This window comes from Panthera tigris, chromosome F3 (assembly GCF_018350195.1).
Source record: "Panthera tigris isolate Pti1 chromosome F3, P.tigris_Pti1_mat1.1, whole genome shotgun sequence".
In the NCBI taxonomy this organism is placed as follows: Eukaryota; Metazoa; Chordata; class Mammalia; order Carnivora; family Felidae; genus Panthera; species Panthera tigris.
Window position 1 is genome coordinate 1,765,244 of NC_056678.1, and position 491,547 is coordinate 2,256,790.

General features: G+C 47.4%; 2 protein-coding genes and 3 long non-coding RNA genes across 9 annotated transcripts; 2 read left to right on the forward strand and 3 right to left on the reverse strand.

The window, feature by feature from the left end:
* The first annotated feature begins 34,257 nt into the window (after window positions 1-34,257).
* Window positions 34,258-438,935, forward strand: DNAH14 (dynein axonemal heavy chain 14). The gene is given in 90 exon segments (XM_042976694.1): window positions 34,258-34,319; window positions 45,506-45,661; window positions 116,566-116,658; window positions 134,737-134,842; window positions 143,310-143,473; window positions 151,023-151,166; window positions 156,844-156,974; window positions 159,795-159,947; window positions 161,095-161,207; window positions 170,561-170,623; window positions 175,790-175,934; window positions 179,680-179,811; window positions 187,566-187,816; window positions 193,340-193,469; window positions 201,217-201,496; window positions 201,997-202,042; window positions 202,133-202,230; window positions 206,138-206,304; window positions 207,023-207,367; window positions 207,645-207,680; window positions 213,176-213,517; window positions 216,229-216,598; window positions 218,359-218,546; window positions 221,482-221,727; window positions 228,455-228,576; window positions 230,391-230,562; window positions 239,080-239,184; window positions 239,273-239,391; window positions 240,142-240,216; window positions 246,099-246,186; window positions 249,289-249,542; window positions 253,848-254,079; window positions 254,785-254,838; window positions 256,226-256,371; window positions 258,068-258,136; window positions 258,938-259,124; window positions 260,071-260,147; window positions 263,246-263,417; window positions 273,744-273,833; window positions 275,857-275,991; window positions 284,703-284,918; window positions 287,743-287,836; window positions 289,084-289,292; window positions 290,054-290,306; window positions 300,755-300,839; window positions 301,957-302,186; window positions 309,894-310,010; window positions 313,418-313,576; window positions 315,174-315,306; window positions 316,892-316,953; window positions 317,873-318,060; window positions 319,250-319,378; window positions 321,235-321,372; window positions 322,848-323,015; window positions 323,914-324,084; window positions 327,862-328,029; window positions 328,889-328,981; window positions 337,690-337,887; window positions 340,296-340,457; window positions 342,866-343,057; window positions 344,127-344,308; window positions 344,840-344,948; window positions 345,900-346,025; window positions 348,646-348,740; window positions 352,518-352,677; window positions 359,046-359,177; window positions 359,544-359,639; window positions 369,849-369,989; window positions 371,116-371,331; window positions 374,634-374,864; window positions 375,683-375,804; window positions 377,652-377,896; window positions 381,266-381,684; window positions 381,762-381,960; window positions 387,744-387,980; window positions 389,963-390,048; window positions 392,662-392,818; window positions 394,110-394,320; window positions 397,791-397,893; window positions 399,555-399,782; window positions 408,315-408,512; window positions 409,523-409,719; window positions 414,052-414,212; window positions 415,631-415,827; window positions 432,674-432,786; window positions 433,686-433,825; window positions 436,259-436,422; window positions 437,471-437,522; window positions 437,525-437,616; window positions 438,703-438,935. Coding segments are annotated over 89 exon segments (14,178 nt in total). The 5' UTR covers window positions 34,258-34,319; window positions 45,506-45,513; the 3' UTR covers window positions 438,919-438,935.
* On the reverse strand, window positions 400,792-408,901 carry LOC122235968. 2 transcript variants are annotated; one of them, XR_006214142.1, is made up of 3 exons: window positions 408,717-408,901; window positions 408,405-408,573; window positions 400,792-401,284 (listed from the first exon to the last, which is right to left on the reverse strand). It is a non-coding gene; the product is annotated as an uncharacterized LOC122235968 (long non-coding RNA). The 2 variants fall into 2 exon arrangements; XR_006214141.1 differs by having other exon boundaries at window positions 408,654-408,901.
* LOC122235969 lies at window positions 409,012-411,597 on the reverse strand. The gene is made up of 3 exons (XR_006214143.1): window positions 411,221-411,597; window positions 409,587-409,730; window positions 409,012-409,372 (listed from the first exon to the last, which is right to left on the reverse strand). It is a non-coding gene; the product is annotated as an uncharacterized LOC122235969 (long non-coding RNA).
* Window positions 438,936-439,567: 632 nt separating the features above from the next.
* LBR (lamin B receptor) lies at window positions 439,568-462,367 on the reverse strand. Its single transcript, XM_042976695.1, has 14 exons — window positions 462,282-462,367; window positions 458,586-458,764; window positions 456,929-457,132; window positions 454,350-454,433; window positions 453,419-453,608; window positions 452,527-452,723; window positions 451,492-451,546; window positions 448,545-448,736; window positions 447,833-447,936; window positions 446,885-447,010; window positions 443,387-443,555; window positions 441,818-441,898; window positions 441,598-441,720; window positions 439,568-441,468 (listed from the first exon to the last, which is right to left on the reverse strand). The coding sequence occupies exons 2-14, from the start codon at window positions 458,748-458,750 to the stop codon at window positions 441,308-441,310; spliced, it is 1,851 nt and encodes a 616-aa protein (XP_042832629.1). The 5' UTR covers window positions 458,751-458,764; window positions 462,282-462,367; the 3' UTR covers window positions 439,568-441,307.
* On the forward strand, window positions 461,278-464,926 carry LOC122235967. 4 transcript variants are annotated; one of them, XR_006214139.1, is made up of 3 exons: window positions 461,278-461,594; window positions 463,222-463,312; window positions 464,188-464,926. It is a non-coding gene; the product is annotated as an uncharacterized LOC122235967 (long non-coding RNA). The 4 variants fall into 4 exon arrangements; XR_006214138.1 differs by lacking the exon at window positions 461,278-461,594 and adding an exon at window positions 462,614-462,723; XR_006214140.1 differs by lacking the exon at window positions 461,278-461,594 and adding an exon at window positions 462,728-462,769.
* The last annotated feature ends 26,621 nt before the right edge of the window (window positions 464,927-491,547 follow it).

Here is a 491,547-nt window from a genome sequence, read left to right on the forward strand (position 1 = left end):
AAAGGCAACGGACGGAGTTCAGTGGGCACTCGTGCCCCAGCGCAGCACCCAAGAGGTGTGTGGTGTGTGTGCGCGGGTGGCTTCGTGGGCAGAGGACTCTCATGAATAGCCAATGACAAGAGTCTGCAGAAGAAGGGCGTGTTCAGCTGCAGAAGCCTGAGAGAGTCAGAACTCTGCTATCAGCACAAGCCAGCTCATGGGCGAGAGCTACTGCTCTGCTCAGTCTGGACACGCATCTCTGAGGCAAAGACAGAGCACACGTGTTTGTCTGGTGGACCAGAAGGAAAGGCAATGACTTCTGGAAGGAATAAGGCATTGCTTTGTGCTAAGTGTGCTTAAGTTGGCAGAGTATCTTCTACAACCTTGACATACACGTAAGCTCATGAAATAAACCATGAGTTTCAGGATAACCACACAGTGAGTGCCATCCATCCATCATACATCCTCCATCACCCCCATCCTCCATCACTCCATCCCTCCACGCACCTATCCATCCACCCATCCCTCCACCCACCTATCCATCCACCCATTCACCCACTCACCCATCCATCCCTCCACCCCTCCATCCACCTACCTATCCATCGATCCCCTCATCCATCCATCCACCTATCCATCATCCACTCATCCATCTATCCATCCACCTATCCATACACCCATCCATCCATCCATCCACCCACCCATCCATACATCCCTCCATCTATCTACCCACCAATCCATCCACCCATCCATCCCTCCATCCATCCACCCACCCACCCACCCATCCACCCATCCACTCACCCACCTATCCACCCATCCATCTATCCATCCACTCATCCATCCAGCCACCTATACATCCACCCATCCACCCATTCATCCATCCATCCATCCATCCATCTACCCACTTATCCATCAACCCATCCATCCACTCATCCACCCATCCATCCACCCATCCATCAATCCGTCATCTACCCACCCTTCCATCCACCCCCCATCCATCCATCCATCCACCCACCTATCCACCCATCCATCTATCCATCCACTCATCCATCCACCCACCTATCCATCCACCCATCCATCCACTCATCCACCCATCCATCCACCCATCCATCAATCCATCTATCTACCCACCCTTCCATCCACCCCCCATCCACTCATCCATCCACCCACCTATCCACCCGTCCATCTATCCATCCACTCATCCATCCACCCACCTATCCATCCACCCATCCATCCATTCATCCACCCATCCATCCACCCATCCATCAATCCATCTATCTACCCACCCTTCCATCCACCCCCCATCCACTCATCCATCCACCCACCTATCCACCCATCCATCTATCCATCCACTCATCCATCCACCCACCTATCCATCCACCCATCCATCCATTCACCCACCTATCCACCCATCCATCTATCCATCCACTCATCCATCCACCCATCCATCCATTCATCCATCCATCCACCCACCCATCCATACGTCCCTCCATCCATCCACCCACCCATCCACACACTCACCCACCTATCCACCCATCCATCTATCCATCCACTCATCCATCCAGCCACCTATCCATCCACCCATCCACCCATCCACCCATCCATCCATCCACCCATCCATCCACTCATCCACCCATCCATCAATCCATCTATCTACCCACCCATCCATCCACCCCCCATCCATCCATCTATCCATCCACTCATCCATCCAGCCACCTATCCATCCACCCATCCATCCAGCCACCTATCCATCCACCCATCCACCCATCCACCCACCCATCCATCCATCCATCCACCCATCCATCCACTCATCCACCCATCCATCAATCCATCTATCTACCCACCCATCCATCCACCCCCCATCCATCCATCCATCCATCCACCCACCTATCCACCCATCCATCTATCCATCCACTCATCCATCCACCCACCTATCCATCCATACACCCATCCACCCATCCACCCATCCACCCACCCACCTATCCACCCATGCACCCATCCATCTATCCACTCTTCCATCCATCCATCCATCCATCCATCCATCCATCCATCCAAAGTGCTCATTGGATCCTCATCCTCAGCAGATGTCGGAGATTCCACTGTGTTTCAGCCACCCAACATTATAGCTCTGTGAAACTCTGAAAGCCCTCCCGTAGTTCCTCTGTGTTCCTGTCTGCTGCCATGCTTGAACCGTCCATACTCCAATGCATTGGTGTGAACACAGAGATTTGCCCCATCATGGCTTTTGCCTCTCCAACTAATGTGGCTCAATTATTTTGTGAGTTTAGTAATCTTACATAAGGTGAAGGGGAGCGAGGGGAAGAGCCACTGTAGAGGCTTCCCCCTTCACCCCTTCCTCTTGCTCTTCCTATGTTTCCTCTGAAGGTACACAAGTGAACCCGACTTGCAACCCTCCCCACCCCACGGCACACACACACACACACACACACACACACACACACACACACCTTCTAGTCTCGTATTGAATAAATCATGCCCTGAAGACTCAACTTTTACCCTAAGTGAGTTAGTCAAAAACTGTTTTCTGAAGAAACCTTTCCAAAAGGAAATCTAGAAAGAAAAAAAATTCTTTCCTCCTCTACTATGTATTATTTATCTACGTAGATTCTATCTTAAAACCCCAGCGGAATGTCACTGGTCACCGAGGTCAGGTTTCCTCATGTGGCCGTGAAGACGGATGTCCCAGCACAGGGGCCGTGGGAACAGCATCCTAACCTAGAGGGGAAATGATGCACAGCCAGGCAAACTGATGGGCACGTCTGCTCGAACAATCACTCTGTCAAGCTGAAGACCTCGCCTCAGTCGCCTCCCTTAGCAAACAGAAGTCCGTGTGTGCCGACAGCAGCTGACAGCGTCGAAGGTCCCACTGAAGATTTTCTCTGGGACACCGGTGTTTAAATGTAACCATTCCTCCTGTTGAATTTTCCCGTCTCGTGGTTTGCCTTTCAGCGACAGAGGAAGCAGGGGGTTTTTGAAAGGTGACAGGGCACAGATCCAGCGGGTGCCTTCCAAACACACCCCCAGCTGCTTTTGCCAATGCAGGAGAGGCTAGGAGCCAGAACCCCCCTGTAGAATGTACAGAAATCACTTACCTCCCAAGAACTTCATCCCACACTACTATATTTTTTGTCTCATTCCATTTTTTTACGTTGTTTTTCTGTTTCTGGTGAATTCTTCTTCACCAAGCCAGCCAACAGGGAGAGTGGAGAGACGGGATCCATTTCTGAGCCAAGGGGGTGTTCACTCATTCATTCAGCCGTCACCCGGTGAGCATGTGAGGTGTCCTACAGGGTGGTGGCCTATTCCGAACTCATTCACCATCCTCTGACTGTATTTACCAAGTGCTTTTCAGCTCCCTGGCACCCTGGTAGATGCTGTGAAGTTGGTTTTGTTTTTTAAAGAAAAAAAACGCAGAAAGCAAGTAAGAGAAGCAAGCTTCTCGTTCCTAAAAGATCTTGAAATGCCCCCGGAAAACTAAAATTAACATGAAACGATCAAGAAACGTAACAAGACGGTCGTTTCCCCCCCCCCCAAACAATGGGACTTTATGTTTATGGATCCTTCTGTGTTCTACACATTCATAGAAACTTCTCTCGTGACAAAATGTAGAAATGATCCCTGAAGGGTCGTCTGAAGACAGTGATGAAGTGCAAATTTCTGTGGGAGCACCAAACGTGCAAACGGGGGCCGGCCAACAGGAGCCGGTGAAAGTCAGGGAGGCTTCTCAGGGGAGGTGTTGGGGGCAGATCTCTGCCAGCAGCAGTGGGCTTGCAGGGGGCTGCTTCCAAGAGCCCGGGACAGCAGAGTAAGAAGGGGGTGCTCTGGACCAAGTCCCACCTCTGTGACCTGGTTTCATCCCGAGCCACACATTGTTCCACGTTGCACCTCACCCCTCCCCCGCACCACCGAGAAAGTCCAGAGGTGAGGCGGATTCTGTGATGAGCTCTCAGGTTCAGACTGGATCCTGACTCCTCAGCCCACACCCCCGACCCCCCCGCCGGTGCCCCCGACCCCCCCATCCACAACCCAGACCCCCCAGCCCGCACCTCTAACCCCCAGCCCACGCCCCCTTCAAGGACCCGACTCCTGGGGTCCAAACCCCGGGTCGAGGCCATCGTGGGGATGACCTGGGGCCAGGGCGTGAGCCCCCAGCCTGGGGGACTGGTATTAATCACCCCATCTGGAGAAAACTGAAGGAAGAAATAAACACTATCCTTAAGTACCTCGAAGCTGGTGACTGATGCGGATTCCTCCGGAAGCATCCGAAGAGAACTAAAGGGCAGTGACCACACAGCTGGGAGGTTTGGGGTCAGTGCCCTGGGCTGCTGCCCGCCCTGACGTGGCCGACATCTCTGCATAGGAACCGCCCGTGAGGGGCCCTGGGGTTCTCCGAGGGTGGCCCCGGGCAAACCAGGAACAAGAGTCCCTTCTCTGGGTCACCCTGGTCCAGCCCTGCCCATGGGGGCCATGACCCCCAAGATGACCCAGTGGCCCTCAGTCCCAGGGGTGAGTTGGGCAGAGAGGGAATCTGGCCGAGACCCCCGGCCCGGGTCAGAGAGGCCAGTCGTGGCTGGGACCACCCAGCGACGCCCCAGCTTGCGGGCACATCGGGAGCACATTGGGCGAGGCCTGGACACAGGACGAGGATGCGTGACCCTGATGCCCGGTCATTCGGGGAGCAGCCCCGCCCCAAGCGGGGAGCCACCACCTCCCCCTCCTCCCTTGGGCTCCACACGAGGAAACTCATTCACCATCTCGTGGTTCCTGCGGGACGCGTCAGGCACAGTTCCTGACAGTTAACGAGACTGACTTTCTGAGCTTTTTAAAGGGCCTATTGTCTCTGGAGTAATTTTAATTTGATCTCAAATGGGAATTCTTTTAAAAATGGAATGGTTTGGGGATGCCTGCGTGGCTCAGTCAGTTAAGCTACCGGTTTCAAATTTTTTATTCATTTTTTGAGAGAGAGAGAGAGACAGAGCACAAGTGGGGGAGGGGCAGAGAGGGAGACACAGGATCCAAAGCAGGTTCCAGGCTCCGAGCTGTCAGCACAGAGCCCCACACAGGGCTTGAACCCACGAACCGCGAGATCATGACCTGAGCTGAAGTCGGACACTTAACCGACTGAGCTGCCCACACGTGGTGCCGGTGACAGGCCGGCTCCAGGCTCCGCTTCAGCCCCCCGCCTCCTCGACTCCGCACGGCGGCCCCTCCCGGGAAAGCCCAGCAGTCTAGCTTTGTGCCACTACGGGCCTTTGCACGCACGCAAGGACATAAATCAAGTAAGACACGGTCCCGGCTCTCAAGACCCACACAAATCCTCCCTCGGTGGAGAAAAGCAGATGCGTGGAAAGGGAAATAATGTGCCTGTGAGCAGGAAGTGGCCTGGGAATGGGGGTGGAGTCAGGGAGGGCTCTCTGGAGGAAGGGGCACTTGCTAGAGCTACACGGAGTGAAGCAGGGGTAGGTGCTTGGGCTCTGCGGTTGCCTGGAGCCGGGGTGAGTCTTCTACCGCTTGGACGGGTGTCCGTCCTGTCCATGCCTGTAACCTGTGGTGGCGTTAGGACCACTGTCCTGCACGGCTGTGCTGGGGCCCGTGGGCTGCCTGTACTGTGTAGACTGGGCGTGGGGGCAACGAGGCCAGAGAGGGTCAGCCTCGTGCTCATAGGAGGGTCAGGTTGCCAGAGCCTGTCCCCTTCCCTCTGAGGTGGGGACACCCTCCCCCCCCTCGGGGTGAAGCCGTCCCTTGTGCAGCTGGTGAGCCTGACCGGTAAGCCATCCGGAAGGAGGGGGTTTCAGAGAAGAAAATTCGCTTCGGCTTTGTTCCTCAGAGCAGTTCCTCTGGTGGGAGGTGGGGAGGCCGCCAGGGAGAGAGGCCACTTGGGGGACAGAGAACCCTCTCGTGCCTCCCGGATTTGTGTGGGTGTCCCTGTGCTGTGAGCATGCCTGAGAGGAAGACCGGCTGGGACCGCTCACTGCCTGGCTTGTCTCTCAAGGTGCCCGTCGGGTCTGGTCCTCAGTCCCGCAGACTCACCAGAGAGCCAGCGCGGGGACCCTGAGGTCCAGGCTCCTCAGGGGGCCCCCCGCTTGTCCCATCCCTCCCCTCACCTGGGCCAACCCCCCAGTGTTTCCAGAGCTGGAGTTCAGGGCCTGGGGGACCCCGGGTCAGCCGGCCGGCTGAAGCCTGGCCGCGGTGTGGGACTTTCCCGATGGAGCCTTGAACAGGACACTGGCTTGTCCACTCCCTTTGACACATGTGTCCGGCCTTTCCTCCCCCCGGGGTGAAGCGTTTCCCTGAGTGACCGACCCTGGGTTCCCGCAGCGAACTCTGGGGTGGGGGCTCAAAACCCACACCCGCCAAGGAGACTTCATTTCTGGGATGGGGCTGTCCCAGCAGAGGCTCCCATCCCCGGTGATCCCAGAGCCCCCTCTGGGCTCCCGACTGCACACGTCCTCTCTCGGCGCTGACCGCCTCGTGTCCCCGGGGGGCAAGCGGCCTGATGTAACTCAACCTTTGCAGGAGAGCATCACTCTCCCGGAAGGGCTGGCCTGCGGCAAGACAGCGGCGTCTACGAGGCAGAAGCGCTGGGTAAAGATAAGCCACGCTCATTAGGCGGTTCCCTGCCCTGCACGGCTGCCCCAGACGTCCCTCCTGTTCTGCCCAGGTGGAAACAGTGTCCCTGTTTAGAGACGGCACGGTGGGAGGTAAATGAATCGGCCAGGAGGGGCTGATCACAGCTCATCGCACCGAGAAGCTTAAAAACCCTTTATGTGAAAACGCTAACGCCCGTCAGGTGGGGCCGGTGCCGGAGGCCTGACGTCCTTTATCTCCCGTAGCCCCGGCCCTGCGAGCCTCCCCTTCTTCCAGGTGACGAACGTCGGCCCGGCAAAGCGAAGCAGCTGGTTGGGGCTCACGCGGGTAGCACCGGGGAGACCGTGCGTCACACGGTCGTGTGATTTTCACCAGACCCCGCTGCTCGCGACGCACCAGAGCGCCGAGGCGATCGGGACCGCGTTAAACCCGCTTCCCTCGCGAGCGTCGGGCGATTCTTGGCCTGATGTTGGCCGAAGGACGGTCTGCGGCGAGGCTGCTCGGGGCGGATGAAGCCCGAGGTTCACCTCCCGCTGCTGTGGCTGAGACCCCCCCCCCCCCCACAGGCTGCCCGGGCCCCAGGCTCTCGGCCGGGCTCCCATCTGTGATGCCCTCGGTGCCCTGCCTGCCGGTGTGCGCCGGCCTTTCCCGGGCGGGCTAACGACAACGGCCCTTGGGATCGTGAAGGAGTCCCCCAAACCCCGTCCCGATTCCGAATCGGAGACAAGGGGAAGGGTCAGGTAGAGGACGCCCCGCAACCCCCCAGCCGCGGACAAGGCTACGTCCGAGGACACCGCGAACCCCGAGATCGGGGGGCTTCTGCCGCACGAAGCAAGTCTGAGGTGGGCAAGAGGTTGCGGGCGGCGGTCTGGGAGCCGCGGTGTCGGGGACGGTGGGACGGAAGCGGGGCGGGTGGTGGGAGAGGGGTGCCGCCCCCCCTAAGGCTCGGCCGGACCCTGGGCACTGGCGGGTCTTTCTGCTTCCCCGAGTCCCAGCCATTGGGTTCAGGCTGCCGTGGAGACCTTGGGGGTGACTTTGGGGCTGGCAGCAGAGGGGACGAGTCCTTCAGCCCCCAGAGTGGGTCCTGGCGCCACAGGGGAGCGCCAGCAGGGGATGACCCGCCCGCTGGATTCGTGGCGCCCGTTGTCCACGGCAGCCCCGTCCTCCTGCGGGTCGGGGGCCGTTCCCCCGACGGGACGGTGACTCCACTTTCTGCCAGGTCTCCCGGCACAGGTCTCCCGGCACGGCCGGTAACTCAGGCCCGGTGGTCCTTCCACTGTGTCCCGGTGGGAATGGTCCCCATGCTCACCCTGGACCTCCAACCCTACACGGCCCATATCCCAGGCGTGCGTAGCTCAAAATCCCCAGCGTGTCACCGGCAGTGGCGGTACAAAGGCCACATCGCCACAGCTTCCTCCCGCTGAACCCCGAATTTGGGATTAGCGGTCCGGTGGGTCAGGGCTCTCCCTCCACCCCACTCGTACGCAACAGCCCAGCCCATCCCCCAAGGAAGGCACTGGGTCGAGGTGGCCATCGTGCTCTTCCCAGACTGGGGGACAGGGGTCACCCAGGGTGAGGGGGCAGGCACACGGGTGTTTTATGGTTGGGCCCTCCCCCGATGTGGAGGGACTCAGAAGCTACTGTTCGTGGAGAGCTCATAGCACCGGCCCTGCCGCGCTTCTCCTCGCTCTTCCTCACAGCCCCCATGCTGAGCCCTTCCCCTCAGTTTCCCCCGAAACCGGTCCCGCTGAGCCCTTCTCAGGTTCCCCCGTAGCCACCGTGCTGAGCCCTCCCCCTCAGTCTCCCTCAGAGCCAGATCGCCGAGCCCTTCTTGTGTTTCCTCACAGCCCTCCATGCTGAGCCCTTCTCCACAGTTCCCCCCATAGTCCCCCATGCTGATCTTTTCTACTCAGGTTCCCCCGCAGCCGGCCCTGCTGAGCCCTTCTCCTCAATTTCCCCCATGTCTGGCCATGCTGAGCCCTTCTCCACAATTTCCCTCAGTTTCCCTCACAGCCCCCAGGCCGAACCCTTCTCCTCAGCTTCCCTCAGCTCCCCGCAGCCGGCCCTGCTGAGCCTTTATCCCCTTTATCTCCCTCACAGCAGGCCCGTGACGTGGGGACTGTCTGCCTCCAGTCTGTTAGTGATGAAGTGAAGCCAAGAGGGGGCACCAGGGTTGCTTAGCGGGTGGAGCTGCAGACTTGTTTTTGGCTCAGTTTGTGATCCCAGGGTCCTGTGGTTGAGAGCTGAGTGGGGCTCCGTGCTGCATCGGGAGCTTGCTTGGGATTCTCTCTCTCCTTTCTCTCTGTCCCTCCCCTGCTCGAGCTCGAGCTCCCTCAAATACATGAAGAATTAAAAAAGAAAGAAGCCAGGAATCAAGCTGAGCCGACCCTGAGGGTGTTTGTGAAGCAAATTCCTTGCTTTGTCTACATCATGGGGCTGCGGTCCACAGCCCACTGGACCTGATGTGCCAGGCCTGGGGCAGGCCCGGTGGGCTGGCGGCCAGACGGGGCCCACAGCCCGGGTTGGGATGTGGTCGGGATGGTTCCGTGCATTCTCTGAACCGGTGGTTTTCCACCGCTGGGTTTGCCCGAGGAGTTTTGAAAAGAGAGACGGGGGCACCTGGGTGTCTCAGTCGGTTAAGCATCCGACCTCGGCTCAGGTCGTGATCTCCTGGTCCGTGGGTTCGAGCCCCGCATGGGGCTCTGTGCTCACAGCTCAGAGCCCGGAGCCTGCTTCGGATTCTGTGTCTCCCTCTCTCTGCCCCTCCTCTGCTCGTGCTCGTGCACTCCCTCTCTCTCTCTCTCTCTCTCAAAAGTAAATAAACATTAAAAAAAAAAAGAGCCAGATGGCCCGTCCACATCCCTTGAATAGTTTGCCTCGCTGACCTTTGACCTAGGGAGGGCTGCCCAGGTTCTCTACAGGTAGGGCTGAAGTGGAGAAAGGCTGGCTCACCGCTTGCCTCCCTGCAGAGGCTGGGGGCCTCCTTTAGTTTCTTATCAGCAGGTCTGGGGGTTCCTGAGGATTTGCACCTCTACACGTTCCTGGTGCTGCTGGCCCTCAGGCCCCCACTTGCAGAACCGCTGTCCTACCATCCCGTTCGTGGTCTCTGACCCGTCAGCATCCTGGTGGCAACACGGCAGTGACCAGAGGTGGACGGTGGCTGTCCCGGCTCGCTGTGCACAGCCTCCCAGGGTCCTCCTTGATTTGCCGCAAACCGCCTTCCACTCTTGAGCGAGCTCTGCCCGGGCCCCTGGGCCACAGCGTCTGCAGGGGGACCCGCCTTTGCCCCCAGTTCCCCAGCCCGGACCCTTGGTTCCTCCTCAGTCTTGCCCTGAGCCTTCCTGCCCCCGACCGCTGACCGCGGACGCTCTCCCGGGGACCACATCCAGCGCTGGCTCGTGGGCAGGCGTCCCGAGGGCTCCAGGAGGAAGGCGGCCGGTGCCGGTGTCAGCGGTGAGGATATGAACGCGCTTCTCAGCGTGGCTCCCGTGCTGGGACGATAGCCTGGCATCATCAGGAGCCACCGTGGTAGTGCCGTGGCTCGCGCGTCTCGAGGGCATACGCCGTGCCGGGCAGCCGGTGCGCCCAGCGTTCGCGTGGCTCCCCTGTTGGTTTCTCGTTTCTCCGACTCGACCGCGCATGCCCAGGGCCTGGGTCACGTCCCGCACCGGCGCTCACCACCGCACCACTGCAGGTTTCAAGCGGTGGAGCTAATGGTCTTGCGTGGCTTGTGGTTCGCTCCCCCGCCCCCGGTCCCGCTTTCTAGTAGGCAGCGCGCCTGTGAGAAGTTAAAAGAGAGGGGAGATAGTGAGGCCCGTAGCGGGGCTGTCTTGCGTCACCGGTGAGTGCCGTGACCTGGGAAGCTGCATGGCGCCCTCAGCGGCGGGGAGCACCACGGGGGACCCTCCGTCCCGCTGCGGTGCCGAGGGCATTCTCCCCCTCCCCCTCCCCCTCTGCAGCAGGTGCTGGGGGGACGCCGGGACAACACGTATAACTAATCCTGGGTCATCGGAAGCACAAGGAAAGCCCAGGACCTGCCAGGGATGGCAGGATGCGGCTGATCTGCAAAGATCCGCAGATCATTTGATAGCCAAGGGTTCCAGAATTGCTCCCGTCCACGCTTCAGGGCGGCAGAGGCTCCCGCTAAGACGTGCGGTGAAATTCTAATCTCTGTTCTAGCATCACGTTTACATACCTGACTTAAGACTGTCTTGCGGTGGATTCAGGCTCTTTCCGAAGGCAGACTTCCAAGGGCCGCCTTACAGAGACGGTTTGTAAATATTGGCTGAGGTGATGTTAAGGAGAATAACATCCACGGATTGGAGAGCTCTCATCAGAACCCAGCCCTGTGGCTCCTGGGTCTTGGATTCCCCACCTCCAGACATGTGAGGAATAAATGCTCAAGCCCCCAGTCGGCGGTATCTTGTTATAGAGCCTAAGACACCGTCCCAATGTGTGGGGGACCATGGCCGAGTCTACCTCCCCTCCATTCTGGCCCGTCAGAGGCCGTGCGTGAGGGCGCTGGGCTGGGAAGGACTGGCCGCCTGTCTCCTGCCTAATCCAGAGCCTGGAAAGTGACCCAGGCCTTCAGTTAGCGCGAGGCGTGCCCGGGGTGCAGGGCCCCGTGAGCGGATCAGCATCCGGCGGACAGTGTGGGACGGTGGGAGCCCCTCCCCTTCTCAAGCCGTGTCCACAGGATTTGCTGATAAAATGCATTTTACAGGATTTGAGAGGATGAGAAAGCGAGAGATTCTCAGTTGAGAGAAGGACTCCGAATTTTTGGGGAGGCATGGATAATTTGGTCGGGTCCCCTGGAGACTGGCCTCTCCCCTGGCCCCTCTCCGAGCACATCCAGACATCACAGCCACAGAGCAAGGGACCTGGTCTAAAACATGGCAATTGGGCTTGGGGGACTGTGTTCTAGACCTACACCCTAGTCTTGGCCCTTCAGATGTCGCCGCATTGATGAGAAGAGTCCCAAGGAAAAAATTAAATTCTGGAGTGACAGTGTCTCCTCGACCCCCGGGTGTGGAGGAGAGAGAACCCGTGAGTCTCCTTCCAAGGGAGCGTTTGAATGTGTCGGCTCAGCGCTTGGGCTGGAACATCCCCATCAGAGAGGAAGACGCTATCCAGTAAGAGAGAGAAACAGATTCCGGGACGAGGGGCGGGGGCCCCAGGAGTCAAGAGTCACTTGGGTGGGTTCCAGGGAGGATGTTCTTTGGGAACACCAGTGAACATTGGAATTGCTGTCACGAGCACAGATGAGACCATCCTGTGCCCTGTAATCCTATGCCCTCCTCCTTCCGACCATGTACTTTTTGAGTCTCCCCCCGCCCCCAACCATGGTCTCGTTCCGGGACCTAAAATTTGGAAGAGCCTTGTTGAGCCTTGAACCTGTGCACCTTTCCAACAGCCTCAGGCACGTAAGAAGCTCTCCATTTTCTTGAATCGATTCTGCGCCCTGGAACAACGCTTGCAGGCAGGAAAGGAGGCTTGTGAGGAGGTGCCGCTGCTGGTGTGACAGAGGAATCGGTTGCCCTGGGGATGGGAGCATGTTTACTTTGGAAGGCAGCTGCGTTCACGACGGGGGGATGTTTACTGTGATGGCTGTGCTTCCCGAAGGTGTGAAGGTTTGGGCGTCTTCTCCCACAAACCGGAAGATGATCGCGGACCCGTGAATGGGTACAAGAAGGAATAAAACCGAAGACTTGGCTGGGTGTATTTTGAACTAATGTCCGGGCAGCTGGGTCCCCTTCTTCACTAGCAAACACTTTGGTTTGTCAAACTGTGTTTCCTGGAAGTTTATGTTGGGCAGGGCTGGCCCAGGGGTCCGCTGATGAACTCCCAGGAACAAGAGCCCTCAGGCAGCCCTAAAAGACAGCCGATCTGACCCGTCCTCTGCGGCCCCTTCGGGAGGTAAAGAAATCATCCCAGTGGTATATTCTCACTACCCTCAAGCCTCAGCCTCACTCGAAAGGCACACAGGAGAGGAGAGCTTTCGGGGCGCCCCAAAAGCGATCTGAAGAGGGCCGGGTTGTCGGGACACAGCCCCATCGAGTCCTGTTTACAAGCTCTCCTGGGTTCTTCCTCTGGCGAGTGGCCCCTCTCCTTGGAACCCTCTTTGTTCCGGACCCATTTCAGGAAGAGTAAAATCGGAGGGGCCGAAGCCTGTGACGCCCCCAGAGGTTAGAGAGTGTAGTTAACTCCTGGTCGTAGCTGCTTTATTCTTCTGCTAACGACCTGGCCTAGTGTTGTCCCCATTGAGGACGTCAGTGAGATACCAGCAAGGTTTTCGCGGCGTCTCCACGAAGGTAGTCCTCTGACCTCCTCGTGGCCACCATCCCTCTCGTTCTCGTTGTAGGTGTGCTGTGTGCGTTAACCACGCCTTTTCCTTTTCTGTATTTTCTTTTTTTTTTATTTTTTTTATTTTTTTTTTTAATTTATTTTATTTTTTTATTTTTTAATATATGAAATTTACTGTCAAATTGGTTTCCATACAACACCCAGTGCTCATCCCAAAAGGTGCCCTCCTCAATACCCATCACCCACCCTGCCCTCCCTCCCACCCTGCCCTCCCTCCCACCCCCCATCAACCCTCAGTTTGTTCTCAGTTTTTAACAGTCTCTAATGCTTTGGCTCTCTCCCACTCTAACCTCTTTTTTTTTTTTTTTTTTCCTTCCCCTCCCCCATGGGTTTCTGTTATGTTTCTCAGGATCCACATAAGAGTGAAACCATATGGTATCTGTCTTTCTCTGTATGGCTTATTTCACTTAGCATCACACTCTCCAGTTCCATCCATGTTGCTACAAAAGGCCATATTTCATTTTTTCTCATTGCCACGTAGTATTCCATTGTGTATATAAACCACAGTTTCTTTATCCATTCATCAGTTGATGGACATTTAGGCTCTTTCCATAATTTGGCTATTGTTGAGAGTGCCGCTATAAACATTGGGGTACAGGTGCCCCTATGCATCAGTACTCCTGTATCCCTTGGATAAATTCCTAGCAGTGCTATTGCTGGGTCATAGGGTAGGTCTATTTTTAATTTTCTGAGGAACCTCCATACTGTTTTCCAGAGCGGCTGCACCAATTTGCATTCCCACCAACAGTGCAAGAGGGTTCCTGTTTCTCCACATCCTCTCCAGCATCTATAGTCTCCTGATTTCTTCATTTTGGCCACTCTGACTGGCGTGAGGTGGTATCTGAGTGTGGTTTTGATTTGTATTTCCCTGATAAGGAGCGACGTTGAACATCTTTTCATGTGCCTGTTGGCCATCCGGATGTCTTCTTTAGAGAAGTGTCTATTCATGTTTTCTGCCCATTTCTTCACTGGGTTATTTGTTTTTCTGGTGTGGAGTTTGATGAGCTCTTTATAGATTTTGGATACTAGCCCTTTGTCCGATGTGTCATTTGCAAATATCTTTTCCCATTCCGTTGGTTGCCTTTTAGTTTTGTTGGTTGTTTCCTTTGCTGTGCAGAAGCTTTTTATCTTCATAAGGTCCCAGTAATTCACTTTTGCTTTTAATTCCCTTGCCTTTGGGGATGTGCCGAGTAAGAGATTGCTACGGCTGAGGTCAGAGAGGTCTTTTCCTGCTTTCTCCTCTAAGGTTTTGATGGTTTCCTGTCTCACATTCGGGTCCTTTATCCATTTTGAGTTTATTTTTGTGAATGGTGTGAGAAAGTGGTCTAGTTTCAGCCTTCTGCATGTTGCTGTCCAGTTCTCCCAGCACCATTTGTTAAAGAGACTGTCTTTTTTCCATTGGATGTTCTTTCCTGCTTTGTCAAAGATGAGTTGGCCATACGTTTGTGGGTCTAGTTCTGGGGTTTCTATTCTATTCCATTGGTCTATGTGTCTGTTTTTATGCCAATACCATGCTGTCTTGATGATGACAGCTTTGTAGTAGAGGCTAAAGTCTGGGATTGTGATGCCTCCTGCTTTGGTCTTCTTCTTCAAAATTACTTTGGCTATTCGGGGCCTTTTGTGGTTCCATATGAATTTTAGGATTGCTTGTTCTAGTTTCGAGAAGAATGCTGGTGCAATTTTGATTGGGATTGCATTGAATGTGTAGATAGCTTTGGGTAGTATTGACATTTTGACAATATTTATTCTTCCAATCCATGAGCAGGGAATGTCTTTCCATTTCTTTATATCTTCTTCAATTACCTGCATAAGCTTTCTATAGTTTTCAGCATACAGATCTTTTACATCTTTGGTTAGATTTATTCCTAGGTATTTTATGCTTCTTGGTGCAATTGTGAATGGGATCAGTTTCTTCATTTGTCTTTCTGTTGCTTCATTGTTAGTGTATAAGAATGCAACTGATTTCTGCACGTTGATTTTGTATCCTGCAACTTTGCTGAATTCATGTATCAGTTCTAGCAGACTTTTGGTGGAGTCTATCGGATTTTCCATGTATAATATCATGTCATCTGCAAAAAGTGAAAGCTTGACTTCATCTTTGCCAATTTTGATGCCTTTGATTTCCTTTTGTTGTCTGATTGCTGATGCTAGAACTTCCAGCACTATATTAAACAGCAGCGGTGACAGTGGGCATCCCTGTCGTGTTCCTGATCTCAGGGAAAAAGCTCTCAGTTTTTCCCCGTTGAGGATGATGTTAGCTGTGGGCTTTTCATAAATGGCCTTTATGATCTTTAAGTATGTTCCTTCTATCCCGACTTTCTCAAGGGTTTTTATTAAGAAAGGGTGCTGGATTTTGTCAAAGGCCTTTTCTGCATCGATTGACAGGATCATATGGTTCTTCTCTTTTTTTTTGTTAATGTGATGTATCACGTTGATCGATTTGCGAATGTTGAACCAGCCCTGCATCCCAGGAATGAATCCCACTTGATCATGGTGAATAATTCTTTTTATATGCTGTTGAATTCGATTTGCTAGTATCTTATTAAGAATTTTTGCATCCATATTCATCAGGGATATTGGCCTGTAGTTCTCTTTTTTTACTGGGTCTCTGTCTGGTTTAGGAATCAAAGTAATACTGGCTTCATAGAATGAGTCTGGAAGTTTTCCTTCCCTTTCTATTTCTTGGAATAGCTTGAGAAGGATAGGTATTATCTCTGCTTTAAATGTCTGGTAGAACTCCCCTGGGAAGCCATCCGGTCCTGGACTCTTATTTGTTGGGAGATTTTTGATAACCGATTCAATTTCTTCGCTGGTTATGGGTCTGTTCAAGCTTTCTATTTCCTCCTGATTGAGTTTTGGAAGAGTGTGGGTGTTTAGAAATTTGTCCATTTCTTCCAGGTTGTCCAATTTGCTGGCATATAATTTTTCATAGTATTCCCTGATAATTGTTTGTATCTCTGAGGGATTGGTTGTAATAATTCCGTTTTCATTCATGATTTTATCTATTTGGGTCATCTCCCTTTTCTTTTTGAGAAGCCTGGCTAGAGGTTTGTCAATTTTGTTTATTTTTTCAAAAAACCAACTCTTGGTTTCGTTGATCTGCTCTACAGTTTTTTTAGATTCTATATTGTTTATTTCTGCTCTGATCTTTATTATTTCTCTTCTTCTGCTGGGTTTAGGCTGCCTTTGCTGTTCTGCTTCTATTTCCTTTAGGTGTGCTGTTAGATTTTGTATTTGGGATTTTTCTTGTTTCTTGAGATAGGCCTGGATTGCAATGTATTTTCCTCTCAGGACTGCCTTCGCTGCATCCCAAAGCGTTTGGATTGTTGTATTTTCATTTTCGTTTGTTTCCATATATGTTTTAATTTCTTCTCTAATTGCCTGGTTGACCCACTCATTCGTTAGTAGGGTGTTCTTTAACCTCCATGCTTTTGGAGGTTTTCCAGACTTTTTCCTGTGGTTGATTTCAAGCTTCATAGCATTGTGGTCTGAAAGTATGCATGGTATAATTTCAATTCTTGTAAACTTATGAAGGGCTGTTTTGTGACCCAGTATATGATCTATCTTGGAGAATGTTCCATGTGCACTCGAGAAGAAAGTATATTCTGTTGCTTTGGGATGCAGAGTTCTAAATATATCTGTCAAGTCCATCTGATCCAATGTATCATTCAGGGCCCTTGTTTCTTTATTGACTGTGTGTCTAGATGATCTATCCATTTCTGTAAGTGGGGTGTTAAAGTCCCCTGCAATGACCACATTCTTATCAATAAGGTTGCTTATGTTTATGAGTAATTGTTTTATATATCTGGGGGCTCGGGTATTTGGCGCATAGACATTTATAATAGTTAGCTCTTCCTGGTGGATAGACCCTGTGATTATTATATAATGCCCTTCTTCATCTCTTGTTACAGCCTTTAATTTAAAGTCTAGTTTGTCTGATATAAGTATGGCTACTCCAGCTTTCTTTTGGCTTCCAGGAGCATGATAAATAGTTCTCCATCCCCTCACTCTCAATCTAAAGGTGTCCTCAGATCTAAAATGAGTCTCTTGTAGACAGCAAATAGATGGGTCTTGTTTTTTTATCCATTCTGATACCCTATGTCTTTTAGTTGGCGCATTTAATCCATTTACATTCAGTGTTATTATAGAAAGATATGGGTTTAGAGTCATTGTGATGTCTGTATGTTTTATGCTTGTAGTGATGTCTCTGGTACTTTGTCTCACAGGATCCCCCTTAGGATCTCTTGTAGGGCTGGTTTCGTGGTGACAAATTCCTTCAGTTTTTGTTTGTTTGGGAAGACCTTTATCTCTCCTTCTATTCTAAATGACAGACTTGCTGGATAAAGGATTCTCGGCTGCATATTTTTTCTGTTTAGCACACTGTAGATATCATGCCAAGCCTTTCTGGCCTGCCAAGTTTCAAAGGAGAGATCAGTCACGAGTCTTATAGGTCTCCCTTTATATGTGAGGGCACGTTTATCCCTTGCTGCTTTCAGAATTTTCTCTTTATCCTTGTATTTTGCCAGTTTCACTATGATATGTCGTGCAGAAGATCGATTCAAGTTACGTCTGAAGGGAGTTCTCTGTGCCTCTTGGATTTCAATGCCTTTTTCCTTCCCCAGTTCAGGGAAGTTCTCAGCTATAATTTGTTCAAGTACCCCTTCAGCACCCTTCCCTCTCTCTTCCTCCTCTGGGATACCAATTATGCGTATATTATTTTTTTTTAGTGTATCACTTAGTTCTCTAATTTTCCCCTCATACTCCTGGATTTTTTTATCTCTCTTTCTTTCAGCTTCCTCTTTCTCCATAACTTTATCTTCTAGTTCACCTATTCTCTCCTCTGCCTCTTCAAGCCGAGCCATCGTGGATTCCATTTTGTTTTGCAATTCGTTTAAAGCGTTTTTCAACTCCTCGTGACTGTTCCTTAGTCCCTCGATCTTTGTGGCAAGAGATTCTCTGCTGTCCTGTATACTGTTTTCAAGCCCAGCGATTAATTTTATGACTATTATTCTAAATTCACTTTCTGTTATATTATTTAAATCCTTTTTGATCAGTTCATTAGCTGTTGTTATTTCCTGGAGGTTCTTCTGAGGGGAATTCTTCCGTTTGGTCATTTTGGAGAGTCCCTGGAGTGGTGAGGACCTGCAGTGCACTTCCCCTGTGCTGTGGTGTATAACTGGAGTTAGTGGGCGGGGCCGCAGTCCGACCCGATGTCTGCCCCCAGCCCACCGCTGGGGCCACAGTCAGACTGGTGTGTGCCTTCTCTTCCCCTCTCCTAGGGGCGGGATTCACTGTGGGGTGGCATGTCCCGTCTGGGCTACTTGCACACTGCCAGGCTTGTGGTGCTGGGGATCTGGCGTATTAGCTGGGGTGGGTAGGCAAGGTGCACGGGGGGTGGAGGGGCAGGCTTAGCTCGCTTCTCCTTAGGTGATCCACTTCAGGAGGAGCCCTGTGGCCGCGGGAGGGAGTCAGATCCGCTGCCGGAGGTTTGGCTCCGCAGAAGCACAGAGTTGGGTGTTTGCGCGGAGCGAGCAAGTTCCCTGGCAGGAACCGGTTCCCTTTGGGATTTTGGCTGGGGGATGGGCGGGGGAGATGGTGCTGGCGAGCGCCTTTGTTCCCCGCCAAGCTGAGCTCTGCCGTCCGGGGGCTCAGCAGCTCTCCCTCCCTTTGTCCTCCAGCCTTCCCGCTTTCCGAGCAGAGCTGTTAACTTCTGACCTCCCAGACGCTAAGTCGCGCTTGCTGTCGGAACACAGTCTGTCCGGCCCCTCCGCTTTTGCCAGCCAGACTCGGGGGCTCTGCTTGGCCGGCGAGCCGCCCCTCCGCCCCGGCTCCCTCCCGCCGGTCCGTGGAGCGCGCACCACCTCGCCGCCCTTCCTACCCTCTTCCGTGGGCCTCTGGTCTGCGCTTGACTCCGGAGACTCCCTTCTGCTAATCCTCTGGCGGTTTTCTGGGTTCTTTAGGCAGGTGTAGGTGGAATCTAAGTGATCGGCAGGACGCGCTGTGAGCCCCGCGTCCTCCTACGCCGCCATCTTCCTTCGTATTCCCTTTTCTGTATTTTCTTATGTTTTCACATTCCGGGGCCCCGCTGATCCTGGAGAGACCACTCCTCCCAGCATTAACTAGTTCCTGGAGTCGTAAAGGTCGTGAAGGTCATGCCAATCAACTAATCCGGAGCCCACACGCCCGACCGTCTGGGCTGTCACAGGGTGCTTGCACTGTGAGTCTCTATCCACCTGCCCTAGTCCCCCGGGGCAGCCCCTACCCGCCTGACACCAGAGCAACCGCATCAAAGCTCTGTGCCCACCGTCCCCCCTCCCAGCCTGCCGACCGGCCCCGTGTGGTCCTGCGTGGCCCGCACGCTCCCCGCTCCTGGGGACCACAGGGAGCAGACTTTCTCAGTGATCGTCACCCCCTAATCCGCTGTCTTCACGGTGAAACCTACACTTTAAAACACTCTAGCACAGTGTGGGGGGCACGTTCATGACACTTGGTATATACTGTTGAAGGGACGCCAGCGGGATGGACTGCTTTGCCCGTCAGAAGGTGCCTCCACGGAGCAGGAAGTTCCTGCACGTGAGGCCCACTCCCGGTCGACTGAATGCCAGGCCAAAGGTCACGGCCAAGGTTAAGTTCATGTTTCTATCATATCTGCCACATCCTTCAACCAAACTTCCCAGAGCCCAGACCACGGGAAGGTCCCAGAACAATGCCATGTGGCAGGAGGAGGGCGGGCCCCAAATCCGCTGCGTCCCCGTGACACTGGAGCGTTCAATGTCCCCTCCATAGCCAGAGCGATTTGCTGTCCCCCGGAGAAACGAATGCTCCCTGAAATTGCAAACGTTATAGCGGTCCTCGCTCGGAGGTCTGCTGGGGGCCAGGGTCTCTCCTGCAGGAGCTTGGGGCGTCTTGCCCCTGAATCCACGGGCTGTCTCCGCGCTTCCAAGCTGGGCTGACTCAGGGCCACTGACTCAGGGCCCTTTCCAAAGCTGCCACGCTACTTAATCCTGCAGCGTCTCCGGAAGAAACCCCCAGATGTGACCATCACAGCAGCTAATCATCTAAGGAAACGGTGATCTTACACGAGCAGCCAACAGTGGGAAGCATCCTACAAGATCGCAGAAGTAATGAAATTCAACACCTGTTCCTAATAAATGCTCTTTTAAAAATTAGGAATAGATGGAAACTTTCCTCACCCAATTATAAAAGTATCCCATGAAACAGTGAAACAGGCGGCCTGGCTGGCTCAGTCAGCACAGCATGTGACTCTTGATCTCGGGGCCGGGAGTTCGAGCCCTGCGCCGGGCATGGAGCCTCCTTAAAAATTTTTTTTTAAAGTTTCACACAGTGAAATTATGACAAACCAGGCACAAAGCGAGGAGGCCCATAATCACCATTATTATTTATTTTTCTGGATGTTCTGGCAAATTTGATAAAAAGAATAGAGGGGAACCTGGGTGGCTCAGTCGATTGAGTGTCCTACTCTTGATTTCAGCCGAGGTCATGATCTCAGGGTCATGGGATCAAGCTCCATGCTGAGCATGGAGCCTGCTTGAAACTCTCTCTCTCTCCCCTCCCCACCCCTCCCCCACTCACGCATGTGTGCGAACACACGCTTTCTCTTTAAAAAAAAAAAAAAAGGAAAACAAAGTCCTAAATATTGTGAAGAGAGAACAAGACTATTGTTGGCAGATGGGAATGCATCTATAAAAATTGAAACAAGTAAAACTGGGGGAAAAAATGAGAAGCAATGAGTAGCTGAGATGCATAATAGAGTGCATTCAGAGTAGCTGAATGCATAATAAATACATAAAAATTAATAGCTTGACTTTATAACCTAAAAGCCAGGTAGAAAATATAATAAAAACTGGAATCCTGATTATAGTAGCAGTGAAAATACAAAATGCTTACAAACAAGCTGAACAAGGAAATTGAACAATGTACTTGGAAAAAAACTATAAAACTACAGCACGTTCTTGAGAATTAGAAAAGCAAACGGGAAGGGAACGGTCTTGGGATATAATGATGTCAATTCTTTATAATGTACTCATTCTATTTAATGTTACTTAATTTGATCGTACGATGTGATAGTCTCATTAGTGGGGACAAAAATCATTCCTCCTCTCATCTGGCAGAATAAGCAGACCAAAGTATGAGTTAGGGAGGGAAAGTTAAATTACTAGGTATTAAAATTCAGAAAACTTCAGTAGCTCGAAGGTTGGTATTTGTACGGGAACAAGCCGGAGGCTCTTGCCATGAGCCGTCATGGCACACGCTCTCTGTTCTCCTTGGCTGCCGGACGCACCAGAACACATGATGGTTGGTTTGATCATCTGAGCTGTCTTCTACCCCCGGGCCCCCGAGGCCTGGCCATGTCTGGCACACGGCGGGCACTGAACAGATACTTGCTGAGCGAGTGCATGGAAACAGAAGAACGAGGGAAGAAACACATTCTATGGCAGATCAGGAACCCGCTATCTCTCATAGGAAAGAGACTGTCTTCAACGAATGGAACTAGGTTAAGTGGCTGGGAGTTTGAGAGAGAAATCAGTTGAGCCTCATCCTACATACTAAATTCCACACCTGATCGCACATACTGAGCTAAATGCTTGAAGGAATGAGGTAAATATAAAAGCATTAAACCATGGAAGAAACAGAAAAGAGAAAGTGGTAGGTATTTACCAACCTTCCATGCTTAGAAGCGGGAAAGACTAGCATTTGGCAATATAGACTTAAAAAAATTTTTTTTAATGTTTTATTTATTTTTGAGAGAGAGACAGAGCACAAGTGGGGAAGGGACAGAGAGAGAGAGAGAGAGAGAGACAGAATCCGTAGCAGGCTCCAGGCTCTGAGCTGTCAGCACAGAGCCCGACTTGGGGCTCGAACCCACGAACCGTGAGATTCAAGCCAAATCTGAGCTGAAGTTGGACACTTAACTGATTGATCCATAGATTTTAAAGGCTGCTGTAGGTCCCGTAATCAATCATGAACTCAGATGTAAACAGATCGCTAAAATTAAAATTTCCCATACTGAGGGAGAAATGACAGAATAAACAGCACACCTGTGTCCTCTGAGAGAATGACGCACCGTTATGTGTGCAGGAAAGGAAGGGCTCAGACGTCAGTAGGGGTCTCGGTGCAGCCCTGGCTGGGCTTTGTATCGAGGCCAATGAATGTCTGAGTCTCAGTTCCTCCATCTACGATTTGGTGACGTTAGCGTCGACCTCGAGAAGTCATTGATAGGAGTAACGCAGGTAAAGTCCCCGGCGAGTGTCAGCGCTCAATAAGGGATCCTGATTATTGGCCGTTATGACTATTTCATATCTAAAAAATCTATTTCAGATCACAGCTAACTATGAAGTTAGCTTTATGCACAAAGGTGTTGACCTGGGTTCCATCCAGTCAGAAATGCCCTAACTGACCTCCCAAGGGAGCAGCTGCATAAACGAAGCTTCCTCTGCTGGCTGGGGTACCTTGTGGCCATTAAGATGTTTACGAAGTTTACAGAATACGTGGAAAAGCGCTCACAGCAAGAGGCTGGGTGAGAAACTGCTTTTGTGGCGTGTTGACAGCCTTGTAAGGGAACGATGGGACCACGGTTCAACAAGAGACCACGAGAGACACTGAAATCCAGACACTTGTTATAGGTCCTGGAGGGAGTGCTGGGCATGTGTCCAGGGGCTGCGTGGGCAGGTTGAGGCAGGAGCAGGCAGGGAGAGGTAGGACCCATGGGCGGAGGGACTTGGGGTTCCCAGGCTAGGGCCAGATGAGTCTACTCAAACCCAAATAGTGGGGTTTTGGGGCGCCCCACGGGGGTCCCATCCAAGGGGTGCACACGGCACAGGGGTCTGGGAGGCGGGGTAGACGCTGATCACAGGCTGGTGGGGAAGTGCTACCAGGAGCTTGAACCTGCTCTTGACTCTGTGGGCTGCTGTCCGGGCCGGCGCTGGTGTGGGCTGCCGTGGCGACTGGCTTCATGTCCCCGCAGGCTGTTAGGCGGAACAAAACGGATGCTGAGGCACCAACCACGGAGTCACTGAGCTAACCTGTTGACAGTGTGTCCTGTTGAGACGAACTTCGTCCACCACGAGACCTTGGGGAAATCGCTTCTCGTGTCTGAGGCTCAGTTTCCAAACCCATGAATTCATGTGACTTGCTTACAGGGTCGCTATAAAGCAGAAATACACAGTGGCCGGCACACAGCAGCGTTGCCCCCGACGAAAGTTAATTTTCCTTCCAGAGAGAGAAGCCTCCAAATCACATATTACTGTTTACGTAATTAGCCGCTATAGACTGCTCTTTGCAAACTTTTAATCTACAACTTCCACTTAGAATAAAAGCTCTTTTTTTTAAGCAAAAACAAGTTCTTTAAAAATTCTTATTGAAAGCAATTGTAGATGTTTTCATGGCAATATTAAAATACTTTCATACAACAATTGCAAATATGTAAAAATGTACAGAAATATACAAACTAGCTGAAGGTACAGAGAGGAAACTTATTTTTCCCAACTCCCCAGAGGGAACAGGAAAGGGGACATTTATTAAACAGTAGTCTGCAGCCACGTGACGTGCATTGTCTTACTTATTTAAAGCTTTTGGCCATTTTCTTCTTCGTTTTTTAGCAAATGAGAAAACTTCGGCTCAGAGATAGCAAGCAACTTGCCTAAGATCACACAGCAGTGAAACCTGATTGAACCCTGAGGCTATTTGACTTCAAAGCATGGACTCCTTCCTCTGCCAGTTTTGGGAACCAGCCCGTAAAAGGCGTGTCGTTAGGGCCTCGCCCCGATTTCCTGCCCCTTCTTCTCCTTCTCCTGGGCCTCTAGCTGTGTGCGCCCTCAGAATGGCAGGGTTTCCAAGGCAAAGCTGAAGCTGGAACTTAACATCCTCTGGTGCGTGGGGTTGCGCGCGCTCCCTAGGACTGAACTGTGTGATTTAATGCACTTGGGAGTTTATGTGTTTGCTTGCTCGTTTTTGGCCAGCGGAGGAGGGAGGATCCAGGGACAGAGATGGGCGGGAGAGCTGGGGAGGAGGACTACGCGGCTCCCTGGTGGGCCCTTGCCATCTGTATTTGTTCGTTTTTGGATCCCAACGTTGGAGCCCTCTTGGCGTATTCGGGACTTCCATGGCGTGAGTTGAGAATGCGGGCAATTGTTGTCCTCGCCTTCTTGCGGCCCCGGGTGCAGCGTGTGACCGGGGCCCGGCCTTCAGAACAACCCAGCAAGGACTCGGAGTTGGGGGCTGGTGGGCAGGGGGAGGCTTGTTCCAGAAGCTGAAAGGTCAGTGTCCCTGATGGACCTTGTCAATATCCGGGAACTGTTGGCATCTCTTTGGGGCCAAGAAGCAGCGCGACCCAGTTGGAGAGGGGGCCGTCCTTCCTCTCGGTTCCCAGGACCCGGGGAGCAAGGCCCGGCTGGTACCCTGAGAAGTCCGGCTTCGGAGAGAAAGTCTTGGTCTCAGCATCGTCCTGGAGGGCGCTGGCCTTGGAAGGGCCAGGAGCAGACGGCACCTGTGAGATGCCCCCCCAGGGCGTCCATAGAGACCGGGGTGGGGGGGGGACCTCACAAGGCCGGCCTCTGAATACACGGTGGGAAAAGGGCTGTGGTGATTTGGGACAGACGGGGCTGTGATACGCGGGTGACCCACGCGGTCCCGAGGTCTCGACGCCTCCACCAAAGAGTGTGGGCTCGAAGCAGTAAAGACCCAGTTCACATCCACCTCCAGCACAAGCCAGGTGCGTCAGTGACACGGCACAGGAGTGGGGCCACGGTGTCTGCACCTGTGAAATCAAACCTTATCTGCTGTTTGCAGAGGTAGCATGAATAAGTGAGTCTCTAAGAGCAGCACAGTCTCGGCGGGGGAGCTGGGGATTCAGTACTGGTTATATCTGTACCGCGGAAAACACTGCTTTAGCCAGTGCCAGGAAGGTGAGAGGCATCCACGGCAGAGTTTTGATTTCCTTATGATTGCCTCTTACACGTTAAAAACATTTTTTTAACGTTTATTTATTTTTGAGAGAGAGAGAGAGAGAGAGAGAGAGAGACCAAGCGTGGATAGGGGAGGGGCAGAGAGAGAGGGAGACACAGAATCCGAAGCAGGCTCCGGGCTCCGAGCCCGAGGCGGGGCTCGAACCCACAAACTCTGAGATCGTGACCTGAGCCGAAGTCGGACGCTTAACCGACTGAGCCATCCAGGCGCCCCTAAAAGCGACCCTTTTCAGGTGTACAGTTCAAGAGTTTTTAGTTTATTTACAAAGTTGTACAACCGTCTCATGTTTTTTAATAGATTACCCGGGGCGTCACTCTCTCTGGGGTCCAGTGTGGGACAGACGCATGGGGTCACAGGCCTCTGGTGCCACACGCGAAGGCAGACTGGCCGTGCTGGCCCATCGTGTCTGCCTTTGGAAACCACCTTTCCAGCTTGTTCTTTGTAGGCCCAGCGGGTCCCCCTCCTGGATGTTGCAGTGTTCGCTTCTGTTGCTCTGCGTAAAGCATATCTCAACAGAGAGCTTTGTAATTTACGTAATGGAGACAAACTGTCACTGGAAGCAGCTTTTGATTTTAAAGGGGAGGGTGGTCCCGAGATGATGGCGGTAGGTTCTGAGAGGTGCCCTCCTGTGGCAGGGGCTGGGGGGGGGGGGGGATGCGAGGAAGAGCCGGGTGGTGCATCTCTCAGCAGAGCCACGGCGCGTGGGGCGTGGACACGGGCTGAGGGGAGGGCTGAACCGCTCCGCTAGCAAAGCGGGGGAAGTTTCCAGAAGATAAGTAAGCCGAACAAGACGGTAGGAGGCTCCCATTGAAGAGAAAGCGGCCAAAGGAATTCTGAGAATAAGGGTGACGTATCTGTTGCTAAGTAGTTTGTTACTTCAGTGTAAACCCAACGTCCATTTCCCCTGGGGTGAACACGGGTGCACACGGATGTCTGTATGAGTGGATGTGCACGTACGTGTGTGCATGTGCACGTGCCTCCGTACGACTGAGCGTGAACGAACGTGTGTGCGTGTGAGTCAAGGCAAGACGCGAGGATCCGCGTCTGGCAGGACGTGGTGTGGAAGGGGGTGGGAGACCCAGGAAAGCAAGAAGATTCCTAAACTAAACCCTTTCAGCCAAACAGGGTGGGCTCACCGGCCCCGGAGAGCCTGGACGGTACACGGCCCTCCCCTGCGTGCGTCTTCCCGTTAATCTCGGCGGGCACAGTGCTTCAGCTGACATTGGGTCGTGGGATGTGGACTCACGTGTGCGTTTTGATGGCCCAGAGAAGAGCGTGGGAGACGAGCACGAAGGAGCCTGTTCCTCCTGCCAAACCACAGGCGCACCTGTCCACACAGCCTGATGCCTGGGGCCGCTTGCACCCGATTCGGGCACAGCTGACCCGCCCCACAGGCTGTGTGGACGGCAAAGCCTGGCAAAGTTCCTCGGCAGCCCTTCGAGGGAGAGTTGGCCTGTTTCTGCCTCAGAGGCCAAACAGCCTCGTGGGAATACGTCAGCCTTTGGGTCAAGGTTTAAAGAAAAACGTCTTACTATGTGGCCCCATAACCCCGAGGTGAGGTTACACTGTTCATCTCCAGAGAAAACAGCAAATCCAAAATAAGTACAAGAATGCCTTAAAAAAAAGCTTTGGTCAGAGACTTTCTTTCCTTTTTTGTTTTTTTTTTTTTAGTTTATTTTGAGAGAGATGGAGAGTGAGCAGGGGAGGAGCAGAGAAAGAGAGAGAGAGAGAGAGAGAGAGAGACCCAAGCAGGTTCCGCACTGGCAGCGCAGAGCCTGATGTGAGGCTTGAGCTCACGAACCGTGATTATCACGACCTGAGCCGAAAACAGAGTCCGACGCTTAACCGGCTGAGGCCCCCCCAGTGCCCCTGGTGTCAGAGAATTTCTTAATCCTGTTCTTTCTACTGCCAGAAGCAGCCTGGTAGAGGCAAAGGGCACAGGTGTGGGGCCGGTCGAGGGTCACAGGCCTGCACCCTGGCTCTTTAACACACTGGTTTCGTGACCTTGAGCAATGTGCTCGACAGAGACACGTGCCTCCTGGTTTGTCAGCCGGCGACTGAGGCCCACGTCACGGGGCAGGTGTAAAGGCTGGAGGGTGTGACGATGCTCCTGGAAAGTGGTCGGTGCCCCCCCCCCCCCCCAGCGTATTGCTGTATTTGGGGCATTTGCACCGGCAAGCATCCTGAGGTCTCTCTTCACTGCTCCACAGTCGTAACTGCGTGGACGGGCCCAGCCAGGAGACGAGGGCCGGCCGAGGGAACACGCTTGGGTCCACTCAGAGTCTCCACGTTAGTCTAGTGGGGAGGGGATTGGACCCGCCTGTCTCCCTAGGATCCCCCACCTTCTGAGCCCCAAGTCCCGTGTCAGGGCCTCAGTGTGTGTGTGCGGAGAGGAGGCCGAGGCGGTCAGGGGCTTTAGGCCAGACCTGGCGGGGGGGTGGGGGGTGGGGTCGGGGCAGCGGCCCCACGGAGGAAAGGTCCAGGCTGAGCTCTGGAGATGCTTTAGGACAAACACCTTCCCCCCCCTTGGGAAGTGGTTTGCTGGATATATGACGCGACTACGGGATTCCCGCTTGAGCCCGGCAGTGCCCCACCTGGTCCCACAGAGGAACCACCCGCCTACCGCATGGAGAGCACGTCACAGACGGAAATGAGCCCACAGCTCAGCCACCAATGTGGCCTCGAGGTCTGGCCTCTTGGACCGGACTACGTGGCGGGACTCGGGCACCCACCGCGCTGTCTCCCGCTTGGCCGCCAACCCGGCAGCTCCCGGGAGCGCGGGATCAGGGGAATCGCAGCCTCCTGGGTCAAGTTCAAAGTCCCCTTCAGCCTGGAGAAAATCGTTGTCACCGTAACGCCGCTGGTCCCACCACGGGCAGAGCTCTTGGTGAGCACCAGGGGTCTTGCACAGACCTCATCCTCCAAAGGCTGGATCTCAAAACGGAGGCGCTAGGTGTTAAATCACTTGCCCAAGACAGAGCGGTCAGGTGTTCCCCCGAAGCCCCTGTGCTGGCTGTGCTCGCCTCCAGGCCCCTCCCCTGGAGGCTCTGACCGGGCGGGTCCGGGCGGGTTGGTGGGATTTGGGATTTGATAGGTGATTCCTGTCACCAGAGAGGTTGGGAAATGCAGGAAGTCCTCAACCCCCTCCCCCACGGCCTCGAACTGTGACATGTGGAGGCTGAAGGCAGACTTGCACAGGACGAGGCCAACAGGCCTCTGAGGACACCGTCCCTTGTGAGCTCCAACGTGAGGAGGTGGGAAAACCCAGTGAGAACAGCTCCCTTTCCCCTGGGCCCGACTTGACTCCTCAGGGACAGAAGACACGGCTGGTAACCAGGACCGGGGGACGGCACTGAATTAGCATAACCAGCTGCTGTAGCCGAGATGGGAAAACCAGCCAGAATGAGCTGATGACCGACAGAGGGGGACTTCTCCGGCTGCAAGGCCATTGTGCCTCAGTGCCCCAGACACCTGCAGATGCGAGGTCACCAAGCCGCAGGCCACAAATGTTAGCCAGCCATGTGGCCTGAGTGGCTCGCGAGTGTCTGTCCTACAGAGTGAGCGTCCCTCCTCCCAGCTGCTGGAGATGTGCCACAGAAGGCCCGCATGTCCATGGCAAAGACAGGGACAAAGAATTTAGAAAAGCCCTTAATTTACAGCAAAACTGACAAGAAGTCTTTTGCGTTGAGACATTTCAAGGATTAAAACAAAATCATAAAGCATTTATCTCCAGGCAGAAAGCCTTTCAGAAACAGAATCGAAAAGAAAAAGGCAGGGACCCAAGGGAGACTTTGTCTAATGTTCTGAACGGGCATGCAAAAGAAGAGGGGAAAAAAAAAAACACAGAAAGACCAGAAAAGAAAAAGAGAAAAGAATAAACAAAAACAATAGCAAAATAATTTAAAAACAGAACAAACTTTTCTGATTGTCTAGGATGAGAATCCTTTGGTCCTGTTACCACCCAGAGAGTCTTTTCTGCTGGTGCGTGACGGCCAGAAGAATCCTTTCTCAGAAGTATCTGTTCGGATCAGGTCCAAATGTGCACAACGCAAATCAACAGATAAGTGAAAGTGGCTTCCACAAGATAGTTCTCTCCATCATAAGAGAAGTCAGAGAGAGGTTGTCCAGAGCTAAAGTGGCCATTCAGAGTCTTGAAGACCTAGGCTCCAGGCTCCCTCTTCCCACCTGCCCTTCCTTCGGCATTTGTTTTCTGCCCCAAGAAGGTTGCTCAGCCTCCGGCCATCACGCCCACAGTCTAGTCTGCAAGAGTGAGAGAGAAGGTGGCAAAGCGTGAAGTCGTGTGTCTCACTTCGGATCTCGTCTCACCGACCAGCGCTTACCCCGTGGCCGCCGTTAACTGCAAAGGGACAGAGGAAACTGGTCTTTGGCACAAGTGCCCGACTAAAAACAAGGGATTCTACGTCTGAGGCAGGAGGGGCCCACGGGGAGTCGAGTACCACGAGACGTGACGCCCTAGCCACAAGGAAGCGGCCTCTCGCTCTGGGTTAGGCAACCAACGGGATGCGGAATAAGCCTTTCCTTTCGTGCTGTGCCCCCTCCCCTAAAGCGGGGAGCCCTCTCTTGACCCCCTCAACCGTTCCACCCCAACAAAGCTCCAAGGAGGCGGCCCAGGAAAGCTCTTGCCGCTCTGGGAGGTTGCCCATGCCGCCAAGTCTCACCCGCATCTCGCGACTGACCGTGACCGTCGTGGGGGCGGCGGGCTTCACTTTGCCGTGTCAGTCGGAAGCGGGCCGGGGAGAGCTTCCGTGCAGAGCCCATGTGGGCCCAGATCCCCAAATAAGACTCTGCCCACGTAAGCCTGCAAGCGGCCCCTTTCTCCCCCCGCTTCACCCCTCCTGCCCAGCTCTGCCGCGTCTGTGCAGCTGTCAGTCTGCTAGCAAGCGGGCAGGGCATGCACGGAAAGGGATAATTTATTCCCCTTCCCTAGCAGCTGCGGGGGTCACCTCCCCGGGGACAGACGCTCGCTTCCTGTACAGACAGAAAGAGGCAAAATCTGGCATCCTAACGAGCGGCCAGCTGGGGCTTCACGCCTGACGCTCTCGGGGAGGAGGAAGGGGGAGGCTCTCGTCCCGATGCGGGCGCGCGCCGCGGGGGGATGCTGGCTGGCTGCTGGGACCCGTGAGAGCCGGTGCCGCAGGCCCCGGATGCTTCCGGAGACCATCAGAGAGGGACTAGGCTTCGAAGATGAGAAGGTTAGAAGGTTCGCTTTGGGGGGCGTCTGGGGGACTCGGTTAAGCGTCCAACTTCAGCTCAGGTCATGATCTCACGGTCTGTGGGTTCAAGCCCCACGTCAGGCTCTGTGCTGACAGCTCAGAGCCCGGAGCCTGCTTCGGATTCTGTGTCCTCCCTCTCTCTCTGCCCCTCCCCTGCTTGCACTGTCTCTCTCTCTCTCTCAAAAATAAATAAAACAGTAAAAAAGAAGAAGAAGAAAAAGGAGGAGGAGGAGGAGGAAGAGAAGGAGAAAGTTTGCTTTCGTTGTTGTTTAGTCTCAATTTTTATTTTTCTAATAAAGTTCGCCTATTTGGTTCCTGTAGCCATTTTCCCCATTGCCCATGGCCGGCCAATACTACAACCCTGTGGTGGTTCTATCAGATTCAGACCCGTGGGCAGACGTCACGAGAACAACTTCCTCGTGGCAAGTCTCCATCCAGACCAATTCTACACGGCTCATAGTGGCCAGAAGGAAAAAATGAATTAATTGCTCACAAGATCATCTAACTCCTTCTGGAACTGAGACCTTAAAGGAGTTTCTGCTAGGGTTCTTCATAAGGCGGCCTTTGTGCCACAGCGAACAAGGTAATAGGATATTCTCCTGATTAGGATTGCCATTTCTAGCCAATACAAATACAGAAGACCCGTTTAATTTAAACTTCACATAAGCAGTGAATAATTTTTTTTAATGTTTATTTTTGAGAGGGAGAGAGAGAGAGAGTGCAAGCAGGGGAGGGGCAGAGAGAGAGGGAGACACAGAATTCGAAGCAGGCTCCAGGCTCTGAGCTGTCAGCACAGAGCCTGATGGGGCTCAAACCCACGAAGCATGGGATCATGACCTGGGCCAAAGAAGGACGCTTAACTGACTGAGAGCCTCCCCAGGTGTCCCCCCAAAATTAAAATTTTAGAACGTTGATGTTCATCCGAGATTCAGATTGAACTGGGGTTTGCATATTTTATCTGGCAGCCTGACTTAGGACAAATTCATCATCGAGGCTCGTAACGCTGCTTTCATTCTGTTCCTGTGCCATCTGATTTCCAGCCAGGCTACGTGCACAGTCAGGAAATCAGACTGTTCCACCCGGCTTGCGACACTGTTCCCTGTAGTCACTTCTCACAGCTCAGGAACAACCCTCTTCAGCTCCTCTGAACTCTCTGGCGAGGAGGTCTGGCTCCGTCTCTCAGGTGCTAGGCTTGGACTGCTGTGTACAAGATGAGAATATGAGGCTTCACCGCCCTGCTCAGGCAAGCTTCCCTTCTCCGCAGCCTCCCGAGAGATTTTCAGGGTCAATTCTGACCCCATCCACAGTCAGGGTTTACGTCACTGTGACCAGGCCAATCCTGTTCGCCAGCCGAGCCAGCCACATTTCCTTTGTGGCAGAACTTTTTGGGAGTTTTCTGGGGGGGGATGTTAGTAATGGTCTTTTTCACTTAGTTTTTAAGGTGTTTATCACTAACTCGTCCCAATTGTGTAAATCCTTCGATACACTCGGCCACGCCGGGCCTTCCATCAACGTCATCTCCTGGATGACACCCTTCCCCCCTCCCACCTGCTCCCGTGTGAAGTGGTTCATCTACGGTCCAGCCTCACCTGGGGTGGCCCTCGCCGGCCGCTGGGGACCGTCCCCCCCCCCTCGTGCTGATGGAGCAGACCCCTCCCAGCCCTCCATACCTGCTGGTCGGACGGGCCACGAGAACCACGTGTGGGATGAAGACCAGAGCCTCGGAGGGTGGCCGTGCCCTGGACTTGGCTTCGCGTGCGCTGTGGTTCCTGAGACAAGGTCTGGACCCCGTCTCCCTGCCCCCACCTGCAGCCCCTCACCCTCCGTGTGAGCTGTCGGGGTGAACAGCACCGGGGAGCTACCTGACGAGCGGCCCCGGTTTGCGGGTCCCCTGCGTCCTTGGGCTGGGCGCGGCCCAGGGACACCCGGGTGCTGTGCTGTAGGACCCACCAGCGAGAGTGACGGGTGGGGGAGCGCGTGGCATGCTTGCTTTGTGCTTTCTTCTTCACTAGCGATTAATTAAATACAGTGCCATCTACTAACTGGAAAGGGATGGTTCTCAAAGGGAGCAGATTCATTTTCTGTCTCCAGAGTGTTCTGTTTTCTGATTCACACGGTCATTCTTCTCCGTCATTCACTGCTCCACCCGACAGAATAAACATCGTGCAGGATGAACTCTCATGGACGTCCCTCTCGTGCACGCTGGAGACAAGCGCCAGGCGCCCCTGGTCTGACCAGAGGTCATGGCAGGACCACAATCGTGATGCTTTGTGGCCCAAGCTATCCATGTGGATCAAAGTCCATTTGTTCGAGGGCAGAAGGGGCTTCCCTCCCCGCGATGACACATGGGTCGTGAAAGACCAAGGAATCCAAACGCCTCTCTTATCCTGGACTCTCGTGGTAAGAGCGAGGAGCGCCCACCTCCGATCCCACTGTTTCGGCAATTACTTGGTCACGACTTTGCTCCCTGCTAGAAAGCGTGCACCTCTGAGACCATCTTATTAATTTCCACAGCCTGAGAAAGTGCCAGGATGCTGGAAAGACAGTCCGTGTCTAGAAAGTTATTTCTAAACAACAAAATCTGTTGGCCGATTTCACAGGTAACTGTTTGTTATTTAATGACAGTGATAGCTTGCTTTTGAATTGTACTTTATAATTTTCAAAGTAGGTTCACATACATGATCTGATTTGCTTCTCGGAGCTGACTGTGCAGGAGGCAGGGCAAGTGTTAAATAGAGCTTATCCAGAAAATTCCATCACTTCCTCCTCCACTTTGGAGAGATGATAAAGCCTGATAATACTGGTTATTGTGTGATGAGAAACCACGGGGACCAGTGTGTGCTTCATCAGAATCCTTTTGTGGGATTCTAGAAAAACAAATTCTAGGTGGCCTCGGAATTCCTCCTAATCATCTGTAGCTGTGAACAGATGGCCTTGTTCCCCGAGTCAGGATGGCAAAACTCAGGCACACATGTGCAAAATTACTCTTGAGGCTATAAACTCAGCAGCAAGGACAGAAGGTTGGAGAACAAATCTATGTTATCTTTCAGGGTGTGAGCCACGACAGCTCGGGCTTCTGCTGCATCACTGGTCCCTCTGCTTTGGGGTCCACCATCTGGACCCTAGGAAGGACCGCACTGGAGTGGAGAGAACCCCAGAGTAGCCGCTGAGCTTGGAGGAAGCTGTCTTTATCCCCGTGTGTGGAGAGAAGCTATAAAACTATGATTCTGGGGGCGTCTGGGGGCTCAGTCAGTTAAGCATCTGACTTCGACTCGGGTCATGATCTCACCGCTGGTGAGTTTGAGCCCCATGTCCGCTCTGTGCTGACAGCTCGGAACCTGGAGCTTCTGTGTCTCCCTCTCCGCCCCTCCCCTGCTCGGGCGCACGCTCTCTCTCTCCCAAATCAAAATAAATAAACGTTAAAAAAATTAAAACAAAATTATGGTTCTGGGAACGGGGGAGCAAACAGCAAAGGTAGTCTGAGAACAGGCCTTTGTGCGTCTTTTCCTGCACGCTGCGCCCCCATTCTTGTGACACCTCTGACTCCTTTGAAGAAACCCTTTCGCTCGGGGAGGTTCTGGCCAGGAAAACCCGCTGGCAGCTGGGGGACCACGTCCAGGGCAAGCAGGGGACCCGGCGTGGCCGGCGAGGGTCTCCCACCTCCCTCTCGGCAGAGACTGGCTCGTGGGAGCACAGACGATTCGAGTCTCTGCGGACTCAGCGGAGGCCCTCGGGAGAGGCGATTAGAAGGAGACTAGGAGCGCGGGGCTGGGGGGGCTCACCGCGGCCTGTCCGGGGTGAGGCCCAGCAGGAGGAAAGCAGAAGAGAGAGGAGACACGGGCTCAGTGTGCTTGACCTCCTTCCGTCCCCGGGCACGGCTGCACCTGCTCTCAGTGCTACTGACTTTGGCCTTTGCAGTGGCGTCGGCTGATCCGTACGTAGTGAGCGGAGAGCTCGTCCTTGGGTTCACGCGTCTGCGCGGGCGTGGGGAGGACAACGTGGGCGTGTACGTGCACGGGGAGGACGTCGTGCGTGGGGAGGACGACGTGCGTGGGGACGACGCCGTGAGGGCGCACGGGCCTGGGGAGGATGGCGTGGCCGTGCACGAGCGTGGGGAAGGCCGCCGGGGAGTGTTACTCGCTGGGGCGGCAGGTGCGGGCCAGACCGAAGGAGAAAGATCGGCGCGGGTGGGTTGTCAGGAGGTGTGGCCGGGAAAGCAGAGGTAAGACCTGGCCGCAGTCGCCGTGTTTGGGTCCAGGGAGCACTCTGTTATCAGGCCCTGAGAAGCACCTCGGGACCGTGTACGTCGACTTGGTACAAGTTATATGGTTGACACACTTCCTTCGGGGTAGAAGAGGTGAAGAGGAGGGGAGTTGACTCCCTGCCTGGGTCCCCGGCTCACCGATAGGCCTCAGAGGATCCGTGAGCCTTCAGGGCTATGTGCAAACACTGCGTGTACGTTCGTTTTTCTGAGCAGAGGGTCCTATGCTCCAGCAGGAAGATGCGCAGAGGGGAGGTGGTTGGACCTGAGCGGACACCCGTCCCACCCCTCCCGCCCTCCGCGCCCCTGGAAGCGGGGGTGAGCCAGGGCCTGCCTGTCTGAGAGACGGGCGCCGTGGTGGGGCTGCCCTAACTCGGGGAGGCAGACGGCCTCCGAGAAGCAGGGACGGGAAGGCGGGCCCACGGCCCGGAGAATGAGGCGTGAAGCGGGTGGCCCCGCAGACGGGCCGCGATCTGTGCTCTGGGTCGCGGGGGCTCGCTGGTTCCCGGGTCAGGTACCCCTAGCGCCCGAAGCCTGGTTCCGCCTCTGCCTCGCCACCTGTGACCCGCTCCGAGCTCTCTGCATTTCCCTCCTCTCTCTTTTCTTAAAAAGGGACCAAGTGAGGGCTCCCGTGGTTATTTCCTTTCTTCTGCTAACGTTGGACATAGCTGGTGTTTTTTTCTGGCTCCTTGAGATGCAAAGTTAGGTTGTTACTTGAGGTCACCGTTCCTGTTTCATGTGGGCGTTTGTCCCAGTAAACCTCCCTCTTAGGGTTGCCAGTTGCCGCATCAGTGGTTTTCTTTTCTTTTGTGTCCAGGTATCTTCTGTTTCCCCTTTTTGTTTCTTCTTTGATCCCACCATCGCTCAAGAGCCTGCGGTTTAATTTCCACCTATTTGTAATTCCCATCCTTCCCTACGCTGTTGACTTCTAGTTTAGTCCCTTGTGGTCAGGAGATTGGTGGGGTCTCAATCCTCCTCCGTGTCAGAGATTATTTTTTTTTTAATGTTTATGTATTTTTGAGAGAGACAGAGTGTGGGCAGGGCAGGGGCAGAGAGAGAGAGAATGAGATGCAGAATCCAAAGCAGGCTCCAGGCTCCGAAGTGTCAGCACAGAGCCCAACACGGGGCTCGAACCCACAAACTGTGAGATCATGACCTGAGCTGAAGTCGGATGCTTAACCGACTAAGCCACCCTGGCGCCCCTCTCGTGACAATTTTTGACGTAAAGTCGATTTTCTCTGACGTAAGTATTACCACCCTGTTTTCTTGATTTCCATTTGTGTGAAGTATCTTTTCCGTCCCTTTGCTTCTGGCCTTTACACGCCCTTGAATCAACATAAAGTGAACTTCGAGCCCATGGTTGGGTTGTGTGATCTTAACTCATCTTGGTAACCCTGTAAGTAACGCAAATCCTTCTCATTTCCGTTGGAGAGGGAGGCCCCGGTGCTCACAGACTACATGACCCGCTCAGCCCCAGTCTCCCCGTTGGCAAAGCAGGGCTGTTTCCGCAGACCCCCCACCTCTCTCCCTCCCGCCCTTTTCCTCCAGGCACAAGAGGACCTGCTCAGAGCTGGGGCACGGACGCCAGGCGAGGAGTCCGGTCTCAGGCAGAAGGGCCCCAGAAAACCTTGGAAACTGTAGTCTTGGTGGTCACAGGCTGACTTGCTTGAGGGTCCTGTGGTTGGTACGTTATCGTGGTTCTGGCACTCAACGGTATTAGGTGGTATTATCTGTCCCTTTCTCCGTATCATTTTATCATTAAGTGATATCACAAGTTGGGTGATCTCCATCCACTATTGGCGGTTGTCGTGGGGGCTCACCGTGTGTCTCTGCAGGCTGCTATGGCCGCGGGAGACAGCAATTCCGCGTGGGGGGGCTGCCCACAGACGTTAACGTGGCTCAGAGCTCCTCCGCCAGCACTGGGGGGGGGGGGGGGACGGGGAGCGTGGGGGCGCGTCCACACGGCTTCAGCCTGGCCACACCTTCCCACGTGCACTCCGGGCCGGGGAGGCTCCAGAACGTTTCCAGGAGGCTTGGAATACTTTTGGAAGGTTTCTTTCTCTGCGGAGGCAACATAGAAAGTTAGAAGGAATGGTTGGGATTTGGACGAGCCGGTGGCTTTCACACAGTTTTGGAACACGATCCACAATACGAAACGTGTGTGTGTGTGTGTTCACACAAATGCATGTGTGTAACAAGTATTAAACACATAACACTTAACGCACGCTGTGGCCTCCTCAGTACTCCGATGATTCCCTCTAGTCAGATAATTCGTTCCGGTTAGTTCTGACCCACTAAATACAGTTACCACCAGTGAATCCACCCCAGGTCGCGAGTGTGGGTCTCTGCTCCCCTCCACTTCCCCGTCAGGACGGGGCAGGTGGGTGTGACGGGGACGTGCCGTCCGTGCTCACCGGGCGCGCGGGAACTTTCCCAGCACAAGCGCAGGGCCTCAGCCAGAGTTGCTGGTTGTTCTTACTCTTCTGCACCGCATCCTGCCCGGTGCTGCGGGAGGCGAGTGAGGTGTGGCCCTGTCGCGCAGGCCTTCACAGGGAGAACGATCTCGGGGCCTCTGTATCCATCGTCAGCCAAACCCGCGTCTGTAAATAATTAAGGGTAAAGACCCAGGAATGGCACTGGACTGGACCCGAAAGAAACTTCCTAGGAGTTCACCCGATGGAAGCAATAACTCAAAAACAGTGGCGAGGAAGGCGAGGGACGGAGCGTAAGCCTGCACTGCACGTGCACAGCGGGTCAGAACGGCTGCAGGGCCCGCCTCTTGTCGTGGATGCATTTCAGTGCGTCCGGGGGAGGCTCAGGACAAGCTGTGAGGACTTCCTCATGACCTGGAAGTGACGGCATGCCGTCGGTCTCCATGGCACGTGTGCGTGTTTTGTACTCGGTCCACACGGTGGATCTGAGGCTCCTGACGGCGCCGGGGGGACCTGGAACCCTTAGTACTGAGAAAAAAGCCTTTGTGGTAAAACAGGGTTCGTCCGAGCCCTGCCACCTTCCAGCCCCCGTGGCCTTCGGCCAGTGGCTTAATCTTGCAAAACGGGGCCGGTGACCGCACCCACGTCACAGCATCTTTGGGAAGTGGATTCAAATACTCAGAAGCCCACACGGCTTCTAGCGACGACTGGATGCTCCAGAGCTGCGTAGACTCTCCCGTGTTCACTGCCCTGTGCGCTCGGGCCCGAACCTTGGAGAGCCAGAGAGAGGAGGGGTCACCGCCACGGATGAGGCTTCCTGGAGGGGGTCGTTTTCATGGTGGGGGAGGCTGGCGGTTTCCCAAGCCTCAGAGAAGGTGGAAACAGCCCAACCCCCCGAAGGAGAACACGCCTGGGGTCTCAGCCACACCCGCTCTGCGAGCTCTGCCATCCCCGGCACAGGCGGGGTCACATCCCGCTTCTCTGAGGTTGACAGAGAGAAACAGACATGAGGCAGGTTCAGGAGCAACTATTTTTGGTGACACAAAGTGGCTGCAATCAGCCTGTCCTTTTTCCTGGAATAATGCTCTGCATGGAACACAGCCCATGGGTCCTGCTCTGGACTTGGCGGTGTCCTCCCACCTGGCGTTGCCCTGCCCCCACCCCTCCTCCTGACACACCTGCCCCGCCCTTGGGGGAAGGGCTCTTCCTGCCCCAGGGGCGGCAGGTTCTGTCCCCAGCCAGACATTTGGCGTCACCGGGGCCCTGCTGACATCCCGCCAGCACCACACATATTGGAGCGCAAATACTTAAAGCTCCTTCCACGTCCGAAACTGCCACCCTGTCCTCCAGTCTGACCCTGCTCCTCCTGTGGGGGGACAGACGTGATGATGAGGGGCCCTCAGGGGACAGCCACACGCGGCCAGCCTGTTGGGTGTGGAGGGGCCTGGCTCCCAGGCCGCACCTAGAGGTCGGGGTCTTCAGATCCTGCCGCTGTGTCCCAGGTGGACGGTTCTCGATCAGCGACCTGTCCTGGGGAGGTGACTGTCGCCCCGTGACCAGCAGGTGCCGCGTGCTCCCTGGAGATGCGCGAATCAGACCTGTGACCCCGCTGCTTACACCCCACCAGGTGGGTGTGGTGCTGTGGCAGGTGAAATACGGCGCCCCCGCACCTGGGCCGGCCGTGTGACTCGTCTTCACCTGCAGAGCGCGTCAGGCACGCCTCGTGACCGCCACGCCTGGGCCTCAGCACGCTTGCTGTCCCTGCTCCTGTTCACCAGGAACGTTGCTCAGGAAGATGGCATTCAAGATGCCACGGCCACCCCAGTGACCGAGCGCGGGGGCCCGAGTCAGCCCCGGCAGGACCTGTAGAAGCACCTGCTCAAGCGGGACCCGGAGGAACGGTGAGCGGTCTGAGCCCCCAAGTCTGGAGCTGGTCTGTTCCCCGGCACCTGCAGGTTAGCAGAGAGAAAGTTGAGATTCGGGGCCGCCTGGGAACGGGCCCCAGGGGGTGGGGGGGTTGACGGGCAGGACCGGTTCCAAAATGTCCGTAGTGGTAATGAGGCCGTGTTCACCTGTAGGGCCTTCTGGTTTGCGGGGGTCTTCCGCAGACTTTAGCGCCATCGATTCTCATAGTATTCCTTCTGGTTACGGGCTCCCCAGAGACAAGCAGCGGGTGGTCCAGTGTGGGAGGGGCTTCCAGGAAAGCACAGGGAGGGAGAAGGCACCGGCCAGGGCTACGGCATCTCAGGCCAAGCTTCTTTAGGTCCTTCCCGGGGACAAGGAAGCCAGACTTCATTCTCTGTGCCTCTTGGTCACTGGTGCAGGACTGCCGGTGTGAGGGGCACAGAGAAAGGAGAGCCAGTTTCCAGACGTTTCTCGCCTCCTTCCCTGGGGACAGAACTTTGGAAAGGAGCTGCAGGCCCTGTTTGTTGGGAATATACCAGAAGCAGGCAAAGCCGGGAGTGTGGGGAGCCCCTCTGCGCTGGGGCCTGGCGCCCGGGCACAAGTCCCCACAGGGCACCTGGTGCCCTGTGTGCCTCTGCAAGGGAGTGGGGAGCCAGTGGCAGGCCCTGAAGGGGCCTGGGAGGACGTCCAGAGGCAGGGCTCATGGTCCTGATGAGACTGGAGGCTTTCTGTCTCGTCCCACCCGGGACTCTGTCACTAGGAGACAATGTGGCCGCAGCATGGCCCTGACTTGCATTCTGTGTCCCTTTATGGGGTCATCGGTCAGGTGAGACTGTGAGAGGAGGCCGAGGGAAGGCTCAGGAGCACAGTCCGTTACGCTCCCAGGTGCTGGCGGCGGAGGCCGCGGGCTCACAGGGCCATGTGAGACACCAGGCGGTCAGGAGACAAGACAGGAGCGAAGGAAGCGTCAGGCCGGAGGAAAAGGCAGGCAGGGCTGGTGAACAGCTGAGGACGGGCCGGCCAGTTTGAGGCCCATGGGCCGGGGGCTACGGGATGTCCCCAGTAGTACGTGGCCCCGGGATGGTCGAGGCAGAGGAGGTCCCCCCCCAGCCACGCATTGTCACTCTGCAGATCAAAGGCACGAGGGGGCCTCTGCTGCTCCAAGAACTGGTTCTCTAGAGGGGGCAGTCCCTCCCCAGCCCCAACAGGCTTTAAGATGTCAGAATATCCCACCATATGTCCAGAATATGAGAAATGTTTGTGATACAACTTCTCAGCAAAAGGCGTCCCACCTATGATTCTTTGCTTCTTTCTTATTCAGTTTATTTCTTTATTTTGAGAGCAAGAGTGAGCAGGGGCAGGGACAGAGAGAGGGAGACCGAGAATCCCAAGCAGGCTTTGAGTGGTCGGCGCACAGCCGGATGCAGGGCTCCAACTCACGAACCGTGACGTCGTGGCCTGAGCCGAAAGCAAGACGCAGACGCTCAACCGACTGAGCCACCAGGCGCCCCTATGATTCTTTGCTTCTTGAGAGAAACGTCCCGTGATTTATCATTATCGAACTTAAAGCGATGGCAAGTGTCCCAGAAAAACTACCTTCACATGTCAGTTTTAAAACCGTGTTATGTGCTGTTTGTCAGATTAGAAGCTACGTTATAATCAATTTGAATTGAGATGTTTCAAAAGGGTGACTTTGGTTAACACGAGCAGCCAGTGTTCGTCCTAGATTTAACGATTTTGAAATCATTTCAGACCTGGAAAAGACATAGTACAAAGCATTCCCGTGTAGATTTTACTTAGGTTCCCCACATGTTAACGTTTTGCCACACCTGCTTTATCATTTCTTCTCTACCTACACACGTGCACAGACACGCACACGCACACACACGTACGTATACACACCCACACACAGACACGATTATTTTTCTGAAATGTTTGAAAGTACTGACCGCTCTATATTTTAGTGTGTTTCCTAAACACGGGGGCCTTCTCTTACCTGACCACAGTGCAGTCGGAAAAGTAATGCATCGACATCCCTATGATTTTAACGGAGGACCTGATGCAGTTTGCCAGGTGTACTGCCCGTGTTTTGTTCTAGTCCACGATCACGTGCTGAGTTTAAATTTTATTTTAACATTTTTCTTTATTTTTGAGAAATCCAGACAGAGCGGGGGAGGGGCAGAGAGCGAGGGAGACACAGAATCCGAAGGAGGCTCCAGGCTCTGAGCTGTCAGCACACAGCCCGACATGGGGCTTGAACCTACGAACCGTGAGATCGTGACCTGAGCTGAAGTTGGACACTTAATGGACTGAGCCACCCAGGCGCCCTTCTCACACGCTGAGTTTATGTCTGTTTTTATTACAAGTGAGGTTCGCTCTGATCCTGTGTTCACAGTATCATGTGCCAGATTTACCCATTGTCAAGTTAATGTGGTTGTCTTTTCTGATAAGTATTTGTGGGCAAACACTTTGAAACTGTAAATATCCTGTTTCTCGTGCTTTCTCTCACGGCATTCATCTCTTGTGAGTGGTTCTGGCCTGAAGCGATTCCGCTGTGCTGCTTTCCAAGTGGGACTTTCCTATTGTCCGTGATACTTTTGTGAGTTGGGAAAGCTTCTCCTTCCCCCCATCTATTTATTTGTGTCGGTGTGGATTCGTGGGTTCTTTTGTTTTACTGGCTATAATCCATGGTGGTTTTGTGGTTCAGATTGTCCCGTATTTGGCCAGCAGAGCGGCTCCAAGCTGCCTCCTCTGTCCTTAGTCCTCCCTCATCTTTGTGAAGCATCTGCTTGGTTTCTGGCTCACGAGATGCTCTCGGCTTCTCCCGTGTACTCAGTGCCCCAGCCCTGGAGCAAACCATTTCTCCAAGGAGACGTGCCTTGTGATTGGAAAATGAATTCGGAAATCAAGGTCTAGGCACGGGGTATGCTCACTGGGTTTCCCTTCTCTGGGGTCAACGTGAGCCTCCTCGGTGAGCAGACCTAGGACGTGTGTCTTATGGAAGTTTCTACAACGTGAATATGCTCCTCCACACCCATACCCACATCTGCGTGTGCGTGCACGTGGCCATGAGCTCAAGTCCACGCTGACACCTCCAGGTCCCCTGCAGCACCACACAGGGTTCATTCTACCACCCCCCCTTTTCTTATTTATGAGTTTCTTCTCCAACAGTGAGAAACCCCTCTCACTGTCTGCAATGAACAGTCAAACCTTGGTTTGCAAGCATCATTCGTTCCAGAAACATGCTTGTAATCCAAAGCACTCGTATATCAAGGCGGATTTTAAGAACCATCGGCTCAGTTGTGATCATGTGACGTTCAGCGTCACGTACAACTCGTGTCGCAAGACATCGCTCGTTTATCAAGTTAAAGTTTATTAGAAACGTTTGCTCGTCTTGCGGAACACTCACAGAACAGCAATCCAAGGTTTGACGGAATTAACTCATTTACTCGGTGCTAGAGTAGAGCTAAAGTTGCATTGGAGTTGGTGACCCCATGAGCCCCAGTGAAAACAAATCCGCTAACTAGAGCACAACATCCATTTACCTACAGTAAGTCACTCCAGTAACGTAACTTCTGTTCCCTGCGCCCCTTACCCCCTCCAAGTGGTAATTTTGCTCGTTGAAATACAGTTCGGGTCACTGTACAGACACTAACATGATTTTTTTTTTTTTTAACATTTATTCTTTTTGAGAGAGAGAGCATGGGCAGGGCAGGTGTAGAGAGAGAGGGAGACACAAAACCGGAAGCAGGCTCCAGGTCCTGAGCTGGCAGCACGGAGCCCGACGTGGGGCTCGAACCCGTGGACTGTGAGATCGTGACCTGAGCCAAAGTCGGAACTTAACCGACTGAGCCACCCAGGGGCCCCTAATTTTTAATACGTTTTAACGGAGGAGGGGGTTCACAAATGCAAAAGCACGTAGGGCCCACGCAAGCCACACCGTGGCCCGTGGTGATGCAGCTGGGGCTGCAAGGTTTTCCACTCCGCACGCTGTGTGCTTTTGGCCCAGGCCACGTGGGGGTCTGGACTGCGTGCAGTTCCACTCGAGTTCCACTCGAAAAGCTGGAACGTGAGGGTTGTCTGTAGGAGCCACGCAGGAAGCTGCGTCTTGGGGACCAGGAGAGCCAACGAGACGGGACCCCCTTGTGGCTCTTCCCCGTCCCCCGGAGTCCAAGGGATCTGGTCAGGAGCGCCCGTGGGAAATGAGGATTGGTGCCCAGGAAGCAGTGTGTCAGGGAGCGTTTTTAAATCCACATTCCTGTCTGTGCAGCATACGGACGATTTTGATGTGGCGGTAACGTCCCCCTCAGCAATTGCTCACGTCGGCAGTTCGTACGCGGCCAGTGTAACTTTGCCCTTTTCTCCACTCCTGGGTGCTGGCCGCAGTGGCCCCGGGGTCTGCATCTCTCCGTCTCTGCTGACACGCTACACCCTTAACAGGTGGAATTTAACAACATTCCACCGGATTCATTTGAGATTATAAATAGAATTACCGTTTTTTTTCCAAGTCACTTGTGTTTATGCCAGTTTATGAAACGTGCGGTTCTAAACACCACGGACGCGACAGTGTGGGGTGCAGCCCGAAGAATGAGCAATTATTTGCTGCGAAGAACCCAAAATAACCCCGTCAGGTGGTGCCCAGGGGCTTCCATCAGGGGTGGGGAACGAGCCGTTGTCAGTGTCACTGCACCGTGGCTCGATGTCACTGCTCTCCGTGTCCTTTGTTCAAGCATGGGCTCCTCGACTTCAGTGCCTGTATGACACGGTGAGCCTGCAGGGAGACGCGGAAGGGAGGCCATGTGCCTGCCCCCCAGCAGGCAGGACTCGGTGACAGGTGCTCAGGCCCTCCCCCTTCTGTCCCTTCCCCCCAGGTGAGCCCAAAGGTCACAGCGGCCTTGTTTCTGTGACTTCATATGCGAGTGGCTGTTGTGACATGTGCCCTTACAGGAGGGGGACACTGTCCTGTTGAGAGACACAGACCCCAGCGTGCCACACGCAGCTCCTCTCCTACCCCCATTACCCCCAAAGGAGAGCAAGGAGCAGACAGGGGAGCCCGAGCTGGGGCCGGGGCCTCGGGGAAGGTGATGGGCGCCTTCCTCTCTGGGTGCTGTGTCCCAAGAGGGGGCCGGAGACACCCCTGGGATCGGTGAGCTTCGTTCTCAGTCCCAACTTAGCTTTGAAATGACAGGAAGAGCTTTCCGCCTGTGAAGTGAGAGTTTTGTCAGATTAACCCAGAAAGAAAAAGTAAACCCCAGGTCAGGGGCCCATCTCTGCCACCCCCCACCCCCACCCCCACCAAGGCTGCTCTTGGAACCGTCCTCTTACCAGAAATGCAGCTGGGCTCCTTTAATGGTGCAAAAAAGCCCCTCCGTCAAGCACTGGCTTGGCTCATTCAGTCCGCTGACGACTCGAGGGCCCAGCGAGAGAGTCACAGGACACAGCCTGGTCCACCTGCTGGGTCTGCCTCCCGCCCCCTCCCCGCTGCTGCACCTCAGAGGAGACACAGCTGCTCCTTGGGCTCCGGGCTCCGGCCCCACGGCTGCCACTCTCTGGGGACCTCGGCTCCGGCTCTGAGCCCACTCCCCTGGGGGCGCCAGCCATGTGTCAGGACGTCTAGTTGGGGTTTTCTTGTAAAGGGGGCGGAGAGCTGGGCATCATCCGTTTCAGTGTTGCTGGTTTCCCCCGGTTTACGGTTTGCAGTAGCCAACTAGGGGCGAGGGCAGCATTTAAGGAACGAAATGGAACAGGGGTGCCCGGGGTCTCGGTCAGTTGAGCGCCCACTCTGGATCTCCGCTCAGGTCGTGATCTCATGGTTTGTGAGTTCAAGCCCCGCGTCGGGCTCTGTGCTGACAGCTCGGAGCCTCCTTGGGATTCTTTCTCTCTCCCTCTCTCTGTCCCTCCTCGCCTCGCTCTCTCACTCAAAATAATTAAAAAAAAGAAATGGAATAAAAACAGCACAAAATAGATGAGGGCCCGGCACAGGATGAGCCCCAGGAAGCTTCTGTTGTGTTTGTACGAGTGTGAAGGTCTTGTATGTGGGACCATAACGCTGGTTTCTTACGAGATCGTCCTCACGGAAGTTTGAAAACCGCGGGTTCTGTTTTACCACGTCTCCAACTCCGTCTGCTGGATCACTTGCCTCAGAATTACCTGGAGGACGGCCTGGTAGTTAACACGCAGGGTCCAGATGCCCACAGGGCACGTCTGAGGGCAGGGGTGGGGAACCTGCACTTTGGTCCCCTGGTCTGGTCTTGTGTCCATGTGCCCCCCATGCTTGGAGCTGCTTGCCCTGCGGACCAGTTCTCTGTGCTCCTCTACATCAGGACCTGGTCCATGCAGGGGCGCGGGGGAGTGGGTTGTGTGGGGCTCAGTGCCCCCACCTCCCTGCCTGGTGACTCAAGCACTCAAGTTGGTGGTCCTGTCATTTTAACAAGGTTTCACGGAGCAGAGACCCAGAGAATCTCATGTAGCAACTGCTCAGATCGTATGTTTTTTTTTATTTTATTTTTTTTTTTGAGAGAGAGAAAGACAGTGTGAGCAGGGGAGGGGCAGAGAGAGGGAGACACAGCAGCCGAAGCAGGCTCCAGGCTCTGAGCTGTCAGCACAGAGCCCGACGCGGGGCTCGAACCCACGAACCGTGAGATTGTGACCTGAGCCCAAGTCAGATGCTCAACCGACTGAGCCCCCCAGGCGCCCCATGCAACGTGTTCAAAACTCTAAACTGCATTGTCCTCCCTCAGCACGTGCGATGTCTGCGTCTTTGAACCCGTGTGAAGATCGGATGCAATGGCATGTCTCCCTGTGTCACCTGCGAACTCTCCCGTTGGAGCCCCTGGAACCGCCGCCTCCATCTGGTCCCCTCCCCTGCTGGCTTGTGCTGCCTACAGGGGCCACCGGTAAGTCTCGGTCAACCGAACATCACAGAACATCACGTCGAGGGGCAATGGGGGCGCTGGTCCTCCGGAGAAGGGGCCGAGGGCCTTCTCGCACTCAGCCCCCTCCCACACTGGGGGAGCCCAGACAGCCCTGTGTTTCCTTTCCTGCTCCTGTCTCGTCAGGGGGACATCGTGTGGCTCCTGGCTGTTCCCTGACACCCCTGCCTTTCCCTGGGATGACATTTCCTGACCTGTGTCACTAGCCGCACAAGGAGAGACCCCAGCCTTAGTTAAGACCCCCCCCCCAAGCTGTTCCTGGAGTTTCTGGGGAGGCTCTCATGAGAACCCACAGAAGCCATCTCATGTCTTCCCAATTGCCCGTGAAGCTTGTCTGGGCTCTGATGCAGGCACGACCCCACCTGTGTGGGGGGAGGCCCACCCAGCTGCCTGCCCTCATGAGATGGGTGTAGACTTCACTGAGTTAGGGCCACCCGGCCCCAAGCAGGAAGGAGGACAGGGCCCCTGCTCTGGTCAGTGTGTGTGCTCCTGGGTCACACAGAAGCCCCTAGAACCTCCACCCTCCCTGCAGCACCTCTCAGGGTGTGGATCCCCGAGTCCCAGTCTCCCAGCAGCCCCCGTCCCCTCCTGGCAGCCCCCATAATCCCAGCCTGTGGGCTCTCCCCCGCCCCATCCAGGTCCCCTGGGCGAAGAGGTGCCCCCAGGTGCCCTACTGCACAGCCCGTAGATAAGACGGCTCTGAATCCAGGTATGGACCCGGCGGGCGCAAGCTGGGACCTTGTGGTCCGGGTGTTTCCCTCGTGTCTGTGCCGGCCCTGGGAGGAGCCGACACACACAGTGAGGGCCTTGCCCCTCTGGGCACCCAGCTCAGAGCAGCAGAGCGCTGACCATCAGATGTCACATGACCACAGCACTGGCTGTGACCGGTGAGCCAGAAAGCCTTTCTCCCGGGAAATGAGCCATGACAGGTGTCCCTGCTGGGTGTCCCTGTGGAGCTCAGCATGTGGACCCAAGTGCCCTTCTGGCCTGCTGGGCTCTCCTGCCCTTGGGACCTTCTGGAAGGCGTGGGACGCAGTGAGAAGCGGACCTTCCAGCATGTTCCCTGAATTCCCATCCACCCTCTGCAAAGCCCTGCTCCCCACCGGGACCAGAGAGACCTCTTCAAGGGCACAGTTCTGGCTACGTCCCTCCGGGGCCTGAAGCCTTCAGATTAAGGCCCAAATCCTTCCTGTGACCCTGAACTGTTGATGGGGTTTTGGGGGGATGGGGGTTCGCAGCTGAAGGTCAAGAAAGAATTCTCGAGACATCGTTGGTGCAAAAGAAGGTGATTTTATTGAAGCACGGGGACATACCTGTGGGCAGGAAGAGCTGCGCTGGGATCGTGAGGAGTGACTCCTTCTCTACTGTGGAGGTGGGGAGGTAAAGGCAAAAAGGAGTTTCTAGAAGGACTTGATACGCTAAAGAGGACCCAGCAGACACCAGGGGCCTCGCTGCTGTCAAAGTTGTTTCCCTCTACTAAGGCCTTACCACCAGGAGGGGCGGGGCTCCTGGACAAATGCTCTGCTCTGTATTTGCCTCGAGCATTTGTCCGCGGGCTGCAGGTCACGAGGATGTTCGGTTTCAGCCGCCGTTTCCTTCTGGCCTGTGTTCCCCCATCCCTGTGGAGGGGAGGGTGATGTGGGGGCTCCGGGAAACTGAGTCTACAGGTTTGTAGGGATGAAGCCGTTGATAAGACCGCCTTTGCCTTGTAATTTACTAACAAGATATGTGTAAACTGATCTCAACCATTTGTTTTTCCCTTTTGTCCTTGGGCAGCCTGGAGTGCCTGAGGAAAGAATGTCACCCATATCCCACCTGGGGTCCGGGGATGCTAGCTTGTGCTGGGCCTCGGCCTGCCTTGTGGTCCCTCATCACTGTCACAGCGTCAGTTAGTGTGTGAGGTAATGGCGGGCTCTTGGTCCATGTGCAGGCACGGGGCTGGGACCACGGGGCTCCTCGGTGGGTCCCTCCCTGGTCCTTGACGGTAGCTGGACCTTCTCACCTGCCCCTGGGCTGCAGGCTCCCAGGAAGGACCAGCAGGTTCTGCAGGGGCCGTTTCTGAGCAAGTGTCGGGGTGACCGTGCCGCGGCCGCCCTCTGTCCAGGCGATCGCTAGCTCCACCCAGACTCGGGGAGGCCGGGACCTGCCTCTCGATGTGCTGTCCATGAACTCACAAACCTGCATCCTCCCAAGTTGTGGCGGGACGCGGAACAGCCAGGTAACGGGGTCCACCTGCCCTGACGCCCCATTTATGTTTCTGGGCTCGACACCAAAGCACAGAGTTGCGATTTTAACAGTCTCGTGCACCGGCCCTGGGGTGACTCCTAGCGGGAAGTACTCAGCGTCTTCATGAGATTCAGGGTGAGAGGTGGGGCATCCACTGCTCCCCTGGGGGCAGCGGGTGCATCTCCTGAGTCAGGAAGGAGACCCTCACCTCCCCTCTGAGCACTGAGCAGCAGCGTCACGTTAAGTGGCTTATTTTCGCGGCTTTTCTCCTCGAGTGAGGGGGCCCCAGAGCGGTCATGACTCCTACGCGAGCAGGCGCCTGCAGACCAAGGCTGGAGGGAGCCTTGGAGCAGGTGTGGCTGTGCCGAGGGAAGACCACAGAGGATGGGTTGGCATCGGACGCAGAGGCTGGCGGGCGGTGGAGGCCGCGAAGGCGCAAGGCCAGGAGACGTTGGCACAGTTCTCCCTGGCGGATGGGCAGCGGGTACCTGTGCTGGCGGGGGTCCGTGTTGAGGTGGAGGTGGGAAGGGCCCGCCGCCGGGCTCTGATGGACACGATTGAGCCCTGGGGTGCCCATTACGTGGGAGACCCTGTCACTCTGTCACACACAGGCGAGCTGCGTGCTGTGAGCAGAGCCTGACCCATTGAGATTCCCCCAAGGTGACCGTCGGGGTCACAGGTTTGTTAAAACACTGCGCAGGGGGGCGGCCCTGCCCTCCCGGAACTTCGGCTTACCTTGGGGAGACAGATCATAAAATGCTAAATGTACCCATAAGCACACTACTTCAATAGTCACGTCATGCTGTCACGAGAGTGACCGGGTGGTGGGGGGGTGGGGCACAGGGGTGTTGGGAAGTACTTTCCGGAAAGGCATCTTGGGGGCCGAGTCCTCCGAGGTGAGACTTGCAGAATTCAAGGGGCAGAAGGACCTTCTGGCCGGAGGAGAGAACAAACACGGAGGCCCCGAGTCAGGAGGGAGGCAGGGAGGCCTGTGGGGTGGGAGGGGAGCCAGGGGCTCGCCATCCAGCTGGATTTTGTGAGGAGTCTGGATTTTACTCTAAGGGGAAAGGGAGGGGTCAGACCTGTGGGGCTCACGGGGGTGTCCAGTGCTCAGAGGAGGCCACGGGGGATCTGGGTGCCCGTTCTCAGGAAGGTGCTCTGCGTCACGCTGGCCTTCCCCGTGGTCCCGTCTCTCCAGGTGGGCAGCCGTTAGAGCTCTCAGCTGAGTGCCCTCTGCCTTTATGCTCCCATTCACGTCAGGATATTAAAGCACAGGAAGCGTTCGGTAAATTCCGCGTTCCTCAAGAGGACAGCGTGGCGGTAAGAGGCTGTGATGGGCGCCACGCAGGAGGGAGGCCATCGCGAAGCTGTCCCGGAAGGGTGCCGGCTGCTTTGGGAGAAGAGCCCCGGGGCCTGCAGCGCGGACGCTGGGTCTGGGGCCCCCTTCGTGTCACCCCTGTAGGGCGGTGTGAAAGCCATCACGGTCCCCCTTCAATTCCGGATGCCTCTTCTGGGCTTCCCCGTCGAGCACGGGGCCCTAGCCTGGCAGACTGGGGTTACCTGTGGGCTTTGGTGGCAGTCACGGTGGCGTTCTGCTGCCGCTGTCTCTTCGCCTGACCTCGAGGGACCCGGCTCCGCCTGCCTCTGGGTCACGTCGCTCATCTGGCCCCTTGGCACCCGAGTCGGTACAAGAGTCAGGGGTGTTGCACGAACGTGCCGAAAGGCGGGCAGTGTACTCCCTTCTGGAGATCGCGATGGACACTGTCTCCTCCTCCACCAGGTCACAGACGCTGGTTCACCCACGTCCACCCTTCGCCATGTGACTGGGATGCTGGAACGCGGCGAGCGGCGTCAGATCCCGTGCGCGGGGGCTGAGAGGCCCTGGGGCGGAGCATGGGCGGGAAATCTGTTGAGAGGATCAAGTTCGAGGCAAGGGCACGGGCCCAAAAAAGACGCCCATTTGAAGCCCAGAGAGCTTCTCTGACACAGACGAGTGGGGAGTGTGGTCGGACGTGGCCACGTGGGTGAGGGGGCTTCTCTGACGCCGACCTCATACGCAGCTGCTCACCCTGCACCCTGCGTTTCCAGGGATAAAACCCTAGATTGCAGCTTACCGCTTGAGTGACGGTGGTGACCTCTTTATTCCTCCTCCAGGGCCCCAGGGCTTGCTTTTAGGGGCCACATGATGTGGTCAGAACGCTTTCCCTGTCCCCCTTCGTCAGCGCTTCCCGCTCCAGGCCACCGACGCGCCTCCTGGAATGGTCAGTGGCATTGATGGCACAATCTTCTTGCCTCCCACAACGTTAAGTCCGAGTTTTTCTTTATTTTTTTCTTTTTTAATGTTTATTTATTCTTGAGAGAGAGAGACAGAGTGTGAGCAGGGGAGGGGCGGAGAGAGGGAGGGAGACGCAGAATCCGAAGCAGGCTCCAGGTTCCGAGCCGTCAGCACAGAGCCCGATGCGGGGCTCGAATTCATTAATTGCAAGATCTTGACCTGAGCCGAAGTCAGTCGCTCAGCGGACTGAGTCACCCAGGCGGCCCCGTGTTTTTCTAAAGGAATATTTCCTGTCTCCGCTGAGGCTATGATGATTTGCAGCACTGAAAAGAAACTGGTAACTAAACATTCTGCTTTCAGTTTTCTTCTAGAAGTCTCTCCAGGTGAGCCGCATAAGTATAGGAGGAGGTGGGGCGGGGAGGGGTCCAAAGTGCTCTTCTGTGTTCTGAGGTCAGTAGCGAGTTGAAATAGACCCATTAGATCTTGGGGAAGAGGTCAATATTCCGAGGACATCTACTGAAAGCGGTCTCGGGAGCGCTCAGAGGGAAGGGCTGATTAAATTCATTTAAACAAATGCCATCTGTTATTGAGCCTGCGTGTGCCCGCCAGGTCCTGCGGGAGCCACACAGGACTAAATGGCCCTGCCTACCGGGCACATATAGATTTCCCAGGGAGCCTGCCCCTCCATGTTGGAGTGGCTCCGCGCTGGGCGGTCACCGGGCAGGGGCGCTCACCAGGGGAGCCCTTCGATCCTCTGTCCTAGGAAAAGTTTTACAGCGTTTTGTTCTGAGTTAACCTTAGGCCAGGAAATTAACACTGACGCGGTACAGTTAATCAGCCACAGATCTTACTCAGAGTTTGCAAATTAGCCCACAGATGTCCTTTTTCTGGTTCAGGATCCTGCATTTAACTCTCATGCCCCCTTAGTTTCCTCCAGTCTGCATCTCGAGGAAGTTTTAGCTCGTAGGTTTGGGGGATTCCCTTTCTCAACAGCTTTACAAATGCAGGTCCCCCTTCGGGGACCTCTGCTCCGGAATATAATACCGATACTGATAATAATACTGTTTCTAGTAATTCCTAGTAATGGTGAATGTCTCTTAGGTGCTTCGTGTACCAGACGCCGTTCATCATGTTACATTTCGCATCATGTGAACCTCACAACGAGCCTGTGAGTTGGGTTCCGTTACCGTCCAAATCTTTCAGCAGAGGAAGCGGGCACAGAGACCTTAGGCGACAGAGCAGCTAAGCAGCGGAGCCGGGATTCAAACCCGCGCAGGCGGGCTCCAGAAGCCCCGCGGGTCTGGAACCGCCGTGGTCGTACTTCCTCTGGGGGCCGATGGTGGTTCTGTGATTGCAGACCGCGGGGCGCTGCGACACGGCGGACGAGATCCGGGACACAGGTGGTCAGAGCAGGGCTGTTCCAGAGTTCTGTCCACAGAGGAGGAAGTCCTGTCCCCGGCCAGAGAAACTTCCCGGAGCAGGTGGCAAGTCAGCTCATCCAATACTCACAACCCCAGGTGATGTCTGCCGGGAAGTGGGGACCTCCCAGGAGACAGCTTCCTTGTTCCCCACAGGCTGAGTGCAGACGAGGCTGTGAGGCCAGAAGGGCAGGCCTGAGCAGGGCATGTGAGGGGCCTCCAGTGCCGAGCCAAGGATCGCGGTCTGCTCCCTGCGGGGAGGGGGAGATCTGAGGCAGGGGATTTCGCAAAGATGTAAGTCGGCAGAGTGGAGGATAGATCTGGGCGGCGGGTCCCAGATTACATGCCCAAATGTGAGCTGGAGGTCACGGTCAGAGCAGTCCAGGGAAGGAAAAGCACCTGCAGAGAGGAGGGGGGTGGGTCGTCTTTGTTACACAGAAAGCCTGACCGAGAAATAGATAGCTTCTCATGGGCAGGTCTTTGTCAACACGTGGTGTCCTAGTTTGGGCCCCTCAGAAGGGGACCAGAGATGAGGGCTCTGAGGCGCAAAGCCGACCTGAGGAGCAGGGGGCCAGGGTTTAGTGAGGAGATGGGGGAGCAAAGCAGCCTCCTTTGTGAGCGTCCCGAGCTAATCCCTGGGAAGCTCAGATGATAATGTAAAACAGGCTCCTTAGAAAAGACCCCCGAAGGGGGAGGGGTCTGAAGTACTTGTACAGGGACTCCTGTCTGTGACCATTGAGGGCAGCTCCAGGGGGGTGTTAATTCCAAGCCCTGCCCGGCCCTTGAAGCAGAGAGAGACATGCCCCCCCAGGGGTCAGGGCCCCAGAGCAATGGGTGGGGCCACGGGGCGTCTGCTGACAGGGCTTGGCGGATCCAGGAGAGCGAGCGAAGCAAGACAGATCTTTCAAAATGGCATAAAGTGACATGTTTTCATCAAAGCCACAGAAGTTTCACCTGTCAGCTTTCGATGGTGGAGGACACGTACACAACGCTGACACCAGAAGTGTCACGAGGGTGGGAGGGCCTCGGGGAGGACCTGGGATTTAGCCCAGGGCGAAGGACCGGCGCGTTCCAAGAGGCACAGTGGCGTCCCCGTGGAAGGGTCTGTTTGGTGGGAGCAGTGCTGTGCGCGTGGAAAGGGATGGCGTCGTGCCTGGAACAGAGGTGTCGGGAGGAGGGAGTGGGATGCTCTGATGACGTCCGCAGGGTCCTCTGTCCACAGGGAGCTCCGGGCTGAAGAGTGAAACGACGTGTTCCTGAGCGGTGGGCACACGAGGTAGAGAGGGTAAGTGTGAGGGCCCAGAGTCAGGACCGTCCCCTCCGGCCATGGGGATCAGGGCAGGCTGCCCGGGAGCACTTCCGTTAGATCCCGAGAAGCAGGTGGGGTTGGGACAGGTGAAGAAAAGAGACTCGGAGCCAGATACAGGGACAGATTTTCTCCCCCGTGCTTGAAGAAGTGTAGATTTTAATTGATAGCCGTGGAAGCCTGTTGAACTGGGACCGGCAGTGTCAGAGGACAGGTCGGCCAGGGGACTGCGGGGGGCAGGAGCTGGAAACAGTGAAATTGAGAACAGGACGTATGATCCGGGGAGATGAACCAGCCGGATCGTGCGTGACACCAGGCGAGCGGCTCACGTCCAAGCTCGTGCCCTTTTGTGGCTCAGAGCGAGGTCCAGGCTTTACCGTTGAGGCAAATTCGGTGGGGCTGGCCAACCTTGAACATGTCTCACGGGTTAATTAGTTTAGGTTTTCCTGCTCTTCCAAGATTTCACTCTCGCAGCCGTAGCTGCCTCGCTGCCAGCGGGAAGCCGTAGGCAGATCCAAGACGGCCGGCGGGTGAAGTGCATCGAAATGCATCCGTCCAAAAATTCTACAAGTCTGTTACCAAGTGACAGTGTTTACTGCCGTGCAACAAAAGTTTGTTTCAAATGACCTTGAAGGAAGTTGGACCGCCTCCCGTGTCAGCCACGAACAGATGGAAATGTGTGCGAAGACGGCAAGAGAAGAATTTATTTTGAAAGCTCTTGAAAAATCATGTCTCCTACCAGTGTCAGAACACGTATCAATGTAAGAATACACTCTTCTGGCATAAACAATGAGAATCTTATTTTACTCCCGACAAACAATGTTTGTTATGAAACCATATGAATGTGTGCTCTGTTTTCTCCATAAAATGATGGAGAATTTTTGTTTTAATTTTAAACGTAGCAGTCAAAGAACAAGAAACCGGAGGTTTGCAATTTGAGGTAGCCCTAACTACTCCCATCATGATTAGAAATGGAAAGAAAAGGAGTCTCCTGACGGGGAGAGCCCACAACATCACCGTCGCGAGATCTCTGTGGCCGAATGCATTTTCCCCCAAAGGCACGGGGATATCTCTGCTTCTACGCATGCTCCCAGAGCATCACCACCGCACCCCCCCCCCAACCCAGAGGTGGAGTCTGTTTTCCCTCCACTTGAAATTGGGCTGGGGGTCAGGGCTGGGTGGAATTTGCACCTGCCTCAATTTTAGACTATGGTGGGAGAGGGACTCCCAAGGTCATGGAAGGTGGGATGACTCCTATCCGGCTCACTCTGTCTCTCAAGACCCTTGCCTTTGGGGCTCAGCCACATGCGGAGGCCACGTGTCGCTGCTGTCGTGTTAGACTCGCTGACAGCGAGCATTAACCACCAAACACGTACCCGCACCCTCAGAGGATTCCAGTCGCCAGCTCCAGACCATCCTCACTGAAGCCGAGTAGAGCAGAGACCAGCTTCCTCCACCCGGCCTTGCCAGACTGCAGAGTAAAATAAATGTTGTTTTAGGACCCTGAGTTTTGGGGGAGCTTCTTAGGCAGCGATAACTGGAAAAGTCCCCTAAAGCTGAAGCCTGGGGCAGAAGAGCGTGCAAACAGGATGGCCGTGACTTCCAGGTGCCCGTTTGGAACTCTTGACCATGAAGAGGCCGGGCAGCACGTAAGAAACTCAGAAGAATTGCAAGGATTTGTAGCAGTCCGGCCCACGAGGAACCTACGTGTGTCAGCAAGGTCGGGTTCAGTGCTGCAGGGGGATCGCTTTCGCAGAAGCACAGGCGTGAGCCCAAATGAGCACGCGCACAAGCAAGGCTCACAGTGTTACAGACGGGATCGAAGAGCCTGCTGACAAATAGCGATTCGTAAGGAAGCCCGAGCCACGGCTCCTGGACCACGGGGGCAAAACCACCACCGAGCGTCCACCTCCCCTTCCCAGTGAGGACCACTCAGCCCAGCTCTTTCGCCAGTTTGCCCATCGGTACAGAACTTCAGACACGTATCACCAAAAGAGGTACATATCTTTATTGATAGATTATGTCCGTATACAGCTGTGCCGGTACAATGCATACATCTAAAAATTATGCAAAATACAAAACATTAGTGGAGTTTTCATATTTAAACCCTGTCCTCTCGAACACTGGGTTCTCTTGGGCTCCACTTTGCAGACCAGCGGTTTGCAGTTTGGATCTCGGAAAAAGCCATGACCAAATCACTGCATTGCCGTGCCGTCTTGAGTCTGTTACTTAACCACTTTAAGGTGCATCTCATTGTGAGAGTTTGGATAGGCAACAGCTGACAAAGAGACCCAGTTGTATAATGGCTGTAACACAATAGCCTTTCTCTTTTTACCTTTTGATCCCCCCCACCCCCCCAACCCCCGCCCCAGCCTTGTCTGCCTCTGGCGACCTCCAGTCTGTTCTCTGTATCTCTGAGCTGGTCTTTTTCTTTCCTTTTTTTTTTTTTTTTTTAGATTCCACTTATAAGAGAGATCATACAGTATGTGTCTTTCTCTAGCTGACCTCTTTCGCTTAGTGTAATGCCCTCAAGGTCCATCTATGATGTTGCAGGTGGTAAGTTTTATTCTGTTTATGGCTGAATAATATTCCGTTGCATACAGAGAATGCAAAGCAGGCTCCAGTCTCTGAGCTGTCAGCACAGAGCCCGACACAGGGCTCAAACTCATGGACCATGAGATCATGACCTGAGCCGAATCAGGACGCTTAACCAACTGAGCCATCCAAGCGCCCCTGAGTTTTTAAGGAACCCCCATACTGTTTTCTACAGTGGCTGCAACAATTTACGTTCCCACCAACAGTGCATAAGGGTTCCTTTTTCTCCGCATCCTCACCAACATCTGGTGTTTCCCGTGTTGTTAATTTTAGCCATCCTGACAGATGTGAGGTGACATCTTGCTGTGGTTTGATTTGCATTTGCTTGATGATGAGTGATGTTGAGCATCTTGTCACAGATGTATCTGTTGGCCACCTGGATGTCTTCTTTGGAAAAATGCCTATTCCAATCTTCTGATCATTTTTGAAGAGTGGATTGTTTTCTTGCTATTGAGTTGCGTGAGTTCTTTATATATTTTGGATACTAACCCCTCATCATAGATGATTTGCAAATATTTTCTCCCATTCCATAGGTTGTCTTTTCATTTTATTGATGGTTTCCTTTGCTGCATAGAAGATTTTTAGTATGATGTCGTCTCAATAGTTTATTTTTACTTTTGTTGCTTTTGGTGTTGGATCAAAAAAATCATCACCAAGGAGTTTATCCCCTATGATTTTTTTTCTTACAAGAATTTTATGGTTTCAGGTCTTATGGTCAGATCTTTAATCCATTTTTTTTTAAAGTTTATCCATTTTTTTCAATATGAAATTTATTGTCAAATTGGTTTCCATACAGCACTCAGTGCTCATCCCAACAGGTGCCCTCCTCAATGCCCATCACCCACCCTCCTCTCCCTCCCACCCCCATCAACCCTCAGTTTATTCTCAGTTTTTAACAGTCTCTTATGGTTTGGCTTTCTCCCTCTCTTTTTTTTTTCCATTTTGAGAGAGAGAGAGAGAAAGAGTGTGCAAGCAAGGGAGGGGCAGAGAGAGAGAGAGAGAGAGAGAGAGAGAGAGAGAGAGAGAATCCCAAGCAGGCTCCACACTGTCAGCACAGAGCCCAATGCAGGGCTCAAACCCATGAACGGTGAGATCATGAATTGAGCCAAAATCAAGAGTCGGATGCCTAACTGACTGAGCCACCAGGTGCCCCTACTCTTTAATCCATTTTGAGTTAATTTTTATATATAATGTAAGATAACGACCTGGTTTCATTCTTTTGCACATGGCTGTCCAGTTTTCTTCACATCACTTATTGAAGAGACTGTCCTTTCCTCATTCGATATTCTTGGCTCCTTTGCTGTAAATTAATTGACTACAAATTTTTAGGTTTATTTCTGGGCTGTCTATTCTGTCCCATTCATCTACATATCTGCTTCTATGCCAATACCGTATTTTTTCATTACTACAACTTGATAATATGGTTAGAAATCAGGGAGCATAATGCTTCCAGGTTTATTCTTTTTTCTCAAGATCTCTTTGGCTGTTTGGATTTTTTGTGGTTCCATACAAATTTTAGGATTATTTTTTCTGTTTCTTTGAAAAATACCATTGGGAGGGGCACCTGGGTGGCTCAGTCGGTTAAGCATCTGACTTCGGCTCAGGTCATGATCTCGCGGTCCGTGACTTCGAGCCCCGCATCGGACTCTGTGCTGACAGCTCAGAGCCTGGAGCCTGTTTCATATTCTGTGTCTCCCTCTCTCTGACCCTCCCCCATTTATGCTCTGTCTCTCTCTGTCTCAAAAATAAATAAACGTTAAAAAAAAAGAAAAGAAAAGAAAAAGAAAGAAAAATGCCATTGGGGTTTGAGAAAGATTGCACTGAGTCTGTAGATTGCTTTGGGTTGTGTGGACATTTCAACAAGACTGATTCTTCCAACCCATGAGCACAGAATATCTTTTCATTTATTGGTGTCTTTTTCAATTTATTTCATTAATGTCTTGTAGTTTTCAATATAAAGGTCTTTTGTCTCCTTGGTTAAATTGGCTTCTAGGTATTTTATTCTTTTTGATGCAGTTGAAATTGGATTGTTTTCTTAGTTTCTCTTTCTGACGGTTTATTAGCATATACAAATGCAATCGATTTTTGTATGTTGGTTTTGTGTCCTGACACTTTACTGAATTTTTTTATTAGCTCTGACAGGTTTTTGGTGGAGTCTTTAGAGTTTTATAAATAGAGTATAATGTCATCTGTACATAATGACAGTTTTACTACTTCTTTTCTGGTTTGGATCCCCTTTATTTCTTTTTCTTGCCTAATTGCTGTGGCTAAGACTCCTAATGCTATGTTGAATGAAAGTAGGAAGTGTGGTCATCCTTATCTTGTTCCTGCTATTACAGAAAAAGTTTTCAGTTTTTCTCTATTGAGTATGATACTAGCTGTGAGCTTGGCATAGGTGGTCTTTACTATGTTGAAGTACATTCCCTTCATATCCATGTTGTTGAGTGTTTTTATCATAAATGGATGATGAATTTTGTCAGATGATTCTTCTGCATCTATTGAGAGGATCATATGATTTTTATCCTTTATTTTGTTAATGTGGTATGTCACAAGATTTGTGGATGTTGAACCATCTTTGCATCCCTGGAATAAATCCCATTTGATCATGGCGTGTGATCCTTTTAATGTGTTGTTAGACTCAGTTTGCTAATATTTTGTTGAGGATTTGTACATCTATGTTTATCAGGGATACTGACCTGTAATTTTCTTTTCTTGTGGCATCCTTGTCTGGCTCTGGTATCAGGGTAATGCTGACCTCATAAAATGAGTTTGGAAGAGTTCCCTCCTCTTTTACTTCTTTGAAGAGTTTGAGAAGGATTGGTATTAACTGTTCTTTTAATATTTGGTAGAATTCATCAGTGAAGCCAACTGGTTCCTGGACTTTTGTTTATTGGGAAGTATCTTTTAAAAAATTTTTTTTAATGTTTGTTTTTTAGAGAGAGAGAGACAGAGTGTGAGCAGGGGAGGGGCAGAGAGAGAGGGACACACAGAGTCCAAAGCAGGCTCCAGGCTCTGAGCTGTCAGCACAGAGCCTGACGCAGGGCTCGAACTCATGAACCATGAGATCATGACCTGAGCTGCAGTTGGATGCTTACCCAAGTCACCGAGGTGCCCCTGTTGGGAAGTTTTTAATTACTGATTCAATCTCCTTACCAGTAATCAGTTTGTTGAGATTTTCTATTTCATCATGATTCAGTCGGATTGGTAGGTCATACATTCCTAGGAATTTATCCATTTCTTCTAGGCTGTCCAATTTGCTGGCATGTAACTATCCATAGTGTCTCTTATGATCCTTTGTATTTCTGTGGTATGAGTTGTAGCATCTCTTTCATATCTGATTTTTTAAAGTTTATTTATTTATTCTTGGCGGGGGGGGGGGGGGTTGGGACAGAGGGAGAGGGAGAGAGAGAGAATCCCAAGCAGGCTCCATGCTGTCAGTGAAGAGCCCGATGTGGCTGTCTCTCATGAACCATGAGATCATGACCTGAGCTAAAATCAAGAGTTGGGTACTTATCTGACTGAGCCCCTCTGATTTGATTTATTTGAGTCTTCTCTCTTTATTTCTTGGTGCGTCTAGCCAAGGGCTCATCCATTTTGTTTATCCTTTCAAGGAACCAGCTCTTAGTTTCATTGATCTTTTCTATTTTCTCTTTACTCTCTATTTCATGTATTTCTGCTCTGCTGTTTGTTATTTCCTTCTTTCTACTAACTTTGGGCTTTGTTCTTTTCCTCGTTCCTTGAGGTATAATTTAGGTTGTTTATTTGAGACTTTTCCTCTGTTATTGAGTTAGGCGCTTATTGCCATGAATGTCTCTTTTAGGACTGCTTTTACTGTGTGCCACAAATTTCGGTATGCTGTATTTCCATCTTGGTTTGTCTCAAGACATTTTTTGTTTTCTTTTTCGATGTCTTCTTTGATCCCTTGGTTATTCAGTCGCATGTTGTTTAACCTCCACATATTTATGAATTTTTCCGTTTTCTTCAGGTCATTAATTTCTCGTTTCATACCATGTGGTCATAGGAGATACCCATGTGCACACTTAGCACAGGGCTGGCACATTAAAGTGCCAAATAACCAGCAGCCTTTCTGGGGAGAGAGAGGCAGGAAGGGAAGGGGGGAGGTGAGGGGGTGGGAGGCTTGGATCCTTGGTGTGACCCTGCCACCAGCTGAATGACCTTGGACAAATCACTGACTCACCCTCTGGGCCTGTTTTCCCACATAGAAAATGAGCAAAGCAGACTCATCATTTGCGGGGTTGCATATGTTTGCACACTTTAACTCACGTTACTTTTGGCTTATGTTTTCGGTCCTCATTAGACTGACCTCCTTGAGGACAGAGTCTGTAGCTCTTACCCCTGGCTTTCTATGGAGCCCTTCTGTCCCCTCAGTTCATTCCACTCCTCTCCCAGCTCTCAGGCCCCCAATGCTGTCCAAGGTCATCCACCCCCTGGCACTAGAAAAGCGACTAGATACCTACATGCTCATCCGTCTAAATGTTAGAAAAGCTCATCCCATCTTGGTTCCGTTTGAGTGAAAAGGTCTGATGGGGCGGGGGGTCTTTGGTTCTTAGAAATTGCAGGGTCTCTTAGAGCTGAGAGGCCTTCCCAGAGCCCTTACCCCATTGCAGAGTGTCCCCGCAGGCTCATCAGCCTTCCAAGGGAGAAGAGGCTAATTTTTTTTTCTGTCTTCCAATTTATCTTTCCATAAAAAAAAAAAAATGTTTATGGATATTCTGGAGGCCCAGGGGCCCTGCTTCGTCCTCCTGTGTTTCACACCGCCCACCGAACTCATACCCTCTCACTGTAGAGCAATCAAGCCACGATCGTTGTGGGGACAGATCTGTGTTTCCGGACGGCTCACCTATATGGGCATGTGGACCTTCCACATGGCCCAGAAGCCACAAGCAGAAAAGAGAAATTAACAGAAGGACAGAGCACAAACATTTATATTATTAGCTGGCACGTTATTTCTGGAAGACTTGCTTTCCCCAGGGAAATAGCTTGTCACAAGCTTAATTCGTTGGCAGAGAGCAGGACTGAACCGTTTAGAGAGCACACTTTCATATTGATCGTCTTATTTATTTGGGACTCATCGGTGAAGACACAGAGGCCCAGAGAGGCTGTGACTTGCTCAGGGTCAAACAGCTAAGAGGTGGCAGAGACTAGACTGGCACATAGGTCTTTGGGCTCCCGATCGAGTGCTCTTTCCTGGGCTGAAAGCTACTTTAAAATGCAGAGCTTTTCGGGGCGCCTGGGTGGTTCGGTCGGTTAAGCATCCAGCTTCAGCTCAGAGTCATGATCTTGTGGTCTGTGAATTCGAGCCCCGCATCAGGCTCTGTGCTGACAGCTCAGAGCCTGGAGCCTGATTCCGATTCTGTGTCTCCCTCTCTCTCTCTCTGCCCCTCCCCTGCTTATGCTCGCTCTCTCTGTCTCTCTCTCAAAAATAAACATTAAATGTTTTTTTAAATGCAAAGCTTTTCAAATCAAACATTAACCTCTTCAAAGAACCGATCAATGATGTAGAAGGATTCTTTGGGCTTGTTGGCAGAACTTTTCTCCTAAATTCTCATCATCACTACAGTGTTCAGAGAGACTCAATGGCGGGGCTGACGGCGTTTACTGCACATTGGGTCCCCACCTGCCTCCTAATTGCAGTGATGCCGTTGTCACGTTCCAGTCCCTGACTGATGTCCTGCCCTAGCTGCCCCCCCCCCCCGCCATACTCCCCACCTTTATTTCAAGCAGGAAACAGGAAGCACGGCCACGGGTACAGCCACGAGACAGGAATGCAACATTTGCTACTACATCCTTCATTAGACTCCAAAGTTAAAATAATTCATGCAGATGGCAAGGTCATCAGCGCTCTGCCGGTTTATCTTCGAAGTGTTATTTTCCACAATTCAGATGCGGGCTGGATGCCAACTCTAATAAGGTAGAAAATTCTTACAGTGGAAAACCGAGTGTGTGTGTGGCTGACAAACTCTGAGGACCCACAGTGCGTTGCCTCATATAGAGATTGTTTTTGTTTCCTGGATCATGAATAGGCTCGATGCCAATCTCAAAGGCAAATGTATGTGGAGATATAAAGAAATGGGCGAGTGGGGAGGGGGGCAATTTAAAACACGACAGGGTCTCTCTCAGCAAAATGAATAATTAAATTCTGGATTTGTTGTCCAACAAAAGTGGTAATACGGGCAGACGCCGATGGAAGTGTGACCGTGGTGTTAATGACCATGGATTGAATGAAACATTGCGCTGTTCTCTTGTTGTGTGAAGTTGGGGTGAGGGAAGGAAACGCATTTACGGACAGAGCGTCCCACGGAAATGAAGGCAATTCTGCCGTTTTGTGATCTTGCCACGGAATTCGTTTGTCCTGACGCAGAGTTTTATTCTCTTTCATTCTATTTTCTCTCTCACTCTTCCTTTCTCTCCCTTTCTGTTCTTTCTTTCCATCTATCCAGCCCTGGTTAAACACCTTGATCTATTCCTTGATGCTGAAAAATTAATAGGTTAGGAAGAAGGCATTTCGTACTACCGTCCACGTTCGCAGCTGATACACGGGCCACAGCAGCAGTGTTCACGGTAATCGTAGACAGGAAGCTACCAGCCAGGAGCATGGATCAGATGTAGCGTCCCCACCCAGCAGAACGGAGATGACCTATAACTTCCTGCTACAATGTGGGTGAACACCACCTACACAACGTTCAGCCAGAGGAGCTGGACAAGAGAGAATACGCCATAGGAATCAATTTACAGACATAGAGCGTAAAACCAGGCAAAACCCAACCCGTCCTGTTAAAAGCAAAGGCTGGGCTCATCTTTACAGCTTTTAGTGACAAGGCAGGGAGGGGACCCCTTGGGTTCCTGTAATCTTGCTTCTGGATTTGGGTGTTGGATCCACAGGTAGAATCTGTTCGGTTTGTGAAAAACCTTTGAGCTTAGCGATCCTTTTTTGCATGTAGCTTTTATTTTATTGTTTATTTTAAAGAGAGCATGGGCAGGGGAGAGGGGCAGAGAGAGAGAGAGATTGAGAATCCCAAGCAGGCTCCGTGCTCAACGCAGAGCTTATGTGAGGCTCGATCCCATGACTCTGAGATCCTGACCTGAGCTGAAATCAAGAGTTGGACACAACTGACTCAGCCACTCAGGTGCCCCAGGAATAGTTTTTACAAAGGGACTTAACAAATTATCATGTGTACGCATCCGGGACCCCAGCCGGATGGGTGTTGGTGCAGACGGAGGAAGGAGGTTGACAAGCAGAAGTCATCACACAGCCGTGTCCTTCCTTCCCTGTGCTCTGCTCCCTCCCGGCTCAGCCTGGGGTTCTGGGTTGTCCCCCTACTCTCTCCAGCTTTTCCAGTCTTGCCCATTTCACTTCATTCTGGGGAGTGACACCTGCTGGAGGCCACCCTGGGGTTAAGAGCCACACAGGCTGAACAAGTCACGCTGGTGGTGAGGAAACAGTTTGCACCTTGTTTGATACAAAGAGAACAGTGAGTGTGCCTGTGACCCCTGGGTGAAGAAGACAGCCCCCAGGGCCCCAAGCATTTGCAGGGTCAGGGAGGTGGGGCGGAAAAAGAGAACAAAGCACAGCACTGGGAGCACAACCCCAGAGGGAGCACCCTGGACCGGCACTCGCCCAGGCCGGAGAATCGCGCTGGAGTTGCGTCCCCTGTGTCTGATCTGTCACACACTCATCGTCCACGATGGGACGACGCAATCCAGGCAGAAATCTGACTCTCCCTCCAGCTGTCCAAGATGCCAAAAGATAAAACATCCAGCTCCAAAGGGACTCCCCCGCTTTGTCATCCGGCCCCGCTACGGCCGGCGGCTGCAATCGAGTCTGAAAGCATCTCCTGCGATTAAGGATCGGGCCTTGGGCCCCCAAACCACTACTCACCTGCGGCAGGTGGCCCCCACACACAGACCAGAGACAAAGCAGGAGAAGACGCAGAGGCAGTGGGCCCGGATGCCCCCCTGAGAAGCCCCCTGACCCTCGAGCAGGGGTGGAGCCCGTCGCCACCCTGGGGGAGGGAAAAAGCTTCCCCCGGCACTGGCAGCACATGATGGGGGCCCCCTTGAGCACGCTGTCTTCCTGTGGCTCGTGTCTGCAGAGCCCTGCATGGTCCAGGGGAAGGCAGGCCGGGCGGCCCGTCCACAGGCAGGCCCGCACCCCTGCCGCGGTCTCACAGGTCAGCCCGGAGACAGCGGCGCTCTGGCTGGGCTGCTGGAGGCGATCAGGACCAGCTGTGGCGGGAGACGGGATGGGATCCGCCACCACTGGGTGTCCACGTCCCGCGTCCCGAGCCGCCGGCTCACGGGCTGAGCTGGAAAAGGCAAAGGATAAAACACTGGCCACTGAACCGGGCTGAGTGGACGCTGTTGAGCTTTCTGTACACAAAAGTAATAAAAATTCAGCCAGTGTCAAAAACACAACCCCACCCCCCACCCCGAAATCTGACCAGGCCTCTCCCACCCAGGTGGCCTGTGCCCTGGGCCCATGTCACGCGCTGGGAACAGCCCAAGTCTGCCCGCCACATGATCGTCTGCCCGCCTTCCCGGCTCATCTTGTGTTCTCCTCCTCCTCCACTTCGAAGCCCATTCCTCTTCTGACTCGTGGGTCCTTCCTTCTGGAACACCCCCTACACGTCCACACCATTACCTTGCGAGTGGCAGTGTCCGTGTGACCTCTGGCCACCGTCCCGTCAGTTCTGGGACTGGCTTGTCACTGAATAGAGACCATTTCGGTTCCTTCCCCGAAGCGTGCGTTCCCTGCCACAGCCGGTCGGTCCAGAAGTGAACACCTGGCCAAAGCGAGTGACGTAATGACTTACGGTTTTTCTGTGGGACATTTTGGAACTAGAACAGAGAAGGAGAAATCAGTCTTTTGCAGGAGTTGGCTGTCGTATTTAAGAGCCATATCAGCCGTGTTCCCTGAAACTGGGACACAGAGAAGCCCTTGGGAGAAGGAGGGGAATAAAAATGAGGGAGGGACAGAGAGATGTCATAAGAAGGCAGAGCTGAATGCCGGAAAGTTCTGACAGTGTTCAGGTTCTTGGTTACATCCTTTCCCGAAGGCCTGCGGCTTCCTCGGGGCCACAAGGTAGCCCACTGTCCGTAGTATAGACTTCTGTTCCCTTCTTTTTCTTTAAGTTTATTTATTTTGAGAGAGAGAGAGAGAGCAGGGGAAGGACAGAGAGGGTGAGAGAATTCCAAGCAGGCTCTGTGCTATCCGTGCAGAGCCCGACATGAGGCTTGATCTCACGAGCCATGAGATCATGACCTGAGCCAAAATTAAGAGTCGGACACTCAACGGACTGAGCCACCCAGGAGCCCCAGCTTCTGTTCCCGTTAAACAAGACCCTCGGTGGTTCTAAAATTGACCAGTATCTTTGGGTCCTCACACTCACAGTCTGACGGCGTGCTGGTCAACTTGCTCCCCATAAGCAAAACACAAAGTCCTTATTTGTAGCATTTGCAATTTCCATGACATAAATACTCCCACCAAGGCCAGTTTCGAGGAACCAGAGTTTTAACAGGCGGAAACCGATGAGCGTCCACACTGGGAGAAGCCGGCCCCGTGTGCCCCTACCACGGTTTCTCAGGTCCCCGTGCGCTCCTGGTGTTGTCTTGTGGCATCTCCCAGCAGCTCTCCCGTGGCCTGGTTACTTCCTCGGGGCCCATCTCCTGCACCACCTCCTCCCCAGAACCTTCTGGAACCCCCTCGCCACTCCCTCGGTTCCCTTTGTTTGCTCTTGTGGTGCTCATGACCCAGAGCTGAGGTTCACATGTAGACTGTGTCCCCCCCACCCCGTCTACAACAGCCATGTCTCAGCCATGTCTGTGGCCCCGTGCCCATGTGCCTGCTGCATATGGCTGAGCAGGAAGGGGCTGGGATGCCCTGCGAACCATCTGGCGGGTGGTCCCTGGCTAGGACCCTGCAGCGGGGACCCTGTGGGGACGGGCGGCTGCGTGCTGGCTCCTCGGCCTTGGCCCTGAGACGCTTCAGGTCAGGGCGGCCCACCGCTGATGGGGACAGCAGAATCAGGGAAGAAATAATCACCGGCCGGAGCTTGACTCTCGTCCTGGGAAAATGGCTGTGGCTGAAACAGAAGCAGCACCAGACTTTCCGGGGAGAATCCAATGCCAGGAGTTAAGAAATACCAGTCTTTGTGGCTAAATGCATCAGATGAGAGAAAAGTGCTCAGCTCCCAAACGCTTCCACCTTCGAGGCCGTCTGCCGCCCCCTCCCCACTCCCCTGTGCCAGGTGTCTGACTCACAGCAGCTCTGTTTTCTGAAGTCTTAGCACTCTTTTTCTTTTTTTCTTTTTTTAATGTTTATTTCTTTTTGAGAGAGAGACAGACCATGAGCAGGGGAGAGGGAGAGAGAGGGAGACACAGAACCTGAAGCAGGCTCCGGGCTCCGAGCTGTGAGCACAGAGGTGCCCCACGCACCCGACCCCCTCACCCCATCCCGCCTCAGCCCACTTCTGCCGAGCGTACCGAACTGAACGTCCCGAAGCCCGGGGTTTAATAGCGGGCGTGATCACAAGGCTCCGGCTTCAGGAATGTTCTTATGGCACACGGAGCCTGAGGAACGCCAGCTCCGGCCGGGGCGCGGGGCCCTCTGCTGGGGGCGGACACCTGCCCCGCTTGCCACGGGGGAAGGGCAGGTCACTGGCTGGGAACAAAAGCGGGGGAGTGGCAGAGGCCGGTGAGGGTGGTTTCGGCTCCGCCCCTCAGCCTGCTCCATCCCACCCCGTTCCCGTGACAAACACGGAGTCTGGAAAGTTCGGAGGCTCCTCGCGCTGTCCTGTGTGTCTGTGTCAGGGAAGGTCCGGCCTAGGTGCCGAGCTGAAGACCCCAGTTCAGGGGCGATGCGCTGACCAGAGCCCCGCCCCGCTCGACGGGGAACCACCCGGGACCCTGACCGGACGCCCTCCCGCTCCACGGGGAACCCGGGGCCCCTGCGGGACCCCCACCCCCTGCCAGGGGTCTGAGTGCCCGCTCCCAGGGCACGGATGGCGGGCCGGGAGCGGCAGAACACGGCCCGGGACCCCACGCGCCAGCTCACACTGCAGGCCTTAGGAGAGGCAGGCCGGCCCCCTGCACTTACGTGTTTCACCTACTCACCTCTGCACGCGCACGCTTAGGACCGCCTCACCACTGCCTGTCGGGCTTCCGCCGCTCTGTTTCTTGGTTCCTCTTGGGAAACTGAGTCAGCATTTCGTCTCAGCATCGCAAGGCCCCCATCTAGCGGCCGTGAGAGCCAACTGCAGCTGTGACCGTCCCCTCTGCCCCCTGGGAAGTCCCCGTCCTTAGGAAAACCAGGAAAAGTCAGGGTGATGTTTGATGTGTGAGTCAGAACTGGTGTCTAATGCGGATTGCCGACGCAGAATGGGGTGACCGTTTTAGGGGGGGCGTGTGGCACTCACGGAAGGGAGTTTGCCAGGACGGCACTTGTGCGGGGTTGGTGGGGGTGGGAGGGTCCCCGGAGCTGGCTGGTGGCCTCGCTGCAGGACCCGGGACGGTGGGTGGAGGAGCTTGGCCCTGGCGGGAAACTGTCCCGAGAGGCCACGGGATCAGCCTCGAAAGCCACCCCCGGCCAAGGCGTGGCTCCCAGGGAGGGGTCGGCTGCGGGGGACGGGGGTCAAGTGCGTGGGTTTGGATCAGACGCGCCAACCGTGCTCCCGCTGAAGGCATTGACCTCGGCGCCCCCTCTGGAAGTTTCGGGAGGATGCACCTGCGGCGGGGTCACACCTGGGCCCCGAGGGGGTGCTGTGAGGGTTAGGAAGGGTGGATGGAGCGCGTGCGGGGCATAAGCTAGGTGCCCCCCGCCCACGGCGTCGCTGTTAATGCCTCCCTTTCCCTCGTGGATCACTTTACTCCCCCACCCCCACCTCCGCAGCTTTGACTTGCTTTATTCTTACCCAGGTGTCTTGTGTGTCCTACTTGGGTAAGAGGACAGCAGACACACCCGTTGCTATGGTAACGGGAGCAACACAGCCAGGGCAGTGGCCCCTCCACGCCCACACCTGCAGGTGCAGAGAAGAAGAGGCGGAGAGGCCACAGGACGCCTGGAGGGGCCGGGGGGTAGCTGTCAGGGTGCAGGGGCTGAGGACCCGAGGCCTTTCCCTTCGCCAAGAGCCAGAGAGGAAGGCGCCACCCCACGGGGTGCCGTGGGCTCTCCAGGCTTGAGGAGTGGCCGTGAGTAACCTGCACGGACCTCCGCTTGGGAGTGCTCTGCGTGTGGGAGGCACCTGCCCCGGGAGGGGCTGCGGCTGTTTTGCTGGAGGCAGAACCTGCGTTGGGGTGGGCAGGGAGCTTGTGAGCGGCCGGGGGACCGACCGCACCAGGGCGGTGGTCCCCGGAGCAGGGTTCGAGAGGAACCGTGAAGCGTGTCGCTCGGGTCCTGTCCAACCCCCAGCCCACGTGGAGAGGCCCCAACTCCAGCTCCCGAATGGGGCGGAGGAGACGGAGACAGAGAGGGCCCGCTCTCGAGGGGCCCCACCTCCGTGAGTGCCCTGTAACCCCGTGGAACCGTCCGTAGCCCCGTGGAAAAGTACATAACCCCATGGAACCGTCTGTAACCCCTGGCGCAGGGCCTGTCTCTTACAGTCCCTAAGTGTGACTACTGCCCTGGACAGGTCGCCAGCTGCGACCCTGCACGTGGCACAATAACGCACGGTCTCTGTGCTCGAGGAGCTTCTGTCCCGGGAAGGGGGGAGCCGCGGTGCGTGGGTAACCCGGGCAGTGAGTTTTTGGTGAGGGCTGCACGTTTTTACCGACTTCTTTATGGAGGAGACAGATGCTTTGGGTCGGACGTCAGTATTCTTAGGTGAGTTTGTAGCTGAACAGAAGACCAAATCCAGAGTCCTTAATTATTAGGTGCCATGCGGGTGGCAGCATGGGGCAGAAATGACCCAGGGGACTCCCTCCAGGTTGTCTGCACAAGCAGCCAGCTCGGCTTCGGGGCATCTGTTCCCCTGTGGCACGTGGGAAGTGCCCGTGGCGTCCTCCCGTGAGCTCTGCGGCGTCCCATGGCCCCGGGTCCCTGCTGGTCCCCCTGCTGGAAAGCAGCTTGCTTTCCCAAGAAGGCCCGGGAGCAGCCGTCCCCCAGACCTGGGCGTCCGGGGAGGTGGTTCTCCAGCCCCTCCCCTGGCCCCCAAGGTCACACGGAGAGGGCGGCTGTAAGGCCCTGGCCCGCCCCCTCCCCTGAAGACCTTGTGAGAAAGGACGACCCCACTCTTCCCTGCTCCTGCGGACCGTCATTTTTTTTTTCTTTTTTTTTTAACGTTTTATTTATTTTTGAGACAGGGAGAGACAGAGCATGAACGGGGGAGGGGCAGAGAGAGAGGGAGACACAGAATCGGAAGCAGGCTCCAGGCTCCGGGCCATCAGCCCAGAGCCCGACGCGGGGCTCGAACTCACGGACTGCGAGATCGTGACCCGAGCTGAAGTCGGACGCTTAACCGACTGAGCCACCCAGGCGCCCCTCGGACCGTCATTTTGTAAGCTTTCCCCTTTTCCTGGTGGGGCTGTTCCCTGCCCAACCTGCCTTACGCCGTGAAATGCCCCCAAGTCCTGGCACGTGACTTTGTACCCCACGTGACAAAGATCTTCCAGATGGTTCGGATTCTGTGTCTCCCTCTCTCTGCCCCTCCCCAGTTCGCATGTGCTCACTCTCTCTCTGCCTCTCTCTCTCTCAAAAATAAACATTAAACAACATTAAAAAAAAAAAAAAGGAAATATGGATGGCGGCATCAAAATTCCGAAAGGTCTTAACACGTTGAAGTTTGGGGCCCACACGCTAGAGAGGAGCCACAAGGTCAAAAGAAATTTGCCACAAAATGGGAGCACTTGTCTGCATAGGGGGTCATGTGAAAAATACCTGGGGCTTTTGCAGAGCGCAGCTCCTTCCACGCCCCCAGTACCGTGCGGTTGACAAAGAAGCCAGTTCAGCCTCAGGTGATGGCAGGAGCAGGGACAGCATTCGTTCCGGCAAGGTCCCCCCCCCCCCCCCCTTGGCTGGCTCAGATCCGGAACGTTCCGCACAGCCCGGGAGCCTGTGACAAGCTGGAGGGCAAGAACAGTGTCGGGAACGGAAGAGACGGAGCTCGAAGAACACAGCCTTCCATTCACCACAGAGTGGCTTTCTTTAAGAATGTGACCCTTGTCCCACCAGCGACACGTGTCCCACCGCTCCATAAAGCACTCACTGTCACACTGAAGGGAAGCGCGGATGTGTCCGGTGTGGTCTCATGAAGCGGAGCAAGTACAACTTGGCAAAAGTCACAGGGAAAGGATTGTCCCAGCCCAAAGCAAACGAAAGAAAAAACAGAGACCCTCAGACATTTATTGTTCCAAAACCGTGGCAGGCCGCGTCACAGAGACGTGCCCTGCCGCGTGCTGAGGTCGTGGAGGCAGAGCCCTGGGGCCGGGCCTTGCGAGGAGTTTGGTGGGGGGGGGATCCTGGAAGGAGGCTCCCGTGGCAGACCCTGCCAGGTGCCTCTCCAGTGCACGCTCCCCCCTCCTTTTAAAATATAAAGCCCTGATTTTAATTAAAAAAAAATTTTTTTTTAAATCAGACCTGATTTTTAAAAAATGTTTTACATGTTTATTTTTGAGAGAGAGGGAATGGGAGTGGGGGAGGGGCAGAGACTTCCCTCTGCATTTTCTTCCAAGCTCTGTAGTTAAAATTTCCTTCTAATTTTTTTTTTAATGTTTACTTATTTTTGAGAGAGAGAGAGAGACAGAGTGTGAGCAGGGGAGGGGCAGAGAGAGAGGGAGACAGAGAATCCGAAGCAGGCTCCGGGCTCCGAGCTGTCCGCACAGAGCCCGACGCGGGGCTTGAACCCACTAGCCGTGAGATCATGGCCTGAGCCGAAGTCGGACGCCTAACCGACTGGGCCACCCAGGCGCCCCAACAGCCGTGTTTCTTCTGCAAAAACAACGCCCAGGAACGTACCCAGGGGAACAGAGAGGAGGAGAAGCAAGAAAAGGCAGCGTTGTAGAAGCGGGGTGGGGAATGAACGCGGACGAGAGGATTTGGAGAGTGGCCGTCCTTGACCTTCAAGAGGACAAAACTGGTAATGAGCTCCCAGCTCCCTTAAATTCTCTAAACCTGAGTCTCTTTCCTCTCTGGAGCAGGTTTACAGAATCTTTCCTTTTTATGCCTATTATTGAGATGTATGTTAAAAATAGATTTCATTAACTGTTGGGGAGCATAATTATTCCTGACACCAGAAGTACATCCAGTACCGATTTCTTTTGTTGTCAGTCTCCCGAGTGCCACCCGGGATCGCACACCGTGCGGGGGCGGCAGCTGGTTTGCAGCCGTTGACGCGTCGAACTGAGAGGCTTTTCACGAGCGGCTTCACGACGGCTCGTCTGCGGGCCTGAAGGGTGTCTGTGTGCCGTATGCCTGTCTCTCTCAGAGTAATAAATCACACCGCCGACATCACGACCAGGAAGCACACGTCCTCCTTCTATCTTGAGGGGCGTGCAGGTTATGTTTCTAAAAACGCTCCTTCTGTGAAAGTGCCCTTTTTAAAAAATTTTTCATGTTTATTTATTTTTGAGAGAGAGAGAGAGACAGAGCGTGAGTGAGGGAGGGGTCGAGAGAGAGGGAGACGCAGAATCCGAAGCAGGCCCCGGGCTCCGAGCTGTCAGCACAGAGCCCGACGCGGGGCTCGAACCCACGAACTGTGAGATCATGACCTGAGCTGAAGTCGGATGCTTAATTAACCGACTGAGCCACCCAGGCTCCCCCTGCCACCGTGAAAGTGCCCTCTTGATTGTCAGGGGGGCCGTGGGCGGTTGTAAACATCCCCAGGCATTTCCGAAAATGGTCTGTGTTTGAGCGGGAGGCAGAGGGACAGGCAGGCAGGTGGTGGAGTGGCCTGTGTGCAGCGCTCCCAAGCCCCGCCACCTTCTCCCTCTGTCGCTCCATCGTCCTGGCCTCTGCATGCTCACCCCCTCCAATGTTATTGTCTTTTAGTGTTGTTTTATTTATTTATTTTGAGAGAGAGGGTGCGCAAGACGGGGAGGGGCAGAGAGAGAGAGGGAGAGAGAGAATCCCAAGCAGACTCTGTGCTGACAGTGCAGAGCCCGATTGCAGGGGTCGAACCCGTGACCTGTGAGATCGTGACCTGAGCCGCAATCAAGAATCAGACGCTCAACCGACTGAGCCCCCCAGGCCCCCACTCCGCCCAGCATCCAATGATAACAGCACGTTTCTCTCCGTGCTTCACATGGAGAATGCAGGGCCTTCACCGCTGTAACAGGTGCTGCGAAGTTATTTCCTGGAGGACGAACACGGCCACGATTCGGGGGTGGCCGGATGGGGAGCAGGGCAGAGGAAGGGGCCCCCGTCCGGCTGTCAGGGGACTTCTCGGCAGAGCCTTGCGGGCCAGGAGGGAGGGCGCGTGCTGTACTCCAAGTGCTGCTAGGAAAAAATTGCCCAGCTATCTCTCCGGTTCTGTTTTGTTTGTTCAGACTTGTGCAGAGACAGTCGGTTGGCCTTCGGGTCCGGCTTCCGTCACTGACTTTACGCATTTCAGGTCTGCCCGTGCTGATGCGTGTGCGACGATAGTTCAGCCTTCCTTATTTGGGGCATTATTTTGTGTAAATGTCCCCCGGTTGATCCACTCGTCTAAGAGCACGTGGGTCCCTTCCCGTTTTCGGCGGTTGCAAATAAAGCCACTATAAACATGTGCACGCTGGTTTTTGAGTGAAGTGACATTTTCCTTTCCCTTGGGCAAATATCTAGGAGTAAGGTCGCCGGGTCATGTGGTCAGTGTATGGCTGACTTTGTAGGGCGCCGTCGGGCTGTTTCCAAGGTGCTCGTGTTTTCTGTTCCCGCCAGCAGCATGAGAGCTCTGGCGGTCCACGTTCCCGCCAGCCTGCCCCCCGCCCCCCGTAGGTGGGCCAGCGGATGAACGAATAGTGGCATCTCCCTGGTGGCCACTTATGTGGAACATCCCGCGTGTGCTTCTTGTCAACCAGATGGTTTCTTTGGTGAAGTGTCTGTTCACATCTTCTGCCCATTTGAGAAACCGTGTCGTTTGTTTCTTTAATTAGTGAGTTTTGGGAGTTCTTTGTATATGCTGGATACAAGTCCAATGGTGCAAATGTATAGATGTATTCTCCCAGCTGATGGCTTATTTTTTCATTCTGTTAGCAATGTTTCTTAAGTTTTTTTTTTTGAGAGAGAGAGAGAGAGAGAGAGAGAGAGGAGGAGAGGAGCAGAGGGAGGGAGAGGGAGAATCCTGAGCAGGCTCCGCACTGGGCACAGCCCTGCGATCGTGACCGGAGCTGAAATCAAGAGTCAGATGCTCAGCCACCTAAGCCACCCAGGCGCCCCATTGTTTCTTGCTTTTAATAAAGTCACACTGGTCTGTTTGAAAGCACGGTTTAAGGAGAAGAACGCGGAATTCAGACATCCCGAGATTTGCAAGATGGAAAGATGCAGGTGCTGTGGACACAAGCTGGTGACATGTATGTGTGTACGTGTGTGGGCTGGGGCCTGTGTGGTATGCACGCGTGCCCGTGTGCATGCAGGCACACGCGTGTGCCTTACGGGTGTGCGGTGGTGTGGCTGCGCATTGTACGTCTGTGAGCATGTGCACAGTGCCCGGGTGTGTGTTTGGGGCGGAATTAAGAAGCAGCTCATCGGGGCGCCTGGGTGGCGCAGTCGGTTAAGCGTCCGACTTCAGCCAGGTTACGATCTCACGGTCCGTGAGTTCGAGCCCCGCGTCAGGCTCTGGGCTGATGGCTCGGAGCCTGGAGCCTGTTTCCGATTCTGTGTCTCCCTCTCTCTCTGCCCCTCCCCCGTTCATGCTCTGTCTCTCTCTGTCTCAAAAATAAATAAAAACGTTGAAAAAAAAATTAAAAAAAAAAAAAAAAAAAAAAAAAAAAGAAGCAGCTCGTCGTAAACTTTCCCGGATACGTTTATGCCCCAGTTAGGGAGACTCAGTACAGAAGCAGCTGGAAAGAAGCACAGACGTCATAGGCCACCTCTCATTGGATGTTCTCTACGAAGTGTGTCATGTTTATGAAGTTCTCACATACCTCAAGCATCATCCACGTAAGTGGCGGTAAAATACGGTCTGCGTTTTCTTCATCCGTAAAAGTGAAGGGGAAGTAAATACGCCATGGCCTCCTTTCTGTCCAAAGTACTGTGTTTCAAACACACATTTTCGGGAGGTACAACCATCATTTTTTAATTTTAATTTTATTTTTTATTAAAAACTTTCTTTTAATGTTTATTTTTGAGAGAGAGAGAGCGAGCGAGAGCAAGTGAGCATGAGCATGGGAGGTGCAGAGAGAGAGACACACAGAATCCGAATTAGGCTCTAGGCGCTGAGCAGTCAGCACAGAGCCCGACGCGGGGCTCGAACCCACGAACCACGAGATTATGACCTGAGCTGAAGTCGGACGCTTAACCGACTGACCCGCGCAGGCGCCCCAAACGATAATTTTTTTAAAAGTCCTCAAGGAAAACAGCAACCACGAGAAAGCCACCGTGTGGAACAGTCTGGCTGTCCCCTGTCCCCTGTGCCTGCAGCCGTCAGCAGGGCCCCAGGACGAGGCAGGGCGGCCCCGCGCCCCGTCTCCAGAGAAGCCGCCAGAAGACCACAAAGGCGGGAGGCAGGAGGAGGGAGGGACTCGGCCAGCTGTGGCCCCTGCCCTGGTGCACAGTCAGCAGGCTCGCTGGTCGCCTGTGCTCACTGACCTGCTCGTCCCTTTCTGTCCCTTCCCCTCGCTCGGAAGTGATGCTCGGGGGGCCCCACCTTTTCGGTAGGGCGCTCGATCCTCCTCTGGTCTCTTCCCACCTTCAGATTACCCCATCCTCCCTGGTCTCTTGCCACATATTCACAGATGCCTCTTTCCCCAGTGAGGAAGCCAGGCCGGAAAGGGGCTCGGTGGCTCCCCCAGCCTCGCACAGCTGCTTGCGGTGCACTCACCAGCCCCGAGCAGAGCTTAAGATCACCGCATTCTAGGCTAAGTGACACCTTAAGTCTCCCCACGGTCGCTTGCCAGCGAACACTGACGCGGACTTCCACGTTTCTGCTTGTCACCACGGAGAGAGCCGGTGAGCACGGTCCAGACCCGGCCCGGTTTCTGAGCCGCGACCAGGGATGGGAGCCCGGGAACGAGGCTGGCTCCAGGCCCGATGCCGTGAACTGATCCCGACCACGGAAACCCGCCTGTCATCCACCTGCAGGACTTCTGGGTCTCTTCGCCTCGCTCTCGAAAAGGCTGGTGTCATCTTTAAAGACTACACTCGCGTTTGGAGGACGTCAGGTGCTGATCTCGTAACGTAAAGACTGATTCTTAAATGCGTGGGAACAACAGCTCTCAGCGTGCGGTGGACTAGATCCTAGAGGTTGCACTTGGCGGGGCTCAGACGGGTTAAACATCCGCCTCCTAGCTCAGCTCAGGTCTTGATCTCAGGGTCGTGAGTTCAAGCCCCACGCTGGGCTCGGCGCTGGGTGTGGAGCCTGCTTAAAAAAAAAAAAAAAAGAATTACTAGAATAATTAGAATAATGACCAAAGGAACCATATGTTGCTCTATGCGTATACATTTACATACATGTATAAACAGGAATATTAAACAGAGCTATTAAATAGAAATATCGAATCAGGTTGACAGCTCATAACTTTTTGTGGTTATTTTTCTTTTGGCATAAACGCCCAAATGTTTCCTGCCCAAGCTGAACAAATCGTGAGGCCTCTCTTGTTGCCACCACGCTGGACAGTTGAACCCCACACCAAAGTGACATCTATGAAAAGATGATGAGCCTGTGCCTGGAGAAGGCTGTGTTAGTCTTAAGGCACCTGTTCACACTTGGGAAAGGAACAGCCTTTTACTAAAAATGCTTGATCTCTTCCGGAAAGAAGCCAGCTTTCGGCGTAAGTCGGTCTGGCTCCTAGGGTGACTTAGGAGAATGGTCCTGACTGGTCCATAACGAGCACAGAGATTCAGGCAGGTCAGAAAAGAGCAGAAACCTAGCACCGCAGCCATTTAGAAAGGAATGGGCTGTGAGCATTTGTTCTAAGGCTATAAAAAGGGTAATTACCTTGGCAAGTAGTTCATTTCTGCCCCATAAAGGCAGCTGTAGATGGGTTATAAATAAATGATGGCTCATAATTCATTAAAAACAAGAAGACGGGCAAAGTTTTAAGGAAGCGTGAGTTTTAAGGAGAACCTTGAAAATTCAGGAAAGGGCACAGAGTTCTGGAACAGCCTGAGGCCCACTGCACACTTGGCATCGAGATAACCCAAAGGGGCTTCTTCCCTCACGGGGGCTGCACCTGCCCAGCGCCACCTGCCGCAGGCGCGTCCCTGGGGCCACCCTCCCTTCGCAGGAGCAGGCAGGACACAGGACTCGGAGTCAGAAGGATTAGATCCAGTTGACTCCCTGTCTTCTCGGCGAATCGCTTATGTCCTGGAGCCTCAGTTTCCTCAACTGCAGAATGGGTAAGAGAGCACCTGCCTCACAGAGCGGTTGTGGGTGTGGCTTATTCACTCGACAGACACCCGATCAGGGACTGAGGTCCTGCCTTGTGCCGGGCCCTGGGGGGGGGACAGCGCCGAGGATGTAACGCCAGGCCCGGCGCCCCGAGAATCCGAGCACCGCTGTGCAGGTCTTCCCCGAGGCCAGCTGTGTCCCAACGTCTGGGAGGGGCCCCGAAGGCCGGTGCCTTTACAAGATCCCCAGGCGAGTTCAGGGCTAACTTTACCTCCACGGCCAACGCCACTGCTGGAGGTAAAATGCTAGGTAAATAGCAGGCAAGGGTTTCACAGGTGGTCTGGACAAAGGCACGGCAGGTTCGGCCTTGACCTTTGGACTCTAGGAAGCCCAGGACGCATTGGCTCATGCCCGGGAGCTGAGTTCGAGGTGCAAGGGAAGGTGTGCCCACGGAGGGACAGGGTGCTGTACTATCGTGAAGGCAGTGGGGAAGACTGGTGCTTTTCATGTGTACATGGACGGGGCCCAGGACGCGCTACCCCCCAAATGTGGGGGATTAAATATTCCTGAGCTGAAGAAATAGCAGAGGCAGGACAGTCACCCTGACCTCCCCAGCCCTGGCCCCTCCTCCCTGGAACAGGCTATGACACCCCATGTGGAAGTGCCCTCCCTGTACCAGGAGGACAGGAGACAGTCTCGTCACCAGAGACCCAGAAACGGGGAACTGGGGGCCAGGAAACCTGTGTAGACAAACCTTGTTAAAGCAACCTCACCTTCCTAGTTACTTCTCCACCACTCACCGCCCCCCCCACTTCGTCTTGAGGGTGCTTCACCATCTATCCCTTTCTTGCCTAGAAGCTATAAAAGCCTCTTGTTCTGTTTCAGACCCAATCAGGCACCCCAAGAGGGTCAAGGGAAAATTTTTGACAAAAAAGGAGAGCATTTGACAAAAATCACCACCCATTCATGATAAAAGCACTGGAGGGTGGATTTAGGGGGAATGTACGTCAGCATCGCAAAGGCCACAGCTGACATCGTAAACAGTGAAAAGTGAGAGCTTTTCCTGTAAGATTGGAAACAAGACAGGATGCCCATTCTTGCCCTTAGTCAATAAAGAGCTCAAGTCCTGGCCACAGCAATTAGGCACAAAATAGAAAGAGAGAGAGAGATAGAAAGAGGGAGGGAGGGAGGGAGGGAGGAAGGTAGGAGGGAGGGAGGGAGGGAAGGAAGGAAGGAAGGAAGGGAGGGTAGAAAAAAGGAACGGGAGGGAGGGAAGGAGGGAGGAGATCCAGATCAGAACAGAAGACCCAAAACTGTCTCTATTTGCAGACGATATGATACTATATATAGAAAACCCTAATGACTCCCCAAGAAACTCTTAGAATGAATAAATGAATTCAGTAATAATTCATGATTCAGGGCGTTCTGCTAAGTGAAATAGTCCAGACAGAGAAAGACAAACACAGGAGAACATCACTTACGTGTGGAATCCAACCCTCCCCCCGCCCCCGAACTCATAGCTGCAGAGAACAGACGGGTAGTTGCCAGAGGTGGGGGTGGGGAGTGGGCCAGATGGGTGAAAGGGGTCTGGGGGTGCCCACTGCCAATACCAGAAGAGTAAGCCCTGGGGAGGCGAGGCACAGCACGGTGACTGTGCATGGTGACTAATACCGCATTGCGTATCTGAAAGTTGCTAAGAGTAAATCCTGGGGGTTCTCATCACAAGAAACACAAACTGTGCTCTGTGTGGCGACGGATGATTTCACGATGTGTACGTAAGTCATATATTGTACACCTGAAATTAATACGGCAGAAACACTTTGTTCAGGCCCGGCCAGGGGACCTCAGCAGTGCAGGAAAACATCTTCCTCCCCTGCAGTGTGTTAGGAAGACGAGTCAGACGCCAGGAAGGGGATACTCCCGCTCTTAGAGAGGACGCATGGGGGGTAAGGACACACATTTGGGTACCAGACCGCATGGGCTCTGTTCCTGAGGGGGTCACTTACTCGCTGTGCTGATGTTGGGCAAGTGAGTGCCTTAACCTCTCTGTGCCTCACTTTTCCCAACCACAAGTGTGATTAAAACCAATTTCCAGGGGCGCCTGGGTGGCGCAGTCGGTTAAACGTCCGACTTCAGCCAGGTCACGATCTCGCGGTCCGTGAGTTCGAGCCCCGCGTCAGGCTCTGGGCTGATGGCTCTGAGCCTGGAGCCTGTTTCCGATTCTGTGTCTCCCTCTCTCTCTGCCCCTCCCCCATTCATGCTCTGTCTCTCTCTGTCCCAAAAATAAATAAAAAACATTGAAAAAAAAAAAAAAAAAAACAATTTCCAGGGGTGCCTGGTGGCTCAGTCGGTTGAGCATCCGACTCTTGCTTTCAGCTCAGGTCATGATCTCGTGGTTCATGGGATCAGGCCCTGAGTTGGGCTGTGAGCTGCTGGTGCAGAGCCTGCTTGACATTCTCTCTCTCTCTCTCTCTCTCTCTGCCCCTCCCTGCTTGCACTTTCTGTTTCTCTCTCCGAATAAGTAAATAAACATTAAAAAAAAAATTTCCATCTCCTGGCTCTGTGGTTCGGATAAAGTGACCTCCTTGTCGTGAAGCAGTCAGAGCAAAGCCAACACTCAGCAACACTGCTTGTTACTGTCATTTTTCTTTTCTTTTTTTTAAATTTTCTTTAATGTTTATTCATTTTTGAGAGAGAAACAGAGACAGAGACAGAGACAGAGTGTGAGCGGGGGAGGGGCAGAGAGAGAGGGAGACACAGAATCTGAAACATGCTCCAGGCTCCTAGCTGTCAGCACAGAGCCTGACACAGGGCTCGAACTCACGAACCGCGAGATCATGACCTGAGCCAAAGTCGGACGCTCAACCGACTGAGCCACCCAGGCGCCCCTTCTTTTCTTTTCTTTTTTCTTTAATTTTTAAAATTTTATTTATGTATTTATTTATGTATTTATTTTAACTACTGTCATTTTTCAAGTGCCTGCTCCAAAGTCCCTTCCTCTGTGAGCCCCATCACGCCTGGTAAACGCCTCTGTTTTCTCCCTGCCATTTGTATGGTGGTTATGTATCTATATGCTTCTCTCTGGAGGCTGTGAGCCACCCAGGGGCAGGACTGGTCTTACTCATTAACCTGGCGTAGGTCTGGGGCAGGGACTCTCTGCTTATTTATGGTATATGACGAAGTTTTGATTAACTTAAGAAAATAAAAACTACTAAAGCAAAGGTGTTTGAACCACCAAACAACAACCTTTTATTGTGTTTTAAAAGACCGAAATCAGATTTTTTTCATGTGTTGAGAAAGGGCATGCAGAGGCAAAGACATTTCAGTACCTTTGTTTTTTTGCTGTTAAGACTTTGGCCTTCTTGTGGCATTTTGGATTGCTGCAAACCCAATAAAATATTTAGTTTCCTAAGCACACTGGACTTTAATCCTTGTAAGGAACCCTCCGTCTGGAAACATCTGGCATAATTTATTAACTCCTTTTTCTCGCACACTGATGGTTATAATTCTGCATTTCTAATTGGGAGCTGAGTTGCAAATACAGTGGAAATACACAATGGGATGAATCACTTTCAAGGCACAGTTAAGGAAGCGTTTCAGGATGATTTTGCAACTCTAGTGAATGCCTTGTGCGGCCTGATTCATGGGATGGTTTCAGCTCACGGGGGCTCTGGCTGGTCCCTCTGCCCAAATGCCTCCCCCCACAGGTATCCCAGAAGCTGATGCCCTCACCCCTTTCAAGCTGAAGGGGAGTAGAATACGTGACCCCAAATGCGCCTCTTTGGCATAAGGGTTATCTTGAGTTGGTTATTTTTATTATTTATTTCTTTAGTTTTGCATGTTTGTTTATTTTGAGGGGGAGGGGAGAGCAGAGAGAGAGGGAGGGAGAGAATCCCAAGCAGGCTTCATGCTGTCAGCACAGACCCCGAAGCGGGACTCAGTCTCATGAACTGTGAGATCATGACCTGAGCCGAAATCGAGAGTCGGACACTTTACTGACAGAGCCCCCTGGGCATCCCAAGCTGGTTATTTTTAAGAAACAGCAGCCATAAGAGAAGCTCTGGGAGGGGTGCCTGGGTGGTTCAGTCGGTTAAGTGTCCAACTTCGGCTCAGGTCATGATCTCACGGTTTGTGAGTTCCAGCCCCACGTCAGGCTCTGTGCTGACAGCTTAGAGCCTGGAGCCTACTTCAGATTCTGTCTTTTTCTCTGCGCCTCCCCCACTCATGCACTGTCTTTCTCTCTCTTTCTAATACAAATAAACATTAAAAAAAATTTTTAAAAAGAAGTTCTGAGAACTGACTAGAAGTGACCCTTTCATAAGACACCTTGGGGCGCTTGGGTGGCTCAGTCGGTTGAGCGTCCGACTTCAGCTCAGGTCACGATCTCGCGGTCCGCGAGTTCGAGCCCCGCGTCAGGCTCTGGGCTGATGGCTCAGAGCCTGGAGCCTGCTTCTGACTCTGTGTCTCCCTCTCTCTCTGCCCCTCCCCCGTTCATGCTGTGTCTCTCTCTGGCTCAAAAATAAATAAAAACATTAAAAAAAATTTTAAAAAAAAGACACCTTTACGTTTATAAGGGAAATCTCCATCTGTACAGTGTCTCCCTCTCTGCACCAGGAAGGGGGAGGATGACCAAAACTCCAGAAACTCTTATCGGCGAAGAAGGCAATGTCCTAAAAGTGCCCAACAGCCCTATCCCTTACTACTATATTTTGTCTGAACTCACATGACCGGTTCCCCAGCTGCCCACCCCTACTTCCCCAACCCCAGCCCTACTCCCGCAGTCTCCTTTTGTCTTTAGCTGGAGACAGTATTTAAGGTGACGATCTGGGCCATTTCAGAGTTACTCTGGGGTCTCTCCCGTGGATGTAGGAGGTACATGTATCATTAGACTTCCCGGGGTTTCTCCCGTTACCATCTGTTATGATGAGAGATCTCAGGCGAGAACCTAGAAAGGTGGATGGAAAATTGCTTTTCCTCCCCTGCAAGGTGCCTCCTCAAATTTACACTTTCTCCTCCTGCAACCCACCTCCCCCTCCTTAGGCATCCCTGGCCCCCCTTTACCGTACCGCTCTGTCTCCTTCACCTTCCTGGGCTGGCTGCACCCTCACCCCAGCGGAACATGAGTTCTGAGGGCTGGGCACTCTGTTTTGTGCCCCGATGGAGCCCAAGTGCCCAGGTCAGTCCCCTGCATACAGTTGGTACTCAACAAACATTGGTTGTATCAAGAACCAGCTCCCCAAGATCACCAACATCAACCATTGATAAGACATAGCTGGAGGGGAGAACACCACCTTGACCTCAGGGTCTCCCAGAGGGAAGGGCTGGTTGGAGTTTACTGACGGTTTGAAGTTGGGTTTAAGGCAAATCTCACAAAGGGAGGGGGCATCCTAGTAAGTTTTTAACGCCTTTAGAAATACCTTTAGGGGGCGCCTGGGTGGCTCAGTCGGTTAAGCATCTGACTTCGGCTCAGGTCATGATCTCGCGGCCCGTGAGTTTGAGCCCCACGTCGGGCTCTGTGCTGACTGCTCGGAGCCCGGAGCCTGTTTCAGATTCTGTGTCTCCCTCTCTCTCTGACCCTCCCCTGTTCATGCTCTGTCTCTCTCTGTCTCAAAAATAAATAAATGTTTAAAAAAATTAAAAAAAAAAAAGAAATACCTTTAGTATCTTCAAAGCTTTAATATTACATTTTATATATTTTTATTTGTTTATATTATCCTGAAACCAGGAGGTCTCTGGATCCAGGCAGATGATTATTTACTTAACAGCAATAGCTTTAGAGTTCCCCCACAGGCCAATTCTTGCCTCTTTTGGGGCGATGTGAGAGCCAGATGTGTGTACGGGGGGCTCCCTGCACCACAAGACAGGAACCCCGAAATTGTCAATCTGTTTACATAGGGCTTCATGTGCCGTACCCCGGATCCCCATAAACACGGTCTCCTTGGGAAGAGGCAGATCCCCCTGGAATGTAACTAAATGTCTCTGGGGGATACATAAGACAAGCCTCTCAGGACTTCTTCACAACCCTGGAGTGTCTCTATGTGCATCGCCAGAGAGGTGATCCTTTCTGGCGTTCTGTTGTATCTACACGCCCTTTGACGTCTGAGGCTTGTCCTTTGACCAGATCCCAGTAAAGCTTGCTCAGAGAGCCCTATGAAAACGTTTACTTCCCAACATAGCGTTAATTGGGACTGGGGGTGGATCGCGACACAGCGGTCGCCGGACCAAAGGAAGACCATCCACATGAGAAGAGGCAAAGACTGTTTATCAGAGCAAAGACGTCAGCCACCATCGCCTGCAGTCAGCACAGAGACAGAGGAAGGCAGGGGAGTGGGAAAAAGGGAAGTCACGAGTGTCCTGATTGGGGCCAACGGCACCGGGAAGGTACGGGCAGGCTGGCCAGACGCACAGCATCCGATGCACCTGGTCAGGGGCACATGTCTGGCTTTCTCCTTCCGTCGGTCCGAGTGGGAAGTAGGAAAACAGGCAAGTATTGATCGAGTCCTGGCTGCTTGAGGCGAGTTACAGGCGTCACTGCTTGGCCTCCTGGACCGTTTGCGAGAGACGGTGGGCTTTCTCAGAAGTCCAATCTGCAGGTGGTGGGTTGGCTTCCTGGGCTGGTTTCTGTTGACGGTGAGTCTGTTCCTGGGCTGGCCGCCGCAGACTGTAGGTCAGAGCTCCATATGTGCGGTCTGGGCACTGCTCGTTTGAGGATTGTGTCTCCCGTGGTTTAGAATGGGTGGGAAACGGGCGCCCGGGATGCTCAGTCGGTTAAGCCTCCGACTTCAACTCAGGTCATGATCCTGTACCTCATGGGTTCAAGCCCCACATTGGGCTCTGTGCTGACAGCTCAGAGCCTGGAGCCTGCTCCGGATTCTGTGTCTGCCTCCCTCCCTCTGCCCCTCCCGTGCTGGCACTCTGTCTCCCAAAAATAAATCAACATTAAAAAAAAATGTTTTTGAATGGGTGGGAAACAGCAAGGCAAAGATTTTGAAGCAGAGAAACCTTAGGCTGCAGCCCCTCTGTTGATGGTTCCTAGGCAGAGCTGGTGAATCTTTGGGACGTTCTTCTAATGAACAAGCGGGTTATTTGCTTGGAATAGTAAGGTTACGTTAATGCAGACGGCTCTGCGAGAAGGGCGGACGGGTAGTTAGGGTTTCCCGGTGAATGGACTGAAAAGAAGGGAAGGAAAGAATTGAGATTTGTCTAGTGTCACAGACGTCCTCCATTTTAGCCCCCTCCGCACCCCCTCAGCTACGTGTGGCGCTGGGATAAAAACGAGATGGTTCTATTTCACAGGAAACCGAGATTCAGAGTTTCAATAGGCCGTCCGGGGTCACGCTTAAATTCACACCCAAAGCCAGCTGTGCAGGACCTGTCATCCGTAAATACAACAGAGCCACGATTTCACTGGCAACATGAGTCTATCTGGGACGAGCGGAGGAATTGCAGTTCGGGACGAGCAGACATAGCAAAGCAGGGGCAGGTCTGAGGGGACAGAGGGCAGGTCAGATTCCGTTAGATTTCGGGAGGAAGTGGGGAGGGGTGTTCTGAGCAAGCGTTCGTGGACGAAGAACAGGACGTTGTGCGGGTGTCTCCACGGCCTGCTGCAGGGAGGGATTTTCCTTTTCCCTAGGAGTCAGAGTCCCACGTGGAAGGTGTCCTCCCTCCCCCTGCCGGGGGTCCTCGCGCCTTAGGGACTCTGGTTTTGGTGAGGTTTCCCTTCTCGTGCGCCCCCTCTGAAGCCCCGTGCTCTCTCTAGAACCGGGTGCTGCCATCCCGAAGTGTTAGTATCGCCCAGATCACCTGACTGCCGTTGCCATGAGTTCGCGCAACAGGTATAAACGCATGGATGTTTTGGGGGAGACCGAAGGTGGGGTAGACCTCGGACGGAAGGAGGACGTTTCGAGTGTACATGTTTTTCCTGGCTGTTTTTAGGGCTGAAGCCAGAAGTGAAGTTCATGTCTGCCCTTCATTTCAAATATTCTCTGGACTGAGAGAAGGCCCTCTGAGCTGCTGAATTACAGTAACACGTCTCTCCTTAATTCCTCGTACTCCCCCCCACCCCCACCCTTACCAGTCACTGGCAAAGCAGCTGGCGTTGGCGTCGAGTCGTTCAATGTACGTGATTCCCGGGAACCGGTTCAGATTTTCCCCGCGCTGTGCCGCTTCCAAGAAACACGGGGACGAAACTTCGGGCTGTTCCCAGATCCACAGCCTTCGCGGCGTGCCTTCTGTGCCGCTGGCACTTGTACCACGCCGGCAGGCTCTCTGGAGAGCATCGTTTTATCTGTTAGAAACCATTACAACAATAATTAGTATTGTTATTACCTTCCTCGCCGCCGCAGGGACGTGCGGAGATCGGCCTCCGGCTCACGGACGCGAAATGCTGGCAGCGACGTCGGGGGGCCGGGGAGGGCTCCGTGCGGCCTTCGTCCGAGCCGAGGCCCTGAGCCGTGGGTAGGAAAGCGGCGGGGAGGGCTGGGCGGTTGCCACGAGCCCCTGCGCGCGGCTATGTTCCTCTCTTCTGCCCCGGGGCGGGGGGCAGGGGGAGGTCAGTGACTATCCCACTTGCTGCGTGTTGGAATCAGCAGGGAAGCTTTGCCCGCAACCCACCCCCGGGCCGGACCCCAGACCCGTCAGTCAAAGCGGAAGTGTCCGGGCGTTAGTTTCTCCCACGCTGCGCAGAGGACTCCCAGTTCGAGGTCAAGTTGGGAAATGAGTGGACGAGAGCCCCGTGCAGGTGGGTTTCCCAAACGCCCTGGGAATCTCCCAGGGCGGTTCCCAAGAGTGTGGTGGAAGGGGCGGACGCTGGAAGCGACGACGGTGGCCCGGGGCCATGGGTTGTCAGGCGCTGGTGGCAGCTGGGACTCTGTCCGCGGGATGGCTGCCTGGGGCCGGAGGTGGGGGTGCGTGTGCGTGCCGGACAGGCTGACGGCTGGAGTCCTAGACAGACACTCTGGACGCCTGTCCGGGGGGCCCAGGGGCAGGTGGGGATCAGCTTCCCCGGAGGGACTGCTTCTTAGTAGCTGGCGGAGCGTAGACCCGCCTGGGCAGTGCTGTGCGGGAGCGGGCACTACGGTCTTGTCCACGACACCCACTGCCCAACCGGCCCTGAGCACCGTCACCCGCCCCCGGCGCTTCTGAGCGGCCCTGGCAGGCTCCACGGTGACAGCCTTCGCGGCTGTGTTCAGGGACGGAAAGGAGCCAGCTCAGGGCTGAGGTTCACGTCTGTCTACTCGGAGGTTGGAACCATGACCACGCGGCTCAGAAAGCTGCCTTTCTGCAGGGGATGGGCGTCTCCCCGGCAGGCGCACGTCCGGGTGAGACCGAGTCCTGCTGGCCTCCGCTGGTGACTCGGGGGCACGAGGCACCCCGGGCACGTAAGTGGGGGGTGGCTGTCGGCATAGCCTGGACTTCTAGATTTCCTCTGTTACCGCGGTTGATGAGGAAGGTCAAGTATCCACAGAGTTTCCGCAGAGGCCAAGAAACCAAACAAGGGGTACAAAGACCCCATATCCTGAGAGCTCGTCTACCTGCACAATTTCTGGAGAAGGACGGTCCGATCCGTGACGGAAGAATGCCTTTGTGAAATGCAGTCACCCTCTGGCGTGTTGTGGCAATGTCAGATCGCCAAAACGTTTCCACGCGCTCCGCCCCCGTGTTTACGCCTTCGCGGCCTAGAGCAGATGCGCGTCGCCCTCCTCTGATCCACGGGCCATGGGACTCAGGCCAGGGGGAAGAGAAATCCCCTCCAGAGCTCAGCCACGTCCCCGGAGTAAGCAGGGACTTCACTGTGATTCACACTAGAAAGGAACAAAACGAGAGGCTACAGAGAAAAGGGGGGAGCTGTGCGTGGGAGGTGTCCCCGTCCCCGGGGAGGGGCAGGGACGGAGGTTCTCGGGGACCAGGACGCGGGCTGCTCGCCCTCCGTAAGAGCCTGGCCCAGGCAGCCCCCTGCCGTGTGGGGACACCTTGATGGAACGAGGCTAGAGCCACACCAAAGGGAACGGAGACTGGAGGGAGGGGACAGCGCTGAGTGGCCGTGGGAGGCGTGCGCTGAAGCGGGGGCCGGGACGAGGAAACCTCACAGGGCAGGGGGCCTGGGGGGGGGGGGGGCGTGCCTGCCTCACGGAAGGCCTGGCCCCAGGTTACAGCACCAGCCAGAAAGCACCGCACCTGTCCCCCACCTGGTCCCCTCCAGGCGCGCTGTGGCCTCTGTAGCCTGAGGCCAGGCCAAGCTGGGGAAGGGAGACTGGATGGGGTCCGGGCTCTTGACACTGTACTGGCCTTGATGTATTATTGTTTTGTTTTGTTCTTTTAATTTTTTTTAATTAATTTATTTATTTTTGAGAGAGGGAACCAGTTGGGGGCAGGGCGGGGGCGGGGGCGGGGGTGGACGTAGGATCCGAAGTGGGACCCGTGCTCACGGCAGCAAACCTGACATGGGGCTCGAACCCATGAACCGTGAGATCATGACCTGAGCCAAAATCAAGAGCCGGACTCTCCACCTACGGCGCCCCCCCCCCCCCAGGCGCCCCTGGCCTCGATGTTTCAATACCTGGAAGAATAATAGACTGTTTGTTACCTGCGAGTAACCCGGTAACCACTCCGCGGGCCCCTCGTGTGAGAGGTGCCCTCCCCGTACCTCTGCAAGGAACATTTGTCTCCAAATTGAGGGACGATGGGAAGACGCCGGACGAACAGACGTTGCTAAGTTTCCCGTTTGCTACGGTTAGCTCGTACTCTGCTTGTTTTATGTCCCCGTGACCTCCCCCTCTCCAGCAAACCCAGCATCGAGGCGCTCGGCTTTCACAGTTTCCCTGAGTCTTCATTTGCTTACGGAGCCTCTCGTGTTATATAAGTTTTTTTTTCCTGTTATGTTTTTCTCCTGTTCATCTGTTTGGGTCAGCTTAATTTCCAGATCCAGCCGGGGACCCTAAGACAGTTGAGGAAAACGGTCTCTTCCTCTCCTATACTAGCATTGTTTTCCTGGACCCGAGGGTCCGTGCCTCGGTTTCTCATCTGTGAAATGGGGAAAATAGAGTTGCTGTGAGGATGAATGCATGAATGAATATAAAGCATTCGAAACAATGTAGGAACATTGATTATTAATCGTGTAGGAGTCCCCTGGCAGCTTGTTAGAAGTACCAGGGGTACCTATGCATTAAGTCTGGGGTGGGGGACCAGAAAACTGCATCTTAAACAGATACTCCCAGATTTTTGATGAGGGCGGATTGGAGACTATTCTGTGAAATACTTGGTTTAGGGGAACACAGTGTCCCGTGTGTAAGACATTTGTTCTGGTTAAATGGGAATGAGGTTAGAGGGTTGGGAGAGGCAAATTTTAGAAACTAGTTAAAATATTCTGCGGTCAAGATGGGGCGCCCGGGTGGCTCGGCCGGTGAAGCATCCAGCTCTTGGTTTTGGCTCAGGTCATGATCTCACAGTTTCATGGGTTCGAGCCCCGCGTCGGGCTCTGTGCTGGCAGCTCGGAGCCCGGAGCCTGCTTCGGATTCTGTGCCTCCCTCTCTCTCTGCCCCTCCCCAGCTCATGCTCTGTCTCTCTCTGCCTCAAAAATAAATAAACATGAAAAAAAATAATAAAAGTGTTAGCTATTATTTAAAAAATAAAAATAAACATAAATAAGAATACCTACATCCCATAAAGAACTATCACAGCAGGTGCTGCATTCAGTGGGCGTATGTATGTGAAACACGTAGATAAAAATAATGATGAGTGGGTTGTCCTCATTTTTAAATAAATTAAAAATAATGAAAAGTTGTTTCACTGGGGGAAAAAAGTCCTCTCTGAAAGAAACTTCATCTGCAACCAAGAGATCACCGATTATCTGGAAAAACTCATCTCCTCTATTTTTTAAAAAAATGTTTAAACATTTTTTTTTTTTTCCCGAGAGACAGAGAGAGACAGAGCACGAGCAGGGGAGGGGAGGAGAGAGAGGGAGACACAGAATCCGAAGCAGGCTCCGGGCTCCGAGCTATCAGCACAGAGCCCGACGTGGGGCCCGACGTGGGGGTCGAACCCACGAGCTGTGAGATCATGTTCTGAGCCAAAGTCAGATGCTCAGCTGACTGGGCCACCCGGGCTCCCGTCACTGCATCATTTCATAGCCATTTGCACAAAGGACTTCAGCACTAGCAGATTTGGTGAAAGCAAATTATATGAAGGAGATTTACATGAAATAAGAATTGATTGAACTAGGTGTCTGTTTCCTGTAAGTTTCTAGTGGATATGTCTTCTTTTTATTCACTAAGTCAGAATGTTTGGGCCATGTATTTTCTATCAAACACCATTATATTTTATTTTTTTTATTTTTAATTTTTTTTCAATATATGAAATTTATTGTCAAATTGGTTTCCATACAACACCCAGTGCTCATCCCAAAAGGTGCCCTCCTCAATACCCATCCCCCACCCTCCCCTCCCTCCCACCCCCCATCAACCCTCAGTTTGTTCTCAGTTTTTAAGAGTCTCTTAGGCTTTGGCTCTCTCCCACTCTAACCTCTTTTTTTTTCCTTCCCCTCCCCCATGGGTTTCTGTTAAGTTTCTCAGGATCCACATAAGAGTGAAAACATATGGTATCTGTCTTTCTCTGTATGGCTTATTTCACTTAGCATCACACTCTCCAGTTCCATCCACGTTGCTACAAAGGGCCATATTTCGTTCTTTCTCATTGCCCTGTAGTACTCCATTGTGTATATAAACCACAATTTCTTTATCCATTCATCAGTTGATGGACATTTAGGCTCTTTCCATAATTTGGCTATTGTTGAGAGTGCTGCTATAAACATTGGGGTACAAGTGCCCCCAGGCATCAGTACTCCTGTATCCCTTGGGTAAATTCCTAGCAGTGCTATTGCTGGGTCATATAGGGTAGGTCTATTTTTAATTTTCTGAGGAACCCCCCACACTGCTTTCCAGAGCGGCTGCACCAATTTGCATTCCCACCAACAGTACAAGAGGGTTCCCGTTTCTCCACATCCTCGCCAGCATCTATAGTCTCCTGATTTGTTCATTTTGGCCACTCTGACTGGCGTGAGGTGATATCTGAGTGTGGTTTTGACTTGTATTTCCCTGATGAGGAGCGACGTTGAGCATCTTTTCATGTGCCTGTTGGCCATCTGGATATCTTCTTTAGAGAAGTGTCTATTCATGTTTTCTGCCCATTTCTTCACTGGATTATTCGTTTTTCGGGTGTGGAGTTTGGTGAGCTCTTTATAGATTTTGGATACTAGCCCTTTGTCCGATAGGTCATTTGCAAATATCTTTTCCCATTCCGTTGGTTGCCTTTTAGTTTTGTTGGTTGTTTCCTTTGCTGTGCAGAAGCTTTTTATCTTCATGAGGTCCTAGTAGTTCATTTTTGCTTTTAATTCCCTTGCCTTTGGGGATGTGTCGAGTAAGAGATTGCTATGGCTGAGGTCAGAGAGGTCTTTTCCTGCTTTCTCCTCTAGGGTTTTGATGGTTTCCTGTCTCACATTCAGGTCCTTTATCCATTTTGAGTTTATTTTTGTGAATGGTGTGAGAAAGTGGTCTAGTTTCAACCTTCTGCATGTTGCTGTCCAGGTCTCCCAGCACCATTTGTTAAAGAGACTGTCTTTTTTCCATTGGATGTTCTTTCCTGCTTTGTCAAAGATGAGTTGGCCATACGTTTGTGGGTCTAGTTCTGGGGTTTCTATTCTATTCCATTGGTCTATGTGTCTGTTTTTGTGCCAATACCATGCTGTCTTGATGATGACAGCTTTGTAGTAGAGGCTAAAGTCTGGGATTGTGATGCCTCCTGCTTTGGTCTTCTTCAAAATTACTTTGGCTATTCGGGGCCTTTTGTGGTTCCATATGAATTTTAGGATTGCTTGTTCTAGCTTTGAGAAGAATGCTGGTGCAATTTTGATTGGGATTACATTGAATGTGTAGATAGCTTCGGGTAGTATTGACATTTTGACAATATTTATTCTTCCAACCCATGAGCAGGGAATGTTTTTCCATTTCTTTGTATCTTCTTCATTTTCCTTCATAAGCTTTCTATAGTTTTCAGCATACAGATCTTTTACATCTTTGGTTAGATTTATCCCTAGGTATTTTATGCTTCTTGGTGCAATTGTGAATGGGATCAGTTTCTTTATTTGTCTTTCTGTTGCTTCATTATTAGTGTATAAGAATGCAACTGATTTCTGTACATTGATTTTGTATCGTGCGACTTTGCTGAATTCATGTATCCATTCTAGCAGACTTTTGGTGGAGTCTGTCGGATTTTCCATGTATAATAATATCATGTCATCTGCAAAAAGCGAAAGCTTGACTTCATCTTTGCCAATTTTGATGCCTTTAATGTCCTTTTGTTGTCTGATTGCTGATGCTAGCACTTCCAACACTATGTGAAACAACAGCGGTGAGAGGGGACATCCCTGTTGTGTTCCTGATCTCAGGGAAAAAGCTCTCAGTTTTTCCCCATTGAGGATGATGTTAGCTGTGGGCTTTTCATAAATGGCTTTTAGGATGTATCAAACACCATTTTAGGTGCTGAGGAATAAACTGATAAGTGAATATATATCCAGCCTCTAGGAATAGAGATAAATATAATACCTACCTCTGTAAATATCCATACATGTAAATGTGAAGTCCTAGAGAGCATAGTCAGTGCCTTGGGGCATCTCAAAGCTGCCAGTTCAAGAAGCAAAAACATACGCGACCCCACTGGTTAACTAATAGGATTGTTTGGGGGCAAGTTACAGAAATCGGCTTGAGACACTTGAAGCAGAGGGTTTTCCTAAGGGCAGGGATGCAGCTGGGCCTCATGGAGGAATGGGACGGAAACCAGGAAATTCTGGCTCTTGTTTTGGTTCCTCTCTGCCGGCCTCTTCTCTTCCTCTGTCGTCTTCTGTGAATTGATCACTAGCACAAATGTGGGGCTGGGTTTAGAGACCCAGCTATGCAGACAGTTAGTCTGTTTTCTTTTTAGCTTCCTTCTCCCCTCCTTCCATTTCAATTCCCTGCATAACCGAAAGCACCCCAAGCTGCAGGGAGCAGAACACCCAGCCCAGGGTAGCTTGGACCCTCACACTGCAGGTGTGGTTTATGGACCAGCATCGTCACTGTCACCTAGGGAAACACAATCTTGGGTGCCACCCAGGCCTGGTAACTCATGGCCATACTTCCCGAGACCTCAGGAGGGTGGACGCATGTTAGTTTAAGAAGTGGCTGAAACAATAAGGCCGATTCATCCCCTCCTGTAACAACAGGGCCCAGGACACGGTCCCAGGGCTGGGGGTTGGGGGGCTCAGCAGTCACCAGCGTCCCCCTCCTGCTTTGCTCTCCTCCTCTCGGCCTCAGCACGTGCCGTCTTCCCAGGATCCCCACCCTCGTGCAGTAACACCCTACGGCTGGGAGACAGGACGCTTATCATTCTAAGAGAGGAAAGACATTTCCAATCTCCCCTGTGCAGACTTCCCTGCCTGCTGCTGGCCGATCGTGCGGCGTACCTATTCCTAGATCTGTTGCAGACACGGGGGTGGCCTTGCCCTCAGTGCCAGACTGGCCAGTCCACCCGGATCTGGGGCGACCCTACCTTGACCAGAAGCAGAGGGACTCTCACTCTCTGGACCAGAGTTTGGCTCTGAGATCAACGACCCTGGGACGAGTGGGGCACCCGCCCTGCCTGCACGGCAGCAAACAGCCAGGCGGCCACAGCACATGCACGTGTGAGTCTCATTCCTTAGTGCCACCTGTTAGTGGGGGAGGAGCTGGTGCTCAGACAGAGACACACGAGTTCTCTGGTCCTTTCACATCAGTTCCCCGGCAACCCCCATGTTCACAGACCTGCACCAGCGCCCTTCACCTCTTTGTCAGAAAGCACTTTCTCCAGAGAGACCACCAGGACGAAATGAATGCTCTTGCATTTGGAGAGCCGGGAGAGCAGTGGTGAGATGGCCGTGACGCTTTCTGGCGTGACGTAAGTCACCGCGAGAGGCAGAAAGTTTTCCTTTTCGTTTTAGTTATTCCATATGATCTGAGTCAACAACCCAAACTCTGGACTGATATATCAACTAGTAACTGGAGTCTATTGTCAGGCACTGTTCTGACGTGCTCTCCACGAACTAGGCAATACGATCACCGCCTCAACCCTGTAAAGTATATACTATTATTACCTCCAATTGACAGAAGAAAAACCAAAGCGGAGAAAGGGAAGATAACTTGCCGAGGGAACACTGTAAGGGACAGACGCGGGTCTAATGCCAGGGCTCGTGTTCAGAAGCTTTGCAGCAAAGGAGCGTCCCCTGGCTTTTATGCACGTCACCGTCTGCAACTGGAAAAATCACTGGTTAAAATGATCTCAGGAAACATCCTGAGAATCTGGGATTAACAGAGGAAGGAAATACATAAATGATGTCCTTCTTTGGGGCCAATATTAACCCACACAGAAATTCATTTCTGAGTTATAAACCCCTAGGAGCGCTCTGCCCTTGGATTTTTCTTCATCCGTCTAGTGGTTTTATCATTTATAAATAAACTCAAGGGAAAGAAATGAGCTCATTACGTAATAATGCTACTCGCTGGTTTAAACACTTGGTGATCGCCTCTATATCCTCACGTGTATATGTCCCAATTACTGGCTAATAGTCTGGGGGAGAAAGTATTATAACTAAGATAGTCACAGGTTAGTATCTCCAGCTTTCTATCAGCTACTGGTTTTTAGTATCTACCTTAGGATGTGATTTAGTGGTATATGAAGCTAATTTAGTCTACACTCCAAAAGGTAGTTACGGTTTCATTATTCTTGGGTTGTTTTTGAAAGAAAAAATTTAGTTATCTTTTTATGGTTATTCAGGAAGGACTCTAGCAGCCTTACTATATTGTCTCAATAAATTCTTTTGTTTTAAGTGCTTGGAGTTAAGTAATAGTATGTAATTCCTGGATCTCATTTTTTTCTAAATCAGTTCGTTCTGTTGCCACCAGAGTCCTTACCTCCGCGGCGAATTCAAATGGGCAGATAGGAGGTGAGTTGTAGAATTTATGGATTTTTAAAATACTAGAGGATTTATAGGCTCACACGAGAGAATTGTTAAGGTATTAACTCATCAGTGACCACGGAACTAATCAGAAGAAAATGTTATCATCCTCAGATTTTAACAAACAAACAAACAAAAAAACCCTAAAACACACATGGAGTATTCTATACTTGAGTTTTCCATTAAGTAATGTTAACACTGGTCTACCAATGGAAGAACATTTGTTAGAATTGCATATGAAAATTATCTCATTTAAAATTTTTTTTTAACATTTATTTATTTTTGAGACAGAGAGAGACAGAGCATGAACGGGGGAGGGTCAGAGAGAGGGAGACAAAGAATCTGAAACAGGCTTCAGGCTCTGAGCTGTCAGCACAGAGCCCGACGCGGGGCTCGAACTCACGGACCGCGAGATCATGACCTGAGCCGAAGTCGGCCGCTCAACCGACTGAGCCACCCAGGCGCCCCGAAAATTATCTCATTTAAACTGAGGGCTGGAAGATGGTGGCAGAAGAGGAGGACCCTAGGCTCACCTTGTCCCATGAACACAACTAGATAACTATCAAATCATCCTAAATATTATGGAAATCGACCTGAAGTCTGGCAGAACAAACTCCGCAACTGAAGGTAGAGAAGAGGCCACGTCGAAGAAGGTAGGAAATGTGGAGACATGGTTTGGGAGAGAAGTGGATCATGGCTACTGTCATGGGGAGGGAACCATGGTTGCAAGAAGAGTGAGAGACAGACTGGCACAGGGGAGCTCACGAGGAAGACGAACCCCCAGAGCAATTGACTTGGAAAGCAAGAGGGACTAAATCTCCTGAGTTCTTGTAACTAGTGGGGCTTTAAGCCTGGAGTTCTAAAGGTCAGCAGGCTCGGCTGGCATAGAGCCTGGAGGGCTTTGCACTGCTCTTGGGTAGCAGGCAGGTAAACAACGCACAGACATGCAGCATGGAAACAGTGCTCTGGAGAGCTCCTAGGGCACACAGTCGGGAGGTCATTCGCTCTTCTCCAAGCACGACCCTGAGAGACAGCATTCACAGAGAAACCTCTCTGGGAAGCACAGGGCCACCTTTGGGAACTAGCACAGAGCCTACGCTGCTACCTAACTTGCTTACACCAAGCCCCACCCCTCCTTCCAGGGGATCGTCTCTTCTCGGTCAGCTTGCCTCAGTCCCGGCACGGTGGGCCCCCTCCCCTAGAAGACTGGCCCAAACCTCTGCTCTCAGTGTGTCTCTGGACACAAGAGTTTCGTAGAGCCTCAGTTCCAGTGGTGGTGGTGACAGGCCTAATTCTGCACCACATTTAGGCCAGGTACCAAACACTGCCCATAGAAGAGAAAGAGAGACTCTATAGATGACTGGCCTTAAGGATATAGCAGCCAGGACAAAGCAGCAGAGCACAAAGAGCACACATTAGAGACATTCCTGGATGCACCAGGCCCTGGAAACAGGGGACACTACACAACAGGGCACTATAGGACCTCTTCCTCATAAGGCCATTACCCTCAAGACCAGGAGATGTTGCCAACTTTAACACATAGAAATAGGCACAGAGAGTTAGACAAAGTGAGAAGACACAGGATTTGTCCAAAATGAAAGAACAGAACAAGGCTACATCCAAAGATCTAAGTGAAATGGATATAAGTAACATGCCTGATAGAGAATTGAAAACAACCATCATGAGGGTACTCACTGGACTTGAGAAAAGAGTGGAAGACATGAGTGAGTGAGATCCTCTACAGACAGATCAGAAATGACATAGCAGAGATAAAGTGCTCAATAAATGAAATGAGAAACACACTTGATGGAATAAACAGCAGACTAGAAGAAGCAGAAGAGTGAATTAATGACGTAGAAAACAGACTAATGGAAAGTAATTAAGCTGAACAAAAGAGAGAGAGAGAAGAATTACGTAAAATGAGAATAGACTTAGGGAACTCAGTGACTCCATCAAACACAATAACATTAGTATTATAGGAGTCCCAGAAAGAGAAGAGAGAGAAAAGGCGGCAGAAAATTTATTTGAAGAAATAATAGCTGAAAACTTCCCTAATCTGGGGAAGGAAACAGATATCCAGATAGAGAACCCCCAACAAAATCAACAAAAGCAGATCCACACCAACACACAATGTAAGTAAATTGGCAAAATAGTGTGACAAAGAAAAAATTTTAAAGCAGCAATACAAAAGAAGTCAGTAATTTATGAGAGAAAACCCATAAGGCTAGCAGGAAATTTTTCAACAGAAACTTGGCAAGCCAGAAGGAAGTGGCATGATGTATTTAACATGCTGAATGGGAAAAATCTGCAGCCAAGAATACCCTATCCAGCAAGGCTATCATTCAGAATGCAAGGAGAGATAGAGAACATCCCAGAAAAACAAACATTAAAGGAGCTCATGACCACTAAACCAGCCCTGCAAGAACTATTAAAGGGTACAGTTTGAGTGGAAAGGAAATACCGAAAGTGACAGATTGAGGTAGAAACAAAAGCAGTAAAAAGGAATATTTCTGTAAAAAAGCAGTCAAGGAACTCACCAAAAAGCATATAAAATATAATAACATATGTCTAAAATGTGAGAAGAGGAGAAAAGAATGGGTTCAAACTTAAATGACCATAAGCTTAAGATAGACTGCTATTTGCAGAAGAGGCTATATACAAATCTAATGGTAACCATATATCAAAACTACTAATAGCTATGCAAAGAATAAAGAGAAACAAATCCAAATACATGTCTAAGGAAAATCAGCAAACCACAAAAGAAAGACAAGAAAGGATCAGGTAGGATCTTCAGAAATAACCACAAAACAAATAACAAAATGACGATAATTACATACTTATCAGCAATTACTTTCAGTATAAATGGACTAAATGCGCAAACAAAAAAAAAAATACAGGGTGACAAAATGGGTAAAAAAACAAGGCCCATCTATATGCTGCTTACAAGAGACTCATTTTAGGCTAAAGACACCTGCAGATTGAAAATGAGGAGTGGAGAACCATCTATCATGCAAATGGACATCAAAAGAAAGCTGGACAAAGTGGACATTATTGGACAAAGTAGACATTAAAACAAAGACAAAGAAGGGCACCAAATAATAATAAAGAAGACGATCCAACAAGAAGATATAATAATTGTAAATAATTATGCACCCAACATGAAACACCCAAATATATAAAACAGTTAAGAACAAACATAAAGGAACTAACTGATGATAATACAATAATAGTAGGGAGCTTTAACATCCCACTTACATCAATGGACAGATCATCTAAGCAGGAAATCAACAAGGAAACGATGGCTTTGAATAACACACTGGACCAAATGGATTTAACAAAACAATCCATCCTAAAACAGTAGAGTACACATTCTTTTCAAGTGTACATGGAACATTCTCTAGAATAAGTCACATATTAGCCCACAAAGCAAGCCTTAATGAATTCAAGAAGATCAAAATCATACCATACATCTTTTCTGATTACAACAGGATAAAACTAGAAGTCAACCATAAGAAAATCTGGAAACACCGCAAATACATTGAGGTTAAGTAATATGCTACTAAACAATGAATGGGTCAACCAGGAAATATAAGAAGAAATTTAAAAAGTACATGGAGGAGCACCTGGGTGTCTCAGTCAGTTAAGCATTTGACTTTGGTGCAGGTCATGATCTCACGGTTCGTGAGTTCGAGCCCTGTGTGGGGCTCTGTGCTGATGGCTCAGGGCCTGGAGCCCGCTTCAGGTTCTGTGTCTCCCTCTCCTCTCTGCTCCTCCCCTGCTTGTTCTGTCTCTCTCTTTCTCTCTCTAAAAAATAAATATACATTTTTAAAAAGTACATGGAAACAAATGAAAATGAAAATACGACAGTCCAAAACCTTGGGATGTAGCAATAGCAGTTCTAAGAGGGAAGTTTCTAGCAATATAGGCCTACATCAAGAAGCAACAAAAATATCAAATAAACAACCTAACCTTACACCCAAAGGAGCTAGAAAAAGAACAACAGACGAAACCTAAAGCCAGCAGAAGGAAGGAAATACTAAAGATTAAAGCAGAAATAGGGGCGCCTGGGTGGTTCAGTCGGTTAAATGTCCAACTTCAGCTCAGGTCATGATCTCGCGGTCCGTGAGTTCGAGCCCCGCGTCGGGCTCTGTGCTGACAGCTCAGAGCCTGGAGCCTGTTTCGGATTCTGTGTCTCCCTCTCTCTCTGACCCTCCCCCATTCATGCTCTGTCTCTCTCTGTCTCAAAAATAAATAAACATTAAAAAAAAATAAAAAATAAAGCAGAAATAAATTATATAGAAATTAGAAAAACAATAAACAGATTGATGAAACCAGGAGCTGGTTCTTTGAAAAACTCAATAAAATTGACAAACCTCTAGCCAGACTTATCAAAAAAAACCTGAAATCACAAATGAGAGAAGGGAAATAACAACCAACACTACAGAAATACAAACAATTATAAAAGAATATTATGAAAAACTAACAAATGGACAACCTAGAAGAAATGGATAAATTCCTAGAAACATAAACTACCAAAACTGAAATAGAAAGAAATACAAAATTTTAACAGATGACCAGCAAAGAAATTTAATCAGTAATCAAAAACCTCCCAAAAAACAAAAGTCCAGGGCCAGATGGTTTCACAGGCCAGTTTTACCAAACATTTAAAGAAGAGTTAATACCTATTTTCAAACTATTCCAAAAAATAGAAAAGGAAGGAAAACTTCCAAATTCATTCTATGAGGCCAGCATTACCCTGATATCAATACTGGATAAAGACAGCACTAAAAAAGAAAATAACAGGCCAATATTCCTGATGAACATAGATGCAAAAATCCTCAACGAAATATTAGCAAAACAAATCGAACAATATGTTAAAAAAAATCATTTACCACGATCAAGTGAAATTTATTCCCAGGATGCAAGGTGGTTCCATTCACAAATGGATCAATGTGATACATCACATCAATAAGTGAAAGGATAAGAACCATATTGTCGTTTCAATAGATGCAGAAAAAGCATCTGACAAAGTACAACATTGATTCCTGATAAAAACCCTCAACAAAATAAGTTTAAAGGGAACACACCGCAATATAATAAAGGCCACATATGAAAAACCCACAGCCAACATCATCCTTAATGGGGAAAAACAGAGAGCTTTCCTTCTACGGTCAGGAGCAAGACACCAATTTGATTCACCATAGTACTGGAAGTCCTAGCCACAGCAATCGGACAACAGAAAGAAATAAAAGCATCTAAATCTGTAAGGAAGAATTAAACTCGCACTATTTGCAGATGACATGATAGTATATACAGAAAACCCTAAAGTCTCCACCAAAAAAACAAGTAGAGATGACAAGTGAATTCAGTAAAGTCACAGGATACCGAATCAGTGTTCAGAAATCTGTTGCATTTCTATACACCAATAATGTAGCAGCAGAAAGAAAAATTAAGAAACAGTCCCATTTACAATTTCACCAAAGATAATAAGATACCTAGGAATAAACCTAACCAAAGAGGTAAAAGACCTGTACTCTGAAGACTATAAAACATGGATGAAAGAAATTAAAGAAGACACACAGAAACAGAAAGACTTTCCATGCTCATGAATTGGAAGAACAAATATTGTGAAAATGTCTATACTCCCCAAAGCAATCTACACATTTAATGCAATCCCTATCAAAATACCAACAGCATTTTTTGCACAGCTAGAGCAAACAATCCTAAAATTTGTGTGGAAGAGCAAAAGACCCTGAATAGCCAAAGCAATCCTGAGAAAGAAAAGCAAAGCTGAAAATATCACAATTCCAGATTCAAGTTATATTACAAAGTCACAGTAATCAAGACAGTATGGTACTGGCACAAAAACAGGCACATGGATCAATGGAACAGAATAGAGGACCCAGAAATAAACCCACATTGATTTGGTCCATTAATCTTTGACAAAGGAGGAAAGACTATCCAATGCGGAAGAGACAGTCTCGTCAACAAATGGTGTTGGGAAAACTGGACGGCAACATACAGAAGAATGGAACCGGACCACTTTCTTAACACCACGCACAAAAATAAACTCAAAATGCATTAAAGACATAAATGTGAGTCCTGAAACCATAAAAATTCTAGAAGAGAACACAGGCAATAATGTCTCTGACATGGACTGTAGCGACATTTTTCTAGATGTCTCCTGAGGCGAGGGAAACAAAGGCAAAAGTAAACTACCGGGACTTCATCAAAATAAAAATTTTCTGCCCAGTGAAGGAAATATTCAACAAAACTAAAAGGCAACCTACAGAAGGGGAGAAGATATTTGCCAATGACATATCTGATGAAGGACTAGTATGCAAAATCTATAAAGAACTGATACAACTCAATACCCAAAGGACAAATAATCCAATTAAAAATGGGCAGAAGACATGAGTAGACACTTTTCCAAAGACGACGTCCAGATGACCAACAGACACATGAAAAGATGCTCAATATCACTCATTATCAGGGAAATACAAAGCAAAACCACAATGAGATGCCACCTCACACCTGTCGGAATGGCTAAAACCAACACAAGAAACAACAGGAGTTGGCCAGATGCTTCATCAAACTTTATCAATGAGCTCTCTCTCCTCCCCCTAATTTACTCAGTGCACTAGCTTTATTCTTGCTGAGTGTGGACGCGGATGTCAGCCTGGAGTTCGTGGGCGGTCTCCACGTGGCTTGTGCTTCCCCGGGTCCTGCCAGCCGCGCTTCAGACCGGGTCTGAGAATCCTTGTCCAGGTGTGACGGGGACACCGCTTCCAGCCTGTCGTGCAGGCACAGAGCCGGAAACGGCCAACCTTTCCGGCCCCTCGCGGGCTTGCCCGGGGGCTGAGCCAGGCCTGTGTGAGCCATGGTGGCAGAAGATGCCTCTTTGGCAGCAGGGTTATTATGAGCGGATTATTTTGGGAAACAGCAAACACAGGAAGGAGAAGCTTTGGAAATAGAATGGACGTTAGCCTTTTCTAAGGGACTGGACAATGACAAAGGGGATCTATCCCCCCTCCTGTGGCAGGGAGAGAAGGATGGCTACGTCTCAGGACACGCTCACCAACAGAGAAGACACGACTCAGATCTGCATGATGAACCTCAGTCCCGTTTACTTTTCCTGGTCACATGCCCAGAACTGGCCTCAGCCACAGCTTTGCTCTCTTCGATTTAGCTGAAGCTGTACTGAAGCCTGAGTTCCAGGCCACCTCTTTGAGATGTACTTGCTTCTCCCCAGGCGTGTCCCATGTACACATGAGGTCTGTGTATTAATAAACTACTGTTTGGAGCGCCTGGGTGGCTCAGCTGGTTGAGTGTCCGACTTCGGCTCAGATCACGATTCTGTGGTTCACAAGTTCCGGCCCCACGTCGGGCTCTGTGCTGACAGCTCGGAGCCTGGAGCCTGCTTCCGATTCTGTGTCTCCCTCTCTCTCTGCCCCTCCCCCACTTGCAATCTGTCTCATAAGTAAACATTAAAAAAATTAAAAAGAAAAAAATTTTCTTTCTTTCTTGTTAATCTGTCTTTCGTGGCAGGACCTACAGCAGAGAATTTAGAAGGGCGAAAGGAAAATGGTGTTCCGTCTCCCACACCAGGATCTCCATCTGTGTCCACCTTGCCCTTTCTCTCACTGGGCTGCCGGCGCTCAGACTGCCCACTTTCCAGTGTATTCGCGCATCCCGTTTACAAATTTTCTGGCTTCTGGTTCATTTCCTAGCATTCTCTCGTTGCTGATCCACAACATTGTCCCATATTCCGTGACAACGGCCATGAGTCCTTTCCGCTGCCCTGTGTAAAAACAAGTTCCTCCCACCTGTATAATATTCTGTTCCGTGTGGCATTTGTGCTCTTTCTGTCTCCGTAGTGAAGACCTTGAAAACAGGCAGCTGGTCTCACTCACCGTCGTTTGGTTCAAGGCCCCCAGGAACTGTAGAGAATTCTCAGCACATGGTGACTCCCCAAACTCCCCGTGCTAAGAGACATGAGCAAACGCGAACACGGTTTCTGTCAGGCTGAGGCCAGCGTCCCTGGGACAACCCAGCCCTGCTTTGACCCGTCTGGAAAAGCTCAGAGCTGTGGAAAGAATTTACGGTTTGTTCTAGCCAACACCTGCCAATCGGCCTCTGACCTCTGTCTCTCAGAGCATTCGCTATAAAGGGCATACAGTCGTGAACGTCTCTGTCCCTCCGAGGTGTATATGAATCTCCTGTAACTCCGGGTGTCTCTCTCCGGGACATGACAGCCATCAGGAAAGACAGGGCCTCTGCCTCCCGATCCGGTGGGTTGATGGTCTTGACTCTGACACTTGCCAGCTAGCGGACATAGCTGCCTAATGACGTTTACACTGGCCTGTGCTTTGTCCTTTTTCACTTCTGTGATGACTTGTGTCCCCCCACCCAACTTCTCCCTGTAAAGTCCCCAGCCACGTCTGCACAAATCGGAACGGAGCTCCGCTCTTCCCTTGCCATCAGCAGGTGGCGAATGCCGTTTCCATCACCTTGACTGACGCCCGGCCTTGCTGCTGTCCGCACCCTAGCACGGGCCGTGTGCGACAATGTTTGGCAACGCCCGGAAAAGCCTGCAAGGCCAGTTCGACTATGGGAGTGTGGGGGGCTATGCAGCGCGATGAACACATGCATTCGTTCACTTCTGCATTTGTGAATCGCGCCCCGGGCGCTGCGGCATGCCAGGTGACCCACAGAGGCCGCACAAAGGGAGGACCTCGGGCTCCCAGAAACCAGCCCCCGCCACCATAGCACTTTGTGCAGACCCCGCGGCGTGTGGAGGGCGGGTGGAAATTGGGCAGGCTGACAGATTTAATCACAAGGGTGTTGTGGCATTAGAAAACGTAGTGTATTCTTTGCATTTCGACGGAGGGTTGTAAAAGCTCAGCGCTCACGATTTTGTGAAGTAGATATAGCAAGTGAGAAGAGATCGTTTGCACCTGCCTTCCGGATTTGCGGTTTCGCAAGGTTTTTTCGGTTGGTTTAGCGTCTGCTGCTTGATGTCGTGTTGGAAATAGACCTCCGAGAACCCTACCTGAACGGTGCAGAATGAGTTCCAGGTGTTTTTCCTTGTTTCTTCACCCAGATATCAAGTCACGGGCTTCTCAGCCTTGTGATCATATGCCAGTACTCCGCGAGGTGCTCAACCCCTGCGTTCGATTCCCCAATTATATTGTCTCTCCCCCCTTCCTCACCTAAAGGTTACATTTACATAAAAGATATTCAAGGATGACACTTTACCATCGAAGAGGCTTGTGTCCTTACGTTACAGGCTGTGGCGGTGACAGGCCGGTCTGAGAGACTTCTCGGCGATCCGGGCGCAGGCTTCGACGTCGTCACTAAATCGTCCTCATTAGGGAGCTGTAACATTCTAGTGTCTCAATTACCGCCTGTTACAAGCCTCCGTCCCATGCGTTGTCTTACCAGCCTGACTTTCGTCATGCTGTCCCATTAAAGGTAAGAAATGGAGAGATTATGCTCAGCTCTTGTGCAGTTCCCAGACTGAACCACGCATCAGAATCAGCTGGGGTTTATACACACACACACACACACACACACACACACACACACACCCTCACTCGCAGAGAGACAAATTCTGTAAATCAAAGGTTGGAGCGCAGGAATTTGTATTTTTTTTTTAAGTTTGTTTATTTTGAGACAGAGAGAGTGGGGAGGGGAGAGAACGAGTGGGGGAGGGGCAGAGAGAGACGGAAAGAGAGCATCCCCAGCAGGGTCTGCGCCGTCAGCACAGGGCCCGACTCGGGCCTTGAACCCGTGAACTGTGAGATCGTGACCTGAGCTGAAATCCAGAGTCAGACGCTTAAGCGACTGCGCCCCCCAGGTGCCCTGGGATCTGTATTTTTAAAGCCTGCCGGGTGCCATGGACACATACCAGGACTGGAAAACAAGTACCTACAGAACAGAAATGTGTTATGCAGCCACGCCAAAGGAGGGGTGTAGTAACCACAGGCAAATAACGGCCCGGAATCCAAGCGCTTCCCAAAAGACAGAGTAGCGTTCTTTGCCGAACCCTGTCCTCTCCCCCGCCGCCCCCCACCCCCCGTCACAGGGCATGTCGGAGTATAAATACCTCTCTACGCACCCCAGCATCACCAACGACGCCCCAGGAGGTGTGAGCTCACGTGAAAAGCAGACACCACGTCCACGGTGGGAGGGCCAGCCAACGTTTTAGCAAGACTTTGTTTACCTTACATGTTTCTTAGTTTGCTTGTCCCTGAAATAAACTCTAAGACAAGGGCTTAGACGCCAGTGAGGGAGCGGGAAACGTGAGCCAGGGAAGGGAGAAAAGCCAATAAGGACGTGCCATCGTGCGGGCTCCCCCTGTAGTGACCAGGGCTCGGTCCTGCAGTGTGGATGTCCTGCAGCTCAGGATGTTCCAGCAGGGGCCCAGGAAGCAGGAGGACTTCCCCACCGGCAACCATCCCAGGCTGACTGAGGGTTGCCACTGGGGCGTTAAGTCCCGGACGTTGGGGGTGGCCTTTCCCGAACAGGCACGCTTGTGGGGTGCCTGGGGAAGCCTCCGCAGAGAAGCACAGGTGTGGGTCCCAGAGTCTAGAAGTGGCCCGTGTGCACAGATGCTGTCCGCTGTCACTGCAGGTGAGGACTGCAGGAGAGGACCAGGCCACAGACGTTTCCCTTCCCATGGCCACGAGAGGTTTCATTTCCTGCGAGGCAGCAGCTACTGGAAGGCATTTCTAGCGCTGAACTACCTGCTCTCGGATCCTGCCTTCCTCTGTGCTGCGTGGCAGGGAACATCTTTTCCAGACTCGCTGGCTTCCTGGATAGGTGGACTTTGCCAAAGACGGAAGGTGGGGGCAGGGGATAATTCCAGAGCATTCCATCCCACCCCCCGCTTTGAGGTTGTTCCTTCAATCGCTGCGCTCCTCTGTGACTCGACCTCCCATCGGACAGCCCGTCCCCAGTCCTGGAGATCAGAATTCCAAAATGAGTCTCACCGGAACAAAACCAAGGGGTGGGTCCCTTTCCTGCTTTTAAGCACTCTCTGGTCCACCCAGATAATCCAGGATAATCTCCACATTTTGAGGTCAGCTGATTAGCAACCCTAATCCCATTTGCTACCTTAACTCCCTGTTACCATGTAATGTAACATATTCCTAGATTCTGGGAATTAAGATGTGGACATTGTGGGGAGGCCACTGTTCGGCCAGCTACACCATATTTCTAAACTATCAGCAACTCTGTTTCTTCTTTTAAAAAAAAATTTTTTTTAATGTTTATTCATTTTTGAGAGAGAGAGAGACAGAGTGTGAGTTGGGGGAGGGGCAGAAAGGGAGGGAGAAAAGAATCTGAAGCAGGATGCGAGCTTTGAGCTGTCAGCACGGAGCCCGACGCGGGGCTTGAACCCATGAACCGTGAGATCATGGCCTGAGCCGAAGACGGACACTTAACTGACTGAACCACCCAGGTGCGCCAGCAACTCTATTTCTTCTGCAAAACAATGCCTTTAGGTCCTGGAGGCGTGCATGGTTACATCTAAGGAAAAAGGAGAGGCATGGCGATATGTAGCAAGTACGGGAAGAATGTCCATCTAGTAGGGTCATGGTGAGTCATATATTTTGCTTTCTCCTAAAAGGAAGCTGGGTTCTTCTGTCTCTTTGTCCAATATTTAGTCCACATAAACACTTACTAGGTACAAAACACCCTCCCACAAAGGAGATAAAGGTAAATCTGGCATGGCTTTTACACTCAGGTAACTTGCAATCTACCAGGAACTTACACGTGTCCACAAATAATACAGGAAACAATGAAGGGAGTGAGCAGAGCTGAGTGAAGTTCTGCACACAGTCACAGAATCGCTACATCAGCCTCGAACTTCCAAGTTCAAGCCCTAGTGGTTATCTTCCAACCTTGGGAATGTCTTAAACGTCACCCTGGGGTAGACAAGGGAGGCTCAGGCTGCAGGGAGATATGGTCACAGGACACTGAACATGTTACTCTGTCTGAATCACAACTTACATGTAGGATTTATTCTTGAATCCTTTGGGACAAACTGGACGTGCCCTTCTGTTCTTTCTACATCTCATGAGGTCATCGAGCAGACATTTACTGCCGTGAACCAGGGGCTTGAACATCTCCACGGCCTTTCATTTTTTCTCCCGCTTCCAGTGACGGTCCCTGTTCCGAGCTGCTTCAGTGTTTAATCCCTTTAAGTATCCTGCATTTCAAAGGTGTCTTAACCTTAAAAACTTGCGTCTCTAGAGTGATTATTTTATACAATCACAATTGATCTGTATCGAAAAAGTTACAGGAGATCCTTGCCATGGTGGAGGTCATGTTCAGATAGAGATGACCGTGGGTGGGGCAGGACTGGGGGGCTGGGCCCAAGGATTAGACTAGACTGAAGGGAAACAATCGGGGATCAGATAGGACATTTTGTCATAAGTCACGAGAACCAATTCAAGTTTTCAGGGGAAAGCTCGGGGAGGCAACTGGAAACTAAGGGCCGTGGAGACGCAAGAAAGCTTTGTTGCTCATCTCTGCCTCTCTCTTTGGGGCTCTTCTCTTGTCCTTTACCTACACACTCGCTTCCCAATCAAGTCAGCCAACGTGGCACCATGTGGCCCCACACAGCGATTGCCTGTCTCTCAGTCCCAGTCTACACCGGTAGGAGGAGAATCTGACTCACCAGTTTTGGTCAAGGGTTGACCCCATGTCTAGCCAACTATGGGTAGGAGGGCAAGACCATGTAGTGTGAATGAGGCCATTCTCAGAGAAAGAATAATCTCCAAGAGCTTCAAAATGACGACACAATGGCGGACCATGTCCAATTTCAAGTCCAGGAGAGGCAAAAGGCATCTGTCTGGAATTAGCCAAACTCAAGCTTAGGGGCACAGTTCTCTAGACTGTCACGTCCGTCCAAGACTTCTGACAGCAACTGCAAGTTTACAGGTTTCCCAGAACTACCCTCAGGTTCCAGATCTCACAGAACTCACTGAGAATCGTTATACTCACGGACACATTTACTACAGGGAAAGGGCACATGTTAGAATCAGCCACAGGAATAGACAGAGGACAGTCCAGGAAGCTAAAGATGTGGGTTCCATTGTATCAGGTAACTCAGGTAACTTGCGCCTCCCTGGGCCCTGATGTGTGGCTATACTCAGTTGTCAGTCCTAGAAGCTCAGCCCAGCTTTGACGTCCAGAGATCACACTGAGGCTTCGTTACCTAGGCATGATTGATTGATCAATTGCCCACGTGTTTGAACTCGGTTTCCAGCTCCCCTCCCTGGAGGTCAGGCTGGAGGCCCCGGTGCTTAATCACATGGGTGGTCTTCCTGACCTGGCTTGCCCCCACCCTAGAGTACTAGGTGTGTCCCTTGAATAGTCATCTTAGTAGGATAACTCTCAGGTGTGGTCCAAGGGGCCCACCATGAATGAGAAAGACACCCCAATCGGGAAATTCCAAGGAGCTTACCACGTGGAAGCAAAGATAGTAGCTATTCTGTTTAAATGGCCTTAATAAGCAAAACACGATAAAGTGCGCTCTAATTTTAAAGAAAGCTTCACGTTTTCTGCTCTGTGGTGACCACGACAAGCAGGGTCAGAGGCCTCGTGGTGGACTCCGTCCCTAGCGGATACACCGGCCCACAGTGGAGTTTACCGCGGCCACTAGTCCTAGGTGGCCGGAGAGGATGACGGTTCCTGCAGCGCCGAAGGGCATTCGGGGCCACGCTCGGTTCCAGTGAGCAGGACGGGTTCCACGTCCCGTGGATTCGGTGAAGTCGGGCTTCCAGATTCCACCCCCTTCCTTTTCTGTGTCCCTGCCCGGTGTCCGGGGCCCTCACAGCCGCCTTCTGCAGCAGGGACCCAAACCCCAGGATCACAGCTTCTTCTTTCCCGCAGCCGGCTCCATTCACACACCCCTGCCCACAGTCCAAATCACTCAGCTGCCCGAGAGGCTCGGAGTCAGGTAAACTCATGCAGACTTTCAAGTTTAGTCATGTATGTCCTTCACGAATCCTCTTCTGTTTACAGGGAAGGAGACTGGAAGTAAGAATTCAGAGTGAAATACAGTCAGGGACTAGGTTGTGAAAGTTGCCGAAAGCAAATCTGTTATTTTAAGCAATTTGATGCGAACTTGGTCAGAAACACGGGTTCAAAGAACGGGAAATCAGGCAGCACAAATGAGTCAGGTGGAGAGCAAATTATCTCTAATTGTTGGAAACAGACTATTGCAAGGCTTTCCACAAACTCAGGTGCACAGACTCCTGCCTACTTCTTCCTAGAGGATCTAGGAAGGATCGTCTGCCTACTGATGATTTTAGCTGAGAGCACAGGTAGAGAACAGAAGCCGTCTACACCAGCAATTCTCTGAGGCAAGTTCAAGGTGACGAGTCCCGGACAAGGGACTTTCAAGCTCCACCCTGTTCTTCTGAATTGGAATACAAGACCTATTTGTGAACGCTCCCAATGGGACCAAACTGTGCAAGTGAATTGTGTGGAAGCAGAGAGAAAAACGAGCTCATCTAGATGGATCTGAGCCTCACGCAAGCCTTCACCACGAAACCCAGTGTGAAAACAATGCAGAAGTTGCGATGCCGGAGAACCAGCTCAGCCTCATTGGGTACGACGAAATGCAAACTCGGGGTGGCTCCCAGGGCTGAGGTCACCAGGCTTTCTCCAGACTCAGTCTCCATGTCTGTAAGATTCATGCTTGAGCGTGTCGATGTGGGAACTGCCCATCAACTCAACTCAGAACAGAAAACGGAATCTGTCTGGTGACCCGAGAGACAGAATACCTCCACAGAGGTGATACTAATTCACGCTCGGGGGACATTCTGGACTTGGGTGAATTCCCTGGGAGTGGCCTCCGTTACCGACATCAGCAGCATGTTACCAGACAAGAGTCTGAGAAAAGTCTTTGGATAACATTGGTTAGGAAATATTTTTTTAAGTTTATTTACTTTTGAGAGAGAAAGAGAGAGAGAGCATAAGCAGGGAGGGGCAGAGAGAGAGACACACACACAATCCGAAGCAGGCTCCAGGCTCTGAGCTGTCAGCACAGAGCCCGATGCGGGGCTCCAACCCACGAACCGGGAGATCATGACCCAGGCGCCCAGATGACATTGGTTATTTCCATAGCAGGCCTAGGGAAGTCCTCAGGTTTGTCTCTAGATGGGTACTGATTTTTACAACTTGATTTACAATTGGGAATTTAAGGTTCTTGATTTAAGTTGACAGATTTGTGAGTCTAAATTATTGCAAATTTCTGACTATGCCAGTGATCTTATGTGCTTAGACAGCACTGCTTTGGACGGTTATGTTAATTGCTATAATTTTCTTCTGCCATTTTGAATCAATTTCTTTTGTGTGTGTGTGAAAACAAACTGTTACAAATCGCCATTCTGCACCACAGCTTAGCAATCAATTACAGTATATTGAACTAAAGTGTTTCTGTTGTAACATAGAATGGAAGAAATTATCAAAATTTACTATCCATACTGAAAAGCTTGGTGTTCATTGTCTTTTGTAAACATTAAGATTAAAACAATTAGCAGGAAGAAATGAATTTTGTTTCTGACAACAAACACAATCAATTCTATTCATCTTTTCTGGTCTTTATGGAACCCATTGTTCCTTCTGTGACAGTTGGACATATTTAGATGTTATTCTCCCAGGCTTCGTTGTGAATTAAACACACTCAGTAAGTACTTACAGGGCGCTTACAGTTGTAGGGTGCTGCTGGGGATACAAGGGGACAGACCTGATTTCTGTCCTTGAATATTTAGGCTCACATTGAGATATAAAGGTCCCCGTTCAGGGGTCATTTTCTAGGTATTTTTATATTTTTTAAGGTAGAGAAAGTACTTTTGGTAAATGTAAGCTATATTCTAAGGTAGATATAGCACTGCGACTGGGGGCTGAGGTGTGAGAACGTTCCAGATGACAAGTGAAAGGACCCTCAGTGCGTTTCCAGACAGAGTCAGGTGCCCGCCTGTAAAGAAAGTGCCAGAAGGGTTTGGAGGAGGTTGTATAACAACAATTGCAGAAATCTCCCCGGGGAGTGATTTATGAATCTCCATTTCTTCTTGGAACCTCTGCTGGGTATGTTTGACCCCCTCGTTCTAGTTATTTCTTGGAGCAGATCTAAATTTTGTAGGTTTGCCTTTGTAATGGAACCAACGTGAGTTCACTCCTTGGTGAGTCGGAAACCCCACGAGGTGTATTGTCGCACGAACTTTATTTGCGGCAAATGGTTTCCAAAGTGGTGACTCCCGAGGGAGGATGAATGTGTTCCTCTCACTTAGGACGAGTATTTAGGAAGGAAAGCCTTGGGACTGCATGTAGAGGCAGGCACGAGGTCACACGTGTGCCTTTAGGGAAACATGCCTGCACATACGATGTACGTTATGTAAATGAGGCCTTTGCTCCTCCTTGGGCAGAGCTTTTCTATTACAATGAGGTAAAGTTAGCCGTCAGTCATTCTAGAGGTCATTCCATGGTCCCTCTGTGCAGGTGCTTGTCGGGTTTCACGCAAACGGGCCTGGGTGATCGGGGTCGGCTAGAGGACCCGTCAGGACCATTGCTGTTGCTGCACAGGTGGTTTGCTTTCCATGTGCCTGAGTGAAGCTGGAGAGAAGAGTCCAGGGAAAAATGTGGGATGGAGGTCAGTGAGGAGAAGCAGGTGGGTGGCCAATGTCAGGTCTTGGGGTCCAGCTGGTGACACCTTGACTTCTCTGGCCTGCATTTTTCTTTCTTTCTTTTTAATGTTTATTTTTGAGAGAGAGAGAGGGAGAGAGAGAGAGAGAGAGAGACAGAGCTCAAGCAGGGAAGGGCCAGAGAGAGAGAGAGGGAGACACAGAATCCGAAGCAGGCTCCAGGCTCTGAGCTGTCAGCACAGAGCCTGATGCGGGGCCCGAACCCCGAACTGTGAGATCATGACCTGAGCTGAAGTTGGATGCTTAACCAACTGAGCCACCCAGGCGCCCCACACTTTCAAGGATCTTTAACAATAAAGGCTTAATTGTTGTGTGAGTTACCTAATCTCCCCTAACTTCTTCATCTGAAAATAAGGTTGAAAGTAGAACTCACTTCATAGGGTTGGGATGGGAGGTGAACAAGTCAATATACTTAAAGGACCCGCGGTTTGATCCCGTCTGGAGACAGAAACCACACAGTAGGCTCGACTCGGGAAGTTTCATGTGAGAATGTATTAATCATGATGAAAGACTAAGTATACGGTAGAGGGAAACTCCGTGTGGTCCCACAGGCTGAGGGAGGCGGGCAGGACAGACCTGGAAAGAGCTCAGACCTCCGTTGGAGAAGATGTGGGTCAGCCCACGAGTAGCAAAAAGTGACCTTGTTTGGCCAGGCTGGAGCTTCTGGGAGAGGAACAGACCGCCCTCTGGAAAGCAAGCTGGTGATGAGCAGGCATGGTTGGGGCTTGCAGTGGGCGTCCGCAGGGATGGGAGCCCTTCAGGGCCCACGGCTTCCATGTTGAAAGGGCTTTGGAAAGGGTATCGCCAGGGTCACAGAGGCACCAGTTCAGGCCCGTGGCTGGCGTGGGCTCTGCTGAACGAACTCACGCCTCTACCACCGACCCCCGCTTCTGCCGGAAAGGGCAGGAGGGCCCCCTCCTCTGGCAGTGTGTTTCCAGAACTCTCTACTGAGAAAGCTGGACGCTGTGTTCACTCGAAGGGGGAAATATTCAAAGGAATTCCACTGTAGATCAGAAGGGTACACTGATCTACACTGAAGGGTGGTCGGAACTGAGGGAGGTTATGGGGGTCACTGGTATGGAATTCAAAACGGTGCCTGGTTCTGGCTCCATACTGTTACTCTTGTGTTCCTTTCTCTGTTTAATAACCTTGAGTGAGGGAGACACCCGTGTAGCCTGGTGGGGACCAACAGTTGTACGGGATGTCGTCAGCTCTTCTCAGTTTTAATTTGAGAGCCAGCAGATTCTTTCTCTCGTATGAAGGGTTAAGGTTGATACAAAAAAACAGCCCTTAGCCCGAGTGTCTTTAGAGGTGTTTCTCCAGTGGGGTCTTCCCCTCCCTGCCGGCTGATTGCCCTGATTATTGGGCACTGATGCAATATGGAGGGGTCTTCGTACAAAATCAAAGACCTCACTTCTTTTTTTTTTCACCTTTGTTTATTTTTGAGAGAGAGAGACAACGTGAGCAGGGGAGGGGCAGAGAGAGGGAGAGACAGAATCCGAAGCAGGCTCCAGGCTCTGAGCCATCAGCACAGAGCCCGATGCAGGGCTCGAAATCACAAACCAGGAGATCATGACCTGAGTTGAAGTCGGACGCTCAACCGACTGAACCACCCAGGCGCCCCTTATTTATTTATTTTGAGGGGCCAGGGGCGGAGAGAGGGAAAGAGAGATGATTCCAAGCAAGCTCCACACTGTCATCACGGAGCCCTGTGTGGGGCTTGAACGCACAAATGGTGAGATCATGATCTGAGCCAAACCCAAACTGAGCCATCACGCACCCTCACCATTACTATTCTTGAACACATCTACTCTCTTATGTTTTGGTAAAATCAGCTTTTTAGATGCAAATGTATTCTATATACACCCCTGTGAAATTGGGTCATGGTGGATTTGGTCTACTGCTCCAGTTAATTGGGGTTCTCCTGGGTCATGGCTCAGTCACCTTACGTACCCCATTCCTGTTTTACGTTGTACACACCTAAAATAGCATGCCATACACGCCCACGTCTCAGTCTCTGAAAACAACTCGTAATGAGATTTGGGCCAAGGGCAGGCTAGAAACATGATGTTAGAAATCTTTCCCAGGGCACAGATGGCTCAGTTGGCTACACATCTGACTTCAGCTCAGGTCATGATCTCATTGTTCAAGAGTTCGAGCCCCGCGTCAGGCTGTGTGCTGACAGCTCACAGCCTGGAACCTGCTTGGGATTCTGTGTCTCCCTCTCTCTCTGCTCCTCCCCTGCTCATGCTCTGTCTCTGTCTCTGTCTCTCTCTCTCTCTCTCCAAAATATACATTAAAAGTAATAGAAAACATAACTAAAATGGGCACGCATACAAATAGAACCTGGTGGCGGAATTGCTGTGGATTTAACCAAAAAGGTGGGTTTTGAGGTGTGTGTTCAGATTGTGGGGGAGTGCGAATTCACAGAGAAGGGTAGGAAGAGCTTTTCAAAAATAGATGAATTTCAGTCCCTAAAATTAGAGCTAAAAAGTGGAAGAAAGATATGACTCACGTGGGAGCTGATGTTTTTGCAAAGAAAACAATGCTAATTTATTTATCAATCTTACTTCATTTGTGTGATGTTTGTGTGATATTTGTTGAGAATCTGCTGTGTGTTCACCACCGCGAGAATGGTGTTGAACGAAGCAGAGAACAGGCCCTCACGGAGCAAAGTCTAGTCGGGGTGACACACGTTAAACCAGTAATTATACCGATAAACATATAATTATAAAAGGTGATGTGATTGCCAAGGGACACAATTTAGATTGGGGCACCAGGGTAGGCTTCTTTAAGGAAGTGATGTTTCAGTTGCTGCCTGGAGGGTGAGATGAAGTTGAAGAGGTGAGGGCTTCGGGGCAGACAGCGGAGGCAGAGGCATCAAGGTCACGGTGAGTGGCCCGTGGTCCAGAGCGGAGGAGTAGAATGACAGACGGGCTGGGCTCTGGCCATCCTGGGATAGAGACCTTTACAAACAATTATTAGACAGAATTGTTTTGGAAATCACCTTTTGTGAGATGAATGAGGTACTTTTTTCCCCAAGTACTTCACATCTCCATGGGAAACATGATTTATTTCAGCTATTGATGGGATTAAACAGGGTTCAGCAATTCTGGTCCTATTTTTCATTTTTATAGCTGAAAGAGGCAGCACCCACGTTCATATAACTACAACAGGTAAGAATGAAGGAGTTTTGTTGTAATTGCTTGAACCCCCGAGTTACATGCGAAAATCCAAAAAAAATTCATCGTAAAAATTATTTTCTATGATCTATCAGTTAACAATTTTATTAGATCTTCCTTCAGTTTTTTTTTTTTTTAGAAAGCAAAAATTTGGAAAAGATTGATTTATAACCCTATATGCCCTAACATTCACAGGGCTGAATGTAAAGGAAGCCCCAAAACATATATTTAACTCTGTAAAAATATACAGTTGATTCTTGATATTTCCAGAAGCTAGGTGGTAAAAAGTTGCTGCAAGCACTGATTTAGCAAATATTGAATCATTGCTTCGAGGGAAATACAGGGTTAGGTTCCTGAGAGCATTTACTCACAGCATTTTTATCAACTGATCAATCCATAGCCTTGTTTTATGTGTGTTTCTGTTTAAAGGTGTTTAATATGTATTATGATTCATTGACATTGAACTCAGAGCCAAGAGCACTGTAACAAAGCCTTGAGCTAACTGTATCTAACACATCTATTTTCTCTCTAGGACACATCATAGCCTTCTTGCACTTAGGAACACTAGATAGCACTACATTTGGGGGCCATTTAATACAGCCAAAATACCAGCAAAAGTCATAAAAACATGTGAAACATGGCACTGGCTAGGTCTGGAAAGATCGCCTGTTCACAGTATGAGGGCTGAAACGAGAGGTCAGGGCATCGCCTCCTTCAGCCTCAGCCAGGAACCTGCCTGTTGGGCCACTCAAAATTGTCACCACTCTGTGCATGTCCACACATAACCACAAAGCCCCACAAGTACTGATTTGGGGGATACACACACATCTGAGTGAGCAGGCAAATGTACAGATCTAGAACCCATGAATGAAGACGGGCTGTTGAAATCAAATTCATACATTGCCAAGTGAAATAGATTCTCTGGATCTCTATCATCATCGATCTATCTCTTTATCTACATATAATGACATGGAAGGCTAGATTTAAATTTAGAAGTATCAGATCCCTTGGGGTTCTACGCAGGAGTAGAGCAGGAAGAGTCTACTCAGCTTGGCCGGACGGAAGAGAAGGGCAGAGGCTTTGTGCGGACTCCCTGCTCCCCCGGGAGCCGCCCAGCAGTGGAGGAAGGTCTCAGGGTGGTACTGATTACCTACCCATTCATTCTCTCAATTTTAGACAAGTATTATCTCCAAAATATTACCAAGATTTTTATCAAAGAATTTAATTATACTGTTGTATCTTTTTACCCTAACAGGTGCCTCACTTAAACCAATGTTTTCAGAAAGGGCTAGGAAAATAGAAGTATTTTAAAACATTTTTAATACACTTTTGATAATACAATTTTAAAGACTCTTATTATTTTCATGTCTTTCAGTAATATCTTTTTGCCAAAACCATGAGACCATCAGTCTGTGGATTTAGTTAACTGAGTTTATGGAAAATGTCTGCTGTTTATGAGCATTGCCAAATCAATTAGGTAAATCGGATGGACTTTCGATCATAAAATTTGACTTCAGTTTTTAATTCAAACAAATTGATTAATAAACATTTCCAAAGCTATTACAGAAAGTACTGTGAAAGAAATTATGGATGCATTTTTAGAAATGGATTAATAAAGCCAATCAAATCAAGGTTAAGTAATGTAGATGTACTCATATTAATAAGCTATATAAATAAGAATAAATCTATATACCATTTCTAATTACTTAAATTATAATACTGCCATGTAATATGTAGTTAAAAGATACATGATTCATGAATGAAGGGTTGTGATTAAAAGCATGCTACTTCTTTGGTGTTGAAAACTGATTATCAGCTTTTGTGGTAAAGCATCGTAGAGATTGCTTTGGAAATAACTCTTTATGTCATATAGGTCATGAGCAAAATATCTCTACGTATTTAAATGAAGGATGTGAGACTAAAAACATGAATTTTTTTGACAGTAGAAAACATTACACATATTATGAAATAAAATGAGAGGAAAATTCAATGTAATTTAACTTCATGGTTTATAAAATTAAATGATACTTCGTGGAATAAATTATATCTATAGGTCATGAGATAATTAGATAAAATGCTTTAACTTAGTGTATCACAGGATGCATTTAAAATAAATCTCATAACATTTTAGTCCTCAGGTTTTGTCCAGTGTGTTTTCGAAGGATCTGGTGGTCTAGAAAGTATTCTAGTTACATTTAGAAGAATTAGTGTCACTAACCTGTTTGAAGGTTTTTTATTGCTAGCTAGTGTATTCTGGGGAATGAGTGTTATGAGCAGCTGAAAAATATTCTTTACATTTTAATACTTGAAATAAAAGCCCTATTTGGTAAGCAATATTTATTAGTGATTCTGTTTTGCATTTATTGGATCCTCCATTAAGAGCAAAGAATTATTTGACGCTGGTCAGGGTATGGAAGAGAGGAGTCCCTTAAAAGAAAATCCTCATGAATCCATTGGCCACATTATGTACAGTAATCTGCCATCAGGACAGCCTAATGGCTGTGATGTCTAACATCCCTCTTTGCTCTTGACAGAAATAAAGACAGAAAAATGGGAAGGCTTACAACGTGCTTACAGATGCCTTAATTAATCATTAAGAGACGTGCCTCATCCTGATTTCTTCGTTTTTCGGTTTTTTGCGCTGGCTTTTTGGTGTCCTTGCAAGTTTTTGTAGTGGGATTTCAGATAGGAGAGCACTTGTCTTTCTCTTGTAAAGTGGACGAAGGGATTTTGAAAGAGGGGTTAGAAAAGGCGAATCTTCAGGCTTTTAGCAAAGGGTATATATGATGGTCTGGATCTATAAACGGATTCCTTTAAAATCATCACTATCCGCACAGCCCTGAAAGTCTGTGATTCCTCCAGAGGCACCGTTCCCTAATTTGAAGACCATTGCTCTGCCTATGGCTGAAACAGTAAGGATGGGAACAGAGTGACAGACCAAACATAGTTTGTGGGTAAAACCTGCAGAGCTTGGTAATAAATTCAACTGGGGTGGGGAATAGGAGAGGAAAATGTCAAAGAAGATTCCACTCCAGAGACAGGGAAGACTGAAGAACATGGTTTCACAATCTGTCTTTTTCACCTTGTTTTGTTTTAGACGTTGTGTTGACGGATATTTTATTGAGTTGACTCTCAACGTTTTGGCTAATTTTATCAAATATAAATGATTATTGGCATATAGTATTTCCAAAATGATTTTTCCTTTTAACGCGGTAGCTTTCCTCACCCTCAACACTCAAACCCTCTCAACAGCTTCTCAAAGGCTCAAAGGCATCAGATTTTGTCCTGACATGCGGAATGATTATATATTCGAGCTTATTAACATTAAATGTGGGAAGTGTATTCTTTTTTTAAGTTAAACACACTTTTAGATACAGTAGACCCTATATTGTTTTTCTGTGGCCTCTACCACGAAATGTAAAGAAAGGGGCCTATGTGCCTTGTGCACCTGGCATATAGTAAGTGCTCAATAAATAGTTGGGCGAGTGAGACACAGGACATTCCGTGTTGGGTTTTTTTTTTTTTTAATAAGACACACAAAAAGGAGGTATTTTCACACCCACGCTTCTTAGAATGTTTCTCCTAGACCCATTCTATTACATCTCCATATACAATCTTTTGCTATTAACAGGTGCCTATTCATGCCCCCAGGTTGTGAAAATCTTAATCACTCCTGTCGTTGGTCCCAGAGCCGCCTGATCTGCAGTCACCGGTTTCTCCAGCATTCAGGCCACCTTCAAGCAGGTGAGAGAGAAGTTACCCCCGGGTCCTTGGCCTGCTTCTTGTACCGATCTGATCCGCCCATGACGCGCATTTCTGGGTCCCGGAAAGGCATGGCCGGTGTCACGACGCCCCCCCGCCCCCCTCGGGTCCATCGCCTGGATGGGGGCCTCCGTGGAACCAACGCCCGCCTCCTCCCGCACCTGCGGACTCCAGCCTCGGACCCCAGCATGCATTGCGCGAACCACTAGCCCCAGCCCCCAGCATGCGTTGCACAGGCCTTGAGGCCCTTTCCCCGGCCCCGAGGCCCAGCACGCAGGACACGCTGCGCAAGCAGCCCCAGCATGCACTGTGCAGGCCTCGAGGCCCAGCACGCAGGGTGCACTGCGAGAGCCGTCCCCCCCCCCCCCCAACCCCGGCCCCGGCCCCGGCCCCAGCCCCCAGCATGCACTGCGAGGGCCTCAGGACCCCAGCAGCCTCGAGGCCCCAGGCTGGCCGGCGGTTACGAGCAGGAAGGGTAGCGGCGCCAACCCTCGACCCTCGGGGTTGTCCTCGCCCGGCTCTCTCCGGCGTGTGCCGGCCGGACCTTCGCCTCTTGGCCCGAAAAGCGGCCGAAGCGGCCGTGCGGCCACGGCGCTGTAGGTGAGGGCGGGCGGCTGGGACCCTCGACGGCCCCCTAACTTTGAGGGAGGGGGTCTGTCGAGCCGGGCTTGGGGGGAGGGGCCACGCGGGGTGGGCAGGGCTGGGGCGGGGCCGGGGGAGCCGGGCTGAGGTGTGGCGGGGGGAGGGGCCAGGAGCGGGGCGGGGTCAGGGGTGCCAGGCCGGGGCCATCGGGAGCCGGGAAGGGGCTTTATTTCTGAGAGTTTGCGCCATTACGAGGATTCTCAGTTCTTTGCGTGTTGGAGAAAGCTCGTTGGCCAAACTCCCGTGGCCTCGTGTCTTTGCGTAAAGGAGAGCCCTGTGGGCACTCTTCCTCTCCTTTCCTCATCAGCGTTTAGTTTTATTGATCTTGATTCTTGCTCGTTTTCTGTTATAGTAATTGCTTTTACTTTTAGCTTGTTCATAGCTTGGCTTCTTTATTGAACACATCAGCCTTCAAAATATTAAATGCATTAAGGGCGCCTGGGTGGCTCGGTTGGTTGAGCCTCCGACTGGGGTTCAGGTCAGGATCTCACAGTTTGTGGGTTTGAACCCCCCCCCCCCTCGGGCTCTCTGCAGGGAGCCCACTTGCAGGCTTTTGTCCCTCTCTCCCTGCCCCTCCCCTGCTTGAGCTCTCGCTCTCAAAAATAAGTAAACGTTAAAAAAATAAAATATTAAAGGCCTTCAGTACTCACAAATTTTAATTTCTAAGTCTTAAGAACTACTGTAGCTGGGTCCACCAAATTTGAATATGTGATATTTTAATTGTGGAATGGTTCTAGAGGGTAATTTCCTTATTTTTAATCCATGGTTTACTTAGGAGTGCTATTTCAGGTTTCTAAATAGGGAGCACTTCTAAAAGTGCATTTTTGTTGACTTACAATTTATTTGCATTATATTGGAAAACGGGGCCTGCATAATATTGAGTCTGAGATTTGTGAAGTCTTGTTGCGAAGGATATGGTCAGTTTTCATAAATGCTTTATATGATTTGAAAAGTGCATTCCTTGATTTTTATGTATAGAGTTCTTTGTTAGGTCAAGCCTATTAATTGTGAAGGTCAAATACTTCCTTTTTTTTTTTTTTTTTTCTTCTTTTTTAAGAGACAGGGACTTTTTAAAAAATTCTTTATTTATTTAATTAGAGAATCCCAAGCAGGCTCCATGCTGTCAGCGCAGAGCCGAATGCGGGGCTGGAACTCATGAACTGTGAGATCACGGCCTGAGCCAAAACCAGGAGTCAGATGCTTAACTGACTGAGCCACCCAGGTGCCCCAAGGGTCAAATACTTTCGTTTACTTATTACTTTAGTTCCCTTGATCTGTAAATCATTGAAACGGGTGTGTTAAAATAGCACACTGTCACTGTTTTTTTTTGAAATGTCAGATTTTCTGTCATCTGTCAGGTTTTGCTTTATATATTTTGAGGCAGTGTTAGGGATGTAAAAGTTGTAAGTTGTAGCTTCTTGATGGATTTTCCCTTCTTTTATGTTGAGATGCAGTTACTCCTTACTGCTTTTCCCTTACTTTGTCTGGTAGAATATTGTTACCAGTGTTTTTTTTTTTATTAAATATTTATTTTTTTAAATTTATTTTTTTAATGTTTATTTTTGAGAGAGAGGGAGAGACAGAGCATGAACAGGGGAGGGGCAGAGAGAGAGAGAGAGAGGGAGACACAGAATGAAGCAGGCTCCAGGCTCCGAGATGTCAGCACAGAGCCCGATGCAGCGTCGGAACCTATGAACTGCGAGATCATGACCTGGGCAGAAGTCAGACGCTTAACCGACTGAGCCACCCAGGCACCCCACCAGTTTTCTTTTTGTTTGCATTGGCATAGTATGGGGTTTTCTATTCCTTTATTTTTTTATTGTGGTAAAATACGCACAACATAAGATTTATCACTTTAATCATTTTTAAGCGTACAGTTCAGCAGCTGTACACAACAGATTCACACTGTTGTGTAACCATCACCAGCATCTATCTCCGGAATGTGTCATCATCCCAAACCGAAATTCCATACCCCTTGAGCAGTAACTCCCCTATTACCCCTTTCTCCACTCCTCATAGCCACTAGGAACCTCATATAAGTAGAATCGTACAGTGTTTGTCCTTTGTGTTTCGCTTAATTTACTTAGCATGATGTCTTCAGTCAAGGTTTATCCATGTGGTAGCACGAGTCAGAAAATCTTTGTGTGTGTGTGTGTGAGACACTTGGGTTGTTTTTGACTCTTGACATTGAGAATACTGTTGCAGCAAACATGGGAGTGGAAATGTGTCTTCAAGATTCTGTTTTCATTGCCTTTGGCTGTATTTCCAGACGTGGGATTGCTAGACCATATAGTAATCTCATTTTAGTTTAATGAGGAACTCCCTACTGTTTTCATAGTAGCTATGCCAGTTGCATTCCCACCAACCGTGCACGACGGTTCCCTTTTCTCCACATCCTCGCCAACACTTGTTATTCCTTTTTGATAATGGTCATTCTCACAGGTGTGAGGTGATATCTCATTGTGGTTTTGGTTTGCATTTCCCTGACGATGAGTGTGTCGAACACCTTTTCACGTACCTATTGCCCGGCCGTTTGTACGTCTTTAGAAAATCTGCCCATTTGAGTTGGATTGTTTGTTTTTTTGCAGTTGAGTCGTGTGAGTTTGTATATTTCGGATATTAACCCCTCATCAGAGGACTGGCAGGTGTTTTCTCCTGTTCTCTGGGCTGCTTTTTTTGTTTTGTTGATGGTTTCCTTTGCTGTGCAGAAGCATTTTCATTTGATGTGGTTCCACTTGTTTCTTTTTGTTTGTATTATTTATTTGTTTTTGGTGTCATTTCTTTTGGTGTTTCTTTTTGCTTTTATTATTATTATTGTTGTTGTTATTTTTGTTTTTGGTGTCATCTGAAAAAAATCACTGCCAAGACCAATGTCAGGAAGTTTATCCCCTATGTTTTCTTCTAGTAGTTTTATGGTTTCAGGTCTGAAATTTAAGTCTTGAATTCATTTTGAGTTAATTTTTGTGAGACAATGTGATTCTGTACCCAATTCCAACGCGCGTGTGTGTGTGTGTGTGTGTGTGTGTGTGTGTGTGTGTGTGGTGGGGGGGGGGTGGTTCTTACCACCAAGCAATGCCCAGACACCTGGTGACGTCCTGCAGTTCAGCTCACTTCTGACACTATCCATCTGGAGATCCCATCCCATCTCACGGGTTAAGGGCTCAGTCCTGTAACCGTGTACTCATCCTACCCCTTCCCCACTTCAATGCCAGTCTCGGGCCCAGGTCATCACCTGTGTTTCCGACTGACCAGGAGGCTGTAATGACTCCTCTGTGGGTTCCATTACTTTGCTAGAATGGCTCACAGACCCCAGGGATATATTTCATTTATTACCGGTTTGTTATAGATGGGTATAACTCAGAAACAGCCAGATGGAAAAGAGGCCTGGGGACAAAGTAGGGGGAAAAGGCACGGGGCCTCTATGCCTTCAGGTGCACCACACTCCCTGAGTCTCCATGTGTTCACCTGCTCAGAAGCTCTCTGAAACCTATCCTTTTGGGTTTTTACGGAGGCTTTATTGCATAGGCACGATTGGTTAAATCATTGGCAGTTAATTCCACCTGCAGCCCCTCCCCTGTGTCCAGAGGTCAAGGTGGCGGGGCTGAAAGCTCCAACCCTCTCATCAGTCATGTGGTTGGTTCTCTTGGCAACCAGCCTCCATCTGTAGGTGAGGTCCAAAAGTCGACTCATTAATGTAGCAAAGGACACCTTTATCACTGTACTCATTTAGGATATTTTGGGTGTTTTAGGAGCTTTGTGCCAGAAATGAAGACAAAGACCAAATAGATATTTCTCATGAAGTACAGTATCACAGAGGTGTGAGATGGTGGTCCAGTTTCGTTCTTTTGCATGTGGCTGTCCAGTTTTCCCAACCATTTGTTGAAGAGACTGTCCTTTCCCCATTGTATATTCTTGCCTCCTTTGTCATAAATTAGTTGACCGTGTACGTGTGGGTTTATTTCTGGGCTCTCTTTTCTGTTCTGTTGGTCTGTGTGTCTGTTTTTATGTCAGCACCATACTGTTATGATTACTATAGCTTTGTAATATAGTTTGAAGTCAGCTTCTAGCTTCAGTGTTTTTTTCTCAAGCCTGCTTTGGCTATTTGGGGTATTTTTTGGTTCCAAACAAATTTTAGGATAATTCTGTTTCTGTGAAAAATGCCATTGCAATTTTGATAGAGATAATACTGAATCTGTAGATTGTTTTGGGTAGTGTGGATATTTCAATAATAGTAATTCTTCTAATCCATGAGCACAGAATATCTTTGTTTATTTGTGTCTTAAATGTCTTTCATCAGTGTCTTAGAGTTTTCAGTGTTCAGATCTTTCACCTCATTCGTTAAATTTATTCCTAAGTATTTAATTCTTTTTTGATTCACTTGCAAATGACATTGTTTTCTTAATTTCTCTGATAGTTTGTTGTTAGTGTGTGGAAACACAAATGATTTTTATGTCTTGATTTTGTATCATGCAACTTGATTGAATTTGTTGGTTCTAACAGAACTAATCTTTCCCTCTTCAAAGCTAGCCCACAACAGATTGTTGCGAAATAATAAGAAATATATATATTATAGGTCTCTGATCCTGGTTCCTGATGCAGGACTCCTAACTCCCTTGTAATTTTTTGGGTGATAGGAGTTTTTCATTTTGGTGGTGGTGGTGGTGGTGGTTCTTATGAGGTTCCTCTAGGCAGGCTCTTGGAGGCTTCTGGAGAGGGGGGCTATGTTATCAGAAAGACCCAGCCATGATCAGGAGCTTGACATTTGCAGCCCTTCCCATCCCTCAGTGTCTAGAGAGGGAAGAGGGGCAGGACGTGGAGTTAATAGGTGGTCGTGCCTGTGTGGAAGTCCCCATAAAAACTCCAGTAAGATGGGGTCCAGAGAGCTTTCAGTGTGGTGAGCACGTTCACATACTGGGAGGACGGGTCCCATCTCCACAAGGACAGAAGCTTCTGCACTCGGGTGTAGACTTCGACCTGTGTATCTCTTCATCTGGCTATTCATCTGTATCCTTGATCACATCCTTTAGTAACTGGTAAATTTATGTCATTGTTTCCCTGAGTTCTGTAAATGATTCAATTAATTGGGAAGGGGGTCCTGGAAAACTAATTTTTAGCCAAGTCAGACAGAAGTTGCGGGTCTCCTGGGGACCTCCGACTTGCGATTAGCATCTGGAGTGGGGAGCAGTCTCCTGGGATTGAGCCCTTAACCTGTGGGGTGTGACATGGTCTCCGGGTAGGCAGGGTCAGAACTGAGTTAAATTGTAGGACATACGGCTGTCGTCACAGAATTGTTTGGCGTGGGAAAAACCCCACTCGTTTGGTGACCGGAAGCACTTGGGTGTGGCAAATAATGTGAAAGGAAAAGAGATATATCGGAGGAAGACTCAGTTTTTCCAATTCTGCTCCACATCACCCTGATACTCTGTAATTTTTTAAGTCCTCTTGTCAAAAACTTAAAAAAAAAAACTTAAGATTTTGAATGGGGTTTTATTGAATGTAAAGATCAGTCAAGAGACAAGTGACATTTTAATGTCTTTCTATTAATGCTTAGCTCTTTTGATCTTCTCTAGTACGTGTTTGTTTTCTCTTTGTTAAGTTTCTGCTCTAGGTTTTTTTCTGAAAATTTTGTTTCCGGTTTTATTGAAGTATATTTGACAAAAATACTGTATATATTTAAGGTGTAGAATGTAATGATTTAGCATACATATGCATCGTGTAATGATTACTGTGAGTAAATTCACACATCTGTCACCTCGCAGTTACACGTGTGTGTGTGTGTGTGTGTGTGTGTGTGTGTGTACACGGTGAGAAGCTTATACTCTCGGCAAATTTCAGGTATACAACATGGTATTATTAACTACAGTCCCAGTGCTGGTGTTCACCTTAAAGGTAAAAACTACCAGTTATCTTACCAACAAAAGGTGGGTTTACTTGGGAGTAAAAGAGAATTGCAATCCAGGACAAGCAAGCTGTGGCAAAACCCCAGGCAAGTCTGGGGAACAAAGAAGAGGTACACTTTTTTAAGGAGAAAAACGGTAAGTTGGGAAGCTGTTATGAGCTAAAAGTCCACTGGAGTAAACTGGGAGTTCAGAGTGTGGTGGCTTCTCATTGGCTGAGCTGTTGTGAGGGGCTGGGGGTGGGGTTCGGGGGGAATGAGGAAATTGTCTCTTCCTTCTGCCAGAGTAGCAGAGTAGTATCCACAGGCAAAGGTAAGGTCAAGTTGGTCTCTTCCTGTTGGGTCTGCAGTTGCTAGGAGTGGTAGGGCTGAGATCTCCCCCTGCCGAAACCCCCGACCACATTTTTACGCCGTACGTTAGCTTTCCAGAACGTAACCGTCTGGTAACCGGATGTTTGTATCCTTTGACCAGCATCTCTCTGTCCCCTCCATCACTCGTCCATCATTTGACTCTCTAGGAGTTGAGCTTTTTTTCTTCTTCTTCAGATTCCACATATAAATGATACCGTACAGTATTTATCCTTCTCTGTCTGGCTTATTTCACTTAGCAGCACATCTGCAGGTTCATCCGTGTTGTTGCAATGGCCTGAATAATATACCGTCGTATACATAGACCACATTTTCTTCATCCATTCATCTGTTGACAGATACTTACGCTGTCTCCCTGTCGAGGCTGTTGTGAATAATGCTGCAGTGACCATGGGGGTGCAGATACCTCTTTGAGGTGCTGATTTCATTTCCTTCATGTCCAGAAGTGGGATTGCTGGTCATGTGGTAGTTCTATTTTTAATTTTTTGAGGAATTCCAGAGTGATTTCTATAGTGGCCGCATCAATTTACATCTCTCCTAACAGTGCACGAGGATTCTGTTTTCTCTTCGTCTTCGCCAGTATTTGTTATTTCTTGCCTTTTCGAGTCTAGCCTCTCTAACAGGTATGAGATGATATCTCTTTGTGGTTTTGATTGGCATTACCCTGATGATGAGTGGTGTCGAGCATCTTTTCATGTCTGTTGGCCACCTGTGTGTCTTCTTTGGGAAAATGTCTGTTTAGGTCCCCTGTCCATTTTTTCATCCAATTATTTGTGGGATTTTTGCTACCGAGTTGTAGGAGTGTGTTACATATTTTAGATATTAACTTCTTGTCACATCTGTGGTTTATGCACTTTTTATACCACTCTGTAGATTGCCTTTTCATTTTGTTGATTATTTCCTTTGCTCTTTGGAAGGCTTTAGTTTGATGTTGGCCCCACTTGTCTATTTTTGCTTTTATTACAAGTGCTTTTTTTGTCATGTCCAAACAATCATTGCCAAGACCAATGTCAAGGAGCTTTCCCCCTCTGTTTTCTTCTGCGAGTTTCACCATTTCAGGTTTTCAATTTAAGTCTTTCATCCATTTTCAGTTAATTTTTGTGTATGGTATAAGATAAAGGTCTAATTTCATTCTTTTGCATTGGAATATTCAGTTTTCTTAACATCATTTGGTAGAAAAACCTATCCGTTTCCCATTGTATGTTCTTGGTGCCCTTGTCAAAAATTAGTTGATGTGTATATGTGTAAGTTTATTTCTGGGCTCTCTGTTCTGTTCCATTGGCTTATGTGTCTATTTTTATGCCAGTACCATACTGTTTTGATTACTATAGCTTTGTAATATACCTTTTAAGTCAGAACATGTGATACCTCTAGCTTTATTTTTCTTTCTTAAGATTGCTTTGGCTATTTAGGGTCTTTTGTGGTTTCATACAAATTTTAGGACTTTTTTTTCAATTTCTGTGAAAATGGCATTGGAATTTAGATAGAGACAGCACTGAATCTGTAGACCATTTGGTGTAGTGTGGACATTTCCATTATATCAATTCTTCCATTCCATGCTCATGGTAGATATTTCCATTTATTTGTGTCTTCTTCAGTTTCTTTCATCAGTATCTTAGAGTTTTCAGTGTACAGGTTTTTCACTTCCATGGTTAAATTTATTGCTATGCATTTCATTCTTATTGATATTGTTTGTAAATAGGATTGCTTTCTTAATTTCTTTTTCAGATAGTTTGTAGTTAGTGTCAAGAAATGCAATGAGATGTATATGTCGATTTTGTATCCTGCAACTCTACTAATTTATTAGTTCTAACAGCGTTTTGATGGAGTCTTTAGCATTATACACACACACACACACACACACACACACACACACACATATATATATATATAGCATCATGTCATCTGCAGTTAATTTTACCTCTTGTAATTTAGATGCATTTTATTTTTCTTGCCTAATTGCTCTGGCTAGGACTTCAAGTACGGTGTTGAATAGAAGTGGTGAAAATGGGCATCCTTTTCTTATCTTTGAGGAACGGTGTTTACTTTTTCACCATCGACTATATATAAAATTATCTGTGGTCTTGTCATATATAACCTTTATTATGTTGAGGTATATTCCTTCTGTGTCTAACATGTTGACAGTTTTTTCATCATAAGAGGATGTTGAATGTTGTCAATTGCTTTTTCTGTATCTGTTGAGATGATCATATGGATTTTTATCCTTCATTCTGTTAAGGTGGTGTGTCACATTTATTGATTTGCATATTTGAACCATCCTCACAACCCAGGGGTAAATCCCACTTTATCATGTTGTATCATCCTTTTATTGTGCTATTAATTTGGTGTGTTTTTTTGGTTGAGGGGTTTTGCTTCTGTATGCCTCAGGGATATGGCCTGTAATTTTATTTTCTTGTTTCCTAATCTGACTTTGGGATCAGGGTAATACTGGCCTCATAAAATGATCCTGGGTGTGTTCTCTCTTCTTGTCTTTTTCTGGAAGAATTTGAGAAGGATTGGTATTAGTTCTTTAAAGGTTTGATAGGATAATGTTGGCATTAATTGCTATGAACTTTCCTCTTAGAACTACTTTTGCAGCATAGCATAGTTTTTGGTATGTTGTATTTCCATTTTCATTTATTTCAAGATATCTTTGATTTTCCTTTTGATTTCTTCATGGACCCAGTGGTTGTTTAGGAATGTGTTGTTTAATTTCTACTCACTTGTGAATATTTCAGGTTTCCTCCTGTTTTTGATTTCTAGTTTCATAACATTGTGTCTGGAAAAGATATGTGATATGATTTAAAGGCTTCTTTAATTTCTTTTTTTTTTTAATTTTTTTTTTAACGTTTTATTTATTTTTGAGACAGGGAGAGACAGAGCATGAACAGGGGAGGGTCAGAGAGAGGGAGACACAGAATCTGAAACAGGCTCCAGGCTCTGAGCTGTCAGCACAGAGCCCGATGCGGGGCTCGAACTCACGGACTGCGAGATCGTGACCTCAGCTGAAGTCGGCCGCTTAACCGACTGAGCCACCCAGGTGCCCCTAATTTCTTAAGACTTCTTTTGTGGCCTCATATGTGATCTATCCTAGGGAATGTTCTGCATTCACCTGAGAAGTATGTATATTCTGCTGCTGTTTGATGGCGTGTTTTCCATGTATCTGTTATGTCCATTTGGTCGAAAGTGTAGTTCAGATAAAAAGTTTCTTTGTTGATTTTCTGTCTGGATGAAGATTTATCCGTTCTGAAAGTGGAGTACTAAAGGCCGCTATCTATTATTACTGCATTGCTATATATTTCTACCTTCAGATCTGTTAATATTTGCCTTATATATTTATGTTCCCTAACGTTGGGTGCCTATATGTTTACAGTTGCTATATCCTCTTGATGAATAGATTCCTGTGTCATTATATAATGGCCTTCTTTGTCTCTGGTTGTAGTTTTTGACTTAAAGTTTATTTCATCTGATATAAGCCGCCCCCCACCCCCAGTCTTTTTTGGTTACTGTTTGCATGGAATATCTTTCTCCATCTCTTTTCTTTGAGCCTGTATGTGTTCTCAAAGTTGAAGTGAGTCTTTCGTAGGCAGCATACAGTTGAGCCTTTTTAATCCAATCAGCCATTCCATCTTTTTATTGGAAAATTTAGTGCATTTACATGTAAAATAATTATTTGCAGTTAACAGCTTGTTAAATGTTTTCTGGCTATTTTATAGTTCCTTTGTTACTTTCTCCCTTCTTTGCTATCTTCCTTTGTGGTTTGATGATGTGGTTTGATTGTGGTTTGGTGTGCTTTGATTCCTTTCTTTTACCTTTTATGCATTTACTATAGGGTTTTCCCTGGTGGTTACCAAGAGGCTTACATACAACCCCTTATTGTGATGATAGTCTGTTTTAAGCTGAAAACAATTTGACTTTGACTGCATACAAAAGCTCTATCCTTTTACTTCCTCCTCCCACATTTTATGGTTTTGATGTTACAGTTTACATCTTTTTATATTATGTATACATTAAAAATTATTTTAGCTATAGTATTTTTAATACTTTTGTTTTTTAATCATTATACTAGAGTTAAGTGATTTATATACCCCCATTATGGTGATATTCTAAATTTGTCTATATAATCTTTACCAGTAAGTTGTAAGTTTTATACTTGCATATGTTTTCATATTACAAATTAGCACCCTTTTATTTCAGCTTGAAGCGTTCCCTTTAACATTTCTTATAAGGCAGGTCTAATGGAGATGAGCTCCCTCAGCTTTTGTCTGTCTGGGAAGGCCTTTATCTGTCCTTCACATGTAAAGGACGGCTTTTCTGGGTACAGTATTTTTTGTTGGCAGATTTTTCCTTTCAGTACTTTGAATATATCATTCCACTCTCTCCTGGTCTGCAAGGTTTCTGGTGAGAAATCCCCTGATTGCCTTACGGGAGTTCCCTTTTATGAGATGAGATTGTTTTGTCCCACTATTTTCAAAATTCTCTCTTTTGATTTTTGATAGTTTGAATACAGTGTATCTTAGTTAAGTCCCCTCTGTGTTGAATCTGTATGGGGATTTTTTTTTTTAAGTTTTTATTTAAATTCCAGTTAGTTAACATACTAGTTTCAGGTGTAGAATTTGTTGATTCAGCACTTACATAAAACACCCTGTGCTCATCACAAGTGTACTCCTTAGTCCCCATCGCCTATTTGCACCCGTCCCCCACCCATCACCCCTCTAGTGACCAGCAGAATGTTCTCTATAGTTAAGAATCTGTTTCTTGGTTTTCTTCTCTTTGTGCCCCACCATGATCATTTGTTTTTTCACTTAGCGTAATATACTCTACATCCATGTCATTGCAGGTGGCAAGATTTCATTCTTTTTTATGGCCGAGTATCAATATCCCATTGTGTATTTACACCACCTTTTCTTTTTCCAATCATCAGTCACTGGATACCTGAGTGGGCTCTTATTAGCTTTATGCACCTGGACGTCCCAGCTTTCTCCCCAGATATGGGCAATTTTTAGCCATTGTTTGAAAAAACGTTCTCCTCCTTTCTCACTTCTTCTGGGACTGTCATATCCTAATATTATTTTACTTGATAGTACCCCACATATGCATAGGCTTTCTTTAGTCTTTTTCATTCCTCGTCCTTTTTCTCTGATCGCATGATTTCAAATGATCAAGTCTGCTGTTGATGCTGCTGCATGTTTTTTTCATTAATAGTTTTCTTCAGCTCCAGAATTTGTTTGGTTCCTTTTTATGGTTTCTCTCTCTCTGTTGGCCTTGTCAGTGTGTTCACATTGTGTTTCCCTGATTCTGTTTAGTTGTCTGTGTTCTCTCGTAGCTCACTGAGCTTCCTGAAAACAGTCGTTTTGAATTCTCTGTCCAGAAATTCATACGTCTACGTTTCTTTGAGATCTGTTAGGGGAAAATTACTGTGTTCCTTGGGTGGTGTCACGTTTCCTAATTTTGTGGAAGCCCCGTGTTGATGTCTGCTTTTGGTGGGGCGGTCTCTCTCCCAGCTTTAGGGACCGGCTTTGATGGTTAAAGACCACGTGCAGGTGGGTGCAAGGGCACTGGCTGGGGGCAGGGGGCACTTCTGGCTCTGGGAACGACCCTGCAGCATAATGTCCGCATAGCGTGTTCAGAGAAGTCGGTGCGGGCATCGATTTGTCCCCCTGTGAGGGCTGTTATGGCTGAGGGGATCCCTCTCAACTCGGTGTCGGGCTCCCAACTGCCCTGGTAGTGGTGGCAGCACTGGTGTCTGACGTGTGGGCGCTTTGGGAGTGACAGGAGCTTTGGGGTCTGAGTAGCTGGTTACCCCACAGTGGCTGCCGGGCCTGCGACGTGGATGCCTGCAGAGTGGCCACGAGTCGGCCTCTGCCTCTGCGTCGTGCACACAGCTGGGGCACTCGGGGCGCCGGGACCCACGGTACGTGTGGGGCTGCAGCCCCTTCTGGGGGGAGGGCTGCAGCAGTGTCTCCACGCGGAACGGTCCGTGGTAGTGGGGGCTGTTGGTTCCCTCGGTGGCTAAGGCCGCTGCTGTCCTCTGTGGAGCAGCACCCTGGGGTCCGCGCGACTCACACTGTGGGATCCTCCCTATGAGCGCCGTGGGGGGTCTGCGGCTGTTGTGGGGGCCGCTGAGATCCTCGGTGACGAAGGCTCCCAGGGTCCTCTCTGCAGAATGTGCCACTGGGGACTGTGATGGCAGCCCCTGTGTGGCTGATGCTGACAGCCCGGCTCCTTTGTCCTCAGCAGGCGGCTCAGCGCAGCCAGTCTCCGCGGGGGTCCTTCTGTGCAGTTACTCTCTTCTCTCCTCCCTGTGTGGCTGCCGGTTCTTAATTGGACTCTCGAGCCCCCCGGGCCTTTGTTGCACGTAGCTAGCTGTCTGTTCTTTTTGTGGGGGGACAAAGAGTGGGTTCTCCTCCTCCATATCTTGCTGATGTCCAGAGGCCTGATCTCTTCTCTGTTTTTTTCTACTTTCTTTGCATTTATAAAGTTTTGCTTTTTCTAACTTCTTAATTTAGATAGTCTTTTTTTATATGAGATCTTAAAGCTTTTATTTACCTCTAAGTACTTCTTTAGATGTATCTCACAAGTTTTAATATTTAATATCTTAGCATCTAATTGTTAATGTTTTGGATTTTCATCGTGATCCCTGAGTTACGTAGGTTTTTCTTAATTTCTGGATTTATGAGATTTCATTTTTTATTCCTTTACTTCTAATCTGGTTGAATTGTGGGTGTGGAATTTGGATTGTATGAAGATAAATTATTTGAAATCTGTTGAGATCTGCATTATGACCAAGTAGTGGTTAATTTTGAAACTGTGCCCTGTGCACTTTAAAATACATGCATTCTCGGGGCGCCTGGGTAGCTCAGTCGGTTAAGCGTCTGACTTCGGCTCAGGTCATGATCTCACGGTTCGTGGGTCTGTGCTGACAGCTCAGGACCCTGGAGCCTGCTTCGGAGCCTGTCTCCCTCTCTGTCTGCCCCTCCCCTGCTCGTGCTCTGTCTCTCTCTCTCAAAAGTAAACATTAAAAATTTTACTAAAAAAAATACATGCATTCTCCATTTCTTGAGTTGTACACAGTGTATTTGTTAGGTCATAGTTTTAAATTAGATTAGTAAAATCTGTATCCTTACTAGTTTTGTTTTTGTTTTGTTTGGTGCCAGAGGGGGTTGGCCTGAGTAACTGAATTTGTCACAGTGTTTCATTATCATGCTATGTTCATTTGTTTCTCCCTATGATTCTGTCAGTTTTGAATTGTGTATTTTGTATTACATATTTTGAAGTCATGTTGTAGGTGGAGGTTCAGAACCGTTTCATTTTTCTGGTGAAATGAACCTTAATCATTATATAGTGAACTTCTCTAGATCTAGTGACTCTTTCTGCCTTACTGCCTATGTTTCTGATATAAATATAGCTATAATATCTTCATTTTGCTTAATAGTTGCCTGGTATATCTTTTTCCTAGCTTTTACTGCATCCTTTTGGTATCCTTTTGTTTTAGATACTTGTCTTTTAAGATCTACCTGGATTTCTCTCCACCCCCCGGTTTTTCTATCTTTGTCTTTGTAGAGAATTTAGTCTACTTGTAGTGACTATAATTATTCATATGTTTTGGCTTATTTCTGCCACCTTATGTTGTGGTTACCATAGAAATTTTAAGACGTATGCTTAACTTACCAAAATGTCAATTTAACCAATTTTAATCTTCCTGCAGAAAATACAAGGATCTTAATTTAATTTTGATCATCCCCCTCCTGACCTGTGTGCTGTTGTTATAGAGTCTGGTTCCACCTCACTTTTAATCCCCCAAGAAATGATTACTGCTTTATGTGGTTAGTGTTCATTTAGATTTACACATATTCATTACTTCTGCTGGTAATTATTTCTTGTATCTTAGACCTGTCATCTTGGGATAGTATTCCTTCTTTTTTAAGTCCTTGTGGAGTACATTTTATTTGTCTATTGATTTTATTTGCCTGAAATGTCTTTATCTTGCCTTCCTTTTTTGAAACACATTTTTGCTAGGTATAGAATTCTAAGTTGACAGCACATAGAACATTGGAGATGTTATACTGTTGTTTTAGGGGTGTGTGTGCACGTGTGTGCACACGCATGTGTGCTATAAAGAAGTTCATACTTAGTCTCATTTTAAGTAATCTGTCTCTGGCTACTGTTAGGATCTCCTTTTTGTCTTTGGTGTTCTACAGTTTCACTGTGTTGAAGGGGTGTGTGTACACGTGCGTGTGTACACTTATATATGTATATGTTCATATATATGAACATATGCGTTAGAATTTGTGGAACTCTGTGAAACTGAGGATCAGTGTCTGCAAAACTCTCGGTCATTATATTCCCCAGTATCTCTCTTCTTCCAGACTCCTGATGAGTGTTATGTCAGATTTACCATTCTGCCGTCTCTACTGTTTAACCTGTCCTCATTTTTTCCATCTCTCTCCCTTGATAATTTGTTCAGATCTACCTAAATAAAAGGTGGGTACTATTTGGGAAAGGGAAGGAGGGAGTGAATATTATATGGGCAGCCTACTGAAGTCAACCACAGTCATCCTTTGTTTATTTTTTTGGTGTTTTAAATCCCTGTTTTGTGTAAACACAGAGTTGTGTTTTGCTTCTGATATTTTGAAAGGTTCATGCATTATTCCAGTTCTTCTAGACTTATGACATAGAATATATTTTAACCTTTATTTTGTTATCTATGCACTTTAGGTATCATCCGTTGACTCCATGTTGTGAAATGAAGAAATTAGAACATAATTCATGCATTTACATTCTTAACTGGCACCTCATACTCCCAGATTTTTATTGCATGTATTATAATTTTAGCTCTTCTTGTGGGTATCTTTATACTTTTAAGTAATATAGTTAGACTTCTCTTATTTATCAGGTTTAAGTAGTGGCTGTTGACCTGTGTATTTGAAAGATGAAGAACACTCATGCTTCTAATATTCCATTTACTTTCTCTTCTCCCCCTCTTGATTTTTTTCAGTACTAATACTATTTTTCCTGTACAAAAGTGTTCGGTTCTGTAATCATACGTCCAGTAGTTGTTTTGACCTAATTCTATACTTGAATGAGTTTAATGCTCTTACCTTTGTTTTCTTTATTGCCATATTTTTGCCTTCATCTCTATGCAGAAATTATTGCATACCTTTTACAAGAAAGGTCCGTGGACGATATCTTCACTGAATTCTGCACGTGTGAAAATGTTAGCTTCATACTTACACGAAAACTTGGCTCTGATAAAATTCTTAAGCCACTCTTTTCTCCTGAGGAAATGTTCTGGCATTTGAATGTTGCTGTGGAGAAGTGTGAGGTTGACTTGATTTTTTCACTTGTCTTCTAGGAAAAAAGAATAACTCATTTGATTTTTTTTACCAACTCATTTTGATTTTGTTTAAGAGTGAGATTGAACAACTTTCCTCTTTTTTTTTTTAATGTTTGGTGGTGATGGTGATGGCATGAAAGTATAAGCCACTCCACAGTTAAAGTAGCTGTTGGGACTGATGTCTCCTCTCTAGTGGTGGCTGGCGAACGATGGCCTATTGGTTGAATCTGGCCTGCCACCTGTTTTTCTGTGTCTACAAGCTGAGAATGGTTTTTATGAAGGAATAATGACAAGCAGTTTGATGATAGGTAACACTAACTTTGAATCCCAATCACATAAAATGTTGTCCTTCTCAAAAGAATTCTATTTTCTTCATTAAAAGGTTTGTATTGGGGTGCCTGGGTGGCTCAGTTGGTTGAGCATCTGACTTGTGATTTTGGCTCGGGTCACGGTTCCAGGGTCGTGGAATGAGTTTAACGCTCTTACCTTTGTTTTCTTTATTGCCATATTTTGTACGGCAATATCCCCTCCCTTCGAGTCCTGCATTGGGCTCAGCGCTGAGCAAGGAGTCTGCTTGGGATTCTCTCTCTCTCCCTCTGCCCCTCTCCTCTGCTCGTGCTCGCTTGCTCTCTCTCAAAAAAAAAAAAAAAAGGCTTGTATTAAAAACACTTATACTCAGCTATTTTTGTACATTGAATTTCATCAATAAAACATTTGTGGAAATTTGTTTTATCTTTTGTTGTATGACTAATACGTAAGTAACATATTTGATTTTTGCCTTCTGGTCCACAAGCCTAAAATGCCCTTTGGCCTTTTAGAAAAATTTTGCCGACCTCTATTCTGTTGCAAATCCAGAATGGGTTTGATTCAGGGATGCTTTTGAATCTAGTGGGAGTCTCCCTTGGATTCGTCTCCTTGTCTCAAGTGTGGGCCCCAAATTTGTAGCCTTCAGTTCTTGGTTGCAGTAAATGATCTTTCTGTGGCCGTTCCTGGTACTCTTTGGGTCTGATTTCTACACTCTGAGTCTCATCACCAGATAGACCTGTCCCGTGTTGATACTGCTGTTGTTGGCTTCATAGCTAGTGTAGAACTCTCTGTCCTTTCTATTCCAGTAAGAACTACTCTTGCCTCTGGCCTATTGCAGTCACAGTTGATTTGTCTGATGCTGAGTCACATGACAATTAAAGCTTTTTCCACCCTACATGGATTCTAGGCTAACATCTTGCCTTAACTTTAGTTACAGTATACTTCCACGCCTGGACAGAACATCATCCTTTTTTGGAAGATTTCTGGATCTTGTTAGATTTCCCTCAGGAATCAGAAAACAAGCCTTTCTTTTTCTTATTTCAAAACCCGCTCCCTTTTGTTCTGTCTGAAGAATGCTGGTGGAGTATGGATATGGCCTTTTAGCACTTAGTGAATGGTGAGCGAGTTTAATAGCTTCGCCACTGGTTATGTTGACTACCCTACGTTCTTTCTGATGATTCTTCCTGAGGGAGGCTCTTAAACCTTATAATTACCTTTAGTATGGAGTTGAAGGGAAATTGGAATTATATGCACACAAACCCGTCTTTGTAAGGAGGAAAAAGCTGCCTTAGAGGATGTTATAGAATACAGAGACTGCCCTGAGAGGAATAGCTAGGCTCGTGAAGGGTCAGGAAATTCTGCGATTCGGAGAAAATACTTGAAGGTCATGGAGATGTTAAATTAAGCCTAGTGGGAGGATGGGAACCACATATGCAGGTTTGAAACTGCTAGTCATAGCTGTGAAAGCATCCTTTATGTTTAAAAGATAACATGAATGTATATTTTGCAGCCTGTTATTTCAGAGTCCTGTTTAGAAAAAAAAATATCGAAAATATACCCATTGACATGATGACAGATGAAGACATGAACCAGGAGAAAAGCAACACAAAAGCAAGGTAAAATAAGATATAACCAAGTTAACATTTCAATACTGTATGCTAGCGGTAAGCCCTTCTGACGGTGAAAAATGCCAAGTGTCCTGGGAGGAGTCCTGGGAGGATCGGATGATGGTGCCGGCCTTTATGACGGAGTGGTCCTTAGGCGTGGTGCCGGCAGGACGGGCGGATTCACGCCGGCTCCTCGCTCCTTCCCCAGCCCAATCCTGGATGTGCCAAAAAGTGAGAGAGGAGTTGATGGAAATGAGAAAGTGACCAAAAACTGAAAAGCCCCGGGAAGGCAACAGGTGGTTAGTTGTTGGTGTCGATGGTGGATAGAAAACAACAGCTCAGAGCGGAAGAGGCAGCGCAGAGTGGAGAGGAGGTTGGAGGGACCCTGTGTTTTCCTTTTTCACGTTCCTCTCGGATCAGCATCCACTCGGGAAGAAAATAAGGAAACGCTGATGGGCTCAGGGTCTCCTTCCTGAAATCCCACTGAGCTGGTAGGAGGAGACTACAAAGGAACGAACCCACAAAGGACGGAGGGGGGAGACAAGAGCATGTGGGAGACACCGGAGGAGTTCTGGGAGACCAGAGACACGGTTAAGTGACTACGGACTCCGCAGAGAGGACACAGCACACCCCAGGCGGCGGCAGGCGAAGCCCGGAAGCAGCTGCTTCACCCCTGCGTCTCTCCCCGCCCCTCCTCTTCCCTCCCCTCCCCTCCCCTCGGTGAGCATGCTGGGGCTGAGGGGGCAGTGGCAGTGAGAGCAGGAGCTTGGGAGTTTGTAGAAGCAGCAGGTAGAAGGCAGGTGCCCTTCGTTCACCCCACTCAGCCAGGAGAGTGTTTCTTCCTTCATTCCGATGGGAGAGCTTCGGGATGTGGGGACAGCAGACCCAGCTGAGGGTAGATTACTGTCCCCGGGTCAGAGGCGACTTTGGTATTCTTCCTCCGCTTGCCTCTGAGAACACTCACAGCCAAAGGTAAGAAAAGCGTCCTCTGGGAAACTGACCAGCCAACAGGAAAGATCGACACCTAATGCCAGCGGGGAAAACCTCCGATTATCCCACAGTGAAATCTGCCATTTGACAGCATCCACCAGAGCATGAAGAGTGGCCCCACAGCTTGATCTCGGTGAGGATTCTTAAACACGAATGGGTGACCCGTGACCATGGGAGGGAAGTTTATAGCTTGATAGAAACTCAAGTCACAGAAGCCTATCGTGGATCGTCAGGTGACCGAGGAAACAGCAAGGGGAGAATTAAAAATGAGGAGCATTTGGAGGCAAAATATATTTTGGAAATTAAATATATAATAGCAGAAGTAAAGCTGAGGAAATTCTCCAGAAAGAAGAATGAAAAGGTAGAGATAGAAAATTGGGGAGTAGGAGGGGGAGGAAGATGGCGGTGTAGGAGGACGCTGAGCTCACCGCGTCCTGCAGATCACTTAGATTCCACCCACACCTGCTGAAATAACCCAGAAAACCACCAGAAGACTATCAGAACAGATTCTCCAGAGCCAAGCGTAGACGAGAGGCCCACGGAAGTGGGTAGGGAGGGCGGAGAGGCGGTGCACGCTACATGGACTGGCGGGAGGGAGCCGGGGCGGAGGGGCAGCCCGCTGGCAAAGCAAAGCAGAGGCCCCGAGTCTGGCTTGCAAAAGCGGAGGGCCCGGACAGAGTGTGTTCTGACAGCAAGCGGGACTTAACATCTGGGAGGTTATAAGTTAACAGCTCTGCTCAGAGAGCGGGAGGGCTGGAGGACAACGGGAGGGAGAGTTGTTGAGCCCTGGATGACAGAGCTCAGCTTGGTGGAGAACAAAGGCGCTCACCAGCGCCATCTCCCTCGCCCATCCCCCAGCCAGAATCCCAGAGGGAACCAGTTCCCATCAGGGAACTTGCTTGCACTGCGCAAACACCCAACGCTGTGCTTCTGCAGATCCATCCCTCCGGCGGCGGGTCTGACTCCCTCCCGGTGCCGCAGGGCCCCTCCCGAAGCAGATCACGGAAGGAAAAGCGAGCTGAGCCTGCCCTCCCACCCTCATGCACCTTGCCGATCCACCCCAGCTAATACGCCAGATCCCCAGCACCACAAGCCTGGCAGTGTGCAAGTAGCACAGATGGGCCACGCCACCCCACAGTGAATCCCGCCCCTAGGAGAGGGGAAGAGAAGGCACACACCAGTCTGACTGTGGCCCCAGCAGTGGGCTGGGGGCAGACATCGGGTCTGACTGAAGCCCCGCCCACCAACGCAAGTTATTCAAGACAGCACAGGGGAAGTGCCCTGCAGTCCTACACCACTCCAGGGACTATCCAAAATGACAAAACGGAAGAATTCCCCTCAAAAGAAACTCCAGGAAGTAGCGACAGCTAACGAACTGATCAAATACGATTTAAACAATATAACAGAAAGTGAATTTAAAATAATAGTCATAAAATTAATCACTGGGCTTGAAAACAGTATAGAGGACAGCAGAAACTCTATTACTACAGAGATCAAGGGACTAAGGAACAGCCAGGAGGAGCTAAAAATGCTGTAAATGAGCTGCAAAATAAAATGGAGGTGACCACAGCTTGGATTGAAGAGGCAGAGGAGAGGATAGGTGAACTAGAAGATAAAATTATGGAAAAAGAGGAAGCTGAGAAAAAGATAAAAAAATCCAGGAGTATGTGGGGAAAATTAGAGAACTAAGTGATGCACTAAAGAGAAATAATCTACACATAATTGGTATTCCAGAGGAGGAAGAGAGAGGGAAAGGTGCTGAAGGTGTACTTGAAGAAATCATAGCTGAGAACTTCCCTGATCTGGGGAAGGAAAAAGGCATTGAAATCCAAGAGGCACAGAGAACTCCCTTCAGATGTAACTTGAATCGATCTTCTGCATGACATGTAGTGAAACTGGCAAAATACAAGGATGAAGAGAAAATGAAAGCAGCTAGGGATAAACGTGCTCTAACATATAAAGGGAGACTGATAAGACTCATGACAGATCTCTCTACTGAAACTTGGCAGGCCAGAAAGGAATGGCAGGAAATCTTCAATGTGATGAACAACAACAACAACAACAAAAAAATGCAGCCAAGAATCCTTTATCCAGCAAATCTGTCATTTAGAATAGAAGGAGAGATAAAGGTCTTCCCAAACAAAAACTGAAGGAATTCATCACCACTAAACCAGCCCTACAAGAGATCCTAAGGGGGATCCTGTGAGACCAGAGACATCGCTACAAACATGACACCTACAAACATCACAATGACTCTAAACCCATATCTTTCTATAATAACACTGAATGTAAATGGACTAAATGCGCCAACCCAAAGATATAGGGTATCAGAATGGATAAAAAAAACAAGACCCATCTATTTGCTGTCTACAAGAGACTCATTTTAGACATGAGGATACCTTCAGATTGAAAGTGAGGGGATGGAGAACTATTTATCATGCTACTGGAAGTCAAAAGAAAGCTGGAGTAGCCATACTTATACCAGACAAACTAGACTTTAAATTAAAGGCTGTAACAAGAGATGAAGAAGGGCATTATATAATAATTACAGGGTCTATCCATCAGGAAGAACTAACAATTATAAATGTCTATGCGCCGAATACGGGAGCCCCAAATACATAAACGATTACTCACAAACATAAGCAACCTTATTGACAAGAATGTGGTAATTGCAGGGGACTTTAATACTCCACTTACAACAATGGATAGATCATTTAGACACACGGTCAATAAAGAAACAAGGGCCCTGAATGATACATTGGATCAGATGGACTTGACAGATATATTTAGAACTCTGCATCCCAAAGCAACAGAATATACTTTCTTCTTGAGTGCACATGGAACATTCTCCAAGATAGATCACATACTGGGTCACAAAACAGCCCTTCATAAGTATACAAGAGTTGAGATCATACCATGCATACTTTCAGACCACAATGCTATGAAGCTTGAAATCAACCACAGGAAAAAGTCTGGAAAACCTCCAAAAGCATGGAGGTTAAAGAACACACTACTAAAGAATGAATGGGTCAACCAGGCAATTAGAGAAGAAATTTAAAAATATATGGAAACAAACAAAAATGAAAATACAACAATCCAAACGCTTTGGGATGCAGTGAAGGCAGTCCTGGGAGGAAAATACATTGCAATCCAGGCCTATCTCAAGAAACAAGAAAAATCCCAAATACAAAATCTAACAGCACACCTAAAGGAAATAGAAGCAGAGCAGCAAAGACACCCCAAACCCAGCAGAAGAAGAGAAATAATAAAGATCAGAGCAGAAATAAACAATATAGAATCTAAAAAAACTGTAGAGCAAATCAATGAAACCAAGAGTTCGTTTTTTGAAAAAATAAACAAAATTGATAAACCTCTAGCCAGGCTTCTCAAAAAGAAAAGGGAGATGACCCAAATAGATAAAATCATGAATGAAAATGGAATTATTACAACCAATCCCTCAGAAATACAAGCAATTATCAGGGAATACTATGAAAAACTATATGCCAACAAACTGGACAACCTGGAAGAAATGGACAAATTCCTAAACACCCACACACTTCCAAAACTCAAACAGGAGGAAATAGAAAGCTTGAACAGACCCATAACCAGCGAAGAAATTGAATCAGTTATCAAAAATCTCCCAATAAATAAGAGTCCAGGACCAGATGGCTTCCCTGGGGAATTCTACCAGACATTTAAAGCAGAGATAATACCTATCCTTCTCAAGCTATTCCAAAAAATAGAAAGGGAAGGAAAACTTCCAGACCCATTCTATGAAGCCAGTATTACTTTGATTCCTAAACCAGACAGAGACCCAGTAAAAAAAGAGAACTACAGGCCAATATCCCTGATGAATATGGATGCAAAAATTCTCAATGAGATACTAGCAAATCAAATTCAACAGCATATAAAAAGAATTATATGAATTCAATCAAGTGGGATTCATTCCTGGGATGCAGGGCTGGTTCAACATTTGCAAATCAATCAAGATACATCACATTAATAAAAGAAAAGATAAGAACTGTATGATCCTGTCAATCGAAGCAGAAAAAGCATTTGACAAAATTCAGCATCCTTTCTTAATAAAAACCCTCGAGAAAGTCGGGATAGAAGGAACATGCTTAAACATCATAAAAGCCATTTATGAAAAGCCCACAGCTAACATCATCCTCAATGGGGAAAAACTGAGAGCTTTTTCCCTGAGATCAGGAACACGACAGGGATGTCTACTCTCACCGCTGTTGTTTAACATAGTGTTGGAAGTTCTAGCATCAGCAATCAGACAACAAAAGGACATTAAAGGCATCAAAATTGGCAAAGATGAAGTCAAGCTTTCACTTTTTGCAGATGACATGATATTATACATGGAAAATCCGATAGACTCCACCAAAAGTCTGCTAGAACTGATAACATGAATTCAGCAAAGCCGCAGGATAAAAAATCAATGTACAGAAATCAGTTGCATTCTTATACACTAATAATGAAACAACAGAAAGACAAACTGATCCCATTCACAATTGCACCAAGAAACATAAAATACCTAGGGATAAATCTAACCAAAGATGTAAAAGATCTGTATGCTGAAAACTATAGAAAGCTTATGAAGGAAATTGAAGAAGATACAAAGAAATGGAAAATCATTCTGTGCTCATGGGTTGGAAGAATAAATATTGTTAAAATGTCAATACTACCCGAAGCTATCTAGACATTCAGTGCAATCCCAGTCAAAATTGCACCAGCATTCTTCTCGAAGCCATCAAAACCCTAGAGGAGAAAGCAGGAAAAGACCTCTCTGACCTCAGCCGCAGCAATTTCTTACTTGACACATCCCCAAAGGCAAGGGAATTAAAAGCAAAAATGAACTACTAGGACCTCATGAAGATAAAAAGCTTCTGCACAGCAAAGGACACAATCAACAAAACTAAAAGGCAACCAACGGAATGGGAAAAGATATTTGCAAATGACCTATCGGACAAAGGGCTAAGTATCCAAAATCTATAAAGAGCTCACCAAACTCCACACCCGAAAAACAAATAACCCAGTGAAGAAATGGTCAGAAAACATGAATAGACACTTCTCTAAAGAAGACATCCAGATGGCCAACAGGCACATCTGGGGGTGGGGGTGGGGGTGGAGGGGTGGCCTAGGTGGGTACAGGAAGATCTGCAGAGAAGATGAGTAAATTAACTGTTCAATGGCAGTTAGTCTGAAACACAATATCAAATTTTTAGGAAAGGTATGAACAAAATAGGCTCAATAGGTAATAGGGAAGATGAACTTTTTATCCACTAAAATTGTCGTATTGGTAGTTATGAATCATGACTGACCCCCCCCCCCACAAACATACCAGGCTCAGGCACATTCCCAGAGTTTCTGAGTTTCTAACAGGTTTACAGGTTCTAACATAAATTCAAGAAAAAATAAGTCCAGTCTTTCACAACTTCTTCCACAGAACAGAAAAAGAGAAGATAGTCCCTAAATTGAGTTAGGACATAATCTTCCTAGTCAGTTTCATTCACAACCTGAGAAGTAAAAAACCCTAGATGCGTTATAGTTAGTTGAACATTAGAAAATGCATCGATACCAATTACCATTAGTAGATCAAAGGAAGAAAAGCATTTGATAAAATGCATGCATTGTCTGTTGATGATAAAAACTGTTAACAAACTACATGATTAAGGGCATTTACCAAAAATCTGAAGCAAATATTTTTAATGGTCAAGAGCTAAAAGTGTTCCTTGTAAGTTGAGAAAAGTGACAAGGATATTTGCTATTGCCACTTCTATGTGACAGCCTATAAAAGGTCCTAGGGCAGTAAGACAAGAAAAAAAAAAGAGGACAAAAGGAGATGAAAGCTGAAAGGTTTAAAAAGGGAGAAACCGTAATCATTTATAAATGATGTCTAGAAAAAAGTAGAAAGGAATTTACAAAGTTTCATAATTAATAAGTGAATTTAAATTAGCAAGACTGCTAGATTAAAATCAATTTATGTAAGTGAATTTCATTCCAGCGATAGATTGAAAATGTAAATAAATCATAACTACCATTTGTAATTGTAATGAAAAATCCAGTACCTGGAAAAAATCATTTTTGAAATTATATGTTTGACCTTAATGGAGAAAATTACAAAATATAATTGAGAATGCAACACAATTTGTATAGAAAAGCAAAGGGCCACGAGTGTGTCAGCACTCTTCAAGAAAAAGAAAGTTGGGAGTCTTACCCTACAGCTGTCACAACTCTAGCAATTAAAGCACTGGGATACAGAAACAAGGAGAAACCAATACAAATAAAGAAACAGGTGGATAATGGTATATACATTTTGAGTAACACGGACTTGTTGTTACAGGTCAGGGAAGGGAAGGACGGGGGTGTTCGATAATGGTGCTGTGGCATCACAGATCCTTATGGGAGTGTGGGGGGAGGGCCTGCCCCACACATCATACCCAAAGCTCAGGGATTTAAGAACCAACATATGATGTATAAGCCTTGTAAAAGGCAAAACTTTAAAACTGTTAGGAAATAGTACAAGAATTTTGTCAAGATTGGAGTAAGGGCAGATTTCTTAAGAATAAACACAAATCATAAAGACAAAGATAGATAAATTAGCTTATATTAAAGTGAAGAACTTACATTTGTGAAGACTTCAAACCAGAAGACATCTTCAGCACATATAAAATGGCAGAAGGTTACTATCCAAAGTGCATGAAGAACTAAGCGTTGTTAAGAAAGTGGTATGCGATTCAGTATAAAAAACGAACAGAGGGTATGGACTGACATTTCAATGAAGAGGAAACTGTTCAAGGAGTTTTTAAACTAAGGGGACTCAAAACACTCAAGGAAGATTTAACACCTAAGGAAAGTATCCATGAGCAAGTATAGAGAGGTCGTGCTCCGTCTTTGCGAGAAACTTCCCTTCTTGTTCAGGTGATTAAGTGTTTTCATTTACTCTACTGGTAGTTACTGTTTCCCACCGAGCAGTATGTGAGGATCTACAGAACCCTGAATTTCCCCCGCCTCGTAAAAACACGGTCTGTGGTGTAAGTCATTTGTAGGCAGTGATTGTGAATTCGGTTCTTATGAAAAGGTTTTCCAGCATTTACAAACAGGCAGTTGGCTAATGTATTGTGAAAAGATTTTGGTTTGAATCTCAATAAGTGTGGTTGTGGGTGATTGTTTTATAAAGAAGGGTACTGAATTCCAGGAAACTGTATTCTGACCTCACTCTGCCGCTAATCGGGTAACAGTTCTTCATCTTTTAGGTTAGGTGAGGATTCTTAAGTCCTTTCCAGCATTAAAATTTCAACAATAATATCAGGTCTCTTTTGCATTTAACTAGATAGACTCTCCTCGTTCAGATCTACTTTTTAGAGGGTCTATCAAAAATTGTTTGAAAGGACAGATGTTATATTGTATAGTATAAAGATTTAAGCGTCAAGTCCTAGAGAACGTCGACCACGCCATCTGACTTTCTTTGTCACATCAGGCTTCGGAAATACGAGGAACGGGAGTATGGAGACGACACATCATCAGAGACTCAACCAGCTAAAGCAGCAGCAAAGGAAACCTTAGAATGTAAAACACTTGAAACGTTTTCTGTAGCCTTGAAGTCAGGACAGACAGAAGAAATCTATCAAGATTACTATCCAGGCATGTCAATTTATGTTTTCTTTTACGGAGATGGGAAGAAATTTCAATAGTGTAAACTGAGAAAACAAGTAATGTATGCTGAAATACTAGTTCACTTTCAAAATACGAGGTTTGGTACTTGATGGGTTTCATTAGTCTTGGCAGTTGGTAATATCTTCAGATAGAGAGCTTGCCTCCTAAAGGGGACATAATCTAAATGCTGTCGTCGTAATCAAAATGACAACGGTGATCTCGCTGCCACCACCGAGAAAATCTGACGTTTCTGTAACTTTGGGGGTTTTTGTGAGGCAAGGACTCTAAAGTTGGCTCAGCATTCCCTGAAGGCCCCCGTACCTCTGGTTGTGCCGTGACCTCCTTTGTCGCTCTCGTCTGTGGGGGCCCTGCTTACTCCTCCACACGCCTCCGTTGGTTCGGTCTTCTTTCTGCTGGTCTCAAATTCTGCCATTGACCATATGTAAAATAAATTAAAATTTTTTTTAATTTTTCAACTTTTATTTTGAGAGAGAGACAGAGACCGAGGGCGAGAGGGGGAGGAGCAGAGACAGAGGGAGACCAGAATCTGAAGCAGGTTCCCGACTCCACGCTGTCAGCACAGAGCCTGACGCGGGGCTTGAGTGCACGAACGATCACGACCCGAGCCAAAGTCAGGAGTCGGACGCTTCACCGACTGACCCCCTGGGCGCCCTGTCCACAGCTCTTTTATGTCCTCACCTTATGAAGGTTCCTCTTTGGTCTCCACCCATGGCCCCCTTCTCCCTCCAGCAGCCTCTGTGATACCAGTATCCTCCGCCCTTCCCACTTCTCTGCTCCCGGGTTGTCAAAACTTCAGCGCTACTCAGTTTAATTGCCGGTTTTCCCTGCTCTCCCTCTCGGACTGGTAAGCCTTTTGGCAGAACGCTCTCGCACCCTTGTCTGTGTGGGTTCTGTTCCCCGAGTCGTGGTCCCCAGCATCCGTGGGGCACTCCGCGCCACCTGGTGCCAGCTGGCCTGCTTTTAGCTTTGCCTCTCGTTGCCCACGGCGTCTGTTTACCCTGTTGCGGTTCAACCTTAAGCCTCTCTTACCTGTTTATGCTTCCTGCTTTATGAAAACTAAAAATTAAAATCGAGGTAATCACAGGGAGACATCTAACTTGCAGCCCCCCGGCCCCACGTCGGTACTTGTCTCGCTCCTAGAGTGCTGGGCCTTATAGCTAAGTGTCCGCAGGGCTGGCAAAGCTTCCGCTCCAGCAGAGTGAACAGTGGAGGAGCTGTGACCCTTCCGTCACTTTCCTCAGTAAACGGGGGGCAGAAATACAAGGCTGGATAGGAATACGGGGGCCAGGCAAAGTAACAGCTTGTTGGCGGTGTCAAGGATTCAGGTCCTTATCTGGCGAAGACAAAAGCCATGGCGAGGGTCTAAACAAAGAGCTGACATCGGATTTCTACTTTGAAAAGATCACTCTGGCTGCAGATTGAAGAATAGACTGGAGGGGAAGAAGAATTGATACAGGGAGCCTTTGGATATTCTTTTTTTTTTTCTCCATTTTTTTTTTTAATTTTTAGAGAGAGAGAGAGAGAGAGCACACAAGCAGGGGGAGGGGCAGAGGGAGAGAGAATGAGAGAGAGAGAATATCTTAAGCAGGCTCCATGCTCAGGACAGGACCTGACACGGGGCTCGATCCCACAACCCTGGCATCGTGACCTGAGCGGAAGTCAAGAGTCGCATGCTCAAGCGACTGAACCACCCGGGCGCCCCGAGGCTTTGGATGTTCTGAAGGTAGGATTATCAGTCAGGGTGGCGGGTTGGTGAGAGAGAGGTGGTGTCAAAGGTGAGAGCTAGGTTTCTGGCTTGTCTGATAGAACGAATAGTGGTGCTGTTCTCTGAGACAGGGAGCCCTGAAGAAGGGTCGGCCTGTGGGGGCTGGGAGCAGATTGTGATTTCAATTTGGGCCACGCGGAATTTGAACTGCCTTTGGTACACTCCGGGAGATGTCAGGCAAGCAACCGAATATATGTGTCTGGGGCTCAGAGAAGCCAGGGCAGAGACGACGTACTTGGAGTAGTTATGTGGGTGGCAGCTTAAACCGTGGACGTGGCGAGATTCCCGAAGGAGAGAGTACGAAGTGAGACGGAAGCGGGACCGAAGAACGAGCAGCGATGACCCGGGTAAAGGAGGGTGGCTGTAGTGGACACGGGGGGATGGTCAGAGCCAGGCTAGATGGAATGATGAGCGAGAGGATGAGTACGTGGTGTCACAGAAGCCAGAGGAAAAAGCTACCAGGAACGAAGGAGTGGGTCCCGGTTCACGATGGCTGATGTAGAAGGATCCTGAACTCCCCTCTTCCTGCACGCACACCAAGTATACAGCTACGTGTGTGACCGTTTCCACCGGAAAACACCCCAAAACTAGCTCATCATCGGCACATTGGGGAATGAAGGGAAAAGCCCCATCAAAATGGGTAGGAGAGACTGAGGCACAGTCTCACCGTAATCCCCACCCACGGCCCTGTAGCCCACATCCAGGAGGGGACTCACAGTCCCGAGCCTCTCCCTGAGCCACACTGGGCACCCCAACTTTGAAGGCCTATCCCTGAGAGATGAGCCCCGCAGACAGCTAGCTTTGAAGTCCAGGGCGTTGATCCAGGACACCTACAAGGCTACAGGGAACTGAGAAACAATTCTTAAAGGACTTAGCGGTCACCCTCCCCAGGGCCTAGCGCACAGGCAGGCGAGCGAATGACTAAAACGTTCCCGGCCTTTCAGTGAACGAGGCCTATCAGATTATCCTAAAGCTCAGCTCTGAGAGTCAGGCTTCTGACATCCAGGGCCCTATTGAAATGCTCTCCAAAAATGGAGACTGGCAGGTGCCGTCCTGACCCTCTCCCTGTGCCTTGCTCCAGGGCCCCAGCATCTCCAAGAAAGGAGCACGTACGCTCACCTGGCGCCCTGAGTTTCGTGGCTGCTGCCCTGGGGGAACCTCTAGATGGCCTGACCGGTGGCCAGAGGGGCTTACACTGCAGGTCCCATAGAACTGTTATAAGGGTGGAATTCTTACCTGGCTCCACCCAGGGCCCAGCACAGACTCAGCAGACTGGAAGAGACCCCCAGTCCTTCTGAGAAAGGGGTCTGTTGTCTTGTCCTGAAGCTTCAGCCTACAGGGCAGGCTTCTTTGGTGAACATATGAGGGCCCACTGAGATACCCTCGGGGGACAGAGCCCAGTGGGCACATCTGGTGGGGGGTGCTCTCCTCTATCTCACTCTGGGTCACTGGACTCTCCTGGGGCGGGGAGCTGGCGCACTAGTCTGGCACCCTGACTTTTGTGTCTGCCACCCAGGAGACCCGTTTTGACCTCCTGGGCCCGGTGACCATGGGGCTCGCACATGTGAGTCCTGCTGAACTGTTACAAATGGAGAAATAGCTCTTACGGGCCATCTGTCCCACAGATCAGAGAGCGTAGTCAGGTGCATCCACAGTCTGTCAGAATAATCTGTGTAAAGGGGGTGGGTTAATCACTTATATGCAGAATACTTATGAAGGTTAAGAGATTAAAGTAGCAAAAAGAACTATGACCACGAATTGTTGTTAATGAATACACAGGATAAAAAAGTAAATTGTGAACATCAAAGACATAAAAATGTGGGATGGAGGAGAAAAGTGTAGAATTTTAGAATGCATTCAAACCTAAGTTGCCATCAACTGAAATAGATTGTTATAAGTTGTTTTATGTAAGCCTCATGGTAAGCACGAGGCAAAAACCTATGGTAGATACACAAAAGATAGACAGGAATGTAAGAATACACTATAGAAAACCATGAGATCACAAAGGAAGAGGGCAAGAGAAGAAGGAACAAAGGAATTGCAAAACAACCAGAAAACAGTTAACAAAATGGCATTAAGTCCATTCCTATCGTTAATTACTTCAACTACAAATGCACTAATTCTCCAAACAACAAATACACAGTGGCCAAATGGATAAGAAACAAGACCCGTCTATATGCTGCCTACAGGAGACTCACTTCAGTTGCATAAACACACACAGACTGAAATGAAAGGATAGAAAAAGATACTCCATGTGAATGGAAACCAGAAAAAAGCAAGCTGGGGTAGTAATGGACCGTAATAAGAGACAGAGACGTCAATATATAACGACAAAGGATTCAATACAGCAAGAGAATATAACGTTTGTAAATATGGACCCAACATAGGGGCACCTGAATAGAAATAGATAGCGAAACAGTAATAGCAGGGGACTTTAACATCCTACTTACATCAGTGGTTAGATCATCCAGACAAAACAAACAAAAACAAAACCCACACTCCAAAACAATAAGGAAACCTTGGTCTTAACGTGTGAGACCAGATGGATTTAACAGATGTAGTAGTACGTTTCATCTAAAAGCAACAGACTACACATGTGTACATGGGACATGTGTGTGCACGGGACAGACATTCTTCAGGATAGATCATACAGCAGGCCACAAAACAAGTCTCAATAACTATAAGAAGATTGAAATCATATCAAGCATCTTACCTGTCACAATGGTAAAAAACAAAAAACTAGAAATATTTACAAAAAGAAAACTGGAAAATACAGAAACATGTGGAGATTAAGCAGTGTGCTACTGAACAACTAAGGACCAAAGAAAAAATTAAATACCTTGAGACAAATGAAAATCTAAATACAGCATACCAAAGTTACAGGATACAGCAAAGTAGTTAGAAGAGGGAAGTTCATAGCAGTACAGGCCTACTTTGATTAAGTGAGAAAAATCTCAATCTAACTTTACACTTGAAGTAGAAAAGAAAAAAGTCAGTAGAAGGAAGGAAATAATGAAAATCAGAGCAGAAATAAATGAAATGGAGACTAAAAAGACAATAGGAAAGATTAATGACACCAAGAGATGTTTCTTTGAAAGGATAAACAGTTGAAAGACCTTTAGGAAGAATCGCGCACGTGCGCGCACACACACACACACACACACACACACACACACGAAGACTCAAGTGAAATGGGTGAAGGTGGTCAGACGTACAGACTCCAGTTATAAACAAGTTGTGGGGATGTGATGTTCAGCATGGTGACTGTTAATGATACTGTCTTGCAAATTTGAAAGTTGCTAAGAGAGTAAATCTTCGAGGTTCTCATCACAAGAAAAGAAATTGTAACTGCGTGGTGATGAATGTTAGCTAGACTCTTTGTGGTGATCATCTTGCAATATATACAAGTATCAAATCATCGTGTTGGGCACCCGAAGCCAACCTGATGTTATTTGTCAATTATAGCTTAAAAAGGAAGGAGAGGTTGAAAGTAATGATACTGGTGAGTAAAATGAGGGCTGAAAGTGTGCATCGAAGTAGTAACCCCGAAGGGTCAGTCGCAGGAGTGCTGTGTGAGTGGAGGTCCAGAACCTGCCCAGAAGAGAAAAAGAAGTGGCAGAAGATGAAGAAACAGAATACTGATGACGTGCGACTCTTTCTAGAAGTCTGTGACGGAAGGCGAGATAGAGATGGTCAACTGGAGGGGAGTGTGGTCTAGGACGAGGTGATTCATGCTGGGAGCTGGACACACAGAGGAAGAGAAGAATCGTTAATAGTGTAGGCATGAGGGGGTGGTGTGGGCAAAAGGCGGAAAGGATTGGTTTGGATGGGAAGAGAAACACACCCCCCTTATTTAAGTCAGAAGGGACGGGAGGGAAAGACGGGCGCAGGTGTGGGTTCGTTGGCTTGTGTAGTCATGGCACGTTGAGAGAATTCCCGCCGGATGCCTTTGTGTTCCCCGGGAAGTAGGCATGAAGAGCAGGTGAGTAGAGAGCGGAAGGTGGAGGTTCAGAGGTTTGAGGCGCATGGAGGAATTCTAGCCACCGATGAGCCAGAAGGGCAAGTCAGCCAGGCAGACCGGGATTTCAGGTTGTGATTAATAAAGGTGACCTTCGGGAGTTACCGATCCACTCGTTGTGGGCCTTTGTGTGACGGCACTGGGCTGCGGGACGTGGGCACGTCGAGCACGCAGAGTTGGGTTCGTCCGGGGCCGCCGCTCTGCCACGGAGATGAGATCAAAAGACGGTGAGGGTGCAGCGTGTTGGCGACATAATTTCAGGTGGATAGAGAGAGAGAGGAAAATAAACAGAGGGATGATGGATCGTCAGTGATGGGCCACGAACTGGAGGTGCTGGTGAAGTTAAAAACGTGATGCTGGGAGTATTAAGTGTGCAGGAAGGAGACGGGCAGGTGACGGCAGGTGCTGGGCTGTGGTCGGGCTAGAGGTGAGGATGTTCAGGGAGCGGGCCAGGGTGTTGTGTCAGATGCCAGAAAGGTGGCAGGTCTGATTTGGGGGAACAGGCCCTCGCTGGAGCCTGGGCCCCAGATTCATCGGTGGATGTCCGTGAGCTGTGCAAGAGTAGGACGTAGTGAGAAGGCACGAGTTTCGGGCGTAGGGTCTTGTTTAAGGGGGTGAGACGTAATGGTTCGGGAGTGGAAGTGGGAGCGGGGACGAAAACGCGCCCACTTTCCAGGCTTGAGGCACGCGGGGTGCAGGACTGTCACCGACCACTGCTTGAGAGGGCTGCGTGTGCGCGACGTCTGGGTGATCACCGGGTTTCAGTTAAGGCACAGGAGTGTGAGAAACTCCTGGGCTCGCTGTTGGGGAGAAGGGAAGGTTTCACGGCTCTTTCCCACAGACGTCCTCGTGGCCCCCTGGACGGTACTTGTGTTTTCTTACCTCTCTCCTCCCCAGCCCTGTCCCCGCCGCAGTGAAAGTGCTTACCCTCCTCGACATGTGATTCCTCCAGCCGGATGGGTGTGTGGTCTCTGACTCTACACATGGGATGTTCTCTCTGTCTGTCTGTCTGTCTCCTCTGACTTGGGACTTGGGTGGAAACGGAACTTACCGGCTGTGTCGCTTATACTCATTTTGTGTTGTGTGTAATTATCGTACCTCATTCCCTACTTAACTGGAGGCTCACCACACTACATACATTTTCATCATATCAAGGAGAAAATGTATAATTTGTTTGCTTTTGAAAAGTGCATTTTCAGTAATTTCTGCCTTCTTCATGCTGAGATCCCACCGGTCAGGTGAGTCATAGAAGGAATCTGGGAAATTGGCCAAATGTGACTTTTCTGCATTTGTATCTGTTTCTGGCCTTGTCACTAAACCGCAGTTAATAAAAAAAAGCTTTTGTTGTAGATTTCACAGGAGCATTCTGCATTTTAAAGGTTTATTGTAACAATAAAGTTAATACTGGTCTTTGTAAGCACTTACCATGCGCTTTAAACGTAGGAACCGGCTTCAGCCTCTAACGCCCTCCGAGGTTCTCCCTGGAACAGTCCTCGTTTCCCAGGTGAGGAAAGGGAGGGGGACGGTTCCTCACAGAGTAAATCACAGGACTGGGCAGGGAAGCGGCAGGGAAGCTCGGAAGGGCGCGTGGAGCTCGGGCCGTCTGACCCGGAGCCTGTGCTCTTAGAGACGGAAATTGCACTGTGATCTCCTGCGTGGCCTGGCACGTAGCGGGCCCTGCCATCGTGTATGGTGCGTGCTGGTTACTCAGTTAACGATGCTTTTGTTTTCAGAGTACCTTCAAGAAAGTAGAACTCTGCAGGAGCTTTCAAAGCCAGTTCCTCATAAGAAGAAAGAGGTATCAAAGGAGAAAAAGGGCCCAGCTAACGCTTGTCCAAAAGTTAAGAAGAAAAGGCTTGCGTCGTATGACAGGACAGGTACGTAGCATCGCTGACCCGCCTTGTTTAGAAGACATTACGTTCTTTCAGATTATTTTGTGGTTTTATGTGCTTAAGTAGGACACTGATTTTAGAAGAAACAGTCTTACTGAATTCGGGTTGCTTAGAATTGTTGGGTTTCTTTAAATCCTTGAAAACCTAAAATATCAATAGATCAAAAAATTGACAGATGGTTCACTATGTTCTTAATTAGGAGCAATCCCTGAAGGTTATGGTTAGAGAAGTGTGAAGAAAATGAAGTCGTGTGGTTTTGTCTTATCCTTTCGGTAAAATTTTATAGTATCATTAGATTTAATAATTTTGTGTCTTTGTCTGACACGGAGGTTAAGTCCCCAAATAAGTAATTCATTGAAACTGAATTTCTTACTGACATTCTCCAGTTTGTACTTTCTCTATGCCTCCAATTCTGATTTGTTTTAATATTTTCAGTTTGACAGGAAAAGGAAACTTTTCTATGTTTTACTGACATACCACGGTCCAGGGCAGATTAATCGTAAAGCTATTGAAGCTTAAATTTCCGGGCCTGACATAAACAGGCTTCATTCTTTTATTTATTTTTTTTTATTATTTATTTTTTAATGTTTATTTTTGAGAGACAGAGACACAGAGCATGAGCAGGGGAGGAGCAGAGAGAGGGGGAGACACAGAATCCGAAGCAGGCTCCAGGCTCTGAGCTGTCAGCGCAGAGCCCGACAAGGGGCTCGAACCCATGAACTGCAAGATCGATCGTGACCTGAGCTGAAGTCAGACGCTTAACCGACTGAGCCACCCAGGCGCCCACTGTGTGGGTGTGGGGGTTCGTGCTTCCGCAGTCCCTCCCTGCGAGTGCAGGCAGGACCCCAGCGGGATGGAGCCTTGCTCCCAGAAGTAGGTCATTCCGTGTGGCATTTCTGAGATGTAGTTAAGGCCCTTTTTCCTGGGCAAGCCCTCCCTACTGATGGGCCTGTAAAAGAGACCAGAGGCAGTAGTAGATGCCACACTGCCGTCACCGAAGGGGCAGACTGCCATGTTGTGGGCGGGGCCCCATCGCAAGTAGCTCACGAGAGTACCCCGCCAACAGTCAGCAGGAAAATGGGGACCTCGGTCCTGCAGCCACAAGGAAACGGGTTCTGCCAACACCCGAGGGGAGCTTAGAGGCGGATCGCTTCCTAGCGTGTCGCGAGATGCGGGCCTGGTCAGCCGACATCTCTGTTTCAGCCCCGCAGACGCTGAGCCGAGATCCCTGACCCGGGAAACTGTGGGGCTCTGAAGGTGTGTTGTGTTAGACCCGGTTTGTGGTAACTTGTTACGCAGCAGTAGAAAGCAGGTACAGGGGTGACATGGTGCAGGTGTAGCGAAAGGCAGTCCCCTTTTCTGCTGCCCGTTCTCTGGCCCCAGTTACAGTTCACGCCAGCGAACGGTTATTCTGAAATCGGTGACTCGTTTCCATTTACGGTTTTATGCATTTTCTCTATTTATATTCATCCATCATGGTGGTTTAAAAATTTGTCCACATCTGTTCTGACACCCCTTCCTTCAAAAGGTGGAGCCTTGCTCTTCTCCCTCTAAGTGAAGGCCAGACTCACAGCCTCCGTTCTAACCAAGTAGTATGGTGGAAGCGACAAAGTACGGTGTGGTGGAAGGGACAGTGTGTGACCGCGCATAGCGGTGCCTTCTGCTTTGTCGCGCTGCTCACTCTCTGGGGGACGCCAGTGTCACGTGGGACACTGCAGCCCTGCGGGGAGGTCCACGCAGTGAAAGAGCTGAGGCACCCGAGTGCGCTGTCCTGGAAAGTGATCCTCCCGCCCCAGAGCCTTCAGGTGACTGTCACCCTGGCCGACATTTTGATTGTGCACTCGTGGGAATCTGGGCTGGAACCACCTAGCTAAGCTCCTTCTGAATTCCTGACCCATAGAAATTGAGAGATGATCAACATTTCTTGTTTTAAACCTCTAAGTTTTAGGACAGTTACTTACACGTTGGTGGATAACTAATACATCCATTAAACACATGCATTATTTTGTGCGTGGGAAGGTCACACAGAGAAGGATACATGCGGTACGATTCGGTTATATGAATAAACCCTAGGAAAAACTGATCTCTAATCTTAGAAATCAGCGAGCGGCACTTGTGTGGGAATGGGTCGAAGCAGGAATGGTAATAGGGCAGGGCTTCAGGGGGGACGTTAGGATGGCTGATGTCACTTTCTTCCTGACTGCTGTGCACGAAGTCCTCTACCTACGCGTGCCGTGTGTGCTTCCCCGTGGATGTCACGCTTCAGTGGAAGTGTTAAAGTCTATGCCTACGTGACATTTTATTGTAACCTTTTGTAACCTGTCTTTTTGAGATGATTCTTGCTGACGTGTGCCTTTGGAATTTACTCTTTCGCTCTTTTTTTGTGTGTAGAATGCCCTCTTTTCTTTTTTGCCCGTCTTGAGCCTTATGTTAACGTGCATTCTGTGAGTCTCTTAGAGCTCTCAGCGAGGCCCCTAGAGTGCAGCGGCGTCCCGCCTCGGAGCTCACATGGCACTCAGTGGCAGTATGGCTGTTTGACGGCTTTTCATTATGACGACACGTTCACATGGCAGGATAGTGTCATCACTTATATCTTTGACTCTAAGGCAGCAGTTCCGTTTTAAACTTTTCAAAAGAAAAGTTTTATTTTCATTCTGAAGATAATGTAATTTTCCCCTTAAGATGCCAGAACTTTTCTTCGCCACTGTCTTCACTGTCGCTGCTGTCGAGGATTCTGTCCTGTGGTAGTGCCTTTTCAAGGCTGTGAGCTGAGAAGGCGAGGGAACTAGAAGCTCAGCCTCCATGCTCGCTGGTGAGGTTTTATTGTGTCTAGAACAGAAGATGCTGTGCTGTGTCTACGTAGCACAGTTAATGTAGTCTTTATGCTGCTCTCTCCCTCTCTCTTTTTCTTGTTTCATGGTTTTTCTCTGGAAGGCTTTCTCTTGAAAGTTACAATTTCCTGACCTGACTTCTGGTACCCTTATTCTTTTTGTTTTGTTCTGTTTTTTTGAGTTCCGTGATTATTTGTTTTGAGAGAAACGGAGAGAGGGCACGCACACACGTGAGCGGGGAAGGGGCAGAAAGAGAGGGGGAGAGACAGAATCCCAAGCAGGCCCCGTGCTGTCAGGGCAGAGCCCAACGTGAGGCTCAATCTCACGAACTGTGAGATCATGACCTGAGCTGAAGTCAAGAGTCAGTCGCTCAACCGACTGAGCCGCCCAGGCGCCCCTGGTCCCCGGATTCGTGACTCACTGCAAAAGTGGGATGCAGGCTTATCTTCTATTTCTGATGTAAAGAATTGCTGTCTGGGATCGTACCGTGCACCCAGCATGCTAGGGCAGGGCCTCACACCCCAGTGTTAAGGTGTGTAACCACTGTCTGGTTTTAGTAAATATCTGTGATTTTCTGAATTAATCTGGCTTTTGACAAAAATTTCCCCCCGGCTTTTTGGAGGATGTATGTTTTCCTTAAATTTACTATTTATTGTGAAAAATCATTTTTTTAAAATTTGCCCTAAGTCACTTCCATTCCCCAACGGCCTCCATCAGTTCATTAAATCTGCCAGGTAGCCACCAAGAACGGACGTGTTCCTTGATGCTTTTACAATATTGCGTAAGAGGAATACTCTGGTCGGCAGTTGATATTTTCTAATTTAATATTTTGCAAGTCTGATGGGTGAGAATGAATTTTCATTATGATTTTAAATTGTGATTTCCTGAATACTAACTGGGTTAAACATTTTTTAGTATGTTTACTGGCTGTTTGTCTTTTCCTATAAATTGTTCACCTTTGTATCAGAATGTTTATTTCTTACTGATTGGGAAGAATTTTTAAAATATTTTATACGTTAATCCTTAGCTTCTTACATAGGTTATAAGCATTTTCTTCTCACCTGTTAATTATGCTTTAACTTTATTGATGGTGGCTTTTTTGCACATAAGTTGCTAAATTTGAAGAAGTCCAATTTATTATTTTTTTTTAACATGCTTTGATTCTTTTTCAGGAACATATTCTATATTTTCTTCTAATATTTCTATCATTTTCTTTTCCACATTTACTTCTGTAATCCATGTGTAATTTACACTTGCATATAACTGCATAGTTTCCAAGTGGCTAACCACTTTGCCATTGTGATTTGTGAACAGGTAATGATTCCTCTATTGATTTGAAATATCTTTTTCACTTACTAGATTGTCTTTTGTAAATGGTCCTATCTCTGGACTCTAATAGGTTCTCTGATCTATTTTCCTAGGTCATAACCATATCCTTTGATTTTGGTAGGTAGGTGTTTTTGTACCCTCGTCTGTATTCCTTACGTCTTGGTCCCTTGTGCCGGTCTCTGTTTGTACTAATATTCACTAGCTGTCTTGTCAGTTAAGAATTTTAAGTTTCTTTCTGTGTTTCAGCAACGGATAGGGCCCAGACGAGGCTGAGGCCAAGGGCACAAGGTTTAAAGAGGAACCGACTCTTGGGGTTTTGCAGGACCTTACCCTCATTCTGTCCTGATGCTGTTTTACATAACAGTTCAAGTCTCCCTTAATCCTTAGCAGAGACCCTGTTTCGATCAGCTGGTGTTTGTTGTTTCTACATGACCAGAAGTATTTTTTTAAATATTTTTTTAAATGTTTAAATGTTTTGAGAGAGAGAGAGCACAAGCTGGGGAAGGACAGAGAGAGAGGGGGAGACACAGAATCCAAAGCAGGCTCCAGGCTCTGAGCTGTCAGCACAGAGCCTGATGTGGGGCTCGAACCCACGAAGTGTGAGATCATGACCCGAGTCGAAGTTGGCTGCTTAACCAACTGAGCCACCCAGGCATCCCTAGAGGACCAGAAATCTTTAGAAAAAAAATTTTTTTTCATGTTTATTTCTTTACTTTTGAGAGAGAGAGACAGAGCAAGAGCAGGTGAAGGACATAGAGAGGGAGACACAGAATCTGAAGCAGCTCCAGGCTCTGAGCTGTCAGCACAGAGGCCGACGTGGGGCTTGAACTCACAAACCACGAGATCATGACCTGAGCTGAAGTCGGACGCTTACCCATCTGAGCCACCCAGGGGCCGCAAGAGGACCAGAAATCTCGAACAACTTCATAGCGTTGCCGGTTTTGCCAGCATGGTGTTGGGATTGCTTCCCTTCCCGTGATGTATCAAGAAAAGCTTAAGGGCTAAGAGGGACAACCTGTAGGCATGGCAGATACAAACCAAGCAACAGGAACGTTTCCAGAAGGAGAGAATCTTTAGCCGCTAAGAGATCAAGAAAACAAAGGTCTCAAAGGTGTCTGTGGGATGAGTATCTTTAGGAAGCATATTCCCACCGTGGGTGGTCATCACTTCTTTCCCAGCCCAGCGTAGGCTTCTGTTAAGAAAACCTTCTAACTGGCGCCTGTTCCAGTGTCTTCTCGTGCCACCAACCGTGTGATTGTGGAATTAGGGCTTCTGCGATACCTTTCTTAGACGGAAAAATATTATTCCTTCTTTCCAGCTTATGTTAAAAGTAAATTTTAAGCTATTTTTTCTCTTCCAATTATAGAGCCTTTGTGTAAACTTTTAAGTTCCCATTAAAATGTTTTCTCCGTGTAGAAATATTTGGAGTAGTATACATTATCCTTAAGTGATGCCCATATTCACACTTCTATTGGATCTTTTTTTTTAATGTTGTAAACCAGAACCGGAGGATGATGATGTGACAAGACATATTATAAGGCTACGAGAAAAGTTTGGCTGGCAAACAATGTTACCGCAGCGCTGTTTGGAGTACAAAAGTTCCAAACTTGCAGTTCAGAAGATTATTCTAAAGGTATTACTCTGTTTTATTCAGTTTTGTGCTATAAAAGTTGTTATTGGAAAGTGTATCTCAATCTTTATTTCATTCACTGCACATATTACATCAAAATTAAATATCCCATTAACATCAAATTAACAATCATGATTTCATAGTACATGCTTATAAAAGTGTTGGATGTCGGGGAGCCTGGGTGGCTCAGTCGGTTGAGCGTCCGACTTTGGCTCAGGTCATGATCTCACGGTCCGTGAGTTCGAGCCCCGCGTCAGGCTCTGTGCTGACAGCTCAGAGCCTGGAGCCTGTTTCAGATTCTGTGTCTCCCTCTCTCTCTGACCCTCCCCCGTTTGTGCTCTGTCTCTCTCTGTCTCAAAAATAAAAAAACGTTAAAAAAAAAATTTGAAAAAAAAAAAAAAAAAAAACCAAAACCCAAAACAATCAAAAACTGAAAGTGTGGGGCATCATTTCATTTCACTTATTCCAAGAACGGAGAAACAGATACAACATATGTCCAAAATTTGAATCTATTCTTATGTTCCTGTTTATCAGTTATTTTGCGATTTAAGAAGAAATCCTAACGTGTGTTTGTAGCATGTATCTGCACCCTTACTGCTTGTGCCCCATTTTCTGTCTCATTATCTGTGTATGTCCTTATCCCTTCCTGTTCGGGGAAGTTCTAGCATGTCCGGGGTCACGTGACCGGGGAGCACAGGCAGCCACAAGCACTGGTAACTCTGCCTCCTGTGACCTCCTTCATTACAGAAGATGAAAGACTGGGCAGGACCCTCTCGTCCTACTCCGTAGACCCAGGGCGCTCAAATGGCAGGCCCCAGGCCAGCAGCATCAGTGTCCCCTGGAGCTTTTGAGCAATCCGAAGTCCCCTCTCTGCCCCCGACTTGGGAGTCAGAGACTCTGGGGGTGGAGCCCAGCGATCCGTGTTTTATGAAGCTGCCCCAGGCGATTCTGGCGCACAATTGAGAACGGTGTTTCTAGACCAGGGGCCGACTTCCCTTTTTCCGAAAAGCGCCACATGGTAAATATTTTAGGCTGTGCGGGCCCCCTGACCTCTGTCGTAACCACTCAGGTCTGTCATCGTGGTGCGGGAGCAACAAGTGGGTGTGGCTGTGTTCCAGGGGGACTTCATTTACTGAAACAGGCGCGTGGGCCCGGCCGTGGTTTGCTGGCCCTGCTCTAGGCTGTCACCAGGAGGATAAGTGCTCTTTTGATCATTGTCGGAGGCAGCGTTAACGTAAAGGCAAGCACCACGCATGATGGAATCGGAGTCTCCCGGGTGTGAGGCTCTATTTGTACGCTCCCGGCGTTATTTTGGGCAAGTTCCTGGCCTCTCTGAGCGTCAGCTTCTTTGATGTTGAAGCGGAAATAATAGTACTTAACGTTAGGGAGCTGTGGCCAGGAAATGAGGCAATGCGCGTGGCGTGTGCCTGGCAGATGGTGGGCGCCGTGGTTTCACAAAGCTGTCCCTGAGCTGGATGCCCCTGGACTCACTGACAAGGTGTGTTTCGCGTGTATGTGAAGAGAGGATTGAGAATGTGAAACAAATACTTGTTTTTAATCGAAAGACAATATTTAATTGGAACATTCTGTGCTTCTTGTACGTGGATGACTTAATTACATACACGACCCATTGGGAGAGTCGTGTCTGCGTTAAGGTTCTAACATCCTTAACTTTTTGAACGATAATTAGAACAGAAATGCCTCGAGTGGCCCAGTAACTGGAACACAGCCGCCACCGTGCACGTCGCCATCCAGAGCTGAGTTATTAACGTTGACTCGCGGTTTGTAGACTTGTTTCTTAAGGTTTCCAGGGATGCATTGTGTCCGGTCAGAACAAGAAAAGGGAACGGTTGAGACATTGAGAAGGAACACGAAGGGTCTTAAGGGAAGATGGTTTTTTGAGAAGTAAAACTGGATCCAGAATTTTAAATTCCAGTAATTAGAAACTGTTTACTCAGTTCAATAGCTTCTGAAGGCATCACTGAATTATAATTTTTTTAATAATAAATTTTAATTATCCAGGAATGACTAACTTGAACTTTCTTGTAGAGGGTTCATAGTGACAGTTAAAAATTTTCAAAGCTAGAAGAAAGAAATTTCACTTAGATTTTTTTCTTAATGTGGAATGGCTGATTTCTCAATAATGCCAGGTAAAAAAGAAGCAGGTATTAGGGTAAATTGCAGTGTGTCGGAGTGTGGGTTTGGTCAGACACATGCTCACATCTTAGCCTGCCCCTGCCTGTCTTTGTGACTCTTCTCAAATGACCTAATCTCTCAAACTAGTAATTTCTGCATCTGTTTAACGATCATCATCCGTGGTTAATTTAAAAAATTAAAGCAATTCTCGTGGTTATAAATATAACATGAAACAGTTATTACTTATTAAATATTTATTATTTACCTAACAAATTATTTACCTAACAAATATTAGCTATTGTTACTCTAATACTAAGCCACCGTCATTAACAAAATAAATGATTAATGTGCTCAAAAGGCTTCCGGTGTTGGAAGATTTACTGAAGGTGGAGCGTGTTGTAAAACGTATGTTGCCAAGTTCTTTGTGTGAATGAGCACGCATGAGTGAACACATAGATCAGTTTTCGTGAATGTTTTTTCACCACGCTGTAAGAATGAAAATTATATATTTTAAATCTTTCATAAGATTGATCTTGTTGAACTTTGGACGGACACAATTTGATGTTAACTTTCCTCAGGGATATTATTCTTAATTTTCATCTAAAATTGTTTCAGTTTATTGAGTAACCTGTTCAGCCATTTTACTACTTAAGTTGATCAAGTTAATTAAAATTTTTTTAACCTCAGGAACCTTTAAAAGATGATGGAGAATTTGTATATTGCCTTTGTCGGAAAAATCGTAAAGGTGTCTATAATCCGTATGACCTCCAGGTGGTCTCTGCTCACAGAGCTAGACATGGCAAAGAATTCTGGATTATTACAGCATCATCTGTCTCCAAGGTAACAGAGGGCGAGCGAGCTCAGCTTGGAGAGTCATAATGGAAAAACATTATTCGATTTAGAATATCTTTGTGTGTTTCAGACAAACCTGGCCATTTGAGAAGTAGCTTATGTTTCAGATCCTCTTGGGGAGAAAGCTTTTTACTGGCGAGGTTCCTTTTCTTTTTTATAGAGATTTAGGTTTGGGGATTCAGTTTTATCTCAAATACCTTAAGTATGTGTGTGTGTGTGTGTGTGTGTGTGTGTGTGTGTGTGTTTAAAGAAAACTAGACTACAGGGATTTGCTGACATCATAGGAATTATAATAATAAAAGAAAAAACTGTTTTCTCAGGTTGGTCAGAAACTTCATTGCCAGAGGTAGAAACCCCACTCCCCCAATACACTCAAATAGCGCTTTGATACTGATTACAAGTTGTGATCGTACAACTTGTTACTTGTTTGGGCCGTTTGTTTAGTGTCTGTGGTGCCAGCCTCCCGGCTACACTGTAAGCACGTGTGGGCGGGGCCACATCCAAACGAAGCAGATCCGTAGGTGCACGTGTGGGGACGCCCCGTGTGTGTTATCAACTGAAGATGGAAAGAACGACTTCTATATAAACAAAAGTATGCACGTAAATACGTATATGGTGATATAGACATACTTTTATTTCTAGAAGACATTTAAGAAAAGGCTACCATTCGCATGGGGGAGAGGGGTTCTTGGGAAGAGAATTCCTTGAGGGAAGAAAGTCCTGTGGTTCTTGAATGTCAAAATGGGGTATCTTGGCAATGGGATTATTAGCCCCTCTGGAACCACTCTATCCCTGTAGTTAAAATTGAGCTCATAAATACTACCTGCATAGAAAATGTGAGAATTACGAGACTGAAAAGAACAGGTATCTGTGGAAAGTATGTCAAGGTGAGGAAGTTTCCCGTATTCTTTATCGGAGCACAAGAACTAGCATTAGAAAAATGGCAAGAATAGAAGTCGTGTGGGACGGGAAACCAAGTTTGGGTAGAGACGAAGTGGTGGAGGTCGTATACAGAACAGGCCTCATTATCAAGGCAAGCAGTTATGAGGCAAACCCAGGGTTGCCTAAGTCCTTGAAAATTGTGCATATTTGTTTTAAGGCAATAAAGTCGTGCTTTTGTGCTCTGTGTTTACAGGTTACTAACGTAGGTGGCGTAGAAGAAGTAGAATCTGTACCGACTGTGGAATGGCTTTTAGAAAGAACGTGTTACCATTTATTGCAGCAGTTCAGGATATTTTCCAAGTTTCGGTGAGATGAAAGAAAACGCAGCCAGTTATTTGCAGTACGGTCCTGTTGAAACAGGAACCGCTCGGCTGACACGTGGGTTCTGCCGCCCGGTGCCGCCTTTGTGGGGAGTTACAGAGGAAACGGGGTACTCCATAGGGGTGTTTTAGGCTAGATGCAGGTGCAGGAAGATCCTGAACTTACTACCTCCCACAGACACAACACACCTACATGTGGAATCATTTCCTCTGGAAAAGTCCTGGAAACGGAGGACAGAGGCCGCATGGAGACGGGTAGAAGAGACAGAGACACGCTCTCACCAAACAGCCTATCCCCAGTGCGGCAGCCACAATCAGGAGAGATCTCAAAAATGTGGGGACTCTCCCTGAGGAGTAGGGGATGTTTCACACATCAGGCACCTCAATCGTTGGGTTCTGCACTGGAGAGATGAGCTGCCAAAATGTAAAACAATGGGGATTGTGTCCAGGAAAACCATAAAACTGGGGAACAGAGAACCTGCCCGTAAAGGGTTTGCACGCACACTCAACTCACCCTGGGACCCAGAACAAAAGCTGCACTTTGAGAAGCATCTAGGCCATACCGAAAGGAGACTGACCCCCTTATTCCTGAAGTGAATGCCAGAGAAGAAGGATCTTTCTGCGACAGGTGTCATTTTGCAATCCCGTTGTACTTTGCTAATGCCAGTGTTGGCATTAGCCATTTTGGCAATCTTCCTGTAACCTGGGCATGCCCCATCACTCCATGCCACAGCCGCACCACAGCCAGCTGGGCAAGCATCCTGTCTTCCCCTGGCCGTAACTGCAGCCACCTTGCCAGATGAGTGCCATGCCTCTCAGTGCCACAGCCCCGGCCTCCCCACAGCCAGCAGATGCGAGTAGCCCACACTCGGGACTGCCCTGGAGGACCTGGCACTGGTGGCCAGATGGGATTGTGCTTCTCGGCCTCAGGGGTCATCTACACAAGGCCACTTCTTCAAGACTGGGAGAGGTAGCTGTTTTGCCTCATGTATAGAAAAAAAAAAAAAACCACATAAAATCAGGCAAGATGAGACAGAGGACTTATCTTCCAAATGAAAGAACAAGACAAAACCTCAGAAAAAGACCTTAATGAAATGGCAACATCAGTAAATTACCTGATGGAGAGTTCAAAGCAGTGGTCATAAAGGTGCCTCCCGAGCTTGGGAGAAGAATGGATGAGCGCAGTGAGAACTGCCACAGAGAGATGGAAAACACAAGAGACTACCAAATGGAAGTCGGAGAGCTGAAGCAGAACAAATAACTGAAGTATACACTAAAGGGGTTCACCAGCAGACTGGGCGAATCAGAAGAGGTCGGAGAGTGAACCAGAGGACAAAGCAATGGGACTCGCCCAGACAGAGCAGCAAAAACGAGAGAGATTTTTTAAAAAATGAACACAACTTAGGTGACCCATGGGACAATTTCAGGCAAAGTAACATTCACATTATAGGAGCCGCAGAAGGAGAGAAAAGGGGGCAGAAAAACTTATCTGAAGAAATAATGGCTGAAGATTTCCTTAATCTGGCAAAGGAAACAGACCTCCACATCCAGGAATCCCAGAGAGTGCCAAATAAGAATCCAAAGGGTTTCACCCCAAGATATAATTAAAATGTCAAAAGTTAAAGGTAGAGAATCTTAAAAGCAGCAAGAGAGAAACAACTTGTTTACACACAAAGTAAACCCAGGAGGCTATCAGCAGGTTTCTTAGCAGAAACTTTGCAAGGCAGAAGGGAGCGGCAGGACATATTCAAAGTACAAAAAAATTGCAACCGATAATACTGTACCCGGCCACTCAGAATTGAAGGAGAGAGAGAATTTTCATATAACAAAAGCTAAAGAACATCATTACCACTCAGCCAGCCTCACAAGAAGTTCTAAAGGGACTTCTTAAAGCTAAGAAGAAATGGCACTAATTAATGACAAGAAAACATATGAAAGTGAAAATCTCAGTGGAAAAAGGTAAGTATATAGTGAAGGTAGTAAATCATTTATAAAACTAATATGAAATTCAAAAGACCAACATAGTAAAATTAACTAAAACTACAATAATTAGCTAAGTAATACATAAAAAGTTGTAAAATGTGACAAAAAACCTAAAACATTAACAGAGGGGGATGACAATGTAGAATTTTGGAATGTATTCACATTTAAGTTGCCATGAACTTAAAACACATCATTATATACGTACGATGTTGTATCTGAACCTCATGATAACCACAAAGACTTTCAATGAATACACAAAATGAGAAAGGAATCTCAACACTAAAAGTTATCAGACATCAGGGGAAGAGAAAAGGGAAGAATAAAAGAACAAAAACTGTAAAAACAGCTTGAAAACAATAACAAAGGGCAGTAAGTACATACCTTTTAAAATTAAATGTAAATGAACTAAATTCTCCAATCAAAGGATGTAGAGTGACTGAATGGGCTTCTAAAAAAAAAAAGTCTCCGTATGCTGCTGACAAGAGACTCAGTTCAAAAGTAACGGCACACAGACTGAAGGTGAAGGTATGAAAAAATATATTTTATGCAAATGGAAATGAAAAGAAGGCTATGGTAGCTTATATTCACACAAAATAGACTTAAAGACTTATAGAAAATAAAGTAGGGCATTAAATAGATAATGATAAAGGGGTCACTCCAGCAAGAGGATATAATATTTATAAATGTATATGAACTCAACATAATGTTTAATGAACCCACAAAATGTTTAAAGGAAATATCAACAGACATAAAGGGAGAAAGAGACAGCGATCCAATAATAGGAGGGGACTTTAACATCCCACTTTTGTTAATAATTAGATCATTCATACAGAAAGTCTGTAAGGAAACATTGGCCTCAAATGACACATTAGACCAGATGGACTTAATAGATCTATATAGAACATTACATTCAAAAGCAGCATAATATGTTTCATCTTGAGTGCACACGGCACACTCTTCAGGGTAAATAACATGCTAGGCCACAAAAACATCTCAGTAAATTTAGCAAGATTGAAATCATCAAACATGTTTTCAACCATGATGGTGTAAAACTGGAAATCAGCTACGAGAAGAAAATTGGAAAAACCACAAAAATGTGGAGATTAAACAACATGCTACTGAAATGAAGGGACCTTTGAAGGAAAAAAAGGAGAAATAAAAAAAAATACCTAGAGACAAATGAAAAACATATCAAAAATCTACAGGATGCAGCGAAAGCAGTTACGAGAGAGAAGTTCATAACAATACAGGCCTACATTAAGAAGAAAAATCCCAAACAGCCTAACTTTAAACTTAAAGAATTGGAAAGGAAGAGCAAATGAAACCAAAGTTAGTATAAGGAAGGAAATAATGAAGATCAGAGTGGAAATAAGTAAAATAGAGACTAAAAAGACAACAGAAAAGATCAATGAAACCAAGAGCTCGTTCCACAAAAAGATGAAATTGGTGACTAATGAAGAAAAAGAGAACTCAAAATCAGAATAAAAGAAGTTATAACTGACACCATAGAAATATGAAGAATCCTAACAGAGACAACAGTCACACACAGGCAAACCGGACAACCTACAAGAAATGGATAAATTCCTAGAAACATATAACCTAGCAAGGCTGAATCATGAAAAGGTAGAAAATTTAAATAGACCAATTACTAGTAAGGAGATTAAATAATAATCCAAAACTTCCCAACAAAGTCCAGGATCAGAATTCACTGGTGAATTGTACTAAACATTCAAAGAATATTTAATACCTATTATTCTTAAACTCTTCCAAAAAAAAAAAAAAAAAAGGAAGAGGAATGACAGCTTCCAAAGTCATTTTATGAGGCCATCAGTTACCCTGATATCAAAACCAGAGCATACCACAAAAATAAAATTACGGGCCAATATCCCTTATGAACATACATGCAAAAATCCTCAACAAAATATTGACAGATCAAGTTAGAAAATACATTAGAAGGATCATACATCATGGTCAAGTGGCATTGATTTCAGGAATGGAAAGGTTCAACATCTGCAAAACAATGTGACCTACTGTGATACACCACGTTAAAAAAAATGAAAGGTAAAAGTCGTATCATCTCAATAGATGCAGAAAAAGCATTTGACATAAGTCAACATTCATTTATGATAAGAACTCTCAACAAAGTGCATATGGAGGGAATGTACCTCAACACAATACAAGCCATATGTGACAAACCCACAGCTAAAATAATATTCCAACTTTGAAAAGCGAAAAGCTTTTACTCTAAGGTCAGGACCAAGACAAGGGTGACTACATTTCTTAGCAGAGAATTGGAAGTCTTAGCCACGGCAGTTAGGCAAGAAAAAAATAAAAGGCATCCAAATTGGAAAGGAAGAATTAAACTGTTATTATTTACACATGACATTATACTATGTATGAAAGAATAAAGCTGTAGATATTGCAATCTCAGATTTCAAGATCCACTACAAAGCTGTAGTGATCAAACAGTATGGTACTGGCACAAAAATAAACATGTAGATCAAAGGAACAGAATAGCAAGCCTAGGAGTAAACCCACGATTATATGGCCAATTAATCTTCCACAAAGGAGGCAAGACTATGCCATGGGAAAAAGTCTGTTTAACAAATGGTGTTGGGAAAACTGGACCACTTGCTTACACCACACACAAAAGTAAACTCAAAATGGGCTAAAGACTTGAAAGTAAGAACTGAATGCATAAGACACCCAACAGAAAGTAGGTGGTAAACTCCTTGACGTCATTGTTGGAGATGTTTTCTTAGATCCGACTTAAAGGCAAAGGCAGCAGAAGGGAAAGTAAACAAATGGGATGGCATCTAACGGAAAAGCTTGTGAGCAATGAAGGAAGCCATCAATAGAATGGAAAAGTCAACTACTGACTGGGATAAGATGTTTGTAAATCATATATAATGAGGAGTGGATATCCAAAAAAAGAAAAAAAAAGGAATTCATACAACTCGGTAACAAAAATAATCCAATTCATAAATGGGCAGAGGATATGAAGAGGCATTTTTCCAGGACCTGCGTACAGGTGGCCAACAGACACATGAAAAGATGCTTAACATCATTAATCAGGGAAATGCACGTCAAAACCACAATAGGATATTACCTGCTGCATGTCAGGATGACTATTATTAAAGAAATCACAAGAATTGATGGGGATGTGGAGAAAAGGGGCCCTCGCTCGCTGCTTGTGGGAGTGTAAACTGGTGCGGCCACTATGGAAAACAGGATGGAGATTCTGAAAAAATTAAAATTAGGACTACCAAACAATCGAGCAATTCCACTTCTGGGTATCCTAAGAAAATGAAAAGACTACTTTGAAAAGATAATGCACTCCTTTGTTTCTGGTGGCTCTATTTGCAATAGCTAAGACATAGAAACAACCAAAGGGCTCACTGATAGAGATGAATGGATAAAGAAAAGGTGGTACCTATATACAACAGAACAGTACTCAGCCAGAAAAAAAAAAAATGAAATCTTGCCATTTGCATCAACACGGATGGGACCCTAAAGTATCCTGCTAAGGGAAGTAAGACAGAGAACTATACCACATCATTTCACGTATATGTGGAACCTAAAAACCGAAACAAAACCAAGACTCATAGATACAGAGCACAGAGTTGTGTCTTGCCAGAGGGGAGAGGTGCTGGGTGGGGGATGAAACGAGTGAAGAGAAGGTACAGACTTCCCGTTATGAAATAAGTCACAATGATGGAATGTACAGCCTATGGAATACAGTCCGAGTGCTGTATTAACCATATGGTCACAGATGATAACTACATTTATTGTAGGCATCAGTTCACAGGGTATACAATGTCAAATTACTGTGTTGTACACCTGAAACTAATATAATACTATATGTCAATTATACTTTGATACAGGTTTCTTTAGATAAAGGAAGCTTACCCATTTAGGTATGAAAATGCCCATCTTTTTGGATAAATATTGTAAGAAAAAGATTTTTTTATGGTCAGATTGAAGTTGACTATAATGACCTTAATTTCCCATGTATTTTTCATGCATTGATTCATTAAATGAGTATTTATTGAGAGTTTGCAAGAACCACGCATTGTTCTGGATGCTGGAGAGACTCTGTTGAACAAAACAGTTGTCTTGCTCTCAAATGTCTTGTAGTGGGTAAGAGGTAAAAACATAAATACGTGGAATTCCAGGGGCAGAAGGAATGTTATAGAGGAAAATAGATCAGAATTAGGGGGCTGGGGCGGCTTGGTTCGAGATCATCACTTAATAACTCATCTAGTTCTGAGTGACACGGCGGGACAAGGACACCAGGGTTTCTGCGAGTCTGATCCTTCACACAGCGGTCCCAGATTTGTTCTCCTAGTGTTTGTACCTGGTTTTTAAATTTCCTTTTGTTTCGTGTGTAGTCGACACCTGATGTTACATTAGTTTCAGGCGTCCGTACATTGTGCTGTGCACCACGCTGCACCCGTCCCCGAACAGAACGGTGCCGTTACCATAATTTTTTTGTTTCTAATGTATGTATTTCCTTGTGGTCTGCTGCTACCTGGTGGAGACTAGGAGAAGAGATGTCATATCTTAAATGGTTACATTTGATATCAAATAGTTGGAATAACTAAGAACCTGAGGAAGTTTACTTGTATAAGAGAAGTGAGTGGATTTTGTAGCAGAGAAGTTACTCACTTACAAAACAAGTATTTATTGTGTACTTTTGCTCCACCGTTCTGGGCACTGGAGGTATCATGGTGTAAAAAACGTACAATGTCTGTGCTCCTGTAGAACTTCATTCTAATGGAGGGAGATAGATAACAAGTAAATAAATAAGATTATTTCAGCTGGTGACAGGGGCCAGAAAGATAATAAAGCAGAGATGTGTGGTTGCTACTTTAAGTGGGACGGCCAGAGAGGTGCTCTTTAAGCGGAGGCCTCACCGATGAGAAGGACACGTCCACAGGGGGTCTTGAGGGAATAGTTTAGACAGAGCGCATAGCAAGGCCGGAAGTTGGGAGGCAGGATCAAGGTTGGCGTGTATCCAGAGGTAGAGATGGTGCCGCTGACGCCGAAGTGTCGGAGAGGTTGGTCCGCAAGGACGCGGGCTCTGGCTGTCTGTGCGAACCTGAGTCACATGCCGCGTGGGTGACTGAGAGACAGTTCTGAGAAGTTCGTCTTCAAGAAAATAGATGATCATCGCATCCCTGTAAATTAGGTGCCAGTGTAAACTGTCATCGTTGGGCTTTCCACCGTTATCCTTGCCTTGTAACACATGCTTGGGGTTCGCTCCATTCTAAGTAGTTTCAGTTGATTAAGCTTTTGAAGCATAGTTGCAACTGGGATGAGTCATCTTCTAGGACATTTAGCATCAGTAAGTGCATGGTCAAAATGATTCATTTTTTAAAAATTCACGTTAATCAAAGTATAAGTTAAAGTTTACGCAGATTAAAACCTATAAATTCATTTGATTTAAAATTTTATTTTTAACGTTTTGTAAAGTTTTTTTTTTATGACTAATAATTGTAACAACATGTCAAGCAGAAAAAAGGTGAATCTGAAGGGTTAGTGGCTCACAGAGGCGACGTGCTGTGTCCGGTGCAGGGGGGGTTAGCGGCTTATGGAGGCGACGTGGTGTGTCCAGTGTAGGGGGTTAGCGGCTTACAGAGGTGATGTGTGTCTCGTGCAGGGGTGACTTGAGCTGCAGTGCCCGCCTTTTACCTCGTGGGCCGTCCCGGAGGACTTGTGCCATGGCCTGGTGTGGACACTCATCACACTGTCGTTGGGGTGATTCGTCTGGTTTCCAGGGTTCTGGAGTCCTGAGGTTCTGTGACTGGATGGAAGTGAGACGGGAACTTAACTGGAATGCCTGTTGGGAGCCTGATTTAGGTCACGTTACCAGATCTGAGGTGTTTCTAAGGCCTTGGGTGTGCCTGTTTGTGTGACATCATGGGACGCTTTCTGAACTGCTTGCTTGTCCCTGGGGCTCCTTCAGTCTTCTGTGGTTCAGAATCAGCCAGGAAGATGGGCTGGTTCCGATTGGCCCCTCAGGCGGTCCTCTCCCAGTTGGCTCTTGCCTGCCGCGTAAGGAATCTCGCTTTGGCAAACAAGTGTCACCTTGAAAGTGTCACCAAGTGTCACCGTTACCATCCTTCTCAGACGGGTTCCTTGAGGTTTTAAAATTACAAATGCATCCTTTCAAAAACATAAATTAAATATCAATATGATATACACTATCTTAATTTTTTATTTACCAGTATACAGTGATTTCTTACCAACGTTACTTTTCTTATCACTAAAAAATGAATCTTGACTCTTCTCGAAATAGAATCTCTTTTAAAACCAGTAAGCAGGGGCGCCTGGGTGGCTCAGTCGGTTAAGCATCCGACTTCAGCTCAGGTCACGATCTCGCGGTCCGTGAGTTTGAGCCCCGCGTCGGGCTCTGGGCTGATGGCTCAGAGCCTGGAGCCTGCTTCCGGTTCTGTGTCTCCCTCTCTCTCTTCCCCTCCCCCGTTCATGCTCTGTCTCTCTCTGTCTCAAAAATAAATAAAAAAAACGTTAAAAAAAATAAAAAAAAAAACAGCTAATAAGGTATAAGGGAAAAGAATATGTTTTTATAGATTTATATTAATTGGGATGTGGTAACTGTTAGGGTCAGGCGTAGGCTAGGGTAAAGGTAAGAGTCAAGAACTAAAAGTTTTAGCAGTCAAAGGCTTTATTGGAAACTAAGGTCTCGGGCGAGGTTCCATGACTCAGGGAGAGAGAGAGAGGAGTTAGGGAGGTCGCGCCCGGGTGTGGTGGGGTAGGGCTTTTAAGCTGCAGCGGTTCCGGTTCCGGGTGGGCCTTTTTCGCGCCAGGTCGTGCTGTCGCTCGGTGATTGGTTGACCTCCAATTCGTTCTGGCAGCTACTAGGGGCTTTTCATTGGGTTGCACTGGCAAGATGGCCGTCCCCTCCACTGTGGTTCCAGGGACATCCTAACAGTAACTAAACTAATTATGTGTCTATAAGAATTATAATGAGTTTTGATGACGCTTACTTTCCTCTGTTCTGTTGATAGTTTGGGAGAGAAGTGATGTGGTCTGGTATTTGCTTTAAGTAAAGTTTATGATGAATGCAACCTGTTCTAGGAAATCTAGGATTTCTAAGATGTTACTAAATGTATTCCAAACCATGAGAGACTCTTACAAACTGAGAATAGACTGAGGGTTGATGGGGGGGCGGTGGGGGGGATGGGTATCGAGGAGGGCACCTGTTGGGAGGAGCGCTGGGTGTTGTGCGGAAACCAATTTGGCACTAAATCTCATATTAAAAGTAAAATAAATGTATTCCATATAAATACATGACTTACAAATATAGAATGTAAGAAATATCTTTCCTTTCAGAATTAATAAAGCATTTGTTACTTGGAAATTGAATGTTAGAAGAATTAAGACAGAGAAGAGCAGGTAAGCTTAAAGAGGCAAATGCATTTTTAACTATGTTAAGGGGAAACCTTATTTTAAATATGTAGTATGGAAGCAGGTATAAATCACTTTTCACTCAGTGATTGGAAAGTCACATCACGGTTATGAGTAGGTTTAGTCAATCTTACTTTCAAACACCATTTTTGTATATCACACGTGATGATAAACACTGACGACATTTCCCAGTATGTCAGTCTGCGGCATGAGGAGATGATAGTTCTGTGAACAGCTTACGATGACTTCCCCTGGTCGCTTGATTGACCTTTCTGCTTCCAGAAAGGGGAGTGACTACGTCATAGGAGTCAAATGGCTGTTAATCCTGTTTTACGGGGTCTCTGGCAGCCCCGTGTTGTTGTTGTTGTTGAACTTTGTACTTTGAGGTAACTGTGATTGAATGCAGTTGTAAGAGATGATGCCGAGAGACATCCTGTTTCCCCCAGAGGTAGAACCCCCAAACTTACTGTACAACATGGCAGCCAGGACAGTGGCACTGACGTCATCAAGATACAGAAGATTGGTCACCGCAGGGTCCCTCGTGTTGCCCTTGTACAGCCATACTCGCTTCCCTCCCAGTCCCACCCTCTTCTTAGCCTGTGGCAGGCACGACGCGGGTCTCCATTTCTGTGAGTTTGTCTTTTCGAGAATGTTGTATAAATGCAGTCATGCAGTATACGACCTTTGGGTTGGGGTTGGCTCTTCCCTGAGCGCAACTCTGGACTTCCGTCCAGGCTGCCGCATTTATCCGGCGTTCCTCGATTGCCGGGGAGCGGCGCGTGCTGGGAGTGGGAGGTACACCTGCTGTTCTCCAGCTTTTGTTTATTAGAGATAAAGCCCTCTAAACCTTCATATGTAGGTTTTTATGGGAACACAAGTTTTCATTTCTCTGGGGTAAATGCCCAGGAGTGCAATCCTGGGTCATACGGCGATTGCACGTTTAGTTTTGTTTTGTTTTTTCCATCCCCGACATCAATGTAGGAGTGATTCAGCTTCTCTACCTCTGTGCCGCCATTTGGAATTGTCACTGTTCTTTTGTTTTAGATATTCCGGTAGTTTTCTGGCAGTGTCATGTTGTGGTTTCAGTTTGCGTTTCCCTAATGATGTTGAGCATCTTTCCATGTGCTTATGGGCCATCTGTGAATCTTCTTTGGTGCGATGTCTCTCCATGTCTCTCTGGTGAGATGTCTCTCCATGTCCCTTACACATGTTCTGGTGGGATTGTTTATTTTTATACTGTTGAGTTTTTAAGGGTTCTTTTTTAAAATTTTTTCAACGTTTTTTATTTATTTTTGGGACAGAGAGAGACAGAGCATGAACGGGGGAGGGGCAGAGAGAGAGGGAGACACAGAATCGGAAACAGGCTCCAGGCTCTGAGCCATCAGCCCAGAGCCTGACGCGGGGCTCGAACTCACGGACCGCGAGATCGTGACCTGGCTGAAGTCGGACGCTTAACTGACTGCGCCACCCAGGCGCCCCAAGGGTTCTTTTTATAGTCTAGACACGAGTCCCTTGTGCATGGTTTATAAACATTTTCTCCCAGATTTGGCTTGTCTTTTTTTTTTTTTTTAATTCAAAAATATTTAGCATCTCTACATGCCAGGCATTAGGCTAGAGTTAGCCTGCTTTGTGAATGGGTTAACGTAACTTTCTAGCCTCACTGCTTCATTGGCCTGGGTGGCTTTGATGCGGAGAGCTGAACTCCTCCTCTGTTCGAGGGACACCCTTTGCTACAGGGGTGGTTGGAGGGAGGGGTGTGGGTGAGGGGTTGGGAGGAAGGGGGGTTGTTGATGGCCATTCATTTCTAGGAGACAGCATATGGTTTGATCATGTTTTCAGATCCATCTGCCAATCTCGGTCTTTAATTGCTGTGTTTAGACCCTTTACGTTCAGTCTAATTATTTATTTGTTAGGGCTTAAGTTTGCCATTTTATTTTTTGGTTTCTGTTTCTTCCCTCTGCTTTTTGTCTGTTTCTTCTTTCTGTGGATTATTTGAATATTCAACTATAGCAGTATTTCTTAGAATTCTATTTGGATTTTTCTATACTATTGTTTAAAGTATGTCTGTGTAGCTGTTTGGTGGTTGCTGTTGGCGTAACATACATACGTAGCGTGCAATTTACTAGCGTTGCATTTTATTAGTTTGAGTGAACTGTAGAAACCTTACCTCTGTGTCTCTCTGCCCTCCCCCATTTACAGTATGACGGTCTTAAATGTTTCCTCCACTTGCTTTCGGCACTGTTATCGTTTTCTGCTTCCACCATCAAATATACATTGTAAAACTCGAGAACGAGAACAATGAGAACGACAGTCTATGTGTTTTTAAAATGTATTCAGTTTGGTTTGTTTATCATGCTCTTGCTTGTCAATGTCGCAGGGCTCCTTGGGCTGTTTTGTTGTGTATTTCTGTTGCGAGAACTTCTGTTAGCCATTCCGTTAGGGCAGGTCTGCGGGCAGCAAAGTCTCCTGCTTCTCCCGTGTCCGAAAACATCTTCTTTGTTTCTCCGTCATCGAAGAAGATTCTGCTGAATATGGGATTCTGAGTGGACAGTTCTTTCCTCTGAGCCCTTCTCCTGGCCTCCGTGGTCATTCGAATTGCTTTTCTTCTGTAGATGGTTTTTTCTCTTGCTGCTTTTGACACTTCTTCTTTTGGCTGTAGTTTTCAGAAGTTTGACTTTGATGTGTGGTGGTTGGACTTCTGTCTTTATCCTGTTGTAGTCACCCTGGCTTCTAAACCTCTGGCTCGTGCATCCGTTGACAAACTTGTTGCATTTTCGTCCATATTTCTTCAAGTGTTTTTAGCCCTGCCCTCTCCTTCCTCTGCTTCTAGGACTGGGGATGCAAACGCTAGATCTTTTTTATGGTCCTGCTGGTCCCTGAGGGTCCGTTTATTTTTTTCAGTCAGTCTTTACTCCGTTGTTCAGATTGAATGCTTTCTGTTGTTGTTCTTTCAGTTCGCTGATTTCTCTGTCCACTCCGTTCTGCTGTTGAGCCAACATACTGAGTTTTTCATTTCAGTCATTGTATTTTTTAACTTATAAAATTATATGTCTTCTGTTTCTCTGCTCACCACCACCCAGGGAGGATGACCTTCCCTATTCCCTGCTCAGCTTTCCCTGAAAACCCCCAGAGGACCGCTAGGGAAGCTCACTACCAGTTGCCCGGGGCACGATGCCAGGCTCTCCACGTGGCCTTTCCCCCCTGTGGTATCTCGCTGGGATAGAATGGTGGTTGTTGAAAAGTTTTCTGTCTTGCTCGGCTGCCCCTTTCTGGCCCTCGAGCCAGACAGCAGGCGTTTCTGTCCGCACCTGTTGGCATTTCCAAGCCTGGGCTGTAGAAGGCAGAAGACGACGCGCCTGATCACCCTGTCACTCCTGGCCGGTCTGTCTTCTCTACCTCTCAGTGTCTTCTCATGTTCACTTCATATGTAATGTTCACAGTTTTTAGTTGTACCTAGAGGGAAGAGTAGTGGAAAGTATGCTTACCCCATTTTTAGAGGAGCCAGGACCTGGGTTTTAAGAGATTTCTGTGATATATGTTCTAATGCCAAGCAGTTCAATCTTGTGAGTCAAGTTTGCGAGAATGTATTTAGCTCTCTAGTACGATACAATGGAAATTTGTTGGCGAGTTCCTGGTAACACCTTTGCCTGAATAGTCATCAGATGATGCATTATTTTTCTCTCGTCAGATCTCACCATCACAGTTCTAAATGTTTTCATGCTTTCCCCACCTATAATTGTTTTCACAGTGAACCCTCCCTAGTTTCCTCATATCTGTGTTAAAATACACACATAAAGTCAATTATATTTTTTTAAAGGAAAGAAGAAAGCTTTAAACAATTCTGGGTAATGTGGATTCGTTACTATGTGAATCTTCATCATCATTCTCTCGTGAATAGATCCCAAGATGGGGTTTGATTTTTTTTGTGGCGGTTCACTTTCTGGAATGTGCCATTTGTCTTTAGTATGATTTCTTTTCTTCCCTGTACTAGATACCCAGGGGAGTGTCCGTGAACAAATTCCACCTCTGTGAGTAGCTCCAGGTTATGCGAGGCCTGTGTCATTTGAGGAGGCCTTTATGACAAAGACCACAAGGCCTTGGGGAGGGGGAGGGCAGTGAGAATAAAGGGCCCAGGGAGCTTCTTCATGGTGGATAAAGCTTTCGCCAATAAAATGGAAAGACAGGAAAAGGCTAATTTCTGACGATTATATATATATTTTTTTTCAACGTTTTTTTATTTATTTTTGGGACAGAGAGAGACAGAGCATGAACGGGGGAGGGGCAGAGAGAGAGGGAGACACAGAATCGGAAACAGGCTCCAGGCTCCGAGCCATCGGCCCAGAGCCTGACGCGGGGTTCGAACTCACGGACCGCGAGATCGTGACCTGGCTGAAGTCGGAGGCTTAACCGACTGCGCCACCCAGGCGCCCCGCTGACGATTATATTTTTACATAAAATATACCAAAATCAGCTATAAAAGTTAGCCACCCCACAAGGGATGGGTGAAGGGCAGAAGCCCCCCCCCCGCCCCCTTCTTTGATACACTGTTGCACAGGGAGGTTCGCTTTTCTTGATCCAGTTTTTAAGGAGCCTGATCTCTTTCACTTTGCTCTTTTCTCCTTCAGTTCTGTCTTGTGTTGTTAGAAGTGATAATACTCACCTTTGTGACCGCGATCGGACCGGCAGAAAGGGGCAGAGGAAAGAGCAAGGCTCATCTTTTCTATTCTAGGATATAGGTGGTTGGAGAACTTAAGAAACATTCTCCAAATGGTTCCCAAGTCTAGCTAATTTTTCTTCCTGTAATTGGGGAAAACATAAATTGAGGAAAAGTATTTAAATTTAATAGGGGAAATATAACTTATGTTGTACATCGCTGCCTACTGTTTCAAAGTTGTTAGAACTCAGTGGCATAAAATTATATCATCACTTGTTTGCCCTCGTATTTTTTTACTCAACACACCCGATACCAGAACCTTGCTTTCAACATTATCAGCCAAACAAACCCCATTATGCTTACTAACGTTTATTAATGTCATTTTAAATACAGTAGATATAATACATATGGATACAAAACCAATTACACAGTTCCGTCTAAGTGAATTGTATTCATTTTGAACAGGAGCCAGATAAGTCTGGAAAGTGTTTACCTTTCAGGTCATTTTTGTGCCGCCATCTTTTTGGGGCTGATGAGTTATTTCAAGGCTGTCTGCTCTGTGTGAAGGGACTTTGTGAAGATGCAATTGATCGCAAACGTGGAAAAGAATATGAAGAAACCCCGTCTGCCATTTGCCTCATCAAGGTGAGGAGCAGCACACTGCCGTTAGTCTCTGTTTGCAGGTAGAAACCAGGAGGAACAAAAGGAGTTTTGAACCAAAGGAATACCTGTCTCGAGATCTGGAAGAAACCATCACTACGGATGACTAACATTCCACAATAGTTGCAAAGAACATCGTTTCCATGGATAGTCATTTTTAATAATTAATAACATTCCTTATTTAAAAAAATTCTTTTAAGTGTATTTACTTGAGAGAGAGTGAGCAAGCAGGGTAGGGGCAGAGAGAGAGAGAGAGAGACAGAGAGAGAGAATCCCAGGCAGACTCCGCACTGTCAGTACAGAGCCCGGTGAGGGGCTTGAACTCACAAAACGTGAGATCATGAACTGAGCTGAAATCATGAGTTGGACGCTTAACTGACTGTGCCGCCCAGACGCCCCTAACAACATTCTTTATACATAGTTTCATCCCTCAATTCAACCTAAGTCTGTTATGAGGCCCTTTCTTTATTTTCAAAACTCTGAATGTGCAATATCATTTATAAATAGTAATTTCTAATATATAATTGTCAGCTACCTGCGATGTTCTTCTCTCTCAAGATTACACGGCAAGAAATTGTCATAAGTTGCCACTTGGAGGTTTTGCTTCAATTTATGGGTTTTTCTGTTCCACAATTCTAAGAAAGGGTGACCTTCTTTTTAAAAAAAATTTTTTTAATGTTTTTATTTATTTTTGAAATAGAGACAGAGCACGAGCAGGGGAGGGGCAGAGAGAGAGGGAGACACAGAACCTGAAGCAGGCTCCGGGCTCTGAACTGTCAGCACAGAGCCCGACGCAGGGCTCGAACTCACAGACTGTGAGATCATGACCTGAGCTGAAGTCGGATGCTTAACTGAGCCACCCAGGCGCCCCAGAAAGGGGGAGCTTCTTACTGAATGTTTTAGTTTATATAGTTCTTTCTTTTTTTTTTTTAATGTTTTATTTATTTTTGAGAGAGTGACAGAGTGAGGGTAGGGAGCAGAGAGAAAGAAGGGAACAGAGGATCTGAGCGGGCTCTGTGCTGAGAGCAGGGACCCTGATGCGGGACTCGAACTTATGAGCAAAACCATGAGATTGTGACCTGAGCCAAAGCCAGACACTTAACTGACTGAGCCATCCAGGCGTCCCTAGCATAGTTCTTTCAGAGAGGTTAAAGTATATAGAACTATATGTTTTAAGTGTTTAGTATACAATTGAACAGGATTCTAGCAGCTTTTGCTTCATTTACCCACTGTGTGAAGGAGGTACTAAAAAGTAAAATTGATAGTCATCTAGACTTAAAAATAGTGAAAGGATTTGATAAATCAACTCAAATTTGATAATCAACTAAAAAATTAATTGTGTTGACTATGCGTAATATGGTTAATACCTATAAATCAGCGTATTTTTAGGATTGATTATATATAGTGGCTGATACGTAGATGCTTAATAAGTAGTCTTCGAGTGAATAAAAGAATTAATGAAAAAATGAATTATTACAGATGAAGTGTATTTTTTATAACTGTATTGAGATTAATGTTTCAAAAGGATTAAATTCAAGTTAAGTATGAGACATTTCATTGAAGAGTACTTTTATATGGTTTTATTCTAGAAGGAAATTGGTTGGACAGCTATATTAGATTGTTTCATGAGTGACTTAGTCACAGAATTTACCAGTTAATGGTGGGCGTTAAGGCAAAGGAAACTTTAGTATATCTGTGAAGGCTGTGCCTCATGGATGGTAATGCTCACAGAGTGACAGAGAAGGGATGATAGGACTCTTCCCTGGAGACCTTAGACCCTGTAAATATTTGTCAATTACCTATTTTATGCAGAGGAGATGGGTAAAACTAAAAATGAGGTATTGTTAATTTTCCTTTGCTTACAGTTTATTGGAAGAGATGATTCTTTACATAGAAAAATGATTGCTAATTCTAGAGGTAGTCCCTCAATTTTGCTAATCATTCTAGCCAACCAGGTAGCAAAATAGAAGGCAAGGAGGATTTATCGGCAAACAATGCTTGTGAAATACTCACGCCCAGAGATTCAGGGGAAGCGGAGATCAGCCTTTGCAGTGGAAGTCTAGGCGTGTTGCGGGAAAGGAGGACGTGATGAGCTGGGCCGTGCTGGATTTGAGGAGCTGGGGAGCTGGGTCGGGTAGGGGGGGTGTATGTGAATGTGAGGAAAGCGCTCAGTTTATGTTCGATTCGAAAGTTAGGTTGGGTCTGAACGTTGGGCCAAGAATAGCAGACTAAGGGAGAGCTAGGAGCTGAACCTGCTGTGAGCGGGGGCGCTCCTGGTGGGGGTCGTGAGGAAAGTTTGCAGGGACAGGAGTTCCTGAGACCCACTGGAGAAACCAGGCCCAGAAGGAGGGACAGCAGGGATTCGTAGCCTGGAGAACCGAGTCGGGGGTCAGGAGTCAGAAGGTGGACTGCTGGGGGCGCAGGTACCAAGAAGGGGTCCCCGAGGCAGGTGTGCACGTGCTGTGTGGACGAGTGTGTGCCACAGGGCCCCAGAGCGTCCACAACAAATGGGAAAGGGCCTGTGTTCTCATTTCGTCCAGACCTAGGGAGACCGGTTTATCCAAGGCCATAGAACCAGCTGGAGAGTTGGGATTTGCGTTCAAGAATAATTGTGTCTTGGGGGCTCAGTACTTTGCCTTGTGCACATGTGACTGTTTGTGTCCCACCCCTGTCGGGGGAGAGTGCAGTGGCGGTGCTAGTCACCTACACGTTTCACAGGCTCCCCGCGCGGTTCTTCTGCAGAGTAAACTCTGAGAATTATTCTTAACAGTGATTGAAAGTTTCTGAACCTGTCATTTTAGGAAAATTAATGTGATGTCACTTTGGGGGGGCAATGGAAGGCAGGGAGAGGCAAAGAGATGGTTAGAGCACTAGAATAATGCAGGTGTGAGCAGGAGTGACTTCAGTTAGTGGTTGGCGGTGAGCTCAGAAAGGAAGCGACGTTTTGAGACACCTTTACTGGAAAGATCAGGGCCTGGTAACCAGAAAAAGGACGAGGAGAGGGAGCACACAGAGTTAATCCAGAGTTTTAAGGTTAGGGGAGCACTTTTCAGTTTTGTTTTGTTTTTTTTTTTTGCAAGCCTACACTTACCAAGTATTAGAGTACCACTAGGGATAAAGGTGCGTGTGTGTTGATGAAAATGCGTTTTGGTGAGAGAATTAACACATGGTGGGAAAAACAGGAAAACACCGCAAGGAGGAAAGACACTGGGCTACCGTGAGTGGGCGAAATGTCTGTGTGCTGTGGGGCCCAGTAGCACAGCCGCTGGGATTTCCCCCGTGCTGCATGCCGAGTGAGCTCATGCACACTTCACGTCATTTGGATTATTTAATTTTAGCCTCTTTATCTGACGTTTAGTGCTCACGTCTGTAATTTTACACGCAATCGAGATTTCAAGGGTAAAAGCAATCCCTGGGTTTGGTGGCTCCCCGGGGCTCAGATATTTCAAAACACCTCAACTCCTGAGTTCTTCTGCTTAGGCTTAATCTTTGTTACAGTTAAAATAATAACGTATTTTTCTGTGTTTTATTAAGATGTAGTTTAACTGAGTGTGTGGATTTGAAGAACGCGGAAAGCATTTGGTGTATAAAGCATCATGTGTATGAAAGAGAGTTTAAGATATGCTCTTTATGACATGAAAGGATGACCAGAATACTTCGTGTCTTTTTTTTTTTTTTTTTTTGTAACAAACTTGGACTTTCCAACATTCAACATCTGTCGGGTGAGTAGCTGGATAGGTCCCGAACGTATTCTCTGGATGGATTTTGCGAAGAACAGGCACGGCAGGCTGCCCAGGCAGTGAAACAGCTTGAGGATATCAGAGAGAAGGCTATTTGCGAAATGAAACGTACATTTTTAAAGGTAATTCTTTCATTCTCTCCTCTCTCTCTCTCTGTCAGCCTGTAACATACTGACCGAAGCAGCGTCTCCGGGTTGCATGCCTGGAGGCGGAGTTAGAAATGGGCAGGCGGAGGGACAGAGGTGGTTCCTTAGGCCAAGCGGCTAATGCCGCATGGTCGCCGGGCATGGGACACTTTGCAGGGGCCGTGTGGGGTGCAGGTGTACGCGCGTGCAGGTATATCCCCCCCCCCCCCCCCCCCCGCCTTGTGAAAGTTCGTTTACGCCACTTTGCTTTACAGCAGATGTATATGCATAGCTGGTTTGTTAGCTGAAATCCAGAGAGGATGTTGCTTTTACAAAAAAAAGGCCAGAAGCACAGAGAACCCGCCGCGTCTATTACAGCGGCGGTTACGGGGCAGCGAGGGCGCCGGCCCAGCTCCTTCCCCGGGCCCCACGTGGCTTCCCTTCGGGCCGGGCTGGGGCTTCGAGCGAGCGGAGGCGTCTCTGAGCATCAGTTAGTTTTGTGCAGCTGTCAGCAAAGCCTTTTGGGGTGTGGGAAGGCTCGAAAAATTTCCATATAAATTAATGGTAATGGCTTCTTGGCTTTATGCTGCTGCGGCTTTTGGAAGGTTTCGTAGCAACTCTACCTTTGGAGAGTGGGGGAAGCCTGCATAAGAGTGTGTGTGTGTGTGTGCGCGCGTGTGCGTGTGTGCGCGTGTGCGTAAATGCACGCGTATGGATGTTTACGTATGTACCTTCAAGATACTTAAAATCTAACCCGACCTGGCATATATAGGGAAATACGATTTGTTACAAAGTTCGGTGTTTATAAGACAAAGACTCATTGCTCAAGAGAAACATAACCAGATGAGACAAAACTTGCCTGAGGATTTTATGAAAAGGACTCAATAATTCAATGAGCAGTGTCCTCAGAACATTGTTCTCTGAGATGCTGCGACTCACTTGACAGGATTATTTTACGGAGCTTCCCCGGTCGGGGAATGACAGTGCATGGCAGCGTCATTCGCAGACGCCCTTGGATGAGGGACTGATGCCGTGTCGTCTGGTTACGGGCTGGTGGCCTCTCTCCGCTGCTTTGGCCGAGTCCAGGAGCACAGCGGAGGCTCTCGGGGGGAGAGGTGGACCGGGTGCCCCTCGGTTTTCAGACCGAGTTTCTCTGAATTAACTTCTGGTGGAGACTGGGTAGCGGTGAGTTCAAGGCTTCGCCTGTTGACAAGAAGATGCAGTGCGGCTGTTTTTCATCAATGGAACAAGGACTCTCCTTCCTCATCTGGTTCCTCAGTCACCCTAACTTCCTGAAGCCCAGTCGTGTCCCAGGCAGACTCCGGGACACTGGCCAAGGGATTAACGGCATCTGTCTTGGGACCCTGGTTATGGATTACTCACAGTCTGGTTTCTCCCATTCAGCTTCATCAGGGTCTCGTCATAAATATTTGTTAAGAGGTTTCCATTTAAGTCGTGATAGGCAACAAGTCCTCCCTCCTACAGAAACTAGTTTGATTTGGTTTATATGACTCATAACTGAAATGTTTAGACTTTTTTTACTTTAAGTTTTTATTTAATTCTCGTTCATTAACATATATGGTAAAAATTGGTTTCAGGTGTAGAAGTTGGTTATTCGTCTCTTACATACAACACCCAGTGCTCATCACAGCAAGTGCCCTCCTTAATGCCCATCGCCCCCACCTCCCTCCATCAACCCTCAGATTGTTCTCTATAGTTAAGGCTCTTATGGTTTCTCTCTCTCTCTCTCTCTCTCTCTCCCTCCCTCCCTCCCTCCCTTTATTTTTCCTTCCCCTATGTCCACCTGTTTACTTTTTTTAAAATTTTTTAATGTTTATTATTTATTTTTGAGAGACAGAATGTGAGTGGGGGAGGGGCAGAGAGCGAGGGAGACACAGAATCCAAAGGAGGCTTCAGGCTCCGAGCTGTCAGCACAGAGCCCGATGTGGGGCTCGAACCCACAAACCACAAGATCATGACCTGAACCAAAGTCGGATGCTTAACTGAGCCACCCAGGTGCCCCCCCATCTGTTTTGTTTCTTAAATTCCACAAATGAGTGAAATCATATGGTATTTGTCTTTCTCTGACTCACTTACTTTGCTTAGCATGATACACTCTAGCTTTATGCACATCATTGCAAATGGCAAGATTTCATTCTCTCTTCCCCCTTCCCCCTCCCTCCTTCCCTCCCTTTCCCCTCCCTCTTTCTCTCCCTCCCCCCTTCCCCTCCCTCTGCCCACTCCTGCATGCTCACTCTCTGTCTCTCTCTCTCAAAAAAAAAAAGTTGCTACAGCTGAGGTCAGAAAGGTTGCTGCCTGTGTTCTCTAGGATTTTGATGGTTTCCTGCCTTACATTTAGGTTTTTCATCCATTTTGAATTCATTTTTGTGTAAGAAAGTGCTCCAGTTTCGTTCTTACGTGGTCACTATCCAGTTTTCCCAACGCCATTTGTTGAAGAGACTGTCCTTTTTCCACTGCATATACTTTCCTGCTTCGTCAAAGATTAGTTGGCCATACGTTTGTGGTCTATTTCTGGGTTCTGTCTTCCGTTCCATTGATCTGTGTCTGTGTTTGTGTTAGTACCATATTGTCTTATTGGTTACAGCTTTGTAACACAGCTTGAAGTCCAGGATCGTGATGCCTCCTGCTTTGGTTTTCTTTTTCAGTATTACTTTGGCTATTTGGAGTCTTTTCTGGTTCCGTAAAAATTTTCAGATTGGTCTAGCTCTGTGAACAATGCTAGTGGCATTGTGACGGTGATTGCATTAAAGATATAGATTGGTTTGGGTAGTACAGACATTTTAACGATGTCCGTTCTTCCAGTCTGTGAACATGGAATGTTTCTCCTTTTTTTGCGACGTCTTCAGTTTCTTTCATAAGTGTTCTATAGTTTTCAGGGTGCAAATCTTTTATCTCTTCAGTTAAGTTTATTCCTAGGTATTTTGTGGGTTTTGGTGCCATTGTAAATGGGACTGTTTTCTGAATTTCTCTGTCTGCTGTTTCATTATTGTATAGAAGTGAAACAGATTTCTGAACATTGAGTTTGTATCCTGCGACTTTGCTGAATTCATGTGTTCTAGCAATTTTTTGGTTGAGTCTTTCAAGTTTTCTACAGAGTATCATGTTGTCTGCAAATAGTCAACGTTTGACTTCTTCCTTGATGATTTGGTAGTCTTTTATTTCTTTTTGTTGTCTGATTTCTGAGGCTAAGATTTCTAGTACTATGTTAGATAGTATTGGTGAGAGTGGACATCTGTGTCTTATTCCTGACTGTAGAGGAAAAGCTCTCTGTTTTCCCCCATTGAGGATGATATTAGCTGTGGGTCTTCCATATATGACCTTTATGATGTCGAGGTATGTTCCATCTATACTTTGTTGAGAGTTTGTATCATGAAAGGATGCTGTATTTTGTCAAATGCTTTTTCTGCATCTATTGAGAGGATCATATGGTTCTTATCCTTTCTTTTATTAACATGGTATATCAGGTTAATTGATACACAATTAGTGAATCAACCCTGTAGCCCAGGAATGAATCCCGCTTGATCATGAGGAATACTTCTTTTAATGTACTGTTGGATTCGATTTGCTAGTATCTTGTAGAGAATTTTTGCATCTGTGTTCATCACCTGTTCATTCTCCTTTTTCGTGGGGTCTTTGCTTTTGGAATCAAGGCAATGCTGGCCTTGTAGAACGAGTTTGGAAGTTTTCCTTCCATTTATATTTTTTTGGAACAGCTTGAGAAGAATAGGTATTAACTCCTTTAAATATCTGGTAGAATTCCCCTGAGAAGCCATCTGGCCTCGCACTCTTGTTTGTTGGGAGAGTTTTGATTACCGATTCGATTTCTTTGCTGGTTATGGGTCTGTTTAAATTTTCTATTTCTTCCTGTTTCAGTTTTGGTAGTTTGTATGTTTCTAGGAATTTGTCCATTTCTTCCAGATTGCCCAATTTGTTGGCATGTATATATTTTTTTAAATTTTTTAAAGTTTATTTATTTTGAGAGAGAGAAAGCTCACAAGCGGGGTAGGGACAGAGAGAGACAGAAAGAGAGTTCCAAGCAGACCCTGTGCTGTCAGCACAAAGCCCTGTCTGGGGCTTGAACTCACAAACCATGAGATCATGACCTGAGCTGAGCTTAAAGTCTAATGCTTAACCAACTGAGCCCAGGCACCCCTTGGCATGTAATTTTTAATAATAGTCTCTTATAATTGTTTATATTTCTGTGGTGTTGGTTGTGATCTATCCTCCTTCATTTGTGATATTATTTGGGTCCTTTCTCTTTACTTTTTGCTAAGTATGGCTAGAGGTTTATCAATTTTATTAATTCTTTTGAAGAACCAGCTCTTAGTTTTGTTGATCTGTTCTGTTTTTTTGTTTGTGTCTACATCATTTGTTTGTGCTCTAGTCTTTATTATTTCCCTTCTTCTGCTGGCCTTAGGCTTTATTTGCTATTCTTTTCTAGCTCCTTTGAGGTGTAAGGTTAGGTTATGTATTTGGGACCTTTCTTCCTTCTTTTGTTAAAATTTTTTTTAACGTTTACTTTTTGAGAGCAAGAGAGAGAAAGTGAGCGCAAGCAAGCGGGGGAGGGGCAGAGAGAGAGAGAGAGCGAGACAGAAGATCCAAAGCATGCTCTGTGCTATTAGCACAGAGCCTGACGAGGGGCCCGAACCCATGAACCGTGAGATCATGACCTGAGTTGACATCAGACGCCTAACTGACTGAGCCACGCAGGTGTCCCCTTTCTTCCTTCTTGAGGTAGGCCTGTATTGCAGTATACTTCCCTCTTAGGACTGCCTTTGCTGCATCCCAAAGGTCTTAGACTGTTGTGTTTTCATATCCATTTGCTTCCATGTACTTTAGTTCTTTAATTTCTTGGTTAACCAGTTCATTCTTTAGTAGGATGTTCTTTAATCTCCATGTGTTTGTGGTTATCCGAGTTTTTTCTTGGGGTTGACTTCAAGTTTCATAGTGTGTGGTGTGAAAATATGCATGGTATGATCTCAATCTTTGTGTACTGTTGAGGCCTAATATTTGATCTGTTCTGAAGAATGTTCCATGTGCATTCAAAAAGAATGTGTATTCTGCTGTTTTAAGATGAAATATTCTGAATATATCCATTAAGTCCATCTGGTCCAGTGTGTCATTCAAAACCACTGTTGCCTTGTTGATTTTCTGCTTAGATGTCGTGTCCATTGCTGTTAGTCGGCTGTTAAAGTCCCCTACTATTATTGTATTATTATCAGTGAATTCCTTTATGTTTGTGCTGAATTGATTTCTATATTTGAGTGTCTCCAAGTTTGGGAATAAAAGTTTGTAATTGTTAGATCTTGATGTATAGACCTCTTAATTATGATATAACGGCCTTCTTTATCTCTTCTTACAGTCTTTGGTTTAAAAATCTAGTTTGTCTGATACAAGTATGGCTACTCCAGCTTTCTTTTGACTTCCATTAGCACGATAGATGGTTCTCCATTTCCTCATTTTCAATCTACAGGTGTCTTTAGATCTAAAATGAGTCTCCTGTGGGCAGCATATAGATGGGTCTTGTTTTTTTTTTATCCATTCTGATGCCCTGTATCATTTGATTGGAACATTTAGGCCATTTACATTCAGAGTGATTATTGATAGATAGGAATTTGGTGCTATTGTGTTATCTGTAAAGTTGGTGTTTCTGGTGATATTCTCTGTTCCTTTCTAGTCTTTGTCACTTTTGGTCTTTTTTCCCCCACTCCTAAGAGTCCCCCTTTAATATTTCTTGCAGGGCTGGTTTAGTGGTCACAGACTCCTTTAGTTTTTGTTTGTCTGGGAGACTCTTTCTGTCTCCTTCTGCTCTGAGTGACAACCTTGCTGGATGTAGTATTCTTGGCTGCATATTTTCCCCCTTGAGTACGTTGAATGTATCCTGCCACTCCCTTCTGGCCTGCCAAGTTTCTGTGGACAGATCTGCTGCGAACCTGATCTGTCCTCCCTTGTAGGTTAAGGACTTTTTTCCCTCGCTGCTTTCAGAATTCTTGCCTTGTCTGTGTGTTCTGTGAATCTGACTATGATATCTTGGCAGTGGCTGGCTTTCGTTGAATTTGGTGGGAGTTTTCTGTGCTTCTTGGACTTCAGTGGCTGTTTCATTCCCCGGATTGAGGAAGTTCTCAGCTATAGTTTGCTCAAATAAACCCTCCGCCTCTTTTTCTCTCTCTTCTTTTGGGACTCCTATGATACAAGTGTTACTGTGCTTTTTCCCTAAGTCTGTATTTGTGATCCAGTGCCTTTCTTTCCCTCTTCTTTTCTGAGTCATTATTTTCCATAGTTTTCCCTTCCATGTCACCAGTTCATCCCTGTGCTGTGTCCATCCTCACTGGCATTGCATTCAGTTGGGCTTGCAACTCAGTTACAGCATTTTTAATTTTGGCCTGACTGGGTTTTAGTTCTTTTATCTCTGCAGTAAGGGATTCTCTGGCGTCTTCTGTGCATTTTTCAAGCCCAGCTAGTATCCTTATAATTGTTTAATTCTAGTTCAGACATCTTAATTATGTCTGTGTTAATTAAAACCCTATCTGTTACTTCTTCCTGTTCTTCCTTTTGGGATAAATTCCTCCATCTGGTCATTTTGTCTACATCACTGTTTTTTGGTGTGTGATTGTTAGGAAAGCCTGAGAGTGCTGGCTATATTAAGAAGAGGTCCAGAAAAGAAGGGGTGAGGCAGCCCCTCTGCACTCTGCTGTCGTGTTCTGGCTGCTCCTGCCCTCAGGCCAGTCCTTTGCAGGGTTTCTCCTTGCCTGCATGGGGGGTGTTTGGACCTTGTCCTTTCACCGTATGGCAAGTTTTAACTAGATGTGTTTTGGTCTGCTCGTTAATAGAAGCTAGATCAAAAGAAAAAGAAAAAAGAAGCTAGATCCTGTTTGCCCTAGAGATGAAATTTGCAGCCTCTTTGATGAGTAGACTTGATGCGTGGGGGAGGTCTGTGCTGGTCTTCTCCGTGAGGGGCCTGCAGCGCTGACTCTCAGGCGGACTTGCCCGAGCGAAGATGCACCTGCAGGGCACAGGGGCGCGGGCGGTGTAGGTGGCTCCTGTCTCCACTGGGGGGTGCTGTGTTCACTGAAGTTCATCAGTGCTGGTGGGCTGGAGCTGTGGCAGTGGCAAAATGGTGTCCCCCCCACTCTTGTCCCCAGAGTGGCGAGTTCGCACCTGTCACTTTTCAGGAAAAGCAAACAATCACCCCTCTCGCGTCCCCAGCTTCCGTCAGATCCCTGCCCTCGCCCTGTCTGCGTCCGAGCTGTGTGCCAGGCGGCACAGTACTCCTGTGTGTTATCTGAGGCACGTGGCTGGGTGTCAGAACTCCACATTTTAAGGTCCCACGTGGCGCAGACCCCCGCTGATCCTCTGGAGGAGGGTCTCACTGTGCTTTTGCCATTTGCCGTTTGCCAAGGAACCTTTTATTTAGATTTGACTCTCCCCCGTTGGCAGCTCTTAGTGTACTTGAGGAGGGTCCCTTTATGCAGGAACGCTTAGGTAATCATCAGTATGTACTTCCCGTTGGACTTCCATAAACTCGTCTGCTTGTAAGGGACACCCTGAACTTCATAGGCCTCTTTTGGTCTGCTCTTCAAATACAGTGCAAACATGAAGTTTTTGAAAGTTGTCCTACTAACGTTGAGTTGCAATGTTATTTAGACTAATGGAAATACTATATATTAGAAATCGTGCTGTATGCACATAGAAAGTTGTCACTTGTTTCTCCATTGTTTATTGAATTGTAGGTGGCAGAAAAGAAAGAAATTAAAGAATATTTTGAGTCAAACCTCTCTGAAGACTACACAACACATTTCAAGCTGCCTGAATATCGACGTTTATTAGAAACAATTTTGAGGTTTCTGATGCTGGTTGACTACATATTTCAGGAACTCATCCGTCAACTGATGAACACTGCCGTCACACTGCTTTTGGAATTATTTAATAATTCTGCTAGAGTGCCATTTTCAAGGGAAAGAAAGAATGAAAATCTCATCAAGTAAATCGCACTTTTTTGGCTTGTAAAAAGAATTTATGATCATAATGTAATATGTCGCCACTTAGGGAGGAGATATCCAATAACTTAAGCTAGAATTTGAAAATTCTCCTTGTAAATTATATGTACTCAGTTTTTGCAATTTTCTGAACTTCTTATCTGGTAATACCTTCCTTAATACTGTCCACGAAATTTAAGAAAATTTCCCTTTTCCCCTTTCCACCCCCAAATTCTGCATAGGTTAGCTTGCCCTTTGAAGTACATGATGTCCAGTGAAATTTGAAATTCAGATTAACAATGAATAATATTTTAGTACAGTATGTCCCAATATTACCTAAATTATTGTTTATCTTGGAGTTCAAATTTAATTTGGTGTTCTTTATTTTTAATTTGTTAAAGCTGGCAATCCTATGGGTAGGTATACTGTATCTTCAAAGTTCAGAACTAGCCCTTAAAGATGTGTGAGGATGATTCTGGAAGTAGCCACAAGGTTCATTTGGAATTTGGGTCAATTCCAACTATCTACTGAAAACAAAATGTTTTCACCTTCTATTTAAATACCGCCGTTAAAACATTTTTCTTATTTGCCGCATCTGGATCTATCACTGTGCCTTGTGAGCCATGGAATATGAACTGAGACCGTAGGATACTTTATGTTCAAACTGTCAAAATTTAGCAATATTATTTTAAGTCAAATCAGAGTTTTAGTATCATAACTGGAGAGTGAAAAATATATCAATTCGTAAAATTTTGAAGAATTTTAAATATGTTATTTCTCTAATTTATTATTGGATCCAGCAGAGCTTAAGTCATTGATCTAAGGCCTCATAAGTGATTTGAGTCAGTGCCAGGACTTTAACCTATATAAGAGCACTATTTAGTAATAGCACATTATAACTTTATTTCTCCTAAAACTACAAGTATGTGTGTGTTTGTGTGTTTAGGAGAAGTTTTTAATTTGGAACTAACTAACTTCCTTCCTTCCTTCCTTCCTTCCTTCCTTCCTTCCTTCCTTCCTTCCTTATTTATTTATATTTTAGTGTTTATTTTTGAGAGAGAGAGAGAGAGCACAGGCAGGGGAGAGGGGGACAGAGGATCCAAAGAGAGCTCTGCGCTGACAGCAGACAGCCCAATGTGGGGCTCGAACTCATGAGTCACGAGATCATGACCTGAGCCAAAGTCAGACACTTAACCGACTGAGCCACCCAGGCGCCCGAACATAATTTTTTAAAATATATATTTATTATTATATTAAATTGGTCATATAATAGAAAATATTGAAAACAAAAATTACCCTAATTCCATCACTTAAAGACAATGTCTTATTGTTTTGGTACAGTTTCTTCTAAATTTTTCCTATGTATTTTTCCATGGTACTATTTCATAGCTTATTTTAAAAATACAACATGCCTTGTATACTTTTTTTTTAATGTTACAGGAGAAATACTTGTGTATTTCAAGTATACGTATTTTTGGAATCATACCACCTGGGTTAATCCCTGTTTCATCTCTGACATGTGTGACTTAGGTTAGCTAGTAAACTAACAGAGGTTATATAAATTCTTTAAACCTCAGTTTCCTCATCTATAAACTAGAGATAACAATAATACCTATATCATTAGGTTCTTTGAGAACAAACAGATTAAATGCCTGCTAAGTAGGTGCTACCATTACTGAATCTGTTCCCACTGACCTCCTTAACAGTATTGGTTTGTATTTCCATAATGACTAATGATATTGTGCATCCTTTGATATTATTAGCTATCTGTATATCTTCTCAGACAAAATGTCTGTTCAAGTCCTTTGTCCATTTTTCTTTTTATTTATTTTTTAATGTTTATTTTTGAGAGAGTGCAAGCAGAGGCAGGGCAGAGAGAGAAGGGAACAGAGGATCCAAAGTGGGCTCTGTGCTCTCAGTGGAGAGCTTGATGTGGGGCTTGAACTCGTAAACTGCGAGATCATGACCTGAGCTGAAATCAAGAGTCAGACACTTAACTGACTGAGCCACCCAGGTGCCCCCGTCCATTTTTAAATTGTGTTGTCTTGGGGGACCCTGAATAGCTCAGTCAGTTAAGCATCCGACTTCGGCTCAGGCCATGATCTCACAGTTTACAGATTCGAGCCCTGCATCGGGCTCTGCTGACAGCTCGGAGCCTGGAGCCTGCTTCGGATTCTGTGTCTCCCTCTCTCTCTGCTTCTCCCCCATTCATGCTCTATGTCTCTCTATCTCAAAAATAAACAAACATTAAAAAAAACTGTATTGTCTTTATTGTTAAGTTATAAAGAATTTTAAAAATATATTTTGGGTACAAGAGCATTATTATCAAATAATTACTTGCAAAAATTTTCTTTAATTCTATGCATCATCTTTTCACTTTCTTGATAGTATCCTTTCGAACACAAACGTATTTAATTTTGAAAAAGGCCAATTTATTTTTTCTTTGTACTATTTTTTAAAATTTTTTTTAACGTTTATTTATTTTTGAGAGAGTGACAGAGCACGAGTCGGGGAGGGACAGAGAGAGGAGAGGGAGACACAGAATCCAAAGCAGGCTCCAGGCTCTCAGCTGTCAGCACAGAGCCCAACGCAAGGCCCAAACCCACGAACTGTGAGATCATGACCCGAGCCGAAGTTGGACACTTAACCGACTGAGCCACCCAGGCGCCCCTCCTTGATTGTACTTTAACTGTCATATAAAAGAAATCATTTCCCAATCCAAGATCATGAAGATTTATACCTTTATATTCTCCTAAGATTTTTAATTTTAGCTGCTGCATTTAGATCTTTGATCCATTTTGTTTTAATTTTTGTATACAGTCTGAGATAAGGGTATAAATTCATTCTTTCCCGTATGGATATCCAACTGTCCCAACACTGTTTCTCAGAAAGACTATTCTTTCTTCATTGAATTGTGTTGGCATCCTGTTGACAATCAGTTGACGATAGATGTATGGATTTATATATGGACTGTAAATTTTGTTCAGGTGATCTCTATGTCTGTCAGTACCACAGTCTTGATTACTGTAGCTTTGTAGTAAGTTTTGAAATTGGAAAGTGTGAATTTTATAACACTGTTCCTTTTCAACATTGTTTGGACTATTCTGGGTCCCTTGCATTTACTGTGAACTGTAGAGTAAGATTGCCAATTTCTATCTAAAAGAAAAACAACAACTGGAATTTATGTAAGGATTGCACTGAATCTTTAGATAAATATGGGGAGCATTTTTATTTTAACAGTTTTCCAGTCCATGGATGTGAGATTGTCTTTGCATTTATATGGGTAGTCTAATTTCTTTCAGTAGTCTTTTACGGTTTTCAGTGTATGTGTCACACTTCTTTTGTCATGTTTATTTTGAAGTATTTCTTTCTTTTTGATACTATTGTAAACACATTTTTTTAAGTTTTATTTTGGATTATTAATTGCTAACGTATTGAAATATAGCTGATTTTTGTATATTGATCTTGTATCCAGCAACCTTGCTCAACTTTTTTATTAGTACTAATGGTGTGTGTGTGTGTTAACTCCTTAAGATTTTCTATACAGGATTATGACACCTGTAAATAGATATCGTTTTACTTCTTTTTTTCCCAGTCTGATATCTTTTATTACTTTTTGTTGCCTGATTGCCCTGGCTAGAATCTTCAATACAACGTTATTAGAAGTGGCAACAGTGAACATTCCTGTTTTATTCCTTGTCTCAAGAGGGGAACTTTAAGTCTTTTATCATTAAGTATGATGTTAACTGTGGGGTTTTTGCAAGTGTTTCTTATCACGTCGAGGAAGTTCCCCTCTATTGTTAGTTTGTTTAGTGTTTTTGCATGAAATGTTGGAATTTGGTAAATGCTATTTTTCTGTGTCAGTTGATCATGTGTTTTTTACTTTATGCTGCTAATATGGTATACTACATTATGTTACATATATACATTTTTGTATGTTGAACCAACCTTGCATTTTTGGGATAGTTTCCACTCAATTATAATATATAATCCTTTGTATAGGCAGCTAGATTGAGTTTGCTAATATTTTGTTAAGGATTTGTGTGTCTCTATTCATAAAGGTATTAGTCTGTAGTTTTCTTATGATGTCTGTGTCTGGTTTTGGTTCCAGGAAAATTCTGGGCTCATAGAATGAACTGGTATAATTTCTTTCTTAAATATTTGACAGACTTCACAAGGAAGCCTGTCTGGGCCCAGGGCGTTCTATTTTGAAAGCTTACAAATTATTTGTTCAGTTTCTTTAATAGATGTCCTATTCAGATTATCTATTTCTCTGATTTTTATGAGGGGATGTGGAAAGATTTTTTAAAATGTTCTGTGCCATTCTCTTGCTGCCAGAAGCTCCTAATAGTTTTATTTTCTGCCCTTTTCACCTTAAATTGAGATGTCTATCTTATTATGGTTTGATATTGCTTTTTAACTTAATCTGATAGTTTCTGTCTTTTAATTAGGAAATTAAACCTATTTAGATTTAGTAACTGGTATGCTTTGCTTTTGTGCCTCCCATTTCATTTATGCTTATTATTTATTTTACTTTGGTTTTTTTCTCTTTTCTGTTTTCTTATTTTTCTTGATTCACTCAGATGGCTCTTAATTCCCTATGCCTCCTTCTTACCTCCTTGTTTTAGTGTTTCTTATGCTTTGCAGTGTGTTTACGTATTCTCCATCTTCCTAATAATTATTATTTAAATTCTATTTCCATGTTAGCTTATATTTGTAAATCTTTACTTTTCCATAAAAATGCTTCACTTATTAAAAGCTTATTTTTAGACAGAGGGAGACAGACGAGCAGGGGAAGGGCAGAGAGGGAGGGACAGAATCCCAAGCAGTTTCCATGCTTTTGGCGCAGAGAGACTTTCTGTCTATGGATTTACCTATTCTAGGTACCTCATTTGGTGGAGTTACACGATATTTGTTCATTGTTTCTGGCTTATTTCTCTTAGCATAATGTTTTCAAGGTTCATCCGTGTTGTGACACGTATGAGAATTTCCTTTTTAAGGCTAGATAATCATTGTATGTGTATACTAGATTTTATTTATCTGTTCATCTGTTGATAGACATTTGGGTCATTTTCACCTTTTGGCTATCGTGAATGATGTTGCTATAAACATTGACGTGTAAATATCTGTTTGAATCACTGTTTGCAGTTCTTTCGTTTATATGCCCTGAGGTGGCGTTGCTGGATCACCTGGTAATTCAACAGGTAACTCTCTGAGGAATTTCCCTGGTATTTTCCACAGTAACCGCCCTATTTTAATTCCCACCAGGAAGCACCAGGATTCTAATCCTCACCAACACTATTTTCCTCTTTTAGAGAATAGTAGCCATCCTGTTTGGTGTAAAGTTACATCTCATTGTGGTCTTGATTTGTATTTCCCTAATGATGAGTGATGCTAAAACATGTTTTCGTGTACTAATTGACCATCCGTATATCTTCTTTGGAGGAATGTCTAATTATTTATGTGTTCTGGATATTAGTAAGATATCAAAGTTTAGAAAGACTTTTTTTTCTTATTTCTTAATCTAGAATATACAAGAATATCTTTACTTTCCCTGGAAAGATAACAAATGATGGTGAAGAATTTGTCGGTAATTCAAATTTACGTGCCACTCCTGTTTTAAAGTCAGAAGTGAAAATGGAAGCAGATATTAATGAGGTAAGTGGTCTTTGAAAAATATAAGCACAGATTTTTAATGTAAAATGAATAAGTTTTGTAATTAAAAATGTGACTTATGATTATTCACAATTGTTGGCGCACCACACACACGTACACGTCCCTCCCACTGTAGAAAGCTGTAATGACACTCATCTCAGCTGGTTCATCTGTTCACGCATTATCGAGTACTTAATATACACCGGTCACTGGGCTCGGCTCTGAAATTCACCAGCGGGTGGAACGAATTCCCTGACCTCTTGGAGCTTATATTCTGCGCCAGGAGAGACAGGGACTGAAGTGATGAGTGCAGGGAGGAAGCACAAAGGTAGATAAGGGAATGCGGAGTGCTGCCGTATGCTGCTTTCACACGGGACTGGTGCGGGAGGGCCACCCTGTCTAAAGTAGCAGTTACCCCCTCCGCCCCCGCTATTGTCTACCTTTGACTCTTTACCATTCTACAGAAAACAAGTAACAAAAAAATGTTTTGTTATTAACTCAAAAATGAGACAAGCCAAATATGAAAACTCTTAACAGAATCCTAGAAGAACTTACACTAGGAAATCTTTTTTTTTTTTAATGTTTATTTATTTTGAGAGGGAGAGAGAGTGCATGCGGGTGGGGGAGGGGCAGAGAGAGAAGGGGAGCAAGAATCCTAAGCAGGATCCATGCTGTTGGCACAGAGCCTGACGCAGGGCTCGGTCTTACGAACCATGAAATCATGACCTGAGCCCAGATCAAGAGTTAGATGCCTGCCTGACTGAGCCACCCAGGTGCCCCGGGAAATCTTTTCTTGACATGAGGAATTGTATCCTGCCCCCGACAGTATTTTCTCGGGATTAAACTTTATACAGCAGATACTTTTCCTACTTTGCAAAAGCAGCATTTTCATGAGATAGCGCTGTATAATATATGTATGTTTTACATATTTTTTAATATTTTAGGTAGATTTGGTAACAAGGGAAAATGTTCACATTTTAAATTTCAGTTTGTATTTCTCTTATTAGTAGCTTAATTCTGTATTTTTAAAAATACGTTACTGGAGGGGCGGCTGAGTGGCTCTGTCGGTTGGGCGTTCGACTTCGGCCCAGGTCATGATCTCACGGTTCGTGAGCTCAAGCCCCGCGTCACTGTCTGGGCTGACGGCTCGGAGCCTGGAGCCTGCTTCGGATTCTGTGTCGTCTCCCTCTGTCTGTCCCTCCGCTGCTTGCACCCTGTCTGTCACATTGTCTCAAAAAGAAATAAACGTTAAAAAAAATTTTTTTTTAAATATGTTATTGTAGACTCATATTTTGTCTTCTATGTTTTTTGTCCATTTATCTGCTGAATAGATTTTTCTGTTTTGTAGGAATTCTTCATATTTATATTGCAATGATCTTTTCTGCTAGATGGCTTGCTACTTTTATTCCCTCGTGGTAATTTTTATCAATAATTCTTCATTTCAGTGTAGTGGAATTTATCAATCCTTTTATTTGTGCTAGTGTTTGAGACTAAATTTACCATCCCGAGTCATAAATATATTTTCCTTTATTTTCTCATAGAAGCTTTAGAGTCTGGCCTTCACATGTATCTTTAATGTGTCTGTGTGTAGTGTAGGCTGGGGTCCATTTTCAGGTATTCCTGTGTGAGTAGCCATTGCCCAGACGTAGTTTCTTTACATCCTTTCCCTGCTGATCTGCACTGGCAGCTCTTTCTTTATCATTTACCATCTGATTCCCATATGTGGGTCTTCTGTTCCCCAGCTGCTACTCTGTCCTGTTGATCTGTTTGCCTCTCACTGTGCCGATCCCACACTGGATTAATGGTATATAGCTTTGAGATAAGTCTTCTTTTATTCTCAGCCATTTGCTCTTCTGTATACAGTTTAGATTCAAACCCTATTTGGATTTTGGTTGAAATTGCCTAGAAGATGGGGAGAGTTAATATTTTATGATATTGAATCTTTCCGACATGATTGTGCTATTTAAGTCTTCTTGAATTTTTTCAATGTCTTTTATAATTTCTCCATAAAAATCTTAGATATTTTTTTGTTAGATTTAACCTGTGAGCCTTGTAGCCCCAGCCTGTACTGGGAGTTGTTATTTTATTTTTATTTTATTTTATTTTATTTTATTTTATTTTATTTTATTTTATTTTTTTAATTTTTAATGTTTATTTATTTTTGAGAGAGAAACAGAGCATGAGCAGGGGACAGGCAGAGAGAGGTAGACACAGAAGCTGAAGCAGGTTCCAGGCTCTGAGCTGTCAACACAGAGCCCGACGCAGGGCTCGAACTCACAAACCGCGAGATCATGACCTGAGCCGAAGTCGGCCGCTCAACCGACGGAGCCACCCAGGCGCCCTGGGAGTTGTTATTTTAGATGCTTCTACTAGTTCTTTATGAACACTTTGGAATAGAAATATTTTTAGATAAAAACACATGCACTGTTTTTTTTAATTTTTTTAATGTTTTTAAATTTATTTTTGAGAGAGAAAGAGACAGAGTGTGAGTGGGGAGGGGCAGAGAGAGAGGGAAACACAGAATCTGAAGCAGGCTCCAGGCTCTGAGCTGTCAGCACAGAGCCCAATGTGGGGCTCGAACCCATGAGGTACGGGATCATGACCTGAGTTGAAGTCGGAGGCTTAACCGACTGAGCCACCCAGGTGCCCCTGCACTGTTTTAATTTTTTCCTTAGGATTAATACTCAATCAGCACAATAGGCCTTTTTGCAGTCTTCCATTTGCAGAGTATCTCTTTAGACAAGGTTATACTGATTTCTATTAAAGAGTGCCTTTTACATGTATCCTGTTTTATACTGACCGTTGCTTATTGATAACTGAAATCTCAGATTAACTGATCTTTTTACTTATTACTTGTAGTGGGTGTTTTTCTTATACTTATTAGCTATTTGTATTTCTCATTTTTATGACCTTTTGATGTTCTTTCCCATTTTTCTTATGGCGTTTTCTCTTCCTTTTTCTTACTGAATTACAAAACTATTTATAAAGTACAGACCATAACCATTTGTTATATCATGAAAATGTAAATCTTAATGCATTGTTTTTTGTTTTGTTACTAGTGTTTCTAGTATGAGGAAGATTTTTTTTGAGTGATTAAAAACCTGTCCCACCTGGGTTCACTGGTAAATTCTACCAAACATTTAAGACAGAAATTATACCAATTTTCTACAGTCTTTTTCAGAGGAATGCAGAAGATAGAATACTTTCTAACTTATTCTATGAGACCAATGTTACTTTAATACCAAAACCAGACAGACAGTACAAGAAAGCTACAGACAGATATCTCTCATGAACACAGATATAAAAAAATCTTCAAATCATAATCCAACATAGAATTATACACCAAGTGGGATTTATCCTAGGTATGTAAGCTAGTTCAACTCTTGAAAGTTAATGCAATCCATCACATCAGTAGGCTAAAAAAAAAATCACATGCTCATATAATAGATGCAGGAAAAGTATATGAGAAAATATAATACCCATTCATGATAAAAGTTCTCAGTAAACTAGAAAGAGAAGGTAACTTCTTCAACTTGATAGAGAATCTTTACCAAAAAACCTGTAGCTCACCTTATATTTAGTGGTGACAAGCTTGGAGCTTTTCTATTAAGATCAGGAACAAAGCAAAAATGTTCCCTCTGATTAATGCTTTTCAACATTGTACTGGAAATACTAGCTTATGCAACAAGACAAGAAAAGGAAACAAAAAGTATACGGTTTGGGAAGGAAGAACTAAAACTTCCTTTGCAGATGACATGCTCATCTATGTAGAAAATCCAAAAGAATCAACGAAAAATCTGGAACTAATAAGTGATTATAGTGAGGTTGCAGGCTACAGGGTTAATTTTAAAAGGTCAGGCACTTTCCTATATGCCTGCAGTGAACAAGTGAAATTTGAAGTTGAAAACAATACTATTTACGTTAGCACCTTCCCAAATGAAATACTTGGGTATAAATCTTACAAAATACATACAGGGTATATAGGAGGAAAACTACAAAACTCTAATGAAAGAGATCAAAAGAGAACTAAAAGAATGAAGTGATAGTCCATGTTCATGGATGGGAAGACTCCGTATTATCAACATGTCCGCTTTTCCCAACTTGATCTATAGTTTCAATGCGATGCCAATCAAAATCCCAGGGCCTATTTTGTGGATCATGACAAACTAATTCCAAAGTTTATATGGAGAGACAAAAGACCCAGAATAGCCAATACCATACTGAAGGAGAACAAAGTTGGAGGACTGACACTGTCTGACGTTATGATTTACTTTAAGGGTATGATAATCAAGACAGTTTGGTATTGGGGCGCCTGGGTGGCTCAGTCGGTTGAGCGTCCGACTTCGGCTCAGGTCACGATCTCGCGGTCTGTGAGTTCGAGCCCCGCGTCAGGCTCTGGGCTGATGGCTCAGAGCCTGGAGCCTGCTTCCGATTCTGTGTCTCCCTCTCTCTCTGCCCCTCCCCCGTTCATGCTCTGTCTCTCTCTGTCTCAAAAATAAATAAATGTTAAAAAAAAAAAAAAAAAAAAAAAAAAGACAGTTTGGTATTAATGAAAGAACAGTCAAATAGACCACTGGAACAGAATAGAGGCCAGAAATGGATTCCCATAAATACAGTAAAACCTTGGTTTGTGAGCATAATTCATTCCAGAAACATGCTTGTAATCCAAAGCACTTGTATATCAAAGCAGATTTCAAGAAGATTGGTTTAGTGGTGATCATGTGATGTTTGGTGTCACATACTACTCGTACTGTAAGACATCGCTTGTTTATCAAGTTAAAATTTATTAGAAACATTTGCTCGTCTTGTGGAACATTTGCAGAACAAGTTACTCACAATCCAAGATCTTACTGTATAGTCAACTGATCTTTGACAAAGGAACAAGAGCAATACAGTGGAGCAATGATGGTACTCAATAAATGTGCTGGAACAACTGGACGTCCATGTGCCAAAAAAAATGAATATAGACTCAGACTTCACATCTTTCACAGAATTAACTCAAAATGGATCATAGACCTATTTGTCAAATGCAAAATTAAAGAAACTCTTAAAGGTAATATAAGAAAAAACCTAGATGACCTTAAGTGTGGCAGTGACTTTTTAGATACAACACCAAAGGCACGATCCATGAGAGAACTGATAAGCTGGACTTCATTGAAATAGAAGACTTTTTGGGTCTCCTGGGTGGCTTATTCGGTCAAGCATCTACCTCTTGGTTTAGCCTCAGATCACGATCTCCTGGTTCGTGAGTTCGAGCCCCACATCGGGCTCTGTGCTGACAGCACGGGTCCTGCTTGGGACTCTCACTCCTTGTCTGGTTCTAAATTGTCCTTGTTCTAAATTGCATTTCTCTGATGACAAATAATGTGGACCACCTTTTCATATGCTTGTTTGTCACCTGTATACTTTCTTTGTTGATGTGTCAGTTAAGGTCTTTGACTCGTTTTTAATTGGGTTATGTGTTTTCTAACTGTTGAGTTGGAAGGGTTCTTTGCATATTTTAGAGAACAGACCTTTAGCAGCTATGTCTTTTGCAAATATTTTCTCCCATCCTGACTTGACTTCAAGTCTTGTGGCTTGACTTCACCCTCATAACCTTGGCTTGACTTCACTCTCATACCTTTGTATTTTGCCAAGAAGCTTTCTATTTTCTATTTATTTATTTATTTTGCAAGAGAGAGAGAATGGGCAAGGGAGGGGCAGACCCATGACTTCCGCCTTATCACATGCTGGCAATATAGCCTTTAACAAATTAATACCAGCTTTTTTATATATAATAAGAGTAATAATTTCTGTCTAGGTTGCTGTGAAGATGAGGTGAGGGCAACTTGTTTACTCTAGCGCCTAGGACATGATAAGCACTCACCCAAGAGTAACTGTGTCCAATAATAGAGTGTGCTAGGAGTATACTGTATCGGGTATACTCAAGCAGTGGACACAGATACAAGTATGCCGTATCGAATAGTAGTTGTACTACGTGCATTTCAGGAATAATTCTACGCCAACTATTTGTAATACTGTAACATTAGAAAGTGTGTAGGGCTCAAGGTCCGGTCGTTACCAGGATTAGAGGTCATTTTCCAGAAGAAGCTATACAACGCATCATGTTTGTTTGAAATTGTCTTTGAACTTCTTGATTGTGATAAAACATACATAACATCCACTTGCCCGTTTCGAGCATATTTTACACGTGAAATTCAGTGGCGTTACCATACGCGCGGTGCTGTGTGCAGTCACCATTACCCACTCTGCAGCAGTGTGTCACCCCCCGAAACTCCCGCGTTTATTTGTGTACAACCTCTAAAGATTGCGTGTCCCCTTCAGCATCTGCTCAGGCTCTTCCTTAGCGGCTTCACAGGGTGCTAACAATGTTTGTTTACAGTGTCAACTGCCTTTATTCGTTATGGAGTAGTTGAGGTTCTGGCAGGTGAGTGAGACAACCACTCTGAGAAACCCTGGATGCCTCCAGAACAGCGGGCTGTGTGTGGGTAAGAGAGATGGATACGTTAGTTGAGAACACCTGCCTAGACAGAGCCTACGAGCGAATACATTGTCTAAGAAAGGTATTTATCCGAGAAATAGTCTGGCTGTTTCTCAGTAGGGACAGGTGCCCGTACCAGAATGGGTGTATTCCAGCAGGGACGCGTACCTGTACCAGGATGTGCATATTCTCAGTACATATTCTCTGTACCAGGATGTGTATACTCCAGTAGGGACGGGTACCCGTACTAGGATGTGTATACTCCAGTAGGGACGGGTACCTGTACCTGGATGTGTATATTCCAGTGAAGAAGTCAGACCTGCAGCAGTGGTTTTGAAGGAGAGTCCCGATTTCTAATTCTCAACCGTGAGTACACGGTAGACTCACTTGCACAGCTTTTAAAGGATTCATATTCTTGGTATAAAATTGTTCAATCAATGTATTGTACACCTGAAACTAATATAACATTGTATGTTAATTATACTTTAATTACAGAAAGATTCTTGGGCCCTGCCGCAGATCTTTTAACTCAATCTCTGGGGATGGGGCCCAAGAATTTGTATTTTTAATTTTTTTTTTTTTACATTTATTTATTTTTTGAGAGACATAGAGCACAAGTTGGGGAGGGTCAGAGAGAGAGGGAGACACAGAATCTGAAGCAGGCTCCAGGCTCGGAGCTATCAGCACAGAGCCCAACACGGGGCTCAAACTCACAAACTGTGAGATCATGACCTGAGCCGAAGTCAGATGCTTAACCGACTGAGCCACCCAGGCGCCCCCAAGAATTCGTATTTTAAAAAAAATTTTTTTTAATGTTTATTTATTTTTGAGACAGAGAGAGACAGAGCATGAACGGGGGAGGGTCAGAGAGAGAGGGAGACACAGAATCCGAAGCAGGCTCCAGGCTCCGAGCCATCAGCACAGAGCCTGACGCGGGGCTCGAACTCACGGACCGTGAGATCATGACCTGAGTCGAAGTCGGACGCTTAACCAACTGAGCCATCCAGGTGCCCCCAAGAATTTGTATTTTTAACAAGCTCCCAAATGATCAATATGTAACCACCCTGGTGTTAATTTACACAGTCTTTTGGGGGAACTCCTGCATTACAATGCATCGTGTATTTTACATTACCTTATTTTAACATGCAAGTATTCATTACCCCAAAGTTATTGTTTATCATTTAAAGTTTAGGTCTGTATTATCCTGAATTGAAAGGAATATTCTTTCGGTTATATATTGTCACTGTCACTCTAATATCTATTAATTAGATTTTGAATCATATCAAAGTGGAGAGCAATTTGAGAAAAGTATATGCACCAGTATTTGAAGTGACTCTACGCTTGAGGTCTCCTGAAGAGAGTGACTCTTCAGAAACTTCCACAGAGAACTTTCATGAGTCTGACAATGGCTCTGAGGAACCTGGGGTGTGTGAACAAGAGGAGGCACCAAAACATGAAGTCAGTTGTGTCATAAAACAGTCGAGTGAAGAAATGCCAATAATGAAGAAACCAAAAAAAGTTTGTTACAACCGTGAAGAAATACCTTCAGGTAAGATGAGTGAGACTATTAAGAAGGAAAGGAGATAGCTAACAGCCGGAAAAGAGCAAATGACAGAAAATTTTAGTAGTTTATCTATTATCGCTGACCGGCGATAATAAATATTAAGAAATAATATCACTTCTCAGCAGTATAAATGTTAAGAAAGCTCTAAGCACAAGCTCAGATCATCTGTGGTGCATGTAAGCGATAACACTGTTACTCATTCTGGTCTCCTACGCACACTATTCTCAGTCCTGGGGCCTGATGACCCCCTTCCTGGCAGTGAACACCCCTGCGTGCTTGTCAGAAACCCAGGCCCTCAGACCGCAGCTCGGCCCTCATTATCACAGTCCGGGGTGCGGTGGAGTGCTAGAGTGCTACCTCTTAGGTGACCTTCCCGCGTATTCTCGGATGTCTGGAAAGCACTGCCACGTAGCAGGTGGTCACCTAGCTGGTTTAAATACCAATCAGTGTTTCATTCTCTCTTTTTTTTTTATGGACTCTTGTAGATATAGAAATCATGACCGAGTTCGAGAATAAATACATGTATGATGAGTAAGTAGCAGACCTTTTTGATATTACAAGTAATTGTAGTCTCTGGTGGTTACTGCATTTTTCTGAAATATGCTTTTATTTTTTTTTCAGGTTTTCAGAATTTGCTACAAATCTCTTCATAGTTCCCAACAGATTAGATTTTTCAAGAAAAATTCAAAATATGGTGACTGACATTGAAAAACGTATAAGTGAGTGTTTTTAAAGCGTAGCTAGATACACTGTCTCCTTTGGGAATATTCTCTCAGGCTCAGGCATCTGATGTTCACACCCAGTGGTGGAGCGCACACCACCGTCCATTGGGATCGGGAATGTGCAGTCTTTGGGATCAGTCGATGTGAATTTGGGATTCTTTGAGGATGTGTGACTTCTACACGTGACTGTGGAGTGCATAAAAGACGGGAATTAGGAAAACAGTGTAAGGTTTGGGTTTTTTATATACCACAGAATTTTGTAAGACTTAACTAAGTTGTATCTTACTAGCATAACAGATACTGTTTCCATCTGAAACCGATTTCGATCAGTCCTTTTCTAGTTCTGTGTATCCAGTCTGACGCTACACAGCTATTACTAGCCTGGCCCCCGAACGTGTCCCTTCCTCTCGGTCTGAGTCTTAAAACATCTTAAAACAGCAGGACCCGTGGCAACTCTTGGAAGGTGTATGTTTCCTCTTGTTATTAGTCAGTTCGGGGAGGGGTATTTTGAGATTGTCAAAGACCTTTTTGTTTCTTCTGAAAATTTTACCCCCTAATTTTAGCCTTTATTAGCGGATCTTATCACCTTCGCAGATCCATTTCTTTATTCAGTTATTTATGTAAATGTGGACTCACTGATCTACATTCACATTTGTATATGTTTGCATACATGCGTGCATTTGTGTGCATGTAAACTTACTGGAGAAAAAAAAAAAAATTTAAACCACCCCATCATTTCAGCTGCCTGCATATAATATGTGTTTTCACATAGTTTTTGCATTTTTACCTTCATAAGCATACAAGAGTGAAAGTTACATTTAAAATGGTTTGTTATCAGGGTGCTTGGGTGGCTCAGTCAGCTAAGCATCTGACTCTTGATCTCAGCTCAGGTCATGATCTTGCAGTTTTGTGAGTTCGAGCCCCGCACGGGGCCGTGCGCTGACGGCTCAGAGCCTGCTTGGGATTCTCTCTCTCTCTCTCTCTCTCTCTCTCTGCCCCTCCCCTGCTCGCACTCTGTCTCTCTTTCTCAAAAATCAGTATTGAAAAAAAACTTTAACAAAACATTTTATTATCACTTAGCGTTATATTGGAGGCATTTTCCTCATTGCTGCAGTCGTTCTCATAATTGTCACTTAGATGGCTAGATAATACTCCCTTACGCTAACGTGCCATAATATGTTTAACCATGCATGCAAAATTAAACGTTCTCATTCCTATACCCAGTCATGAAGTTAACGTCTGGCACACGGCTTGTGGCTTCCATGGGGTCCTTCTCAGACTGAGTCCACAGGAGTGGCACTGATGGGGCAGAAGTCTTTCTCGTACTGCTTGGTAGTTCTTCTGGGTTAAGAAAATTAACCCTTAATCTTTAATATGAGTTTTAAGAAAAATAGGTCATTTGCCTTGATTTTATGGTGATATTTTTTCCTAAGCAGAACATTATTTTTAAAGTATAACATTTGTAGAGCCTTTGGAAAAAGGCTTCAGGGCACTGTATCATAGAGACGCTTGCCCATATTATGATCACATATTATAAACAGCATTCTCCTACTTGTCTTCTAATTATGATTTCATTTTTATGTTTAAGCTTTCGATTGCTCTAAAATGTATTTGCATACACTGACTTATAACTTTTTCCCAAAGCACTAATGATGTGTCTGTCCCAGTATCATTCGTTGAATAATCCATTCCTCACCCTCACTGACTTGAAACGCCACTGTGATCATTTATTGTATTTTAGTATTTTATTTTATTTCATTTTTGGACTGTGTCTGTAACTCGTGTGCCAGTACTGTGCTGTTTTAATTATGTCACATTTTGCCCCCAGGGATTTCCTAGGTTCAGGGATATTTGTGTTAGTCTGGGGAGTATAAAGAGAGTATTACTGTTACTTAATTTGTTGCTCAGGTTGGCCTTATTTTCGGAGAACCGCTCTTTCCGAATGGGCCCTGTGCCCTTTTGTGGAGAGCACTGTAGCTTCTTCAGGCACAGGAGGCTCACACCCGTCTTGTGTTTCCTCGGGGACAGCCGCGGGACGGGCTCATTGTGGGAGTGGGGCCACTTAGAGGCCCATCAGTGAAAAGACCTAGAAAGTAACATGGAAAGTAACAGTGTAGTTACTGACTTGTTATGCAGGTAAAATAATGTCAGAACGGCTGCTCCGCACCTGTTTGAGACGCAAATGTATCAACCAGAGTGTTTGCGGGCGGTTTTTTTTCCCCTCTGTCCTGAGAGTTTTCAGTCAAAACACTGCTCTCCAGAGTCTCCTTTGTTACCCCTCCTCTTGAGTCACTAGTAACACAGCAGGCTACTTTGTCACCATCCGTATTCGTGTTGGGTTCTCCCAGCATCCTGCTTGGCGTTTTAAGACCTACTACGTCACTCTGTGCGCCATGCAGTTTGTGGGTTTTGACAATTACATATCCGCCATCCAGGTTCCATACAAAACCACTCCATCACGCCCAGGTTCCCTGGTGCTGCCCCTTCGTGGTTGGACCCTCCACACCTCTTACCCCCGGCAACCTCGGATCTGTTTCCTGTCTTTATAGTTCTGCCTTTTCCAGAAGGTCATACAAGTGGATGCGTAGGTAGCCTTTTGGGTCCGGCTTTTTTCACTTAGAAAGGTGCATTTCAGATTCATCCATCTTGCTGCGGGGGACAGCAGCCTTACTCCTCTTCATTGCTGAGTCATAGTCTACTGTCTGGATATACCAAAGTTTCTTTCTGCAGTCACATCTGGGTCGTTTCCAGTTTGGGGCAATTATGAATAAAATTGCCGTAAACATTCACATACGGGTTTTTGGACAACGTAAGATCCCTTTTTTCTTGAGCTGATAACCAGGGGTGGGCTTGCTGGGTCATATGGTAGGTGGATGTTTAATTGTATGAGAATTATAACGTGGTTCTATCATTTTGCATTCCTGCCAACAGTGTATAAAGCTCCAGTCACTCTGTATCCTTGTCACCTCTTGGTATTGTCAGATTAAAAAAAAAAAAAAAAAAGCCATTCTGGTAGGTTGTAGTGGGTCTCATTGTGGTTGTGTTTTGTTTCCCTGTTCATCTCTTCATGAGCTTATATGCATATGCTTGGATACATTTTTTGTGGTCAGATCTTTACATCTTTTGCTTATTTTCATTAGGATGTTTGTCTCTTTATTGTTGAGTTGTGAGAAGTCTTTATATGTATCGTTGATACAAGTCGTTTATGAGATACAAGATTTGCACACATTTTCTCCCAGTCTGTGCCTCATCTTTTCATTCTTTGTCACAGAGTGAACCTTCTGAACTCTGATAAAGTACGGCTCACCACTTTTTTTTCTATTATGGGTTATGTTTTGTTACCTATAAACTCTTTGTCTAACTCACAGCCATACAGATTTTTCCTGTATTTCCTCTTGGAATATTAATAAAGTTGTGCTTTATATTTAGGTATATGGCTTATCTTGAGTTAATTTTTGCATAGTGTGTGAAGTGTAGGTTAAAGTTTTGTGTTTGTTGGTTGGTTGGTTTTTGCCCATGGACACCCGGTTTTTCAGCTTGTCTGTGAAAGCACTGGCGGTGAAGCTTTGTCTCCCGTTCATCCCCTCACTGTGCTGGTCTAATGCTCTCCACGTGGCATCACATAGCATGGGCATTCCAACTATTTCTTAATGACTTTTCTTAGCTTCTATTTAATTATGCCTCGCCCCAACACCACCCAGTACCTGTGAGTGGTTCTGTTGTTTCCATAATATTAAATCCAGACTTTTACACTGTCTTAGATTCCGTTTATCGGTATAGAATACTGTTTAGCCCTCATAATAAATTAGCTTCAGTCCAGTGGTTTTAGATGTCATGGATAATTTTAAGGTGTTGTTTTCAGTGGGACATCAGAAAATATTAACTTTCGAATTATGTATTTTAGCCAAGATTGTTCCTCTTTGCCAAGATCCCCGCCTGTCTGTCTTTACTGAATCGGTCTTAATTGTGAATTTACCTAATAAGACTGAAAGTGGCATTGCCTATAAGAAGACAACCAGATGGCCAGATTGTCAGGTTCTTTTTGAAATGGATCCTACCTACCAAAACAAAGTGAGTTTAAGAACGATTTGTCTTAGGGAATACTGGGCTGATTCTTAGATTAAAGGGATTTATTGAAAAATTTGAGTATCCTAACTTAGGACAATTGAAATGCCATTTCCATCTTCTCTCCCGTCTGTCCCACTCATGTGCTTTCAGCTCAGTTCTTCTCCTTTGTTCTTTTCCAACTTCCCCTCCGAAAATGAGCTTTCTGTTTTATGGTTCCTGCATGATATTGACTTCCAGTCGTTGACCTGCATTGGCCCCTACATTCCCATTGCCACCTGGCTGGGTATTTTTGTTCAGATTTACAGGAGAATCTAATTGTCTTCACTTGGGTCAGATGACTCCTCGTCCAATAGCTGTGTCTTGGGGGAGTTCACACGGTACATAGAGGTGCCCTGGTGCAGGGCTGTGCACAGTGTCTATTCTGAAGTGGGATGTCAAGCGAGGGAATGAGGGATTGGTGTTTCTAGGCCACGGCTCAAGACAACATGCTGACGATAAAGATAAATGGCTTGGTAGGCCTTTTCAGAAACACCACATATTTAAAAGGCTATCTTAATTTCTTAAAGTCTTATGTTTCCAACATAGTTCTTTAGTGTAGGTTCCCAACAAAATGAACTCCACAAAAAAGTATGGTTTTAAATAGTTTAATAGAACTATTAGCCCCTTAGAGCATAAGTTTTTTACTCTTAAAATTCTGACTTTTTGACATTTTTATTTACAGATTGCCAGTCTCCTGACCGTTATTGGTAACTCAATGGGCCTGGTTAGTGCTTACAGCTGCCAGTTTAGAAAATACTGTACCATCGTACAGAGTGCTAAAGTCATGAGTATGAAAATGTCCTCTATGGAAGAATTAACTCCAACACAGTTTAAAACTATACTAGCTAAATTCAGAAGGTATCTGAAACACATTGTCAACATGGTCATTGAGAAACGCATTGGTATTTTCAAAGTTACAAGTCTCGATTATCAGTCAGAATGCTTACCGTATGTTGAGAATATCATACGTCTGAGTCACGACCTCCTGCGATCTGTAATTGAAAACAAGAGCACAAATCTATTAGAAGTAAGTGTTTTTGGAAATGCCTCTTGCGTGAGAGTCTTTACGATTATTAGGTTATAATTTTAAAAGACGTACTTCGGAAACATACTTGATGAGTGTTATCCTCAGAAATGTGATACGTATTACATTTGTTTGGGTCTTTGATCAGATGTCATTTCCTCAAAGAAACCTCCTCCACCATCTCCAAAATTGCACCCCACGTTTTCCCTTTTTTCCCTGCTGGGAATCGTTGCAAGATTATAAATGTGAAAAGGACATGATACCACTTTCATTTCTGCAGGGACCACTCTGGCTGCAGCGTAAAGAATGGATTCAGGTAGGATGAGACGGGAGGAGAGTGGTTTCTGGACCCTAGGGGAGAGGCGATGAGCGCTCGGACAAGGGCAGTAGCAGTGTGGAGTCTGGGGAGCAGAGGGAGTTGAGATCTGTTTCAGAGAGAGAATCGACAGGTTCAGCGATTGGCAGAATGTGGGAATAGGAGAAAGTCAGGAATTAATGACACTTGCGGCGTGTTGGTTAGGCAGCGGGGTGGGCCGTGGGGCGCAGGAGAGGGAGCACCGTGCTTGCTTCACGGTGCCGTCCTCAGGGAGAGATGTGCACGTGTGCACGTCCGGCCAGCAGGAGGGAGTCGGTACGGGAGCGCACGTTTAGCGACCGGCATCCAAGTGGTCCTAGAGGTCGTCCGAGTGAATGGGAATGCCCCGGTTATGTGAGTGGTGACGATGGAAAAGAGCCCCCAGAACGTCAATATTTAGGAGGTTGTTAGAGGAAGGGGAGCCTGCAGGGTGACCGGAGAGCTGGGGAAGCGAGGGAGTGTCCGCAGAAGGAGGGAGCGTTTAGCGGTTGTTAAATCCGTGAAGGGTGAAGAGGATGGCCAGTGTCCGTTAGACCAGAGGCACCGTGTGCTGTGTACGTTGGGGTTCCCGTCATCTTTACAACCACAGCAACCCTGAGACACATGGGAAGTCACTTCCGGCTCAGTCGGGACCGAATTCCCCCAACAAGGATCCGAAAGCCCCCAAAAGGCTGTTAAACGGCGGGTTTCTCTGTCTCGTGCGAAAACAAGCCTGGGTGCCGGTCGCCCAGGCCGGTCCGATGGCCGCACGTGGCCAGGAGCCCAGCGTCTTGGCTCTTTCCGCTCGGCTCCCGTGGTGGGGACTGCTCCACTCGCGCCGCGCCCTCGCTTAGGCAGAAATTCGGGGGAGCGGCAGCGCTGCATGTGACTGCACGTCCCCGTGCCGCCTCCGCCCCCGGCTGGAGGCCCAGTGGGCGCGTCTCAGGCTCCTTTTCCGTGGCGGCGGAGGGAGGCAGGCCAGAGAGGGGTGGCTTGAGCGTCAGGTCTGCCAGTTCACGGCGTCCGCGCGCTCGACGCCTTGGCTGTCCGCACCCTTCTTCCCGTGTATCGAGGTTTAGGGGGCACAATAAATATTCCCACTCTGGGAATAAATATACCCGGCTGGGTACTGAGCCAACTGAGAAGTAAGACAAGGTAAGGCAAAGGGAGATGAAGATAGTTCCTTTGTTGTTAACTGATAAGGTGGACCTTGGGGAAGATGGCTTCTATTTATTTAAAATTAGTCCCCAAACTGAAGGTCAGAATGAGGGAGAGACTCAGCCCTCTCGGCACCGGCTGCCCTAGAAACTGTGGCCAGCCCCTGGCCTTGTCCAGCAGTGAGCAGAGGGGAGCACACGGCCTTTGTGGGGCAGGCTGGCTGGCCGAGAGGAGGTACCTGTGCTGAGCCTGGCGCTCCCTGCCCCCACACTCCCCGGTCGCGGGAGTCACTCGGCTTCCCCGGGACGTGGGTGCGAAGCGGTGGGACACCAGGGGGCTAGGCGAGCGGGGCTCCCTCCTCGTGGACGCCTGAGAGGTAGGGGTGAGTGTGGGCCCCGCGCCACGTCCGGCCCTCCTTATCAAGTGCGACCTGGCCGCTTAGTGTTCTGGTGATCCGTAAATAAAGACCAGGCTGCAGCCCCCCTGGCCCGGTGTAAGATGGTGAAGGGACAGGGTAACTGTAATGGAAACTTCCCTCCTATAAAAAAAGAAAATGGAGAAGTAGCTATCTTAAGTGGTCTGCAGCTAATACCGAATCTTGGTGGACAGAAGGGACAAGAATTTGCTTCTCGGTAGACTAATTTCTGTGCTGAGTCAGTCTGGCAGCCTTCCTCTCAGATCTCGGGGGAGATCTCCGTCTCTTGTCCCCTGCGGCCCCGCTTGTGCCCGTAGGATGACTCTCCGGGTGTATCATTCTGCGTGACCCGCCCCATCCGAGCCGGGCGTTGGTGAGGTTGTGCTTGCTGGGCACTGAACGAGTACGGCAAGGGCATGAGTTTGAACACCTGGATGGGCCTTAGTAAGCATCACTGATGACTTATATTTAGCTGCTGTCTGTGCTGCACACTTCCCCATCCCCCCTAAAGGGACGGTTCTGTGTGTGGCGCTGTTTGGAACGTGGACTTGGGGGGAAAGTTACACCCTTACTAGTCCGCCGGCGAGCTTTCTGCCCGTCCTGTCGTCCCACCTTCGGTGAGGGTGCTCGGTTGAGGCAGGGCTCTAGTCACCTCTCCTGCTAAGGCCACCACTGAAGCCGCCTCTTTCATCGAGAGCTCAGAAGCGGTTAGCTGTCTCAACTTCTACGGCCTTCGACTTCAAGAATCCTCAAGTCGACTCTGTGCAGGAGGCAGAGGAGGATTTTCTTACCAGAGCTGCGGTTCCCTCAGTCTCTGCCCAGCTTCGTGTGGCGTGAGGTCACCTCCCGGGGTTTCACTGAAAGTAACGGAAGAGACAGCACGCGATACCAAGTTTTCCTACTATTCGCCCGAAGCTGTGGCTTTGGTCAGCACACGGGATCAGCCCCAAGCAAGAGCAGGCACCATCGTGACCACCATTTTGCCACCGCCTGTAACAAACGCGGCTTCCCAAAAGAAGACGGTCGCCAGATTCAAGTGTTCCCAGCGTCGCCGTCCTCAGGGAAGTCAGATCCACAGGGAGGTCCCACCGCACTCCCGTTTCGACGGCTACAGTTGAAGAGGCCGACAATAGCACGCTCTGAGGAGGACGTGGAGGGACCAGAGCTTCCAGCCGTTGTTGGTGAGAACGAAGCAGGTGCAGCCCCTCGGAAAACTGGCCCTTTCTTATAAGGGGACGTGTTTACCGAACAGGAATAAAACCAGGTCCACACAAAGACTTTGACTCAAATACTCGCAGAAGCCTCGCCCACAAGTACCACACCACAGCCTGTAGTGAATCCAGATTCCCCGCAAGACGTGAGCAGAGAAAAGGCGGCACGTTCGTGCGTGGGCGTTAGCGTTCACCGGGGAAAAGGAGCTTAACTCCCCCTATGTGCGATTTGGATGAATCTCAAAAATACGTTGACCAAAAGAAGCCAGACACAAAGGAGTGCCTGCTGGACGACTCCGTGTGTATGTCACGTGACAAGTCCGAGATTACCCGCGGTCACAGCAACCAGAGGTGGCTGTGTGAGGCCAGGGGCAGGAGAAGATTGGGATGGGGCCCGAGGGGTCTCAGGGCAGTGAAAGCTTTCTGTGTTTTGATTATGGAGGTAACTACACAGGTGCATAACTGTGTTAAAACTCACCCTAACGTTCAGTTAGCATCGTTTATATGTAAATTTTGCTTCACCTGATTTTTTTAAAAAAAATCTTGGCCTTTCCATTTCCTATGTGGAAGACCTTAGTTAATATCCTTATATCTCACCCTACCTCAGTTTCTTTATCTGTAAGTTGGGGATAATATTAGCCACTCACCTGGAGAGGTTGTAGGAGTGAAATCAGGTACCGATCGTAAAGCTCTCAAACGCTTCCGGAACACAACCCTAAGACACACGTGAGTCTCCGCAAACCGCATCTCTGCGGCTGGAAGAATCAGGGTTTTTTGTTCCAGAAAACTCTCTGAGTTGTAATTGGTTTAGGAACCTGTGCTGAAAGTTCTCTCCGTTCATCCGCTCTCTGGCTCCTGCATGCTCCCTGGTGTGTTTTTATTATTTATTTCCTGAGGCTTCGGGTAGCTTCCCTTGATGTGGTTAAAGCAGTTCCCCTATCTGGATGAGAGTTGCTAATCTGACACGAGTAATTTTTATCAGAAATGAATTTTATTAAATGCTTATTCTGCGTCTATTGACCTAATCATGCAGGGTTTTTTCTTTAAGCCTTTAACGTGGTTGTTACATTAATTGACTTTCTTAGGTCGCTCTTGCCTCCAGACTGCCTTAGCGGCCAGCATGCACGTGCACATACACGAACTTTATATTTTTTTAAATTTTTTTAATGTTTATTTACTTTTGAAGGAGAGGGAGACCGAGCATGAGTGGGGCAGGGGCAGAGAGAGAGGGAGACAGAGAATCTGAAGCAGGCTCCAGGCTGCAGCCCAACGTGGGGCTTGAACTCACAAACTGTGAGATCATGACCTGAGCTGAAGTTGGACACTCAACTGACTGAGCCACCCAGGCTCCCCTACAGGCATTGTTTTTAAGACTTTTGCATCTATTCCCATAAGTGAAATTTGTCTGTGACTTTCTTTTACCATCCTTATCGGTCTTTGATATCAGTGTCCTACTAGTGACATAAAGGAAGCTTAGGTATATTCCACCTTTTCCTGCCCCCTCTTGCGCAAAATTGGAATTATCTGTTTTCTTTGTGATACAAATCTGCATTTTAAAATGTTTCTTTTCTCTGGCATTTAAATGGGATTTGTGGGTACAGTCAAGATAGCTGTGTTTACTTGGTCTTTTGAACATTGTCAATCAAATGTGGAAGTTTTATCCTCAGAGCTATAGATGAAGACTCCCAAGTTTATTAAGGTAAAGCTACTTGCTCAGGGTCACACAGGAAGTGCTGGAGCTGGGATTCAGACACAAGCCTCTCCGTAAAGCCTGTTCATGTGAACTGCTGGTGGGTTAACAGTGGTGATCTCTGAGTGATGGTGTAATAGGGATTTTCTCTTTTAAAAGCTTTTTTGTATTGCGTGTTTTGTACGAACATCTATTTGACGATCAAAGAGAATATAGTGCTTGAAAAATTAGACACGTACAGTCAATTAATTCAAGCCTGTGAAGTTGAAAATGGAAATGACACTGCTTCCAAAATCACGCATGAGTATTCATTAAGAGCCTGGAAATAGGAGACAAAAATAAAAATCGTAATGTGAGTATAGAAATGCAATTATTTTGAAAATTTCATGGAATGATATAAATACACTTAGGAGAAGTATTGACGTTATGCATATAATTATAATGAATACTTACAATGGATAAAAATAGGATTTGGAATCATGTCTGGGTGAATCATAGCCCTGTAACTCACTACATCTTTGCCTGTAGTGAGGTCAAAATCGAATCCCTCTGAGACTCATTTCCTCCTGCATAAACTGGAGAAGATAACACCGAATGAACCAACACGCGATCAGAGCAAAGCGGGATCACGTATATATAGAGCTGGAACGTACACGCTCCAAACATGGCGGCAATTCCGCATCATCCACATGGTAGCCACACCCTTCCCATCGTTGTTGCGTTCATTTCTTAGGGACAAAATTATTCACGATATTACTTCCTTTGTATCTTCGCGTTCATTTTATATGCAGGTACCTTCACGTTCCCTCTATTAACAATAGAGACGATTTGAGCGTGTTCATGCTCCAGTGTTTAAACACTATCTAGAATAATGTCTGGACGATGTCTTCATTTTCTTGTGAAATTATAATTCTGTAAGGTAGTGACAGATGCTAAGAGTAATCAGTCTTCTAAAACAGTGAACAATCCTCCTGTAATGACAATTGATGTGTTAATGATCCAGGTTGTGGAGACCTCACTGAGGAAGATGGAGTGCGATCCCACTGAAATTGAAGAATTTGTGGAACATTTTGCTTTTTTGGAGGGGATTTCCTCAAAGTTGTCTGTGTTAGAGAAAGAACACTCCATCGTTGCCCAGCTGCATTCTGTTGTAAGGTATTACCAGGTCCAGATTTCAGGAGAGCAAATTGCCATCTATAAAATTCTTCTTGTCAAGTTTGGGCAACTAAAAACCTCCATGAAGTTAAGGGAGATGAATAAAGACGCCGCTGTTGCTAAATTCAGAGACAATCTGGAAGCTCACATCACGGGTCTGCGAGTTGACGTCAGCAACTTGAAGACCAAGGTCAGTGTGTGTTTTTCATCAAAAAGCAGCTGGTTCTTAGTTTCCCTTAGGCCTAATAAGCATAGCGGCACTTGCTGCCTACAGAATCTTAGGTAAATAGTTTAATCCAAGTATTCCTCACCTAGACTCCGCAGACAGCACGTTGGTGACTTGTGAACCTTAATGGGAGGAAAAATTGCATGTCTGTTTTCACGAACCTGTAACTGACGTTTAGCATCGTCTTCGGTGATGAACGCATGCAGACCACGAACAACAGCACAGTGGTGACTTTTTCCGTAGGATTCATCGTTCTGCCACAGGAGGCCCCTGGCCCAAAGAGCTAGACCCGTGAAGTCTCTCTGGGCCTTATTCCAGGCCGGCGGTAACGAGTGCTACAACTTGAGTCACTTCAGAGGAGCAAAGTGTACGATAAACACCCTCCCCGAGTGTCAGAGATGCTGTGTGCCGAGTGCTTTACGCCTGTACCTGCCTGCAAATAACAGTGAGATTTAAGGAGGTCTAGTAGCTTGCTGAAGGTCACACAGCAAGTCAGAGCCAGGCTCCAGAGACCGTGCTTGTGTGCACCTCTCTGGCCTCAGCACCACCCCAAGTTGTGAGTCCCATACTGACTGTGCCTCGGGCACAGTGTCATTCAGTGAGATTATGCCTGTTCAGTTTCTCCACCGACACGGGCGATCTGTACTGTTTCACACAGACACAGGAAGGTGAAACACGTTCCTCATGAAGGTGCTTGGTGCACACATCCCACCTGCGGTCTTTCAGATATGACTGAGGGGCTCTTGGGGGCTCAGGTGGGCGACCGACTTTAACTTCGGCTCAGGTCCTGATCTCCGGGCTCGTGAGTTGGAGCCCCGCATCGGGCTCTGGGCTGACAGTGTGGAGCCTGCTTGCGATTCTCTCTCTCCTTCTCTGTCCCTTCCCCTGTGCACTTATTTTAAATAAACAGTACTCGAAAGTTACAGGCCCTTACACAAGTGTCCGGTTTACACAATTCACATTTGTTAAAGTGTGCAAGGTGGGACACCCGACTGAGACCGGGGCCTGTGTTGCAGGTCGTCTGCACCAGTGAGCAGAGCTGAGCTGAGCAGGTACCGACCTGTCTCCACCAGACACCCGGGGTGGGGCCTCCTTACCGCCTTCTGACTTGACCTGTAACGTTTCACACGATTTATGTGCCCGAGGGCTGAGGTCCTTCTGTGAAGATCTCAGTTGGAAAAGGCAGCAGACGGGGCTGCAGAGACCGACCGCCTGTGGGCCAGGAAGACCCTTTCTCCAGCTGCCTCTCCCGGAGGTTCCTCGTTGACAAACACAGACGAATGTTCACAAATGGAAAAGTATGGGAGACGCCTAAGGAAAACTTTACTATATACGCATGACACGGGCATCCCTCTTAGTACATATTAAGCTCTATCCATTATCACCAATACCGTTTAGTAGTTTTATACAGCGTATTACGTTATGATTGTTCTCAACGTTTACTGGGTGACCACACTGCATATGACACAACGTCACACACAATTCCATTCTACATTTTCTGTACAAGGTTCCATGAGGTGTTCAGAAATAAGTGGATGAAACTGTCCATCTTGAGAAGCTGATAATTTAAGAAGTAATAAATCAGGGAAGACCTTTACTTCTATCTTTGTTTGGAGGTCAGTGCTGCAAATGCCCACAATTTCATGTGCGGTAGTCAAACCCAAATACAAGGCAGCGTGTGACAAGCGCCCTGAAAATAGTACAAAGTTACAGAGTTACGGGGTGCCTGGCCATCTCAGTTGGGTCGTGAGTTCAGGCCCCGCATTGGGTGTAGAGATTACTTAAAAAAAATAAAATCTTTTTAAATTTTGTGTAATGTGTATTTTTTTTTTCAACGTTTTTTTTTTTTTTTTTTTTTTTGGGACAGAGAGAGACAGAGCATGAACGGGGGAGGGGCAGAGAGAGAGGGAGACACAGAATCGGAAACAGGCTCCAGGCTCCGAGCCATCAGCCCAGAGCCTGACGCGGGGCTCGAACTCACGGACCGCGAGATCGTGACCTGGCTGAAGTCGGACGCTTAACCGACTGCGCCACCCAGGCGCCCCTGTAATGTGTATTTTTGAGAGAGAGCGGAGAGGGACAGAGAGAGGGGGGGACACAGAATGCGAAGCAGGCTCTAAGCTCTGAGCTGTCAGCGCAGAGCCCAATGAGGGGCTCAAACTCACAAACTGTGAGATCATGACCTGAGCCGAAGTTGGATCCCCAACTGACTGAGCCACCCGGGTGCCCCTAAAAAAATAACATCTTAAAACAAAAAATTGTACAAATTTAAATAGAATCAGAAAAAGGAAACGACTTCAGGAGCCAGCCATACCCTGAAACTGCCACTTACCATTTGATGATGGGACAATTATTGATAACTAGAACTTCCCTGAAAAATTACGAAAAATATTAACCCCTCTCAGGATTGTTGTCCGGATTTAGTAAGTAAGGTAATGTGTTACTTAAAGTTCCACAGTGCCTGAGAGAGGGAAGGAACACGACAAATTATTGCTATGATGGTAATAATAATTAAAAGTCCTTCTGATAGACACAAACAATTATAAATTAAGGGCAGTCCTTGCAGATGATGACTGTTTATTAAAACTTAGGTCACATGCTAACCTGCTGTCAGTAAAACACGTTGGGGTCCTGAACGTTATGATCTCTTAGAATGTCTTCCTGCCGTGTTTCAGATCAGAACTCCCGTTCTGCTCTGTGCCGAGACCGGTGTGGCCAGCGCCATGGAGATGATGCGGACGCTCACGGAGGAAGCCGCGGGTCTGGCTCACAAAGCTAGAACCTACTCCAGCTTCCAGCACTGCTTTGACGACGCCGAGTCCCACATGCACTCCCTGAACATGGAGGACGTCGCGCAGATCGTCCGTGCGGAGATCGCGGACATCGAGTGTGACCTGACCTTGAGGAAGACACTGTGGGCTGCACAGGAGGAATGGAGAACGCTCCTTAGGGAGTGGAGGAACAGACCTCTCCACAGTGTCGACACAGAATCCATGCAGAGAAACGTTTCAAGATGGATGCATGTGATCTCCGTGCTAGAGAAAGGTAACGGCATCTATTTCAAGCTTTCCCACCTAGAATTACACACACCGCATGGCCTCTGGGTCAGGAAGATCACTGTTCTCGACCTTAACCGCTTTGCCTATTCCCAACGCCTGGCCATTAGTGGCTGGAGAGGCAGCACAGGAGCGTAGGGGCCGGAATCGTTTCCTGAAGAAGAGAAAGATTGAAATTTGGTGGGAAAAAAATTTTTTTGAGTAATAACAATTTTGTGTATTCTTTAGAAGCCATTTCCCTAGGCCAGACCGCAGACGCTTCACCACGATCGCGGCTTTGATGACAGAGGCCCACCCGTACGCGGAGGGTTCACCCAGATGCTCACTGTTTTCGCCCACGGCTTCCCTTGGCCAGTGGGAGAAATAGCTAAAAAGTCCCTTTGAGAGGTTTCCCTTCTGCAAATCCTCAAATTTGAAATCTTGCCGACACTGATGTTCCTGTTCCAGCGATTCTGTGAGACCTGTCCTCTCCGCAAGGCGAGTGTCTCACCCGCCTGGCAAGGGAGCACCTTCGCTCTTGATGCTCCTCCCTTACCCTCAGGACGCTGCAGACTGCAACCTCCTCGCCAGAAAAATCCTTGACCTTGCTCGGGTTTGAATTCTACGAGAAATAATAACAACATCACGAAACATTTAGAAAAGAGGAAAGCCGGGGACAGATCATCCGTAGTGTCACTGCTGGGACGTGACGCTCATTCTGCGAATCCTCTCCCGGCGCCTTGTCCCTTCTCTGCCCCAGCGAACGGTGTGTGAAGTAGCAGATAGACACTGCTTCTCTTATCCACAGTTTCCCAGAAAAATCTTGCTCTTTTCCAAAATGTAGCCTTAGAGAAGCCAAAGCTATTCTCTTTTCCTTTACGCCTCTAGAAACATTTTATCATTCAGCATGGCTTTATAAAAGAAGCCCCATCTGGACAGATTGGATATTCAAGCATATAGGTGTAGTTTTTGGGTTTTCTGAGTCCCCGTCTTTGGCTAGGCCTCTGTCTCCTGTCTTTTTCTTTTAGGAGGTTTGAATCTTCAGCGGCAGAGGTTTTGAGTCCCGTCTGGCAAGGTTTGCCAGGGCCAGAGGACAGACTGGCCCTGGTCTGTGGCAGAACTTTGACCTACGTGCCTATGTTGCAGAGTTAAATATGTTCTTTATGAAATGCTAGTGAGGGACCCCCGCCCTTTGATGGTCCTCCTTACTGAGCAGAATGTAAAAGCCCCAAACCTGTAACAGTCTTTTGAATGTGTATATGTGTACTAGTCCGTATATCTAGTCAGTAAAAATCTGGGAAACTTTATGTTAGCTGGCGTCAAATTTGCCAAGAAAACTTGGCTTTGCTGGTCTCGGGTTTTAATCATCAGTTCTGATAACTGTTCCTCTTTGTTTTTTCTTTTAATTTTGTTTTAATGTTTATTCATTCTTGAGAGAGACAGAGCATGACTGGGGGAGGGGCAGAGAGAGAGGGAGACACGGAATCTGAAGCGGGCTCCAGGCTCCGAGCTGTCAGCACTAGAGCCCGACGCGGGGCTCGAACTCGCGAACTGTGAGATCGTGACCAGAGCCGAAGTTGATGCTTAACCGACTGAGCCACCCAGGCCGCCCCTCTTGCTCTTTGTTTTAATCCACAGTTGATTCCTCTGGGAGGGTGATGTTAATAAAACTCACTATTTTAGTACAGCCTAATAACTGCAAAACTAGAATTATGTTAAATAGCAAACTTGTTTTCTGGTTTAAAAAGTATGATTGGTTGTTATTTGCAGGTTTACCTAAAAACGACCTGGTGACCCATCTTAAGCAATCAGTGACAGAATTTAAACAAGGGCTGCCTACTATCATAGCTCTGGGAAACCCCTGTCTGAAGCCAAGGCACTGGGATGCTCTCCAGATTATTGGAAAGTCAGTTTCTCTTGATAAGAACTGCACAGTAGAGAATCTTCTAGCTCTCAAGGTAAACAAAAATTATTTGAAAACAAAAATAGGTTGAAATACCAGAGGGGCCAATTTTTTAAGCAAGTGAGTAAATCTGCAAGGAATAGGAATTAGAAAAGGGAGACGTTGGTCGACCGTCCGTGCAAATGGGAGTGAGGCTGGCAGGGGACAGGTGGTCAGAAACTACGTGTAGCTGCAGGTACGGGGTACGCCGTGCTGTTGCACCGTGATCCCGGTGATTCGAGAGCAGCGGCAGTGGTTTGCCTGTGTGACAAATGAGATTAGCGTTTTATTTTTTAGCAGGGCTACTTCTCACAGAGAGCACACCTTCTAGGAACAGAAACATCAAGCTGCTTGCTGTATTCCGTTTCACGTAAAATGAAGAGCATGTTGGGATGGCTCTGCCGGTAACTTGATATGATACTTCAAATACACAATTAGGAGCTATTTGCTTTGCCATCTAGGGTTTGTTCTAAAATTAGAATCCATGATTTATATGGTTACAATTTTTTCTATTTTCATAACTAGTTTACAGTAAGCTTCATTTTTCTTCCAGGCTTCGTGATTAACAGTGTCTGTTGTTATTTAAAATAGTATTTTATAATTTTCTACTAAATGATCTGTTGAAATGAGGAAATGGGGGGGGGATAGTTTAAGGAATTTAAAAAGAAGAATTTTAAAAGACACCTTTAGGTGATCTTTAAAATTAGATTACCGCATCTGTCTTGCCCTGACCTTGGTTTTCCCCCTGAACTCACATATCCGCTTCCCTATTTAGTAGGTGCACTTACGGGTCTCAGAGACCTCCCAGGTAGCGTTCTCCGTCTCCCAGACCCCACTCTTCCTTCCCTTCCCCATCTCAGCACATGGCGCCTCCATTGTTTTCCACTTGCTTAGCCTGAAAGTGATGAACTAACCTTTCAGTCTTCTTTTGCTCTCTCCATCCTCATCCCGTCTAAATCTCTTACCCTGTCCTGGGTCATCATCAGGCCTCCTAACTGATCTGTGTGCCAGCGGTGAATTCAGCAAAATGTCTAGATAATTTGAGAACATATATGTCAACGTCATCAGCCAGGTGTATCCAAAACAGCATTCCAGAAACATAGCACGACTGCAATGACATTTTCCTTTACAAAGTCTTGGGCTATGGGAGTCATCATCCCTGGGCAAGTCACGTAAAGGGTGACATTTGGCAGTCTAGCAGCAAGCACTAAAAGTGAGGGCAGACGGGCCTCGAGGGGATCAGCTGGTGGGCTGGTGGCTCCAGAACCTGAAAGGGTTCCAGCGTGCTATCCCTGTATTTCTAATGTGAATAGATAGTTTAAAAAGGGATTCTCATGCAGTTTTCGAAGGATCCAAATTAAGACAGTTAATGCAGCATCTGAACAAAAGTGAACAAGGTCTTCAGCCTCTGCAACGCTGTCGGCGGGAGTCAGAGGAATCCTCTCTTCCCGAGGTTGATCATTGCAGTGGTCAGAGGGGAGAGCAGGCCATCAGCTGCTCATCTTAACTGAACTCCAAGAGTTCCTGGAAGATTTGGATCATCCTGTTTCTGTTCACCAACTTACGTAGTAGAGCGTGGGTACCTAGATGGACAGGATTGGGCCTAGGGACCCAGCCTTCATTTCCTACAGGATGCGTATCACGTGGTTGACCCAGAGACGGACGGCGGTCATGCTGCAAGACTGCTCAGGACAGCCCGTGACAGGAGCCCACTTGTGGTCCTACCAGGTGGATAAATGATGACGTTATATGACAGCAGTTTCTGTCCAACATGTTATGTAGTCTCTGAAAAACCTGTGACGTGTCACAACGTAAATTCAGAGGAAGAGCTCGATCGTTTCCATAAAACGAACACAGTCACTTCGTGGTTGATCTTTTTCACTCTAGAAACCGTGTGCTTTATCACAGAGGCAGATAATCAACGATAGGCCTAAGACTCATCTGAAGCCTCCTAGGTATTACCAAGTAACTTGGGAGATCCGACCATTGGTCAGTCACGTCCCAGACTCAGACCATAAGGCGTTGAAAGGGCTATACGTACACTTCGTTGAGATTTTGCCCTACACGTTCTCAGTGTTTGGAGTGGATTATTAGCAATTTCAGAACGTCAGTGTGACGCGCAAGGTTCTTTGTTCAGCACAGAAGCTTGATGGTCCTATGGTTGCCTATCTGCCTTTGGCTGAATAATCTGCATCCAGAGGCACGCGTCCTTCTCAAACTGTCTGTTTAGGCCATAAGCATTCAGCTGATTTCATCACCGTGATGCCCGTCTCTGGTAGGTGATGAACACTGGTCGTGTTTTACCAAAACACAGGTTCGGGCATCACTCTTCAACCCCATGGAGATGACATGTGGGACCAGCGGGAGATCCTTTAAATGATAAGAGCAGTTAGCCCGTGAGTTAATTCTCCGATGTGGAAGTGCAAAGCTCTCCCAGTATCTCCGTGGCAGTGATTGTGAGATCTTGTATCAGGACCTTGTCTGTGGGGACTGGAAAGAAGGCCTACGCGTATGCTCCATCCACCAATGTATGTTCGAGCCACTTATCCTCATGGAGATAAGGAAGGGAAGGGAAGCCAGGGAAAGCTGGGTCTTTCGGATTACGTTCTCTCAGATCGTCGTATCACGAGAGTTACTGTCAGAAGTAAGAGTGTGTCGCGGAGGGGTCAGGCCGTCGGCGTTAGTGCAGAGAAGGGAGAGCTGAAGGGGGTAGGGCCATCTGCACGGGTACCGAAGGTGGTGTCCACTGACCTTCTCGCGGGCTGCAATTAGAGGAAGTACACGATGACTAGAAACTTCACTGAGAGCTCAGAGTGGGAAATGGGAGATGGTTAGGAAGGGCCTTGTCCCGAGGGTCAGGCCGGGAGGGGCACGCTCACGGAAGTCCCGCATCGTAAGCGCATCAGGAATCCTTCATCCGCTGAATATTAAAGAGTAATGTTTCATTTCAGATGTTTCAGCACCAAAACGAAATAAACGAAATCTCAATCTCCGCCACTAAGGAGGCTATTCTTGAGAAAACGCTGTTTAAGATTATTGATCTGTGGAACACGACCCCGTTACACCTGGTTGTGCATCACTCCGAGACGTACTCCGTCCTGATCATTTCGTCCATAGACGACATACTCACTCAGCTGGAAGAGTCTCAGATCACACTGGCAACAGTTAAAGGGTCTTCCTCTCTCGGGCCCTTTAAGGTAAATATTACGGCAAAGGGAAAATACTGTCATTGTTTATAGTTTTATTTGTCACTTTAGTTTTGCGCATTTCACAACCTTTTGAATTGTGTAAATCATGTATATACCCATACAGAAATGAGATTATTTAGTATTTTGAATACTAGAAATAACTTCTTTGGGAAACATTAACTGTTCATGAAGAGTTGTCATAAACTTCAGTTTGGGCAAATAAAATGAGTTTAAATCATACAAAAATAGGACCCCGTAAGCCAGGACTTACCGGCAGTGCCACTGCTACTGGAAACATCCGTGGTTCTGGCGGGGCCCCCGCCAGTTCCGCTGCCTGCAGACTCTGCTTGCTGATGCAGTCGCTTCATTTCTGTTTCCTGTGCGGTTGCTCTTAAGATGAGTCCTGTGTGTCCACACCTGTGTGTGTCCCTGCAGCTTGCTAGAACGCATCATGGTTAGGAATTGAAACCTCGGGTCAGCTCAGGTTCAGTGGTCCTGATAGTCCCTCTCTGCACAGCCCCACATCCGCTAACGTGGCCAAGAATCACTTAAAGAATTAAGGAAACTCAACAAGGCATGTAATAATGTGAACGTCCTTAATAGTAAAGCTACCATAATTGATTATAGGTAGTGTGACAGAGAGAAATGTGTACCCATCAAATGGAGTTCATATTATTTGCAAACACACTAGCATTTAGGGAAGATGTCAGTTAATTGAACCTTAGAGGGGAAAAAAAAACTCAATAAATTGCAAAAAAGGGATAAACCATATAAACCATATTCTCCAACCACAGACATTAAAATAAAAAATGAACAACAGAGAAACAACAAAAAATAGACAACAACAGCAGCAAAACTATCACAAAAAACGAATTTAAAAGCATCCATAAGAATATATAGGAAATGTACTAAGATATTTTAAAATTAGAAAAAGCAGAAAGAATTCTAAATCAAACCTTGTCACAATTGGCTTAGAGCCCCGTGAAAAGGAGTATTTAGAGCACCCGGTGCTTTCATTAAAAAGTAAAATGAAGGGGTGCCTGGGTGGCTCAGTTGGTTAGGCATCCAGCTTCAGCTCAGGTCGTGATCTCACGGTCTGTGAGTTCGAGCCCCGTGTTGGGCTCTTTGCTGACAGCTCAGAGCCTGGACCCTGCTTCGGATTCTATTCTGTGTCTCCCTCTCTCTCTGCCCTTCCCCTACTCACACTCTGCCTCTCTCTCTCTCTCTCAAAAATAAATGAACATAATAATTAAAAATAAATAAATAAAAGTAAAATGAACGTAGTGAATGATACATGGGGCGTACTCAAGCTGAACAACAGCACGCCTGTGTGCACACACACCCGCACGCACACACATGCACACACACCTGCACGTGCACATACATGTACACCAGCGTGCACGCACATGCGTGCACACTGACTTCCGCTTCCAGGTGAGGGACCAGATTCACCTTCCGCCTGAAGTACCCGCAGCAGAACAGAAGAAAAGAGACGGACCGTGCTTCCAGGGTGCGACATCAGGCATCGAACGACAGGACCCCGCAGAGAGGGGAGACAAACGAGAAGAGCCGAGGCGGCCCCCACCTGAGCTTGCAGGCCTTGCGTGGGGGGGAGCAGGGTGACCCGGCCAGAGCCTGGAAAGAGGAGGTGCTGCTGAAAGTTGGCCGGAGCCTGCGGGCGGCGGGACCAGGGGGGCACAGCTCCAGGGGTCCGTGGAAGTACTGATGCTGGCACGTGAACTCCAGGAAACTCCTGGGCGCCCAGGAAATGACCACGTGTCAGGGTGAGGGGACCACTCACACTGGGCCGGGAGCAGTGCCCGTGTCCACCGGCCGCATTCCGTGAGTGGTCAATGGAGCGCTTGAAGGGCACAGCAGTTAGCCTCGTGTTAAACGCTGCTCTGACACGCCTTGACAGCAAAACCCATGAGGATGAAACCGGTTCTAAGCAATTTAACAGCACTCGGAACAAAGCTCAGGAATGTTCATAGGAAAATATTTATAGGAGTATTTACAGGAAAAGTACCCAGTACCCACATGATAAAATCACTGTGTCTCGAATCCAACCAAAAATTATCAGACATTTTAAAAAGTAAGAAAATAGGATTCATAATGAAAAACATTTACTGATGGAAATGGATCCTGAACCGATGCAGCAGTCTGAATTGGAGACGAGGACGGTGAAACAAGTAGATTGTGGAAGACCACGTACCCCAGATACAAACGTGGAGACCAAAGTCACACTTGTGCAGATAAAAACTGTAATACCTTAGGTGACATACACACCCTGGGTGGGGGAGGGAGGGAATTGACTGCAGGTCAGAAGGTGAAATGCACACTGGGGGGGATTGACCGCAGATCAGACTTTACAGGAAAGAAGATGAGTGACTTCAAAGTTTTAAAAAGAAGAACAAAGTAGACGATCAACACTACCTGATATTAAGACTTCTTGTAAAGCTAATCAGAACAGTTCTTTGTATTGGCATAAAGATAGACAAATGGAACAGAATAGGGATTACAAGAGCACCGGGGTGGTGGGGGGGGGGGCTCAGTCGGTTAAGAATCCAACACTTGATTTCAGCCCAGGTCATGATCTCACGGTTTGTGGGTTCAAGACCCACTCAGGCTCTGCACTGCCAGTGCGGAGCCCGCTTGGGATTCTCTTCCTCCCTCTCTCTTTCTGCCTGTCTCAGTCTCTCTCCCTCTCTCCCTGTCCATCCTCTGCTTGCACTCTGTGTCACTATCAAATAAACCTAAAAAAAAGAATAGAGATTACAAAAAAATTATGCGTGCATACACACACACAGGCACCTGATTTTCAACAAAAGTGTAAAGACATTTCCAGAAAGAAGTCTTTTTAGAAATGGTGCTGACAAAGCCAACGGTTATATGCAAAACAAATTTTTAACATCCCCTCAAGCCATATCTTGTAAGCACATGTAAACTTTAACTCAGAAGCAGATCATAAACCTAAAAGATCGGAAGAAATTTTTGAAACCTTGAGAAGAAAACAAAATTTTTGTGACCTCAGGCTAGGCACTTTTCTTCAGCGTGACACCCAAAGACTGATCAATAGAAGGAAAAATCTATCAACTGGATTTCATCAAAATTAAAAATTTGTGCTCCTCAAAAGACACTGTTAGGGCAAAAATATATATAAGCCAGGACTGGAATGAAATATTTGCAAAGCCTATGTTTGGTAAAGGACTTCTTTCAAGAATATATAAAGAACTCTCAAAAAAAAAAAAAAAACAGAAATGGGCAAAAGATTTAAGTGGAATCTTCACCAAAGAAAATATTTGGAGGGAAAATAAACGTGAAAAGATGTTAACTTCACTACTCATTGGGGAAAAGTTGGATTCCCAGTGAGGCACCACTGCACGTCTTATGGAATGACTAAAACAAAAAAGACCGATCACCCCAAGTGTTGGTGGGAACTCTCGTACACTGCCACGTAACAGGTAAAATGTTATAATCACTTGAAAGGTTTCTTTAAAACTTAAAAAATAGACCCACCACGTGATGCAGTCATTCCACTCCTAGGTATTTACCCAAAAGGAAGGAAGTTTTGTGTCCATACAAAGACTTACACCTGAATATTCATGGCAGCTTTATTTGTATTAGTGAAAAACAGACGCAACCTGGGTGGACGCTTGGTGGATGATACACACATTGTCGTATATCTATACCATGGAATACTACTCAGCAGTGAAAAAGAAATGCAGTACTGATCTATGCAACAACATGAGCAAATCTCAAAATAATTATGCTGAGTGAAAGAAGTCAGACCAGAAAGAGTACCTATCATATGGTTTCATTTATATAAAATTCTAGAAAACATAAACTAGGGTGTCGTTTCAGAAAGTCAATCTGAGCTTGTTTAGGGATGGGAATAGGCAGGTGTAGGGGAAGGAATCACAGCAGGGCACAGGAAACCTTTCCAAGGTCAGGGTATGTTCCTTATCGTGAGGTGACTGCTTCACAGTTAGAAACACGTGTCACCGCTGCAACTTCTTACTCAACATGTCTCCGGAGGCAAGGGAGACAAAAGCAAAAGTGAACTCCTGGGACCTCGTCAAAATAAAATCTTCTGCACGGCGAAAGAAACAACCAGCAAAACTAAAAGGCAATTGACAGAATGGGGGAAGATATTTGCAAATGACATATCAGATAAAGGGTTAGTGCCCAAAATCTATAAAGTACTTACCAAACTCAACCCCCCAAAATCAAATAATCCAGTGAAGAAATGGGCAAAAGACATGAATAGACACTTCTCCAAAGAAGACATCCAGATGGCCAACCGACACATGAAAAAATGCACAACAGCACTCATCATCAGAGAAATACAAATCAAAACCACAATGAAGTACCACCTCACACCTGTCAGAATGGCTAACATGAACAACTCAGGCAACAACAGATGTTGGTGAGGATGCGGAGAAAGAGGATCTCTTCTGCATTGGTGGGAACGCAAGCTGGTGCAGCCACTCTGGAAAACAGTATGGAGGTTCCTCACGAAACTAAAAAGAGAACTACCCTACGACCCAGCAATTGCACTACTAGGCATTTATCCAAGGGATACAGGTGTGCTGTTTCGAAGGGACACATGCACCCCCATGTTTATAGCAGCACTGTCAACGATAGCCAAAGTGTGGAAAGAGCCCAAATGGCCATCGATGGATGAATGAATAAAGATGTGGTATATATATATATATACACAATGGAGTATTACTCGGCAGTCAAAAAGAATGAAATCTTGCCATTTGCAACTACGTGGATGGAACTGGAGGGTATTATGCTAAGCGAAATTAAAGAAAGACAAAAATCATATGGCTTCCTTTATATGAGGATTTTAAGGGACAAAACAGGTGAATGTAAGGGAAGGGAAACAAAAATAATATAAAAACAGGGAGGGGGACAAAGCGGAAGAGACTCATAAATATGGAGAACAAACTGAGCGTTATGGGAGGGGTTGGGGGAGGGGTGATGGGCTAAATGGGGGAGTGACACTAAGGAATCTACTCCTGAAATCGTTGCACGATATGCTAACTAACTTGGATATAAATTTAAAAAAATAAAAAAGAAAATTAAAAAAAAAGAATGATTTAGATATACGCACAGGTACGTATATTAACATATTTAAATGTAACTATAATATCAAAAATGCAATTGTAGAATAATGCATATAGTACGATTCAATATTTGTTTTAAAAAAATCTAAAGTTATCTACCTTTTGTCTACATTTGTTTGAGTGTAGAGGAAAGCACCAAATGATTCATAGCAAACTACTAATAATGGTTACCTCAGCAATGTGTGAAAGAGAAGATTATAAGCTTTTTCTTAATATACCTTAGTACTATTTCCATCATATGAAGATGATGTGCTACTTTTACAATTTTTAAAAATATAATAAACTAAAGAAAAATGGGAGGAAATATCAGGAGCTGTCTCTGGGTGTTAGGATTTTGAAATGTTTTAAATTATGTTTTCTTTCTTTTTGTGTCTCAGTTTTGCAATGACCGTAAATGAATTAAATGAATTTAGTTTTAAATAAATTTTAAAAATCAGAAGTCAACTATAAAAGAACTTTGAAATGTAAACAAGAAGCCATTGTACTCAGTGGAGCTTCACTCGCCAACCTGACTGTAATGTTTGCTCACGGTAACATTTAAAATGTGAAACTCATCAGATGCTTTCCATCAGAAGAATGCAGAGTGTTTCTAGTCTGTGAAAGTTTTGATATTTAAAAAAAACACACGTCAAAACATTAAATTGTGTGATTTAAAAATGCACCATTTACTGAAGTCAGTTATACCTTAATAAAGCTATTGAGATATAAAATGGATTTAGAAGGAAACATGGAGATACACAGCAAAAGTAAATGACTTATGCGTGGGTCCGTCTTACGAGTCCACGTTAGGGGGTGGGCCGGTCTCCTGGTTTGTAAGCGTTTTAGTACTAATTGGTTTTTAACCATTTTTCTCTTACTTTAATAAATATACTAGCTGGAGAAAGATGTGATATCCACAAAATGCTTACTATATTTTTTTTTAATTTTTTTTTAACGTTTATTTATTTTTGAGACAGAGAGAGACAGAGCATGAATGGGGGAGGGTCAGAGAGAGGGAGACACAGAATCCGAAACAGGCTCCAGGCTCTGAGCTGTCGGCACAGAGCCCGACGCGGGGCTCGAACTCACGGACCGCGAGATCATGACCTGAGCCGAAGTCGGACGCTTAACCAACTGAGCCACCCAGGTGCCCCATAATGCTTACTATATTTAATTAAAAGAATGCGGGGTGCCAGGTGGCTCCGTCGGTTAAGCCCCCGACTCTTGATTTCGGCTCGGGTCATGATCTCACGGTTTGTGAGTTTGAGCCCCGTGTCGGGCTCTGCACTGACAGCTCAGAGCCTGCTTGGGATTCTCACTTTCTCCCTCTCTCTCTGCCCCTCCTCTGCTCACGCGCTCCCTCTGTTTCTCTCGAAGTAAATAAATAAACGTTAAAAAAAATTTTTTTTAATAAAAAAAGAACTGTGAGTACTGATGTAAAGCCTCTCTAAAAGACACTGTTAGGTAAAAAAGCCAAAAAAACAAAACACAAAAAAGTTAGAAAGCAATGTGTATAATATGAGTGCATTTATGTAACATGAATGTAATATGTGCTATTTATGGTTACATAAATGCAGGCATATTATACACCTTGTTTTGTGACCATGCATGTGTTTATCTTACAGGATCTTGTGGAAAAGTGGGATCAGAACTTGTCTCTCTTCTCTTCTACTCTTGAGGAATCGATGAATTGTCAAAGAAATTGGCTTTATCTGGAACCAATCTTTCATTCTGTGGAAATACAAAGGTAAAAAAAAAAAAGCTATATAGAGGTTAAAAAAACATATGGTGGGTATTTATTGCCTGTAATCCCTGAGAAGTCATTTGTTCAATGAACATTCTAAAATAATCTGCCACGGGCACAGGAGTAAATTGTGCTGAATTATTATTTTTTTCTTTCATGAAAGTTTGAAAGCATCAGCTCTTTTAAAAAGTCCTGTTTCTCAATTTTAGACATAAAACTGTTAAGGATTGGGTAAGAAATGTCAGGTCATTGTAATCGCTAAACCACAATACCATGTGTCTACTTAGTTCTAGAACATTAGTGTGGTGTTGATATGAGCAATACACATGTTTTTAATAGTCTACATACATGAATGGTAGTTTGTTTCTTTGGACCACGTGAAAGAATGGAGGTCCTAGACAGTTGGGGGAAATTCTCCCTTTTCTTTTTATTCACGGCATTCAGATTGCTTGGTCTCTCTTTAAAGTCACTGGTCTTGAGTGTGCGTAACTTGTGACATCTGTGACATTTACATCTGAAATAAGTAGGCATCACAGAGCGCGTGTTTGTAAGGTGTTAGAGCAGATGAAGGGAGACCTTGGATATCAGGTTAAGTATTGCGAAGTTTATTTTAGGGGCAGAGGGAGCTTCAAGCGGCTCACGAAAGAAAACTGTGTAGGTTTGAGTACTGCGTTGCAGAGAACAATTATCCATTTTTGTAATACGTGTATATTTCTTGTCGGAGGACGGCTTTCTAAAGGGCTTGGGTCAAGCTCTAGTTATTGTGTAGTTCTCACGGGAAACCACATACCTGGGGAATGTGTCCTTTGTGGTTACAACTTAGCGCCTTAAATTCAAACTTCAGTAGTCCTCTTTACTAAAGACTTCTTAACCGATGGAGAGATACGACTTCTGGTTCAGAGTGTCACCATGTCGTTCTTCCCAGGCTATTCCCAGGGAGCTATTTGCTCCCTTTACATGAAAAGGGAGCATGTAATTAAGGGGTGCTGAAGACTCCTGCACCCCAGTGCGAAAGGAAAGGAAACACACGTCTGCCATGGCCCTGCCTTTGAGAAGTGGAGAAGGATGGTGGGCCCTGATTCCGGGGGGAGTGTGAAAGAGAGGAAGGGGAAGGGAGGTTCATTAGCAGGGAGAATTCCTTACAGAGACCGTGTGAGGGACAAGGATGCAGTCCATTCCCCTCTCTCCAAACTCCCCGTGAGGTCCCCCCAGAGCCTCCTGTTGCAGTCGGGAGGGTGCCCGACAGAGGGGAGGGTGAAGGCCCCTCCTTGATAGGATTTTTGCTGAGCTGAAGAAGTTTCTAGGCCCATCGCCCCAAATGGGGAATGGGATAGTGGTGGGGGGCTCGTGGGAGAGCTTGACAGGTATTGCCCTGGGGTTGGGGGCATCGGAAATGAGGACCTGAGTCTTCTCTGGACAGAAGCACGAGAGCACCTAGCTGCTGTGGGCCACCGGTTCTCAACCGCAGGCGATGTTGCCCTCTCGGGGACATTTGGAGAAGCTAGTGCCAAAAATAGCTGCTTGGAGAAGCAGCTCTCTAAGATCCCATTTCCTCTAGAATTGCAGTAGCCTTTGTTTTCCTACATCCTAGGACACAAATCACTTTTACTCACGTTACGTAGAACTGTGTTTATCTGTCTCGGAACTCGCACCAAGTATAATCCCGTTAAATGACGGATGGATGTCTGGTTTGTCACAGATTTCCTACGTGTGCGTCGCTGTATATAATAAAATATCTGTAGTTAATGATCAGCAAAAATAAAACATGTCACGACATTTTTAAACAGATGACGTTCTCTCTTGTTTCCTTCCTAAAGGCAACTCCCTGTGGAAGCAAAACTCTTCTCTCAAGTGATCTCCATGTGGAGAGAAATCATGTCAAAAATACAGAACAAGCTGGATGCTTTGCGGATCACCATTTCTGCAGGGGTCCTTGAAACTCTGCAGAATTGCAATCTGCATCTTGAACATATAATGAAAAGTCTTGAGGTAACACCGGCAATCCGAAAGTGGGGAATGATTGTATCTTCGAAATGTAATGTAGGGCATGACGGAAACGAATCCCAACGTGGATTTTCTGTACTGTAGCTGCCCACGATATTTCCAGCTCTCGCCAACTACAGGGTTAATGAAAATACTATCAAGTCAAACAAAGAAGTGGATAGACCGATCTAAATGGCCTGAGACAAAACCAATTTTTCAGTGCCTAGGTTTCCTTCTCTTCACATTGGGAATAATGGCGGTGCCTACCTTGAGGGGCTTTGTGTTAAATAAGATAATGCGTTTACAGCACGAGAGCTGGCACAGAGAAAGTATTTCATGAGTGCCAGTTATTTATAGTGGCACTACTGTTGCTATCAAATTGACAAAATCAGCCAAAGTTGAAATTGAAAATAGTTCGATGGTTTTATTTTTTTTAATTTTTAAAATATTTTTTAAAGTTTATTTTCAGGAGAGAGAGCGCTCAAGCAGCGGAGGGCCAGAGAGGGAGGAAGAGAGAGAATCCCAAGCAGACTCTGAGCCATCGGCACAGAGGCCGACTTGGGACTCAAACTCACAAACCACGAGATCATGACCTGAGCTGGGATCAAGAGTCAGATGCTCAATCTACTGAACCACCCAGGCGCCCCTTTAATTTGATCTTAAATCCAGTATAGTCAACATGGGGCATACTACTAGTTTCAGGTGTACGATATGGTGATTGAGGACTCCTGTATCCTACGGTGCTCATCGTGACAGGTGTACTTTAATCCCCTTCACCGATTTCACCCCCCCCCCCACCTACCCTCTGGTAACTGCCTATTTGTTCTCTAGAGTTAAGTGTCTGTTTCTTTTTTTTTCCCTTTGTTTATTGGTTGTTTCTTAAATTACACATGTGAGTAAAATCATATGGTATTTGTGTTTCTCTGACTGACTGACTTCACTTAGCCTTTTACCCTCTACAAGTAATCCATGTCATTGCATATGGCAAGATTTCATTCCTTTTTATGGCTAATGTTCCATTGTGTATATACACCATATCTTCTTTATCCATTCATCATTCAGTGGACACTTGGGTTGCTTCCGTAATTTGGCTATTGGCGATAGTGCTGTTATAAACATTGGGGTGTGTGTATCCTTTTGAATTAGTGTTTTCATATTCTTTGGCTAAATACCCAGTAGCGGAATTACAGGATCACATGATAGTTCTATTTTTAATTTTTTGAGGAACCGCCATATTGTTTTCCATGATGGCTGTGCCTGTTTACATGCCCACCAACAGTGCCCGAGGATCCCTTTTTCTCCACATCCTCGCCACATTTGTTGTTCCTTGTGTTTTGGATTTTAGCCACTCTGACAGGCATGAGGTGATATCTCATGGTGGTTTTGATTTGCCTTTCCCTGATGGTGAGTGGTGTCGAGCACCTTTTCATGTGTCTGGTAGCCATCTGTATATCTTCTTTGGAGAAATGTCTGTTCATGTCTTCTGCCCATTTTTTATTTGGATTATTTGGGGGGTTTTTTGGTATCAGGATATATAAATTCTTTATATATTCCAGATACTAGCCCTTTATCAAATATGTCATTTGGAAATACCTTCTCCAATTCTGTAGGTTGCCTTTTAGTTTTGTTGATTGTTTCCTTTACTGTGCAGAAGCTTTGTATTTTGATGTGGTCTCACTTGTTTATTTTTGCTTTTGTTTCCCTTGCCTCAAAAGACATATACAGAAGGAAGTTACTATGGCCAGTGGCAAAGAGGTCTGTGTTCTTCTCTAGGATTTTAATGTTTTCATGTCTCACATTTAGGTCTTTAATCCATTTTGAATTTATTTTTGTGTATGGTGTGAGAAAGTGGTCCAGTTTCATTCTTTTGCATGTAGCTATCCAGTTTTCCCAGCACCATTTGTTCAAGAGACCATTTTTTCCCCACTGGATATTCTTTCTTGTTTTATCAAAGATGAATTGACCATATAATTATGGGTTTATTTCTGGGTTTTCTGTTGTATTTCATGGATCGATGTGTCTATTTTTACGTCAGTACCATGAAATCTGGGATTGTGATGCCTCCAGCTTTGTTCTTTTTCAAGATCACTTTGTCTACTCAGGGTCTTTGGTGGTTCCATACAAATTTTAGGAATGTTTGTTCTCATTCTGTGTAATGAGAACATCCTGGGAATAAATTCCACTTGATCATGATGAATGAATTTTAATGTATTGTTGGGTTCGGTTTGCTAGTATTTTGTCGAGGATTTGTACATCTATGTTCATCAGAGGTTTGGCCAGTATTTCTCTTTTTTTTTTTCTAGTGTCTTTCTGTGGTTTTGGTGTCAGGGTAATGCTGGCCTCATAGAATGAATTTGGAAGCGTTCTTTCCTTGTCTATTTTTTGGAATAGTTTGAGAAGAATACGTATTAACTTTTTAAAAAACGTTTGGTAGAATTTACCTGTGAAGCTTCTGGTCCTGGACTTTTGGTTTTTTGGGAGGCTTTTAATTACTGATTCAATTTCATTGCTGATAATCAGTCTGTTCAAAGTTTATGTTTCTTTCTGATTCAGTTTTGGGAGGTTATATGTTTCTAGGAATGTATCCATTTCTTCTAGGTTGTCCAATTTGTTGGTATATAATTTTTCATAATATTCCCTTATAATCTTATAATCCTCTGTATTTCTGTCTTGTCATTTGTTATTTCTTTTTCATTTCTGATTTTATTTGAGTCTTCTTTTTTGGGGGGGGATGAATCTGGCTAAAGATCTATCAATTTTGTTGATCTTTTCAAAGAACCAGGTCTTCTTTTCATTGATCTATTCTATTGTGGTTTTTTAGTTTCTGTTTTGTTTATTTCTGCTCAATCCTTATTATTTCCTTCCTTCTACTGATTTTGAGTTCTGTTCTTCTTTTTGTAGCTCCGTTAGGTGTAAGGTTAGGTATTTGAGATTTTTCTTCTTCATTGAGGTAGGCCTGTATTGCTATAAACTTCCCGCTTAGAACCACTTTTGCTGCATCTCAAAGGTTTTGGACCATTGTGTTTTCCTTTCATTTATCTCAATGTATTTTTTAATTGCCTCTTTGATTTCTTGATTGACCCACTCATTGTTTAGTAGCATGTGTTTAACCTCCACGTATTTGTGCTCTTTTCAAATATTTTCTTGTGGTTGATTTCTAGTTTTGTAGCATTGCAGTCAGAAAAGCATGGCATGACCTTGATTTTGTTAATTTGTTGAGACTTGTTTTGTGGTCTAACATGTGATCTGTTCTGGAGAATGTTCCCTGTGCAGTTGACAAGAATGTGTATTCTGCTGTTCAGGGATGGAATGTTCTTAATATATGTTAGATTCATGTGGTCTAATGTGTCATTCAAAGCCACTGTTTCCTTATTGATTTTCTGTTTGGATGATCTATCCATTGATGTAAGTGGATTGGTAAAGTCCCCTACTATCATTGTATTACTGTTGATTATTTCCTTAATGTTTGTTATTAGCTGATTTATGTATTTGAGTGCTCTCATATTGGGTACATAAATATTTACAATCGTTCTATCTTCTTGTTGAAATATTCCCCTTATGATTACATAGTGTCTTTCTTTGTCTCTTGTTACAGTTTTCAATCTAATGTCTTCTTTGTCCAATATAAGTATTGCTACCCTGACTTTCTTTTCACTTACTTTCTTGATATATGCTTCTCTATCCCTTCACTTTCAATCTGTAGGTGTCTTTAGGTCTGAAATGAGTCTCTTGCAGGCAAGATGGGTCTTGCTTTTTTATCCATTCTGTCACCCTGTGTCTTTTAATTGGAGTGTTTAGTCTGTTTCCATTCAGAGTAATTATTGACAGGTATGTATTTATTGCCATTCTGTTACTCATTTTGTGGTTGTTTTTGTAGTTCTTCTCTGTTCCTTTCTTCTCTTGCTGTTTTCTCTCATGGTTTGCTGACTTTGTTTAGTGATATACTTAGATTCTTCTCTCTTTATTTTTTGCATATCTATTACTGGTTTGGGATTTGTGGTTCCCATTGGGTGTGTATATAACATCTTATGCATATAGAAATCTATACTAAGTTGATGGTCGCTTAAGTCTGAGCCCATTGTAAAAGTACTAAATTTTTACTCCTCTCCACATTTTATGTATATGGTGTCATACTTTACTTTTATTTTGTGAATCCCTTGACAGATTTTTACATATATACTTATTTTCACTGCTTGTGTGATTCCTGCTTTTCTTACTCCTGTTTATGGTCTTTCCTTTCCACTCAGAGTCCCCTTTATCATTTCTTGTAGGGCTGGTTTAGTGGTCATGAACTCCTTTAACTTTTTTTGTGTGTAGGAAGCTCTTCATCTCTCCTTCTGTTCTGAATGATAACCTTGCTGGATAGAGTATTCTTGGCTACAGGTGTTTTCCTTTAAGCACTTTGATTATATCATGCCCCTCCCTTCTGGCCTGCAAAGTTTCTGCTGAAAAATCAGCTAATAGCCTTTTGGGGTTTCCCTTGTATGTTACTGTTTTCTTTTCTCTTGCTGCTTTTATAAATGTTTACTTATTTCTGAGAGAGTGACAGAGAGAATATAGGCGAGGGGCAGAGAGAGAAGGAGATAGAGGATCTGAAGCGAGTTCTGTGCTGACAGCCCAAAGCCCATTGTAGGGCTTGAACTCACACATGGCAAGATCATGACCTGAGCTGAAGTTGGACACTTAATTGACTGAGCCACCCATGTGCTCTCTCTTGCTGCTTTTAAAATTCTCTCTTGATCACTACTTTTTGCCTTTTTAATTACTATGTGTCTTGGTGTTGACCTCTTTGGGTTGGTTTGTTAAGGGTTTTCTGTGCCTCCTGGATCTGAATTTCTGTTTCCTTCCCCAAATTTCGGAAATTTTCAGCTATTATTTCTTCAAATAAATTTTCTGCCCCCCTTCTCTCCCTTCCCTTTCTGGGATCCCTATAATGTGAATGTTACCGTGCTTCCTGGTGTTTCTGAGTTCCCTTAACCTGTTCTCAGTTTTTATTATTCTTTTTTCTCTTTTCTGTTCAGCTTGATTGCTCTCCATTACTCTGTTCTCTAGGTAGCTGATCCATTCTTCTGCTTCCTCTAGTCTACTATGTATTCCCTCTCGTGTATTTTTAACTTCAGTTGTCTTCTTCGTCTCTGATTTCCATCTTTGTTGAGTGTCTCACTGAGATGCCCCACTGTCTTCTCAAGTCCAGTCATTTATGATGGTTACTTTAAATTCTGTCAGGCACATTACTTATCTTTCTTTCATGTAGCTCTCTTGATGTGATTTTGTTCTGTTCTTTCATTTGGAACCTATTCCTCCGTCTCCTCATTTTGTCTACTGCTGTGTCTGTGTCTCTGTTAGCAAAGTCAGTTGTGTCTCCGGCACTTAAAGCAGTGGCCTTAGGAAGACGAGGTCCTGTAGTGCCCCACGGTGCAGTGTCCCCTGTTCACCGGAAAATGGTGCTTCAAGGGTGTCCCCTCTGTGCGTTGCTACAGGGGTGTCCTACTGTGGCCGAACTGTGTTCACCTTCCATCCGGTCGTCTGCAGTGGCTCTGCCTGTTGTGGGCAGGGTCCGGTCCCTGTGCGGTTAGTCGGTCGGTCTGGGGCGCGGCGGATCAGACCAGGAGTTTGCTAGAGATGCAGTAGCTCCAAACTGCAGGGCACTTCCCCTGTGTGGTCCGGAGAAACTTTTATTGGTGGGCGAGGCCGCAGTCAGACCCGATGTCTGCCCCCAGCCCACCGCTGGGGCTACGGTCAGACTGGTGTGTATGTTATCTTCCCCTTTCTCAAGGGCAGGACTCACTGTGGAGTGGTGTGGCCCCTGTCTGGGCTGCTCGCACACTGCCAGGTTTGTGGTGCTGCTTCGATGGGATCTGGTCACGAGCGTATTAGACAGGGTGGATCCGCAGCATGCACATGGATGGGAGCACTGTGCTACCATGGTCTGTGCAGGTGTACTGTGGGAGGGGACCTAGAGCTGAGGTCTGGCTGGAGGGGGACTGTACACACCCGAATAAGGGGAGTTGCTGTTAGCAAGTTAGTTCCAGGAGGTGTCAGGATATCTAGGCTGGGGGGAAGGGCAGGAAATGGTACCTGCCAGCAACTTTGTTCCTGGAGAACTCCCGCACCGATCTCTGTCCCTCCAGCACAGCTACTGATTTTTAAAATTCTAGATTTTTTAGTCCTGTTGGTTGTAAGAACTTGTAAAATTTGACCCGTCTCATTTTCCAAGCCACATGTTATGGGGATTTGTTTTTCTCATGCTGGCTCCACATGAGAGGCTCTGTTTCTCTCCCTTCTCTGTACCCATTCTCTCCTGCAGACAGACTCCTAGGTCCATTTGGGTCCTCAGCACCTCTCTGCCCTTCCTCTCTTCCCCACTGTGACCTCTTCTCTACATTTAGTTGTGGGGGGGGGGGATTGTTCTGCCAGTCTTTGTGTCATTTTCTGAGTTATATATGCTGACGTGGGTGTTATCTAGGTGTACCTGGGTAGTGGGGCAAGCCCGGGTCCTCCTACTCTGCCATCATCCCTAGAAGTCCTAGTTTGATAATTTTATAAAGTAAGTTATTGATTACATACATTTAAATTTCCAGGGCACCTAGGTTAAGTGGCTTAGTCAATTAAGCATCTGAATCTTGGTTTTGGCTCAGGTCATGATCTCACAATTTGTGAGATCGAGCCCCACGTCAGGTTCTATGCTCAGGGCGGAATATGCTAAAGATTCTTTCTCTCTCCCTCTGCCCCCTCCCTGGCATGTGTTCTTTCTACATCTCTCTCTCTCTCTATCTCAAATAACAAAACAAAAAACACCTTTGCCAGAACATTAAATTGTCATCTACACATACATATTTTTTAAATATCAGGTTTTAATATTTGAGATTCAGGGTGAATATATTCACTTCATAAACCAAGATCTCTTTCCAGTTTTTTATCTTCTTTTCCTTGTTGAACACAATTCACAGTGGTTGGAATGACCTCTCCAGGATACCTACATATGGCAGTTTCAGCCTATAGAAAGTTCTCTGCCCAGGAAGACCTTCTGCTATATGAATCCAGGATCTGAGGCCCCTCCCAGAGGGATCTGGTTAATAATAGCAAGTTTACTGAGTAGGGACTGAAATAAGTCTTCTCATTATTTCTAGCGCATCTTTGGACTATTACTAAGCATCATTACCACCCAGGGATTTTCCATTTATTCATGTATTGAGCACCTGCTTCATACCAGGCACTGCAGCTGCATACTGGGACTCCCCACATCCTCCCCTCCTATTACAGAACTCGAGATCTATTACAGGAACCAGAGTAGAGAGATGCTAGCATGTGATGTATGCTGTGATGGGTTGGATGGTATGGTCACATGAAAGGAGACAGATTCACCCCTTGCCCCGGAGGAAGTAAGAACTCACCTGGGTTTGGGAAGAAGTGTGTGAGTTAGCCAGGTGAAAGAGTCCGGGAGGGGGTGGCTGGGAGGAGCACCCTAGGCCAGGGGAAGGACACGAGCAAGTGTGGCACGTTCGGGAGTTGTAAATGGGTTGGTACAGAGGATGCCTTGGTCGCAAAGGGGCAAGAGGGGAAAGGGGAGATTCTCCGGGAAGCAGGACCAGATGATGAAGGGCCTTGAATGTCATTGGATTTTGACTGGGGGAGTAAAATGACTTGATTGAGAAATGTGTCCGTAGAAGGGAGCACAGAGTATGTCTAGATCGGGGGCAGTGGGAATACGTATACAGAAACCAGTTAAAAGGCTAGAAGTCCTGGGGGGACTGAGGGAGGACGATGGTCAGGATGAAAGAAGGTGGACCGGGAGCTTCAGGTGGGTATGTGGAGGAGAGAGGACAGAGGCCCAGGGTCATGGCCACGGGAGGGGAAAGTGATCACACTGCAGGGATAGGAAGTAGGGGGAGGAGGCTTGCGTGGAAACAAGTGAATTCTGTGCATGTTGGAAATCTAATTCTTACGGGGCAGTCAAATGAACATCTTCGATCAGCATTTGGACGCGTAGGTGTGGGACACAGGGAAGTGACAGGAGCCACGGGCCAGGTGCCCAGCCGGGCAGGAAGTACAGTGGCAAGTGGGAGGAGAGAGGGGCTGGGGAGCGTGGGCTCCACAGCAATCCTGGAAGCAAATGGTCATGAGTGGCGGAGGGATGAAGAAAACAGGAGAGTGGCATCCCTGTCAGTCCATTAGCAGGGGGGCCACCGGCAGAGGGACCTTGTCCTCAATGGGACCACAGGGTCAGGCAACAGCAGAAAGGTGGGGCCTGGGGGCCCACAGAGCTTTGTGATTGGTATCTTTGCACATGTGTTCACCTGCGGGACTTTTGCTTTTATTTTCATTTGTTTTAGTTTTGTTTACTAAGAATTGTTTTTAGCAATTTAAGCATAGATCGAGCATGGTCACCCTTTTACTGGTAGTCTGCACGCTGCAATTTAAATACTGTGGGTTTTGCGTGTAAACAGAGGCCCAAATGGGGAAGTGAGTCATAGCATAATTAATCATAGATTATGAACTCTCATTTCTTTTGGTTCTGGACAGGACTACCTTGAAACTAAAAGAATGATTTTCCCCAGATTTTACTTTCTCAGCAACACTGAACTTCTCGACATCATAGCGAATAGCAGAAATCCAGAGTCTATACAGGTAATGTCATCATTCCACGCTCAGCGATGCTATTTCCCAACCAGGTCAGAATTTCTCAGCGGTGCTGACATTCGTTTCTGGTCCATAGCCTCATCTTGCGAAATGTTTTGAAAATATAAAACAGTTACTGCTGTGGAAGCAAGAAATTGGGCCCCCTGCCGTCATAATGCTCATATCCGCTGAAGGAGAGTGCCTTCTGCTGCCCAAGTACGGTTTGTAGGTTACAGACTCAGCATTCCCAGCCTGTAAAACTTCTTTATTGAATAATCTGCTTGGACATTTCTGATATTTCACGGAAGTGTGCTGAGCCAATGATTTCTTCAAAACTAATGTACCTATGCAGAATTTTACCTTTCCATTTCTGTGTATTTGTTGCTATCGTCCTGAATGCCACCACGAGGTTTTATTCTAGGAACTTAGGAAGGAGATTGGCAATTTGCTTGGGGTTGTTAATGCTGCTTCCCCTGCCTCCTCCCCGACCCCGGGCCCCGTTGTGAATGTCCCCAAGTTAGCCAGGTCCTGCTGCCACACTGGTCCAGTTTGCCAGCCAGCCTTTGGCGTGTGCTTCCTGATGTGAGCCGATTAAAAAGGCTACGCCCATGTGCTCCCATCACCAGCCTCCCTAACCCAGCCCTGCCCCAGGCCGGCTGTTGAAAAGAACCAGGGAGGAATACAAAAACGCTTTGTAATGTAATTTATCTACTTTGTCAGTTCACATCTTACTGGAAACTCTTAATTTTGTAAACCCCTGGTTTCGACGTCAGGATTTCCTCAAGTTAGGTGGTATGTCTTCCGTGTAGATTTCCAAATTAAGATCTAGAATAAACAAAATTACAGATTGATGATCTTTTGGCCTGTGAATGTTATAAGTGTAGAAGACTTAGTCTACAGCCTTATCAAAGGAACGAGACATGAATAAAAAGAATTCTTTGCAAATTATTTTTGAAAAAAATATAGGAAAATTCGAGTAAGAAGTGCCGTGGAACAGTGGCTGGTAAATGTGGAGAAAAGCATGTTTGATGTGCTGAAAAAGTGAGTACGATTTTTAAATCCTAAGGTTACATTATATATATTTTAAACTCAGTTAATTATTTATTAATCTAAGTGGAAAGTATCCGCAGAAATGTATGGAGTAAAGTCTTTGAAATGGGCTTTGATAGAACGCGATGGCGTATGGCTGAATGGAAAATAATCATTTTTACAATGTGAATGTCTGTCCGAGAGCATCATCACGGACCGCACTCAGGCGGTTTTTGTGTGCTTTGAGACTCGCGAGTATCTTCAAACTGGCCCGGACCTGAACCTGGGGTGGGCATCGCCACCTGCTTCCAAAAGACCCAGCTCGCCCGGCTTCTGCTTCCTCACACTGTTCGGTTCAGTCTTCATAATGTTCTCCTCCTTGCATTTCAGTCTGTCGTTGGCTGCTGTTCTTGAAGGAAGAGCTTCAGAGTGGGAACTTGTAAAACTAATTTGACTAGAGCAGTCTTGTACATTTCTAATTATTTATGGCCGATTCTAGAAAGGCTACTTACTGGCTGGGGGGCGCCTGGGTGGCTCGGTCGATTAAGCATCCAACTCTTGATTTCAGCCCGGATCATGATCTCATGGTTCGTGAGTTCGAGCCCCACATCGGGCTCTGTGCTGACAGTGTGGAGCCTGCTTGGGATTGTCTCGCTCCTCCTCTCTCTCTGCCCCTCCCTGGCTTGCTCTCTCTCTCTCTCAAATTAAATAAAAATAAACTTAAAAAAAAAAAAGAAAGGCTACTTATTGGTCTTGAAGTTTTAATATCTGTATTTATTAATATGATCCTGAATGCCCATGCAAGGCTTCTAGAGTAGAGTAGATTATTATTTACTTACATAAATAACCACAGTGGCTTTCCCTGGCTCTGGTTTTTCCCTGGGGTGATGTGATAAGGGCCAGATGTCATCTTTTTTTCTTTTTTTTTTTTTCAACGTTTTTTATTTATTTTTGGGACAGAGAGAGACAGAGCATGAACGGGGGAGGGGCACAGAGAGAGGGAGACACAGAATCGGAAACAGGCTCCAGGCTCCGAGCCATCGGCCCAGAGCCCGACGCGGGGCTCGAACCCAGGGACCGCGAGATCGTGACCTGGCTGAAGTCGGTCGCTTAACCGACTGCGCCACCCAGGCGCCCCAGGGCCAGATGTCATCTTATGTGTGAGGGCAGGAACTCCTGTGGGCAAGGACGCCCCCCCCCCCCCCCCCCGCCCCGCAAAAGGCATCTGGGCATTTGAGAGACCAACAGATTTCCACTTGTTACTCTGGGAGTTTTCTGGTAAGAGAGTCTTGTCATTTGCTCATAATGATAATACTGCTACTAATGTCTCTTTACAGTCCTTTTAAAAGTGTCACTCCTTGTCATGTTGTTTAGGATGACAGATGTACAGTGTTGAAAAGCAGAGGTGACAGTGAGCATCCTTCTCTTGTTCCTGACTTTACTGGGAGCATCTCTAGTATTTCCCCAGTTGTAACGATGCTTAGATTTCTGGAATATACCCCTCATCAAAGTAAAGAGTTTTGTTCTATTCCTTGTTTGCAGAGTTTTTAATAATTAAAGGATGTTTATTAAGATCAGAGGGTTTTTTTAATGAAACTATCAAGAATCCCAAATAGTCTTTCAACTTTGATTTGTGGTTGTCATGAATTACAATAACAGATTTCCGTATGTTGAATTTTCCTTGTTTTCTTGTTCATTCTTTGGTCCACTTACTTTATTTTTTAGAAAACTGTGTTAAACATTTCTTCTTTTTCTGTGGATTTTTATCCTTTTCGTATTTCTAGCATTTCTTTCTTTCTTTTAAAAAATTTTTAAAAAATATTTGTTTATTCTTTGAGAGAGAGAGAGAGAGTGAGCATGAGCGAGAGAGGGGCAGAGAGAGGGGGAGACAGAATCCAAAGCAGGCTCCAGGCTCTGAGCTGTCAGCACAGATCCCCACTTGGGGCTCGAACTCACGGACTGTGAGATCATGACCTGAGCCGAAGTCGGTCACTCAACCAACTGAGCCACCCAGGCCCCTCTTTCTTTTTTTTTTTTTTTTTTTAGTTTATTTATTTATTTTGAGAGTGCACGCATGCGTGTGTGAGCTGGGGAAGAGCAGAGAGAGGAGAGAGAGGATCCTAAGCAGGATCCACGATGTCAGTGCAGAGCCAGTTCAGGACTCGAATTCACAAACCGTGAGATCGTGACATGAGCCCGAGTCAAGAGTTGGATGCTTGACTGAGCCACCTGGATGCCCAGCACTATTTTTAATAAATAAATGCTTCACCACCCCTGTTGCCTCCCTTAACCTTGCTGCACGTCTGCAGAGTCCCTTCCGTAAACTCCCTGAGTACCCTCGTGTGTGCTCCTTCCCGCGGTTTCCTGTTGTATGTCTTCTCGTGACTGGGCTCTTGGTTTCAGTGGGGGGAGTTCACTTACCGTTGTTATATTGAGTTTCCTCATCTCTTTTGGGGTTGACATGCCAAAGTCAGAGACACTTTTTCCTGGTGAATACTCTTAAAATGTTAACGTAGTCAAAGCCTGTGGTAAAATCCGATTTGTCCCCAGTGTGCATGGTCACTCTGGAATGCCCTCCCGTCACCTCCGGAATCATGTGGGATTTTATTCCAAATTGAACTCCCTGTGTATGCATCTGTAATTCTCTAGTGTTAGTGATTTTTTGGTCTATTTGGTTTGGTTTTTGTTCATGATGGATTCATACGTGTCACACTGTAGACTTTAGTTCCATTCTGCTATATATTTCCAAGTAATTTTTTCAGAAAGCATCTGTGAGTGGCAAATATTTTTATTTTGCTCTCTTACTTGCATGCTAATCTGAATGGAATTAATTTCTAAGTTCAAGTCCAACGTGTTGAATGCTAGCTCCCCCAAAATATCACCAAAGCGATGCGTTGGCGAGGAAGAGCTGAGCGGATCGGGTCAAGGAGAAACACCGCCAGACCCTCAGAGCACCAGGCGGGCAGGACAGAGCTGGAATGTCTTCTGGGATGCTGCAGTGTGGCGTCAGGCGGCCTCTCAGTGGGGGGCTTGATGACACCTGGGTCAAGAGCAGGAGACAACAGCGCAGGGGTGGTGGACATACAGGGTCTGCCCTTTTCTGCCGGGTTTTGGGAGAAGCATCGATTTTGTTCTGATACGTGACCATTCTGCAGGTCAGCCCAAACTGAGGTCTTCTCTCACCTTTGGAGAAGTTACTTTTATTTTATCGAGGGTTGTAGGACTTGGCAGTGTTCTGTCTCTCCAGGTGAGGTTCGTATTCAGAAGTGACACTCCCCTCTGGCTGAGCGATCGTCAGCCGCCGCCCACCCGTGACATGCATCGGGTCCCGGAGCCTCGGATGTGTGCTCGCTTTGGGAACGGAGCTGCGCGAGGCTGCGTGGGATCCGTTCACACCGCGCCCCTGGGCAGACTGGGTTATTCACGCTCACACCGGAGAGTCCCTGTCCCCCTGCGAGCAAACACCAGTGCGTAATCGCAGCGGGCCGCCCGCCACGGCTGCAGTTGGCAGGACGGACGCGGGGCCCAGTCCGTGGTGGCTCATCTCTCAGCGTCTGCAGATTCCTTCTGTCTCTCCCGGAGCCTGCACACCCCCTCTGTCACCTTGCGGGTCACCTCGCTGGTCCCGGAGTTCCAGCCCCGCTTCAGATCTTCCTCCTCTTAGGGGAAAATGCCAGGGTCCCCTTCCCTTGTTTGCTCTCCCTCCCTCTCTCCCCACCCCCACCCTCCCTTCCTCTTTATCTTCCCCATCCGTGGTTCAGGGTGTGTGCTGTGATTTCGGGCACTGCTCTGCTGCTCCCTCCAGCATTCACCCTAGGACGCTCCCAACGCCCCCACCCCCGCCCGGAAGTCAGCACAGGGCAGGTGGTGGAGACACAGGCAGAGGTCACGGCTCTCGTGACCATCCGAAGATCCTCCCCGGGTGCTGTTGTGTTTGTCGCACCCGACAGTGGTATTCTTTGGTTTCTCTGCTCTTCTTTCTGTAATTCAATCCCAGTTTGCTGTCTGTCTGCCTGAGACTTTCCTCGTCGTCAGTGTCCCAGAGCACACTTTGTTGTCGTCCAGTGTGGTGTGCATGTTTGTGCGTGTGTATGTATAAAATATGTAATATGTGTATTATATATAATATTCGCGTCTCATCTGTCATTTGAAAGAATATGGTTCAGGATGAAGACAGGATTATTAAGTCAAAAATCTTGATCCACTCACACTATAGACTATAAAAAATCAGAATAAATATTTCCCAAACCCTGGGGGAAACAAAATAAAGAAAATACAGTATGCAGTGGGTGCGGGGAGAGGGTCAAAATAGGAATAAGATCCTAATTAAAAGATCTTGTCAAAAGATAAATGGAACTGTATCCTGTTTGAGAGATACAGCCATACTACAAAAAGTTATGAATAAAAGCAATAAAGACAGTTCATGGAATAGCAAACCAAAAGAAAACAAACACTAAATGAAATAAAAGACCTATTTAATTGATTAAACATACATTCGCCACTGATGTTGTCTTGAAATATATAAAAAGTCACCGTAAACCTATTTGCCCTCAGTGGCAATGATAAAGAAGAAAATAATAAAAACAGACACCATTTGCAATTACAGCAAAAATTAGATGCAATATTCATTTTAAAAATCAAATAAATTCTAGGGGCACCTAGGAGGCTCAGAAGGTTAAATGTCTGACTCTTGGTTTCAGCTCAGGTCATGATCTCACCGTTGGTTCTCTCTCTCTCTCTCTCAAAATAAATACACATTTTTTTTTCAACGTTTTTTTTTTTTTTTTTTTTTTTGAGACAGAGAGAGACAGAGCATGAACGGGGGAGGGGCAGAGAGAGAGGGAGACACAGAATCGGAAACAGGCTCCAGGCTCCGAGCCATCAGCCCAGAGCCTGACGCGGGGCTGGAACTCACGGACCGCGAGATCGTGACCTGGCTGAAGTCGGACGCTTAACCGACTGCACCACCCAGGCGCCCCACACATTTTTTTAATTAAAAAAATAAAAATCAAAGTCTAACTAAAGATTGATAAATGAAGTATTAGAAGAAAACAGATTTAGTGTTGAGAATTTCTAATTTCAGTGAAAAAATGTGTGAGAATTTCAGTGAGAAGATGTGAAGAGTCATCAATTTGACTATATAGAAACTTAAAACTTGTGAGTGAAAAAAACCCACCGTAACAATATGAAGACATATACTGATGGCACACATGAACTTAGTCTTAAAGAAAAATTTCTACATATTTTTCATAAATCCTATTTTCTTCATTATGACTCATTTTTAAAGTTAAATGCAAGGCTTTACTGCTAAAGTTCATTTGGTGGTTTCAGCCCAGTACTCCATCTTGTACAAATTAGTATTATTTTTTAAACATTTCATTCATTTTTGAGACAGAGAGACAGAGCATGAGCATGGGAGGGGCAGAGACAGGGGGAGGGAGACACAGAACCCAAAGCAGGCTCCAGGCTCTGAGCTGTCAGCACAGAGCCCGACGCGGGGCCTAAACTCACAAACTGTGAATCGTGACCTGGGCCGAAGTCCGACGCTAAACCGACTGAGCCACCCAGGCACCCTTGTACAAATTATTTTAAATGCTGACTTTGTCACTGATAGTATGAAATTCAAACCTAAATATGTGTCGTCTCCCCCTTCTAGCTTTACCATCCCCAAAACTTGGTGGCCCCTCACTGGACAAGTACAGGTGGTATTAAAGAGAAGTTTAAGGAATGTTCATTATGCATGAATTAAGGCTCTGTTATCTCTAGCATTTGATCCCATACATATACCTAGAGTTAAAAAATTAGAGATCCTAAGGGAAAATCTTGTCATGCTTGATCATTAAGGGGCCACAATGATTACATGTAATAATGGAAATAAAACGTTTTGTTTATAGATTTGTAAGTCAAGGGGTCGAAGACTGGAGCTACCAGACTTTTTCCGTGTGGGTGGTGTCTCATCCGGGACAAGTGGTCCTCACAGTGGTAAGTTCATTTGAACTAGACTGCCAAGAAAGCAAAGTGTAGAAATAAACCATCATGAACGGTACTTATATGTGCCACTTACTTTGAAATGCATCAAAACATAAGATGGACGGACGGATGGATACATGGACAGATGTGCGAGAAAGCAAATGTAGCAAAAAATTAGCACATAGGTGGCGGGTATATGGGTATTCGTTTTATAATTCCACCTTTTCATGTTTTTAAATGTTTTCATAAGAAAACGTTGAATGGAAATAAATCGCACACTATTTTCTTAGGGATGTCCCTCTGTTGCATTGTGTTTGTTTTCTACCATCGCCATTAGAGAGTTACTGCAAACTTAGCACACATTCATTACATCGCGGCTCTGCCGGTTCCAGGCCTCCCTGGGCTCACTGGCTAAAATCAAGGCATCAGCCGGGCCACATTCATTCCTGGAGGCTCTGGGGGAGCCTCCCTTTCCTCATCTTTTCCAGCTTCGAGAGACCGCTGACACCCCTTGGCTTGTGGCCCCTCCTTCATTTTCAAAGCCAGCGGTGTTTGTGTCTCTCTGGCCGGTCTCCTTCGTCTGACCTCCCTCTGTTTGCAGGCAGAAAAAATTCTCCCATGTGATCATATTGGGACGACTCAGATAATCCAGAGTAATCTCTCCACCTCACGGTCTTGATTTAATTAAGTGAGGTGCCAGAAGCACCTGGGGATTAGCACCTGGATATCTTTGCAGGGAGCCATTATTCTGGGCCTCAAAAGAGAAGAAGAAATAAATGCAAGGCACGTGTGGTACCAAGAAAGCCAAGGCAGGCAGCTCCTGTGAGCAGAGCCAGTGAAGTAATGGCTGAAGCTGAGAGAGTGTATGGAACCTGCAGAAAAAGACAAGGAAGAGGAAAGACCCCAGTGGACACCCACCTGTAACAAACAGAAGAAGGAGGGGGCTGTGCAAGGATGGAATCGAGCGCCCAGGAGGGGGGTCCTGGAAGCTAAGGGAGGAGAGAGGGAATTTGATGGACTTTTCTCTAGAAAAAGTGCATGGTCATCATTTTAAAATGCTCTAGAGAGGCCTGAAGAGTCCTCTGTGTCCGTGGGCGATGAGGGTCTGCAGGAACCACGGAGACCGTAGTTTTCCCGCAGTGGTGAAGGCGGAAGTCTCGTCATCAGGTGTTACTGTCGTCGAGTGGCTTTATTAAATCCTCTGTTAAATGTAAAACCAACGTCACCTCGTTTTAACTCTGCCTTGTGCCACCACAGCTGCCGAGTCTCTGTTAAGAGAACCTGGGATTATGGACCCGAATTCCGATGTCAAATCCCCTTGGTCCCGTTTGTCGTCCCCTTGACTGAATATCGATCAGATCCTCTAAGATCCTGGGCTGAGGACTTGCTGAAGCTGTTGTCTGCAAAGGCGGCGAAATTGTAATGAATCCATCTGGATGTTTCTGTGGTTTACCACGCATTCGAATGATCGAATCTGCTCTACGAAGAAAAGATCTTCCCCAGATCCCTGGTCCTCCAAAAACGTTAACAGTAAGAAGCAGGCTGGGTCATTTCCAGAAATGCTTTATTATAGGCTTGAGCTTAAATCACCGAACAGACTTTGCCCCGTTTCCTCCCAGGCTGCCCACTGCTCATCTCTCCTCCCTGTACAGTTGAAAGCCTCCCTTTCTCCTGTGCACGTGACGTGACTGGGAACCTTCTCCCGGCAGACACCTGTGGGCGGGCGGGGGTGAGATGTTTGCACGCGCTGGCCACCGACAGAATTCCAGAATCCCAGCGTGGGTTTATCCAAGCCATAGCGAGTGAGGACTCCCTTCCATCCATCTACATAAATAAATGAAGATCTGGTTCCCAGTCCACCTCACTGGGACCAAATCCTCCTCCGTCCCCACTGCTGCAGCCCAGGGAGGGCACTCGGCCATTGGATGCTCTCCCCCGAGGCTGGGAATCTTGAATAGATGCCTCAAACCCAGCAGTGGGGTGGCTTCGGCTCTGGTAAGTGCTGTGGCCTCGATGACGGTCCCTGCCGCCTGGCCCAGACTTGCTCCCGCCTACTTCCTGAGCCTCCGTGTCCAGCCTCCTGTGGATCCACTGCTGTGGGTTACCACGTCCTTGAAGAAAGGCAGCCAGCAGCACCGACGGGTGCATCAGGTGTCCCATCCTCTACCCTCTGACCTTGCTCTGGGCAAAAGCTCCCCCCCACCCCCCACGCTATGCAGATTACCTCCATGTTAATTATTCCGGTATTTATTTCTTCACAGACTTACTTATATGTTTCTTAGGCACTTCAGATTCATAAAATCCCAAAACGAAATCACTGTCCGCTCTCACCCGCAGCACACTTCTCCCTCAGCAGGGCTATCCTAGTGACCGAAATCACGATTTATCTCATTATGGGGCAGAAGCCTACAGGCCTCCTGACGTGTCCCCTCCACCGACTTCCAGGTCAACGTGACGTTAATCCAGTAGCCTTCTTAAAACAGCTCTGGCGTTTATGGGAAGAGTGAGTGCCCGAAGATGGATCAAGCAACAAGTTATTCGGAGTTCCTGAAAATGATGATTGCAGACACCATATTCGAAGACTAGTATTTCTGGGTTCAACTGAGGAAACGGTGCTGACTTCCTGTTGGGGTTTTCTACCATTATTACTGTCCCTGGATTATTACTCAGGCTGGTGATGGTGGTTAAGAATACAAGATTTCAGGGCACCTGGGTGGCTCGGTCGATTAAGCGTCCGACTTCAGCTCAGGTCATGATCTCGCGGTTCATGAGTTCAAGCTCCACATCGGGCTCTGTGCTGACAGTGTAGAGCCTGCTTGGGATTCTGTGTCTCCCTCACTCTCTGCGCCTTCTCCACTCAATGCTTTCTCTCTCTCTCAAATAAATAAACTTAAAAAAAAAAAAAAGAATACAAGATTTCAAAAGTATAAACATTGGTGGTAAATACATCTCGGCTTCTTAAAAAACAAGGGCCCCACAGGCGTTAACCGGAGTTCAGTGTCTTACTCTCAGATACGTACAAGCGGGTAAGCTGCGCACACTCACGTGGTATGAAAACGTCTGGTTTAATTCATCAAGTTTATTCTTCACTCGTCATCCTGACCTCTTTTTCAGAGCCAGATCATGTTTTCTAACGATTGCATCAGAAGTTTTGCGAGTTCTCGTTCAAGAGAGGAGCTGGAGAAAGTCCGTGCTGGTCTGATGGGTCAGCTGGAGGAGATTTCGGAGCTTGTGGCGCTGGATTGCGGTAACGCGCGCACAAAAGCCGTCCTGGGGGCGCTGCTCACGCTGTACGTTCACTGCAGAGACATAGTGGGGGACGTGCTGCTGAAAGGGGTCTTCAGTGCAGATGATTTTGAGTGGACAAGGTAAGTAGGTGAGACGACAACACCACCTAAAAAAATAACTCGTCCCTCGTCCAGCGCTCCCTCTCGGTAAATTAATTCTCTGGCTCAGATTTTGTCGAACCCAAGTTTTACTTTTCCAGGACGTGTAGAAATTCTGAGCAAACCGTGTCGGTTTGGATACCGCGTGCCTCTGCTGCTTCCTCCTTTCCACTGTCCTTCCGCTTGGTTCGAACCTCTTTCTGCTCCATCTTCCTGGACTGGCTTCCTTCTTCCTGTGGTTGAGTTTTCCCTCGCCTTTCAGCCAGAGGGCAGCTCTCAGTGGGCAGTGACAGCAGCTCTCCCTCGGGCCTCCCAATTCCCCCCGTGCGCGCTCAGTTCTGGGACACAAGTCAGGTGTCAGAACCCCTTCCTCCCAGCAGGAGCCTGGGAGCGCGTACTCACGCTTACGTGGTGTTTCGTGTGCAAACACGACACTGTAGAAAACAGAACCACCGGCTTTGGGGAGAAAAGATCAAGCAGAAGAGTCCTGTAATGTGCAGTTTCAAACTTCTGAGCTAATTTTTCTCTACGGTTTCCTCTGTTCATAGAAAAACAACTGTCCTGCCTGCGTAAGGTCTTTGGTTCTTAAGAAAAGCTCACTGTTAAGACATTCTGCGTTACTATAAATCTCCTTATTTTTGATGTAACAATTTCCTTAAACTCTAGGGAAAATGGAGCAGAGAGGCCGATATATTTGACTAACACCACTTGTGTATATCTTACCCGAGTACTTTCCATTTGACACGTATTCACACGTTCGTCTTCTGGCAGAAGTAGGACGGTCTGCATTTTTAATTGCCAAGGAAATACGCCATCTTTTTGAACCATCACCCCAGAGTTTAGTGTGTCATTGCGACTTTGCTAGTGACTCTCGGAGAGTGAAAACCAAGGGTGGAAGAGCATATGTAGAAAAGCAAAGTGGAAAAGACGTGATTCCAATAAACCCTGAGAGCACCTGTGATTCTAGGGCTACGGTTCCCAAATTACGGGCCAGCATGACCTAAGGCACCACAGGGAACTCACGGGACACCAGTGAGCAAAAAACGTTAAACTTCTGAAGGACTCGGAGGGATACAGAACACCTGTCAGACACCAGGCAAACTAGTAGCTCCGAGTAACTGACAGGTTTAACGTGAGACCGCGCGATAAACGGTCAGTGATTTCTTATCCTTGCAAAGCTAGGTTTTGGACAGTTTCCCTGATTAATAAAAAAGGCAAGCACTAAATGAAAATTAACGTGAAACAAGATTGGCAGTTTACTATCTGATTCTAAGGTTTGAGGAATTATGTAGTGCGCAACACATACACACATCCCATTAGTAAATAACTGTGATTATTTAACAATGACAAAAAAAGGATTTTCTTTTGGGGCACCTGGGTGGCTCAGTCAGTTAAGCATCTGACTCTTAATTTTGGCTGAGGTCATGATCCCGGGGTCATGGGATCAAGTGGAAAGATAACCCATGATCAAGGATTGAAAAAAATTAATACTGTTAAAATGTCCATACGACCCAAAGTGATCTGTGGATTCCATGCAAACCTTCTCAAAATTCCAATGGCAATTTTCACAGAAATAGAAAAAAAAATCCTAAAATTTCTGTGGAACCACAAAAGACCTCTCAAATATATAAAACAGTCTTGAGAAAGAAGAACAAAGAAGGAGGTATCACACTTCCTGATTTCAAGCTATATCACAGAGCTATAATAATCAAAACACTATGGTATTAGCATAAAAATTGACACATAGACCAATGGAACAGAATAGAAAGCCAGGAGATATATATATATGTATAGACATGCATATAGACGTATATACGTGTATATGTATGTTGACGTATATGTAGTCAATCTGTGACCGAAGAGCCAAGAATAGGCAATGGGGAAAGGATAGTCTCTTCAATAAATAGTGTTTGGAAAACTGGACAGCTGCATGCAAAGAATGAAATTGGACCCCTACCTGATGCCACTCACAGAAACCAACTGAAATGGATTAAAGACTTGAACATAAGACTTAAAACCATAAAACTTCTACACAAAAACATGGACAGTAAATTCCTTGTTATTGGTCTTGGCAATAATTTTCGGATTTGACACCAAAAGTAAAGGAAACAAAAGCAAAAATAAACAAATGGGTCTACATCAAACCAAAAGCTTCTGCACAAGAAAGGAAACCATCAATAAATTTAAAAGGCAGCCTATGGGGGCACCTGGGTGGCTCAGTCAGTTGAGCGTCCGACTTCGGCTCAGGTCAGGATCTCTCAGTTCGTGAGTTCAAGCCCCACGTCGGGCTCTGTGCTGCCAGCTCAGAGCCCGGAGCCTGCTTCGGATTCTGTGTCTCCCTCTCTCTGCCCCTTCCCCACTCACACTCTGCCTCTCTCTGTCTCTCAAAAATGAATAAATGTTAAAAAAAAAATTTTTTTTAAGTAAAATAAAGGCAGCCTATGCAATGAGAGAAAATATTTGCAAACCATTAATCTAATAAGGGGTTAAGATCTAAAATATATAAAGAACTACAACTCAGCAAAATAAATTTTTTTTATTAAAAAAATGTGCAGAGGAACTGAATAGACATGCAGTCGAAGGAAGAAATGCAGATGGCCAACAGGTATGTGAAAAGCTGTTCGGCACGACTCATCACCAGGGAAATGCAAATCAAAACCACAATGAGATATCACCTCATGTGTCACGATGCCTATTACCAGAAAGACCAGAAGTAACAAATTTTGGTGTGGCTGTGGAGAAAACACATTTATACATTGTTGGTGGAGATGTAAATTGGTGTACGTACTCTGGAAATGGATGGTGGTCTCTCATAAAATTAAAAATATAACTACCATGTGACCCAGCCATTCCACGTCTGGGTATTTTCCCTAATGAAATGAAATCACTATCTCAAAAATATATCTGTACCCCCATGTTCATTGTACCATTATGTATAATAGCCAAGACATTCATTAACTGATGAAGGGATAAAGAAAATGTAGGGGCGCCAGGGTGGCTTAATCAGTCGAGCGTCCGACTTCAGCTCAGGTCACGATCTCATTGTCTGTGAGTTTGAGCCCCGTGTTGGGCTCTGCTGACAGCTCAGAGCCTGGAGGCTGCTTCGGATTCTATGTGTCTCTCTCTCTCTCACTCTGCCCCTCCTCCCCTCCTCCCCTCCTTCCCTCTCTCTTTCTCTCCCTCTCTCTCTCTCTCTCTCTCTCTCTCTCTCTCTCAAGAATAGATAAACATTAAAAAATATTAAAAAAGAAAATGTAGTACATGGATAGAATGGGATATCACACAGCCATAAAAAATGAAGGAAATCCTACAACATGGATGGACCTTGATGGCATTATGCTAAATGAAATAAGTCAGATAATCTATGACCCCACTTATATGGGAAACCCCAAAACACTGAATTCATAGAAACAGAGAAGAGATTGGGGGTTGCCAGAGGCCGGGGATGGAGCTGGGGTGGATGATGGATGAAGGAGGTCATAGTACCAACTTCCAGTTATAAATAAGTTCTGGGGATGGAATGTATAGCACGGCACCTGTAGTTAACAATTCTTTATTGGAACGATGCCAAGACAGTAGATCTTAAATGATGTCATCACAAGAAAATGAAGTTCATAACTGTGTGAATGAGGGATGTTACCTAAATTTATTGTGATTCTTTCGCAATATGTACGTGTATCAAATCGTTATGTTCACCTTTAACACAAAGGTATATGTCGATATCTCGATAGAAATGGGGGGGGGGGAAGAACACATACTGTAAAGCTACAGATTGGTCACAACTTTTACCCAGAGCCTCTTATAGAAGAGAAGATTTACAGTTACCACACAGTTGACGGGGTCATAAGATAAATACAATGGTTTTGTTCGATACTAAGAACAAAGAGCATTTCCCTCAGTTACCCTTATAGGAAGGGGCCTGGTTATAATGAGCAATGTCATAAGCCACGTTTTTATTGAAAACCGTAATAAACTTCATAGGGATGATTCTTGTATAAATCCTCCGTTAGTGCTGCCCACACCACACCAAAGCAGCGGCAAGATTCAGCAAGGCCATTTTCCTCGCCGGGAAAAGTGCTCGTAAGTTTGTAGAGTTCTGAGTCCTAATATTTCGTGTCTGATGTAGTCGTTGAATGATCTGTAACTCCTGTCATTTTTATTTTAATGTTTGTACTTGTTTTTCAGTCATCATCCCGTTTTTTAGTTTTTATTGTGTTTCTACATGTGCAAAAAAAACTAAAAATAATTTTGTCCAAATAACATGAACATTGAAAATACCGTTCTCAGACATTTGCAGTATCAGTGGAACGAAAAACAACAGCTGTGCTACGTGTCCCAAGGCGATGCCAGCTTTACTTACGGCTACGAGTACCTGGGCTGTACCCCCAGACTGGTCCTTACGCCCCTCACCAACAGGTGCCAGCTCACGCTCACGGGGGCTCTGCTCTTGAATCTCGGAGGCTGCCCCTCTGGGCCCACCGGGACGGGCAAAACAGAGAGTGTCAAAGATCTAGCAAAGGTAAGCCGTTTCTGTATCCAGAATAAATACACAGACCTTAACAGTACCTTAAATTTACACTGTTCCTGCTATTGAGATGTTCCTAACATTTAACAGACATCTCACCACGCTTATTAATTCATATAATTCGTCCTTTAATTTTTAAATGTCCACAGTGCACGGGGACTTGGCCTCTCTGCACGCCGAGCGTGCGTCGTGTTTGGGATTCCACCGGACAAGCTGACGCATGAACGGTGGTCTTGTCCCCCTTCATTTAAGGGTGACCCGTTTTGTTTGAGCCCCACACACAGACTTTTACCTAGTCTTTGTGATTAATAGCAGTGTGTGTGTGTGTGTGTGTGTGTGTGTGAGAGAGAGAGAGAGAGAGACAGAGACAGAGACAGAGACAGAGAAGTAACTGATGAACGCAAGACGTATTTGACGTCCCTGGAACGATGTCACTGGAATGCTTTTTTCTCAGTTACTCGTTGGTGCGTTTTAAAAACAGGACCTTAGCGTTCCACGTACTGATCAACTTAACAAACAGCGTATGCGCATTCAGACTCCACTCGGTTTTGAGTGTTTCTAAATTTGGTGGGTAATCCATGCTTATGTTGCAACGTTTTCTCAAAAGAGTAAAGACATTTTATTACTCTAGAAGTTTTAACATTAGTATTTCGCGTCAGAAGCTGAGCAGTGTACTAAAATAATGTTGTTGTTTTTCAGTCGTTAGGCAAACATTGTGTGGTGTTCAACTGTTTTGAGGATTTGGATTATAAGGTAAAGTCTATTCATATCTATGCAGGAAAAAAATAGCATACATAGAAATAGTCATGGAGGATTGAAAGAACAAGGAAAATATTTCCCTTGGAGAGACACTGAATGTTAACAACGGCAAATGCTGTTAATTCTTTTAAATTAACGTAACTGAGACTTACAACATTATGCAGTTGAACTACCTAAGACAGTGGTTTTCAAACTTTCTAATGGGGGACTTTTCCAAACAAAATCTGATATGGGACGTGACTATATTAAGAAGTTAAGAGTACTGCTTTATTAATATAAATTTATAAGTTCTAACCTTATACCTTTATTTCCTGAAAAGGTAATCATTAAGAACAATGAGGCTATTAACACAAAAATGTGAGGCAGGGTTGATACGGAGGATTGAGTTTATGTCAGCCTTGTTATGATAGCACGTGACCTAAGGCGTAGCTCGTAACATTCTGAAATATTTATTAAAATTGAATGTACCTCTGTGCCTGTCCCAAATTAACCTGAAGTTTCAAAACACTCTATTTTGTCTTGCATGTTAAGTTCCGGCCAGTTACCTTTTATGGCAGTCAGTTTATTTGCAGTTCAAAGTCCATTATCGGGAGATCTTGCGTTTTCAGTTTGTGCTCACTTAGCACATCAAGAATATCAGTGAAACCTAAACAAGCTGATTGCATCCTATCATTAAGACCCTTAGGAAGTAGTCTCTTGTCTCTTCCCGCGGTGGGGGCAGCAGGGCTGGGGGAGAGACAGGACTGAGGCGCCTGCCTGCCCACGCAAAACCTGAGGGGGAGCCGGGAAGCCTGCTAATCAAATAATATTTTAATGCAATACTTTTTTAGAATCAAAATTAGTGCCAAAAAACCCCACAATAAACCGAATATCAAAATTTTAAATAAAGACACGATGTGATTCCTGCAGCCAGTGGGGAGAACCAGGCCCTGTGTCCCACCCGGAGGGGCTCCCACGTGCGCTCCCATCTCCCATGCCCCAGCTCACACGGTCCCTAGCCTGTCTTCGTCCACACAGGTTGCTGGGCCTACAGAGTTTTCACTTGTTTCTGCGGCCAGCATTTACCCATTGGTAGGTTCCAGACCGTGAGTCTCCCGGGAGCGCCGAGAGCCCCGGGCACTCCGACCTGCACCTGCCGGGGCTCTGGGGGGCCGCCCCAGCGTGGCCCAGCTCCCGCAGGTCCTCGGGTGCATCACCCAGCAGCAGCACGCCCTCCACTCAGCCCCAAGGCTGTGGCTGCAGGAGAGCGGATGTGAGGACCCCTGTGCTGAGCCTTGAGCTCCCCAGAGCGCCAGCCTGCCCTGCGGGGTCCGAGCACCTGCCGCGCGCACGGAGCCATGGCCCCGGGAGAGTGTTCAGCTGTGTAATAATTGTTTTCAAGATAATAGGGAGACTCTTCCTCGGACTGGTTCAGTCGGGAGCGTGGTGCTGTTTGGACGAGTTCAATCGGATCGATGTGCAGGTCCTCTCTGTGATTGCGTCGCAGATCCTAACAATTAAGGCCGCAAAAGACAGCTATTTGGTCAGGTATCGGTTGAATGTGTTTGGTTACTTACTATCAAATATTTGTTGTACGGTTAAGTGTTTGGGTTTGGGTTCTTCCCCCCTCCCCAAACATAGACCGAAAAGAATGACATTTGTCTTGAATGTCCCCTTTGCTCGTCAAGTAACGTGTGAATATATGTAACTAACTTTCATGCCAACCTGGGGGTATCCAGGCTCTTGCCCAGCCTTGGAACGGTCTTGGGAGCCACCAGGACAAGGTCGCAAATATGTTCCAACTAATTTTACTTTAGGGCTTAAATTCAATTAGTACCTATTTCACGTGAAGAAACCAAAGACTTTTTCTTTAATTCTACATCTTTTTAAAAAATAAAATTATACTGGCCACACACCTGAAGCCCTCCCTTATCCCATTACTCTGAATTAATAGATTTGTATTGAAAAAATCCTGTAAAAATACTATTTGTATGTTCAGATTACTAATGTTTACTAATCCAAGCAAAAATGTCTTTCTCGTCAGGTAAATTCAGGAGCTTACATGATTTACTTTATGGGTGTAATTGGACTTGTGGGTTTAAAATGTCTATTACAATCTTTAAAAAAAAAAGTGTGGGGGGGGGTGTCCCCAGGCTTTGTTGCCAGTGTTTTTCCTTTCCTGCTTCGACCACCCTCACCGGTGGTCGAAAAAATCACTGGAGGATTTCTCTCCATGGTCCCTCTGTCTGGGGCTGACAGCAGGGCGCTAATGTCCATGCCAAGGGTTCCTCTTCCCAGCGTTCCCAAAATTACTTAGTCGGGGAGCTGAGGGTGGGCTGTGTCCCGTGCTAATGCAGGAACTCTGCGCCATGATCACTCTTTGCCCCACGGTGTCACCACGGGAGAATCCTGTGTCCGAAGGTCTCCTAGGGTTCTTTTCCCGTTCAGTCAGTTCATTCAGGTGGCTGCCTTCCCGCCTCAGGCCCCACAAAACTCCGCAGACACAATCAAATAAATCTGAACCCCAGCAGGGCTCGCAACATGGGCTCGAGATCAGCCTCTTCTTTCCCTCTTACAGTCATTTTTTCCCCAGTCCGTGCGGTTTAAATTTAAATGTAAAACAGCCTTAGGAAAGTTCCCAAGCTCACTTATAGTTTCAACATCCTTTGGCTTAGAGAAAACAGTCCTCTTCGTAATGAATCATATTGTACAGGGGAGGAAAATTTTTCCTTTACCCTTTTAGGCTCTTTTGGCCGACGTAAGATAAATTAACAGGAGAAAACTTTAATTCCATACATAGGGGAGCCTCACACACACGTGAGACGTTCAAAGACAGGCAGACGGTTAAGGTTTGTGTGCCATCCTGAGCTAAGGAGAAGGGGGAAGGAGTCTGGGGCTTCGAGGGAAGGAAGAGAACTCACAGGAGATGGGAAGAGCACATGTTTGGTGAACAGACAGTTGTCGTGTCCTGCAAAGACCATGGGACACAGGAATTGGGATGAGCAGGCTGTGCTGAGCTCCCCACAGCTCGCCACACGCGGCCCAAACCTGCCGTAGTCGTCTCTGGTGACCGCTCTCTTTCTGGACCGGGCCCTCCGTCTGAATTCTTAGAAGCAGTTAAGGGGGAGGTAGAAGGTTCTTTCTGGGTTTTTCGGGCCTTCGTTTTCAGGGGAAAATAATCCACCTACCAGAGTGGCACGTGGGGGTGGGGGCTCATTCTGAACCCCTTTCCAATGTCTTCTAGGTTTGTACTGGAAGGAAAAGACATTCGTATCAATATGTCTTGTGCGGTATTTGTCACCATGAATCCTGAGTAAGTATCGGTTAACCTGTGCTGGCGGTTGGAGACAGGTCAAAATCTTTCCTTAAGTCTTAGCCATGACGCAGTTGCCTCACACTGTAATCTGCCATCCCCTCGCCAACGGCCGAATCTCTCTGCCCCCACGTGTCTTAAACAGCCGTGGCTCCGGAATTATCCACGTGGACGTTTCTGACTGAGGGATTTTTCATTTCATGAATAGCCAGGGAGAAAGGCAAAGGTCAGCAGTTTGTCACAAAGAAGACAGAAAACACAAACAGAGAGTAGCAGAGGGAGTAGAATATGGTGGTTACAAGGAGCGGAGGCTGGGAGGGCTCGAGGGAATAGAGGGAATACGGATGGTACCATCTGACGAGGGGATGGGGGGCCCTGTGGGAGGAGGCACAGGAAGAAAGGACAGTAAAGGAGGAAGCTCTTGAGATGAAAACTACAATAGAAACTGTCTTGCAAACTTGTTTTCAGGTAAAGGTCACACAGGGCGCCTGGGTGGCTCAGTTGGTTAAGTGTCCCCCTTCAGCTCAGGTCATGATCTCACGGTTCTTGAGTTCGAGCCCCGTGTCGGGCTCTGTGCGGACAGCTCGGAGCCTGGAGCCTGCTTCGGATTCTGTGTCTCCCTCTCTGCTCCTCTTTCCCTGCCTCCCCCTCACCTCCCTCTCTCAAAAATAAACTTAATGTGACAAACTAGTAGAAAGCTAACTGGATTATTTGGGGGGAAACTATATTGTGTGGTTCCTCATTAGAAAAACTGAAAAGTGCTCTGGTTTTTTGTTTCTTTGTTTTTCTTACCCGCTTAAGGTACAAAGGCCGAGTAGAACTCCCAGATAACTTAAAATCTCTGTTTCGCCCAGTGGCGATGATGGCTCCCCATTATCAAATGATTACTGAAATAATGCTGTTTTCATCCGGTTTCAAATCTGCAAAATCCCTCTCTGGAAAGCTGGTTAGCATTTACGAATTAGCTAACAAACAACTCTCACAACAGGTAACAAACTGCTTTTCTCAAAATAGAAGTGATTCTATGAAACTTAAAATGAGACTCTTGGGGCATCGGACCAGGGATGACCTGGGGAAATAATGGAGCTGGAATCCTGTTAGCACATCGGGTTCATGAGCCAGTGCGGATGTGAGGTGATGTGTAAAGTCAGGCAGGGCTCTAAGCCTTTCCTCTGGGCCCTGGAGACAGTCATGAAGCATCTGCTCTTTTACATGATAGGCTGCTCTCTCCATACCATGAAGCTGACAGATATAGCGGTGACTGTCACACCTCATTGTGCTTCGAAACACTTGGGAGGACTCGTTAAAACACCAGTCACTGGACTTCTCCCACCAGCTTTCCGCTTGTCTGGGGTGGCGCTTGAGACTTTGTGTTTCTGACAAGTTCCTAAGAGTGCCTGACGCTGCTCATCTGAGCGCCATGTTTTGAAAATGATTGTCCTGGGATACGCCAGCGTGAAGAGTACTTGTCTGTAACCCAACATGGTTGGGACAGGGACAGCTAACTTTCTTTTTAGAAGGAGGCTTCGAGGGTCCTCCTGGGGGGCTCAGTCGGTCGAAGTGTCCAGCTCTCGAATTCAGCTCAGGTCACGATCTCACAATTCATGAGGTCGAGCCCGACATCAGGCTCTGCACCCAGCCTGAGTGGGACTCTCTGTCTCCCTCTTTCTCTGCCCCTCCCCCTGCTCGTGCGCGCATGCGCGCTCTCTCTCTCAAATAAATAAACTTTAAAAAAAAAAAAGGAGGCTTGGGGCACCAGTTTGGGAGGGAAGCGAGGGGATTGGAAGCAAAATGGAGGCTTTCTTGAGTTGCATCATGGTCTGTCTCCATGGTGTACGTGAAGAGGGGGTTGACTGTGTCGGAGACCCATTTATTTCTAAGTTCCGTTTTTCCCTGAGACACTTTAATAACTCAAATATTTTAATGCTTTATAGGATCATTATGATTTTGGCTTGAGGTCTCTAAAGACAGTTATAATAGCGGCTGGAAAGAAGAAATGGGAGTTTAAACGGTGAGTTGAATTTTGATTGAGTGTTAGGTCAAAGAGAGTTACATGACATGGGGAAAATAATTTGTAAAAATCTAAGTCATGATGTCAAGATAAAACAGGGAGCTCTCAGGATGTTTAAGTAGAGATAAAAATATGGTAGAGGTGAAGAATGTTTAAGAATCTGAAAGAAGAAGAAGAAGAAGAAAATGCACAAAATCCCTGGGTATTTTTCCACAAAAGGACCTATTCTTTTAAAAAAAAAAAACTGTATCTTAGCTTTATATAATAAAAGATACACTGGGGCGCCTTCAGCTAAGTGCCCAGCTTCAGCTCAGGTTATGATCTTGTGGTTCGTGGGTTCAAGCCCCACATCAGGCTCTGTGCTAATGGTTCAGAGCCTGCTTGGGATCTTCTGTTCTCCTCTCTCTCTGCCCCTCCCCACTTGTGCACATGCTCACACACGCTCTCTGTCTCAAAATAAATAAACCTAAAAGATACACTGGAATAAAAGGCCTCATTTAAAATGAGAGATGTAAAAAACCTATATGAATATGCCTATATGAAAAATGTGTACAATCCACACGAAGAAAACATTCGTAAAGGACACAAATGAAATGTGAATAAATGAAATAATATACCATGTATGTAATATTATAACATCTTAAAGGGCTTAGCATCATAAAGATTTAAAGACTCTAAATGTTCATTTATAGATAGAAACACAGCCCAGTGAATATACCTAAAGGTATTATTTGTTTTTAGGTGGGCTGATTCTAAAGTTCACCTAGACAAACAATAAAGACTAGCTAGAAAAATGTTTAAAAGTGAGGGCAGTGAAGGAGAAATATCCCTGTAAGTATTGAGACGTATTATGGAGTTTCACTGGTCCCGGCACCGTGGTGCTGGCTTACGGACGGAGAGGCGAGCCATCGGGTCAGGAGAGCAAGCCCAGAGGTGGGACCTCACGACTGGGCATGTATTCTGTCATCAGTTGTGAGGCAAGAACAGACTTCCGGTGAGTGCTGATGGGGAACTAGACTGCCACGTACATAAGACTGAGTTGGAGCCACAGTCAACGTCATTTTCCCAGATAAAAGGACCCAAAAGGCACTAAAAACATACAAGTATTTGAAGAAACAAAATGCCCTTTATATCCTGCAACTAGAGAAGACCTTTAAAACTAAGGCTCAAAATCCAGAAGCCGTAAAGGTAAAGACGGATTGATAATGGTCGAAAAACACGGTAAGGTCAGAAGACAGATGACAAACTGGAAGAAAGGTGTTTGCATTTCCTGTCACGGTGGGATAGGTCATCCCCGTGACGCGCGAGGACTGCCTAGAAAATGCAGGGAAGACATTGTAGGCCCAAGGACAGTTCTCAGAAAAAGAAACGTAAAAATCTTGAAGGGGCGCCTGGGTGGCTCAGTCGGTTAAGTGTCGGACTTTGGCTCAGCTTGTGATCTCGAGGTCCGTGAGTATGATCTTGAGGCACAGAGCCCCGTATCAGGCTCTGTGCTGACAGCTCGGAGCCTGGAGCCTGCTTCGGATTCTGTCTCCCTCTCTGTCTGCCCCTCCCCCACTTGCAGTCTCTCAAAACTAAAGTTAAAAAAAAAAAAAAAAGTGCCCAGTAAAAAGTACCTAATAAATGTTAGCTATTACCTCTCTTTACTAAGGATCGAAGACTTAAAAATTACCACCATCCTGATGAAGAATTTCTGGACCATCCGTCGACAGGAGAGGAGAAGGACACTTTTGCACAGAAAACTTTTCTTCCTTTTCCTCTCTACAATTGTATCACACCACATGCAGTTACTTCTTTCGGTTGCCTGTTTAATATATAAGAATATGTGGTGAAGGGATGAATGTGTAAAATGTTGTTATGGGACAACATATTATGTGACAGCTTTTACATCTGGAGCCCTTTGTGGCAAATGACAGAAAACTGAAGCTGGCTTAAACAGTAGAAGGAATTTACTGTTTCAATCAGAAAATGCAGAGGAGGGCGGGGTCTGATGACTTGGATGCCGGTTTCGGCTGTATTTCTCTTCGATGTTGTCAGCACTGCAGCCCTGCGCGTCCTGGCTTGGTCGGCTTCCTTTCTGGTGGTTTGGAAGGATCCCCGGAGCCACCCGCCCCACTGAACCGAGTCCCGAACCACTCTGAACACACAGGGCATTGGAATCACTGTGTCCTCGTGACTGCCACTGACCAGAGCTGGGATCACATTCCTTTAAGGAACATTTGTTAGGCCCCATTCTTGTCTTTCTTTTTTTTTCTTAAATTTTTTTTTAACGTTTATTTATTTTTGAGACAGAGAGCATGAACAGGGGAGGGGCAGAGAGAGAGGGAGACACAGAATCTGAAACAGGCTCCAGGCTCCGAGCCGCCAGCACAGAGCCCGATGCGGGGTTTGAACTCAGACCGTGAGATCATGACCTGAGCCGAAGTCGGACACTTAACCGACTGAGCCACCCAGGCGCCCCCATTCTTGCCTTTCAAAACTCCCTTATAATCATGACTTAAACATACAGCCTGGGCAAACCAGAGACAGTTAAACTACAGTCTGAACCTGAAGCTAGTGGGAAAAGAAATTGGATCTGCACAGAGGGCATTCAGGCAAGGGTGACAGCCAGCAGTCCTGGTCACAGCATGAGTGGCGTTCACACACAAGGCCCCTGGACCTGTTACGTTAACTGTCAGGTGTTCACAGGACCGGTTCTGTAGCATAGTCTTGGCCACTGTTCCCAGCTATATAGCCTGCGAGCCGACTTCTCTGGCCCACCTAGAGATTTTTAATAAATCATCATGTTACTTTCCATTTCATATCAGCCCACATGAATTTCTGTTGTTGGCAGCTGAAACACCTTACTGATACAATGCCCATCCCTGAATCAGTGACTGGGGAGTGACATTATCCTGATTGTTCGAGACCAGCCACGGTCCGTCTCTGGATCTGGGGACCAGATTAGCCTCACCCACACCACGTGGCTGCTCTGCAGTGAAGGAGAGGGGGAAAGGATGTGGGATGGCCACCTCTAAAAAAGACTAAGGATGGCCTTTAATGTCAGCAGAGCGTACTTGCTAACTTGTTCTTTATATGTCTTTTCTTCCCCCCCAAAGTAACACCAATCGCGAGCTTTCTGAAACGGACGAAAGTCTGATCCTTACCGAGGCTGTAAGAGAAGTTAGTTTACCAAAATGTCTCCCTGAAGATGTCCCACTTTTTGAAAAGATCATGGCAGACATTTTTCCTGGAGCAGCAGTTTCGACAGAAAATCAAGTTGCCTTGGAGGTAATAAGACTTTTGGAAATCGTCACAAACGGTTTAGATGTGGAATATTAATTAGGATAAAAAGTGTAATGTAAGTTAAAAATATTATAGTTCTTCCTGAAATAGTCTATTCCTGTTATAATTGGGGGGATAAAAATACTTGCACGTATATTTTCCCTTTGGGAGAGACACGGCCTTGACGAAGCTTGAAGCGAAGAAGGTGCTCTCTATTTGGTTTCCCGTTTTCCCGTCTTTCCAATGGGGGTGATAATGTTTTCTCTTCCTCCTGTAAAGGGGTGCTTTCAGAATCAAATTAGGTCAGAATTCTGAAAAAAGACTTTAACATGCAAATAGTTTGTGATCGTGAAAGATTAGGTGTTAATGATTGTAGAGCCCTCTGTTTTCCCTCTGACACCTGCGGCCTTACGGTCATTGCCTTCATGTGGGTGGGACCCCGACAGCTCTCGTACTGGGAGCCAGCCTCCCGCTACCCCCTGGCCTCATCTGGGACCGGTGGCCGCCAGCAGTGCTTTCCAGAAACATATGTTTGATCACATCAACAAAGCCACTGTTGGACGAAACCCAAAATCAGTTACCCTGACATATATTCTTACGATGCCTCCACGGTCTGGCCAAACCGGGCCACCGTTCCAGGATCTCCCATCCTTTGTCCTTCTGCTGTTCTTTCTGTCCTGGATTTCTCCCAGTTCTCTGGCTCTTCCTGGGCTCTTATCAGGTGTCAGGCCATCAAACCCACAGATTCCTTTCCCTGGGACCCTGCCCAGTTTTTAAAAAGACTGTGTAAGTTTATTTTAAAATACATGGGCACCTGTTGGGATGAGCACTGGGTGTTGTATGGAAACCAATTTGACAATAAATTTCATATTAAAGAAAATACATGGTTTCAGTAGTTTATAGTTGAAACACCTTCATAATGATCTGTTCTTTAAATACAGGCATAAGCTATATATGTAACTTCATTCCCAACAGGCGCAGAATACGTATTATTTGTAGGCCACATGAAGCACTTCGCAAAAAAAGCTCATTCATTAGGTTATGTATTTGGGAGCATGTTCCTTGAAAACCACGTGGACCAGGAGTTTTATGACAGGGTAGTTCTTTCATGGTTCTGGTCTAGTTAGATTTCATGTCCCTCCTGGGTCAGTTTCGTTAAACTAGATAACATTCTCATTTCATTCAAGTGTTAGAACGCCCCATGTGGACTTGAGCAAACCCCTACCTTGATATCCTTTCAGTTTCCAATTTCTGACGTCATTTGCCTGGTCATTTCTTGTTTTCTTAACTTGGGTTTTCTCCATTACATAGATGGCCTAGAAGTTTATCTAATTGCTTTCTTCAAAAAACCCAGCTTTTTATTTATTTAATACCTCTTTTTGATTTCCAGTCTTTCAATACCCGTATTAATATTTTTTAAGTATCTTCCTTTATTCCTCTGGGTTTTGTGTTGTTTTTCTCTGTCCAGCTGTTTGAGGAAAATGTCTAATCCATGTAGTTTATTTTTTTACTAATGTAAGTTCATAAAACTATATAACTTTATCCAAGCACTGCTTTAATTACATATGCTTAAGTTCAGGTAGGTAGGGTTTTCCCAAGCATTTTTTCTCTAGAAATTCGATAGCTAACTCTTCCTTTTTTTCCCTAAGTATTCCTTTTTTTATATATAATTTTTTTAATGTTTATTTATTTTTGAGAGAGAGAGAGAGAGAGAGAGAGAGAGACAGATGTGAGCAGGGGGAGGGGCAGAGAGAGAAAGAGACACAGAATCAATAGCAGGCTCCAGGCTCTGACCTGTCAGCACAGAGCCCAATATGGGGCTCGAATTCACGAACCGTGAGATCATGACCTGAGCCGAAGCCGGATGCTCAACCGACTGAGCCACCCAGTGCCCCCTCCTAACTGTTCTTTTAAAACAGGGTTTTTTCATGCTTTTAATTTCCAGGTAAAGAATCTTTTCATTTTCTGATTCTGTTGCCAGCTACTTACTGAATTATGTTCAGAGAATATTGTCTTTGTTATTTTTCCTTAAGAATTTAATTTAGACTTTTTAATGGTCTAATATATAGGTAATTTTTATGAATATTCCCTATGCACATGGAAAAAAGATATATTCTCTTATCGGCTGCAAATATAGACAGAGTTCAGTTTATCTCCATTTGTTACGACTCTTAAATTAGCGTTCGTTAAGTGGAGCGCAGGATGTGGGAGGGTGAGCCACGGTCAGCAAGAGACCACGAGAGACACTGAAATCAAGATGCTTATTACGGGCAGTACTCCGTACAGGCCTCCAGGGCCCCTCAGGCAGGGTGCAGGCAGAGAGCAGCCAGGCCCCCGGCACATGCCTTCATCAGGGTCCGTGGGTGGCGTGCTTTGGGGGCTCCAGGCTAAGCCGGGGTTGGTCAGTTCACACCACGCTCAGCAGGGTCTTGGAAAGTTCCACGTGGGTCCTACCTAAGCTGTGCATGGGGAGAAGGCCCTGGGTGGTGGGAAAGACCTACCGGGAGCTCGCACCTGCTCCCGACTCCCGACTCCGCCGGCTCCTGTCCCTGGGGGCGCTGGCGTGGTGGCTTCCTGTCCCCGCAGGCTGTCGGGCGGAACAAAAGTACCTTCTCTGAACCCTCAACCCCATTTTCTCTGTCTTCTTGATTACGTTCTGTGTCCTTATAGCCAGACGTGTACCTGTGTACTTGTTTTCCTTGGGTCCAGAGAAGTGAGGGGATGTCTCCTAATAGCGCATGAATGTTTACTCTTAGGATCTCTGCCCTCTCCTAGTTGTTAGTATGTTGTTTGATATACAAACATCAATACCGAGTCATTGTATGAGTTGTGCCCTTTAATAATATACAGTGCTTTTGCATTTCTTGGCTACTGCTTTTTGGCTTGAATTCCACTTTGGTAGGACTGTTACTCCATTTTTTGTTTGCCTGGTATACTTTTGGACTATTTTTCTTTCAAACTATAATTTCCACCGAGTGAAGTGGTTTTTTAACTTTTGTTTTATTCTGCTGATGTTCCTGCAGGTTAATATTTTACTCTAAGGGTAACTTTGTACATTTTTATAGTAATACCCATAATTTCCTACTTACTTGGGTATTGTCTGTTAGTTCCCTGATATGAACAATGAGGAAGATTAGTTCGTGTCTCTTCTCCCCTTTCTGTTGTCTCTTTGCCCAAATTTACACAACAGTATTACCTGCCTTTTTTTTTTTTTTTTTTGAATCTTTGTAAATGAGAAGTGATGTCTGTGACTGCAGGAAAGGCACCCGTGAACTTCCTGTGCTCCCCCAGGCCCCTGGCCTCATCCCTCCCACTCTTCTCAGGTGTGTCACTGCGGCACGGCCTAGTGACACAGTCAGCTGCTTCCCGATGTCGTAGAGTTTTTGGTGAAAGTGGTGTCATATTTTTATGATACTCCTAGAGGTTTATTACAGGCGTATTGAAATGCCTTTGATTCGAAGCTCCTCTCGAATATGACAACGTTGCTGAATTCTCTTATTCGTCCAAAATTAGCTCTGATTTTGTGTGTCCTCTTGGGGGTTCCCATCATACAGACAGTGGGACCTCCTCCCTCCAGTCCTTGGGTCTCCTGTTCTTCTTACGATACTTTTCCGGTGTGAAATCACTCCCACATTCCTGGGATACTCCATGCTTTATTGCCATGTGATTTTTAACACACCAAGAAGAAGTTAGTTAATGTCTTATTTAGGATTTTCACATGTACACTTACACGTGAACTATCCTTATCTGTTTTTAGAACCAAGATTATTACTAGCTCCTCAAAATAGGCTGAACGACAGATGTTCTTTTGTTTTCTGAAAAAAACTTGCATGAGATTGAGATGAACTATTGCATAGATTTGTGGTCAAACTCACTATGGAAGTATTTGGATCTGGGTTTCGTAGGGGTGGGAAGGAGAAGCTTTGACTACTATTTTAACTTTTTGTTACTTAGCGATCACATTCCCTATTTTGTATATAACATTTCTGTGTTTCTAAATTTATTAACTTATATCTCCCACTCTCATCAGTTTTCAGTCTCTGCCACAGTTATTTCTTTTTCTCATTACTGATCATTCTTTCTTGAGGTCTGCCAATAGTTAGTTTTCCAAAGAGCTAACTTTTGGTTTTGATTATTTTCCCTTTTTTTTTTTTTTTTTTTATTTGGTTGATTTCTTTCCTTCACTATTTACATATTCCTTTATTTCATTGGACTTGTTCTCCTTTTTCCTAGTTTCTTGAGTTTAATGCTTAGTTTATTTACCTGTGTTTCTTCCTCAAGTATTTAAAGATCTGAGTTTTCCTCTATATACTCTTTTGGCTGTCTCCCACAAGTTTTCACATGTAGTGTTTTAATTAGCATTTCTCTAGAAAGGTTTCTTAATTGCCTTTATGACTTTTTGTCACCCAGGAGTTTGTTTTTCTTCCAAATTCGGAGAATCTAAACTACCCTTTTATTATTAATCTCCATTCATGGTTAGTTTTGACTGGGGACAATATGCTGTCCCGTATGTATTTATCCCTTTGAGATAACCTTCTTTGAGCTTTTCGACCTCCCCTAATGGTATTGTTTTATAAGTGATTCATGTGTGCTTAAAACAATATGTATTCTGTGCCCATTGGATGTCATGTTATATATGTACACTATTCTGTCCCTTTGATATCTGTTTCATTTTTATCGATCCATCAGTTTCTGGAAGGGGTCTATTAAGATCTTAACTACAATTGTTGATACATATTTTTTCCCGGCCTTTCCATCAATTGCTGGCCTTACATAGTTTGAAGATATAAGTGGTATATATATTGATGTCTTCTTCTTAAATTCCACAGAAGGGTGAAATCATATGGTATTTGTCTTTCCTTGACTGACTTATTTTGCTTAGCATAATACCCTCTAGTCCCATCCCTATTGTTGCAAATGGCAAGGTTTCATTCTTTTTATGGCTGAATAATATTCCATTGTGTATTATACCACATCCTCTTTATCCGTTTATTTACCAGTGACACTTGGGCTGCTTCCGTATCTTGGCTATTGTAAATAATGCTGCAGTAAACATGGGGGTACATATATCTTTTCAAATTACTGTTTTCATACTGTTTAGGTAAATACTGTGGAATTATTGGATCATATGGTAATTTTATTTATTTACTTATTTATTTTGAGGAACCTCCATACCGTTTCCCACAGTGGCTGCGCCAATTTGCATTCCCACCAACAGTGCACAAAGATTCCTTTTTCTCCACATCCTCGCCCACACTTATTGTTTCTTGTAGGGTTTTTTTGTTTTTTGTTTTCTTTCTTTATTTTAAAATTTTTAATTCGGATGTAGTTAACATACAGTGTTGTATTAATTTTAGGGGTAAGTATAGGAACTCAATAATTCCATATATTGAATGCATTCTTTTTTTAAATTTTTTTTAATGTTTATTTATTTTTGAGAGACAGAGAGAGACAGCATGAGCGAGGAAGGGGCCGAGAGAGAGAGGGAGACCCAGAATCCAAAGCAAGCTCCAGGCTCTAAGCTGTCAGCACAGAGCCCAACGCGGGGCTCGAACTCACGAGCCGTGAGATCGTGACCTGAGCCAAAGTCGGACGCTCAATTGACTGAGCCACCCACGTGCCCCTTGAATGCATTCTTAAATCCCCCTCTCCCCCCCACATTTTAGGTATATGGTGTCATACCGTATATCCTTTTATTTTGTGAATCCCTTGACTGATTTTTATGGATACATGTAGTTTTACCTCTTTTATGCTTCCTGCTATTCTTACTTCTGCTTATGATCTTTCCTTTTCACTCAAAGAATCTCCTGTATCATTTCTTATAGGGCTGTTTGGTGGTCATGAATTCCTTGAAATTTGTCTGGGAAACTCTGTCTCTCCTTCTGTTCTGAAGGACAGCCTTGCTGAATAGAGTGTTCTTGGCTGTAGGTGTTTTCCTTTAAGCACCTTGAATATACCATTCTGCTCCCTCTGGCCTGCCAAGTTTCTGCTGAACAATCAGCTGATACCATATGGGGTTTCTCTTGTATGTAACTGTTTTCTTTTCTCTTGCTGCTTTTAAAATTCTCTCTTTATCACCACTTTTTGCCATTTTAATTACTATGTGTCTTTTTGTGGACCTCCTTGGGTTGATTTTTTGGGGGTTCTCTGTGCCTCCTAGATCTGGATTTCTGTTTCTTTCCCCAGATTTGGGAAGTTTTTGGCATTATTTCTTCAAATAAATGTTCTGCCCCTTTTTTTCTCTCTTCTCCTTTTCGGATCCCTATAATGCGAATGTTACTACACTTGAAGGTGTTGCTGAATTCTCTTAACCTGTTCTCAGTCTTTATTATTCCCTTTTTTTCTCTCCGTTCAGCTCGATTGCTTTCCATTACTCTGTCCTCCAAGTTGCTGATCCATTCTTCTGCTTCCTCTAGTCTGCTGTTGATTCCCTCTTGTGTATTTTAAATGTCAGTTATTGAGTTCTTCATCTCTGATGGGTTCTTTTTTTGTTTTCTCTCTGTGATGGTCTCGCTGAGGTCCTCCACCCTTTTCTCAAGTCCAGTGAGTATCTAATGACTGTTACTTTACATCCTCCATCAGGCATATGACTTATCTTTGTTTTGTTTAGATCTCTTGATGTGAATTTTTTCCTGTCCCTTCAGTTAGAACATATGCCCCTGTCTCATTTTGTCTCTCTGTGTCCGTTTTTATGTGTTGGGAAAGTCATCTACGTCTCTTGCTCTTGAAAGCAGTGGTCTTACAAAGAAGTCCTATGGTGCCCTCTGTTCTGTTGACTAGAACTTGGCACTTCAGGGGCGTCTCCTTTGTGTGACGCGCGTGTCCTACTGTTGTGGCTCAGCCGCCTTTGCCTTCAGTCCAGTCGTCTGCAGTGTCTCCCTTTGCCTCTCGTGGGCAAGGTCCTTGTGTTGTTAGCGGGCCAGTCTGGGGCTCCCTGGGCTCAAGTCGGGCCAGGCCTGGCATTTGCCGGAGCTTTGGTGGCGTCAGACTACAGGACATATTCCCTGTGTTGGGTGGGGCCAGAGTCAAACTCATACGTGTGGTTATCCCACCCTTTCCCTGGGGCGGGAGTCACTTCAGAGTGGTGCTGGTCGCTGTTGGAACTGTCTATACCCTGCCGTGCTTGCGGTCCCACATCGGATAGGCTTCTGCCGAGGGTGTGTTGGAGGGGGCAGGTCTGCAGGAGAAGGTGCAGGGGCGGGGTGGGAGGCGTTAGCAAGGTTTGCGTGGGTGCGTGTGGGACCCGGAGCTGAGGCCTGGCCGGAGGTGGCGTGTCCGCAGGAGAACACGGGGTGGAGCACACTGTTAGCAGGCCGGCTGGAGAGTGTCCCCCTGCACTGGTTCCTGCAGGTGTCTGTGTACCTAGGCCAGGGGACGAGGGAGGGAAATGGTGCCCACCAGCTCCTTTGTTGTTGGACGAGTCTCCGAAGATCCCCGCTCCTCTAGCACGCGTTCCGAGGTGAGCAAGTACGCCTCTTCCCGTGTATCCCACGTGTTTTTCAAACTGCTGCTTTTTTTTTGCTGTGTCTCAGAGGGGCCGCTTGTTGTGCTGCGTCTTTAAGGGCAAGGACTCGACTTCCTCTCCGAGCTGCTGATATTTAAATTTCCAGGTGTTAAGCCCCACTGATAGTAAGAACTCTTGAAGTTAGGCCCCTCTGGTTTTCAAAGCCCAATGTTACGGGGATTTGTCTTCCCCATGCAGCACCCCTGTGTCTGGGGTGCCCGGGGCGGGGTCTGCTCCTCTTCTGTCTCCATGCCCACAGGTCCCTCCCTCCCATGGACAGTGTCACAGGTCAGTTCGGTTCCCAACGCCATCTCTGCCCTTCCTACGCTCTTCAATGTGGCCTCTGGTCTACGTTTAGCTGTGGGGAGTCTGTCCTGCCGGTCTTCCTTCGGGTCATTTTCTGGGTCATTTACGCGGATGTTAGCGCTGTCTCCTTGTAGCCATTGTATCCACGGGATGAGGTGAGCCCAGGGTCCTCCTACTCTGCCAACTTCCCTGGAAGTCTCTCTGGGAGTTTTTAAAACTTTCATTTTGTCTTTGATATTCTAAACCTCACTTTAAATTCTCTAGTTAGGAAGTTTCATATTCTGTTAGCCCTTTTAATATGTAATCCTTTATTTTTAGTTCTCTAAGTTGATAGCAAGGAGACTTACCCTGTCAGATTCTCTCTTCCACATGATTAAACGAGTTGGACTTTTCCAGACCACCAAACTGTAGGTTCAAACTCTAAGCTAAGTAAGCTGAATAAGCTTACCTATTCTCACAGCACTTACATGAGTTTTAGCTTTTGTACGTATTTTTTTGTGTTCTTATTTTAATAAAAATGCAGTTTGATATCAATTCTATGTATATCTCTCTGTGGTGCTCTGCGTGGTTTCCAGGGGAAGCACAGTGGATATTTGCCCCTAAGCTGTTGCCTGTATTTTGAATTGAATGCCTGTACATTTACATTTTGAGAATTTTCACTTTGCTAGCACAAAGGAAGGAAGATGTTAGTTGACAAGTCTTGCTTTCTCTGTCTTATATAAGCATTTTTCATCCCAACCCGACAGGACCCACAAATTCCTTCCTCTCCTTCCTCCAGTTATGTGTTACCCTTAACATTTCTCAAGTCACAGCTAAAACAAATAGCGTGGCCATCATAGTAGCATTTCTACATGCACATCGATGATGTGACTTTTTAACTTCATTATATATTCACATTTTCATCAGTTTTACAGTTTTTTGCAGGCTGAGCTTATAGAAAAGTTTTCTGTAAAACCTATCCGTGTATTCTGCTACTTTCCCCTTCATACAATTTTTATATTGCTAAATATGCAGGCTCTCAACTGTTAAATAAACAAACTGTTAATAACATGTCACCAAATAGCAATATATGGCTCAAGAAATAGCACAAAGATCGCGATTTAAAGTTATCATTTTAATATTAAATTTCGAATAATCCAGTCTTTTATTTAATGGTGTATTTTTGATGGTTTACACACTGATCGGTCATATAGCATATCCACACAGGAATATATGTTACTAAATAAATATTCTGTAGGCATGCTGTTTATACTTCTTGTTCATTTGAGATACAAGAATCCGAATTGCATGCGATGGGCGATTGGAATATATCCAACTTGTTCACGTTTCTGTCGCTGACAGTATCTAACAGTGTGGGTGGGGGAGGGTCATTAACTCAGAGCAACCAAGGGATTAACAGAGAATTACTGAAACCATATCCTGCAATAAACTATATATAGTTTGTCATCCGGTTGACTCTACGGGACATTGTTTACAGCCATAAATACTTGACAGTACGATTATGATTTTATGTTAAAACCTTCTGTGAAAACCTTTAGCCAACTCGGATTACCTGTCCAAATATCTCTTCTTTGACTGTCCCATTTCTGCTGATCTTCTGTGCTAGCCATGCTATCCCTAGTCCACTCCTGCGGGCCTGTTTGCTTACATCCAGGGAGATGTCTAGGTTTGTATTATCCGTGGCAGAGGACTCCTAGCCCCTGCATCTAAAACCGCTCCAAGTACACGCCTTAAGTGGGTGTCTCACCAACTCCATTTAAAAGAGATTGCTCTCAGCTGATTTCCTACCCCCGGGGGCCTTGCCATAGGAACTACTTTTTCTCTATTTGTACAGCCCCTGCTGAGTGTTCTGGGTCTCCTTCAGCTGCTCCCTTGTCCCACTGTGGGAATGCAAGGAATGGGAAATGGACTGGGAGAGGTCGGTGAGAAAAAGGATAAATCCCGCTTTTTTCTGCCGACAATTACCAATAGTATTGACCCCACTGTGGGAGGAAACCTGGCTGCCCTCATAATTCCTGTGTTATAATATTAAGCATCTTTCCAAGCTGCAGCCACTTCTGGATGTTTTAATATATAACCACATCAAGTCTTCAATCTTAACAAATTGTACTTACTATCCTAGAATATTCTGAACATGGAAACATTAAAATACTTGTTGCAGAGCTGAAAATCTACCTTAATGGTGATTGGAATTACACAAAGATAGAGACTCTTAAATTTTCTTTTAGTGTAGGATAATTAGACAATCGCACTATGGTAACAGATAGTTCTTAAATACATCCTAAAGAATAAATTCCTAAATTGAGGGAAGGTCTATGAATCTGCTACCAGGGATCTGTCAACATAAAATTTTGTGTGTATTGTAGTTTGGGGGGAAAGTAACAATCAGGTTGAGGAACTAAGAAATTAAGAACTACTATCTTAAAGTGCAGTATTCAGTACCTAGTTAAGAGAGATTTTATAGGATTATGTATTAAGGGTTCAATTTGCAATGCATTTTAAACGTATTTATTTTCTTTTAGAAAGTAGTATCTATTGCAACACAACAGTTGGGTTTCCATCAGTGGCCAGCTCAGAACAAGAAAACCATACAGTTTTATAATCAACTTCAGGTAAGTGTAGAATGGCATGTTGGCACTTCTTTGCTCCTGAATTATAATAGGTCTGATCAAGGAGAAAACCAGGATAACGATAAAAGAGAACTAGTCTAATGTTCTTCAGAGTAAAGTGGCTTACTCATTTATTTACCCACATGTGGTTATTCAGCCCTCACTTTAACTTTGAACAGATTCATTTTCTTCACCTTCATCCCCTTAATACATAATCGTAAAAAAAACCCCACAAATGTGGTATAAATGTGGCCTTCCATAACTACACCTTCTTTGAATTTCCTATCCCTGTGAATGAACCATTTGGAAACGGTGATGCATTTCATTGATGACTGGTAAAACTGTATGCCTTTGTCTATATTTACTTGCCATTTGAGTGTCCTGTGAATTGCCAGATTATGTAATATACTCATTTCTCAGTTGAGTTTTTTGTCTTTTTCTTACCAAACGTGTAGGCTTTTCATTATGCATTTTATATCCTATTTCTTAATTGTTTATATGTGTGGCAAATAAATGCTCAAAGTCTTGGGTTTTCAGGAATGTTCCTTGAGTTCAGTTGCACAGGAGACGTTGTTAATGCAGTAAAGTCTATTGATTTGTTGTTATGGTTTGTGTTTTTCTGAATTTTTAGAAATCTTTTCTATCCTATTTCATAAAGATATTTTCTATAATTTTTTCTAAAAGTTTCTGATATTTGCACTTTCCATTTTTAAGTTGTCTGGTATTTATTTTCCTCCAGGAGGATAAAGAGATTGGAATGGAAGGGAAAAAATGTTTTAGCTTCATCCATATTTGAATTTTAATGTGTGTGTGTGTGATGCGTTATTAAAAATAATCCTTCCTTTACTACTATTACAGTAGTCTAGAAGAGGGCGAGCTTCACCATCTGACCCTTTCCCCCTTGGCTTAGTCCATCTGGGAGGATATGACAAAATACCATAGACCGGACGGTTTAAGCCACATTTATTTCTCACAGTTCTAGAGGCTGGAAAGTTTAAGATAGAAGTGTTAGCAGGTTTGGTTTCTGGTGAGAGCCCTCTTCTGGCTTGCAGGTGGCCACCTTCTCACTGCGTCCTCACATAGTGGAGAGATACGAACTGGTCTCTCTGCTTCTCTTTCTAAGGACACTAATCCCATCACAGACCCACCCTCGTGACCTCATCTAAACCTAATTACCTACCAGAGGCCCCACTTCCAACATTATTACATTGGGTGTGGGCTTCAAATGTTGAAGACATTTTAAGGAGACAGATTTTAGGGAGACACAGACATTCGCAGACTTTCACTCCATAACAGCGATTGTGATTGGGTTGGAGAAGAAGATGGAATCAAGCAGATTTTATAAGAGCTGAGGGACTTTGGACAATGTATAGCTAGTGATTTTATTTACTAGATCAGGAATTAAGAGAAGCGACAAGTGTGAAAAGAAGGTGTAGAGTAGATTATGTTGACTCTGAAAATCTTGTGAGATATCCAGATGGAAATATACAGTAAACTACCAAAATTTCACTCAGGCACACAGAACCAGAGACTGGAAGAAATGCGTACATTAGGAAGTCATTAGAACTCAGGTTGTAGTTAGAGATATTCAAGTTGATGAGACAGGATAAGGCCAATGTAGGAGAGAGAGAGAGAGAGAAGGATGAATTAGGGAAGACTAACACGGAAATGGCATTCAAAACTCAAAAGAGAAAAAATTCAGAAGAGGAAAGCTGAGAGAAAACATATTACAGAAGCCAATCTTCGAGAAAGGTACAGAAATAAAGGAGAATAGGAAAGTGAGACAAAGTGTCAAAAACAAGAATTGACAGTTATGCTTTGAATTTGAAAATTAGGAGATCTCTGTACATTTTGACATTAACCTAGTCAATGAAAACAGAACACAGATTACAAGAGATTGAACAATAATTTGAAGGAAGGGTTTGTGGATATCAAGATGTATTTGTAAATTAGAACCTTCAGATTTCAATTTAGCTGAACCATCAGTAAACCAAAATTAAATCATAAATTTGCAATTTTGTTTTAGACCTGTATTGGTGTGATGTTAGTAGGCCCAACAGGTGGAGGAAAGACAACAGTCAGAAGAATTTTAGAAAGAGCATTAACACTATTACCAATTGAAGACTTCCTATCAACTAAAGAAAGCGAATCTATTTCACAGGTAAATTGTGTACTAACCAGATGTTTCTCTATTTCTTCAGATCTTTATACTTCAGTAACATTTTATATCCTATTTATATAAGTATATTCTTGTTAAATTTATTGCTGGGAATCTTGTAATTAGGAATCATTGTAGTAAATGGGACTTATTTTTTTCATTTGAATCTCAAACTAGTAATTACTAGTATAAAATAAATGTAGCGAATTCTATATTTATTTTGTATTTAGTCACCTTAATGGACTGGTAATGGTAAGTTGTAATTGTTTTTATAGATGATCAATTGAATCATCTTCAGTGAATATAATTTTGTCTCTTTTGTATTATTTATATAATCTATACTCTTATTGCATTGATTAACCCTCCAAAACAACGTTAACCATAATAATATCTTATTCCTTACTTTATCTGAAATGCAGTTAATGTTTCTACATTTAATATGGTATTTGCTCTTGGTGTATGATAGATACTCTTTCATACTTTGGAAATTTTCTTCCATTCTCATTATACTTTGGTTTTTGACTTTTTGGGGTTTATGAAGTAATTTTTTAGAATCTATTTTTTTATGTTTTAATTGGTTAATGTAATAAGTTATGTTGATAGATTTGCTAATGTTAAATTGTCCTTGAATTCCTAGAATAACTCCCACTTTTTCATGATATGTGTATTTTTTTTAAGTGAAATTGTAGTTAACGTACAGTGCAACATTGGTTTCAGGAGTAGAATTCAGTGATTCCTCACTTACATACGATACCCCAGTGCTCATCACAACACGTGTCCTCCTTAATACCCATCCCCCATCAGGGCGCCTGGGTGGCTCAGTCGGTTGGGCATCCGACTTTGGCTCAGGTGAAGATCCCACGGTTTGTGGGTCTGAGCCCCAAGTCGGGCTCTGTGCTGTGGGAGCCTGGAGCCTGCAGCCTGCTTCGGACTCTCTGTCTCTCTCTGCCCCTCCCCCACTCACACTCTGTCTCTCTCTGTCTCTCAAAAAATGAATAAACGTTAAAAAAAAATTTTTAAAGAAATACCCATCTCCCATCTAGCCCACCCCCACCCACCTCCCTCCATCAACTCTCAGTTTGTTTTCTTTCATTAAGAGTCTCTTGTGGTTTGTTTCCCTCTCTTCTCTTCCCCCGCCCCCCATATGTTCATCTGTTTTGTTTCTTAAATTCCACGTATGACTGAAATCCCGTGGTGTTTGTCTTTCTCTGATTGACTCATTTCGCTTAGCAGGATACATTCTGGCTCCATCCACGTCATTGCAAATGGCAAGGTTTCGTTCTTTTTGATGGCCGGGTGATGCTTTATTTAATATAAAGTTAGATTCCAATAAATAACGTGTACTTCAGTTCTCTTATTTAAAGACCCGTTGGCAGTATATTCCAAAAGTTTTAGAAAGTCAAGTTCTCAGTTTTGTGGATTTTTTTTTTCAGTTAGTGTGCAATTCCCTGCTTCAAAATCGTGCCTGTGGCGGTTCATAGCCTTTGCTCTGTTCTCTTTCTACCTCCCTGTCAACAAGTCTGAATTAGTTCTTAACCAATTATTGTCATTAATAAGAGGTGAGCTATGACGGTAGTAATAATATTTGTGGAATACTAAATATGAGTCAGATACTGGCTAAAGCACTTTTAGTTGAATTGTCTCATTCGTCCTCACAATAGCCCTGTGGGCAGGAATTTGTTTTATTAAAAACATTTTTTAAATTACATAAGAAGTATGTACAACTGTGAGAAACTTGGGGAAAATGCAAAAACATAAAGAATTAATAACCACCTAGAGAGAATGACTACAAACATTGCTGTATTCCCTCTGATTATTTTTCCTACACAAAATATATTTTGAAATCATTGAGATAGTACTGTGCATAAATCGCCTCAATTTTATTAATGTTGGCATTTTCACCTAATACTGTATACTGAGAATTAACCCCATGTCATTCAAATTTTCTTACAGTGTGATTTCAGTGACTGTATTCTGTATACATGACTATACTATCATTTATTTATAATTCTCTCATGTGTAACATTTTTAAATTCGGTGTTTTTAAAAATGTAATGACAATAAAATATTTAGGTTGGTGGCAGGGCCTTAGGTAATGGAATTGTTTTTGATCTTCCTCCTTAGTTCATGGCTTTTTGCTCATTAGTCTCTTCAAGACCTTCTCTTTAGCTTCTTTTAGTGCAATTTCGTTTCCTTTATTTCCTAACCTTACCCTCTCTTCCCTCTTCGTCATAGGATCTCTGTAATGTGTTTGCTGTGGGTCCTTGTATATGTGTATCCCTTGAAAATGTCTCTCTAGGAATGGGATTGGTTTGCAGTAAGGTATAATTTCGCTACCTACTGTGAGGTGAGATTGAAGGTGAAACTCACATATCCTGTAATTAGCCACTTCAAGGTGTACGGTTCAGTGACATTTCGTGCACTCACAGTGTTGTGCAATCACCACCTCTCTCTGCTTTCAAAACTTTTTCATCACTGCAGGAGAATACCCCGTATCCATTAAGAAATCTCTCCCCATTACCTTCTCTCTCTATTCTCTGGAAACCGCTGGGCGGCTTCCTGTCTCTATGGATTTGTTTGTTCAGAATGTTTTGTGTAAAAGAAATCACAGCATGTGACCTCTTGTCTCTGGCTGCTTTCAGTTAGCATATGTTTTTCAGGTTCATTCAAGGTATAGCATGTGTCGCTGCTCAATTCCATTTCATGGCCGAATAATGGTCCATTTTGTGGAATCTTTGTCGATCCGTTCATCACAATGTATCTGTTCCTCCTTTGATGCATATTTGAGTTGTTTCCACCTTTTAGCTGTGATGAATAATGTCACTACAAACATTTGTGTACAAGCTTTTATGTGGATATATGTTTTCATTTTACGTGGACATCTGTGCCTAGGAGTGGACTTGCTGGGTCATACGCCTGTTCCGTTTACATTTCTGGGGAAGCACCAAACTCTTCTCCACAGCAGCCGAACCATTTTAAATTACCACCAGCACTGTAACGAAGCTTCCCGCTTTCTCCAGATCCTCACCTACACTTGTCTTTGTTTTTTTCCATTTTACTGGATGTGAAGTGGTATCTTGTAGCAGTTTTATCTGCATTTTCTTAATTACTGACAGATGTTGAACACCCTTTCACGTGCTTACAGGCCATTTGTGGATCTTCTTCGGAGAAACACCTATTCACGTCTTTTGCCCATTTTATAATTGGATTGTCTTTTTTGCTGTTGAGTTGGAAGAATTCTTTATATATTGTGCTTATGAAGCCCTTATCAAATACGCGATTTGCAAATATTTTTTCCTGTTCTGTGAGTTGCCTTTTTGCTTTCTCGATAATGTCCTCTGATGCACTAAGGCCGTTGATTTTGATCGGGTCCAATTTATTTTTTCTTTTATTGCCTGTGCTTTTGGCATCCAATCTAAGAATCCGTTTACAAATTCAAAGCCGTGAAGATTTACCCGTGTGTTTTCTTGTACTAATTGTGTACTTTTAGTTCTTAAACTGAAGGAACCCATCTATTTTGAGTTAATTTTTTGTATATGGAGTGAAGTAGGGGTCCAACTTCATTCTTTTGCATGTGGGTATCCAGTTTCCGTTCGTTAATGAAATTATTATTCTTTTCCATATAGAATGGTGTTGGCATTCTTGTCAGAAATCAGTTGGCCATAGGGATGCCTGGATAGCTCAGCTGAGCATCTGACTCTTGATCTCAGCTCAGGTCCTGATTTCAGGGTTGTGGGATAGAGCCCTGCATTGGGCTCTGTGCTGAGTGTGGAGCCTGCTTAAGATTATCTCTCTCTGCCCCTCTCCCCTGCTCCTGGTCTCTCTCTCTCTCTTTAAAATAATTTATAAAAAATCAGTTGGCCATAGATGTTTGCGTTTGTTTCTGGACTCCCAGTTTTATTCCACTGTCCTGTGTGTGTCCTTGTCCCAGGATATACATAATTCGATTATTGTAGTTTTCTAGTAAGTTTTGAAATTGGGAAGTATGAGTCCTCTTTGATTTTTTTTTTTGGTTTGTTTTTGTTTTTTAATATTATTTTGGATATTTGAGGCCCCCTTGGATTCCATATGAATTGCCTATCCCATTCTTTTTTCTGCAAAACAGGCCATAGGAACATTCATAGGGATTACAAAGTATCTGTAGATTACATTAGAGAATATTACCATGTTAACAATATTAGGTTTTCTAGTTTACAAACATAAGATGTCTTTCCAGTTTTAGGTCCATCGTTAGTAAGTAAGAAATTTTTGTTCTTTTTTGTAGTTTTCAATAGGTAAGTCTTTCTCCTCCTTGATTAAATTTATTTCAAAGCATTTTTTTCTTTGGATGCTACTATAAATGGAATTGCTTTCTTAATTATTTTTTTGTTGTGTTGAAGTGGGTTCATTGGTGCTATATATAAATGCAGCTGGTTTTTGTATGTTGATCCTGTACCCTACAAATATGCTGGTTCATTTATTAGCTCTAGTAGTTGTTTTGTAGATTCATTGGGATTTTCTGTATATGGAATCATGTCATATTTAAATAGAGATACCTTTACTTCTTTCTTTCCAATTTGGATGCTTATTACTTTTTTTTCTCACCTAATTACCAGGCTAGGACTTACAGTACAGTGTTTCATAGCTGTGGTGAAAATGGGAAGTCTTGCCTTGTGCCTGACTTGAGGGAGAAAGTTTTCAGTCTTTCACCACTGAGTATGATGTCAGCTGTGGGTTCTTCACAAATACCCCTTATCACAGTAAGGAAGTTCCTTCCTATTTCTAGTTTGAGTGTTTTTCTCATGAAAGGGTCTGGAATTTTATAAAATGCTTTTTTGCCTCTCTTCATATGATTATGTGGTTTGTTTCTTTTGTTATATTAACATGATATATTACATTAATTGTCTTATGTTGAACCTGGCCCTCCATTCTTGAAATAAATCTCATTTGGTCTGAGTGAATAGTCCCTTAATGTGTTGTTGTGTTCTGTTTGCTAGCACTTTCTGGAGAATTTTGCATCTGTATTCATAAGGGATGTCTGTCTGTAGTTTTCTTATGGTGTCTTTGTGGGGGTTTAATATCAGGGTAATTCTGGCCTCATAGAATGTGTTAAGAAGCATTCCCTCCTTTTCTATTTTTTGCAAGAGTGTGAGTAGCATTGGTGTTAATCATTTTTCAAGTGTTTCGTAGAATTCATCTGCCATCTGATTTTGGACTTTGTAGAGATTTGAGTTACTAATTCAATCTCTGTACAAATCTGTTGAGATTTTCTACTTGTTCTTGAGTCACTTTTGGTAATTTTTGTTATTTCTAGGAATTTGTAGCCCGTGGATTATGTAATTTGCTCCTGGTGTTCTCTTATAATCCTTTTAATTTCCTTAAGGCGCTAGTAATGTCCATACTTTTATTTCTGATATTATTTATTTGTGTCTTTTTTGTTTAATAATTATTTCCTTTTAATTGAGGTATTATTGACATACAATATCATATTGCTTCAGGTGTACAACCTAGTGATTTGACTTTTATGTACACTGTGAAATGATCACCACTAGTCTAGTTACCATCTGTCACACACAATTAATGCAGGATTGCTGACAGTACTCCCATGCTGTGCATTGCAGCCCCATCACTTACTTATTTTATAGCTGGAATTTTTACTTCTTAATTCCTTTCACCTATTTTGGCCCCTCTACCAAGACTCTTCCCCTCTGGCAACCACCAGTATAGTCTCTGTATCTGTGAGTCTCAGGTTTGTTTTGTCTTTTAGGTTCCACATATAAGTGAAATCATGTGGTGTTTGTCTTTCCCTCTCTGACTTATTTCCTGAGCATAACCCCACGATCTATCCATGCTGTTACAAATGGAGAGATTTCTTTCTTTTTTAATGACTGAGTGGGATTCCATCATGTGCGTGCGTGCGTGCATGTGTGTGTACACGTCACATCTTTATCCATTCGTCCATCAGTGGACGTTTAGCTAGCTTCTGTATCTTGGTCATTGTAAACAATGTTGAAATTAACATGGAGGTGCATATAGCAAATTAGTGTTTTTGTTTTCTTTCAAATAGATACCAAGGAGTGGAATTGCTAGATCGTATGGTAGTTCTATCTTTAGGTTTGTTTGTTTTTTTTTTTTAGGAAACTCCATACTGTTTTCCATAGTGGCTGCACCAATTTACTCACCCACCAAGAGTGCAAAAGGGTTCCCTTTCTACACATTCTTGCCAACACTCGTTTGTGGGGTTTGGGTTTTGTGTGTGTGTGTGTGTGTGTGTGTGTCTTTTTGATAATAGTTGACAGATGGTATCTCACTGTGGTTTTAATTTGTATTTTCTTGATGATGAGTGATATTGGGCATCTTTTCCTGTGTCTGTTGGCCATCTGTAGGTCTTTTTTTGAAAATTGTCCATTCAGGTCTTCTGCCCATTTTTTAATCAGATTGTTTGGGTTGTTTTGGTGTTGAGATGTATAAGTTCTTTATATCATTTGCAAATATCTTCTCCCACTGAGGAAATATTATAATTAAAACATAAAGTTGTTTTATGTTTTATGTTTTATGTTTTGTTTTGTTGTTGATTTCCTTCACTGTGCACAAAGCTTTTCATTTGGATGTAATCCCAATAGTTTATTTTTGCTTTTGTTTCCTTTGCCTTAGGAGACACATCTATAAAAATGTTGATATGGCCAGTGTCACAGAGATTACTGTCTGTGGTTCTCTTCTGGTTTTTTTTATGGTTCCAGGTCTCACATTTAGGTCTTTAATCCATTTGGAGTTTATTTTTGTTCATGGTGATGGAAAGTGGTCCGGTTTCATTCTTTTACATGTAGCTGTCCAATTTTTCCAGCACATTGAATGAAGAGACTGTCTTTTCCCCATTATATATTCTTGTCTCCTTTGTCATAGATTAATTGACCACATAAGTGTGGATTAATTTCTGGGCTCCCTGTTCTGTTTTATTTATGTGTCTATTTTTGTGCCAGTACCATACTGTTTCGATTACTGCAGCTTTAGAATACAGCTTGTAGTGTGGAATTGTGATACCTCTAGCTTTGTTGTTCTTTCTCAAGATTACTTTGGCTATTCAGGGTCATTGTGGTTCCATATAAATTTTAGGATTGTTTGTTCTAGGTTTGTGAAAAAATTGTACTTGGTATTTTGATAAAGATCACATCGAATCTTTAGATTGCTTTGGGTAGTATCAACATTTTAACAGTATTTGTTCTTCCAATTCATGACTATGGAATATCTTTCCACTTAAGTGTCATCTTCAATTTCTTTCATTATTGTTTTATAGTTTTCAGAGTATGGGTCTTTTACCTCCTTGGTTAAGTTTAATCCCTAGGCATTTTATTCTTTTTGGTGCAGTTACAAATGGTAGGTTTTTTTTTTTTATTCCTCTTTCGCTACTTCATTATTAGTGTATAGAAACACTATTTCTTGGTATTAATTTTGTATCCTGCAACTTGACTGAATTCATGTATTATTTCTGATAAGTGTTGGTGGAATCTAGGATTTTTTATGTATAATGTCATGTCTTTTACAAATAGTGCCTTCCTTTCTACCAGTATGGATGCCTCTTACTTCTTTTTCTTGTCTGATTGCTGTGGCTGGGACTTCCAGTACTAGGCTGAATAAAAGTGGTGAGAGTGGCTGACCATCCTTGTCTTGTTCTTGATTTTAGGGAGAAAGCTCAACTGAGAGTTATTTTATGGCTTCTTTTCAGACTAACCTTCATCCAGGATGGTTTCTGTCAATTTATTGTCTTTTTAATGGACCAAGTTTTTATGTTTCTTTACATGCCTTGTGATATTTGTTGAAAATGAGGCATTTATAAAAACAGCCACCTTTCCCAGTCTTTACAAAGCTGCTCTGTCACGGGGTTGTTCCTCACTGATTAGCGGGGTCTCCTCTCTGAGATGAAAGTTTAACATCTTCTCAGGTTTTTTCTGGGCAATGCATCTTGACTGGGCTTTCACAGTTTGACTTTCACCATTCCACTGGCTACACAGCTTAACTTAGTTTCCTAAAAATTCCTCCTACCCTAGTGTTTCCCTCAGGCTATATATGGTCTTAGTCTTAGTTTCCTAAAAATTCCTTAGTCTTAGTCTTAGTTTCCTAAAAATTCCTCCTACCCTAGTGTCTCCCTCAGGCTATATATGGTCTGTTGCTTGAATTCATCCATAAGGTCTGGTTTTGGGCTTTTGTGGGTCTGTAGTCTCCCTGAAGCCTTCACAAGAAGTGCCTGACTCTCTTCCCACCTGAGATCTGAGTTTGGTGGAACGGACACCGGTCCTGCAGGCAGCCCCCAGGCAGGCTAGGAGGTAGCAGACAAGGTCTTCTTGGGTGCCAGCTCTGACCTGCAGCTAAAAACTGTCTTCTGCTCTCCCGCATCCATATGTCTAGCCCTGACTCCAGACACACCACATCCCAGTTCATATGTTGTGTTCCTGGATGAGGACCAGTGGGATTTTTCCCCCCATTTCTTCCAGAGATATCATTATAGTATTTAGAATTTTTAAAGTAGTGATTTGAATATTATGGCTCATTTTAAAAAGTCAATTGTTACTGTCCTTTTTAAATTGCTGTCCTTTTTAAAATTTAAGTTACTGTCTTTATCGGGTATCTCTCTTTGGAGTGAAAAACCTCTCCTAAAACCCTTTGGTGTTAATAGCGCAAAAATGTAAATAATTATACTCTGGCTGATGCTTTTAAAAACCACACTGGATTTTGTTCAGGTTCCAGGAAGAAGAGGAAAGGTAGATATTTGTGTTTTAAATCCAAAGTGTATCACTCTTAGTGAACTATATGGACAACTGGACCCTAACACTATGGAATGGACTGATGGATTATTATCGAGCACAGTTCGAAATTATGTATATTCTAATACTGCAAGGCACTCAAAAAAAGACAGCGATCTTGGACTGAAATCAAGAATCTCGGATGCATCTAATGTAAGTTAATATGGAAGGATTATTATTATTTGACTCTGTGGATTACTTCATTGATTAAAAATTGGTATTTAAGGGGCGCCTGGGTGGCGCAGTTGGTTAAGCGTCCGACTTCAGCCAGGTCACGATCTCGCGGTCCGTGAGTTCGAGCCCCGCGTCAGGCTCTGGGCTGATGGCTCGGAGCCTGGAGCCTGTTTCCGATTCTGTGTCTCCCTATCTCTCTGCCCCTCCCCCGTTCATGCTCTGTCTCTCTCTGTCCCAAAAATAAATAAAAAACGTTGAAAAAAAAATTGGTATTTAAGCATTATTACTTACCAGTATAAAAGTAAATTTAAAAGTTATTATAATCAGTTTTTAAAAAGAAAAATTATAAGCTCTGAAAAACAACAGAAAATATGTCATTGCGTTTTAAAATGGTTGGGAAACAATAAAATGAAAGATACTTGCTTTTCAAGGAACACAGGGGATTAGGTGTTAGTGGGGGTTGCTCTAGTGAATCTAGCACCACCAGGACACCTTACAAATTAACGAGCTACGAAAACACTTCAGTGGAAAAGCGAATAAAGCTTTTGATACGAAGTTCATCGTAGAATAAACATAAATAGCAAAAAACTTTTGAAGACTTGTATTCTCATTAGTTATAGAGCTTACTAGTAAATTTCATTAGCCAAACTATATTAACAGAAGAATGACATTTAGAACCAAACAGATAAGCAGAGTTTTTTTTAAACTTTTTACTTAAATTGTAGCTAACATAGTATAATATTAGCTTCAGGTTACAATATTGTGATTCAGAACTTCCATACGTCACCTGATGCTCACGCTCACAGGTGCACTCCTTAATCCCCGTCACCTGTCTCACCCACTGTCCTACCCACCTCCCCTCTGGTGACCAGCAGTGTGTTTTCTGTAGTCAAGAGTCTGTTTCTTGGTTTGTCTCTCTCTCCCTCTCTTTTATCCCCCTTTGCTCATTTGTTTTGTTTCTTAAATACTACATATGAATCATGTATAGATTGTTGAATCACTATGTTATAGACTGAAACTAATGTAACACTGTATGTTAACGACACTGGAATTAAAATAAAAAAAGAACAATATTGAGTCTTCTAATCCATAAAAGTATTTATATCTTGGACACACACACACACACACACACACACACACACCTGTATATTCTGGATACAAGTCCCTTATCAGGGACTATGACTTGCAAACACTTTCTTTCATTTTGTGGGTTGTCTTTACTTTCTTGAAGGTATCTTGTGAAACACCAAAGTTTTCAACCCTGATGCAGTTCAATCTACTTTTTACCTTGTCACTTGTTTTTTGTTTTTTTTTTTTTTTTTGATATCATAGTTTTAAAAAGCTTTGTATAATTCAAGGTCACAAAGACTTTCTTTTAAGTTTTATTCTAAGAGTTTTATAGTTTTAAGTTTTACATTTAGGTCTTTAGTCTATTTTGAGTTGATTTTTTGTGGACAGTACAAGGCAGGGATCCCAGTTCAGTTGTTCCGGAATTATTTGTTGAAAAGACTATTCTTAAAAAAAAAAAAAAAAAAAAAAAGACTATTCTTTCCCCCATTGCTTGTATTGTCTTGTCACCCATGTCAAAATCAGCTGATCATAAATGTAGGGGTTTATTTCTGGACTCATAGTTCTGTTGCATTCATCTTCATATCTGTCCTTATGCTAACGCCACACTTGAAAACTAGAGCTTTGCTTTGCCCTGAGTTTTGAAATAGAAAATTAAAGTCGATTTTAAGACCTTGGCAAACTGATTCTAGTAATGTATATAGAAGAACCAAGGGCCATGACATTCCCGAATTTAAAAAAAGGGAAGAATTTGGGTGATGAGATCTGCCAGATGTCAAGAATTATTATAAAATTAGGGGAAAACAGTGTGCTCTTGGTGCAGAAAAAGATGGCAGTTCTGGGCTATTATGTGCCTGTGACATAATGTAAACATATATGTCAATTTCATAGGGAAATTGAAAAATGCAAAGCTAGTGTGAGATTTTATTACATCTTCCTCAGTAATTGACAGAGAAGGAACATGATACAATTCACTAATTATACCAGTTGGAAATAGGAAAAATTCTAACAGTGATGCCACTATGAAAACTATATTGGAAAAATGTACAAGAAAGGAACTTGTCATAGCAGGATGGCAGGGACGGGAGCAGGGGAGGGGGGCAGGGATGCCTGTGCAGTCGGCAAAAATTGAATAAATGGAAGAAATACTCTATTCCTGTATAAAAAGACTTCCATCCTAAAAATGCCAATCTATACCAAATTAATATATGTATATAGTGTCTTTCCAAGCAAAATCCCAATTAAAAAAATTGAATTAAATGATTGTAAAGTTCATTTGGAAGCATAAATGTTCCAAGAGTTTTAAGAAATCTGGGAAGAAAACCACAGTACTTTATATTTCTAAAATGTTATTACATTTTAGAAACATTTAACATTTTAGTGTGTTACCCCCAAATTTTAAAACTACTGTGAAGGAGGGTCTAGGAAAAATATATACTGAAATATCAACAGTTTCTTTATAGATGGTGGGAATTCAGAGAACATTTGCTTTCTTGCTTTATGGTATTATTTTAATGCTGTACAAGAAACATGTACTAACTGGAAAAAAAAAAACTGAAAGAATTTTCTAGAAGAAAATGGCCTGTACTCACAACTCAGCTCAGCCACCCTGTGCTGGTTACAGGGAGGTCTTTCAGCCACAGAATGTGTGCCTTTTCTATTTTAGTACTCAGCATATTGACGTGTTTGAGTTGGAAAGTGTGATGAAATAAACATTATTGATTACCTGTTTTAGGTTTTCAAACTTGATTCCTCTGATATAGCAGATATTGACGATAGTATTTCTAAGAAGGAGATGGAGAAAGATGTTAAAATCCCAGAAAGTCAGAGTAAGTGTTACGATTAAATTCAGTAAAGATGATGCATTAACAGGGAAGAAACTGAACAAATGAGCTGAATCTATATCTTTAAAAACGTTGATGTTTGTTCCTATGCTATTTACTTTTCCCTCACTTAAAATTTATATGCGTGCGTATTTACCGCATGTTATGGCATCCTACCTACATACATAATCTTGGCGCTGAAGTGGTAGGTCGTGCACGGCCCTTTCAGCTTATAAACGGACATTAAAATCTCACAAGAAGCAAGCAGACGTTCAAGTAGAGAGAAGTCTTGGGTGGAAGCCTGCGGACGCTCCCAGCCCAAATAACACAGCCCATACACACGCGTCTGAACAGAACTAGGCGCCCATCGCGTGCTGCTTTGTGGCGTGGGTGTGCGGTGCGGGGTGCGAGGAGGCGGGGCACGGAGAGCGCGTGTGGTAAGGCGCCTGCTCCGGAGGAGGTGAGCGTCCCGGCCGGAGCCCCATCAGCTCACTGCTCCGGGCTGAGCCTCGAGCACCGCGGGCACCAGCCGGACGCTTATGTTCCAGGCCCGGAAAGAGACTTCTGCTCTTGCTTGTCCTGATTCAGAATTCCTGAATGTCTGTGTGTCCCTCTCCCGCATTCAGGTTGGGGAGGGTGGTCTGCGGGCAGAGCAGGTGCCTTCCGGGGACCTGGAGGCAAGTATGGCAGCTGCTGACTTGGCATCCCGGCCTCTTGGCCCCGGCTCTGGGATCCTTTAAAGTCCTTCAGGCGGCTAGCTATTTTCCGTCCGCACGGTGACCCACACGCTCCTCCCCTGTCTTGACCGACAGATTTCCTAGAACTGAGGAGCAGGTTGGCGCGTGTAGAACATGGAAAGAGCGCAAACAACTCTATTTGTCTGCTTCCCTTCTCTGTCCCCCAGAGGCAGCATGTCCAGAAAGCATCCTGGGCAGAAGGGGAGCTCACCAAGCACATGATTATGGGAAAGACAGATCCAGGGTCTTGCTCTTCTCCGAATGTAAGGGCCGACTACACAAGCAGCAATCCGAGAACGTGGGCCGGGTTTGAAGAGTGGTTAAGCCTGTGGTCCGAGTAGTGATTTCTACCTAACATGTTAGAGACCACACATGAACACATTCACTCTGCTGCTCTCCAGGGTGTCATTTTTCACCTGGTTAGAAAATATTTTCCAAACAAAATAGGGAATTTGTAAAATTGTAACACAAGAAGACTGAGATACTCTGTTACATTAAAAATATTTCTCTCTCCAGACCACGATTGGCAGTGGATTATTTTGGATGGTCCAGTGGATACGTTTTGGGTAGAAAATCTAAACTCCATGCTGGATGATACTAGAACGCTGTGTCTGGCAAACAGTGAGCGAATAGCCTTAACTAGTAACATACGAGTGGTTTTTGAGACGGACAGTCTCTCTCAGGCCGGTCCTGCAACCGTCAGCCGGTGTGCAGTGGTCTACATGGTAAGTTCCCAAAAACAAACGTGTTAAGGAAAACGTGTTGTTTAGGGTAATAAGGGTAATAACTAGTCATTACCTACAGCGTTCCTGATGATGGTTTTATGATTACCTCTGGACCTGGCAGGGTTTTGTGTCCCCTCAAGTCTCCTAACCCAGGAGTGAAAGGAGCGTAGTCTCTCCTGTTTAAATGAGGACGACCCGGTAATTGGGGTGGCAGGTGTCCCACAACTGTGAGTGGTGCTTTCGGTGGACAGCACAGGCTGCTGGTGACTTGTCTTTCCCACGGAGGAGAGACACCTTTCCTCACCTGCCTGTGACCCTGAGGGCCCGTGAAGTATATTTTGCCAAGACAGTGGTGGGGGATGGAAGGCACACAAAGACTAAGTGTCTTCTCTCCATGAAATTAATCATTAGCCACGGTTGGCCCTGTGTTCTGATCCGCTGAACGGATCTTAGCTGTAATGAAGCTAAGAACAGCGCTGCTTTTCTGGCTAAGCCACTCCCCTTGCCGGGTACACGTAACCTCCCCCCCAACCCCTCCCTACACACAGTTCCCCACCACGTGTTGTCTTGTAAGACCAGGGTTAAAACCATAAGTCGTCTCAGAGACAGGTCCTTCTTCAAGGTCTTGATCAGCTGCCCTTTGACGACTGATGATGCTGTGTTTTGCTGGGGGCGGAGGTGAAGTAAAGATAGTAAGGAGGAGGATGGACGCCTCATTTTTCTTTACTTACGTAAAATTACCTTGTGCTTTATATCGTTAGGATCCTGTTGATCTGGGATGGGAGCCCTATGTCAAGTCGTGGCTGTTGAAAACTTCTAAAATTATGAGTCAAACAGGAGTGAGTTGTCTTGAATTGTTGATTAAAAATAGCGTCACAGACGGACTACAGTTTATAAAGAAGCATCAGAAACATCAGCCGTTTCCTGTACAGGACCTAGCAGTGGTCACAACTCTCTGCAGGATTCTTGATGCCTTCTTTGAGTTCATGAGTGAAAATGGAGGCTTTGGAAAATGTGAGCTTTTTCCCCTTCTGAGTCATATCAATGGTCTTGTGTGTCACTTAATCAATGCTAACTATTTATCACCTTCTATTAAATTTTACAAGAGAAAACAGAGAAAGGAAGACCAGGAATTTTCAGTCTATTTGAACCAGACACACACATGGAAGAAACTAAAAATCACTAACAAAGGGGCATATCAGTGACATAAACTAATGTCGTACATATGTTGGTGGGTCACATGGAAAACGAGGATAAGGAATTCCAAGAGGGTCTTTCTGAGGGAAGAATGCTTTGCTTGTTTGTTGGTTTTAAGGATTCTTAGAGATGGAAATAATGGAGGGAAGTGTGTCCAGAATCCTCGGCAAAAGCTGTAATCATGCACAGGTGTAAACCTGGAGAGTAGTAAAACGTGTTGGGTGAGAGCAAAAGATTCCGGAAATAGTGCAGCATTATTGCTAACAGCACGGCCCCTGGAGTCAGAAGCCTGCCTCCCAAGACCAGTTCCATTGCTTCCCGAGGAGATGGCTAATTAGGCCAGGCTCCCAACGCTGTCTCCAAAACCCAATTCTGGATCCCCCAAACTAACAGAAATGGTAAGAAGCCCCTGGGGTGACAAGAGGGTAAGGTCCCATGCGGGGAGCACGGTAGGTCCGAGAGGAAGAGAGCCGGATACCACGAATGGGCGAACATTTAGGTTGGCCTCTCCCCTTCTCGTGGTTTCTTTGTAGCTTCCCTCAGCGGCTGACCTTTCGTAGTCCCGTTTTCACCGGGAAGTTCTTTCAGGGCCTCAGGGCCCCAGGTCCATTCAAGAGTCTAATCCTGCTGCCTTCCTTCTCTTGCACAAAGTCCACCCTCCTGGATCACTCATAAAAGCCCGGTTCTGCCGCAGCCTGTACTGGGTGGCACACCCCAGGGCGCAGTGGGTGGTGCGTGTGCATTTACTCCTCTGACTTTCTTCTTTGTGTCTGATTCTGAGGGAGCGCCCCACCCCCTTTTTATAGCTCAGCTGTGGTTAGCTCTTGTTAGGATAGTTTTTCTCCACACTTATGTGTTTGTGGTGGTAGGTAGCCGTCTATTTCTGGCTGATTTGCCACATTAATGAGATTCAGTAAATTGGAAAACCTATTTGAGATGGATAATTTTGAAGTGAAATATAAATTTTCCCAAGTGATCTTTAAAAAAGGAAAAATCTGATAGAAAGTTGAATTTTTTTAACATTTATTTTTGAGAGAGAGAGAGAGAGAGAGAGGGAGGGAGACACAGAATCTGAAGCAGGCTCCAGCCTCCAAGCTGTCAGCACAGAGCCCGATGCGGGGCTGGAACTCACGAACGGTGAGATTATGACCTGAGCCGAAGTCGGATGCTTAACTGACTGAGCCATTCAGGTGCCCTGAAAGTTGAATTTTTAAAAGGCTTCTCCCACCCTCCCAAAAATACTGAGCCAAGCTCATTAAATTTTGTTGGTAAATTTCACCAAGCTTTTGCAGAACAAATTATCTTTATAGAATCTGTTCAAAAAAATAGAAAAAGAAGGAAAGCTACACAACTTGTTTTACGAAGTTCGTATGCAGTTGATGCCCAAACCAGACAAGGTGATACGGAATGGACAATTATAGACCAAGTCTGTTCATAAATGTGGATGCTGAGATTATAAAAAAAAATACTAGAAAACTAGGGGGACTAAAGATACACCACGACAAAGTAGCTTTGCCTTCAGCATGTAAGAATGATTTAACGTGACAATTATCTGTCAGAATAACTTGCCAAATAAGCCCATCAAAAGAAAGAAACTATGTCATTATTTCAATAAATGGGAAATACATTTAAATAACATTGTACAACTTATATGTTAAAAGACACTTGGTGGATTCCTATCGATTCAGAACCTTGGGAGTTTCTTGGGTGAATCTGAAACTGGCACCCACGCCTGGAGGGTGAGGAGAGACCAAAGAAAGAGGCAGACTAATCCAGATTGGGAGCTGGCAGGGTTTTCTTTTTTGTAACTGAAGCAGAGTTAACAGACAGCATTGTTAGTTTCGGGTGCAGTACAGTGATTCAACCTTTCTGCACCTCACCCTGTGCTCAGCATGATGGGTGTTCTCTTAGTTCCCTTCACCTGTTCCACCCATCCCCCACCCAGCTCCCCTCTGGCAACCACCAGTTTGTTCTCTGTTTTTAAGGGTCTGGGGTTTTTTTGTTTTGTTTTGTTTTTTGTTTGTCTCTGTTTGTCTTTGTTCATTTGTTTCTTAAATTCCATGTATGCTCGAAATCATATGGTATTTGTCTTTCCGACTGATTTCACTTAGGATGATGCCTTCTAGGTCCCTCCATGTCATTCCAAATGGCAAGATTTCATTCTTTTTCATGGCTCAGTAACATCCCACTACACACACACACACACACACACACACACACACCACTTCTTTATCCATTCATCTGTTTTTTGTAAGTTTTTACTTAGATTTCAGATAGTGAACATACAGTGTTATATTAGTTTCGGGTGCACAGCACAGTGATCCAACACTTCCCTGCATCACCCGGTGCTCATCACAAGTGCCCTCCTTAATCCCCATGTCCTATCTCCCCCGTCCCCCACCACCTCCCCTCTGGTGACCATAAGTGTGTTCTCTAGAGTTAAGAGTCTGTTTGTTGGTTTTCCTCTCTCTCTCTTTTTTTCCTTTTGCTCATTTGTTTTGTTTCTTAAATTCCACATATGAGTGAAATCATATGGTATTTGTCTTTCTCTGACTTACTTTGCTTAGCATCATACTCCCTAGCTCTGTCCACATGATTGCAAATGGCAAGATTTCATTCTTTTTATGGCTGAATAATATCCCATTGTATATATATACACCACATCCTCTTTATCCATTCATCAGTCACTGGGCACTTGGGCTATTTCCATAACTTGGTTATTGTAGATAGCGCTGCTATAAACATAGGATTGTATGTCTCCCTTTGAATTAATATTTTTGTATCCTTTGGGTAAATACCTAGTAGTGCAATTGTTGGGTCATAGGGTAGTTCTATTTTTAACTTTTCAAGGAACCTCCACACTGTTTTCCAGAGTGGCTGCTGCACCAGTTTGCATTCCTACCAAAAGTGCAAAAGTGTTCCCCTTTCTCCGCATCCTCACCAACATCTCTCCTTGCCTGAGTTGTTAATTTTAGCCATTCTGACAGGTGTGAGGTGGTATCTCCTCATGGTTTTGATCTGCATTTTCCTGATGATGAGTGATGTTGAGCATCTTTCCATGTGTGTGTTGGCCATCTGGATGTCGTCCTTGGGAAAAATGCCTGTTTATGTCTTCCGCCCATTTTTAATTGGATTATTTGTTTTTTGGGTATTGAGTTAGATCAGTTTCTTATATATTTTGGATACTAACCCTTTATTTGCAAATATCTTCTCCCATTCTGTAGGTCACCTTTTAGTTTTATTGATTGTTTCCTTCTCTGTGGAGAAGCTTTTTATCTTGATGAAGTCCCAGTGGATTATTTTTGCTTTTGTTTCCCTTGCCTTAGGAGACTTATCTAGAAATAAGTTGCTACAGCTGAGGTCAAAGAGGTTACCAACTATGTTTTCCTCTAGGATTTCTATGGTTTCATGTCTCACACTTATGTCTTTCATCTATTTTGAATTTATTTTTATTTTGGTGTAGTTCCATTCTTTTGCATGTAGCTGTCCAGTTTTCCCAACACCATTTGTTAAAGAGAGTGTCTTTTTTCCCTTGGATATTCTTTCCTGCTGTGTCAAAGATTAACTGACCATAGCGTGTGGATTCATTTCTGGGTTTTCTGTTTCAGTCCACTGATTTATGGACGGACACTTGGGTTGTTTCCGTATCTTGGCTATTATAAATAATGCTGCAAGAAACATACGGATGCTGTATCTTTTTGAATTAGGGTTTTCAGTTCTGTTTAGGTAAATATCCAGTAGTGGACTTCTGTTTTCAATTTTTTGAGGAACCTCCCTACTGTTTTCTACAGTGGCTGCGCCAGTTTGCACCCACAGCGGTCCAGCACAGACCTCATCTGTCAGTTTCCTTGCCTATAAAAACCGCCTGCTTCTGCTGCTACAGTTTAGTAAGCTAGGGAACTAAGAGATGACGTTTGTCTTGGGCAGCTATGAGTAGGTCTCCACACCTGCTTTCCAGAGTTTTAAAAGTTTATGTAGAGGCATTCATGAGGTTTGGTAACGTACATAGTCCAGATGGCGTCAACACGTTGCTGTCTCAAGGCCGCGTCCTTGAAATGGCTCCGAGTGGAGGAAGCGGGCAGAACATCCATCCCCAGGACAAGGGAGGGGAAGGAACCTCTGATTACCTCCATCCAGCTTAGAGGTCACCAGCAGTCATGTCTTCTCGATGACTTCCTTCACCATTTTATCTCCTGCGATGGGTTTTTTACAATCTTAATTGCCCTCTCTTCCACAATGTGCCCTGAGTGGTCGGCATGGGGTCTCAGCAGCATGGAGATGGCTCGTTTGGTGGTTATCTGGCTGCACTGGGGCAGGTACCACAGCAACAATACAGGCACATTCAGGAGAAGACACAGATGAAGATAATGATTCCCAAAATAAGCAACAATGTTTGTTTCCATTCAGAGCCCCGTGACCCAAACCACTGATTTATCAAGTGCCCGAGGTTGGGGCTGGGATCATTAACACCTTCACTTGTGGGTTCATGTGACTTTATGATACATTAACAGACTCATCAGGTATGAACACATAATATTTTGCCTGTATAATAGTACGGGGGCCTCCTTGTTAGACAGTAATCATGTCCAAGGCCGTCTTATTTTGGAAGACAGCTTTTCTCATTAGAGATATTTTCGGATTCAGTAAAGATGGGCTTTGTTGGCTCTCATTTGAGGCTTGCTGAACGGATTTGGTGGCTTCTGTGTGTGCTGTGGTGCCCTCCAGGCTGGTGGAGGAAAAAAGATGACAGCCACGCGAAAACAGGACATGCCCACCTTGCCTTGGGGTGAGAGAGGTCGACAGCTTTAGAAACCTGACTCGGTTGTGCACACCATACCTGTTGGCCAGGGGCGGGAGCTCCTCTGTTCCAGTGGGATGACTCATTGCAAGTCCTAGAAGATAATGTCTTCCCAGGCACGATGGGGCTGAGATGTTTCCTGTGATTTTACGTCTTTATGCTACCGGGTGTTTGGGCTGGGGTCCACAGTCTGGCCCGTGGGGCAGTGGACTCTGACTCTTCACACGTCTTAAAGCCTGGGCGGTACTTCAGTCTACCTGGCCAAGGAGATTTTACTCGTTAGTAATTCAGTCTGCCGCTTTATATTTTTTTCAGTTAACCTTTCTGCTTGCAGAAGATACTGGAAGGTGCATCCTGCATTTAGTGTGGTGTTCTTTCGCCTAGTCTTGTATATCATGACCTTTAAAATGTGGCCCTCAGTCATTGTTCTGTTCAACAAGGGCATTGGTATAAGGGGCTCAGCTTCTTTAGTCCCCTCACGACAATAGCCGGGCTTGCACAGCAGTAGGGGAAAGCTTGGGTGAGACCCGATGTGGCGTCCAGACCAAATAGGACAAGTTTAGAACCCTCGCTCAGAGGGAGGAGTTCAACATAACCAGTGTGCTAATTCTTGATACCAAAGCTTATTTTTCCTTAGGCCGATTAAATAGAGATCTTTTATAAATTAATTTTGACAATATAATCTGGAGGTACAAAAATGTTGTTTATAGAGAGCATATACCCAGACACATACATACACACCCAGACAGCTACGGAGACCCTATAGCTTTAATAATAAAATGCACCCAGGAATCTGGTAAACCCACTAGTTTATAAATAACAGTTGAGCTCAGACCGTGTCTGTGGCAGATGGGGCAAGTTAAGGTTTCCCGACCGAATGGCCAGAGTGTTTTACTGGTATTCGCGGGGAAGACTTAAGGTTTGTGTTTGCCCTTGATGAGTTTCCTCCTGGAGGCTGAGGCCTGGATGTGGGGGAGAAGCTTGTACTGCCCCCTGTATCCACCCTTCTGTTCCTGTCTCAGGTGCGCAGGGGCGGCGTCTCAGTTCTCTCGTGGGGTAATCACATTTTAAAGACACGATCAGATTTCCATTTTCAAGGGACAGAGAGAAAATGTAAGTTTTCCTCCTAGGACTTTTGGGGTGTACTTCTGTATTAGCAGACGTCCGGGGTAGTCGCTGTTTAAAATCTGTCTTCATATTAGGGTCAGATGACATGGGGCACTTCATCTGCTCCGTTGTCCAGCCGAACGTCCTCCCCTCTGCTGCCCTCGTTTTGTCCGTGATTCCCCCTCTTAGATTCCCCATCAGGATACGTCCGAGGGCTCGGGCCGTGACGGGTGGCACTTGGGCCCTCCTCGTTCCGTAAAACCAGCAGACGGAAGTGGGGGCAGACAGGTGCACATCTCGTTCTCACCTCGGTTCTTCTCACTTCCTAACCCGAACTCCAGACCCCGCTCGGGCGTCAGTGGCCAGCCCCTCACGGCAGCCACCGGCGCCCTTCTCTGCTGCGCCGTGCTACCGTGTGTCCTCAGCTCACATCCGACTCGGGGGCCATCCCTCCCTGTGCAGAGGTTCGTGGCTAGCCTGGGACTTCCCCTCGTGGATGCCTTGTTCCCAAGTCGAGTTTCTTTTGTCCCCTGACAGTTGTAGGTTTGCTTCCCGGGTGGAGTTCAAATTGGCCCCTATACGCGGAGGCAGGGAGACACCCAAGAGGCCACTCCAGGTTGTAGGTGGCTGTGGCGATCAGCAAGAGAGCCTACATACAAGGCTCGTCTTGAAGGACCGCAGGATGAGCGGATCCCCGCACCCACGCGCAAGAATCTTAAAAGCTTATACAGAGGCCTTAGTGGGATTCAGTCGTCCTATTCATTCAGGGTGTTCTCGACAACACGTTGCTCTCTCGAGACCACATTCTTGGAATGGCTCCTGGCGTTGGAACAGTGGGCAGCACGTGCACTCCAACGACGGGAGAGGGGTAACAAATGTCCAGTTGCCTGGGTCCAGCTTGTGGCCCAGCCGCGGTCGCGTCCTCTCGATGGCCTCCTCCAACAATTCTGTTAATGCTGCTTTTACTCCTGTTACTATTCAACATGGTCTTGGGGGTGCTAATCAATGTAGCAATAGTTAGAGGGGAAAAAGGAGGTTTCTGAGAAGTAAAAAGGAAGAGGGGCATCTGGCTGGCTCAGTCCGTTAAGTGTCTGACTCTTGATTTTGGCCAAGGTCACACATGAACTCAAGGCTTATGAGTTTGACCCCACGTCGGGCTCCGAGCTGGCAGTACGGACTCTGCTTGGGATTCTCTCTCTCTCTCTCTCTCTCTCTCTCTCTCTCTCTCTCTCTCTCTGCCCCTCCCTCGCTCATGCTCCCTCTCAAAAATAAACATTAAAAAAACAGAAAGAGACAAAACTATTACTGTATGCAGAGGCTATAGTCCTATTCATTATTAAAAAAAAAAAAAACAGAAAAATCAGCAGTTGATTAGAATTGGAGATTACAGCGAAGTCACCAGATGTTAAATCAGTGGGCAAACATCAGTAGTGTACTTACCACCAAGTTTCATAAAAATATCCTTCTATATTTTATAACCTGGTTATGAAATATATTTTGTTATAACCTATATTTTTTAACCTTGTTAGAGTTTTCTTTTTAGCTTAAATTATCAACAGTGTAAAAAGAAAACCTCAGACTGGGAGAAATTATTTTCAAATCACATTATCTGCTAAGGAGTTAATATCCAGAATATATAAGGAATTCCTGCAACTTAACAAAAACCCAAACAACCTAATTAAGTTTATTTATTTATTTTGAGAGAAAGAAAACAGGGGGTAGGGGCAGACAGAGAGGGGTGCAGAGGACCTGAAGCAGGCTCCGAACTGTCAGCACTGAGCCCGACGTGGGGCTCGAACTCACGAACCGTGAGATCGTGACCCGAGCCGAAGTCAGACACTTAACCCACTGAGCCACCCGAGCACCCCAAACAACCTAATTTAAAAGGAGGTGAAAGACCTGAATAGACCTTTCTCCAAAGAAAATATGCAAATGGCCAACAAGCAAATAAAAAATGCCCGACATCACTAATTATTAAAGAAATGCATGAAGGCAAACCCACAGTGAGATACCACTTCATAGCCGCTAGGATGGCGATTATAAAATTTTTTGAAAATCAGAAGATAACAGATTGGGGCATGGATGTGGAGAAATTGGAACTCTTGTGCACTGTTGATGACCGTGTAGAATGAGGCAGCCGCTATGGAGAACGGTATGGCTGTTCCTAAACAGATTGGACATAAAATTATCACTTGACCCAACAATTCCACTTCGGAGTGTATATGCAAAAGACCTGAAGCAAGGACTTGAACAGATATTTGCACACCCGTGTTCACAACAGTGCGATTCATAAGAGCCAAAAGGTGGAAACCACCCAGTGGTCTCTTGACAGAAGAATGGATATTCTTCAGCCACAAAAAGGAATTCTGACACATGCTACAACATGGATGACCCTGGGGGACAGTATACTAAGTGAAATAAGTCACAAAAGGACACAATTGTATGAATCCACTTATATGAGGTACCTGGAAAAGGCAAATGCACGGGGACAGAAAGTAGACTAGCGATTACCAGGGTCTGGGAGAAAAGGGAATGGGGAGTTGTTGTGTAAAGGGTGTAGAGTTTTAGTACGAGATGATGGAAAGTTCTAGATATGGATGGTGGAGATGGTTGTGCAAAGCCGTAAACGTACGTAATGCCATTGAACTGTACAGTTAGTGGTCAAAATGGTCAATTTTATGGTATATATTTTACCTAATAAAAAGAGTTTTTTAAATTATTCCCCCAAATTTTTCAGGACTTGATATAAACCCTCAAATATGCAGTGGCATTCCTGCCCTCATAGACCATTCCACACCCTACAATGTATGCGTATACAGAGGATTCTTCCTCCACATTTTCAGCTAACCTAGCGACCGAGACAGGATAGAGGGGAGAGCAGATGTAGAAGTTACCCGAGTCCGGGGATCTTTTCACAACTACTAAAATTTCCAATACACAAAATTCTTAAGAAAATGTTTAACCTTACAGATCATGAAAGGAACATTTCTTTGAAAATAGCATACAATTTTCATCGGATAAGAGATTTTTGAATGAAGAAAACACACCGATAGCTAAATGTATTCACCTATAAACTCTCACAGAAGTTATTTGAGGTATAAATTGATTCAGCCTTTCTTAGTGAACCATCTGGCAATCTATGTTAAAAATATGGGGTGCTTGGGTGGCTCAGTCGGTTGAGCGTCCGACTTCAGCTCAGTTCACGATCTCACGGTTCGAGAGTTGGAGCCCCGTGTCGGGCTCTGTGCTGACAGCTCAGAGCCCAGGGCCTGCTTCGGATTCTGTGTCTCCCCCTCTCTCTGCCCCTGCCCCTGCTCACACTCTGTCTCTCTCTCTCTCGACAATAAATAAACATTAAAAAAAATTTTTTTTGAATAGCAAAATACTCTGCCCTAGAATCTCTTATTCTAAGAATTCATTATAAAGAAGTAATAACTGAAGTATATAGATTTATGCACAAGGAGCTTTATTTATAGCAGAATTATTTATAATCCTAAAACAGCAAGAATCTGAATTCCATCAGCAGGAGAAGGACTTCCTGGACTGTGGTGTGGCAATGTCACATTTCACTGGAAAGACATGAAGACGAACTTAAAAAGCAGGATGAGAAGCCAACCCTCTTTCTAAGTTTTGATTTGAGCTTAGATATTAAAGTATTGTATTTAAAAATACTGGAATGACATTGTACTAAATGCCATCATGACATGCATGAGCATTTAATCATCGTTACCCACGTGTGGTGGAATCGTAGAGTGGCAGGTTCTACAAGAAGCCTGTATTATGTCAGTATAAAGAAAACAAACATCATAACAACAAAAGTAAGCTAAAGGGAGGAAGAAATAATCGCTCACTCTTTGTGCTCCTGCATGGTGTGCGTGACGGGGACGAGACAGGTGGGTGACGGGAGATGGAAGGAAACCAACACCTCGACCCCGTGCCGAAGATGCACCTGTTTGCTGTTTGTTTCAGCGAATTTAAATCTGTTGTCTGAAAGCGTCCTTCTCTTCATCGGGACCCACGTATTAGTTAGTTTGTCACATGCACCACATTACCTGAATGTTCTAGGGTTTCATGTTAGAACAGTCAAACTTACAGAAAAGTTGCTAGAATAGAATGACGAAGTGTGTAGATGTACGCTTCAAATAAGTAAGAAGCATTTCAGACAATGGCAGGTCCGTTCCCTGCTCCTCTTTCCTTCGAAAGGTAGCTCGCACTCTGGTCTGACGAGGTAGTTGTATGTGCAAGAAAAACCCCTGTGACGGTTCAGAAATGAAACGGTGTTGAATGTTAACCTCGCTAATTAACCAGGTGAATTCTGGGTCTATTGTTCCCTGTGGAAAAATCCTCTTCCCTTTTTAAGGTGACGATTGGAAGGACGTTTCAACGGGGGAGAAAGATTCTCCACGTGCAAAAGTTTCTGCCAAATTCAAGAATACAGAAGAGAGGTCAGTCATTCATTCAGCGGACACGGTTAAGTACCTTCTGGGTGCCGGACACTCCAATAAGCACAGAATTACTAGGCAATAAACCTGTACCAGTTCTGGACAGAAGGGGGTCGTGTTTGTTTTGTCTGGAGTAGCTGATACACAGTAGGAATTCAGTAAACATTCTCTAAATGAACTGTTTCACAGGACTGGAAATTTCAAATACCGTTGTGTGTGTGTACTGTAGAAGAATGTTTGCCAGTACGCTTCGGTTCAGTGATCTGTTTTTAGGATTTTCATAATTTGTAAATAATTTTATGATAATGCTGAATCCTGAACTATTTTACATGCCTTGAAATCAGGCCCAAGCCCCTGATTCAGCTCCATCACCTTCGGCCCGGTTTCTGTAGAATTTCAGGGTCCACAGACCAGGGTGACCCCGTCAGCCCAGACTGGACGAGACTCTCCCCACACTTACAGCACCTGCCACTAGCCAGGTTGAAGTAAATCAGGCCCTCGGACTTGGTTGAGAGGAGACAGTATGAGTAACTATTCACTTGCTTGTGTATTTCTACATAAAATGGAAAAAGACCAGATCCTCTCCCAAAAGATAGGTAAATCTCAGCTAATAACTTGACCTAAAATAGAAGTGAATCACGTGTACTAAATCAGTGAAACAAAGGTTGACTACCAATCTCTTACACTAATGGTACTTTAAAAATAGTGACAATATTGGGGCGCCTGGGTGGCTCAGTCGGTTAAGTGTCCAGCTTCGGCTCAGGTCATGATCTTACGGTTCGTGAGTTCGAGCCTAGCATTGGGCTCTGTGCTGACACCTCAGAGCCTGGAGCCTGCTTCAGATTCTCTGTGTGTGTCTCTCTCTGCCCCTCCCCCATTCACGCTCTATCTCTCTCTCTGTCTCAAAAATAAACATTAAGAAAAATTGAAAAAAAATATTAACAGTATATAATCTACATGACTTAGCAAAGAAGATTCTACATTAACCTTAAAACATTTATGTCAATACCTAACTGTATCCTAACGTTTAATAATGAGACTTGGACATGAAATTGAAATACATCACTGAACTTTCTTCTAAAAATGTTAACCTTCGTCCTTCTACATGCATCTACGCCAGAGCTGAAAGTACATGGTATCTGGAAAAGAATCCTGATAAATTGAAAGTAGTGATTCAGAAGCTCTTCATGTTTGCCTTTACGTGGGCGTTTGGAGGCGTTTTACAACATGAAAGTGACCCTGAAGGTGAGACGGTGCTGTATCGGAGCTGTGATCCCAGTTCAGCCGCCAGAGTCACTTACGGCTTTGACAATCTCGTCCGCAAACTGTTTGAAAATAATCCACAAGTAGGTAAGTTCTGGGCGGTGTTCGGGGGAAACAGTCGTAATTATGCTCACTTTAGAATGTTAGTTTGAAACTCCGTATGGTTGGGCTCATATTAAAATGCCCGTCTTTGCAAATGTGAGGTGAAAGGCAAAACGTTAATATGCACACTCCAGCCCCGTCCTCCCAGGAAATGAGGCGGAAGGAAATTAGATTCCGGGCTGCTTCTGGTTTCCCAGGAAGCTGTAACGCAAGTAAAGCAGAAGAACAGAGGTAGCGCCTCAAAACTGTGACCTCAGCCCCGCTGAGCCCTTCGGCTGAACAGCTGGGGTCTGTATTCTCCATAGCATCTCCTAGCAGGAACTTCTACAGAAGGAAATTCCAGTTTCATATGGTTTTATTTTATTTTTTAATGTATGTTTAATGTTTATTTATTTATTTAGAGAGAATGATCAGGGGAAGGGCCGGGGGGAGGGGGGGGAGGGGTTGGGGGAGAGAATCCCAAGCAAGCTCCACACCATCAGCGCAGAGCCTGACGCAGGGCTCGAACCCATGAACCGTGAGATCGTGACCTGAGCCGAAATCAAGAGTCACGCTCTTAACTGACTGAGCCACCCAGGCACCCCATATTTAAAGACTAACATTTTAAAAATTATCTTAGGAGGACTTAGGTTTCTTCATTGTGTATGTTTTTTGCATCAGTTCTAACAAATGGAATCTATCCTAATGTTCTGAAACAGTCACCCTTACCAACTAGCTGTTGTTGATTAAAGGGACCTGGAAAAGACAAAGGCGTCATTGGTTCAGGTGCCCGAAAGGCCCAAATACTGAACGTGAATATATTTAGAAGAACTTTGTTAGATAAAGATGAGAGAGAAAAAATAAATGACCAGAAGTACAAATTCTACTACTTTGTGTGATGTAACTCTTAAAGCATCCTTTTGAAGTTATTTCTAAAAGTTCTGTTTAAGACGTCTGGATCGCAAAGTTTTATGTTATTTCCTATGGAAATTAACTTTTAATGTCAAAGCATGGCATGTTAATTTGTTGTCAAACTCTGTGATTCCACTTGATGTCGCTAACTCTTATGGTGTATAAACTGCCCTCAGTTCCATTGTTTCCTCTCCCTGTGAGCCTGAAGACAAGACCATAAATTACACATTATCTTAGATTGTTGATCTCAAAATGCTGAATATGAAATTCTGTTCTGTGATCTGAAGCACCAGTGGAAAAGCTAGTTTGGGACGAGCGTGTATGAAGGCAAGGAAGGAGAGGCAGGTGGTAGCAGTTGTACAAGGTACAAGACCATCAGAGTGGAAATGAGAAGAGAAGACAGCCCACAGACCTCCCACTCGTAATCATCCCGTGAACAAAATTGTAAAACACAAAACAATACCAACAAAGTCACCCATCATTATATTAACTCATTCCAGATGAAAGTATCGGATCCTAACAGAGACTTTACTTTAATGTGAATGTGTTTAGGGTTCTCTAAAAGATAAACAAGGAAATGGCATCTGTTTTTACATAAATAAGCAATTATGAAGCAAAAACAAACAAACAAAAACAAGTAGAAATGAACAAACATGTGGCTATGAAAAAGGACCAAATAGAAATTCTACTCTTGGCATCACCGCATCACCAGAGAAAGAATTAGTAAATAGAAACCTAGAGACAAGTCTTCGAGTTTTCTTCATATGGACTTTGTGTATTTCTTACTAAGCTTAGTTGTAAGTATTCCATCTTTTTTTCCTTTGGTTTTAGGTTTGCCATTCTAAATGGTGGCACTTAAAAGTGCTTCCCCAGTAAGTGTGGTCCTGGTTTTGTTGTTGTGTCCGCACTCTTCTCATTTTTAGGAGCTGTATTTGGTTCCTTTGTTTCAAATAGGCTTTGTCACTTTTTCATAGTTTCTCATCCTTTTTAGGTATTTTCAAGCTTACTTTTATTTCTTTCAACGTAACAAGCATGGCCGTCTTAGATTATGCACCTGATCGTTCCAGTCATTCAAGTCTTGGTAATTTATGGCTGTTCCTTTGTTTCTGCTCATTACCTTTAACTGATGATTAAATTTGAAAAAACTATCTGTAGGAATAATTTACGGTTGAGGCTAACAGTTCCGTTCTGTAGAAAGTGTACCCACTGCAGCCGTCACAGCTAAAGATCATCAGTGCATGTTACTCTTAGGGCAGAATTAGGTGAGGGGCAGGCTCGTTCCCTGACCGGAAACCGTTTCCTCACAAACTAGCTCTTAGTTGCAGGAGATAAAAACAACAGAGAAAGAAGGCAAAGGACGGATGTTACAATGAGCGTCCTTGCAGAATAGTGGCTTCCCGGAGATTCCCACATCTCACCCCTTGGACCCTGTGAATATGCTGTCTCATAACACAAGGGAGTTTGTGGATGTGATGAAGTGAAGGATCCTGAGATGGGAAGATTATCGTGGGTTACTTTACGGGGGACCAATCTCGTCACAGGAGTCCTTTCCGATGCAAGAGGGAGGCGGAAGAGTCCGAGAGCGGGTGTGAGGATGTAAGTGCATGGCTGAAGAGATGGGCAGTTGCCGGCTTTGAAGATGGAGGCGGGGGCCACGAGCCACGGACAGCAGGTGGCCTCCCCAAACTGGAAAGGGAAAGAGCGGGATTCTCCTCGAGAGCCTCCAGAGGAACAGGGTCCTGCCAACACTCTGATTTTAGCCCAGTGAAAACGGGTTGGACTCCTGACCTCTAGGACTGAAAGAGAATAAATCTGTGTTGTTTTAAGACCCGTAAGCCTGTGGTGATTTGTTACAGCAGCAATAGGAAACTTACACAAAGGCATTTTTAGCCTGAACTCCTGCTTTCTTTGCTTGATAGATACGCCGATCATGCAGAAGTGAAATCAGCATGTGTACATTTGTTGGTACAATAGACACATTTCTCAGCTCTTTACTTGTGTCACCCTTCCCTTGGCGGCACAGCCCAGTGCCGGGAGGGGAAAGTGACGGCGTGTGTGTGAGCAGCCAGCTTCTCAGTTGTGCGGGACCCTACCAGGGAGGCCCATTTCTCGTTAGCCCCCCACAAAGGACTGAATTGTGAACTATTGAGTGTGGGGCAGTGAGTGGCTGGGAGAACAGCAGTCAGGATTCAGAATGGAGCATGTGAAAGGGACACGAATCCTGCTGAACAACTTTAGGACTCCAAGGAGCTCTACCCATGAGCTGCTGGGGACACCTTGCCTGAGGATCCCCTGAACTGGCCCATGGGCACCCGAACACTCCATGAGCCTCACCCATAAACACCCTCATCCGGTGGCCAGCACCCTGTGTGCACCACAGAAGGCAACTTTTTCAGATGGCTCGTACAAAACTAGCCCAGCTTCAGGATTGGGAGAAATCACACGCAAATACAGCATCCAACCACCACCTTAGGGAAAGCAACAGGGAGGCTGTCGGTGCCCCGCCTGGCCAGGCAGGATGGAGAGAAGGCATACATGCCCAAAAATTACCCAACTGGAGAGAACCAGAAGAGGGCAGCAAGCGTTTCCATAGAAAATACTGAGAAAGCCTCAGAATCCTCAATGGGTCGAAGGGAGTTTTTTCTCTCCCACAGCCAGTTAGTAAAGACTGGAGGAAACTGCATCATCAAATGTGGAGACTGCAGTGAAGGACTTCAATGAGCATGAAAAGTCAAGGACACATGGCAGCCAAAGAAGTGCAGTATTTTTATAGTAACTGGCCCCAAAGAAACAGAGGTCTGTGGTTTTCCCAGTAAAGAATTTAAAATACTTGTTTTGAGGAAGCCCAGTGAGCTAAAAAGAAAATACTGGAAGATGATTCAATGAAATCAGGAAAACAAAATAAGAAATTTAACATGAACAAAATAAGAAATTTAACAGAGATAGGAATCATAAATAAGAACCAAACACAAGTGGTGGAGCTGGAGAGCACAACGAGTGAAACAGAACATCAACCAGACTGGATCAAGCAGAAGAAAGAACCTCTAAGACAGAAAGCAGGTCATTTGAAATTATCCACTCACAGGAGAACAAAGAGAAAAGAATGAAGAAAGCCTGTGAAATATGGGATATCATTAATTTTTAAAACTCTACACATTACTGGGGTCCCAGAAGAAGTGAGGGAGAGAGGGGCAAAGGCTTAAAGAAATTATGGTAGAGAACTGACTGAATCCGGGAGAGATTTAGATGCCCGTTACATGAATTTCAGAGGTCCTCCAATAATTTCAACCCAAGAATCTTCTCAGACACCTTATAAACTATCTAAAGAAAGATAATTTGAAAATAGGCAAGGGAAAAAATTGCCCACCTACAGGAAATACCATAAGCCTCAGCAAATTTCTTGGCACAAACCTTGCACACCAGGAGAGAGTAGGATGATATATTCAACGTGCTGAAAGAAAAAAAAAACTGCCAACCAAGAATACTTCACCCCACAGAGTTGTCCTTCAGAAGTGAAGGAGGGATGAAGACTCTCCCACACAAAAGCTGGGAAGTTCATCACCACTAGACCTGCCTTACAAAAAATGCTAAAAGGAGCTTTTCAAATTGAAATGAGGAAGGATGTTAATTAGTAACAGGAGAACACGTGAAATTATAAAAAACATTGGTAAAGGTTAGTATATAGTCAAATGTTCTAATATTGTAACATGTCGGTCTGTGAATCACTTAACTCTAGTATAAAAATTAAAAGATAAAAACATTAAAAATTACTGTAGCTCCAGTAATAAAGAGAAGTAAACTGTGACATGAATAGCATAAAATAGGAGGAGGGGTAAAAGAGTTTTTGCAAGTGACTGAAATGAGCTTGTTATCAGCTTAAAAGACTATAATAGCTATAAGACACTGTATGCAAATGTCATGGTAACCACAGACCAAAAACCAACTGTAGATACATGAGAGATAAAGAGAAGGAAATTCAAGCACACCACTAGGGAAAATCATCAGTTCACAAAGGAAGGCAGGAAGAGAGGAAGAGGGAACAAGGGAACTATAAAAGACCGAGTAGACAAAACAGTCCTGTTTTGGCAGAAGAACAAAGCTGAAGGCATCTCACCCCCTTATATCAGACTGTATTACAAAGCTATAAAAGTCAAAACAGCACGATGCTGGCACTGAACACAGACACATGGACCAATGGAACAGAACAGAGAGTCCAGAAACAAGCCCATGCTTATATAGCCAACCAATTTTTGACAAAGGCACCAAGGAGATAGTCCCTTCAACAAAGAGAATTGGGAAAACTGGATAATCACATGCAAACTGAATAATGAAGTTGGACCCCTATTTACACCGCTGACAAAAATTAACTCAAAATGGGTTAAGGACATAAATGAATCCATAGAACAGGAGAAAACACTTGAACGCCATATACATGTGTGATAAGGGGTTCATAGCCAAAATATATAAGGGACTCCTACAACTCAATAGCAAAACATAAATTCATAAATAACCCCAAATGCTCTGATTAAAAATGGCAGAGGACCTGAACAGAAGACACTTTCCCAAAGACACACAAATGACAAATAGGGCCATGAAAAGTCCAGTGTAATCATCACGTAAATGCACATGAAAACCGCAATGAGGTATTATTACCTTACATCTGTTAGAATGACTATTACTAAAATGGCAAACGACGGCAAATGTTAGGATGTAGAGAAAAGGGAACCTTGTACACTCTTGGTGAGAATTTAAATTCACATGGCCACTGTGGGAAACAGTATGGGGTTGGTGCAGCCACTGTGGGAGACAATGTGGAGGTGACTCAAAAAATTAGAAATAGAGCTACTGTGTGATCCAGCAATCTTATTTTGGGTGTATATCCAAAGGCAATGAATTCACTGTCTCCAAGAAATAATATTATCCCCATGTTCATTGCAGGATTATTCATAATAGCCAGGACACGGAAACAACCTAAGGGTTCATCGACAGATAAATGGATAAAGAAAATGTGATATATATGTAGCAAAATAAGTCAAACTGAGAAAGACAGATACCGTACGATTTCACTTATACGTGGGGCCTAAAAAAGCCACACTCGTGGAGAATAAGACGGTGGCTGCCAGGTGCCCGGCGGGTGGGGGACATGAGGAGATGTTGGTCAATGAACACAAACCTCCAATTATCAAATAATCAAAACTGGGAATGTAATGTGCAGACTGTATATCGGAACGTCGCTAAGAGGGTAGATCGTAAATGTTCTCACACGTTCACAGACAGATAATTATGTGAGGCGATGAAGTTATTAACTAACCTTGTTGTAATTTTTTCTCAATATATGTATGTATCAAATCATCCCATTGTGCACTTGAATCTTACGTGATATCATTTGCCATTTATGTCTCAATAAAGATGGAAAACTAAAAATTTTTTAAATCAATACCAAGTGTTAGCATGGCTATATAGCAACAGGTGGTTTCATCTACTGCTAATTGTAGGATAAAAACACAGCCACTCTGGAAAGCGGTATGAGTTTCTTAAAATGTTCAATATGCATGTACCATAGGAGCCACCATCATGCCTCTAGGTACTTATCCCAGATCAATGAAATCTTATATTCAGTCAAACCTACACACAGATATTCATGGCAGCATTATTCGTAGTTGACAAAAATTGGGAAGAACTCAAGTGTTCTTTAATGGGTCAGTGGTTAAACAGACTGTGGTCCACCCACACAGTGGAATACTATTCAGCAGTGAAAGGGAATGAGCCATTGATGAAGAGTGATGAACGACAGGAATGAATCTTAAATGCATTATGTAGTGACAGAACTCAGTTTCAAAAAGGTGCATACTGTAATTTTCCATTTCCATGACAGTTTGGATAAAGCAAATATAGAGAACAGGGCCATCTGGGTGGCTCAGTTGGTTGAGTGTCCAACTCTCCATTTTGGCTCAGGTCATGATCCTGGGGTCACGGGATCGAGCCCCACATTGGGTTCTGCACTGATAGTGCAGAGCCTGCTTGGGATGTGTTCGTTCTCTCTCTCTCTCTCTCTCTCTCTCTTTCAAAAAATAAATAAATAAATAGATAAAAGTAAAAAAATAGTGGATCAGTGGTTATCAGGGGTTAGGACTGAATACAAAAGGGGTAGGCACAAGGGAATTTTGGGGGGTTTTACAATTGTTCTCTTATCTCGTCTACTGTAGTGATTACAAGAATACATGCATGTGGTAAAAAAAAAAAGAAAACAACTCATAGAACTGTATACTCCCCAAAAATGAATTTTCCTGTGTATGGAAATTTTAGAAATGATTCAAAGAACTATATGAAATATAAGCACTGTTATCTTCATATGGTGAAACCATGGCTAAATGATCTGCTTTTATTATCCTGTATTTTCCCGAATCTATTAAGAAAATTTACTAATTTTATAATGGAAAAGTGAATGTGATTTGCAAATAAGTGGCAGACTTACCTGATATATTGTTTTGGCTCTACCACTGACTGTCACTTAATAATATCCAGCACAGGGTGATAAGCGGGACGTCCGGGTAAGACCTCAAAGAGTATCACATCATGATTCACCTTGCTTTGGGGATATAAAAAGATGTTTTTATATAATTAAAGATAAGAAGAAGAAAAAGATAGGCCTGTTTTATATATTTGGATATACCCTTGGTGAATAGTTACTGTTTCTAGTTCAACAATCAGATTTTTCACAGAGAGATCATATCATTAATGAAAATTCCATAAACAAACCTTTCTTACTTGGACCTGTTTATTTGTCATTTTCAAACACAGGCATCAGCCTACCAACTGGTAAGCATTCGATCTTTGGGTATTTTGTGGATTTACAGCAATGCGAATTCATACCATGGTCAGAGTTACTTCCTAGTATTCAGACACTCATTCAGAAAGGTAAGACTAATTCTAAGAACCATTCTCTAACTTTTCTAAAATATTGGAATTACTCTACATATAAAAGTAGATATGTCAGCAACTTTGAAGATTGATACATTCCAAGTTCGTGTGGGATCTAGTTTTTTTTCCCCCTTTTTTAAATATGATTTGTTGTCAAATTGCCTTACATAGAACACCCAGTGCTCATCCCAACAAGCGCCCTCCTCAGTGCCCATCACCCACTTTCCCCTCTCCCCCACCCCCCATCCACCCTCAGTTTGTTCTCTGTATTTAAGAGTCTCTTGCGGTTTGCCTCCCTCCCTCTCTGTAACTATTTTTTTCCGCTTCCCTCCCCCATGGTCTTCTGTTAACGTTTCTCAATATCCACATATGAGTGAAAACATATGGTATGTGTCTTTCTCTGCCTGACTTATTTCACTCGGCATGATACCCTCCAGTTCCATCCACGTTGCTACAAACGGCAGGATTTCATTCTTCCTCGTTGCCAAGTAGTATTCCGTTGTATATATAAACCACATCTTCTTTATCCATTTGTCAGGTGATGGACATTTAGGCTCTTTCCATAGTTTCGCTGTTGTTGAAAGTGCCGCTATAAACATTGGGGTACAAGTGCCCCTATGCATCAGCACTCCTGTATCCCTTGGGTAGATTCCTAGCAGTTCTGTTGCTGGGTCATAGGGTAGATCTATTTTTAATTTTTTGAGGAACCTCCACACTGTTTTCCAGAGCGGCTGCACCAGTTTGCATTCCCGCCAGCAGCTCAAGGGGGTTCCCGTTTCTCCACATCCTCGCCAGCATCTGTAGTGGAACCAGTTTAGATCTATGTTTACAAAACATGCCTTCAAACAAGGTACCACTGCATGTTGCTTTCTGAGAAACTGGAATATATTTGATTGTGTCAGGTGTGCATGGTGAAGCTGTAGTTGATTGAAGGGCTTCCTGATGGAAAATACGTATCATTTTAATTAGCTGTGATGATTGAGAGCAGAGAAGGGGGAGGACTTCTTTTGAAAGAGGAAAAGCAGGGGAGCCTGGGAGGCTCACGTCAGTTATACGTCCCGACTCCAGCTCAGGTCATGATCTTATGGTACATGAGTTCGAGCCCCACGTCAGGCTGTCTGCTGTCAGCCCAAGCCCACTTTGGATCCTCTGTCCCCTTCTCTCTCTGCCCTTCCCCTGTTCACATCCTATCTCTCTCTTTCTCTCTCAAAAATAAACATTTCAAAAAAAAAAGGACAACTGTATATGTAAGAACTACACTTGATTATAAAAGAAACTGCTGATGAGAAAAAACCAACTGTAACCTAACACCCACAACATGCTGCATGGTTTTCATTCTCAATCTTCTGCTTATACACATAGAAAACAAAGATGTAGAAAATTGTTGTGCCGTGAGAGCTCAGTTGAAGTTGAGGCAAAGCTGCACATACAAGAAATTCAATAAATGCAAATGGAGTTGAATTTCTTTGAGGTTAGGCTTCTCTCATCAGTGAATTTCAAAGTTTGGTTATAAGACTTTTTGATAGAAAACAGCCAGAGATACCATAATTATAGGCATCCAGAAAGCTCTATTTTTGAACTAATTTATACAAACATTCTACGTATAGGATGTGGAGAAATGCTGGTACCAGATCATTTGCATAAATAGAAGCATCTTACATACCTGCTCAGTAGGTCAGGAACAGGGAAGAGTCCACCAGTATAACAAAACAACTTTAACTTGTTGGTACTACTGAAGATGCATACCTTCAATCTGAAAATTATGTGTTCTTTATTTTTTATTTTTTTAACAATAAATTATACAATATTGATCTTAAAAAGTACGTAAGTATTAGTGGGTGATTCTGTTTCTTTGAAACCTCTGAATTGTGTCTCATATGTCAAAGCAGCTAATGTTGGTTATTTTTATCCTTAACTTTTACTACTACATACAAAAATATAACAACGTCAGTGTACGTAACTCAGTATTCTTAGTGTGCCGTTCCTATGGGAAAACAGAGGTATTTATTTCCTCCAAACCTATGAAGATCCCACTTCCCCCGGTTCCGTCTTATCCTAATTGTAGGCAACAGGCTTAGAAGAAACTGAAACCCTCTCAAGCTTTCAAACCCAAACCTGTAACAGGAATCTAAATGTCACAGCATCACAATGTCCTCTTCGATCCAGCACCATGCAAAGTAAGTTAGGGGTCCTGGTCCAGGCCAGTCTCTGGCATTCCCACAGAAAAAAAAAAAAAAAAAAAAAAAAAACAGAAAAAAAAACCCCACGTTTTGTTCATACAATAATCCAGAAAGCATCTCAGAAATACCACTGGCTGTGTGAGGTGCTTTGGAAGGAAAGCACTGGAAGGCAGTTTGTCAGTACATATCAAAATTATAAACCGTGTCCCACTTTGTAGTGACCCGACAACTGTGCACATGAGAAGCTATGTGCAAAATGGTAGGCGTATTTTACATAAACTCAGCCCAAGACCGAAACCACAGTAATTATCCATTGCTGGAGCGCTGGTAAGAAAAGTACGATACATTCGTCAAATAGAAGAATATTAGCTAGAAAAAAGTCTCTGTGGGATAGAGGATCTCTAAAATGTACTAAATTTTTAATAATTGCTGTGCAGGGTACACAGTGTGGGGTGGGGACTAGTCCCTGGGATGAAGGAGTGAGGAAGAGACCGTTGAGTGCATCCCCCGATGTACGTTTGAATTGTGCACCATGTGAATGTCCTGGCTGGTCCGTTTCTAGTGCTTCAGAGATGAAGTGAGGTCTGTGTTGTATTTAACCCTTTCGAGAGTTTTGGCTGTGTAATGTGGGGGGAAGAATTGGGATGGTATTCACAGGAAGCTGTTGTATCAAGAGAGACTTGGTTTAGTTTTTGTTTGTGGGTGTGTGTGTGTTTGTGTTTTACTTCCTATAAAATTGCCTATATTCAACGGGTTTTTACTAAATGTCAGTTTCCCATAGTTCAACCAATAAAAAGATTGGAGATACTAGTGCATACGTGTTTCCACAATGGAAAATTTCAGCAGAAAGAAAGAGACAGATCACGGGGGGGGGGGGGGAGAAGGCTCACCAAAGGACCGAAGTTCTTTAAAAGGACGCAGGAGAGGGGCTGTCTTCACTTGCACTCCAGGGAACGAGGAGGAGAAGTGGGCAGAGCACGGGGGTGGGAGGGTGTGTACATGGTAGACTTAGGAATGGGGGGGAGGAGTGGTTTCCAGCTGCGAGTGTGGATGAGATCCGCAGGGACCCCCCTCCCAGGCACTTGCATCGGGTTTCGCTTATCCGCACATGTTGATATCGCTTTATACCAAACAGACTTTTCCAGGAAGTATTTAGAACCTAAGAAAATAGCTTAACATTTATGTATAGGCTATTTGAAACTTTTTTTTAAAACTTTACCTTAGGAACTTCAATGCTAGCTGACCCGCAAGCATCCAGCGAGAACCTCTTGAAGATCACAGAGTACGGCGAGAACATCAACCATATCGCCACCAGCGACACGGTGTCCTTTTCTTTCCTCATCAGCCTTCTTTTAAAGAATTTCTGCCCTGTACTTCTCACAGGTATTAAAAAGATTTAAAGAAGGAGAATTTCAGAGGCACCTGGGGGACTCAGTCAGTTAAGTGTCCAACTCTTGATTTCAGCTCAGGTGATGATCTCACAGTTCGTGGGTTCGAGCCCCACGTCAGGCCCTGTGCTGACAGCTCAGAGCCTGGAACCTGCTTTGGATTCTGTGTCTCCCTCTCTCTCTCTGCCCCTCCCCCACTCACTCTCTGCCTGTCTCTCTCTCTCTCAAAACTAAATAGGTAAACTTTAAAAAAAAAAAACAGGAGAATTTCAGGGTTAGGAAGAGGCTTAGTAATTACTTACTCTAAACATTTTATGTTAAAACTTGGGGAAAAGATACGCCCTGAAAGCTTTATACACTATATATCAATGTATATTCTTACTAAAAGTATATGAATGCCCATTTCCCCACATGTTTGCCCACAGAGGACATTATTGGTCTCTTCATGTTTTCATTCCTTCCCAGACAAATTCCAGAAGTAGACTACAGGATTCATACATGCATGGCCTTCACAGCCTGTGGGCTGATGGCCCCAGAGGGTGCCTGATGGTAGGCACGTTGATTGGTTTAGCTAAATTTACTCACATAATTACATACAAGGAAAAAATTAAAAGAAACTGCCTGATTTTTTAAAAATTTACACATATAGTTCCTCAGCCCAATGTTAAGAATTTTCAGTCTTTTAACATTACCAAATGAGTAATTCAATACGGTCCCACTTCTTTGTTAGCATTTATTTTACCCTTTTCTTACCATTTCTGGCTCCTACGCTGTGCTGCCGGTCACCAGAGGCAACAGGACGACACTCAGAGTCCCGTACTCGGCAAAACAAAATCGGAACTCTCAGATAATCCACACCTTGCCTCCAATTTGGTCTAAGAAAATTCTTATTCTTACTTAATATTTGGTGGATTGTAAAGTCATGACTCCCCATTCTGTTGCTATAGTTCATCCTCTCCTCTCTCCCCAAGACTGTTTTGGCAAAAATTTTCGGGGAAATTCATTTCATGGAGTAGCTCTGCTCTGCTCATGGAGTAGCTCCTTTGCTCTGCAAAAGGATTTGTGATAGGTGTGAATGAACATTTGATTAAATACAATGGCTAACTCCTGGGGCATCTGGGTGGCTCAGTTGGTTAAGCGTCCAACTTCGGCCCAGGTCATGATCTTGTGGTTCATGAGTTCAAGCGTCAGGCTCCGTGCTGACAGCTCAGAGCCTGGAGTCTGTTTTGGATTCTGTGTCTCCCTCTCTCTCTCTGCCCCTCCCCGGCTCATGCTCTGTCTCTGTCTCTCTATCTGTCAAAAATAAACTAACTAACTAACTAACTAAATAAATAAATAAATAAATAATTTTTTTTTAAATAACGGCTAACTCCTAATCTATCCTTTTATAAGAGATGTAAATACTTAGAGCAGATTTCATATTTACTCACTGGTTTACCCAATCTTAACCACATTTTTTAAAAAGGGAAGAAAAGAATCCATTTTTTCACGCAATTTTCAAGTAAAATGTTACTGGCTCATCTTAATATGTTAACGTCTATTCATTTTCTTGGCTATAAATCTAACCTGATGTCTTTTTTTTTCCCCCTTAGGAGACACTGGTGTTGGGAAAACCACTACCATTAATCAAATGCTTGAAAGGTTGGAGGGCCCTGGAGCATTTGATGTGAAATATGGGTCAATTTTAGGAGAAGTCCTGTTGTATAACGAAATTAAAAAATCAAGGTTGTATATTTAAACTCCAAATTTGATTTGTCTGGTAAAAAAAAAAAAAGTTTGCTCTAATATATAAATGTGCCTTGTTTTAAAAAGCAAACCTGTTATGTAAAAATGCAAAATTACTCAAAAGAGGAGTTAAGAAAATCTTTACTTTTCCAAAGTATTAACTCCTGGATTAATTCCTTTAAATGAGAAATTTTTACATTTATTTTAAATATAACTAAATTTAAAATCTCAATTTTTTTACATAACAAAGTTATTTAAAATCTCAATTTTTTTTACATAACAAAGTGCAGGTATGAGCTATTTTCCTTCCTGAAGAAGTGCACCTGAAACATACAGATGAAGTGTTGCACGTAATGGGTTCTCTTGCACTACAAATACATTTTCTTCTCATGAAATACAAAAGTATTCTTTACAAAGAACTTTGTCATTCTCTATGTCTCCTCCTGAATTACAAAAGAAGGAATGAAAAAGAATCCTAGAAAAATGCAAAATTTTGAAGTTAATTAAAATGGTAGGTGTGCTGTTGTTTGGACGGAATAAGCAGGTGGACCGTGGGGACACCCGTGTCGGGCCCTCTTGTAAACGTCAGACACGCAGGTCCGGGGCCCCCTCGAGGCCCAGCACGAACCCGGCCCCATGGCTCAGGCGCAGGTGCGGAAGAGACACCTGCCCTCCCTGCAGGTGGTCTCCTGGTGGGGAGCCCGGCTGATTCCCCCCAAGCCGTGTTCCCATTTCGCATCCGCGCTAGTCAAGGCTGCCCTGTCTTCCCAAGACATCATGAATTCCTGCCCCTGTCTTTACCCAGTACCACTCTTGGTCTGGGCCATTGTCACCTATGTGTTACGCGAGTGATTTTGGAATAGAATCCCACTGACCTTAAATGAGGCTGTGAAAAATCAGAAAAACATTTAATACCATAGGAATTCTTCCTTATCTGAATTGTTATAGTGGACCTTAAAAAATAAATCTCACTCTGTGCTCACTATTTAAACTGAAGATTTTAATAAAGAAAGATAATATTAAAAAGAAACACCTGAAGCCAAAACCAAACCAGACGTGAGCAGGGCTTTATAAAGGGACAAGTGAGTTAATGGTTCACTACCCATCGTAAATACCAATAGCCTGGAATCCTAAGAATTTGTTTGTTTTTAAAAAAATTTTTTTAATGTTTATTCAGTGTTGAGAGACGGAGCGTACGTGGGGTTGGGTCAGAGAGAGGGAGACACAGAATCCGAAGCAGACTCCAGGCTCTGAGCTGTCAGCACAGAGCCCGACACGGGGCTCGAACCCAAGAGCTGTGAGACCTGAGCCGAAGTCGGATGCTTACCTGACTGAGCCACCCAGGCGCTCCTGTCTGGTTTGTTTTTTAGAGTCAGCCTGTGTTGTTAAGTCTGGGTATCGGTTGTGATGGTGACAGTGGTGACACGGTGTTACCTGTCAAAAAGTGGAAACAGGAAAAAATATTTGTTTCCCTGTAGGAGAGAGAGATAAACTCAACACCCTGACACTTTGATTACATTTTGTTCCTCCAGCTGCAGTGGTAAACGGGCAAATTTTGAATCTTTAAAACCTTTTGTTCCAACAGCCTGAAGCAGAATATCAGCATCTTGCTTTCTGAAAGTCACAAGACAGGATCCGCAAGTCTAGGTGTGTATTAATTACCTCATGTGAAAACTGCTTCCTGTCTCTGCTTGTGCAAGTCACGGTGTGCTTGTCAGGAATCTCGGAACCAACATTTCCACTGATAGTTTCAAATGGAAAATCCTGAAAAACATCCACTCTCCTGTCAAACGCCATGCCCCACCCAAATGCTGGAATAGTTATGGGAGAACTTGCCAGAAAGTGGGACTCTGGCTTCCCCGGGGATTCTGGACTAGGTCTGCGTGTCCCTGAAGGCAGCGTCACCCTGTTCTATTCTCGTGCTTGTGGAGAAGTTAAAATTCTGGATGAGCTTCCGGAACCTCGTCCTGGAGAGCCCTGACTGAAGGGTTTGGGAGCAGCCCCCCATTTCTGAGGAGGAAGAGCCAGCCGCCCACCGCGAGCTGCGGGGAAGGCAAAGGGCCTGGCCGCAGGGTTCCCGCCACAAGAGTTTTGGGGTCTGGTTTTCCCTTGACATTTGCTGTCGTTCCATCCCAAGTGGCCGTGGTAGACAAGCCTCACTCGGGGAATGAATGGGTCCTGCTTCCGATGCCTTCGGTGGACACGCCTGTGTGCGGCCTTCACGCCTCTCGCGTGCACTTCCAGTAGATGCGTAACGTCTTGCAAACCTAGATATTTTTAAGTCGTAGAAAGTTACCCGTGTCGATTGCGCAGAAATGTACAGTTTGTGGCTGTCATACCGTTGCATGTGGCCGTGGTGGCACAGAGACTCTGCACACCACATACGAGTAAGGAAGTCACTGGAAACATTCCTTCTCTCACTGAACTGTCCTCAGGGTAATTGCTTGAAAATGACTACAATATACTAAAATTATGTAATTTTCCTATTTCCTAACACCTTAAAATAAACCACGGATATTCTTAAAGTACCCTAAATTTGTGTTTCTTTCCATATTTGGCATAACAGATGGGAAGACTATTAAAAAGCCAGAAGTCAAAACTGAAGAAAGTTCACTGAAAGATAATAATAAAGGAATTATCGTCTCAACGATAAATTTTAGCATCAGTACGACCGCTGCCAAAGCCAAGGAGATGATCCTTAAGAAGTTAGTAAGAAGAACAAAAGACAGTCTTGGAGCGCCAAAGAGCAACCAGGTGAAGCCCTCCCATGCCTTCTGACCAACTTCACCCACTCACCTCATAATGTGACTTATTTTCATTAGTAATAATAAACAGAAAAGGATAAGTGTGACATAGAGTCCTGCGCATTACTAGAAAATGCACTTTGAAATGGAGGCTTTGGTTTTTGGTTTTAATGTTTTTTTAAGTTTGTTTATTTTTGAGAGAGCGCGAGTGGGGGAGGGGCGGAGAGCGAGGGAGACACAGAATCCGAAGCAGGCTCCAGGCTCCGAGCTGTCAGCACAGAGCCCGACGCGGGGCTTGAACCCACAAGCCGTGAGATCGTGACCTGAGCTGAAGTCGGACGCTGAACCGACTGAGCCACCCAGGTGCTCCATGGAGACTTTGGTTTTAAAAATCAATATAATATGGTTTCCAACACGATGAATTCTACTCATTCAGAATTACTAAAGCCAAAAGAAGCTCCTGGAATCTACATTAAACGTGAACAGAGAAGGCAGGAAAATGTGTTAGATGCCATTGGTTTGGGAAGAGTGTATTTGACCACGTTTTCTTCCCGTGAGCATGGCTCGGGACCGTTAAAAACCAAAATTTAGCTGAGTAAACTTTTAACATTTCTTGGCTTTATTCAGTTATTTGTGAATCTGCGAGGTATCCACCTAGAGACAGAGGGAGCTCCACGAAGCTGTACGAAATGAACGACTTTGCCAGGCACAGGGCGCGGGAGCAAGGAGGTTACTCCGGGCCAATAGCGGTTGGTCGTGGTGGTGTCACTGTCCTCCAGGCTGGCACGGTCCGCCGGGCAGATGACCTCATGGTGCTGAGGGTCTGCTTTAAGATTCCATTCTGGGAGAGCAGACAGCTTTCGCTCTGGGTTTGGTGACATGGGGCTTACTGTTAAGTGATGGCTCAGGGTCTGTTGTGTTATTTTGAACTTGACAGAAAGGGGGAAACTACCCACAGCCTCAGGGAACGGTACCAAGAGGATGACCTTGTGGAGTAGTTTCTGCTCTTCTGAAAACGTGCTGCTTTCTAAAATCCTGTCTTCAAAACGGAATTGGGGCTGCTGCTTTTCATAGAAAAACAGGGCTGTCGTGACACATGACTTTGTTCGCACGCCGCAGCATAATTACTGTTCCTAATTTGTAATTTAAAGGAAGGCAGTACTAACTCATGTGTTCTAAAACCTTTTGTCTTCCTCAAGATTGTAATATTCATTGATGACCTGAATGTGCCCGAATCGGACACGTATGGGGCACAGCCGCCCCTGGAGTTAATCAGACAGCTACTGGATTTGGGAGGACTTTACGATACCAAAAAACTCACGTGGAAGGTACAGTGTACCTAAGATCTTGTTCGCGTTAACTGTTGTTACTCAACAATGAAATATTTATAACAGCTTTGAGTGAATTGAGAAATGTAGAATATCCAGTCAGATGAACATATAGAACAAATCCAAAATCCTAATTTCACCCTAATTTAACCAATGGCACCTTTTGCAATTTGACATAGGTCCGTGGGTTCATGGAGATTCTTGTAGTAGGATTAAATATTGGTAAAAATTACAAGTGTCCTATAGGTTTCATTTCTGGGTATATATAAATGCTCACTATTATCATATCAAGAGTTATCCAAACTTTTCAGTATGTTGGCAGTTAACGCATATGAGAAAAGCTAGTGAAAATGTGCCCTAACAAATACATGCTTACTCTCTATGGAAGACTACTCTTCATCTTTCTTTTCTTTTTTTTTTATAAATTTTTTTCGAATGTTTATATGTTTTTGAGAGAGAGAGACAGAACATGAGCAGGGGAGGGGCAGAGAGAGAGGGAGACACAGAATCGGAAGCAGGCTCCAGGCTCTGAGCCATCAGCCCAGAGTCCGACGCGGGGCTTGAACTCATGAACTGGGAGATCATGAACTGAGCCGAAGTCGGACGCTCAACCGACTGAGCCCCCCAGGCTCCCCTCTTCATCTTTATTTTCAAGAACACAGATCAAGGATCTTTAGTAGTATTGCAAAGTTCAACAAATTCCCAGGGAGCTGTTCCTGTGTGATTATTTTTGTTAATGGAACCAAATCAGAATGGCTTAAGGTTTTTAAAAAGTAAATGGACATGCCTCATTTGATTCCTTCTCGGTAAATCACGAGCCCTGTGCTCCAAAACGGACTTTATCTGTAGAATTAGATGGTTGCATTACAAATGGTTTCGTGTCTCAGAGAAACTTGGGCCCAGGATCCTGGACGACACACTGGCTGATGAGTGGTGTCAGCTCAGACACCAGACCATCCTGAACCATCCATTGAGCCACAGTGGAGGGAGAAGCCCAGGGAGAACCTAGGAGACTAGGGCAAGAGAGGGAGCAAGAAATGGGTCTGGAGGACAGCCTGGAGAAGTTCTGGAACTGAGAAGAAAGTAGCGAAACCGACCCTTTGTGGAGTTTCTGTGGCTGGGCCGGGGCCCCAGGCAGAAGCACACCTGTTAAAAAACATTTCCTGTGCGTAGATGAGACACCTGCAGGGCCCCACCCAGCTTGCAGGGCTGGGATGCTGTGATGTGACAGTGCATCCACGGGCTATGGCTGGATAGACAGTCCCCAAGCCAGCCCTGGCTTTTCTGGAGACTCAGTCACGTTCCTCTGGTTCCTTGCTCATCACCAGGCTCTCTTCGCTAGCCTCAGTAACATGTTGCTTATTTTCCAGTAATTGCTTTTTAAAAGATAGGCTATTTCTGGGGCACCTGGGTGGCTCAGTCGGTTGAGCGTCCGACTTCGGCTCGGGTCACGATCTCGTGGTTTGTGGGTTCGCGCCCCATGTCAGGCTCCGTGCTGATAGCTCGGAGCCTGAAATCTGCTTTGGATTCTGTGTCTCCCTCTCTCTGCCACTCCCCTGCTTGTGCTCTGTCTGTCTCTGTCTCTCAAAAATGAATAAATGTAAAAAAAAAAATTTTTTTTTTAAAGATAGGCTATTTCTTGATGGCCTTTAGAAAGCCTCCTAGAAGTAATATGCCTTGGAATTGCATTTTAGGATTTTGGTTACTTCTAAGAACATAGATTTCTGTTATCATCATAACTTTTGTTTTTGCAGTAAGGGATTTTTTTGTCTAAACAAATGTAAAGCTTGGTTCGTTGGGGGCTGGGAAATGGGTGATACCTCTCTTCTGCATTGTCCTTTTCACTCTTGCCACAGAATATTCAAGATCTTTCTCTGGTTGCCGCTTGTGTCCCTTCAGTAGCCGGGAGGCACATGAGCCCGCGTCTCCTCAAACACTTTTCCGTTCTGGTGCTGCCGCATCCTTCACAGAGCGCCTTACGTACGATTTTCCAGGTAACACGTCCACTACATTTTCTACTGAAAAAGAATTTTAGTTCCACAGTGTGAGAGAAAACGTGAGAGTTTAAAACCACTGATGTTGAATGAAAATTCCCTTAAGGGGATGGGTTTTACTCCCCCGCTTTCCAATTCTTTCTGGCCTGTGGTTGTAATTTGTCTCTAAATAGCAAAAATGTTGTGTTAGTGTGCATAAAAAATACATGTGGTGCACACTTTTTAAAGATTTTTTTTAGAGTTTATGTATTTGAGAGAAAGAACGAGCACGTGCAGAGTGGGGGAGGGGCAGAGAGAGAATCCCACGCAGGCTCCCCGCTGTCAGCACTGAGCCTGACGCGGGGCTCTATCCCACGAACATTGAGATCATGACAGGAGCCGTAATCAAGCCCCCCAGGTGCCCCGAGAAACACCTGTGATGCACATTTAATGCATGTTTGCAGGGTAGACCCTCAGACCCCATCTTCACAGGATTCTGATCCAGTGTCTCTGGGTTGGAGCTCGGGGAGCTGAGTCATTAATCAGCACACCTGAATTTTTGCTAAATGATTTGTTCTTTTTGTTTCATTGTAGAATACAAAACGAGAGAAAAAAATCTGAAATGCCTTATTAGAAAAATAGCTCAACTTGAAATTAGTTTGATTAGAAAAATAAATCTGCGGGGCACCTGGGGGACTCAGTTGGTTAAGCGTCCGACTTCAGCTCAGGTCATGATCTCACTGTTTGTGGGTTTGAGCCCCGTGTCGGGCTCTGTGCTGACAGCTCAGAGCCTGGAACCTGCTTCAGATTCTGTGTCTCCCTCTCTGTCTGCCCTTCCTCCACTCACTCTGTCTTTCCCTCTGTCTCAAAAATAAATAAAAACATTAAAAAATTTTTTTAAAGGAAAAATCTGCAAGATTACCAATTTCTTCAAAACTAATTATATGTTTTCTTCTTCATAATATAAAATTTAAATATTAATTTTTAAATCTATTTTTCAAAAAGCACTTGGTAATTCTACACAATAACCCACACCTAAAAGAAAAAGTCTTGATGTAGAAGAATGTGTGTGTGTACATGTGTGTGCGTGTGTGTGCGTGTGTGTGCATGTGAGTGTGTGTGCGTGTGCGTACATCAACCCAAACCAAGGTAATGGTTTTATCACTTTGTGTTTCATCTCATGATCTCTACTGAGGAGCAAAGAGGTACAAGAATTGCCAGGGCATCCGGTGGGATACACACAAGTAGGGCATGAATCTTCCCCAGAGAACGCACAACACAGCCCTCTGGATCATTCGCCAGACTCGGACCGGCCGGAATTGTCCCCAGTTTTCGAGAACTGAGTGTTTGCCGTCTGCTCAAAACGGATTCGAGATGCTAACGGTTTAAATGCCGTTAATCCTTCGTGAGAGCACACGCCTCTCCTTTCTATCGGGGATTCCCTAGGAAGGATCGTGCTTAAGATTTGGGGCTAACTATAACATTTCTTTCTAAAGGCTCATTTGGGAATGTATTTCTCCATCAATAACTTCACCGTCGACGTCCAGAGAAGTAAGGATCAAACGACATCTTGCTCTCTGGCTGTGTACCACCAAGTCTGCCAGAACATGCTGCCGACCCCCGCCAAGTGCCACTACATATTTAACCTTCGAGACATGTTTAAGGTGTGTTTTCAGTTCATTCGCCAGCCTCGTGGTAAATGTTAAGTTGAGCAGATGTATTTTACTAACTTGATTCTTTTCTCCATTTCTCTGCCATCAACGTGCGATTATTAGAAGGGGGAGAAGGAGAAATCCAAGTCGATTCGTTTTGCTATTTCTCAGCCACTTATCCCGGGAGCCACTTAGAAAAGAATCATTAAGATAATTCCACGCAGAGAATTCGGTGATGGAGCTGCTAAGACCGTTAGCGTATTAAGATTCTCAGCGGGGAAAGCACAGACTTGGGGTCCGCTCTCTTTCCGAGATGTCACTGCAGCTCTCGGGAAGTGAAAGCGTACTTGCATTTCATAAAGATGCTTGAATTTCCACAAGCCCTGCTCTTCACGACAGGAAATGTTGCCCGCGGTGCCGATTCGGTCATTAGCCTCGGTCAAATAATTTTCCGAGTGAAAATAGGAAGACCGACTATTTTGAATTTGGTCTTTCTCTCCTTGCCACGGACTCCATAGTCCAAGATAGTGCATATCATGTTTGAGTCCCAATTCACAATCTTAGGACATGTCAACCTTAAGAAGCACGTCTCTGTCACCACCGGCACCCTGCCTCCAGGTCGGCACCAAAGTCCAGACTCGGCTTCCCGTGCTGGCGAGGCCTCCAAGGCGCCTGGCCGAGGGGTCCTCAGACCCTCTCCCTCCAGGGGCGATGCCATGCCGTCTTTCCCTGACTGGTGACCGGCCCATCTCCTCAGAACTTCAGTTTGTCACTCGTAGAGATGGACAGTTCTTACCTTGGATAATTGCTTCCATTTTTACAGAATCCTAAACGTGCAAAAAGTGAGCCTTTACTTCACACACTGCCTTCTAATGTTAAAAAGGAACTCTCATGCTGCGATCTCTAATAGCTTCTCCTAGGCTTGCTACAAGCTGAGAAGGCCGTTATCAACTCCAAAGAGACGGCGGCCCTGTTCTTTGTTCACGAAGCCACTCGAGTGTTCCATGATCGCTTGATTGACTCTGCTGAGAAAGGGCTTTTCTATCAGTTTCTTTCAAAAGAACTTGAGAACTATTTTCAGGTAAACTTCTGTTTTAAAAAGTATTTCAAATGGTATCTTGGGCAAAAGTATTATTTTCTAAAAATCCTCAGACATTTCTATTTCTTTATTTTAATTTTTTTAATTTTTTAATTATTTTAGAGAGCGCTAACGCAAGTGGGGGGGGAAAGGGGCAGAGGGAAGACAGAGAATCCCAAAGGGGCTCTGCGCTGAGCCCGGAGCCCAACGCGGGGCTCGATCCCACGAACTGTGAGATCATGACCTGAGCCAAAATCAAGAGTTGGACAGACGGTCAACCAACTGAGACCCCCAGATGCCTCCTTAGACATTTCTATGGTATTAATGAAAGGAGCTTTATTAACAATCGCCTTTTTCACTTGATAATGTCTAAATAAGTCTAGATTTGATATGATGGAAATGATGGGGTCTGGATGCCTCTGCTCGTGCATTTGGCCTCCGCGAGCCCTGAAGCTGCTCATTTCTCTCCAGGCCGGGCAGGCGTGTGCACTCGCGGTACCTGCGCCCCCTTCAACTTTGTTCTCCCAGGTGCCCTGTGGTCCAGGTCCCGAAGGAAGGAAGGAGGTTCCGTGGACCGGCCCACGAGGGTTGTAAGGAAGCAGAGGGACGAGCTCAGGGCCTTTGAGGGGCCTCCTTGCTGGCTCCTCTCAGGAGAATTAGGGAGACGCTTTGGAATTCCTTCCCAGAGGTGACGCCTCTGTTCTTTTCTGTCTTCTTGGTGGTGCCTCTTTCTCTCGGCCCATTTGCAGGAGCCCAGGAAAGATGACAAATTCAAAGGTACTACTATATTTACAACAGTAAAAACAGAATGTTGGAACACAGACCTTATCCACAGAGCTACACACATGAACATAAACTCGGAATACGACACGTGCACGGGTATGTCAATCTGTGTTCGTGAACATATGTACTTTTCACACAAGACACAAATTCAGAAAACTTTCAAAAATATTTTCTAGGGGTGCCTGGGTGGCTCAGTCGGTTGAGCATCCGACTTCGGCTCAGGTCGTGATCTCACGGTCTGTGAGTTCGAGCCCCGCGTCAGGCTCTGTGCTGACAGCTCAGAGCCTGGAGTCTGCTTCGGATCCTCTGTCCTCCTCTCTCTGCCCCTTCTCCTCTTCACTGTGTCTCTCAAAACACACACACACACACACACACACACACACACACATTAAAAAAAACCAACTATTTTCTAGACACTCTCATCCTTATTTTCTTCCAGTCCAAGTTCTCTGCTCCTCTGTCCAGATACCTCTTGCTGTCTTCGTGTTAATGCACATCACTCCGCCCTCCAATCTTTTTTTTTTTAACATCTAGTAAAATAATCCTTCCTGTGCCACCTCCACTCTCTTGTGGAGTCTCTCAGGGCTTGGCCAGCGGCCGGTGCTCCTTCCTTGGACCTGGGGGTAGCCCGCATACCCACCTCGTAGTCTGAGGTGGGAATTAGCGGCACTAATTTACGTCAGATGTTTAGAACAGCTTCTGAGGGAAGAACTAGACCTTGTATCGACGCTTCGAATATAGACAGGTGGTTGGCAGAAAGAACCTGAACTCCAAAGCCAGACCTTGGTTTGCCGTCCAGATCTGTCTCGTGCTCCCCGGGGTACTTCACGCTCAACGCGCAAAACCACCTGCAAGACCGTTCGGTGTTTGTCCACTGTGCCCTCTGCACCGCCCGGCCGCCCTGGCCCGGTGTTTCCCACCTCGGGTCGGGGGTGTGGCACACCCACCCAGGCCCGCAGCCGCACCAGAAACCTCGGCATCTCAGCCCACGGGGTGGCCGGAAGGTAGCAGTGTCCCCTGTCTCTGCCTCCACTCGGTGGGTCCCTCCCCAGGCGCGCCTCTGGCCACCCCTCAAGATCCAGCTCGCACTTCCTCTTTCGGCGGATTTTTCTGGCCAACACCATACCCTTTCCAGTTTGAGTGTCCCCTCTCTGTATCCTCCTAGGACTCTGGACTCTTTCTACCTTACAACTTATGATCATGTGATTACTTACCTCTCCCTCCAGCCTCTGAGTCCAAGAGAATGAAGTCATTGATTTTTCTCTCTTCCAAAGTCTCCAGAATTTAGCACCCTCCTTACTCTCAGTTGGTGCTTGATAAAGATATCTGGGGGGAAGGGAGGGAGGAAGGGAGGGAGGAAGGGAGGGAGGGAGGGAGGGAGGAAGGAGGGAGGGAGGAAGGAGGGGAAGGGTAGGAAGGAAAGGATGCAGAAACTTTGCTAAAACAACTACCTAAAGAGAGCCCATTCCTGCCCCCGGTGAAGTTCTTAAACTCTCTCCTGTAGATGCCGACTGCAGTTCGGATTTAGGGCTTTGCTAGACCGGGGGCGCCTGGGTGGCTCAGTGGGTTAAGCGTCTGACTCTTGATTTCGGCTCAGGTCACGATCTCACGGTTCCTGAGTTCAAACCCCATGTGGGGCTCAATGCTGGCAGTGCAGAGCCTGCTTGGGATTCTCTGTCTCTCTCTGTGTCATATTTTATTTATGATTTATGATTTATTTATTTCACAAGCTTAAAAAAAAAAAAAAAGACTTTGCTAGACCAAGCAATAGCTGTAGAGGGGGTAGGACACGAGTTTGCCCTAGACTCCTGCCCTGTGGCGGGCCGCAACAGCTGCGGTGCCCCAAGTTAAAGACAGAGTAACAAACCTTCCCGAAGGACAGAAGGTCACCAGTTACCCCCCGTGCGAATGAGGGTGTATGCAGTATCAGTTCGTCAGCTGGCCGGCTGGCTGGCTTTTTAAACAACAGCATGCGGTGACGCTGACAGCAGCTAACGCTGGGAGCGCGCCTGTTTTCAGAGAGGGTCTCCAAGGCATCCCTGCGAGGTACGTTCCGTTGTTACCCTCACTTTACAGATGAAGACACTGAGGCGGAGAGGGGCTGGGAGCTTGTCCGAGGTGACAGAGCTCGTTAGGTGGTGGGGTCCTCCAAACCCAGGGTAGCTGCCTCCAGGTGCCCCCGGAACCGGAGCCTCGACCTTGTCTCCCGAGTGCCTGTCAGGAAGTCGCGTCCCGGACACCACGTGACGGCAGTCCCAGGACCCCACGCGGGGGGCGTGTCTCTGGAAGTGCCGAGACAGGTCCACGCACATGCCGCGAGGACGGGACCAAGAAGGAATGCTCCCTCCCCCTAGTTTTAGGGGAGCAGGACATGGTCCGACTTCAAAGGGGAGGTAGCCCGTGACCTTGGTACGAAAGATGGGAGCTGGCCCCGGGGGGATGGGATGGTGTCCTTGTTGACTAAACTACAGACTTTATTTGGAATCGCCAGCGTTTAATTACGCATTCGTGGAGGCGGGGAGATTGCAGTCTGTCTGGGAACCATCATCACGTGGATTGGTTTGCGAAACCACCACCGCGGTCGTGACCTAGAACTGTTCCCCGCCCCCACCCCTGCTACCAGCTGCACGGTGGTATTTAGCACACGAATAAGGGAAGAGTCTTTATTTTTCATTGTTGGTGAGACTTCAAGTTGCTATTTCCACAACAGGGGCTCTTAGGGCCCGCAGGCCTTCAGGGAGACCGTAGACGGAAGTCCACATCACTGCGTGTGGTTTCCTTTGCAGCCCCTGTATGTTACTCTCCGCACTTAAAATACCGTCCGGAGAAAGGCTGCATAGGCCTCGCTGCCTAAAAAGGTCCATGGCACAAAAAGGTGAAGAACCCCCGTCCGGATCGACTGTGCCCAGAGCTTCTCCGGAGTAGATATATTACATTCGTTTTCATAACAAGTAGAATTTTGCTCTTAACAGATATTCAATTATGATCTTACAATAGATTAATTGGACCAAAGAAAAACTGATGGACGACTCAATTGTCTTTGTGGATTTCTTGGATATAAACAAGCCTCACAGAAAAAAGTTCTATCAGAGCACCAGCGACTATGAGAAACTGGCCAGTGTACTGAATGAATTCCAAATGAAGCTGAGTTTATCATCCTCGGAGGTACGGACACGCACCATGCGAAATCGGAGGAGTGCTGTTCTTGTGTGCGCGTGCGCGTGTGTAAGAAGGAGCAGGGGAAGGGTGTGCCCCCATCAGGCGGACCATTGGAACTGCAGGTTTCCACGGCTCCGTCCTGGCTGGCTTCCGCTAGCAGGGCGTCCGTAAGCCGGGTGCACGACTCAGGCTGTGGGGGCTGCGGCATCAGGGCGAGAGGAGCTGAGAAATGCAGGAGAGGCCGAGGCCGCTTCGGGAACAGCCCCCCTTACGTCGCGGTCGTGGGCAGAATGGTGTCGGCACAGAGGCGCCCTCCAAGTCATAGACGCCGTGACCCCATTTCCTGGGAACCCCCTCCCCGCCCCCATGTCCCGCCCCTAACAGAGCAGTAGAGGCACAACCTGGATGCTGTTGTTCCCCCGTTCCTCCTCCCTCCAGCCCGTACCCCCCTGCTCCCCCTCCTCCTCCCTCCAGCCAGAACCTCCCTCCCCCCCTCCTCCTCCCTCCAGCCAGAACCTGGCTCCCCCCTCCTCCTCCCTCCAGCCAGAACCTCCCTCCTGCCCCTCCTCCTCCCTCCAGCCCCAACCCCCCTCCTCCCTCTCCTTTCTCCAGCCTGTACCTCCTCCTCCTTCCTCGCTTCCTCCCCCTCCTCCTCCCTCCAGCCCATACCATCCCCCGGCATGCCCACAGGAACACTGACGTAGGGACAGGCATCCTCGCACACGTTTCCCTTCCACACGTGTGACCAGTTGACGGGATTGGAGAATATTGAGTCTCACTCCTGGGTCCCTGTATGTACAGCTGCAGTGAACACGTGATTTGCCTGTGCCTCCAAGCAGTTTTCTTGTCCCCTTTCCTCTCCCAGACTTCTCATTCCATGGTGTTCTTCAAGGAAGCCATAGAACACATCGCAAGAGCGGCCAGGGTCCTCCGGCAGCCGGGGAGTCACATGTTACTGGTAGGGATTAAATTGCTCAGATATTTTTAAGCTCGCAGAGTAAACATTGAGGAGGTCTGATAAAATCTACCTCGCTTACAGAAGTCCTATTTATGCCAACCTTGTACCTGTGGAAGCTTGCAGCCATCGAGCCCCGCGGCAAGACCATTTTCCTCTCTAGGGTTTGCATAAGACATGTATCTGCACAGAAAAACGCTTGGTTTGGGAAGGCAGGTGATGGCACTGTCACCGTCTGTCACATGTCCCCAGCACTCGTGCAGCCTCTGTGCAGGTGGAACTTGAGAACAGTGCACTTACTGGAAGATTGACTTAGAAACATGAGTCTTCGCACAAAGTTCTACCTCTCACGAAAGCAAGTGGGAGTTAGATTTTTGGACAATCCCCAAGTAACTGGACTAGAGGAGAGCTTTCAGGAGGCTCAGTGAAGTCCAACATATTCGGCCAATTACACGAATCATGTTATTCGTGAACATTTAAGCCACCGTTCATGCCTATTACTTATCTATTTCATACCCTTGTAACTATTTGCTTAACACCGTTTTTTTCCCAGAAGTGCTAGAGCTTTCTTTAAACAGACGTGTGCGAGACTAATTAAAAGGAGTTAAAATTTGAAAAATTGAAGTAAAAACGCAAAAGCCACTACTTTCTCCACCCAAACGCTCCCTCTACTAGCCTTTCTCACCTCATAAATGGCACCCGCGTAGATCTGCTCTGGCCAGAAAGCCAGGAACCCCTCATTCTTGAGGCGTCTCCGTCACACCCCCCCCTCGGTCATCAGTATGTCCTGGCGATGCGACTTCTGAGATATATTCCAAGTCTGCTCCCTTGTACGCATCTCCGCTGTCGCCACCCTGCCCGGGCCGCTCCCACCTCCCCTGGGCTCCTGCAGCCGCTTGCCTCCCGCAGTCCCTGTCACTCGTCCCTTGATTGCACTTCCTAGTCCTTAGCGCTATCTGATCTGATCTGTTTAATTTGTCACTTACTTATTATGTCTCCACATTTGGAACAGAAGCTCTAACAGCGATGATTTCCTGTCTTATTTCCATTATCAGCACGTTACTTTTTTACTCCCAAATGGTACATAGTCTCCGTTTGCTTCTTTTACCACAAAGTGGCTCTTTCTTTCCTAATAACAAGTAAGTTTACCAAAAGTTCTCAATTCTAAAATTCCTGAGATTGCATTCAGAACAATTTTTTAAAACATAACACTCAGCGGGAAGCTTGCCTCCTTAACGATGCTTTCTCACGGCCCTATCATCGTATCAGAGGGAGGCCCTGTTAAAATACAAGGTAAAGCCTGGCAAGTCCCTGTTTCCTCTCTGATCCTGTGTCTACTTTTCCCAGTTTAACACCATCAATAGATCTTTGCCCTGGGTCAAGCTAGCACTAGGGTTCACTTGTGTAAAACAGTAATATGGGGGTGCCTGGATGGCCCAGTCAGTTGAGTGTGCAACTCTTGATTTCAGCTCAGGTCATGATCTCACGGTTGTGGGATTGAGCCCTGCATTGGGCTCTGTGCTGACAGCATGGAACCTGCTTGGGATTCTCTCCCCACCCCACCCCCGCTGTCCCTCTCCCCCACTCACACTGTCTCTCTCTCTCTCTCTCAATAAATAAATAAACATTTTTTTTTAATTTTTTAAATTTATTTTTAAAACAGAGAGAGAGCATGAGTAGGGATGGGGCAGAGAGAGAGGGAGAGACAGAATCCAAAGCAGGCTCCAGACTCTAAGTTGTCAGCACAGAGCCCGACGCGGGGCTCGAACTCACGAACTGTGAGATCATGACCTGAGCCAAAGTCGGATGCTCAACTGACTGAGCCACCCAGGAGCCCCTAAACATTTTTATTTTTAAAAAATAAAAATAAAAACAAAAAGTCACAGCTGGCATTAAAAAAAAAACAAAAACAAAAAACAGCAACATGACTGAAAGCTGACCCAGCCTGAGGCTTCAGCAAGAAGAGGCAGCTGGAAGGAGTGTAATGACTTGACGAAGAACATCTAAAACAGATTTAAAAATACACAAGATCTAGATTCGTTAATTCAAATGAGCTTAGTTGAATAGGTAAAGTAAAAAACAAATCCTACATGACTTGTTAAAAGTAAGCGTTACTTAGTTCAGCTGGATTGTGTCGCTGAACTACCAGAGCCAGAAAATAAGCTTCTAGAGGCTGCCCTCCCACCTTGGCTCATGGCTCCTGTCTCCAAAACCGGCAACATGGCATCTTTCTGACCCTTCAGCTGTCACACCTCTCCCTCTGTCTCTCCATCTGACCACAGCTAGGAAAGGTTCCCTGTTTTTAAGGACTCATATATTTAGACTGGGTCCAACCAGGTTATCCAAAATCATCTCCCCGTTTCAAGGTCCTTAATTTTAATCACATTGGCAATGTCTTTTTTGCCATATAAGGTAATCCATTCACAGGTTCTAGGGACATATTTGGGGGTGAGGGTGAGGGTTGCAAGGGTATTATCCTGCCTAACACAGACAGTACAAATATACATTTCTTTTAACTGCTTTCAAAGACGGGTACATAAAACAATAATTATAAAATTATTGCTAGGCTTATGACATAAATATTTAGTATCTATAATAATAAATAGCACAAAAGAGGAAGGAGCAAATGGAGTTATACTGAAGCAAACTTTCTATGTTTTACTGGAATTAAGTCAGTATTAATCTGGAGTAGATAAAATATCCAGCATAATTCCTAGACAAATCATGAAAAAAAACTCAAAAAATACATTATAAAAAACAACAAATGAATTAAAATAGAACTCTAGAAAATATTGAGTTAACGCTAAAAGAAGGTAGTAAAAGAGAAACAAAAGGGAAAAAGACACAAGACATGTAAAAAACAGCAAAATGGCAGACGTAAATCAAATCATATCAATCATAACATTAAATATAAATCCACGAAATGTTCCAATAAAAAGACAGAGATCGTAGGAAGCATTTGTAAAAGGACAAACTCCAAGCATACGCCATCAACAAGAGTTGCGCTTTAGATTCAAAGACACAGAATGGTTGAACGTGGAAAGATGGAGAAAGATAAGTCATGCCAACGATTCCCACAAGAGAGTTGGAGTGGTGACACTAATATCAGACAAAATACACTTTTCAGGGAAAAAAAGTGCTCTGAGGGAAAAGAAAGATGCTGTAATGATAAAAGGATCAATCACCAGAAAGATACAACAGTTATAAACACACACACACACACACACACACACACACCTAACAACTAAGCCCAAAATATGCGACGCCAAACAGACAGCAGTGAAGAGAGAGAAATAAGCATTTCAACAGCAATGATTGGAGACTTCGATGTCCCCACTCGCAGTAACTGGTTGAGCTGCTAGAGAAAAATCAGCGAGGACGTAAACACATCGATGATATTGTAAAACAACTTGACCTAGTTGACATGTATAGAAGACTCCATCTAGCAGCAGCAAAGTACATGTCCTTCTGAAGCTCGCTGGAACATTCTCCAGCATAGACCACCCGCCAGGCTCTAACACAGGCCTCAAAGTTAAAAGGATTGAAGTCATTCGAAGTAGGTCCTCTAACCACAATAGAATTAAAGCAGAAATCAGTAACAGAAAGAAACTTGACATATTCACAAGCATGTGGAATTTTAACAACATACCGTATGAGTCAAAGCAGAAATCACAAGAGATATTAGAAAATACTTTGAGATGGATAAAAACACAAGATACATAGAGCGCTGCTTGGAGGGAGATTTACAGCTATTGATGCCGATATTTTTAAAAAGAAGAAAAATCTCGACCTTCCACATTAGGAAACTACAAGAAGGAAAGAAAACCCAGCGCAAGCAGAAAGGAAGAACCAATAAAGATGAGAGAAGGAAGTAGAGAACAGAAACACGATAGAGAACATCAATGACACCAAAGGTTTGCTCTTTGAAAAGATCAACAAAATTGACAAACCAAGAAAAAAAGAGAAAGAAAAGTCCATTATTAAAATTATTGAAACCAGGAATTAAGGAGAGGACGAAACTACCAACATTACAGAAATAAAGGCTCTACGAGAATATTGTGAACACCTGTCTGCCTGCACATCGGATGGCCCAGAGGAAACGGACACTGGCTGGGAAGACACAGATGATTGAACTAAGGAAACCGGAAGTCTGAATAGACCTCCACAACGAGATTTAACTGGGAATTTGAAAACTTCCCATGAAGAAAAGCCCAGGGCCGAACGGCTTCCCTGGAAAAATCTGTCCAACCTTTAAGAAACAATTAAATGAATCCTTACAAACTCTTCCAGAGAATAGAGGAGGGAACAGATCACAACCCACCCACGAGGCCGGTATCGCCAGATACCAAAACCAGACAGACACATCAAGGCAAGAGAACACCGCAGACCAAGATCTCTTGTGAAGAGAGTTGTAAATTTCCTGAACAAGGTATCCGTGAACCAGACGCAGCAACATGCTCGGTATCCTCCGCGGTGGCCAAGTGAGACTTCTGCCAGGAATGCGTGTCTGCATTAATGTCCAGAAAGCGGTGCTGCAGTGAATCGTATTAATACGACACAGGGCAAAAAACCACAGGAGAGTCTGTGCAGAAAATGTGTTTGATAGAATCCAACACCATTTATGATCGTTTTAAAGTCTCAGCAAAAAGAAACAGAAGGGAGCTTCACCAACCTATAAAAGGCATCTGTGAAAAACTTGTAGTCAGCCTCATGCTTACTGGTGAGAGACAGTGTTTTTCCCTCAGACCGGGAACAAAGCAAGGATGTTGTCTCTCACAATTTCTAGTCAGCCATACACCGGTGCTTCAGCCAATGCAGTTAGACAAGAAAAAGGGGGAAAAGGGCATCCAGATACTTATAAGAAGTAAAACGGTCTTTATTCACAATCCACATGATCCTGTTTCTAGAAAATCCTAAGGATCAACTACCTGATTAAAAATAGTCCAAGGGGCACCTGGATGGTTCAGTCGGTTAAGAGCCCGACTTCATCTCAGGTCATGATCTCACAGTTGGTGAGTTCAAGCCCCACATCGGGCTCTGTGCTGACAGCTCAGAGCCTGGAGCCTGCTTCCAATTATGTGTCTCCCTCTTTCTCTGCCCCACCCTTCTGCGCACGCTGTCTCTCTAATAAAACATTAAAAATTAAAAAAAAAAAACATAGTAGGAATTGCTAGCAAGGATACTCTGTTTTTCGCTGGTGGGAAGGCAAAATGGCACAGTCACTTTGAAAGATAAGTTGGTGGGTGTTTATAAAACTAAACGTAGCCTCACCCCATAGTCTAGCAGTCATGCTCCCAACATATTTGAAAACTTATATCCTCACAAATACCTTCCCATGCGTGATGATAGTGACTTCATTCTAAAAGTGGACACAACCAAAACGTCCTTCAATAAGACATGAAGTGGAGTACAATGGAATATTATCCAAAGTCCCGAAGAAATGAAATAATCAAGCCACAGAAAGACATGGGCAAATCGTAAAGGCTTGTTGCTGAGTGAAAAAAGTCAGTCTGGAAATCCTACACACCGTGTGATTCCAGCCCTGTGACATTCTGGAAGCAGCAAAACCATAGAGATGACACATGACTGGGGGTCGGCACGGGCTTGCAGAGAGAAGGGAAGGTGAGACACCTGCCGTCGGAGAGGAGCGGCTATTCTGTACGATGCCGTAAGGAGGAACGTGGCACCATGCGTGTGTCCAGGCCAAAGAGAGAACCTTGATGTATAAAACTTTCAAAAAGTCATTTAGGCGGTCGGGGGTCCCAGGATGGAGTGCAGAATGTGACAGGACGATCAGACTGTTGCCAAAGGTGCAGCGAGCTCCCCGAAGAGGGTGGGGGGGAAGGAAGTGACCTGAGGAACTCTGGAAATGAGTGGCGTCTGTAAGACCAAAGGTGGAGGAAACCGCTCGCGAGCACTGATCTGGAGCTGATGAAGTGGTGTCCATGGGCGGACGGTTAACTTCTGATGCCACCATATGTATGTACGTACGTGTCACAGCTGAACAGGTAGGTAAAGGATGGCACGCGGGGCAGCCAGTGTCCTCACCACGGGAGTAGGCAGTTACAGACGAGCCAGCGGAAGAGGCGACAGTGATCCGTGGAGTGACGGATGAGAGGTGAAGACCTCAGTCGGACTCACGTTGGATTTAACATGGATGGTTACATACAGACGTACTTACGGGAAAGCGTGTGTGCACAAGGCTGGCGTACAACCACAAGTGTCCTCGTTGTATCAGCCGAGAGAAGCTGGAAACGTGCAGCAGGAACACAGGCACACCCAGCACCCAGGTCTTGGTTTCTGATGCCATCCTTCAATAAAAGGGCCAGGGCTCCTGGGGAAAATGGCTTCCTGAGGGCTGGCATGAGAGTCACCGTATGAGCATGGAATGTCTTGTCTGGTAGGGCCAGAAGGGAAGTGCTTCAAAAGACTCTCAGTGACAGGAGTATGTCAGAGGGATAAAAGGAGCCAACTTCGAGATCTCCCGGTGGCCGTACCCCAAAACAACAAAACAAAGTAGTATTGGTTATAACTCGAATGATAAATCTCCGTGAGTCCATGCATGTAAAAACACGATTGGATAAACAAGTGGGGGAAAGAGACACCTCTCCCGTACAGAATTCTAAATAATGTATGCAGATATCTGCCCGCAAGGAGTTGGAGCATAACTACCCCCTCCTTGACTGTGAGCTGCTATCGGTGACTTTCTCCCAAAGGGCGCGGAGTGGAAAGGGGGAAAAGCAGTAACTTCACGGTGGAGAAGCCTGACACACACAACATTATCTAGGTGGCCGAGGTCAGCATCGACAGTGATAAATCGTGTTGGTAATGGCACTTTATCCCTGTGGTCTTCCCACCCCAAAGCACGTACCCCTAGTGTGGTCACAAGGAAAACACCAAGAAGGTCCCAACCACGACGCCTGACCAGCACTCTTCAAAACTGCCCAGGTCATCAAAACCAAACAAAAACGAAAAGTCTGAAACCGTCATAGGCCAGAGGAACCTACGGAGATTTAACTATTAAATGTGATGTGGTGTCCTTGATAGGACCCTGACCCAGAAGGGGACATTAAGGGAAAATGAAGGAACGCCAAATAATGTATGGATTCTAGTTAATAATTATGTATCAGTATTGTTTCATTAGTGGTAACAAATGCATCCTACTAGTTAGATGTTCGTAGGGGAAACTGGATGTCGGGTATATGACAATTATCTTTTGTATCTTGGCAATTTTATTGTAAATCAAAACCCTCCTAAAATTTTTTTAAAAACTTATTTTTTTTTAACAGACAAGAGATTTAACTAGATAATTCACTAGAGAAGATGCATGAATGCTAGTAAGCATGCAAAAAAAATAGTCAACATCATTAATCATCAGGGAAACGCAAATTGAAACCACACTGAGATGTCACCACACATCTACTTGAATGACTGTCGTCAAAAAGATGGTCAGTAGCCAGTGTTGACCAGGACGTGGATAGACTGGACCTCGGATACATTGCTGATGGGAAAAGAGTTTGAGCATTTCTTCTGAAGTGAACCCAGATTCACCCTTTGACTGAGCGGTTCCATTCCTCCGTATCTACGCAAAAGAAAGTAAAACAAATGTTCTCTCAACGACTTGCACAGAAAGGATCACGGGAGCATTATTATAGCGGCCACAAAACGGAAACTCTTGGAACATCCATCAGTAGCTGATGCATAAACAAACATGGTCTATCCCATCCAACAGGATACTACGTAGCAGTAAAAAGGAGCAAACTACTAACACACAGGAACCACAAACCATCCTGCTGAGTGATGTGCAAAAGGCTTCATGTTTATGATTCAGTTTGTAGGAAACATCCAAACACTGCGAATCTGTAGAGACAGGAGCATGTTAATGGTTGCCTGGGACTGATGCCAGGATGAACGCTATAGACAGGCCTTGGGGTATCTTTCTAAACATGGACTGTGGTAGGGGCACCTGGAGGGCTCAGTCGGTTAAGCATACGACTCTTGGTTTCAGCTTAGGTCATGATCTCATGGTTCATGGGTTCGGGTCCCCGCGTTGGGCTTTGCGCTGACAGCATGGAGCCTGGAGCCTGCTTGGGATTCTCTCTCTTCCTCTCTCCCTGCCTCTCCCCTGCTCATGCTGTGGCTCTCACCTTCTCTCAAAATAAATAAATAAACTTTTTTTTTAAAATGGACTGTGGTAACCGTTGCATAACTCTGTGATTTTACTAAAAATTATCATATGGTACGTATGAAAGCCGGTGGTCTGTAAATTATACCCCAGTAGAGCTAATACTTTGGTAATAAAGGTAATACTTTGTCATGATTACCAAAGAGCACTTAAGTTTTTACTACTCAGAATAAAAGACCTACTTCAATTCTTATAAATGAGAAATCAAATATTGGCAATAACATGACGATGATTTGGTAAACCCGTCGATGCCATTTTTCCAGATGGTGTTATCTTTACAGTGAAGGCGTCTCATACATTTCAAGAGACCATAAAGAGCAAAGAAGAAAATACTGAATGTGTATGAACACCTTACAGAACTCTGGTCAATGCTTTAGCTCTGTTTAATGTGTTTCCCAAAAAGGTTATAAAAATAGGTACTTTCACTGTGTGAATTTCTGGTGCACAGACTTGGGAAACGGTGAAAGATTGAAAGATTCCCGGGGCGTCCACAGGAGTCTCACGTTGGATTGTTCTTCTTCCAAAGATTGGAGTAGACGGCTGTGGGAAGGAAGCGTGTGCGACCCTGGCGTGTCACCTGATGGAGTGCAAGCTGTCCCCCGTGCCCTCAGCTCACAGTCAGGCCCATGCGGAGTTCAAAGAAGCCCTCAAAAGGGGGGTTATCCAAGCAGGATTAGAAGGGAGCCCCACCGCTTTGATAGTTGCTAACATAAACCTAAAGCAGGTAAGTACCTTTGACCTTGGTTATCTGCTGACGTTTGCTGTGTAAGTGGCTCCCCCGCCCATTCAATATCCGGAAAGAAAATCTGGCCGGCGCCCGCTGTGTTGTTCATGATTCTGCCCTTCCCCACGCACAGCCCACAGAGGCCCTGGTTGGGAACCCACACTGCACGTAGTTTTGCATGAGCCCTATGACAGAAGCATTTTCCGTCTTTATAATTTTCGTTGCGAGTAATTTGTCTGTGTAGCTGAACTTGTTTTCTCGTCTGGGTTTTGGAAAAAAGAAAACCACAAAGACACAAAACAAAAAACGCTATCCTCTGAATCCGCTGTCTACTCTTGTGCACAGCGTCCTGTGCTAATTTCACCGTCGAATTTAGCACTTGCCTTGCAGGAGATGCTTTGTTTACAGATAAGCAAAACAAACAAACAAACAAATGCTAATCACCCAGCTACTTTTTTAATCTGTTGCTTGGTGTAAACCATGCCTTTCCACGGCCTCCACGGAACTGGGGAATCCGGCTGAGATTGTAGTTACTTCTTTGTGGCGACATTTAAAGGCAACATTATTTATGATCCATGATCCAGACTCGTACGCTTATGAGCGTTGTTTCACTTTCCTCTTGTTTCTTCTCTAATCCTGAGCCTCTGTCCCTAGAGTTTTGTTTTTCCTTCATGTGGTATTTTGAGGGTAAATCCGAGTGAGGGCTATGTTGTATCTGCTGTTCTCCATAGTGTCCAATTTTCTGCCTTAATTATATGTCTTCCCTCTCCCAAACGTATTTATTTTTTTTTAAGTTTCGTTTTTGTTTTTGTTTTTTGAGACAGAGACAGGGTGAGTGGGGGAGGGGCAGAGAGAGAAAGAGAATCCCAAGCAGGCTCCACGTGGTCAGCACAGAGCGCAAAGTGGGGCTCGAACGCGTGATCTGTGAGATCATGACCTGAGCCAAAACCAAGAGTCGGTGATCAGCCAGCTGAGCCACCCAGGCACCCCTTCCTCTAGATACCCCGCCCTCTTCCTCTGCTTGAGGTTTCTTCCAGGCACTTCTGGATTTCAGAGGATGTCCTGTCTCGTGCCAGGGGCCTGCTGTTTAATTTAAGAAATCATTTTTCAGAAGACCACTGTCAGGTCAAAGCTGAGATGGACCCATCTTATCCAGGATTTCAAGGTCATTGGATCTCGTCTCCACACTCTCCAGTTTTCTCCTGGCCACATCATTGCTTTCCATGTGAACCCCCAAAATGGTGTCATGACCCTGTTAAATTAACATTCGTTAAGTGGAGCACAGGGGGATGGTGAGCCACAGTTCCGGAGAAGACGAGAAGAGACGCTGAAATAGAGAAGTTTCTTACTCACAGGTCCTGGAAGAAGCACACGGCCTGCCTCGAGGGACCGTGCGGGGAGGTCAAGGCGGGGTGCGGGCAGAGAGGCAGGACCCGGGGCGTGTGCCTTCATCGGGGTCTGTGAGTGGAGTGACTCGGGGTTCCCGGGTCGGGGCCAGATCTGTCCGCTCAAATCTAAAGAGCAGTGTTTCAGTGCGCCCCCACGGGGGTCCTATCTAAGGGGTGCACTCGGTACGGGGACCCCGGGTGGCGAGGAAGACCTACCAGGAGCTCGTACCTGCTTGTCACTCTGCCGGCTACCGCGTGAGCGGCTGGCGTACCATCAGGGTCCCCGCAGGCTGCTCGGTGGGACAGAATAGATGCTGAGGCCGGGACACCACAGAGTGGCTAAAACTACCAGTGGGAAATCGGTGTGTTTCATAAGCTGAGTCCCGGGAGCGACAGGAAATCCGGTAGCCCCGCAATCCTGGTAGTCAGCAATCCTGGCCCCTGCCCTACAGCTGGCTGCCCTCTCCCACCCCCGCCGGGGCTGAAACACCAGGAGCCTGAGGAGCCTGAGGATGGTAGAAATGCATGTTTTTTAAATACAGCTTGGATTTATTCTTAAAATGAAAATGCTCGTACTTTTCAGTAAGAACTCCTCTCGTAGAGTTTCTTTCACCGCCCTTTGTCCCCCGGCCCCTCTCTCGCTGGATCTGGAACCCTGCCGCCGTGTTGCTTGTAGCCCGTGCGTGTGTGGTGGTCTCCATAAGCCGTCTGGAGCCAGGTCCCCGCGCCGCTCGTACCGCCCCCCACCCCCCACCCCTGCCATGAGTCTGGTCCCAGTGGCACGGGCGTTTGCATGCCCTCAGTACCGCACACGTCTCTCTCCTGTTCCAATGAATGAACGGAGGGACGATGCTTATTTTTACTCAGACAAAAAAGACATTGGATGGGTTTAAGAGAAGTTTAGCTTTCAAAAAAAAAAAAAAAATTAACCTGAATCGTCCTTAAATACTTTGGCCGTCTCAGTTTGGTGTGTGAAGAATGGAATCACTCCTGATTGAATGAATATCCGTTTCACCTAAGGAGCCATTTTTGGAAGATTTGGACAGCGTCCTCAACTCGCAGAAAACCCTTGGCTTGTTTGAAGATGACGAGCTGGGCTCCATCGCGCTACAGATCCGATCCTTTGCTGAGCCGTCTGGTTCTGTTGACGACAGGCAGTCTTTACTCACACTCTTCCAGAAGGTGAGCTCTTGTGGGTTCGCTTCAGCAAACTACCACTTACATTAAAGTAGACACGTGTATAATTCTGTACGTGGTTGCCAAGTTGGATCATTTTTTTTAGGTCTTTAAATGAGCCTTGCTCTTTTCTTTTTTTTAATCCTCTCAGGAGGGGATAAATGAGTTTTCAAAGCTATAACTAATGGGTCCACTCAAACCATCCCCACACATAGACACACACACATCACACTCTCAGGGAAAGCCAAGATTAGCAAGGATCTGGGCCTGCGTGGTGATCGGGGGCTAAAGAAAATGGTAACAGTGAGAGGCAATGATGAGAGAATGAGGGGATGCCTGGGGGGCTCGGTCGGTTCAGCGTCTGACTCTGGATCTCAGCGCAGGTCATGATCTCACGGTTCGTGGGTTCGAGCCCTGCATCAGGCTCCGCGCTGACAGCGTGGAGCCTGCTTGGGGTCCTCTCTCTCTGCCCTTCCCCTGCTCGTGCTCTCTCTCTTTCTCAAAATAAATAAATAAACATGAAAATTTTTTCTAAGTGAAAAATAAGATAAAAAAGAGTAATAAGATCCTGGGAAGGGCAGGATACAAGAATCCCTTCGTCCTTTCGTCCCTTTGACAGCCCTGGAAGTGGCACAGGAGGAATAATCCAGAGAGGGCAGGTGATAGTCAGAAGGAGCTCAGCAGTGGGGTCGGCAAAGGACTGGGTGGGAGGGAGACAGAGTCCAGACCAACGAGCTAAGCTTTCTGTGTCTTAAAGGCGCGATGACTGACCAGCGGCTCAGTGGAGACAGATGTGACCACCCAGACTAGGTGTTCACAGGGGAAGGACCACAGGCCGACTTGTTTCTGGGATCCTTTTCTGTCTATAATGGAGTCATCTGAAAATTGAACTGGGCCGTCTTCCATTCTCAGTGGACAGTTAGTGATCCGGCACAAGGAGAAGATGTAGAAAATTCCAGGAATGGGATCCACAATTAAGAGACAATGTCATATGAATGGATGTTTACATTGAGTTATATTTTTATTTTATTTTTTTTGAGAGAGAGAGCAAGTATGAGCGGAGGAGGGGCAGTGAGAGAGAGAATTCCAAGCATTCTCTGTGCTGTCAGCAAAGAGCCCAATGTGGGGCTCAAGCTCACAAACCGTGAGATCATGACCCGAGCCAAAGTCAAGAGTCAGACACTTAACCGACTGAGCCACCCAGGTGCCCCGAGTTATATTTTTTAAATGCTATGGCAGAAAGAAAGAGCAATTTTTCTGATCACTGGTGACACTCCAGTGCCTTGTTACTAAATTGGTGCATATAGATTGTGATCAGTAAGAACAGCAAAGAAATTCTCATTTGGAGTGTAGAGAATAGTGCGTGCCAGAAGTAAAAAAAACAGACCAAGAATCCCAGTTAGAAATCAGTTGCAGTTGTTTATTTAATTACTTACGTGTGTATTTCATGCCACAATTCCACTTCCAAAAATGATTTGAAGTGTCTTCCAATAATCATAACAGCAAAGGCATACTTTAAACTGTGAACACTGACTGTCCTCAAGTAGGAATTTGGGGATGAGTAAAGCAAAGAGAGGTCATTTCGTTTTTGATTTAAACATTTCTGTGTTGTATGCATTTTGCGCCGAGTGGTTTAATTTGCTTTTCTACATTTCTGAAAGACGAAAGGCAGAGAAAGAATCTTACGCACGTCACTCTTCCAGCCTTAGCACACTTCTGGGGCACATAGGTTCCTTCACACGCAAGCACACCATCGCTTTGTACACACGGGACTGTGCGTTGAACGCTGATCGACCGCAGCTGCTTTCGGTAACGTGGGTTCCTTTAAAGTGACACCTGGAAACGAGGGAGACTCTGTGCCCACGCCGGCCTGGCAAGAAGCCAGGAAAAGCAGCCGCACCGCAAGGCTTTCTGGAGGGAAGAGGCAGGGAGATTTCACGGAAACTAGCGCTTTGCCAAAGACCTACAGGAGCGTGGGGGCTCCGATCCTTCTGCTGTGGGAGTTGAGGGACGCCCCCCTGTCTGTTCTCTCTGTGCCTTTCAGCATTCCATCACCTGCCCACTTGTCCCCTTGACTTTCTGAGCGTCCCGAATGCCCGCACCCCAGAGAAAGAGGGCAGCAGACGCCCCCGCCCCTCCCCGCACCGCATCTGACCTAAGGTCCCTGTGGAGCAGAACTTGAGCGCCACACCCCCCAGGGTCCGACTTGTACAAGGGGCGCTCCGGGCCCCCCCCACCTCCAGCACCGCCCGGCTGCTTCCCCCACAAGAGCTCCCCGCTCTGGGAGGCCCTCGGTCTCCTCTCCGCCCATTGGGTAAAGAACGGAAACGACTTCCAAATCGAACTTCCATCACGGTGTTTTTTCCAAAGCAGTGGCTTCCACGTTAACGGCTTGTGTTTTTATTAATTTGCAGAGAATACATAAAAATCTTCACGTCTTTGTGACCGTGAGTCCCACAGGACCCAGCTTCCGCCAGCAGTGCCGACTGCGCCCTTCCGTGGTCACCGCCTGCACGGTGGACTGGTACGGGGAGTGGCCGGCGGATGCCCTCCTCGCTGTGGCCGATTCTTTCCTAAGAGAGAAGGTGGATTTAGGGAGCAGGGAGGTAAGCACGGCCTCCTTTAAAGACCTGACACGAGGGAAGTTCCAGGCTGTTGACGGCGTCTGGCAGAATTATGTCCGGAATAGCCGTGAATCCGAGGTGGACAAAAATTTGAAATACGTCAAGCGGTCGTCTCGACTCTATCAGCTCCCGTGTCTTTTGCCCCCCTGGTCCATCCGATTTCAAAGACGCCCAGACTCCTGCCTGCCTGGGTCTCCCCGCTACTGTGCCCCGAGGAGACCAGCAGGTGTCCTTGACGGGGAGAAGATGTGCCAGATGCCGTGGTGAGGTGGCCGCAGCCTTCTGTGTGTTCCCCGGAAACGCCTCTGGCTTGTGTGCAGCCAACCACATTCGCTCAGAGTTCGTGAGCCGCAGTAAGGAAGGCTCTTTACCCAACCTTTGATAACAAAGGAAGCTGTAAAAGCATACACCCCGAAACTCGGAGCGGCACCCAGAAAAGGGCTTGCGGCCTTACTAGCCAAGCGTCCAAGGAGTGAAAGGCTGGGGGGGAGAGTCTGTGCAGAGTCGGCTGGGGGGAAGCTGACCAGGGAACGGCTAGACCCCCGTGGGCTGGGGTGGGCGCCAGCTTGTGTCTCAGACAGAATTCTCCCTGAAACTTACCCCCGGGCGTTCTTTCTCCTCTGGTTTTCCCACCCAGCGTATCAGTATATCCTTTGAGGCCTTACGTTGTCACAGCTTTACTTCACTCAAGGAAGTGAAATTGAGTCTTGTGCATTTGATAACCCACTTTAGGAGAGGACGATAGGAGATGTTAATCAGTCAGTCAGTCACCGTGAACCTTGGCCATGATGACGGCTCCGTAAACCCTTGGATGGCTGTGGCAGAAATGCGGGTCAGGCCCGGAGGAACGAGTCATTAGTCACTGGCCATATTGTTGCCTTGTCCACTCCTGACATCATCCAAACCCCTAAAACTTCTATTTTCTTGGTCCCCTTCACCCAGGCTCTTTATCAACTGCCCCGCACCCCAGAATGATATTCTTTCAAGTTACTCAGCATGTTCAATTTCCCCTTTCTTGATGCATAAATTCTTGAAAATTATTATTTTGCAGCACTTAAAGGAAAAACTCGCCTCGACGTGTGTCCAAATCCACAAAAGCATAAAAGACTTGAACACAAAATACTTTCAGAAAACCGGACGGCGTAATTACGTCACTCCCAACAGCTACTTGCGATTCATGGATACATTTGCTCACATTTTGAGGTCACGCCAGAAGGAAATGCAAGCAAAGAGGTAAGACTTTGAGGCCAAATCAGAAACGCGTATCTTTTTTAAATTGGTGCTTTTAGGGGCACCTTGGGGGGGCTCAGTCGGTTAAGTGTCTGACTTCGGCTCAGGTCATGATCTCACCATTTGTGAGTTCAAGCCCTGCGTCGGGCTCTGTGCTGACAGCTCAGAGCCTGGAGCCTGCTTTGGATTCTGTGTCTCCCTCTCTCTCTGCCCCTCCCCTGTTTGTGCTCTGTTTCCCTCTCTCTCTCTCTCTCTCTCTCTCTCTCAAAAATAAATAAACGTTTAAAACAAATTTTTTTAATAAATAAATAAATTGGTGCTTTTATTTGTAAAAGAAAAAAGAGACACAAATACAAAAGAATGAGCCGGAATCTACCTTCCCAAGGGGGAAAGACAAAAGCCCAAGAGGTAAGGCGTTCGGAGGCTGCCACAGGGAGTCGGCACCTTCACGATGACGGCACGTGGGCACAGAAGGTCCTACTTCGCTAACGTCTCATCGTGTCTCACACCTTCTGAACCCTCTCTTCCCTGCAGGAGTCGTTTGCACATGGGCCTGTCCAAGATCCTGGAAGCCAGCGCTCTGGTTACAGAAACACAGGAGGAGCTCTTGATTCTTGGCCCTCAGATAGAACAAAAAACAAAGGTGCGTCTGGTGTGAAACCTCTTTTGAATACTTTATAGTTGGGTATGACAGGCTGGGAAGCCGGGCCCTCGCACTTGGCAGAGACGGATCAGAGCCCCGCTGTGTTAGCACGTGGCTGCGTGGCCTCTTGGGCTCAACTTTCTTATCGTAAAATGAGCAAAACAATAACAATGATAGCAAAATAGTAACGTCGTTGTATTTTCTAATTAAGTGTGATAGCAGGCATATAACTAATTATAAAAGCTCACACAGGAAAATTCTGTCATTCTTAGTTAAATCAACCTAAACTATGCTGTAGTAACTTGCAACCTGCAGGGTGTTCTAAAAATCATGCTTCTCACACTGCCTGGATGGCTCAGTTGGTTAAGTATCTGACTCTTTTTTTTTTTTTTTTTTTTTTTTTTTTTTTTTTTTTTTGTGAGAAAGAGAGAGACAGAGTGGAGGAGGGGCAGAAAGAATGGGAGACACAGAATCCAAAGCAGGTTCCAGGCTCCGAGCCGTCAGCACAGAGCCCAAACTCACGAAGCGCAAGATCGTGACCTGAGTCGACGTCGGACGCTTAACCGACGGGGCCCCCCAGGTGTCCCTAAGCATCGGACTCATGATCTCAACTCAGGTCTCGATCTCAGGGTCATGAGTTCAAGGCCCATCACTGGGCTCCATGCTGGGTGTGAAGTCTACTTTAAAAAATAGAAAATAAATAGTAATAATAATAATAATAAATTAAAATACAAATCATACTTACCACTCTTGACGTACATTGCAAGAGAATGACCTTGGCTATGTCATCCTCTCTGGTTTCGTCTGTTAACCAAATACATTTAGGCTGATTTTGATACATTTTATAGTAATTAAATGAGCTGTGGATTTTTCTTTAAACGAATTTCTCTTCAAAAAAGAGATGCCGTGTCTCTGAAAATTCATCGTCCAAAGAACTGTGTGTTTCATTAGGAAAAGGAAGCCCTGATGGAAAGACTGTGGAAAGATTCACAAGTAGTTGAGAAAGTTCAGATGCTGGTTCAACAAGATGAAGAAATTGTGGCAGAAGAAGTCAGAATTGTGGAAGAATGTGCTCAGGTAAGACTAAAATATAATCCATGACAATCACTTGGAGGTTTGCAAAATTATCCCCAACCCCAAAATTTGAAGGTTGGGTTGACTGCTGTTAAATCTATCGTGCTCAAGTATGGATGCTTTTAATTCTTAGCCCCACAAGGATTTATTGTAGACGGAACCGGGAGCACAGAGATGCGGGATCCCTGTCCCCCAGAAAGCTGCCTCCCCAGGCAGAGACAGAGACAGCCCGGCTCTCGGGGTCACCACAGCGGGAAGTCCCCTGAGCCACATCACAGACACACGTGGCCTGCGAGAGGGGCGCCTGCGGGGACCGAGCCGCCCGGGGCACCCGTTGTCACCAGTTACACGCGTAACCAGTCTTAACCCTGTTTCACTGGCCGAGCCCTCCTCACCCTCCGGTGGGAGCCCGGCAGGAATCCGCTCGGTGCAGCTGTCGGCCAGCTGTCCCCCTGGGCTGCTCGGGCGCACCCGCTCAGAGGGCATGAAGGGTGAGCCTCTCGCATCTTCCATGGGCGGCGGTTTCTCCTCCATCAACTCCATCCGTCCAAAAGCTACATGTAAGCCGGTCCCCGCGATCTGTGTGTAGTGACTTATTTGCAAATGACACGCACGAGCTCCTATCGCTAGCAGACGTCACAGCACAGTCAGCCCCCACGGGCGGGTTCGCGCGAGCAGAGTGGATGCGGACACACACCTCAGACGGTCCCCGAGGGGACTTACAGACGCGACGGCTGGCTCCGCGTCGGGCCCGATTCGATCAGCGTCGTGTTCACGTTAGGCCATGGCTGAGGAGAGGGGGGGCAGCTCATGGCCGGGACAAGCAGGGAGTGGCCGCCCCCTCTCTGCCCCCTCCTCCCTCCGGGTTCACGTCCCCAAGCCCCCGCTCCTCTTGGGAACCTTCTAGGACCCTGTTCCTTTTGAGGGCTGGCTTACTTCACACTCGATGGCGTAAGAGCAAATGCCCTTCCTTGCGTGCACACAAGCACACGTCCTAAATGGTGGGCCACCCCCTGCCAGCCCTCCCAGCGGTGGGCCTCTCCCCTCCCTCGGGTCGCCAGAGTCCCCCGTGGGCGACCCGCGGGCCCTGCTGGGCCTGATTTCAGTCTTTAGCTTCCGGCCGAAAGAAAATGGATACAGAAGAGTTCATGTTTTGTTCTGCGGTTCCTGTCTGTGCCCCCATCACAGGATGTGGCTTCAGGGACAAGTCCAGGTTGTGCGGGGCCTGAAGCTCACACGGCTTTGGGGGCATATTTTTTAGAATCTAAAATTACTAGTTCACAATTAAACATAAAAGTATTTATTTAGATAAGTAAAACATCAAATGAAATACAAATTTTTAAAAGCTGACAGTTACTACAAACGTCACAAAATCTAGAAAAATAACATGATAATGTTTGTTGATTATCTGCCTTAGATGCCCGGTAACGCCTCCCCCCTGCATTTTCCCACTGCGGGCTGAGCGTGTCCTCGTGTGAAAATCGGGGCTATCGTTCCCATGGGGTGGCCAGCGCAGTTCACAAAGGTGCGGTTTTCGTTTTTGCTGGTTTAAGGCGTTTTTCTTCAATTTCATAATGTCACTGATAACATCATGAATATTTTTAACGTCACTCTCGATGGCTGTAGGCAAACTGGCATTTCATGGTTTCTTGGGCGGTGAATAATTTTAGATGTCGAGTGAATTGAAAGCATTCATTACCAATTTTCCACCAGTGTCTTCAGTTGTTTTCTGATATTCGTGTTTTCATTCATGTCAGTATTTCTTGCACACTCAGCCGGAACCTTGAATTTTTCCAGTGTGATCACATGACACATTCTTCTTTATGAACTGGATTATTAAGCAGACAAGAGGCAGATCATTACCTCTATCCTAAATGTATTTTTTCCTCTTAATAAATTATAGCTTTTGGTATGACCTGAAAATTGTCATCGCATTTCCTCCTCTCTCCACATAATCTGTATGGATTTTAACACTTAATCCCTTTCGTGTTATGGTCCACGAATTTTTGCCTTCAATATTTATTCGTAAATAAAAATTTTACATTATAAAATAAGGCACTTTTCACATATATCTGTGTGAGGAACCTGTAATTTTTCACGGTTCATTGAGATATCCCAAAACAATTTCTTAAATGCAGTCACTATTCCCCAAAACTTAGAAATTCTGATGAATTCTTTTTGCGTAGCCTCCCTTCCAGAAAAGCGGAACGTGAATGGCAGGTTTGGAATCGTGTGCCCTGCATTATCTGGAGTTGTCGCGAAGGCGTGAACTTCCGCTTTGAGTAGGTGTCTGTGAGAACCTGACCCCCCACTTCCTGATCAACAGAAGGACTTGCCCAGAACCCAGAAAACCCGGGTTCTGGATGCAGATGTTGCCAACCTCGTTTCTCGGCCGCTACCCACTGAGCTCTGTCGTACGAATTTATCTTACAACAGGACCCCTGGCCCCAGCACCGCAGTGTCGCACGACCAGGAGAGCTGGGGCGGGGGACGGCAGAAGTATCTGGAAGTCGTTCTGACTTGAGACGGCTTTTGCGATAACGGAATCATACAGAGAGGTGACCGTGCACGGTGTATAAACCCTGTGCGTTCACACGGCCTCGGGGGCTTCTGACTATTGCAGAGAACCGCCAGAGAGATAAGGAGTGTGCTGCCAGCTCTGGACAAGGCCACCATGGCCCTGAGCACCCTGGATAAAGCCGACATCACCGAGCTAAGGTAATGCACCTCGTTCGTTCTGAGTTGGAAAAGCTCAAACTAAAGCATAAACACGTGGTAAAGTTATGAGTCTGTATTCAGACATTTTCAGATTCAGTCCCTTTTGCCCGTCTTGGCTACTTTAAATTCTTCGCTCTGTGCGTCACCTGCTGCACCTTCTCCGTGTCTGGTGCCATCAGAGGCAGGCGCGTTGGCATTTTTGGGGGCCTCAAGAAAGAAAACTGACTGCCAGGTAAACCGCGTGTTGGGCTTCTGGCTGTGAACCAAACGCCAGCCTCAGAGACGTGAGATGTGCCCCCGGGACCGGCGCAGCACCGTGTGCCCAGGTGCGCAGGCGGAAGCCGTGGCGGTTCCGGAAACCCCTGACGCGGGGTGACGTGGGGTCCCACAGGTGGGGTGACAGCGGTCGTGGGGCCGCTGCCTGTGCCCATGGGCTGCAGGGACGCAGGGACACGCGCCTGGTGCTGCAGCCCCCCGGGACCCGCCGCCCTGTGCCCGAGCCCAGGCGCCTACTGCGCGGGAAGCCAGGAAGGACCAACGCGTAGGAACATACCAGGAGAAACGAGATGCTCCGAGGTCCAGAACCTGACCTGTGTGTCTAGTTCGGATCTTTGGGTGAGACACTCCAGACTGGAGCTCCGCAGCCCAGCAGGCGAGACTTTGCCATCACCTCTCGGATGTGTTCCGTTTTCTATTATTTATAGAAAAGTAGGACATGTATTGCAAAACTTGTTTTAATGTTTATTTATTTTTGAGAGAGAGAGAGAGAGTGCACATGTGAGCAGGGGAAGGTCAGAGAGAGAGAGGGAGACACAGAATCTGAAGCAGGCTCCGGGCTCTGAGCCGTCAGCACAGAGCCCACACGGGGCTTGAACCCACGAACCGCAAGATCATGACCTGAGCCAAAGTTGGACGCTCAACCGCCTGAGCCCCCCAGGCGCCCCAGGAAAAGTAGTATTTCAATTAAAGATGCAGGAGTGGGGGCGCCTGGGTGGCTCAGTTGGTTAAGCGTCCGACTTCGGCTCAGGTCATGATCTCACGGCTCGTGATTTCGAGCCCCACGTCGGGCTCTGTGCTGACGGCTCAGAGCCTGGAGCCTGTTTCAGATTCTGTGTCTCCCTCTCTCTCTCTGACCCTCCCCCGTTCATCCTCTGCCTCTCTCTGTCTCAAAAGTAAATAAACGTTAAAAAAAAAAATTAAAAAAAAAGATGCAGGAGTGAGCAGATCCACCATGATATTTACAACATTAGTAACTCTGGGGACAAGAAGAGAAGACGACAAAGAAGCAGTCTTTAATCAGCGTGACTCTACGGGGAGGAGAGTGTGCGCCATGGGCTGGGAGGCTGGTCCCATAGCGACAGTCGGACGCAGAGACAGACGACAGGAACAGAAGACGTTTTTGATCGTTGTCCTTTCTGGCCTCACTCTCGGGAATGCGTCCTCACGCGGTCATCCCGCAGACGTTCTCAGTGTCCGACGAGGCGGCCGGGAAGCGGAGGACCTCGTGAGGTTCGTACGTGAACCGGACGGGTGTCTGCAGGAGGAATGTTCTAAGCAGGAGAGATGGAAAGCGCCAAAGTCCAAAAGCAGAAATGTGCTTCCTGGGTTTCAGGAGCTGCTGACGCCACGATGCCTGCGGCCTGTGAGCGCGAAGGGGTGGCTGGAATCGGCATGGGACGGGAGCCGCGCCCGGGCCTCCCCAGCGTCACCCTCCCTGTACCTCCCGACTTTGTCCCAGAAGTCCTGTTCTCTTGGCTTTTCTCCGGCAGATTCCCAGGAGAGCCCAGCTCGATTTCCAGTTGGCTCCTGAGCGCAGGGTGTGAAGGGGGCTGGGCCCACGGCTCCAGTGCCAGGCCTCCTGGGTTGGGACCCTGGCTTTGCCGCTTTCTACCTGTAGGGCCTCTCTGGGCCTCGGTTTCCCTCTTGTGCAGCGGGGATCACAGGTTGGATGAGTGGAAACATGTGAAGTGCTCACAATGGAGTCTGGCTTGAGGCAGGTGCTAAGCCACTTCAATGCTGACAGGTGTCCTTGGACCCAGCGGCACCCCCCCCCCCATAGTAGCTCAAACAAACTCCCTTCTCCGGGATTCCTTACTTGTGTCTTGCGGGGGACGGGGGGAGGGGGGGGTGTCTGTCTGTCTAGGATTCTCCCTTGTGATGTTGCTAAGGCGCATGTCTTCGACCCCAGTGCCAGATAACGGGGGAGCCTTGTGGCACGATCGTTGTTGCTGCTCTTAGGAAGTGCAGCAGAGGCGCCCCGCGGAGACCAGTCCAGTCCGTTCTCCTTCCTCACGGCCGTTCCCAGCATCTGAGTGCAAACAACGGCCCGGTGACAGCACGGTCCTTTGCCAGCTAGCAACGTCACCGCTAGGAGGGAGATAGGAGAAGGTGCAGATTGCAGCAGTAATGAACCTCTAAAGCAGCTTGTCAGTGTCAGTAGGTCTCACTTGGAATCGGGCATTTGTTTCCGGAAGGTGACATGTAGGCAGAACTGTAGTCAAGTCAATCTGTTTTCCCTTTAATTTACATTAAAATTTTAGAGATAATACATTTCATCTCAATTTGGCTACATTCCTGTGATGTTTGCTTTAAAAAGAGGCAGGGACTCCTGGACTGAGTGACCGACTCTTGATTTCAGCTCAGGTCGTGATCTCGCGGTTCGTGAGTTCAATCCCTGCATCAGTCAACACAGAGCTTCCTCAGGATTCTCTCTCCCTCTCTCTTGGCCCCTTTCTGCTCGTGCTCACTCGCTGTCTCTCTCTCTCAAAGTAAATAAATAAACTTAAAAAAAAAAAAGAGAGCCAAACACAGGCAAAACTGAGGAAAAGCTTGTTTTAGGAGCTCTCATTTCTCCTCTGTGGACCTTGTCTCTCTCTCTCGCTAGTTCCTCTGTTATGATCATTCTCCTTATTTCAAAAAAGCCATACTGAGAATCCCAGAAAAGCAATCTGATAAATTAGTTCTAAACACAGTGTTAATGACTTAATTAGTCAGTTCTGAAAAATATCTGCATTTTAAAAGGAGACTGTAAAAGAACAAAGGTGAATCTAAATGAATGAATCTCTAATGATGAAATTTAAGGCAGGGCGGCCTTCCCGGTGACCCCTGTAGACAGTGTTGCGCTCGTAAAGCTGGCTTCGTTGCCTGCCTTCTTTTGGGAAGTGTGTATGGCTTCGTGCGGGGGAGACCCATTACCACGGGGGGACCTGCCCTTTTGTTCCCGAGTCCCAAAGGCTGTCGCATAGCAACCACACCTGGTGGCTTTTCGGCGAAACTCGCTTCTTGTGACTGTTATCCTGACCCCTGGCTCTCCAGAGTGTCGCCTTCCCGCTACTCGGACTAGGACACAGCGAGAGGCAGCCTCCGGTGTTCCGGTAATCACATCATTAACCACCCGAGAGACGCCCCCTCCCGCACGGTGTTGTTTCCGTGACTTTACGATAGGAGCCCGAGATCAGGATGAAGAGAAGTCAGACGACGCATTTGAGGGGAGGGGTGTGCTGGTCTCGTCACGTCGTCACTAGCACATCGACGCTGGGACGGAACGGGAGGCCTCCGACTCTAAGGAACTGTGCCCTGAGTGCGTTCATAGTGACAAGAACTGCCCTCTCCCTCACTGTTCTGCATGTTCAGGTTTTATCATTTCGTCTTCCTAAAGCAAAGATACCCACATTCAACAGACCCCCCCCTGTTTAAAGATCCCCAAGGGTGAAATCACACGACCGTGCCTGTTCAGTATCTGTGCGTAGTGACCTCGTGGTTTCCCGCCCGCTGCAGGGTGTACACGCGGCCTCCCTCCCTCGTGCTGATGGTCATGAACGCTGTGTGCATTCTTCTGCAGAAGAAACCCAACTGGGCCTCGGCGAAGCTGCTGCTTTCTCAAACCGGTTTCCTAAAAAAACTGATTAACCTGGACAGGGACAGCATCCCCGACAAGGTAAGAGAGTCGGTGCCTAATTAGTGCGTAATTAACGCACTCCACCCCTTGGTCCCCAGTGTGGAACTTGGACCCTTGCGCTCCAACTGGAAGGCGGTGGGGCAGCAGGCCCCACGCCCACACGCGGCGGGGTCGCCGGGAGCGTCGGGGACAGCAGCCCGCCGCGCCGCCCACGTTGGAAAACGCCTCCACCGAGAATCTCTGTAAGGAGCGGGGAGGCCACCGGTGGGAGAAGGTCTCTCTGGGGGGATCGCACCACACCCGGTAACGGCAAGGAGCGATTCAAGCGTCTAAGATTTTTTTTGTTTGAGATACAGTCGGCATGTAACGTTGTATTGGTTTCAGGTGTGCAGCATTCGGTGTCTGTTCCCGGAATGATCACCACAGCACATGTGCTTATCATCTGTCCCCCTCATAGCTACAAATGTTTTTTCTTAGGATGATAGATGATAACTTGTAAGATCTACTCGGTAACAACCCTCAAATGTACAACACGGTATTGTTAACTATAGTCATCGTGCCGTGCGTTACATCCCCAGGACTTATTTATCTCTCCTAACTGGCAGTAGGCACCTTTTGACCCCTTTCACCATCCCTCACCCCCACCTCTGGCGGCCACCGGTCCACTCTCTGTGTCTGTGAGTTCAGTGTTTTGTTTCAGATTCCACATCTAAGTGAGGTCGTCTTTCTCTGTCTTATTTCACTTAGTGTAATGCCCTCAAGGCCCATCCGTGTTGCCACACTGGGAGGATTTCCTTCTTTATTACGGCTGAATAATACTGCATTGTGTGTGTGTGTGTGTGTGTGTGTGTGTGTGTGTGTGTATCGCATTATATATGTGTGTGTGTGGATATATATCACATTATATATTTGTGTGTATGTATATATATCACATTATATGTGTGTATATATATCACACTACGTGTATGTGTGTGTATACATATATCACATATGTGTGTGTATATATATCACATTATATGTGTGTGATATATATATATCACATATACGTGTCTGTGTGTATGTATATCACATTATATACGTACGTGTATATATATATATCATTATATATGTGTGTTATGTATATATATGTCACATAATATATGTGTGTGTGTATATATATATATTGCATTATATGTGTGTATATATTGTATTATGTGTGTGTGTGTGTGTATATATATATCTCACATTATATATGTGCATGTGTTATATGTATATCACATTATTAGTGTGTGTATATATATCACATTATATGTGTGTTTTATATATATATCACGTTATATATGTGTGTATATATATGTGTCACATTATGTATGTGTGTGTAGATATATCTCACAATATAGATTTGTGTGTATGTATATATATATCACATTATATGTGTGTATGTTATATATATCACATATGTGTATATATATCACATTATATATGTGTGCATATATATTATATCACATTAATTACATGTATGTGTGTATAGATATGTATTATGTTATATATGTGTGCGTATGTATATCTGTATCATGTTAGATACATTATGTTATATATATATACATTATATGTGTGTGTATATATATATATCACATTATATGTATATGTATATATATCACATTATATATATGTGTGTGTATATATATCACATTAATTATGTGTATGTGTGTGTATATATATTACATTATATATGTGTGTGTATGTATATATATGTATATCACATTATATGTTGTGTTATATATATATCACATTATATGTGTGTGTGTATATATATATATCACATTATATGTGGGTATATATATATAACATTATAAGTGTGTGTGTATGTATATCACATTATATATGAGTGTGTGTATACATATCACATTATATATGTGTGTATATATATATCACATCCTATATGTGTGTGTATGTATATATATCACATTATGTGTGTGTGTATATATATAACATTATAAGTGTGTATGTATATCACATTATATATGAGTGTGTGTATACATATCACATTGTATATGTGTGTGTGTGTATATATATATATATCACATCATATATGTGTGTGTATATATGTATCACATTATATAGGTGTGTGTATATACACATCACATTGTATATGTGTGTGTGTATTTTTTCTTTATGTGTTCATCCTTCAATGGACACTTAGTTGGCTCCCATGTCTTAGTTGTTGTAAATAGTGCTTCAGTGAACATAGGAATACATGTACCTTTGCAAGTTCGTGTTTTTGTTTCTTTTAGGTAAATGCCCAGAAGCAGCACTGCTGGATCATATGGTAGTTCTGTTTTCAATGTCATTGAGGAGCCTCCGTTCTTTCTTCCATGATGGCTGCCCCAATTTACATTCCCACCACCAGTGCACAAACGTTCTCTTTTCTCTACATCCTGCCAACACCCGTTGTGTCTTGTCTTTTTGCTACTGGCCATTCTGAAAGGTGTGGAGTGGTATCTCATTGTGGTTCTGATTTGCATTCCCCTGATGAGGAGTGATGTTGAGCATGTTTTCATGTGTCTGTTGGCCATCTATGTGTCTTCTTTTAGAAAAATGTCTATTCAGATCCTCTGCCCATTTTTTAATCAGGTTGGGTTTGGGTTTTATTTATTTCTGTTTTTTGTTTTTGTTTGTTTTTGGTGCATTTTGTTTTTGTTTTTGTTTTTGTTTTTTGCTATTGAGTTGTATGAGTTTTTTATGTATGTTGGATATTAACCCTTTATCACCATATGTGGTTTGCAAATATTTTCTCCCTCTGCGTAGGTTGCTTTATCATTTTGCTGATGGTTCTCTTTATTGTGCAGAAGCTTTTTAGTTTGATGTAGTCATATTTATTTATTTTTGCTTTTGTTGCCTCTGTTTTTGGTGTCAAATCCAAAGTCATTGCCAAAATCGATGTCAAGGAGCTCACCACCTGTGTTTTCTTCCAGGAGTGTTATGGCTTCAGGTCTACCTCCAAGTCTTTAATCCATTTTGAGTTATTTCTGGGTGTGATGTGAGATAGGGGTCCAGCTTCCTTCTTTCACATGTGGCTGTGCAGTTTTCCCAACATGATTTATTGTACAGATTGTCCTTTCCCCGTCATATATTCTTGGCTCCTTTGACATAAATGAATCAACTGTATATATGCATGGGCTCATTTCTAGGCTCTCTGCTCTGTTCCATCGACCTGTGTGTCTGTTTTATGCGAGTACCACACTGTTCTGATCACTGTAGCTCTGCAACACAGTTCGAAATCAGGAAGTGTGACGCCTCTAGCCTTGTTCTCCTTTTTCAAGACTTTTGGGCTATTTGGGGTTTTTTTGTGGGTCCATATACATTTTAGGATTATTTGTCCTATTTTTGTGAAAAATGCTATTGGAATTTTGATAGAGATTGCATTCGATCTGTAGATTGCTTTGGGTATTACAGACATTTTAACAATATTCTTTCAATTGGTGAGTATAAAGTATCTTTTGACTTACTGTGTCTTCCTCAGTTTCCTTCATCCGTGCCTTATAGTTTTCAGGGTACTGGAAGGTCTGTCACCTCCTTGGTTAAATGTATTTCTAAGTATTTTATTCTTTTTTTTTAATGTTTATTTTTGAGAAAGAAAGCAGTCTCCTTACCAATAATTATTCTGTCCAGATTTTCTATTTCTTCATGATTCAGTTTTGGTAAGCTGTATGATTTTAGGAATCTGCCCATTTCTTTTAAATCGTCCTATTTGTTGGTGTGTAATTGTTCATAGCAGTCTCTTGTGACCCACTTGTACTTCTGTGGTATCAGTTGTGATGTCTCTTTTGTTTCTCCCTTTATTCTCTGGGCACTCTCTCTTTTTCTCTTGGGGAGTTAGCTATAGGTTTTTCAATTTTGTTTGTTTTTCCGAAAAAACCAACCCTTAGATTCATTGATCTTCGCCATTGCTTTCTCAGTCTCTATGTCGTTTATTTCTGCTCTCGTTCCTGTTGTTTCTTCCTTCTACTAACTTTGGACTCCACTCGTTCTTCTTCTGCTAGTTTTTGGAGGTGTGTTGAATTACAAGACTGACCCTCAGGTCGAAGCAAATAGGCCTCTTTCACTGAAAGGCTGGAAACTTTTCAGTCGCCCTCCTGGGTGCTGGGCCCTGGGGTGGGTGAGTCTGCACCAGCCCTCTCAGGACTGTTTCTCAGCTCACTGTGGCCTTGTGGGTCTCATGAATAGAAGCCCTATGGATTTGCAAAACTAGGTGTTTCCAGTATCTTCTCTCAGGTGCAGGTCTAAAAAGTTGAGGTGCAGGGGTGCCCAGGTAGCTCAGTCGGGTTAGGTGTTGCAGCTCAGTTCAGGTCATTGTCCCCCAGTTCATGGGTTCGAGCCCTGCCTTGGGCTGCATGCTGACAGCTCAGAACCTGGAACCTGCTTCGGATTCTGTGTGTGTCTCTCTCTGCCCCTCCCCGACTTGTGTGTTCTCTCTCTGTGTCTCTCAAAAATAAATAAACATTAAAACAGTTTTTTTAATTTAAAAAGTTGAGGTGCCAGATGTGGGGTTCAAGCCCTCTACTCTTCAGAGAGAAGCTTGGGCTGCTGAGTTCCCTCCCGATTGTGGGTTACTGTGCCAAGAGTGGAGGTTACGGCGAGATTGCGTCTTAGCTCCTCCTGCCCATTTCGAGGGTGTCTCAGAACATCCACCCGATGTCTATGGGTCATTCAGGTCGTGTCTGGGTTCCTTTTGGAGATAACTGTTCTGTGTGTAGTTCCCGGTGTGTCCGTGGGAGGGGACGAGTGTGGGATCCTCCTGCATCGCCATCTTGAACTAGATCCCTGAGATTTATTTTTATTTGCTCAACAAATATTCATAGAACAGCATGTGCCAGAAACTCTTATGAACACTTAAAAAATACTAGTCCATGCTTGAGGAGATGGGGGACAGACTGGGGCATAGAACAAATTGAAGAAAATAAGGTAGTCTGGATGCCTAGTGAAGGGCTTTGCTGGAGTAGATTGAATTCAGAAGAATATAGATTTCCTGTAGGATTCCAGGAGCATTGAGAACAGGGCCAAGGCCTGCAAGCATCGGGCTCAGGGCCCCGGGCAGGTGGGAGGCCGTGCTGGGCAGGTGAGTCTTGGAGGAGCAGCTTGGTGGAGTAGCTTCCTTCCAGGGGACATAAGAGACATTATGCTAGGTCACAGGAGCAACCCGTTCCTTTATACGTAATAGGGAAGCCAGACATCCAAGAGCTCATTTCACAGTTAATTAATTACTTAGAATGATGATCTGGCTATTGGGATGTAGGGCCCTGTATGAACAAGGTGAATTGTTTAGCAGAGTGTTAATGTTGATGTCCGTATTATTCATGAATTAGCGTAACAGCTGCTCACTCTCTGAAGCGTTCTTGCCAAAAGGATTCCCTGTGGTTTAAACAGATCTTTCAAGCTAAAATAATAGCTCACCTAAAGAAGTTGTTAAAAGCATGACAGTGTTCGAAGCAATAATGAGAACGCCAGTAGTAATCCGATAATGGGCCACCGGCCATCTCAATTATTTAGCAAAATGGTTCTGTCCTACAAGAGGGGAAATGCCTGGCTGGAAAGGAAGACAAAAGGACTGTCAGTCTAAGAAAGATTTTCTTCCGGTTCTGGCTCCCCAAAGTAGATGAGAAATAGTATGTGCCCACCTCGGAACAAGGAGTACCATGGAGCTGAGGTGGCTCTCTTGGCACGTGACACGGATGAGCGAGAGAGTGTCCTCAGTGAGCCTCCGTGTCCCCCCGGCCGCACCGCCACCCCTGACTAGACAGACCTTTAAATAGGCACCGTGCCCGGCGGATGTGCCTCTCGGGCAGCAGAAGCTGCGGCCAGGGTCCTGCTCCCTGACGCCTCGGGTGCACAAGGAGGCTTCAGACCTTGCAAGCTGGAGGAAGTTAACCTGGTGTACTTTTGTTTTAAAACGGAGTTCCCGGGACAGCCGGGGGGCTCAGTTAAGTGTCCGACTCTCGATTTCGGCTCAGGTCATGATCTCATGGTTCCTGGGATCGAGCCCTGTGTTGGGCTCTGCACTGACGGCTCAGAGCCTGCTTGAGACTCTCTCTCTCCCTCTCCCTGCCCCTCCCCCCCCTCCCTCTCTCCTTCTCTTTGTCTCTCTCTTAAGTAAATAAACTTAAAAAAATACAACAAAGTTCCTTTTTAAACAGTACAGCAAAGCCACTGTGACAACAGTAGCAATAATCAGATGTTTACAGCAGCGACTTCCCCCTCCTCTGCTGCAGGGCCTTTGCACCCGCGGCTACGTGTCGTTAATCCCGCCACCGAAGAGTAGTTGAGTATTTCTCATACGAAATAAAATGTCACTTTCATGTGAACTGGGGGAAGAAAGCCTCAGCTCAGCACGTCTTTTTCTTGTAATACATGAATTGTGTTTTCTCTAGGTTTTCACGAAGCTGAAAAAAATTTTGCTCTTCCCTGATTTCAACCCAAACAAGATCGCCCTCGTTTCTATAGCCTGTTGCTCTATGTGCCAGTGGGTCATAGCTTTGAATAACTATCATCAAGTGCAGAAGGTACGCTCTTTCCCCGGAAATATCTAGAACAGCCCGGAAGGGACGCTTCCTCGTCCCAGAAGTAGCTCGTGCTTAACAGTGCTCACAGAATACCTCGCGAGAACCACTTTCCTCAAAGACCCTATGCCGACGCCTGCAGATAGCAAGTGCATCTGTCGGGTTGTTTTATTTACGGCAGCTGTGCTGTTTTAGTTGTTTTAGTGTGTGTTAGTTACCATAGTGAGTTCCTTCACACCCCTTTTGTGCACATCATCCCAGGAGAGGTTGTTATAAGAATTGACACAAATGCCTGCCAATCAAAAGCGACATTTTTAACGGCAAACTTGACCTTTTTGAACACTTAGGTGTGGTGACCTTCTTTTTCAGCTCGTGGGCCCCAAGCAGATCCAAGTGGCAGAAGCTCAACGTGTCCTAAAAATTGCACGACAGAGGCTGGCCGAAAAACAAAGAGGTTTGCAGCTGGTAAGGCATTATTTGCTTGTTAAACTTACAGCCGCTTTGTGAGACGACTCACCAAGAAGAGTCATTGTCCCAGGAGAGTTTACCAGTTCAGGAGAAAACGAGGATAACAAGGGTGGTGAAGAGATTAATTGTGGTTAAGTAAATAACACAGACACTATATGTAAGGTGCCATCACATAATAAGACGCTCAGTAATGCTAATTATTACTGTGTCCGTAGTATATTGACCCGTTTCACCGAACTTCTCCCAGGAGAGCTTTGTGACTTCAGTTTACCGAAGACTCGCCCAGTATCAACCTGTGTTCTTAAAAACTGTCCTTAACCACCTGTTTATATCAATTACTCTGTTGCTTTGTAAAGGCATGGTTGTTTCTTTCTTTTGTTTTGTTTTGTTTTTTTTGATGTTTATTGTTGAGAGAGAGAGACAGAGTGTGAGCAAGGGAAGGGGCAGAGAGAGAGGGAGACACAGAATCCGAAGCAGGCTCCGGGCTCCGAGCCATCAGCACGGAGCCCGACGCGGGGCTCGAACTCACGGACCGTGAGATCATGACCTGAGCCGAAGTCGGACGCTTCACCGACTGAGCCACCCAGGGGCCCCAAGACATGGTTATTTCTTAAATGTCTTGGTTTTAAGCTGAAGTTGGGGTGTCATTATGAGAGCCAGGACTGAGGTCACCAGCCCTCGGACACACATCCTGAGACTGGGTGAGGTGGCACCCTGCAGATGGCCACATAGCAGGGAATGTCTCCCAAACCCCTACATTTCAATGTGGTTATCTACACTTTAAAATCTGGGAATTTATTTAATGGGGCACCCGGGTGGTTCAGTCAGTTGAGCGTCCAACTTCAGCTCAGGTCATGATCTCACGTTTCGTGAGTTTGAGCCCCGCGTCAGGCTCTGTGCTGACAGCTCAGAGCCTGGAGCCTGCTTCCGATTCTGTGTCTCCTTCTCTCTGCCCCTCCCCTGCTGGCACTCTGTGTCTCTGTCTCTCTCTCTTTCTCTCTCTCAAAAATAAACATAAAAAATTTTTTTTAATTTAAATCTGGGTATTTATTTAAAATTTGAATTTCTGTCTTCTCCTGGTTAATTCAGAAGATCCGGCAGCCCTGGGCCGGCATGCTCACCAGGCGATAATGAGCCCCCAAGTCATGTCAGGCATTTCTGTCACCTGCTTGGCCCCCTGGGCATTTCTTGTAAACCCAAATATGTATATAAAGTGTTGGACATTTTTGAAGGAAATTATTAATTTTTTTTCTTTATGTGGATAAGTCATTTTATTGCTAATATTTTGTTGCAGGTTATGACCTACCTATATAGTAATATTTAGATATGTGTGGATAATAGCTGACATCTATGGTGTGTGTGCAATATGTTGCAAATACCATGCTGATGCTTTATACAGACTTGTCATTTCATCCTCAGGTCAGCTTTCAGAAGGTTTATAAGGGCGATGTTTATAAGGGAGAAAACTAAATCGAAAGATTCAACATTTGTCCAGCATCTTTTTTTTAATGTTTTTATTTCTGAGAGAGAGAGAAGCGTGAACAGGGGAGAGGCAGAGACAGAGGGGGACAGAGGATCTGAAGCAGGCTCCACACTGACAGCAGAGATCCCGACGGGCTCGAACTCGTGAGCCATGAGATCGTGACCTGAGCTGAAGTCAGACACTCAGCTGACTCATGCCCCCAGGCGCCCTATTTGTCCAACATCTTGAGCCTCTAAGTGGTGCCCACGCTCTAACCCAGGCCGTCTCACTCAAGCCCACACACTGACCTCCGACCCTACAAAACTCTCCTATGCAGGAGTGATATGGGAGGCATCCGGCAGCCATTGTGGCTCAGGCACCAACCAGGGAGCGCCAACTCTTGTCACAGAGCAGCTTCAGGTCCAGAGGCCACCAGAGAGGACTGACGGGGGGTAGAGGGCCAGGGTGGGCAGGGGTAGGGCCGACAGTGGGCTCTCCAGGGCATGAGGCAGGCCCGTTCAGCAACCACCACAGATATAGCTCGACATTTTAACAACCGGTGTGCCTACATCAGCCTAGTTCTGTCCCACACACAAGTTAATGATCCAGGAAAGGAAAAAGTCTGCTTCGGAACTTAAAGGAAAACAATTAGATGTTATACAACCCGGTAAGCAGGCAGTTCGAGAACAGATGCAGTCGAGTCTCGGACAGCACCGGTCCATCTACACGGATTTTTCCCCATAAATACCAGGACAGGCCTGTAAATGTATTTTTCTCTTCCTTATGGTTTTCCTAACGGCATTTTCTTTTTTCTACCTTGCCGTATTGTAAGAATATAGTCTGTAATACGTGTGACATGCCGCGTGTGTGTTAATTGACTGTTACCAGTGAGGCTTCTGTTCAACAGCAAGCTATTAGAAGAGAAGTTTTAGGGAGTCAAAAGTTTTACGTGAATTTTCAGTTGCATGGGGGGTCGGCACCCTAACCCCTGTGTTCAAGGCTCAGCTATAATTTTTAATTTAGCGTAAATGTCCATTTGGGCTTTTTTTCCAATAATTATTAGAAACCCTATGTAAATAAATCTTAAAATGATGATGTGCCTGGTTTTCCAGGAAATTCTTAGTCACTAAAAGTCATTTAAAGAAAACTTGAGGGATGCCTGGGTGGCTCAGTCGGTTGAGCGTCCAACCCTTGATTTCGGTTCAGGTCATGACCTTATGGGTCATGAGTTTGGGCCCCGCGTTGGGCTCCGTGCTGACAGCGTGGACGGCCTGCTTGGGATTCTCTCTCCCCCACTCTCTCTTTGCCCGTGTCCTGCTTGTGCTCTCTCACTCTCTCAAAATAAATAAATAAACATTAAAAAAAAAAAAAACTTGAAAGACTGAACAAGCAAAAATCAGAGATTTAAAGGGTCTGAGACAGAAGATGAGGAAAGAGAGGGATGAACAGAACAGTAAACTGATGAGACCCACAGACAGTGCAGGACACTCCACGCAGCAGCAGAACCCACGTTCTTCTCAAGTGCACATGGACGTTCTCCAGGGCAGACCCGACGTGAGGCCACAAAATGAGTCTTCTTGGGTTTTAAAAGATCAATATTGTATCAAGTATCTTCTCGGACCGCATGGAACGAAGTTGAAGCCAACAACAGAGGAAAACTGGGAAATTCACAAATATGTGAAGATTTGTAATCTGTAAACAATAAACTCTTAAGCAATCCCTGGGCCAAAGAAGAAATCATAAGGCAAATTAGAAAATACTTAAAGACGGGGCACCTGGGGGGCTCAGTCAGTTGGGCGTCCGACTTCGGCTCAAGTCATGATCTCGCTGTTCCCGAGTTTGAGCCCCACGTCGGGCTCTGTGCTGACGGCTCGGAGCCTGGAGCCTGCTTGGGATTCTGTGTTTCCCTCACTTTCTGCCCCTCCCCCGTTCATGTTCTGTCTCTATCTCAAAAATAAACATTAAAAAAAATTTTTAATAAAATAAGGTTGCAAAATGCTAAATCAATATACAAAAATCAGTTGCATTTCTATAAACCAACAACAAACTATCCAAAAAAGAAATTAAGAAAACAATCATATTTACAATTGTGTCAAAAGAATAAAATGCCGAGGAATACATTTAACCAAGGAGGTGACAGGCCTATTTTCTGAAAACGTTAAGACACTGAAGAAAGAAAAGGAAGAAGACACAAATAAATGGAAAGATACTCCATGCTCATGGCTGGGAAGAATTAATATGGTAAAGCACCCACACTACCCAAACCAAAGCCTCAGATTGAATGCCACCCCTTGTCAAAATTCCAAGGCACTTTTCACAGAAATAGAACAAACAGTCCTAAAATGTGTATGGAACTACGAAATTTATTACCTTTTGTCTTTTTGATGATGGCCATTCTAACAGGTGCAAGGTGGTGTCTCATTGTGGTTTTGTTTGATCAGCATTTCCCTGACGATGAATGATGTTGAACATCTTATCCTGCTGGCCTTTGTGTGTCTTCATTGGGAAAATGTCTGTTGAGTTCCTCAGCCCATTTTCCAATCAGATACTGTGGTTTTCTGTTACTGAATTGCAGGAGTTCTCTGGAGATTAGCCTCTTCTCCAACATATGGGTAGCAAAACTGTTCTCCCATTTTGTTAATTGTTCTTTCGTTTTGTTGATTGTTTATCTTGTTCTGCAGAAACTTTCGAGTTTGAGGTAGTCCCATGAATCAATTTTTGCTTTTGTTGTTTGTGGTGTTGGTGTTACGGCTAAAAAAAATCATTACCAAGTCCAATGTCGAACAGTTTCTTGCCTACATTTTCTACTAGGAGTTTTATGGTATCAGTTCTATGGTATTTAGATTTATTTGGAGTTAATTTTTGTGAGTGGTGTAAGATATGAGTCTGCTTTCATTGTTCTGCGTGTTTTCCCAGCAGCATTTGTTGAAGAGACTGGCCTTTCCCTGTTGGGTGTTCTTGGCTCCCTTGTTGAGTTGCCAGATTTGTCAGATTTGATCCTGGGCTCTCTACTCTGTTCCACTGGTCTGTGTATCTATTTTATGCCAGTACCACACTGTTTTATTACTGTATAGAAATGCTACTAGTTTCTGTGTGTTGGTCTTACATCCTGCAACCTCACTAAAATCGTTGATTAGCTCTAACAGTTGTTTGGTTGAGTCTCTGGGATTTTATCACATCATTTGCAAATAGTGACATTTTTACTTATTCCTTTTTTTAAATTTTTTTAATCTTCACTTATTTTTGAGAGAGAGAGAGAGAGACAGCGTGTGAGCAGGGGAGGAGCAGAGAGAAAGGGAGACACAGAATCGGAAGCAGGCTCCAGGCTCTGAGCTGTCAGCACAGAGCCTGACGCGGGGCTTGAACTCACGAACTGTGAGATATGACGTGAGCTGAAGTCGGACACTCAACCAACTGAGCCACCCAGGCGCCCCAACTTATTCCTTTCTGATTTAGGTGCTTTCTATTTGTTTGTCTTGCCTGGTTGCTCTAATCAGGACTTCCAGGACTACATTGAATAAGAATGGAGGGGGCGGGTATCCGTGTCTTGTTCCTGAGCTTAGAGGAAAAGCTCTCAGTTTCTCACCGTTGAGTATAACATTAGCTGTGGGTTTGTCATAACTGCTTTTTATTTTTTTTTTAATTTTTTAAATGTTTAGTTTTGAGAGAGAGAGTGAGTAGGGGAGGGTCAGAGAGAGAGGGAGACACAGAATCTGAAGCAGGCTCCAGGCTGAGCTGTCAGTACAGAGCCCAACATGGAGTTCAAACTCACAAACACCGAGATCATGACCTGAGCAAAATCAGATGCTTAACTGACTGAGCCACCCAGGCTCCCCTGTAACTGCCCTTTATCATCTTGAGGTTTGTTCCTTCTGTATCCAGTCTGTTGACAATTTTTATCATGAAAGTGTATTATGTTCTGTCAGATGATTTTTCTGCATTTATTGTGATAATCATGTGATTTTGATCATTCTATTGATGTGATGTAAAACATGTACTGATTTGCACATGTTCAACTACCCTTGCATCCAGGGGTTAAATCCTTCGTGGTCATGTGTAACAAATCTTTTAATGTGTTTTTAAATCCAGTTTGCTAGTATTTTGTTGAGAATTTTTGTATCTATATCCATTGAGGATATTAGTCTGTAGTTTTATTTTTCAGGTCAGTTGCTTTATTATTCTGTAGTTTGGGATAAATAATTATGTTTCTGTATCTTTCTTGACTCTCTGTGTTGGTCTCTGTGCATTTGATAAAATAGCCACCCCTCCCTGTCCTGACAGAGTGGTCCAGAGGAGGAGATGAACCTCATCAGCCCAGCCTGAGCTCCTGGTTGTCTCCCACACCACTGCGACTGCCCAGGCAGCCTTGTGCGCTCTCAGTGGCTCCCCGTATTCAGCGTGTGCCAAGATCTATCAATGTCCCAAAGAGGAGCATCTCAGTCAGCACTGAGGCTCACTGGAAGCCTGTGTAAATAGTTGTCTTCAGGGACAGCTTGGGAGATGGGTGTTTCTGTCTGCGTCCTCGGCACTGAGCCAATTAAGATCTGTTTCTTTGTTTATTATAGTTCTATGGGACCCACAAATGCAAGAGCTGCTGGACACCAAAGCCAGGTGCTCAAGTGGTATATCCTCTGGGCCGCAGCCACCAAGGCCGGGATGCCATATATGTGCACAAGTTCCTTCCAGGGAGAGGGCAGAGACCTTGAGTGCGCCAAAGGGAGAGTGTGGAGATGGTACCTACTGGTCCCCCCTAAATGTGCACTAAGCTAGAAGCCTAGCTTAGTGTGGCCTCAGGCCACAGCCTCATTCAGAGAGGCCTCTTTAAAGCAAAGCCTGGGAGGGAGGCATTTCTATCTCCACCTTTGTGCTGCGTCCTGGGGGAACAGCCAGTCAGAAAGTATTTGTTTGCTATAGTCTAGCGGTCTCATGGATGCAGGCCCTCTTGGCTTTCAGAGCTAACTGTTCGGACTCCCATCCCTCAGGCAGAAGTCTTAAAAGTTGAGACACTAGGTGTTGGGCTCAAAACCTTTGCCTTCAGAGAGAAGTTGGGAGTTGGGAGTTCTCTCTTGTGTATCTCTTGCATATCGCTGTGCCAGGGGCGGGGTTGTGGTGAGAGTGTGTCTCAGCCTTCCATGTTTGGATGTGAGTACTTCTCGTTCGCCCAACATAGAGGAGTCGCTCCGCTGGTTTCCGAATTTCTTTCATGGGGAACAGCCCCATCTGTGGCCGTAGGCTTGGTGTGGCCACAGGAGCAGGTGAGTTCAGATTCCTCATCTCACCATTTGGGACTGAAACTCCCTTTCACTTATTCTTGACTCGTGGTGTCTTCCATTTTGGTATGTACTCAATTCCCATGATCCTCACGATTTTTTGTGTATTTTTTATATTTTCACTCATTTACCCAACAAATACTTATTTATAATACTATTTGTTTTTATTATTATCAAGTAGTAGGCAAGAAAAAAATAAAGTCTAAATTTCAATCAGAACCTTACTCACTGATACTCTCCATTCCCCTCCAGCTCACAACCATGGCCTTCATGAGAAGTTGCTAATATGTTAACTCATTGAACTCACACAAGTGTATTTGAAATGTATATATGTATATAAAATACTGACAGATACACTTAATACTTTAAAAGTGAGTGTAGTAGTTAACTCCACTGATTTTAAGCCCTTCACTGAGGTTTTCTCCTCACTGAGTTATATTCTGTCTCCCATTTTAAAAATAGGTCTCTTTTTCATCTGTGCCCTAGTATAAAAAAAAAGTTCGTAAAATTCTAGGGAACTTAGGGGAAATCAATAGCACAAGAACATATTATATTACATGAACATTCATTTAAAAATGTTACCTTGGGGAGTACCTGGGTGGCTGAGTTGATTAAGGGTCCAACTCTTGATTTTGTCTCAGGTCGAATCTCATGGTCCATGTTTGAGCCCCACGTCCGGCTCTGCACTGACTGCACGCAGCCTGCTTGGGATTCTCTCTCTCCCTCGCTCTCTGCCCCTCCCCCATCTATGTGCGCATGCTTTCTCTCTCGACCTCTCTCAGAAATAAATAAGCTTTTTAAAACACGTTACCTTGGGAACACAGTGTTGTCATATAATAGAAATTCCGTGTGTTCAGAGATGCTCAACATCACTGACTGTCAAGGAAAATACAACAAGATGCCATCATACACCTGTCAGGGTGGCTAAAATCAACAACACAAGAAACCACAGTGCTGGCAAGGATGGGGAGGAAGGGGAACCTTTGTGCACTGTTGGTGGGAATGCAACCACTGTGGAGAACAGTATGGAGGTTCCTCAAAGCATTAAAAAGAGAATTTCCATATTATGGCCCAGTAATTCCACGACTGGGTATTTACCCAAAGAATACAGAAACACTAATTCGAAAAGAGGTATGCAACCCTGTGTTTATTGCAATGTTATTTACCAAAGCCAAGACATGGAAGCAACCTAAGTGTCCCATCAGTAGACAAGTGGATAAAGAAGATGCGGATATATACACAGTGGAATATTACTCAGCCATAAACAAGAATGAAACTTGCCATTTGCGATAACGTGGATGGAGCTAGAGAGTATAATGCTAAGCAAAATAAGTCAGAGAAAGAAAAACACGTATGATTTCGCTCATACTTGGAATTTAAAAAAACAAACAAGCAAAGGGGAAAATAGAAAAAGAAACCAAGAAATAGACTCTTAACTGCAGAGAACACAGTGCTGGTCACCAGAGGGCAGTGAGTGGGGGGGATGGGGGAAATAGGAGATGGGGGATAAGGAGGGCACTTGTGATGAGCACCGGGTGATGTAGGGAAGTGTTGAATCACTGTATTATACACCTGAAACTAATATAACCCTGTACATTAAACTGGAACTAAAGAAAATAAAAAATTTAAGTAAGTAAGTAAGTGATGGTACAAAGCAAAAAAAAAAAAAAAAGAAAGATTTCATGTGTTTAATTGAATCCGTAAGTCGTTCGCTTGAATCTTTATATGACTCGCTCGGCCATGAGTAGCAAGAGTGTTTTCTCAGAAAAATCAAATCGGAGGGAAGGAGCAAGCAAACACAACATTTTTTTAAAAAAAAATTTTTTTATAACGTTTATTTATTTTTGAGACAGAGAGAGACAGAGCACGAACGGGGGAGGGTCAGAGAGAGGGAGACACAGAATCGGAAGCAGGCTCCAGGCTCTGAGGCATCCGCCCAGAGCCTGACGTGGGGCTCGAACCCACGGACCGCGAGATCGTGACCTGAGCCGAAGTCGGACGCTTAACCGACTGAGCCACCCAGGCGCCCCTACAACATTTTATATCAGAGTAGAAGCAACGGAGTAATGATTGCGGGTGAACCAGGAGTGAGTCGTAAATCATTAGTCACTCCAAAAGTAGCTCGTGTGTGTATGTGTTTAAAGATTAGGCATTTTCACCAGGATAACATGTTTAGAATAGGAGGAGAAATCACAAATTATGAACTGCGTTCAGTAAGCACAGTTTTGTGTACACAGTTTGTGAAACTGCCGTGTTCAAGTCCCCATGCTAAGTACAGTCTTCGAAGATTTTGAGAAGACGAAAACATCTTTCAAAACTACAAATAACAACATAAAGATAATATAAGGATACTAAGGGGGCACCTGAGTGGCTCAGTCGGTTAAATGTCCGACTTCGGCTCAGGTCATGATCTCGCGGTCCATGAGTTCGAGCCCCGCGTTGGGCTCTGTGCTGACAGCTCAGAGCCTGGAGCCTGTTTCAGATTCTGTGTCTCCCTCTCTCTCTGACCCTCCCCCGTTCATGCTCTGTCTCTCTCTGTCTCAAAAATAAATAAACGTTAAAAAAATTAAAAAAAAAAAAAAAAAGGATACTAAGGCCACAACTCCAGAGATAATAACAGGCAATGTATAATTACTTCTCAAATGGCAGTTATAAACTGTGGATTTGACAAGACTGAGGCTTTGTGACAGCTGCAAAGTGGTGAGAATTTTAAAGAATGCTTTGGATTTACATCCCTTTAAGGAACGGTTTCAGGCATTAGGAAAGGACGGGAGCCACATCCCAGAAGGACGCACGTTTAAGGAGTGTTTCAGAAATGTGGACAAAAGCAGTCTGGCTACAGTGTACTATTACAGGAAAGGACATGGCATTGGGGAGGAGGGGGTTGGGGTCAGACCGTGGAGGCTTTTATTGACAAGACCAGAAATTTGAGCCATATCTGTAGGCAGTCACTTCTATAGAGACTCAGATGCTCAAATGCTTTTGAGCAAGGGCGCTAGCAAGATAAGTGGTAATTTAAGGAAATCGTCTTATTGGCTGTTCATGAAAATGTGTTTCCGGCTGACTGCCTGCGGATAGTCTAATGGCCACTTCGTCCGACCAGCCTTACTTCGAAAACTCATCGGTTCCTCCAGGCTGGTCATCGTATCTAGAATGACGAAGTTCGGTCATTTTGTTAGAGAAGGAAACTGGATGTGACACAACATTTTCAGTGCAAAAAATAAATCAGAAAAGGATGAATCTTCAAGGGCCAAGCTCGTAAGAAAGCCTAGTGAGGAAGGTGGCATTTTACACAGTAACTTTAGTGTCAAGAAATCCTGTACTTAGTTACTACATTTTTCTTGTCAACACAATCCTCTGTCCAGGATGTGTAAATGGAGTGGTTACACACCATACGCGTACAAATGACAGTTAAACTCTTGAGGCAACATGCGAGTGACACTTGGTCTCAACAGTGAACGAACTGTCTTTCAGGTGGAAGAACACGTGCTGGCCTTGCAGGCGGCCTACAAAGACCTCGTGGCCAAAAAGCAGCTGCTAGCAAACAGAAGGAAACTGGCCACCAGGCGCCTGCAGTGTGCATCTGTCTTACTAACCAGCCTGGAAGGCGAGAAGGTGTGGCTCTCTCTGCCTTTATGTCCCGTCCTTAATGGCTACTGGGCTTGGCGAACCCAAGATGTCACTTTCCCTGAAGGTCATATCACGTACCTCCTCAAACTCTCTTCTCATCCAGTCTTTTTTACTGAGATCAGCAGACACTCCTACTCCTGATAAAAATAAAGGAGTCCTGGGGCGCCTGGGTGGCTCAGTCGGTTGAGCGTCCGACTTCTGCTCAGGTGATGATCTCACGGTTCATGAGTTCGAACCCCGCGGCGGGCTCTGTGCTGATGGCTCAGAGCCTGGAGCCTGGTTCAGATTCTGTGTCTCCCTCTCTCTCTGCCCCTCCCCCACTTGTGCTCTGTCTCTCTGTCTCTCAAAAATGAATACATGTAAAAAAAAATTTTCTTTTAAATAAACAAAGGAGTCCTGGTCAAGTAGCCTTAAGACAGAGGGAACAGACTATGCAGATCAGACCTTACTTTCTCTTGCTCCCAAGACGTCAGTTCCCTTGTCTGATGAGGGGCACAGAGTCCATGAGTATGTCATGAGCTCCCCGGTCCAACGCAGGGACCACCCCCGCCGAACGCATAAAACAAGGGTGGCTGAAAGGGAGGGGATGTCATCAGGAAGGGAGAGGAACACCTCTAGAGCTCTTTTATCTTCTGTTTTCCATTCCCTCTGATCCTCCCTAAGCTTCAACCTCCTCCTCCGAAAGTGAAGTCAGTGGCTTTTACTTAACAGGGTATTAGAAGTGCCAAGTGAGATGTTCAAGGTAAAATGCCGGTTAGACACGTTAGGATTCGATAAATGCCAATCACTATTATTATTGAATATCATTAATAATACAATGAATTACTCTAGTTATGTTAAAAATTATCTTCATCACACAAAGGATTTGACATGGCTATCAGCCCTAACACACATGACACTGTTGACAAATCCAAGGGTAGGACTCGTGTTATCCTCAGAAAACAGTTTGTGTTATAATGTCCTCCATTACTCCCTTTGATGCAAACACCGATGAAAAGGGTCATAGTGGTAGCAATGCTGGGTCCCAGTAGAGGACCATGAATACCTAAATGTCTCATGATAGCATATTTGATGTCAAGTTTCAAGAGCTCACTTTTATGTTAACATTTAGACTCAATGGCCAGAAACAATCGATCAAATAGACAAGAAGTTGGAAAGAATCTGGGGTGACGTGCTTCTTTCAGCAGCGTGCATCGTCTACAGCGGGGCGTTGACAGCAGAATTTCGCCAGTTGATTGTGAACAAATGGGAGACTCTCTGCACCGAAAACAGCATCCCTTTGTCGCCCAACTTTTCTTTAATTGAAGTCATGGCCCCAAACCACGAGGTACTAACGTATTTCTGTTATCAGTTAAGGGGCTGCTGTTCTTGATTTGAATTTGGGGCGTAAGTGCATTTTGTTTTGGCTTAGATCTTTTCCCCAACTTGTTTTAACAAAGGAAAATACTGAAATTTGTTCCGGGTCTTTAAAAAAAAATTTTTTTTTTTAAATTATAGTTCTTTTTTTTTTTAATTTTTTTTTTAACGTTTATTTATTTTTGAGACAGAGACAGATCATGAATGGGGGAGGGTCAGAGAGAGGGAGACACAGAATCTGAAACAGGCTCCAGGCTCTGAGCGGTCAGCACAGAGCCCGACGCAGGGCTGGAACTCACGGACCGCGAGATCATGACCTGAGCCGAAGTCAGACGCTTAACCGACTGAGCCACCCAGGCGCCCCTTTTAAATTATAGTTCTAATGCCTCAGTTAGTTCCATCTCTTTCCCATCCTCTGGGCAAAAGCCACAGAATATCCTCTTACTCGTTGTAATCCTCCCGACCTACCCTAAGAAGTATAGCCAGTTTCTCTCCCAGAAACCCCTTTCATTAATAAAATCAGTGAACTTACTGAACCACAGGTAGCGTTCTTAGAAAGAGCCAACAATATAGACCTCACATTTATCCACGTATCAATAAATATTTGTTGTCGATCTATGTTGAAAGGTTAAAAAAAAGAAATACCCCTTTTAAAATTCATCCCCAAAGAGTAATTTTAGATTGATTCCCCCAGTGATAACTCAACTTAAACTGACTATCCAATCTATTAAAAGTCTCAGAAGCAGATACTGGCTTCTCATTTTCATAATAGTAGTAACCAACTTAAGCCCAAACATATCCATAATTACATTAGATGTAAACAGTCTTAAAGGTCCGTATGTGTGCCGGGACAAACAGTGACACCAAAGGAGAACAGAGAGCCGAAAACAGGCCCATACACACACGGACAAAGCTGATATTACAGTGCAGGGAGGAATGGGTAGTCTTTTCAGTAAATAGGGATGAGTAATTGAATATCTGTAAGGAAGGAAGGAAGGAAGGAAGGAAAGAAAGAAAGAAGAAAGAGAGGGAGAGAGAGAGAGAGAGAAAGAAAGAAAGAAAGAAGAAAGAGAGGGAGAGAGAGAGAGAGAGAGAGAGAGAAAGAAAAGAAAGAAAGAAGAAAGAGAGGGAGAGAGAGAAAGAAAAGAAAGAAAGAAAGAAAGAAAGAAAGAAAGAAAGAAAGAGAAAGAAAGAAATTTGACCATGACCTCACACCAAACATAAAAAGTCAACTGCAGTTGAACTGTGGACCCAACTGTGGAAGACACAGGAATAAAGCATAATTTAGGAGAGTATGTTCATGACCCAGGTTAAGAAAAGATTTTTCAAGCAGAACTAACCATAAAGGAAAACATTAATCGAATTACATTAAAATTTACACCTTCTGTTCATCCAAAGACACCACTGAGAGGGTGTAAAGAGAAGTCAAAGAACAGGAGAGGATATTTGTAACACCTGAGTTCAACAAAGGGCCGAAGCGTCCTAGCCGTGGTACAGTAACCACCAATCAATGAGCAAGAGACGTTCAACCCAGTAAATAAATGGGCGAGAGCCTTGAACAGGTCGCTCACAAGAGACTATGCAAATAGCCAATAAATATTTGAAAGGGGCTTACCATCACTATTCATTGGGGGAATGAGAGTTAACTCTAGAGATATCACAACACATCAGCCAAAGGACTAAAATCTGAAAGACTAACAATATTAAGAGTCAGCACGGATCTGGAGTAACAAATTCTCATATACTGCTGGTGAGAATACAAAATGCTAAAATCATCTTAGAAAGCTGACTTTAGCTACAAGTATTAAAAATCCACATACCCTAAGACCCAACATTCCTAGGTGTCTGCCCAAAGAAATGCGTATATATGTTGATCAACAGAATATAAAAGAACGTTCACTGTGGCGTTGTTTTAGCCAAAAACTTGAGACACAATCCAAGTGCCCTCCCCAATAGGACGGATAAATAAAGAAGCCTGGGTGTGTTCATACAGTGGATACAGTTGGACCACTACACCCACGAAGCCAGACAGAAAAGAGGATATACTTTAACTTTCCTTGATCGAAAGTTCCAAAATTAGCAAAATGAAACTATAGGAATACATACTTCAGTAAGACAATAAGGAAAAGCATGAAAGTCGGGGGCATGATTAATTTTTTAAAATACAAACTCTGGGGGCGCCTGGGTGGCCCCGTCGGTTAAGCATCCGACCTCGGCTCATGTCACGATCTCACGGTTTGGGAGTTCGAGCCCCACGTCAGGCTCTCTGCTGACAGCACGGAGCCTGCTTCGGATCCGCTATCCCTGCCCCTCTGCACCTTCCCCACTCACGCCCTCTCTCTCAAAAATGAATACACATTTAAAAACAAAATCCAGAAGCAATTACTGAATATAAAGTTTTCTTAAAAAAAAATAATAATATAAAGTAGAAACTTGAGTCTGCAGCTTATATCTCTGTCCACGCTGACCTCTGCTCCACGCCTCGATTTGGGCGCAGTCTGTGCCCCAATCAGCGGGACTCCCTGTGGTTTTCAGGATTCTTCGCCCCCTCATGTTTCCTTCTATGTAGACGTCAAGAGCACACAGTTCTTCACGGGCTTAAACAAAATCTTTTTCTTTCTTTCAAAACTGAAAAGTATCCTTGGCTCCTCACGGGGATGCCCTGGCGCCTCTCCCTGGAATGTCTCTGCTGTCCTTTCCTTCCCCGACCTCCGTGGGCCTTCTGGGCTTTTTTCTCCCAACCTGCTGAGACTGCCAGGAAATCCGGATGAAGTTTATCCATTGGAGTCAGCTTCGGAGTCAAACCCTCGGTCTGCCTCTTACTCTGACGGCACGACCGCGGGCGAAGCCCAGTTCCTCCTCGAGAAGTGAGGGCTGCAGCAGTTAACTAGACGATGACGTGTGTCCTTGGCGGCGGCGGGAGTGCGGTGGCCGCCGCGCCGCCATCTGTACGATTCTGTGGCGTTGCGCGTGTCACAGACGCGTCAGAGCCCAGCGTCCTTGGGAACAGGCGCCCGTCATATTTCGTATCGATCTCCCGTCGCATCTTTGTTGTGAGGGCCGCTCCTCCGTCCTGATGAACAGAAAGGGGTAATTTAGCGAAGAGTTACCCAGAATTTCGTATCCCAGTGTTTTAAATGATTCATGTCCTCACTCCTTTTAAATGTCATTTGCTTTTTCTAAAGCAGTGGCCCTGTAGGGTGCCTCAGTGTCCCGTAGGGACAGCGCGAGCAGGCGTGCGGAGCAGTGAAGGCACTAACGCTCTCATTCCAGATCCGCCGGTGGCATTCTCAGGGGCTCCCGCTCGGTCAGTATTCAGCAGAGAACGCCATCTTGACCAGGAGCAGCCTGCAGTGGCCGCTGCTGATTGACCCACATAAGCAGGCTCACAACTGGATCCGGCAGACGGAAGGGTCCAGGCTGCAGGAGCTCTCCATGGAGGACGGCAGCCACATCCAAACTATTGAAAATGCTGTGAAGACAGGAGGGAGTGTCCTCTTGCAGGTATTTGGACGGAATGGCCTAACTCCCTAATTCTGTGCAGCTGCAGTGTAGACCGTGCACCGAGTGTAGACTCCCCTAATTCGTGCAGCTGCAGTATAGACCATGCACCGAGCATGGACCCCCTAATTCCCTGCAGCTGCAGTATAGACCGTATGCACCGAGCATAGACCCCCTAATTCTGTGCAGCAGCAGTATAGACCATATGCACTGAGCATGGACCCCCTAATTCCCTGCAGCTGCAGTATAGACCGTATGCACCGAGCATAGACTCCCCTAATTTGTACAGCTGCAGTACAGACCACGCACCGAGCGTAGACCCCCTAATTCTGTGCAGCTGCAGTATAGACTATGCACCGAGCATGGACCCCCTAATTCCCTGCAGCTGCAGTATAGACCGTATGCACCGAGCATAGACCCCCTAATTCATGCAGCTGCAGTATAGACCATGCACCGAGCATGGACCCCCTAATTCCCTGCAGCTGCAGTATAGACCATATGCACCGAGAATAGGCTCCCCTAATTCGTACAGCTGCAGTATAGACCATGCACCGAGCATAGACCCCCTAATTCTGTGCAGCTGCAGTATAGACCATATGCACCGAGCATAGAAACTAAAAGCTTTTAATTACAGGTAACTTTGTCAAGGGAAAAGTAATAAGTACATACGTACAGTGACTGGTCAATGTTCCGTTCTCTCAGATCAGGCTTTCTTTGGTGCCCAAGTACTAACAAGATTTACATTTTTAAATGCTGTGACTTTCCAACTGACTTATTTATTATAAGATGAACTTTTTATTTATGTCTGTTGGGTCTTTCAGAATCTCCCTGAAACATTAGCTCCAAGTTTAAAGGCAATTTTGAAGAAGGAGATCTATCAGAAAAGAGGACAATATTTCATAAGGGTTGAGGATTCTGAGATTGAATACAATTCCCAATTTAGGTAATGTCTCTCACAGTTAAATTGAGTCAAATGTTTGTATTCTCTAAGATCGATATCATGGAAGGCCCTGTGCCTCAGTCCTGGTGAGCTTTTCCTGGAGGAAATGGTGAGATTGCGTTTGGAATGTTTTGTTTGTGTTTCCGGGGCACGTTCATCAGTACACAGAAGAGAGAACGGAGTTTTGTTCATCAAGCCGTTCCCAACCAGTATTTTCCGTGCCGTGCCTGATAAAACCTGGGCAAGAGGGGTCCCCAGAAAGGTGTGGAGCAGCAGCCAGCCGGAAGCCGGACCCCACTCGACCCCACTTGATCTGTTTGCATCACATCTGATTTTGGCAGGAAAAGCTTCTGCTCCTTTATCAAACAAAATCCGTACTGGATATCTGGAGGGAGCAGGGAGAGATTTTGCCTGGTCCGATGAAAACGTTTCCATGTTCCCGGCAGTTAGGGACCTTCAGGAACTCTGCCCCCCGCCCCCCCCCCGCCTCCCCGACCAGCCAGCTTCGCCAAGGACTTTTTATACAGTCACACTGAACACTATAAAAATGCAGTTCCCAAGGGAATGAGACATTTGAGTTGCCAGAGACAAGCACTCTCCCCGTGAACTCATAACCAGCAGGTCGTTATGTAGGGAGTGATCAGCACAGGGGAGTTAGAAGCTGGGTTTACTGGTACCCAGCCCGGTGCGCTTAACTGCGCTACGGGGGCTCTGACACGCCGGGTCCTCACCTGGTCCTGGTGGTCAGTGGGTCGATCTGTCCGTCAGCGGGTCCTCGCCCCCGGGCAGGGTCCCAAAGTCTGGCTCTTCACCACCCCCTTGCAGCCGGGAATCCCCTCTCCCAGTCTCCCTCCTTCGGTTAAGAAAACATTTTGCAAAGTACAGTTATGTTCCTCCAAACAACATTCTAGGGATCTGATAGGTGTCACTCAAAAAAGGGGTCCCGTAGTTTTGAAAAGCGCGAGGTTAAAGAAGGTTAGACGGGAGGCTTTTTCCCTCGAGGACTTAAAACCCCTGATTTAACAAACACTCCCCGGGACACAGCCGACAAATTACGGATTGAGCAACAGCCCCAGGAATGAATGAAGCAACGTCCTGCTGAGTGGACAGCCCGGTGCCCGTGTCTGAATTGTGTGTGTGAGGAGGGGGTGGAGGGCACGGTCGCGGAGGGCAGACTGGCGACAGGTCCCCGCTCTGTCGCTTTCTGGCCGTGGACTGTGAGCAGCTTACGTGGACCCTCGCAGCCCCCATTCCACCCTCTATAAAATGGGACGAGGAATCGCCCCTGCTGTATTGGGGTATCGGGTCATGTGGAGACCGCACAAGACCCAGAATCACTCCTGACCCTCCCCCCGGGCACCACCCTGCTCCAGGCCACCATCACCTCTCCCATGTTAACCAGTCTCCCGCTTCCTTCTCCCCCATCCCCACCCCCACCCTGGATACTGTCCAGGCGGCAGCTGGAGGGGCCTGTTGGAGAAGGCCGGCCACCCTCTGCCCCCAGCTTCCGTGGGGCTCTCACTCGGTGCAGACACCACGGTGCTGACGGTCCCCAGAGGGCAGGTCAGGGCTCCTACTAGTTAGTTAACGCTTTTCTCTCCTCTGTCCCGATGCGGGGACCACATATGGTCGGAACGTAATCTGCGGCTGTATTTTAAGTTATAAATAGCAAATTCATTCACAGAGTATAGATTGAGAGCCTATTTTGCATACAGGGCTGAACAACACTAAAAATTAACCGTGTCTGCTTCCGGGAGAAATATTTCTTTCCATTATTTCGTAAATTAGTTTCCTTTGTTTTCCTGCCGCCGCGGGGCCTTTGAATAACTGGCGTCTTTCTCATGCTTTAGGTTGTTCATCTCCACAGAGGTAGACAACCCCCATCTTCCTCCGTCGGTTTATAACTTTGTTACCGTGATCAACTTCACCTTAACGTTCCGAGATTTGCAGGATCAACTCCTTTCTACGGTACTAACTCACGAAGTTCCTCACTTAGAAAGTCAACGTTTCCAGTTGTCGGAGAGTATATCCCTTGATGCTGGGAGTCTTGAAGAGCTAGAAGAACAAACGTTAAATGTACTGGAGACCGTGCAAGGTTAGTAAAGGTATTTCGTGGCATTGGGAGACCTCTGCTAACTCCGTGAAGGACAGAAGAAAAGCCAGAAGGGCCCTATTCTGAATCGGTACCAAAAATACCAGATCTGCCGTTTCCACCGGAGAACTGATTGATGGGGGTGAAACACCCTGTCTCTAAAATGAAATGCGGTCCCACCTCTGTGTCAGCTCATCATGCCGCAGGACATTCGCCACGAGGCAGTCAGTAGAAGTTGTAAGAAAAATCCTACAGAGGCTGGTTGGTGCCTCCTTGTTCTCTGCCATTTACGTCAGTTGTCTGACATCTGTTCTGTGTATCAGGTTAGACCGGAGACCTAAAGAGTAGGTTTCCCCACGAATTCATAACTAACATATACAAGGCCATAATGCGGTGACTTGTGTGTCCATTAAACGATGGTGTTTATTACAATAGCAGTAGAAATTCCTGTGTTCCTCTTCAACGCAGGAGGTAGCTAAGAAACCATAGTCTTTACATTTCAACAACATAATTTCTAAACAGCTAAAGATGAAGCATTACAACTTCCTGGGGCGCGCTGGCTGCTCTGCTCCTGAAGGGGTCCTGGATCCCCAGTTTCAACACGCAGGATGGGGGTGCGCTCACGCGAGCAAGCACGAGACGCTAGACGGGTGTCCTACGGGCGCCGCCATCCGACACTGTCTCCCCGGAGCCGGCATCAGATTCCCTTCCCCTTACGGTTTCAGTCCCACGAGACCGCCCCCTCCCCACAGACGGGCTTCAGATCGCAAGTTCCAGCAACCCCTCCTGAGGTCTGATTCATTTGCTGCAGCGCTCACAGAGCCCGGGAAACCCGTTGCTCTCTGGATCCCTGGTCTCTTGTGAAAGGATGGAACTCGGACCAGCCTGGTGGGCGTAGACGAGGTCCGGGGAGGGTGCGGCTGCCACGTTAACCCTCTGTCCACCGCCCTCCCTCCCGGTGAGGTGATCCGCGTCCTTAGGTGGAGTCCAGAGTCGCCTCGCTAACCTAACAAAACACACCTTTCTTACCCACTTCTGTCCTTTAGAAATCCCCAGGGTTTTTAGAGCTCTCAGCCGGGAGGAAGACCTCCTGTATATTTCTTATTATAGGTCACAGGGTCGCAGCTCATCTGAGGTCACATACTTGTTATCTAACGGTGGGTTCCTGTTCGTTCTCTCTCTTTACTGGCGACTCTGGGGCTCGACCGGCTCTCAGATGCTTTCGTTCCTATTAAGGATCGACTACATTCCCTCCTGTTCTAATCACAGCCATTACGCTATTTCTGTGTAACCTATGGCTAAGCCATGCTTCTGTTAATGACAAGACCAGTCACATGGACCAGGTTGTCACGTCTGTTTCCCTCGGGAGGTGGAATGAGTCAGCAGCAAAAGCAGGACGCGTAGGACTTAGGTGACACACAGAAGGAGACACGGTTGGTCCGACTCACAAGTCCCGTTTCATGAACCGCTATATGCAACTGTCACGTTTGGGCTATAACTTTTGTCTACATTGAACCAAAGACAGACTTGATGAGACAAAAGGAAAGTTGTTTCTGATAACACACATCGGCACACGCCCACACACGCCTGCACACGTCCACGCACGTCCACACACGTCCGCACAGCGTGTCATTATGCCTTTGGTGCTTATTCCTACCGCTTGTTCCTCGTGGTAGAGTCTGAGGGTTTTTTTTTTTTTAAGTTTATTTATTTATTTTGAAAGAGAAAGAGCACAAGTGGGGGAAGAGCAGAGAAAGAGAGAGAGAGACAGAATCCCAAGCAGGCTCCACGCTGCCAGTAGAGAGCCCAGCACAGGGCTCAGTCCCACAAACTGTGAGAACTTGACCTGAGCCGAGGTCAAGAGTCGGGTGCTTAACTGACTGAACCCCCCTGGTGCCCCTCTGAGATTTTTGTAAAGACTAACCTTTTACTAATAGTGGTTATAATTTTACCAGTAGTGGTTATAATAAAAATTGTTCTGGAAAAAAAACTAAAGAGACTCCTTGACTCAGTACACATTTTTTCTTCCCTTTTTCCAAGTTTTAGTAAAGTAGATCATCCTTACTATCTCTTTGTAAGTATTCTGTCTTTACTGTGGCTCCCCAACCGCTGTGGGAAACCCAGGTAGAGTGGGGACTATGAGAGGTAGCCCACAGCTGAGGTCCAGACATCACTTAGGAAGCATCACCGAAATCAAGAAGCATGCGGTATCCCGGTCGTGGAATGTAATAATCCCATCATTCCTTAAAATGATCATGTGAAGCTAGGTTTAGTCCTAGGTACCATGTTTTAAGAGGGCTCTTTTCAAACCAAGGTGTCCCAAGGTAAGCATCAAGGACAGTGAGGAATCTATCAATCCTATCATTTACAAAAGGACCTGAGGAAAATGGGAATGTTTTGTCCATAAAATAATAGAATTTATGATGGAAATATGAGAATCGTCCTAAATAATTCAAAAAGGATAGAATTATTCTGTATTTCTAGAGCAATGCCTTTTCAAAAGATAAGTTGTAGCCTGATAGTGGAATGAGAAATCACTTTCCTTGGTCATTATCAACTTGATTTACTTAACAAAATAGAATACAATAGAAAATATCAGAGTACATCACAGGAAATAATGAGGCACTTGTTCTCTTCTGGAAATTTGGTTTTCATTTCCTTCCGTCCTTCGGACGGAATGGCTACTTATTATGTGCTTACAGTAAAAATAGAACGCACATGGGGTGCCTGGGGGGCTCAGTCGGTTAAGCATCCGACTTCAGCTCAGATCATGATCTCACGGTTCATGGGTTCAAGCCCCACATCAGGCTCTGTGCTGACAGCTCGGCTGAGTTGTGTGTCTCCCTCTCTGTCTGCCCCTCCCCCACTCATTCATTTCTCTCTCTCTCTCTCTCTCTCTCTCTGTCAAAAATCTATAAAAATTAAAAATAGAACCCACACACACTGAAATAATATAAAGAAGAGATGGGGGGGTACATGTATGCTATTAACCAGATTATTCAGAAATATGACTCAGTTAAGAGCCCATCTCCAAAATAAAACCACCAAAAAGTCAACTGTAAAAACTCTTACAGAGGGGCACCTGGGTGGCTCAGTCGGTTAAGCATCCAACGCTTGATTTCAAGCTCAGGTCATGATCCTGGGTCCGTGGGATCGAGCCCCACATCGGGCTCTGTGCTGACAGTGTGGAGCCTGCTTGGGATTCTCTCTCTCTCTCCATCTCCTCCCTCCCTCCCCCCCCCTCTCTCTCTCTCTCTTTCAAAATAAACTTGAAAAAAGAAACTCTTTAGAGAAAGATTTGAGGATGAGGGAATGTACTGTGTTTAACATTCCCATGGTTTTTATTCATTCAAATTCATTTTTTGTCTGTAGCATGTGTGTTAGATGATGAGGAAATTGTAGACATCTTAAGAAAATCCAAAACGACTTCAGATGAGATTTCCAAGCGCATCAAAGCGACAGAAAAAGCAGAAAGTGAAACCCAAGCGCTGCGGGAACACTACCGGTCTGTCGCGACTCGAGGCGCCCTGCTCTACTTCCTCGTGGCCGGGCTCGCCCGCCTCAACGCCATGTACCAGTTCTCCCTGGACTGGTTTCGCCAGGTGTTCGTTCGATCAGTAGCTCCCCGAAGCAAAGAACAGGAACACGGCCTGAAGAGGGAGAAAACGTCTCAGAAAAAAGTTGGTGATATCACAGACCTCGCCAAGGAACCAAAGTTAGAGAGCGACAGGCACCTCTTAGAGAAACATCTTCAACAGTCGGTAGATGTGCTGACAAGAAATGTTTTTAAGGTGAGACCTTCTCTTCTGTGACTTTTACAGACTTCTGTACAGGAGGAGGGCTAGTCTGATGTGACGTTTCCCCCTAGGTGGTGTCCTCAGCTCTGTTTCACCAACACAAGCTGTGTTTCTCCTTCCGGCTTTGCACCACGATCATGCAGAATAATGCCGGGGGCAGTCCAGTGCCGGATGACATCGGGTCCCTACCGGACGAAGAATGGGACATCTTCTTACATTCCGACACGTTGACGAACATTAAAGGTGTGATGCCCCAGCCTAGACTTAACAGTAAGTAAAAGGTTCTTGCTCAGGGTTCAGCAAAAACCTGTTAAAAACGTGTTTCCCTGAAAAACCCTGAGAGATGTTTAAGGTGCTCCAAGCCGGTGCTTCTATATGGACTAAACTAAAAGTAGCTTCAGGTCAAGTGTGACGTGTAATTCATCCTTGTATCTTCATCCATTGAACTTAGAATTGGTGCTTAGTAATTGTTGAAGAAGTGAATGAATGAATGAATGAATGGTCTTTGCTGTGGTTATTGTAATCCTGATGTATTACACCGAATGCCCAGTGCTGGTCATTAAGGACACATGCACACACACACTGATTAAATACCACCTAGAGCGAAACTTTACCCCTCCTAACCACAGTCCCCCTCAGTTTCTTATGAAAATTCCTTGAAGATTTGAATCACAAAAAATCATGCTTATGCAAAATGGTCAGCAAAACCACGTAAGTGCGGGATCTTTTCAAATCCTCCTGTGTTGCACATTTTTAAATATATTTATTTCTTAAATTGTGGTAAAATACACACAGCATAGAATTCACCTTCTCAGCTATTTTTAAGCATGCAGTTCAATGGCACATCGTAGTGCTGTGTTGGGACCTTAAGTCACAGGAAGTGTCCAGTTAAAGGTCGTCTGATGCTGTCCCCGAGGGAGAAGAGGGGCTGGTTTGGAATGTCCTCTGTCAAGTTTTTGAGACTATTAGCTGAGCATAGAAGTCAGAAAGGAAATGCAAAAGAATTACTCTTGAGGATACCAGACGTTTGGATAGTTTTGTTTTGCTTTTCGTTTGTTTTTATGTTACTGAAGCCTGGTATGCGGATGTTTGGTAAATGACAGTTGAGTCAGTAAATGTTCTTATGAGTTTATTAAGATTGCCTTCCTTGCAGAAAAAGAGACAATAACTCAGTATCTTGGGGCGCCTGGGTAGCTCAGTCAGTTGAGTGTCCGACTTTGGCTCAGGTCATGATCTCGGGGTTCGCGAGTTCGAGCCCCACGTCGGGCTCTGTGCTGACGGCTCGGAGCCTGGAGCCTGCTTCGGATTCTGTGTCCCCGTCTCTCTCTGCCCCTCCCCTGCTCACGCTTCTCTCTCTATCAAAAATAAAAACATTAACATTTTTTTAATAACTCAATATCTTAAACCAAAAAATAAAATAAAAATGTTGAGAAGGAGTCTGGGATATCTCAGGAAACAGCAAGGAAAGTACGCAGAGCCACACAGCAGCACGAGAAGAGCGGCGACTGCTGTCACCACAACTCAGCGCCCAACAGTCCTCGGTCTGACTCCACGGGTCCGAGAGGGCGGGTCTGCGCGCCACAGCCCCAGTCAGGGACCCACTCCCGAACCCCTCACCTGTGACCAGGAGACAAGGCCGGCAGCCAAAGAGCCAGCCCACCGGCATCCCCTTCACTCGGAACCCTGAAAACATCTCCAGTGTATTTACAGAAACAACAAACTTTAATAGCTTCCTTTATTATTATTATTATTATTATTATATAAGCAGCATGTGTTTATTAAGCAAACCATTACAACCTACAGAGAAGCAAAAAGAAGCAAATGAATCTTGTGTAATTCCACAATCCTGAGATAATCGCTGTTAATATTTTTGTGGTTTTTCCTTCCACTAGTTTTCCTCCCTATATGTCTTCTTTACATACATTCATACTCGTATAGGAATACTCCTGTATTCTTTAAGGTGACTTTGCTGAACAGACTTACACATAACTTTTTTCAAATTAATGACATGTCACAAGTAGCTTCCTCTGTCAGGAAATAGACTTTTAATGTCTACACGACATTCCAGTTTTTGAATGGACCAAAACTCAAGTAACCACTCTCTTAAGTTAGAGACTTGGGTCTCGAAGCACTATGATTGACATATAAAGTATCCTTTTCTGTCCACAGGGACTGAAACTAGAAATCGATATCATATGAAAAATCCAAAATGTGGCTATTGATGTGGATATTAAATAACATACTCTTAACCAATGGGTCAAAGAAGTCACAAGGGAAATTAGAAAATATCTTGAGACAAATAAAAATGAAAACAATACATCACTTATGGGATACAGCAAAAGCAATAATAAGAGAGAAGTTTATAACTATAAATGCATACAATAAAAAAAAAAAAACAGGTCTCAGGGCATCTGGGTGGCTCAGTCAGTTAAGTGTCCGACTTCGGCTCAGGTCATGATGTCATGGTCCATGAGTTCAAGCCCCACATCAGGCTCTGTGCTGACAGCTCAGAGTCCAGAGCCTGCTTCCGATTCTGTGTCTCCCTCTCTCTCACTCCTGCTCATGCTCTGTCTCTCTTTCTCTCTCTGTCTCTCAAAAATAAATAAAACATTAAAAAATATTTTAAGGGGCGCCTGGGTGGCTCAGTCGGTTAAGCGTCCGACTTCAGCTCAGGTCATGATCTCACGGATCGTGGGTTCGAGCCCCACGTTGGGCTCTGTGCCGACAGGTCAGAGCCTGGAGCCTGCTTTGGCTTCTTGTCTCCCTCTCTCTGGCCCTCCCCCACTCATGCTCTGTCTCTGTCTCAAAAACTAAATAAACATTACAAAAATTTTTTTTTAATATTAAAAAAAAACAGGTCTCAAACAACCTCAAAGAACTAGCGAAAACAAAGAACTAACTAAACACAAAGCTAGCAGAAGGAAAGAAACAGGAAAGAATGAAGCACAAATAACATAGAGAATTAAAAAATAGAAAACAAAACCTATAGCTGGCTTCTTGAAAATATCAACAAAATTAACAAAGTCTAAGCTACATTAAGAAAATAAGACTTGAATAATTAAAATCAGAAGTGAAAGCAGGAGCATTAAAACTGATGCTCAAAAATAAAAAGGATCATAGGGGACTACAATGAACAACTATATGCCAACCAGTTGGACAGCCTAGAAGAAATGGAAACACATAATCTACCAAGACTGAATCATGAAGAAATGGAAAATTTGAACAGACTTATAACAAGTAAGGAGATTGACTCATTAAGCAAAAATCTCCCAACAAAGAAAAGGCCTGGGCCAAATGGCTGCACGGGAAAATTCTACCGAACATTTAAAAAAGAATAAACACACATTTTCCTGAAACTCTTCAAAAAAAAAATGAGGAGGAGGGAACACTTCCAAGCTTGTTCTGGAAGACCAGCGTTAACCTGATACCAAAGCCAGGGATTCCTTCAGAAAAGAAAACTACGGACCAATATTTCTGATGACTATAGATGTAAAATTTCTCAACAAAATACAGCAAACCAGATTCAATAGCCTATTAAAAGGATTACACACCATGACCAAGTACAATTTATTCCTGGAATTGCAGGGACGTTTTTACATAAGAAAAATCAATCAGTGTAATAACCACATTAACAGAATGAAGGACAAAAACCACATGACCATTTTAATTGAGGCAGAAAAAGCATTTGATAAGATTCAGCTCTTTCAGGATTAAAAACACTCAACAAACTGGGAATAGAAGCAAAGTACGTCCACACAGGAAAAGTCATTTGGGAAAAACCCACAGCTAACATTCTACTCGGTGGTGAAACACTGAGTTTTTCTCTAAGATCAGAAACAAGGCAAGGATGCCCCCTGCTCTCACCACTTGTTTTTAACAACAGAAGTTAAAGCCAAGCATTAGACGAGAAAAAGAAAGAAGAGACATCCAAATTGGGAAGGAAGAAGTAAAATTATCTGTGTTCACAGATGACATGATCTTCTATGTAGAAAACTCTTAAGTGTCCACAAAACCCCTGTTACAGGTAGTAAACCAAAACAGCAAAGTTGCAAGATACAAAACCAATGTACATCATCAGGTGCTTTTTTATACATTAACAACAAGTAATATGAAAAGGAAATTAAGAAAACAACCCCATTTATAATAACATCAAAAGGAATAGAACACTTCGGAATAAACCTAACTGAGGAGGTGAAAGACGTGTACACTGAAAACTATAAAACGTTACTGAAAAACATCAAAGACAACACAAATAAATGGAAAGACATCCCATGTTCATGGATTGGCATACTTAATATTGTTAAGATGTCCATACGAACCCAGAGCAATCTACAGATTCAGTGCAATTCCTAACACAATCCCAAAGGCACTTTTTGCAAGTATAGAAAAATTCTTCCTAAAATTCATGTAGAATCCCCAGGGACTCTAAATAGACAAAACAATTTTGAAAAAGAAAAACGAAGTTGGAGGCATCATACTTCTTGGTGTCAAGCTATAGTATAAGGCTACAGGAATGAAAACAGTCTGGCCCTGGCATAAGGACAGGTAAGCAGACCAATGGAGCAGAACAGAAATTCACCGTCACCTATATGGTCCAGTGATCTTCAACAAGGATGGAAAGACCACTCAATGGAGGAGAGGACAGTCTCTTTAACAAATGGAGCTGGGAAAACTGGGTATCCACATGAAAAGAATGAAATCGGATCCTTATGCCAAATCAAAAACAAACTCGAAATGGATTCAAGATCTAAACGTAAGACCTAAAACTACAAAACTCTTAGAAGAAAGCCTAAGGGAAAAGTTTTCTGATACTGGAGTCGGCAGTGATCTCTTGGATATGACACCAGTGCACAGGCAACAAAAGCAAATACAGACAAATAGGACTACATCGAACTTAGAAACCTCAAAGGACACAATCAACAGTCAGAAGGCAACCTGTGGAATAGGAAAAGCTATTTCAAATTATATATCAATAAGGATATAATATTAATAAGGATATTGATAAGGAGTTAATGTACAGAGTACCTAAGGAACTCAATAGCTCAACAACAAAAAAAATCAAATGACCCAATTTAAAAATGGGCAAAGGACTTGAATAGACGTTTCTCTAAAGATGATACACAAACGGCCAACAAGCATATGAAAAGATGTTCAACATCCTTCATCATCAGGAAATGCAGATCAAAAGATCATAATGAGGTATCATCTCACACTCATTAGGATGGCTGCTGCAAAACAAACAAAACAAAACAAAAACAGAAAATAACAAGTGCTGACAAGGATGTGTGGATATCAGAACCCTTGTGCGTTACTGGTGGGATTGTAAAACGGTGCAACTCTTAATGGAAGACAGTGTGGAGGCTCCTCAAAAAATTAAAAATAAAACTACCATATGATCCAGCAATACCGTATCTACGTACATAGCCACAAGGATTGAAAGCAGGGTCTCAGACTGATATTTGCACACCTATGTTCACGACAGTTCTGTTCACAACAGCCGATAGGTGTAAGCCACCCAGATATCCACCAATGGGTGAATGGATAAACAAAATGGTGTATACGTACAAGGGAATATTTTTCAGCCTTGAAAAGGAGGACAGCCTGTCGCCTGCTACGGCATGGATGAACCTTGAGGACATCGTGCTGAGTGAAATAAGCCAGTCACAAGGAGACGAAGACTGTAACTGCACTTACACGAGGTATCTGGAGTGGCTGGGATCCTAGAAACAGGAAGTATGACGGGGGTGCCCAGGGGCTGGGGGAGGGCTGTTTCATGGGGACAGAGTTTCAGTCTCTCAGGGGAAGTTCCGGAGATCTGTTTCGCGACAATATGAACGTACGTAACACTGATGAACTCTACACTTACAGTTGGCTAAGATGAGAAATTTTATGTGTTTTTGCCACAATAAAAAGCAGCCATTTGTGTAACTGATTTTTACATAACATGGCTTTTCCTCAACAACAGATATTTATTAATCGTCTGCTTTTGGTGAGCAACTCAAAGGTCAAGAACATCGTCTCTTCTAACATGCTCCTTTACCATTCTCTATTAGACAGGTATGAAACTTGCAGAAATCGGCACCTTCAGTGGTTGTCGGATTCCACGTGGAAGCAGTGTCTGTACGTCAGCCACGAACTTGAACCGTTCGCTCTGCTGTGCGAGTCCCTTCTATCAAATGTGTCACAGTGGGACACTTTCAAAACCAGTAAGGCTGTCTATTGCCTGATGAGCCTGCCTTTCTCTCCAGAAAAGGCTCCAGCGGAGGAAAGGAAGAAACCACCGGAGGGAAGTAAGAGAGCATTCAACGTTCTGTCTACTCTGACCTAGTCGTGCGTGTGCGTGCGTGTGGATTGTCAGCTTACACATGTGGCTCGATATCTTGTGAGAAAATCGCAGGGAGGAACGTAGCTCAGCTGTGAGCCCGGCTCATGTCGCTTAATGCAGGCTTCACGCGGGTCTTGCGACTGAGCATGAACTCGGGCGGCTCCTGCGCCACCCACCGCCACACGTGCACCCCACCCGTGTCCTATGGGTCGTTTTATGTAGCAGGTGCGCTCTGGAAGTCGCTCACTAGATGGCGCTGTTTTCGGCACACCTGTCCTGTCGCGTCTGCCCCTCGGGCGCCCTGCCCTGCTCCCTGACCTCCACCCACATCCTAGCAAGTCTCCCTCCACACTCCTTTCCACTCTTCTTCCAGATTCCTGCCACAAGATGCCACTCTGTCTCGCGGGAACCGACACATCCTTACAGGCCTTTCCTTTGCTCTTTTACCTTGGGACAGGCGGCCAGAAAGGGAACTCGTGGATCAAAAGCATATTATTTTTATGGTAATAGATTGCCGCTAGGTTGCTTGTCTGAAAAGTCCAGCGTAACTTCTGTTTCCACGAGCGATAACATGACTTCCTCTCTTCCAAGAGGGCTATTGATTTTTTGGTAACTTTTGCCAATCTGAAAACGTTAAGGTCCTCTAATTTGGATTTCCTGGCCAGCACTACATTTAAGTACCTTCTCGGGTGTTTGTTGACCATTTGGATTTACCTGTTAATGTACTCGGCCCATTTTTCTACTGAATTGCTTATTCTTTTTTGGCCATCTGTAAGAACACTACTGGTGTAATCGATGGTCAGCTTTGTTTTGTTGAGGATACTAACTTGTTCGTTCAAGTATTTTTACGAATCGGTCACTGTCGGTTGGATTTATCGATGGTGTCTGTGCCAGCCATGGTGAAGTGTCTGTGTGGCCAGTAGTTACGTCTATTTTTCTTTCTTTTACAGCTTCCTGACTTCCAGTTCTGATTTAGAAGCTCTCCTCCCCGCCCCCCCCCCGGGTCATTATTTTGTAAAGTGAAGATCTTTTTATTTTAGGGGGAACAAAACGATGTATCCATTTGTAACTAGACTTTCATGTATCGTAGGCTTTTTTTTCTAAGACCAGCAAACCTATTTTCACTCTATTCAAAAAAGCTATTTCTATAATCCAAGTTGTATTTAAAGGTAGACGCTGGGGAAGGAAAATACCTAGGGATAGGAGGTAGGTAGAAACCATGACTGCGTCGGGGATGGCTGGAAGCGAAACCAGAAGGCTCCCCGCCTCGTGGGGGCGGGTGAGCCCAGAGGACCCTGTGGCAGCATGAAACAACCAGATATGGATAATAGTCAGTTTTTCCAAAATTTAGGAATCGTGTTGCGTTTCCATTTAATTCTCATGTCCCATATCTGTTACAGGTAGATTATGAATAGAAATCTCTTTTTTGTATATATTTAAAAAAAATATTTTTAACGTTTATTCATTTTTGAGAGAGAGAGCATGAGCAAGGGAGGGACAGAGAAAGAGGGAGACAGAATCCGAAGCAGGCTCCAGGCTCCGAGCTGTCAGCGCAGAGCCCGACACGGGGCTCGAACCCACGAACCACGAGATCATGACCTGAGCTGAAGTCGGATGCCTAACCGACTGAGCCGCCCAGGCGCCCCATGAATAGAAATGTCTAACCCCTAGAGTTATCAGTTTGTACTCACCAGGAAAGCATGTATTCACATGCGGAGCAGGTTAGGAAGTGTTGGCCAAGCCCTGCTCCCTGGCCCAAGGTCCACCTCACCTATGACCTCGAGGACTCCTCAGGTCTTATAGGAATAAAGTTCACTTTAAAAGAAGTCAGCCATGTCAAAAAAAAAAAATTGACAGTTTTATGCCAAAATTTTCATCGCGGTGTCTCTCTAGTGACCCAGGGCATTTGACTGTCCATCTCTGTGTCTCTCTCTAAATTTTATCTAGCTGAACTTCTGAATGAAGTTGAAGAAATATATAGTCCTGTGAATTTCCACTGGGAGAAACTCACTCCATTTCAAAGACTCATTTTGGTAAGATGTCCTACAAGAAAGTAGTGATGTTCTCAGTGTTTTGAGCACTTTACCAGTAACTGAAACCATTCAAATTTAAATTGTTATTAGCGAAATACGTGGATTTTACAAGTAATGTTGATGTTGGAGGGAAGCAGTCAGCTCCTTACTGTTTCTTTTGTGTGGAGGGTCCAGTCGGTGGTGCTGTGCCCCCCCCTCCCCCCTCCCTCCCCCCAGGGGATGAGGACTTAGAAAGTGGGTACGTTTGAGAGATGAACAGTCCTTCTCCCCAGCCCCTTTCAGGACCCGCCTACCTCTTCCAAGTACATCATCCTGGATTCAGCCTTATCACCCAAAAAACTCTTTTCATTTCCTCATCCGGCATCTAGTTTAGTGACGGAGAAATCCCTCCTCTCTCTCCCACTTCAGCCCCGACTTCTGCAAACAGCAGCCTCAACAGCCGGTAACCCTTCGATTTCTGCCTTACATTTTATTCTTGTAACACTTTAAAATTTACTCCAGAGGGTGATTGCCCCAAACACTGCATGTGGCTTATAGACGTGTTCACTTTGTCTTGCTTGTCTCAACATTTCGAGTGTAATTTGTCCCAGACCAGTGAATCTGAACCTATGGAGATCTTTCTTACGAGACTTCAAAGTCTCGAGGAGAGAGAACCAGACTAACACAAAGTTACGTTTAAGCCGTGTTAACACGAATGCTGGGCACCAGTCTGCGGGTAGGACGCCCCTTGTGGAAGAAGCGATGTGCGCACGCGCACAGAGAATGAAAGGAGCCGCAAGAAACGACAGTGGTCTTCTAGAAAATAGGGCCTTCATTTTTCAACTCCTGCCTTTTCGTATCACTCGAGGGTATGTATTGCCTTCACGGCGAAATTAACTGGTCGTTAAGGCCTCTGCTACATTTCCTTGGCCTGGTAAGCGCCAGATGATCTCCGCTTGTGAACTGCAAACTTTGTGAGTATACTGATCCCGTTTCCCAAATCCACAGTCGGAAGACCTGGTCTGATAAAGTGTTGCATGTACGTACAAAGAAACTGGTTAGGATATTTGAAACGGGGTCTGACCTGTAAGAGTCAGAAACTGAGACACCCCCTGCGAGATGAAGTGAGACTAGATTAGAAAGAAGGCGGGGCGCCCGGGGAAGGACAATTCCGCAGAGCCCCATCAGGACAAGGCCCGGTCCAGTCAGCGCACCGCTCGCCATCGTGACGGCCTGCCAGACAGGAGAGCGGCCGGGAAGGATGGCGACGGGGGGGGGGGGGGGGGGGGGGGGGGGGGACATGGACTCGAGGAAACTTTCCAGAACTGCTCGTGGCTGCTTAGAAAAGAGGTCAGCACACCCCCGACCTACAGTGCTGCTCTGTTGGCCAGTAAAGTAAGGGGGCGGGGGGTACACTCACATCTGGGAGCACAGACCCTCGGCGGTGACACCCTCAGTGGTGACGTGTCGGGACCACACCTCGCTGTCTGCTGGCCTCAGCTGATTCTAATTCTTTCACTCACTGGACACACTGGCCGAGCTTGGCCCTTAGACCCCAGATGCTGTGTGTGCGGCCGATACTCATTTAAAAATATACACACACAGGGGCGCCCGGGGAGGGGCTCAGTGGGTTCAACGTCCGACTCTTGATTTTGGCTCAGGTCATGACCTCTCAGTTTGTGAGATCGAACCCCGTATTGGGCTCTGTGCTGACAGTGCAGAGCCTGCTTGGGATTCCCTCTCTCCCTCTCGCTCTGCCCCTCCGCCCCCTCAAAATAAATAGTAAATTTTGTAAAGACTTGAAAGAAAAATATATATATAGACACACACATACACGCTCCACTTAAGTCAAATAAAAATTAAGATTAATTTTTCCAAGAAGTAACAGAAAAGATTCGAATTTGACGTATTGATCACATGTATTATGTTAAACAGTGACTTTGCCGATATTTGACGGATTTGACATGTAAAAATGGCAACTTCCCACGGTGCAGCCCAGGGCACCCTCACAGACCCACACGGTTTCAGCTTTGCCTTAAGTGACGGACTCTCTGACGCTGAAAATGCTCAGGACAGAATCCATGGTCAGTTCCCAGAGAGCACAGAAGTGGCTCGTTGGAAACGATTTTCATGCCGAAGGTGTTTCCTCTGAGAGGTGCAGTGAGTTCTTCCGACGGGCCCTGAGCCCCTCTACTCACCACGTGGACACGGTTTCCAAAACCTTCCGGTCCCGCTACAGTTCTTTCCGGATCCACACCCAGCTTGCTGGGCCGTTTATCTCCGTGTTGTCACTAGAGGAGCCAGGGTGCTCCCGACTTGCACCCACGCGCGGTGGGGTCTTCCTGCTCCAGACGCGGAGCGGGGAGGACGCGCCCACGAGAAATCGGGGACCATAACCTGGATCTCACGTCCGAGGCAAGATCTCTGTCAGGGTGTGAGAGACAGAGGCCCCGAGGAAGGGCCGCGTGAGGGCCCCCGAGCGGTGGCCGCGGTCTCCCCGCCGCACAGACCCGCCCGCTGCCGTTTCCCAGAACGAGGGACACCGCGGAGCTCCGGGGACGCGCATGACGAACGCCTCCTTGTTTGGTTCCGTTTTGCCACAGGGAACGTGCCTTTGGTGCTTTTCTCTTCCAGATCAAAATTCTCCAGCCGGAGCAGCTAAAGAATTCAGTGAGAAGGTTTGTAACTGAAAAAATGGGAGACGAATATGCTCTCGGGCCTGGAATTCGTCTGCAAGAGTCCTATGAGGGATCCAGGGCCACAACTGCACTGATACTTCTGCACTCCCACGGTAAGAGGCCCGTGCGGCGCTCACCAAACCGGGCGCCGGGGGCTCCATCGGCGAGGCGTCCGACTCTGGGTTTCGGCTCGGGTCACGATTTCATGGTTCGTGCGTTCAAGCCCCGCGTCGGGCCCTGTGGTGACAGCGTGGAGCCTGCTTGGGATTCTCTCTCTCTCTCTCTCTCTCTCTCTCTCTCTCCCTCTCTCTCTCAAAATAAATGCACTTTAAAAAAAAAGGCGTAGAGAAGTAGGTTCTGTGTTGGGTATTTTTATGTTTAAAGTCTTTTCCTATTCTTACTTACACATTTGGGGAAAGGGACAGATTAAAACGTTAAGTTATATGAAGACTGAATGTTTCCAAAAATGTAAAAGAACAAAGAAGAATACAATTTCCCGGATTCATAACATAACCGTGGAAAAACTTACCGGTACCAATTTTCTGTGCAGAAAATATCTCCTAAACACATATTATTGATCTGGAAGTTGGGATTGCCCTTGTATTTATCAACTGTTTTAATATGTTGGCTCATGAATATGTATATAAAACAAACCATCAGAAAGCGGTCCCGTCCACCCAGCCCTTGTATTCCTCAAAGCTCCAAATGCTTTTTCCCTTGTCTTTGCCCAACAGACCCTAAGCAAAGTATTTTAACTCACCTTTCATTCTTCATCATCTCCAGATCAAATATGTCTTTAGAATTCACCATTTTCAAACTTTGATTCTATTAGGCAAAAAAGACTTAGGAAAGTGTGTCTTTGTGGAGGCTTTGTCTCTCTAACCTTTCATGTAAAGCAGCCACTCTGTGCCTGACACACTCATAGTAGGTGCTGTGCATTTCCTGAGGACGTAGCCCAGGGTGGCTGCCAGGGCTCCAGCCCTCACGCCCACGCTCCAAACAATATAGAGAATGGAAGAAAGGAAGTATTACACAACAATTCAACAAACTGCTACCAACTTAGATGCCCGTACTTAGCTGCTAAAAATGAAATATTTCAGCTGGGGACACAGTCATCTTGGGTAACATTGGGGTCGACTGCTAAGGAGCGGGGGACAACTAGATGCTGGAATAGATAACCAGCAGTCACTGCTGTAGGTAGGCACTGTCACCCCCATATGTTAGAAAACCCAGGCCACCCAGTTAGTAGCAGAACCAAGATCTGAACTCCGTGTTTGATCCAAACCCTGTAGTTTCCCCTCTGTGACCGCGCCTCCTGCCACAACCCGTCATCACTAGGTTGCATTTTTTTAAGAGGGAACGAAATGTATTTACAACAGGGTGCACGTTTCCACGTTGTTACAGGGACTGACCTCACCAACATGCTCCTGAAGTTTGCGCAAGAGTTGAAAGGAAGAACGCAGCATGTGACGGTGCTTTCCCTGGGCCGTGGCCAGGCCGCTAAGGCAGAAGAGGTCATTGTGAAGGCCCTGAGCAGCCCCACACGGTGGGTCTTCCTCCAGAACTGCCATCTCGCCACGTCGTTCATGCCACGGCTCTGTTCCATCATAGAATCGTAAGAGGCTTCCGTGTATTGGTAAGGGATGCGCTGATTACCAAAACAGTGGGATGAGGGGCGCCTGGGGGGCTCCCTCGGTTGAGCCTCCGACTCTTGATTTCGGCTCAGGTCATGATCTCGTGGTTCGCGAGTTCGAGCCCCGCGTCGGGCTCCGTGCTGACAGTGTGGGGCCTGCTTGGGATTCTCTCTGCCTCCCCCTCTCTCTGCCCCTCCCTCCTCCCTCTCTCAAAATAAATAAATAATCTTAAAAAAAAAAAAAAAAAGAAAGAAAAACAATGAGCTGAAAGTGGAAATGAACGCATTTAAGCAATAATAAAATAACGTGCCGGGCCACTCGGGGGAAAATTAAGCTTTCTTACCTGGGTTCTTTTTGCCCCAAGAACTTTAAAACTCCACTAAGAATACGTCGGTTTTACAGGGAACAAAAGCCTCCCTGACTGTTGCTCTCCATTCCGTTGACCACTTTCTCCTCCTCAGCCCTCCCTCTCAGCAGAAAACATGCCCCACGCACACACGTGTGCATCCAAACCATAGATTTTAACATTCTACCCGATTCCAAACAGCTCCTGTCCCTCCTTTCTGGCCTATCCTTAGCGCTTCCTCTGACTTTCTCTGGCTTGGTCCCGTTGTCCAGACTGGACCTCCCAAAGAGACGCTCACTCAGGCAGAAGCTGCCCGGGGCTCGGGCTTCTTGTTGGCGGTGGAAGTAGCTGGAAGGTAGTTATGCTAACACGGAGCGGCGGTGGGCGGGGTTTAAACTGGTCGAGCTTTAACCGGTTGCCATCGATAGTTTTCTCTCCAACGGTTCACTTGTGTCGGCCTCACCTGGGTGGTCGGCGCTGTCCTGTGAATGTGTGCGCATGCGTGCGTGTAAGGCCCTCCCCTTCACACTGTGTTCTAAGGCTGGGCACACCCACAGGGAACCAGAAGCCAAATGCACCTGCCTCGATTAAATTTCTAAAAGCTTCGCTAGGATCGTCCATTCTGTTCTGACTCCTGTGCCTTCAGCAGTTTACAAAGTTCTTAATAATTTCCTTCTCGTATGTACTTTGTCATTTGAGAGCCAGAAGACAAGACTGCTCAGTGGTGTAATTTCAGTACTTGTAAACCTTGGAAGGTGACATGATAATTCCCGCCACGCCCCTCATTCATTAGTCATTCGAACGCTACCAACAGGGCACCTGCCAAGAATCAGTCTAGGGACTGTGCGCGGGAGGGACCAGACGACGTCGGTCAGCCTTCCAAAGTGCATTAAGATCGAGAACAACAGAATGGCAGATAGCAATGTATCATTTTAAAAAAAGAGACTAGTTGGGGCACCTGCGTGGCTCAGTCGGTTGAGCGTCTCGGTTTCATCTCAGGTCATGATCGCACAGTTTGTGAGTTCGAGTCCAGCATCGGACTCAGCACCGGTGCAGAACCTGCTTGGGATCCTCTCTCTCTGCCCTTCCCCTGCTCTCTCTCTCCCTCTCTCAAAAATAAATGAATAAATAACCTTAAAAAAAAAACTTTTAAAAAGAGAAATTAGAGGAATGTTCTTCAGAACAGAATTTCAGAAGCTTAATAAAAGTAGTTAACAGCGCATAAAAAAAAAAAGCAGTCTATGTAGTCAGAGTATAATTAAGAGGAATTCACACTTCTTTGTCAAATTAAGCCTTTAAGGGTTTAAGACTACAACCTACTATGGGAGAGAAAACTGTGAAGCAAATTTCTTAGATTTAAGAGTTAAGGAAATGTGTTCACAACATATTACTAAGGAAAACTATCAGGCTACAAACTGTATTACGGTGTAGTGTTTTTATTTAAAAAAAGAGAAAGAGGAAAGGAAAGGCGTACTTATACCTAGTTTGTGGGATTTTACTGGGTGGGTATTTATTCTGAGAGAGAGAGAGAGAAAAAACACAAGTAGGGGAGGGGCAGAGAGAACCCCAGGTCAGCTCCGCGCTCGGTACGGAGCCCGACGTGCGGCTCGAACTCAACAAACGGTGAGATCGTGACCTGAGCTGAAACCGAGTGAGAGGTTCGACCAACTGAGCCAGCCAGAGCCCCAGGGTTTTAGTTTATTTTTGTTTTTCTGTTTAATTCTGTGTTTGATTTTTGTTGTTGTTGTCTTTTGGGTTCTGTGGGGTTGTTTCACTGTTCGTTTGTTTTGCTTTTGTTGTTTGGATTTGTTTTGCACATTTGACAAAAATAATCAGACATGCAGAAAAGCTGCACGAACGGGATAACCGCTCCCCTCCCCTGCCCTCTGGTTCCCAGTTGTTAACATTGGCCATTTCTTGTCTTTCGCTTGTTCATACATTTGTATGTAATTCTTTTCTGAATCGTTGGAAGTCAGCTGAGAACATGATGCCGCTTGGCGCCTCAGACACGCCAGTGTGCTCACCGATGATCTGATCACCTCAGTCCTGCCTAGCCCGCTGGCCCCCAAATAACATCTTTTACTGCAAAAAAAAAAAAAAAAAAGAAAGAAAAAAGAAAAAAAAATTCTGGTCCGGGTTCTCATTCAGGATTTCTCATTGCATTCAGCTCTCTTGGCTCTTAAATCCTCCTTATTCTAGATCGTTCCTCAGTCTTTGTCTTTCATAACTTGGACGGTTCTGAAAAGTACCAGCCGGTTCCACCCGTTTGGTTTGCCTGCTGTTTTCTCACGGTCAGACTGTGGTTACGCGGTATTGCAGAAAAGCCACGCAGTACATTTGTGTCCCTGGTGCATCGTATCGAGAGCACACAGTTGGGATTTTTTTTTTTAATTTTTAACGTCTATTTTTGAGAAAGAGAGCATGCGAGCTGGGAAGGGGCATAGAGAGAGGGAGACACAGAATCCGAAGCAGGCTCCAGGCTCTGATCTGTCAGCACAGAGCCCGATGCAGGGCTCGAACTCACGAACCGCGAGATCATGACCTGAGCCGAAGTCGGACGCTCAACCGACTGAGCCACCCGGGCACCACCATTGGGAATTTTTGACTGAATTATGGCTTTATTATTTGCCAAACAGTGACTTTCTAATTCCACAATTCCTTCTAAATTTATTAAGTGATGTTCTTTCCTAAGGAGGAGGCTTACCTTCTCCTGCATTTATTCACTGGCTTCTTTGTATCAATCATATTCCTGTTTTATTCGATGGATAATCTGTGGCCACCGTCACTTATTTCGACGTTGTTGTTCCAGATTTGACCGGGGAAACACTTCATTCACTTTGTTCTTAATTTGTACTTTTTCCAAGGATTTTTGCAGTGAGCACTCTTGAGCTTTACAGGTGGAAAAACTACTTTTCAAAGCTGGGCCTTACTGGGTCTTATGCAAATCCCTGCGTCGCAGGAGAGGGAGAGCTGGGGGGCTCATACACGATTATTTAAATGAGCTCTAGGTCACTTCCAACATAGAGATTCTGGGATTCCTAAAAACATGTTGGTTTGGCTTGACTGTTTTTCATCAAACTAGGTTATCACCCTTCTGTTTTGCAGATTTAATAGCCCAGATGTGACAGTGGACCCTGAGTTCAGGCTGTGGTTAAGCTCAAGGTCGGGCAGTTCTTTCCTGATTCCTATTCTTCAAAGGAGCATAAAGGTAGGGACAAAGCAGGACGGGGCTTGGTATTGACTGAGGAACACTGAATGTAAATTGTCTTGTGTTCATAACTCGGATTTCGAAGAGGGTGCTGAGTGTAGCACTCTGAGTCTCTCCTCTGCGCTCGGCCCTGCACGGTGGTCCAGGAGGGACACTAACACAGCAGGCCAGATCCCTGCCTCCAAGAGACTCACAGTTCGCTGGACGTTTTCTCAAACAGGGATGCTTAGACTTCCGGCAGCTGTGAACCGGAGCACGGGATGTGTGTCCTCTGCCTGGCCGTTTGGCCCGGGCTTTTCCTGCCTCTGCTGCCGTCACCCGACAGCTTATTCTCTGGAAAGGCTCTGGCAGAGAGCGGCCAGAGAGCAGGTGTTGGGGACAGGGGCCCGAAGGGCGGCCTCGCGGAACATTCCACCTCAAGCAGGTCCATCGCTGCGATTAGCAAGCCACGGCTTCACTTCAGATATTAGCAACTTTCTTCCCCAGGGTCGCACTTTCTCCCTCCCCCTCTCTCTCTCCCTCTCTCCCCACCTGCCCCCGCTCTCCCTCCCGCCTTCCCCCTCACATATGCTTCCTTACGCGGGTGCGAGACACGAGCAGGAGTCTCCAAAGATCAGCGATGACAGGGAACACAACGAAAATTCCTCATTTCCGCATCCTCAGGGCTTTCTCGGCCAAACTTGCTGGCCATCTGCAGTGAAGGGTATTCGAAAGGTCAGCATGCTGGGAGGTACGGAATACCCACTCCACTGGGCGTTCTCCAGGCCCCGGGCCGCAGTGTGAGAGTCTTAGGCTCCGGGGCGGGGACCGGTCCCTCCTCCTCTCTCCCCGGAGAGGATCTGATTGTGCTCCCCGGCAAACCCGCGTTTCTCTGTCCCTGGAAGGAGGGGCTGCTGTGCCGGACACTGGCCGTTCCAGATAAGCAGCGAGGTCCTCTTGCGGGACACAGACCCCGCTGCACACTCAGGATACATCCGACTCCCACTGGGTCGCCCTGGGGGGCATCAGAGCCTGGCACCAGGAGCGGCTCTGCGAATGGTCGGTCTGAGCCTTGACCCAGAAACCTGCCGTTCACGTACACACGTGTCCGTGTATCACCTACGCGTTCCCACCCACGGATCCTCACACGTTCACATGCACGCAGCTGGTATGTGTGAGTACGCGTGCACGCGTCTGTGTTTGTGTACAACGTGCACACAAGGGAGCTTTGCAGACACCTCACGGTTTCAACAGTTAACAGCCACACTCTTTTTTTTAAATTGAGTCCTATCTTCTTTTTTTGAAGTTTATTTATTTATTTATTTGGAGAGAGAGGGAGAGAGAAAGAGAAACATCCCAAGCAGGTCCCGCGCTGTCAGCACAGAGCCCCACAGGGAGCCCGAACCCACGACCCCGGGATCACGACCTGAGCCGAAATCGAGAGTCGGACGCTCAGCCGACTGAGCCACCCAGGCGCCCGACGGTGTTACACTTTTCGTTTTAAAATCTGAATTGGAACAATAGGAAATCTGGTACAGTCCTCTTATGGAAACTTTCAAGTGAAAAAAGAATTAACCCGGGATTTTTGTTTTGCCCTCTTAGCCAGTTCCCTGCCCCGCTCTGTCCCCTCTAGACCTGGTGCCTGTGTCTCACGTGCTGTCCTTCTCACACCTGTTCTCAAGATTGCAGTGGAAAATCCGCAAGGATTGAAAAGTAACTTACTGCAGACGTTTGGATACAGTGGCAGTGGAGTGGTGACAGAAGAGAGATTTGAAAAACTGGACTGTGGACCGTGGTGGAAAAAGCTTTTATTCGGCTTATGTTTTTTCAATGCTCTAATCAATGAGAGAAAAAATTATGGAACACTGGGCTGGAATATTGCTTACAAATTTAGTTCTTCAGACTTGGAGGTAAGTGCCATACCTTCAAAATAAACAGTAACAACAAATGAATAACAATATATACAAAGTACACGGACAGTGAACTCCGTAACTAGGTAACAAAGGCTAATGTTTCAAAGCTTGGGTCTCCGTGCTGGCTTTTCTGGAAACAGATCACAGCTCTCCCGCTTATAGATGTACGAGTGTTTACTCTGTTGGGTGAGCTCATTAACTCTCAGGGTCTTGGTCCTGGACCAAGAAAGGAAAAAGCAGGATGAGGGAAGGCAAGCCAGATGTTACACCCACTCGAAAGGGCACTGAAGGAGGCAGGCTCGTTAACATAGGTCACGTAGCACAGTGCGTGACTCACAGAAACCGCTCGAAATGTTTGCGGTTTCTGCTGGATTTGTGTAAAGTAGGAAAGAGCGCACTGACCCACTGAGGGGGGGGGGGGCACAGCTTAGGAGTCTTTCTTTACTATTCTCTGTCTAGAACCTTCTCTCTGCTTCCTAATGCATGGTGGTTTTTATTGCTAAGGTAAACATGTGGCGACGCCTGCTTAAACTTTCGCCAGGTTAGATTATAGGCCAAAAACCTGAGCAAAATCTTGATGCCGCCTCTGGGTGTCCACCACCTAGACCCGCCCGGACAGGCGCCCTCCCGCCTCTTCTGCGTCCTCATTGGGCTTCTCGGCGCTCACGCCCTCTGCAAGTCAGAGTATGTGCCTCTGCCCCTCACCAGACAGGACACCGAACGGCTGCGCTCTGGGCTTTTGTCAAGGGATATGGGCTCAAGCACTTTGTCCAAACCCCACTCAGTCAGCAGGCTGACTGACAACACATTGGGGGAAATACCTGTAGCATCTACTATGTCAATGGCTAATATGCCAATATGCTAACTGTATGAGGATTTCTTGTAAATTAAGAAGAGAAAGAAAACACCGCAATGGGTAAAGGACCCGGAGAGGCAGTTCACAGTATAAATACAAAAAGGCAATCAGGTGATGAAACTTTGTTCAATTCCATTAGTAGTTGTGCTGTTCATTTTACATATCAACTTGACTGGACCCCAAGACCCCCAGGTATTTGGCCAAACGTTGTTTTGAGTATGTTTGTGAGGATGTTTCTGGGTGAGATCCATATTCAAACCGGTAGGTCATAAAGCAGATCCCTCTCCCCGATGTGGGTGGGCCTCGTCCAATCGGTCGAAGGACTGACTAGAACAGAAAGGAAATCCTCCTGCCTGTCTGCCTTTGAGCTGGAACACTGGCTTTTTCCAGCCTCTGGACTTGAACTGAAACATCGGCCCTTTCGGGGGCTCCAGACAGGAAGTACACCGTCGTCTCTCCTGCGTCCGCTGCCACAGGTCTGGAGATTTGTCAGTCTCCATAATTACGTGAGCCAGGTCCTAACAGCAAGTCTCTCTGCATGTGTGCTCCTCACCTGGCTCTCTGGAGAACGCGGGCTCCTACAGCCACCAGGGAAATGCTCGTTAAAGCCGCAGGGAGATTCCACCTTTCGCAACCACAGTGGCTAAAACAACGGCACAGAGAGGCAGGAACTGTCACTAACTTTCTGGAAGGCAACTTGGTAATCTGTATCAAAATTCTTCAAAGAGTTCCTATTATCGTTGATTTAGAAAGAAAGAGTCACATTGATAGGACTGATCAGGAAAATTGGTTATAACCGAGCCCGTCAGCAGGGTTTCGTTCTGCGTGTATATATAACTCATCTCTCTTACAGATGATTTTCTAGAAAACGTATCCTAAACCACCTGCAGGGGAACGGACGTAGGAAGTGGGTGGCCCGGTGTCAGCAGGTCTTCTGTCGCCCCAGAGCGCGTGTGAACTTGGCTCATGGCTGGCATGCCCGGGGTGCTGATGCTCTCTTGGCATTTTGCAGAGAGGCTTGCTCAAGCCGGACGCAGCTGGCTACATCATGGCGCTGTTGTCCAGAAGAGGACAACCTTCCCTCCCCTCCCTCCTTCCCCCTCCCTGTGCGGCGCGTGCGACAGCAGCCTTGCCAGTGGGAGGGAAAGGCCCTGCGGGTGCCGAGCCGACGGTCTGGAAGTTCTGGGAGCTTTGCGGGAAACTGGATTTATGCACAGCCCCCCTCGTTGAGGAAGTGGGAACTTCTAGTTCCCTGGGAAGTTGAGTTTGGACACAGCTCCCCCCACTAGGGGGAGCGCCCGGCCAGCCAGCTGGTGGTCAGGCAGCTTGGGGTGTGCTGGGGGACCCTCAAGGTGACCGTGTCTACTGGCCCACGGGGCCAAGCACCGGTGCATTCTCCACCACACACAGGCTACGGCCCCCGAAAGCCCCTCAAAACCTGGGCCTGAGCCCCAAGGGCAAGACTGAGAAAATCACATACCTAATGCGATCCAGTGGCCAGAGAGAGAAAGAACAGGAAACGGAACAAGCCACGGAACAGAAAATTGTAAGAGCCCGAAAGGATATACACGCTTCACACACATGCACGTATTTCACACACATGATGTTTGTAAGTGAGCCCGTGTCAGTTTCTTTTTACCTTCTTGATGGAAGAGGCAGCAAGATGGTAAAACTGACTTCTAAAAATATAGGAAAGAAGTTTCTGGAAATACTGAGAGAGAGAGAGTCATGAAATACGATTGCCAAGTCGCATCCCAAAGTGATAAATGCCCTACAGGCAATAACACTGTGCCTTTGGTCTGTAATTTTCTCGATGAGCCGGACACCGTTCGTGTGTCCGAGGGACAGAATTCCTCCGCGTTCTTCTCAGAAGGAAGCACATGCAGGCCGTCGGCTTTCTGTAAACTGGACTCGGACAGAACTCTGGGTGCTCTGGCCAATAGCACGTCAGAACACAAGTGGGTGCTCCTGGAGCACTTGCGCGTCCGCGAAAGAGCGCCGGATGCTGCCCCCGCGTGGCGTGGAACAGATGTGTGCTCGCCCTTCGGCCTCCTCCCCCGTTTTGGACTTCTTACTTTCGTCCTAACAGCTCTGCTTGTGATTTGCATAACCTCCAAAGGTTATTCGTTATCACAAAATAACAGGGCGGGGGTCGGGGCGCTTGGCCCCGGTTTGCAGGGGCAGGCCAGAGGCGCCTCGGTGCCCAGGCCCCGCACACCGTCCTCAGCAGACGCCGCGCACCGAGACTTAGGAGCTAAACACGAAATGAGACGGGGGGGGGGGGGGGGGGACAGTGGTGGTGGTGCAAAGTCGAGTCAACGGCTGGATAGATCAGATAGAAGGAACACCCCAAGCACGAGAAGGAAATGACAAAACGATGGAGATCACGAGGGACAATTAAGATGTCTGAAGAGTAACCTCGCCTTCAAACGGCAGGGATTCCGGCTGAGAAGATGGAGAAAAAGTAGGAAGAAAGCGGTTTTACTTCCCCCCCCCCCCCCAACTGACGACATCAGATCGACAACAGATCGGAGTCTGCGGACTGAGAACGCTCACAGAGCCGGCAGGAGCTGTGAGGACCCCTGGTGGCGCTAGGCTGGCCAGGGGTCCCGCCAGAAGGCAGTGGGGGAGCAGGCACGGCCGGGCCTGGAGAAGACTGTGTGGGGGTCCCGCAGTGGGGGGTGATTCCTGCATGGGGTCCTGCACAAAGGGAAGTCCTGCGGGGGGGAGGGTCCTGCAGAGGGGGTTCCTGCATGGGGGGGGGGGGCGGGGAGGGGTTCCTGCACAGCCCAGCCTGGCTCTGGCTCTCGTCCTTGCAAACAGGGTAGCAGCTGTGTGCGACCGCATCGGGGCCGAGGCGGAGACACAATGAAGGGAAGTGGCCGAGCGGGGAGTGTGGAGAGCAGGAAATCTGTGGCCCGGCCGCATTGTTAAATCTAAATAGACAATAACGAACTGCTGAGCGTCAGTGGTCTAAGTGCTAACACAGATGATTTAAAAGGAAGGCTCGTGCTGCAAGAAAAGTCCCATAATCGTCTTAGGCTGAAAACACTAACCTCTCTCAGCGGAACCCAGAGGTCGGGGAGAAGGGGCACGTGTGCACCGGGGTCCCGCGAGGACAGGAAGGGGAGGCCGGGCGGGCAGAGGAAGAAGCGGGAAGTGTTCCCACTAGGGGCGGGGAAGTAGCTGTCGTCTTCTTGTCACTTGAAAAAAGAAATGTTACATTAAGAAGACTTGAAGGAACGGAAAGGTCGCGTGTGTCTAAATCGGCAAAGAAGAGAGAGGAAAATAGCCGTTGGACCAACCTGTCAGAAATAAGGAGGGAGAGAAACGACAAAGTAAAATAAATGGTACAAAGTTCTACGGAAGGAATCTTCTCAGGCTGCGTCTGAAACGTGAGCGGGCCACACTCCCTCTCGAGGAGGCACGTGCAACTTAGAAGAAGAACACTTATGTTGTGCAAGACAGTTTAAAACTGCCAAGAAAATAAAAGCAGCAAGAAAGCAGGAATGGCAATGTTACTATCAGACAAGACGGGATTGAATCTGAAAAAGCACCAAAGAGCAGGAAGAGGACATGTGTGAAGAAACAATGGTGTGAAAACGGTGACTTCTGCGGAGAGTGTTCTGGGGACTGATGAACTTGGGCCTCACGTCGGCCCCGGGAAGAGGGTCGTCCTCCCGCATTTGAGGCTGAGGGAGCCGCGGGAACGGACAGGATTCGAACACAGGCGGCCTGGCTTCGGCGTCTGTGCGCTCAGACATTACACGGTCCCGACACGTGGCAGACCGTAGCCCACGGTAGCACGTGTGCACAAACGTGCGTGTGGGTGCGTGGGGACGCGTACATGCCTGTGCGTGCTACGGGTGTGTGCTCCTGTGTAACCACTAGGGGGGATTTCAAATCCCCTTTCGGAATTAGGGCACTCCCACAAGCAAGAGTAAGACAGATAATAGAATAATGTAATCAACAAATTCGATTAACAAGAGTTTTGTAGAACCCAACATCCCTCCAGTAGGCAGCACACGTTTTTCTTCATACATCCAAGGAACTCGTAGAAAGTTCAGCCAGGAGCATGGCCACAGAATAAAATCTTTAATTATTGTGTGGGCCACATTCTCGGATCGTAATCTAATAAGTATTAAAAATTCGACCCCAAAGATCTTAAGGTGGAAATTAAGAAACATGCCTGGAGATAAGTCTTTTATCGAAGAGGATGTTCAAAGGAAAATCACAAAATATCTCAAACACAAAGGAAATGAGATACTTCACACTGAAACTATGACAGTATAAAATATGCTCAGAAAGGAATAAACTATGGCCTTAAATATCTTCATTATTAAAGAGGAAGTGCAGGAAAGTCATAGTCATCTTAGGAAATTAGAAAAAACAACAAAAGGGACAAATGAATCTAATTTTAATAGTGATAAAATAATACACAAAAAATAGTAGAACGGAAAAATAAATCCAAAAATTGGTTTTTGATAAGACAAAGTTTGAAAATCTGTATGGATCCAATGATTTCTGGGAAAATACGAATTATCAAAATTGACTCCAAAAATATGAAAGTTCTGAGTGGACCAACTGCTATAAGACACTGCAGATAAACACCGGAATGAAATGGTTTCACAGCCGAGTTCACTCTGGACCTTAAGACACGGACATTGATATTATTTAAGCTATTCCAAGCCTTAGAAAAAGATGGCAATTTCCCCAATCCATTCTATGAAACCATAATAGTAATGTGAATACCTGATAAAAATAATATATGTAAGAATACAGGCTAGTTGTACTTAGGACTTGATGTAAAAAATTCTGTATAAATTATTGATAAGCTTCAGCAATGAATCAAAAGCATAACGCACTATGACCCCCTAGGGCTGAGTCCAAGAACACGAGAATGGCTCGATAGCTGGAAATCTATAACTCGCTTTCCATGATCACATGAGTAGATGCAGAAAAGCCTCTCATTCAGGAAGCCATCAAAACCCTAGAGGAGAAAGCAGGAAAAAACCTCTCTGACCTCAGCCGCAGCAATTTCTTACTCAACACATCTCCAAAGACAAGGGAATTAAAAGCAAAAATGAACTATTGGGACCTCGTCAAGATAGAAAGCTTCTGCACTGCAGAGGAAACAATCAACAAAACTAAGAGGCAACCGAAGGAATGGGGAAAGAGATTTGCAAATGACATATCAGATAAAGGGCTAGTATCCAAAATCTATAAAGAACTCACCAAACTCCACACCTGAAAAACAAATAATCCAGTGAAGAAATGGGCAGAAGACATGAATAGACACTTTTCCAAAGAAGACATCCAGATGGCCAACAGACACATGAAACAGTGTTCAGTGTCACTCATCATCAGGGAAATACAAATCAGAACCACACCGAGATACCACCTCACGCCAGTCAGAGTGGCTAAAATCTACAAATCAGGAGACTACAGATGCTGGCGAGGATGTGGAGAAAGGGGAACCCTCTTGCACCGTTGGTGGGAATGCAAACTGGTGCAGCCACTCTGGAAAACAGTGTGGAGGTTCCTCAAAAAATTAAAAATAGAACTACCCTACGACCCAGCAATAGCACTGCTAGGAGTCTACCCAAGGGATCCAGGAGTGCTGATGCATAAGGGCACTTGTACCCCAATGTTTATAGCGGCACTTTCAACAACAGCCAAATTATGGAAAGAGCCTAAATGTCCATCAACCGATGAACGGGTAAAGAAGTTGTGGTTTATATATACAATGGAATCCTACTTGGCAACGAGGAAGAATGAAATCCTGCCATTTGCAGCAACGTGGATGGAACTGGAGGGTATTATGCTGAGTGAAATAAGTCAGGCAGAGAAAGATACCGTATGTTTTCACTCATATGTGGATCCTCAGAAACTTAAGACCATGGGGGAGGGGAAGGGTAAAAAAAAAAAGTTACAGAGAGGGAGGGAGGGAGGGAGGCGAACCACAAGAGACTCTTAAACACTGAGAACAGACTGAGGGTTGATGGGGGGTGGGGGAGAGGGGAAAGTGGGTGATGGGCACTGAGGAGGGCACCTGTTGGGATGAGCGCTGGGTGTTGCATGGAAGCCAATTGGACAATACATTATATTTAATACAAAAAAAAGCAATTAGAAAAAAAATCTGGGTTCGAAAGGCAGGACAGTGTCGAGTTGCTTAATTTTTCACATGGCATCAATTTTTGCCTACCCACAAAAGGCAGGCAGAAGAAACTTCAAAAGCAGTATGTTCGAGTTGCGCATCAGCGGGCTGAAACTTGCATGATGAAAGGTACATTATGGGCAAGCTTCTGTCAGTAGTTCATCCATATACTAATAAATATCATAAATAAAAAAAGAAGTCTCTCATTATGAATTCAGACACCATTCCTGATAAGAACTCAAAAATATATAGGGATTATAAGGGACTACTTAAATATGGGAAAGACTACCAAAAAACTATAGCAAATATGATTTTAAATAGCCAACACTGAAGTTGTTTTTATTAACATCAAGAATCAAAAAAAACAAACAAACAAAACAAAAAGAATCAAACAGGGATGCTGATTACACCATTAACATTCAGCATCGCCTCAAAAGCTCTGATCAACGCAATAAGAAAATGACATAATTCACATTGGTGATGTCAAATCATATTAATCCGTATTAAGGATGAGGGAATAAAAAGAAAAGTGCACGTACAAGCTATATCGTCCAGTTGCAGGACAGCTGAGCTGTCAGCACAGAGCCTGACGTGGGGCTCGAACTCACGAGCTGCAAGATCATGACCTGAGCCCAAGTCGGTCGCTCAACGGACTGAGCCACCCAGGTGACTCTGGACTAGCATTTTTGGAAGGAAAACAGGAAACAAAGATGAAAGGGAAGGAAGGAGGGGAAGAAAGCTGGAAGTTGAAGTAGAGAGGTGGGGAAGAGTGTCAGAGAAGCAGGAATGAGATCCACTCGGTGCAGGGAGTTCAGAGAACATCTGTGTAAAGGGGCCCAAGAAACCTCCCAAAGCCACCGGGGCCTCCGGGAGGGGATCTGACTGGAAAAGCAGGGGTCTCCAAAGACTCACGTCCCCTTGCTTACCCCGTTGTGCCTTCCGAATCTGGTGCCACCAGCTTGTGGGGTCTGTTCCAAATAATAGTAATAATTTTAATTTAGTAATTCGATCAACAACAAAAAAGAATGGATGAAGATGTATATCCTGATATTTTTATCCCTCTTGCTATTTCCATGTACAACTGACCCTTGAACAAGGCGGGGGTTAGGGGCACCGACCCCTGTGTGGTTAAAAATCCACGTATCACTTCTGATGCCCCAAAGCTTTATTAATAGCCTACTGTTGACTGAAAGCCTTACCCATAACGCCAACAGTCAATTAATACGTATTTTGTGTGTTACATGTATCATATACTGTATTCTTACAATAAAGGCAGCTCGAGGAAAGAAAGCATTACTAAGAAAATCACAAGGAACGGAAAATCCATTTACGGGAACGGTGAAAAATTCACATATATGGGGAGCCACACACGTCAAACCCACAGTTGTGCAAGGGTCAACGGTATTTTTAAAGAGAAAATACAGGTAGCTGTTGCGAGTTGTTGATTTTACGTGCAAACATCAAAGTGGGCTGCAAACACATTCTGAGATAGTAAAGACTGGTGGATTTTCTACAGGTTGCCATAAAGGTGCTGGAGAACTCCCTGAATGCACAGACCGGTGTTTCGTGGCAGAAACTGCACTACCTCCTTGGGGAAGTGACTTACGGCGGCCGGGTGACGGACACCTGGGACAGGCGGTGTCTAAACACCCTTCTGCACAAATTCTGTGACCCGGAAGTGCTGAAAGATGACTTCAGTTTCTTCAGTGATGAGGTGGGAACAGGCATTTACTTACAGCACTTGATCACTGAAATGTAGTTGCGTTCTCCAAAACCTGCATTTAAATGGATTTTCATGTTCACTTTTGATGGCTCTTATTAACTGCCAGCAGCATAAAAACAAGTCACCATTTACCATGTCAGCTGACATTTCATCTACCCATGCATCCTCTCAAGGCCAGAAAGACCAGGGTCTGACCTCTGTCCCCTCGCTTATCCAAGAAGCGGACCATTCGGTTAGCCTCCGTGCAGGGAGAGAATTGGGCTCCATGTTTCAAAGCGATCGCGTCCAAGAAGCCGTGGGCGTCTCTTTATCCAGCATAGTCCTGTTCGTCATTATCACCTCATAGGTTCTAGAAGGCCCATTTTCTCCCCAGGGGATGTGACACGAGAGTCAGCCTTACAGAGGGGAACTTAGCCACACAGCTAATCGCAGGAAGAAGAAGCCGGTGACCAGCATGAAGAGCTCTCCCACACCATCAAGTAGCTTTTCAATTAAAACAAATTTATTATGCGTTTCATACCTGGGATTTCGTATCTTTTGACCACCTTCACCCATTTTGCTCCCCCCCGCCAAGTGTTCAGACGGAGTCTTAACATCGTTGCCACATTCCTTCTGTAGCTTCACCGAAGAAAGGCGGTTTGTTGAGGCTGGATTGTGTCCGTTATCTGTGGGTGTGGGTCACTGAGGCAACAGGTAGTCAGAACCGAAGTGGTTTCCCTTCTTCTGTCTCTTTTCCCAACAAGAAAGTTACTGTGCGTATCCCAGAGCCACACTTTACAAACGCAGTCGTCCCAGAGGTAGCTTTTGACGGGAGTGTCTGGAATATGCCACCCAGAAGTAAGGGGAGCCCTCTGTGAAAATGTTATGGGAATTTTATATAATTTATCTATGGTATTTATATACTTATATATAGTATACATTTTACGGCAAGAAGTATCTACACGCATTATGGAAAGTAGGTATCGCCCTGGACAAAAACTAACAAGTGGTTAAATGTTCAGATACATCAGCCAGTGCCGAAATCGGCGAGCTTGAGGGATTACATCCACATCGTCCAGTCCTTACCTGACGACGACACGCCTGAGCTCTTGGGACTGCACCCGGAGGCCATAAGGGGTGGCAGAGAGATCCAGGGCCGGCACCTTGTGGACAGTCTCATTACCATGCAACCCGGGACCGGCGCCGATCTCATGGTCCGGTAAGAACTCACTAGCAACAGTCGTTAGTCGGAAATTATTAAATATTCATCTTAAATAATTAAGTGTTAAGTGAATATTTAGGAATTTGAAGAGCTACAGTGCGGAACTTGTAGACAAATAAGTCTAAGATATAGTGGGGGTGCCCAGGCGGCTCAGTTCTTGGTTTTGGCTCAAGTCATGATCTCACGTTTCGTGAGATCGAGCCCCGCGTGGGGCTCTGTGGTGACAGCGTGGAGCCTGCCTGGGATTCTCTCTCTCTCTCTCTCTCTCTCTCTCTCTCTCTGTCTCTCTCTCTGCCCCTCCCCCACTCATGCATGCGCAGGCTCTCTCTCTCTCCCTCTCTCAAAGTAAACTTTAAAATAAGTGCAAAATACAAAACAATCTGAACAGAAACTAAAGTGTAAGAGGACAGTATGATGAAGAGGGCCAACGATACGACTGTCACAGGGCCTCAACACCCTTACTCTGCTTATCCATAAACATAGAATGCCTGTCTCCCTGTCAAAGCCACTGTGAGCTTTAAGAGCTGTAACAGATGGGGGCGCCTGGGTGGCTCAGTCGGTTAAGTGCCCCACTTCGCCTCAGGTCATGATCTCACGGCTCATGAGTTCAAGCCCCGCGTCAGGCTCTGCACTTCAGATTCTGTGTCTCCCTCTCTTTCTGCCCCTCCCCTGCTCATGCTCTGTGTCTCTCTCTCTCTCTCTCAAAAATAAACAAACATTAAAAAGCTATAACAGATGTAACCCAAATTCTCAAGCCTCCGCAGCCTGTAACTAGAAGACAAGGTCACGTTTGTCAAGGCCACAGCTACGTGGTGTGAGCTCAGTGGCCTCACTGCCTCCCCAGCAAAGTGTGTTCCTGCGGTTCCCAGACGTCCTCTTGGGTGCTCGTTCACACCCGCTGAGGACGCAGGTGGCCCACGCAGGCCTCGCCTCCCTCTTCCCTCGCTGAGTTCAAATCCCAGTTCCACCACCTGACTTTGCAGACTTGGGGACGTCACTTAAGTCTTCAAGTTCATCACGTTCGCATCTGAGATAATAACCATGCCTACCTGTGGGGCTGTTCTCAGAATACGAGTTCCTCAGGTTAAGGGCAGCTTAAAAATCTAATTTTTCAATGTGTAAGTCTAACAGATTTTAACAATAATTTTTAAAAGGTCTTTGAATAGCATTTGGTTATCTACTGACGTAAACGCTTTCAAGTATAATAATATTCATTACAGAGTTAATGTACTTCAGCTACCTCACCGCCAAACCTTCTTCAAATCTTGCAACAATTCTTATAAATCTAATAATTAAACAAATACATGGGATCTTAAATTCTCTTATGTCTTCAAATATATCAACTTAGCTGAATTTCAACTCAAAATCATAAATTGAAACCAATTTCCCCACTTCCTGTTGTAAGTCAGAGTCCCAAAGCTGACCTTCAGGTGTTAAGAGCCCCAAGTCTCTTAAATATCATAAATATTGAAAATACCAACAGGTACAGATTCCTCACCACGAAAGTACCGTCACTGTGGTTTTGATTCTGTTAATCCTGTCTACACCAACTTCTCAGTCTTCCCCGGGACCAGTGGCGCCACTGTGCGTGACATGGGAGTTTGCCTTCTTGGTGTGCTTCGGGTTGGGGGGAAAACAAGTAAGTAAACTGAAACCGAAATTTAAACCACTTGTTGGGAACACGCATCGGATGCCTTGAACCCCGATTATACTTGTCGTAAGGTCATCGCAACTCCAACCCCCGGTGATGGTGACGTTGCCCACGTCCCCGGGATCCGAGTCCACGTTCCCCTGGGCTGTTAGTCTGTGGGCTCACAGATCGGGTTTAGGGCCCTTGTGCTCTGCAGGAGCGCCGGCGGACCTGACCACCTGAGTCCTCAGTCTTGTCCTTGCCGCTGGTGCACGGGTGGCCCCGCTCTAGGTAATCCCCCTGTGACGTCACCACAAGGCGGCTCGGGCTTTGTGGGGGATGGGCGTGTGCGGCCAGGGCCTTCTGCGCACAGGCGCCCCCGATGGGAAGTTCCCCCGAGTAAAACCGTAAGTGGTCCCCTTAGTCTGGAGGACACGTCTCCCTCCTCCACCTCCTAACAGGCTCCTAAGATACACGTGTCTTTTTTATATTCTTTTTCCACTTAGTTCTAAAACCTCTGAACCTATCGGAACTCTGTACGCTTTGGTCTTCTCGTCTCTTTGTTGTTGTTTAGTTGTTTTTCTTGAGAGAGACAGAAACCAAATGAGAAGGGGAGGAGCAGAGAGAGAGAGAGAGAGAGAGAGAGACTCCCAAGCAGGCTCCGTGCTGTCAGCACAGAGCCCAACGCAGGGCTCAAACCCATAAAACCGTGAGATCATGACCCGAGCTGAAACCGAGAGCCGGACACTCAGGCGACCGTGCCACCCAGGCGCCCCTTCCTGTCTCTGGACCACGAAACTCATATTAAAATGGTATCTGATTGGATCCTCACTGTGGCTTTGGCTGACCATCTGGTGCTCTCTTCCAAGGTCATTGCACTGACACAAAACGGGTGTAACCGAGCCCTCCCCCCACCGACGGAGTGAACGCGTCCTACCTTCTACGTGCAGGAAAGCTGCACACACAGCGAAACAGGAGTGGCTACTTGGAAGCCTTCCCGTGTGCCCCCAGAATATCAGGTTCAATTCCCTGCGCGTCCTGCGCTCGTAAATACTGACGGCTGTGCCTCCCGCCTTCAACAAATTCGCCAGTAAGAGATGGGTTATGGGGCTGCTGTTCGCAAGCACGTTGAGTGTGTTTATCCGTGCCCCTCGGGCATTCTGGGAGGCTGGGATGGCTGCCATTATGCTGCCTGTGCTCAAAACATACTAGAAACTTCTCTGCATGACTAGATCTAAAAGATCCATCCCATTTGACTTAACGCCCTCAGGGGTAGCAAAGAGTTGCCCTTTGAAGGTGTGTGTTTTTTGAAGTCTTCTGAATCATCAGAAGCCACCTTGGACGAATGCCACTGAGCAACCTTGCTTTAAAGTCACCGCCTAAGTGTGAAAACAAAATGGGAAAACCTCCTACTTGGTGTGAGGGGTGAGCGGACACAGAAGCAGTGCACTGAGCGTGGTCGTGGCTTCCAGGCTGTCGCTCACCGTGCAGGACGACACCCTGGCTGTGTGAGACCTGGGTGACGGCTGAAACCAGCCCCTGCCAGCAGTTAGAGTAACAGCACGAGCTCAGGGGAGCTTTAGTGTTTAGAGCTCGTCCAGCTTTCGCGCTCTGCCCCGCCTGGCCCAGGCCTGTGCCCCCACGGGCTGCCCAGCGTCCCCGAGGAATCTGACACGCGGTTGGTGACGAGCACAGCTGTCGGGGTGCCGCCTGCGTCTTCATTTCGGTATTGACACTTCACGCAGATGCGTTCCGACGATGAATTGTCGACAAAGAAATCTTAAGAACCCTTTAAAAATACATATTTTCTTGTAAACGTCTAAAGTGCAGGGGGCACCTGGGTGGCTCAGTCGGTTGAGCGTCCGACTTCGGCTCAGGTCACGATCTCACAGTCCGTGAGTTCAAGCCCCGCGTCGGGCTCTGGGCTGATGGCTCAGAGCCTGGAGCCTGTTTCGGATTCTGTGTCTCCCTCTCTCTCTGACCCTCCCCCGTTCATGCTCTGTCTCTCCCTGTTTCAAAAATAAATAAAGGTTAAAAAAAATTTTTTAAAAACACATATTTTCTTGTAAACGTCTAAAGTGCAGGGGGCGCCTGGGTGGCTCAGTCAGTTAAATGTCTTTTTTTTTTTTAATGTTTATTTTTGAGAGAGAGAGAGACAGAGCGTGAGCAGGGGAGGGGCAGAGAGAGAGGGAGACACAGAATCAGAAGCAGGCTCCAGGCTCCGAGCTGTCAGCACAGAGCCTGACACGGGGCTCAAACCCACAGACTATGAGATCATGACCTGAGCTGAAGCTGGACGCTTAACCAACTGAGCCACCCTGGCGCCCCTTAAGTGTCTGACTCTTGATCTCAGGGTCGTGGGTTCAAGTCCCGCATTGGGCTCCACACTCCTTGTGGAGCCTATTAGAATAAAAAAAAAAAAAAAAAAAGGTTAAATTATAAATAAAATAAGAATTTCTCGGGAAGCAGGGCAAGGGGCCAGTTTTATCCCGACCGTTGATTTCAGCTCGGGCCGTGATCTCACGGTTGATGAGGTCGAGCCCCGCACCGGCTCCACGGCCGGCCGCTTCCTCATCTGTAAAATGCACGGACTCCGTCGTGTGCCTAGTCGCGTGCGGCTATGAAGCGGCTTGGCCCCGGGCCTGAATAGCGGGCTGTCCTGGGTCACACAGATCCGCATCTCTCCGTGTCCTTTGTAGTCCCGAGCAGAGTAACGACGAACTGCTGATGGAAATCCTGTCTGACCTGCTACAGCAGCTGCCGAGGTCTGTGGAGAAGGAAGAATGTGCTGGAACACCCAGCACCTTGAAGTGCATCATGTCCAGCCCCCTCTGGGAGTCTCTCTGTAAGAGCATCCAAGGTAGGCACAGTCCTCGGGGAAGGACTCTGGCCCCAAGGAAGGGGTGGGGGTCCCCCAAGGCCCCACAGAAGCAGCCAGGCCTAGTGAGGTAGGCAGTGCGGTCTCTACGCCCCCCCTTCCCACTCTCCAAGCTGAGAGACCCCCCCCCCAAGCTTGGGGCAGAGAAGGAAAGGGTGCTGTAGCTTTGCCTTCCTTTCTGGTTTTGTTGGGGCAGGGGGGTGGGTGGCTGGGAGACTAAAAGTGAAGAAATATGCTTGTAGCGGGGCGCCTGGGTGGCTCGGTCGGTTAAGTGTCCGACTTCAGCTCAGGTCATGATCTCACGGTCCGTGGGTTCGAGCCCCGCGTCGGGCTCTGTGCTGAGCTCTGACAGCTCAGAGCCTGGAGCCTGTTTCAGATTCTATGTCTCCCTCTCTCTCTGACCCTCCCCTGTTCATGCTCTGTCTCTCTCTGTCTCAAAAAGTAAAATAAACGTTAAAAAAAAAAAAATATGCTTGTAGCAAAGCAGGAAGGAGCTGCCCTGCCTGAGGCTATAGAGCAGCTTAGGGGTCCCTGCCCCGCCCGGCCTGCCTGCGGAGCACAAGGAACGTGGACCCTCTGACCGGCGGCCCCCGCTCTGAGGGCTCCGGAAAGGGGGCAGGCCCAGGGGCGACAGGGCACCCAGCCCCGGGGGCCAGCGTCCATGCGTGGCAAATGACCCAGTTAACTTCTCAACATCCATATCTTAACTGTTTATTTTTGAAAATTTTTTAGATATTTATTTATTTGGGGGAGAGCACAAGTTGGGGAGGGACAGAGGATCTGAAGCGGGCTCTGAGCTGACGGCACAGAGCCCGATGCCAGGCTTGACCCCCCCAAACCGCGAGATCATGACCTGAGCCAGTCAGACGCTCAACCAGCTGGGCCACCCAGGCGCCCCTATACCTTACGCCTTTAAAGAAAGTTCGTCGGGAACCCAATGCTGAGCGGTGGTCTGTGACATGGGTGCTGTTGTGGAGTCGGAACCACGGTCAGCACCCTAGGGCTGTGGCCAGGTCCAGCCACCGTTCATTCCTGTGCAGCCTGAAAGCTAAAAGGGGTCTCACATTCTTTACTGGTTGGAAAAAAACAAAAGAATATTTTAGGACCCATAAATATCATATGAAATACGAACGCGAGGGCTGCTGCACAAATAAAACTTTATTGGCAAACGGCCAAGCTTATCGGTTTTGTGCGTCCGCGCCTGCGTTCGCACCACGGAAGCAGAGCCCAGCAGTCGTGACGCAGACGGGGTGGCCACGGAGCCTGAAGTAATTCCTGATTTTCTGCAGAAAATGTGTTGCGATCCCTGGTCTTGACACATGAAGTTCCTTCCATTTCCAAAGCCTGTGTTTCTCCTTTTATCTGAAAAATAAGCTAATGTTCCGTCTTTCTCGATCCAGGCTATGATCCCCTCATCCACTGTGTCCTGCTAACCTTTCTGAGCCAAGAAATCGAACGATTTGATAAGTTCTTAATTGTTGTGCATGAATCTCTGAAAGGCCTTCAACTTGCGATAAAAGGAAAAACCATCCTCACCCAAGAACTGGAGGAAGCGTATGAGTCTTTTCTCAATAGAAGAGTGCCTACGCTGTGGCAGGTGAGAGCCGTCACGCTACCCCGTTGGCTGCTGAGCCGTAAGCGTGGGGTGCGGGCAGGGGGTGGGGGGCGTTCACCGTGGCACCTGATGAAGTATTAAGTATTATTGAAAGATGCTGACGTACTTTGGGTGTGGGCGTGTATTAATAAAACCTCTTAGAGGGCAATCTGGCAATTCCACTCAGATAAATTTAAGATGTGTTGTTCATTTTAAGTTTCAGAAAATGATGTCATTTTTGGAGATTATAAAAACCTATATACTAATGTGTGCGTACATGTGCTTATAAAAACGCATCTATGCTTTAGATTCAAGAACCCCCAACCGAAAGTCTTGGAAGAAGATGCACAAACAACTCTTCCCACTGGTGGCCTTAAATGAGGGAGACTGGAGGGTCTTGTGGGTGGGAAAGAGGCTTTAACTTTACATTTTACGTATCCTTGTATCTTACTGTACTGTTTTGATTTTTTTTTTTATCACATTCATGTCTTTTTAAGTTTTTATTCCGGTATAACTGACCTACAGGGTTAGATTAGCTTCAGGTGTACAGGACAGTGATCGAACACGCGTATTCACTACTCTGTGCTCATCATGACAAGGGTGCCCCTTAATTTATCCCCGTCACCTATTTCGCCCATCCCCCCCACCACCACCTCCCCTCTGGTGACCAGCAGTGTGTTCTCTGTAAGTTAAGAGTCTGTTTTTTGATGTGTCTTTTTGCTCTGTTTCTTAAATTCCACATTTGAGTGAAACCATATGGTATTTTCCTTTCTCCGCCTGTTCTTTCGCTTAGCATGATACCCTCTAGACCCATCCATGATGTAGCAAATGGCAGGATTTCATTCTCTGCTATGGAGGACTGCTATGCCGTCGCGTACGTATGCCTCTTTGTCCGTCCACTCGTCTGTCGATGGACTTGGGTTGTCTCCACCCTTGGCTACTGTAAATAGTGCTGCAGTAAACATCAGGGTGCACGTATCTTTTCGAATTAGTGTTTTTGGTTTCTTTGGGTAAATACCCAGTAGTGGAATTACTGATCATACGGTGATTCTACTTTTAATGCTTTGAGGAGACTTCATACTGTTTTCCAAGTGGCTGCACCAGTGTGCATTCCCACCAACAATGCGAGAGTGTTCCCCTTTCTCCACATCTTGGTCAATATTTGTGGTTTCTTGTGTTGTTGATTTGAGCCATTCTGACAGGTGTGAGGTGGTATCTCATCGTGGTTTTGATTTGCGTTTTCCTGATGATGGTGACGTTGAGCATCTCTTCACGTGTCTGTTGGCCATCTGGATGTCTTCTTTGGGAAAATGTCCGTTCGTGTTTTCTGCCCGTTTTTAAATTGGGTTATTTTTTGGTGTTGAGTTGTATAAGTTCTTTATATATTTTGGGTACTAACCTTTTATCAGATCTGTCATTTGCAAGTATCTTCTCACATTCAGTAGTTGTCTTTTAGTCTCGTTGATTGTTTCCTTTGCTGTACAGAAGCTTTTTATTTTGATTCAGTCCCAATAGTTTATTTTTCTTTTGTTTCCCTTTTCCCAGGAGACGTGTCTAGAAAAACATTGCTACAGCCAATGTCAGAGGCATTACTGTCTGTGCCGTCTTCGAGGATTTTATGGTTTCAGGTCTCACATTTGGGTCTTAAATCTATTTTGACTGTCATTTTTGTGCAGGGTGTAAGAAAGTGGTTCAGTTTTATTCTCTTGCTTGTAACTGTCCAATTTTCCCAGCACCATTTGTTGAAGAGACTGTCCCATTGCATATTCTTTGTCTTTTGTTGAAGATTAATTGACCATATAATTGTGGTTTCACTTCTGGGCTCTCTATTCTGTTCAGTTGATCTGTGTGTCTGTCTGTCTGTAATACCATCCTGTTTTGATTACTACAACTTTGTTGTAGGTCTTGAAAGCTGGGATTGTGACACCTACACTTTTAGTCTTCTTTTTCAAGATTTCTTTGGCTATTTGGAGTCTTTTGTGGTTCCATACAAATTTTTGGATCGTTTGTTCTAGTTGTGTGAAAAACGCTATTGGTATTTTCATAGGGATTGCATTAAATATGTAGATTGCTTTGGGCAGTGTTGTTAAATATTTTAACAATATTTATTCTCCCAATCCATGAGCATAGAATATCTTTCCATTTGTTTGTGTCATCTTTAATTTCTTTCATCAGTGTTTTATAGTTTCCAGAATATAGGTCTTTCTGTCCTAAACTCTTTAGTCAAGTTTATTCCTAGGTATTTTATTATTTTTGGTGCAATTGCAAATGAGACTGTTTTCTTAATTTCTCTTTCTGTTGCTTTATTATTGGTGTATAAAAATGCACTGGGTTTCTGTATGTTGATTTTGTATCCTACAACTTTACTGAATTCATGTATTAGTTGTAGAATTTTTTTGGTGGAATCTTTCGGGTTTTCTATCTACAGTGTCATGTCACCTATAAGTAGCAAATTTTTACTTCTTCTTCACCAATTTAGATGCCTTTCATTCTTGTCTGATTGCTGTGGACTTTCAATACTATGTTGAATACAAGTGCTGAGAGTGGACATCCTTGTCTTGTTCTTGATCTCAGGAGAAAAGTTCTGTTTTCCCCATTAAAGAAGCGATGTTTGCTGTGGGTTTTTCATATATGCCCTTTGTTATGTTGAGATACCTTCCCTCTAAACCTACTTTGTTGAGTGTTTTTATCATGAATGGATGTTGTACTTTGTCAAATGCTGTTTCTGCATCTATTGAAAGGATCATATGGTTTTTATCCTTTCTCTTATTGATGTGATGTATCATGTAGATTGATTTGTAAATATTAAATCACCCTTCCATCCCAGAGATAAACCCCACTTGATAATGGTGGATAATTTTTTTACTGTACTGTTGAATTCGGTTTGCTAGTGCTTTGGTCAGGATTTTACATCTGTGTTCATCATGGATATTGGCCCGAGTTCTTTTTTTTTTTTGTAGTGTCTTTTTCTGGTTTTCTGTATCAGGGTAATGCTGGCCCCATAGAATGAATTTGGAAGCTTTCCTTCCTCTTCTATTTTTGGAATAGTTTGAGAAGAACAGGTATTAACTCTTCTTTAAATGTCTGGTAGAATTAGGGGCGCCTGGGTGGCTCAGTAGGTTAAGCGTCCGACTTCAGCTTAGGTCACGATCTTGTAGTTCGTGACTTTGAGCCCCACATCAGGCTCTGTGGTGACAGCTCAGAGCCTGGGGCCTGCTTTGGACTCTGTGTCTCCCTTTCTCTCTATCCCTCCCCCACTCATGCTTTGTCTCTCAAAAATAAGTAAACATTTTTAAAAAATTAAATGGCGCGCCTGGGTGGCTAAGTGAAGTGACTGACTTCGGCTCAGGTCAGGATCGCATGGTTGTGAGTTCGAGCCCCATGTCGGGCTCTGTGCTGACAGCTCGGAGCCTAGAGCCTGCCCCAGGTTCTGTGTCTCCCTCTCTCTCTGCCCCTCCCCTGCTTGTTCTCTCTCTCTCTCTCTCTCTCTCTCTCTCTCTCAAAAATGAATAAACATTAAAAAAAATAAAAATAAATTTAAATGTTTGGTAGAATTTACCTGTGAAGCTGTCTGGTCCTGGACTTTTGTTTGTTGGAAGTTTTTTGATTACTGATTCAATTTAATTGCTAGTAATTGATCTGTTCAAATTTTCTATTTCTTTCTGATTCAGTTTTTGGAGTGTATATGTCTCTAGGAATGTATCCAGTTCTACTAGGTTGCCCAACTTGTTGGCACACCATTCTACATACTGTTCTCCTATAATCTTTTTGTTATTCTGTGGTGTCAGTTATTTTTTTCCTCTTTCATTTCTGATTTGATTAGTTATTTGAGTCTCTGTTTCTTTTTTTTCTTTTTTTTCTTTTTGAGGAGCCTGGGCTATGCTCATCAATATTGTTGATCTTTTCAAAACTCCAGCTCTTGGTTTCATTGACCTGTTCCATGTTTTAAATTTCTGTTTCATTTATTTCTACTCGAATTTCCTTCCTTTCCTTTCCTTTTTGGTTTTATTTGTTCTTTTTCTAGCTCCATTAGGTGTAAGGTTACGTTGTTTGAGATTTTTCTTGCTTCTTGTGGTAGCCCTGTGTTGCTATAAACTTCCGTCTTAAAACAGCTTCTGCTGCATCCCAAAGATTTGGGACCATTATATTTTCATTTTCATTTTCTCCATGTGTTTTTTATTTTATTTCCTCTTTGATTTCTTGATCAAATTGATCCATTTATTGTTTAGTAGCGTGTATTTAACCTCCATGTATTTGTGTTCTTTCCAGATTTTTTTCTTGTTGATTTTTAGTTTCATAGAGTTGTGGTCAGAAAAGATGCATACTATGACTTCAGTCTTTGGAATTTGTTGAGACTTGTTTTGTGACTGGGTATGTGATCTGTTCTGGAGAATGTTCCATGTGTACTTGAAAACAGTGTGCATTCTGCTGATTTTGGATGGAATGTCTGAATATACCTGTTAGATCAGCTGCTCCAGTGTGTCATTCAAAGCCACTGTTTCCTTGTTGATTTTCTGTTTACATGATCTGTCCATTGATGTAAGCAGGGTGCTAAAGTCCCCACTATTTTTGTATCCTTATCAATTGCATCCTTCATGTTATTAGCTGCTTTATGTATGGGGTGTTCTATGTTGGGTGCATAAATATTTACAATTGTTATATCTTCTTGTAGGATTGTCCCCTTTATTATTATATAGTGTCCTTCTTTGTCTCTTATTACAGACTTTGTTTTAAAGTCTATTTCATTCAATAAGAATTGTTACCCTGGCTTCCTTTTCACTTCCATTTACATGATAAATGCTTTTCCATCCCTTCACTTTCAATCTGCAGGTGTCTTTGGGAATGAAAGGAGTCTCTTGTAGGCAGCATATAGACGGGTCTTGCTTTTTTATCCATTACGTCACCCTATGTCTTTTGATTGGAGCAAAATGGATTGCGTCCATTTACATTCCAAGTGTTTATTGATATGTATCTACTTACTGCCATTTTGTCACTCTTTTTATGGTCGTAGTACTTCTCTGTTCCTTTCTTTTGAGAAGTCCGCTGCTTTCTTTAGTGATATATTTGGATTCCTTTCTCTTTATTTTTTGCATATCTGTTACCAGTTTTTGATTTGTGGTTAACATTCGGTTTGCATATAATGTCTTATGTGTATAGGAGTCTATATTAAGTTGATGGTTGCTTAAATTTGAACCCATTGTAAAGGCACTAAATTTTTACTCTTCCCCATGGTGTAGGTATCTGGTATCATACTTTACATACGTTAATTTTGTGAATCCCTTGACAGATTTTTACATATATACTTATTCTTATTGCTTTTGTGATTCCTGCTTTTCTTATTCCTGCTTATGGTCTTTCCTTGCCTCTCAGAGTCCCCTTTATCGTTTCTTGTGGGTCTGGTTTAGTGGTTATGGACTCCTTTAAACTTTGGGAAGCTCTTATCCATCCTTCTATTCTGAATGATAACCTTGCTGGATAGAGTATTCTTGGCTGCAGGCTTTTCCTTTCAGCACTTTGATTATATCATGCCCCTCCGTTCTGGCCTGCAAAGTTTCTGCTGAGAATGCAGCTGATTGCCTTATGGGATTTCCCTTGTATGCAACTGCTTTCTTTTCTCTTGCTGCTTTTAAAACTCTCTCTTGATCCATGCTTCTTGCCATTTAAATTCCTCTGTGCCTTGGTGTGGACCTCCTTTGGTTTTGTTAGGGGCTCTCTGTGCCTCCTGAATCTGGACTTCTGTTTCCTTCCCCAGATTCAGGAAGGTTTCAGCTGTCATTTGTTCAAATAAATTTTCTGTCCTCTTTTCTCTCTTCTCCTTCTAGGACCCCAATAATGCAAATGTTATTAGGCTTGATGGTGTCACTGAGTTCCCCTAACTTGTTCTCATTTTTTCTTTTTCTCAACTACTCAGCTTGATTTCTCTCCATTACTCTGTCCTCCGGGTCACTGATCTGTTCTTCTGCTTCCTCTACTCCACTATTTATTCCATCTCGTGTATTTTTAATATGAGTTATTGTATTCTTTGTCACTGATCGGTTCTTTTTTATGTTTTCTGTCTCTGTGTTGAGGGTCTCACTGAGGTCCCCCACTCTTTCTCAAGTCCAGTGAGTACATTTATGACCATTACTTTAAATTCTCTACCAGGCATATTACTGCATTACTCATTTCATTTCATTACTCCATCTCCATTTCATTTAGTTCTCTTGCTGCGATTTTTGTCCTGTTCATTCACTTGGGACATATTCCTTTGTCTCTTCATGTTGTCTAACTCTCTGTGTCTGTTTGTGTCAGCAAAGTCAGCTGCGTCTCCCGCACTTAAAGCAGTGGCCTTAGGAAGACGAGGTCCTGTAGTGCCCCGCGGTGCAGTGTCCCCTGTTCACGGGAAAATGGCGCTTCAGGGGTGTCCCCGTGTGAGTTGCTACAGGGGTGTCCTACTGCGGCGGCTGAACCGTGTTCGCCTTCCGTGCAGTGGCTCTGCCTGTTGTGGGCAGGGTCCGGTCCCTGTGCGGTTAGTGGGTCGGTCTGGGGCGCGGCGGATCAGAGCAGGAGTTTGCTAGAGATGCGGTAGCTCCAAACTGTAGGGCACTTCCCCTGTGTGGTCCGGAGAAACTTGCATTGGTGGGCGGGGCCGCAGTCAGACCCGATGTCCGCCCCCAGCCCACCGCTGGGGCCACACAGTCAGACTGGCGTGTACCTTATCTTCCCCTCTCCCCGGGGCAGGACTCACTGTGGGTGGTGTGGCCCCCGTCGGGGCTGCTCGCACACTGCCAGGCTCGTGGCGCCGCTCTGGATGGAGTCCTGCCACGGGCACGTCGGAGGCTGATCCGCAGGAGAACAGGGGATGTGGGGTGCACAGTCTGCCGTGGGAGGGGCCTGCACGGAGGACTGGCTGGAGGGGCGAGTGAAGAAGAGTGCAGGGGCAGGGCACACTGTTAGCATCCTAGGTGGGAGTGTTGGAGCTGCGCCCGGTTCCCACAGGTGTATCTAGGCTGGGGGAGGGAGATGGTGCTTGCCACCTCCTCTGTTGTGTAGAAGTGTCCAGAGGACCTCTGTCACCCCAGGACAGGCTCTGTGAATAGCCTACAAATCCCTCTCTCTTGGCCTAGGGCTGGGGGGGTGGGGGAGGTCAAACAGCCCCTTCTGCGCTGAATCTCCACAGGCTATTTGTTGTTCTGTCTCTTTAAGGGCGGGGACTCAGTTTCCTCTGGCCTTCCTGCCTCTCCCAGGGCTGAGCTGCTGATTTTTAAAGCTCCAGGGGTTAAGCCCCACTGGTTGTAAGAACTCACAAAGCCACAGTTCTGGGGATTTGTCTTCCCTGGGCTGGGGGGGGGGGGGGGTGGCTGAGATCGTGCCTGGTGCCTGGTGTGTCCAGTCGTCTCCCCCTCTGCACCCACCTCCTCCCTGCCTCCCACCAAAGGTCTGTTCGGACTGTGTCTCCTTTCTGGCCCTTCTTGATGTGGCCTCTTCTCTACTGAGCCATGGCAAGTACGTCCTGCCAGTCTTCGCGTGATTTTCTGAGTTATTTACACTGATGTGGGGGTTAACTTGGTTGTATCTGTGGGACGAGGGGAGTGTAGGGTCCTCCTATTCCTCCATCTTCCGCCCCGGAAGTCTCACGTCTTTTAATTAGTATAAAATCTCAAATATTTCCAAAGAAACTATAAGCTACTTTTTCCAGTAAAGCAAGCTTGGTTATTTGTACCAGTTTCTAAATGAAAGCAACCAAAAACCCTGGGTTAAACATAAGTAGGGAGCAGGCAGTAAAATAAGAAAGCCTGTCGCTGAGCCGTGGTAAACTCCAAGTCCTCCCCTGAAAGAGTCTGCAGCCCAAGTCCAGTGTGAAGGGCACGTGGAAACGCAACCAGAATGCCTCTCGGGGAGAAGAGACCTTCCATCTAAGGCCCAGGGCGTCGCACACGTGTTTTGCAAGGAACAATCAGTCAAAAATAGCTAAACGCACACAAACACAAGGACCGTGAGTGAGAACCATAGCGAAAATACAGCACAGGTGACCTGGGCGGCTTGGTCAGGTAGGCGTCCAGCTTCAGCTCAGGTCATGATCTCACGGTTCGTGGGTTCGAGCCCCACGTCGGTCTCTGTGCTGACAGCTGGGAGCCTGGAGCCTGCTTCGGATTCCGTGTCTCCCTCTGTCTCTGTCTCTGTCTCTCCCTAAGTAAACATTTAAAAAATAATAAATAGAACAGACTGACCCTAACACTTCAGACATTTCAATTACCAGATATAGATTACAACAAAATACTTCCCGTGTTTAAAGGAACAGAGATTTAAACAAGCTACATATTTTAAGAGAACAAGAAACTACTGAAAATGGCAGAGCAGATTGGAAGAAGAATCCAGAAATGAAAATCATTCGTTAAATAGAACGTAATAGTGTTCACAGGCTTGGCAGGAGATTGAACGGAACCAGAAAAGAGAATCAGTAAGCCAGAGAATGGAACAGAAGAGAACGTAGCCCAAAGAGACTGAGGATGGAAATAGGAAAGAGCCGTTAGGATTCGTAGGGCAAAGTGAGAAGTCAGACACAAGTTTAACTGAAGTTCAGGGAGAGGAGAGCAGACAGAGCAGAGGCAGTAATTGATAGGATAAAGGCTGAGAATTTTCCAGAATTAAGATAGGACAAATTCAATCCCAAGCAAGATAAAGTCTTAAAAAAAAAAAAACAAAAACAAAAACTTGCACATATATACATGTTCATGGAACTGCAGAAAATCAAAGGAAAATCTTTTTTAACATCTTTTTTTTTTGAGAGAGAGCGTGAGCAGGGGAGGGGCAGAGAGAGAGGGAGACCCAGAATCTGAAACAGGCTCCAGGCTCCAAGTTGTCAGCACAGAGCCTGACGTGGGGCTCGAACTCACGAGCTGCGAGATCATGACCTGAGCCAAAGCCAGATGCTTAACCGACTGAGCCCATCAGGTCCCCCAGAAAATCAAAGGAAAATTTTAAAGAAGCTAGAGGAAAAGTAACATTCAAAGGCGTGAGCATGGCATCTTCAATATGTTGGAAGAAGTGAAATGTTACACTAAAGCTGTGTAGACGAAACTCTTGTTTCTAAATTGAGGATGAAATAAAACAGGCCAAAAAGAGAGAAAAACAGAATTCGTCACTAGCAAATGCTAATAATGTGAGCTAACTGACATACTTCAGGCAGGGGGGAAAGGGAAACAATTGAAAGGTCTAAGACGGGAGAGGAGGAAAGCAAGTGGTAAATCGATCCCGACAAAAATCAGGCAGCGTACTAGCATCCGGCTTTTGGAGCAGGACGGGACGTTGACCAGATGAAGCGGAGAGACGAAGAATAACGTATAAGCCAGGCCTGGGGAGCGTATGGAGGTTTTAGGTCTCGTGTTATCAAGGAGGCTAGTTAACAATGACCTGGAGACTCGGGCAGGTCAAGTATGCACGCTGCGGTTTTTAGAGCAGCCACTAAAACAGTCGAAAAAAATTGTACAACTTCCCCAATCTTAGAGGAGGGAGAGAAGCTTGTTCTGCTGTTTCGTGCACGAGGAGTTTTTAAGTTCCAAGGTGGCACACAGTCTGATCTCGACTTCGTAGGTACGTAAACCCTTGCACCTGGGCATCAGGGGACATGTACGATGATATTCAGAACATCGTTGTTAGTCACAGACAGTTCCAACGTGTCACCCACAACAGAATGGATAAATAACGTGGTGTATTCACACAACAGACAATACAGTCATGCAGGGGAATGAACCACAGCTACAGCTCTGTCGACAGAAGGAAGCTCAAAGACGATGACAAAACTACACACACACCCCCTCATACAGGTCACTCGTCACCACTCAGGCATTGCGTCTTTGCACACTTGCCTGCTTGTGGAAACTAATTTCTAACTCCAAAACTGTACTCTCAGTGCTTAGGGGTCATTTACACGTGTGCCAAGTGCGGAAACATTTCAGTCCCCCCCCCGCCGCCGTGTGCACAGCCCCTCTCTGTGCATACTCCCCCCCCCATGCACACTCCCCCTCCGTGCACACTCTCCCTCGGTGCACACCCCCCCCCGGGCACACTCCCCCTCTGTGCACAGCTCCCCTCCGTGTACACTCCCCGTGCACAGTCCCCACCCCGTGCACGGTCCCCCTTCATGCACTGTTCCCCCCCCATGTGTACACTCTCCCCCCATGCACACTCCCCCTCCGTGCACAGCTCCCCTCCATGCACAGCTCCCACCATGTGCACACTCCCCCCCCATGCACAGTTCCTCCCCCCTGCACAGTTCCCCTCCGTGCACAGCTCCCCTCGGTGTACACTGCCCCCCCGTGTACAGTTCCCCCCACCCCCCCCCCGTGCACACTCCCCCTCTGTGCGCAGTCTCCCCGCCCCGTGCCTACTCCCCGCTGAGATCAAACGGGTGACATCCGGCTTCTTGTTGTGGCTCTCCTAGTGTCACACAAGTGCTCTCTTCGCGCTCTGTCTAGTGCCACAGCTTTCATGCTTGTGCTTTTGGTTGGTGGTTTTGCTGCTTGCAACGGCAATGCTGAAATGCCGTGTGGAGTCCGTGCCCAGAAGGCTGTGATGTGCTTTATGGAGAAAATACCTGTGTCGGATCCGCTTTGATCACTCGTGAGTTCTAGTGCTTTTGGCCGTGAGTCCGGTCTTAACGCATCAATACCATCAAGATGTCTTTAAACACTTTACTGAGTATGTGACAAAAATGTAAACAGGAACAATAGTTCAGCGCCCACTAATGCAGTGTTGGTGGTGACTTCACTACACAGAGAACCAACTGTGTACAGAGCTATATATGGAGAGAGAGCTGAAGAGAACATACAAATTTGCTCTGGGTGACACAATTCTGCGTGATTTCTATTTTTGCCTTGTCCTTTCTAGATCTCCATATTTAGATGATGAGACTGTATAGGAAAAAACTGAATGGCACTTTTAAATTAAAAAAAAAAAGGCAAAACAGAAAGATGAATGACTCCCGGCCCATAGGCTTAATCAGAAAACCAAATCATAGAAACACGAAGTTTATTAGAACAAGAATAAAATCAGCCGTGAAGTTCTGGCAGCGTGGGGTAGGAGGCGAGCAGGATTGTCGAAAAGGTAACACGATGTTGAACACAAAACCGTTGCTCCTGAAGTTTAATTCTCCCTTTATAGTTAGTACCGGCCTCCCTCAAACCCTGGATCCTACACCAGATTTAAAATCTGTATAGAGGGGCACCTGGGGGGCTCAGTCACTTGAGCGTCTTGATTTCGGCTCAGGTCACGATCTCATGGTTCGTGGGTTCAAAGCCCTGCACTGGGCTCTGTGCTGACGGTGCGGAGCCTGCTTGGGATTCTCTCTCCCCCCACCCTGGCCCCAACTCGTTCTCTCTCTCTCTCTCTCTCTCTCTCTCAATTAAAAAAAAACCTACATAGGCACATCAAAAAGACGCTTAACATCATTTGTCATCAGGAAACTGTGAATCGAAACCATAGCGAGATACAATTTCACACCCACCAGGGAGAGTAGAATCCAAAGGGCCGGTGATAACGAACGCTGCAGTCACGTGAGGCTGGAGGCTTTGCGTGCTTGATGGGAATGCAAAATGGTGTGGCCGCCCTGGAAAACAGTCTGTGAACGCCTCAGAAAGGTAAACAGTCCCCATCTGACCCAGCACTCCTGCTCCCAGGTACATACCCAAGGGCAATTCAAACCTTGCCACACCAAAACTTGCCACGAATGTTCACGGCGGCATTGTTCGTAAGACAGAAACCACGCCAGCGTTCCTGACGAATGGACAGACAGAACACGGCAGGTACACAGACGTGATGCACACGAGCACGTCTATACCGAGGAACATTATTCACCCATCAACAGGACTGAAGTACAGACACGCTACAGCCTGAATGACCCCCCAAAACATTATGGGAACTGAAAGCAGGCGGTCCGAAAGGCCACGTGTCCTCTCACTTCCACGAAACGTCCGGAATAGGAAACTCGGCCGAGCTGGGCGGTAGATGAGCCGACGCCCGGGGCTGAGGATGGCGGGGACTGGCGGCTGACTCGTCAAGGGCGTGTGGGTTTTGTCTTCGAGTGATGAAAATGTTCTAAAAATGATTGTGGTGATGGTTCCACAAGGTGATGAATATACTAAAAAGCACTGAAGTGAGTGAATTTTATGCTATCTAAATTGTATTTCAAAGTAAAAAAAACAAAAACAAAAACAAAACCTGCCCACAAAACCCAGAGTCCCAGAAAGCGATGACAACTGTGCGCACGCCGGCACGGAAGGTTGAGGTGCTGAGTCCGCGGACATGGGAACTGAGGGGCAGAGCGGCTAACTTGTGACAGGTGCGGGATGTACATGAGTTCAAGGTCAGGCTGAGAGAACGTGGCCCCCCCGTGGGTCGCCAGCAGTACAGCCACCCACGGCTGAGTTGGCACCCCTGCCAGAGTGACCCGGGCTGAAGCTGGCCGGGTGGAAATGTCCGGCTTGGACGTCCGGGTGGCCAGGAGTGCCACTGGCTGTGTGGAGTGCCACACGGACGGCGGGCGGAGAGCTGTCTGAGGGCAGATGACCACAGCCTCCTGTGGACACACAACATCTGAGGACCTAAAAGGGCCTCCGGGCACAGCTTCCACTTTTATTCTTGTAAGATCTGTGCCCCTTGACAACATCACCCCCGTTTCCCCCGCCCCCGCCCCAGCCACCACTGTCCTAGTCTCAGTCTCTACGAAACGGGCTTTTCTGTCTTAGATTCCACACGTGAGGGATCCAGTTTTTAGGTTTCGCCGTCTGGCTTATTTCACTCGGCAGAATGCCCTGCGGGCTCATCCGTGTTGTTGCAAGCGGCAGGACTTCCCTCTTTTTTTATGGCCGAGTGACACCCGATTGTGTGCACACGCCACGTTTTCCTCTTCCGGTCACGCGCGGAGAGACACTTGGGTTGCTTCCACATCTGCGCTGTTGTGAATAAAGCAGCAGGGAACGTGGGAATGCAGACCTCTCTTCAAAGCACTGATCCCTTTTCCTGCGTATAGGTGACCCGGGGTGGCCTTGCCAGGTCGTGTGAGAGTTCAGTGTTTAAGTTTCAAGGAGCTACAGTACTGTCTTCCATAACGACCGAAGCATCTGAAATTCCCGGCAACAGTGTATCAGGGTTTCCTTTTCTCCACATTCTCCCCGTTTGTCATCATCTGTCCCCTCGGTAGTAACCGTCCTCCAACCTTCATGAACCAACCTTCATCCGCAGGTGCGAGGTGATCTCTCCTTGGGGTTGGGTTTGCATTTCCCTGATGACTACTGATGTTGAGCACCCTCCAGGTACCCGTCGGCCATTGTGTATCTTCCTTGGGAAAACGTCTCTTCAGGTCCTTCGCCCATTTTTTAATCGGATTGATTTTTTGGCTGTTGAGTTGGATGAGTGAGTGCTTTATACACTTTGGATTGAACTCCTTGTCAGATAGATGGCTTGTGAATAGCTTCTCCCATTCTGTAAGTTGCTTTTCCAGTTTATCAATTGTTTCCTTTGCTTTGCAGAAGGAATCTAGTCCCGCTTGTTTGTTTTAGCTTTTGTGGAATGTGCTCTGGTGTCTTATCCAAGAAATCACTGCCAAGACCAATGTCAAGGATCTTTTTCCATGTTTTCTTCTAGAAGTTTTATTGTTCCAGATTTTATTTAAATCTTTGAATCATTTCTACTTGACTTTTTAAAATTTAAATTAGTTAACATACAGTATAGTATTGGATTCAAGAATATAATTTAGTGATTTGTCACTTACATATAAAACCCAGTGCTCGTCCCAGCAAGTGCCCTCCTTAATGTCCATCAACCCATTTAGCCCATACCCCCACCCATCTCCCCTCCAGCAACCCTCAGTTTGTTCTCTGTATTTAAGAGTCTCTTATGGTCTGCCTCCCTGTTTTTTACCTTATTTTTCCTTCCCCGATGTGCATCCATTGTGTTTCTTAAATTCCCATGAGTGAAATCATATATTTGTCTTTCTCTGACTTATTTTGCTTAACATAATACACTCTAGCTCCATCCACGTTGTTGCAAATGGCAAGATTTCATTCTTTTTGATCGCTGAGTAATATTCCATTACACACACACACACACACACACACACCCCATGTCTTCTTTATCCATTCATCAGTCGATGGACATTTGGGCTCTTCCCATAATTTGGCTATTGTCGATAGTGCAGCTATAAACATTGGGGTGCATCTCCTTTGAATCAGCATTTTTGTAACCTCTGGATAAATATCTAGTAGTGCAATTTCTGGGTCATAGGGTAGTTCTACTTTTAGTTTTTTGAGGAACCTCCATACCGTTTTCCAGAGTGGCTGCACCAGCTTGCATTCCCACCAGCAGTGCAAAAGAGATCCCTTTCTCCACACCCTCGCCAACGTCTGCTGTTGCCCGAGTTGTTGGTTTTAGTCATTCTGACAGGTGTGAGGTGGTATCTCAGTGTGGTTTTGATTTGTATTTCCCTGATGATGAGTGATATTGAGCATTTTCTCCTGTGTCTGTTAGCCATCTGGATGTCTTCTTTGGGAAAATGTCTATTCATGTCTTCTGCCCATTTCCTCACTGGATTGTTTTTTGGGTGTTGAGTTTGATAAGTTCTTTATAGATTTTAGATACTAACCCTTTATCTGATTTGTCGTTTGCCAATATCTTCTCCCATTCCGTCAGTTACCTTTTAGTTTTGTTGATTGTTTCCTTCCTTGTGCAGAAGCTTTTTATCTTGATGAGGTCCCAATAGTTCATTTTTGCTTTTATTTCCCTTGCCTTCAGAGGAATGCGTAGTAAGAAGCTGCCATGGCCAAGGTCAAAAAGGTTGTTGCCTGTTTTCTCCTCTAGGATTTTGATGGCTTCCTGCCTCACATTTAGGTCTTTCATCCATTTTGAGTGTCTTTTTGTGTATGGTGTGAGAAAGTGGTCCGGGCTCATTCTTCTTCTTGTCACTGTCCAGTTTTCCCAGCACCACTTGCTGAGGAGACGGTCTTTTTTCCATCGGATATTCTCTCCTGCTTTGTCAAAGATTAGTTGGCCACACGTTTGTAGGTCCATTTCTACTTAACTTTTGTGAGTGGTGTAAGATAGGGATCCAATTTCATTATTTTGCATGTGGAGACCCAGTTTTCCCAGCTTCATTTGGTGAGGAGACTGTTCTTTCCCCCAATCTGTGTTCCTGGCACCCTTGTCAAAAATGAGTTGACAAAAAAAAAAAAAAAAAATTAGTTGACCACATACGTCTGGGTTTGTGCCTGGGCTCTGTTCTGTTCCACTGGTCTATGTGCCTGTGTTTATGCCAGAACCCTATTGTTTTTACTACTACAACTTTGTAAGATACCTTCAAATCAGGGAGTATGATGCCTCCAGCTTTGATCTCCTTTTTCAGAATTGCTCTGGCTATTCGGGGCCTTTTGTATTTCCATACAAATTTTAGAATATTTTTTCTATTTCTGTGAAAAATGCCATGGGGATTTTGCTTAGGATTGTATTGTATTATAGATTTTTCTGTAGAAAGAATTTTTCACAATATTCTTCTAATCCAAGAAGACAGGAAGTCTTTCCAGTTACTTCTGTCTTCCTCACGGTCTTCCACCAACTTTGTATATTTTTTAGTGTACAGGTCTTTTATCTCCTTGTTGAAATTTAGTCCTAAGTATTTTGTTATCTTTGATGCTATCGTAGATAGGACTGCTTTCATGATTTCTCTTTCAGACAGTTTGTTGGTAATGGGTAGTAATGCAACTAATTTCTCTGTTGGTTTTATATCCTGCGATTTTACTGAATTCATTTATTAGTTCTAACAGTTTTTTGGAATCTTTAGGGCTTTCCGTATATAAGATGATATCACCTACAAACGGAGGCAATTTCACTTCTTCCTTCCCAATTTTTATGCTTCTAATTCTTTTTCTTGCCTAATTGCTATGGCTAGGACTCTCCGTACTATGTTGAATAGAGATGATGAGAGTTCTTGTTCTTGATCTTAGAGGGAGAAGGTTTTAACCTTTCACTACTCAGTATGATGTTAGCTATGGCTTGTCATATGTGGCCCTTATGCTGACCAAGATTCCTTCTTATACTAATTTGTTGGGAGTTTTTATCATGAGAGGATGTTGAATTTTGTCAAATGCTTTTTCTCCATTTACCGAAATGATCATATGATTTATCCTTCATTCAGTTTATGTGGTGCGTCACATTTATTGATTTGCCTGTGTTGAACCATCCTTGCATCCTGGGGTGAATCCCACTTGATCATGGTTTATGATCCTTTTAATGTGTTCCTGGAATCCATTTGCTAGTATTTTGTTGAGGATCAAATAAGTAGGATTGAGTGCTGGGTGGTTGTGTTTTTAGGATACAAGCGCATTAATAAACAGGGTGGAAAATACAAAGCTGACACTACAGAAGATAGAATTCTCCAGAAAGGCTGTGCAGAGCATGGGGCAGGAGTCAGCTGGACTCTGCACTGGAAGGAGAAGAGGCAGCTCATCAGTGGTTGGTGGGTGGGTTATAGGATTTGGTGTGGGGGGCCGAGAGTTGGAATCGCTCACATTTAATGGTATGTAGAGTTAGCTGCCCAGAGAAGGGGGGAGGGGCAGACCAAAGGACTTAGGAAGAGTGAGAAAGGCGTTCAGCCAGGATGGAAACATCAGGCATTCTGTCTGAAGCACGGTCACCATGACGGTCGGTCTTTGGGTTCCCCATTATGTGCTCTCCACTGGAAAATGGCGTCCTCCTGCCATCGTTCTCCCTGGCAGTCGAGTCTGTTACCAAAGTTTGCAGAGATGTTCCCAATGACCCCAAAGACAAATCCTAAAAAAAGAAATTTAAAAGTGATGTGCTTGTCTCTGAATCCCAACAGAAACATGCCTACAAGTCCTGTAAGCCCCTGAGTTCCTGGGTTAACGATCTCATCCAGCGAGTGAATTTCTTCAACACTTGGGCCAAAATGGCTTACACTGCAATACATCATCGGTACGGATGAAAGCGGCTTTATTCTCTTCCTTAATTTTGCGTAGAACTTAACGGTTTGCCACGTAGTTTCATGTGGTTGGACTTTTGGGTTCTCAGAGCAACATGTGAATCAAGCGGGGTGGGGGCGGGGGGGGACTGTTGTCTTCAGTCTAGGATGGAGACCTGGAGACACAGGATACCCTGGGTCCTGTCCATGGTCCCTCCGCTCAAGGACACACAGGACCAGACCTGGTACATTTCCCTCCCTGTTATTCTACACTCTGTCCTGTGACACCAGCAGAGGGAAGTGCAAAAGGAAGTAAGGGTTAGTTACGTGTAATTTTTAAACGAGTTTAATACATAGATCAAAATCATTTGAAGGGCACGAGAGCAGCTGTCGCTCAAGGAGTGCCTGTGTCCCACGTCCTCGTGTGACTCTGACAGTAACCCTGCGAGATGCAGTCAGCCTGGTCATTTGTCACCCTTGTCTTAGATATGAGTGAGGCACAAGGATGTGAAGTAGCTTGCCCAGCGTTTCACAACTAGGGTAGAAGCCTTGAGATCTGAAGCCAGAAAATCTGGTTCCAAAGTCTGTACCAAACCGCCTTTTGTGCCACTTACCTCTAAGCAAATGCTCGGACCTATCCTCTCAGAGTCACCAGCTCCGGAACGATCCATAGACTCCTCGGCGCCCAGTCAGGATGCCCAGTACGTCCCCCGTTGCCTAAATCCATTGCCTTCCAGCAAGTTAGGGCCTCACCCTCCAAAGCCACAGCTGGTCTCCCCTGAAGGACAAGACGAGGGTCCCGAGTGGGGAAAGCCTGAGATGAGAAGGGGAGGAGGGGCCGTGGAGGGCCCGGCCGCGTGGACAGGCGATGACGGTGCCCTTGACCCCTCGGTCTACGGTCTGCCTCCTACAGGTACATGAGATTTGTCGCCACCGGGAAGCATTCCATTCCTTCATCCACCCAAAACCCCAGATCCTCTGACGATAAAACCAGTGATTTCTGTGAAGGATTTCCTGCAAGATACTGGCTCCCAGCTTTCTTCTTTCCGCAAGGTGAGCGTGAGAACAGGGCCGGGGCCCCCTCCCAGCCCCCCACGTTCGTGCTCCCTGCCAGCCTCCCTCCTCCTCCCCTTCAGCGTGAAAGACCCAAAGCCACAGCCCTGCATCCCCAGGCACTACGCCCCCGGGGGTGGGGAGTCTCTCCTCCCTCCCTCCGCTTCCCTTCCCTTCCTCATCCCCCCTCCCCCCTCCCCAGTAGGACCACCCTCGCCTGACTGCACCTGCCCCTGGCAGGAGCGTCACCACCTCCACCGACTCTGATGTCAAAGGCCGACGTGACCTCCCTCAAAGGCCACCACACTTTATCGGGGCCGCGGGAGGTGGGTGCCCCCCAAGGACAGAATCTGTGTCTCAGCCATTTCTGTTCATTCATTCATTCAACAAAAGCGAACGCCTGGAACTGTGCCGGGTCTCAGGAGCCACTGCTCAGGTCACGCGGGAGGGGAAGACGTCCCCACGGAGGGCGTTACGATGCATGGTTGGGTGACGGGGCGTACAAGACACCACGGAGCCCCACGCGGGCAGCCCCCCATCTTTCCACTCCAGGTCGCGCAGCCCCCAGCGCCTTAAACTCCCGATACGTAATCCCAGAACCATTACACGAGTTTCTGAACGAATGTGTGAATGAGGGAACCAGTGAGGGCTTTGGGAGCATAAAGCAGGGGGACCTGAGCGGGGACCGGGAAAGGCTGCCGAGACAGAGAGCCGGCTGCCGGAAGCGGCAGGTGCCGAGCGCACAAGGGGACGGCGGTTAATCCCCGGACCCGTGCTCACCGGGGGCCGGGCGCTGTCGCGAGCTCTCCGTGGAGAGCGGTCCTCACGACAGTCCCGTGGTGGTGTTCACACGGCCCTCCCTGTTCTCAGGAAAACCCTGGCACGGAGAAGGTAAGTAATTTTCCCGAAGTCACACAACTGAGCCGGGATCGGAACTCGGCTCGTGTGACGCAGGAACCCACGTGTTGAAGCACAGCATTGACCGGGAATCGCGTTTCTGTTCGGGTCCAAGGCCAGATACGAGGGGGGAGAAGCCCACGTGAAACGTTCAGTGTGGGCAGAGCGAAAGCCCACGGAGGGCGAACGGTGTGGGATGAAGCTGAAGAGGTGGGAAGGGCTGGCTCCTGGTGGGGGCGAGGGGGGAGGGGGGCGTCTGGGCCGCTGCCCCGTCTCAGGCTGGGGGGCCTTGACCTGACTCCACAACACGGGGGAGGAGCCGGAGTGGAGCCTGGGTCCCAGGCACTTAGGCGTCTGCTTTTCCCCAGGCGAGAACTGGCGGTGGCCTGGAAGGACAGCAGAGGGGGGTGGAAGAGAACAGTCGTAGGACGCTGAGGGAGCAGAGAGGGAGGCTCCCCGGTCTTGGGCTCAGAGAGCTGGGTGGCGGCTGACGACCGCTACTGACACAGGGACACGGGGACACAGGGAGAGGAGCAACGCGATGGGCAGAGAGGTGGCCGTCACCTGTCAAGTCTGAGACGTTCGGAGGAGACCGCGTGGTGGGCGGTGGGCAGGTGGCTCTAGGGGGCCGGAGCTCAGGAGACACGGGGGCTCGACGGCGCGGCAGCGTCACTGAGCGCCTGGGGGACAGGGCCAGGGCGTGCCGGCTGCCACCAGAAGCACAAAGAGGTTGGTGGCCCCAGTCTTGTCCCCTGGAGGCCGCGGACCCCCGAGAGGCGCACAGAGGAGGGCCGGGGCAGAGACGGCTTCTCGGGCCTTGGAAAGTTCTGAGGAGATTGGAGAAAGGGTGTCCCAGGAGGAGGGCAGGAGCAAAGTCAGCAGCCGGGTGCCCGCTCAGACATTTCCCGCAACGGCACAGCACAGGAAACACGCCAGTGTGGCGGGGGCCTCAGTGCCCAGGTGACTCGGTGAGCACTGGTGTGGAGACCCCGGCAGGGGCCTTACACGATTCAGAAGCAGAGTGAAGTTCCTAACCTGGCAGTTCACGCAGGATGGATTAAGCAGGAGGGGGAACTGGCTGGCAGAACGGAACAGTTGGGAGCGGTGTTAGGAATCCTGGTGTTAAGACACAGGACGCAATCCAAACCTGCTTGAGCGAAACAGGCCAAGTCATAGGCTCGTGCGAGTGGGAAGGCAGGCCAGAGGTCTGGCCGGCTTCAGGAACGGCTGGATCCAGGTGATCGACTGTCCTCTGCCTCCTCATATCTGGGCTGTTTCCACTCTGTCTTGGTCTCCTTTTTCTCAGCTGCACGTAGCCTTTGTCCACACAGCCGAGGGGACACCCGACAGCTTGGCCACCCCAGAGGAACACGTGCCCTCTTCCCACTCGTCTGTGTGCCGTTTCTTGACCCAGACTCTGACGTGCTCGGGTCTTCTCCTTGCTCCCGGGAGCCAGCTTGTTGCCAGGAGGGAACGCAGAGCCCTTGGTGCCCCCTGACTCGCAGGGAACTCGTCGCTCTGTGCTTTTCCCCAAAGCCTTTCTCGTTGCCGTGCTTCACGACTACGGACGGTCCCAAGGAATCTCTCTCGGCGCCCTCGCGTTTACCCACCGTGTGATCTCGGACACCGCTGACAGCGGAGACGAGGGGTTCTCCGCAGCCATCCGTGGGAACCTCAACACGGTCAGGACAGCCTCTGAGGTACCAGAATGCTTAGGGCGCTGGCAAGAGCAGTCGGCCCTCCCCTCGCCAGCCTCCACTCAGCCGCCCCCGTGCCGCGCACCACACAAGTCCCCTCCCTTTTCCCTTTTCCTTCAAGCAGCTTTCACTTTTTCCTACTTTTGTACTATGGCAGAATATACATAAGGTAACACTGGACTTGCCGTTTTAACTATTTCCTTTTCTAAAGTTTACTTACCTAGAGAGAGAGAGAGTGCGTGCAAGTGGGGAGGGGCAGAACCCCGGGCGGGGCTCGAGCTCACGAACTGTGAGACGGCGACCCGAGCCGAAGTCCAGAGGTGGACGCTCACCCGACTGAGCCCCCCCGGGCGCCCTCATGCTCACCGTTTCTGAGTGCACAGCGGGGTGGCCCTGAGCACGTCCACGCTGCGGGGCGGCCCTCACGCCCTCCACCTCCGGAACCGAGGCACTGCCCCCGTGGACGTCCACGTCCAGCCCGCCTGTCCTGATCGCATCTATTTTTTGTCCCTATAAATCTGGCGACAGGAGCCTCCTGTAGCGTCTGTCCCTGCGACTGGCCCCTTTCACTCGGCACAGTGTCTCCAGGACTCATCTGTGTGGTGGCCGGTGTCGGGACACAGGAGCGCCCCTCCACGGTTTCCGTGGTTTCAGTGGCCCATGGTCACCGGTCGGGATCATACAATCCCCCTCCTGAGCGTCAGAAGGCCAACAAGAAGGGGGGACGCGGCCGACAAGACCTCTTGGGAGGGAGGGAGACCACATTCACGTGGCTTTTATTACGTCGTGTTGCGAGAACTGCTCTATTTTGTTCTTAGTTATTGCCGTCACCCTCTCCCCGTGCCCCGTTTATACACGAGACCACGCCGTGGGAGGGTAGGGAGACCCCAGTCCACACAGGGCTCGGTGCGAGCTGCAGCTTCGGGCGTCCGGGGGGCGGGTCTCGGAGGGCAGCTCTCCGTCTCCCCCAGGACCCTCCCCCAGAAGGAGCTTCGGTCGAAGGAAGCGCCCTGCCCGGGGACCCACCGACACCGCCTCTCTTTCATCTCAGGGCACAGACCGCACTCAGGTCGGAGTTCACGTTTTCGGTTTATTCATCGAGGGGCAAGGTGGAATCGGGAACAAAACATACTAGAGGACTCGCTGCCTCGAGAGCTCTGTTATGATTTCCCTGAAATCTACTTCCTGCCAACAAAGGTAATTGCACGTGTTTACCGTGCAGTCGGCCTTGTGGGCCTTCCCGCGGGGACCCGAGCCGTTCCTTCCTGTCCCGTTCCCCGTGGTTTCACGAGGGACGTTTGCTGATACGCTTTAGACAACGTTAAAAAAATTTTGTTTTAATGTTTACTGTTGAGAGAGAGTGCGAGCGGGGGAGGGACGGGGGGGGGGGACACAGACTCCGGGCTCTGAACTGTCAGCACGGACCTGGACGCAGGGCTCGAACCCACGAACCGGAGATCATGACCTGAGCCAAAGTTGGATGCTTATTGGACTGAGTCACCCAGGCGCCCCGGTATGTATTTTTAATATGTACTTTTCAGTACTCACTGAATCACACATTTAAAGTTAATAAACACAATACTTATAAATTCTGCCTCAAGAAACTTCATTTTTTTAAACATCGTTGTTTTAACGTTTATATTTTTTTGAGAGGGAGAGAAGGAGGGAGAGCGAGCACACGCAGGGCAGGGGCAGAGAGAGAGGAAGACACAGAATCTGAAGCAGGCTCCAGGCTCCGAACTGCCAGTGAAGCCCAGTACGGGGCTCGAACTCACAAACTGAGATCGTGACCTGAGCTGAAGTCGGACACTTAACCACTGAGCCACCCAGATGCCCCTAGATGGCAAACATGTAAAATAGCCTGAGTGGCTCAGTCGGTTGAGCGACCGACTTCGGCTCGGGTCACGATCTCACAGTCTGTGGGTTCGAGCCCCGCGTCGGGCTCTGTGCTGACAGCTCGGAGCCTGGAGCCTGCTTCGGATTCTGTGCCTCCCTCTCTCTCTGCCCCTCCTCCACTCACATTCTGACGTCTCTCGAAACTAAACATTAAAAATTCTTTAAACATAAAAATAAATACAATAGCCTAGAACATTGCTAAAACCTGGAACAGATGCTCTACCAGCTGCTTCTCCAGACTGTTCCGGAGGCCACGATGGTCACACAGGTCCTCCGGCCACAGAACCCCTAACCTGCCGTGTGTTCGGCGAACGGCCGACCCCCAAATCTGGCGCGTGGAAACGTGAGCTCCTGCTCTGCCATCTAACTGTTGGATTTGTTTTTCAGCTTTCCACTGAGCGAGCAGGCGCTTCTGACCAGACAGATACGCAGCTCTACACGTTTGAGTGCCCGGTGTATCAGACGCCTGAGAGGTCAAGAGCCGTGACAACCACTGGCTTGCCTGCAGGCTTCCTGACCTCCGTGCACTTACCCACGAAGAGACCCCCCAGTCACTGGGTCACAACGCGGGTTGCCTTGCTGTGTGAGAAAAAGGAGAAATAAACGTGTGCACCACCCCATCTACTTTTTGTCTCTGAGCGGATTTGTGATCCAGCACCCGCCACGAAAACACCCGCGTGTTCGGCCAGACCGGACAGGTGCGGTCTTCTTCCCTCTGTACCTGCAGTGGGGTCTTCCGGCTGCCCCATCCCAGGTGAGTGAGTGCCCGGGGGCGTCCCAGGGACAGCAGGTGGGACTTGGCCGGGCGCCGTGGTTTCCACTCGGAAGACGGCAGGGCGTGTCGTCTGCGGTCACGTACGACGCAACACACGCGAGGGGGTCCTCGGGAGCACTTTTCCCCGGCCGCACGCGGGGCACGGGACTGGCCCCACGCAGCCTGCTTCCCTTGATGAGACGTGGTCTTGTGGCTCCACCAGACCTCCTCCCACGAGAAGGTACCCGGGCTCACCTCACCGACACAGGCCTCCCACGTACTAGGCGCTTCCGGGGCCCCGACAAACTCCCGTGAGAGTGTGACGGGGTCTGAATGGCGCGGCCGTTTCTCTCTTCGCAAACAACCGGGACTAAACGCACAGACCCCTCCCCTCTCCAACCTTCTGAGAGCCACGATGCAGGCAGGGTGGGCGGTGGTCACCTACGGGCTCCCGCGTGGGCCCCAATGATCCCAGAGTCACAGGCACAAGGAAGAGGCTCTGAGGCGCAAAGGCCAGCATCTTTTTTATTTTCAACTTTATTTCCAACTTCAAACTTCATTATAAAACTTGTCAAACATGTCAAAAACAACTAAAAACAAATCATAGCTGATATCCAGAAACTGCAGCACTATGTTGGTAAAGGCTCTTTTCACATTACCAGAGAAAGAACTAGACCTCCTCCTTCCTCCCCCGAAGCTTCGCTGGTGACTCGAGGACACGATGGGACGCGCTTTCCGACGCAGGAGAAAAGCGTAAGAAAAGCTGCTTGCTTCCATCAGCGCGGAAGACACGAAGACCACGGGGTGCGGGCGAGGGTGCCAGAGGCCGCCAACGTCACCATCACGTTCACGGAGCAAAGTCACACGCGGCGCCCACGGCAACGCAGGACAACGCCGCGGACCTGTGTCTCGTCTACAAGATGCATCGACGCCCCAGACGCTCCGTTCGATCCCCCACAGTTAAGATCCCGAGAACAATTTAAATACAATGTTTTAGTGAATCTGCTACTGGTCCGTTGCAGGACAATTAATTAGGAGACTACATCGGCTAGAACTTCACAGCTACGGCTGCCCCGCGCACCTCCATTAAACAAAAATAAAACTAAAACGGACCAGTGACTAAACAAAATAGACTCTTCCCTTCAGTTATCTGTAGATCAACAGGCTTCTAAAGAGGAGCGCCGCCTCCCGTTACGGGGAGGAGCGTTGGTGAAGACAACGGATGTACGAGCTACACAGTATAAACGGCGTGGCCTCACCCGTAGCAAAATCACGGTTTTATCTTAAAAAAGTCAAAAACGTACAAAAATATTAGCCTGAAATGGCAAGTTTTCAAAAACCAATCTGTGTAAAAATGTTTAAATAGTGCTGTGACTCCAAAAATATATATTCTATTTTTTTTTCTATCTGCAACAGTTTATAAAGGCAAAACGGACACCTGCGCGTGAGGTAGCAAAGCCAAATCCGCCAGCTTTGGGTTAAGGAAGACACCCCCCCTGGGTCTTACCAGCATCTTTTAGACAACGTTAAGTGAATTCTAATGGTTTCACAATTTTTAATCGACAGGTATTACTTTATAAAATTTAATTTAAAATACTGCAAACGTTTTCGTTAAAAAGATCCTTAGTCCTAACGCTTATTTCACATTCAAAATACTGTACAGAGAGATCTGCAGTCCCCATATATTACATAAAATCTGTGTACTTACACTTTCCGGCGCAGTTCCAGAAGCGGAGGGTAAGCGAACTGCTGAGGGTCTCCCTTCATCTGCCCCTGCGAACGGCCCCGTCCCCGCTCACGGCAGCGGACACGGGACCCGAGTCCTCTTTCGAATCCCGTCGCCCACGAATGATTTGCTTCAAAAGCAAGCGGACGCGAGTTCTCTTCACGAGACGTGGACGAGGCTCCACGGGGCGGCTGGTGTCACTTAAGAAACACGAGGACAGAACGAAACAGTCACAGCTGGAAAGTCCTGGAGACCCACAGACGTCACCGGGATTGTCTCAGTGCATCTTCAAGGACGGCCCGTCTCCCGGCACAAAGCAAATCCCAACGATCCCCCTTGTCCTCCGTCCGGCGTCAGGACCGAGTGGCCGCAGGCGTGGCTGCGTTAAAAGACCACCGGGCCCCCCGGTCCGGACTCAGAAAGAAAAGACCCCGTCGGTGCGACAGATGAAGATTCGCTCCGGAGCCTTCTCTCGGTTTCCCGGGGAAGCCGCGGGGCAGGCGCGTGGGCGGCTAGTACACGCGGGGCAGGATACGGTAGGGCACCCGCCGGCAGTACTGCTCCCACGCCAGGCCGTACCGCCTGCGGCAGTGGCGCTCGTCGCGGGCCTCCCGGTGCACCAGCAGCACGGTGAAGTAGGCGACGTAGAAGTACGGCAGAGCGTGACCGAAACCTGGGTCACGGCACAAGCGTCAGTGACGTTTCCGATCCCTACGCGACACTCCCCCAGCCCCCCCCGCCCAGGTGAACCGCCAGATTCCCCAGGGCCCCCCCCCTCCCCGACTCTGCCCGCCGCGCTCACCACAGGGGAGGGACCACGCCAGGGCCATGAGGAGGTCACCCAAGTAATTGGGGTGGCGAACAAAGCCCCACCATCCAGAAACCAGAAGGTCTTTTCCCGTCGAAGTGTGAATGGTTTTCAAATCTAGGTGAAAGTAAAAAGACGTTTATAATCACCTCTAGACAGACGGGCGTAAAATCTTTATGTAACGTAAACATCATAAATATAAACCCGTACTTACGTGCAAGCTTTGGATCAGCGGGATTTTTCCGGAATGCGTTTTTCTGAGAATTTGCACCTCGGAAGATCACATATCCACAAACTGTAATGTTTTTAAAATCTCACGTTAACAATTTAGACACAATCTAATACTTAAAAGCATCAGTGATTCCACTTAGGAATTCTGTGCTTTGATGAAACTTCCAAAGTAGAGAATACTCTGCTCTCTTCAGAACAATTAAAGGGGCGCCCGGGGGGCTCAGTCGATTAAGTGTCTGACTCCTGATCTTGGCTCAGGTCGCGATGTCACGGTTTGCGGGATCGAGCCCCGTGTCAGGCTCTGCGCGGACACTGTGGAGCCTGCTTGGGATCCTCTCTCTCTGCCCCTCCCCTGCTCCCATGCTCTCTCTCAAAACAAATAAACATTTTTTAAAAACTCAAACCCGTCACCTCAGGACATCAAGAGAGGAGTATCCTGAAATGTCACTACTGTACCGCTTTCCTCATCCACCGGGGGACACAAAACCAACCGATACGGTGCCACCCACAGACGAACGCTAATCCGGCCCCGGTGAGAAGCACAGCAGTACTGGGGCTCACTGCTGCTGTCACACCCACGAGCCAGAACACGGACGCCGCCTGGACCCGAAGCAGGACGAGAACCTGCACGTACACGCACACACGGGATCCCCCTGCAGGCCGACTGCTCTCGTCCAGATTTCAGAGCGTCAGATTGAGAGGCCCTGACCAACGACCGCTGGCCATGAGCCCTCGAGTCTGTGTCAGTCCCCCACAGCGTGGGAAGGGACGACTCCCCGTCTGTCGCTGACCTGTAAACTACGCGGGCCGCCTCGAGTGATACGCAGGCGTGGTCAGCAGGAGCCGAACCCATGTTGAAACCGAACCTTAATTTTAACCCTCGCCTTAAATCCCCTCTTCTCCCCGGGACGCCAATCAGAGCAGCAAAAGTCCCTATATTTGGAGTTCGCGCTAATTTTCCTGCCCCGCCCCCGCTGGAGGCATTTACCAAACACGTCACAGAAGAGCCGCTGCTGTGACACTCAGCCACGACCACCCGCGATGCTCCTCGGCTCCGGCCAGGCTGCCCTCCCCCGCTTCCGCATGTCCCCCCCCCCCCCCCCCGATCCCACTTTAATCCCACTTTACCCGCTACAGTTTACACTTCAGATCGAGCACCCTCCCCCACCGAGGCCACTCGGACCGCTACTCCCCCGAGACCAGTCCCGACCGCCTTCGACATGGCCGCAGTGGGCGGCGGGCCCGCCACTTGTGCTCGTATGCCTCGCCCCGCGCCTGAGGGCAGGCCGGGCTGGCACAGCAGGGCCAGACTTCCTACTTTTCAAGACGCCCACCAGAAGGAGCAGCCGCTGCAAAGAAAAACCACCCCAGGAACGAAGCACCCGTTCCCTCTGCAAGGCAGGCGTCTTTTCAAATGACTCATCAAACCGCTTACTCCACACCCGAGCTGATCACGTCCCTCTCCGAGGGCGCGTTGTGAATAGGCCCGAACGAGAGCCCAAGAGACTCCGTGCGCGACATTTAATCCACAGAGACAGAGGTCGGCACTCACGTTTCAGGGCGATGATGAGAGAGGCCATCGGCCAAGACACTTCATTTGGGTGGCCGACCAGATAAAAGGCTTGGAAGCTGTAGATGAAGGGAACCCACGCTAGGTCTCCGAACGCCAGCATGAACCCAAACCCGTCGTGGGTGATGTCCATGGTTGTCAACAGTGCTTCCTGTTAGGAAAGAGAGGGAAAGGCAAATTTTAAGAACGTTTGGGGAGGGGGGCGGGGGCCGCCTGGGTGGCTCAGTCGGTTGACTCTTGATGTCGGCTCAGGTCATGATCCCAGGGTCGTGGGATCAAGCCCTGCATCAGGCTCTGTGCTGACAGCGAGGAGCCTGCTTGGGATTCCCCCCCTCCCTCTCCACCCCCCCCCCCCCCGGCCCCTCCACTACTCGCACACTTTCTCAACAACAACAAAACACTTGGGGAATGAAAATTCTGTGTTCCAAGTGTTCAAACAAAGCACCGGTTCACAAACGGACGCAGGGCTCTGGGAGGGCACAGCAGCTGCAAGTTATAAGAGAGGGGAGGGGCGCCAGGGGCTCAGGTGGTCAAGCATCTGACTTTCCGCTCAGGTCACGGTCTCACGGTTTGTGGGTTCGAGCCCCGTGTCAGGCTCTGCACTGACAGCTTGCTCAGAGCCTGGAGCCCGCTTCGGATTCTGTCTCCCCCTCTCTCTGCCCCTCCCCTGCTGGCACTCTCTCTCTCTCTAAAACAAACATAAAAAAAAAAAAAGGCGGGGGGAAGAGGGGTTCTGGTTCCTGGGCCCGTGTCCCTCACCAGGTCACTTTGCCGCCTTCATCTCCACTCGCGGTACCCTCTCATCCCACGATCTGGAAATGACACGTGTCCAAAACGCCTCTCACGCTTCCCACCTTCACCCGGGCCGTTCTCCGACCTCGGCCTCCGGCTCCCCAGTCACCCCCCAGCGGCCTCCCCTGGGCCCCTCAGACGAGGCGCTTGTCGGATGCCGCACCTGCTCACAGTGGGCGTGCCAAGTCCTCACTCTGACAGGGACCCCAGGTCTCCAGCTCGTCACCGTCACCCCAGCACGCGGCGCACGGCTGGCGCGCTACACAGTCAGCATTTTCGGCGTTTGCCGGAGGAATGACGACACCGCCGGCTGCCCCGTATCAACCCCGCGTGCACCCGTCTCCCTTCTGATCACAACACGGGATGCCCCTGCTTCCCCCTCCGCTGACGATGCAGGCACAGGGTTTGACCCGCACGCGCAAGCCGCCAGATCACCGCTGGGCCCAGACACCTGCAGGCCGGACTCCAGATCGGAGACGCCACCGAGGTCAAACTCAGAAGGCCCGGCCCGAGGGAATGTCCAACCGCCTCCAACCTCGGGCCACGCGGCTGACGCAGAAAAGCAGGGAGCAAGCTCCACTGAGGGGTCCGAGGCCCGATGAAAGGAAAAGGTGGGAACTCCAAAGACCCCTTTCTTCCAGAAAGCAGGCAAATGGACCATGGAACGGAAAACCGAAGTCACAACCTCCGGGCCCTCAGGCCACACTCAAGAGCACCGATCCCCGTGCACGATCCCCGTGCACACAGGCTCTCAGGACCTGCCCTCCGATCTCCCGGGAGCCATCAGCCTGGTGCACAGGACAGGAGGACGAGCTGTCGGGCAGCCACTGCCCGGTCAGGCGCTCCTAGGACAGCCTTGCAGGCGGAGGGAAGTCACTTCTATCTAATTACCGTCCTCCGTTCCCTCAGGTCAACCAACTAACAAGAAGGGGAGTCAGCCTCACTGCCCGGCCACAGCCAGATGCCCGCGAAAATCATCAAGTCAAGCCCCTTTGTCCGCAGAGCTGGGGCACTGATGACACACGGGGAAAACCACCCCCAACTCCGGTGCTCGACCCCCAGGACCTGCGACAAACCGCCTTCACAGAAATCAACGGAAGTCACCGTTCAGCGAAATCTCTGGAACACGTGAATTTCTAGCGAGGGCCACGGTGACTCCCACCGCGTGACAGCAAGCTAGAAGAATTGCTCATCGCTGAAACGCCACCAGAAAGGAGTGTAAAGAGACATCTCTGTGACACTCAAGCAACAGTGAAGCATCACCGGGCTCCTGAGACGGAAGGTGCCGGCCCCCTGGGAGCCGCCGACTGCGCCACAGAGGAGGACGCCCACCCGCAAGTCCTCTGGGGTGCACCTGGAACCTTCTGAGGCCCCAGCGGCAGGTGCCCCACGGGCCTGCAGTTCTCAGAGCGCAGAGCCAGGAGCTTGACAAAATCCGTACCCCGGCTACTCGTAGCTGAGGTTTATTTACCTCGAAAGGCCCTGAGTGACCGAACAAGAGGCAGATTACGGAAATAGCAACATGACGCTTTCCGAGTCACCCTGAGCGACTCCGTGACCCGGTGCAGCAGCCAAGCCTCCGACTCGAGAGGTCAACACACTGTCGTGAAGACTGACTCGGACGTGGTGATGTAGGGAGGCCAGTTTTGTTTTTACTTTTTTAAGTTTACTTAGAAGGCGGGGCAGAGAAAGAGCGGGAGAGAGAATCTCAAGCAGGCTCCACGCTGTCTGCACATATCCTGACGTGGGGCTTGAACTCACGAACTGTGAGATCATGACCTGAGCCGAAATCAAGAGGTGGATGCTTAACCGACTGAGCCACCAGGCGACCCTGATTTTGTTTTTAAAACCGGAAGAAAACTCAACTTGAAACCTGGAGGCACAGGTTACAAAGGTAACAGGAAATTGATAAAGTGACTGTAAAACAGGCCTGAGGAATACATGATTTTTTAAAGGGAATATATTGAAACAAAGATTAGGAAAATATAAGCCAGTCTTCAAGAACTAGAAAACACTGATCAGACTTTGTTTTTAACGTTTTACATTTGAAAGAGAGAAAGAGACAGAGCATGAGCAGGGGAGGGGCAGAGAGATGGAAACAGAATCTGAAGCAGGCTCCAGACTCTGAGCGGTCAGCACAGAGCCCGACGCGGGGCTCGAACTCACGAACCACGAGATCATGACCTGAGCGAAGCCGGACGCTCAACCGGCTGAGCCACCCAGGTGCCCCAAAAACACCAATGACGTCTCCATGTGCCAGTAAGGGCACGTGTTAGGAGCTCAGCTTTACTTACACCCGTTTCCCTGGTCATCAAGACTCCTCATTTAAGATGCATCCGACGGGAGCTATTCTGTACGTTCCGAAGCACCACCACCAAAACACCTTCGCTATTTAAGAACCGGCTGCCGCCTGACGATCCAAAGAGCAGGACCCTAACTCCGTGCTGATCTATCTGTCCACGTTCGTTTGACACGGTAATTAGGAAATTAGGATTTATTTATAGGAACCGGACACACGCACAGATCTTAAATACTTCGCGTCAAGGAGCAGATGACGCACACGCTCCCCACGCCGCGTGGACGGGTGCCCCGCCTCCTCCCAGCAGCCCTCCTCACCCCGTGTCGGAGGCCGCTCGCCCACACTCAACGCCGCCAGACCCGAGGGCCTCTGCCCCTAAGACGACTTACCTCGTTCCAGAGCGCGTCCACCACATACAAGAGCTGGAAACTGTTAACCAGAGTCATCGCTAAGGACGGGGCAGCTCGGTTCTGCAGCCTCATCTCAGCCAGAAGCATCGCCAGGTTCACCACCACCTACAAGAAAAGGGGCAGGTGCGACCTCAGGGCGCCGCCCAGACCCGTAGCAACAACGGCGACCTGCAGGGGTGACGCCAACACCACGAACCCGGGAGCGGCACTCCGGGAAGGACCCCCGGTCGCCTCCCCGGTACTCCGGTCAGAACTGTGTCACTCACTCCAGTCACGAGGACGCGACGGCCCCTGACAAAGCACGTGACCGGCGCTCTGCAAATGTCACGGTCACGAGAGGCAGGGAAAGACTCAGGAGACAAAGCTGAACAGCAACCACATGCTCGAAGGGCTGTCGAGAGAGGGGCCCAGGACAGAAAAGGGCCAACAGTGGAGGAAGTGGGGCGGGGGGGGGGGGGGGGGAGGGCAGAAAGAAGGCCTGGGGTTCAGCTACTATCACGGTGACAGTGGGAATCTGCCGGGCGGATACGGACACAGGGAGAGAGTGAGGTGCCAGAGGGAATCCTGACTGTGTTTGCAACCCTCCCACAGGTCTATGATTGGGTCAGAATTCACTTTCTTTTCTTTTTAAAAACAGGGAAAATATATTTTTTCTCACGTGAATTCACCTACATGATCACGTTCCTACCTAAATATACCGATATAAGCAAAATGAAACAAACTCTCCATCTTTAATCACCTGGAACAGGGCACCTTAACCCTGTGCACTCTACTCATGGGAACAACAATACTTGAAATACAGACTCATGGAAAGCTGTAATCATTCCTAAAAAATACCACCCCCCACTTTAAGTCGTCTAAAAATCTTTTCTGAACACAAGACTAATTTGTACTCCTGAACTGAATTTAAAAACAAAGAAGACATACCCATCCAATCAATCCAGGGCGCAATTCACAAAAGTATTTGAGGTCAAAAGTACCGATCCGAGGATTCAATTCACGGCCGATGAAGAAATCATAAATGGCATTTCCTGGAAAGGGAAAAGTTCTTATCCAAAAGTACGGCAACTGTGAGGCTTTAAAATAAGCCTTGCTGTCTACCATCCAGGGTCCCAATTCAGCCTCTCAGGGAGCCCGGCAGGCGCCGGCGTGGGCAGAGGACCGAGGAGGCCAGAGGGTGCCCACCCTGGCTGGAAGCAGCTAGGCCCCTAGGGCCAGGTGCCCTGATTTTAAGGGAACTGGAGCTTTTTTTAAAACGAAGACTCACCATTTTTTAAAAGAAGCAACCTGAGTTTTTAAAATATTTCAATACTTGAAGGTCAGAATCAACCAATGTATAATCTCTGTTATTTTGGGTCGTTTTAAGGATGTTTATGAGACCAAAAAAGAAAACTGTCGTAAACTGTGACGCTAAGTTACTAAAATGTCAGTTACTATAATAAAAAAGTTACTAAAATAAACTGTCATCAAGTGACTGAAAAAGGAACAGAGATGAATAGGAAAGTCAGAAAAAAATAGCGAATAGATTCTTTCCCTTTAAGCGTATCTTCCTTCCCATTTTTTTTCCATCCTGTTATCTCTTCCTCCTCATCATGGCTGTGACCTGGAGCTGGCGGGGGGTGGGGGGGGGGGTGCTTACCGGAGCTGGAGGGGGCCAGCGCACCGGGAGGTGCCCCCGCCGCCCGCACCGCCAAGTAGACACTCAGGCCCAGGGAGAAGGCGGCAGCGGCCAGCGCGAACTGAAGGAAGTGGCCGTACACGTAGTGCAGGTCTGCGCCCCAGAAGACGGCTGCTCCTATGACCGCGGACGTCAGGAGGAGAGCACAGAACCCTTTAAAGAGAAAGAGAAAACGTGCACGTGAAACCCGGGCTTCGCAAGATCCATACCCTGAGAAAACACCGCAACATTATTGCTTCCGAGCTTACTCGCACGAATCGGGCTCAGAACACACGAGCGGGTAAGCAGGCAACGCCCCGGTCTTCAATACAGACGCTGGATCCCTCATACGGGTCAAGTATTTTAATTTGCTTTTGAAGTTTATTTATTTTGAGACAGAGCGCGAATGGGGAAGGGCCAGAGAGAGGGGGAGAAAGGGTCCCAAGCAGGCGCTGCGCCCACCTCGGAGCCCGATGTGGGGCTCGAACCCACAAAACCGTGAGATCATGACCTGAGTCAAGACAAGAGTCGGACACTTAACCAACTGCACCACCCAGGTGCCCCGGGTTTTCCAATATTTTAATAGTTCATATGCTATTCGTTTTCACTGTGAAACATCAATGTGTGCTTTTCATGAAAACAAAGCTAAAAGTGCACAGAAATTCACTATTAAACAGCAGAGAAGAATCTCAAAATTCACATAATCCTAACCTTCGGGCCCAAATCAGTAACAGAGCTGTGCCCCTCCCCGCCCCCCCCCCCCACACACAATCTGCGGGGCGATCTAGGCAGTTACACCAGTGTGTGTACTTTTACCTGAAACGCCTTACCCGCAATGGTTCCAGAAGATCCTAGCTACATCCCACCTCCCGGGGAACAGATCCCAGGACCCTGGCCTCAGAGAGCCCAGTGCACACAGGCCATCGGGTCACAGGCAACTCCCGACTCCACGGCGCCCGTGAGGCCCGGGAGGCCCGCGCCAGCTGGCCCCGCTCGGGCTCGCGTGTGCCCGGCCTGCCTCTTCCGCGAGCCAAAGCAGGAGTCACGCGTCCGGAGGGAGCGCCCCGAGAGCCACCTCGCTCGGATCGACAAGCAAACAGAAGAGAGGTGGCCGCGGCTCCCGCACGAACTCTAACACGGCGGCTCCCGTGCAGCACTGCGCGGTCTCTGGGCCACCGTCTAAACCCGCCTGCGCCGCATGCCAGGTTTTGGCCCTAGGGTAACTCCGAACGGTTGTAACTTTCCCTTCAGCTTTTTCAACCATTCGCTTACTCTCGTAAAATGTATGAATGTTAAAGGAAAACGGCAGCAGACAGAACAGCTTCCTGCCCTGTGGCCCACGTGCATTAAAATGAACCCTTCACGATGTCCTGGGCGCTTCCTGTGTGAGGGGTAAAATCTCACCAACAGAGATCGAGGACGACGGAGGCAGAGGAACCAGACGGGGAATCTGGAATCTGAAAGAGAAGGACCGGGCAGCTGGTCCAGCGGGCTGCCATCCAGCTCGCGCCCTGTCGGAGGGGCCACAGTCCCTCACAGGGGACTGAAAACAGAAAACAGGACCTTTTACAAAAGAAGGCAATCAGCGCCCAGGAAGAACCCACAAAGATCAAGAGACCAGAGGGCAAGAACCTCGCCACCGTCCCGACTCAGCCTCACTGGTGTCGCAGGCAGCCTGGTTCTAACAGCAGCAAATCTGGTAAAAGTTTGTAAACGCCCGACAGCGGCAAGTGAGTGTTAAGCACCCACCACGGGTCAGGCACTGAGCTAGGCTCGATGTTTTCCACACGGCACGAAAGGCATCTACGGGATCTTCAGCTGTCCTTTCAGAATCCAGCAGAAGGACTTCACAAAGCAGGCGCTAAATAAGCCACAGGATAAAGTACCCACGGTTAGAAAGGTAAAAAGTGACAGGACTGGGGCGCCTGGTGGGGTTGAGCATCTGACCTCGGCCCAGGTCATGATCTCATGGTTCGTGGGTTCGAGCCCCGCACCGTGATCTGTACTGATGACTCAGAGCCTGGAGCCTGCTTCCGATTCTGTTGTCTCCCTCTCTCTGCCCCTCCCCCACTCACGCTCTCTCTCTAAAAAATAAACATAAAAAAGAAAAAAGAAGTGATAGGAATAGGATTGAAAAGGCCAAGAATGAGAATGTACAATGTAATTCCCAAGGAAAGGAGGACAGTCTACGCGGTCCTGTTAAAGTGGAAAACCCTTTAGGGAGAACTCTCCTAAGAGTAGGGCAGCCGTACCCGACGGAGGTACAGACCTGCCCGGTGCTCACAGCTGACAAGCCTCCCGCAGGCCAGCCCCCTGCCTGGCACCAGGGGTCCCCAGGGACCCACAACCAAGGCCCCTGGCCCGGGACTGTCGGGGAGGCCCATAAACAGGACAATGGGGACAGAAAGAGAGCACTGGGTCACACAGGGGAACGTGGAGTCACCAGAGCACACCCGAGACCGGTGGAACACCGAACGCTATCTACCCTGCAATTAAAATAAGATTAAAAACTAAAACTAAAAAAATACATAAAAAGGAGAGAAAGGGACCCGAGGGCTCCTCTGAGCAGAGACGTGACAGGAATGATGCAGCTGCCACAGGACACTTTGGGGACAGTTTTCCAGAAAAAGCACCGTGGACCCAGCCAAGTGACGCCAGAGGCCAGGAGTTGGGGCGGGGGGGGGGAGGAGTGGCCGAGAAGCCAGAACGGGCCTCCCCAGACCGTGGCGGTGACCCAGGGCGATAAAATATAAACACGGCAACCAGTGACTGTACTAGGAAAATGAAACCGCGTGCCAGGGAGAAGCGACGGGCGCCGTCCCCGCACCCGCACACCCCCCGCCCGGCTGGACCCGGCTCCCACGGGTGGCGGAGCGCGACGCTCGCAGGCTTCCTGTGCTCACTGGTTGGCGTGAAAACAACAACTCACCGTTGAGTCTGTACTTGAGCCTTCTTCCATCAGCAAGGGGCATTCCTTCCACCACCTCAAAAAGAAGAGAAAAGGATTTTCTTCACCTAAGACTTTAAACAGCCTCGTGTCACACGTCGTCGTCGATTCCCACACGCGGGAGGAGAAACAGGACCCCCATAGGGAAGGCGGCGGCCAGCGGCAGGCGTCTCGCCGGCGGAGCCATTCCGCCAGGATGTCTCCGGCACGCGCCCCAGTGGTAGCGGCGACAGCGGGAACGGCCACCCGCCCCCGCCCCCGCGTGCGCCACCACCGGCTCCGCGTACTTAAAACCCTCTATGATCTCGTCCACCGCTCGCTCCCCACCACCGAGAAAGCAGAGCAGGGGCCTGCGGCCTCCGGTCGGCGAGGCCCCCGTGCGCCCGCGCCCCACCCAGCCGCGGACGCCGCCTCGTGTACTTCTCGCTCCTCTACCTACACAGGTGCGCCCGCTCGGTCCCTCCACCGTTCCACGTGATCCTTCATCTCCAAGAGACGGGGAGCACTTCGCGCGCGAGGAGCACTCCGTCTCTGTCGGCAATCGCGCACGGCACACCCGCACCAAAGGTGCTCGACAGACACGCGCCTCCCACGAGAGGAGTCAGAATAAAACCCCCACTTGCCCAACAGCGGCCACAGCTTGCTCCCCAAAATAACTATTCAGAAATGTCGCAATTCATCTTAAACACGAAACACCAGGGGCACGTGGGTGGCCGGGGTTAAGCGTCCGACTCTCGATTGTGGCTCAGGTCACGATCTCACGGTCCGTGAGTTCGAGCCCCGCGTCGGGCTCCGTGCTGACAGCTCGGAGCCTGGAGCCTGCTTCCGATTCTGGGTCTCCCTCTCTCTCTGCCCCTCCCCTGCTCACGCTCGCTCTCCCTCTCTCTCAAAAATAAATAAACATTAAAAAATTGTCTTAAAAGTAAAGATACAGACTGAGGTCCCTGGAACTCGGGAGCTTATCGGTTGAGGAGGGAGGAGGTCCCGGGACAACGAGCCCCACCAGCAGAAACTTACCTTCCCGACCGGCAGCAGGTAGAACAGAGCCTGCATCAAAAACCAGAGGACGTAGACCCCAAACACTCTGGTTTCCCACAAATCCTGCCAGGCCGGCAACGGAGGCGGGAAGTTCAGGAGACTGGGCTCCTTCTGTTTACACATCAACAGCAACAGGCAGAGGCAGGCGGGCAGTCCCAGCATGATGAGAAGCGCGCCTGCAGACAAGGCTTGAATTTCAGGCCAGTTTATCTCGCTCTGTCAAGACCCCTTTGGACTTCTGAAGTCAGAACTGGAGCCTGGCTACCCGCTGAAAGCGATTTCTAACGGGCCATCACAGACTCCCGGCTGCACCTGCCGCGCCCGGTGGCCGAGTGCCGTGGCCGCTGAGGACATCGGCCGCTAGCCAGCACCGGACAGCTGACCTCCGCCCCAGAAACCAGGCTCCAAAACGTGTCAACTCCATCCACTAGGGAGCAGACAAGCTGAGATTCCGGCAAGCTGAAGATCAGAACATCTGAAACCATCAGCCTCCTCTTTTCTAAAAAAGTAAAGCACTCTCTACACCTAAGTTTCTAACAGAACAGATTCCCACGTAGCAGTGCACAGATTCTAGGCACCTCGGGACACCGTCTCTCACAGACCCGCTAGCCCGCAGGGTTTGCTTACAAAACACGAAGCAACTGAGCCGCGCGGGGCTTGGAACCGGCCGAAAGTATTTTCCTTTACTAGCTCATAGATCGTCACTACTTTCGATCACCGCCCACTTACTAACAGCGAGCCCGGGCCCCCACCCGGCTTGTGGCCTGGCCGCCTCACATACCTCCTGAGAAAGGCCTTTCCTTTGGCGCCACTGCCACGATGGCTCGTGCCCCCCCCACCCCCCCCACACCAAGCAGGGGGCGCTGCCTACCAGGGACTCCCCCAAACTCCAGGTCCTTGGTCTGCGTGGCCGGAGCTTCCGAGGTTCTCGGCGATGCAGACCTTGTTGTTGTAACAATGTTTTCCTCCTTTGAATCCGTTTCTTTTATCTCTTCTCTTCTAGGACGCAGGCTGTACTGTGCAGATACGTAACTACGTTCCTCTGACACATGGAATTTTTCCTAGTTGAAAAATAAAAAACGCTAAATGTTTATAGTCGATAATTATCAGGGCGCCTTGGGTGGCTCCGTGGGTTAAGCAGCGGGACTGCGGCTCAGGTCATGATCTCACCGTTCATGAGTTCAAGCCCTGTGCCGGGCTCTGTGCTGACAGCTCAGAGTCTGGAGCCTGCTTCCCATTCTGTGTCTCCCTCTCTCTCTGCCCCTCCCCCGCTCATTCATTTTTTTTTTTTCTCTCTCTGAAAAATAAACTTAAAAAATTAAAAAAAAATAAAAAATAAACTTATGGTCAGTAATGATCATTAATGCCATCACATTAACTAAACTCAGGATCTTAATATAGCCATCTACTAACAAGAATACATTTGTTAAATTATGTTGAGCCTTAATTTAAGGACAGAATTTTAGAAAAGATGGTAAGAAAACACTGGTTTTCAATGTGATTTTTTTTTAACTTACTTATTTTCAGAGAGAGAGAGAGAGAGAGAAAGAGAGCAAGTGAGAGAGACAGCAGGGTTGGGGCACAGAGAGGGAGACAGAGAATCCCAAGCAGGCTCCGCACTGTCAGCACAGAGCCCGACGCGGGGCTCGAACTCATGAACCGTGAGATCGTGACCTGAGCTAAAACCGAGAGTCGGACGCTCAACCGACAGAGCCCCCCCAGGCGCCCCTCCAATGTGATTCTTGAGGGAAAGTCACTTTAACAAAGAGAAAAGGCGGGGGGAGGAACAGGACACCTCGCACCTCAGCGTGTCTGTGAGGCATGCCACCCCTCTCGGTGTGCTCAGTCTCCCCGTTGTATCTGCTGATGCTATTTCCAAATGGCTTCTAAAATGAAGAAGACGGAATATCGTGAACTTAAGAAAGAATCAGACCTCGTTAAACAGAACATGATGTCCGAATGTTGTTATGAAATCAAGCAATAAAACAAAGATTTTCACAGCTTCAACTCTGAAGGATTTCAGCATACTTTTGTTAAAAAGGAAGAAGATTAAAATCGATTAGAATTTCCCAATCTTTAAGTGAATGGATTTGACAATATAAATTTCTACACAAGATCTTTCATTTTTTAAACACAATCAGACTGCATGTTATAATGCCATTGTTCAATGGCAAACACTAACAATATTTGCTAGGAGTTAGATAAGGTAAAACTCAGTTAGTTCATTCACTGGTTAGGAAAAAGGGGGAAAGACATTCACTGGCCCAAAACAGCCACCAAGGGGAAATTAACAAGCAGCAGGCACTGGGGAAGCCCTGCCTGGTTTCTACTGAGCCCCACGTTCTCTGCCTGTGGGTCTCCGGACGCGAACCTGCACCCTCACCAGGCAGCGGAGTGAATTTATTGCACTGAACAGGGGAAGTGCATCAGCTTGCAAAAGACCTTCCGGGCAACACGTGGCTGAAATCTGTCACTGAGCTCCCGTCCACATCCCTGATACGTTATCACGCTAATAAACCAACAGGAGAAAAGCAAGTTAAAAATGCAAGCATGTCCTCGGGAGGCCCACTGGCGAAGGACGGCAGTGATGCGGTGTCAGATTCTAGCTCCAATCAAAGCCAGACTGAGCGGTGAGAAAGCTCAACGTGTACCTCAGTTTACCAAAGTGCCAACAAGCCGCTCGGCAAATACCTCGCTCTCCGCGGCACGGAGCGACAGCCGTGACCCCGTACTGCGGGAACTCTGCTGGGTGCAAGCTGACAGGACGCTCACGCAGTGAGGCAAGTTACTGCGAAAGGTCACGATGAGGCACCCACGGCAACAAGGTGCAGTGACTGTCACAGCCACACGCAGCACAGCGATGGTCTTTCCCGGGCAACACACCGTCCTCACTCCCGCGGCGGCTCCGCGGTGGCCCCGGGCTCCGCCGGGGAGGAGCACAGCCAGCCTGCAGCCCTCGGGTCACCAGGACTGGAAGAAGGTCACACTGCAAGAATGTAACGGGCACTAAATGCTACAAATGAAAATGTGACAGAAAGCGGCACGCGTCACCGGCCTGGTAAGGAGAGCCGCTGTCGGACGGAACGTTCGAGCTCACAAGCAATTCTCAGAATGCGAGGTAGAGCGGTGGGCAGATACTCTTTGGCAATCGCGTTGGCCAAAAAAGAGGCCAATTATGGTAATTCTCAGAATGAGAAAATGGGCATCACACGCTAGACAGTGGTATAAACCTTGCGCAAGCGATCTGGCAGCGTGTATTAAAGGCCTCAAACCCGCACTACCGCCGGCCTGGAGGTTCCACTTTTAAAAATTTATCTGAAGGAAACATCAGATGTTGTATAAGCATATCTGCTCACCACGGTGAAAATTTAGAGAAAAGGCTAAAAGCCTACCCACGAGGCATTTTAACAATGACGTCACACCTGTAGAATCTGTGGTCTAGCCAAACAATACCATACGACAAAAATGACGTACAAAAATGTAACGTAGGTTATTCCCAATATATTTTAAAATTTACAAATCTAGCTTCAAAACGGTGTGTATTTCATCCAGTTGCTTAGGGTTATTAAAAGTCTGTGTGCATTTTACCCAGTAAAGAGGTAATATTAAGTGAATAGAATAAAAGGTCATCTTTATTCAATTATTTTTCTTAAAAATCACTACTAGGGGCGCCTGAGTGGCTCAGTCAGTTAAGCGTCCAGTTCTGGATTTCGGCTCAGGTCACCATCTCACGGCTCATGGGATCAAGCCCCACCGATAGTGCAGAGCCTGCTTGGGATTCTCTTTCTCTCTCTCACTCTCTCTCTCAAAATTGATAAATAAACTTACAAAAAGAAAATCATTTCTATTTAGCCTGCCATCCGAGACAGCCACCGCACAGGGGCCTACAGGCTTGCACCACAACCTTTCCAAGCTTCAACTCGGAAAGCAACTCCTTTGAAGTTACCGTCTTGGGAGAGAAGTGGTCGAGGGTCAAGGGCAATGACACTGAGAGACCAAGAATACGTTTTTAGAACCCAGTGACGTCCCACTGTCATTTTATACGTGAACATCTATAAACCGTAAAACTTTTCCAGTTCAAGCTACAGTCCTCCTCCATTTCCAACGTGAACACCGCTCTTTTTTAAAACCACGATATTAAAAAACACAGTATTTTTTAGAACCACAGCACTCTCGTAATTGAACCTTCTTTTTCACCGGTAATCAGAGCCTCGTGCTTCCTACTCTTCCCGACCCCCGCGTGAGGGTGTGGCCTTCCCGAGCCGTCGCGTTGGACGGGAGGTCCCCTCACTGCAGGCAGTCTGGCGGCACAGCACAGAAGCCTGTTGGGGACCCGACCCCGGACGAGGGCCGAGGCCCCGCGCGAGCCGTGTGCACCCACCAGCACGAGCGGGGTCAACTTCACTTCCAACACTTCCTTCCTCATCTCCTTAATGTCGGCCTGGTGCGACGCAGAGGCGGATCGGCGGGAGCTTCGGGGAGGTCGGCCCGGGGATCGGGAGCGGGACCTGGACCTACTCCCTCGGCGTCTGGAGGGAGAGCTGGAGGCTGAGCCGCTCTTCCTTTGCCTGAAGGAAGTCAAGGGCTAGAGAGGGACAAGAAGGCACAGTTTCACCACGAGGCAGACCCGGTACCGTCGGCTCTGAAACCACCCCGGGCCTCAGGCCATCTGAGTGCCCGCTGGGCCCGGCCAGTGACACGCGGGACGCACGCGGCTGCTCCACGCCTGACCCTTCCCGGAAGGCAGAGCCACGCGGAGTGACCGCGCCTAAGCCAGCGAGCCGTGTGCTTTCCAACCGCACAGACTAGAAGGGCTCCCGCCAGCCCGCTGGGTTAACGGGTGATGGGGCCGGGACGGACGGCAAGAAACTCGGTCCTACGGTTTCACTCTGGGCGACACGCACAGGCAGGTCTGGAAAATGGGCACGAGGTGCATTACGCTCAGCGACGCCGCACCCCGCCCTTTCCTCTCCCACCTGAGTCCGTGTGGCCCAGGACCGAAGCGTGGCTTGACACTTTTTAAATGATTGCAGACAAGAGCAGAAGGAAAATGCAACTTTGGGACACCTGAGAACCCCTGAAATTCAAATGTCAGTGTGCACAAACGAAATCTTATTGGAACACAGCCACGTGCACCCACTCCCGGCCTGCCCTGCCGGGGGCCGCTCTCATGCTGCGGAAAGATGGCCCAGGAAGCCTAGAACAGTTACTATCTGCCCCTGTCTTCAAGAACTTTGCCCCCCCCAGGCCACAGGCCACCGGTTCAAGAACCGTTTCTTACTGATCTGTGACAAAAAATGAAATCGAGAACAGATGTGTAGGAATTTTTATAGCATTTTGACGAAGTAATTTTAGGCTTGTTGACTCTAACAATAAAAAGTTGGGGCTTTTACTTTGTATGTCTTTTTCTCCATCCGAAAATAGAGCCATCTTTCTGGTACTTTACATATGATTTCCACACCTGGGCTTCAGATCATTTTGAGCCCAGGCGCTCACAGACACGCCGAGAAGCCCCGGGCCAGACTTAAGTCTAATCAGCGTCACTCTCCTGATTAAATCCTTGGTGGTCAGGGCGAAGCCCAGACCCCTCCGGTTCTGCTCCCGTTTAACCCACTCCTCGCCCACCACGTTCTTGGCCCTCTGGGTAACCACCCCCGTGGCCCCCCCCACCCCCACCCCCAAGCCGTTGGCATGCCACCCTCCATCCCGAGCTCCCTGTGTGGCCTCGGCACCCGCCCAGGTGTCCCCTGCAAGCCTGAGACTGGGACCACCTCCCACCCCCATGCACAACAGCACCGCCCGCCAAACGTCCCCCCACCCCCGGGAGAGGACCCATGGAAGGTCTTCTCCAAGAGGCTGGGAGCCTCCCGGGGACAGGCCGCCGTGCGCAGTCGTGCGTCCCCAGAGCGCACCCGGCGTCCGACCCAAAGCCGAAGCGTGGCCCTGCTGGGGGCCAGGTCGGACCGCCCTGAGCTCAGCCACATCACAGCCCTTCCCGCACCGCGTGACCGCCTCTGGGGGAGCCGAGGGGCACACACCTTGATGTCACTCTCCTTCAGCTCGAGTTCCGTCCCATCCTTGTACTTCACGGTGTAGAGCTGGGAGCCGCTGTCATGGCTCAGAATTTCAACTTCGTAGTAAAGCGAGCTCCCGGGCCAGCGACCCCGTACCACCTCCCCGTCGGCGAACTTCCGACTCGGCATCTTCAAACACCAGTCTGAAAAGTCGGAAAGGAAACACCGGCGTCACCGCGGACACGCTCATGTGGCTCTTTCTTTCGCAGACTGAACACTCAGACACGACCTCCCCAAACGCTTAACTGGTCAAGATCTTAGGACCAGGAAGGGCTCTGGAGGGGAGGAGTCCGACCCTGAAGTGTGCAGGTGTTAACCGGTTTTCCCAAGGACGGAAACGCGGGCAGAGCTGGGACCCCCAGAGGCTGTTCTTTCCGCTGCGCGTGTATCAGCTGGAGTCACTTTACCCAGGATGACCACGCCACCGAGCCACTGTGGTGCCCGCCAGGGACCCACAGCAGCAGGATGCAGCAGGACACGAAGGCACCACGCGGCCTGCGCTTTGCACAACACTTTTGCGCCCAAGTGACCGGATCACTTGTTATACAACAAGGCACGGCCACAAAGGATGACTTTTCTGATTTATAAATTCCCATATAGGGCGTGTGGCTCAGTGGGTAGAGCATGCGCCTCTTAACCTCGGATTGTAACTTCAAGCCCCACATTGGGCATGGAGCTTACTTTAAATAAACAGAGAAATTCGCATGGTGTTACAAAGGCTTTAAAGTGTATTTAATTTCTAACACATTATCTACATGAAAAACAATAAAGCCTAAGAAACCAACCCTCTGGGAAAATCACGGATGTACAATTAACATTCCTACAACCCACCAACAAGGAGAGAACTATTTCCAAATCCGTGACGAATAGCAAATTTGGGGTTCTTTCATTCAGCCTTCGTCTTACAGCTAAAGTCCCAAATGCATCCCGAGCATCTGTGTCACCCCACGGCCAGCCGGGCGGACCCCCACCACTGTCCTGACTCCCCACCCCACCCGCCCCCGCCCAGGAAGCCCCGTTCCTCGTTGGAAACCACACACAGTCCGGGAGCTGTCGGCCCCCCTCCCTCGAGCTCACCCGGCTGCAGGGTGCCTCCAGCTCTCAGGACCGGCAGGTTCCCCAGGTCACCCCGGTACCCCCCACCCCCAGCCTTGTGTCACCGGCCAAACCAGCTGGGCCTGGTCTGAGCAGAGTCACCTTCCTCCCACCCAACTCGACAACCCCGCCCGGCCGTCTGGGCCCAAGAACACACACCCCTGGCCCAGCTCCTCCAGGGGCGCTGTCCGACCGTGGGGTTCAGGAAGGAGAGGGTTACGTTACCCCGCCCGCCCCCGGGGAGAATCTTTCATAAGTGCTGAATTTCTTCACTGTTAATCGCCTGAGAAGGTACTTTACAGGCCTCGGTTGTTTAGAAAGACAGCGGCCAGGCAGGCAGATGAAAGAACCCAGCAGCACACACTAGTGATTAGGGGGCGTCAGGGCTACGTGTGAGCTGGGACAGCGCCCTCTGCCCAGCACCGGCCGAGATGGCATCACCTGGCACTGGATGGGGCGGGGAGAGGGGCTAGGGGGTGAGGTCACAGGGGTCACACCTGGCTGAGGACTCACGGGGAGTGGGGGGGGCACTAGGGAAGCAGGGGGCAGGGCACATCTCGGGGCACAGAGGAGGGGCACAGAAAGGAAGGTGACAACAGCCAAGTCGGCCTGTTTCAACACTTAGGTCAAGAAAGAGGAAGGAAGCGTGCCGTGCCGTCTCCTCTGTTCTCTCGCGCCCCTCCCCCTCCCGGGAGCCCCCCCAACCAGACCCCGGCCTTGGCTCTGATTCCCTGACGTGGGCCACCGGGGCTGAGAGCCGGCACTTTCCACACAAAGATGCCATTCGTGTCTCCGACAACGCTTCACGGACCTGAAACACACAGTCCCCCCGACTTTTAACAGAGGGTTTGTAAACAGGCCCGTGAGCAGACACAGCACCTTTCTGAACACTTATTTACCGGGACCTTCTGTTACCTGGTTAAATACTCCGGGTTAAACTAATTAAGCTATGCAGTGGATAGGTTAGGTCCCTAAGCTTAATTTAAAAAAAAAAAAAAAAAAAAAAAAAAAGACAACTAAGATTTGGGACTTCCAGCAACATTGGGTCTGGTGGCTGAGACAAAAGGCTGGCCAGCACCCCCTCGGGACACCACCACCTTGTCAGCAAGTGCTCCCAAAGATGAAACCAGCAAGGTCTGTGCACCTGCGCTGCGCACACATCCTCCCACCCCTGGGACCCCGCAGGCCCGTCCCAGTAGCACCTCCTGGAGGAGAGCGGCCAGGACGGGACACACGGGCCTCTCTGCCATCACACACGGAAAGGCCTCCCTCCAGTGTGAAAAGAAAAAAGCTGTTGACCGAACACAAAGTCCCCAAGCCACGTGCTTGCTAACTTCACTGCCAAGGCGGCCCCAAAATGCTACCATTCTGGCACAGGACAGCGGGCTGACCGCAGAGCAGGTGCTTGCAAGGGTCTCCCGCCCTCCTCGGCACCCTGCCACGTCCCACCCGACCCGGCAGCTGACCGCCTCCCTCGCACAGCTGGGCCCAAGGCAAACACCTGACCGCTCCCAGAGTGACAGAAACGTCCAGAGGGAAGGCCCGGACGCTGCTGCTCACCCTTCTCCCTCCTCCGGAGACAGCGCTCGGCAACTAAGCGGGGCGGCGCGGCCGGGTCTACACACCGGGCCCTGCTCACAGCTGTTGCCCGTGTAACCACCCCCGCTCCGGTGCGGGCGGCAGGTGCGCGCGCCCCGTGCAGGCCTCCCCGGCCAGCTCCCGTCCCCACCCCCCCAACCGCCGGGCCTTGTCAGGGGGCTCTTTCTGAGGCCTTGAAACGGTGAGAACACAGCATCCAGCTGTACTGAGCAGGGGCGCGCAGCCCGCATCACCTTCTCAGAGCCGGGGCCGGGGGCAGCCAAGCCGGAGGGCATCCCGGTACCTGCTGTTCCCCGTCCCGCCCGCCAGGCTCCCCCGTCGCCCCCGGCGCATCTCCCGTCGCCCCCGTGTCCCCCGTCCCCGTCCCGCCAGGCTCCCCCATCCCGGTCGGCGCACCTCCCGTCCCCCCGTGTCTCGTGTCCCCGTACCCCCCCCCGCCAGGCTCCCCCATCCCGGTCGGCGCACCTCCCGTCCCCCCGTGTCTCGTGTCCCCGTACCCCCCCCCCGCCAGGCTCCCCCATCCCGGTCGGCGCACCTCCCGTCCCCCGTCCCCCACCCCGTGTCCCCGTCCTGTCCGCCAGGCTCCCCCATCCCCGCCGGCACACCTCCCGTCCCCCCGTCCTGTCCGCCAGGCTCCCCCATCCCCGTCGGCGCATCTCCCGTCGCCCCCGTCCTTGTGTCCCCCGTGTTCCGCGTCCCGCCCGCCAGCGCACCTCCCGTCTCCCACCCCGTGTCCCCGTCCCGCCCGCCAGCCTCCCGCGTCCCCGCCGCCGCACGCAGGGACCCGAGGCCCCACCGCCGCCCTCCCGGCCGACACCGCCGCCGCGCGCCCAAAATGGAGGGACGCGTCCTCGATTCGGATCCACCGCGGCTGCACTTCCGCCGCGGCCCGGCCGACCGCCCGCAGCGGAAGCCGAGGCCGCGCCCCCGCCCCGAGTTGCCGAGAGGCGGGCGCGAAGCGCTCACCTGTGCCGGGCTCCTGCGGGAGACGAACGGCTCCGGGACAGTCGCCGAGCGGCACCGGCGGCGGCTCCCGCGCGCACGACACCGCCCCGCCGCGCCCGCTCCCCCCGCGCCCGAGCGCGCGCCGCGCCCCGCCCCGGCCCCGCCCCCCAGCCGGGTCGCCGGGGGCTCCCATTGGCCCCTCGGCCTTTTGAATCGTCGCCGGCGCCGCCGATTGGTCGTGCGTGTGGCGCGTCCGCCCCGCCCGGCGGGGCCCGCGGGGAGGCGGGGAGGCGGGGCGGCGGGGAGCGGGGCCCGCCCAGCGCGCGCTTATCGCCGCTGCCCAGGCGCCGCGCCCCCGCCCCGCCTCCCCGCGCCCCGGGGTCTCGAGTCCCCGCCGCCGCCGCGGGCTTCGGGGCGCAGGGCGGCCTGGAGGCCGAGATAATAAACAGCCGCCTGGACAACAGTACGTTCGCGTGCGGACGACGCGGATCAACCGTCCGCGGCCGCAGGTGCTTCGGGCCGAGACGCCGGCAGAGCGCTCCCAACCGCTTGGGGCTGCGGCCGCCCCGAGGGCGCCCGACTTCTTTGTCCTGGCGGCGGCGGGCCGGGCCTGGGCCGCGGGCGGGGGGCGCCGGGACCGGGGGGAAGGGCAGGGGTGGCTCGGGGTCCGGGCGCAGGGACTGGGACGCGCAAGGACTAGAGCGGGCGGGGACTGGGGCGGGGACGGGGGGGCACGGGGTCCCGGGCTCCTGTCCCGCGACGGCCGCGGGGGCGGAAGCGGGGGCTGGAGGTGCCAGGGACCAAAAACTCTTAGACGCTGAGCCTCCGCCCGCATCCCACGAGTCTGGTGTTAATTGGGCCACATCGCCAGTCATTACGTTAACTCCGGATACGGTGTGGATCCTAAACCCTTTTTTCCTCCAAGTTATCATCATTGGTTAGTTGGTTTCCTTCCTTTGAGGTCGAGAATTTAAAGAAGTCCATTGAAGTTCCCCATTTTGCAGTGTGGTCTTAAAGTATTTCTTAACCCGACTACTAGGTTAACCTGCCAGGTAAGTTTTAGTGAATTTCAGTTGTGAAAGCACTATCCGTTCAATTATAGGAAACAGGCATTTTCATGTATAGCGCAGATTCAGCCTCAAGAGTTTTCTTACCTCGAAGTTATAACAAAACATCCAGGTTTACTACTTAAAAAAAAAAAAAAAAAAAATCTAGTAAGCTGGGCTTTCTCAGACATTCACGACCAGTGTGAAAGTTTTCATTAGAGCCTTTCCTGAAAACAAGCCCTGACCTCAAGGCGTCCACTGTCCTGGGATTTGCCCTGTGGAGGTCTCTGAGCTACAGAAATGCACATTGACTGCACTTCAAAGTCAGAAAACCTAATTTGGGGGCAGAGCCCTAGGCCTGGGTCGCCTTAACCTTTAAGGTAGGTAATATTTGCAGCAAGTGACACAGAAATGAAAACACTATCTCAGGTATAAGGGCCCCTAAGATAGCTTCTATTCTTCATAGCCAAGCGGTGCTGTGCTGTTCTCTTGTGCTACGTCCTACCCAGAACCAGGGTTTCACTGGGTTTCCCTTGAGGTACACATTTCCTGGATCATTACCGTTCATGAGATAAAGGATTCTCTTACACACACACACACACACACACACACACACACACACTTCACTTTAAACGTCAGGTTCCTAAAGCTTCATAACAAAATGAAGCTAAAAGATCATAAGCCACCAGATTCAGCTTATAAGTTATAAATCACCAAAAACATTTTTCGAAACAACTGATTTTGACCTCAGAGAAACTAGGCAACAGTTACTGTTTGTTTCTCGTTAGTAGACTGGAGCATGTCGTGAAAAATCAGGCTTAGCACCTCGGCCGCTTTCTCGGTGAAGAAACGGTTCGTGTTCTCTTGTTTTGCTTTCACAGAGACGACGGACAGTGTGTGTACTTGGGAGTGGAGACTTTCCGGGGTTTGCTCTCCGAGAGATGCTTGTCAGCCACAATCGGCCAGATGTGGCTTCGTGGAACAGGCAACGAAGACCTGACTTACAGAGCCACGTCTTGGTGCTGCCGTCGTGAATGTAGCCGCGAGCGGCACAGTCCCCCTCCCCCGTTTGCAAGGAAGGTGAGGAGTGGAGGGGCCGGGAACCCCACACCGGAAATACAGGATCCTCCCTGCGGATCCCTCACCGCCCTTCTTCGGTCCTGCTTCCCAGAGGATCTGGGCTGTTAGGACTAACGATTCTCGTAGGAAGTAGGTCTAGGCTCCGTACCACGTGGCGTGAGCACGTCCAGTTGGACCCATCTGGTGCTGTTTTCGGGAACACGCTGCCACACCCTGGTTGCTGCAGAAACCTTTTCATCAGGTGGAAATCCCCCGGGGCCACCTGATAGCACATTTCTACGGATGTCTGATCTGAATCGTTTCTGTTCACGCCGAAGCGGAGTTCATGGTGACCGTGAGGGAACAGCTATGTCCGTCTCGATACTGACTGTCTTCATTTTTATCTGAAACACATTCGTGTATATCTGTAGCACTTCCCTGGTTTTGCTCAACGTCTCACTAGCACGAGGGGAGGCTTTGAATGAATTGATCCAAATACGATGCTCTCCTCAGCCTTAACGGAATCTCTTAATCCATGTAGTATGAATGTGTGATTTTTTTTTTCTGCCCAGATACTCACGCTACATGCTCCTGAGAGCTGCTGGGTCAGTACTCGAGCCGACTCTGCGACCTCCAGGTAACCCGTGTTGGCATCACACGCCATCCGTCTGAGAGAATCACACGGATGTTTAGTCATTTATGTCGGTGTGTGTTCTGAGTAAAATGCAACATACTACTGCGCTCCAAACAGGTTTTAGGTTGTACAATCATTTAGGATGTTCTTGCTTCAAATAAAGTGAAGAAACTTAAAATAATTATGCATATTTTATTTTAAACATTCATCTCGAGGGGCACCCGGGGGGGGCTCAGTCGGTCGAGCTTCCGACTTCGGCTCAGGTCACGATCTCACGGTCCGTGAGTTCGAGCCCCGCGGCGGGCTCCGTGCTGACAGCTCGGAGCCTGGAGCCTGCTTCCGATTCTGTGTCTCCCTCTCTCTCTGCCCCTCCCCCGCTCGTGCTCGGTCTCTCAATAATAAACGTTAAAAAAATTTCAAACATTCATCTCGAATATTTTACATCATCGCCCTCAAGCATGTTTTACTCAGATCTAATTGCACTGGATCCTGTACTCATAAGGATTACGGTGATCTTGCCCTGGTTACCTGAGTCTTTGTTCCAAGACAGGCCTTGGGAAGGACAGACAGTCCTCCTGAGTCCAGAATCAGGGCATCAGAATGAAGAGTCCCGGAGGGAAGAATCAAAGGGTAGAGGCAAGGCCAAGTTCCTGGGCTCAGGGAGAGCAGTCTCGGGTGTTCTTTGGCCCCGAAATGTAGACAGAAAGCCCACGTACGAGCCGCTTTCTGAGCGGCCGGAGAAGCCTCCAGCTCATGGAACAGTGGGGTCAGGTGGAGTGAAAGCTCCGTGTGTCTTGACGTTATCAGCCTCGAAGCTCAGAAGTCCCCAGGAGGGACAGAACGTCCTCTAGTCTGGCTTCTAGAGGCACTCGTACAACGGACTTCGAGTCATCCGTTTGTGTGATGGGGGAGACGCCCGTGACGGGGTGAGGGTGGTGACAGGTGTACGTGGGACGTGTCCTGGGAACACGACAGAGGAAGGTTTAAGTTGGACCGTCCGGAATGATCTCACTTGTAAAGCACAAAAGTACAAGGTGCGAACTTCCCACGGCGTCAACCCACAGAGCAGCATCGTGACGGCACCCCCCAAAATATCACATCTACAGACACGTAGCATTCCCTTTTTAAAAATGCCCAGTCCTTTTTCCTTTTTAACTTCTGACCTTCTCCGTGATCATTCCCCGGAGACCGCTGCCGTTGATCCGTAGGTTAAGCCAAGACTTAACCCCCGTGGTGACCGGAAGGAAGGACGCCCAGGGCGTCTGTCTCTGGGGCTCCTTCTGGGGCCAGGATAGGCTACCCGGGAACCCTGGTGCTCAGCTTTTAAAGAAATGCCCTAGGCCTTGACCCCAGTCTTCCTTCCCATGAGCCTATGGGGCAGTATATTCGCTTCTGGGCAGTCCTAGCGAGCTGACCACGGTTTCAACGGGATGCAGCTCCCTTTTCAACATTCCCAACCGTAGGGTCAAATTAGGGGCTCCCGTTAATAACGAGTTTTCTGTATCACATCCAAAAGGGCAGCATAACTTCCTGCCGGTTACTTTGGAGACCCTTGGCTCACTCACTACCCTACTCAGTAACACCTGGAAACACTAACAATTTTTTTGCTTTCTTTGTAACTAGCGTAAAATACACATAACATAAAATTTATCATCATAACCATTCCTTTTAAATTTTTTATGCTTATTTATTTTTGAGAGAGAGAGAGAGAGAGAGAGACCGAGTGTGGCCAGGGGAGGGGCACAGAGAGGGAGACACAGAATCCGAAGCAGGCTCCGGGCTCCGAGCCATCAGCACGGAGCCCGACGCGGGGCTCGAACTCACGGACCGTGAGATCATGACCTGAGCCGAAGTCGGATGCTTAACCGACTGAGCCACCCAGGCGCCCCTATACTAAATTTTTCTAGGAACGGCCAATACTGTTTTCCACAGTGGCTGCTCCGTGACCTTCCCGCCAGCAGGGCACAAAGCTTCTGGTTTCTCCACATCCTCACCAACACCCGTTATTTTCTGGTTCTTTGGCTTTTTTGTTTTTAGCAGCCATCCTAATGGGTGAAAGGTGGTCCTCCCAGTGTTCTTTTTGTTTTTTCTTTTTCTTTACTTATTTATTTTTAATTTTTTTTTTAATTTACATCCCAACTAGTTCGCATATCGTGCAACAATGATTTCAGGAGTAGATTCCTTAGTGCCCCTCCCCCATTTAGCCCACCTCCCCTCCCACAAAACCCCTCCCATAACCCTCGGTTTGTTCTCCATATTTAAGAATCGCTTCTGTTTTGTCCCCCTCCCTGTTTTTATATGATTTTTGGTTCCCTTCCCTTATGTTCATCTGTTTTGCCTCTTAAAGTCCTCCTATGAGTGAAGTCATAGAATTTTTGTCTTTCTCTGACTAATTTCACTTAGCATAATACCCTCCAGTTCCATCCACGTAGTTGCAAATGGTGAGATTTCATTCTTTTTGATCGCCGAGCGATACTCCATTGTATCTATATCCCACCTCTTCTTTTTTTTTATAAAATTTTTTTTCAACGTTTTTTATTTATTTTTGGGACAGAGAGAGACAGAGCATGAACGGGGGAGGGGCAGAGAGAGAGGGAGACACAGAACCGGAAGCAGGCTCCAGGCTCCGAGCCGTCAGCCCAGAGCCCGACGCGGGGCTCGAACTCACGGACCGCGAGATCGTGACCTGGCTGAAGTCGGACGCTTAACCGACTGCGCCACCCAGGCGCCCCCCACCTCTTCTTTCTCCATTCATCCATCGATGGACATTCGGGCTCTTTCCATACTTTGGCTCTTGTCGATAGCGCTGCTGTAAACATGGGGGTGCACGCGGCCCTTCGAAACAGCACGCCCGTACCCCGTGGAGAAATGCCGAGTAGTGCCATCGCTGGGTCGTAGGGTAGTTGTTCTCTTTTCAGCTTTTTGAGGAACCTCCATCCTGTTTTCCAGAGTGGCCACACCAGCTCGCATTCCCAGGTCCTCCCAATGTTCTAATAAGATATTTGTGAACTAAAGATATCTTTATCACGTAGGCTGAGTCGACCACACAGGACACCGTTAGACAATGATTGCTCTAAGCCACTAACTGGTGTTTGTGTCGTGCGTTTTGTTTTTGTTTCCGTTTGCACACCACAAGATGGCTGCCGAGAGAGCATAGCTCAAAATTCTGCTAACTCCTCGAGGCCAACGCCAAGCGTGAGAAAAATGCTGGAGAACCCTTCCAGTTCCCACAGGAAAACGGGACTGGAGAGGAGCTGGCGTATAAAACATTAACAAAAGTAAATCACCACAGAAGCGCACCGTCGCCTCAGATCGCTTCATGTCAGTCGAGGTCAAGGTGAAGGAGGACGCGCCTCACGGGACTGTCCTCCGCAAAGCAAGGGAAGGTCCCTCCGAGGGGGCCGTGTTCACAGATGCCGGTGAAGCCAGTAACCCACCTGGGGCTCCAAGGAGGACAGAGACGTGTCAGACGCTGTGAACGGCACCCAGCCTTGCAGGGCAGGTGCTGAGGTCACAAGAGTCCGATGCTACGTCTTCCCTTAAAACATAAACAGTTGGGGGCGCCTGGGGGGCTCCGTCGGTGAAACGCCCGACTTCCGCTCAGGTCACGATCTCAGGGTCCGTGGGTTCGAGCCCCGCGTCGGGGCTCGGAGCCCGGAGCCTGCTTCGGATTCTGTGTCTCCCTCTCTCCCTGCCCCTAACCCACTTGCGCTCTGTCTCTCTCTCAAAAATAAATAAACATTAAAAAATAATAACAAAAGCACGGACACAGGATCCAGGGGCAGGCAGCACTGCCCTGGGCTGTGCCGACTGACTGATTAGGGACCCTCAGGTTGGGAGGGGGTTAGAGACAGCGGAAGTCCCTAAGGAATTTGGAAACCAGGGGCTAGCTGCCGCTAGGATAAGATCACTTATTACTGTTCAGTCAAACCTCGGTCATGAGACCCTTCAGGTGCACATCCGGGGACCATAAACTTGGAAAGGATTGCTAGCATGTATCTGGGCGGCAGAGATAAAGGAAGTTTCCAGAGGAATGTGTGGGTGGTAAAGCAGACATACAGGACCCCGGACGTGGGGCTAATGTGAAGCTACGGCTGCCTCTTGCCCTGAGCAAAGCGTCGTCATCGAGGCAGCTGGGGCCCTGGAGGAGGGTCACTCTGTCTGTCTCAAGGACTGTCAGTGGGGTGTAGACAGTGAGGAAATTCACATTTTTCTTCTGCCTTTGCTTCCCACGTCACTTGTGCTTGGGGGTACCTCGGAATCCCAAACTGTCCCCCTGAAGGGACTTGTCCCCACCAAGGGACTTGGTGAACTTATGGTCGCCAGGGGATGGCAGGATGCCAGGGACAGGCTGGCAGAAAGCCCTCCCGTCGGCCGAGCCAGCCGTCCGCCCAGCACACGCAGCCGGGCCTCTGAGACCTCACCCACGGGCTGTCCTCAGAGGGTCCGCCGGAGGCCTCGGGCAGAGAGGGGAGGGCGCGGGGCGCGAGCCGGCTCGTCGTACTCAGACCTGGGGTCCCCAAGGTCACACGGCCACCCTCGCCCACGTGGGAATGACCTTGCGTGGTCCGGCCACGGGCTCGGGAGGGCCTCGTGGTGAGTTTGGCTTTCTGTCGGTGAGACCGGAGTGGTTTTCAAATGTTGTCGCTCCGGCGGTCCACGCGCCAAGTGTGACGAATCCCGGGCGACATCCCCGAGCGCCTCTACTGGCTCTGCTCCCGCGGCGGGGACGCTTCTGCTTCCATTTCTCTCCCGCAGAGAGCGGTTTCCCGTCCACGCGGGGCGGGGGGGACACAGGAGCAGGAGGCGCCAGTGGACGCATCGGGGGCGGCCTGCACTGCCATCTGCTCCGCTCGGGAACCTTCCAGAACCTTGTTGTAGGGAGCACACGAAACCGAAAGCGAAGGGGCTGGAAAGTCTTCCGCTGTTTGTTAGGCACCTGAAGAACTTCAGAGAGAACAACATGTGACCCCTTTGTTTTCTGTTTCAAGTTTTTAAACAGGAAGAACAAAACAAGGGCTTGATGCGCAAGAGAATCGCGGGGCTCTCCGGGGCCTGCAGGCACCCCCTTCCCCCCCGGGGCTCCCTCCACGAGGGGGCCCGGAGCCTGGGAGCCTGGCCTGCACCTGCCCGCGGGCCCGGCCTCCGACGGCTGCGAGGGTCCGAGAGCCCAGCCCGGCGCCGACCCGGTGGCTTTTGGGGACGCTCTGTGTGCTCTTTGTAAGAACCACAGAAGGTCAACTGGTGCAGAAGACGGGGAGCCGGGCCAGGGGGCGGCCCCGAGGTTGTCCGGGCGTCGGCCTGACCTCACTTCCTGGAGGGCAAGGTCGTTGCCGCCCGTGCACGTGAGCAGGAAGCGGGCAGGCCCCCCGTTGTGCCCGGAGGTTCGTGAAAGAAGAAACAGACATGTCAGAACCTCTGTGGTTTGGTTAATGTCGCAACATGGAAACCGGGAAGCTGATCTTGGGGGCGCCGGGGGGCCACCTCGGCGGCTGGAGGCTCTGCCCTCCACGGGTCCTGGCGGCCAGCCAGGCGGGAACGCTTGGAAACGTGCCCAACATGTCATCGTGTCGTCAGAAAGGGTCAGAAGAGAGTCTACCAGGATGATATGTTTTAAAAAATTAGCTTGATCGTCCCGAAAAACTAACAGCCCCTCCCTAAGTTTGCCAGAGTCAGTGGGTGACAGGAGGTGGGGACACGTTGACGCCCTTGGGTGGGGTCACAGGGCGTCCCAGCGGGTAGAGGCAACCTGCCTTTTTAAATTTTTATTTTTAACGTTTATTCATTTTTGAGAAACAGAGGGAGACAGAGCGTGAGCAGGGGAGGGGCAGAGAGAGAGGGAGACACAGAATCGGAAGCAGGCTCCAGGCTCTGAGCTGTCAGCACAGAGCCCAACGCGGGGCTCGAACTCGCGGACCGCGAGATCGTGACCTGAGCTGAAGTCAGATGCCCAACTGACTGACCCCCCCGGGTGCCCCCAAACCTGCCTTTTTAAGGCTGTGAATGGGCTTGGCCTTGAAAGCCTGTCCGGCGTCAGTCGGTCAGCAATCGCCACCAGGGGCTGTGAGCCCTAAGGTGCCGGCAGAAAGGGCCGCCCGCAGGTGGCCGGGAAACCGTCTTTGCTGGAAAACCTCGCGACGCGAGGCCAGTGCAGGGGGAGGCGCCAGGTAAGGGCAGAAGGGCAGAGGCTCCGTGTGACGGAGCATCAGAAGAACCACCCTGTGACGGTCACACCCGAGGGGCCCCGACGCACAGGCGGGGTGCACCTCACTGGCTCCGGGGTTCGGGGAGAACACGAGCCCCCTGCAGTCCTCTGGCAGCTGGCGCAGCAGGTAACGGAGACCCGAGGAGCCCAGGAGCGGCCGCGCCACACTCCGCACGTCACCTGCCACACGCTTCCCCCCCACCCCCCGAGTTCTCGTTGTCCCAAAGGATTGGACGCCACCGGTGAAACTTCCGCGGGCACCCCCAGCTGACTGCGGTGCTCCCGTGTCCCTGGTGCCCCTGGCAGGCTGCAAACCCCTGTCCAGAGGGTGGCGCCCCGGAAGGGGCACCTCAGAGGTACTTGGATTTTAATTAGCACCGGGACTTAAATACCCAGGCCCGGGGCAGGAAGGTGGCCCAGGAAAGTCCCAGGCTGTCAGGGGCTGCGGGGCGCGGGTACCCAGCTGCCTGGGTGTGGCCGGAAGCCCCTCCCAGTTCGGCCCGCCTGGCTCTGCCCCGGGTCCCAGAACAAGGACACCTGCGTGCAGCCACGCGGGAAGCCACCGCTGCAAACGCGCACAGGCCCAGAGCGGCAGGAAAGCACCGGCGCTTTGCTCGGGGTGAAGGGAGCATCCGGGGGCAGGGGAACACGTCTGCAGGGACCCCGAGTCCCCAGACTTTGGGTCTCGGCGGAAGGGACCTCCTCGGGGGTCTCTGGGGAGAGCCGGACAGCGCCCCACGGCCCTTGCTGTCCCCCAGGGGCCCCCGCCCGGCTGATCGCAGCCACAGGCTCTCGGGGCGCTCCTGCCTTGGGAGGGCATCCTGCCAAGAAGCTCCTGGAGCCCCGGGAAAGGCCCCTTCCCAGGGGAGGGACTCATCCTGTAAATTAAAGGGCTCATTTCAAAGACACTTTTAATAATCCCAAGGGTTGTTGCCAGAAAGAAAATGATAGAGTTGGCACCCTGAGGGACGGCTCGCTGGGCCCGGTGCAGGAGCCCGCGCTGGGGGCTGTAGCCCTCAGGACGCTAGGGAAGGGCACGCGGGGCTCACGGATGGACCGCGGACAAACGTCCGCTCGTGCAGGACAGGGTCTACTGGGCACCCGTGGTGTGCAGGCCCGGGGCTGCCGCCTGGCCGTGGCCTAGCGGGACAGGCAGACGGGGCTGCGACCCGGACAGCGTGGGGACATTCCAGTCGGACCCTGCAGGTCGGGGAGAGGCCGGTTCTCCACGAGCAGCACCCCCTTGGAGATTTCCCTGCTGCGGCTTCGGAAGGACCTGGGGGGTGGGCTCCCTCCCTTCGTTTCTTTTTTCAATTGTTTTTAATGTGTATTTTTGAGAGACGGGGGGGGGGGGGGGGGTGTAGAGAACGAGTGGGGGAGGGGCAGAGAGAGGGAGCCACAGAATCGGAGGCAGGCTCCAGGCGCCGAGCCGTCCGCACAGAGCCCGACGCGGGGCTCGAACCCACAAACGGTGAGATCATGACCTGAGCCGAGGTCCAGGTCCGTTGAGGCCCCCAGGCGCCCCCCTCCCGACTGCTTTCAGCCCTCTCTCTAGCAGCTCAGCGGTTCTGAGCCCCAGGGACGCCTGGCCCCGCCCCCATCAACCCAGGTTACAAAGATCTCTCCTGGGAACGTTTTCTCCTGGGGACTGAGGCCAAAGAAAACGCTCCCCCCAAAGAAGAGGATGTCCTTACTCCTCCCTCCTCCCCCCACCCCTCCCCCACCCCTCCCCTCCCCCCTCCCCCACCCCTCCCCTCCCCCCTCCCCCACCCCTCCCCTCCCCCCTCCCCACCCTTCCCCTCCCTCCCTACCTCTCCCCACCCTCCCCTTCCCCCCACCCCTCCCCACCTACCCCTCTCTCCCTCCCCCTCCCCCCCACCCCTCCCCACCTACCCCACCCCACCTACCCCTCCCTGCCTACACCTCCCTCTCGCCTGAGTCCTGAGTCGCTGAATCCCAGGCTGCCTACCTGTCTCCACTTACCCCAGCCCCCCACCCCTCCCCACCTACTCCTCCCCACCTACCCCTCCCTCTCGCCTGAGTTGCTGAATCCCAGGCTGCCTATGGCTCCGGTGCAGACTAGAGAAAATGACAAATAAAACAGGTCCCGGATCGGACACAGCCCCACCCACGGCCCAGGCCTGAAGCTTGGTCGTCCACGGTGCCCCTGGCAGGATTCGGGGCCTCGGGGACCCGGGGTGGACACCCAGCGCAGCAGCCCCGAGACCGGGCTGACCCCCTGGGACCCCTCCCCAGGGAGACGCCCGCTGACGGTGCCCTCGCGGACGGAAACAGTCACCACTGAACCCGATCATCGGCTGCTTTATCTGTAGAACCTCAGCGGCGGGTGAGGGGAGAATCCCCGTTTTCGTGGCGCTCTGCAGCGTTCAGTGCGTCCACGCGGTGTGTCCCGTGAGCCTCACCGACAACCATGGGGGAAGGGGCAACTACCCACCCCCTTTCACCGGTTTTCTCCTCTGGAAGCCTGAGGTCCTGTCCTGTGTCCGCGTCCCATCTTTCACAGTGGTGCACAAGGCCCTTCCGAGTCTGCCCGGCCCCCAGCCCTTCACTGGCCTCATCCTCCCCCCAGCCCCCTCTTCCCCTCTGCTTACTCAGCCCCAGCCACCCCGGCCTCCTTGCCGTTGCCTTCCACCCCAGGGCCTTTGCACATCCGGCCTTCTCTGCTAGAACACTTCTGGACGCTCTGTGGCTCTCTCTCTCTCTTCTTCAGGTCTTGCCCCCACGTCACCATCTCGGCAAGGCCCTTCCTGACCACTCTGTTGAAAGATACAGCCCGCGACCAAGCCCACGCTTCCTTTCCTTTTCTCCGTGGCACTTCCCATCAAACACATATACCTCGCTCCTTTTACCTCCTTGAGTGTTTTAGGACTAGAAGGTCCTGCAGGGCGGGTGGGTGACCGCTTCCCCAGCCCTAGGACGACGACCCCCAGGGCCACGGCAGGTGCTCCCTCAATACCGGGGGAAGGAATGGCTGCTCAGCCTCCCTTCTGCAGCCTACGCCTCTGGGCGGCTGGCTGTCTTTTCTCCGCAGCACACGGCGGCTGTGGTGTAACCAGATGCCCTTGAACAGCAGTGTGGAGAAGGGACAGTCTCCTATTGGGCAGCGGTGGCCATCGGCAGCCAAGCCCCTGCGGTCTGGTTACCTCCTTCTGCAGCAGCTCAGTAATTTACCCCCCAGGCACCTCTTCATCACCGAGACCCCCCTTTGTTCTGGGAGCAGCATCTCCTGGAGACTTTATTCAGATTACTTTTTGTCTGAGAACCATGTCTGTGAGACACCCTCAGGCTTCACTTTGTCCTCACCTGTCGGCCTTGGTGGGGGGGGGGGGGGGGCGGGGACCAGAGACCAGGTAGGAGGCCAGGAGAGGACACTGGGGACCGGAGGAGTCCCAGGCGTGCGCCCGCCGTGCAGAGCCCCCTCCAGGGTCCAGGGACGCAGCGCAGGCACCGGGGTCCAGGAGCAGCGGCTCCCAGCACACGATGCCGGTGCCCGTTACAGGGGTGTGTGCACCGCCTGGCCCCGCCGGGGACGTGGTCTGGCCCGGCCCCAGCCGGCGGGTCCCTGCAGCGATGCTAGGGGCAGGGGGTGGGGGTGGGGGGGCGCAAGGCCAACGAGGTGATGCGTTTGCTCCACTGAGGCCCTGATTTCCTTAATCACCACGACAGAAATGAGCTTCTCACCTGCTTGGTGGCCGGGGCGTCATTCACAGCCCCCAAAGGCGGGAGCAAGCGGGGCACCCACGGACAGGTGAACGGATGAACGACACGGGGTTGGATGGAATAGTAGTAAGTCTCTTTTTTTTTAATGTTTATATTTATTTTTGAGAGAGAGCGTGAGCAGGGGAGGGGCAGAGAGCGAGGGAGACACAGAAGCAGAAGCAGGCTCCAGGCTCTGAGCTAGCAGTACAGAGCCCGATGCGGGGCTCGAACTCACGGACCGCGAGATCATGACCTGAGCCGAAGTCGGACGCCCAACCGACTGAGCCACCCAGGCGCCCCTCTCTATCATTTTGTAAAAGCAGTCTCCATGCCCAACATGGGGCTCGAACTCACGGACCGCGAGATCGTGACCTGAGCCGAAGTCGGCCGCTCAACCGACTGAGCCCCCCGGGCGCCCCGAGTTGTATTCAGTGTTAAAAAATAAGGAAATCCTGACACCCTGCCACCACATGGGCAAACAGCAGGACCGTTACGTCAAGTGCAACGCGCCAGTCACGGGAAGGTGAACTCTGCGTGATTCCACGTGCACCTAGAATGGCCTAATTCAGAGAAACAGAGAGCAGAGTGGCAGGGGCCTGAGGCCGGGGGCACGGCTGGGGGGTTGCAGTTTAATGAAGGCACGGTCTAAGTGTGAGAACACGGAATGTTCTGGAGACGGACGGTGGTGATGGCCACACGGCACTGAACGTGCGTAATGCCACCGAAGCGAACGCCCAGACGCGGTTAAAATGGTAAATTCCAGGCACGTTGTACCACCACAGCAAGTTTTTCGCATCTACGCTCAGCGCTTAGACGCGTGTGTGTTTGGGTGGATTTCATCCGCAGAACCCATCGGCTGGGGCACCTTTCGGTATTTACTTGGGGGGAAGGGGCAAGAGCGTCAGGTCCCAAGACCTAGTTCCTGCGTTGAGACTCCCGCGGCTCATCTGGCAGCCACGTGGCTTCTGGAAAGTCAGCGGCTCTAGGCAACACGTTCTCCTCGTTGGTAAAGTGGGGACAATGATCAGGCCTACCCCGTGTGGCTCGCTATTAAGGTCAGAAGGGGTAAGGCAGTAGGCACTCGGCGCAGCTCCCGACGCGCAGCAAATCCTCCAGAGCTGCCCTCGGGGACGTGGACGACCCGGTCCCTGCCCCTGCCCACTAGCGGTAACGATACAACAAGGTTAGACCGTGAACATATCCACAGGCGGGAGACAGGAGACCACGACAAGAACCCAACTAAATAAAAATGGTCATTCTTGAGGGGGCGGCTGGGGGCTCCGCCGGTTAAGCGTCCGACTCTTGATCTCAGCTCAGGTCTTGATCTCAGGGTCGTGAGTTCAAGCCCCGCGTTGGGCTCCATGGCGGGGCGTGAAGTGTCCGTGACAAAAATTCTTTTTTTTAATGTTTAATTCTGGGAAAAGATCGTGGTCATCCTCGAAAAAGGACGTGGCTCACATCAACCGAGGACACCCTTAGGTGCGGACCATGCCTGAGGTTGGCCAGGGAGGGGTCCCCCGTGGTCACCCCCAAGGACCACTTCCTGGTCATCCCAGAGGAACTTCTCGTGGGAGACTCTGGTCACTCAGATCTTAGCTGAAACGTTGTCTCCTAAGAGACTTTTCCCCTCACCTGACCTACAGTAGCCCTTCCAGTACTCTTGAGGCCGTTACCATTACTTTCTTCGGGAGTACCTAAGGGTATTCGATATTATCTTGTTCACCACCTGCCTTCCCCCTCCCCGGAGTGGAGACTCCCCAAGGGCAAGGGCTCCTCTGTCTGGCCAGCACGTGGCAGGTGCTCAAGGTGCCTGCGTGAGTGACGGGGCCCAGGCATCTGCATTTTGAGTTCCCACAGTGATCCAGAAGTGCACCTGGGTTAGGGGCCCGAGGCCCAGCAAATCCAGCCTGTCACCTACCTGACATTCCCCAGCTTGTGATTCAAGTACTGGTGACTCAGCCGGAGCGATGGAGACGTCAGCGGGAACAGCGGGACCGCCTGCTCCTGCTGGCCCTCCCACACAACCCACCCTTACAGCGAATCCCAGGAGACCAGAGCCTGCGCACCAACAGCCCTGAAGTTCACAGGAAATTACAAGAGGTCTTTAAGCAAAAGAGCGACCCAGATTATTCTTTTTTTATTCAAGGGACCTAGAATAGCCAAAAAAAAAAAAAAAAAAAAAAGAAAAAAAAAAAAAAAAGAAAGAAAGAAAGAAAGGAAGGAAGAAAGGAAGGAAGGAAAAAGTCCTGGAAAAGAACAAAGATGGAGGGCTCACACTTTTTTATTTCAAAACTTACCCTCTTGTAGTAATCAAGACTGTGGTACCAGCACAAGGGTAGACATATAGGTCGATGGGATGGGATTAAGTCCGGAAATACACCCTCACATTTACAGCCATCTGATCTTTGACAAGGGAGCCAATACAAATCAATAGGGCCAGAAGAGTCCTTACAACAAATGGTGTTGGGACAATTGAATATCCACATGCAGAAGAAAGAAATTAGATCCCTACCTCACACCATATACAAAAATTAGCTCGGAATGGATCAAAGACCTAACTGTAGAGATAAAATGACAAATCTTAGAGGAAAAATATAGACATAAGTTTTGAGATTGATTAGGCAATGGTTTCTTAGATATGATACCAAAAGCATAAACAATCAAAGTAAAATATAGCTACTTTGGACTTCATCAGAATTGAAAACTTTTGTACCTTCTAAAGGACTTTAAAGAACACTATCAAGAAAGACAGAATACAACCCATAGAATTGAGAAAAAAATTTGCAAATCAAATATCTGCTAACAGACATGTTTTAAAAATACATGAAGAACTCTTACAATTCAATGATAAGAAGATAAATAATCCAATTTTAAAATGGGCAGTGGTGCATGAGTGGCTCAGTCGGTTGAGCGTCCAACTTCAGCTCAGGTCATGATCTCGCAGTTTGTGAGTTCGAGCCCCACACTGGGCTGCGTGTTGACAGCTTGAAGCCTGGAGCCTGCTTCGGATTCTGTGTCTCCCTCTCTCTGTCCCTTCCCCGCTCATGCTCTGTCTCTCTCTGTCTCTCAAAAATGAATAAATGTTAAAAAAGATTTTTTTTAAAAAAAATGGGCAAAAGATCTGAATAGACATTTCTCCAAAGAAGATATACAAATGGTCAATAAGCCTACGGAAAAATATGTACATCATTAGCATCAGGGAGATGCAAATCAAAATTATACCACTTCATACCCACTAAGTATATAGTAAAAAAGACAGACAGACAGAAAGACAAAGAGAGAGACAGAGACAGAGAAATAATAAGTGTTGACAAGGATGTGGAGAAAACGGAACCCTCATACTCCACTGGGAGGATTATAAAATGGTGCAGTGACCTCGGGAAATAGTTCCTCAAAAAGTTAGACACCGAGGTACCATATGACTGCTAGGTATATAGAGAAATGAAAACATACGCCCTTACAAACACTTGTATGTGAACTTCATAGGCAGCATTATTCATAGTTGCCAAAAGGTAGAAATAACTCATTTGGTATTCAGCCCATCATCTGGGGAACGGATAAACGAGATGTGGTATAACCATCCATCCTGCAGAATATCATTGGCCCTAAAGAGGAATGCTAACATGGTACAATATGGATAAGCCTTGCAAACATCACGCTAAGTGAAAGAAGCCAGTCACAAAAGAGCACCCAGTGTATGATTCCATGAATATAAAATGTCCAGCATAAGCGAATCCATACAGACAGAAAGTCGATTTGTGGTTGCCTAGGGCTGGGGACGGAGGCAGAAATGGAAAGTGACTGTCGGTGGCCCGGGGCTTCTTTTGGGGAGGATAGAAATGTTCTGAAGTTGGTTGTGGTGGTGGTTGACACTGCGAATACACTACAAACCACTGATTATCCATTTTCAACAAATGAATCACACGGTATGTGGATTATTTCTCAATAAAGCTGTTGCATTTTTAAAAGTTTTTAAAATGTTTTTTATAAAGCTTTTTTTTAAGTTTATTTATTTTGAGAGAGAGAGAGAATGAGCAGGGGAGGGGCAGAGAGAGGGGGACAGAGGATCCGAAGGGGGCAGTGAGCCTGACATGGGGCTCGAACCCACGAACCGTGAGATCATGACCTGAGCTGAAGTCGGAAACTCAACCGACTGAGCCACGCCGGCGCCCCAAGCTGTGGCATTTTTGCAAGGTGTTCTGCAGCTGGACTGGAGCAGGAGAGCACGAGGGTGACAGGACAGGAAGGGGGCTGCTGGGGGAGTTCAGGGTGGAGCCCAAGGATCCTGTCACTGACGGGGCTTGGGCGTGGAGGTGGGTGTGGCTCCTTCTTAGTGTCTCCTGTGTGGCCACGTCCCGTGGAGGTGGATACTCCCGTGGAGTATCTCCTTTATTTATTCTTTCCCCAGAGATCCGTTAAGACGGGCACAGTTCATGTGCTGTGAAACTGAGGCTCAGAGGGGTCCAGGGACCTGCGGGGTCACACAGGATTGGCGGAACTGGGGTCCGAACCAGGTGGCCCCACCCCAAAGCCTGCGTTCCTCCTTGTCCCTTCTGGGCCAGGCGACGGGGAACAGGGGACACCACTTTCCGAGAAGGAGGGACGAGGGCTGGGGGTCGAGGAGCGAGTTGGGCTTGGAGCAGGAGGAACTTGCAAGGCCTCCGGGATGGCCAGTAGGTATTCCATGTGGCCACGGGTTACGTGAAACAGGAGGCCTAAAGGACAGACGTCCGTGTCATCGAACACACCTGTTCTCCCTGGGAGTGACCATCACACAGAAGTGCATGGGAAGTGCTCCCCATGCTTGGGGAGGGAAGAGGAAGAGGAACCAAGGAAGGAAGTGGAGAAAAATCCACAAGTCAAAGGAAAGGCGGGAGGGGTGAAAGGAGAGAGGGTGCCAGATCTCAGCCCTCCTGGAGGGTGGAGACTGACAGAGGCCCCTGCCACCAGGGTCCGCGTGGAGGGACACGGCCAGACGGCAGGTGGGTGGGAGAGGGGCACGGAGACATCTGTGTAAAAACCACCCAAGGAGATCCCTTTAAAGGCGCCTGGTCGTGAACGGAGGAGAGGATCCTAAGAAGAATCACGGACTCTGCCTCCAGGGGTCAAGCCTCCGCTGGGGTCCGGGGTCTACGGGCTCCCGGGTCACCCTTCCCTGAGGGGGGGTGCAGACACTCCCTCTCCGCCCCCGCCTCTCAGCCCAGAGCAGGGGCAGTGCTGGCAGGTCTGGCTTGCCTGCTTTGGGAGCACAGGACAGATTTCAGTGATAAAGGACAGTTCGCAGACGTTCGGGAACCGCAGAGAATCTCTATCGTGATACAATAATTTAAATCATTCCGAAGTTTGGATTGTGCTCCGAATGCCCCCTGCCCACAACCCCTCCTCGTTGAGCTTGAGGAAACTCTGGCTTAATGCCAAAGTGGCAACGGCCGCCCCAGCAGCCACCTGCGGCCCCGGCCCCAACCGGCGGCACCTGCCCTTGACCTCTCCCAGCTCCAAGCCTCAGCCGCCACCCGCCTATGTCCCAAACGCCGCTCTCTCGAGTCACACCCTCTAGGCAAGAGCAGGCTGAGTGAACAGCACCCCACCCCGTGCTTCTGGGTCAAGGTCCCCAAGGCCCCCTCACGTCACTGTTACCCCAACAAGGGCCCGCCCAGGCTTCTAGTTCCAAGGCAAACCTGGGAGCCCTGCACTGCCATCAAGCATCTGCTGGGTGTGACAGACAGCGTGGTTCCTGCACCTGCCAGCAGGCCAGCACCTTGGCCCCGCCCCAGGGTCACTTCACCTGTCCCTCTAGTCACCCCTCTCTGCTCTAGGCTGGCTTGGGTGCCCCCCACCCACACCAGCCAGCAGGGGTGGGATTGCCTGGTGCCCCCATCCCACGGGCCACTGTTCCTCCCAGCCCCCTCCTGGGTCCCCTGGTGTCTGCAGGGGGGAGGGGGGACTGTCTGGAGGGCAGGTGGGGCAGGGGGCACGGCCCAAGCCCACAGGGACCGGAGGGCACTGCATTCAAGCACAGGAAAACCCAATTGGCCAAAAATACACGAAACAATCCCCTAAAAACAAACTCCCTTAGGCAAGCCTCCTTTGTGGCTCGGTAGCCCCGCCCCTGCCCAAAGCGGTGCAGGTGCCCTGGGGTCTCTCGCGGAGCGCAGTCCCCCCACCAGCATCCTGCTCCCGGGCGGACCCCGACCCTGCGACCCCCGCCTCCACCACCGCCGGTTCAGAAATAGCCTGGTGGGCCCCTGGGGGGAGGGGACCCGGGCACCAAACAGGACAGGCCGGCGGGGCAGGTGTGCGGGGTCTGGCCTGGCCGGAGCGGGGCTGACTCAGTGGGAGCCCGGCGCCCACCCCAGCTAAGGTGGTCAGGCTGGAGACCCAGCCCCACAGGAAGGGCAGATAAGATCCCGTGACCAGCACTGGCTGCCTGAGGCGCTGGGTCGAGAACGAGTCTGAGGATGTAATTCTGCCCGGGAAGAAGGATCTCCAGGTGCCCAGGGGCGGGAGGAGGTGGAGACTCGAGGACCACAGATTTTCCCTCTAAATTAAAACGTCTGTTTCCATTGAGCTGACAGTAAATAAAGCTTGACCACTGGGGTTTCTCCTTTGCTGAAACTTGTTAAAAAACAAAAAAACAAAAACAAAGACTTCATCTTGGGATTTGCCCACATGAGGAAATTCTGAGCAACTCTCAGTTCCCCTTCTTAAGGACCGGACCCTGGAGGCCTGTCTGGGCATTTATCCAGAGGCCCCCACCCGCAAGCCCACTGTGCGTCCTGCAGGAGGACGGACCCGAGGTGTGGCCGCACAGGTGCTGCGGTCCTGAGGCCGCCTGGGCCGCAGGTGCAGAGAAGAGGGCAGAGTGGGGGGCAGAGGCGCTGGGAGTGGGGGGCCAGGGGACGCACAGCCTGGAGGGAGCTGGCGGGAGGCCTGGGCTGGGGCAGCAAGAGGGGTTCTGTGTCCCTGTCGCCTCCACCGTGCTCCCAAGAGAGCGGGAGTGAGGCTCCCTGGGGTGGCCTAGGTATCTAATGGCCTGGGAGCTGAAGACGGAAGGTGACGCACGAGTGGGGTGGCTCAGGGCACAGGGGGGCCAGGGTGGGACGGGAAGTAAAATCGGAAAGAGGGACCTGACCCCACCCGCTCAGCCCAGGCTTCGGAGAAGGAAATAGAAGCCTCATCTTTTTCTGGGTGAGCAAAGCGGGTGTGGCCGGATCCTCCTGCCCCGTGTCAAGACCGGGGGCGGGGGCGGGGCCCCCGGGGTCGTGGTCTGGCCCCCCCAAGCCTGGCGCATCCTCCCCCTGGAAACAGGTGTTCTCCAGAGTCTCTGGCTGCAGGTGTGCGGTGCCCGATGGCCCTGGAACCGCGCGGGGGACGAGTGAAGTCAGGGGAAGGGCCCCCTCACCGCCACCCCCCCCAACCCCCTGCCGCTATGCCGGCAATGTCACAGGGTGGTTACACAGTCAGGTCAGTGACAGAGACCCGAACTTTTACCCACAAAAAGGCGATTCATCGGAAAGAGGACGAGGTGGCAGGAGCACGGTGTCCGGGCTTTGGGACGCCAGCAGAGCACCCCGCCCCCCCCCCCCCCCCCCCCGCGCTTCGTCCCCGTCCCCCTCCCCCACCCCGCCTCCGCAGTCGTAATCAGAGCCCTTAACGTCATCGGCACCCTGTTGAGCACTTGCCAAGCACAGAACTGACAATGTTACCTGGTTTCATCGTCATGACAACCCCGTGCGGTATAAGCATGACTGTCACCACCTCCGTTCTGCAGATGTGGGACCGAGGCACAGAGAGGTTGAGTAACTCACCGAAGGCCACAGAGCCAGGACACGGAGGGCCAGATTCTCGCACACCGCTCTCCTGTGCCGCCTCCGTCAGGAGCTGGACGGGACCCCCCCAAATGTGCCTCCTGCCCTTGCCGAGTCCCCTCCCCGTGACCTCAGAAGTCAGCAGGGAGGACAGGCAGGAAGAAGGGGGAAGGGCCGCTGTGAGGCACCTGGGCGGGTTACCGTCTCTACGGCAACGTCGCACGTTTCCTGGGCTCAGCTGCACCACAGCCCCCAGAGGAAACGGAGACCCAGCGAGAGAGGACAGGCCTGGGGCCTCGCTCACCTCGGCCGGGCGTCACCGGCACAGGGGCTACCGGCACAGGGGCTGCGGGCCTGTCGGGGCACAGAAGTCACAGAAGCTCCAACTTCTCGCCAGGCCTTTCTGCGCAAGTCCCGTGTCCACGTTCTCCAAGTCCTGACCCTCGAAGCCACCAGAAGAGGCCGTGGGGCAAGGTCCTCGTGGCTCCCACGTAAACCGCCTGCACGGGTGCCGCCCTCCCTGCGGCCGCCACCCACTTCCTGTCTCAGTTCTCTGGGTGCAGCCGTCGCAGGGCAGGGGCAGGGGCAGGGCGGGCCGGGAAGTTCTCCTTCCCCCGGGGAGCCAGTGCCGGGGTGGGGGTGGGGGCAGCACCTTCTCCAAAACCATGCACCTGTTCCCAGGCTCCTTCCAGAAACACACAGAACTAAACACCTGGCCCCTCGCCGTGGCCCCGTGCTCCTCGATGAGGCCCTGAGAAGCCCCCGGAGCGTTTCCTCGTCAGTGGCAGGAGGGGTTTGGCAAGGGGACCCCCGGGGGGCTTGCTGGCTCTGGCCCCCAAGACTGTGAGTGGAACCCCCTGCAATGCATGCAGAAAACTCTAGGAGGAGTGACGAAGGCAGACTCAGAGAGGGCTTCTTTAAGACAGTGAGTCCCCCTAAGTTAGGGGCGGGGCCCAGAAACTGCTTTCTCACAAGCTCGCGCCAAGACCCAAGACCATACGACCGACCGCAGGCCCTTTGCACTTGTTCCACGAGAGCCCTTGTGCTCCCGCTTTCCCCCAGACCGGCGCCGCGCTCCCTCCGTCTCACCCGTCTCTGCCGAACATTCCCGACCACCTGGTCTAACAGACAAACTAGTCGTTTTGCAGAATCGGCACGTCCTGAGCAACGTTCGGGAAACACACTAAGAAAGATTTCGTTGTTAACCTGAAACTCGGATGTAACTGGGTGCCCTGTATTTTCATTTGCTAAATCTGCGGTTCCTGGGGGGGGGGGGGTCTGCACCCCCAGCCCCTGAGACAGGAGGCCGTTTGCAAGCTGGAGTTTTCAGGGGCGGCAGATGGGGGCGCCTGTCACCTGCCCCCACCCACCAGAGAGAAGGCAAGTGGTCTCGGGCGGGCCTGGGCACCTGCAGAGGGGGGCATAGGGATTTGGGGGCCAGGACCGGACCTAGGCTCTTTCTTCTCCCGTCTGCCCACCCCAGGTGGTCACACACGTCAGCGTGGGTCACGGCAGGTCGGTCACCTGCTCCACGCGGGACCCGGGGACCCCTGCCCGAGGAAGCCGGCTCCATGGGGCCGACTCAGAAATGGCTGACTCCTGCCCTGGACGCCAGGAACTATGGCAACTTGGGGTTGGGGTGAGTCGAGGGTTGGTTTGTGCTGACGTCCTAGCCCCAGGGCCCCGGAATGTGACCTTAATTTGGAGACAGGATCTGTGAGCTGATAGAAAACATGTTGGTCTCCACCCCTGGCTCCCGAAACCCTTGCCATTTCCTGGTTTATTTAGAGAGATTGCACGCGAGTGAGGGAGAAGGAGAGAGTCCCAAGCAGGCCCCTCCCTGTTGGCACAGAGCCCGACACGGGGCTCGAACCCACAGACCACAAGCTTGTGACCTGAGCCGAGGTCAAGAGTCAGGGGCTTAACCGACTGAGCCACCCAGGTGCCCCAACTGTCTCCTGTTCTAACGAGGCCACTCCCGATGGGCTCCTGGGTGGAGACGGTCACAGGAAAGACTAAGTGGTGATTCTCAGGAAGTGTGGGACTTCCAGAAGCCCCCTCCCCGCCCCATTCTCTTGAGAAGGGAGAGGGACAGAAAATGGAGTTAATACTTGGTCACACCTACGTGATGAGGCCCCCATAGAACCCCACTAGTCGCGGGTTCCGAGAGCTTCTGGGGGCGCAGGGAGAGTGACACAGGCACCCGGGCCTGGAGCTCACACGGACCTCGCTCCCCGACTTCTGTGAGGCGCTCTCGAGGATCAATCCACCCTGGGGGAGGGATCATGGGAACTCCGGTTTATAGCCAAATTGGCAGAGTCGTGGGTCACCCGGGGGGCTTACTACTTGCCGCTGGCGTCGGACGGGGGGGCGGTCTCAGGGCACAGAGCCCTTCACCTGTGGGCTCGACGCGACACCCGGGTGCCCAGGGTCAGAACTGAGTTAAAGCACAGGACCCGGTTCGTGTCACAGAATTGCTCGCTGGCGGGGAAAACGCCACACGTCTGGTGCGCCCAAGTGTCAGAAGCGACAGGTTCTGTGCGAGTAGGAAAGGAGACAGACGGGGAGGAAAAGATCTGGAGTTTTCCCTACAAAGGAGGCAGGCTGAACCAGAGTCTGACCTTAACACCGTCTTCAAGACGTCGTCAGGAGGCGGTGAGGTCAGGAGGGTGGGCCTGGTCCCGTATGACCTCACCCGAAGGGGGGACTTGGGCACAGACGCGTGTGGAGGGAAGACGGTGAGGACGCGGGCAGGAGACGGCGTCGCAGCTCACGGAGAGAGGCCTGGACACATTCCCCGCCGGCGCCCAGAAGAGCCAACCCGCCCACAGCTTGATCTGGACTTCTAGCGTCCACACGGTGAGGTCACGACACCGGGCTGGGGCGCCTGGGTGGCTCAGTCGGTTACGCGTCCGACTCCGGCTCGGGTCATGATCTCACAGTGCGTGGGTTCGAGCCCCGCGTGGGGCTCTGTGCTGACAGCTGGGCGGCCTGGAGCTCTGGGTTTCCACGGCTCCGTGACCTGGGGGAGCCCCGCCGGGGCGGCCTCCAGCCCCAGGAGCCTTCCTGGTTCTGGCCTGGGTGGAGGTGTGGACCCAGCTCTGCTCGGCCAGCGTCCGGATCTCGGGCCCCAGCCTCCAGAGCCGCGAGGAATCCGTGTTCGTCGTTGAACCCCCACCCCCCGGCCCCCGCCCCTCCGGGCCAACGTGCTACAGCCACGCGTGTGGATCAACGCGGAACCGACTGGGCTTACTGTGTTTTATGGAGACGGATGCCAGTTTTTAGTGACTGCCTGCTTGTGCCTGGGGACCCCGGGTCAGAGGCAAGTGGGGAGAGCGGAGGGGTGGTGGTCCTGGGGCCCTGTGCCCCCCAGACGGGCCGTCAGCGCCAGGAAAGGTCTCCTCACACCCACCCAAATCCCTCCACGCCAGCCACACGTGTCCCTGCAGCCCCCAGCTGCCCCCGATGCTCCCCCACCGCTCTGGCCACGCAGGCTGGACGTGCTGCCGTTTGCTGGGGACTTCCCCCGAGTGGGGTGCCCAGGGACGGGTCAGGTGGGCTGGGGCCAGGACGGCTCCACAGACACCTTCCTGTTTGATGCACCCTGAGGTCGCATTAGCCCTCCTGGACCCGGTGCGGACTGTGCGACCTTCCCGGCCGCACATTCCACCTCAGGCGCATCCACTGCAGACACCTGCGCCTCGGTTTCCCTAACTGTAAAATGGGACGAGCACAGAGAGCACCTGCCCAGCCGGCTTGTGGAGGGAGGGGAGGCGAGGACGGCGGGCCGCCGCCAGGGGGCGCCCGAGCGCCACCGCCCCACGCTGTGACGGGTCCTTGCTGCACCTGTGACCCACAGCCCCGCAGCCCTGGGCCAGGAAAGCTGCTCCCAGCGACCCCTGAACCAGCTGCGCCTTCCCTGCACCCCACCTCCCTCCTGGAAGGCTGAGTGTGTCAGAGACCCGCCCCCAGATGTGCATCAAAGCTCAGGCGCTGTGGCCGATGAGCAGGTGTGAAGGGTGCCTGGTGGGAATCGCAGGGACAGTGCGACCGGGCGTGATGCAGATTTGCTGAAAGAATGCATGTGACCCGCAGCCCGGTCACGGCCAAGAATACGGCAGAGCTGAGTCTGGCGCTTTCCCCAACAATCCCTTCGCTCACCCGGCCTTGGTGACCCTCACGGACCCTGTCACCCCTCATGCCCGTTACCCTGCATGAGAGCTCCCAGAACAGGGTCCCTTCAGTGGAGAACGCTCCAGGGCCACCAAGACAGGCGGCCCAGGTGGTGAAGTAAAAGGGTCTGGGGAATGATGCCTGGGACACAGAAGCAGATATCTGAATTCCACTTCCTCCTCTTGGCAAGGAAATGGGGCCAAACCCCTTTCCGGTCAGGGCCCCTTCCTCTTAGTGGAGGATGAAGCCAAGGGTCCATCTAGCTTAGAACAGAGAAAAAGTCCTGTTTCCAAAGAATCTGCCCAGGTCTTGGCAACCAAGGGAGTATCAGGAGGACACGATCTATGATAGCTGATTTTACGTATCAAGTTGACTAGGCCATGGGGTACCCAGACGTTTGGTCGAATGTTAGTCTGGATGTGTCTGTGACGCTGTTTCTGGACGAGAGTAACATTTAAACCAGTAGCCCGAGCAAAGCAGATTGCCTTCCCTACGTGGGTGGGCCTCGCCCAATCAGTTGAAGCCTGACTAGCACAAAAAGGCTGAGGCCCCCTGAGTTAAGAGGAAAACCCTCTATCTTCATTGTTTTTAAGCTGGGGCATTAGCTTCTTCCTGTCTATAGACTTGAACTGAAACATCCACTCTTCTCGCGTCCCCAGCCTGCTGGCTTTCGGACTAGAGCTGTATCATCACCCCTCCTGGGTCTCCAGCTTGCTGACTGCACACTTGGGACTTGTCGGCCTCTGTGATCACGTTATTTATATATATATGTATGTATACATCATACATATACAATATTCCTTATATGTGTATACGACATATATTCCTGCTATGTATGTGCATATACACGCATCTAGTTGTTCTATTTCTCTGGAGAGCCCTAATACGGTGTTCTAATCAAAAGAGCAACACGACACCGTCTTACTCTCTTCTGCCACAGTGGCAAAGACCAGTCCTTTGGGCACAGGGAGGAAATTGGCACGTGTGCAAATCTGTCGAGTCAACATATCCTCTTTGGAGCCCGTCCTTGGAAACAGCTGCACGTGGTGGGGGCGTCTTGCGCACGTTAACGACGTTCACGAGGACGTTGTGGTTCCCCCACCCGCCAGCACCGACGGCCTCCCTCGTAAAGGGGCTCCAACGCCTGGCCAATCAAACCAGCCTCCCGGCCACAAAGACTGGCTCAGGGTTGGGCCCCTGGCCACGCCAGGCCAATTAGAGTAAATGAGTAAATGCAGGAACTGATTTTATTTTCATTTTTTTAAAGAGAGCTTGCTTCCTCTTCTGAGAAGATAGTCGTCAGGCTCCCGGGAGCCATCTTCCACCGCGAGGGAGACGGCCAGCCTGCCGATCCCAAGCCCCGGGAAAGACTTAGAGCCACATCAGCCCCACGCCAGAGACTTCTCCCGGGACAATCGTTTCTCTTGATTGATTCGGTAAGTTTAATTTGTGTTCCCATAATCCTGACTGGTTCCACAGGGCTGCACCGACCGCTACAATAGCGGGAAAGAAGACCATCCAGCGGCCATCAACAGGAAGTTAAGTAACTGGCCAGGATCCTGATAACGAAATCTCTCGTAACGATTAAACGCGAGGATGTAGGTCTATAGTTGTACATGTAGAGACGAGTCCACATTATAGTATCGAGTTCTTTTGAAGGTAATAAGACAGCCACAGAATATGCTCTGGACGAGTATGCAGCAGGAGTCTTACCTCCAGGGGGTAGAACCATAATTAAATATATGTAACAACTTTAGTGTTGTCTTGTTATCCTTCAGTGTCAACCTCTTACTTTTCTTTAATGTTTGTTTGTTTGTTTGTTTGTTTGGGGGGGGAGGGGCAGAGAGAGAGGGAGAGAGCATCCCAAGACTCCACGCTGTCAGCGCAGAGCCCGATGCAGGGCTCGATCCCACAAACTGTGAGATCATGACCTGAGCAGAAATCAAGAGTCGGAGGCTTAATGGGCTGAGCCATCCAGACGCTAACTTGATACCTTTCTAATCAGAAAAAAAAAAAATTACTTTCACTCTGGAAAAACGAGAGAATATTTGACATGTTGTGTTTTCGAGAGTTTGGAATATTCCCGTGTCAAAATGGCCACTTAACAGGGCCCCTGGGGCTCAGTCAGTTAAGAATCCAACTTCGGCTCAGGTCATGATCTCACGGTTCGTGGGTCTGAGCCCCATGTTGGGCTCTGTGCTGGCAGCTCAGAGCCTGGAGCCTGCTTCGGATTCTGTCTCCCTCTCTCTCTGTCCCTCCCTTGCTCATGCTCTCTCTCTCAAAAATGAATAAACGTTAAAAATATTTTTTTTAATGGCCACTTAACTACACATGCCTAGTGGAAGGGTGGAGGTCCAGTGACGGCAGCCAATGAGGTGGGGATCTGCAGCAGCGGAAACTCTCCTTCCCTGCCCGGTGGGGACGCAAAGTCGTGCAGCCACTTTGGAGGCCATTTTGGTGCCTTCTTAACAAAACCTAAAAAACACACCCTTCCCGTACGATCCAGCAATCACGCTCCTGGGTGTCTCCCCGAAGCAGGTGAAATTTCTATCCACACTAAAATCTCCACGTGGGTGTTTTAGCAGCTGTATTCAGCATTATCAAAACTTGGGAGGCTTCTGGAACTTCTACACCCTTGCCCCTCAGTGCTCAGCCTGGAACGCCCTTCACACATTCACCCTCCAAAGTTGATCTCAGACGCTCCCTCGGCCAGGAAGTCTTCCTCCGCACTCCCCCAGTACCTTCTTCATGCTGGTCAGGAATCCCTTCGGCTGCAAGTAACAGAAATTCTGACCAGCAGTGGCTTCAACACATGGGGGTGGGTGGGTATTTTTCCCTCAAGTAGGAAGGTAGAGGGTTGCTGACATTGGTTCAGTGATGCAGTAATGTCAGATCTGGTGTCTCTGAGATTGTCTCCACCTTCCCCTCATGACTACAATATGGCTGCCACTGCTCAGAGCATCAGACACCCACATCACATTCAAGGAAGAGAAGTGAGGGGCAGAGCAGAGTAGAACATTTCTCCTCATTTGCCTTTCTCGAATCCAGGAGGGAAAAAAGCTTTCCCAGGAGTTTGTAACAGGCATCCCTTATACCACACTCTAGAACAAGGGCCCCTTCAGCCCCAGCCTGGACCTACACTTCCGAGATGAAAGGACATGAACAAAATGGGGTCACGTCAACAGGAAAGGCCTTTTTTTTTTGATCCTCTTTACCCATTTCACCCTCACCCCCACCCCTGGCAGCCCCCAATCTATTCTCTGTATCTATGAGCTCAGGGTTCAGGTTTTCAGGTTTCACTATAAACACGGTCCTATGGTACTTTTCTCTGACCCATGTCGCTTAGTGAAATGTCCTCAGGTCCATCTGTGTTGTTCCAAGGGGCAAGTTTCATTCTTCCTTATGGCTGGGTCATATCCCAGTATCATATGTATAATCACATACGTATCATCACCTACCCTTCCACGGCCACTTGTGGCTTCCTCGCCTCGGCTGCTGTAAACAATGCTGCCGTGAGCGTGAGGGTCCTAATTAGGGTCCCGATCAGGGTCTCCCTCAGACAAACAGCCAGCGGAGGACTTCCTGGGTCACAGGGTCATTCTACGTTCAATTTTTCAAAGGACCTCCGCGCTGTTCTCCAGAGCGGCCGCACCGGGTCGCATTCCCACCTGCACCGGACGAGGGGTCCCCCTTCTCCGCATCCCTGCTGACACTGGCTGTTCTGTGTTTCTGAAGACGGCCGTCCTGACAGGTGTGCGGTGCTCTCTTGCTGTGGTGTTGACCTGTATTTCCCTCGGGATCGGTGACGCTGAGCATCTGTTCCGGTGCCTGGTGGCCATCTGGACGTGTTCTTTGGAGAAATGTCTGTTCCGAGCCTCCCACTATTTTTTAATCGGATTTTTTTTTTTTTTTTTTTTTGCTATTGAGTTGTGTTGAGTTCCGCCTGTTTTGGACATTAGCCCCCCCCCACCAGACAGACGATCTGCAGATCTCTTTCTCCCATTCTGCAGGTTCCCTTTTCCTTCTGTTGTTGGCCTCCTTTGCTGTGCCGAAGGTTTTTAATTTGCTGTGGCCCCACTTGCTCATCTTTACTTTCCTGCCTTTGCTTCCAGCCTTTAAGACAAGTCGCTGCCGCTTCTTGTATTCCTGAAATGGAGCCCGGCCCGTAACTCAGAAAGTCTGTGAGACAACATTCATGAGGCTCTGTGTACACATAAAATACCACCACCGCCTTGTGGCTGTCTACATCAACCTAAAAAATTTTTTTCTGAAGTGTATGCATTTATTTTTGAGAGCGAGAGCAAGCAGGGCAGGGGCAGAGAGAGGGGGAGTGAGCGAGAATCGCAAGCAGGCTCCACACCATCAGCGCGGAGCCTCATGTGGGGCTCAAACGCATGAACCAGGAGATCATGACCTGAGCCGAAACCTAGAGTCGAACGCTCAACCGACTGAGCCACCCGGGCGCCCCACAGATCAACCTTAACTTCTAAAGCGTGCAGTCCACGCCGCTGTCAGTGGCTCACTCCCAGGTTATAAAGGCCTGCTTTCGAGGGCTGTGTGTTTTCAGCAAAGAAAACCACCCCGCATAACCTTCTAAGGACACAAATGTGCATTTCTAGTGGTAAAATCTGTCGCAGAGCAA

Excerpts from the sequence above, each read along its gene's own strand:
- LBR (XM_042976695.1), bottom strand. The coding sequence starts at position 458,750 with ATGCCGAGTCGGAAGTTCGCCGACGGGGAGGTGGTACGGGGTCGCTGG. Across the intron at positions 454,434-456,928 it reads AGTTGACCCCGCTCGTGCTG|AAGCCATTTGGAAATAGCAT; the intron begins GTGGGTGCACAC and ends TCTTCATTTTAG. Across the intron at positions 447,011-447,832 it reads GCCCTGGATTGATTGGATGG|GTGGTGGTGAACCTGGCGAT; the intron begins GTATGTCTTCTT and ends CTTTTCTTGTAG.